The 576,716-nt window shown below is 36.9% G+C and overlaps 7 protein-coding genes, 3 long non-coding RNA genes and 2 pseudogenes across 37 annotated transcripts in view; 4 read left to right on the top strand and 8 right to left on the bottom strand.

Moving 5' to 3' along the window:
- The window catches only part of BIRC6 (baculoviral IAP repeat containing 6), a 224,446-nt gene extending 32,693 nt beyond the window's left edge, over positions 1-191,753 (bottom strand). Inside the window, exons 1-66 of one of the 13 annotated variants that reach the window (XR_013554777.2) lie at positions 191,313-191,753; positions 164,120-164,301; positions 161,310-161,447; positions 155,646-155,839; positions 152,780-152,891; positions 151,857-151,939; positions 146,713-146,935; positions 146,473-146,633; positions 142,157-142,215; positions 135,128-136,522; positions 130,021-130,170; positions 127,875-128,100; positions 126,923-127,083; positions 125,716-125,847; positions 125,091-125,222; positions 122,666-122,844; positions 121,538-121,671; positions 120,602-120,763; positions 120,373-120,504; positions 119,158-119,255; positions 117,609-117,756; positions 116,668-116,801; positions 113,280-113,426; positions 104,066-104,253; positions 102,968-103,291; positions 102,631-102,730; positions 100,053-100,267; positions 99,657-99,865; positions 98,878-99,224; positions 97,785-98,004; positions 97,172-97,305; positions 96,082-96,219; positions 94,423-94,550; positions 90,874-91,005; positions 88,630-88,845; positions 87,836-88,019; positions 87,054-87,209; positions 83,128-83,261; positions 81,874-82,027; positions 79,002-79,118; positions 76,512-76,666; positions 75,897-76,023; positions 73,016-73,126; positions 71,627-71,760; positions 68,713-68,840; positions 63,060-63,622; positions 61,908-62,083; positions 60,844-60,940; positions 60,516-60,710; positions 59,669-59,869; positions 57,816-58,095; positions 55,688-55,944; positions 55,319-55,427; positions 51,162-51,383; positions 48,943-49,726; positions 47,688-47,831; positions 46,837-46,966; positions 41,353-41,484; positions 40,513-40,680; positions 39,306-39,479; positions 38,007-38,203; positions 36,203-36,503; positions 32,404-32,621; positions 28,136-28,300; positions 27,069-27,237; positions 7,660-7,870 (exon numbers count right to left, since the gene is read on the bottom strand). Coding sequence is in view for 12 of the 13 variants with exons in the window: in XM_078444805.2 (XP_078300931.1) it covers positions 7,660-7,870; positions 27,069-27,237; positions 28,136-28,300; positions 32,404-32,621; positions 36,203-36,503; positions 38,007-38,203; positions 39,306-39,479; positions 40,513-40,680; positions 41,353-41,484; positions 46,837-46,966; positions 47,688-47,831; positions 48,943-49,726; positions 51,162-51,383; positions 55,319-55,427; positions 55,688-55,944; positions 57,816-58,095; positions 59,669-59,869; positions 60,516-60,710; positions 60,844-60,940; positions 61,908-62,083; positions 63,060-63,622; positions 68,713-68,840; positions 71,627-71,760; positions 73,016-73,126; positions 75,897-76,023; positions 76,512-76,666; positions 79,002-79,118; positions 81,874-82,027; positions 83,128-83,261; positions 87,054-87,209; positions 87,836-88,019; positions 88,630-88,845; positions 90,874-91,005; positions 94,423-94,550; positions 96,082-96,219; positions 97,172-97,305; positions 97,785-98,004; positions 98,878-99,224; positions 99,657-99,865; positions 100,053-100,267; positions 102,631-102,730; positions 102,968-103,291; positions 104,066-104,253; positions 113,280-113,426; positions 116,668-116,801; positions 117,609-117,756; positions 119,158-119,255; positions 120,373-120,504; positions 120,602-120,763; positions 121,538-121,671; positions 122,666-122,844; positions 125,091-125,222; positions 125,716-125,847; positions 126,923-127,083; positions 127,875-128,100; positions 130,021-130,170; positions 135,128-136,522; positions 142,157-142,215; positions 146,473-146,633; positions 146,713-146,935; positions 151,857-151,939; positions 152,780-152,891; positions 155,646-155,839; positions 161,310-161,447; positions 164,120-164,301; positions 191,313-191,637 (13,451 nt within the window). In the remaining variant the exon portion in view is untranslated. The remainder of the gene's footprint in view (positions 1-7,659; positions 7,871-27,068; positions 27,238-28,135; positions 28,301-32,403; positions 32,622-36,202; positions 36,504-38,006; positions 38,204-39,305; positions 39,480-40,512; positions 40,681-41,352; positions 41,485-46,836; positions 46,967-47,687; positions 47,832-48,942; positions 49,727-51,161; positions 51,384-55,318; positions 55,428-55,687; positions 55,945-57,815; positions 58,096-59,668; positions 59,870-60,515; positions 60,711-60,843; positions 60,941-61,907; positions 62,084-63,059; positions 63,623-68,712; positions 68,841-71,626; positions 71,761-73,015; positions 73,127-75,896; positions 76,024-76,511; positions 76,667-79,001; positions 79,119-81,873; positions 82,028-83,127; positions 83,262-87,053; positions 87,210-87,835; positions 88,020-88,629; positions 88,846-90,873; positions 91,006-94,422; positions 94,551-96,081; positions 96,220-97,171; positions 97,306-97,784; positions 98,005-98,877; positions 99,225-99,656; positions 99,866-100,052; positions 100,268-102,630; positions 102,731-102,967; positions 103,292-104,065; positions 104,254-113,279; positions 113,427-116,667; positions 116,802-117,608; positions 117,757-119,157; positions 119,256-120,372; positions 120,505-120,601; positions 120,764-121,537; positions 121,672-122,665; positions 122,845-125,090; positions 125,223-125,715; positions 125,848-126,922; positions 127,084-127,874; positions 128,101-130,020; positions 130,171-135,127; positions 136,523-142,156; positions 142,216-146,472; positions 146,634-146,712; positions 146,936-151,856; positions 151,940-152,779; positions 152,892-155,645; positions 155,840-161,309; positions 161,448-164,119; positions 164,302-191,312) is intronic. The other 12 variants (XM_078444805.2, XM_078444808.2, XM_078444807.2 and 9 more) reach the window with 12 other exon arrangements.
- Positions 83,269-86,068, bottom strand: LOC144615789 (large ribosomal subunit protein uL4 pseudogene; annotated as a pseudogene).
- Positions 191,754-230,233: 38,480 nt separating the features above from the next.
- YIPF4 (Yip1 domain family member 4) lies at positions 230,234-260,276 on the bottom strand. The gene is made up of 6 exons (XM_060645258.3): positions 259,957-260,276; positions 245,424-245,577; positions 243,136-243,307; positions 239,844-239,921; positions 235,453-235,566; positions 230,234-231,732 (listed from the first exon to the last, which is right to left on the bottom strand). The coding sequence occupies exons 1-6, from the start codon at positions 260,033-260,035 to the stop codon at positions 231,595-231,597; spliced, it is 735 nt and encodes a 244-aa protein (XP_060501241.1). The 5' UTR covers positions 260,036-260,276; the 3' UTR covers positions 230,234-231,594.
- LOC145715356 (uncharacterized) lies at positions 236,621-237,238 on the top strand. The gene is made up of 2 exons (XR_014137398.1): positions 236,621-236,710; positions 236,963-237,238. It is a non-coding gene; the product is annotated as an uncharacterized LOC145715356 (long non-coding RNA).
- Positions 260,277-265,036: 4,760 nt separating the features above from the next.
- On the top strand, positions 265,037-302,624 carry NLRC4 (NLR family CARD domain containing 4). 5 transcript variants are annotated; one of them, XM_078444818.2, is made up of 10 exons: positions 265,037-265,201; positions 270,626-270,765; positions 272,191-272,314; positions 275,353-275,613; positions 276,334-278,325; positions 283,608-283,700; positions 285,406-285,576; positions 287,795-287,887; positions 289,003-289,170; positions 301,895-302,624. In XM_078444818.2, coding segments are annotated over exons 3-10 (3,069 nt in total). In that variant the 5' UTR covers positions 265,037-265,201; positions 270,626-270,765; positions 272,191-272,313; the 3' UTR covers positions 302,185-302,624. The 5 variants fall into 5 exon arrangements, with proteins under 5 accessions (XP_078300944.1, XP_078300943.1, XP_078300945.1 ...); XM_078444817.2 differs by lacking the exon at positions 270,626-270,765; XM_078444819.2 differs by lacking the exons at positions 265,037-265,201; positions 270,626-270,765 and adding an exon at positions 271,145-271,397.
- Positions 277,072-292,056, bottom strand: LOC132687282 (uncharacterized). Its single transcript, XR_009614035.2, has 4 exons — positions 290,471-292,056; positions 279,240-279,406; positions 277,998-278,197; positions 277,072-277,178 (listed from the first exon to the last, which is right to left on the bottom strand). It is a non-coding gene; the product is annotated as an uncharacterized LOC132687282 (long non-coding RNA).
- Positions 302,625-303,022: 398 nt separating the features above from the next.
- On the bottom strand, positions 303,023-347,985 carry SLC30A6 (solute carrier family 30 member 6). Of its 4 annotated transcripts, XR_013554778.2 has the most exons (15): positions 347,911-347,985; positions 343,899-343,985; positions 339,005-339,089; positions 337,445-337,487; positions 336,387-336,452; positions 324,037-324,117; positions 323,409-323,444; positions 322,398-322,492; positions 320,415-320,463; positions 319,987-320,106; positions 314,311-314,413; positions 313,392-313,439; positions 312,343-312,411; positions 304,191-306,453; positions 303,023-303,810 (listed from the first exon to the last, which is right to left on the bottom strand). XR_013554778.2 is itself a non-coding variant. In XM_060645187.3 (14 exons), the coding sequence occupies exons 1-14, from the start codon at positions 347,911-347,913 to the stop codon at positions 305,953-305,955; spliced, it is 1,386 nt and encodes a 461-aa protein (XP_060501170.1). In that variant the 5' UTR covers positions 347,914-347,985; the 3' UTR covers positions 303,023-305,952. The 4 variants fall into 4 exon arrangements, 3 of the variants coding, with proteins under 3 accessions (XP_060501170.1, XP_060501178.1, XP_060501188.1); XM_060645187.3 differs by having other exon boundaries at positions 303,023-306,453; XM_060645195.3 differs by lacking the exon at positions 336,387-336,452 and having other exon boundaries at positions 303,023-306,453.
- A 6,981-nt stretch (positions 347,986-354,966) lies between these two features.
- Positions 354,967-407,445, bottom strand: SPAST (spastin). 4 transcript variants are annotated; one of them, XM_060645143.3, is made up of 17 exons: positions 406,753-407,444; positions 390,809-390,895; positions 388,675-388,758; positions 382,290-382,385; positions 376,566-376,753; positions 375,859-375,992; positions 375,295-375,388; positions 370,277-370,351; positions 368,455-368,526; positions 367,026-367,101; positions 366,694-366,785; positions 366,467-366,546; positions 364,000-364,042; positions 362,976-363,055; positions 361,519-361,589; positions 359,809-359,849; positions 354,967-356,392 (listed from the first exon to the last, which is right to left on the bottom strand). In XM_060645143.3, exons 1-17 carry the CDS (start codon positions 407,165-407,167, stop codon positions 356,270-356,272), a joined length of 1,851 nt encoding a protein of 616 aa, XP_060501126.1. In that variant the 5' UTR covers positions 407,168-407,444; the 3' UTR covers positions 354,967-356,269. The 4 variants fall into 4 exon arrangements, with proteins under 4 accessions (XP_060501126.1, XP_060501133.1, XP_060501142.1 ...); XM_060645150.3 differs by having other exon boundaries at positions 390,809-390,892; XM_060645159.3 differs by lacking the exon at positions 382,290-382,385 and having other exon boundaries at positions 406,753-407,445.
- Positions 407,446-420,502: 13,057 nt separating this feature from the next.
- Positions 420,503-429,623, top strand: DPY30 (dpy-30 histone methyltransferase complex regulatory subunit). Of its 2 annotated transcripts, none has more exons than XM_060645286.3 (5): positions 420,503-420,591; positions 420,836-420,907; positions 420,993-421,040; positions 426,915-427,057; positions 429,281-429,623. In XM_060645286.3, the coding sequence occupies exons 2-5, from the start codon at positions 420,872-420,874 to the stop codon at positions 429,351-429,353; spliced, it is 300 nt and encodes a 99-aa protein (XP_060501269.1). In that variant the 5' UTR covers positions 420,503-420,591; positions 420,836-420,871; the 3' UTR covers positions 429,354-429,623. The 2 variants fall into 2 exon arrangements, with proteins under 2 accessions (XP_060501269.1, XP_060501260.1); XM_060645277.3 differs by having other exon boundaries at positions 420,528-420,730.
- On the bottom strand, positions 424,458-424,967 carry LOC132687286 (uncharacterized). The gene is made up of 2 exons (XR_009614037.3): positions 424,851-424,967; positions 424,458-424,600 (listed from the first exon to the last, which is right to left on the bottom strand). It is a non-coding gene; the product is annotated as an uncharacterized LOC132687286 (long non-coding RNA).
- Positions 429,624-437,707: 8,084 nt separating the features above from the next.
- Positions 437,708-566,348, top strand: MEMO1 (mediator of cell motility 1). 5 transcript variants are annotated; one of them, XM_060645220.3, is made up of 9 exons: positions 437,708-437,816; positions 496,363-496,444; positions 513,057-513,125; positions 520,284-520,396; positions 522,336-522,447; positions 539,481-539,623; positions 547,988-548,064; positions 557,973-558,077; positions 559,405-566,348. In XM_060645220.3, exons 1-9 carry the CDS (start codon positions 437,756-437,758, stop codon positions 559,534-559,536), a joined length of 894 nt encoding a protein of 297 aa, XP_060501203.1. In that variant the 5' UTR covers positions 437,708-437,755; the 3' UTR covers positions 559,537-566,348. The 5 variants fall into 5 exon arrangements, 4 of the variants coding, with proteins under 4 accessions (XP_060501203.1, XP_060501224.1, XP_060501208.1 ...); XM_060645225.3 differs by lacking the exon at positions 437,708-437,816 and adding an exon at positions 444,560-444,599; XR_013554779.1 differs by lacking the exons at positions 557,973-558,077; positions 559,405-566,348 and adding an exon at positions 544,659-544,961.
- LOC132687267 (large ribosomal subunit protein eL31 pseudogene) lies at positions 473,933-474,355 on the bottom strand (annotated as a pseudogene).
- Positions 566,349-576,716: the final 10,368 nt, after the last annotated feature.

Genomic DNA, 576,716 nt, shown 5'->3' with positions numbered 1-576,716 from the left:
AAAATAATTTTACTTCACTATCAACATTAAAAAAAAATTATATATCCTAGATATCTAAAACCAGCTCAGAAAAAAGTCCACCTCTCCAATTTCTAATTATTCACTGATGCACAAACTGAATTGTTCTTTGGAAGTTAGGTTTAACTTAGTGGATAAATATATTTGGGAGTTATCACAGCTTTGCCACAAAGTATCAGAGAACCTGGAACAAACCAAAGTATTTATGGACCTTGTTTTCCTCATTTATAAAAAGAAATATCTGAACTACCTTAAGTCTAGACAGTCCCCTTATAGCTCTAAAACCTACAGATAATATGGAACAGGTTATTTGTTAGGATGTGCCCTGAAGGATTTGTTATAAACTAAACCTTGTTAGCAAGACACTTCAAATGCAGCAATTCACAGTGCTTGAAATTGCATCTGGGATAAAGACCATGGAAACTGTCCTGAAACATAAAGCTCATATAATGTAATTTGATAAGGAATAATCATTTTATATTGCTATGTTATGCTACTGAGATAGAAATATTAAGTCAACTTATAATTTTTTACAGTTTTTTTGTTAGTCATTAAACAAAATATTTTTTTAAAAGTAGACTGCACACCTAGCACGGAGTGTATCACAGGGCTTTAACTCACAACCCTGAGATAAATATCTGAGCTGAGATCAAGAGTCAGACACTTAACCAAATGAGCCACCCAGACACCCCTTAAAAATTAAAAAAAAAAAATTTTTTTCTTTTAAGCAGGCTCCACGCCCAATGCGTAGTATGCTCCAGTGACGGTGCCAGCAAGGCACACTGTTAATCACTTAAATAATAGAATAAGTTGTACTTTGGCATTTGATCAATGTGTTCTCAAGAAACAGCTAAGCCTCAAGTATAGCCATTATACAAGCATGAAGCCTAAGTGATAACTGAACTATTTTGATAAGATACAGTAACAGTGGTCTATCTGGAGTAAGGGTCAATCGACTTGTCTTTCTTCATATAAATTTATTGAAAACATTTTTTAATATTTATTTACCTTTGAGAGAGAGACAGAGCATGAGAGGGGGAGGGGCAGAGAGGGAGACACAGAATCTGAAGCAGGCTCCAGGCTCTGAGCTGTCAGCACAGAGCCTGATACAGGACTTGAACTCACGAACCATGATCATGACCTGAGCTGAAGTCAGAGGTTAACTGACTGAGCCACCCAGGCACCCCTAAAAAATTTTGTTTTTAATAATGAACAACATAGGCATCAGGAGACGGGGAGCAATGTGCAGATTTATAACCTATTAGTAAGTTTTTAATGTTAAACTCTTAAGCAGTAGTTTCATTCTCTTTCAAACAACGGTAAGAAATATTTTCTTGCCTACTGCATACGGCAGGGGAAACTAATAAATACACATTTAAAAACTTCTGAAACTGTATACACTCCACAGAAGTTAAAGTTCTATTACTTTTTTATATTTTTATATGACTACATGCTACTCTAAATTTATTAAAACTTAATCCATAATTTAAAGCTGTTTGGATAATTCTCAAGAAACAAAAAAGGAAATCAATGAAAGCACAGAGGCTGTAACACAAATACTATACTAAGCAAAAATACTTCAAACTGGCAGAACAAAAGGAATACAATCAATCTGACAGTTATGAAAATTCACTTAACCAGATTCCAATCTTTTATAACTGATATAAAATTAAGCGGTAGTGATTTTGGACTTATACATCAATGAGTATCTAATCACAGACTGTCTTTGACACGTGGGTGACATTGCTTACACCTTATATATACATCTTTGGCCCTCTACTTTTGACTCACTCTGTCATTCTCAATGCACTTCCTCTCCATCTCTCCATCTCTCTCTCTCTCTCTCTCTCTCTCTCTCTCCATCTCTCTCTCTCTCTCTCTCTCTCTCTCTCTCTCTCTCTCTCTCTCTCGGTCCCTAGGGAACTATTTCTTCCTACTGCTTGTAGGCCTAAAAATTAAAAGTATTAACCACAAAAATCATTAAATCACTAAGCTGAAGAAAAAAGCCAGAAATTAAGACGTTGTGTAGAAAATAAATGAGAAGCCAGTAAACTTTTTCTGCATTAGGCCAAAAAGAAAAAGGTTTTTCTGAGAAATGGAATGTTTATGGTAATGAAAAATTTTAACCACCACGAAGGGAGTTAATTCCACTTAGAGTGTTAATCTTGTGTGGATGAATATTCAACTTTTTGCTCTTCACAGGTGCCTAGTATATCACAGGAGACAAGTAAAGGAAATGGAGCTCTTTATCACTTTTGAAATCCTTTGTTCTATCGAGGTGATGACTAAAGTGGCTTTTGAATAATGTCTCTGAAATAAAGTAGTAAACTCTATTATTGAGGCAAAATTAAATAGCACCAATATTTACAGTTTAACCATCTCCCCGTTTTCACTGAAATTATTATAAAAAGTTTCAAATGAACAAGAAAAAAACTACACAATTTCCTAATAGTAGCATCATGAAACGCTCCAATATTGTTTAGGTTTTAAGTAATAAATAATGGAAGAAAATGACCTAAGTAGAAAATTGTATTACATAACTTACAGGCACAGTTGAAGTGTGCTTTAAAATTGCTACAGAACTAATGTACAAAACATGTCATCTATATTTCACTTATTTTGAAAGAGAGAGAGAGAGAGTGCACATAGAAGTGTGAGCAGGGGAGGAGGGAAGGGCGGGTGTGGGGTGGGGGTGGGGGTGGGGGGTGAGAATCCCAAGCAGGCTCCCAGTTGTGACCACAGAGGCCACGTGGGGCTCCATCTCAAAAAATCTCAAGAATCGTGAGATCATGATCTGAGCCAAAATCAAGAGTTGGATCTTAACTGAATGAGCCACCCAGGTGGCCCTATATCATCTATATTTAAGAAAAATCAATTTCTGAAAAAATCCTGATACCTAATTACCTTTAATCTTGTCTATTTCAGACAAAAGCAGGAAAGTGTTGAATGTAAAATTCTCTATTTTGAAGTGATACACTTTGGCCATTCTTTTGTGCTTCCTAATCCCTGATTTATCTTAATCTAAAAGCTTACTAAAAATCAATCTACAACAATATTAATCAGTTTGTCTATGTTAACCATTAGATTCAAATTAACCCTATGCAGTTATTATAAACTGTGAATCTTGAAAGGACAGGTTAGGAAAGGAGGTAAGTAATACAAATATAGAATCATGAATAAAAGAATACTAGAGTATTATCATCTTTAGGAAGCTCTTAATGCAAACTGTACAGTCAATATTTAACAACTGCCTAAGGAATGTCAACTTCAAGTCAGGAAAGAGGAATGTAGTAAGCTAGAAGTACATTCATTCCCCGAGTGGTGCTCTGGTTTTACTAAATATCAATCCCACCAGTCATCAAACTATCCTCACCTACAAGAGATCATTGTTTTAATTCGGGCATAATTATAATCGGAGGAAATTTGAAACATGCCTCAGAGTCTATTACTTTAAAAATTAAGATTCAGAAGCTACTTTTCAGATGTATGTATGTGTGTGCATTGATGTATACATGCATATATAATTATATCTCACATATAATAACAACAGCTCAGTAATTACAGAACTAGTAGGTGTAAAAGGCATTCCCACGGTGTCGTGCCACTGTGCCAACAACTCAAGTTCCTCCTCTAAGCAGTCACTCTTGCTCGAGCCTTTGGGTACACAGAAAGTGGGTAATGCAAATCCGATCAGATCTCTGAAATCCTTTCAGTAGCTCATCACCACATTTAAGAGCAAGTAACTGTAAATACACCCCTCTTCACCTTCTAGCTCCTGCTTTCATCTCCAGTTTCAACTCCCACGCATATACCATACCTAGTCATACCAAATTTCTTCAGGTTTCCCTGAACATGCGATACTTTCTTTCACTGCTAACATTATTCCCAGTTTGGTATAGCAGGCCACTGCACACTTCATTTAGCTAATTCCTATTTACTCCTAAATATAATCACAAATTTCTACTGCACAAATTAGGTAAATGATGTGCCTTTTCAGTTTCTTTTTTTTTTTTTTTTTTTTTAAAAACCCTTTTTTAACGTTTATTTATTTTTGAGACAGAGAGAGACAGAGCATGAATGGGGGAGGGTCAGAGAGAGAGGGAGACACAGAATCCGAAACAGGCTCCAGGCTCTGAGCGGTCAGCACAGAGCCCGACGCGGGGCTCGAACTCACGGACCGCAAGATCATGACCTGAGCCGAAGTCAGCCGCTTAACCGACTGAGCCACCCAGGCGCCCCATCAGTTTCTTAACAGTATCTTTCTGTTTCCTCTTACAGAAGGGTTCAAAGGGTGGGTGGGGGCGAGTCGGCTCACCTATATCATCTCCTTCACTCTTTGAATTTTGAGATCAAAATCAGTTGGGGCAGAATAATCTCAGTCAGGTTATTCCCGGCAGGAGAATAACTTCCTTTCAGTACCGGGGCAAAACATTCTCATTTCTCTCATCCACAAAAGGGAGATAAAAATTGTAAATGTATACAGAAGAAATAATTTTAATGAAAATCATTACATGTAACCACGATCATCATCTAGGGACCTGCAGAGTGCACAGCAAATCTATTTTTTCTTTATTTAAGATAAACAAATGGTCACATATAAATGATACAAATTTCATTCGAAGGGGGAAAAACTGCATTCCCTTTGTGTATGCTTGGTTTAAAAAAAGTAACATATGAGAAGTTAACAAGGCATAACGAGGGAAAAAAATGAAATAAAGTATATAAATAAAATATATAAACATAATAAATAAGTACTTGCTTTAACCTAAAAAAAAAAAAAAAACCATACTAAAAAGATGTACTTTATTCATCCTTACATTTTTTATTGAGAGCAGAGACAAAAAGAACATAAACATTTTCTGAGCGGAGGTACACCTACACATTATTTTTAAAGTCACAGCTCCAAACCCTGATAATGCCACAAAACATACACTAAAAGTGATCAATGAACAGAACATATTTGCCTTGACCATTGTTTTCTCAAAAGTATCCTGGTTAAAAAAAAAAAAAAAAAATGCAGTTGGGATCAAGTAGGCAGGTTGGGAGAGGGGAAGTTTTATACTTTCAAACAGTGTTAAAATTGAACTTAGCCCATTTCTGTGGGTATAAACTCTTTAAGGAAACTGGACAATTCTGCTCACTTTATTAAAGTTCTATCATTATGAAAATATAAAAAGAAATACATCTTAGGTCTTGACAGTCAGGAAGAGAATAGATTTCACCCTCTCTGTGTGAAGTGGAAAATGAATTCTCAATGTACCAAACCTCAAAAGGCAAGTAGGGATGTTATAACATGTATGTCTTTGATGGTTTCTTTTTCTAACAGAGGCTGTAAAATATAACAGATATCATGAACAATCTTGACTAAGAAGAATACTCAAATCCTAAGGTAAAACTCACTAGCATTGTTTCTACATTACTAAAGCAGAGCTATTAAAAACAGCTATTGCAGAGCCACCATAAAGATAAAACAACATAAATAAAATGAGCTCTGAACAGTCATTATGATCTTTTACATACATGTTTTGGTGATAGAAAATTTAGAGTGTGAAGTATCATTTTTTTCTTACTGAAGAAGGAAGGAAAGAATTTGAAGAATAATTTTTTTTTCCCAGTAGGAAAAGCAGAAAACAAAGCTCCAGTCAAATGACACTTGTTATTATCTATCTGAAATTAAATTTTTACAGTGAATTATGAATACAGTTTATACAGAAGTCAAGTTTACTTTTAAAAAATTATACTGCGTATGTTATGTAAGCAGGAAATATATTAACTTAGGAAAAGCAACAAAAAGGCTACTCTAGGCATACTAATTCCAATCACTGCATCTTCTGTAATTACCTTAGAACTCAATACACTGTAACTTCATTTTTGCAGGATCCAACAGAAATTATAGCTTAAGGAAATACATAATATAGAGTTGTCCATATTTTAGTGGTCTTATTTTCACATTTAGACTGTCATAAATTTGTGATTATTATTTTTAATGAAAGTGATAATTATAACTACATTCCTAATCGTTACGCAATTTTTTCATCTAAGAAATAGAATACTCCTGGGAAAAAACACTCCATTTCATAAAAATTTTCAATATATCTCAAAACACAAAAATATGAGGTACAGAAACACAGGGCAAGATCCCTCTAAAAAAACACAGGGCAAGATTCCCCCTAAAAATACTCAAAAGCTCTGCATATTTTATATTAAATGCTTTGTCAAGAACGGTATGTTTATTGTACAATAAGGAACAGAGATGACCAGGGTAGAGATGGGATGATCAATTAGAAGTTTCTCAATGAGACATTAGCTCAATTAGAAAATTAGACCTTCAGTTCAATTATGACATGACACCTTGTTTAGGTAATTATACCAGCTGCCTAGATTACCAGTTAGATTTCTGACACGATGAAGGTTGGGACCAAACATAATGTTCTCTTTTCTACAACAGAAACTATCTCACTATCAAAGAAAATATACCTTTACATTGTCCTTCCCTGGTGAAAGAGTAGTATGAACCTGCAGCTCTTTTGTTTCCACCAACTGGCTCTTCTTTAATCTTTTGTCCAAATTATGATTTTTACTGCCTGGTAGTGAGCCACTAGCTTTAAAAGTGATAGTGACAATACAATAAATGAACAGTCAGGATTATCTCAGCAGCTGACTCCTCCCTGAAAAAATTATTCTTCCAGTGACCAAATCTCTGCCATTGCTTGACGTCTACTGTGTTTCTCAAATTTATTATCTTAAAAAAATACGTGAGAATAGGTAGAATATATTGCAAAGATGGTAAAGAACATTAATTGACTCAAAAGACCACTGACAAAAGAATAAAATCCCATTTTCAGTATAAATGCTCTAAAAATCAGAATTTGGCCATCTACGTAAAACGGATAACCACTGAACAGATTCTGCTAAGGGGAAGAAAAAGGTTTGCCAGGTAACTTAAAAAGAGTTTTTGTTTTTAGAACTCATCATCTGAATCTAATGAGGTATAAACTTAAGCCAAACATTCACTAAATAATTAAATTTACCAAGAAGATAAATACTAACTTTATTATAACTTCGAGAAATAAATACTGAATCTTCTCACTTCTAAAAAAAGATTATAGCATGTATCACAATGAAATAGGAGTAATCCATAAATCCAACAATTCTATTTCTATGCATCTACTGTGTGGAGATTTCTACAAGCCTCAAAAGATGTATGTCTGAGTTTATAAAATGAAAAAAGCCCAAATGTCCACTAACAGATGGTTAAGTAAAACATAGCATCTCTATACAATGCATAATTGGTAGTATTAAAAACAATGTCAGCCCAAATGTATTTACAGACACTGAAAGGTGTCTCTGTCCTCAGTATGGACTAAAACTAGCATCCATCTGTATAATCAGTACAATATGACAGAATTTAAGAAAAACTCTATACCTAAAGCCCTAAGATTGCACAAGCAGATGTCTGATAAGCCAATGTAAATAAATGTTTCTGAGTGTAGGATTTGGTGGATACTTTTTCTTTGTAGTTTTATATCTTGCTTGTGTGCATATGTGTTTAATCAGCACATGTCATTTAAGAAAACCCACAAAGTTAGTTTCAAAAGATTGTTAGGGGCACAATCAAGAGCAATGAACCAAGTATACTACCTTAAACGGTTGGTGTAGGTATCAACACAGGTCTTCATTTTGGCTAATAATGTACCAACAGAAGTCTGGCACTCTGACTGTTCTTCTTCCTCTTCACCATTCTCTGTAGAAAGAGGCAACAGTAGGGGCACCATGGACGTACAAGAAGCAATGGCCCGGAGCAATTCCAGCAGAGCTCGATAGAGTGGCACATGTCTTGCCATATCAAGAACTGTAAAAGGAAAGGGAAAAGCATAAAATGAGAACATGTCCAATATAGAAGTCCACAGCCATGTAGCTTCTACTCAGATCTTAAGATTGATTGGTTACTTGGTAAATGAGCTAATGCCGATGTTTATGAAGCACCAGGTGCTAAGTATAATAATCATTAGTTCAAATGTTTTATTTTATTTTTTTGAGAGAGAGATTGAGCGCGCAGAGCATGTGTGTGGTGCTTGAGGGAGAGGTGAATCTTCAGCAGGTTCCATGCTCAGGGTGGAGCCTGATGCTTAACTGACCTAGCCACCCAAGCAGCCCTCCAATGTTTTCTTAAAAGCACATGTATCGAAGAATAAATGCCCCACTCTAAGAACATATACCACATCTACAATTTTTATAAGTTGTTTTGCTAGGTTTTGTAGTTTTCTTCCAACTGGAATTTACTTTTGTGATCATGTGAGATAAAGACTTTAACTAACAGGGGCACCTACGTGGTACAGTCGGTTAAGCGGCGGACTCATTTTAGCTCAGGTCATGATCTCATGGTTTGTGAGACTGAGCCCTGTATACGGGGCTTTGCACTGACAGTGCAAACCGTAACTGTTTTTTTTTAAGTGTGTGTATTTATTTTGAGAGAGAGAGAGAGAGAATGCCTGCAGAGAATGAGAGAGCATCTCCAAAAAGGCTCCACCCAGCATAGAGCCTGACTCAGGCTCAATCCCACAACGGCGAGATTTTTTTTTTTTTTTTTAAAGTAAGCTCTACACTCAGTGTGGGGCTTGAACTCATGACCCTGAGATCAAGGGTTGCGTGTTCTACTAAGCCAGCCAGATACCCTAACAACTTTTTTCCCATCCCAGTTACTGAATAAAGTTATGCCATAAATATTCACTGAAAACATGATGCTTGACAGGCTGAGAATACAGCAGTGAAGAAAATAAACAAAAATCCCTGCTCTCATGTAGCTTACATTCTATGTAGAGGGCAAATGAGTAAAAAAATTTTTTCAGATGCTAGCAGGGACTCTGACTGCTACACACACAAAGACTGAAACCGGGAAGGAGAAGTGGAGGAGTACCTACTGGAGGCAGAAATTGCTTCACTGCCCACAGACCTATACTGAGATTAGAGTATGGGGAGATGCGGCTTAGGAATTCTCAACTCTATAAAATCAGTTGTGACGGTCTGATGACAAACAGGGAGGCTCTTCAGAGTGATGGAGGAGTCGGTCCTCATTCCACACCTTCCGATGGTGATGCAGAGGACAGAGGGAGGAAAGTAGGACTACTCATTCTGGCCTTCCTTTGAAATTTTACTCTCCATCTTAATCATACACAAAATTTCCATACATACTTGGTTAGGTTTAAAGCCTTTTTTCCAACCTATGACCTAATGTTACAGCTTACTACAATTTTATGGTATAACATAGTACACTCCAGTTTTCAAGGAAATCCAAGTTAAAACCCAAAGTTACTAATCAATAGGCATAAAATACAACATTAATTCTTGTGGGGATATGAGAAAGCCAGACTTCCATAAACAGATATATATGCAACCTGATAACCAATCTGGCACTATTTAATGCCCATATTCTATGACTTAGCAATACCATTTGTTACTATACGCCTATAAAACAAGGGTGACTAATATAATACTGTTTTTACAGCATACAATACTGAAAGTAGGAAGCACCCTAAGAGCAATAAAGGACTAAACACACAATAATATCTAAATGATTGTATCCTATGTAGAATTTGAAAAGAATATAGATCTCCTATACCCATACTTGAGTGAAATAAGTTGTAAAATAATACATAAAGATGACATTAATGTAAAAAGAAACTCAAATATATTTGCTTTTTTATAGCTGGGAAACTACATAGGAATACTTAGAGGAAAAAGATGAATTTCTAAACATAAATGTTATACACATGAGTAACATCTCACACCGGTTATCCTGACAAATCGTAAAACATTGCTGATAAGGCTACAGTCTACTTTGACCATTTCTCTCCTTGTCCACTCATTCACCAGGCATATCACTTTGGTATACATACATCTAATCCTTTTTCTACACGATATTCTGTGTGTGTATAACTTTTAGGAAAAGGAACTACAGTCCTCATTGTGTGTATGAGAAGCTAAGATTTAATAACATGTACAATCAGCTAAATAGAAAATAGCAAGAACAATGACATTGAGGTACATTTAACTCTAGAGCTTTTTCATTATACTGTGATGCCTCCTGTGTTGTTCAATAGGGTAACCACCGGCCACACATGGCTATTTAACTTTAATTAAAATGGAAAGAATTAAAAATTCTGTCCTTAACTGTACTAGCCACATTTTAAGTGATCAACATTCACATGACTCCATATTGGACAATAGAATGTTTCCATTAGAGTGAAACATATAGAATGTTTCCATCATAGTGAAAAATTCTCTCAGATAATACCTTCTTCAAATGCCAAAGTCCTTATATTATGCTTACCTACCTAAGCCATGAAAAATATGCGGGTATGGGCTCTACCCAAAGAGATGAGTCTTTCTCTGCGAGTTGTAGATATTATATAGAGTGAAAGAAATAATCTCTAGATTACATTTAAAACAGCATGAATATTTTGTTTCAGGTTTATTTAAAAACCAGTGATACATACATGTACTGGATATACTTATATAGTTAGATACAGAATACTGATAATATTAATTAACAGTACTTTCACCTAGAAAGAAGAACTAGGGTTGGGGGGGGGGGGCAATATCAGGGTGAATTACTTTTCATCATATACCAGTTTGAACTATTTTATAATGGTTTATCAGAGTATCCGTCATGCAGTAAATATTTTATTGACAAAAGGAAATAATTTAGTAATTACTAGGTCATAAAACTTGATAACACATAGATGATTTAAAGAACTTAAGATATATAAACACTTCAGCCATGATCTTGTCACAGAATAAGCAACAGACAATATATATTATTTCTAGTTTAAAAATTATTCTGACCTCTGTATAAGAAAGAAAATACTTATTATTTTAGACAGTGTGTTCATTAAGGGATAGAATTTTGTTTTCCAATGTTATTATGTATACTTATAGACTTTGCTCAGAATTTGGTGTTTTTCCTTACTGTCTTTTGAATAAAATTTTATGAATGCAATTTATGCTCCACATTACATTACCTCCAGGTAATTCATCCTTCATTGCTATGCAACATTCTACTGTTGGAAAAATTAAATCTAATACAACAAAGCATGGCTTTTTCTAAGTAATTAGTAACATATAATCTCACATTACAGAAGCAGTAAACTAAATTATATACCAAATCACATCACACTGAAATGACTCCAAACAGTAAAGTGACAGGAGATTATCATATATCCACAAAACTGTCTTAGAGGTTTAATAACAAGACACTTAGCCAGGTTAATCAACACGACTGAAAATAAACACCAATTTTGTTCTTAAAATAATTGAGGCAATATTGTGTTTTTATTAAAAGAAAACAACCCTACTGAACTAAACCTAAAATGTTCTGAAATATAAACTATTTGATCCAAAGAATATGAAGAAATAATTTGACAAAGGAAATTTTAAAATGAAAAAGCACATTTCCAAACGGTGTAACAGTAACTCCTCACAGATCAATTTTTAAGAATAAAGGTATAAGTTACAGTACACTGATTGCTAATCCCCAAATGAAAATAGCAATTATAAACAGTGTAGTCATTTTCCTTTCTAAAATTGGAATATAACTAAATAATACAGGAAATGACTCTGATTGCATTATCAACAATTCACTGAAACCACAAACTAATTCTAGAAGTAATCCCTCTCTAAAGGTGGTGATGGCTGCACCTATCTGTGAATATGTCAAAACTCATCAAAAGTACACTTTAAGTGGGTGAATTGTACAGTAAGTGAATTATCCTCAATAGAACTGTTATGAAAAACTTCTTAATTACTTATTCACATACCATTTCCACTTTTTCCTTCTGGGGTTATTTATTTTTTTCAATTGCTTTATAATACTGCTTTGTATAGAAAAGAAAAAGTTTTATGAACATTTTCCCTAATATGTCATCTTAGTTTTCAAATATATGAAGAGAGAGACACAAATGTGACTTATACAGCTTCTTTCGTCTCAGAGCCAGCAAAAGAAATGAAGCTTAAGCTTATCTTCCATCTTTCGCTAAAATTCTGAATAGCTTCCATTTCTACACTTAAGTACTGGACACATTAGAATTTACACTGATATAAATATGGCCATTTATCCAAAGATTTCCAATTGTGCTATTTTATAAACTCATTTAATGAAGTACAGCACACAGTGTTTTATTCTTCCCAGCCTGCTTCCTTGTAACATTCAAAGAGAAAAAGAAGAGTATAAATTACAACAAAAACCCCAGTAACTTATTTTGTGGGTACCAACCAATTCTAAAATTTATACAGAAAGGCAAAATACTCAAAATAGCCAGTATAATACTTAAAAAGAAGTCAAAGAGCTGCTAAAAGCAGACTTTAAGAGTCACTATAAATTTAATGATAATCAAGATAATGTAGTATTGGCAAAATAACAAATAGATCAATGGAACAAAAAATTTAACAAAAATCTGTACATGAAGATTTACAGCAGCTTTATTCATAACTGCCAAGACCTGGAAACAACCAAGATGTCTTTCAAAAGGTGAACTGTTAAATTGTTGACTATCCAAGCTTTCAAGTCACAAAATGACATGGAGGAAACTCAAATACATGTTGCTCAGCGAAAGAATTACTCAGTGAAAGCCAATTTGACAAGGTTATATACTGTATAATTCCAACTATATGACATTTTGGAAAAGGAAAAACTGGAGCCTGTAAAAAAGTTACCAGAGGTTTTGGGGGATGAGGGACAGTCTGGGATGAATGGGGGGAACAGAGGGAGTTTCTTAGGGAAGTGAGTGGAATCTACTTTGTGTGATACTATAATGGTGGAATGCAGGACACTATGCATTTGTCAAAATCCACAGAAATGTCCAAGAGAGAGTGAACACTAATGTAAACTACTGACTTTAGTTAAAAACAATGTATCATTATTATTCCATCAATTGTAACATGTACCACACTAATGCAAGATAGAAGTAACAGAGGATACTGAGTAGAAGAGAGAAGGAATATACAGAACTCAATGTTTATGTAAAGCTGCACAACTGCTTTAAAAAGCACGGTGCACACGCGCGCACACACACACACATTTTTTTGGCTTATACATTTTAAGGAGAGAGTGTGTGCATACGCCAGGGCAGGACAGAGAAAGAGGGAAAGACAGAATTCCAAGCAGACTCCATGCTGTCATTGCTGAGTTTGATACGGGGCTCAAACTCAAGAAGCATGAGATCATGACCTGAACTGAAATCCAGAGTTGGTCACTTAACCAAGTGAGCCATCCAGGAGCACCCCAAAATAAAGTAAATTAGTTTAAAAAACAAACTACAAAAAAACCATAGTATTTTATACAAGAATATAACTAATCCAAGACACAATGATTGAAAAAAAATGCTTTTTAATGTTTATTTTTGAGAGAGAGAGAGAGTGAGAGAGCAAGTGAGCATGAGTGGAGGAGAGGCAGAGAGAGAGGAAGACACAGAATCTGAAGCAGGCTCAGCTCTGAGCTGTCAGCACAGAGCCTGATGTGAAGCTCGAACTCACAAACTGCGAGATCACGACCTAGGCTGAAGTCAGATGCTTAACCAACTGAGCCACCTAGGCACCCCAGGACACAATGATTTTTTTAAATAATAATTATTAAATGGTTATAAGTTACAAAAAAACCAGGAAAAACCACAAAATAAGAAACCACCTGTCCATTATAAGAATAATGCCGAGGCCAGCTCAGCATGCTAAAACTCAATAAAAAGGAGTCGGGAAAAAAGATATGACAAATTTGCAAGCACATGTATGACTGCTAATTAAAATTTTTTTAAATCTAAAAATAAATGGGAATAGAGAAAATAAAACAGCTCTTTTAAATAAATGAAACATGGTATTTCCTTTTATTCAAATGACATTTCATTCAATTAAGTTAGCAGTGGGAAGGGACAACTGAGAATCTTAAGTTATGAAAATAAAATATATTCTCTTCAAATGAGAAATGGAAGCAAAAGCTGTGGAGACAAGGTAATAAGCAACGGACAATGAGATTGAAAATCGTCTTAACATTGTGAGACATAAAACCGTGGGTCCGATTTACAAAGAACTTTAACTAAATTTCATTACTGTATCACTTCTTATGTATTTTGCTCTTAAAATGTCAAGTTTTTGTATGTTTGCTTTTTTCCTGATAATAGTTACATAAACAAGTGCGTTAATTTTAATGTCAAATTCTAAGAGATATTAACATATCTGGCAATCTACACTTATGTCTGGAACTTAGAACATGGTTATTAATTAATAACTCATTTTGTATTACTTGTGTTTTTTTAAAAAAAAGATTTATTTCTGAATATGGCCAGAGAGGAGAAAATTAAGGAAAAGCTAATTTATGTTCATGTTTTTTTGGTATGCACTTTTAAAACTAACATGGATGGATAGTCAGTGAACAAAGGAGTCAATAAATGTAACAAACTCTTAATGAAAACTTTCTTGTTAAAATACAAAACAAAGCAGGGCGCCTGGGTGGCTCAGCCGGTTTAAGTATCCGACTTTGACTCAGGTCATGATCTCACAGTTCGTGAATTACAGCCCTGCATCAGGTGAGCTCAAGCCCCACTCCAGGCTCCAGACTCTCTCTCAGTCTCTCTCTGAACTTTGTGGGATTCTCTCTCTCTCTCTCTCCCTCCCTCTCTGCCTCTTGCTTACTCGTATGCTTTGTCTCTCAAAAATAAATGAATAAATTAAAAAATAAAGTAAAATGAAAAAAATAAAATTAAAATTAAAAAAATTTACTTAAAAAACTATAACACAAAGCAACTGTTTCCATCTTGAATTCTTTAGTCCCATTTGTGTCAATAAGAGCTTCATCAGAAAACCTTAGATTATCTTTATACTTTGCTCCTTTTTACCTGCATACTTCACTGTTACTAAAGGATTAAATATGACCAGCTGACAAAGAAAGAGCAGGGGCACAATGCTGTTATGCAACACCATGTCTGCAACAGTGGCTTACAGCTCCGTCATTATTCATAAAGTGCCAAGTGCATGTTCAATGTTACTGCTTATTACTAAACAAAGTCACTATCCTTCTGATGCTCGGAAGTTCCCTGGTTGCTGAATTATGCAATGCTTGAAAAGTACCTTGGAGTTAACAACTACAGATAGAGGTGTGTGACATTACTATAATTATTCCGGTAAGAGACATTTTCTAATTTGAAGGTAGTAACTAGTACAAGATATAAAAACAGAATTCTCATTTTCTGTATTTGAAATTACATTTCAACACAGAAAAGGATATTCAAATAGCTGAAAAGAAACAGAAGAGTTTTAAGATTCATCAGACAGAAAATTCGTAAGTAGTCACCATTTTTGTGAAGGACCATTCAGCATGTATAAAAGCCAAAAGAAACATGGAACACATTTACCATTTGATTACTACTAGTAGAGGCTATCAATTTATACGAAACAGTTACAGTGAAATTTACATGGATTACTACTGGAGAAGACCCCTCCCCCTGGATACAATGAAAACATCTGTCATCTTGAGTATGAAGCCTGTCCAGGCTCTGCTCACTTTTCTTTCCTTGAGTACAAGCAGAAGCTCTCCACGAAGAGAAAAAATCCATTCATCACCACTGTGGACTATGCAGGATATCTGATAATACTTTATTCCTGATGCAATGTAGAGTAAGGAACACATCTCTTTTTATTATTTTAAAAATCTGACATTTAGTACCTTCATTATTTTAGGCTAAAATATGCAGTGATTATATACACATATCAGGCCAACTGACTGCAATTCACATGTATGTCAGCTTAGCTAGATATAGATAGAATATCTGAAAATAAAATTCAGAGTTACTAAATATAGAACATATATAAACAGCAGATCTAATGTTTACCTTTCAATTATATTTTCTTATCCTATCGAACTGTTGATAATAGATTAGAAGTTCTACTAAAATATATTCATTTTCTATCATTTTCCATCATGTTAACAGAATAAAATAGAAATGCACCCTGAAAAATTATGCAAAGATAACAAGTATAGTAAATTTATTTACTATTTCTGTACATGTTGGAAGGAATCTTTCCTAGAGGTTTCACAATTTTCTTTTTTTCTAGACCAAGAGATGTTCTGGGAAAATGAGTACTTTTGTCATCATTACAGCAGAAGATGTTAAGAAGCAAGAAAAGAAAGAAGAAAAAGAAGAGCCTATCTCGGCCATATTAGGCATCATGGGACAATAGTTCATCCTTTGGTAATTGTTCTTGTTTTATTTCTATACCACACTCTGATGATCTTTTTCATGGGGCTGCATTCAAGACCAAAGCCAGCTCTAATAAGAATGATTTCTAAGAATATCCTTTAAAAGTCCATTTCCAGAGAACTCTGACACACATTCCAGGGTAAATGCCTTGTTCTAAGCGTGGCGATGACTACGGACGACCAAGATTTACTGCCAGAAAACATACATGACCTGGCAATATAAACAAGACACAAAAGCAAAAATGCCATAGACATTTTTTTCTCAACGTACATGTTGAATATATTGTTTATAATCAAATTGCATTTAAATATGTTTTCTTTAAGCTCCTACCTATCTACCTAATATAGGAAAGGGAAATTTAGTCAGCATGGAAAGTAAGACCAACAAAATGTAAAGCAAAATAAAGATTTAGTCAGCATTAATAAACACAATATTTTCAAAATCACTATCTTCCTCTGGATTTATATTTAATATCCCAAAAGAAATGCATACTTTAAAATGATTTTTTGGTAGTTAAGCAATTCTAACTGTAAGATTACATAGAAAATGAACACTATGTAAGAAAAGTATCTTGTTTTTTTCTGATGAGTCATCAGCACGTGCTGAGTTTATTTCCCTGATGAATTTCAGTAAAAACAAAAATAAAATAGACACCTAAAATGTGCAAAAACTTCAACTCAATTGAATAAAACATTTGTTTACAGAATGTTAATTTAAGTGAACTCAAAACTAATGTGAAAGCTAAATACATTCATTATTCAAATATTTAATTTTATTTAACATTTTTTTAAATGCTTATTTTTGAGAGAGAGTGCAAGCTAGAGAGAGGCAAAGAGAGAGAAGCGGACAGAGGACCCGACGCAGTCTCTGTGCTGACAGCAGACAGCCCAATGCAGGGCTCCAACTCACAAACTATGAGATCATGACCTGAGGCAAAGTCTGATGCTCAAATGAGCCGCCCAGGTGTCTCTCAAATATTTAATTTTCAATTAAGGAATTTATCCATTTACTTTGCCTAATCTGACACATAAAATCATCCTATATATTTCAAGGAAATATCATACAGAAAGAATCAGAGATCTTTAAATTATTTCTCTGTAAATTATAAATCCTTTTAGTAATTAAATACTAAATTTTATCTATAATTATTTGCAATTAATAACCATACAAAGTAATGTGGGTAATGTTAATATCTTAAAAGACAATCACTGGGAATGCAAGCTGGTGCAGCCACTCTGGAAAACAGTATGGAGGTTCCTCAAAAACTAAAAAAAGAACTACCCTATGACCCAGCAATTGCACTACTAGGCATTTATACACAGGATACAGGTGTGCTATTTTGAAGGGACACATGCACCCCCATGTTTATAGCAGCACTATCAACAACACCCAAAGTATGGAAAGAGCTCAAATGTCCATCGATGGATGAATGGATAGAGAAGATGTGGTGTGTATACATATACACACACACACACACACACACACACACACACACACACACTGGAGTATTACTGGGCAATCATAAAGAAGGAAATCTTGCCATTTGCAACTACATGGATGGAACTGGAGGGTATTATGCTAAGTGAAATTAGTCAGAGAAAGACAAAAATCATATGACTTCACTCATATGAGGACTTTAAGAGACAAAACAGATGAACATAAGGGAAGGGAAACAAAAATAATATAAAAACAGGGAGGGGGACAATACAGAAGAGACTCATAAATATTGAGAACAAACTGAGGGTTACTGGAGGGGTGGTGGGAGGGGGGATGGGCTAAATGGGTAAGGGGTATTAAAGAATCTATTCCTGAAATCATTGTTTCACTATATGCTAACTAATTTGGATCTAAATTTTAAAAAATAAAAAATAAAATAAAAAAAAGAATTTTATATTGATACATATTAAAATGATAATATTTGGGATACATTGGGTTAAATAGGATACATTTAAAAATAAAAAAATAAAATAAAAAAGATAATTACATAACAAATATATTATGCTTGGCAAACTAATTACATTTTTTTAGTAGTGATCTGGTAATTTGACTTTTACAGTTAAAATCCTTCCCAACTAAAACTATATTTTCTCCTGTAAAAGATCGAGTTGTAGAAATTATATTTGAGCAAAACATAGTTAAAAACAAATGCTGAGGGGGCACCTGGGTGGCTCAGTCAGGCATACGACTTTGGCTCAAGTCACAATCTCGCGGTTCATTGATTCGAGCCCCGCACCAGGCTCTGTGCTGGTAGCTCAGAGCCTGGAGCCTGCTCTGGAATTTGTGTCTCCCTATCTCTCTCTGCCCTTCCCCTGTTCATGCTCTGTCTCTCTGTCTCTCAAAAATAAATAAATGTTGGGAAGCCTGGGTGGCTCAGTTGGTTAAGCGTCCGACTTTGGCTGAGGTCATGATCTCACGGTTCGTAGGATTGAGCCCCGCATCAGGCTCTGTGTTGACAGCCTGGAGCCTGCTTTGGATTCTGTGTCTCCCTCTCTCTCTCTGCCCTTCTCCCTTTCGTGCTCTCTCTCTCAAAAAATAAATACACGTTAGAAAAATTTTTTTAAATACATAAATGTTAACAAAACAAAACAAAATGCTGAAATAAACACTGGATACAGTAAAGTAAGAGAAAGAATTTTTTCACCCAGAATTCTCACTAAAATGTAACTCAATAAATAAACCGAAAACTATTTTTTGATATTACTGCATATTTATAAACAAAACATGCCTTTGCAATCAAGATGCTTGCAAATGAGGGGCACCTGGTGGCTCAGTAGATTAAGTGTCCGACTCTTGATTTCAGCTCAGGTCATGATCTCATGGTTTGTGAGACAACCTCATGATGGGAGCTCTGTCAGCACAGAGCCTGCTTGGGATTGATATTCTCATTCTCTCTCTCTCTCTCTCTCCCCCCAAAGCCCCTACCGTCCCTTCCCTGTTCTTGCACGCATGTGCTTGCTCTAATAAACTTAAAAAAATATTTTTTTAGAAAGTTACTTGCAAATGAAAATTACTAAAAGGGTATCTTAAGTGAGCACACAGCATGAAGACTATTTGTCCATTAACAAACAATTAGAAGGTGTTTTACTGCATAGCTATGAATTTGATATAAGTAACACTATCATATATAAGTGCTATAACAGAAACATCAATGGACTTCATACAAATACTTTGATAAAAGTAACTTTTGCATATAATAATTCATACACAATATTTCCTCTCCCTTGCAGTTTTCCAATTATTTAATTTATTGAATTCATACTCCTCAACTGAGCCTTAGCCAACAAATTATTTTGGGGATTCATGTCAACCCTAGAAATGCTGAATGCTGGCTTAAGTCGGCAGTTAAGCCAGCCAGTAGACAAAAAGAATGAAATACAGAGAAACCCACATCAAAGTATCAAAGATTTTTGGCATAGGATCAAAGTATGTATGTTTCTTACACAAGTCAGGAAGGGCTCTACCCAGCTGGAAGGGCATTCTGCTGGGGAAATATGTATGTATATGATATATTTTATAGTTTCTCAATGTAAACCTAATTAATTTGATTGTTTTAGTCAATTCCTTTTTTATGGCGTCTTTAAAAAAAGTATTCTAAATTTGTTATATAAACATCCAGTTTGTGTAATATTGAATTATGTAATGGCAATAGAGTCATAAATAAATTTGGAAACAAACACAACTTTTAACAGGTTTACAATTTAACTATTGAGAACAGAAATATACATATACAAGTTGAGTTGTTTATAAAAGAACTAGAGAGTTATGTTTAATTGGCAAGTGGTTAGGTGGATTCATTAAGAAAGTTTATACTATAACAGCACTACAACGTGAGAAGTGAAAATATAAGCATTAGGTACACTGGCAACTAACAGGAAGGAAGGATCGCTTTACTGTGGTTGATCAAGTAAGGTATCTCTGCAGTGTTGCAGATATTTTATCCTTACAAACCGGTACAAATCAAGTCAGTTGGGAATCCATTTAAAGTTTAATTAAAGCAACCCCATCTCCCCCTTTACAATTACCAGTACAATTATTTAACAGAGAGAGTGATGTATTCTACACCAAAGATATTTGCATATAGGATGCCTCTGACAAAGATGAGAATTCCAGATAAAGGGAACTAACATTTGTTGATGAACGCTTATGTGCAAGACACACTGAGTGGACACTAACATGATCAAAATCTTGGCATTCTGTACTCTTTTACCAAGAATGAAATGGTAGAGGGGTGCTTGCGTGGCTCATTCAGTTAAGTGTCTGACTTCGGCTCAGGTCATGATCTTGTGGCTCGGGAGTTCGAGCCCTGCGTTGGGCTCTGTGCTGTCAGCTCAGCCTGGAGCCTGCTTCAGATTCTGTGTCTCCCTCTCTCTCTGCCCTTCCTCTGCTTGCATACACTCTCTTTCTCTCAAAAAATAAGCAAACATTAGAAAAAATTAAAAGAAAAAAAAAAAAGAATGAAATGGTAGACAGGTCCTGAAAGTATCTTGTTTTTGTAGAAAATAGATACACTAAATATAGGCAAGCATTCCAGATTTTATTTTGTACTCCTCAGCTAATTTTTTTTTTTTTCAACGTTTTTTATTTATTTTTGGGACAGAGAGAGACAGAGCATGAACGGGGGAGGGGCAGAGAGAGAGGGAGACACAGAATCGGAAACAGGCTCCAGGCTCCGAGCCATCAGCCCAGAGCCTGACGCGGGGCTCGAACTCACGGACCGCGAGATCGTGACCTGGCTGAAGTCGGACGCTTAACCGACTGCGCCACCCAGGCGCCCCTCCTCAGCTAATTTTCAAGAAAACTAGGGCCATATTATAACAGTTTGGGATTAAAAACCAAATGGCATACAATTCTACTTAGCAGAAGTATCTTAAAATTTTTACCCCTTTCTGACAGACTGTTTATTAAAAGAGTGCAAAGAAATGGCATACACAACTCAAAAGCTTCAAGTAAACTATTACAAAGAAAACTGTAAATAAGGATATAAAGTTAAGTATTATGTGTCATAATGGCTCAATAATTTCTACTTATTTGTTCTCAGGCAAGTTGTATCAACAAAGTAACTTTTTACGAATGATAAAATTGCATACTTTCTATTGATAAACTATTATCTTTTCTCGGTACAACACTAATGTAATATTCAAGCTCTTAAAGAACAATAGGCCCTCCTGAATTTACTGCCCTGAAGACCAGAAAGATGGATGGGGAAAAAAGGAAAGAAAAAAAAAGGAAAGATGGGTACACTTCCAATTGTACATTTACTTTGAATTAACTTTATAGTAATAACTTTGGGTTTTAAAAATATGGTCATATTTAAATTAAGACATTTGCTATAACAAGAAAATTAACTTTATTTTCAACTAGTATACTCATGAGATTAAACTTAAATCCTCACTTTCTGAGAAATATAACAAAAGATAAGACACGATAAGAACCTCAACACATAACTCCAGTGTGAGGAAAATCAGATACTTTAATATAGCTTACACTAATGGGTTTTGTTCCACTATAGGTAGTTATGGAACCAGCAAACCAACGCTGTGAAAATGACAAAATTTTCGTATTAGTATATACCATCACTTAGCTAAGACAAACAGCCAAACTGGTACCTTATAATGTTCCCAAAAGAAAGTCCTGTACTTGTTTTCTCATTTCTACCTTCTTCTAACCTATCATGTTTATTCATTTCTCTTTTCCATACTGAAAAATCCACTTATGGCTTTCCTTCAGATTTGAAAATTTTTGAGTTTGGTAATAGCCAGATTACTGCTAAAGAGTTAAACCCGGGCAACTGACTAAATGTCTCTGGATTTCATTTTTCTCATTTGTCCTTTCCTAGTCTGTATATTGGCAGGGAATGAACAGGAAAACTCAAGTTTCCCTTTCTGAAATTGTATTTACCTCCATGCTATGAAACCAGCACTAAAATGGTACAGATTTTATAATACTGATAAAGGATTTTTTTTTTTTTACAGAGAGAGAAAAAAAGAGTATGAGCAGGAGAGGGATGGGGGAGGGGGGAGGAAAAGGGGGGAGGGAGGGAGGGAGACAGAGAGAGAATATGAATCTTAAGCAGGCTTAACGCTCAGTGCAGAGCCTGATGTAGGGCTAAACCCTATGACCCCGGGATCATGACCTGAGCTAAAGTGAAGAGTCAGATGTATAACCAATGGAGCCACCCAGGCATCCCTGATAAAGGCTTTTGTTCCATTACATAAATGGCAAGTAAGTTAACATTCTCAGTGATGTTTTCTGAAAATAGGAGAATGTCATTTCCCAAAATGGTATCAAGATGAGGTGAGGGTGAGGTACCCTAAAGGAACATTCTACATTCATACTTTTTTTTTTTTTAAACCAAATATTGCTAGCAATGAAACAGGATCTCCATCTAGTGGCCAGTAGGGTAACTGCATGCTTACTGAATAGCATAGTTAACCGTGGCTTGAGGAAAAAAATCCTTGTTTACAAGGCAGCTTTCAAAATAACATGGCTATAACAAATAGAATGTTGACAAAGAAAAGTTAAAATGAACACATTCTTTATACAAGGATTTTCCTATCTACCTAACTACTTTCTCTAACGGTTTTTACCATTCCTATGAAAACTGATACTTGAGTTCAAACATGTAATTCACTTATTTGTTTCAATTACCCACCTTCAGCTCTGGCTTCAAATTTACTGTTTTATAATTTTTCCAGCAACTCTCTTGGTTACATACTAAGCTTACTGAATTAAATTCTTTCAAGAACAATTTAAAAATACATACACAATACTGTTTTGATACATATAGTTGGCCAACAGAGAGGTATATTACTGGGTTAATCTAATGTACAAAAGCAAGTAAGAACACTAATATATTTCTTTATTTTATTAGCATAAAAAGAACTATTATTTAAGCTTCAAATATACATATCTATTTTAAATAACTGAAACCATCCCATAATATCTGAGAAATCTGATCACCAAACCAAACACTTCAAAAATTTTGCCATTCTTTCACTTATAAACAGGCTTCTACTTTTTGTGCCCCACCCATTTTCAGGCCAACAGAGAAAGACCAATATATGAAAAATGTATAGTAACAAAACTACTATTAGGTTACTAAAAATTCCTCCTGGGGGGAGCCTAGGTGGCTCACTCAGTTAAGCATCTGACTTCAGCTCAGGTAATAATCTCACGGTTCATGAGTTTGAGCCCTGCATCAGGCTCTGCACTGCCGGCTCAGAGCCTGGAGCCTGCTTTGGATTCTCTGTCTCCCTCTCCCTCTCCCTCCCCGTGTCTCTCTCCACCCACCCCCCTGCTTGCATACACACGTGTGCGCGTGCTTGCTCGCTCTCTCTCAAAAATAAATAAAACACTAAACATACACATTCATAAGCGTATCCAGTAATTTTTAAATTTTACAAATCAATATAAAAATAACACACTGGATAAATAATACAAAGCCATATTATGCTACAAGTTAAAGTGTTGTTTGAGAATCACTTATTGTAAATATAACAGATGTAATGACTAAACATAATCAGTACCTATCTCTGGAGAATGGGATCAGTGTCTCAGTTACAGAACTGTTAGAAGGTCAGTAACGGAAAAAAGGGTGTCCTTTTCTCCAAGGAATCAGTATGCACTCTTTATGCTGGTAATGATTTTACAACGGACAGTACTCTCTTTTCACCTGTGATGCAAAGATGTTCACAGCTAAAGTGAAGATCAATTATTATGTGCAATTTCTGTTTATCAGTATGGCTAGCATATTGTTATTCACTTAAAATTTTTGGCCAATTTTTAAACTTCCACCAAAATAAAACAGACTTACAGATAACCTGCTACATAACAAGCCTTCTAATATGAGAACTTTAAGGCATTATTAAAAGACACAAGTAGACTCTGGTATTCATAGCACTCTTTAATAGTCATTAAGAAGAAAAGTTCAGAGATTTCAAAGTATCTAACTTATACATTAGGAGTCAGAAAAGAAGGACAAAAACGAGGTTGTAAAGGGGTAAGAAACCACATTCAATACTTAATGGCAGGCCAATGAAAGTACGGCATGAACTGCTGTATGTCTTGTCTTGCTCGCCTATTGTTTCCAAACATGTAACAGAAAGGAAATGTGTACTACTTTACCAGAGTTCTCAAGACAGCCTATTTCATTATGCTTGCTTGTGTTTTTGTATATTATCTGCTAGCGATGCAAGCAAACCATCCCTTGAATATAATGTCTCAAATGAAATTATTAGCACCTCTCCCACAAACACCAACAAATGGCCTGTAGTCTGTAAAAAATGTCAGTATTATGAAAGACAAAGCAAAGCTGGGAACGGTTTTTTACCCTATCCCACCACCCAAACTTGCCAATATTCTTCTTTTTTTTTTTTTTTAAGTTTATTTATTTATTTTTGAGAGAGCAAGAGTGTGTGAGCAGGGGAGGAGCAGAGAGAGGGAGAGAGAATCCTAAGCAGGGCCCATGCTATCAGCACAGAGCCTAAGTGGCTTGAGCTCATGAGCCGTGAGATCACAACCTGAGCCAAAATTAAGAGTCTGTTGCTTCACTGACTGAGCCACCCAGGCATCCCACCAAAAATAATGTTCTATAGGCAAGTGACAAAACTGGAAATTGGACCAGGTAATCTGTTCAGATTTTAAAATGCTACTTAAAAACTAACATTTTAAGCAAAATTAATGATCATATAAATAACATATTTACTGATATAATACTAAGGTATTTTTTTCCTGAAAATCAATTCATATTTAGAATATTCTAAATGAGCATACTTTTCTCACAATCTAAAGATCAGAATATATCCCAAACGTGACAGTAATTTTCTCTGATCATTTAAAACATCATTTAAAAGGTGTATTACCAAATCATCTGATCTACTTAACTAAGTCACTTTATAGCAATTAATTGATCTTAAAGTATTATTCCAAAATCATTTTTGTTACCACATTCAAATATAAATGTACCAATTCCATGGGGCGCCTGGGTGGCGCAGTCGGTTAAGCGTCCGACTTCAGCCAGGTCACGATCTCACGGTCTGTGAGTTCGAGCCCCGCGTCAGGCTCTGGGCTGATGGCTCAGAGCCTGGAGCCTGTTTCCGATTCTGTGTCTCCCTCTCTCTCTGTCCCTCCCCCGTTCATGCTCTGTCTCTCTCTGTCCCAAAAATAAATAAACGTTGAAAAAAAAAAAAAAAAATTAAAAAAAAAAAAAAAATTTAAATGTACCAATTCCAGTTATACCAATGGACAAGGTACCAGGTTCGAGCACATAATTCTAAAAGTAGGGCTAAAACAAAATCATTTTATAGGGAAAGAGTAAGTCATAAAGGAAAGGTCAAATTCTGATCTGTCACATTAAACTTCTAAAATAGTTCCAAGATACAGCATCTAAGTCTCCGTAATTGCATATGGTTAACAAAATCACAGTTTATTTATTAACATATATACTTACCAGAAAGTGCACCTTACATGAATACATTACTTTAAACAGTAAAAGTAGATAATACTGGATTTCCTTTTTGACCCTGATCCATAAACATAAAAGCTCAGTATTATACAAAGACTGAATTATAGAACAAGATAAATTTTAAAATTTTTGAGAGGATATACATTTTAAAAGTGAAAGGACTAATTAAATAATATTTTAATAATGTGGAAAGAGATAAAGAAAAACCTTATCCCACTCTACTCAATTTCTCTACACAACCCAATGTTAAATTTCAGTACCAATATCTAAAATAGTTAAGTGTTTATACCTCTAAATATTTTAATCAAAAAAATACACTGTGTACCTGATAACTACTTTTTAAAAAAGACCAATTTAATGTATCAAACATGTCAATGTAAAAGAAAACTCAATCTAAATAATGTATCATCTCAATATTTTTATGAAGTTTAAGGCAGATTAGAGAACTGTGTTTAGAAGCCCAATAATCTCCATAATGGTAGAAAATAGAGGCAGTTACCCCTTTACAAATACAAGTAGCTTTTCCATCTCTAACCGTGCATTAAAAAGATTTATTCCCATCATTTTCCTCACCTGTTCTTCCTTAATAATCTAAGCAGATGTGTAAATGTCTATTTTCATAACAATATGATTAAAGAAAGGCATAGATAAGAAGAACAGATACTAAAAGTTCCTGGTGAAAGGGAAGCGATGTTAATTAACTTGTTTTTCTTGGCACTATCTTTAAACAAAACACATCCTTCTATTATTATTTAGGAAAAGAATACGTTTCTCAGAAGATACTTTCATAACTACTTATGAAATAAACTACTTTCAATGATCAGCTGCACACTGGCAAAGTACCCACAGTACTTTTATTAGTGAATTTATGAAATTAGTAGTCTTATTATCAAGTACCTATGGGACTAAAATAATTTATACATGTCTTGAAATTACCATCATCTGAAATTTTATAGTGTTTGAGAAAAACATTAAAATTATTAAAATGCATAGAAGTTCAACCATATTTATATATAATATTTAGCTCAGAATATTATCAAGAAGCTACTAGCCTTTGCCCATTATTTTCAGTTATACATTATTTGTAAAAAAGTACATTCACAGGTTAAAACAAAGAGACAATGAAAACTTTGATTTTGTGTTTCAGGACAGATGACAACACAGGTAACCCAATTAGAATCCCCAAAAAACAACTAAGTGTTTCCACAATAATTTTTAAGAAATAAATCCGTTAATCTCATGCCTACAGATACTGGGGAAGGATAATACCAAATACTCCAACGGAACCTCATTATTTTAATAGATAATAAAGTAAACAAAGGACTAATGACAATGTGACTTACCCGAATCATTTCGTAGATAAGATGACATAGCTGGGATGAGACAAGACTGACTGAGAAGCTCCAGAAGTACAGAAGGAAGGGCGTTACTGTTCTGTACTCTACTCTCATGAGATGACTGAGCTTCCCCATTTACTGCTCCACTCACGGGATTTATGTAACTTGCAAGAACCTAAAAATAAAAATTAGAGGGTTTAAATTGGATTTTAGCTTCACATACTTTAAAAGCCCGCATTTTGTTAGATATTCAGTCTAAGTACCAAGAGTTTATATTTTCAAGTCAGTCAACGTCTTTGTTTCAAAAACAAGACTTGTTTCCCTCAGATTTTTCAAAAGAGAAGGGTGTGTTCCGCACAATGTTACACTGTATATATAGCTAGACATACAGAAAAAAATCCACCTAACAAGACAAACTTAAAAAAATTAGCAACAATTCTTGTATTATTTATATTACTGAATAGATTCACTGTACAGTTTGACAGTGATCTTAGAATTTCGTACTAGAATGAGCCTGTCATTCTAGAATTATAGAAAATAATGCTCAAAAACTTGGCCCATTTTAGTCAATTAGTTGATGCAGGGACTAAAGCTATTATTTAAGCACCTGCCCTTCCCATTGGTGCTGTGGGACTTTCCATACTAGTGCAACTTGCCTGATTCTAGAAGAGTCCTAAAACAATGTGAGGAACGAATAAAAGAATAAATAAATAAATAAACAAACATTTAAATATATATATTTAAAAAAGAGAGTCCAGATACAGCATTTTAGAAGAGAAGATGACTGGAAGAAGGTAGAAATGGTGTATTTTCCAGTTATTGGATAATTTCGTCCTTGTCACTTTCCTCTCAGTGAAAAAGCTAATTGAGATGGAAGAAATTTAGAGTTACAAGGAGGGAAGAACAAATAATCTTTGTCCAGGGGTATTTAAATGTACTAAGAGCAAGGAGCATAATATATTTTATAACAGTAGCTGAGGATGAGTTGGATAGTCATCAATACTTAAAAATCAACACAAATATAAAAAAAAATTTAACTATTATCACCGACAATATCAACTTTGTAAATATACCTGCAGAAGACAGGTAACATGTTCCTCTTCCAGCCTCTGTTTAGTTAAGGCTTGTTCCACATCCCATCCAGAAGCCGTAGAACCTGTTCCAAAGCCAGTCCCTTTTGCCCAATACAGCTGTTGTTCTTCTGTTGATGTAGGGTTATGAGAGCTCGATACCTGTGGCTTGTAACAAAAAATGAAAATTTCTTACTATTTGATTTTATTTATCCTCACAAATATTTATAAGTATCAACATAAATAAGTTAGCTGCTATAAGAGAACAGCTGAAGTCTCCTCAAAAAAGTAAACAAAGGATTAATTATGTGACCCAGCACTTTCATTCCTAGGTATATAACCAAAGAAATAAAAACTGACACTCAAACAAATACAGGTCCATGAGTTTTCATAGCAAGACTATTCATGATAGCCAAAAAGCCAAAACAGCACAAATGCCCACCATGAATGCATAAACAACTGTGATATATACATACATTAAAATTATTCAGCCATAAGAAGTAATGAAGTACTGATATATGCTACTTTGTAAATGAACGTCAAAAACATGCTATGTCAAAGATGACAGACACAAAAGGTAACATACTGTACACTTTTATTCATATGAAATACCCAGAGTAGGTAAATACAGAGAGATGGAACACATGGCAGCTGCCAGGGGTTAACGGAAGGGGGAAAATGCTTATACTTAAGAATACATAAATACAGGGGCACCTGCGTGATTCAGTCAGTTAAGCGTCCGACTTTGGCTCAGGTCACAATCTCATGGTTTGTGAGTTTGAGCCCTGCATCAGGCTCTGTGCTGACAGCTCAGAGCCTGGAATCTGCTTTGGATTCTGTGTCTCCTTCCCTCTCTGACCCTCCCCTGCTTGTGCATTAATATTTAATAAATATTAAAAAAATCTTTTAAACAAAAACATATAAAAAATTTAAAATATCAGTAAAAGAGGGGGTAAAGACTTATAGTCAATGACAAAATTAGATAGAGAAAACAGTGAAAGGAATAGGTACATGAGCCAGCTCCCTTAGGATGAATCTAGTTGAAGCATATCTTTAATTCTTTAACTGTGTCATATGTCTTTAATCGCAGTAAGATTCCTCATACTTCTAGAAGGAACAATTTTCAATTTCTTTCTTACTGAGAATGTGATGTGTAGAAAAAATCTTTTGGGAATAGGGGACATACTAAAAAAGTGAATGGTAGAGAGAGAAAAAATGACTTAGAACCACTGGTTTTATTAACATAACCTCAAACTCTGTAAAGGTCAATTCTTCATTATTATTTTTGTGCAATGTAAAATTAATTATATAACAAGAATCCTCTTTTTAAAGAATTTTCATTAAATATAATACACGATATACCCTCAAAACATTTGCAAGTATTGGTTTCAAGGGTAATTTAAAAATAATACCAATGCTTTACATTTCTTTTAATGAGGATATTCTAAAGAAGAATATTATATACAATGATACTTTCCAAAAACAGATCTGTAAAATAGTTTTATGGATCTATGACTGCAAATGTCATCTTTCATGTTTTATAAGATGAACTTAAAATAAATCACAATTTCATCACCATATAAAAGTACCTGTAGAATTAACATTATTGATAAACATTTATTTTTTAAAATTTGTAATATAAATAATAACATATGCATGAAAAAAAAAAAAAGTCAAGCTTAATGAACTCCAAAAACTTATTTAACCAGGCAGGCCAAGAATTACATCACTGCACATAAGAAATTGCCCCTATTCTATCTCCTATTTGTGAAACCTTCAATTCCTCCACAAAGTTAATTAAAATCCCAATTTTTATACTCAATGTTTCCTTACCCTTCTTTATAATTTTACCACCTAAGCATGAAACTGTAGTCACTAAAGTTTCATTTTGTCTAATTATAAATGGAGTGATGCCGTATAAATTCCACTTTGTGTGGCACTTCAGTTGCGCTTGTGAAATTCATCACTGCTGTTACGTGTAGTTGGCTGCAGCTGTTTACTTTCATCACCTAATAGTATCCCATTATATAGTAGACTACAATTTGCTTATCTTTTACTGTCTCCACATTATTGTATCCATTCCAGTCATTTGTACTTTTCTGATAAAGAAACAGATCACCTTTCTCCATTTATTGGATATTTAGATACCCCCTCTTATGAAGTGCTCATTCTAGTCTTTCCTCTATTTTCCCATGAGGTTTTCTGCCTTTTCCTTTTGTAATTCTTGAAGCTCTCCCAAATATTCTGAATACAATTTCTTTATCAGATACACCCAAATATACTCCCCCATTCTATGACTTCTGTTTTCACTATCTTAATAGTGTTTCTGATGAAAAATAGTTCTTAATTTTAACATAATTGCTTTTTTCCAATGTTTTTCCCCTTATGGATTAGTGCTTTTTAAAAATTGTTTTTAAGAAATCTTAAAAAAAATTTTTTTTTTTTAACATTTATTTATTTTTGAGAGACAGAGAGAGGCAGAGTATGAGCAAGGGAGGGGCAGAGAGAGGGAGACACAGAATTCGAAGCAGGCTGCAGGCTGCGAGATGTCAGCACAGAGCCGGACGCCGGGCCTGAACTCACAAACCGCAAGATCATGACCTGAGCCAAAGTCGGATGCTCAACCGACTGAGCCACCCAGGCACCCCAGAAATCTTTGTGTACTCTAAGATCATAAAGGTATGAGCATATTTTTTCCATAAAAGGGTACTATTATATTTTGTATGTGTTACATACATTTATATCTATCATCCAGTTATAATTAATTTTTGCATATAGAGTTCATTAGAGTTTAAAGTTTCATTTTTGTTCCACAAGAATATTTAACTGACCCCACCATCATTTATTGATAAGATCGTATTTACCCCATCATGTTGTGCAGTTACTATTTTCATTTCAGGTAATCCTACATACAGGGATTTAAGTCTATTGTTTGCTGGGCTTCTATCTAACCTTGTACTAATACCACAGACTAATAACAAATTTTGATACATGATAGCATAAGCCTAATAAATACGTTCTTCTTTGAAACTGCCTTGGCTATTTTTGAGCCTCTGCCTTTCCCCCAAAAATGTTAGAATTGGCTTGTCAGATTCCTCCAAATTAAATCTGGAATGCCATCAAACACAAAGATCAATTTGATAAGAAATAATACTGGGGCACAGTCAGTTATGCATCCGACTCTGGATCTCACTCAGGTCATGATCTCACAGTTCATGAGTTCTAGCCCCGCATCGGGCTCTGCACTGGTGGCACAGAGCCTGCTTGGGATTTTGTCTCTCCTTCTCTCTGTCCCTCCCCTGCTTGTACTCTCTCTCAAAAAAAAAAAAAAAAAAGTATCATTGAACTGTTATATTTTTTGTGCCCATGGAAATAAACAGGGGCACAGACCTCATTTTATTAAAGTCTAGTGTTTCTTTTAAAAAGTTCACGTATTTGGGGCCCCTGGGCGGCTCACTAGGTTGAGCATCCGACTTCAGGTCACGATCTCACCGTCCGTGGGTTCGAGCCCCGCGTCAGGCTCTATACTGACAGCTCAGAGCCTGGAGCCTGTTTCAGATTCTGTGTCTCCCTCTCTCTGACCCTCCCCCATTCATGCTCTGTCTCTCTCTGTCTCAAAAATAAATAAACGTTAAAAAAAAAAAATTTAAAAAGTTCATGTATGAGTGTAAATGTCTTGCACATATTTTTTCAGATTCATTCACAGATACTTTCTCTTTTTGATGCTATTCTAAAAAATAGATTGAAAAAGCGTATCATATGCTTCTTGCTGGTATACAAAAGTAACTTATTTTTAAATACTGAACCTGGATACTGTATCCTAATTAAATTTACTTATAGCATTAATTATTTTAGAATTTTCTAAAAACATAATCAAATCATCTTGAAATAATCAGGTGGTTTTCTTTCTTCTTTCTTTTTCTCTTGTTTTACTCTTTAGCTAGAGGCACCAATTCAATAGTATGATTCTAAAGTTTGAGAAGGAAAAGGAAAAGAGATCACAGTATAAATTCAGCATATGCTGGTAAACGGGAAAGCTTCCTTAAGCTTTAAAATCTTTGTTTTTTAAGCAGATAGGTTAACCTATGGTTCCTCAAAGCACCCAATAAAGAAGAAAACACTTAGTTCATAGTTTCTCTTTCAAATATTGTTTAGGAACCAAAAAAGATGTACATGAGTCTCTGAAGTATTATTTCAGAAAAAACCCTATTCTGTACTCGATGAATTTAACTTAACTTTCTCACAATCGAGGTAAGTAAAACTCAACCTACCTCTGCTTGATTGAGACTAGAGTTTGGAACTCGCGGGGCATGGTGGCTCAGGGCAGAGAGGCAGACAAGGATGAGGTGTAGTGCTCCAATTTCCAATGCCATCCGCCTCAGAAGCACACCATCATCAGTGGTCAAGGGTGTGGTGCTAAACAAGCTACGAAGGACATGGAAAGGAAGAGTTGGAAGCACATTGGCTGATGGAGATTGCAGAATATGACCTATATTAAAAAAAGAGAACTCGAAATTAAAAATATTTAAGAACACAATAAGGAACAATATTCAGGGTCACAAATTAATAGTGACAATGTAACAGAAAATTATGTCATTAAATTTATTAAAAAGCAATCCAAAGACCACAGAGTATCTTAAAATTTAGTGTCTAGAAAAACTCTTGAAGACATCATGAATGTAAACAAATAAAAGCTGAAATATATTCATAGAATAATTAATCATTATTGACTATGTCAAGACTATTATAAGTCAGAACTAAAACCTAACAACTAAAATAGAAGCATTAGAAGTTCCTTACAACAGTATAAAAGTAACCCGATTGCCCTGGGAGTAGTTTTAACCATGAATAGATAATGAAAGAGCAAAACTATTTTATTTGGTGTGTACATAATATAGTTTTCTACTATGTCTAGCTAGAATGTTAAATGCAAAAAAAAAAAAAAAAAAAAAAAGAAAACAAAAACCACATATGAATGGTGGAAGAGAACCACTTCAGAAATGGGTATCAAAATTATACTTTTTAAAAAGTATGTATGTATGTTCACGAAAAAACAAGTCTGAAATGGCGTAAAGGTAATTTTCTGCTTAGGGTTACACCTACCATGTTGTAATGGACTACCCAAATACAATGGTTCTTACCTCTCTATCTACTTAAATTAAAAAATCAGATCAAATAGAGGCACCTGGGTGACTCAGTCACTTAAGCATCTGACTTCAGCTCAGGTCAGGATCTCACGGTGTTGTGAGTTTGAGCCCCCCATCAGGCTTGGTCCTGTCAGCATAGAGCCCACTTCGGATCCTCTGTCCCCCTCTCTGCCCCTCCCCTACTCGTCCGTAGGTGCGCATGTACGCGTGCCCTCTCTCTCAAAGAAATAAACATTAAAAAAAAATCAGTTCAAATAATTAAAAATTCCTGATCTACTGAAATAGGTATATACAATTTATATATGAATCTAAACAGGTAGGACTATACAGTATGTAGAAGCTGTAATTTGTTATTACAAAAATATTTAAAACAATATCAGCATTTTCAAAGATTTATTCATTCATTCATTCATTCATTCATTCATTTATTTATTTATTTAGACAGAATGGGGGGAGACGGAGAGAGATCCCAAGCAGGATCTGCACTGTCAGCACAGAGCCTGACACAGAGCTCGAACCCATAGGCTGTGAGATCATGACCTGAGCCAAAATCAAGAGTCAGACACTTCACTAACTAAGCCACCCAGATGCCCCAATAATATCACCATTTTTGAAGAATTCCATCAAATATGAAAATACATAGAGAAGTAGGTGCTTTATTTGGTAAAGTATGTACTTTTAATATTCAATAGTTTGAAATTCATACGTTTTTATTAAATATACTTTGTGGTGAGGATTTAATATTCTAAGTGGTATGTAACAGAATTCACCTCCAATCAAAACCATATGATTTTATTTTATTTTTTTAAATTTTTTCAATATATGAAATTGTCAAATTGGTTTCTATACAACACCCAGTGCTCATCCCAAAAGGTGCCCTCCTCAATACCCATCATCCACCCTCCCCACCCTCCCACCCCCCATCAACCCTCAGTTTGTTCTCAGTTTTTAAGAGTCTCTTATGCTTTGGCTCTCTCCCACTCTAACCTCTTTTTTTTTTCCTTCCCCTCCCCCATGGGTTTCTGTTAAGTTTCTCAGGATCCACATAAGAGTGAAACCATATGGTATCTGTCTTTCTCTGTATGGCTTATTTCACTTAGCATCACACTCTCCAGTTCCATCCACGTTGCTACAAAGGGCCATATTTCATTCTTTCTCATTACCACGTAGTACTCCATTGTGTATATAAACCACAATTTCTTTATCCACTCATCATTTGATGGACATTTAGGCTCTTTCCATAATTGGGCTACTGTTGAGAGTGCTGTTATAAACATTGGGGTACAAGTGCCCCCATGCATCAGTACTCCTGTATCCCTTGGGTAAATTCCTAGCAGTGCTATTGCTGGGTCATAGGGTAGGTCTATTTTTAATTTTCTGAGGAACCTCCACACTGTTTTCCAGAGTGGCTGCACCAGTTTGCATTCCCACCAACAGTGCAAGAGGGTTCCCGTTTCTCCACACCCCCTCCAGCATCTATAGTCTCCTGATTTGTTCATTTTGGCCACTCTGCAAAACCATATGATTTTAAAATAAAGAACAATTAGGGGCGCCTGGGTGGCTCAGTCGGTTAAGCAGCTGACTTCGCCTCAGATCATGATCTCACAGTTCACGAGTTCCAGCCATGCTCCAGCTCTGTGCTGACAGCTCAGAGCCTGGAGCCTGCTTCAGATTCCTCTCTCCCTCTCTGCCCGTCCCCTACTTGCACTCTGTCTCTCAAAAACAATACATCAAAAAAACGTTTTTAAATAAAGAACAATTATTAATTTCCAAATGGAATGGTCATTAACTGAAGAATCACAGGTAAACCAATAGAAAATCTACTTGCTAGGCTATCCTACATTATGACTTTCCTTTAATGTTTCCTTATATTAAATAAAACTGTCGGCCCAATGGAAACAATCACCATAGCTTTCTATTATTATTTTGTAATATTATATTACAAGATAATTGTCATGTAATGTTATTTTCCACATTCTTTTCACTTTAGTCTAAATATTGCTTCCAGATTCACTTTCTTAAAAAAGATCATATCATAACTTGGTTCATATATTTTAATAAATCTTCATTACTATTTAGAATAAAATCTGAAGTTTAAAAAAAAAATTTTTTAATGTTTATTTGAGACAGAGAGAGAGAGAGAGAGAGAGAGAGAGAGAAACTGTGAGTGGGCAAGGGGCAGACAGAGAGGGAGGTACAAAATCCAAAGCAGGCTCCCAGCTCTGAGCTGTCAGAACAGAGCCTGATGCAGGGCTTGAATCCATTAACTCCAAGATCATGATCTGAGCTGAAGTAGGACGCTTAACCAACTGAGCCACCCAGGCACCCTAAAACCTGAAGTTCTTACTAAGACTTTCCATGATCTATTATCAATAATAATAGCTTTTAAAATGAGCACTCAGTGTTGTTTCTTATGTAAATTTTCATCAGCCAACTTATCCTCTCTCATATGATCTGGGCACACAAACACTGCTCAAATCATCTTTCTAGCTCATTTCAGCCTAAATAGATGCTATCCTTCAACACCCTACTAAAAACTAACATACCACTTTTTCACATAGCTGGGTAGTAAGGAAACAGTCTCATAACTGTGAGCCTTCACAAGACTGTGCTTGCAAGGCATTTGTAACTTAAGTCTACACTTACATATACTGCTTGTTGCTATTACTGGAAAACAGGAGAACATTAGCTATGTGAGGGCAGGGTCGAAATATCTGCTTCATCTTTAAATGCCTCCAATGATGCCCAGCAGTTTGTAAACAGTGAATACGTTTTGAATGAATAAAGAAATGAAAATAAAGATTCTTTAGGACTTACTATGTGTATCATTAGAATGAAACTACCGACAATAAATCTAGTAGCAGGCACTGATCTGAGTAACTTTTATGCACTCTAGAATTCATTAATAATTCTAAACACTTACTTCCTTCTCCATCATCTGTCACTCCCAATACCAGTCGAAGAAGGCACTGGGCATGTTTTCTCTCTTTCAGTAGCACTTCAGCATAGCCCGGAAGACGAAGAAATAATCCAAAAGCGGCCAAAGAATGGGCAGGTATGGGAGACATGGTCTGTACTGCTGACTTGATAGGTGGAGGTTCAGCTGCAATGGTTTCTGGTGCTTCATAAACTAATTCCCCTGATTGTTCAATGGTCACCCATTCGAACTGATCGCTATCTTTTGGCTTTTCCTGAGTGGTAGAAGTTACAACTGGAGCACTTACCTAAAGAAAAAGAAATTTTTTGTCTGGCCATATGTGTGTTTCAACATCAGGTTCAAATTAAAGACCTGACTTTAAATGATCTCTATAAAATACAGAAATAAAATATAGGAATAAAAGGATCAATAATGGGGCCTCTTTTTACAAAGTTTCCAAAAATCAGGAATTAAACGATGTCATGAGTATGGTGGGATCTGCCAAATATCTTTACTTTAAAGTTAGATACATATATACATACATTTGTTTATAAATAAAGTTACCATTTTATCTTTTGTAATTAGTCAAAAGAGTATGTAGACAGAGTCTTTGAGGCTATATAAATATCTTGTTTCTTTCTCACCAAACTTCGAACAATCAGCATTTTTAAATTCTTGCCTGAAATAATAATTACTACAGTGGTTGCTAAATGGTGGCTTTCTATCATTCCTTCTACATTTGTTAGTCAGCCAGAACTGTGAGTAAAAACGTTCCCATCTTCTCCACCTATTTACTCATTCATTTGTTAATCTACCTGAGAATGGAACTAGGGTCTTTGCAGATGCAATCAAATTAAGATGACATCATACTGGATCAGAGTGGACCCTAAATCAATGGCAAGTGTCCTTATGAGGAGAGGGAGACACAGAGACACCAGATAGACACAAGAAAGATGGCCAAGTGAAAATGTAGGCAGAAATTGGAGTAATGCAGCCACAAGCCAACAAATCCCAAGGGCCAGCAAGCAGCAAAGCCTAAGAAGAGACAAGGATGGTTCTTCCCGAGAGCCTGCAGAGGGACCATGGGTCTGGAGACAACTTAGTTTCAGACTTACAGCTTCTTACAACGTCAAAGAATAAGTTTCTGTTGTTTTAGGCCATCCAGCTGATGGTACTTTGTTACAGCAGCTCCAGGAAACTAATATATATTCTTAGGACATGAAATTAGAGAATAATTCCCCTACTTCATTCAGTAAATATCCAGTGCTTTGTATTTACAACTTTCTATGTGCCACACTCCCCCTTATTAACAGAGGAGCACCGAAAGCACATCAATAAGCTCATCAGTAACAGCAACATTAATTAACAGTAAAGAGGTTAAAGCAGTTATGTTTTTAAAACTGCCTGAAATGGAAATGGTACCTAAAACAGGAAAAAAGTTAAGCAGTATCTGGGTAGCAGTATACACTACTGCCTTACTCTCCCATTTCCAGTAACATCTATAATTAATATCAAGCCTCAAGAAGCACAGAAATAAAAATATTACAGCATGATGACCATAAAATCAAGGAAAATGCTGCAGTGTAATGAGTCTGGCAAATGTACTTGGTCTTCAGCATTTCTTCGGTACCAACAAATTCTCACAAAGCTCTCTGTACAGACTGACCTGTGAAAGATTTATAGGATGCTCGAAGACTGTAAGGGAAAGGGTACCCCCCAAAAGTTAACACAAGTAAGTATTTTTAAAAAGCAAAAAAAGAACAAAGGGCTTTGCCATGGAATTATATATTCAGTTAGGAATTTATCTTACTTGTTGAATTACTTCTGGATATAGCATCGGTAGTCGTTCTGCAATAAGAGCCAGTCCACCCATTCCTGCAAAAACTTGTAATGGTGACTGGATGGGACAGGTTTCAAGTAAAGATTCATCCAATACTCCATCCATACATTCATCACTTGGAGTGAGAGCCTCATCTTCTGGACAGCTACCAAGTAAGTCTCCATGATCTAGAAAGTAAATTACAAATAACAGGTAAAAAAAGGTCTGTTTTTATAATAATTTTTCATGTACAAGGATATTATTGTCACCTCTCTACTCAACAAAACAGCATCAGTATGTTACTCAGAAAGAGCTTTAAGGCTGGATACTATAATAATCTTTAAATGACTTCTGACGCTGCCTCTTAACAGTCCTGCTACTCAAAGCAGGATCACTGGAAAGTGAACATTGGCATCATCTAGTAAAAGCTTTTGAAATATAGACTTTCAGGTCCCACCCTGGACCTACTGAGTAAGAATATGCATTTTAACAATGTTCTGTAGGTAACTTATAATCAATCATACTGAAGTTTGAGAAGTACTGTCCTTTAGGGCATATTATAAGCATATTCTATGTAAAAATAAGTCAGTTTGCAGAGATTCAAAGCAAATACTAATATATGTACATCATGTTCTGAAGTATCCCATTAAGAAAAACTGAATACTAACAGACTTCCCACAATGAAAACTAAAAGTTATACCATATTGGTTAACTCTGAATCACTCACAAAGGAAAACCAAAAGATTAGTATGTTTACAAATGATCAGACTGTATAAATACTAAAAACCCAACTACATAAAAACAAATAATCTTGCTGAAAACTAAGCAAAGGCAATATTCTAAGATTTACTAAAGAATGCAAAATGCTAGAGGCACCTGGGTGACTCAGTAGGTCATGATCTCATGGTTCGTGGGTTCAAGCTCCGTGTTGTTAGGGCAGAGCCTGCTTGGGATTCTTTCTTTCCCTCTCTGCCCACTCCCCACCCCACTGGTGCTCACTCGCTCTCCAAATAAATAAACTCCAAAAAAATGCTTAAAAAAAAAAAAAAAAGAATGCAAGAGGCAAATAATAAATCAAAGCATATATGCTCATAAAGTGATGCTGTAAGAAAAATTAAGATTAATTTTCAGTGAAAACAATAGCAATTTATTATGTTTACAAATCAAGTCAGTCATAAAGAACAAGACCTCATTAACTTGACAGAATAAAAACAAAGGTAAATGAAGTCATGAGCTAGAGAAATCCCTACTTCTCAGATCACAGACTGTAAGGGATCATCATATACATACCTTTTTCAGGATGTAACCTTTTAAAAGAATCTGTTTTTGACAGACTTGGGTCTGTGATAACTCTAGATCCCAATTTAACAGTCAGATCTATTGAGCGGTAACCTTGAGGAAGTTTTCGGTCATACAGGAGAGTTAAAAGTTGGGCAAGCGTCATTTCAGCTGGCAATGGCTGGCCTAAAAATGACATAACTAAGTTAAACCTGGAATCCAAGAGGGAAATATTTACTTGGTTTGATTAAGTCAATTAGTTACTTTTTTACTGAACTATATGTACAGCATCTGATTCTGACACCAGTTTAAAAACAATTTGAAATTAGCACATGGAAAGTTTACAGAAATCTATTTCTGACACATATGTCAGAAATTCTGACACAGAACAATAATGTCTGTAGAAAGTGTTAGTCACAAACCAAATCCCACCAAGATCTCATGAGATACAGCAAGATACAAAGAAACAAACATTCCTAGCCATCAGGGGTTGGCAAAATCTTCTTCCTGAAGGACCAGATGATAAATATTTTCATCTACGAAGACCATACAGTCTCTGCTGCAACCACTACCGCTACCACTGTGGCATGAAAACAGCTATGGGCAACGCACAAATAAATGGGCACAGCTGTTATTTCCATAAAACTTTTTTATATCCAGTCTACTGGCCATAGTTTGTTGATCTCTGCAATAAATCAGTAACATAAAGGTAAGAAGGAAAAGATGGCTAAGAAGGAATAGTTGGCAATTGGATTTTAAGAATAAAGCACAAAAACGGGAGACAAATTGGGTATCACCTTGACCAAGAGGAAGTATACTGGTCAAAGATTATGTTTTAGCTAGAGAGAAAATACTGCTTAACTCTCAGTGGTACATGAATGACTTCTACTACCATAACGAGTTCTTCAAAATCTGCCTCACGCTCCTTCCTACATAACTTTTTATGACCTCTTTAAAACGTTAGTTTTACTGATATTATAGCACACTGACAGCAAAATTTAAGACGACAGTAAAGTATAAATATGCAACATCATAATGTTAAAAAGAGCATGTAAAAGGTTACCTCTTCTTTTCTTCTCATTTTTCTTAGAGGGAGCTGTATGGACAAAGTCTCACTAACTCATGTACCTCATCAAGAGCACTTGATTAAACAGGAGTCTGAGTATGGTGATTACATGTCTTTATAATTTTTTGTATTTTTCAATATTGTGAACATTACCTGCCAAGAGTTTGTGGAACAGGTGAAACACTGGGACAGTAATTATTTTGTTGGCAGCCTCTGCTCCTGAAGAAGCACTTCCTATTTTATCAGGAATTGTCCTCCCTCTCCTGGATGGTGGACGTGGTGGTGTAGCTGACACAGCCCGTTTGGATTGGGATTTCAGCCCTAAAAGAATCAGGAAGATTCTATATCAGTCAACACACAATGAAATAAAAGAGTATTTCTACAATATTTTTAAATAGCATCACATTCCTAACTAATGCCAAAAGGGAGAAACGTTTCTTCTGATTTTATATCTGATCTTCCAATTCTATTTGCCCTTCATGACATGCCATGAATTTTAGCTTCATGTTCGTAACTATTCTCCAAGAAAGTAAAAAATAACGCTAAATTCTATTGTTCTATTTCTCTGAGATAGAAATAAAATCCATTATCTCCTATTTGAAGAGTAAAGTAATACAGACTAAGCTTTATCTTTTGAACTAAAATCACTTCATTTATGTTAAAAAATATATCCTCCAAAATTACCAGTTGTCTTGGTCATTTTGTCTTCCTCAATTACCTGATAGTACGAGTACAATTCTCTTGTGTACTGTCAAGCTTAAATGGAGTATCTATAGGATTCACACATGTTCAGTATCTGATGAAACACAGTAAGCTTTGGACATAAAGTAATAGATTTCAGGTGTAATGTTTTTACATCCAGTATTATGACATCATTTTAAGTCAGCTTTTTGCATTAACACCTTTTAATACATGAAGTTCCTAGAGTATATATTATTATATTTTATATAAAATCCAAACAAAAATCAAGATTATAAAAAACAGAAAGCATACCTGAAGCAACAACAACACTGTAATTGTCCTGAAATCCATTTTCTGCCTTAACTTTTTCTTTCTCCTCATGGTTTTTCTTTTCTTTGTCATCTTTCTGTTCACTAATTAGTTTAGCAGTGATACTTGGTGTATCTGTAAGAAAATATTACCTAAAATACACTGCTTTTCAAAATCATTAAGAAGGAAGCTAACCATTTTAGACAAGGATTAAACAAGATTTTATCATTAATATGAAGGCAATGTGAATTGATTTAGGAAAAACTGATGAGGTAAAGCCTGATATTCAATCCTTGCTGATACCAATGAAAGGGAATCACCACTGTTCATAAGCCAGGACACTTAAATTATTATCTCTAGAAAATATTACATTACAATAGTATTACCTCTTGAGGCAATGAAAAACCATTACCATTACATTTCTTTTATTGTAGGCACAGTTCAGTGTATTTGCAACAAACATGTAATTTGGTCCTCACAACATGCATATTAAGAAAGAATATTATTTTCAAAATAAGGAAACAGCCTGTAGCAAGGCTATGATACAACTTGTAAATGACAAATACACAATTCGAGCTGAGGGCTCATCCTAAAGCATTACGGTAGATTTCTTATTCTACAAATGGGAGTAGAAAGGAACAAGTTTCAATAATGAAGATTTGTTTTGCTGTTTTTAGTTAGGAAGCTTAGCGACTTTAAGAACGAATATTAAGCACTTTATTAAACTCTCAATATTTTGTTTCATTACTCTGGAATATGGCATGCTATTAAACATCAAGAAATGAATAACTAAAATGATCTGATTTGGCCATTAAGAAATCCAAAAACCTGGATGAACTTAGGAGTGACTTTCACCAGTGTGGATATGTTATACAGATTCTCTTTGCACTTTTCTAACTCACACAATTGTGATCTAATGCTTTTTTAATGTTAAAAAGGTGAAACAATTAAAATGATAAAATAGTACGTTTTCATTATCTCCTACGTTGTGCTTTCTTTGAACGTCTGAAAAATACCCCCGTGATGTCAATTTCTGAAGTTCCTTCCTAACCACAGTCTGCCTTTAGAGTTTCCGTTTCTTGTGTGAAATTTGAAAATTCTGTAAATACCATAAAATACATCATGCAACAATACATTTACTTTATTACAAAGGCAAAAACAGAAAGCCTAAATAAAATACTTTAAAAAATCACAAAATTAATTCAACACATAATCAGGAAAACCAGTAAAGATCATTAGGTGATAAGAACTTACATAGTATCATACCAATAAATGTCAAATACTAAAAGGTATCAGTAAAAAACATTCTTCTCAATAGTCTGTTTAAAATTGTTCTAGGGGCAGGGCACCTGGGTGGCTCAGTTGGTTGAGCATCCGACTTCGGCTCAGGTCATGATCTCACAGTCCATGAGTTCGAGCCCCGCGTCGGGCTCTGTGCTGACAGCTCGGAGCCTGAGGCCTGCTTCAGATTTTGTGTCTCCCTCTCTCTCTGCCCCTCCCCTGCTCATGCTTTGTCTCTCTGTCTCAAAAGTAAATAAAACATTTAAAAAAATATGTTAAAATTGTTCTAGGGGCACCTGGGTGGCTCAGTTGGTTAATGGTCCAACTCTTGATTTCAGCTCAGGTCACAATCTCATGGTTTGAGAGATAGAGCCCCATGTCAGGCTCTGTACTGAGAGCATGGAGTTTGCTTGGGATTCTCTCTCTGCTTCTCCCCCACTTGTGCACATGCGCCCTCTGTCTCAATAAATAAATAAACATGAAAAAAAATTTTAAATGGGGCCAGCGCCTGGGTGGTTCAGTCAGTTAAGCGTCTGACTTCCGCTCAGGTCATAATCTCGTGGCTTGTGAGTTCAAGCCACACGTTGGGTTCTGTGCTGACAGGTCAGAGCCTGGAACCTACTTTAGATTCTGTGTCTCCCTCTCTTTGCCCCACCCTTGCTCACACTCTGTCTCTGTTAGTCTCTCTCTCTCTCAAAAATAAACATTTAAAAACAATTTTTTTAACTAAAAAAAAAAATTGTTCCAGTTTGGATTACCACTTCTAATCAAGATGAAATAACAAAACCAGATTTACTCTACTACCTGAAATAACTAAAAACTAGGAAAATACATTAAACAGTTTTCACACAATGGCCATCAGGAAGGCCACAGAGTGATGCCTAGGTGAGTGGAAACTAAAGAGGTGAGTTCTAGGACTGCTCCAGCTCATTGCTAGAGATTCCCAGGCCATAGATCAGCACAACTCAGAAGTCATCCAAGGTAAGGATATGGACTGGGAGTCCAGGAAGACAAAGATGGCTGGCTGCAGTTTTTAAGTCACATTGCTAGGGAGGAGAGATCTGCAGAGAGAAAGAGCTCCAGAGATCTACAGTCTCCTTTGGGTCTTTAGCGCATACAGATGAGTATTATATATGAGGAAACCACCAAAAGCCAAGTTAAGTACTTCTCAAAAGGGGACCAACCCCAGAGTCTAAAATAAGGGCTGTAATATTTAGTGTTCTCAATGCCTAGTGAATTCCTAACATTTCTCAGATGGGTATTACCTCAGTAGTGAGGCCCAAGTAGCCTTAGACTTTCATTTTCAAATGTGGTACCCTACTTCTATTTCAGTATAGTACCTTTTCAAAATTAAATTCATTAAAAACTTAGTTCCTTAGTCTCACCAAACACATTTCATGTGCTCAACAGCTACCGTACTAGACAGTACAAGTTTATTAAAAATGTCCATCATCACAAATAAGTTCTGCCTTAGTTTAAAAGGTGCTCTGTTCCTAACTAATAACATTTAAAAGCTAGATCTAAAAGAAGCAATCCATTTCCAAGTAATATAACTTTGTGCCAGAACAAAATAAAAAATATTTATTAAACTACAAAAATATCCAGCACCCAAAAGGTAAAAAAGTAGAAGTCCAATAAAATTTTCCAGGCAAATAAAGAAGCAATAGTATACAATCTATAATGAGGAACAAATAATCAACATAAACATGTTTAAAGGAAAGCTTATACACTTTAAAAAAGGACAAGGAGATATTAAAAAAGAACAAATTAGTAGGCACTACAGAGGAACAGAATTGAAGACAGAGCAATATAAATTATCCAAAAATTTTAAACAGAGGGGGGAAAAAGAGGCAGGGGGTCAGGGTGGGGGGAATGAGCAGAGCTTCAGTGAGCTATGGAAGAACTTCAAGAGGCCTAATAAATGTGTAACCTGAATTACTCTACGTGAAGAGAGAAGCAGAGACAGAAAATATGAGAAAATATTTGTAAAAAAATGTCCAAATATGATGGAATCTATACACCCAGATTCAAGAAAGTCAACAAACCCACATCATAAGCAGCAAGAAACCACAAGGCATATAACAATCAAATTGCTTAAAAGCAATGACAGAAATTTGTAAAAGCAAAGATACTGACACATAACTATATTATTTGAAAGCAATGTAGTCAAAAGCTATGGGAAGTGGGTAAAATTATTAATTTTGGATTACTTGTTTTTATACATATTGATAAAATATATATGCACATGTAAATATATCATACCAAGTATGGCTAAAGATCATAAATACACTTTAAAGGACCAAAGCATTGCTAAATACAGGTTAAATTAGCACTTGCAAATTTTCCATGTTTGCTCAGGATGACTCTTTGTCTGACTTTTTACTAGGAGTAGTATTCTTAGAAAGTAATCAATTTATTTTTTAGATTTGTAGGTAATAAAGGTCATTACTTTTAATGACCTAATAAGACATTTTAGAAAACAGTATTCCTTTATAGTGAAGAAAAAGAAAAATATTAAATTTCCAGTTATTTTGTAATATAATGTCTATACTTTCCCATGATCGATAGGAAATAGCAATAACTGAACTTCAGTACTCTTGCCCACTTATCCTTCTTTCATTTAAATTAATTATTCATTTTTTTCTTCATCACACACAAGGAACAATTTCAAGGCTATGATAGAAAAAAAGTCTATAAAATCAAATTTTTGAAAAAGTTTAGCTGTAACAAGATATGGCAGACATTTTCAAATAAGAACAAATGTTATTTATACAATTATAATAGTATTTGAACATTTTATTGTTTAACTTATAAAAAGGAAAGAATTATATAGTATTATGTACATACTTGTGTGGCTGCAGTGACTAAAACCAAGAAAGAATCTTTTCTACCTTATTTTCTCATAGCGATCACATCCATTCACATGGTTTAACTTACCATCTATGGATGGTAACAACTCCCAAATCTCTTCAACCCAGTTTTTTTCTAAACTTAGAAATTACAAAATAAGCTTTGTATTTCCCACTGATACATGGACATCAGCTTTTTTCTGAGATACTCCTAAGTTCCCAGCTATAGTACTTAGGTACTCCCTTCTAATGCATACAGATAGAAACATACTTACATTTATATTAGAATGCCAACATTATTTAATTTCATTTACGTTTTTTTTTTTTTTCAACGTTTTTTTTGTTTGTTTTTTTTATTTATTTATTTATTTTTGGGACAGAGAGAGACAGAGCATGAACGGGGGAGGGGCAGAGAGAGAGGGAGACACAGAATCCGAAACAGGCTCCAGGCTCCGAGCCATCAGCCCAGAGCCCGACGCGGGGCTCGAACTCACGGACTGCGAGATCGTGACCTGGCTGAAGTCGGACGCTTAACCGACTACGCCACCCAGGCGCCCCAATTTCATTTACGTTTTAAACAGCATAAGTAAGACCTTAATATTGAGGGGCAGGGTACAGGTCTTGCTTACTCTTACAGCCTGAGGACTTACACATAGAAGGTGCTCAATCAATTCACTCACTGATTTCATTCTCAGGATTTCTGAGAGGCAATCAAACTATCTACAGGCAATCAAACTATCTACAGTTGATCTGCATTCTGTCATCAAAACTGCTTATATTTTAATATAATACAAACCCGTGTTTTAATAACCTGTATACTGTTTAAGGCCATCATCTTAGAATACAGGCAGGAAGCCTAGGGGATAATTTCTCTCTGCTTTCTTCACTATTATAAATAATAAGGTCACTAATCAAGTCTACCTACTTCATTTTCATCTCCTGACCATTCATTTCTTCCTGAGATCTAGTAAATATTTATTATTTAGAATCCTGTTATCCAACCTAATAGCCTGCAAATCACCTATTATAAAAAAGCCCTACGGTTTATTGTGAAAAAATTCCATCAATGGCTTCCCAAGGCTTGTCAACATTTCCAACTGTCCATTCTGTCAATTCTCCACACAACACACACCACAGCAAAAGAACTATGGGTGCTAGAAGGCAGCGCACATACACTTTGTCTCCTTTATCAGCTTCTTTCTCATGCTTGAAAATGTAAAGACATACTGACCTTTCTATGCATGAAATGGTTGCTGAGTGAGTAGATGCAGTAAAATAAAGTTACAAAACATAATAAAAATTTTATATAATGTAACATAAAGTTAAAGAAAAATTTTAATACTTAAATCTGACTTGCCTGACACTCTGTCAAGAACTTCTGATAACGTTGTTGAGACCGGCAAATGAAGTGTACGGAACTTATGGCCTGCTCCGTACATTGGATGTTGGATGACATGGCTTGTAGCATTAATTCTACCTTTATACAGCTGAAAATTCAAAAGAAATCAAGAAGTGATTTTTTGGAAACATGTATCCTTACAAAACAATTTCAAAAGTTTTTCTAAAAGAATAAAAAGTGTAGATACACACAAAATATAAAGAGTATATTTTATATATTTTTGAAAGTATGGTACATTTGAAGGGTGCCTGGGTAGCTCAGTCAGTTAAGCATCCACCTTTGGCTCAGGTCATGATCTTGTGGTTCATAGGTTTGAGCCCCACATCGGGCTCTGTGCTGACAGCTTGAAGCTTGGAGCCTGCGTTGAATTCTGTGTCTCCCTCTCTTTCCGTCCCTCCCCCACTCATGCTTTCTCTCTTTCTTTCTCTCTCTCTCTCTCTCTCTCTCTCTCTCCCCCCCTCCCTCCCTCAAAAAGCAGCATTAAATATTTTTTTTTTTAATGTGGTACATTTGACATCTGATTTGTTGCTCAACTTTTGTATTAGCACCACTGTACCTAATAATCTGTCACTCTTTCCCCCAACCAAATTATACTTTTCATGGTAGTGTATAATTAGGCTATTTATCACAAGAAGGGTTATCCAAAGAAGACTTGTAAGTCCTATCATTAAGTACCAAGGTTGTTCTAGTTTCAGTTTGCTATTTGAGAAATTAGGATGTAGAGGTAATTGCAGATTCTGATATGAAATTATAAAATATCTTTATACACAGCTAATATTAAGATTTAATTAAACTGTTAAAATACTCACTGGACAGGGAGACTGAAGAAACATTGTCACTTTCTCATCCTCTAGCATCAATTGCAAAAACAATCTACGTATAAACCCTGAAATGTTCCCTGATGTTGGAAGGTTCCCTCTTTGAGGAGACGTTTGAAAAAGTTCACAGAGGACCTGGCAAGTAAAGAGATTTAAAAATTAAGTGCACTATTTATCTGCAGCTGTGTACTTTCAAGAAAAAAAAAAGATTATCCCCAGAGAAAATTTCTGTGGATAAACTACTACTACAGGGTTTTCACATAAATACCTGGTGTAACCAACTTACTTTCAACTTGAGTCAATATCAATATGCTTACAATGCAATAAAAGTTATGAAAAAAGGGTATTAAAAATATCAAACAAAGCCTTAACAAGAAGCTGAGAGATGATAATTAAGCCAGAAAGCAATAAGACACAAAAGTTTCAGGCTACCCAGAGGTACAAACCAGATTTTCAAATTCTCATATCCATGACCTTGGTTAAAATTGATAATTTAGACATTTCCTTTAATTAGGCATATTAAGCAGATCAAGTTTGGCAATAATTAAATACTTTAGACACTCAAGTATCTTGCTATCCTTCTCAATAAAGTTAAATCATTCAGTATTTCTTGAAAATTATGTTAACTTCTCTAGATAAAGGTCAAAACAGCTAGAAAGGAGCAGAATCTGGCAAAAATCAACCAGAATCGTCCTTGTAATAATTCTAGCTTTCAAGATTTTTGTCCCCATGGACTTAAAACAATAAAATCATCTCTCATATTTTTAGTGAGATCTGTCAGGAGTCTCCTATCTGAAATCTACCCTAATGTCTGCTTCATTAGAAGCAAACTAAAAGTCATAGCAAGTCAGTTACAACAAAATACAATACTCCACTGCAGATGAGATGACACCTTCAAGTGGTCAATCGTCTTTCAGCAGCCCGTACTGTTCTTCTGGTTTGTCCTCTTTATGGGGGGCAGGGGGAGATGAGTTTAAAAAGAGGAATGTATGATCTATAGCTAGAATCGCTGTGAATTTGCCCATTATCTCATCAAAAGGAATATGTGACAGTTGAGAGGAAGAAGGAAGATATATCAAGACTTTATTTTAATTAGTTTCAATTTAGATCTCTAAATGGACCATATCCCAATCTTCATTATCACCTGTAATACATACCCCTTTCTCAACTAATTTCATTAGTGTTATTTAACATTGTATTAAAATAATAAGATGCCTAAAACTTAAGCCGGTATTTCTAATCTTACCTGGGCCATCAGTTTTTGATTATGAGGGTGGCATGAAATGCACTGCAGGAAGAATGCAACAGTGGCGTTCTCAATAGCTGTCCTCTGTTGAGTAGTCAATCCTGTTGGAGCAGCTGAAGAAAGAGAGGCCGATCTTGCACTAGTCTGTTGTTGTGCACCTAAATTATGTCCTCCAGAAGCGGACCCAGAATGACACAATAAAAACAGAAGTGCTGTCCACAGTGGATTGACCTCAGACCCACCGAGCCAGTCTTTCATAACATGGCTACTGCCAACTTCTGTCAAAAACCTAAGAATGGGAGCAACCAGGTCTGCTGTGATAGGCATCTTATTACATTGTTGTGCAACATGATGCCGCCTGAGCTTGTCCTGGGAAGTATCTATTGACTGAGCAATGCTTTCTGAGTAAGAAATGTGACTGAAGCAGAAAGTAGCCAGACTCCTCACAAGAAGAGAAGGCAAACCTGAGTCCAATAATTGTTTGATAGCTTCTGGAGATTGAGAAGAGGATGCAAGGGTTGCCAAATGTGATTCAGTTAGTGCAAGAGGCGCTTGTGCGTTTTTAGAGTCATCTGTTAAGGATGAAGTAAGATCTTGCTTTTTGCTATCATCAGTCATGGACAGTCTGTGGTGACACTGCACTGGAGGAGGGGTAATCCCCATCCAGCCCATGAGCAAAGAAAAATAATTTGGGTGTATATGACACATTGAGCAAAGTAGACTGTCAACAGCTTTCTTCAAAACCATATTGCAGGGAAGAGACATGGACCAATTAAAAAGTAACCTAGGGGAATAAAAGACACCAGGTTAATATTATATACGTATCTTTAGAAAGACCTCATTTTTCCAATAGTAATATTAGAAATCAACATACACCGTATAAAATCATGACAGCTATAAAAGTATATGTTTTATTTGACATAGAATACTGTAAGATTTCATGATGACTGCTTTGATATACATTATTTAGGTATTTAGGCAGATGAAGTTAGATTAGACTTGTAAAACCAGTACAGAAAATCAAGAGATCTGTATTTAAATGTATCTACCGCTCTATGTGTGACCTCAAAAAAGTTACATAAAGAAAAAGTGGAGTTGTGCCTGGGTGGCTCAGTCAGTTAAGTGTCCAACTCTTGATTTCAGCTCAGGCCATGATCTCATGGTTCCTGAGTTTCAGCCCAGCATCAGGCTCTGCATTGACAAGGTGGAACCTGCTTGGGATTCTCTCTCTCCCTCTGCCCCTCCACATTTGCGCAGTCTCTCAAAATAAATAAATAAACTTAAAGAAAGAAAGAAAGAAAGAAACATTGAAAAATTACACAAAAGAGATGTTCAGATTGAATTTGACATGATTGATGGCTTAAAATTCACGTTTGCAAATCAAAAACTATTAGTAAGTTTCATTAATAACTCGTGGGTTATGCCAATTGAGAAGACCAAATATGAAAATGACGGACTAAAAAGGACAAAAGGCCAGTCTTTTATTAGGCCATGGAACTCCTCAGAAATAAATATAATATTCTGTTATAGACTTAGCAATTACAGGCGCTAAGTTCAGCAAAGCCCTAAGTATGATAAAGAAATGTGGGTAAGTGGAAACTGCCAAAAGAACAATCCTATCAGATAACTAGAAAGTAGTAAAAACAACTAACCATAAAAACTCTAAAGTAGTAAGTCTTTCAAAATTTCCAATTATAATTTACTCCTTAAATAGCTGTACATTAAGGATAAAAAAACAATCTGGGGGTGCCTGGGTGACTCAGTCGGTTAAGCGTCCCATTCTTGATTTCGGCTCAGGTCATGATCTCACAGTTGTGGAACTGAGCCCCGTGTTGGGCTCCATGCTGGGGATGGAATCTGCTTGAGATTTTCTCTCTTCCTTGTCCCTCCCCCGTTGGCATGTGCACAAGCCCAATAAAAAAGTCTGGTGGGTAAATTTGCAAAAAAGAATAAATACTATGACCTGTAGGAACACATACATTAAACTCTTCAATTTTAGGTGGGAGAAAGCAAGCAATGACACTAATATTTCTTCTTAGTGGAGATAAATCTAATTAAATTTGTAAGCACCTAATTTCAAAATTATACATGATTCTACGTAACTACTACTTTCAAAGTATTATTAGTATCCAAACAAGCATATAAAATACCATTTCATCAAGTGAAAACCTGTAACAATCTGCTAACGGAGAAAAAAGGATTTCAAAAATCGTACTTACTCAAAGAGGTCTCGGTCCAGCAGCGCTGGTAAATCGTACTCTACAAGCAGTTCATAACTATGCCACAGAATTGCTGCTACACAGTGCAAATGAGAAGGAGATGGCATGAGAAGACCATACTCTACTGTCGAAGAGTTAGGGCACATGTAGCTCATCCTGCCACTTCTCCTCATAGCAGCCACTCTTGCAGAATCACTGACCCATTTTAACAAGGCCTGAATTCTTAAAAGAAAATGAATTCAAATAACCAATTATACCACAACTGACATTTAATATGGATAAATACCACCATTTCAAGTAAGCACTGTATTTATGAGAGTCATATACTAATGTTCTTGGTACTTTTAATCTAAACTAGGAAGGAAAAGGAACTTATGTAAGCAAAATGGACATAGTAGTTCTACTTCTCCAATAACCTTACTAATCTTAACTGATGAAAATGTTTGAAATAACATATGATAACATATAATTTATGTTATGCAAATAAACATTGGGTAATTTCTTAACTCACTTACCAAAAAAACCCTATAAATATCTGGACTTACAGGATACAAAACTTAACAAATTCATGGTCTCCTGTAAATTTTCTTTCATCTTATAACAAATCCACACAACCCAGAATAGTAATCTGGGGCTAATTCTTTATTGTGCAGAATCTCATGCAACACAGCATGTCTTACTCCCCTGGCCCCCAACCATTAAATACTACTAGCAGTCACCCACCCCCCTGCACTCTGACAACAGAATATAGCCCCAACGTAAGTACTTTTTCTCAAGTGTCACCCTACCCTTAATACCCTGGAGTTGGGAGGAATACTGAGAACAACATTTAAAAAAAATTTTTTTTAAGTTTATTATTTATTTTGAGAGAGAGCATGAGCAGGGGAGAAGATGAGAGAGAGAGAGAGAGAGAGAGAGAGAGAATCTGGAGGAGGCTCTACAGAGTCACTGCAGGGGTCTGAACTCACGAAACTGTGAGATCGTGACCTGAGCTGAAATGAAGAGTCGGACGCTTAACTGACTGAGCCACCCAGGCGCCCAGAGAATAACATCTTTTTTTTTTTTAATTTTTTTTTTAAACATTTATTATTTTTGAGAAAGAGCATGAACGGGGGAGGGGCAGAGAGAGAGGGAGACAGAGAATCGGAATCAGGCTCCAGGCTCTGAGCCATCAGCCCAGAGCCCGACGCAGGGCTCGAACTCATGGACCACGAGATGGTGACCTGAGCCGAAGTCGGATGCTCAACCGACTGAGCCACCCAGGCGCCCCATAGAGTAACATCTTTTAAAGCAATATGGCTTTGGAGTTTATAAGATTCTTTGCTTCAGGTTACAAGAAATGGGGGTAGGAAGGTATATAATGCTACTTAAACCCCTTCTCTGCTCTGAACAAGACCCCTTATTTTACTGTTTTTTTAATATATATTTTTAAGTTTTTATTTATTTATTTTGAGACAGAGAGGGAGGGAGAGAGGGAGGGAAGGGCAGAGAGAGAGGGATGGAAAGAAAGCAGGTCCTGCACTGTGGGCATGAAGCGACGTGGAGCTCAACTCACGAACCATGAGATCATGACCTGAGATGAAACCAAGAGTCAGATGCTTAACCAACTGAGCCACCCAGTCGCCCCCGGACAAGACCCTTTAAATTTCATATGATCGGAAATAAATATAAGTCAGAAAAAGAGAGAGCAGATGAGGTAATTGGGAAAGAGTAAAATTTTCTCATTGTGCGGAAGCCAATAATTTTGTTATTATATCAGTTCTAAAACATTTATGTTTTAAAAAGTATTATGCAGTGAGAACAATTTTATTTAGGGTAGTTTTCCTATGACAAAAAAACCACAAAGAACTATTAAAGAATTAAATAATTGTAAGATATTTTAAGAAAGTTGTTCTAGAAAAATATTTAAAATTAATATTTTATGGGGCGGCCTGGGTGTCTAAGTGCGTTAGGTGTCCGACTTCAGCTCAGGTGATGGTCTCACTGTTCGTGGGTTCAAGCCCTACGTCGGGCTCTATGCTAATAGCTCAGAGTCTGGAGCCTGCTTCAGATTGTGTCTCCCTCTCTCTCTCTCTGCCTTTGCCCTGCTCGCTCTCTGTCTCTCTCTCAAAATAAATAAGCATTAAAAAAATAAAATTAATTTTTTAATTCTTTCTTACCTCATTAGCCATTATAATTTGAATTTGGCACAATTTATTCTATCAAAAAATATTCCAGGGGCGCCCAAGTGGCTGAGTGAGTTTAGCATCCCACTTCAGCTCAGGTCATGATCTCACAGTACGTGGGTTCGAGCCCCATGTCAGGCTCTGTGCTGACAGCTCAGAGCCTGGAGGCTGCTTCCGATTGTGTCTCCCTCTCTCTGTGCCTCTCCCCCACTAACACTTTGTCTCTCTCTCAAAAAGAAACATCAAAAAAAATATTCCAAAAAATTCCAATCTATTTTTAAATATAATAATATTACTTATGTGAAGCAAAAAGCTTTATAGAAAAGAATTCAGCTTATTTAATATCTTGAAGTTACCATGCTGGAAATAAATTTACTTCATTAAATGCCATTTGAACATTCTTCATCGGAGAGTATGAAAGCAACCAGCCTAAAATAAGTTAAAGCTTATTACATTATCAGTGATTAAAGTATCAAAATTTACTAGGCACCTGCCACGCCTGACACTACCCCAAATCCCCAAGTCTGACCTATGTAAATTGTCCCTTGTGAGTGACACTATTCTGTCTCCCCAATACAAGGCAAAAAGCTGGATTCAATGAACTTGGATACTCTAGTATCTAGCGCAGTGCCACGCACACAGCAACTATTCAGTAAATACCAATAAAATGAGTTAAGTACCCACAAAATTAATGATTTGTTAATAACTTATAAACAAACTAACAAAATATCAAATGATTTTCTTGAATATTAACCAAAATATTAAAGGATAGCATTAACTCAGAAAATAGTAAAGATTAATTGTTTATGGAGTCACACATTCTATAAATGGTATTCTGGTACTGATATATGATATATATAAAACAAGAGAATGACAAATCATCACCCAAAATTTGTCAACAAAAACGTGTCTCAAAAATACTTGGGAAGTTCTTCTCAATGTGGAGGTAGAAGACATCAAAGAAAAGGTACATTAGTAAAACCCATCCAAAATTACCTATATGTAAACCATCACTAAATATTTAGGTGAGATGTTCAAATATTATTTACTTTGTATGACAACATTTCACCTTGCAGTAGGAAGGAGATAGAAGGTAGAGAGCTAATGAAAAGCTGTCAATGAATATTACAAATAATAAGTAATCAAAAAAAACATTACTTTTGTCAAAATAATCTAGGTGCCTAATATGGACACAATATTCTAATATTCATACACAGGTAGTAAATGCTACCTAAGATTGTATGATTTGACAGCACCACAACTTAACAAAGATCTCCTAACAACATGGTTCACATAAAAACGTAATATTTTGGGGCGCCTGAGTGGCTCAGTCACTTAAACATCTGGCTCTTGATTTCGATTCATGTCATGATCTCATCGTTTGTGCGACTGAGCCCGGCATTGGGCTCTGTGTTGACAGCATGGAACCTGCTTGGGATTCTCTCTCTCCCTCTCTCTCTGCCCCTTCCTCACTTGTGCTCTCTCTTGAAGTAAATAAACATTTCAAAACCTGTAATATTTTATTCCATTCCATTTGTCAAAAGTAATACTGAGTATAATTCTATTTCCATTCAAATTTGCTTAAGATATGTCCAAATACATAAAAATTGATGTTTAATGTTCACAAAAGTTTCTAGAAGTTATATCATGTAAAGCATACAGGTATATGTCCAATATAATCAACAGTCTTGACTTTTACGAAACAACCTAAGGAGAAAGTATTAGAAGTAACGTTCGCTATCACATAACTGTGTGTAAGTGTGTCCTTAAATAATAAACAGTGATCTCAGTGTCCGTGAGTTCAAGCCCTGCATCGGGCTCTGTGCTGACAGCATGGAGCCTGCTTGGGATTCTCTGTCTCCCTGTCTCTCTGTCTCACCCCCACTCACTCTCTCTCTCTCTCTCAAAATAAATAAATATTAAAAAATTAATTAATTTTAAAAAAGGAAAAAAAGAAACAGAACAAAACAAAAAAACAAGATCAACATATACCTGTCTTTTGTTCCAGGATCCTGAGTTGTTCCAAGCTGGTAAAGAATATCTATCGTAGAATCGGAAGAGAGTCCATTCAGTCTTCCAAAAAGTAAAGGGCTGTTTAGATCTTGCAATAAAGAACCAAAAGAAAGTTTGCTAAATAAGCAAATGGTATAGGAACATTTGCTCAATTTAATTTTAAATTGTTAATTAAAAATTACACTTCCATAAATTACAGCAACAACAACAAAAAAACTCCAAGGACATTGAAGCCATAATGGAAATTAATTTCAGAAACAGATTTCATCACAAAGATTAAGTGATTAAGTAACTGTCACTGTTTTGCAGATAGGTAAAAATTAAAATATCAAAGTTAACGGTGGTCACCTGTAGGATCACTGCCTGATGCTGCACAGTTTCTCAGGAGAATGTCTATGAGCTTCAGGCCAATCCTTGTGGACTGCAGTCCTATCTTTACAAGCACAACCTCAATGTTGGGTGAGTGCATCCCACAGTACGGGGACATCAGTAAGGCAGCACAAGTCTGCAGCAGATTAGCAGTAGGTGCAGCCGCACTCGCCATCATTCCTTCCAGATCACTTATGTGAGTAAGGCAATGATGCAATAACCGTAACCAGCCGATACTGAAAAAGACAACACAAAGCAGCTTACGTGGTAAATTCAAGTAGCTCAGATTATTTCTGGGGTAAAACAAAATTGAAAAATCAGCATGTTGTGTCTCATAAATAACACAAATCTTCGTTTAAAAAATGCTAGAACATGAAGAAGGACTTAAACACAGTTAAGTTTCCTCCATAGTGTAACAAATAAAAATACTTAACCACTAACAGCATTTAGGAACTACTTGCCTTTTGTTCAACCAGTCAAAAAACTTTTTTGTATTTTTTTAAAATAGGCTCCACGTGCAATGTGGAGCTTGAATTCATGACCCTAAGATCAAGGGTCACATGCTCTCCTGACTGAACCAGCCAGGTGCCCAGTCAGAAAATGTTTTTTTTTATATATACACATATATGTTTAAATATAAAATGCATAGGATTATAGCCTTGTGAAACTATAAAGTCTTGGCAGCTTGAGAATAAAAAAACCCAAATTTTCTTATCAGGCAAAACTTTCAATAGAACCAGTGTATAACATTTTCAACTATCAAAATATACCAGATAAATGTGAATTAAAGGACATATTCAGGTCCTTATTTATTTGGTCAATTTGTATGGCTCAAATCTAACCTTTCCACTCATTGCCATTTAGGAATTATCATACAAGACTAGGTCTCTGTCTATATGGTCAATTTGTATGGCTCAGATGTATCCTGGTGACAGGCATGTGGAAATTCATATATTAGACTCTGATCCAAAGAACAGAAATCCATACCCACAGATACTACACATTGTACATACCTCAAGAATTAAACACACATAAATTTCAATTTTAACCACCCTCCAAGTTCTGGTTCTAAAGAATCATTAACTCTATTACATCTAATAAAATTACAGCGCTGTATAAACTACCTATGGAACAAAGGACTTCCTAAGCCCTAAAACAGAAACCATAGAATAAATAATTTCATAAAAAGCTCAGAAAGCTTTTTTTAAGAATCAGACATAAGGGGTGCCTGGGTGGCTCAGCTGGTTGAGTATCTGACTTTAGCTTAGGTCATGATCTCACGGTTCATGGACTCAAGCCCCACATGAGCTCCCTGCTGTCACTGTGGAGTCTGCCTCAGATCCTCTGTGCCCATCTCTCTCTGCCCCTTCCCTGCTCACACATGCTCACACTCTCTCTCAAAAATAAATAAAACATTGGGAATGCAAGCTGGTGCAGCCACTCTGGAAACCAGTATGGAGGTTCCTCAAAAAACTAAAAATAGAACTACCCTATGACCCAGCAATTGCACTACTAAGCATTTATCCAAGGGATACAGGTGTGCTGTTTCGAAAGGACACATGCACCCCAACATTTATAGCAGCACTATCAACAATAGCGAAAGTATGGAAGGAGCCCAAATGTCCATCGATGGATGAATGGATAAAGGTGTGGTGTATATATATACAATGGAGTATTACTCGGCAATCAAAATGAGTGAAATCTTGCCATTTGCAACTACATGGATGGAACTGGAGGGTATTATGCTAAGTGAAATTAGAGAAAGACAAAAACCACATGACTTCACTCCTATGAGGACTTTGTAAGATACAAAACAGATGAACATAAGGGAAGGGAAACAAAAATAATATAAGAACAGGGAGGGGGACAAAACAGAAGAGACTCATAAATATGGAGAATAAACTGAGGGTTACTGGAGGGGTTGTGGGAGGGGGGATGGGCTAAATGGGTAAGGGGTACTAAGGAATCTACTCTTGAAATCACTGTTGCACTATATGCTAACTAATTTGGATGTAAATTTAAAAAAATAAAAAATAATATTAAAAAGTAAAAATAAGTAAATAAATAAATAAATCATTAACAAAAAAGAATGAGAAATAAAACATACCTTGTTTTGGATACCTGATCTTCAGATGGAAGAAAGGGATTATTAACTGTTGCCGAAGAAGTGGTACCAAAAGCAGTGAGGCCCAGTAATTTAATTTGTGACAGGCCTAATGTGCTGGCATCTCGGGGGCGATGAAGTCTAAGGCAGACAGCAGAAGCTACTTCAGCTTTTACCAGCTGAATTTTTATGTAGGTGAGGCCGCTGGTGACGACAGGAGTGGACAAAGGGAGCATGTTTACCCCATCTGCACTCACTTCAACGGACACAGAGGACGGGCAGGCTGGAGGAAGAGAAGAGTGAAAACTTATTAAAGAAAATGTGAACTGGACTTCATGGTTTAGCAGAAATCCCAGTAAAAGAGCAGCTTTCAGTTATATTATGAACTTGCAAACAGATAATTTATATGCCACGTCATACTTTGTCATTGACTTTCACCAGGACTGATTTTGGAGCTATTTTCCAACATAAGATATGAGATCTACAATGTAACAAAAATAATATTTTAAAAATTGTAACATTCCCCTAAATAAAAATAACTGAAGATATGTAATCCACATTTACATAACTTGAGTCTCTGCAAGAAAAAAACTGCCAAATTGGCAATTACTCTATTATTTCTATTACTCAGAATTATCACCCACAATGTGGGACATTTGATTAATATGTTATGGCTTAGGGTTGTAAGTAATTTGGAAAAGAATAATATACCAAAAACAAAGTGCTTTGGGGCACCTGGGTGGCTCAGTTGGTTAAGTTTAAGACTTCATCTCAGGTCATGATCTCATGGTTCGTGTGTTCAAGCCCCAGATGAGGCTCTGTGTTGACAGCTCAGAGCCTGGAGCCTGCTTCCGATTCTGTGTCTCCTTCCCTCTCTGACCCTCCCCCGCTCATACTCTGTCTCTCTCTCTCTCTCTCTCTAAAAATAAACAAACATTTAAAAATCACTATTTTTTTTTTTTATTATTAGAGCAAGAGCATGTGAGTGGGGAGAGGGGCAGAGGGAGAGAATCCCAAGCAGGCTCTATCCTTGGCACAGAGCCCAACGTGGGGCTCAATCCCAGGACACTGGGATCACGACCCGATCCGAAATCAAGAGTTGGTTACTCAACCAACTGAGCCACCCAGGCGCCCCAAAATCACTATGCTTATACTGAAAGAATCTGGGATCAAAAATGCAAAATAGTATTTCAGATTCCTTTATGAATACCTGGAAGAGTTCTTTTTCCTCTTAATGTAAAACTTGTTTCCTAAAAACTCTTTTCAATTATTTACACCTTGCAAAGTGAAAACAAAATATATTCAATGAAAAAGCACCAAATGAATGATACTCAATATAGTACAAATTTAAAAAATCACACTCAAATATTAAAAATATTAAATATTACAGTCAAGTTATTAAAATAAAAAATTGTGTACATGTAATTATCTTACAATGGGGGGGGAGGGAACAACACATAAATCCAAGCTAATTTCCCACTGCAGGACTGGCACTGAGGATGGGGCTAGAGAAAGTACGCCTGCTATCTACAGGTGTGTAAACTAACTCATTTCAAGTTAATGCTATAGCTTAATAAATTTGGGGAGAAAGGCAAGGAAAAATTATATATAACTGAAATAGGTTGGTTTGGATTTCATGAAACATTCTATTTGTTTAAGGGGAATAGCTATGTCAATTCATTTCATGGGAAATGATTTGGTGGTAATGTTGAATATTACACAAAAAACTTCAAAATTAAGCAATCTGGGAATCATACCTTTGTATCACTGTTTACTAAATATTTTCTCTCATTTTTAAGTGTTCCTACATTACAGTTTATTTTCATACATGTTTCTTTACAAAAAAAACTACTCACTCGCAAGAGATGCAAGGTGAGGCTGGATATGTATCTCTTTAAGAAGCACTGCTGCAGGAAGATGAATGGTGAGGTCACACCAAGCCTCCTCCGGCAGGAAGATGTAGGACCACGCAGCAGAGCGAGCCCTCCTGTGAGGAGGCGTGGCCTGTAAAAGCACCTCAGCTGGTTGGGCAGTTGGACTGCTAGATGTAATTGTACCTACAGAAGATATTATAAAAATCATAAAAATTCTGTAAAAGAACCCAAATAAACTATCAAGAACTATCTAATCACTGAACCAGAAAAATTAGCTAAAATCATAAACATTTGATGCTACAAACATATTTATTAGTGTGTGTTTAACACGATTTGTCACAGTATTTACAAAATATCAAGACACCCAGTCAACCTGCAAGGTGATAAGTTCATTATTAATCGTTGCCTAATTTCTTTATATTCACACGTCAAATGAAAACTAAGGTAATAACAAATCTAGCACAATAAACTGGGAAAAGGAGTACCCACCTAAAACAGAAGCTTCTTAAAAAATAACTCAAAATAAGATGGAACAAGTTCTTTAAACTGATTAACATTTATGGTGAAAACAGACACAAAAATCTGCTATTTCGTTTCACAAAAGGTGTTACTATTTAACTCGGAAATACAAACAAAGGAGATCATTAAAATGGGAGCTATTAAAAACTTCCTTCTAATCAACAGACTGTTTCAAAAACCACTACCTTTAAAATCACTTGTTTGGTGATATTATCACATGATCAACTTACTTCAAGAACTATTTCTGCTTCATACCAGCTAATAAAATATGTAAGTTCATATCAATAAGATTTAGTAATTCTTTTCTTACCCAGGGGTGCAAAGTTATGGATCCCTTCTGCATTGTCAGGCTCAGAAGCTAGTATTCTTGTTTTCAAAGTGCTGTCAACAGCTTTATTGGGACCAGAATCAAGAAACTTCATAATAGTTGATACCATACTTCTTGCAGTGTTTACAATAGCCCTTGTACTAGTAACCATATTGTTGCAAATGAGCTGAACTCCACCTAATTTACAAAGAACACCAAATGAAAATAAGACAGTGTGACATTCAGTCACCTTTCACAGAAGACTACAAAAATGACAACATACACTGTCAAATGCGTACACTTAAATGACAATTTGTGGAATTTATCTTACCCATATCATGGAATGCTTTCAAGGCGTCACTGGTATCCAATACTCTCAAAATAAACCACAGTAATGGTTCAGATAACTGGCAAGTAGCGAGAGAGCCCTAAAGAAAACCACATATGTACTGTGACTTTATAACAGTGATTATTAACTTCCTGTAATGAGGACAATTAACATATTAATTGTAATATTCTTTTATAGTTCAGTATTCTAAAATTATAGCCTTAATCTAAATCACAAATTCAACATATCTGCCAAAAGACCTAAGAAATCTTACTGAATCAACAAGGAAGTATAGCTTTTTTTCTGAACTGAGAGTATTTTTTAAATTAAGCATCTGTCTTTATCTAGTATTATCATTTTCGACCTTAATGTGCATTGATTTTGTTTTCCATTAGACACTAATTTCATTTAAAAACTGATTCTTCTCAAATATCTTTCCATTAATGGAGAAATATGTGCACATATATATGCAATGACAATTTAAGAAAATGGTGATTTACACCGACATACAAAATACTCCTTAAGAAAGTACATTTTAAAACCTGCATTTGAAAAAATGCAGTAAATGGACTAGAAGTTAAAAGCATCACACTGGTTCCTACAATTTCATTTTATAAGAAGGAAAATCAAAAAGCAGTAATATTCGAACCGATTTTTCTTTTAAAATCACCCAAATCCTTTTTGGCTGAAAGGAAACTAAACAAACATGCATCATAGCTTGAAAAAATAGTTGCATTAAACTTTTGTATGTAACATCTACAGAGAGCATTTTGGTATTCCACTATGCTATTTCTAGGGAAAAGAAAACTTCTTCTTGAGATAACAGGAAAACAACCTAAAATTTAAGATTATGTTTAATGTTTTATTCTTAGATCATTGTGGTGATTTTTCACAACATGGACTCAAAAAACTACATTCAAACTTTATTTAATAGTCTATAGGTCTTACTTGATGCTGCTGCTCTTTTTCCAATATATGAATCCTCTGTCTTTGTCCTATAAATACTTCTCTGTCCCCATTACCAGAAACTATTTAAATTACTGAAATAGTTGCCAGATTGAACTTACTTGTCTGCCCATATATCCACAAGCCATGTAAGTTAAAATTGGCTGCAGCATCATGTGGACCGTAGAAGCTTTTTTACTGAGGGTTGTCAGTATGGTAAACAATCCATCCCCAACTGATATAGCATCTAATCCACCATGAAAGTTCTCATGTTTGGTAAGATGCAATCCACTTGCCCCTAGTTTAAATAAAAAGATTACACATTTTTAAAATACAGTATATACTTAAAAATCAGTAATAATTAAAATAGAAAAGTCATTTGTCCTGAAACCACTGAAGGATGGGTATATAACAGCTACATATATGTATATGTGTATGTGTATATAAATACATGTGTGTATACATATACGAGAGATTGGGATATTCATCATAGCATTCAGTAAAGCATGTTTTTGGCCATCTTCTTACATGAGATACCTCTAATGTTGCTAACAATAAAAATAAGTTGCTCTGTTATATGACTGAGGAATATCATCTTACATATAAGCCATATACCAAGAAGAAAGGAAATGGAGAGAAAAATAAGTGGTATTGTTACATAACTATGCTTCAAGACATCGAATTAAAAACAAGATAGGATGGTTGTTTCCCATACACAAAGAAAGAAAAAACAGAATGGAATCAATGGGATTAATTTTGTCACAGTTTACAGAAGTACAATATAACAGCTTTCAAACAGGTAGAAAAGTTAAGCAACGATACAGAAATTTTACACTGATGTATGTGTCATAGAAACTGTTCCACTTTGGATAAAATTTTACACCTCACATTTTTTAAAAAGTGGGAATCAATAAGGTTCCCTAATATAAAATTTGATGTGAAATTCTTCATCTTTAACACATCAGAGATGTGTGATTATGAAGTATGGTGCCTGACCAGTGAGACTGATTTTTTTCTTAATATAACAAATTACAAGTTATTTGATTAGCATATTATGGTATTTAAAAATTCACACTTAAAATTCTTAATCATTTCTATTTCACCTATTGATAGAAGGAAGCCACTCTCTAGAAGTTTCCACTTACAGCTTGCTAAGAAGTTTGCAATGAAGTAGCCTTACACTATAAAGTAATAAAAAATCAATCTATATGTTGCTAAAACAAAGAGATACAATACCAAAAACAAGCGTAAGATTAAACATTCTCAATACGTACCAATTATCATCGCCATGGCACTGCTATTACACAGGCCCAGAGCAGACAAAATCTGGCTCATAATCTGTTGGTTGGCTAACACTAAGTCAGCAACATATGCAGGTGATCCTTGAACACTACTACTGCTTCCATTACCATCTTTGCCTCCGGAGACTTTTTCCTCATCTGAAACACTGTCTGTAGTATTGGTGGTCACAGAAACTCTTGCACTGTATTCTCTATTGCCCGAAAGAGGCAGCTGTACTAGAATGTTAACCAGTTTTAACAAATCAAACATGAGTTGATCTCTTGTCATTTCGCCACAAACTGCTTTTGCATCGCCTGGACGAATAAGGTTGGCAAAGAGTCCCCCAAAGCATGCTCGAGCACCCACCGAGCTATCTGATCCACTTCGAGACATCACTTTGTCTGAGCAAGTGATATAGTGGTGCACTAAAAAGGTGACAGACTCTATTACAGCAGAAATAGTACTAACTGAAACAACTTCAAAATTCTGCTCCAGGGTAAATTCTAAGAGCTTTACTTGGGCATCAAGAGGACCTTGGCCTGTCTGGAAAGCACCCCTGCAGAAAAAGAGAGATGATTAAAAATTAATGCATCTTAAATTTTTAAAAAAGTAACCACCACAATACAAGAGAGCTAACACAGTAATTAAACTCTTGGTTTTCACTGTTTCATTTTGTAGCAAATGGTCTCCATTCTTCCTGAGTCATTCTAACTGTCTTCCATTTGACACAAAATCAAAAATGACTTCCCTTCCAATAGAAAACTAAAGGACAAGTAATCAAACAGGTGGTTTTGAAGCTATGGACTAAAATATTTGAGTATCACATGGAATAAGCTCTGGTTTTTCATATCTTCAAATGGTGCTATTTAAACATTTTCTACTAATTATGATTTTCAAAACTTGAAATTCAGTCAACTAATTCTTACACATCAAAGTTAAATGCTCTCAAGTTCTGCTTATGCCTAAGATATAAAAATCTGGAGAAAATACTGCCCCCAAATTAACAAGAAAAAGTAAAACTAACTATAAAGTCACATAAACCCATTACAGAGCTGGAAATCCAGGAAAGATAGGCACCTCCAACGAGACAGAATAAGAGCTTGACTTTCCTATGGCAGAACTTGAGAACAGACACTGGCAACATACAAATGAGTAAGAATTCAGCTAATATATTTAACAAACGGCTAAATTCTGGTGTATGCAACGGTGATAACACAGAACCCTTGACGTTCAAACCCATTCACAGACACCCAACCTTACAAACCCCCTACGACACACTTTGCCCATGTATCTATTCCATTTAGCTGTTCCTGAGTTATATACATTATAATAAATCCGTAAGTGTTAAGCGTTTTACCTGGGTTCTATGTGTCATTTTTACAAACTACCAAAACTGAGGAGTGTGCTGTGAGAACCCCTGAATTTGTACCCAAATCTGACAGAAGTGCGGCAACTTGCAACTGTGCGCTCTGAAGTGAGGGCAATGTTATGGTACTGAGTAGCTAAACCTGTGAGTCTGACACTAACTTTGGATAGTGTTAGAATAGGATTGAGGTGTAGGAGAAAGCTTCATGTCAGTTTTCTGAAAATACCAAAAAAAAATGATAAACTTCTAGCCATAAATAAATAACAATTATCAATATCAGAAACGAAAACAGGAATCGAACTAGAGCCCATCAACATTAAGATGATAATAAGGAAATAATACAAATAATTCGACAACATAGATGAAATGAACAAATTCCGTCAAGATGCAAACTGCCAAATCTCACTCAAGAAGAAACAGAAAACCTGAATCATCTTTCACTATAAAATAAATTGAAAACGTTTTCTCCAAGAAAACTCCAGACTCAGCATGACTCAGTGGTGAGTACTGTCAAATATTTAACTAATCAATTTTACACAACTCCTTTCAAAAACAGAAAAGGGATCGTTTGTTTTATGAGTCCAGCATTAACTTGTATAAAAAACAGGCACTTTTCATAAAAACCAGACACTGTAAGAAAAATGCAAACATTCCTCATAAAGATAGATTCAAAAATCAACAAAATGTTAAGTAATTTAATTTAAGCAAGACATGAAAAGGATAATATATCATGACCAAGTGAGCAGTGAGTCTATGCTGGGAACACACAGTGATCAACACTTTTTAAAAAAAATCAATGTAATTCACCATATTTACAGACTACACAGGAAACAACATGATAATTTCAAAAGATATAGAGAAAGCATTCCACAAAATCCAAGGGTAACACATGATTTTTTTAAGTCTTAGCAAATTAAGAACACAAAAAACCTCAAATTGCTATCAGACATCTACAAAGGAAGCTATAGCTAGTAACATTTCTACTTGTGAAAGACTACCAATAACAGTAAGAAAAAAACAAAGACGGCCAATTTCATCACTTATACTGATCATACTGAAGGTACTTAACCAGGGCATTGGGAGAGGGGAAAGGGAAGGGCAGGGCAGGGGCTGCGGATTAAGACACACACACTGGAAAGGAAGGAAATAAGGCTGTTTTTGCTCAGTGACTACATGACTGGGTACAAAAAAAATCCAAAGAGGCTATGTAACTCCTCCTAAATTGATCCGTAGACCGATGCATTCTCAGTCAAAATCCAGCAGGGTTTTGTTTTATTTCAGGTAGTGTAGACGAGAATCAATAAACTTATTCTAAAATTTATGTGGAAAAGCAAAGGAACCAGAAGAGCCAAAACAATTCTGAAAAAAGAACAAAGTTGGAAAACCAGCACTACCAGATTTCAAGAAACTGTGGAGGGACCAAGGCAATACAGTATTAGAAAAGTAGAGATGCAAACGTCAATTCTACAGAAGAGAGTCCAGATAGTGCAAAACGTGTACAGTCAACGGATTTTGAAAAGCAAAGAAAATTCAATCAAAAAAGCAGAGCGTGTACAACAAATGACAGAGGAACAAATGGACATCCACAGGCAAAAACAAACAAAAACAAAAAACAAAAAAACTGTGACCCAAATGCAACATAAGTGTAAAAACTAAATTTCTAGAAGAAAATATAGCAGATCATGTGTAGGACCATGGTTTAGGCAAGGATTTTTTCTTTTTTTTAGGACATAAAAATAATATATAAAGGAAAAACTTGACAAGACTTCATGAAAATAGAAAACTTATTTTCTGAAGGATACTGTTAAGAAAATGAAAATATCATCCACAGGCCAATAGAAAGTATCTGCAAAAACACCCAATAAAATTGAATGACTTCTTTATATTAAGACTATGTATTTCTTCCTGGTCATAAAATTAATTTACCTAAGAGCTCCCAGCTAACTTATCAGGATACTAGAGACTTTCTTAAAACCACAGAAAACAAACAAAACATAAACCAAGACATCCTTGGCCCAGAACCTTATGAATTGGATTAAAGAAAATTACACTAGAAAATTCACAGGGTGTGTGTAGAGCAGAAGGGGTTGGCTGAAAAAAGAAGAGAAGCTGAAAAAAAGAAATTGCTGATCAGTTTTGGAGGCATGCAAATATCTCCACTTTGAAAAAAAATAGTATGTAACTAAACTAAAATCAAGATGAATGTTTCTGTAGGAAACGTAAGAGCAAATATATTACAGTCTCATAGGAAAACCTTTACTGCAGTACAACTTTATATGAACAGTAGTATACTAAAGCATATATCTACTGAATGTTTGGAGGTCTCATACACAATTTAAAAAAAAAGCCTAGTTAAAAGAAAAAGTAAATATATGGTGACTGATTTTTGCTTGTCAACTGCTTTTATTTACATCACACAAAACTATCATGCCCATGTTTTCCAAATATTGTACATGTATTCATATCGTAACATCACGTCCTTAGTTTCGTGAATCTACTCCTTACCTTTATCTTTCACTGTGTATATACAACAAATAATTAAAACTACACATATTAGTTTTTATTATTTTTTTAAATGTTTGTTTATTTTGAGAGAGAGAGAGAGAGAGAGAGAGAGAATGAGCAGGAGAGGGGCAGAGAGAGGGACAGAGAGAATCCCAAGCAGGCTCCAACCCAGTGAAGAGCCCAACATGGGGCTTGATCTCATGAAGTAGGAGATTATGACCTGAGCCGAGATTAAGTGTCAGACACTTAACTGACTAAGCCACCCAGGTGCCCCAGAAAGTAATGTTGGATTTTTGAAATGTCTTACAGTATGAAGAAAATGATACATTCATATGATATATATTAGGATATTTAACCATTCATGCATTTTAAGAATAAACTCATGGGAATACAAGGCTGGTGCAGCCACTCTGGAAAACAGTATGGAGGTTCCTCAAAAAACTAAAAATAGAACTACCCTACGACCCAGCATTGCATTACTAGGCATTTATCCAAGGGATACAGGTGTGCTGTTTCGAAGGGACACATGCACCCCCATGTTTATAGCAGCACTATCAACAATAGCCAAAGTATGTAAAGAGCCCAAATGTCCATCGATGGATGAATGGATAAAGAAGATGTGGTATATATACACAATGGAGTTATTACTCGGCAATCAAAAAGAAGGAAATCTTGCCATTTGCCACGACGTGGATGGAACTGGAGGGTGTTATGCTAAGTGAAATTAGTCAGTCAGAGAAAGACAAAAATCATATGACTTCACTCATATGAGGACTTCAAGAGACAAAACAGATGAACATAAGGGAAGGGAAACAAAAATAATATAAAAACAGGGAGGAGGACAAAACAGAAGAGACTCATAAATATGGAGAACAAACTGAAGGTTACTAGAGGGATGGTGGGAGGGGGGATGGGCTAAATGGGTAAGAGGCACTAAGGAATCTACTCCTGAAATCATTGTTGCACTATATGCTAACTAATTTGGATGTAAATTTTAAAAAATTAAAAATAAAATTAAAAAAAAGAAGAAAGAAAGAAAAGGGAAATTTGGACACAAAGACATAAGAGAAGAGGTACCACATGAAGGTGGAGGCAGAGAATGGAATGATGCATCTACAAGTCTAGGACCACTGAGAATTTCTGGCAACCAATGGAAGCTAGGAAAAGGCAAAGAAGAATTCTCCCCTAGAGCCTCCAGAGGAGAGTATGGCCTGCAAACACACTGATTGCATTCTTTTAGCCTCAAAAACTGAGAGATAATAAATTTCTATTGTTTTAAGCCAAAAGTAAAAAAAAAAAGAATAAACCCACCATGGTCACAATTTACTCTTTTAATGTATTGCCCAATATTGATAATAAATTTATTTAGGATTTCTCTAGGAGACTGGTGTGTAATTTTCTTTTGTAAGCTATCTTTCTCAGGTTTTCTTACATATTGGTTTGAAATAAAATCTTTGGTAGCTTTAATATTCTATCTGTATTCTAGAAAAATTTTAACAGCTTCAAATAAATTTCACTTATCTATGAAAACATTAAAAGCAAGCAGAGATTTAACACACTGTGTTTCTTTCATAGAGTTCAAGAATCTAGAGAGCCAGAATGGAATGGAATGGAATGAAAAGTCAGGAGATAAATGGATAAATCCTTCCCCCTTAATCCCTACTCTACTGTTTATCTGTTCCCACATTAACCCCCAACAAATGGTAAAGCAAAGTTTATTTAGAGGATTACTTATTACTTCTACATCAAGAATACATGCATACATTGAAATTTACCTTTCTGTAGAAAGTATATGAATTAGCTTGAGCAAAAATTCACTGAATATCTGAGGACATGTTGAAGAAAGATGCACTTGTAATCGCGTAAGAAATTCTTGCATAGCTTGTGTAGCAGTTGGACCAACCTGAAGAGAAATTAATTCCATTGAAAACTTTTTACTGATACCATTTATAGAATTATTCATTTAAAAAGCACTATACTCTTTGAACTTTTCATATGAAGAACGAAATATTAACAGTGATAGCAAGAAACCAACTTGCTTAGGTTTTGATATATTTATTTTAAACTTAAAATTATAAATCCTTTTTTTTAACGTTTATTTTTGAGATAGAAAGACAGAGACCACACATGCATGAGTGGGAGAGAGGGGGGACAAAGGATCTGAAGTGGGATCTGGACACACAGCAGCAAGCCTGACGCAGGGCTCGAGCTCACGAACCATGAGATCATGACCTAAACCAAAGTTGGACTCTCGACTGACTGAGCCACCCAGGTGCCCCCAAAACCATAAATTCTAGTATCAATGATTTTAGCATTATGGTTTAGAACTTACAGTAGGTTTATGTAATTCAAGACAGAAAAAAACTCATCTGAATTACACAAGAAATATACCCACAATGATTCACAAAAGTACAAAGAACTTTTGCACTGATTTTCACCAACCACCTTACTAAATACCTATTTCACAGAAGCACTCAAAGAGGTTAAGTGATCCACAACTGGTCATGCTTCTAATGACTAGCAGAGTAAATACGAAAGTGGATGAAAAAACCAAAATCACAAAGACTCCAAAGGTACAAACCTGTACCAATTAGTAAAAAAATGCTTTCCCAAACATTGTATCTTGTCAATGAAAGAAATGATAATGAAAAACATACTAAGTAACCTGAGGTATGTTTTGGAATGTTTTGTAATACTTCTCCATACAATCTTATTCAATCTCAATTTGTTATGATCACAAAAACCTTGAGGAGTTTTGGTAAAACAAAATGCAATGTAATGCTTCAAACTGTTTGAAAGTTAGATAAACTTAATTTCTAATACTAAGCACCTAAGTCACAGCATTCTTAACCAAAACTAAGATCTTGGAGGAAAGCTTGATCTTTAATAAGTTATTCTGCCTTTAAAAAAAAAAAAAACAGGAAGAAAAAACCCCTATTTAATACAATGGTATGCCCTCCAATACCTCGCTCTACCACCAACAAGTTGTGTAATTGTGGGCAATGCAGATACTGCATTTCTTCATATACGTAAAATAATGAAGTTAGAATCAATGATCCCAGGAATCTTCACATTCCTAATTCATAAATCTCTATGTACAATAATCACTTGATAATATGCCTCTGCTTCCACCAAAACTCTGGCCCAATCTAAATACAATAGTTTTTTCTCCCTTGTTTTCATGCTTGTCTTGCTCGTTTCACTGTGTTCTACAAAACTTAAGTATGTACAGTACAAGAGTACTGACTAAATGTATCCAACAGAATTTAAAATCCAAGAAGGCAGAGAACTTGGTCTTGGTAACTACTTATAATCCCTAGTACCTAGAACAATACCTGGACCTAGCACATAGAAGCCTCGTAAAAACTTACTGAACAGGGGCACCTGGGTGGCTCTGTTGGTTAAGAGCCTGACTCTTGATTTCAGCTCAGGTCATCATCTCACAGCTTGTGAGTTCAAGCCCCACATCAGGCTCTGTGCTGACAGTATGGAGCCTGCCTAGGATTCTCTCCTTCCCTCTCTCTCTGCCTCTACCCCACTCATGCTCTCTCTCTAAAAAATAAATAAACATTTTTAAAAACTTACTGAATAAATGAAACACCAGAAAGGATGATATTATTACAGATTACACAACTAAATGAGATTTTGTCTAATGGCAAATCCAGAGAAAAATTTACAAATTTAAAAGATGATAATGCTGCATAGCCTCCACTAAAAAGATGCTATGAAAACTAAATTTATATCTTATATAAAAAAAATATATAATAGGGGCGAATGGGTGTCTCAGTTAAGTGTCCAATTTTTGGTTTTGGCTCAGGTCATGATCTCACGGTCATTGAGATAGAGCCCCACATTGGGCTCTGCACTGAGCATGGAGCCTGCTTGAGAGTCTCTCTGCCACGCCCCTGCTCATGCTCTCTTTCTCTCTCTCTCTTTAAAAAAAAAAAAAGAAGAAGTATAATGATGTAGGAATATTTTAAAAAGCAATATATTATAACAAGAAATTAAACTGATATAAAGGAAGTTTATAATGAGACTAAAATTGTTTATAAGCCCTGAGCAATACAACTTGCTATTTTTTTAATAACATATTTAATATTATAAAATGGTTGTTAGGTGGATTATCAATATTAGTAGTTGAGATCATTAAACATGGTACATTAATTTTAAACAACTTTTTAAATTCCTGTGGTGCCTGGGTGGCTCAGTTAGTTAAGCATCTGACTTCGGCTCAGGTTCATGAGCTTCCACTTCTCTCTCTCTGCCCCTTGTGGGATTCTCTCTCTCTCTCTCCCTCTCTCTATAACCCTCCTTCAGTTGTGTCCTCTCTCACTCAAAAACAAAAACAAAACAGAACTTTTTTAATTCCAAGATTTCTTAAATGTTTCCCTGACTTTCAGGTAAGTATTTTTTCAGGATGTTTCTTAAATTAGCCCAAAATTAATGCCAAAAATACACATCTGCTTATAAATCAGTAAAAATTCAAGTGAACATTTACTACCTGCTGTGCTTCAGTTTCAGTATAACTATTATTATATATCATTCAAAACATTTTATTACATTGAAATATAAGACAATATCATTTAATACCTAAGCAATGAAAATTTTATTAGTTACATTAAGTTTTTCTTTACAAATATGTTTATTGAACTGTCTGGGTCTATCACTAGTTTTGAAAAGACATGGTACCTGCGGACTGTGTTGATTTGTTCCATGTGGACTGGTGCCAGAGAGAAATTTCACTAATACATGAATCAGGTTTGGATCTGAAACCAGCAGATGAGCAGTACTCTCCTGAGTTCCAATGGCATTGCTTGAACCAGCTGTAAAACATTTTTTAAAAATGCTCTTAACAAATGGACCCTGAAAGAATGGAAATGCAGTATCTCAAATATCTTTTAGTTTCAAGGAAAACTCACATATTCCTGGGAGTTAGTTTATTAAAAGGGTCTGAAACTCTACTGCATTGACTGTGTTGGGCTCATTCTGTATTTTCATCTATCATGGATCTCCTCTGGCCTCTCTCCTAATCTGACTATAAAAAATAGCTGGTTTAAAGTGCATCTTATTTAGTATATAGTCAAGTGGAAAAGAAATTGGAAAAGAAATAAATAAATGCTTACTGACCTTTGGGTTAGCCTATTCTTGGTAATTATTTCCCTCTTTCAGAAATAGGGACCTACTTTTCGGATAAATCTCAGATAAATCTATGCAAACACTATTCATTTTTGCAAGTCAGTACCACAAAGGTTGTATAATGTTCAAAGGTATACAGGTAACACACCAGTTTTCTGAATTGACTAAAACATCCTGTGAGCTAAATCTATCTTCAATATGAGACAGTGATACTTTTGATGCCCTATTTGGAAAGTATATTTGAAATGAAAAAAAGGAATAGCACTTTGATGCAAAACAATGATTTAAACTGATATATTTATCAATGTGACAGAGCTTTCTATTTAGTGAAATTAACCCCACAAAGAATGGGGATGAAATTTACCCACCTCTTGTCATAATCTACAGAGAACGAGGATTTCAATTCACAAATGGTGAGTCCTTGTTTTCTAGTCTGAACTTTCATCCCTATCTCAACAACAATCTCCAGAATGTCAGATTAAATCCAGACTTAAATGTGAAAAGTAAAACCAATATGCACTACAGAAGATAACATAAGGGATCTAGATGTGGAAACAAAAACCTAGCAATCTAATCATATATGCTCAGGATTATAATAATAAATAAATCACTTTTAAGCGCAAAGATCCTTTAAAAAGAATAACAAAAATAAAACAGTAAATATTTGACTATACTCTAAAAGCAATCAGTTTCATTTTAATAAGTAGTAAGGTTTTAGAAAGTAAAACTATGATTTGAACTTGTGATGGCAAATGAGAGTAAATTGTCAAAGTAAAGAGGCACAAAGCCTAAGATATTTAAGAATAAATTCAGAAGAGGCATAGTCAAAGAAGGAACATAATGTTCACAACTCTATCACTTCTTACAAAAATCTTGAGAATCTGACAGTAAGGATAAAAAAGTATGTGTGAGAGATTTAAAGGAATAAATCTCTAAACTTACGATTCAGCTGCATATTTGTCATGAGAGTTAGACTATGAAGCACAAGGCACCATGTCCGGAGAAGAGTGTTGGGATACCAAGCTAACACGGTGAGAAAGCTAGTTATGGACGCTATACAGAAAAGAGAAGGGGAGGACATTTTTAATTAATGATAACCACATGTTTATTAAGAATTAAAAATGAAACAAATTTAAAATACCGACACTATTTCTTTACATCAATTCACTACCTAGTGGCCTCAAAACATACAAATGAAAAGAGTTCCCCATTAAATATCACTAAAGAATTAAGAAATAAAATAATGTTTTAAGGCTAAGTTTAAAGCTCAGCCCACCATCCATAAAATAACATGTTATCACTATAAACATGCTGTCCTTTTCAAACTACAGGCACTTCTACTGCAACACAGCTTTACTAAAACTCTTCACATTCTATAAGACCTAAAGCTGAAAATAACAGGGGACACTGGAAAAACAGGGATGGGGTAAAACTTCTGAAAACCAATACAACTTCACAACAAAAGCAGAAACTACAACAAAAATTAGGTCACTTGCAAGGTTAAGTGGGAAGCACTGAACGGCAGCTGGAGAAGCCAAAGAAATTATTCAAATGTACAAACATAATTCAGTGCCCACACTGTGCTCTTAAAACACCCTTGAAAAATGGCTGATTCCAGATTTCAGACTGAAATATTTACCACACTTTAAAAGGTAGCAAAAACCCAGTCATGTATTTAAAACAAAAGAAAGGAGCACCGCACTGGCCACAAATGGCAAAATTTTAGCATCAATATCCATAACAATTTTAATAGAAAAATATTTTTAAATCCCTGAACTTACACAGATATTTATTAAAGAAACTAAATGGTCATTTTAAAAATTAAGGAAGTTCTGGCATTTTCCTTGCCTCTATTATACAAACTGTACCAACAGAGGTTGAGAGAACAGCCTATGAAAGAAAATTTCTCTTTATGTAAATATTTCAACTAAAATGAAAAAGTGACAGAAACAGACTATCCTCATTTTGAAACCTCTAATGAATTATTAATGGCATTCAGCATCAGTGTGTTAATAATGTAAAAATAGAGGCTACCTTTGAAATTGCCTTTTAAAAAAATACTAAGCTCCAGGTCTAACTACCAATTTATAGGAAACAGAGAGGACAGCATGGAGATACAATCACAAAAAATCAGGAACCTAAGAATCCTGAAAAACAACCAAACTTCTTTGAAAAATGACTTTATTAAGGGGATAAAAAAAAAAGATCTGGAGGGAACCGATACAGCTTAGGGATTAAAGAAATATAATTAAAACATGTGGACCTTATATGGAGTCTATTTCAAGTTTTAAAAATTTGGAACAGTTGAGACAACTAGAAATTTGAATACTAACCAGATATCTGATGATAATAATGAACAGTTATTTACTTTTTTTACTCATCAACTTTGTTTATGTGTAAGGGTTTTCACAATAAAAAAGAGCACGACTTATAATAATTATTAGTACAGTGGAAGAGATGAAAACCTCTTAATTAAAGCAGGTTGGCTCTTGCCAAGACAATGCAGATCTAAGTAGGACCGTTGAGCCAGTGGGACTAAAGACCAACCTGATAGCCATGTGAATAGAAAATGCACCCCCCTAGGAAGAAAGCACCAGAAATAGATGACCATTTACACTTTTCTTAAAATAAAACTAAATAGATTCCTGCAGCCAGAGCCAAAGACTAATTCTATTTCTATAGAAGGGTATTATTTTACTCCCATTATATCCACACTCATGCATTTGTCCAAAACACACACACATACACACACACATACACACACACACACACACCCAAAAGTTAACTAATACAACTCTTAAAAAAATTTTTTTTAATGTTTATTTTTGAGGGGGAGAGAGAGAGAGAGAGAGACAGAGCGTGAGTCGGGTAGAGGCAGACAAAGTGGGAGACACAAGGCTCTGAGCTGTCAGCACACAGCCCAACACAAGGCTTGAACTCACAAACCATGAGATTATGACCTGAGCCGAAGTCGGACGTTTAACTGACTGAGCCCCCCAGGCATCCCTAACTAACACAACTTTTTTTCTTTTTTTAAATATAATTTACTGTCAAATTGACTAACATACAGTGTGTAAAGTGTGCTCTTGGTTTTTGGGGTAGATTCCTGTGGTTCAATGCTTATATACAACACCCAGGGCTCATCCCAACAAGTGCCCTCCTCAATGCCCATTGCCCATTTTCCCCTTTCCCCCACCCTCAGTTTGTTCTCTGTATTTAAGAGTCTCTTATGGTTTGCCTACTAATACAACATCTACAGGAAATCGACAACCAACTCCAATTTATCAATTCCTATGAGGCTGATTCACCTTTTTAAGAAATACCAAGGGCACCTGGGTGGCTCAGTCAGTTAAGCTTCTGACTTTGGCTCAGTTCATGATCTCAGGGTTTGTGGGTTCGAGCCCCGCATTGGGCTCTGTGCTGACAGCTTGGAGCCTGGAGCCTGCTTTGGATTCTATGTCTCCCTCTCTCTCTGCCCGCCCCCGCTCACACTCTGTCTCTGTCTCTCAAAAATAATCATTAAAAACAAACAAACAAAAAGACATACCAGTGGTAACAGAACAGCTGAAGAATAAGACAAATATTTTAGGAAATAAAGATTAACAGTGCAAGTTTTAGTTGCACATGGGCATAAGATAACACAAATCACAGAGTAATTTTTTTGTTTTTTTCACTGCTAAGTAATGTCAGTTTATTAAAAAAAGGCTTTTTTCCAGTAAACCATTTTAATCCTAATGACAAAGATTAGGTAAACATTACCCTAATCATTGCCTTTTTAGTTTATTTATAGTATGTTAATAACCATCCTTCTAATAAATCTTACCCTGATTTAATGAGATGACAGGTATTCGATTGGCATTATATAAAAAAATGTCTGCTCCATTTTCTTTGTTTCCAGATGAACTAGAATTCAGGCTCAATGTGAGCCACAACTGGAGAAGTGATTCCAACTGAAAAAGAGTGAAAATTGACAGGAGGAAAAAAAAATACCTATTATATAACGAAATACTGTTTAAATAAAAACCTTATGAATGACTCCTTGTGAGTAATTAATTTTTTTATTAAGTATTTCCTCTGGCTACTTCAATTCAGCTGGCAAGCAAACACATCTCACAATTCTTGATGAAACAAAATTTAAATTAAAATTTGGTACCTAATACATATAGTTTTCTAAATCAAAATGGATGATTCAAGTCTTTAAATATAGTTGTATGTGCAACATATAATTGGAACTAAAGTAACAAAGCTTAAAAATCATAAAACTTATAAATAACCCTATCACTGAGGAGCTGTGGTTATCAAAGGATCTCCAATACTTCTCCATCTGAGATAATGAATAAAACACCCTTTCAGGTTGAGAAAGATCTCCCCAGTTATTTTCACCTTTTACTAGGCTAGCAATACTTGTAAAAATACACCTTTTCTCCTGAAGTCATACCTGGACATGATGGACTTGAAGCATCGAAAAAAGTTTGTTGAAACAAACATTTAACATTGGGACAGATGATAACTGTATAATAAGCTGGCTGGACTGGCTTGCTGCTTGTAAACCCCCTAGAAGGGAATCATCTGTTCCAGTGGGAGACTGTGATACTGAAAATTAAACACAATTATGATTTTTATATACAAAGTAGCAGAAGAAATGTTCACTAGCTATTAGTATGTACAGATAAGTGAAGCTCTTTAAAAAAATTTTTTTAATTGCATTCCTAAGAATGGTTCATCATTATATTATTTGAAAATTTGTTTTTACAACATTACCTGAAGGTCAAAAAGACAATCACCAAAGAGAGAAGCTCCCCAATTCACAGCACTTGTCCATCAAAGGAACAAAACCTTATTACTCTCTAGCAATTTCTATTTTCAATTTTTTCCTAATTAATAAAAGAGGAAAAGGAAGAAAAAGAAGAATCTTGACTAATTCTTAAGAAAGTAATTTTAGAATAATTTAGACTCTAATCCATTGATTCTTAACCTTGATTACACATTAAAATTACCTGGGAAGCATCAAAAAATTCTGATGCCCAGGTCACACACCAAACTAATAAATGAGCATACATTCATGGGAAGTAGACAAATATATGAACTCTAAGAGAGGTTTTCCATGAAAATTTTATTTACAAAGTTATTAAAAGGGGGACAAAGTTCTGAACAGGATAAAAATCAAAAGATAAAATATTAAGAGGAACAGATACAAATTACAAAAGCATCTTTTAACAAAATGTTTTAGATCAGAAATATTTAACAGAGAAAAGGGCTACTTAGGTCAGTACTGAGTTGTCTGTCGTCGCGGAGAGGCTGACCCAACAAAAGAGATCCCTCCATTACATGAAAGATAAGGTACAATAATACTATTGTACCAATACCAAGATCACAGAACACTAGACCATTTCTTCAGTCTTTCACCTTTTTTCTATACCCCCTAAGGTGAGAAATAAATGAAAATAGCAAAGTGAAAGAATTCAATTTGACATAGAAATGTTGAAAAACCCAATTTCTCTAATGCATTGTGAACTCTCCTTCATAGGGGACGGAGAACATGATGCTCTTCCTAAGTTCTAACTAGTACATCTACCCCTTTACTCACCATGCTCCAGAGAAGGTGAAGTAATTTACAGGAGGTGAAGGAAAATAAAAATCACCATCTCCTCAGCACAACTCCTCAATCTTTAGTCTTTGAGAGACAAGCTGCTATCTTAACTGTGCTCACCTGACAGGAGGCAATCCACCCAAGTCTAGCACTCTACTTCAGCAAACTACAGCCGGATGATCAAAACTGGCAGGCACCTGACTGTGTAACAGTTTCTAAATCAGCCATGCCCATTTGTTTGGACATTGTCTATGGCTACTTACTACAAAGTCACAGTTGTGTAGTTACCACACACACTGTACAGCTCAGAAAGCCTAAAACATTAACTATCTGGTCCTTGATATAAAAAGTGTGCTCTCTTTTGATGCAGATAATCAGGCAGTAAATCTTCAATTCAGCAGTTCAATTAGGCCCCTATATATCTCTTCCATCCTAGTCTTTAGTAAAAGGCGAAAGATTTACACGATTTGAAGAGAAACCAGACTACATCCATCCTAGTCTTTAAGGGTGACAAAGATGCCACTGCAGCAGTGCCCCCTTATCAATAGTTTTGTTTTCCACAGTTTCCGGTTTCTTTTAATAGCAGTCAACTGCTATCATCGTATGAACAGCAGTCAACTACAGGCAGGAGGCAGGTGATCCTCTGACTGACATACAGTTAGAAGGTCAGCGGTAGCCTGACACTCCATCACTACACCTACATCATTCACCCTACTGCATTACACCATGCAGGCATTTTATCATCAAAAATCACCACCACGAGAGTGAATACATATTTTGAGAGAGACCACATTCATACCTTTATTATAGTATATAATTGTTCTATTTTATTATTATTGTTAATCTCTTACTGTGCCAAATTTATAAATCAAACTTTATTACAGGTTTGTATGGAAAAAACATGGTATATATAGGGTTCAGTACTAGCTGTGGTGTCAGGCATCCACCGGGGGTCTTGTATGTCTCTTGGAAAAGGGGGGGGGAATTACTGTATTCAAAAACCCACTTTATAATAAATGCGGATATAATGGAAGGAACTCCCAGGCAGCTAGCTAAGCAAACAACTCTAGGAATTTCATTAACTTCACAATGCCACAATAACAAAACATCACTCAGATTTTTGGACTGAATGCAAGTGTAGTACTACATGGAGGCATTTTGTTTCCCCTTCGCTTTCCCAATTTATTAATCCTTTGTCTTTTTTCTCAACTTGCTACTAACTTAGTGAGGGAGAGGTGCTATATACTTAGCCTACTCAGATTCACACCACACGTGGAATTTAAAAATTTGTCTTCACTGAATGCACTTAAAAAATCAAGAATGATGATTTTCACTTACATGTAGGTGATGTATTTGTTAATGCCTGTAAAATGGAATCTGCTTCCAGGGTAGACATCATTTTCAACATAAGTTCTGCTTGTTGTTCAAGTCCAACTTCTAGGCGAGCATCTAGGGCTACAAAGAGCAGTTAAAAGAAAAAAAGGCTATTTGATAATTTTTACTCATGTCCTACTTTCTACACTAAAATGTTGACATCCAAATGCAGAATAGGGTGAAGAATGTGTCCTCATGGAGAACAACCTGTCAGGAGTATCAGGTATGTCAGGGAGTATGCAGGTAACAAAATCTGTGCAAAGGAGGCCAGAGATGGGAGACTGGTTATATAAAGAGAAGTGGATCAAATAAATTAAGTGATGATAACGGAAACAAGTAAGGTAAGGATAATGAGAACCAGGTTCCTCAATGTCAGAGAATACAGATACAAAAATGGAAGGGAAGAAGTTAAAATGAAGCCTGTGGAATATTACACTGAACATTAACGAACTTAAATTAAATTTTTTTAACTTATTTAAATTTTTTAAATTTATTAAAAAAATAGTATTTTTTAAAATACTACAGCCAGATATGTATATTAGAAATATAGACACAAATGTGTGTAAACACACACACACACACCCTGTCCACCAAGAGGACACAGAAACAGTCACCGAAATTGTAGTTAAGTATATCTAGCACCCAAATCTTGGTTTCCTAATCACATTCTTCCACTAAAATGTTTTGAAATACCCTTTTTGCTCAAGTAGTTAATCCCCAGTCTAGGGAAGAAAAAGGAAATGATAAGCCTGGGGCACCTTGTGCCAGAAAACAAGGAAACTCACAGAAAGATGAGAAAGTATCAAAAAAACAGATAAGCTTAAGAAAGATCCCACTGGTCAAATCTGGGACAATGTGAACATCAAAATAAATAATGAAGACACCGTGAATATACTTAGTGCCACAAAACTGTATACTTAAAAATGGGTAAAATGGGGGGTGCCTGGGTGGCTCAGTCGGTTAAGTGTTTAACTTCGGCTCAGGTCATAATCTCCTGGCCCATGGGTTCGAGCCCCACATGGACTCTATGCTGACAGCTCAGAGCCTGAAGCCTGCTTGGGATTCTGTGTCTGCCTCTCTCCCTGCCCCTCCCCCACTCATGCTCTGTTTCTCTCTCAAAAATAAATAAACATTAAAAAAAGTTTTTAAAAATGGTTTAAAATGGTAAGTTTTATGTTATTCACATTTTGCCTTAATAAAAACTAAGCAACAAATATACAAATAATAATTATGACCCACTGAATAAAACAGAAAACCATAAATCTACTTAAAAATAAAACTAGGGGCGCCTGGGTGGCGCAGTCGGTTAAGCGTCCGACTTCAGCCAGGTCACGATCTCGCGGTCCGTGAGTTCGAGCCCCACGTCGGGCTCTGGGCTGATGGCTCGGAGCCTGGAGCCTGTTTCCGATTCTGTGTCTCCCTCTCTCTCTGCCCCTCCCCCATTCATGCTCTGTCTCTCTCTGTCCCAAAAATAAATAAAAAACGTTGAAAAAAAAAATTAAAAAAAAAATAAAACTAATTTTTTTAAAAGAATAGTTTCGAAGCACCACTCTCCCACACCCACAAAAATTTATTTGGCAAGGGACAAAGAACAACTTTATAAGGGAGAAGACTTTAAATCAAGTAATTAAACTTCAAATCACCAGTCATGGAACAAATTAAAATCGTAAGCCAACTAACAGAATACATAAGAAAATCTATGCATTATACCAGCGATACTTCTGGCAACGATGCATGACCATAATCTAATCATGAGGAAATAACACACACACCCAAGTTTTGAAGAACATTTTACAAAATAACCGGCTTGTAATCTTCAAAAGCATTAAGGTCATGGAAGTGAACTCTGATGAACTGTGGCAGGCTGTGGGGTGCTTGGGTGGCTCAGTCAGATAAGGATCTGACTCTTGGTTTCAGCTCAGGTGTGATCTTGCAGTTGTGAGATCAAACCTCACGTCTGGCTCTATGCTGACATTGCAGAGCCTACTTAAGATTGTCTCTTTCCCTCTCTCTCTGCCTATCCACTGCTCACTTGCTCTCTCTCTCTCTCTCAAAATTAAATAAATAAATAAATAAATAAATAAATAAATAAATAAATAAATGTAAAAAAAAAAGAGCTATGGCAGGCTGAATGAGACTGAAGAGGTATGACAACTAAATACAAGGCATCTTTTTGCTTTGGATCCTTTAGCATAAAGGATGTTATTTAAACACAAGTGCTGAACTGGAATGGGATATGAATGTTAGTACTAATGTTAGTTTCCTAATTTTGATGAAATGTGCTTCCTGATTGCTCTTGTAGAAAAATGCCCTGATTTGTAAAACAAATAAAATAAAAACATTTAAGCCTAGCAACTTACTCCCAAATGGTTCAGGATAGCAAATATTCTTTGTATCAAACTTCAACATTTCAGCAAACATATGGTTGTTTCAAAATTTAACCAAAGATTTTATTAAAAACAAAAACTCTGATATATTCTACATGACTAGAAAAGTGCAAAAATAATATTCAGTGTGGTTTCATCTGTTTACAAACAAAATACGAGTTTACTATGAGTAAAAAATACATTAAAGCACAATCAATTTAAAGTCCCTGTCAATCCCACACAACTCACAAATATATTTTGTTATTCTGAGAAACAAAATGCCCCATAAACAGAAGCTCCTCCAAACGGACTGACACAGAAACACACATCTGTGTCACTCTGATGGCACATGTGGGAAACCAAACCCTCACAGCACACACTCAGCCTCGTTTTCTCATATGTCAAAGCATACATGAAATCAGGATTTGTTTTAGGAATAGCACATGACTTAGAATATAATACCCACTTACCCTGAGATACTGAAACACTAACTGTCTGTGATCCATTCTTCTCTGTGCTTGCAGGTGGCTTCGCTACAGGAATCCCAAGACCTCCAATGTAAGGGTTGTAATTGTAGGTGCCATAATCAGCACCCCAGTAGTCATACCATGTACTGCTTATTGGCTTAAAAGAGTGGGAAAAATAAAACTGTGGTTTATTTTTACCTCTTCACTAAGAGTGACATTATTTACACTATCTAAATTCAAACAGGGTTACAAAATAAACATGCTCCCCCCCTTTAAATCACCAAAACATACTTCTAATTTTAATGATCTATAGGAATAGTTCAGTAATTTTCTCTTGATTTGATACCAACATCTAGAAGTACCTTATTTATTTAGAATCTGAGAGAGGGGTACCTGGGTGGCTCAGTAGGTTAAGCATCTGACTCTTGATCTCAGCTCATGTGAGGATCTCACAGTTCTTGAGATTGAGCCCCATGTGGAGCTCTGTGCTGACAGTGCAGAGCCTGCCTGGAATTCTCTCTCTCTATCCATACCCCACTTGTGCTTACTCTCTCTCTCTCTGTCTCTCTCTCTCTCTCTCTCACACACACACACACACACAAAATAAATAAACTTAAAAAAAATGTATTAGAATCTGAGAGATAATTAGCATCCTTAAAGAAAAATCTCGGGGCACCTAGGTGGCTCAGTCAGTTAAGCATCCGACTTCAGCTCAGGTCATGATCTCATGGTTCATGAGTTAGAGCCCCGCATCAGGCTCCTGACAGTGTGGAGCCTGCTTAGGATTCTCTCTCTCACCCACTCTCTCTGCCCCTTCCTGACTCATACTCTATCTCAAAATAACTAAAACTTAAAAAAAAAAAATTCTTATACATAAATAGAAGCAATATAAAGTATTAGAGGTATATCTCCTTTAGAAAAACTTGAGGCTAACACAGAAGTAGAACTTGCAATACACTGGCCTTGCCTAAAATTGAGTAATCCATAACTAAACTTCCCCAAGCCTATTAGTGGCTCTTACTAATACATAAGACAATAATAGTGGCTATATTAATAAAAGGGTATGTGTTCCTTATATTACTCCATCTATATTATAAAAAAAACTACTATAAGATCTATTGCAAGTTAATGAATTTTGAGAACAATGAATAATGAATTACATTTAGTGATAAACAGGTATACTTTCCTGTTTTAAGTGATTAATAAGCCAAAAGTATAAAATGAAATATTTAAATTGCAAAGAATAGTATATCATACCTTAAAAACTTTGGCTGCAAGAGGATCTTTTTCCAAATCAATATCTAAAGGATCAATGTCAACTTCCATTAGATCTTGAAGTAACTCAAGATCAATTTCTTTATCTTTTTCCAAAGAAGAAAGAGGAGGTGCACCTTCAAATAATTGAAAACGATTATGCTGATGATGTATGTAACATAAAATTTAACTAATATGTTGATTTTAATTTCAGAAAAAATTACTTCACTTGTATGTAACATGTTTCCACTGACATAAACATCTCTAAATTTTTATACTTGACAATTAAACACTATTAATTATGAAAAATTGTATCCATCTATAAACATACAATTAAAAACATGATGCAGGGGTGCTTGGGTGGCTCAGTCAACAGTCCCACTTTTGATTTTGGCTCAGGTCATGATCTCACAGTTGTAAGATCGAGCCCTGTGTCAGGCTCTGTGCTGGGTCTGGAGCCTGCTTAAGATTGTCTTTCCCCCTCCCCTGCTTGCACTTTCTCTGTCCGTCTCTCAAAAAAAACAAAACAAAACAAAACAAAAAACAACCCCAAAACAACCCCAAAACAACAACAAAAACCCCAAAACACAAGGTGGTAATATTTGACTTCCTAGCAATTAGCCCGTATTGAATCATGCTGGACAAAACTTTGTTACTGAAAACAATCATTAACCATTTCTAGAATGAGTATTACCCATTTTATTACCTCCAGTAGAAAATTCATTATGTTACATCCACTATTTTAGGAAATGATGCCCAGTATTAAAGTGAAAAGCAAAGATTTAAGTTGTAAGACTACTTTCACTTTTTTTTTTTTTTTTTTTTTTGCCTTTGATCTTTATTCAAAATTAGCTATCCAAAATGATATGACATCTATGGAATAAGAAAATTTAAGTTTTTATGTAGCAGGTGTCTTTTCTTCTGTGGTGGATTTCTCCTCTGCAGGCTGCTTCTCAGGAGCTGATTTCTTGGTAGCTGCAGCCGGTTTTCCTGCCAAAGGTTTCTTCTGCTTCTTCACACCAATAGCCCTTTTTTCCTTTCTTCCCTCCCAGAGGCCTCTTGCCTGGAACCCCCTTCTCATCTGATTTGGCTTCCAAAGATGCTGCTGCCTTATTCATTCAAAGTTTGTGATTCTTGGCCTGGCAAAGAATGGTGTCCCGGCACACGGTCTGTGTATACGGGTTTAGCTTCAACACGATTCTCAGGTTTTTCAGTGGATTCTTCTTCAGGACTCTGCGATGACTCCGGTTGTGTGGTACTTGGCGGCCTCTGTGGATCTCTGGGGCTCTTCAAGATTCTGCTAAGATGTGTATTAAGCATCTTGTACATGGGAAGGTTGTAGTTGCTCTTGAGGGAGGCAGCCTTATGCCAAGTCCCATACAGATCATCTAACTTGCAGAAGACGCTGTCAGTCCAAATATGCAGAAATGTCCTGCATGCCCACCAGGGGCAAGTTTCGAGATGTTCAGTTTGCTTACATTAAGTAAAGTAATTCCAGGGGCATTTCTGAAGGCCTTTATGATACCACTGTCCTCATTACAGATAATGCAGGGTCCCCTACACTGGATACAATGACAATTTCTCATTGTGTCCTTCCCAGCTCTCATTTGCTGAGAGGCATAACCTTTCTGATATCATTCTAGGCTTTAAGTATTTTAAGAAGCGAAACAGCCTCTCTGGTAGTCTTGTAGCCTTGAACTTTATCTTCAACCACCAAAGGAAGTTCGGGAACTTCCTTAATACGATGATATATAGACATGACCAGCGCTGGTAGGCCTGAGGCAGCCAGGGCAGAGCAGATGGCCTGTCACTTCTGTGCTATGTTCACTCTGCACCAAGGGTGCCACATTTTGTTTGGTACAAACATGCAAGCCAAATACGCAAGACATATATTTCCAGAAGAACCCTGGCCAGAACAGTGAGTCCCACCATCTCGAACTCTGGGGATTTGAGCCACGGCTCTGCCAGTACCCCAAAACTCAGGATGGGTGGTGACGACCTGCTAAGTCACCAACAGCTTAGGGCTATATGTTGTTTCTGCAAAAGTTGGTGCGAACAAAGTTCATGGTATCAGGTCAAGTGAAAGCCCTGAACACAGCAGGCAAAGTAACATTTTTGTATACTGGAATCAGTGGACAAGTTCACACCATCACAGGGAGAGGAGAGGGCCATGCTCCTCTCAATCCAGCAGCTCCTACAGGAAAAGCTGCTATTCACCTTACTTTTCTACTTTGAATCAGAAATTATTAGGCTCTTAGATGTCTCAAAATTCCTAACTAGCCTGCTTTGCCTTACAATAAACCTTACTTTCCCATCCTTCTCACACTCTTATTCAACATTTATTTAAAGAATGCCTAGCACATGCCAGCCTGTTGTAGGGTTTAAGTATGTGAAGACAGATATCTCCTCTCCAATACATTAATCGAAGTTCGAAAGTAACGACACACTGCAGAAATTTCATCAACTACAGCATGATGAGTGCTACCAGAGACCATCTAGAGTGGAACGCAGCAGCAAAGACAGAGTGCCCAAAGCTGCTGCTGCTGCCACTGCTGCTAGAAAAAGCTTCTTGGAGGAGGACAAGGTTTATGTGAATCTTAGATCAAGAGTCCATCCTGAAAACAACAGGAGGAAGTCTATTCCAGACACAAGGATTATCAGGTAAAAAGGATAAAATTATTACAACACCTAAGACTGAAGAATAACAAACGGTTGAAGTGACCACAGCACATGTATGTAGCATACAGGACAATAACTAAAATAGACTCTTAAGAAGTAAGGAGCAGGGACGCCTGGGTGGCTCAGTCGGTTAAGTGTCTGACTCTTGATCTGGGCTCAGGACATGATCTCATGGTTCATGCGATCAAGCCGCATGCCTGACAGCACAGAGCCCGCTTAGGATTCTCTTTCCCTCACTCTCTGAACCTACCCCACTTGCGTGCATGCTCTCTTTCAAAAGAGTAATAAACTTTAAAAAAAAAAAAAAAAAGGAGCAAAGAATTGTACAAACTAAGATACACATACAGTTTTTAAAGCAGCAGAAAACAAAGAAACAAGAAAAAGAATACACCAAAAAGGCTGGACCTTAAAGAGTAGTAGTCTTTAACTTTACCATCTTTACTAATACATGATCTTTAATTGTTTTCTAGATTATATTTTCTTCAACACAGCCAAATCAGACCATCTCAAAATAACTAGGATATTATGAAAGGATAGCATTTTATTATAATAAGCATTCATTCAGAGAATCGAAACATATTTACCATATTTAACTAATGTATCACATTTAAGGCCAAAACCCTAATACAAAAATATAAAAATTAGGGGCGCCTGGGTGGCTCAGTTGGTTAAGTGTCCGACTTCAGCTCAGGTTGTGATCCCACAGTTTGTGAGTTCGAGCCCCACATCAGGCTCTGTACTGACAGCTTGAAGCCTGGAGCCTGCTTTGGATTCTGTCTCCTTCTCTCTCTGCCCCTCCCTATGTGTGTTCAGTTTCTCTGTCTCTCAAAAATAAATGTATGTATGTATGTATGTATGTATATATGTATGTATGTATGTATAATAAATAAATAAATAAATAAATAAATAAATAAATAAATAAATAAATTTGCTGCTGCGCTAAAATTCTGCATTTTGAAATATATTTTCAAGGGTGCTTGGGTGACTCAGTTGGCTAAGCGTCTGACTTCGGCTCAGGTCACTATCTCACAGTTCATGGGTTCAAGTCCCATGTCAGCCTCTGTGCTGACAGCTCGGAGCCTGGAGCCTGCTTCAGATTCTGTGTCTCCCTCTTTCTCTCTCTCTCTCCCTGCCCCTCTCCTGCTCATACTCTGTCTCTCTCTCAAAAATAAATAAAACATTAAAAAAGAGAGAGAGAAAGAGAGCAAAGGCTACCTTCAATAAACAAAACTTAAAGAAGGTGCAGGTACCCGTTATATCGTGTGTCAAAGGCTCATCTATAGTCTCCAGCAGCTGAACTGAAGACTGCTGCAGGGAGTCATCAGAGTCACCAGCTGCTGCAGCTACGTCATCACTCACTGCTCCTTCCTCCATGGCTTCTGCCGCTACCGGAGCCAGCAGCTCTCCTGTATGAAAGAAAAGAGCCATAACCGCTTTAATAATTTCTTAGCCAATATCCAAATCATATGAAAGCATATTTTCCTCCAGTTTAGAGAATGACAGCGTATATGCTCGACCACCTATGAAAGACTGAGGCAAAAGATTCTCCACCTACCTGTGCAAATGCTAGGACCCGCCGCTCTAACCTCAAGTGTTAAGGACAAGTAACGAGTAGAAAACACAAACTGTATAATATGACTAGGAGTTATGATAGTCCCTTTACCTATATTAACTCACTTATTCATCAAAACAACTTTATAAGGAAGGTACTCTTATTATCCTTATTTTATGGATGAAAGGAATGAGGCACACAGAGCCCTCAAGGTCACATAAAGAACAGCAGCCCATTGCTGATAATAATAATGAAACAGACTATCTCTAATGTTTCTGTTAACAACATAACTCCTCCATAAAGACTTGACATTTATCACAACTGCCAACATAATTAAATACAAAAGTCATTCCAAATGGTTGCTACTGATACATTAAGTAGACTTTTACACTTTGGGTTACAGTTTCTTTTAAATGTTACTTATTCAAGCCATGACCAGCTAATTTGGACATACCTTATGAAAAATAAATCCACACAAACCTGCTAATATATCCTGTAGCATACAAGTTAAGGAATACTGAGCCCAAGCACCACCCCAAGATATATCTCCTCTATTGAAGTCAGTTCCAACCAAAAGTAATAGCAGTCTTTCCAGCTGGGGTTCATTCACAATCTCACACAGATGTATAGTTGGCCTCGTGGCATTTGCAATGCGTGCCAGAACCTGCAATATTTTATAAAGCCATACATTTTATAAAGCCAACATTTTATAAAGCCATACATTTAAACATCAATTACATGTGTTTTTTCCAAAAACAAACAGCTGGAATAATAGTTGTCATTAATGACATATGCTTTCAGTGTCAAAATAATTGCTTGAGATAAAATGCAAAGAAATGTATTTTCATGGATCAAATATTAAAATCTCATTAAAAATCCTGGTGGAATGGTTAAAAATAATTTTTATAAACAATGAATATGCTACAAGAAAGCCTTCAGGGCATGAAAACCCCTCATTACGATAATTTGACACTTATTTGTGTACTTCCTATTTTAATTAATAGAAAAAGGTAGGTTGAGGATAGACATACCTACCTTATAGGCATTTCAGATCGACATTAGAGTTTTAACTAGGTTAAAAATAGAAATCACATCTACTAAGAAATCTACTTTTTCAGTCTTTCAAGGCACAATAATAAAAACCTGAATTACATAAAGCAAACCAATAAAAGCACTATTATTTCTCTTAATCAAAAATCAATCAAAGACTGCAGTCTTTCTTTTTCTTACCCTCTAAGTCTGTAATTATAAATTACGCCTATTAGTTTACTTACCTTACAAACAAAAAGTAATAGATCCGCATGACATGTAAAATCCATGGAGAGAAGAAACAGAGTAAGTTTCTGCACTACTGAAATACAACGTTCATGGGCCAGGGTAAATGGAAGTGGTTCTATCTCTGGACTTTCTTTTGTTGTTGTAACTTCTGTATCTAAATTAGAACGGGACCATTCTGCTGTCCGACGTAACCGAATTAAATCCTTGAAGTGCTGCATAGAGAAATTTACAGTATTTAAATCAGTGTTTATTAATGTTTATTTATATTTGAGAACACGTGCACATGCGCAAGTGAGCGGGGGAGGGGCAGAGAAAGGGGGAGACGCAGAATCTAAAACACGCTCTAGGCTGTGAGCTGTCAGCACAGAGTCCCACGCAGGGCTAGAACTCATGGATCACGAGATTATGACCTGAGCCGAAGTCGGAGGCTTAACCAACTGAGCCACCCATGTGCCCCTAAGTCATTGTTTACCGAGTAAACATTCTTTCACTATAAATTTATTTATAGATGAAAATAGCCACTTCAGAAAACTTACAACTTTTAAAGAACAAAATTTTAGATAAACCGTAAGCTTCATAAGTAATATTACTTTCTGATTTCATACATCCAACCAATGGAATAAATAATTCCCTGCAAAATCTAATTGTTTTTTTCTTTTAATTAAAAAAAATTTTTTTTAATTGTTTTAGGCTCCAGGCTCTGAGCTGTCAGCACAGAGCCCGATGCGGGGCTCGAACTCATGAACCTGAGATCATGACCTGAGCTGAAGTCGGACGCTTACCGACTGAGCCACCCAGGTGCCCCAAAATCTAGTTTTAACTATGTTGCTGATAAATCCTTTCCAAATCGTGACTGTTATCTCCATTAATTCCTCACCCACAGGAAAAGGGAAATAAATGGAAGACTTTCATTTTCATTTCCAAAAAGTGAAATTCTACATTAAGGCTACATTGGGTCAAATCCAACATCTTAAATAAAAATTACCAAAACACCCAAAACATAATTCAGAAAAGGTGGATGATAAACCTATTAACATAACTTCAACTATAGAGTATTAACTCAAGTTATTTCAAAATCTGATGGAATAATGATAACTTCGTATTTAAAGAAACACAATAAACAAAATTGGCTGCTATATGTGTTATCCGCCCCCAAATTAAAAAATAAATATTAACTGGGGCACCTGGGTAGCTCAGTCAGTTAACTGTCTGATTTCGCTCAGGTCATGAACTTGCAGTGCACGGGGTCAAGCCCTACCTCAGGCTCTGTGCTGACAGCTCAGAGCCTGGAGCCTGCTTTGGATTCCATGTCTCCCTCTCTCTCTGCCTCTCCACCACAGTCGCCTTGCCTCTTTCTCTCTCAAAAATAAACTTTTTAATAAAAAAAAAAATATTAAGTTATATTTAAAATTTTTATTTACAAATCACAGGATTTGATTTTCACTTAGAAAAAACACATTAAGGGGCGCCTGGGTGGCTCAGTCGGTTGGTTGGGTGTCTAACTTCGGCTCAGGTCATGATCTCATGGTCCGTGAGTTCAAGCCCACGTTGGGCTCTGTGCTGACAGCTCAGAGCCTGGAGCCTGTTTCAGATTCTGTATCTCCCTCTTTCTCTCTCCTCCCCCGCTCATGCTCTATCTCTCTCTTCTCAAAAATAAATACATCTTAAAAAAAATAAAAATAAAAAATAAAAGAAAGAACACATTAACTAAACTATACACTTCCTTGAATCTTTTATCTTCAATTTACTGGAACACAATCCACTTTAAAGTAAGCACACCAGGGGGCGCCTGGATGGCTCAGCAGGTTAAACATAGGACTTTAGCTCAGATCATGATCTCATGGTTTGTGGGTTTGAGCCCTGAGTCAGGCTCTGTGCTGACAGCTCAGAGTCTGGAGCCTCCTTCAGATTCTGTGTCTCCCTCTCTCTCTTTGCCCCCTTCCCATACTCGTACTCTCTGTCTCTCAAAATAAAGACAATCAATCAATCAATCAATCAATCAATAAATGTAAGCACACTGGAAACATACTGTAAATCCACACTTATCATATATTTCCTTGAGTTAAAAGCTACCTTCCCTCAAAAAGGGGGGGGGGGGTATAATAGATCTTTCTGTTGATAAACTGAATAATATATATTTAAGTTTCTTAATTATTATTAAAGATACTTTACTCAATTAAAAATATTAAAAGAAAAAGTGACTTTTCCAAAATAATTACATTAAAAAGCATAGATCATACCTTTGAAGTAGCCTGCTTTAGTTTTGCTTGTTCTACCAGAAGTTTATATGATGATCCTTTGTTACTTTGTATTTTTTCTTTTTCCATCTGTTCCACCAAAGCTTTCTGTTTAGCTTTTAATAGGTTAAGTTGCTTAAAGAAAGAAAAAAAGGGTTAATCTAATCTTTTTAATCTATATTAAGCTAACAGTGTTAAAAACAACAAAGTAAATTAATATATACCTCAAAGATTTAATACATTCAAATAATGGAATAAAAAACTCCCTTCAAGTTCCAGTTTTAACTGCATTGCTGATAAGTCATTTCCAAATCCTGACTGTTATGTCCATGTTCTAACTAGACTTAACCAATTCCTTACCCCTGGGAAAAGGAAAATAAATGGAAGACTTTCTTATGTAAGCCCCTAATGAGATTGACTGATAGGTATTTTTTTGGAGGGCAAGAAGTATTTTTAAATATGTGGGGAAATATTTTTATTGTATAACATTCTCAGCTTTGTTTCTATGGCCATCTCCCTCAAAAGTAGTGTAATTTTGGAATATCTATATTTTTTATTAATTGAAAATTTTATTGAGATAACTGTAGATACGTAGTTGTGAGAAATAACAGGGACCTTTTGAAGACTTTACCCATTTTCCTCCAGTGATAACATCTTGTAAAACTATACTATAATACCACATCAGAGTGTTGACATTGTTAAAATACACCAATTTTATTAAGATTTCTCTAGTTTCACTTCTACTCTTTTAAGTGTATGTCTGTGTTTGTCTATCTTATTTGTATAGAATTCTACACATGTATAGACACATGAACCACCACTACAGTTCCATCACCACCAGGTTCCCTCATGTTGTTCTTTTATGTTGCCCACCCCACATCCCTCCTATCCCATCTGCCCAAATTCCAACCCCTTGCAACCACCAGTCAGTACCAATGAACAAACAGACCAAAACAAAGAAGAAAAAAATTCTGCACAGGAAGGCCTTAAAAATCCACTGAATGACTTCACCACATCCCCATATAGCCATATATGCAGAATATTATTCTAAATACAAAGTCACTAGAAGGTAATAGCCATGATTATAAATGAATATTTTGTTAAAAACTTAAACCTACTTCTTCAAAGAACATCTCCAAAATTTCTACTTTTGATAGAGATTTTTGTTATCAGGGTGAAAAATTAATATACTATAAAGAAATATTCACTTAGCTATAATCTCCATATATGAAGAAAAACATATCATAAATTAAAACCAGTATGCACATGTATTAGATGATCAACATATGTGTGTGTGAGAACTACCATAAATCAGTATTTTCAGAAAACTATTCTAAAACCTCTACAATAAATACAATTACAATAAAAAATACATAATTTTAATGTGTTTCAAAACAATCACAATCTTAATCAGCAATTTTAATTATTGCAAAAAAGACATTTTTTTCTCAACTATTTGAGAATAAGTTGGCAACCTGATGGCCAATCACCTCTGAATACTTTTGTATGTACTTCCTAGAAACAAAATCTTTCTGCAAACCATAATAAAACCATCAAAATCAGAGAATACTATTAATACACTACTACCAACTATGCTTCACACCCCATTCTAAGTTTTACCAACTGTCCCAATAACGTCCTTCACAGTAAAGAATAAAATAGTAATATTTTACTAAGGAAAACCCACTGGGTTATATTCTAGCTTTGCTTTCCATCTTCATATTCTAAATTAAACACAGCAAACATAAACATTAAGTGTTCAATAAAATTTAGCTGAATTCAAAAGGATGCAAATTATTACCACACAATTAGTTAATAATTAAAAAAAAGGCTGAAAGAAAAGCTTCACATCATTTTTCTTGCAAAAGATCAAACAGCTTAGTCAAAAAAAACATAAGTGAAACCTAAAATTTAGTGCTAAGTCCTTTTTTTTTTTAAAAAGCCCAAAGCTTTCACAAACTTGCCAGATCCTAAGGATTTTCATATAAACTCTCATTACAGTTTAAATCAATTATGCAAATAATTATTGGTAAGACACTAGGCTCCATTCTAGGTATCAAGGATATAGTATATAACCTGGCATATACTGTAAGAGAAAAGAGAAAGACCCCTTTAAAAAAATGATAATAATAAAACAATGGCTCACAAGAATCTGATGTCGGCTATAAATTCACTTCTACACAGTACAATGCACAGGGACCAAATTTTATGTGTAATTTCAAGAGAGATCATGGAACCACGTAAGAAAAAATCCAGATATATGCACAGGTGTCCTATAACAAAAACCACATTCTAATACATGACCTTCTTTCTGTGAAAGAAAGACTGAATGTGTGTACATGCAAACATTTGCATGTTAATCAGAGAAAGAAACATACATGCATATTTGTATTTCAAAAAGAAAAAACACTAAAGCGTTCATCAATAGGAAAATAGGTAAACAGATTCTGGAACACTCATGGAAGAGTACTCAAGAATAAAAAGAATCAGTGATATACTCAATATGGATGAATCTCAAAAATACCATTTTGAGGGGAAAAAAAGGCAGGTAAAAAAGAGCACTCTGCATGACTCCTAAGAAGACTTCAAGAAATCATTCACTCACAGCGAAACACACAAATCTCATATTAACAAAACAAAAGACACTACCAAAATTTATGACGAATATAATGAAAGGAAAAATACGAGACACATGGGAAACACATTGTATGGGGTACTATCCTAATTTAGAAACCAGAGAAGACCTCTTTGAGGAAGTGAATATGAACTAATGCCTGAGGGGCACCTGGGAGGCTCAGTTGGTTAAGCGCCCGACTCCTCATTTCCTGATTTCGGCTCAGGTCCGGTCTCAGTTCCTGAGTTCGAGCCCCGCATGGGCCCTCCGTTGACAGCATGGAGCCTGCTTGGGATCCTCTCTCTCTGTCCCTCCCCTGCTCATGCTCGCTCGTTCTCGCCCCCTCAAAACAAATAAATAAACTTAAAAAAAAAATAAAAGAATGCCTGAACTAATGCCTAGTAAGTTAGGTTATCCTATGTGGTAAGGGAGGAAACTCACCGCATACAGAAATCCTGGATGAGAAACTGGTGGTTTATGAACTCAAATTCAGTAGGGCTAGACTAAAATTCAAACCTGACAGGCACAAAGAGGAAGCAGATGATAGACACCATCAAGCCATGTTAAGGACTTTGAACTGCATGCACAGGTCAACTGAAAGCTACTGAGAATTGGAGAAGGAAATGATATGATAACGTATGACTGAGAACAAAAAGGGTGAGAGGCCTTTTAACTAGACAAAAGAAAATGACAGCCTCTCACTTAGAATGGCAGAAACAGAGATGTAAAGAGGTAGACACTTTAAAGGACCTCACCAAAAATCTGTAAACTACAAACTGTTGCCATCTTACGAATAAGGAAGCTCTGTCTCACAACTGTTAATTTCCCTAAGTACCTCATTAAATATCATACCTGAGATCTGACAGTAAGTCTATCTCATGCAATGTCAAAAGCAATGTTCTCAAACATTAAAATTTTAAAAGTATATTGAAAATTACCTGTTTATGATGAACTAGCTGCTTTCTGATTTTTCTGGAATATAATCTATCAAGGCTACTGCTGCCTTTGGAAGACCTATTTATGCTCTGAGTGTGCAGATTATTGTTAATAAAACTCCACTGGTTACCTATAAGAGCAAAAAAACATTTTATTAATAATTCTGTTAAATGTGGTTTTAAAGTATTTTCCACACCTAGAAAACACAAATTTATAAACATGTCAATCACAACAAAGCAGTTTTAAGGAAACTGGTAGTAAGATATAACCCTAGAAAGGCTAATCCAGATCCTAAATGACTTTAAGATCAGAGTTTTCTCTGTCTCCAATCTTCCCTTTAAGAAAACAGCCATCTTTCTCCATAGTTGCTTAAGATTAATCTTTGTACAACACAGTACTGATGTAACTCAATTCAAACAATAAATGCTCACTACTGCCTATGTCAAATCCATACGTTAATGCAAGGACCCAAAAAGAGGGCGTTCAATAATCTGACTTTACAAATGTAAAAATAAGGTTAAACAGTTCAAAAATTATGCTGTGTAGCTCGACTTACTCTCGTTTTTTAAAACGTGTCCAGACTATTACTTTAAGTATCATTCTTCTTTTCAATTCAGGCTCAATACCACCCCTGAACCACCCCTGAAGTAATCTCCAGTTACTTGTTCATGCTTGCTTAACCTAAAGATATCTTCCCTATTCTCTAATATCCATTAGTCAAGTCAATTCAAATTCTTCAAAACCTACAAAAAATGTCTTCCACCAATGCATTTCCATACTATCTGAATGATATAAATAAAAACTAAGACCTTCAATACTGTAATATTCCAACTTTATATGACAGTTGTATATAATTGTAGATACCTCTATATCCCATAAATCAGTAAATTGAGCCAAAGACTCTAAATATTTAAAACATATTTTCTCTACATGAATAAAATACCCCACCCTTTTACCAAAAGTAATGGGCCCCATTTGACTTATCAAATGATAATCAATTGACTTATCTAGAAAACACTCTGAGGGATCTTTTTTAATACTATGGTCCTGACAATGTATAAAATTCAAATTTTATGGCACTTAGATTTAAGATGGAGCTATTCCAAAACCTTTAGGAAAAGTGTCATTAGGTTGGAAGAAAAGAAGAAAATAATTTGTCTTACAGCTTGATTTCCTTTAACTTTTAAATTTTTCTATGCCCCAAAAGTTTATGGAAAGACTGAAACTCAAAAAAATAAAAAACAAAAACAAAAAATAAGTAAATCTGGTAATTTCCATATCTAAGCATAAAAGCTCCTTATAGTCAATTAGAACTATACTCCATAATGGTAAATAGAATGACACACTATACTAAAATAACAAAGATTTCCTATTCATAAATTCACTGATATGTATGGTATTAGAAAGTGTTTAAATGAGCCTGGAAATACCTCATGAAAGACACAGTTGTATTTAGACATTAAAAGTCATGCTCAGATAAGGGGTTTGTCCAGAAAGCCCTTCAAAAATAAATTCTACCCTTAAAACAGATTCCTGGTATATTTAATTCTTACTTTAGATAAATTACATACAGCTGTAATCTCCAGGCCAATAGCCAGTTCTGGAACAACTGTGTACTCACTCAAAATCCCCACCAACAGATTATTATAAACTTCTGATACCTGTCAGAAACCTTTCCCTGTCTTTACCATTCAAAGGTTTCTTTGCAGCTGCTGCTTCATCTTCAACAGTTGCCACATAATCCAACAACCTGGACACCAGCATAACAACCCAACTGATCATGGGAATATCCAGTACTCCTAAGAAGAGATGACAGGGGAAAAAACAATCAGGTGACTCTAAGAGTTCTAATGAAGTCTGAGAGGACAATTATGCAATAAGACATTTTATAAATTTAAAATATACTGTATCATTGCTAACATTAACATTTACTTATAATAAGCCTCAAAATTGGAACTTACGGCCAAATTGAGGAACATACTGAATGTAATGGAAGACAAATGCTTTATGGTATGAGAATAGATTCTTAGTTATAGGTTGAATCCAACAGATAATAATTTATAAATTAGGAAATAAGGTGTAAGGTCCTAGTCTAAGACTTACAGACAACTAAATAAAAAAAATCGCTCAATTTTGCCTTCATAAAGTTTTTTGAACTACATTCTCGAGTTTTTGTTCCAATAACAATTTTGTTGCTCAAATGAAATACGATGACCAGAATAGCAACTGTGCCTTAAATTAAGAGAGACTTAAATAAGAGAGTTTGAAGGGTGCCTGGTGGCTCAGTCAGTTAAGCATCCAACTTCAGCTCAGATCATGATCTCACAATTCAAGGGTTCGAGCCCTGCGTTGGGCTCTGTGCTGACAGCTCAGGGTCTGGAGCCTGTGTCTCCTTCTCTCTCTGCCCCTCGGCCCTGCTCAGGTGCTTTCTCTCTCTCTCTCTTTACCTTTCTCTCTCAAAAATGTACATTAAAATTAGAGTTTGATCTTAGTTATGATAGTAAATAGGAAAAACATAATAGTTCCCAAATTCAAAATTCAAATAATGAAAAGGTAATAGATTTTTAAAGCAATAACCACATGGCAGTCAATCACATGAAAGTCTACATTCTAAAAAGTCTACATCATAGAAATATTAACAAAATGTGCCATGATGAATATTAAAATAGGTACTTCACAGTAGCCATTTTATGAAAGCAGTAGTAACAGGAATCTTATGTTTTTACAAAAGATGACCACTTGAAATAATACCTTCTGTCCTCCTATGCATGGGTAACTGCGGCTGAAGAGGTGACAATAAATTATCCAACAGATTAAGTAAGCTTTCTAATACTCCACTATTGCTAAGTGATCTTTGACCAATGCAGGAGAGCAACATGAATACCCTAAAAAAAAAGATATACTAAGTATGAATCAATTTGCTCATTAAAAAAATAATTTACATTGACATTTAACAATAGGATATGTAGTTCTCAGCATGATTTATATCTCAAGCTATGATGTTAAAATTGGCTCTTTTCAAACTACAGGTTGTATTTTTTAACTAAATAAGAAATCAAGAAGAGAACTTTATCAAAGTCCCCAGAAAATGCGTTTAACACATAAAGTAACATAATCTGTTAGGAAATACTTGTAAACAGAGACCTATAAACTCCACAGATTCAATTACAAAACTACAGAAGGTAGTCTGGTTATATCATGTGTAATTTTCAATATGCGTTTTGCTAGGCATTCCCCAAACCCTGGAAAGACATGTTTCATTTCCCCATTCAGGATCCACATATGTAGGATTTCAAAATCTGAGCAATGACTGTGAGAATTAGAAATTACTAATAACGAACAACTCCAGTATCTTCTGACCTACCTATCTTGTGGGAAGATGAGAAGCTGCTCTGAATTGTACAGTTCCTGAAGAACATTAGAAAGAAACTGACCCCACCATCTTTCACCACCACAGAGCTGAACAAGTAGAAGACCAGTATGCAATCGTATCTTTGGTGTTCCACTGATGCACAAGTGTTTAAAAAGCTCTTCACAGGCCTGGGCATGAAATGTGCTCTGCAAAACTGCAGGAACAGAGTGTCCTATTACAAAACAGAAAACAATAAAATTTCCTATTTAAGTGTATGCTGTAGTATCAGTATCAGCATACCTAAATACACTTTCTTCTTTACCAGGATTCAGTACACAATTGTATTTTATTTATTTTGCTATTCATTTCTTTATTCTTCGTATGAAGAATTTAATTGTTAAACACTTGGGGAGGAGAAAATCTAGCAGTTCAATCAACTGTATTTCTTATGTGTGGAGTTGGGTGTATCAGTTAGCTGAGTATGTGTGTTTGTGAGTGCATGTGTAATGATCAAAAATAGCTCCTGTTATTAGAAAATGACAGTATATTAGGGTAGCAATTTAGTAACAGTTTTCACAATAACAATATTTAATGTTTTGCCAATAACAAAATGATGTGCCACATCAACAGCAAAACCTCAAGAAAATTATTGAAAATCCGTTTAAAACAAAAACAAGTAAAAATATGGAGGAAAAAACGAGTTAACTTAAACACATTTCATAGTCACTTTAGAAAGGACATCAAGGGGCGCCTGGGTGGCGCAGTCGGTTAAGCGTCCGACTTCAGCCAGGTCACGATCTCGCGGTCCGTGAGTTCGAGCCCCGCGTCAGGCTCTGGGCTGATGGCTCGGAGCCTGGAGCCTGTTTCCGATTCTGTGTCTCCCTCTCTCTCTGCCCCTCCCCCGTTCATGCTCTGTGTCTCTCTGTCCCAAAAATAAATAAAAAATGTTGAAAAAAATTTAAAAAAAAAAAAAAAAAAAAAAAAAAAAAAAGAAAGGACATCAAAATGAGCAACACTCAGGAAATATTAACACAACAACAAAACATGCAACAAAATCACATCAAACACATTTCTAACATTTAAAGAACTTAAGCCAAATACAAACCATTGGAAGAGTGAAGAAGACTGAGCAAAGTGTCCAATAAATATCTGATGATGGTACGTAACTGCTCTGTGGAAGACGTCTGAATCAAATCTTTTGGATCTGATGTTTCACTTAACACTTTCCGACTTGTACCTAGAGCTACTTTGAGCCTCTGCACTGCATTATGAGCCAAATTCAGCTGAAGCTGTAGCTGAATACAATCCTGATAGGCAGAAAAAACTCTACTGTCTTCCTCAACTGCCTTGTCTGGTTTTCGCAGAAAGTACTGTGCATTGTTAGCACTGTTGAGAGGAGGAAGATCGATACTTTGCAAAAGAGTTTCCAGTCGATGACACGCTAAGTTATACCTGTAAATAAAAAAAAAAAAAAAATGTACAAAATAATTCCTGCAATGTTCTCTCTGATATATATGTATAAATGTACACTGAAAATTAAATCTCTACAACCATTAAAAAGAATTCATCAGTCATTAAGCCAGTTATTTAATCACAATATTTTAATTTATCAAATATTACTGTAACATCCGTTTCCTACTTCCTTTTCTTCTTTGTTTTCTTTTAAGTTCACATTTTTTTTTTAGTAATCTCTGTATCCAAAGTGGGGTTTGAACTCACAACCCCAAGATCAAGAGTCGCATGCTCTTCTGACTTAAGCCAGGTGCCCTGTCCTATTGTTCTTTTCTATACATCTAGGAAAAGACATTTCTTGAAAAATATATGCAAGACATACAATATAAAAGGTTTCAATAAGATTAAAATAGACTGCAATTTTCTAATAACCTGCACTGTATATCTTCCTGTAGAGCAACCATCATTGCTAAATGCTGGTCAATTTCCGGTTGGTTTGCAGATTCACCCTCTCCCCTTAAAGGATCATGCATTAACTTCAGTTCACTCTCCCAAGGCAAGATATACGTATGACCATAGTAAAATCCTAATGGGATTTTGGCTCTGGCATTTGTACTTCCATAACGTCCAATGACAGTGATCTGAAATGAAATAAAAAACAAAACAAATCAAAACATAAGTATACATACACTCCATCTGCAAAAAAATAAAATTCTGAGCAATGGATTTTAAAAGATAGTTATACTTTTTAACTATATGTCTAAGTATCTTTCATAACCTGTCAGAAACATGGAAAGCCTATCAATTCACTGTCTTGAAGTCTTTTACCTTCATGAATCTGCACACAGGAGGTGGTATCAAGTCATGCAGAATTAGTGAATGGGTGCTTATGTCAGTTGCCACTACCAGTCGCCTCCCATCCACCTCTTCTCCTAAAGTCCAAATGTCAATTGACAAGGAGGCCAAGTCTCCACAAGTGGGAATCAATACATCTGTCAATAGTATTGGTCTGCCAAAATCCAAGGTCACAAATCTCCTTGCTCCTATCAGAGAGAGCAACAGGTGACAAAAAATACCATTGTTTCAATTAACCAAAAGATACATTCAAAAACAGTTGGGAACACTCATCTTAAAATCCGAAATCAACTTATTAAACTACAAACAAATAAGTAGAAAGAGGAAGTAGCCTTTGAAAATTTTCTGAAACTTCAATCCATGCTAGGTAAGACTGAAGTAAAAAATACACAAGAGTAAGTTTGTTACTGTGACAATCAACTGTGCATATAAGCTTAATTTAAAATTTTTTAATGTTTATTTATTTTTGAGAGAGACAGACAGAGTGCAAGCGGGGGAGGGGCAGAAAGAGAGGGAGACACAGAATCTGAAGCAGGTTCCAGGCTACGCGCTGTCAGCACAGAGCCCAAAGCAGGACGCGAACCCAAAAACCGCGAGATCATGACCTCAGCCAAAGTCGGATGCCTTACCGACTGAGCCACCTAGGTGCCCCGAAGCTTAATTTAAAACATCAGAGTAGAAAAACTGTATCATCAAAAACAGTAGATAGATGAACTCTTAAAAGTTATCTATCTGCTCTTTTTTCAATCATTTGGTCACTTTTTAAAACTTTCCCACCTAGACTCATTAATGATACCAAATTGTGTTACTTTAGTTTTCTCAGGCCTTGTTTAACTTCTTATGGAGTTAGATCCTACATTGTGGTTACAATGTAAAGTAAAATTACAAGGCAGAAATCACATGCAGTCAGCACCACCACTATAAAAAATCCCTTAGGAAGGTCCTCCAAAGAAGACAAATACATCTTATCTCAAACACTGTTTTTTGCCCAGGTAGTGACACATCACTGTCTCTTCAGCTCAGTTCCAGGCAAAGCATATGGCTTATTCTCAAGGACCACACTAAACAGGCAGGATCCCTCTTCGTGTAAACACTAGAATCGCACGCAGCACGGTTGAGATGTGCACATTAACGAAAGGCAAAAATGATCACAGAGGAATGGAAGAAAGAACAGATTTGCATATCTCAGCTCATATACATTTCAGAATAAGCCCAATTAGTGAAACAGTAGACAGCATTGTTAATCATATAGTTCTTTTTCTTCTTTACCAGGTTGGGGTGAGGAGCACCTAATAACCTTACCAGCTACATTTTACAGTGAAGGAATCAACTGAACTTCTAGAACTAGTTTTCAATGGAGCTAGTTTAAAAGCAAACAAAGTAGTTACCAATACTTCCCTAGACAGAAAAACTATTAAATAACAAAGAACACAATTCTTCTATGTCCTACATTCAATTCCAATGATAAAAAAAGAAAAAAAAAAACCAAACTGCAGTGTAAAAAACTGCTCACATTCCATAAGACTCCACAACAAATCACACTCTAAATGTTACAAATGCTAATGTTGATACCAATGAAGGATTAGTTGAGCAAAAAACACCATTAAGAATTTTACCTTAGGGGCACCTGGTGGCTCAGTCAGTTAAGTGTTGGACTTTAGCTCAAGTCATGATCTCACAGCTGCTGAGTTCGACCCCTGCGTTGGGTTCTGTATCTCCCTCTCTCTCTGCCCCACCCCAGTTCTCTCTCGCTCTCTCTCTCTCTCAATAACAAAGAAATAAACTTGAAAATCATTTAAAAACAAAAAAATTTTACTTTATATTTTTTAAAAAACTCTCTCTTCCAAAGAAGAAACATCGCAATGCAATAAAGCAAACTATTCATATGATAGAAAGTGCCACAGTATGCATTATACACATATTACTTTCTACTATAGAACACACTGTGGGTTTCTACTGAATTCTGCTGCAGCACAAGCCCAGAACTAGTAGTTTGGTAGGATGATAAGGTTAAAATCACCTGTGGTTTATTAGAAAACATATTCTAGTTGAAAGCATCTATCCCAGTCATGGGTTGCTAGCATGTATGTCACAAACTTAGGCAGAATTTGAATTATCAAGAGACCATGAAGTGTTATTAATTTTACTTAGTTACTAAAATCAGCAGTATGTCTATCTGCTATTTTCTAGAAATGATTCCAACATCAGGATGCTGGTCTTAAGAATATTTAAGCGTAACTTCCAGTGTAATGATAATCGAGCAGCTACAATGGAGGTAGATGGTCATGTCCATCAGAGTTCAACAGGCAAGACCCATGTGCAGGTGAAATCCACAGTCTGGACAGAACTAGTCAACCTACCCAGTAGCACTCTGCCACCCAACATGGTGAATGCACAGCTGGAGCCTTATGTAGTGCCTACTCCTGGTAAAATGTACTTACCTGGGAACAGATGTGATTTACTTGCAAAAGAAAATCAAACTGCAGAATATTAAGATTCAAAGGGCTAGCAGAATAGGCAACAAAAATATCTTAAGAAAGTCAAAGATTACCTGAATGCATTCGCTCTATAATAATGGACTGGTGAGGTGGAGGTTGAAGAAAATGTGAAGCATGAGAAATTGCAAGAGCTAGACCAGAACCAAGTGGATTCTAGAAGAGAAAAAAGTATAACTCTATATTGATATTACTCTTGCTCTATACAAACTAGTAACTGTATATCAAATTAACAAGTCTCATCTCCTGATGTATATTCTGTAATATTTTAGAAAACAACCTAATTTGATGTATCAAGTTGGCATAATAAAATTTTGCCTTCTCAAGCTAGCGTATACATCATAATATTTTTAAATGTCTAAGCGAACACCTATTTAAAATATAAGAATTTACCATTCTGGACTTGTTGGAATTTTTGTTATGTGCAGCAAGATTGACTGTTGGGGGATCAATAACTGAGCCTGGGAAAAGCTGTGCAAGTTCGGCATTAATCACAACGGAAACTGCTTCATTGGGTGGGGTGAGTGGTGGAGTCATAAAAAGTGGTGTTGTTTTTGGAGTGGGTGGAATAACATCAGATGGATGGATGAAGAATCCGGGGGCTGCCACCGGGTTGGAAGGCACAGAGTTGTGAACAGGACCTACTGCTGATGCTGCTGATGCTGCGGCAGCCGCTGCAGCTGTTGTCTGATGTAACTTGGCTTCCAGCTTTGCTTTCTGTAAAAGAAGTAAAGGCAACAAATGTAGACTGATCCTGCCTACCTGAACTGTAGGGAACACTACACAGGAATATTTTATGAAGATAAACATGATTAACTAGATCCTAGTTAAATAAAAATGAAATTAAATAAAAATGGACTCCACATTTCCTCACTATATGAACTTCATTAAATATTTGATGTAAACTTCCTTGTGTTTCGGAAACTTGGACTTCCACAAAGCAAAGGTGGAAAGAAAGAAGAACAAGTGCATGTACATAAGGAAACACAGTTCTACTCAGAACGAAATATTAACAGGAGGAGGCGGACTCTCCTGTTGCCGAACCTGATACAATTTGTCACCTGGAACCACATGGGATGCATTTAGAGAACAACAAAAACTCCCAAGCAATTGTCATTACTACTAAATTTTAATCCACATGACTGCAAATCATCTTTAAAATATTTTAGGTTAGTCAATCTGTAAAAATAGTAACTGGTAACCATAACGTTTGACCAAGAGTGTTTAAACAGAGTTACAACGAATTTTACTAAAAGCCTGCCCCCCCATATCAATTATATTCCATCAGATATTTGTCAAACGAAATTTACTTATATAATTTTTAAACACTTAGATACATCACAAAGACATTACCTCAATTTTTGCAGAAAATGATTAGCTCAGATCGGTCAACCTACTTTCCTTTATGAAAATAATGGTCATTTTTACAGTACTTTTTTCAGCTTTTGAAGTTTAGAGACAGCATGAACAAAGAGCCAAAGAGTCTCCAACCTGTTGCTGAAGCTTCAAAAGCTGCTGCTGTTTCTCTTGCAGCACCTGCAGCTGTTGCTCGGCTGAAGCCATTGCATGAGAGAGAGACTGCAAAGCTACCTGGGCTGCTGAACTCAGGGCTGTCGAAGCTTCCCCAACTGTCCCCGATGACAGTCCACCTACTGCAGGAGTAACCCCGAAGGAACTCACTGGTGTAAGACAAGGGGGGGAGAAAAGGGATGAGGAAAAGGTTCATGCAGAAACATGTTCCAAGTATACTATTTTCACATTAAAACTAGAGTTTCACTTTAAAAGACAGTAAGCTATAGAGTATAAAAAAGAAGTCTTAATGATCAAAGTCTTAATCATAAAAGCATACTCATTGATAATAACAGTATTTGAGTTTAAGGGATCCAGGACCTAGTTCCAAATCAAAACAAAACAAAACAAAACAAAAAAAAACAAAACAAAAAAACAAAAAACAACTTGGTATACCTTTGAACTTAAAAATATTTTCAGCATGTAAGAAATTTCATTTAATATGGCTAAAATAAAAACACAAAACGAGAGTAATCCTATTATACAATTTGAGCTTAACAAATAAACTAAAATTTGCTTTACTAAGTTTTCCTGTAGCAGTACCTCCTTCCTCCTGCAAAAAGTTCAAAAAAACCTTTAATTACATCATTTTAAAAATCTGATGATACTTATTTCTTCATTTTAAAGCATAGCCTAGACAGTCTGGCCCACATAGAATATGTAAAAGCAATTGTTTCCTACCATATTCTCCCCAGAACACTAATATGGAGAGAAACATCTCTGATTCGACTTATGTCAAGCAAGTTTGGCACACCAGCTTACACATGAAGATTATCATTAATGGCTCTACGAAATCCCATAAGTTAAACAATTTCTTTGACTTTCCTTTTCAGTGTGACTCAAGTATACATTATAAAAAATAACTCCTCATTAAATATTTAACAATATTTGTGGAAAACATTTTAGGAAAAGCTAAGATAAAAGCTTAATTTCACAACATAATGAAATAGGTCAGCACAAAATATAGTTACATTGGGGAAAGATAACCACTACAACAGTAGCAAATTTTAGTGTGCATTACCATGTGACACTGTTTTAATCAATTACTGTATTCAACAGGTAAACAACTCTGAGAAGCAGACACTAGAACTCTGTTTTTTAAATGATAACAGAGAAGTGTGACCTGCAGAGCTGATAGTGGTAAAACTAGGGTTGGAACCAAGGACTGTGTGAAAACAAAGCCAATGGGGAACCACAGTGCCAAGTATGGAGCTTACTTACATCAACTCATTCTGTCTTTGCAATGACACATAGGCAGGTACGACTCTTACCCATTTTATAGGTAATGAATCTAAAGTTGAGGCAAGTAATTTGCTAATACCTGAAAGGGTCGGGGAGAACCCAGGTATGTGACAGGCTATCTTAACATCTAACAATGCTACAATGTGCTAGGATTAAAAAAAAAAAAAAGAAAAAAAAAAACTATTTAAAAAATTAGCTGTAATCAACAAGATAGCAATAACAAACTGTGCATAGCCTTTCACAATTAAAAGTGTCTTCAACTTACACACACACACACACACACACACACACACACACTTATTACAGAATAGCCATACTATACTTCATTTAACTTCCAAGAATCCAATTCTACAAGCCTGGTAAAAGAAAGAGCAATCAAAACTCATATAAGCTATGTGCCCCAAAATGAAATCCATTTGCTTCATCTAATGTTCCACCAAAGAAACAGCTATTAATTCCAACTCTGGAGGAAAATTATTGGACTTACTGAAGCACTGCTATTGTACTTGTACTTTTTGGGTAATTACAGTCAATATTAACCACATGGAGTTGAGCCCTTTACTGACTTTAAAATCCAATGCCCAAATACTACTTGTGGGAAAATGAATTAAGTAACCAGAAACACAAGAGACACAACAGCAATCCAAAAGAAATAAGTCATTCTGCAACTACAAATTTTTTAAATCTTTTGATTTTTGATTGAGCAGTATCCTTTTCTATTTTTATACAAAGGGCCTCAAAAACCATATATAAGTAGAGATCAGAAGAAAATAAAAATGACTATGACCACCATTTCTATTCAGTATCACTCAGGAAGTTCTAGAAAGCACAAAAGAGCAAGAAAAAGAAGTAAAAGATAAAATGATTAGAAAACCAACAAAGTAAAATTCTTATTAACAGATGACATGAGGCAGCTCTTCTTGCCCACAGGTCCTGTCTCCATGCTTTAATAAAATCACCTTTTTGCAGAAAACAAAAAAAACAAAAACAAAAACAAAACAAAAAACTGGATGACATCACTGTGTATATAAAAAGTCTTTAAGAATCTACAAACTATTAGAATTAATAAGCTAATATAGCAGTGTCACCACATGAGATTAATATACAAAAATCAATTATATTTTTATGCACTAGCAACCAAAAAAAGGGAAATAAAATTAAGAAAAATATCACTTATACTAGCGTAAAAAAATCAAACAGCTAAGGATAAATCTGAAAAAGACGTACTAAACGTCAACACTGAAAACTAAAAATATCTCCCAGAGCAACTGAAGACCTAAATACACTAGATATATCATGTTAATGAAGTAAAAGGCTTAATATTAAGATGTCAATTCTCCCAAACTGATTTATATTCAAATTCCAAATAAAAAAAAATAATAAGCTCTTTGGTGTATAATCTGAAAAGCTCATTCTAAAATTTAAATGGAAATAAATACAGCATGATGATAATGCTGTATATAATTAATAATATAATAATAACGCTGTATAGTTTTCAATTCTGCATTTACAATTTCACGTGTTACACCTCATCAGTATAAATGACAGAATTCGGTTTTTTAATCTTTCCTTTTACTATGGGTAGTTGAAAGTTGCTAAGAGTAGATCTTATATGTTCCCACCACAGAAAAAGAAATGGTAATTAAGTGACAGGACAGACATATTAGCTAATGCTATAGTGGTAATCATTCTACAATATATAAATGTATCAAACCAATACATTATACACCTTAAACTTGCTGAGTGTTGTTATGTCAGTTATATTTCAATAAAGCTGGGGGGGAAATAGAAACAAAGACCAAGAATCTTTAAGAAAACCTATCTTTAGGGGCGCCTGGGTGGATCAGTCGGTTAAGCATCCAGCTTCGGTACAGGTCACGATCTCACGGTTTGGTTTTTTGAGTATGAAACCTGCGTTGGGCTCTGCACTGACAGCTTGGAGACTGCTTAGTATTCTTTGTCTCCCTCTCGTTCCGTCTGCCCCTCCCCTGCTTGTGGGCATGTGCACTTGCGTGCACACACTCTCTCTCTCTCAAAAATAAATCCAAAAACATTAAAAAAAATTTTTTAACTTTTATGTTAAACCTATGTTTAAGAAGAAAAATGGTAAATTTCACTAAGTATATACTCAAGAGAACTGAAAACATAAAAATGTACACAAATATGCCGCATAGCAGCATTTTTCTTAACAGCCAAAAAAGAAGTAACAACTCAAACGTCCATTAACTGCTGAGTAGATAAGCAAAATGAGGTATATCCAAATTGTTTTAAAAGTAGCATATCCATACACCGGAATACTATTCAGTCATAAAAAGGAATGGTGTACGGAGACATGCTAAGTGGGTGAAACATGAAAACATTATGCTAAGTGAAAGAAGCCGGACAAAAGGGCCACAGACTATATGATTCTACATTTATAAGAAATGTATGGGGTGGGCAAATCCATAGAGACACAACATAGATTACTGACTGCCAGGCGATGGAGGGGAAAGGCGATGAGGAGTGACTGCTCATGACTACAGAACCTCTTTGTGGAGTAACTGAAATATTCTGGAATTAGAAAGTGATGATGACTGCACAACAAACTTTATACCAATTTTTTAAATCTACCAAAAAAGAAAGAAAAACAAAACTGATGAGTGTATACTACCAGATTTCAAGACTTAATATAAAGTTACAATAATTAAGACAATTATAGCATTTCTATTTCTAGCATAAGGCTAGAAAAATTGACCAATGGACAAAAACAGACCTACACCACAGCAGACATGATTTTTAACAGACACAACACCACAGCAGAGTGGAGGAAGGGTGGATTTTTCCCATTAATAATAGAGAATGAGAATTAGTAAACTAAGATGAATTAGAAGCAAATAGCCACAGTAAAAGGAGAGATTTAAAAAACTGAGAATTACATCATTTATACTGGTAAGGTCTAACACATGAAACTGGAAACCCAAAAAGAGAATACAGAAAACAAGGCAGAAGCACTGTTTGTACAGTTAATGGCTGAGATCTTTCTAAAGCTGATGGAAGTTATCAAGGATTCAGGAAGGCCTATGAATCCTAATCAGGGTAAGTACAAATGAAACCATCTATAGGACCATCAAAGAAAAATGCTCAGGGGGGTGGGGGGGTGGGGGGGCGCGGTGGACAGGGAAAGAATATGAATGAATCTTAAAAACAGCTTGAGAGCTGACAGTGACCTTAAAAAAGGAATAATAAGACTGACACAGTGGAAATGACAAGAAATTATCTTTAAATCACTAAGAGAAATAATAACTAACTTAGAATTCTGTAACATGTCAAAATATACTTCAAGAATGAAGAGAACACCTCTGGATCTAATCAACCAATGTAAAATTTATTATTCAAATATGCAGACAAATTTAATTAAGTATAGGAAACTGTACCATGAAAATGATTATGCTAATTTAGTTGGTTATGATAAAAATCGATCAGGACAAATTATAGTTTCTATGATTATGATAAAAATGGATATGTTGCATCAGTCATTACAGAGCATATGCACACTGTTTAAGCTATTTAAGGTACTTTTCATATATATATATATATATGAAAGGAATAATGATATAGTGTCTAGGATTTGTTTTGAAGTACTTCAGCAAAGAAAAAATAGCAGAGATAAAGGAAATGTGAAAACCATTAATAATACTGGAACGTGGATAATGGCTATGCGGTTTATTTACCTAATTATTTTTAAAAATTTTTAAATTTCCTCCTTCAAAACTAAGTTTATTCACCATGGGCGGACAAGAATAAAAACAGACGTTACAGAATACTTTTCAAACAAAGAAAATCATACTTGATTGCAACTCAAATGACAAAAAGGAAAAAAAGAGGGATTAAAATGGAATGAGATAAATCCAAATGAATACTGAATATAAAAACCGTAATAACACATTTGGGAATTAAAATACACATAAAATTAAGGTATAAAAGCACAACTTCATACAAGTCAGAAAGGTGGTAAACGTTCTAGATATCTGCACTGTATAGTACAAATAGTAATTGGACTTCTGAATGTATAAAGGGTAAATGTATATTATGAACACTGGGATAACTGCTAAAAAGAGTAAAGAGTAGAAAAATAGCCCCCCAAAATATAATCACCCAGAATAAGAGGAAAGGAAAGAGAAAAAACATCTAACTGGCAAAAGAGAAAACCTAGTAGTATACCCGTACATTAAAAACAGCAGATTTAGGGGCGCCTGGGCAGCTCAGTCAGTTAAGCATCCAACTTTGGCTCAGGTCATGATCCTGCAGGTTGTGACTTCAAGCCCCGGGTCAGGCTCTGTGCCACAGATACAGGATTCTGTGTCTCCCTCTCTCTCTGTCCCTCCCCTGCTCTCTCAAAAATAAATAAACATTAAAAAAAAAAGAAGATTTAAAAACAAATACATCAGTAATTACATTAAATGCAAATAAATATTCCAACTGAAAGACAAAGTATCAGACTCAATTTAAAAAAGGCAACTATAAGCTGGCTATGAAAAATAAGGTTCAAAGTAAAAGGAAGGAAAAATATCTATCCTATTAATAGTAACCAAAAGAAAGCTGATACAAAGCATATAAATTTCAAACAAAGTAATTTTAGAAAAAATAGCTACCAGGGATAAAGACATAATTCCTAATAATGAAAGATTCAATTCACAAGAAAGGTAACAATCATTCTAAATTTGTATGGTAACTTCAAAATACATAAAATAAAAATTGGTGAAACTCAAAATTAAATATCCACAGGCACAGTGACAAGAATTTAACATACTGATCTTATGAACTAAAAGAAACCAAGGAATTAATCAATAAAGACAGAATTCAAATAACACATTTAGCAAATCCACCTGAATGGACACAGCAAAATTTACCAACAAGTGTAAATATTATTTTCACATATTTATGGAATAGTTATAAAAATTGATCCTCTACAATTCCCAACACAGACTGCAAGACTGACAGAGTAATTTTTGACCATATGCAATTTAAACAGAAATCAATAACAAGATAACTAGAAAATCCTCATATATTTGGAGATTAAGAAGTGCATTTCTTTAATGTTACTTACTAAAGCTGAATATATGCAAAACCCATGAAGCAATAAATCAACTACTACATTCATTTCCAAGAAAACAGTATATTCAGTAGTACTAAAAGCACCATAATCGAACAACCCAAATATCAATCAATAGTACACTTATCAACAGTAGGCACATAATTTTTTTTATTTAGACAACAGAATCTCAAACAGCAATAAAAAACAACCAAGTATCTACAATGCACTGATATAGATAAATTTAACAATCGTAACATTGAACCAAAGGCAGACCAAAAAACACCTAAATGTAATTTTATATTATAAATGTAGACCCTATCCAACAAGTATTCAGAAATGTATAACTAAGTGTTCATACAATGAAAGAAACACCAAGAAAAGATTACTCTAAAAGTTAGAACAATGTTTCCCTTTTAGAGAGTAAGGGAGAAATAACTGGAAGGGAACATGAAGACACTTTTCAGAGTGGTGGAAAAAAATTTTTTTTAATATTTTGTATGTTTTTATTTCTGTGAGAGAGAGAGAGAGAGAGAGAGGGAGAGAGAGAGGGAGGGAGAGAGGGAGGGAGAGAGGGAGGGAGAGAGGGAGGGAGAGAGGGAGGGGGAGAGAGGGAGGGGGAGAGAGGGAGGGAGAGAGAGGGAGGGAGAGAGAGGGAGGGAGAGAGAGGGAGGGAGAGAGAGAGAGGGAGAGAGAGAGAGGGAGAGAGAGAGAGGGAGAGAGAGAGAGTGAGCAGGGGAGGGGCAGAGCGAGAGAGACACACAGAATCTGAAGCAGGATTCAGCTCTGAGCTGTCGGCACAAAGCCTGACGTGGGGCTCGAACTCATGGGCTGTGAGATTATGACCTGAGCCAAAGTCGGACACTTAACTGACTGAGCCACCCAGGGAACTCAGAAAATTATTTCTTGATTTGGTGATCACATGGACAGTTTGTTTTGTCATAAATTGTTGGGTTATACAATTGTTTTCTGCACTTTTTCATAACAGCATTATATTTCATAGCTAGTATGTTTTGAAAAAAGTAAACAGGAAGTTGAGAGACTATAGTCACCTTTTGGCACCTTATGATCACAGTTGACTTTGCACTGCACCTGGGTGGCTCAGTTGGTTAAGTATCTGACGATCTCAGCTCAGGTCATGATCTCGTGGTTCGTGGGCTTGAGTCCTGAGGTGGGGTTTGCCCTAACAGAGTGGAGCCTGCTTGGGATTCTCTCTCCCTCTCTCTCTCTCAAAATAAATAAATAAACTTAAAAAAAAAAAAAAAAAAAAGACTTTGCCCTAACATTTAATAAAAACCCCTTTGCTGGTGATGGTTTCAGTCTGGGTGAAATACATATATGATTGCATACTATCTTTGAAAATACAAGAAGCTGGTTCCATTGCTTGCTTTGTAGGAGATGAAAAGGAGTGTGAGGAATACTTCTCTTCTTCAAACCTGATCTGTGATCTATTACAAAATTTTATACCTTCTGAAAGCATTACTTACTCAAACACATGCATTTTAGATCCTTAATTTCATGACAGTTCCAAAAGAGTCTGATTTATAACAAAAGAGTTCTCTGAAAGTGCAATTTCTTGTCACAGCATTTTTCTATTCCAATGTAAATGTATGTCTTTACAAAATGACTATAACAATCCAAGAAAGCTAACACAAATAAAATTGATCCTTCTAGCATCCCATGTAAGATTTTAATTAAAAACTCTGAGGTAAATTATGTAAGCAAAGGATTTCACTTAGTAATTACTTCCACAATCGGAAGACATAAAATGATTCTGAATAAAAAGGTACTCAAAGAATTGATAATTTATGTACATATATATACATACACACATAAACATTTATTTTTGAGAGAGAGAGAGAGAGAGCTGGAGAGAGGGGCAGAGGGAGAAAGAGAGAGAACCCCAGGCAGGCTCCATGCTCAGTGCAGAGTGCGATGCAGGGCTCAAGCCCACAATCTCAGGATCATGAACCAAGCCCAAGTCAGAAACTCAACTGACTAAGCCACCCAGGTGCCCTGATAAATTTCTTCTAAAAACCCTTCTTAAAAGGTTTGGTGACTTCTCAAACTGTTTTTCCTTTCTGTTAATCTATTGAAGAAAACAAAAAGAAAACCACAAACACAAAACCACCAACAGAATTCATTCAAGACAATATTCAAGCTCTTCTGTAACTGTAATATAAAGATAAAACCCTAATATTTTTAATTATAAAAACTTCACTTATTTGTGCCAACACAGAATTGTAAATAAACACTTATCTTACTTACAATGAGAAAAAAAGCACAGAAGGTTTGTAAAAAAAAAAACCAGAGTTCCCACTGATTATTCATTACAAACATCAATAATACCACATATTCAACACACTAAAATATTGGTTCATATGTCTGAAGGTGCTTTAAACTAGCTGGAAAAACAGTATTCCTTCTTCACTCTTCTCAACCTTCTCAACGATATTACCAAACATACTGTGAACTTTAAATGCAAGAAATAGCATTACAATGCCCAAACTGCACATAACACTGGTCAATAGTTGAGGAGTATTGAGGCTGGGTAAAGGAAATGTAGTCCCTTTTAATTTTCCCTTTAATTTTGTTATGTTTGATATGTTCTAGAAGGTAGGAAAAAAAGTGCTATGAATTGACTTAGAAAAGAACACAAAAATACTTAAGAATTTTCCCTCCTATTAATAAGTTTCTATTAACATGACACCAAAGGAACTTATAAATAACATAAACTGATATTTAATTACTTACAGATCACTTGGTATTTATGCAGCATAAAATGCATAATAAAAAGAGTGTATAATAAGAGAAGGTATATACCAGTAAACGTACTTGCATCATCCCTTTCTATTCTGGTGCCATCACTAGTTGACACACAAGTAAAGTGCAGGGGCTCAACTTCTAGAAGTCCAGTGAGAGATGTGAAACTACCTTCGGCAGCTGTGCAACTACTGACCTTTCCATTTCCTATTGCAGAAAAGAGACAAGTTTTATGATATGTAAATAAATTTTGAAAAGGCAACAGTCCTATGGAAAATTACACCTGCTACTACAATTTTAATTAGACAAGATGTATTAACACACAATCCTCATACAGGGCCTTTCAATTAATATGAAACAGCAACAAGTGATCAAGATTTTAAATGAATAAAATATAATAAAACAGCTACTAATATTAGCTATTACACAATCTGTTGAGTATGCATAAAATCAGAATACATTCTGTGATGTCAACTGTATAAATATGACACTAAATAAAAACTAAAGAAACATTCTAAAATATTATCCAAATTTATCTATAAATAAATCTTTATGTTTCATACATATTATCAATTTTCTAGAATGAGGACTACTACTTTATAACCATAGAAACACCCCTGAACAATGTTGAGGGTGAACAATGTTGGGGGTGCCAACCCAGCACAGAGTCAGAAATCCACATGTAACTTCTGACTCCTGCAAAACTTGACGACTTAGAGCCTACTGTTGACCAGAAGCCCTATAGGTAATATAAAGAGATGATTAACATATACTTTTCATGTCTTATGTAATATATACTGTATTCTTACACCAAAGTGCACTAGAGAAAACAAAGTGTTAATGAGAAAATCAGAAGTGAAAATACATTTACAGTATTATACAGTACTATATTTATCGAAAACAGTTCTGCATTAAGTGGACCCACACACTTCAAACTCATGTTGCTGAAGGGTTAACTGTAGTTTAAGTTAGCACATGTAGTTGAAAAATTAAATTAAATTAAATTAATTCACATGATCACAACTACATACAGTAAAACCACAGCAAGGCCAGACGGAAGAACACAAAAGAATTAACAGTGTATGTGTTATGGAGGAAAAGGGTTATTTTTGGTATTGTCCAAATTTTCTGGAATTAGTACTGCTTTAAACAGAATTCCTGAACAGATAAAATTAAACAGAAACCAAAGATGCAAAGAACGGGGAGATACAAAAGCTAATAACATCTGAAGGATTAAATGTAAGACTAAATTGTCATGACCATGTTTTCTAACATTTCACTGGTGCACACCACAGGACTTGACATGTATTTAAAAAAAAAAAAAAAGTATTTATTGAGCGCTTACTTAATACAAGACATAGGAAATGCATTAAAAAAAAGACAGGCCTCAGTCTCATGAAACACATATTTGATGTTAATAGGTTAGCAGGCATTAAACAACTAATCATACAATTAAAAAAAAAGTGCTTACCCCACAACCCAGCATTTGCACTAGTAGGTATTTACCCAAAGAATACAAAAATACTAATTCAGAGAGATACATGCAGCACCCCGATGTTTACAACAGATGATCTACAAGAGCCAAATGTCCATCGACTGATGAATGGAAGAAGATGTGGGGTGTGTACATACATACGTACACACACACATACACATACACACACAGGAATATTACTCAGCCATAAAAAAGAATGAGATCTTGCTATCTGCAACAACATGAATGGAGCTAGAAAGTATTATGTTAAGCGAAGTAAGTTACAGAAAGACAAATACCATATGACTTCCACTCATATGTAGAATTTAAGAAAGAAACAAAGGAAACGATCATAGGGAATAAAATAGAGAGGCAAACCAAGAAACAGACTTTGAACTACAAAGAACAAACTGACAGTTGCCAGACGGGAGGTGCATGGGAGATGGTTAGACAAGAGCAATGCAGAAAGACCAGTTAGAACACTATTATTGTAGTCTATATTCAAGATGACTGGCTTTCCTGTAATCATGCGATCACGGGGGGGGGGGGGGGGGGGGGGGGGGGGGTGTAAGAGAACAGATTTGAAATATATGATGGTGTAAAAAGAGACAGCCTCACTGTTGACAGCCTCACTGTGGAGGCTGAGAAAGAGATATCAAGGATGACATTCAGATTTCTGATTTGTGCCAGTGATGCCATTAACTGAGAAAACAAATACTGCACATGGACCAATACCGAGGATTAAAATAACGAGACAATGATATGGAGACTTACGTCATGATTTCTAAGTCCCTTCTTCTGGGTCTTCTTTACGGAATGTGCTACTCTAGCAAATTTGTTCCCTGGCCTGACCTGAGCTTTACGGTCTTCTCCTTACACTCTCTCCTTTCTGAATCTGGTATACAGAAAGATACCTATACATCTAGTTCTAGCCTTTCCTCTGAATTCCACTCATAAACTAATGTGTCACTTGGACAGAGATAGAGCAGCATAAAATAGAGCCTAAGTCATCAAACAGAGGAAGACACATACATCCACAGCAACATAAGCCATTAAAAAGCAAGTAACAGACCAGTAAGTGAGTATGATCTCTTTCATTAAAAATGTTCATGAACACGTGTAGCAAACAAGTCTACACAGCTAAACATTCTGTTAACAAAGGTAATCTAAGACGGTGGAAAGGTTGGAATTTAGGCACTTCACATATTATTTACATTTCTGTATTTGATTTTTCTCATTTGCTTTTTCTCGCAATTCATCTTTTAAAGTAAAAGAAACTGAAATTAACCCCAAAATTTACTTCTATTTAATGTGGTAATTATCTTAATATATTTACCAAAAATTCTAACATTGTGGTTTATTAGCAACACTTGTAGCAAGTTCAAATGGAAGAAAACAAAAAATAAAATAGTCATTGCTTATTTAACAAAACTAGATAAACACCAAACTATAGCACTTGGAAAGGTTATACAGTGTTATACACTCAATCCTAAAAGCATTCTTTCAGAAATGTAAACAAGAATACATGTAACACTGTACAAAGTTTATCTGAGTATGCCAGTAGATACAGAAAATTATTTTTCTTTCTGCATCTTTACTTATTATAATAAATATACATTAATTTTTATTTTTGATATATGAAACTATTCTTTAATTTTGGGGACATCAAAGGCATACCAAATAAAACTGAAAGGCTACAAAAAATAATCAAATTTTAAATAGTCTCTTATGAGCATTAAAGTCATACTGACATGCAAGGAAACACAAAAAAACAAACAAAACAACCCTTGAAAAAATAACTTCAGTAATTTTTCTGAGGGGGGAATTAAGAAACAAAGGCAGTTTCATGATTCACAGATGTTAAGTTCTGAAGAATTTTAGTTTTTAAAAACAGAATGTCATAACTACAATTTATTAAGTCAATGATAGCTTAAATAGAAGAAATAAAATACAGAAATTCCTTTATGTTACTACCTGAAAGGACATCTGATAAATCAATTTCATCTGACTGGACACCAATGCTGCTGTTGTACACATTTTTACAAGAAGAGCCGCTCATTTCCAAATCAAAGAGGACTGGATCAAATGGTGAGCTATATAATCCATATCTGAAAAATAAAATAATGTCCTAACAATTTTCCTGTTGGCCATCTAATTAACAAATTACCTATTTACTTCCATTTGAAAGCAGTTTGACACAGGGCAAAAGGAAACACTAACCAGATTTAACCCACTAAATTCAGTGAATCTCAGTTATGTTCCCTGGAAACCTATACTCCAGAAGATATGGTGCCAGAGACTCAACAAATGTGATTCCAATAAACTGGTAGCTAATGAACCAAGATTGAATCTTCATCTGCAGACTGAGGCAAGGAAGACATATCAGGCACCCTTCCCTCAATTCCATCATTAGTTACACTGACTCAGCAGAAAGTACAAAGGCTTTGAGTAAAATCTGATCAAAATCAAGATTTCTCCTCTAAAAAGATTAAAAAATCATCATGTTGAATAAAAATACTTCAAATATTGTTTCATTATGTTGGAAGTTTTTAGAAAAATCAACCAGCAGATGAAGAATAATAGTTAAGGCCTGTAAGCGCTTTATATAACTTCAACCACAAAGTTTGAACAGTAGAGAAATTATCTTATGCTTCTTCAATTAGCAAGAAATACCATTTTTAAGTATTTTAATACAATTGGTCCTCTGAATACTCATCTTCAGGACTTTCAAAATTGTTAAAAGGAATTATTTCAGAGAAAATAGAGGAAAAGAAAACCTTAGACTAATATGTAGAAAAAGGAAAAGCATGAATTAAATCAATTTTTGCAGGCAAATATATATTTTAGCAATTCTGTGCAAAGCTGGTATCATATCCTGAAAGATCCATTATCAGTCACTACGTATATTAAAATACCTTGTCTGAAGTAAAGCTTCCATTGGCGTTAGCCTGTCCTGTAACTGTTTGGACACAGCAGTAAGCAAAGATGCACAAGCTGTACTGCACCCAGCCAAATCTTCATCTTTAACATAATTCAGTAAGACAAAATACCAATAGACAGAACCTGAAAACAATAAAAGCAAATCAATGTTTCTTTTCCTCATTTTTCTCTAACAAAGAGAACATCATATTACATATTTATCAGTAAGTCCCCTTACGAAACAACTTACAAAGAAGGACCACCTCTTTGGAAGACTCTAAGAGGACAGTGACAGGGAATCTCCCATTTTTTAAGAAGTTTATCAAGTCAACCTAGTCATTCAGGTTTTCACTAACTTGAGATGACTCTAAGGGACATTTTAGAATAGCTGGAAAAGTACAGAAAAGTCTTGAAAACGATCCTCCCTGAAATACTGTTTGGTTTATACTAAAATTTTCAAAAACAGTGGATGGCAATGAGCTCCTAGCAAGTAAATATAGTTATGCTACACCGCCAGTTAGACACAGACCAACACAGCTCAAAAGATGATCATCATGGTGTATTCTAAGGCTCTTCTGTAAAATTTGAGATATCTAAGTACACTCCAGAATTTAAGCATCCTATCTTGAAGACCATCCTCAAAAAAACAACTTTAAACTGCAAAGACTATTAAAGTGAGCGACCAAGTCCAAAACATCTTACTCTATATAACATAAAGTTAACCGTTTTACCCAAAATATGTTCAAGAAAAATATAGATTCTTTATCCAAATTAATGATAATATAACCACTTATCAACTAACTTTGAGCACTATTTTTCTATAATACCACAAAGATCAAATCCTTGTGAAATATATTTATCTCATTGAGACAACTTGTTGAATAAATTGATTATTAAACAAAAGACTGTAAAAAATGTCTACAAAAAGATAATGTTAGGTTTAGAAGGGCAAATTAGTAGCTCTTCATAGCAACTAAAATGGCACAAAATATTGAAAATACTTGTAAAATTTTTATTGCTTTATGTATGTGCTATTTTAGGGGGACTGCTTTATAAAGTGCTACTTGATAACTACATTCATTCTTTTCTTTTTCCACATTCATTCTTGAATGGCATGTTTATAGTCTTCAGGTGCTTTAAAAACCTACCGGCCCCTTTTCTAGTTTGCCAAAGTCCCAGCAATCACACACAATACACGCACGGACCATTTTCCTTAGGTCATCTCTCTGGCACCTACTGGCATTTTAGCAAATTTGGGAAGATGTGATCTATAGTCTGTGAACAACCAAACAACTCAACAATTTGAACGAGGTATAGAAAACGTATGAATTGAGATGACTTGCTATTTACTTAACTCTCCCACTTTTTCCAACCAGTATTACTGAACAGAGTATCTGCCCACCTTCTCACAATCTGCCAACCCTTAGAGAAGCTAGAGAAAAAAGAGGGGTAACTGAGGGGAAAATGTTGACTACATAATCTCAAATATATTGTGAGATATTTCCTATGACTACTGTTATTTGTGAGAAAACTAATTTCACATACCACCAGTTGCTGCTGCAGGTAAAAATGACATATTCTCAAGTAAGGCCTTCAACAGAACAGATCCAAATCCTGGTTGACACGGGTCACATTTGCCATTACTGAAAAAATTTAGAAGAAAAAAACTTAAATGTATCACCCAATGTCTAAATTCAATCCTAAACATGCTGTAGTACCTAAAACTAAATTTTAAAATGTATTCATACAGATTACAAGAAAAATCTGCTTTAAAGCCCCATATACACGCAGAAAGAACACAAGGACTGATTATACTGAAGGTCTTTGTCACGGTTTTCCTTTGCATTAAACCATTCTCTTCACCAAAAAGGATTAACAAGCAGGCATAGGCATTACTGACTATCAGTTTTTAAACATTTCCTAGATGGTTTAAGTCTCAGGGTCTAGAAGAAAGGTCTACACAACGTTACAAATAAACCTGGTAAGAATGTCACGTAACAGGGAATAATGCCTCAGGTGAAGAATCAAACGACAATCAGGGAAGATAAAAAGTGGGGGAAGGGTTCCCCTTACAAAACTTCCCAAAACACTACCAATAGGTAAAGAAGCCTGGTAGACTTCTTTTATTAAAAGACTTATGCAAGTCGACATTTTCCCCCTAAAAACCTAAAACTCTTTCTTAGAATCTCAATAATCCTCAGGGCACCTGAGTGGTTCAGTCGGTTTAGCATCCAACTCTTGATTTCACCTCATATCATGATATCAGAGTTTGTTCCTGAGTTCAAGTGCCACATTGGGCCCCACGTTGACCTTGGAATTCTCTCCCCTCCCCTGCCCCTCCCATCCCCTTCCCCTGTTCGTGTTTCTTCTCTCTCTCAAAATAAGTAAATAAACTTAAAAAAAAAACAAACAAACAACAACAACAACAAAAAAACCAGAATCTCAGGCGCCCAGGTAGCTCAGTTGGTTAAGCATCTGACTTTGCCTCAGGTCACGATCTTCTGGTTCATGAGTTTGAGCCTCACATAAGGCCATCTGGCACGCTCTCACTCTCAAAAATAAATAAATATTAAAAAAAAAAAAAAAAAAAAAAAAAAAGACTGAGTAACCCTCATCAACTTTCGAGATTTTTTTAACTTATGAAAATTCTTCTGTTATACATTCATTCACCAAGTATCAAATTACACTACAGACACAGCATCACCTATCAAACTATAGCTGCACCTACAAAGTGTACTTTCAACTTAAAAAACCACTAACCTAATGCACAAGGCTAGAAATCGGGCACACTTATGGGCTATGCTGCGTCCCGCCTCAAAGAAGCATACACGCACAATGTCTGGAAGACATTTTCGTGTTTTTGAAAGCAGGCTCTCATTTCCTTCTTTGGAGCTGCAAAACAATAGCAGATGTTTAGACTCATCTTGAACTTCTACTCATAATTTCCAAATAGCTATCATCAGTTGTTAGTAAAATCTTAATTATTAACCTTCCAGGTCCATTCGAATGTACTCCAGCTAACCAACAAAGGGTATCCAACACAAGGCTCTGGGCATGTTCTGTGATTTGGCCATCATCTGCTTTTCTACAAAGAGTGTTAAGAAGCTTCTCATGAAATTCTGAAAACTGTAACATAGCACATCGTTGCACTCTAAAAAACAGAAGATATAAACACATTAACAACCAAAATAGAACAGTTATGACTAAACCTACCACAACCTGGTTGGTTATTTGAAATCATGAATATCACAATTTAAAATATGTTTTTGAAAATTAAATATTAACAATGGAATGTTGACCTATTAATTTAAGGTTATGGTATTAAAAGGTCAAAACAGCATATAAGCAATACTTGGTTTATAGAAAGTTTTAAAAGAAATGAAGTTTACAATAATGTACTATATTCTGACAAAGAGTGAATAAAACTTCAAATTATATTTATGTCTTTCCTCGTTCTACAAATATTATATTCCTGGTATATACCAAGCACTGTACAGATACCTGGGATAAACCAATGAAGTAGAAAGATAATTCATACCCTCATTGAGATTACAAATACTTAAGTGAAATGGAGACCAAACAAAAATTTTCAAGTAAAACATTTAAAAATTTTATGTGTGGGGTGCTTGGGTGGTTCAGTTTGTTAAGCGTCCAACTTTGGCTCAGGTCATGAACTCGAGGTTACTGAGTTCAAGCCCCATGTCGGGCTCTGTGCTAACAGCTCAGAGCCTGGAGCCTGCTTCAGGTTCTGTGACTCCCTGTCTCTGTGCCCCCGCCCTGCCTGTCCCCCGCTCACACTTTGTCTCTCACATAAATAAACATAAAATTTTTTTTTCAATTTTACATGTGTGTGTTAACGTTTATTAGAATTCATCCTTTGTACATTTATTACCAAGAGAATAGCAGAAGAAGGAAATGAGGTTACCTTTCCTTAGAAATTGAAGTTTTCTTAAATCTTCGAATGGTGACTGAGACCTCTTGCAGTAAGTCACAGCCCCGGAGGTTCTCAGATTTGCGGGCGCTACTTGAATTTTCATTCTTAACGTTAGATGATTTTTCCTAAACATACAAAAACAAATAACTCAATGAACAAACAAATGAAACTAAAAAAGCATTTACCATTTAAATAAAGTTTTTTTTAAAAAGGAAAATAACTGTATTATGACTATCAAAACAAACACCAAATTAAAATGAAAGCTTTTACCCTCATATTCAGTAAATGACTAATTTCCCCCAGTATTTATAATGGGGAAAAAACAAAGTGGCTGTTTTAAAGGCAATAACCCAATGATTATAGATTAGAAAGCCAAAGTCCTGAGTCCAAGTCCCAGCCACAGCACTTAGAAGCGATATGAAATACGACAGCTCCCCATCTCCAAGGTTCACTCACTTTCAATATGAAAAATGGAGATAATAATAGCACCTGCTCTGCCTACCTCAGAGTTATTTTGAGGATTAAATCAGATAAAGTACACAGAAGTCCTTGAAAAATTGGAAGACCTATACAAATATAAGATGATTGGTGTTACTGATATTGCTATTGTTGCTTATGAATAATGATGATAGAGAAACAAAAATCTCCAGAGTTCAGGAAAATCCAAGATTAGACAATTATGAAGAGACTGCATGGTACACAGCTAGTTGTAGAAAATCAACCTTGAAATTAGGATTTATCTCTAACATTACTCCCCAACTTCTCTTCCTGCATCCTCCCAAATGTTTACCCAAAAAAAAGTGGTGAGTTACCAGTAAAGGACATAGAAACAAACTCTAAAACCTAAATAAAGAGGTATTATGGTCTAAAACAATTATAAAGGGAAATATCTGCTAACAATTACTCTGCTGAGCATACTTTATAAACGCTTGCTTACAGTTAATTCAAAATAGATTCTTCTTAATTGTATTTTTAAAGTCAGTCACTGCAAGGAAAAATTATAAACAAAGTATCTATTGAAAAATCAATAAAGGGTCATACTACTTCAAGAGTGTGTCAGATCTTGTCCGCCATGTCTATAATAGCACTGCTGTAGTTCAAAACGGCACAGCTTCATACCTTGCCTGCTGCAACTTTTGCCAAGAGTGAAGCAAGTGAATAACCCTTGTTACTCTGGTGTTTTAAGGATGGAAGTCTTACTACCGGGCGTATACCACCATTACAGATCTCATCGGTTCCTCTTTCATTTACTGCCTTGACGTGGATTAAAAAGGAACGGTATTTTCCTCCTGCCATACCTAGAGGAGCCAACACAGAATGGGAAAAATAACCAAATCACCAAAAGAACGACTTGTTTTTCACCTTAACAGAGCAAGTTATGTAATTAATTCCACAAATTTTCAAATTATTGAGTCTAATCACTGAATAACCTTCATATGTTGGTAGCAAAATAACAAAAAGCACAGGGGCTATACCAACAACAGAAGACAGAAAATTCTGACTAAATGTTACAAACATTTTGCATATCTTTCCCTGGTGAAATGATACATTTTAATAACATTTTGTCAACTATGGGAAAAACACAAAGATAAAACTACCTTTCAGTGAGCACCACTGATCGATAATGAAGGTATCATTCTGTGAATGCATCCGGTCCTCTTACAGACACACGCACACAGACATGCGCACATATACACGAGCACAAAAAGCACAGGCTTTGGCGTCACGACCTGGGTCTGAATAATGGCTCAGTTATTTATTAGGCATGTGCCCGATAATCTCCTGTGGTCCAGTTCCTTCAAATGTAAAATGGGAATAAGGGTACCTACCTCAAAAGTACCTAACACACAATTGTGCATGGCACAAACAGAGCACTCAATAAATACTGGTCGTTACTATCACCAGTACATTTTGCTTCCTTTTAACTAAACTGAGATCATACCACACAATGCATATGTAAAATATACTGCAAAAATAACCTCAAATTAATACACTCACCAGTAAACCATCAGCCTATTGTTATCTCACAGGTATTAAATCCTTCTGTAATTACAAAAGCTACTTTTGTTGTTTTCCACTGATCCACCTGCCTACTGTGCTAACATTACACGGTTATAATCTTCTTATTGTTGTGTTATTACTCTTTGTTTTAGTATCTGACAAGACCCTCCCTCTCTGTTTTCTTTTTCCAAACCTCTTTGACCCAGATCTTCCTTTTACTCTAAAAATTTAGCAATCATTTTCTCCAGTACCAAAGATTTCTAGAGAATTTGGTAAGGAAAAAAAATCATCTTCAGTAAATTCTAGGAAAGTTAACACTTTTAAATTTAGTCTTTTGAAATACATGTCATATAATTCCACCCTCCATTTTGTCAAAGCCAACATCTTTATATTCATATACAAATTTACGTTTCACAGTCTCATTCAACAAAAGTTAAGTTATACTCTCAGCAATACGAGAGATCTTATTAGCCTTGCTCACTGCTGTATCGCAGCACGTAGCATAATACACCACAGGAGGTCATAAACTTAATGAATGAATGAGCTGTAGTCAAGAGAGCACATTAAAACTCGTATGCAGGGGCGCCTGGGTGGCTCAGTCGGTTGAGCGCCAACTTCGGCTCAGGTCACGATCTCGCGGTCCGTGAGTTCGAGCCCCGCATCGGGCCCCTGTGCTGACAGCTCAGAGCCCGGAGCCTGTTTCAATTCTGTGTCTCCCTCTCTCTGGCCCTCCCCCATTCATGTTCTGTCTCCCTCTGTCTCAAAAATAAATAAACGTTAAAAAAAAAAATTAAAAAAAAAAAAAACTCGTATGCAACACATACTATGCATCTAACGGTAAATGTGTAAATGTGGACAGCTATTATGAAGGGAATGTACACAAATGAAAATCGTTGTTATTTAGGTGGTGAGGTACTTTCTGGCTTGAGGAAGGATCACCACATCCCATCCCACATCCAAATTTACTTTAATAATCAAGGTAGGTACTTTGTTGTTGGCTTTTTTAATTTACTGGGATATGAAGGCTGATATATAAACATCCTACTACTGTAATATCTATCATCTACATAAGAGCCAATTACTTTTAAATACACATTAATTAAAATGTGTATATGTGAGAAACTCAATAATTACATCTGATGTTATCAAAACTCTTCTATAAAAACCCTCAAGAGGAAATATTACAATAAAAATAAATAAATAAAATACAACAAATCAAGACAGAGAACTCTAAGTTGACAGGAAAGGCAACCATGCCAGAACATGTCACCTGGTTACTCAAAAAAGCTCTGCTATACCACACTAAGTTTGCAAATATTCATTTTTTTATGCTTTCTCAAAAAGTACTGAAACCTCCAAAACACAGAAAGTAGTATCAGAGTCACTTCTGAGAAGAAGGGACCACAGTTATCAGAAAACTGGTGCAACTATTAATGCAAATCCCAAACAAAAAAGTATCTTAGTTTTATGAGACCAGTTTAAAAAAATCTATTTCACATTTGTGGCATTATCTATCCTGCGTTTGTAAAATATGTTACTTCACCTTTAACAAGTTTGGGGCTTGTTAATGTCAACATCCCAGCATGCCCTGAGAGATCAAGGCCACTAGCAAGCCATACTGGTCCACACAGAATGTCTTCTTTGTGATCTTCTAAAAATGGACACAATCTAAGACCTAAAAAGAAAAAAAACATCATTTTCTTTTAAATTAGCTTATAATTTAAAAATAAGTAATAAGCAAATATCTATCCCATTTATGATACCACCACACAATATACCATAATTCGAATGTGTTCAAGTAAGAATTCACTATCATGCTAAGGAAATATAGTCAAAGATCTGATATATTTTCACATATCTGACATATGTTGCTTTCCATTCCCATATTATTTACATTCACCTTGATTTTCCAAAAATATTATAAAACCATGACATGATTTTAAATCTTGGGATATTAAAAAACAAGAATGCAAGTATTAGCGCAGCTGTGTTCACAAAGATGAGCTGAAAGTTAAAGCATATTGCCAAAGCAGAATTACAGGTTATTTTTAATTGTATTTTTAAAACCATGTTTTTGCAAGCCATAAGGAAATCTTTGCCCAACATGATGCATTTTGGATCACTATTCCTTTTACTGTCATGGACAACAGCTCTGTAATTTCACTCACACTGTGATTCCTCTACATCCATGTGCTGCATTTCTTCATTCAAATCAACCAGAGACGGTTTCCCATTTTGTTCCACTTCAATGTTAAGAGCTGGAGACAAAGGAAAGGTGATCTGCCTATCTACTGCTGTTTCTAGAGGATAAAAATATTAGTAAACTTAATTTTGCTTAATATCAATAATTTATGTGCCTGAAATTCTAAAACCTTGTTATATTGGGAACTACTGTGATTTTTATCACAGATGCTACAAAATGGTTGTCAGAAGAAGAAAAAAATTAGGTCCCATTGTTTCATACACTATTCTCTCTTTTAATGGAATTCAATATTCGCCTGAGAAATAATCTGCTGGCAGCTAAACTAAAAGTTCATACCCTAGACTGCAGAGTACAAACACCTGCAAAGTTTTCAAAACACCAGTGCCTAAATCCTAGACCCAATTAAAATAGAATCTGTCATGATTCAAAAAATGCACCACACACACACACACACACACACACACACACACACACACACACACGTACATATGTATTTTTGAAAATAAGGAATTTTTCGTGTTTCATTGTTTCTACCCCTTGGTGTAAAGCAGCCATGTGATATGGTAATATGAAATTATCTCCAGCCTTTTAAATTAACCGATTAAGCAGTAAACACCAGACAGTAACGTCTAGTTCCCAACATGTTACATGTGTACAATCTATTCAACGAACTCAAAATACCAAAGTCTGAACTTGTAAAAAAAAAAAAAAAAAAAAAAACAAATAAAGTTGGGTGTATTTCTGGCATTATGTGAAAGGCTGAGTTTCACCAATAGTCTTAAGAGTATATGACTTCATTAACAAAGTTCTTTTCCCAATAGGGTCTCCACATAGGAAGAAAAACATGTAAGTCTAATAGTGATGAAAGTGAAACTAATTTAGAAAGGAACTAACTGAATTTCCCAAATAGCATAATTACATTATTCCAGTTTATGCACTTCCATACAATACTGAACTACCAAAAACCTCTAAAATGTTCTAGAAGTAACTTTTTCTAAAATAAAACGACCAAGAGCAGAGCAGAAAACAAATATGGGGGTAGGGGAGAGAGCAGAGAGGAGGCAGGGGAGGGATATGAAACCTAGACAGTCAAGTTGAAAATCAGTTTGTTTGTTTTTTTTTAAAGAAATCAACTGCAAAATCTTCAAATATAAATTCTGATTCATTCTTACCATTGACTTTCCCTAAGCCTGGAGCTTTATTTTTCAGCAGTGTCACTTGTATCTGCGGAATATTGGTGATGTTTGAGTTCAAAACAAATTTGAAGTCCACATGTCCAACCATACAGGCTTTAGGTAGAACCAATTCAAACACATGTTCATCCCAGCTATTGCTGTCAAATAAGGGGGAAAATGCTAAATACAGCAAAAATCTTTCGCTGACCAAAACCACATTGTCATTAACACTTTTCATATTCTTGGATTTGCAGCCTCCAACAAAACTCAGTGCCTCTCAATGGGATCAAGAGAGAAGACAAGCAGCTCCCAAAAGAGAGGTTAATCTTAGCGCAATAATTGATCTTACCTTAGAAAGTGACACCTACCCTGTGAACTGAACATTACAATAAACCCTGTTTCTTACACTATGGAGCATTATGCATCAGAATTGTCTGCAGATTCCTGGGCCCCACCCGAAATCTATAAGTGGAGTCCCAGGAATCTGCATTTTAAAACAAGAACTTCTTGGGGCGCGTGGGTGGCTCAGTCAGTTAAGTGTCTGACTCTTGCCCTTGGCTTAGGTCATGATCTCACGGTCTGTGGGATCGAGCCCCACACCACGCTCTGCGCTGACAGCTTACTGTCTTTCTATCCCCACTAGGATAGAAATTCCAGCGACAACCATATTACTAGTGTCTACAGGAGTGACTGCACAAAGCAACCATTTATCTATCTAGTAAATCAACTTGTGAACTGAGTGACCAAACTAATTGCAATGGTGGATTACTCTCACTATTTTATCCTACAACTAAGAATATAGAAATTTCCAAAATTAAGGTGACAAATCAAAAGAAAAAAGTTATTAATAGAAAAAGTTAAGAAAAACAATATATCTAAGAATTTTATGTTGCCTCTAACAAATATATAATGTAGACTTAAAATTTAATACCCTGAAACAATGTTTTACCTGTCAGTCTGTAGTTTCCAAGTTCTAGTATGCTGAGCAGCATCTCCGTGGTGTTGCTGATGTAAATGTTGAGGATGCCTCCTTTGCTGCTGTTCTTGCTGAACTTCTACCCAGCATGGAGGAACAGTGGCTGAAAACCGTGGGGTCAAAGTCTCAAAGCGGGTTAGCTCCACTAGAGATGTCAGGATGTCAAGGGTGAATGGCTGGTCCACCAACAAATCAACTCCTTAACAACAGTAAATATTGAATTTGAAATAGGTTTTTAAAACAAAGTAGTTTTAATCTGTGTTTTCTGTCTAATCAATTACAACAACTGCAAAATATCCTTAAAGGTGTTATATATACATATATATACGTATATATATACACACATGTATATGTATATATGTGTGTGTGTGTGTATATATATATATGTATGTGTGTGTGTGTGTGTATATATATATATATATTTTTTTTTTTTTTTTTTTTTAATTTTTCAGAAAGACAGAGACAGGTCAAATAGAGGAACGGCAGAGAGAGAGAGAGAGGAAGAGAGAAAATCCCAAGCAGGGTCTGCGCTGCCAGCAAAGAGCCAGACGTGGGGCTCAAACTCACGAAACTGTGAGATCAGGATTTGAGGCAAAACCAAGAGTTGAACACTTAACCAAATGAGCCACCCAGGTGCCTCTCTTGAGAGTTATTAATGAGAGCTAAGAGATCTACAGGCAAATGAAGAAACTAGCACTGACTACATAATGGCCACAATGAAAATCCACTTGAATATTTTAGATTACAGACAGGGTACCTCTTACTGGACAAACCCAAACTCAACCTGTTAGAAGAGCCTTGACTGGGGTGCCTGGGCGGCTCAGTCGGTTGAGCATCCAACTCTTGATATCAGCTCAAGTCATGACCCCAGGGTTGTGGGATCGAGCCATGAGTTGGGCTCTGTGCTGAGCATAGAGTCTGCTTAAGATATTCTCTTTTTCTCTCTTTCTCTCTCTCTCTCTCTCTCTCTCTCTCGCTTCCCCCTTCTAGCCTTCTCCCCTGCTTGTGTGTTCTCTCAAAAATAAAAATAAAAATAAAAATAAAAATAAAAATAAAGAGAAAACACAGTCCTGACTGAGCTCTAACCAGCCCTAAGTTAATAAGGGCAACAAAAGTAGTGCTGAAAGGCAAGCCAAATCTGTATCAAACCAATAAATAACTTTTAGACTTTGTTATTTACAAAACAAAATGCTAAGCATCAGTAAGTACATAACATCTGCCCTTTTTTACTTCATAAAAAAGTAATTTTAAAAAGGCAAAGCTATACTGATGGCAAATAAATACTTACAAGCTAAAAGCTTAGGGAATAAAATGTGTTAAGAGCTAAGGGTAAAACATTAACAGCACTAACAGCATTAACTGTGGAAGCACAAAGAAGAGTTTAGGGTAACATGTAAACAGCATGAAATGGAATCATATACTTAAGAAATCATGAAAAATTTATTGTAACTAAACACAGAGAAGAAAATTATAGAGTTACTTCAACGAAGTCCACAAAGCAAATTAGAATTTCAACAGGAGTAACATGTTAGCATTACTTTCTCTGAAAAAGCAGCTCTGGAGGGCAGTATAGAAAGAACATAGATAGGAGAAGACGTACGAACAACAAACAAAAACAAACCTGTGTAATGATGCACAATGGGGCAACAAAAATCTGAATATCGTGCCCCAGGGAGAGAGTATTTTTTTAGCTTTTCAATTCCAGTAGTGATATTAGTAATATTAGCCACTCCACTGATTTTATACTCACTTAATGAACTCCTCTATTTCATGCTATTTCCCTCCCTAACTATACCAAAAGCTCCTTAATGGCCAAAATTGTGTTTTTGCCTCTTAGGTGACATGGCCAATATTGGCCAACCTACCACAGGTGAAAAAGCATTTTTTATTTTAATGTTTACAACAATTTCTAACTACAGAAAAAAATAGTGATATATAATAAACAAAATCAAGCCTAGTAAAAGAATGGCAACCAGGAAATGAATTCCCTCAACTAAGTAACCAACAGTTGACTGTAAAAACTGAAAGAACGTTTAAGATTATTTAAGTAAGAATCAGAAACCTTTGAACATCACAAGAATTTCTGTTTTAAGAGTCATTTAAAAACTCAGTATCATACCTGAAATGCCAGGACTTGAAGGATTTGATAAAGGTTTGGAACCTTCTGAAGATGGTTCTATTCCTTTAGAAAGAGCTCCATCCACTAGTATATCAGCTTCATCAATATCGTCACAAGCTCCTCCAATTTGGAGAAAATGAAGCTCACCGCCTACAGTGTAGTAAAATTTTATCAACAAAGGCACACAGAGTATGGGTAAACATAGAAGTGCACACTACATCGGTAAGAAACTTAATTTAGTATCATTCAACAGGCAGATAAAGGGGGCTGCCAAAGTGACATATATCCCAGAATTTAGAAATTAAGTTGACAAGGCACTTCAAAATGAAAATTTAATAAAGAAAATGGCAAACACATAAACATATATGAAAACAGTTATTTACCTAGTACTAACTACATGTAAAACACTACCTTAAATGCTTAAAAATTCATTTAATCTTCACAAAAACCCTTGAGATAAGGACTATTACTGTGACCACTTTACAGATAAGGAAACTGATGCATCAGCTCTGTATCTCAGAAGTAACGAAAATAGAGTCTTAATTTTTTGAAGTATTCATAATGAAATGAAATTCAGTTTCTATTTTTTATATCTCTCACATAAAAAAACTGAAAGCAAACTTAGCAAATATTTAAGACAAAAATCAATGGATAAAAGTATATTCTAACAAAAGTATTTAGAGATTCACTTCCACCATGACAGAACAGAATAAGGAAGATGATAAATCCACTTCCTGAAAACCAACTTACAAAGCTAGACAGAACTGTCCTTCAACCAGGGTGGGTGGGGCAAGCCATGAAAACCAGAAGGACTGCTACTGCAGAGAGGACAGCTGTCAGTTTAAAGGGCTCAGTGGCAACAAAAATGAGGTATATCAGCTCTGCTACCTGAAGTCAAGACCCTGTCTGGAGCAAGCAAAGCACTTAATAGAAAGTTGTAAGAAGTGAAAAGAAACATAGGGGGCTTGGTAAACTCTCCACATACTACACAAGGATCAGAGGTTGTACACATGTGTAGCAAAACCAGACCTGGCCCAAGCTATTCATATATTCTCAGTCAACTAAGTCCCATGCATATGCAGAAAAGATGTGAGAGGGCATAACATAAAATAAAAACAAAGAAAACAAAAGCCAAGGCACACCTGGATACAGACTTACTGGTGAGGTTACTTAAGCACAATCACTTATCAAAATCTTTGGCTGACCACTAAGCCACGTGGACACAGAGGCAACAAACGAATACCAGGGGGGTAAAATGACGAGAGACATGACTGCAAGACTGAAAAGAAACGAATTACAGAAATATAGTCCTGGTGGGTTAGCAAACAAACAAAGCAACAACAACCTCCAAAGTGGGGGGAATCAGAATCCAGAATTCTACAATGTTATTTAAAACGTTCAGTATTAAATTAAGAACTGTAAGACACGTGAAAAAAGAGTGACCCATGCCTAAGGAAAACAAAATCACTGAGAAATATCTCTGAGTTCCCAAGATTTAGATTTGGCAGACAAGGACTTCAAAGAAGCCACTGTGAATATTTTTACAGAATAACAGGAAATCAGGTATGGAGAATTACAGGAACAAATGGTGGAAATGACTCAACAAGTGAAGAATCTCAACAACAAAAAATTATTTTAAAGAACAAAAGGGAAATTCTGGAGTTGAAACATAAAATTCCTAAAATGAAAAGTTCACCAGAGAGACTCAAAGCAGATTTGAGAGGGCAGAAGGAATCATAAAATAAAAACTGAGTATAACTAATTAGCCAATCTGAATAAAAGAAAAAGATTTTTTTTTTTAAGTGAAAATCATCTCAGATACATAGGACAGATCAAGTATAAGAGGGTACATGTAATGGGAATTCCAGAAAAAAGAGAAGAGAACAAGGCAAGGGGGAAACTGATGAAATACTGCGAAAAAACTCCCAAATTTGAAGAAAAACATTACACTGCAAATCCAACCAATTCAATGAACTTCAAGTCGGAGAAATACAAAGAGAGTCACAGATACCTATGTTATAGTCAAACTGCTCCAAGTTACTCAGTGAGAAAATCTTAAATGCAACAAGTTAAATATGACTCATCAGGTGGAATAACTACGATGCAAAATGAAACAAGTGCAGAAATAGTCAACCAATAACTGTACATTCAGTACTACCCTCAACGATGAAAGAAAACAATACCAAATTTACACACACACACACACACACACACACACAGGTACCAGAAATGATAAGGTGGTAAACATAATGTATATTTTTTCTCATTTCTTTGAAAACTTTTTCCAAAGACAAAGATGGTAGAAAACAACTTTTTGGTTGGGTTTATAACTTATCTAAATGTAAAATATATAAAACCATAGTGGCACAAGGGGACAAGAAAAAAAAGATCAAAGTATATTTTACTAGAATTAAGTAATTAGCATTATTTTAAAGTAGACTGTGACAAATTAAATCACTAAGAACAGAACTCCAAAAAAAGGATTTAAAAAACAATATATAGGGGCGCCTGGGTGGCTCAGACGGTTAAGCGTCTGACTTCGGCTCAGGTCATGATCTCACGGTCTGTGAGTTCGAGCCCCGCGTGGGGCTCTGTGCTGACAGCTCAGAGCCTGGAGCCCATTTCAGATTCTGTGTCTCCCTCTCTCTCTGCCCCTCCCTTGTTCATGCTCTGTCTCTCTCTGTCTCAAAAATAAATAAACATTAAAAAAAAAAAAAAAAAATTAAAAAAAAAAAAAAACAATATATAAACAAAGGCAGCAGTAACGTCACACCAAACAGCTGAGTGGGAAGTTCTAGGTAGGGAGCTCTAGAGGTCAGCTACTGAACTAGAAAGAGTGACTGAGAAATCAACTATTTCCGAACTCTGGAACCCAACCAGAAACAGCAATCAGAGGATGCTTCATAAAAGGAAAGGCTGCTGATCTTCCCTGAAAGTAGAACCCACTGCCACCCCCCATTCCTCAGCCCTGTGCCAGCCATGGGGAAAGTGGCCCACACTTCTGGAGTGCCTGGCTGGTGGCAGGGTGGACAGTAGTGACCTTATTTCCTTGTTTCACATACAGGTATATGTATGTGTATGTATATTCTATTTGTGAACTTTAACCAAACACAGCCGCATCAAATCTACCTTTAAGTACATTATTACTATTTGAAATTAACTTACAACATTAGTTATAGATTTTAATCAAAAGGTTCAATAATTCTCCACGAGACAACGAGTTTTATGTTATCTGAATATACTCTTAGGACAATGTCATGTCCATCTGATTCAGTCTGCAAACCTTTTTAAAAATTTTACAACTGCTTTATGGACTGTCCTATACATTTTAACACATCAACTTTTCTTTCCTCTTTTTTGTTACTAATGTTTTCAAATGCATCTTCATCAGTTAATCCTTGAAGAACTAGGGGATAATTTTCAAAGTGATTAATTTCGCAGGCTTTTTCTTGTCCTTCGATTCATCTGGATAAGTTCTCTATCACACGAGATCAATTCCTAGAACTTTTCATTATCCAAACTCCAAGAACACATTAACCTGTTTAAACACTACTTCTCCTCTGACTCACCAAAAGCGTATCTCATCAAATAATTAAAATCATTAAACCCTGACTGCATTTCTGGAAAATATTAGTATCTTACACAGATGTGCCCTGGGGCAGGGTCACTCAGGTTTCAAATCCACTCTGGATGGCCTATGGCAAAGTAAAATTGTTTTCATTTTTAAAATCTTTCACATTCAAAGATTCCAAAAGCCTCAATGTACAAGACTTTGGCTTTTGTTACGTTCTGGCAGTATAATGTAGTTTAAGCACCCGGACAACAGATACCCCAGGTATGAATGCTGACTCTGTCATTTATTAGCTCTGTGACTTAGGCAAGTTACTTAACCTCTCTTTCCTTCAGTTTCCTTATCTGTAAAATGGAGACAGTAATTGTATATACCTCATAAAGTTGGCACGATGACTAAATAAATTAACAGAAGTTCTCACAACAGTGAACAGGCACATACGTAATCAATGAATTCAAGTTATCCTTCATACCACATAGTATTTTAATGATTTTTCTAAACTTTATTAACTCTAATTCAAAGTTTTATTGAAGTTATTCTGCATTGCTCATTTTTTAAATTAATCTATTTGGATTTTGATGTTTTGTCAAGATTTTTCTTCCCCTTATTTCACTAGATGTATTCCAAACAAGGCAATCTGAATGAACCACTATATTCACCACTACCCTTCTTGGCCAAACTCTTGGAATCTTTATGAAAGTGAGGAAAAACTCAGGTTACTTCCTCCCAAGAACCACAAGTGAGATGGATAACTTCCTCACACCCAGTTCCTCTCTGAAGCACCGGTTACAGTTACCTGGGTTTCGAACATCTCCTGGCCCTAAACTCCTACTACACTATCAATAAGACTATTCATTGTGCCTGATATGATCAGCAATCCTTTTCAAAAACGGCTATATCTTTCCAACTTAAAATATATAAAATAAGAAAGGAGAAGGGAAAATGCACACTGTTTGTTACTCTGTATGGGGCCTCAGATGTTGCAAAACTAATTTAACTATCAGCCAAAGGTTGGGAGTAAATCAGACAAGGAAAGTTTATTTGGCAAAACTAGTAATTTGTTAAATATTTTTATTTCAGGAGGAAATAATGACCAGTATATGCTCTATGCCAAAAACTTTACATACATTATCTCATTTAATTCTAAGAAGCCTAAAAACAGGCCTTCTGATCCTCATTTATAAATACACAAAGGTTTACTGAGTTCAAAGTAACTTGCCCAAGGCCACAAATTTGAGCAGATGCAGAGTCAGGACTCACAGAAACAACAGCAGGTTATTTTCTTGAGGTTAAAGCAGAGAAGATACTTTCTGAGAGACTTATTAACTTATTTACAATTAGAATCCTTACCTAGGGCAGTAGAAAAAAGTTTTAAAATGTTAAAACAGTAGAAAGATTTACCACTTCATTCTAAAAAAAACATATTTCACTGCATCTATATGGATCTAAAATTCATACTAGGTATGCACATAAGTGAATGCCACATACACAGATTTTATAAAATTGTAGAAGGACCAAACAAACCCATCTGCTTACCTTTGGTGCATGCACACAGCCTGTCTGTACCCGAGCAGTAAATGACAGAAACAAATGTGTCCTGTTCTTCAGTGCCCTCCTTTTTGGGAGGTTCCACTTTGGCCAAAATTTCAAAATTTGAAAGATCTAATATTTTTACATATCCTCCCTGAGTGGTTATTACCAGGTGTCCAAGAGTAGAAATATCAGCCTTTTTTTCTCTTTCAATGCCATTCTTTGAGGTTAACTGCATTTCCTCAACAGGCTCCTCACAGTCATCTTCTCGATTATCCAATATATCTGGTGGAAGCAAAATGAGCGAGGTAATTGTGTCCTGGGGGTCTTTGATATGTTGGATTTTTATTGGCTCCTCTTCTAAAGTCACTATCCGAGTGGCATAATTCATTTTATAAAGTATTAAATATCCACCACTAACATTCCTCTGCTCAGGCTGAATTATCAAAGGAGTCTGTACATCTGCTGGTGATTCATGTTGGATTACACTAATATTTGCACCATTCACTACAGCAAGATTTGATTCCAGCTCGCCTTTCCGTCTATTACATAGTGCAGAGTTTAATTTATTTAAATTATTCAAGGCCTCTACTTGATTTATTGCACTCAAGGATTCAACAGGGCATGTCCGTAGTCCTACCAACAAATGAATTCCATCAGCACAAGGAGTTATGGAGTCTATACAAAGATTCTCCTCCTCTGCAAACTTTGGCAGCCTCAAGCACTGAACCAAAGTCCCAGGCTTGGGAAACACAGAGTTCCACTTCTCAGAATCTGGAGAGGTAAGGTTGGCTGCTGCATCTGCAAATTGCTGAATATAAGTCACAGGAGGATCCTGCAACAACAACTGCTCCTGACTATCCAGCTCCATTTCAATAATCTGTGGAACTGTAAAACCATCATCGTGCAAACTTTTACTCATTATATTGTTCATCTGTGAAAATATTTTTCCTGCTTTCTCATCAGATTCCTTGATACTATAAAGAAGCAAAATGGGTAAAGTCCTCCTTACCAGAGGAGAATTTAATTCTGAATTAGTACAGGACTCATTGTCAGTTGACCCTTGTTCTGATATACTTTCACCCTGAGTTCTGCTTAAACCATCCAGTGACCTGTGAGAATTACTACTAATGGGTGAGGTAGCAGGAGATTTATATGTTAATAAACCTCCAGCTAATAAACAAGGAAAGGGAATGTTGTGTTGTTCCTGGTGCTTTTCCTTTGTCTTTTCACTCTTAGAGTTTGTTAAGCAAGGATTTGCCCCAAGTTCTTCAAGATCCTTAACAGTATCTTCAAGCACATTTGCAACAATCTCCCACTGGAGTTTTTCAGGCTGCTGGAGAATGCTGAGTGCTGTTATATCAAGGCTCACTTCCATGGCTTCCTTCTGTGATGTGTGCCCTTTGAAAAGGAACAATATTCATTAGAATTGGCCTTGAGAATGCAAATCAAAATCTTTAGTAGGGGCACCTGGGTGGTTCAGCTGGTTAAGCGTTTGACATCAGCTCAGGACATGATCTCGTGGTTCATGGGTTTGAGCCCCACATTGGGCTCTCTGCTGTCAGCACAGACCCTGGTTCTGATCCACTGTCTCCCTCTCTCTGTCCCTCCCCTGCCTCAAACTCGCTTTCTCTCTCAAACATAAATAAATATTAAAAAAAAAAAGAAAAAATCTTTAGTATATGGGGCACCTAGGTGACCTAGTTGGTTAAGTGTTCAACTCTTGGTTTCAGCTCAGATCATGATCTCACGGTTCGTGAGTCACATACAGCCCCATGTGGGGTTAAGCACAGACAGTGCTGAGCCTGCTTGGGATTCTCTTCCTCCCTCTCTCTGTGCCCCTCCCCTGCTCACTCACTCTCTCTCTCTCAAAATAAATAAACTTAAAAAAAATCTTTACTGTAATGCTTACATTAATTTTCTTTTTTTTACACATCTAATCGGTGCATTATAATTACATAAGTGGAAGAATTTTAAGTATTTAAAGGGAAGTTAACCAAATCTGATATAAATTTACTGAGAAAAACCACTGAGGCCATTTAAGAGAGTCAAAATCATTTTCAAGTCAGAATATATTCTCCTGACAATGTAAGCAAACCTTCCTCCCTTTTTAATTTAGGAGAATGGTTAAAGAATGGAGACATTATTGGCATCAAAATAATACGAGTTCTGCCCTTCAATTCTAAACCAAAAAACACTGCATACCATTATAACTGTCACTTAATTACTTTATAGAATATCCACGAAGTGTTATTATAGGGTCAGTTCCTTCTCTTTTACCATTTAAAAGGAGCCATAGCATCCTCTACTCTCTCCCACCCTACCATGCTAATTATCAGTTGATTATCATAGTACACAATGTAACTCTAAGATCAGCTTAGAAAAAAATTATAACTACGAAGGAAAAGTTCCAAAAATATGTCATTTTAAAGAGAAGCATAAATGTCTTCTGTGTTATCTGCTAATTTATACTATGTTTAGAGTCAACTACATTACCCCTTAATGAATGACCTTTTGTGTACTGTGTGCTCTTCAAGCTGCCCCCTTATAAAGAGCACAAAAGTCATTTCTCAGTCTCAACACTCCAAACATGCCATGTCTCTCTACACACAACCCTGTAAGAGAGGTCACTCAACCCCTAAACCAGATATAATCTCTTGATACTGAACTGAAAGTCTGAACCAATCTGCTCTTTTTCTCACCTGCAAAAAATACTATCAGTCAGGCGACAACATTATTAGCAACAATAACAGCTAAGTATTTATGACAAAGAAAAAAAACAGTGGAACTGGCTTTATAAATTTAGATAAGAATACAAAAGAGTAAAGGAAATAAATATAAAATAAGCAAGGAAACTTGCATGAAACTTTGAAAGCTGCCCAAGTAAAAGAACATGCAAGTGAGATTCATGGAACATCATACACTTAACACTGAAAGTTCTGTTCACACCATCTCTGTTACTAAATCATCTACTACTTCTTCAAAATGCTCAGTGACAGCTTTATCTATTATTTCCCATTTTCTGAGGATAATCTTCTCACTTCAAATAATGTCACTATTATGACCTAAAAATGAAACCATTTCTAGTTAAACTGAAGAAAATTTTGATTATACACTCAGCAATTTAATTGTCCTAATGGAACTGTTCATTTATTTAACCACTCATTTGGCTACAGTCATATGCACTCTGTCCATATTGCCATGTATTAAGTCTAATTTAGATGTGAATTTAGATTTGAAATTAAAAGTTGACAGTAAGATTCTGATAACATGTAGTATGCTATAACCAATCTTGAGGATGCTCAACTATTAACTGAACTAAACTGAAACTTTTTAAATTATTTATTTTAAGTTATGGTCAGAAATCTATTTTAGTCTGTCTACCTACAGAGACATAAAAACAAAATAACCATAATTTACATACATTAACACACATTTAAGAAATAGAAGGTGGGAGGCACCTGGGTGGCTCAGTCAGTTAAGTGTCCGATTTCAGCTCAGGTCATGATCTCACGGTTCGTGAGTTCCAGCCCCGCGTCAGGTTCTGTGCTGACGGCTCAGAGCCTGGAGCTTGCTTTGCATTCTGTGTCTCCCTCTTTCTCTGCCCCTCCCTCACCCATGCTCGCTCACTCGCTCTCTCTCAAAAATAAAAACACTAAAAAAAATAGAAGGTGGGACTATTAATAAAGAAAGGCAATACAAGAAGTGGCATTATTACTCTGCTTCTTCCCAGCTACTTAAGCATTCTATTTCAGAAGACTGACAAAGCACAGTAACAACTGTTAGTACAGTAAGAAAATCTGTTATCTCATCTCATAAATTCTCAAACCTACTGGACTACCAAACAAGTGTTTATACTATACACCTAAAAACAGACTACAATACAATACTGTCCTGATAATCATTTTGGGAAACCAACAGTTCTATATGCCAAACCTCCTGAGGGTAGCAATGAGGTTTTACCTAAGTATTTTTCTAAAACTATCAAATTTCAGTTTGAACTCCTCTTCAATCTCCCGTCACACACTCTTCCCACTCTTTACAAGAAGCAATATATCCTTACTACTATTACCTATATCCTCGGTAATACTGCCCAAAGGCCAAACTTTTCTCTCTGACATCATCTAGATAACTTCAAAAGTCATAACCTTCAAATGAAAACAGGTAAAAGTCTCTTAGTCTCCAATCACATTTTTGAAATTAAGAAATACATTCCACAATTCTTCAGACCACATCATTCACTTTGATGGGAATCATCTAAAGTTGGTAAATGTTAAGTTTTGAAATAGCATCTATGAGTTATTTTAGATACCTCAGGAAAAGAACACATCTTCTGTTCATATCACAAGCTTCCATAAACTCACCAATAATCTTTCAATATAATAAAATTAACTTAGAAGATACAGTAATCCCCCTTCATAGGCGGGGGATATGTTCCAAGATCCCCAGTGCACACCTGAAACTGCGGATAGTATCGAACCCTATATATATTACATTTTATTCATATACATACATATGATAAAGTGTAATTTACAAAAGAGGCACACTAAGAGATTAACAGCAACAGCTAATAATAAAATAGAACAATTATAATAATATCCTGTAATAAAAGTTATGTCAATGTGGTCCCCCTCAAAATATCTTACTATACTGTACTCACTCTTCTTGTGATGATGTGAGATAAAATGCCTACATGAGGAGATGATAAAATGCCTATGGGAGGAGATGAAGTGAGGTGAATGACATAGGCACTGTCTTGTAGCATTATGGTACTACTGACCTTCTGACCATGTCAGAAGGAAGGTCGTCTGCTTCAGGATGGACCACAGGTAACTGAAACCATGGAAAGCGAAACCACAAGTAGGAGGGAGGGGACTACTGTACATATTTTCCTACAAATGAATTAACTAGTTATAAATCCTACAAGGAGGGAATTAAAAATTTTGAACCAGAAGGATTTTTTTCTCTTACCATAGCTACCTTTTAATACTACATATGGACAACAATCCCAACCCTAAATGAGGTATCATAGAGAAAGTCAACAAAAATACATGGTGACTTTCTTAGATACTGGAAAGTGAGGTAAACAGGACTATAGTATCTAAAGGAAGTATGAAAGAGCAACTAGGCATAGATGAAACAGATAAAAGTAGAAAAGGGAAAAGGAAACTGACCAAAGAGACATTATAATTACAAAAATACCTACTGAGATCCTTAGACCCAGAGAAAAGAACAAAGCTACAGCATACAAAGGAAAGGTTATGGTTAGAATCAAAAACTTTGAGAGCAGAAAAAGGAAAATTTAGTTCAAACACTTCACTTTTCAAAGGAAAAACTAAGGCCCAGAGAGTTTGACTTGACAAGACACAAGAGTTAGTAGAAGGGTTCAAGTTCTAAACAGGTCTCCAGGTGACCTGTGACCAGTTTATTATTTTTATCAGATTAAGAAAATGCAATTGTAGCTCTTTTCTGTTTTTACAAAAGGACAACAAAATGGGAAAACAGCACTATCTTCATCAAACCAAATTTTTTTTGATGAATCTATTCTTTATTTTTCAAGAGCTAATGATACAATTGTATATTATTCAGGACATTTCCCTACTTTAAACATTTTTTTCATTGCTACGAACTACCTCAAAAGACAAGTTAGGTTTAACCCCAAATCTACCCCAAGGTGTAGCATTGTTTGGGGGCTTTAAAAAATTTTCATGACAATTTAGAATTTAGAAAGCACTCGCCATTCTATAATTACTCGAATTTTTGACAACTGTTCTATACAAAGCTGTGTCTCTTCCACACAAGTTACACATATCCTTAGTTCATAAGATTTGACATTACAAAACAGCCACAATTTAATAAGTCACTTTTTAAAAATACCGGTGCTTCCCAGGTTCTATGCTTTATATATTTTTATCTTAATCAGTCCCCAAAACTCTAAACAGATGTTAACATAATTCTTTTATGTATTATTATGTATTAGGAAATGCATTCAGCCTATAATAAATAACAGAGTTAGAATTTGAATTCTGATATAGAAAAATTATTTTAAGATGTACTATTAATTAGCCTTGCCTATTATATAAAAAACTACATTAAAATGCAAAGTACAGGGGCGCCTGGGTGGCTCAGTTGGTTAAGCAGCCGACTTCGGCTCAGGTCATGATCTCGCGGTCCGTGAGTTCAAGCCCCACGTCAGGCTCTCAGAGCCTGGAGCCTGTTTCAGATTCTGTATCTCCCTCTCTCTGACCCTCCCCTGTTCATGCTTTGTCTCTGTCTCAAAAATAAATAAATGTTAAAAATAAATAAATAAATAAATAAAATAAAATAAAATAAAATGCAAAGTACAGTCTTTCACCCTAATATGTCATAAGATAATGAGAAAGGCAGCACTTACTCGATTGCCTTAATGTCTATGATTTTATATTTTAAAATATATTTTAAAATTTATTCTCTATTCACCTGTTTTATTTTGGGAATAAAGAATCTTAATTTCAGTATTACTTTTATATAACCACAGAATAAATTATGCAAATAAACTGAACACATTCTGTCTTAATGTCAATTCCTTGACACCTATGACAAAACTTCAGTGGAACTATCACTTCAGGGGTGCCTGGTGGTTCAGTCGGTTGGGCGTCTGACTTAGCTCAGGTCATGACCTCACAGTTTGTGAGTTCAAACCCTGCATCGGGCTCTGTGCTGACAGCTCAGAGCCTCTGCCCCTCCCCCACTCATGCTTGCTCGCACGTCTGCGCACGCTCTCTCTCTCTCTCTCTCTCAAAATAAACAAACATTAAAAATAAAAATCACTTCAATCTGTTTGGCTTGAATATGTACCATTTAAAATATAAGTATGGGACTCCATATATACTAATTCAAGACCTCTAATGTGCAAATTTGAGTTTTCTGTGTATATTAGTGAAAATTCAGAGTTTGCATTAACTGAGAAATTTAGAATTAAGTAATATTTAGCTTTACCTACAAATGAACAACTGCAAAGATTTAAAAAAACAGACTAACATTTTTTTTACATACCTGTCACAGAATCTGATCTGGAATGCTCTTCACTGTCTGAATCCTCCAGTAAATCGTCACTTAAAGACAAAGCAAAAAATAATTTAAATTTCCAAAAAAAGTATACATGAGACAAAGAAAAAAGTACAATGACCACTGCCTTGTATCTCAAATATAAGTATCATACAAAACTATTAAAACTAGCTTAAATGACATATAAGTAGTCTGAGATCATAAGTGACTAATAATGCTGGTAATGGATTACCTTAAAATCATGAAATAAGCATCTGCTTGGAAAAGGGTGTGGAAACCACTAAGAATCTATAATAAAATTTGTAGGGATATGAAGACCGTTAAGGTATGACAGAAAATAATCTAGGTAAATAAAAGGATAAAAGAGAGAAGCAGCTAATAACATCAAGTACAAACTTTTAGTAGCAAAATTTTAATAACACTGTGTTACAGAATTCCAGAAAGCTGTCCTAGAACAAAATAAAAGAGCTACTAAATAGGTGTGTATGTACACGTACTCACACACATGCATGTATTTCACTTTTGTTTTGTATTTGGTTGGTTTTGGAAGGGGTGATAAGAACTCTGTGACAAGCAGGGAAACTATTACAACTCAGAAGTCAGGGGTTAAGAAGAGACAATAGTTCCTCCTTTACTCTTCACTGTGTCAAAAAATCACCAGCCTCCCTCTTGGCATTATCTTTATCCTCACTCTCTATTGTTCACCAACAAGAAAAAAACGTAACAAAAGATCACTCTGGCACAATATTAGGCTGTGTCTGTACTCTAACAATCAGCATTTCTACAGCAGTGCTAAAATTCTGATGACCTCAATTACAAAAATAAAAAGATTCATTTTGGAGGAAAGTAAATATTAATTCTCCCTTTTTGAAACAATGTATTTCACTTACAACTGAAATAACCAGGTACTTGCTTTAAATGAAATATAAGTTAGTAATTTCCGTTTAAAAAAAGTTTGAAATATGGGGGAGAGGGAAGACTCAGACACTTTTGACAAATTCCTGTGTTTTAAATTTTTCAAGTAGAAGTAACTGTCCATAAAACAATTTTGTGCTATAATTTAAAACAACAACAAAGAAAAATGTGCAGAAGTTCAAGATCAGTTGCTGATTAGCCTCAAACTATTTAAATACTAACTGGCTGGTTTCAGAGAAGTAATAAAGATACCGGGAAAATTAAATCCCAAGAGGAAATATTAATGATTGGGAATTACCCATAATGAAGAACTCCAAACCAAGATACAACAAGCTTCAAGTATCGAAAGGTTTTTACATTAAGGAAAATAACCAAATATTACCCATCTATAATGAAAAAAAGGTTAAAAAAGTAGTTGTATATTTTAAGGAAGAAATTCAAGGCACCTTGATAGGCTTTACAAATAATTTACAATATTACAAATAATGTTCCAAAGGGTTGCCAGATAATCACCTTAACAGACAAAAAAAAAAAAAAAAAAAAAAAAAGGTTCTTTCTAAAGTTTTTCAAAATACAGTTTTTTCAAAATAGCTTATGACAGAAAAATTCTCATACCATTACATAATAAAATCATGAGTAAAATGATTGAAGTGTACACTAAAAGGGTGAATTTTGTGATATGTAATTATACCTCAATAAAACTTTTAAATATGGGTTAAAAAACATAAATACATATTAAAAAATTTAACATATATATATATATTAACATAACCGAATGATGTGAGTATGGGTACTCTACGTTTCTTCAAGTTACTTCTCTGTATTGTCTAATTTTTCTACTTTAAGCATGCATTAGGTATATAATACACACTACATTTCCTGAACCCTTGTACACACACAAAATCTTTTGCAGAGTAATAAATGTGCAAAATAAACCAGATATTATAAGTAAGTTTTAAATGGTTAGTTGGGATTATCTGTTTTTGAAAACTGAAGATTACAGGGATACCTTAGTTTTGATACATCAATACTATAAACAACTTCAAAATTAAATGCAGGAAATTTCTACCCATTTGAAAAACATAATATACAAATGAGACAAAAATGTTAATTCATTAAAATTAAGTGTGTCCCCAAATAAGTATTCTTCTTTCCCAAATAAAAATTCTTCTCTGAATGAATTCAGAACAAAGAAAAATGTTGCCTTTTAAGTAGAAAGGGTTATAAACAATTCGTGGGCAAACTATACTACTAACTACTTTAAGCATCTTGGCTAAGCTTTAATCTGTTCAATTAAATATTAATTCTTCAAGCTAATGAAACTCACAGAGTATATTTTAAAACCAAATATATTGTATCTTGTAGCACAAAATCAGTAGTAGTTTAGTTCATTATATTTACTACCAGTGCAACAGAAATCCTGCTGCCTCTGGGGGAGGGGAAGGCCAGAGAGGGAGACTGAGGTTAGATATGAAGTTCCACCTCTTCGGCTTCCTCCTGCCACCCCAACTTAAGAGTACTCTTTCTGTATGATTCGCTTCACTTTCTCAGGAGAAAAGTGTCCTTCTATCCTAGAAAGACTGCCTCTTAAAAGTAGGCAGAGAGGTTTATATCCCAACTCCAGCACACTACCCCACACAGTACCTGCCCACCTGAAATACTGGATACACGTTTACCAAAAATGTACATTTTACCTAAGTGAGTGTGTGTGTGTGTGTGTGTGTGTGTGTGTGCGTACGCGCGCGCGCATCGGCGTAATCTTAAACAGTATGTCTTGAATTCAATTTTTAATCCCCAAATTACAAAACCCCAAGACAAAAGTTCTAATTAAAATCAGTGTTCAGGGGCACCTGGGTGGCTTAGTTGGTTGGGTGTCCGACTTCAGCTCAGGTCATGATCCCGTGGTTCATGGGTTTGAGCCCCGCGTCAGGCTCTGTGCTGGCAGCTCAGAGCCTGGAGCCTACTTTGGATTCTGTGTCTCCCTCTCTCTCTGCCCCTCCCCTGCTCATGCTGTCTTTCAAAAATGAATGTTTAAAAAAAAATTTTTAAATAATAAAAAAATAAGTAAATAAGTGTTTAAAAGCACATACTAATTTCATCATCTTATATAAATTTTCCACTAAGAAAATCACAGACCTCAAGCACACTTACTTTCTAGTCCTATTGACAAATGTGCTCAAAACTCAAATTATAGGTCAGGTGCTTTCCCATCAAGTTCTCACAGGGATTTATAATAACTAAAAACAACCATGAAGCTTTAATTCAGTCTGTTCCAGAGCTCAGGCCACATTCATTTACCTACCCAGAATTTATACATTATCATTACCAAGACAGACTAGACAGAGCTAACCTTCCCAACTAATATATCATGAATTTTCCATTAATTCCCTTAATAAAATAATTCGTACTAATAAAATTTTACATGAGTTCTTAATGAAAACACACGCCATCAAAGGGACTATGAAGCAAAATACTGTTCAACCACGAACTGTGGCATATAACATCGATCCCACATCAGTAACATAAGAAGCCCCTGCAAGTGAAAAATGATAGACCTCCTCAGCATCAGGGCACCTGACCATAGTTAAATAGGCTCCATTTCACATTGCTACTCTCAGAATCTTAAAAGGGAGTAGCTTCTACTGCCTACCACAAGTTGGGTACTTTGTGGAACCCTTTATTCGGTCCACCTGACTACACTGCAGACATTCCTCTATAGTTCTAGCCGAGTTCAGAGCTACAACTGCAGTGTCTTGGGAGACGAGTGGGTGAAGTGAGATTATACTTTGACTCTCTTACCCCCACGCAGATCAAATACAGCTACAGAAATCAAGACTGTCAGAAAAGCTGAATGGAAAAGAATCCAACACAGCATTTTTACCAGAATGTCTCTTTAGCAATCATGCCTCAACTCACTGCTGACTACTGATAAACTATTTTACATAATTGGGTCATCTTGCCTAGCCAGAAGTTTTTTTCACTATCCAACGGTACTGATACAATTTAAGGTGTCAATGAAAAAAAGTGGAAACCAAAATCATTTGGTTAAACTGCTCTAGGAAAAAATATACAACAAGATAAAACTTCAAGTATAATCCGAGGATTTCATTTCATTATTTAGACTTTATTTTTCAGTGCAGCAATTATTTCCAGTTGGCACAGATTGAGACAGAATATAAAAGTACGTTTTACAGACTATAGCATTTCTGAATGAAAAACTTTTCTCAAGAATCACAGAGCTCTTTCAGATCTAACAACTGAACATTTATTCTCCATTCTCTTGACCTAATATTTTTTTCTGCCTCTTTAATTAGAATTAAGAAAATATAAAATTTAGGAAAACACCTGACTTTTATAAATGCCACTAAAAAAAAAAAAACCTCACATACCTATCTCCTTCTAATTTGGGTATATCTGAGCAACTGGAGGAGTCTTCCAGCCATGCCAAAGTTGGTCTCCTGGATTCAACTGCTGAGCTTGGCTCTCCCGACAGAATAAGCTGTTGTACAATTGCTGGATCATAGGCATTAATTTCAAACTTTAAGTGCACCTAAACAAATGAAAAGCCTAAGTTTAAAACTGATTTTTTTCCTCAACTACTAATCTATCACTTCAAAATTGAAACATACCTTCATAAGTTTGGAAACATCCCATATGCAGATCTTTCCTCGTTTTGTTGCAGCAGCTAGAAAATGAGGGCAGCTCCCCGACCCAAAGCAAGATATTCGGTCAGTTCCATCCGTACAAGGAAACTGTGCAGGACTTGTTGCGAGAGTGACTGACAACGGCACATTCTGTGTGTGCTCACCTTTCACAAATGGGCAGTTTGGGGAATGTCTCTCGTGTTCAGACCTTTACACAGATTAAGGAAGGAAAAGTTTACTGAACAACATCAAGCTGTTAAATCTGTAGATTAAAAGAGAACTCCAGGATCTTTCCTTTTTTAAAAAAACAATTAATTAGACTTTATTAAAAAGACTCAAATACCAAATCACTCCATCTGATCAAGATCACTAACATCCTACCACTCACTTTGGTAGCAGTTACTCTTCACTTGAATGGATTACATAGAAGGTCAGTCTCAAATGACACAGAACACTACAGTATAATTTATACTCTATTAACATACTGATAAAATTGTTTTAAGTTCTGATAATTCCTCACAGTTTCCTACAACTGTAAATAAATAACTACTCTGTTTCAGTTTAAAATTCTCCATAAAGGTACAACAGGTAATAAGAATGTATTATATATTTGAAATTTGAGAAACAAATATATCTTAAATTAGATCTTAACACATGTACACACACAGAATGGCAACTAAGCAGAGGTGATAGATGTATTAATTAGCTTGATTGTGGTGGTCTTTTCAGAGTGTACATGTACCAAAACATCAAGTTATACCCCTTAAATATATGTAATTTTTACATGTCAAAGATCTCTCAATAAAGCAATTTTTAAATTATATATAATTATATGCATACTTACATTTATCAGTGGCCACAATATAAATGATATAGAGTAAAAACTCAACAAATGCCATTCGTAACACAAAAAATCTTTTAGTAAAGATCTGAAAGCAAAAAGATCTATAGAGTATGGATAAAATGACCTAGATTAAGAACACACGTAGGTGAATAGGTGGCTCAGTCAGTTAAGCACCCGACTCTTGATTTCGGCTCATGATCTCATGATTTCTGGAATCGAGCCCCGCATTGGGCTCTGGGCTGAGAGCACATAGCCTGCTTGGGATTCTCTCTCTTCTTCTCTCTCTGCTCCTCCCTCTGCTCACTCCCTCTCTCAAAAATAAACTTAAAAAACAAACAAAAAAAGATGCGCAAATACATCTTATACATTAACTACAGGACCAGACCAGATAAATAACCTCTAAACAAAATTTATTTTGGGGGGCGCCTGAGTGACTCCGTCAGTTGAGCGTGGGTCTTCCACTCAGGTCATGATCTCATGCTACACAAGTTCAAGCCCTGCCTAGGCTCTGTGCTGACATCTCAGAACCTGGAGCCTGCTTCAGATTCTGTGTCTCCCCTCTCCCTGTCCCTCCCTGGCTCGTATGCTGTCTCTTCCCCTTCTCTCAAAAACAAATAAACACTAAAAGAAAAAGCTTAAAAAAATAATTTTCTCAAATATTGAAAGCAGGATCAACTTTTACACTGAAAAAATTATCTCTCCAACTTTGTGACTACTTTGTTTCTTTCTGGTTATTCTTTTTTTACTTTCACTAGCTGTAATTACACAGCATTATTTGAAATGCCACGATGTTTCTACCAAAAAAAGTCTTTTTTTTTTTTTTTTCATTTCCATGGCAAAGAAATAAAAACTATACTTAAAAAATATGCTATTCCTTGGGGTGTACATATTTCTTTATACAAGGTACCTACAACTTACCTATATCCATATGTAAATCCTAGATAATCTGTAATACACAGATGTCTTACATAATTGCTTTTACATGGCATCCCCCAAGCATATATTTCAACTGGATTCCCTCCAGCTAAATCCTAATATATTTTTCTCTTTCCTAAGTTTTAACTTTTTAATTAAAATGTTATTTACACAACACATGATTATAAAGCTAAATATCACTCAATTATAATATCCAATCCCAGTAATCTCTTTTCCCACCTCCAAATGACCACTTTTATGAGTTTAAGTGGTATATTTCTAAAATATTTTTTATACATATAATATAGGGTTTTTTCATTTTAAAGAAAAAGTACTATTATATGAATCATTCTACAACAGATCTTTTGATAAAATAACATACCTAAAAGTTACTGAAGGTGATTAATAGAGAGCAAACTATTGATTCCTTTTATTTTTACTTGTTGGATAATAGATTTTATGAGTATACCATATTTTGTTTGGCTATTCCATCCTGACAGGTATTTAAGATGACTCCATGTTTACAACTGCAGCTTCCAACCATTTTTATGCCTCTTTGCATACAAGAGGAATTAGTTCTCTGGGGTAAATAAGTACAAGTAGAATTAACAGATAATAGGGTGTGCTCAATTTATTTTTTAAAAACTTCAATCTCCCTCCAAAGTAGTTCTACTGACTCCCACCATCAAAATGTGAGAGTCCCATTCTCCACTTGTAAGTCTTCCTTCTTTTCCCGCTTACAGATTCAGAAGATACCTAGGCTCAGCTCCCCAGCTGTGCTCAATCTTACTTCCTCCTACCCATTTAGAACACTGTCCTCAGGCCATCAAAAATACTATCAATTGCTCAAATTTGAAGAATCCTGAATCCTTCCTTGGACAAAGAAGGGGTAGAATCTTTGATTCTCTGACCAAGCTGAAAATCTGAACCAATTCCCCACAATCAAAATATTTTTGAATAAACTTATATTCTATAAAATCATGACATAATTTTTCAGGTGGGTTAAATAACTGAGGATCAGCCTGAGAAACTAAAAGGACACATTAAAATGGTTTCTAGGGGTGCGTGGGTGGCTCAGTTAAGCATCCAACTCTTGATTTCAACTCAGGTCATGATCTCACAGTTCTTGTGTTCAAGCCCCACGTCAGGTTTTGTGCTAACAGTATGAAGCCTGCTTGGGATTCTCTCTCTGTCTCTGTGTCTCTCTCGGTCTCTCTCTCTCTCTCTCTCTCTCTCTCTCTCCACCCTCTCCCACTCTTGCAATAAATTAACTAACTAAACAAATAAATAAAATGGTTTCTAAGGGTGACTAGGTGGCTCAGTCGGTTAAGCATCCAACTCTAGATTTTGGTTCAGGTCATGATCTCATGGTTTGTGTGCCCCAGCCCCACCTTGGGTTCTGTCCTAAGAGTGTGGACCTGCTTCAGGTTCTCTCTCCCTCTCTCTCTCCCCCTCCCTCGTTCTTGCTCTTGTTCTCAAAATAAATAAACTTTAAAACAAACAAATAAATAAATAAAATGGTTTTTAGGGGCACCTTGGTGGCTAAGTCGGTTAAGTGTCTGATTCCTGATTTTGGCTCAGGTCTTGATCTCATGGTTAGTGGGTTCAAGCCCTGCATCAGGCTCTGCGCTGACTGTGCAAAGCCTGCTTGGGATTCTTTCTCTCCCCCCCACCTCTCAAAAATGAACATTTTAAAAAATAATAAAATAAAATTGTTTCTATATCTTGGGGTGCCCAGGTGGCTCAGTTAAGCGTCCGACTCTTGATTTTAACTCAGATCATGTCATAAGATCGAGCCCTGTGTTTAGTGCAATCTGCTTAAGATTCTCTCTCCCCTGCCCTCTCTGCCCCTGACCCACTCACATTCTCTCTCTCTCTCAAATTAAAAAAAAAAAAAAAATTGTTTCTATACATATATAAATGGTTTCTAGGGGAAAAGACTGAGTTCCAAATAGAACTTTAACCTAAACTGGAAACTGCATGTGTTTGACTCGCAGTCCACAGATGTTTCATGCAGTATACCCCATTGCAAGCTGGAATCCATGCACACATTCCAATAGACTTGAGCTAGTTCACCCCATTCACATCAGCTGATTAACATTCAGAAACCTCAAACTAATTTTACTACAAAAGAAATGATGTATCTTAAAACCAAATCAAATCTTGGCTCCGTCACTTATTAGCCATATCCCCTTTGACAAATTTTATTTTCTGTATTTACATTGGGATAATTCCTATCTCACTGAGTGACTATAAGGATTAAGTTGGGACTATTCTCCATTCTCTCCTATAAAATGACGATAATAATATCTACTTCATAGGGCTAATGTGAGAATTAAACAAGTTAAAAATATATAAAGTGCATAGGATGGTATGTGGTAAGTGGCATTATATAAATACTTGTTATTATAATTACTATTTCTATTAATAGGACCTCAGTTATTCATAAAAATTAGGTTTTGATACATGCTCTCTAATGTTTAACCAAGTTCTTCCCTTTTTCTTTTTTATGTATTTATTTTGAGAGAGACAGTGCTAGCAGGGGAGGGGCAGAGAGTCCCAAGCAGGCTCCACACTGTCAGGGCAAAGACCATGGCAGAACTCAAACCCACAAACTGTGAGATCATGACCTGAGCCAAAACTAAGAGTCGGGTGTTTCACCAACTGAGCCACCCAGGTGCCCCAAATATTTAACCAAGTACTAAAGTTTCATCCACTAGAATTCAAATTACCACAGACTCCCTAAAATTACTTCAAAGTTAAAAACGTAAACTGTAGGGTGCCTGGGTGGTTCAGTCAGTTAAAGCGTCCGACTTTGCTCAGGTCATGATCTCATGGTTGGTGAGCCTGAGCCCCACATCAGGCTCTCTGCTGTCAGAATAGGGCCCACTTCAGATCCTCTGTCCCCCTCTCTCTCTGGCCCTTCCCCACTCAAGCTCACTCTCTCTCTCTCTCTCTCTCTCAAAAATAAATAAACATTAAAAAAAAAAAAAAAAACTTTAAAAAAATGTAAATCATAAGGCCATCCTCTATGGATTCCCTACTGATAGGCTGCCCTCAACAGACCAGGATTAAACTGCTGACGTTTATCATGCTGTATCAGCTTACTTTGTCAAAGCCTTCTGGTTTCAGAGCCTAATTCTATTTCTTTGGCACTTCTCCCATGTAGATTTTAGGAAGTCAAAGACCTTAGCTACTATACGCCAACTGATGTGACAGAGCATAACACTCTCATTCTCTTAGGACTAAGGCAAAAATACAGATGGCAAAAAGGCAAAAATATTACTCTATCTAGATGAAATAAGGAAAGTTTAAAAGCCTACTTATAGGACTAACTTAGCCTATCACATCCAGAAAAATCAAAACTCACCAAGGTTCATCAGTAGGTTCCCAACAAACGAGACATACGCTACAAGTAAAACACATGGCTCTATCATCTCCAGATGAGGCAGGCTGCAAGTTTATAAAGAAGACAAAAAGCTTAATATTAAAATAGCCTTTTAATGAAAACACTTCTTAAAAAGTTCATAATTTTAGGTAAAATACCATACTGAGGAAAAGACAATCTATACACTGGTCCCAAAAATACAGTGAGTGCCCTAATGCTTAAATATTCGCTTTATTTGAAAAATCGTGTTTCATCAAAAAATGAGCACTAAATCAAACATGGAGGCACACACATACTCAATCTCTGATCTAGCATCTTCTAATTGTATTATTAAAGTATTTGAAATACAGTTAAATATATAAGGAAATAGAGTCTAATGGATTTTATTATTAAAAACAATATCATACAACACAAGAAAGCCAAGTAAAAAAGGAAAGCTAACTAGTGAACCTAATTTGTGTCATATTCTTCAAGACACGAGACAAAATGCCATATATATAAAATGTATCAAAATCTGAACATATACGTCTGAAAACAAACATTAATATTTTTGAGCACTTACTCTACTTAGCACCTAGTATGACCACAGATGTAGTAAAGTTACTATATAGTTAAAAAATATATATATCTGGTTTCTGAAAGAAAATAGTTATGAAGCATTAACTCAGCTGTTAGTTACTTGTAACAAATATTTTTTCCTTTTTGTACACAATACAGGATATAGGAGATAGCCAGTCAGTATTATGATCAAATGTCCAAGAATAAAACAACTCACACAAATGCAAAAACAAAAGCACACAGCAAGGTTGCATAAAGTAAGTTTTTGAAAGAGTATTAAAATGTTGATGATTTTACTGAAGACTACAAAAGCATACTGAAAAACATGTTTTCTGAGTCTTTTTCACCTGATGATAAAATCCAGCTTGAGCCATGGGATCTGGTTGTGCCCATCTATAGCCTACATGAGGCCATGAGGTAAATGTCTCCCGTCTGTTAGCTTCACTATACATCAATGATCTAAAAGTAAACATACTTTATGTAATCGAAGGTAGGCATCAAATTATAGTGACGCTCCTATTTAACAATGAAGAAAAATTTTACTAAATTATCAACAAAAACTGGGAATGGACTAATGACCAAGTTCCAATCTGTATTTTAAACTAAAAATGATTACTTTTAGCAATTTCCCTTAAACAGTGTAGGCAAAAAGAAAAGATTGACGGCTACAAGTGATAATTCCAGAGATAGATTAAATTAACGAATGTTGCAGAATTACCAAGCAGAGAACAAAAAATCTAGAAACGTAAAGATAGAGAACCATATGCTTTCATCATGTGCCAAGTTTTACATAAATGGATAAAACCACAACCAAAGGAACAGTGGTTTTATCTCAACCTTGTTGAAAAAGTATTTTCTGGTTTAAAAAAAATTTAAGTAGAAAGCAGTTTTCCTTCTGTTCTTTCTCCAGAGAAATCCTTTTCCAGGAAAGCTATACCCTTCAGGGAATTATCAAAAAAGGAAATCTTCATATGTTTTCATATTAAAATATACAGCTTGCTGTGACTAAACCTATAACCTAGGCTATGTTTTTAAGTGAGTTTTTTTAATTTACTTTTTAAATTAAGCTCTATGCCCAACGGGGGGCTCAAACTCACAACCCCAAAATCAAGAGTCACATGATCTACCAACCAAGCCAGCCAGGCACCCCAAACTAGACTATTTTTTAAAGAATGATACCCAATTTAGAAAAAAGTCTAAATGGCTTCAAGAAAGAAAGAACTGGTAAGCAAAGGTTATTCCTCCAAATACAAAAGTCCAAGTGATAAGAGGAAGGGGGAAAAAGAGAGAAAGTGGTATAAAGGTCATCACAGTGAGACCAGAAAAATACTTTTCTCTAAATTCTTCCCTAAATTAGCACATAATTTCTTACAATATTGCCAGGGAGTTTAGGTTTAACTCATAGTTGTGTTCTGGTTTAAAAAAAACAAAACAAAAACAAAACAGGGGTGCCTGGGTGCCTCAGCTAGTTAAATATTTGGCTCTTGAATTCAACTCAGGTCATGATCCCAGATGGGATTGAGCCCCACATTGTGTGTGGAACCTGATTAAGGTTCTCTCTCCCTCTCTCCCTCTCTCTCTCTCTCTCTCCTCTGCCCCTCTTCACCGCTCGCTGGCTCTCACTCGCTTTAAATTAGAAAAGAAAAGGGAAAAAAACAAAGTTGTTGGGTTAGAAAAGCCTTATCATTCACAGGCTATAAATGTCTTCAGGATTTGTGTCAGACAGAAAACTGTCCACTTACTTATATTACCAAACAAAAGAACAACAGCATCTAACAGACCCTGACTCAAACCTCCAACAGACCTAAGTTCATGAATGTCCTTATGAGGTTCCTAGATGCATTTTTACTGAAAAAAACAGCACAGACTACATCAAAATTAGTATTTTGAGACATTTAAACACCTCCAGAAACACTGAATATCCTATCCACTGAACGCATTTCCTAAAATAAGACATTTACCACAGCTTGCATGATTTCTTTAGAAACCTAGCTACTGTTTGCAAAGAAAATAGCTCTGAAGGGCTGTTTTATAATCTCAAGATAGGCACAGCTCTAGGAAAAGAAATACTTATTCGAGGTACATATTTCCACCCCCCTCTCCAGACATAGTCTAAGGAATATTTTAATGACAGCCATACTACCTATTACCTAAAAGCTATTCAGATTATAAATGATAGTTTCTACATTTTACCCAAAAGACACAGATTGCAATACTGCTACAGAATATAAAAATCTTTCCCAAATGTTAACCAAAAGAAGTTATTTATATAATAGAATCACTCAACAAAAAAATAGGCAACTGATTAAGCAAAAGTCTCAAGTTTACCAAGACATAAGCTAATAAATATTGCAAACTAATGTAAGAGCCACACTTAATAGAAGTTAAAGCTAATTTATTCGGTAGTGCCTTTGTTAACATCAGCATGTACTATTTATAAATGTACTTCAGAAAAAAAGCATAGGAAGTTATAATTCACATCCAGTGAAAATGTGAAAATGTAAAATTTTCCCCATACATGGGAAGGCAAAGGTGAACTTATCAAAATTGCTAGATTTAATATTTCCTTATAGCATTTCTAAACTTCAGTACTTTTAGTAAGAACCTGATATATGTTATTTCAAATTTAACATTTAAATGAACATATTACTGACTTTTTAATTAGTATTACACAGAGTAGGACCTCAATGAATCTCTACTGAAGAAAATACTGGCCAAACTAAGATTTTTGTGAACTGCTTAAATCCAGGGAAGGAGGCACAGAAACTGTAATTCAATATCACCCTGATTTTTCAACTCTTCTCATTTTCTAAGTAGGAAACAATATATAGCTCTTCTACATGGATTCTGGCATAGCTTTTCAACTTATAAAAATTTATCTCAAAGGTCACAAAATTTCAACCAGGCAAAATTCTTCTTCTCTACTGAATAATTATATTTTTAAGTGGACTCAAATATTTACTATGTACAGAGCTGGAATTTTCAAGGTACAGTTTTATGGCCTCTTTAAATACCTCCCAGGCACCAAAAGAAATTATTTAATCGCAATTCAAATACTAATTCACTTCAGTATTTTGATACGAGAATCTGAATGGTTTTCAAAATTATTTTGAAATACATTTTCAATCATAATTAAATTTTTGTTATTCTTGGTTAATCAAAACCTAATTGGTTCAATTTCACTGTCACATCTCTTCATAAGCAAGGTTATACCTGTCCACAGAACGGCCTGGCCCCACTCCAAGTTCTGGACGAGCACTAGGTAAGAGGTAAGACAATCTGTCCATCACTGAGGATGCCACAGGTAAGGCAGCAACATTTTGATTTATTTTCTTGAGTTCATTCACAATGGCACTGGCAATGGACTTCAACACATGATGAGGAAGATGAAATGTAACTGTGGCCCACTGAAATAAATTGGGAATGAAAGCAAAGAAAAATGTATTCAACAGTTTAAACCAAAACTATAACTTACACATTACAAAATAAAGAACTACTTATCAGTTTCAGGTCAGTTTACTCTATTAACTCAACATTTAAAGCAGAAACTTGCAATTATAGAAAAAAATGAAACCTCAATTAGAAAAAGTTTAGAACCTGATGGTAGCACATCTTCTTACGTATGCATCAACAATTGAGGATAACGAAAATCATCTGTTGTTTTTCATATTCCTCCAGCACATTTACAATGTTAAGCACAAACTAGGCACTCAAACATCTCCACTCATAAGAACATACTTGTGTATATACTTGTGAACATACTTGTATATATACTTGTATATATAATACTTGTGTGTGCGTGTATGTGTGTGTGTGTGTGTGTGTGTGTGTGTATATATATATATATACATACTTATATACTTGTACAGTGTATCACTACTTGGCATATGAGGATTTACTTCAGTTTAGCAGACTCTTATGTATTTGTTGTTAGTTAATTCAGCGAAGCAACTAAAAGTACAGATGTTGTAGTTACACAGACTTGGATTCCAAGACCATCTTCATCATCAACTATGTGACCCTGATCAAATTAACTTCATTCTCCTGCTTCTGTGATATGGGGAAAAACAAATACCTACTCACATAATGTTCTTAAGAAAATTCAAGTGAGAATTGGTACAATCTTTAATACAGTAAGCATTCAACAAATATTAACTATAATTATTTAACATAAAAATTATTTTAAAAGTTAGAAAGCGAAGATGCTCAGTATTATCCTTCCAGAGAAGTAAGTCTATAAAACCATTTCATTTTTATATCCTATCTTTGCTCACCTATGGTTTCCACGGTGTCTAGTACATTCTAGGCAGCCTACTAAATTATTACTTATCTAACTAGAAAAACTTGTGGATAGAGACACGACTTATCTTGCTAAAAAGAGAGACAGAAAGAAATTGAAAGCCTCTTACTTTGTTTCTAGAACTAACCCATTCATAGGTCCAGAGCCTCTTGCTTGAATCCCCTTGAGAAAGGATACTACAATATTGCCCCACTTCACTGTAAATCATACTTCAAGCCTTCCCCAAAAGCACCTGTAGACGACATTCACTACAGTCACTGTCCATGAGGAAATAGAAAATATTATGATCTTTCAGGCACTACAAAGCAGTAGCACTGAACTAATTTAAAACATCACTGTGGTCCACTAGTGAAAGTGGGGATTTGTGGTGGTCAAGTGATTAATGGAGTTTTTTCCCAAAGTTGTCTCAGTGAGCTCTGTGGATCCCCGTACCTGTGTTGTAGTTATTTGTCCCATTACCAAATGCATAATAGGAAGAGATATAAAACAGACAACTAGAAAAATTTCCACATTGTTTCTCTGGTCCTCTCTAAAAAGTAGTAAAGGAACAAAGGCCAAGCGGAAGCACCTAGAACTTCCATTCTCTAGAAAGCTACTAAACCAGAACAATACCACATTCTTGAGGAAATCTCTGAGATTAATGCCACTTTAAGAGACCTGATAGATACAGGGGAATTCAAACTATCTCACCTTCATTTAACTTCATTTTCATTTATCTCACCTTCATTAATTGGCCTGTTTGGCCAATGCAAAATGTAAATGGATCGGAAAGAAAAACTGTGGATTATAAACTATCAGGTGACTTCAATTGCAGCTGCTGTTCCAGATGACGTATCTTTACTGGAGAAGTCAACAAATCCCTTGATATCTGGTAGGCAGTTACAGTTTTGTGAAATACTCTTTCTTTATACCAATTTTTAAGGACCATCCAAAAGTAAACTGCTTTTATATGGCAGTAACACCCAAGCTTCAGTCTTACCCTGGGACTGTATCTCATGCTCTTTAGCGTATCTAATCTGCAGAAATCTTGATGAACTTAACATCCTGCAGACCACCACACTGGTCTACTACATCATGCTGTAACACACTATAGCATGACGGTGATTGGTCTGGATGAGGAGAAAGTAGCAAGGAACTTACATGCCTTAGTAAGACACACGCAAGCCAGAGAGGATCAATAATACCCAGAAAAACTCAGAGTCCTACAGCTTCTGTGAAGTTTCTGGAGGTACAGTGGACTGAGCATGTCAGGACAGTCCTTCCAAGGTGAAAGACAAGTTGCTTCAACTTACAGAAGCAAATACTGAAAAAGAGGCACAATGCTTGGTAGGCCTAACTGGATTCTGGACCCAATATTCAGTATATGTGAGTGTGCCACTCTATCAATTTTCAAAGAATACATGAGGCACAGAACAAGAAGCTCTGTAGCAGGTCCTGGCTGAATCACGAGATATTCTGCCATCTGTACCAGTGAACACATTCAATGACATGAGAAGTGTGTGTGGCAAGTGAAGATCCTGAAAGGCCTATCTGACAAGCTACACTGGAACAACTACCAGCACAAACATTAGGGTAAAGCCATGCCCTCTTCTGTAAATAACTGTTCTTTTGAGAACAGTTTCTGGCTTCCCAGTCCTGACAGAAATTAATACCAATCCATGAAATATGTGTCTGTGCGATCAGAGCTGCCCAACACAAACTAGATGTTATATGTTATATAGATGTTATACACCAAACCATAATACTGGGCACAAAATACAAGTTTCCTTCATTAGGTGATTTATAAATCAGTCTTGAGAAAGTCCAAAAGGCCAGTTTTGGACAAGGTGAATAAAGCAAGTAACTCAGACTTCTTCAGTACCTACTCTTGTTATAATCCCGCCTTCTCATTCAGCATTGATGGCTTCACAGAGAACTACATAGAAGGTAAACGTGGAAGAAAAACTTTGGCTCTGATTTACAGATGGTTCTGCACATCTGTACCACCCTAAAGTGATAGCTACAACATCACAACCTCAATCAGGATAGTAGTGAAGGTAAATCTTCTCAGTGGGCAGGACTTCAACCAGTATATTGGCTGTTCTCTTTGTCTGGATTGAGTACTGCCCATAAGTAAAGATCCTCACTGATTAATGGACAGTAGCTAATGTTTTGGCTGGATGGTCAGGCATTTGGAAACATCAGGATTGTAGCCAAGGGTAAAGGTCTATGTACAGACCTCTCAAAATAAACATAGAATGTGAAAATATTTATGAAATACACAAATGCTCATCAAAAAACATCTACTCCTGAGGAAACTGACAAATTATACACATTGTATTAGTGTCACTATATGGTTGAGACCTAAACATAACTAAATTTTAGTAGTTACTATCACCTAGGGATACGTAAAATATTTTTGGAACTTTGTGTCTCTCATTTCTGGGGACAGGGAGAGGGAATCTTCATTTATAAAAAGTAAAAGCATCGTATTCTTGTTGTATCAGTATTAAAGGTTCAGGTATGTACAGAAAGTGTGTATGGAGATGGTGAACAGTCAAAGGGTACGCTGTGCCAATTATCAAACTATGATCTCTCAGCTCCAAATGGACCCTTTATTTCTCTTCCCTATCATGCTAGGGCTAGGACTCTGCAAACTGCATTTCTTCTTTGCCAGCTGGTTTCCTGTCTGTCAGGTTCTGACACAAGGAACACAGGATGGAAATTCGAAAGCACGATGGAGGGGGGGGGGGGCGGGGGGCGGGGCGGGGGGCGGACGACTTCCCCTTGCTATTCCTTGTCACTACTGTCAACGCTGTTTCAGCACAGGACCTGGTGGCAGCAGTTGATTCTTACAGTCTCCAGCATTTTGTTTTGTTTATTCAGCATTCCCAGAACCAGTCTCACAGAGCTCCTCAGAAGCAGTAACACCAGCCAAGCTGCACCTCTCTTCAGAGATCTGTGTCTCAGCTCCACAAACTCCAATCCCCAAACTCCTGAGGTACCAGCTGGGCAGCAGCTCCTCCTGAGAAGTCTGAGTCCCAGACCCATAGGGCCTATTCTCTAAGCCTGTATGTGCTGACAACCCTCATTTCTTGTTCCTCCAGACCAAGGTGAGAGCTGCTTCCCGCAGTTACTATCTGTGTGTTTACTCACGGTTTCCATTTCACTTTTTCAATTTCCAAACACAGGTTAAAATCAATTCTTTATGATAGATTCTCTCTGTTGAAATGCATAGTATGGTTTCTATTTTACTAAATGTCTCATCAATGGAATAAAAGTTAATGTATCATTGTAAATCTATATTAAAAACTCAGTATCAGGAAGGATACAGCTGATCTGACGATTAATATCAAAGATACTCAAGATACATTCTTAAATTTAAAAAGCAAGATACAGGGGCGCCTGGGTGGCTCAGTCGGTTAAGCGTCCGACTTCAATTCAGGTCACAATCTCACAGTCCGTGAGTTCGAGCCCCGCGTCGGGCTCTGGGCTGATGGCTCAGAGCCTGGAGCCTGCTTCGGATTCTGTGTCTCCCTCTCTCTCTGACCCTCCCCGTTCATGCTCTGCCTGTCTCTGTCTCAAAAATAAATAAACGTTAAAAAAAAATTTAAAAAAAAAAAAAAAAAGCAAGATACATGCTACAGTCTGAATGTGTGTTTCCCTCAGCAAAATTCATCTGTTGAAATCCTAACCCCCAAAGGTGGTGGATGGTATCAGTACTGGTAAGGCCTTTGGGAGGTACTTAAGTCATGAGACTAGAGCCCTCATTAATGGGATTAATGCCTTTATAAAAGAGGCTCCAGAAGGAGCCCCTGATCTTTCCAGCATGTCAGGACACAATGAGAAGGAGCCAAGTATGAACCAAGAAGAACTTCATCAGAAGGCAACCATGCTGCCACCTTGATCTTGCACTTCCCTGCCTTCAGAACTGTGGGCAATAAATTTCTGTTGTATATATGCTACCCAGCTAGTGGTATTGTTACGCAGCCCCAACAGATGACAGTACATCACGACATTTCTGTATAGTTACAACTGTACTTGAGAAAAAAGGTATTTATAAGCACAAAAATTATTTTTAGGAAAACGGTTTTTACTTTCTACCTTACATTCTTTGGTACAGAAATTTTATATGTATCGCATTTATAACTTAGACAAAAAAGAAAAATCAGTAAAATATACCCAAGGATTTAATTCAATGCATCATCTGGCACAGACATACTAGTCACATCACCCCAAGATTATTTCAACAAAAACCCAAATGGCCCCCATTTTCAAATACATATTCCATTTCTCACTGAAGCTCATCACCTGACAAGGAGCTCTCTTTAAGCCTCTCAACCAACATAGAGCCACCAAGCACAGAAGCTTTAGGAACAAAGTTAAGCAAAACAGTTCCCATAACCTGAAGTTAAACCTCAGTAAAAAGTTTCAACTTGAGGTGACTTATAAACACATTTTTTTCCCTAAAGGAGAGGAAAAATCTAGAACTGGAATATTTTCAAGGGGAGATGGAGAGTATGGGAAAGACAGAGAAAGGCAAAAGTATGGAGGTGTGAAATAATCCCAAACAAGGTAATTTTGTTTTAACCTCTTACCTTAGCAACTTTATGGTTTGCTGCAGTCTCATGGGATGTATTTTTTAAACCATCTTTGAGCTGTGTGATGAACAAATCATAACCCTCCGTACTAGAAATATCTACCTTTTCTAAACATGCTGATAAGAGCTGCTGTGCCTAAATTAAAAAAAAAAAAAAAAAAAAAAAAGATGAACACAGAAAATTAAACACAACAAAAAAATGTTACACTCAGATCCTTATTCAAATATTTTAATTCGTAATGATTCTAACAAGTACCATACTGCTTTTACTTTTTTAAACAAACTTAACCATATATTGATTTGAAGGGCTGTTAAAAATTAAATGAGATAAAGCAATGTATTCAGTGTAGTATCAAAGAATAAAGCTTCAATACATGGGAGCTATTAATAAACCACAGCAAGATAATAATAATAAAAAAAAAAAAACTGGACAGACTGACACCATGCTCAAAAATGAAAGGTAGGGGCGCCTGAATGAATGGTTCTGTCAGTTGGGCACCAACTTCAGCTCAGGTCATGATCTCAGTTCGTGAGTTTGAGCCCTGCAACAGGCTCTGTGCTGTTCATGCCAAGCCCACTTCGGATCCTCTGTCTCCCTCTCTCTCTGCCTGCCTCTGCCTGTCTGTCTCTCTCTCTCTCTCTCAAAAATAAACATTTAAAAATAAAATGAAAGATAAAATTTTAAAGAGATAAATGTAAAATCTTTCAATGAGTTTTAAATACTCAAAGTAAGCAAAACCATAACAGGGGCATTCACTAAGTCATCAGGTAATATAAAAGAGCCCTCTGTATTGTTACCCACATATTCAAAATGAACTATCTTAACAGAAATGCGTGGTCAACATATGGAAAAGAATACATCCACACTGATCTAACCAAACCTAGGACCCCATACTTCAGTGAAGACAGTGACAAACTAATGTGGTACAGTAAAGGATGCCTGGGATGGTGGAAGGTCTACAAACAATATTATGTGAACAACACAGTTGTAATTATTTAGGTAAATAGAGAGAAATCAGCAAGTGGATGTTAAAGGTCAACAAGGGGAAGAAGGTGGTAAAAGTCAGGTAAATACCTAATATTTCAGTCAGTAGAGAATGAAAAATACTGACTTGAGGATCTATTTCATTATAAACATTCCAATATTTTATTGTAATTCTATAGTTCTTTTTAAAACCTGAACAGTTTGATACCATCTTTCATTGTATTATATCCTTTATTAAGATATCAGCCTTAAGTCATCATCTAGTATAAATTCCTCAAATTAAGATGAAAAAATGTTCAATACAACTAAAACTAATTCTCTGTCCAAAAACTGTATTTATTTATTTTTTAAGTTTGGCACAGAGAGAGAGAGAGAGAGAGAGACCAAGTGGGGAAGAGGCAGAGAGAGAGAGAGACAATCCCAAGCAGGCTCCACACTTTCAACGCAGAGCCCCATGTAGGACTCAAACTCACAAACGGTGAGATCATGAGCCAAGGTGAAACCAGGTTGGATGCTTATCCAACTGAGCCACAGTTGGCTTATCCAAGTGCCCCATCTGTCCAAAAATTTTAGACAAGACCCCAGATCCAGATATTCTGATGACAAAAAGAGGACTACTCTCTTTTTAGAATTCAGACTTCCAGCAACATTCTTTCAATATTAACATATAACTGATAACTGTGATATAACACTAAATATGAAATCTAAGTTGATATATATATGTATCGGCATCTTTTTTTAATAGCCTTCCAAAAAGAGAATAAAAACATTTATACTGCACTTTATTTTTACACACTGATACTTTTCATGTCCTAAAAATGGAAAATATGCTATTTTTATAAACTCGTTTTATCAACTAATCATATCAATCCACCAAATGCAAAACACTTCATAATTAACAAATTGGTATGAAGACAAAAATGGTACCTTACTTTATTACGGAACACAGCATTATAATCTTTTATATTCTACTTAAGATGATTTAATCCAGTAACTTTGAAAAATGTACTTTTAAATTACATGAACATCAATGCACACACAAAATAATTTAAATTAAGGTGGACTTACAAATTAGGTAATGAATATGTAACACTACAGAAAAATACATAGAGGTAAAATTTTAAACTGGGATTGTTAAGAGACATGATACATAGCAAAGATAACTCCTTTCTTTTATATTTTTAAAAAAATAAAGAACTACCTCTTCTTTCTCAGTCTTCTCAGCTTGATGTGACCATGTGACTAAATTCTGGCCAAGGAGATGAGCATGAAAAGGATGTATATGAGAGAGGTTATGAAAGAGATCAAGAAGGAATGAAGGAGAGAGGGAAAATGGAAGGGAAGGAGGGGAGAAAAAGTAGAAACAAAGGGAGAGAAGGAGGGAGGGGTCACACCCCTTCCCTGAGTGCTCCCCTGGCCTTTTGCCCTTCCTTTCGCTATGACTGGGAAATACTAATGAGACTGGGAGCAGCTGTCTTGGACTCAGGAGATGGAAGCTAACTGTTGAGGGAAGTAAAGTTACCCCTACCCTTAGCCCTGCACTGTTACTGAAAAAAAAAAAAGATATTGCTTAAGTCACTGTATTTTGGGATCTCTATCACAATTTAACCTGTACGGTTTACACTTAAATACTTCAATAAACGTCAATTAATTACACAGAGGAATTAAACAAACTTGTGATCTAGAAGTCAATTCTTTATTCTATATGTACAAGAAGGGGTACATATATAATGTTGTCAAAGGACAACCTAATTCCATTTAACAAGTAACAGGTCTGAAATTATATTAAGTAGAAAAGTACACTGATACTTATTTCAACTTACCTCTGTAACAGGTAATTCAAGCTGAACCACATCATCCTGCTTTGAAACTGGAGTTTGCAGAGCAGTGTCTAACAACAAGATTCCATTAAGGTCCTTCCTACACCCTACTGCATAATCATCCACAAATATAACTTTATCCACCGCAGATATATACTGACATTTCACCTGTCCACCTGGTTTAGCTGTCAAAAGAACAAAAATTCAACACTTAGGTTTAAAGGCCAATAGTCCATTAAAAATACATGTTTAAATGGAAGCTAAATACAGTATTTAATCCTGGAATGGAAAAAGATTGCTCTAAAGGACATTATTAGAACAACTGATAAACTTGCAATATGTACTATAGCTTAGATAAAAGTATCAATATGAAATTATCAGAACTTGACAACTATGGAGAATATAATTGTTCTTAGAAATAAACAGGGGCTCCTGGCTGGCTCAGTTGGAAGAGCAGGAGACTCATGATCTCAGGGTCATGAGTTCAAGCCCCACGCTGGGTACAGAGATTAATTAAGTAAATAAAACTTTAAAAAAAAAAAAAGAAAACAAATAAACCTAGAAATAGTAAAGGGTAAAGGGGCATGATATATGCAACGTATTCTCAACAGAGCAAAAGTATGTATATATGTGCGGAAATGACAAGCAAATGTGGTGAAGTATTTAAAATTAAAATTGGTAGAACAGGGTGAAATGTACAGGGAAGTTCTTTGTACTATACTATTTCATAAAGTGTTCAGAACAAAATTTTTAAAAATTCAGTATTTGTCATTTTGTGCAAAATTCAATAAGCATAAAGTCAGCATGGACAGTTTCTAGGTAATTACCACAAAAGTTTTTGAGGTCTTTTATAGATGAGATAAAATTATGGAAAACTATAACCCAGGTTAACAGAACTAGTAAAGCCTCTAGTTCAATCCTCACCGAGAAAACACCATCAACTACCGTTGAAGATCAATGTTTTCTGAAGTTTCTGCTGAATCAGTATCAGAAGGGTATTTTAATGGAGAAAGTCAGTAAATAAATGAACCATAAAATTTCTCAGAATAAGTTACAGTGGAATTTCAAGAAGACTTACAAAAGACAGGACAGATGGGCACGAAGCTTTGAATACAATACCAAATAAATTTTTTTGAAGATAACATCAGTTTCTACACTTAAATTCATAGACTTATTAGATTAATATTAAGTGTTTCTGCTACAAATAGAGTTTCTATAAAAAAGACTTTGAAGAATGATCAATTGTGAAATTTTTATTCCAAGAGAGAAGATATTTCCCTGTGGGCAAGTAATCCTGCCAGTATATCTCATCCTAAACTCCCACCACAACTCTACAGAACATCCCAGAAACTAGCACTGCTACTGCCTAATGATACAAAAGCAGAAAAATGGAAATAAATCAGGGTCCTAGTCCTCAATCTCCAGAACAACTATAAAGCATGTCATGATCAATGAATATTGGGTTGACATTCTTTAAATTTTTTTTTTTTCAACGTTTTTTATTTATTTTTGGGACAGAGAGAGACAGAGCATGAACGGGGGAGGGGCAGAGAGAGAGGGAGACACAGAATCGGAAACAGGCTCCAGGCTCCGAGCCATCAGCCCAGAGCCTGACGCGGGGCTCGAACTCACGGACCGCGAGATCGTGACCTGGCTGAAGTCGGACGCTTAACCGACTGCGCCACCCAGGCGCCTGGGTTGACATTCTTAATCCCAGATTGTTATAGCTCTTTTGGACTCTAACAGACAGCTTGGAGGCATTACAAAACTGATTAGGAACTAACTCATTACCTACATAAAACAAGACAAAAATTTCTATAGTTCAGTCTCAGAAACAGAGGTTTGAAATACATGTTAGCATACAGGATAATAATCTCTGTAATACAATAAAACAGGAATATGTACCTAGCGATTCTGGTATCTAAGTAAAATGGAAAGAAACACAAATTATAGAAACTCAGAGTAAAATTGGGTAAGAACTTGCAAAGATCATTTCAAATCTCCAAAACTCATTAACAATAATATTTTTTATAAATAAATAAATAATAAATAATGCTTATTTATTTTTGAGAGACAGAGAGAGAGAGAGAGAGAGCGAGCAAGGGAGATGCAGAAAGAGACAGGGAGACACAGAATCCGAAACAGGCTCCAGGCTCTGAGCTGTCAGCACAAAGCCCGACGCAGGGCTTGAACCCACAAACCACGAGATCATGACCTGAGCCGAAGTCAATGCTTAACCAACTGAGCCACCTAGGCATCTTAACCATATTTTTTAAAACTATTCTTTTTTTTAAAGCAATTTTAGGTTTCTAGCAAAGGAAGGTACTTACATTTCCCATATGTGCCCTGCCCCCACACATAACTATAAAATTTTGTAAAACAAACTGCAAATTCTGCTTTACTGTTTTAGAGATGTGCACTTAAGTGACAATTCATAAAAATTATAATTTTGTTAAAATTTCTCCAGAGAGGTATAAAATGTGAGTAAGACTCTATACCAGAGTTTCCAAATGGGCTTCCACACAACCCTAGAGAATACGATAGAATGTCACTGGAGATTCCTCACCAGATCTTGGCTAAAAAAAAGTCAGCACTGTTTTTTGAACTTCTTATATTATCCAATACTAGCACTCAGTCATGCACAGTTACTAAGCAGTCTTGTTGACAATTTCTTCAGGCCAGTATAGCAGCATGGAACAGGACTATGTTCATTCAGATGAGTTCGTTGCCAGTTTCTGACCTTAGCTAGGGAAAGCCATACGTAAGCAGTGAAGGCTCTATTGCACAGAGGGAAGAAAGTAGAGGGTATTATCAGCCATACTCCATTGAAGGATCTCCTAGCTTATAGACCTCATCTTAATTACATCTGTAAAGGTCCTATTTCCAAATACAATCACAGTCTAAGGATTCACGTAGACATGAATTTTGAGGGAAGATTACTGAACCCACTAAAGACCCTTTCTCTCAATCTTTTACTCAACCTGAAGACTTTACTTTTGAGAGGAAGAGCTTTGTTAATGTAGTCTGACAGCATGCTCAAGATGAGATTTACTGATCTCCCCCTAGAAAAGTCTTAGATGGGGTGCACCAGTGGTCAGTCAGTAGAGCATGCAACTCTTGATCTTGGGGTTGTGAGCTCAAGTCCCACATCGAGCTGGCTGCCATCAGCATGGAGCCTGCTTCAGATCTCCTGTCCCCCTCTCTCTGCCCCTCCCTGACTTGTGTTCTCTCAAAAATAAACATTTAAAAAATTTTTTAAATAAAATCTTTTATTTACTTTTCTAAATTTCTAATGTTTATTTATTTTTGAAGGAGATAGAGCAGGGGAGGAAAGGGGCAGAAAGAGAGGGAGACACAGAATCTGAAACAGGCTCCAAGCTCTGAGCTGTCAGCAGAGTGCGAAACGGGGCTCGAACTCATGAACGGTGAGATCATGACCTGAGCCAAAGTCGGACACTTAACCGACTGAGCCACCCAGGTGCCCCCCAAAAAATAAAATCTTTTTTTTTAAAAAAGTCCTAGATTCCTGTGAAAGAAAAATATCTTGCAATGGACAAAAGAATACTTTGTGGAACTTTTCAACTTCTTACATGTTTGAACAAGTCTTTTATTGAGCAAGCAACAAGACAAAGGACAGAAATTCTCTAGTTTCAGTTAAAAATGAAATCCATGTAAATTTAAGTCTGACCCAAAACTGAGCATTTGCACAACAACAACAAAAATGAGGACAGGTTTCACAAGGTAAATTCAACATTTATTTTTGGTTATAACAATTTTAAGCACAGGAAGGTCCATAAAAGAGATGAAGAAACCAAGAAACCTATACCTGAGCTTGATTGTGTCATTCAGTGAGAAAACATGTTTTCAAAGTCCTGTCGAGTATCATGTCTTGAGTTATACTTTTATTCATGTTGCTCCAGTTAATGATTTTACCAGCACTACTATTCAACACTCAATATATTTTGTTACCAATAACACTGATAAACTTACAACAATTTGTAAATTGTATCTCCCAAGACTACCTTTAAAAAAATCCCAGGGCACCTGGGTGGCTCAGTGGGTTAAACATCTAACATCAGCTCAGGTCATGATCCCACGGTTCATAAGTTCGAGCCCCATATCGGGCTCTCTGCTGCTAAACGTGGAACCCACTTGGGATCGATCTCTCTCTCTCTCTCTCTCTCTCTCTCAAGATAAATAAACATTTAAAAAAAAAAAAACCTTAAATCCCATTTTGGCATAAACCATTTATTTCATTTACCCTATGAGTTTAAAATATGTGAAAATAAATTACTCAAATTACTCAAATTGTTTAACTAATGGTTGTTATGTTTTCAAAAAAATTGGCTAGAAAGTCATTGTTGGTTTTTATTTATTTTTTATTTGAGAGAGAAACAGCAGGGAAGAGGGGCAGAGGGAGAGAGAGAGAATCTTAAGCAAGGTACACACTCAACACAGAGCCCAACACTGGGCTCAATCTCAGAATGCTGGGATCATGACCTGGGCCAAAATCAAAAGTTGGATGCTCAAGTGACTGAGCCACATAGGCAACCCCATTTCTGGTTTTTAAAAAGAAGGAAAAAACACTGACACATACCCCATACCACATACTGCATCTTTTTAGAATTCTGTATAGAAGCTACTTGTAAAATGACTTTTAAGCCTAAGTTAAAAAAAAAATTCAAGTAGGAAATTTTAATACAGGAAAAACTCAAATTCCTCCATCTACACCAGAGATCAGTAAACTTCTTGTGAAAAGGGTCAGATTAGTAAATATTTCAGGGTTCACAAGACATAGGGTCTCTCTCACAATTACTCACCTCTGCCCCTTAGTGCAAAAGCAGCCATAGCCAACATGTAAATAAATGGGTGTAGATGTGTTCCAGTAACACTTTATTTACAAAATTAGGAGACAGCCCAAGAGCTATAAGGGTTTGCAGACCTCTAAAATTGACTCCAATGCCTTGCATTAGGGCAGATATTCTTTTCGGGCAGGGGAAACTTCACAAAAAAACAAGTTAAAATTCACAGTCAAACACAATAAACTGCTGAAAACTAACAAAGAAAAATCTTGAAAGCAACCAGAGAAAAAGGACACATTATTTGCATGGAAGTAATATATTTACCATTAAAAACCACAGGGTTCATTAGGAAGTGGACCATTTTTTAAGTACTAGGGGAAAAAAAATTCCATATCAACAAAAATATCCACCAAGAATAAAGGTTAAAAAAAAAAAAAAAAAGAAGAAGAAGAAAGGTGAAATGCATTCTTCAATGAAGGAATACTAAAGAGAAATTTTCCCAGCAAAGCTACTCAAAAAGAACTGTAAAAGAAGTTAATCAAATAAAAGAAAAATCATTTCAGAAGAAAACTTAAGAGTATCAGAAATGAGGGAATACCAACAGAAATGGTAACTATCAGGACACCAAGGTGGCTCAGTTAGTGAAGCATCTGACTCACAATTTTGGCTCAGGTCATGATCTCACAATTCATGAGATCAAGCCCCATGTTAGGCTCTGTGCTCATAGCACAGAGATACTATCTCTCCCTCTCTCTCTGCCCCTCCTCCACTCACGCCAGGTCTCTCTCTCTCTCTCTCTCTCTCTCTCTCTCTCAAAATACACTTAAGAGAAAAAAAGAAATGGTAAGTATCTGGGTATATATAACCAGTGGTTTTTTGTCTCAGTTCTTTAAAATATTTTTTAAATATTTTTAACGTTTATTTATTTTTGAGAGACACACACAAAGAGTGCAAGCAGGGGAGGAGCAGAGACAGAAGACACAGAATCCGAAGCAGGATCCAGGCTCCGAGCTGTCAGCACAGAGCATGATACAGCGCTCAAACCCACAAACCATGAGATCATAACCTGAGCTGAAGTCAGACGATTAACCAACTGAGCCACCCAGGGGTCCCTAAAATATTTTTGACAATTGGAGCACACCTAGGTGGCTCAGTCAGTTGAGTGTCCAACTTCAGCTCAGGTCATGTTCTCACAGTTAGTGGGTTCGAGCCCCATATCGGGCTCCATGCTGACAGCTCAGAGCCTGGAGCCTACTTCGGATTCTGTGTCTCCCTCTCTCTCTGCCCCTCCCCAACTCATGCTTTCTTGCTCTCAAAAATAAACATTAAGTATACATACACACATATATTTAATTATTTAATAATTATATTAAATAATATAATTAAATAGTAAATAATTAAATTAAATACACACACACACATATATACACACATATATATGTATATGTCAAACATATACAGGGGCGCCTGGGCGGCTCAGTCGTTTAAGGGTCTGACTTCAGCTCAGGTCATGATCTCTCAAGTTTGTGAGTTCAAGCCCCACCTCAGGCTCTGCAGTGACAGCTCAAAATCTGGAGCCTGCTTCAGATTCTCTCTGCCCCTCCCCTGCTCATGCTCTGTCTCTCTCAAAAATAAATAAACGTTAAAAAAAAAATTTTTTTAATAAAAACTAAAAGAGGGAGAGCACAATATGGTAAAAAGGTTGCTACATTCTGCTTACAGTGGTAAAGTACTGATTCTAAATAGATTGTGAAAAACATATATATTGTAATACTTCAAGTAACTACAAAAAATATATATAAATAATTACAGTAAAAACAAAACAAACAAAAAAAAACAACACATAAGTTAAAACAAAATAATTAAAAGTATCAAATGACCAGGGGTACCTGGCTGGCTCAGTCAGAGAGAGTGAGTCTCTCCCTCCCCCTCCCTCCAAAAAAAATTAAAAAAAAAAAAAAAAAAAACTAGAAAAAGAAAAGATAAGCACAAAATAAACAACAACAAAAAAATAGTAATGATAGGAGCAGAAATCAATAAAAGTGAAAATACAAAAATAGAGAAAATCAACGCAAAGTATTCTTTGAAAAGATCAATAAAATTGGTAAATCTCTAGGCAAAGTTGGCAAAGAAAATAAAAGACACAAATTACCAATAATATCAAGAATGAAAGAGAACTAATACACTATAGATCCTGCAACCATTAAAAAATAATAAGAGAATACTATGAACACTATGCACATAAATTTCACAACTTAGGTTGTCAAATAAATCTAAAAAGTCAGACTGTCAAAATAAATAAACTTGATACTACAAATTTAAAAAGATAACTGGGGAATAATAAAGACAGAGCTACACATATAAATTTGAAAGTACAGATGAAATATACCAATTCCTTGAAACCACCAACTATCAAAACATCTCAAATGAAATAATCTAAATTAAGGAAATTGAATTCATAGTTACAAATCTTCCAGACAAATCTCCAGGCCTACCTGACTTCACTGCAGAATTTTATTAAACATGTAAGAAGTAATACCAATTCTACACAATCCTCCTCTAAGAAAAAGAAGGAATACTTCCAAATTCATTTTACGAGACCAGCATTAACCTGATGCCAAATCTAGAAAAAGCACAAAAACTACATTACCATTATCCATCATGTATATCCAGGCCTACCTGACTTCACTGCAGAATTTTATTAAACATGTAAGAAGTAATACCAATTCTACACAATCCTCCTCTAAGAAAAAGAAGGAATACTTCCAAATTCATTTTACGAGACCAGCATTAACCTGATGCCAAATCTAGAAAAAGCACAAAAACTACATTACCATTATCCATCATGTATATCAATGCAAAAATCATCCACAAAAGAAAAGCAAATGGAATTTGACAAATATAAAAATATAATAACATGCCAGGACCAAGTAGAGCTATCCAAGGAATACAAAACTGGTTCAATATTCAAAACCAACCAATTTAAGCTACCATATTAATAGCTTAAAGAAGAAAAGCTGCATCAAGTCAGTAGATGCATTTGGCAAAATACAACATCCTTTCATGATTAAAAAAAAAAAAAAAAACCTCAGGAAATTAGAAATGAAAGGGAATTTGCTCAACCTGATGAAGGACAGCTACAAAAATCCTACCACTATCAACATACTTAATGGTAAAACACTGAATACTCTCCCCCTAAGATCAGGAGCAAGGCAAGGATGCAAACTCACACCACTCCTACTCAGTATCATATTGCAAGATCTAGCCACTGCAATAAGAAATGCTTAGATTTAAAAGCCCCACAGGGGCGCCTGGGTGGCTCAGTTGGTTGGGCGTCCGACTTCGGCTCAGGTCATGATCTTGCAGTCCGTGAGTTCGAGCCCCGCGTCAGGCTCTGTGCTGACAGCTCAGAGCCTGGAGCCTGTTTCAGATTCTGTGTCCCCCTCTCTCTCTGACCCTCCCCCGTTCATGCTCTGTCTCTCTCTGTCTCAAAAATAAATAAACGTTAAAAAAAATTTTTTTAAAAAGCCACAGAGATTAAAAAGGAACAAATGACACTGTCCCTACTCACAGACAACATTAACCTATCCAGGAAATCAAAAAACAAAAGCAAAACTCCTAGGGGTGCTTGGGTGATTCAGTTAGGAGTCCAACTCTTGATTTTGGCTCAGGTCATGATCGCTCAGTCCTAAGATCGAACCCCAAGTCAGGCTCTGCACTGAGCATGGAGCCTGCTTAGGACTCTCTCTCTCCCTCTGTCCCTCTCCCTCACTTTCATGTTCTCTCTCTGTCTCTCTAAAATAAATAAATGGGGGGGAGGTGGGGAAGAGGGGAAAATGGGTGATAGGCACTCATGAGGGGACTTGTTCAGATGAGCGCTGGGTATTGTATGTAAGTGATAAACCACAGGAATCTACCCAAAAACCAAGAGGACAGTTTACACACTGTGTGTGAGCCAATTTGACAATAAATCATATTAAAAATTAACTAATTAATTAATTAATTTGAAACTTCTAGAGCTACAGTCAGTTAAGGGTCCGACTTCAGTTCAGGTCATGATCTCACGGTTGGTGGGTTTGAGCCCTGTGTTGGGCTCTGCGCTGACAGCCTAGAGCCTGGAGCCTGCTTCAGATTCTGTGTCTCCCTCTCTCTCTGTCCCTCCCCTACTCACACTGTGTCTCTGTCTCTCAAAAATAAAAATGTTAAAGAAATAAAATTAAATTTAAAAATAAAATAAAAAATAAAAAAAACTCCTAGAGCTAATGAGTTTAGCAAGGTTACAGTAAACAAAATCAATACACAAAAACCAATCAATTGTATTTCCATATACTAACAATGATCAATCAGAAGCTGAAATTTACAGAAAACAGTAACAGTTTATGATAGCTTTAAAATCATAAAATAGGGGCACCTGGGTGGCTAAGTCAGTTAAGCATCCGACTCTTGATTTCACTCTCTCTCTCTCAAAATAAACAAGCAAACAAAATACAGTATCACAAGAAAGTGTGGTGGTGGCAAATGGATAGACATATGAATCTATGGAACAGGAGAGAATCCAAAGACAGACCCACAGACACATGGCCATTTGATTTTTTTAATTATTTTTAATTGTGGTAAATTAACAAAAAATTTAGCATTTTAACTTTTTGTTTATTTATGTTTACTTATGTACTTGTGTTTATTTCTGAGAGAGAGAGACAGACAGACATAGTGAGAGCAGGGGAGAGGCAGAGAGAGGGAGACCCAGAATCTGAACAGGCTTCAGCTCTGAGCTCTCAGCACAGAGCCTGATGCAGGGCTCGAACTCACAAACCGTGAGATCACGACCTAAGCTGAAGTCAGATGCTTAACCGACTGAGCCACCCAGGCACCCCATCATTTTAACCATTTTTACGTATACAGTTGAGTGGCATTAGGTATTTTCACACTGTTGTGCAACCATCATCACCATCTACCCACAGAGCTCTTCTCATCTTGCAAAACTTAAGCTCCACAACCATTAGACACTAACTCCTCCTTCCCACTTCCATACTCCCAGTGCTCAGCAATCAATCACTATTCTACTTTCTGTTTCTATGAAATTGACTGCTCTAAGTACCACATATAAGTGGAGTCATATGGTATCGGTCCTTTTGTGACTGGCTTATTTCAATAAGCATAATGTCTTCAGTTCATCCATGTTGCAGTATATGTCAAAATTTCCTTCCTTTCTAAGGCTAATATTCCATTGTATATACACACCATACTTTGTTTATTCATACATCCATCAATGGACACTTGGGTAGCTTCCGCTTTTTGACTATTGGGAATAATGCTGCTATGAACATGATGTACAGATATTTCTTCAAGACCCTTTCTTTTGGATGTGAAATTGTGATATCATAATTTTATTTTCAATTGTTTGAGGAACCACCATACTGTTTTTCCTAACAGCTGCACTATTTTGTATTCCCACCAAGAGTGTACAATACAAGGGTTCCAATTCTCCACATTCTCACCAACACATTATTATTTTTTAATAATTTTAGTGGGTGGGAAGTGTTATTGCCTCATAGTTTTAATTTATATTTCCCAAACATTAGTGATGTTGAATATCTGTGTGTGCTTGTTGGCCTGCTGTATTTCTTCTCTGGAGAAATACCTTCAAGTATTTTGCTCACTCTTTAATCAGGTTGTTTTTTGTTGTTGTTAAGATGTCAAAGTTTTCTATATTCTAGATATTAATTCTCTATATATACCTAGATATGTGACTTGCAAATACTTTCTCATATTCTGCGGTTTGATAGGCCCCTTTATGCACAAAAATTTTTCTTGATAGGGTCCTTCATGCACAAAAATTTTCATTTTAATGAAGTCTAACTTGTCTATTTTTTCTTTGGTTGCCTGTGCCTTTGATGTTATATCCCCAAAATCACTGCCAAATCTAGATCCATGAAGCTTCCCTCTTTGTATTGTTCTAAGAGCTTTACAGTTGTCACTGTTACTTTTAAGGGTCCAACTTCATTCTTTTGCATGTGGATACCAAGTTTTCTCAGCACCATTTCTTGAAGAGATTGTCCTTTCCCCCACTGAATGGTGCTGGCCTTCTTGTTGAAAATCAGTTACCACATATGTGAGGGCTTATTTCTGGGCTCTCTATTCCATCAGTCCTTATGTCTGTCTATGCCAGTACCACATTGTTTCGACTACTGTAACACTGTAGTAAATCCTGAAATCAGTCCTCAACTTTGTTCTTTTTCAAGAATGCTTTAGCTATCTGGGAGTCCCTTGAGATTTCACATGAATTTTAAGATGGGTTTTTCTATTTCTGGAGATTTTGATATCTTGGAGATTTTGATAGAAATTGCAATGAATCTGTAAATCACTTTGGGTAGTATTGACTTTTTAACAATATACAGACAAAACCAAGCGCTTATAAGATTCAGAATAGTGCAACTCATTTTTAATGGAAATGCATAATGGCACAGCCACACTGGTTTGACTATTTCTTATAAGATTAAACATACACTTACCAAATGGCCCCGGAATCCCACTTCTATGTATTTACCCTACAGACATAAAATCTTACATTCACATAAAAACCTGTACTCAAACGTTTATAATCGCTCTATCATTAATCACCAAAAGCTGAAAACATCCAAGTATCCTTCAATGAGTGACTGACTAAACAAATGGTGACACATTTATACAATGAAATACTGTTCAGCTATAAAAAGAAATGAACTATACGGGGCACGTAGGTGGCTCAGTCATTTAAGTGTCCAACTTAGGCCTAGGTCATGATCTCATGGTTCACGGGTTCAAGCCCTGCATCAGGTTCTGCACTGACAGCTCAGAGCCTGGAGCCTGCTTCAGATCTGCAGATTCAGTCTGACTCTCTCTGCCCTTCCCCTGCTCTCACTCTCTCTCTCTCAAAAACAAACAAACATTGGGGCGCCTGGGTGGCTCAGTCGGTTGAGTGTCCGACTTCAGCTCAGGTCACAATCTCACGGTCCGTGAGTTCGAGCCCCGCGTCGGGCTCTGGGCTGATGGCCCAGAGCCTGGAGCCTGCTTCCGATTCTGTGTCTCCCTCTCTCTCTGCTCCTCCCCCGTTCATGCTCTGTCTCTCTCTGTCTCAAAAATAAATAAACGTTAAAAAAAAAAAAACAAAAAAACATTAAAAAAATTTTTAAAAGAAAGAAATGAACTATTGACACATAAAACAACTCTAAGTGCAAAAAGTCAGTATCAAAAGGTTACATAGGTACACCTGGAGCCTCACTGGGATTCTCTCTCCTGCTGCCCCCCCCAACTGCACTCTCTCTTTAAAAAATAAAAAATTTTTTAAAAATAAAAAAAACTGTAAATGATTCAAATAAAAAAGGTATACCGTAGGATTCCATTTCTAGGACATTCTAGATAAGACAAAACTAAAAGTATGGAAAACGTGATTGCCAAAGGTTGGAGGGGAAGGGAGCAAGGTAAGCTATAAAGGAGATGGCACGGGTATTGAAACTGTTCTGTATCCTAATTGTAGCAGTAGTTAATGCATATACTGCCAGTACACAAAAAATGTGTACTATTTTATTGTGCGGTATTAAATAAAATTTATTTTAAAATGTCATAAAATAATAAAGACAGGGGTGCCTGGGTGGCTCAGTTGAGTGGCCAACTTTGGCTCAGGTCACGATCTCGTGGTCTGTGAGTTCGAGCCCCACATCAGGCTCTGTGCTGACAGCTCGGAGCCTGGAGTCTGCTTTGGATACTGTGGTCTTCCTCTCTCTCTGCTTCTCCCCTGCTTGTGCTCTCTCTATCTCAAAAATAAATAAATGTTATAAAATAATAAAGACATAGAAAAATATTCATAATACACTATTAACTAAGTAAAGAGGGAAATAGTTTATAACATATCACTGCAATCCAAATTCTGTAAAAATACATTAAATAGAAAAAAGCAAAAAGAAATTATCACACACCAGAATGCTAACAATGGCCATCTCTAGCTAACAAAATCATAGGTGACTACTCTTTTCCTTAGTCTATTTGATATCCTATAATAAGGTAAATCACTTTTAAAATGAGAATTTTCAGGAGCACCTGGATGGCTCAGTTGGTTAAGTGTCTGGCTCTTGATTTCAGCTCAGATCATGGTTCATGGGTTCGAGACCCACATCAGGGCTCTGTAGTGACAGGGTGGAGGCTGCTTGGGATTCTCTCTCTCCCCTCTATCTCTCTCCCCCCTCAACCCACTTGCTCTCTCTCTCAAAAATAAATAAAAAACTTAAAAAATATTTTTTTTCAAATGTGTGAAACTGTGGGGGTTTTGGTGTTTTTGTTTGTTTATTTTGTTTTGTTTTTGAGAGAGAGACCGTGAGAGCAGGGGAGAGGGGCAGAGGGAGAAGGAGAGAGAATCTCAAACAGGCTCCATGCCCAACACAGAGCTTGACAAGGGACTCAATCTCACAACTGTGAGATCATGTCCTGAGCCACAATCAAGAGTCAGAAACTCAGGGGCGCCTGGGTGGCTCAGTCGGTTAAGCGTCCGACTTCGGCTCAGGTCATGATCTCACGGTCTGTGAGTTCGAGCCCCGCATCGGGCTCTGTGCTGACAGCTCAGAGCCTGGAGCCCATTTCAGATTCTGTGTCTCCCTCTCTCTCTGCCCCTCCCCTGTTCATGCTCTGTCTCTCTCTGTCTCAAAAATAAACATTAAAAAAAAAAAAATTTTTTTTAAAAAGAGTCAGAAACTCAAATGACTGAGGTGCCCCAAAACTGTTTTTTAAAATCAGTTAATTCTGGGGCGCTTGGGTGGCTCAGTCGGTTGAGCGACCGACTTCAGCTCAGGTCACGATCTCATGGTTTGTGGGTTCCAGCCCTGCATCAGTGACAGCTCAGAGCCTGGAGCTGCTTCGGATTCTGTGTCTCCCTCTCTCTCTGCCCCTCCCCACTCATGCTCTGTCTCTGTCTCAGGAATAAACATAAGAAAAAATTTTTTTAATCAGTTAATTCTAATACGTACTTCAAGAAACAGTCAATTCTTTATCAATGCACTATCCATTTGCATTCCTGCAAAACTTGCAAAAATATTATCAAAAATACATGATCTTTGCAAACTGACAGGACACACTGTAAAATCCCATTTCCACAGAGATAACATCAGAGTTCAGTGCTTAAAATACTCTAACATAGTATAGAAAGACATCATTCGAAGTCAATCAAAAGGGTACAAAATCAGCGTTCTAACAAGACTTTTAAAATATAATTAAAGTAACCAAAAATAAAATCACTTAACAAAAGTTGTTAGTACACTATATTATTCAAAGCCAAAGTGAGTATTCCTGTAAAACAAAACTTGGTGCAAAGCAAAGCAAATTTGGTAAAGTTCAGTGTGTAGACCATGAAAAAGGGTAACAAATGGATAAAACGCAATGTAGGCATAGTATTATTCCAGGCAAAAGAACCAACATCTGCCTGAGCATGAAAGAGGGTCTCCAAAAGAGACAGACTCATTGGAATTAAGAGTTCCAAGTTCCGGAGTGCCCGGCTGGCTCAGCTGGTGCAGCATGCAGCTCTTGATCTTGGCGTCCTGAGTTTGGACCCACACTGGGTGTAGCTTACTTAAAAAATAAAATATTAAAAAAAAAAAAAAAAAAGTTCCAAGCTCTCTATTCACTTTATCCAAAAGTTCCACCAAACCACTTATTTTACAACAATCTTAAGTATCTGACATCAACTGACAAAGTTTTATTTATTTATTTTTTTTTCTGACAAAGTTTTAAGAACATAAATAATCGCCACTGAAGTTTCCGTGGATGGGACTCAATCTTTAAGGACCTACCCCATGCAAGAAATTCTGGGGCCTATTTCACATATGTTATTCAATTTGTCACAGTTAAAAATCTTTCAAACCACCTTGGACACAAAAGTTACATTCTTCCTTCATGATTTTGAACTGGCTATCATTAAGTAAAATTTGAGAGCTACCTTCCCTACTGATGTTGCTCAAGATAACTCTAACCATCTGTATATAAATTCCTGTTGCAACACAAAGTTGCCCATATGATAAGGAACTCAGCTACAAATCAATACAATTAGGTAATGCAGAACATGTACCCTGTGAATTTCTATTTGGAACTCATATTTGAAAGTACTGTTCTCTGTAGAATACAGATGGTACATGTATCTAAACTAGAGGTCACACAGACCTTTCATCATTCCTCACATAGCCTACATTTTAAGTCAGTCCAAGTCAAATTCCATCCAAATATGATGAAAATCCATCTAGCTGTTTTTGCATATACAGTATGCAAAAAAAGGGCAATAATAGGGCAAAAGAAACTTCCCTGGATTACCTGCCCTGTTTTCTAACATCACTGGGAACTTTGCTCAAGGGCTGCTTCATAGACCCTTCCAGACCAAAGCACAGCACAAATTTACCCATCATCATCTCATACCAGCTCTAATTTCTTACAGCATTTATCACCACTTGATAGTGTGTGTGTGTGTGTGTGTGTGTGTGTGTGTGCATGTGTGTAATATACCTCTTCCCACTAAACCACTGGCTCTAGGAAAGCAAGGACTTTGTTAACTAGTGTATCACCAGTGCTTGACACACAATAAATGTCTTTGAATAAATGAATCATTTTCTATACTTTCAAAGAGCTTTTTAATAGATTAAAACTAAATGATAATGTAGCAAAATATAATAGTCTCACAGCTCTTGTTTTGGCTTGTTAACACAACATGAAACAAAGACAGTTCAGGCATGAAACTAGCTGTGGGCCTATTTTCCCCTATCTTACTCCTGGGCTGCCAGTATGAGGAGGTCACTGTCCTTGGCTCTAGTGACATTTTGGTGAACAAGTATCAGAGCACTTGGCTGGTTCAAAAAACAACCAAAACTGAATTATACTGAAAAGGACAAAACAGAAAGCAGAAGAGGGGGGCCTGGGTGGCTCAGGTAGGTGTCTGACTTTGGCTCAGGTCATGATCTCATGGTTTGTGAGTTCAAGTCCTGCATCTGACTCTGTGCTGACAGCTCAGAGCCTGAAGCCTGCTTCCTTCAAATTCTGTGACTCCCATTCTCTCTGCTCCTCCCCTGCTCACGCTGTCTCTCTCTCAAAAATAAATCAACATTAAAAAATTTTTTGAAAAAAGAAACGCAGCAGAAATTTGGTTCTTGACATATCTCTGCTGCTTACAAGCATATTGCATTATATATTCACTAAATACAATTTAAAACACAATGGGGTAGGTTTTATTAGCAGACTAACTTGGGAGGTTTTTCTTACCCCAAAAATTAAGGCTAAATAGAACAATATCTATTGTTGTAGAATTGTTGTAGAATATTGATATTCTACAATATCAGTTCAAGATACTATTCAAGTGAAACTTGTCTCTCATTTATCCCAGACTTATCATGAAGTTGGAACCTCTAAACCTATCTGCACATTAGAATCACCTGGTATCCTGTTCAGGCGCCTGGGTGGCTCAGTCAGTTAAGCGTCCGACTTCAGCTCAGGTCATGATCTCACAGTCCGTGGGTTTGAGCCCTGCATCGGGTTCTGTGCTGACAGCTCAGAGCTTGGAGCCTGCTTTGGATTCCATGTCTCCTTCTCTCTCTGCCCTTCCCCTGCTCCCTCTCTCACTCTCTCTCTCAAAAATAAATAAACATTAAAAAAAAAAATTATATAGAATCACCTGGTATGCTGTTAAAAAAAAAAAAAAAAGCCTGGCTTCCACTCCAGACAACTTGAGTCAGAATAATGGGACCCCAAGCAGAATTTTTTTTTAATTTTTTTTTTAACGTTTATTTATTTTTCAGACAGAGAGAGACACAGCATGAACGGGGGAGGGGCAGAGAGAGAGGGAAACACAGAATCGGAAGCAGGCTCCAGGCTCTGAGCCATCAGCCCAGAGCCCGACGCAGGGCTCGAACCCGCGGACCGCGAGATCGTGACCTGAGCCGAAGTCGGACGCTTAACCGACTGAGCCACCCAGGCGCCCCCAGAATTTTTTTTTTAACTTCCCCTGATGATTCTAATGAACAACCAAGGCTGAGAACCACTGCCCTATGCCATCTCCCCAATCTTCTCTCCTACTTCATAAATCAAAGTAAAAGTACAGAAACAAATCATGAAGATTTAAATTCCTGGCACCCACAATAAATCTCAATCCCATCTGCCCCTTCTAACATTTCTATCATTTCCCCTAAAAAGTAAACATAATATTTATCTCCCCTAAAATACATCCCTGATTTAATATACTCAAATGAGACCACAGTTACTTCTTTTTAGGGGCACTACCCTTCTCACAAACTATTTTATATAGCAATTACTTTATTCTTTTTTGTTATTTGTACATCTATTATCCCCTCTTTTATACCCAAAGAGTTTGTCTTAACTTTTTTGTTTCCTTCACATCTGAAGTGCTACAGTCTACAAAGACATTTCTATATTCATTATCAGATAATGAAGTAGTCTAAGCAAAAATTATCAGACCAGGGGTGCCTGGCTGATTCAGTCAGTAGAGAATGCAACTCTTGATCTCAGGATCAAGCCCCACGCTGGGCGTGGAGCCTACTTTACAAAAACAAAAAAAAATTGTATAATAAAAAAGTAAATAAAGATAAATAGTTTTAAAAAAGAATTACCAGCCCCTTTTAAAGATGGTAACTCTGAGAAGTTATCTTGCCAAAGGCATGAGGCCATCAGCAATGCAATGCACATATCAGAGGTACCTCCCTCCCAACACTCTCCCCACTGCTCTTACATACTATTGTAGAGAAATCTGTTATTGTTTATATTCTATCAACTAACTGATACTAAAAACATAGTTCCTATAAAAATAGGTCCCTAAATTTTTTACCTTAAACTAGAAGTCCTTACACTGAAAAATATGGGAGCCATAGGTCGGAGGGACCAAATCCAAGATCCTCAGGCCATCTATCACTCCCAGCCTTGTGCTTTGCACTCTAATACCAAAGGGCTTAATAATAAATACTGCCTGCTTCATGCCTCTACTCTTGCTTATGCTACCTAACTCTATCAACTTGTCTAGAAAGGTTTCCAAATTGGGAGGCAGGGGAGAATTCAAATTCATCTTTATCCCAATATGGCAGGCAAACATTTGTTGAATTAAGCTATATAATTAAAAACCCCAACCCAAAAGTAACACTAATTGAGTGCTTATGGTAGGTTAAGCAGTTAACTACATGTGTCAGGTTATTTAATCTTTCCAGGGGTGCCTAGCTGGCTTAGTCAGTCAAGCATCTGACTCTTGATCTCAGGGTCCTCGGTTCAAGCTCCACACTAGGTGTGGAGCCTACTTAAAAAAAATTTAATCTTTCCAATAACCCAACAAGTTAAGGGTGCCAGAGAGAGGTTAAGAATGTTGCCTAAGAGCACAGATAGTAAGTGGTAAATCATTGACTGAAGGCATTCTGGCTCCAGAACCAATATCCTTAACCACTAGGTTCAGTCTTCCTAACCTGTGTCCCCAAATCCTCAAGCTTCAACTCTGAATTCCCAATACCTCCTGGACATCTCTACTTGGATGTCCTTCAAGAACCTCAAAATTAATGTAACTTAAATCACTATCTCCCTCTTGCTCCCCAATCTTCTCCAACAAAAACCACTCTTCACACTCTCTTGTACTGCTTATTTGGGTTAATACACACCATTTAGCCAGTTACCTAAAGTAGGAACCCACGCATGAGTGCTTTTCACCTTGTCCATCTCTCTCATCCCCACATTCACCAAATTACACTGTTCCTACCTTTCAAACTAACTTACAGAAAGCTCTCATCACTTCTCACACCTGAGCATTAGCTTCAAACCTCTCTAAAAACAAATTTGATCATGTGATAACCTACAGTGGCTCCCTACCACTGACATCAAGTCAAATTTCTTAGCAAAACAGATTATGATCTTGTGTTTGCCTATCTCTCAGCTTCAGCTCTAACCATCCCCTCACACACCTTAACCCCCAATGTCTTTCCTTGAAAATCTCTTTGTTACTTGAATTCACCATGTTTTGAAAGACCAACAGCTCTCCCCACAAGCAAGTACCCTAGCTTAAGATGATGATCCCTATAACATTCCCTCCCACTACCTCATCTTTCAAAATGGATCATAAAAACAACCTCCTTTGAGAAGCCTTCTTTTTTTCCCTCGGGTTGAAGAAACTTCCTCCTGTGTACTCACAAAGCATTGTGCATATCTATATCACACTACTTATGACATTACGCTAAAATGGTTTACCTAAACACATCACCAAGCATATATTCAAAGGCCAAAATGTTGTCTTAATTATTTTGTGTTCCTGTGCTAGCATAATGTTGCTCTTTTAACAATTTCAACTCCAAAATCAATTCACTTACATAGTTTATATTTCTCCTGTAATACAGAAGTTATTATTTTATAATTATGCCCATTAGATTTCACCCAGTCACATTTCCACATGCATGGAAAACTGGAAGAATACTGCCATTTCAACAGAATATCTGTAGCAAAAATGTCTACTACACTTAAATAGCCCCTACTACCAAAGAATAAAAACATAATAAAAAAACACTTATAGAGTACATACGTTACACAACCACTTCATGGGATAGGCACTATTATTATCCTCCTTTTGTAGATGAACTTCAAAATTAAATAGAACCAAGACTTAAGATCAAAATGTTCGGCTCCAAAATTTGATCTCTTATAGTGACTCTCAATAAGCCTAAAACTACTAAAAGACCAAGATAAATTCTCACTAGAGCAAAACCATCTTTGAACAGGTAATAGGAAAACTTGGGAGACAAACGTTAAAAAACCGGATAAACTTCAAGGATCTTAAAAACAATCTTAATATAGGGGCACCTGGGGGGCTCAGTCAGTTTAGTGTCCGACTTCAGCTCAGGTCATGATCCCACCATTCATAGGTTTGAGCCCATGTTGGGCTCTGTGCTGGCAGCTCAGAGCCTGGAGCCTGCTTCAGATACTATGTCTCCCTCTCTCTCTGCCCCACCACCCTTCAAAAATAAATATATATTTTTTTAAAATCTTAATATAAATTTTTAGTCTTAATATAAATTTACTCTAATTGTGGCAAAATGTTTTGTTAATAAAATAGTAAATTGGGGCACCTGGCTGGATCAGCTGGTAGAGCATGTGACCCTTGATTTCAGAGATCTAAGTTCAAGCCCCACATTCAGTATAGAAATTACTTAAAAATAAAATCTCAGGGGCACCTGGGTGGCTCAGTTGGTTAAGCAGCTGACTTCAGTCAGGTCATGATCTCACGGTCCGTGAGTTCGAGCCCCATGTCGGGCTCTGTGCTGACAGCTCAGAGCCTGGAGACTGTTTCAGATTCTGTGTCTCCATCTCTCTCTGACCTTCCCCCATTCATGCTCTGTCTCTCTCTGTCTCAAAAATGAATAAACATTAAAAAAAAAAAAAATTTAAAAAAATAAAATAAAATCTCAGGTCATGATCTCACACTCCGTGAGTTCAAGCCCCACGTTGGGCTCTGTGCTAACAGCTCAGAGCCTGGAGCCTGCTTCATATTCTGTGTCTCCCCCTCTCTCTGCCCCTCCCTTGCTCATGCTCTGTCTCTCTCTGTCTCAAAAATAAATAAAAACATTAAAAAAAATTTTTTAATAAAATCTTAAATAAATAAATAAAACAAATCTTTGACATAAGATAGGTAATCATGTTTCATTACTAAACTCAGTCAATTGCAACATCAAGTTTGTACTCAGCCCACAAAGAGATTTGACCAATTAAGTTTTTATAAAGAACTCATATGTATCCAGAAAACAAATATTTTCTAAGGCTACTAAAATTCCAATTCTATACTGTCTTATATTATCTTTCATAAAAGAATAATTGAGACTAGGAAGGCTACATGAACCAAAGTCAGGAAATAGGAAGTGGTCTGAATCATCTACAATTTCTAAAACAGACCTACAGGATGATTTTGCATTTTATCCAAATTAATGCATGCTTAATTCAGCAGTAGTGAGAAAAATATTACCACTTCTAACAAAGTGATAGTAACTAAGAGTTGTATCCCAAAAATTAGATCTTGAGAAATATGCAGGTAACCTAACTAGTTTTCTATACTCCAAGACTTCTTGATGCAGGCAGCTCTGGGCTTTGAGTCTGAACAGCAAGTTCTTATCAAACAAAAAGTAAATAAAGAAGCAAAAATTCACCCAATCTGAACTTCACTGCACCTGGAGTACAGTAACCTTTTTCTCATTTATGACCATCGTGGTAATTTCTCAAATCAAAATCAACATCTATACAGGAAAAGGAAAAAGGGAAATATTCATAAAGAAATGTGAAACTAGAGCGTTGGTCTAAAAACACTAAGCAGCTTTGGAGTTTCCTCACCATGACAGAAATCTGGAACCTACTTCAGAAACAGAAGAGACATGATTTCCTTTTACACATATGCTACAACACCTACTGATTAATATCCATATATCTTCTGTTACTTATGTAGATATACTACATGAACAATCCATATATACACAGAACTAGTAACAGAACAGTCTTAACTTCATTCTGACATTCAGCCACACCAATACACTGCAAGACATTTATCCAGAGATAATATTTGTCACCAACATTTACATTTCCAACTACAACTCAACAGTATCTATCCTCTGTACATAACACTAAAGCAGTGAACATTTTTTCTAAAGTAATAGTGAGGAACATGGCAATACTAAGCATCCACGAAGCTTAAGAGAATTAACATTCACTGTATACAAATGCTAAGCAATGTTAGGCACTTTAAATATGTTTACCACTTAATCTACACAACCACACTATTAAAGGTTAATCTTAATTTACAAATGAGGAAATTGAAATTCAGGAATTTTAGAGAGTGAGTTAGTGAGCTAAAATTCAAAATTCAGGGGCGCCTGGGTGGCTCAGTTGGTTGAGCGTCCGACTTTGGCTCAGGTCGTGATTTCGCGGTCTGTGAGTTCGAGCCCCGCGTCGGGCTCTGTGCTGACAGCGCAGAGCCTGGAGCCTGTTTCAGATTCTGTGTCTCCCTCTCTCTCTCTGACCCTCCCCCATTCATGCTCTGTCTCTCTCTGTCTCAAAAATAAAGAAACGTTAAAAAAAAATTTTTTAATAAAATTCAAAATTCAGAATACCCATTCTCTTTCCGCATGCCCTCAAAAAAGTGTATTAAAAAAACAAACAATATAAAATGTACTACATTGGGGGGAGGGGTACTATTTCAGAAAGCAAGAGGATACATTACCACTAGTAGTTAAATAATACAAGAAAATACTGAACAAAGGGCTTAGGACCAACCCCTGGTACCTGGTGGATTTAATAAAGAATGTTGATTCCATAAAAAAGAAAAAAGAAAAAAAAACCTGAACAATACCTTATTCAAAGCAAAAATTAGATGGATTCTGCTGAATGGTAATAAGTGGTAAATATGAAAAATAAAGTTAAACTTTCGGGTTAACTTCAAAAGATTTAACAGAGAATACCAAAAAGGTTTAAGTAAAAAAGGAGTATTTACAAAGATTTACAATTAATAGAAGAAATATTTTTGAACAGTAAACACACTGTTCTAAAAACTTTCTGTGTATTAACACTTAATTCTCATGATTAGTACAATTACCATCCCCATTTTGCAAATGGGGAAACTGCAACAGAAATGTTAAGTAATTTAGTCAAGGTTACACAGTTAAATTGGGAGGTGGGGGAAAGCAGAAATTGGGATCTTAACCAGAGCCAACTGTCTCCAAAACCAAGCTCCTCCCTTAACTGTTATGCTAAACTGCATGAACAAACAAAAGCTAAAGAGAACATATCTAGCAATATAAACAATATGGTCAAGTGGTATATGTAGAGCTATTTTGATTTTTAAAATCCAAACTGCACAAATTTTCATTAGGGAATTGCAAATTAAAACAATGAGGTCCCACTACACACCTATCTGAATGGCCACAATCCAAACAAAAATCAGAGCGCTAAGAGGGATTTGGAGCAACAGGAACTCTCATTCAATACCACTGGGAAAACAAAATAGTACATACAGCTGCTTTGGAAGACCGTTTGACAGTTTCTTACAAAACTAAACATACTCCTAACACATGATCTGGCATTCACGTTCCTTGGCATTTCCCAAATGAACTAAAAACTTATGTCCACACAAAAGCCTGCACACAAATATTTGTAGCAGCTTTATTATTCATAACTGCTGCTACCTAGAAGCAACCAAGATGTCCTTCAATAGATGAATGGGTAAATAAACTGTGGTACATCCAGACAATGGAATATTACTCAACATTTAAAAGCAGTGAGTTAGCAAGCCATCAAAAGACATGGAAGAATTAAATGCATATTCCTTTTTTTTAAATGTTTTTACTTTTTAGATTTAATTTTTAAGTAATCTCTACACCCAATGTGGGGCTCAAACCCACAACCCCAAGATCAAGAGTCACACGCTCCACTGACTGAGCCAGACAGGCACTCCTTAAAAATGGATATTCCTAAGTGAAAGAAGCCAAACTGAAAAGGCTACATCCTGTATAATTCCAACTATATGACATTCCAGAAAAGGCAAAACCACAGACAGTCAAAAGATCACAAAGTGGCAGGGGGTAGGAGAGAGGGATGGGTGAACAGGCAGAGCACAGAGGATTTTTATGAAAGTGAAACTGTTTGGTATGACATATCCATTTGTCAGAACCCAGAGAATGTACAACACCAAAAGTGAGCACTAACATCAACTAGAGACTTGCGTGATAATGATGTGTTAATGCAGGTTCACTGATTATAACAAACAGTGAAGGAAGGTTGTGTGTGCACAGGGGCAGGAGGTATATAGGAACACTGTACTCTTCTCCTCAATTTTTACTATGAACCTAAAGCTACTCTTAAAAAATCTGTTTAAGAAAAGAATGAGGGGCGCCTGGGTGGTGCAGTTGGTTAACGTCCGACTCTGGATCTTGGCTCAAGTCATGATATGATCTTCAAGCCCCACATGGGGATCTGTGCTGATGGTGTGGAGCCTGCTTGGGATTCTCTCTCTCCTTCCTTGTGCCCTTCCCTCACTTGTGCGCTCGCACTCTCAAAAATAAATAAACTTAAAAAAAGAAAGAAAAAAAAGCCAAAGAAGGTGTTTATTTTAGCAGTTAGTATGTAAGACAGCATACATTTAACACTCATTAGCATATATACATAAATTTAAAATATTCATTAATATTCTGTACTAGGCATTCTGAGGAGAGGATATAAACAAGAGGACAGGTTCCTTCCCTTAAGGAGTTTTAAATATAGTTAAATGGACATCGTATATTCACAAAAAGCTAAATAAAATGGAATTTAAATAGTTCAAGACAAAAAACACACCACAAACAGTAAGTTGCCAAATTACTAAAATAGACATTAAGAGGACAATATGTGCTTAGGGGTTCAGTGGATCACTTCAGGCTAAAAGAATCAGGAAGTTAAGATCTGCTCCAGGTCTTGAAAAATGACTAAAATATGTCTGGAGGGAATTGGTGCATTCCAAGAAAGAGCAAAACTACTGAGTTAGGAAAGAAAATTAAATGAACCAGTTCACAAAACTAAATAGGGAGATAAGACCAGAGAGACTGGTAGAGGCCAAATCATGGAAGTCAAAGAATGCCAAACTAAGGAACTGGCCTAGACACTGAGAAATCTTAACTCTTAAACACTAAAATGGATCAAATACTTGCCTAACGTGTTATACTGATAGCTCTTAACATAATGAAAAGTGTATTTATAAACATTTCATATCAGATACAGATACACTGAAGACATATACTAGTAGACACAGTCAAAAATTCACCACCTTTGCCACCCAACTGAAATATACACACAAGTCCTGCTTCCATCCTTCAATTTTCCATCTACACTAATAGGCTACCTATAACCTGAACCCATTCAGAAGACACACTACTCTGTCACCCAAGAACACTCTTCTTCCCCTGATACAAAGATGTCTTTCCTCTGGGGTATGAAAGAAGTGGCTCCTTGCCCCTTAAAGAGGGGTCATGTTAGGACCATGGTCACTGCTGGCACCTCCTCCTTATTCTATTTATAGGACTGTCACCCTCTATTAATCATCAAAAGCAAACCTACCCATAAAGCAAACCTACATAGCAAACCTCTATGTAAAGTCTACACATATTCCAGGCAAGACAAAAAATGCAGCATTCCCTCCCCAATCACCTGAACAGATGACATACACAAGACTCTATACAACCTCTGGTAATTATTTTTAATAACTGCAATTCTCATAAATGAAAACATTTCAAATTTTGTCCATTGTTACTTTCAAACCTTTTCTGTAATCCTTTTGTTTGCCATAAACTCTTCTACATATTTTAAATTACATATTCAATCTTCAATGCATGGGCATCTGCAATTGTATTCAATCCCATACTTTTCTAATTAACAAATGCCCCAACTTATCCCAGCTAAATTATCCCCAATCAGTGCTGTACCTTTAAACTTGTATTACAACTCTAAGCCCCTCCCCTTTAGTAATCTACCACTAGAGTGACTATTCTCTTCCCTTTAATGAGACACATTCATATATGTCCAATTTCCCCAACTACTTATAACAAACTCTGACATACACTGTTTTTCTCAAACATAGCCTCCAAATATAAAAACACCCTATTAAATTCCTTTCTAACAAAAACATTTTAAAACTTCTGTTAATACTACTTTTTATAAAAAAATCCAAATACATATCCTATGATAGCAATTAGTCAAAGCTTAAAATCATGAAAGACAGCATTAGATAATGTTTAAAGACACAAGCATATACTAAAAAAACAGAATCAGGGATACATGATTGTCCATTTTAATTATTCTTTATACCTTTTTGTGTTTGAAATATTTTACATGAGAAGAAAGATATCCAATTACTAGTGAGTATCTCCCTCTCTACATAGTGACAAGTTGTTACCTCCATATTGCAGTTACTGTGAATTGCTACATCTGGGACACCCCTCCTGTCCTTTACCTAAGCCAAGAAAAGAAAAATTACAAGCCTACAATCCAAACTTTCTCTTAGACATATCTTAGACAGGATCCGGGTTTATATTCTGTAGCTGTATACAATCCATTTCTTTCACATCTCTCACATCCACAGAAGTTAAATCTCTTATTTTATTTTTCTATCCCTACATTGCCATTAACTCTTATGTGCCTTACTACACTAGAATAATGACCTGTCCATATTTGCGCATGTTACAAGTGAATTGATATACCACATAACTCATTTCGTTGGCTAAATGCACACAGTCATATACATTATATCTCTATGCAGAAGTCTAACTCACTCATACACTAACTTTTCAATCTCAATTTATAACATCTAAATTAAGCCACACATCACTTCACCGCAAATGAAATGTCATCTCAGCCAAACATAACTAACTTGGCCAGGACAATTCCAAACAACTCCACTCCAGTCCACTGAGCGTTCACCTAATAATGCATGGAGTCTCGTCCCTGGAACAACGTTTACATCACCCAGAACAGTTCTCCTCCACTGGTGAGATCCAGACATACCTCCAAATCCCAACTTTCGGCCTGCTGTGGTAAAACAAGTAGAGAGGACCTTAAGTTTCACCTCATTACGAAGCCAAAGGAATCTGTATTTCATACACCGCAGGTCCTGAGCTTCTCATCACTGGGGAACAGAAGTTGGAAGCCCCGAACTAGGGAACAAGGTCTAGTCTTCCATGGCGTCCGTCCTAAAGTCTTCGACGGAACCGTTCAGGCAGCTGGACCGCCTACTTGTCTCCCCACCCCCACTCCAGGCGCACCCCACCCCCACCCCCGGTGCGAAGCCCGCGGTACATCCCTGCACCTGCGGATCCTACGAACAGTCGAGTATTCACTTCTCTCTACCAGAGGGGAGGGCTTACATGCTGGCTCCGACGCTCGCCTCTGGCCACCAGGCTCTCACGTCGGGCCCAACCCTGCGACCCGCTGGCTCTCTGATCTAGCAGAAGGCATCACCAACACCTTCTCCAGGACCGACCGGGCGTCTGGCCTTCTCAGGTGCAGAGCTCCGAGGCCTCCTCACCTCTCCCAGAGGACCAACCTACACCGGACGCTCAAGGCCCGAAGGCAACTCCCACCACTCCCCGACTCGCCAGTCTTTTCTTCCCAGCTGCAGCCGCTGAAAAAGCCAAGTCCTACGGTCCTCCTCCATCAGCTTCCGGGCCTCGGGTCACAGACAGGCCTGAGCCCCCCAGCCCTGCCCAGCGCTACCCCATTCCCGTCACGCCGCTTCCCCTCCTCCCAAGGCCAAGCCCCGGGGCTGGGCGGCTTCCTTCTCCGGCATCCCGCGGGCCCCGCTCCTCCCGCGGCGGGCCCGGCCCCCGCCCGGCGTGCCGCACACTCACCGCTGAGCGCTGAGGCCTGCAGAGTGGCCCCCGAGGTGCCGTCGATGACTTTGATGGTCCCGCGACTGGTGACGGCCAGGATGGCGTTGAGCGCCGGGTGGTAGGAGAGGCTGTGCAGCCCTTCGGCGTCGCAGCGCATGCAGCCGTCCCGCAGCACCAGCCACTCCGAGACCCCGGCCGCTCCCGCCCCCGCCGCCGAGGAGCAGCCCGAGCCCGAGGCCGCCGCAGCCGCAGCCGCCATCTTCCGGCCTGCGCTCAGCACAATCACACTGGGAAGCGGCTCAGTGACAGTCCCGGGAGGTTCAGCACCACCGCCAGTCACCATCCGGGGCCAGGGGGCAAGCGGAGCGCGTTAGCCGGAAGTGAAGTCAGGCGCCGGCACGCACGCGGGACGTCGGCCGCGCGCCCGGAGGGACCAAGCTCAGAGGGAGGTTGGCGGGGGAGGGGGACAGCGAACGAAAGAGGCGGGACCCGGAGAGGGGGCGGGCGGCGAGCGGCTGGAGCATGCGCGGGAGGGCTCGCGCTTGCCACGCGCCCTGGGTCCCGCCAGCTTCGCGTCCGCAATGTCCCAGTTTTTTTTTTTCCTGAGTGTGGGGAGTGGCCGATGCCTGAGCCCCGCCCCGCTCCCTTGCTCCTGGCGGTGGGGGTTGGGCTCCCTGTGTTTCCGCTAGGCGGGGACCCCGGCCCGTGGGTCTTGTGTGAGACGCGCCGAGGCCCTTTGCGGCGTTTCCAGCTGCATCTGGACGGTTCCCTGCAGGAGTGGTGCAGCTGTTTGGCGGTGGCCGTAAGGAGACCCAGGGTTTGAGCCACGGCTCTAGTCTACAAGTAAGCATTCTGAAAAACCTCTGGTCTGGACTGGGAGAAACCAAACGACCTTTGGACCCGATGTCTATTGCACGCCGCCATTCCCAGATCTTTTTGTTGAACAGAAGTGCCACCTAAGAGTTCTATGCTGGAAGCATATAAATTAGTGTCTTATCCCCATCCCAAACAAGTCAAGTTATGTGAAATGTTAATAGGTGTGTGGGGGTGTTGTGAGACCAGAAAAGACTATAGTCAAGTAAATTTATTAAGCATACCCACTAGCAATGCATTTTTAATCTTTTTATTTAAAAATAATTATTAGATTCACAGTTGCAAATACAGTACAGACCTCTGTGGTCTGCTTCCCCAAAACCTATCCATAACCCTTATCTGTCAAAAAAAAAAAAAAAAAAAATTGGACAAACTCAAATTGAGGGACTTCTGTAAAATACCTGACCAATACTCCTCAAAGGTAGGGCAGGTCCAATTTACTCAGTTTCCCCCAACAGTTACATGTTACATAAGTTTAGTACACTGTCAAAAGCAGGGACTTGACATTTATATGTTGTGTATATAATTCTATCACACATTTTATCACGTGTAGATTCCTGCACCACAATGAGGATAGAGAACTTATGTTCTGTGTGTCTTGGGATCATTCAGTTATCTTGGAAAGCCTAAATTCTTAAAACCTAAAGTGCTGTTGTGAGAATTAAGAATCATGTAAAATAGCATCGTGTAGAATAGCATCTGACATATAGTAGGTGATCAATAAAAGTTATGAAAGTTGTCTTCCCACATTCCTGCACACTTCATTAAGGAATCTTCATAAACTATCCCAACTATATCTTAAACCTATTTATTTGTATGCAAAGTTTTGGTGGGTTTTTTTTGTTTGTTTGTTTTGAGAGAGAATATGCACAGAGGGAGCTGGAGACCTAGAAGCAGGGAGAGGGAACCCCATGCAGGCTCTGTGCTGTCAGTGCAGAGCCCATTTCACAAACCATGAAATCATGACCTGAAGGGAAATCAAGAGCCAGGTGCTTAACCAACTGAGCCTCCCCAGTGCCCCCAAAATTGTACTCATATAATCTATTCATTCCATTGTGGAATGGCAAATATGCCATTTCTTTAAATGTACATTCATTGTTTAGAGAGAGAGTATGATCAGGGAAGGGGCAGAGAGAGGGGGACAGAGGATCCAAAGTGGGCTCTGTGCCAACAGTAGCAAGCCTGATGCGGGGCTGGAACTCACAAACCGTGAGATCATGACCTGAGCCCAAGTCAGACACTCAACAGACTGAGCCACCCAGGTGACAAATATGCCATTTTAATCTATTGTTGGGAGACAATATATAATAAAGTGAAAAAATGCCCCCAAGTATTAAAGTCTAAATGAATACCTGATTTTGAGTCACTGTGGCCTCATTTATCAGCTCTATCTATGAACCTGGGCAAGTCACTTATACATTCTAAGAAATTTCCACCAGTGTCAATTGGCAATGATAAAATTATTTGCCCTACTTAGGTTTGTTACAAGACTTGTAAATTGTAAAACTTATGAAAGTACTTGTAAACTGTAAAAATGGAAACAAAGGAGTTCAGTGGCTTGATCCAGGTCTCATAACTTATGAGGAGGGAATAACAGCAAGCTAGACTTTGAACTCAGGCAGTTTGACTCCGGAACCCAGACTCCCGCTCAGAACTTCAGTGTCTTGAGGTAAATACAGTAATGCAAATAATCAAATCTAAATGTAACTGGGGTGTCATTATAAAAGTGTTTTGTTATCTCAGGACACAAGCAGAAACTAAAAACTGCCATTTCAAAGTTGTTTTCTGCTTGGGCGCCTGGGTGGCTCAGTTGGCTAAGTGTCTGATTTTGGCTCAGGTCATGATCCCCCAGTCCAGTCCGTGAGTTGGAGCCCCACATCAGCTCTGTGCTGACAGCTCAGAGCCTGGATCCTGCTTTGGATTGTGTGTCTCCCTTGTTCTCTGCCCCTCCCCCACTCACACTCTGTCTCTGTTTCTCTCGAAAATAAATAAACAATAAAATAAAAATAGAATAAATAAAAACAAAGTTATTTTCTGTCAAGATTCATTTGGGCCACACTTTTCCATTAATCTGAAAGGGTACCTGAATAGGCCTTGAATGCAAATCAATCTCCTCATCTTATTGATAGGGAAAACAAACAACCTGAACACTAAATTTAAACTTGGTGTACTTCAGTGTTGTACTATAATGAAAAAATTGAGACACAGTTGTTATCTGTTAGCCTGTGTTACATTTTTTTGATTAGGAAAAAAATCATTCTTTTCTCTCTATGAATTTAGACTGCTTTTACCTATAGCATTTTCCAAAGCTATTTACCCAGAAGATGTTCTAAAATAAAACACTTCCATAATCAAAGAAATTTAGGAACCAAGTCCCCCTATATTTCTCCTCTTGGAAGATTTATAATACACATTAGCATACCAAAAGCTCTGAGACCTCCTATGATAAACAATCCTATTTAACCTTCTTTAACCAGCATTTCACAAACTCCTACCAACAAAATCCTGCAAAACAAGTGTTTCATGAGCACTCTTCAGTGTAACTTATTGCTTGTTTTTGTGAATATGTACTTTTGTTTGAGCACTTGCTGAGGTCTCAAAGACTGCAGTCAAGTGTTTCAGGACCCAGCTTAAGGTTCCTTAAATTGAAGTGATCATAAAAATGAAACTGGCCAAGACTGGATGAAATTTAGCATCAACTGTGTTGATTTTGTTCTGCAGGTGGAGTTAAGAACCAAGACTTTTTCTTTTTTTTTTTTTTTAAGTAGGCTCCACACCCAAAGTGGGGCTTGAACTCACTACCTTGAGGTCTAGAGTTGCATGCCTTACCAACTGAGCCAGCCACGCACTCCAAGAACAAATACTTCTAACTTTGAAAATACACTGATTTTCAAGGCTAGTCTATTTTGAAGTGATGGACTTTTGAGGGCCTCCAGCCAAGCCATTTTGGGCACAGGTGGTGATTGCCTAAAGAAAGTAGAAATTCCCTGGGGCACCTGCGTGGCTCAGTCAGTTGAGCATTTGACTTTAGCTCAGATCATAATCTCATGGTTCCTGGTTCAAGCCCCACATTGGGCTCTCTGCTGTCAGCATGCAGCCGCTTTGGATCCTCTGTCCGTCCCCCACTCCCGCCTTCTCTGCATCTCCCAGATCATGCGCTCTCTCTCTCTCTCAAAAATAAATAAAGATTAAAAAAAAAGAAATAGAAAGTAGAAATTCCTAATGACAATCACTTTGGAAAGAGGAATTTGCTGGAATCAGAAATGTGGACTCAGAAAGGGGGCCTAACACAGAAAAAGCATTTGACCAAACACAACATCCATTCAAAGAAAAAAAAAAGGCAACGTGGGACTGCAAGCTGGTGCAGCCACTCTGGAAAACAGTATGGAGGTTCCTCAAAAAACTAAAAATAGAACTACCCTACGACCCAGCAATTGCACTACTAGGCATTTATCCATGGGATACAGGTGTGCTGTTTCGAAGGGACACATGCACCCCCATGTTTATAGCAGCACTATTAACAATAGCCAAAATATGGAAAGAGCCCAAATGTCCATCGATGGATGAATGGATAAAGAAGATGTGGTATATATATATGCAATGGAGTATTACTCGGCAATCAAAAAGAAGGAAATCTTACCATTTGCAGCTACATGGATGGAACTGGAGGGTACTGTGCTAAGTGAAATTAGTCAGTTAAAGACAAAAACCATATGACTTCACTTATATGAGGACTTTAAGAGACAAAACAGATGAACATAAGGGAAGGGAAACAAAAATAATATAAAAACATGGAGGGGGACAAAACAGAAGGGACTCATAAATATGGAGAACAAACAGAGGGTTATTGGAGGGGTTGTGGGAGGGGGGATGGGCTAAATGGGTAAGGGACACTAAGGAATCTACTCCTGAAATCATTGTTGCACTATATGCTAACTAATTTGGATGTAAATTTAAAAAAATAAAAAATAAAAAATAAAAATTTAATTTTTTTTTAAAGTTTATTTATTTTTGAGACAGAGAGAGACAGAGCATGAACGGGGGAGGGGCAGAGAGAGAGGGAGACACAGAATCAGAAGCAGGTTCCAGGCTCCGAGCCATCAGCCCAGAGCCCAACGCGGGGCTCGAACTCACGGACCTGAGTCCAAGTCGGACGCTTAACCGACTGAGCCACCCAGGCACCCCAAAAATAAAATTTAAAAAAAGAAAACAACAACAACTCTCAGCCAACCAAAGATAGAGGGAAATTTCCTCAACTTGGTAAAAAGTATCTATAAAAACAAAAACAAAAACCTACTGCTAACAGCATACTTAACAGTAAAAGACTGAATCTTTTCCCTCTAAAATCAGGCAGAAATCAAGGACACCTACTCTCACTACTCCTTTTCAGCACAGTACTGGAAGTTCTGGAACTTAATGGAAGTCATTGCAACAAGGAAAGAAAAAGAAATAAGAAGCATAGAAAGAGAGCACTTTCTCAGACTCACCCCTCTTTCCCTTATGCAGCCACTGGTGGTGGGGGCCAGTGTTTAGGAAACCGGTAGAAGCTAAGATCGCAAAGGGCCAGTGGCCCAGGACTGCAGGTGATGACTGGTAGAATGAGCAGGGGCTCTGGCTGGATAGAAGCCTGTGCCTGCAGCTACACAGGAGCAGAGACAGAGGCAAAACTGATTCTAGAGCTGACAAAGCAAACGCTCTCCCTAAAGATTCCCTGGTAAATAGGGGGACTCTGAATGGGTGGTTGAGGTTATGCCATGGGAGCTAGAATTTGAGCACATTTATAACACACTCCAGTAAAACCTGGAACCGATACACACACACACACACACACACACACACACACACACACACGCACACACACACACACACACACGCACACAATTGAGCCATATACAAATGTTGCATAAAACAAATGCCTGATGTAATAAAGGAAACAAAATTTAAAGGGAAAGAAAGTTGGACAACAATAAAAGAATCTCTAAAATAAATAAATAAATAAATTATCAGCCTAATGCCCAAATTAACTTCCCTACAGAAGTTTATAGACAGATTTGCTTTATCCCAAAATAGAAAATGATCAAGTTCTAATGATTTCTAATGGAAAGGCAGATCTCCTATAAATTACTTCTATCTGGCCTGATATTGACAGCCAGTATGTGTATCATTAAAATTCACTCTCAGGACAAAACAACAAGATGCAACTTCACATTCATTAGGATGGCCACTATGAAAAGGAAAAAAATAAAAACCAGAAAATAAGTATTGATAAGGACGTGAAGAAATTTGAACCTTTTAATGAGGTGTCTTAATGTAAGGTGTAGTATCTGGTTTCTGCAGCAGCTACCTGGACAAGCTGGGCTGCACAACCAAGAAGTACAGGGAAGTTAATGTACCATGTGGCAAACTTTGACCACTGAGGCATAGGAGATGGAAAGGAGTTGCTTGATAATTTCTCTCCTTGATAGACTGTTTGAAAACACTCTAGTTCCAAAGAGCCTGTTAGAAATATATCCTATGTGAATGAGCAGTCATCCATGTTTCATTGTGAAACTGGCCAGACTGCTAATACAACAGCTTGTATTTGCTTTCTCTTCTTCCCTGCCTCACATTCCTTTTCCCCTAACTCTTGCTGCCCTAAGATTGTACCATCACACATTCGAAAGGAAGGGAGGGAGGGAGACAGGGGAGAAAGGAAGGAAGGAGGAAGGAAGGAAGGAAGGAAGGAAGGAAGGAAGGAAGGAAGGAAAAGAAAGGAAAAAGAAAATTGGAACCATTGTACACTCTTGTAGAAATGTGAAATGGTACAGCCACTGTGCAAAACAATATGGAGGATCCTCAAAAAGTTAAAATAGAATCATCATATAATCCAGCAATTCTTATGTATTTGTACACCCATGTTCATAGCAGTGTTATTCAATAGTTAAAGTATGGTGGGAACCCAAGTGTCCATCAGTGATGGATGAATGGATAAATAATAATAGAATCATCATATAATCCAGCAATTCTTATGTATTTGTACACCCATGTTCATAGCAGTGTTATTCAATAGTTAAAGTATGGTGGGAACCCAAGTGTCCATCAGTGATGGATGAATGGATAAATAATAATGGAATATTATTCAGCCTTAAAAAGAAAGGAATGACTTATGGTAAAATATGGATGAACCTTGAGGACATTATGCTAAGTGAAATAAGCCAGTCACAAAAAGACAAATACTGTATATGATTCCATTTACATGAGGTATTTAGAGTGGACAAACTTGTAAAAACAGAAAGTAGAATTCATAGGGAGAGAAAACCAGAGGCTGGGGACAGGGAAGAATGGGGAATTATCTTAATAGGTATAAAAGTTTCACTTTTGCTAGATGACAAGAGTTCTGAGAATGGACGGTGGTGATGATTCTACAACACTATGAATGTACTTAATGCCACTGAATTATGCACTTAAAAAGGGTTAAGATGGGGGTGCCTGGGTAGCTCAGTCCATTAAGCGACCAGCTCTTGACTTCATCTGAGGTCATGATATCATAGTCATGAGATCAAGCCCTGTGCCAGGCTCTAAGCTGAGAGATTTAATTAAGAGTCTCTCCCTCCCTCCCCTTCTGCCCCTCCACCACTTGCATGTGTGTACATATGTACTCGCTCTCTCAAAAAAAATTTTTTTAAATAGAAATCAATATTCAAAATTTTATTAAAAAGTGGTTAAGATGATACCACTACATACCTATTAGAATGGCTAAACTCCAAAAAGCTGACAATACCAAATGCTGGTAAGGATGAGAAACAACAGGAACGCTCATTCATTGCTGGTAAGAATTCAAAATGGCAAAACCCCTTTGGAAGACAGTTTGGCAGTTTCTTACAAAGCTAAACATAGTTTTACCCTATGATGAAGCAATCACACCCTAGGTATTTAACCAATTGAGTTGAAAACTTTTGTCTACACAAAGCTTATACAAGAATATTTACTGCAGCTTTATTCATAATCACCCAAACCTAGAAGCAACTAACATGCCCTTCAATAAGTGACTGGATAAACAAACTGTGGTACATCCACACAATGGATTATTATTCAGTGCTAAAAAGAAGTATACTACCAAGCTATGAGAGATGCGGAGGAAACTTAAATGAATATTGCTACGTGGAAGAAGTCAAAATGAAAAGACTACATACTGTCTGATCCAACTATATGACATTCTAGAAAAGTAAAACCATGGAGAGAGTACAAAGATCAGTGGTTGCCAGTGATTGGTGGAGAGGAAGGAATGATGAATAGGTAGAGGATGGGATTTTTCGGGTTATGAAACTATTTTGTGTGATACTGTAATGATGGATAAATGACATTATGCATTTGTCAAAATCTATAGTAGAACTGTACAACACAAGGAGGGAACATTAATGTACACCATGGACTTTAGTTAATAACAGTCTATCAGTATTGGTTCATTTACTATAACAAATATGCCATACTAATGCAAAATGGTAACCTGAGGAGAAACAATGCAGGGGAGAAGGTGTATGAGGATTCTCTGTACCATCTGCTCAATTTTTATGTAAATCTAAAACTGTTGTAAAAATGAAAGTGTTTTAAATTATTAAAATGGTGAGTTTTATGTGCATTTTATTACAACTTTTTAAAGATAAAAAATATTCACTGTAAGGAGAAAACAGCATAGTCCACATTTGTTTCTCATTACTGAGAAGAGAGTAGAGTCCCCCCCAATTTTTCCAGATAGTTTTGTTTCACATCACTGGTACCCTAGTGTCCTCGAAAAAGGCCAGAGGTAGGACTGTTAGAGATGTGTATATATGAGATGTGAATATGATGACTTATGGGGGGAAACAATGTCTAAATATTGCTTCCAGTGCCAGAGATCAGACCCCATGAAGTGAACACCTACCTAGAAAGTACTGTCTTTTTGTTTTGTTTTGTTTTAACATTTATTATTTTATTTTTTGAGACACAGAGAGAGAGCATAAGCAGGGGAGGGGCAGAGAGAGAGGGAGACACAGAATCCAAAGCAGGCTCCAGGCTCTGAGCTGTCAGCACAGAGCCGAATGCAGGGCTGGAACCCACTAACTGGAGGTCATGACCTGAGCAGAAGTTGGACACTCAACCAACGGAGCCAGTTCGTGAAACTGAGCCCCATGTTGGGCTCTGTGCTGGCGGAAAAGAGCCTGCTTGCGATTCTGTCTCTCCCTCTCTCTCTGCCCCTCTCCCACTTGTTCTCTCTTTCTCTCTCTCCCCTCTCTCTCCCCAAATAAACATTTAAAATTTTTTTTAAAAATAAGACTGAACAAAATCAGCAGTTTCCAAATGTCATTTTATGTGTGGTTAGCATCAGAGTCATTTATGGAGCCCAATCTACAGAGGGCTAGACCATACAATTAGAATCTCATGGAATCTAGGGGCGCCTGGGTGGCTCAGTCAGTTGAGCTTCCGACTTTGGCTCAGGTCATGATCTCACAGTCTGTGAGTTTGAGCCCCGCTTCGGGCTCTGTGCTGACAGCTCAGAGCCTGGAGCCTGCTTCAGATTCTGCGTCTCCCTCTCTCTCTGACCCTCCCCAGTTCATGCTCTGTCTCTCTCTGTCTCAAAAATAAATAAACATTTTAAAAAATTAAAAAAAAAAAAAAGAATCTCATGGAATCGAAAACCCACTACCCTTTCATGGGTTCAGTTCTTCCTTCTTGGGCAAACCACATTCACGGGAAATGAAATATGTTGAACATCTTCCATTTTCTGAATTTGATATAGAATAATCATAGGGAAATAGTTATAGAAAATCAAACTGCCTTTTCAGTGTGAGCAGCCATTATTTATGGAGAAAAGCTCAGTATGGCATTAATTGAAAGGATACTTGATCCACTTATCTTTGACACTTGTTGAACATCATAAAATCATCAGGGTGCTGTGCAGTTAGGATAGATGCTTTGGAAGCTACAGATATGATAAAGGTAAGCATAGGATTGCAGCCTGAGATCAAAGAAGTCACAGCCTAAAAAGCAAGCAAAACAGTGGGAACTAATTGGAAGTTCATTAAAGTGCCTGGAAAGTTCATTTGCTTTTCTTCTTGCTTTCACATGCTGAGTTACTTTTCTAATAATACTTTTGCAAACATTTGTTGAAAATTTATTATGCCCCAGATCACTGAGTTGGGTGTTTATTAAGCACTTACTACGTACGTACAAGGCATGTGATAGAGTACAGATGACAGAAACAACTGAATAAAGAGACTGTCATAATCTCTGCTCCTTGCGGTTTACAATCAAGTAAGCAGACAGACATTAACCAAATCATCATCACACTAAACATGATTGCAAATGTGATAAGTGTATGAAGGACAAACCGTGGTGCTATGAAAAACTGACAGGGGAAGCTGGACAGTCAGGCCAGGCTTTCCACAGATGTTAAAGTCCAGCTGACATGTGAAACCGGAAAGGGAAGTATCAGTATTTAGGTGTATCTTGGAAAAGAGAATATTCTAGGCAGAGAATATTCTATAGGAAGATTGTGGGGCATTTGGCTTGTTCAAACCGGTGCCCCTGCAGGTCAGTAGGCAATGGGAATGAGGTTCAAGAGCAAGGCAGGGACCAGCATTTGTAGGAACTGTAAGTGTAGGCCACACGAAGAATTTTGGACTTTATGGTAAGTGCAAAGGGGGGTGCCTGGGTGGCTCAGTTGAGCGTTAGACTCTTGATCACGGCTCAGGTCATGATCTCACAGTTCGTAGGTTCGAGAACTGACCGTGCTGAGCCTGCTTGGGATTCTCTCTCTCTCTCTCTCTCTCTCTCTCTCTCTCTCTCCCCCCGCCCCTCCCCCGCTTGTGCGCACGCGCGCGCGCTCTCTCTCTCTCTCTCTCTCTCTCAAAATAAATAAAACTTAATAAAAAAAAGAGTTGGAAAATATATTAAGTGCAAAGGAAAGCCATTAGCAATGGAGTGATATGATCTGATTTGCCTGTAAAGAGACCACTCTGGCTCTTTGTGAACAGATAATTTAAAAGCCACAAGCAAAAAAAAAAAAAAAAAAAAAAAAAAAAAAAAAAAAAAAGCCACAAGCAGGGCCCAACTAGAGAGAAACGCTAAGGCGCTCACCTAGGATGCAAAATTTAATTTTTTTTTACATTTATTTATTTTTGAGAGACAGAGAGAACGAGTGGGGAAGGGGCAGGAACCGAGGGAGACACAGAATCCAAAGCAGACTCCAGGCTCTGAACTGTGAGCACAGAGCCTGACGCGGGGCTTGAACTCACGAACCGTGAGATCATGACCTGAGTCAAAGTTGGACCCTCAATCAACTGAGCCACCCAGGCGTCCCTAGGATGCAAAATTTAAAGACCTGCCAAAACACTCAGTAAGCCAGATAAATAATATTTCACTTTTTTTCAGATAAGTCATATTTTATTTTATTTTTTATTCAAAAAAATTTTTTTAATGTTTTTTTATTATTGAGAGACAGAGAGACACAGAGCGTAAGCAGGGAAGGGGTAGAGAGAAGGGGAAACACAGTTTATTTATTTTTGAGACAGAGGGAGACAGAGCATGAACAGGGGAGGGGCAGAAAGAGAGGGAGACACAGAATCTGAAGTAGGCTCCAGGCTCTGAGCTGTCAGCACAGAGCCCGACACGGGGCTCGAACTCACAAACTGCAAGATCATGACCCAAGCCGAAGTCGGTCGCTTAACCAACTGAGCCACCCAGGCACCCCAAGATAAGTCATATTTTAAAGCAAGACTTGGAAAAATCAAATCTACAAATAGTGGCCTACAGTCCAGCTGCCTGTTTTTGTGAACAAAGTTTTACTGGAACCAGGACTGGGATGAGCTTGAGAAAAGTACAACAGGATTGTGGGAGTGCAGATGCTGCCCTTAGTTAAAATTTTGATGTTTTTTACACCGATTTTGCATTTATTCTGATTTTTTAAAAAAATGTTTATGTTTATTTTGAGAGAAAGAGAGACAGACATACAGAGAATCCCAAGCAGGCTCCACGCTGTCAGTGCAGAGCCTGATATGGGGCTCAAACTCACAAACTGTGAGATCATGACCTGAGCCAAAATCGAAAGTCGGGCGCTTAACAGACTGAGCCACCCAGGCGACCCCTATTCTGATTTTTTAAAATTAGTTCATTAAAATATGATTTATCTTGATTACTGAGGTTTTGGGCATCCCTTAAAATTTTGTACCTAAGACCACTGCCTCACTTGCCTCACTCTACAAGGGCAGAATATGAAGACAAATTAGGAGGTCATTCATCTATTCATTCATTCAACAATACCAAACACTTCTACATTGTGGGGGTACAGGGTGGAAAAGACAATTACAGTCTCTATACTCTCATGGAGGGTATATTCTAGTGTAATATAAACAATGAAAAAAACAAGATGATTTGGGGTATTTTCGAGTGCAATTAAGGACGTAAAAGAGAAAATCTGATCTGGTGACCAGGAGGAGGCTACTTACAATAATGTGGCCAGGGGAGGCCAGTAGGACTAAAATCTGAATGGTGAGAACCAAAGGAAAAGGGTTCCAGGAAGAGGAAATGCTAAAGTAGGCTGAAACAGGATTCAGAAGAGTGAATAGTAACCTAAACTGGCATGGTGGCAAAGAAATTCACAGCAGTGGCTGATGTGAGAGGTTTTAAAAGTAGAATTAGTAATTGGTTCAACAATCCTAGAGTGAGAGAGACATGTCAAAAGACTCCCCATTTCCTAACTCACAGTTGGTTGAATGAAGGCAAAGTGTGACAATAAATGCTTTGACTGTCATGATGCTTTGGTCCAGCAGAATTTATGAATCAGAGGAATAATTACATCAAAATAGCTACTGACCACTTGCCCCAGAATCAATACTTTGACACTGCACAACTCCCAGCTCAAATGCCCATAGCCTCACTGAATTAAAGGGGATCAATATCTCTAAGAGATCCACTCCAGTTTTCCTGAATAAAAAATAAGATGAGGAGAGTCTGGCCATCTGATATGTAAGGAAGAGATGTGCTGTTCCTCTCAGGATCTTTCTCTAGGCTAGCATGCTCTGTCTTGGATGCCTAACATTTTTCTGTGGGTATGATCTCTCCTGTCTAAATGGAGAGTAACCCATCACATCACACTCACTACTTAGCCCTTTGAGTATCTTTTTCCTCATTTCGAACCTGCTCCATTGTGTCAGAATTGTCAATGTTCTGGTTGTTTCCTGATCTTGATAACAAACTGTCCTTCTGAAGAGCAGTCTTTTCTGTAAGGTAGCAACTGCAGTGAACTCTTCAACACATAAGTCAACATTTGGGCAGTTATACAGTTTGAGAAGCCTAAAGGGGGGATATTAGCTTAGATATACCTTACAACAATCCTAAGGTGCAAAGTGTTGTTATTACTGTCTTATGGATAATGCCACTGAAGTCCTAAGGAGCCAGAGAGACCAGGAAAATCATACATTAGTTAAGTAGAGGGTCAGGGTTTGAACTTTGAACTACCATCAAACTTCACAGCCTCTATTTTCAGCCACTATACCTACTAAACTTCCCCCCGAAAGGGTATAACTTTATTAATTTGATATCAGTGCTCAGAGGGAATGTGGTGTACTGAGAGGAATGCTCAGGTCAGTGGACGTGGGTTGTAATCTTGCCTTTTCCTGGTGTCCCTCACTCCATCTTCCTGAGCACCTTTTCTCAATTGCAGGAGCCCCTAAAGTCCTCTAGGGGAGCCTCCTTGTCCCACAACAGACCTATGAGTTGGAAATGTTGATGTATAGGAAGGCAGGATCAGTGTAGATATGATTTTTTTAAACAAAGCTGTCAGTTTGGACTTTCTGTATGAAATTTCCAACGTTTCAATGTTGGCAAGGAATTTACAATTGTTAAAACAACAACAACAACAACAACAACAACAACAAAAACCTCTGTGTGGACAAATTACATCCTTGGACCTAACCTAGTTTGCTCTCTGCTGTAAGTGAGCTACCTATAGAATCTTTCTCCTGGACAGAATATACTTTGTTTAAAAGCACATCTTAGTGTAAATTAAAAAAAAAAAAAAATTCGACCAGACTATGAAGGAAACCCAAAATGGAATAGATATTATTAAAAAATGAACCTAAGTAAAATAAACTTAAAAAAAGAGGGGAGTACCTTGGTGGCTCAGTTGATTAAGCGACCGACTCTTAATTTCATCTCAGGTCATGATCTCAGGTTGTGAGTTCAAGACCCACATCAGGGTCTGCGCTGATAGCACAAATTCTCTCTCTCTGTCCCTACCCCCACCTCTCAAAATAAATAAATAAACTTAAAAAAGTGAACCTAAGTGTATTATGAGTCAATAATACAAGAACACTGCAGGGCATGGAGCAGAAAAGAACTAACCTAAGAGTAACTTTGGAAACCAGTATTTTGACTGTCTACTGTAAGGTTAAAGAAAAAATTGCACCAGGTACTGTACCCTGGTTAGTAAACTTGTTTCTCATAAGTTTATGCGTTAGCAATTCCGAAACTACTTTACACATTGACAATATATACCCTCCAAGGGAAGTTTTTTAGCTAAAAATGCATAGCCTCAATAATCAGTAAAATATCATCAGGTATGAACTAAAGGACATGCTACAAAAGGACTGCACTCTTCTAAGTTTCAGTACTCTTCAAAAGTTTCAACATTTTGAGGACAAGGAAAGACTGAGAAAGTGCCAGAGAAGACTTAAGGAGACGTGATAACTAAATGCAATGTGGGATCTGGAATTGGATCCTGGAACAGAAAGAGGACATTAATGGAAAATCTGATGAAATCCAAATAAAGACTATCATTAATTTAACAATATTGCACTCATGTTAATTCCCAGCTTTGATAAATGTACAGTTATGCAAGATGTTAACACTAAGGACATGAGGGTGACAGATATTCAGAAACTTTCTGTATTACTTTTGCAACTTCTTTGTTAAATCTAAAATTATTTCAAAATAAAAATATAACACATACGCACACCACACACTACACATATCTTAAAGGCTGCTTTGGTTTGGCTGGTGGAATCCTTCTAGATTGGACTGAGAGGCAAAGAGGGGCATAAGGTGCCCCTCTCCCATAAGAGAGCCAAATTGCTTTGCCCAAGAAACTCATGGAAATTTTGGGAGGAACAACTAGAGGACAGGAGAGAAGACCAAAAAGGAGACAAGTACCCAGGTCCAAGGCTCTGTGGAGAAATAGTCATGAAGAGGGAGTGATTGAGGGAATTTTAAGACTGGGTGGCTCAGTCGGTTGAGCGGCTGACTTTGGCTCGGGTCATGCTCTTATAGCTCGTGAGTTCGAGCCCCACATCGGGCTCTGTGCTGACAGCTCAGAGCCTGGATCCTGCTTTGGATTCTGTCTCCCTCTCTCTCTGCCCCTCCTCTGCTCGTGCTCTGTCTCTCTCTCTCTCTCTCTCTCTCTCTCTCTCTCTCAAAAAAAAAAATAAATAAACATTAAAAAAATTAAAAAAAAAAAAAAGAACAGGATCCAAGTTGGATTTGTTTGTTGGACTATAATGTTCTACAAGTAGCCTTGTGCGGGTGCTTTGGGGACCAAATGAATCAGGATGATGTACAGCTGTGACACAGGATGGCAGAGGGACAACATTGCATGGGAAGTAAAACAGCACAGAAAAAAAGGTCAGCAGAACTGGAAGACAGAAGGAACTAGGAAGCATGTGGGTACCATAGCAATGCCAGAGTTTTCAAAGGAATATGAGTTTTCCCAGTATATCATGCTTCTAGACTATTTTACTCAAAGTTTATTTTATACTTTGTCCTTAAAAAAAATTGTTCCTTCTCCTTCTTCCCTCCTCTCCCCTCATTCCTTCTGTCTTCTATTTGCATGGCACTCCCTTCCCTCCCACAAATGTTAATCACTGTTGTTGGTTTTGTAAGCACCATTCTAGAAATTTTAAACATTCATTTACAATCAAATGTGACTACATATTGTCCCTCTGTTTATTATTACACAACTAGCATACTCTACATAGTTATCTCCACCTTGCTTCTTTTGCTTAATGATGTTTCTAGTAGATCTTTTCACATCAGATTATGAACAGTTTCATCATTCTTTTATATGACTAACAGTACACCAATTGACTCTGTACCATAATGTTTTTTTTTATTTTTTAATGTTTTATTTTATTTTAGAGAGTGAGAGAGCACACAAGCAGGGGAGGGGCAGAGAGGGGTACAGAGGATCCTAAGTGGGCTCCATCCTGATGGCAGAGAGCCCAATATGAGGGTTGAACTGAAGAACCATGAGATCATGACCTGAGCCAAAGTCAGACACTTAACTGACTGAGCTATCCAGGTGCCCCCCATAATGTTTTTTTTTAAAACAGACACTATCGCTAGATATCATGGTGATTCTAATGGAATTGCTGGGTGAAGTGTACATGTATAATTTGTTTTTACAGATAATGGTAAATTGTCATACAAAGGAGAATTTTATTTACTTAAGAACAAGTTGATCATGATACATTGGAGGATTAAGGGGAAAGCAGTCAAGTGAAATCACAGGTCCTAAAGAAAGTCCTAGTGGATTCATCACATGGTGACCCCAACCTAAGCACATTAGGATGACCTTCCACATCTAGAAATATCTCATGACTGTGCCTGCAGACTTGTGAAATGGCAGGGGTACAAGATTATTTCTCCAAGCAGGATTTGTAGTAGTGAAAAAACCAATCTAAACATCCACCAATAGGGGGCTGTTTAAATAAATTATGGTATATAATCATACAATGGAAAACTAGGCATCTATAAATAAGAATGTATAGGTTCTTTTTGTGGTGATATAGCATAATCTCCAAGATCTACTGGAAATGATTTAAAAAAATACAGTGCACAGCAATGCACATAAAGGTCATCATTGTGTAAAAGGGGAGGGAGACTATGATACACATATATACCTGCATATGAATGAATAAAATAGCTCAGGAAAAATACACACAAAAAAGATACAATTGTTGGGGTGCTTGGCTGATTCAGTCAGTACAGCATGAGACTCTTAATCTCAGGGTCATGAGTTCAAGTCCCATGTTGGGCATGGAGCCAACATGAAAAAAATTAAAATAAAAATATAAAAAATAAAATTTAAAAATCCAGAGAAGATTGTACAAGGATATTTTTTTTATTTTTATTTTTTTTTAATTTTTTTTTAACATTTATTTATTTTTGAGACAGAGAAAGAGCATGAACAGGGGAGGGTCAGAGAAAGAGGGAGACACAGAATCTGAAACAGGCTCCAGGCTCTGAGCTGTCAGCACAGAGCCCGACGCGGGGCTTGAACCCACGGACCACGGGATCATGACCTGAGCTGAAGTCGGACGCTTAACCGACTGAGCCACCCAGGCGCCCCAAGGATATTTTAAATATGATTGTTTATTTCTAAGGAGAATAACTGAGTAACTGAGCGGCAGTTCTACAAAGCTTTGCGAAACATTCAAATTTTGAACAATATGGATACATTACCCATTTGCAAAATAAAATAAAATTGTCAATTAAGTTTCCTGAAAGGGGAAAGATTGACCAATTAAGTACTAACTGTTAAAAGCAAATCAAGGCCATAGTGATTGTAAACACCACAGAAAAATGTTTGATCTTGAATTAGTGCCCCTGCACAGCATCTGGCCCTCACCTAGAGTGGTCTTTTCTGTTCCCACTCAGTGTAAAATGGGTGTGTCATTTTAGTGGATAAATGTGGATTGGCTGGCTCAATGTGCATTCTACCATTCTCTAGGGTGCTTGCCTATATGACAGGCGAGGCTAGAACACTAAAACCTGCAGTCTTGGCTCCTTTGCAGGTACAACTCTGGATGTGACTTAACTTCTGTCCATTAGACACATTCAAGGGAGATTTGGAAGGCAGAAATGAGGTGAAAGCTATTTTTCTGTTCCTCTTGTTTACTTTTCTGCTGCAGGTGATGTCATGGAAATGTGAGATTTTATTATTTTACAGCAGCACCTTCAGTGTTCTTTCTACCGCTTTCAGGGGGTGGAGTGCAGTTACTATGGCAACAGGAGCCATGTTGGATTCCTGAACGCTGAATCCAGGAATTTGTATCCTTGGTATTGTGTCTTGAACTCAGTCTTTCCAAGTAGTGGCCTCAAAGGGCCGTTCCTGGTGAGTCAGTTCTGTATTGCTCTAGAAGTCATTCCTGACGTCCCAGCCTAGAACCTGCTCCTTGAGTCCTTTCAAAGATTTTCTAAGCACATAAATCTGACATCCCTTCATGCTTGAAATACCTCCATTTGTTTCTGTTTCCTGCACTAAATCCCAGCTGGTACAATAAGTAAGATCTCAGAAAACAATACATGGAAATATTGTGCCTGGACCTTCATGTTCTAATCCAGGTTATTCTTATTACTGCCTCCCCACCACCACCACCATGGTCCTGGCCTGCCCTTCACTGTGATTCCACCCTGACCCCAGACTAATAAGATATGCAGAGCCCAAATTCAGTATAGTCGTCTGGCTTTGCTGCTTATTCTGACCTAACCTTTGTTCCAAGTTTTCCAGCATGTGTCATAACCTTCCCTCTGCAGCTGAGTCTCTACACTTGTGACTCAGTTTCTGAAGAACTGGATATTTACTTAATACCTTGGAAACTGAGTTCCTACAGAAATGATTAGAAAAGTATCTGGATCTCTGACCACTACAAGTGGTCCAGGCTGGAAACCAACTCAGGGAGCTAGGACTACCAGCATGGCTATACATGTGGTTAAAATACTGAAACAGCTACTATCTGGGACACCTTAGCGTTCCCTCACACTTCCCCTCCCACCTGGACCCTCCCTCCAATGTATCCACTAAAGACTTAATGCTCTGTCCAGCAGGGTCCTCTAGGCGCTGGTTCCAGAGCCATGGTCAGTCTCAACTCTGATTAGTCTTGGACTGTTCCCAATTGGTTGTCAAATATTTTGAAGAGCATCTCTATATACAAGCCTGTAGTATCTTTGCTGAGTGGGTAATCCTCTTTACCTCTGTTATTTCTGGGCAACTGGGATACTTACGTTCTATTTATTCAATGAATCCTGACTGTTCAGCTCTAGGGACTGCTATTATCCAATTCTTGGTTTTAGATTCCAGTTTCTACTGATGTCCAGGATTTCTATATTATTTATATCTTTCTGACGAATCTCTTAGGTTTGATCAACCTTACTAACTCATTATTGCAGAAAAGATTCCTCAGATTATGGACACCTTTTAAAAGTCTCAATTTTTACCTGCTTTTAGTCCCAGGCTTCTGAATCAACCCTATTCTAAGCTATATTTATAAGAAATAATTAATATGAAAGAAGAGTATTTTAAAAACATTTTAAACATTAAAATATGCTTAATTTCCTGAGGCTAAATAAAAGTTATCTCATGTCCATTACTAAAAAATAAAATTTCTGGGGGCGCCTGGCTAACTCCATCAGTTAAGCATCCAACTTCGGCTCATGTCGTGATCTCATGGTTCATGAGTTCGAGCCCCACATTGGGCTCTGCACTGACAGGCATTCTCTCTCTCCCTCTGTCACTCCCCTCCCTCCGTTGTGCTCTCTCTAAATAAAATAAACTTGAAAAAAATAAAATAAAATTTCTGGCTATAATTTAGGTCTTCTCTTTACAAAGCTACAAAGATTAAATTGTATACCTTAAATTGCATTAATCTGTCATTGGAAAACACTGTTAAAATCAAGACAATTTGACAAAATTGGTCAAATTCACAATCAATTTGTATAAATCTGGCAACTTTTATGATCCAAAACATGTACTAGGTTTTTCCATATTATCTGGATCATTATTCGACCACACAGAGAACCAATGGTGGCTCAAAATTACAGAATTCATAGTACACCTACCTTTTAAAGAATATTGGTGCTTACTGAGTAAGGAATCTAAGAAGGAGGTTGTAAGTTAAGTTCACAAGGGGAAGAGCATTTAAAGTAGAAGATAGGGTGCATATCACTTAAGTTGTTTGCAGAAATGAAAATCAAGAACATGTTCTAAATTAGAAAACAAGAAATCCGTGTGAGATGTATTGATCTATGCCAGCAAAACAAGAGAAAAATCAAAAAAAGAAGACATGGGATACAAGAACACAGCAACTGGAACTCCTGGGTGGCTCAGTTGGTTGAGCATCCAACTCTTGATTTTGGCTCAGGTCATGATCCCAGGGTCATGAGATCGAGCCCTGAGGCAGACTCTGTGCTGAGCATGGAGCCTGCTTAAGATTCTCTTTTTCTCCCTCTGTCTCTCTCCCCTGCTTATGCTCTCTCTCTCTCTCTCTCTCAAACATAGCAACTAACCAAAAGTCCAGTGATGTGGTGTATCTGGAAGCAATCTGTCTCCAGAGGACATAACACAGTGGGCTCCAAGGAGCATGTATTCCAACAGAAGCATTTCTTGCTGTGGATGAATAAAAGAGGCCACATATGTCTTCTCTTCCATAGGGAAAAAGAAAGGCAATTGGGATTTCCAGGAAAAACAAATAAAACAAAATATCAAGAAAGCCACCATCCAGATATAAAGCAAACTAAAAAGTGGCTTGATTTTGAAGAACTGATGGAATTTGAGAGGGACATTCTCTCTTAAGTAGCAGAGGGTGGGGTCAAATAGTGGACCCATGAAAGAGGAAAGGCTGTCCTGGCATATCACATGTTTCTCCACTGAGTAATGTTTACCTTGTGATAATAGAGCAAATGTTGGTTACTGACATTCAAAGTTTAGAATCAGTATGGACAAAACATTGAATATTTGTTTATAGCTACAGTACAGAATGTAGTTGTCATTAACCTTGATGTCATAAAATTAAAAGAGAAAGCAAAAGTGAAGCTGACAGAAGTTGGTTGGAAGGAGAAAAAGAAAGGAAGCTGTGATAATGGCTTCATCTTACATACAAGAGAGACAAGAGCTACTGTAAACAAAAAAAAGCTGATGAACAAGAAACAGCAGCTTAAGCTATAAAGACTTTCAATCAATATAATAAACATACTAACACTGAGAGGAGAGAGAATAGATTAAGTAGTTAAATCTTTACCTTTTGTTTGTTTGTTTACTTATTTTTGAGAAAGAAAAAGCAGGGGAGGGGCAGAGAGCGATAATTCCAAACTGGCTCCACACTATTAATGCAGAGCCCTATGCGGGGCTCCAACCCACAAACTGCAAGATCATGCCCTGGGCGGAAACCAAGAGTAAGACACAACCGACTGAGCCACCCAGGCGCCCCAAATCTTTACCTTTCAAAAGTAGGAGTAAATGTCTACAACTGATACAAGAAATATCAACATAGGAATATTATTTAGCTATAAAGATGACAACATGAAAAACAAAAATAAAGGAGTTGTCCCAGAGCAGCAGTACAGGAAATGAGCAGGGAAAGAGGATCAGGGGCTGTGGCATTTAATTGTAAGTCCTCTGGCAGTCCAGAGGTGTTTTGTTTTTTGGTTTTGGTTTTGTTTCACTGAATGTTAATTCCTTAAAAACAGTTAATAAAAATAAAAGTGCAGTGGATTGAAAACAGGCATAATAATTTTGTTCTCAACATATCAAATGTGGGGAGAACTGGTAATAGATCTAGAATGTTTTAGAAAATAATAAACAATTAAAAATCATAAATAAATGCAGTCAAATAAGAAATTTGATAACAGTTTCTAAAGAACATTAATACTTGTTTTTCCTTTGTAACCACTGTATTCCTTAAGTAATTATCATTTATTTTTCCTTTGTAACCACTGTATTCCTTAAGTAATTATCACTTATTTACTTCAAAGATTCCTAGACATGTGAAGTAGTCATTGAATACAAGACATTAAACATCATTCCCAAAACAGTCAGATGACCTGAGGTTTTGCCACAGACTGATAAAGTTTTGTGGACAATTCCTTTCCTCATGAGAAATAAAACCAAATGTGGTATAAAGGAACTCTCAGCACTTTGTAGTTTCTCCATTTTAATGGAGGTACCTTCAAGCTTATGCTCCTTAGGAGCACAGCAGTGATAAGTAACTTCCTACTACATCATTTTCCTCAAGCACAAAATAAGCAAAGGTGGATGGGGAGAGATTTACCCTCCCCCATTTGTCGGGACAAGCAGTTGTGGCCTGAGCAGCTTTAAAAATTTGCACAGTATGTGAACCCTTACAGGGTAGGATTCTTATCCTTGCATTGTTTTTTTTTTTTTTAATTTTTTTTTTAACGTTTATTTATTTTTGAGACAGAGAGAGACAGAGCATGAACAGGGGAGGGGCAGAGAGAGAGGGAGACACAGAATCAGAAGCAGGCTCCAGGCTCTGAGCCATCAGCCCAGAGCCTGACGCGGGGCTCGAACTCACGGACTGTGAGATCGTGACCTGAGCTGAAGTCGGATGCTTAACTGACTGAGCCACCCAGGCGCCCCTCCTTGCATTGTTTTTAATGAGATTTCCTAATAATTGTCTTTAAAATGTCTTTGAAAATCCTTTCGTTATAAGAGAAGCCACACAAATGTTCTTTTATATTCAATCTCCTATGGATATTGGCTTTTCTCCACTTTCCTGTGGAAAAAGATTATAGTTTATCTATAATCTTGTATAAAGATCTCTCCCTTGCTATATTTTGAGACAAGGGCAGGATACTTACAAGGTAGCTGGTAATGTGGTTCAGTTTTAGTGCACAGATAAATGAAGGGAAAACCATAAAAAATACTCACAGAATAAGAGTAGCACACATTCTTGATTGATTAAAACAAATACATATTGAATACTTATTATGTACTAAGCAGAAAGCTAGCTGATAAAATTCTATATCAAGATAGGACTGGAAGCATTATTCTATCCCTAGTAGCACTTTAACTGCTTGACATTTTAGAAAATGTATTCATTTTGTGCAGGATTTCTCACTTATGGCACTATTGACATTTTGGACAAGGTAAGTCTTTGTTGTAGGAGGCTGTCCTATACATTGTAGATTATTTAGTAGCATCCCTGATTTCTAACACTAGATGCCAGTAACATTGTCTCCTCTCCTCACCCTCCTCCCACCTGGTAGTGACAACCAAAAATGTGTATAGACTTTGCAGTGTATCCTGTGAAGGCAAAATTATACCTGATTGAGGATCACTGAGTGTGACTGTGTTTTTAAAAAACCAAAAATTTATTTAATTTTGGAGATCACTGTGCCAACCTTGGCTACTACTTACATGATGAAATTTGTCTTGCACACAGTTGAACATCCAAACTTGAAAAATACAAACAACAATGGACTCTGATTCTTAGGTAGGATAAACAAAATCGTTAGCACTGCAACTGATGGCATTTTCAACTAACTTATGAATAGCAGAACAAATATGATTAGATATTTTTAGCTTATGGGGGTCTATCTTAAACCATACATGGCTCATAAAAATGTGGAATCTAAGCTCTTAGGATTTCTCTTGAGTTAACCAGATGGTGTGTTTATGATCTGCCTACAAAATCTTTCCATTCTTTTCAAATAAAAAGCTATTTTTTACTTTCCACTTTAGTATCATATGGTTTTCAATTCTTTCCAAATGAAAAAATATATAGGCTATGTTAGACACTAAAATAAACTATCACAAGTCCTGGGATTCCTGGGACTTGTGACACTCTAAGGAAAAGAATGTTCATGTTCTCTAGCCTCACCTAGGCTTCTAAACTAGCCTTATAATGACAGCAAACACAAATATACTTATTACATGCCAGACACCATTATAAGCTCTTTTACATATGTTAAAGCTAAACATTTTTCCACTTTATTGATGTATAATTAATACACAAGAAACTGCACATATTTAATGTATACAATTTGATGAGTTTGCACATACACATATGCCCATGAAACCATTACCATAATCAAGGTAATAAACAAATCAGAATTTTAGACAGAAAAGTTGCAAAAATATACAGAGCTCCTCGAAACCATTCACCCAGATTCACCAATTGTTAACATTTTACTGTATTTGCTTCTCCCTACGCCCTCCATAAGTGTGTCTATAATGTGTAATTTTTTTCGTGAACCATTTAAGAGTAAGTTACATTATCATTTTATCTCTACCTCATTAGTGAGTTTTTCCTAAAATCATGGAAATTGTAATTAATGTAATACCATTACCTAATCTGCATTCGGATTTTACCATTTGTCCTAAAAATGTCTCCATCTAAATCCGAAGAAAATCCAAGACTATGTGTACATTCAATTGTCATGCCCCTTTAGCATCCTTTAATCTGGCACAGTTTCTCAGTCTTTCCTTGTAGTAGATGACATTGACATTTTTAAAGAGCACAGGCCAGTTGTGTTGTAGAGTCTCTCAGTATGGATTTGTTTAGTCTGAATCATTTTAGATTCAGACTATGCAATTTGGCAAGAACACCACAGAAGTGATGCTCAGTTGTTTGTTTTCGTTTTCGTTTTTGTGATACTGAGTTCTTGTCAATGCTTCAGAAGGCATATGATATTTGTCACATTATTAGTGATATTATCTTTAACATTGGTTAAGATGGGATCAACCAGATTTCTCCACTGCCAAGTTATTAGTGTACTCGGCACTTAATAGGTATCTTGTGGAAAGATACTGAGACTATGTAAATATTGTTATATATAAATATAAATATTTCTCAAACTTTCATCCACTAGTTTTAGCATCCGTAATTATTACTGTGATTTTCCAATTCCCTCATTTCTTCTATATGGCTTTCTACTTTAAAAATGAACTTTCTTTTTATCTATCTATCTATCTATCATCTCTATCATTGCAGCCCTGTTCTTTACTCAACAGGTTATATCCCTTTGCTTTTTTTTTTTTTTTATTTTGTTGTTCAAATTGTTACACATTTGGTCAATGAGAGCTCCTTCAAACAGGTTCCTGTGACTTTTGACATAGCACAAAAAGATGCTCCAGGTTCATCTTGTACTTTCCCTGCCTCAGACCTGGAATCAACCATTTCTTCCAGGACTCTTGGTTTCTTTTTAATAGGGAATGGGATTTAGGAGCCAAAATCCAGATGCTATGTGTGTGCAAAGCTACTGGGCTCTAAGAGCAGACAAATGGGAAATAAACATATTTATATATACATAAGCATACATATACACATATTAACATTTAATCATTATAACCCTATGATATAGTTACTACTTTTATTATTTTCATTTTATAGTTCAAGAAACTGAGGCAGAGAAATTAAATAACTTGCCAAAGGTTTCCCAGTTAAGTGATAAGGCTGAGATTGGAACCTGGGTGGTCTGGCTGCAGGCTTACCCTTTTAGCATAAATATTTAAAGATAAAAGTATTCCCAGAATTGAGAAGAAAGGTTATCCTGTATGATCTAAAATTCCTATTGAGTTCTTCAGCTTTAATGTCATATATGTTTTCTATATGGGGAAGAAGGAAGTAGGGAATGTACTGCTGACCAAGCAATCAAATCCAAGTATCAGACCTGACACAGAATTTCTTCCTCCCTCAGAAAAGTAAAGGCTTGCAACTGTACCAAACTCACTATGCCTGGTTCTCTCTTCCCCAAGGAAGAGTTCAGTCCTTCAAGGATTTTTCAGGCCCTCATGGAAATAGGCTTCTGGTCAGCCTGCTCACCAATCCTGTAGATGTGCTCAGACTTCATCTCCGGCTAAGCTGAGGCTCCATCTCCTGCTGCTTATTCACTCTTCAAAGTATTCAGGAAAACCAGGAAAATTAGCGTCTTTTTTAAAGTGGAGGATGAAGAGGATTGTGGATTTTTAGATAAGGTGAAAGGAAATTTATTACTTTAAAATTAATTAGGAAATGTTTCAGGGTGGGATATGGGAAAGTTTTCTTTAATTTTTTTTAATGTTTATTTTTGAGAGACAGAGAGAGACAGAGCATGAATTGGGGAGGGGCAGAGAGAGAAGGGGACACAGAATCGAAGCAGGCTCCAGGCTCCAAGCTGTCAGCACAGAGCCTAACGCGGGTCTCGAACTCACAAACTGCGAGATCATGACCTGAACCGAAGTTGGACGCTCAACCAACTGAGCCACCCAGGCGCCCCATGGGAAAGTTTTTAATACCTATCCAGAGAACATTTGCCTTGCTCATGATTATGTTGCTCTAAAGGGAGCAAAAATATTAGGAATGACTTATAAATAAATGACTTATAAATTTAATTCTGACCAGAAAGCTAGACTTATGTCATGACACTAGCTTGAATTTATCCTTGGAAGATATTGTAATAGCAAAAAGAATAATGTTGAACATACATTAGACATATACTCTTAGTTTTGAGAGTGATAACAGGAATTTTTTTTTTTTAATTCATGTGATACCAAGGCCAAGGATTTTTAAAGGAAATACAAAGGGATAGGGAAGCTTTAAAAATTATATTCTAACAAGAGAAGTGCAAGCAATTCAATTGAGTAAGAAGGGGAGGTGTTCAAAGCAGCCAATGTACCGTGAATGGAGCTGTCAGATAAGCTCAGACAAACCCAAAAGATCAAGAATGAATTTTAAAAAATGTAAGACAACTAGAGGCGCTTGCGTGCCTCAGTCGGTTAAGCATCTGACATCAGTTCAGGTCATGATCTCACAGTTCGTGGGTTCAAGCCCCACATCGGGCCCTGTGCTGACAGCTCAGAGCCTGGAGCCTGTTTCGGATTCTGTGTCTCCCTCTCTTTCTGCCCCTCCCCCGCTCGTGCTCTGTCTCTCTCTCAAAAATAAGTAAACATTAAAAACTTTTTAAAAAATAAAAGACAAACTCTAAGGATAGTGTGGTAGGGCAGCCAGGCTATGAATTATCTCTGTGTAAACTCATACATACCTGGAAACTTCATATCCTGTAGGTCAGTATGGATATGTTGAATTATTTACTAAATGTTGCTTGGACAATTGGTTATCTATATGGAAAATAATAAAATCTGGTCCTATTTCACACCATAAACAAAAATAATTAACAGGAGGATTAAATATGGTTTATATAATAGATTTAATTTAGCAAAACAGAAATATGATGTCTCTTGTGCCTGAATGATTACACATTAATTTTTTTGACAGAGAGATACAGAGAGAATGTGCAAATGGGGGAGGGGCAGAGGGAGAGGGAGACAGAGCATCTTAAGCAGGCTCCATACCCAGCGCGGAGCTCAACTCGGGGTTTGGTCTCACAGGCAGTGTGATCATGACCTGAGTCGAAATCTAAGAGTCGGATGCTTAACAACTGAGCCACCCAGGTGCTTCTACACATTAAATTAACTTCAGAAAGCAACCACGCAGAAAAAGCAAAGGCTAGAGACTCTTAGGAATGGATCCAAATCCAGAGAAGACAGTGCAGTTAGTACATAATGGGAAGGAAAGAGAGCTAGAAGTCTCTTTTTCCTATCTTCTCAAGGGAGGAAAATAACCTCCAAACCATTGAGCTGGACCAATAGTAAAACAAAAAAACTTAAGTTCCTAAATAAGAAACCTTGTACAACAGGAGTGCTAGATGAATGCATAAGCTAGGCCATCACTATGATTTAGCTTCCAAGAAAATAAACCCTATAGCCAAATGCAATGGCAAACTCTTAGAGTCAGATGACCAGAGTGAGAGAAATCCCACTGGGTGCCAGTTAGATCACATCCAGGTTTGAGGTACAGTGACTAGCCAAAAAGTACTCAGAAGTGAGCAAAGTTGAGCTTTCAGGTAAACATATTCTGTGACGAGCTGTTCACAAGTATGATGACACATTTACAGAAAACCTTGCATTCCCTGTGTTTTAAAAAGGTAAATATTATATAACTCTATTTTCTCTCATGTAGGTTTCTAAAAATCAACGAGCACTAAAGTATACCTAGAATAAGATTGTACAAGGGGCGCCTGGGTGGCTCAGTCGGTTAAGCATCTGACTTCAGCTCAGGTGACGATCTCACAGCTCATGAGTTCGAGCCCTGCATCAGGCTTTGTGCTGACGGCTCGGAGCCTGGAACTTGCTTCAGATTCTGTGTCTCCCTCTCTCTCTGCCTCTGCCCCCTTCGCAGTCTGTCTCTCAAAAATAATAAATATTAAAAAAAAATTTAAGAATAAGAACGTACAATAGTTAGTTATATAAAATGTCCATGTTTTAAGACTATAGGAAAAAAAAAAGTGTATTGGGCTCTCCAGAGAAACAGAACCAATAAGAAATATATAAATGTATAAATATATATGCTAAGAAATTTATTATAAGAAATTAGCACACGTGATTATAGAGGCTGACAAGTCCAAAGATATGCAGGGTAAGTAGGCAAGCTGGAGACCCAGGAGGGCCAATGGCATAGTCCCAGTCCAAAGGCTGGCAGGCTTGAAACCCAGAAGAGTTGAAACCCAGGAAGAGTCCAAAGGCAGGAAACAACAGACGCCCCAGCTTTCCCAGCTAGAAGGTGGTCAACCAAGAGGAATTCTCTCTTGGGAGGGTGGAGGGTGAAGGTGGGAGGGTTGGAGTGGGATGGGAGGAAGGAGGGTCAGCCTTTTTGTTTTGTTCAGGCCTTCAGGATGCTGTCCACCCACCTTAGGAAGGGCAATCTGTTTTACTTGGTCTACTTATTTAAATATTAATCTCATCCAAAAACATTCTCATAGAAAAAAACCCAAATAATGTTTGATCAAATATCTTGAGTAAGGCAAAATTTCTAAAAATATTTTCATATTCTGAATGTTTGCTCTGACTTCAAAATTTCTAATGAAGAAAATATGCAAGGGTTGGTTGGTATGATTCTCAAATTACCTTTGCAGTTCTAAAACTATAGCCTTCCATCGAAGCCAAAACAAAAATCCAAGTATCAATTCTGAGTTCTTCAGATACTATTCAACTTTCTCAGAAAATTTTACCTTTGTTTGCTATCATAAATTTATGATAATAAATATACAGTTTATTGGGAAAATACGTTAAAGTGATTCATGTATTTATGTCTTTATTGCACCATTTGGATATTCAAGTGTAGTGACTTTGTGCCAAATTAAAACATCTGGACATCTTTCTGAACTTTGGCTAAAATTCCAGATTTCTTCCCTAGCATTTCATAGTATTGTCTGTTAAAAATGCAATGAAGTTTTTCCATATAGTTCTTACTGGAATCATTTTCCTTGGAACGCCTATAATGATGTTTGGTATTTTCCCCTGGATGTTACCTTCAGCTCCACAGCATCAATGCAAGCCATTAAACTATTTTTAAAATTGTGATATTTTACCTTTAAGTAAATTACTAAGACACTCATATGTACCAATTCAAACTCTGTGGTAATGACTGAAAACTTACATTCTTTTCTCAGATGTGTTACAAGTGAGACCATAAATCTAAATTGCAAACTCTGTATAAAAGGTTTACTAAATATTTCATGCCTAAAAATCCTTCTTTGTATTTAACACCAGAGTATTTGGTGTTAACAATATGAATGGTCTTTTCAAAACAGTTTTTCTTGGGGTTCCTAGGCGGCTCAGTTGGATAAGCATCTGACTTCGGCTCTGGTCGCGAACTTGCAGTTTGTGAGCTCGAGCCCCACATCGGGCTTTGTGCTGCCAGCACAGACCAGATCCTCTGTCTCCCACTCTTTTTGACCCTCCCCCACTCACTGTCTCTCTCAAAAATAAACAAACATAAAAAAATAACTTTTCTTTGATCAATTGAAACTCTCAGCTGAGGGGCACTTGGGTGGCTCAGTCGGCTAAGTGTCCAACGTCAGCTCAGGTCATGATCTTAAGGTTCGTGGGTTCGAGCCCCACGTCGGGCTCTGTGCTGACAGCTCAGAGCCTGGAGCCTGCATCAGATTCTGTGTCTCCCACTCTCTCTACTCCTCCCCCACTCATACTTCGTGTCTCTCTCTCTCTCTCTCTCTCTCTCTCTCTCTCAAAAATAAACATTAAAAAAAAAACCTCTCAGGTGAAATTTTTAGAGGTTTTTTTTGGGTGAAAATGATAGATCTTTTAACCTCCTCAATGATGATTGCAAAGCTTTGAGTTATGAGCTTTAAGTGAATATGACTGCTTTTTGGATGAAATATGAGTTTAGCACTTTCAACTTTCAACACTACATTTTTGATCCCTGTTTGCATTCAACATTCACATCTGCTGTAATAAGTCATGTTTTCATTTCAGAAGTGAAAATCACAGGTTTTATTTTATATTAATTTTTGCACAGTATCAAAATACATTTCAGGATGTTTCAAGAAATGTTCCAAGCTAGAGTTCATTATCATATTCTTCCACAGTTTTAGAACATGAACATTTATGACATTTAAAAGGAATGTTAAGAAGCTTACCAACATTTTGCTGACACTTCATTCTGGGTGGGTTTTTTTTCTCTCCAATTTACAAGGTTTAATTCAAATACAATATCCTTATAGCAAGGTGTATCAAGTATACAGCTTGATACATTTTCACAAACTGAACACACCCATAAAATTAGCACCCACATTAAGAAAGAGAAGGTAACAGCATCCTAGATGCCCCAATCCCAAAGCCTCTTTCAGTTACTTCCTTCCCACTCAAGAGTAACAAACATCCCTTTTTGTACTTTACATAAATAGAACCATGAAGTATGTATTACTTTGTGTCTGCTTCTTTTGCTCATTCAGTTTTTGAGATCATCCATACTTTTACATGTAGTTACAGATCTTTCAATCTAATTATATTCAACTGTGTGAGACTGCCTTAATTGGTCTGTTTGGGTTGTTTACAGTTTGGAACACTATTAATGGTGCTGCTATGAATATTCACTGTTCTGACCAATACAGTAGCTAATAACCACAGGTGACTCTTTAAGTTTAAATAAAATTAAGTTGAAAATCAGGGGAGCCTGGCTGGTTCAGATGGTAGAGCATGCAACACTTAATCTAGGGGTTTTGAGTTCAAGCCCTATGTTGGGCATAGAGCTTACTTAAAAAAACACTTTCTCAGTTGCATTAATCACATTCCAACTACTCAAAAGCCACATAGCTAGTAGCTACTGTAGCGACAACACAGAATATTAGACTCCTTCCATCACTGCAGAAAGTTTCATTGCACAGTACTGAATTTATGTGTGTGTGAGCATATAGAATTGCTGGGTAGTAGGGCATGCACATGTTCTGCATTGACAGATAACAGATAGGGTCAAACAGCTTTGGGGTATATCCATTTTTAATATTTTGTTATAAATTCTATTTTAAAATACTAAAACACTATTATTACTTTTCACCTAAGAATTGCAATGTACTAAAAATAAAACAACAAAAAAAACTATTTAGAAGTAGCAACTGTTAGGACATGGAATGTTTCATAGGTAATGCACAACGCAGCCACATTATTTACCATGACACAGGCTAAGCTAACAGATGTTGGAAATGTTTCTCATATGTAATTACAACAAAAGGTTCATTACCAATGAATGTCACAACAGAAAAAATCTTATCAGAATTTACATAATTAACTTCATTGCTAATGCAGTTACAGTATTACTATTTACCAGTTGCATTTCAATATTTTAACAATTCAGACAGCCATGTTCCTGTCTATCAGTTAAATCAGATCTGCTCATAGTCTCAATCAACACCAGATATTACCAACCTTTTTAAGGTTTGGCAATCTGAAGGGCCAATGTTGTTGTTTAAACTGCATTTAATCACAAATGAATTTGTGCATTTATACATATATTCATTGGCCTTTTAAAAAAAATCATCTCTCCCTTATATCCCTTGCCCATTTTAAATATCAATTTATATTCTTTTACTATTATATATTACATAACACGATTGACCATGTATATCCTTTCCCCATTTTAAATTACTAATATATAAATGTTTTTTATATTAAGGAAATTAGTCCTCTGCCTATATAAGTCTTACATATATTTCTTAATTCATAGTTTATCTTTTCCTATAGAATCGTTTTAAATGGTAAGTAGTCAACATTCTTAATTTCTTCCTTTTTGGCTTGTGTCTTATGCCATACTTTGAAAGCCCCAACTTCTCAAGGAATATATGAAAAATTAATTCCTGCTTTTTTTTCTGGCTTTTGTTTTTAAAATATGATATATCCGTAATTTACTTTGGTATAAAAAGTGAGATGCAGATTCAGCTTTATATTTTTCCAAGTGGCCTGACATGTCTTTGTAAGACACTGCTCGTTACCCACCTGGTATCCATTCTCCCTTACTAACAGAACTGTGACTTTGTTTAAGGCAGAGACATATCCAGGTTAATACACTTTCCTAAACTCTTGCAGCAAGGGATGACCAAGTGATTCAGTTCTGTCCCAAGATACAAGGTGGTGAAGTCACAGAATGCAACTTTAAAAAAAAGGCAACTTTGATTTGACATGTTCCTTTTGGCCTCTTGACTTTCACCTTTCTTTCTGCTAGGAATCTAGCAATGAAATGAAAGCCACACACTCAAAAGGGCAGAGTAAAAAGATAAAAGGAGTCTCTGAGTCCTCAATGACATTAAGTTGCCATATTTGTCGTGGGTTATATACCCTTGGATTGCTTATCATGTGAGAAATATAAACTCATATTTAGTGAAGTCATTGATCATAGGGTTGCTTCTTGTAACCAAATGTTTTTTATCTGATGCAGTATCACCTCTTATTTAGTAATTCATCTTTAAGTGTTTCTTTTTTTATTGTTGTTGTTTTGATTTTTGTTAGTTATCTATACACCCAACATGGGGCTTGAACTCACAACTCCAAGATTGAGTCATATGCTCTTTCAAATGAGTCAACCAGGTGCCCCAATAATTCATCTTCTTTTATCAATTTAACATGCCACCTTTATCATATACTAATCTCATATATAATTGGGTATATTTCTGGAAACTCTCCTTTTTCATTGATCTAAATGACTTCAGTATTATCAATAGCTAATATATTAGCTAATGTGTACCAAGTACTAGGACAATCCAAAGGACAACAGCCCTTTGAGCTTTATTATTTAATATTAATGTGCAATACTTGAAAGCCTAAAACTAAAATTGACTTTAAAAAGTGGAGGGGCGCCTGGGTGGCTCAGTCGGTTGAGCGACCGACTTTGGCTCAGGTCATGATCTCACAGTTTGTGGGTTCGAGCCCCACGTTGGGCTCGGTGCTGACAGCTCGGAGCCTGGAGCCTGCTTCTGATTCTGTGTCTCCCTCTCTTTCTGTCCCTCCCCTGCTCATGTTCTGTCTCTGTCTCAGAAATAAATAAATATAAAAAAAAAAAAATTAAAAAAAAATAAAAAGTGGAATAGGAAGGATTAAAAGGGAAAGCAAAGGAAAGATGTTTCCATTATTTATACAATGGACTATGATAAAAAAAAGACAACTATACCTAGGTTGTTGAGTGGCAACACTGATATTCCAGATCATAATGAAAAGAACGCTAGATTTGAAGTTTGGAGACTTAAACTTAAAAAAAAATTTTTTTTTAATGTTTATTTATTTTTGAGATAGAGCATGAATGGGGGAGGGTTGGAGAGAGGGAGATACAGAATCTGAAGCAGGCTCCAGGCTCTGAGCTGTCAGCACAGAGCCCGACGCGGGGCTCGAACTCACGGACCGTGAGATCATGACCTGAGCCAAAGTCAAATGCTTAACTGACTGAGCGACCCAGGTGCCCCACTTTTCTTTTCTTTTAATATTTATTTATTTATTTGGAGAGTGCAAGCAGGGGAGGGGCAGAGAGAGGGGTACAGAGGATTTGAAGCTGGCTCTGTGCTAACAGGCGACAGCAGCGAGCCTGATGCAGGGCTCGAAATCAGGAACTGGGAGATCATGACCTGAGCCAGAGTCGGACACTCAACTGACTGAGCCACCAGCTGCCCCTGGAGACTTAAACTCTTAACTGTGTGGGTGAACAGTGTTATTTTATTTTTAAATCTTTTTAAGTTTATTTATTTATATTTTGAGAGGGCGCAAGCTCGAGTGGGGGAAGGGCAGAGAGAGAAGGAGGGAGGGAGGGAGAGAGGGAGAGAGGGAGAGAGAGAGAGAGAGAGAGAGAGAGAGAGAGAGAGAGAGAGAGAATCTTGAGCAGGCTCTACGATGTCAGCATAGAGCCCCAAAGGTTTGAGGGGTTCAAACCTATGAACTGTGAGATCATGCCCTGAGCCAAAATCAAGAGGTGGACGCTTAATTGACTGAGCCGCCCAAGCACCCACAACAGGGTTATTTTAGACAATCCTTTCTTAGGCCTAATTTCCTCATCTGTATGAGAAATGATTATACTCATTAGATCATCTCTAAGGTCTTGCCTAACTTCAACTAAACTTCAACACTCTGAAAGACTAATGCTAAGGCTGCTGGTTTTGAAATTCACTGGCTTTGGATTTGAATTCAGGACTCAATGACCAGGTTCATGTATTCATTCAAAAAAACTGGGGATACACTGATGAACATGTCAGAAAATGTCCTTGTCCCAAGGGAGCTTGCATTATAGTGGAGGAATAACAGTAATAAAAAAGATGAAAAATGATAATTTACCTATGTTAGATACGTAACCCGTTTAGAACAATTAAAAAAAGATTTTAAGGGGAGCCTGACTGGCTCAGTCAGTTAAGCATCCAACTCTTGATCTCAGCTCAGGTCTTGATCTCAGGGTCATGAGTTCAAGCTCTGCAATGGGCTCCACCCTGGGTGTGGAGTCTACTTAAAAAAAAAAATTAAGACTACATTATAACACACATATAGAAAAAAACATAAAACATACAGCTTAATGACTTAATAAAAACCAAACACCCATGAAAGTCCTTCTTATGACTCTTTCCAAATACAACCCTTCTCCCTTCCCATTAAGGATAACCACTAACCTTTTTTTTAATGTTTATATATTCTCGAGAGAGATAGACAGAGACAGAGTGTGAGTGGGGGAGGGTCAGAGAGACAGGGAGACACAGAATCTGAAGCAGGTTCCAGGCTCTGAGCTGTCAGCACAGAGCCTGACGTGGGGTTCAAACTCACAAACTGTGAGGTCATGACCTGAGCTGAAGTCGGACTCTTAACTGACTGAGCCACCCAGGCGCCCCAACCGCTAACCTTTTATAGTGGTCACTTTCTTGTTTTTTATAAACATGACTTTGTCAATTGGATTGTGGTAGTGGTTGTACAACTAGACAAACTTAATAAAAATTATCAAACTGTATACCAATGATGGATGAACTCTGTGGTATGTAATATACATCATTAAAGCTGTTTAAAAAAAAACTTTGCACCTCAATATGTATCTCTAAACACCATCACTCAATTTTGCCTGTGTTTGAACTTCACACAAAGGGAGCAACACAGTATAAGTTCTTTGGTGTCTGCTTTGTTCACTCATAATACTTGTGTAATTCTCCATGTTCTTACACGTGGCTCCAGTCATTCATTTTCATTGGATAACACTCCACTGTGTTATACATGGACATGCTGATTCCAATTTTTGGCTATTGTGTACCTTGCACATGTCTCTTGTGGCATATGAACATGCATTTCTGCTGGGGAAAATCAAGAATAGAATTGCATATCTTGGCTTTTAGTATTAAAAGCATGTTTCTGGTACTGTACTTCTAAACAAGAGCCCTGACAAAGAAAACATGGCTTGGAATGTCAGGTACGGACTAATGCCAACTTAACCTGTTCAATTTCATAACCTACTAAACTTCAGCCTAACGGGTTTTCATATCCTTCTACACACCCACTATTTCCTCTGTCTGGATAGTCTTCCCTCCCACCTCTGCCTAGTTAACTTTTACTTACTCCTAAGATTATACCTTAGGCATCATTGCCTAAGGGAAGGCTTTTCTCATCTAATTCTTCTATTATACATTCTCTTGCTACCACAGACCTACAGTTCTTATTTCTCTATTTGTTGCAATTGTTTTACAACTTGTGAAACTCTCCAAAAATACTGGCTCATTAAAGTTAGGGTGTGCATGTGTGGTTTTTGCATACCACTGTATCCTTGTACCTACCACAGTACCCAGCACATACAAGAGGGGGCAATAAATACCTGATTGATATCTATTATCTCTTCATATTCAGGGTACCCAATTCAAATGCCATTTCTTTTGAATGTTTTATTCTTGGGACCACCACCAGTACCATCCTTTGAAAATAAATTTTTATTGGGCAAAAGATTTTCCTAAGTCCCATGGGGCAAAGAAGATCGAATATGAGGGATTTAGCACCTAGGCCCATCATCATGAATAAGAGTAAAAGAAAATAATTCTGTATAAGGATTACAAAACATATGGAGTGTTTCCTTATCAAATGGTGCATCCTATTTAAGTAATACTTCACATAGCAACTGATTAATTCCACAAAAGTGAGTAGGGTCATTATAAAATCAAGCAAAAATACATAATTTCAATCATTTACCTTCAACAACGAGGACTTATTATGTGAATAGCAGCAATCCACTTGTATTTGATAAAAGTTGCTCAGTGGCAACTATTATAGAAAAACCAAGGTATCTGTTCTCGATAAACCTAATTTACTTATATTCCGAGCGTTAAGAAAATTATTACAAATAGCAAAGTTTACTTCTCTACTATACTAATAACCTTCACATGCTCTATTACAAGTTCAAAATACTTTATAAAAATATTTTTTCATACCAATATCTAACTTTTAAAAAATCTCAGTGATAGCACAAATATACCACTGAACTAGCCACAAGGGATGTTTAAGGAATTTTTTTCAAGCACTTGCAAACTACACATATCTTCAAAGTAAAAACGCATGGATATTTTGCATAAAATAAGCTGAAACTACGGTTACTACCAACACAAAAATGAAAAATTGGGTATTATTTTACTGATGCCATCTTAATCATCCTGACATTCTTTCCTTTAATTAACCTCCAAGATGCAACCTCAGCATATCAAAAGAATTACAAATGAGAAATCTAACCTTAAGCTTCCTGCTTAATAATATGCCTTCAACAGGGAATATTCTCATTTCTGAATTTCAGACCACTACACTCCATAGAGAAAAGGTAGGGTCTAAAATGTATACCAGTTTGTTACAAAGAAAATACAATCACAAGTGGAACTTTCTTCAGAAGATATCATGATTTGAAGTTCAGAGACAGAAGACTGTCTAGCCTTATTAAGGTCAAAATCTTATTTTGGGATTTATTTACAAAATGGCAACAGATTCTCAAACATACTACTGTTAGGAAAGTACACAAATGAGAAATAAAGCATCTGTAATTCAGTTTCTAAAGGGAAATTAAAATGTAGTGAAAGGGAAGATGTTAACACAAGGGTTCCCTTCAAGAACCATTTATGAAAGGTGGTGACAAAACACTATTATTTTGGGGCACCTGGGTGGCTCAGTCAGTTAAGCGTCTGACTTCAGCTCAGGTCATGATCTCACAGTCCGTGAGTTCGAGCCCCGCGTCAGTCTCTGTGCTGAAGGCTCAGAGCCTGGAGCCTGCTTCAGATTCTGTGTCTCCCTCTCTCTCTGCCCCTCCCCTGCTCATGCTCTGTCTCTGTCTCAAATAAATAAATAAATAAAATAAAATAAAATAAAATAAAATAAAATAAAATAACACTATTATTTTATGTTATCAGAGCAGAGAATCGCTGAGGGTGATTTTTAGTTCTATCAAGACTTATTTCAGACTGCCATGCCATGCAACCAGAAAGAATTATATTAATACAAGCCTATGACGTGTGTTGTCATCCTTTGCTGCAAAGAACAAAACAACAAACCCAACTTGTTCACTATAAAAAAAGAAGGAAAAAAAAAAAAAGAATTACATGGAAGACATTATAACAAAACTTAAAAATGTGTCACAATTTCCTAAAGCCTAAAACTGGCTAAAATATGCATAAAAATGTAAAAGATAAATAAATAACAATCATCTTAAAATATTCAATTAGTTTTGCTCAATATGAAAAATGTTCTGTTTTTATTAGGTTGTAGAAGCATTATTTTATTCAATGTTTAAGTACAATGTAATTTTAAAAAATAAATTGACTGAATTTTAAACAATAAACAAAAATATCTACCTCATTATTTTCAGTCAATGCGAATTTTCACTAATTTAGAACTCTATATTAGCATTTTAATATTTGGGGAATTTTTTGGAAACACACACCATTATATAAAACTGTCTTATAGACCTTGGAAATAAGCAAGTTTAATAATGGTTCATAAAACTTTACAAATCTTCCTAAACTGTTTTCTAATACAATGAAAATTATAAAGAGACTTTGATTTTTAATCCAAATTTCAATTATTTTACAATCAATTTGAAATATAAGTAAATATAATTTACTCATAATTCTCCTTTTGAGGATTAACATTCATCACAATTGCTACAACTGAAAACACACACACGCGCACACACACAACGAGAAGAGACTATCTGGCGAGTTCTGTTTTAAAAATACTAATGAACTAATAATTAAGTTGGAATCATGATTTAAAATCAGTATGACTTAGAAAATATTATTATATAAAAATTCAAGGAAAGGACATTATCACGGTCAGCTTATCATTGTTAGCAGTAATGTCTCTTGTACAAATTTACAAATTACATTTCCAAACTGACAATCTGTTTTAACTACTTTGCTCATTAGCCCATGAGTATGTTGGTTGAGCTTGAAACATGATAAATAGTACCTACATATACCCTAAAGAGCGGACGTTCTCATGATTAAATGTTGTTATTTTTAAACACCTTTTTAGAACATAAATACCTCATTTTATCTTCATCATTAGGGAATAAACACAATACAATATGTAAACTTTGCATTCACATCTTAAAGAACTGATAGGTTAAAAAAATTAAACCAGTTTTTGATAGAATGGGTCCCAAAATGGCTTAATGTACTGCTTAGTAAAATTCTACCCCCTGGGACCAACCCCCAAACTTCTTGGGGGAAGATTCAGGGTCAACACTATGAATATCAAATATAATAATTGACTGTAACAAAGTAGTGACCTCAGGAATTTCTTATGTGTGACAAATGTTTATTTTACAGTTGCTACTTCTGTAGCTATTGATCCTTCCTCACAACTTCATATTATTTTAGGTTCCAGAAATTCTGTGCCTCTGGTGCTTCAATCTATTGTCCTAAGCTTGTTTTTAAAAATTAGCATATGTAATTTTCACATTATTCTGGCTCAAAGATAGCTCCACCCTTTTCCTGTAGCTTAAAATAAATTTTTCCTTTTTTTTTTTTTTTTCCCTTTTTTAGTGAAAGGAGGAGAGATGGGTTTGGTACTTTGAAGACTTGCTTCAGAGTTGCTAGATATTTCCTGATGCATAAAGTTGTTAAAGGAATGGTATCATATTGAGGACAGCAGTTAACTCTTCCAGCTGAGACCAGAAAGGATAATATAATTTGCTGATAGTTACCAGGCATTTGCTGTTTTATGGACATAAATAAAATATTTAATCTACTTTACAAAGTTATATTAACTAAAGTATACACCAGGGTATATGAAATAATTTGCAACAAAAATTTCACTAGTTAAAATTTCTTAATATTTCCCTTAGCAAATACTGTACATTTGTTAGAGTACCTGATACTTGTTTAGTAATACAGGACAAGGTGTTATAAAACAAAACACACAGCTGGGAAGCATTTTATTTTTTTCTACTTCATATAACATTATTCAAGACCACAAGATTTTAAAGGTCTCTTTCCAGCAACTTTTATGACTTAGGAGTACCACTTAAAAATATTTCTGATGCTATAAATATTACTATTTCTCTACATATTGACAATTTTAATAATGCCATATCCATTATACCTCCTGCTCCTTTGGTCAGAAAGATAAACATAAACTGAAATCAGATATTTAGGCATTCAAAAATAGTTTTTCAAAGCATACCAAGAAAACCAAATCTACAGCAGCAACTGTTAAAAAATTAGTTTTAGTTGTTATTAGGACTCTTAACAAGGACATACTGAAGCATGTATGAGATTTTTAAAATTATACACAATTTAAAAAACAAATCTGAATTTATAAATAAAAGATTAATGGCCAAATTAAAGAAAGGTTAAGCATCAGATTGAAAATATCTCAATTTTTAGGCTATTCAGAAATATATTTTGTGAATAAAAAGAATAATTTCATAAATATATACGTATAAATATAAATATATATCTACAGGATCTGCAATGCAGGAGAAAACCCTTTAAAGAAAAAATTGCGCTTTTAGATTATTAGGATGCTGCCATATTTACCCTTTGAATGAAATATAATTACCATTCCAGGTGCTTTTGGCACAAGTTTTTAGGTGAATATTGACACAATCTTAAAAACACAATGCTTTTAAATTTTATTCACTGGAATATGAAGAATCAAACAGAATTCGGAATTCTGACCAAAAAAAATCCAGATAACTGCAAATAATTAAATACAAAAAAATGTTGTTTTAAAAAGACTTTCAACCTGCCTTTACATGTGGAACATGTAAAATTTTACCAGCAACAGGATTTCTTCAATCCCCTCAGCAAGAGTTCCCAGCCTACACACACAAATGTAACGTCTTTTTCTACTCATATATGACTTAGATCACACCCCAGTATATAAGGACAAAAAATAAATGTATAGTAAAAAGATTGGATAAATCAGGAGAGGCTTTTTGGTCTTGAATTCTTCACCCACTAACAATGAAGCAGCACTGTAGGCAGCCCAAAACACACCAAACAGCTTTAAAAAAACAAACAAAAAAGACAAAAGGCAGCATATTAGCAAGTCAATTAACATTCTGGGTATCAGACAGTAAAATAACATTCACAATAGTTTCTTAAAACAACCCTGACAACCAATTGTGGTAAACAATAAAATTTAATGTTTAAGATTATTATTAAGAATGTTTATCCTTGCTTTGTTCCTTGACGTATGGAAATGAAGTCTTTTGTTATCACACTTGTCTAATCCTAGGAATGACTGGGAGTGCCTATTAAAAAGAGAATCCGGGGATTCACTCTAGCTTGCTAAATCAAAATCTCGTCAGGAAAGGGTTTTGTTAATTAGTCTTTTTAACAGTGTCCCTGGTGATTTAAGATAAGGCAACTTTTGGCCAACTGAAAGAAATTTGGCCAACTGAAAGAAATGTGCTGAAAGAAAATTAATTTCATTACAAAGTAAATTTTTTCCTGTTTTTTCTTCTAAGAAGTAGGAAAACAGACTAAGCCAAAATTTTACACAATGTTTATGAAATAGAACAGCATTTTCCCAGAAATAGGTAAAAGTATGGGGTTAAATAAAAAGGAGGAAAAAATAACAGTTTGGTCAAGAGTTTAATTAAATACAATGTACTGTGCTTTTCAGATTATACGTGTACCAAATTTTAAGTTATTTCCACTGGAAACTTATAGAACACTTACTGATGTAGTTGCTAACGGCATTTTATAGAATAAAATTAAAGGAAGAACTTCAAGGGTAGAAATCAGAGAAACTATGATAGAAAAGGACTTGGCACAGGGCAGGATATCTCAACCTTGTACTACTGACATTTTGGAGCTGGATAATTGTTATGGGAAGCTGTCCTGTGCATGACAGGATTTTTAGCAGAATCCCTGCCCTCGACCCATGACATACTAGTAAGATTCCACTCCCAACATCGTTTGTGACACCCCATATGTCTCCAGACATTGCCAAATGTCCTTGGGAGGCAAAATCGTCCTTGAGAACCACTGGTAGAGAGGTCAAAAATAAATACCGACAGCCTGAAAATGTATTTGAGATGGTCCGGTTTTCTACTGTTCTTTTTAAACTAAAACAAAAAGCTACAAAATATTTTAGATTTTCAGAAAAGTATAGGGAAATATATCAAATAAGATTATGATCAAATTGCATTTGTATGTCATACATTTTTTTGTTATAAGTAAATAGTTAAAGATTGGTAAGAATTACAGAGATTTAATGTTAAAAAAATAATGCTTGTAGATTGAACTGTATTCTAATGAGATTTAAATGATAAGAGTTTTGCAACATATTTCTCCATAAATCTTGGACTTGGAAACAAACATACAATGGCTCACTACAAACAGAAGATTAAACAATTAGGAAAAAAAACTGGGGAAAGAAAAATCTGAAGTTTAAAACAATTGTATCCTAAAATTTTAATGACAAAAGACTTTCCGGTTCATAATAATACATTCATAAATTGCATACAGAATGCTAAACACCAACTTTCAATTGAACTTGATTACTAAAAGTGACCAGAAGACACACAGTTTTAGCAATTTTGGGAGTAGTCTTAGAAGTATTCAAACAGGCTTTAACCCAAGTTAAAACAACACACAAGCAAGAAAGATCCTGAATGATTCAGTAAAGTGGTACGTTCACTAAAGCTAGATAATTACATGTCAGCAATGGGGCTAGCTTCTGTACTGTAAGACTTTTAAATTAAGTGCTGATAATGCCAATTAAAAAAAAAAGATTTCAGGATTAGAAGGCAGAGAGAAGAATGATCTGGTACTTGGTCTCTAAAGTGATCAAGTAGTTCTAATATACAAAGATGTTCTCAAAATATTCTTTTATAATATTTGTAATAACAACTACTAATTGAGTGTCTTCTCTGTGCCAAGCATAAATACTTTACCATTTTGATAATGAACCCTAAAAAACAGTTGTCAAGATTCCCAATTTGCAGAGGAGGATAAGAAAAGGTATAGCCCCAAGCGGGTAGCAAATAAGTGGAAGAACCAGAATTCGAATTTAGAACTAATTGGTTCCAAAATCTCTACTCTTCTCAATACCTAATACTTATATCTCATTATTACCCTGTAGTTAACCAATTCTAAAAGGAATCTTTTCTCCCATATATTAGAATTAGTAAGGGACTTTAAATAAAACCAAATGTCATAAAAATTAATTGGCTGTACTTAAAAACAAATACTTTAATGTGAAGGCTACATAATGGCAGTTCTGAAAGTGGTAGTCTTAAGTTCTGTATTTTTGGGGCACCTGGGTGGCTCAGTCAGTTAAGCGTCTGACTTCAGCTCAGGTCACGATCTCACAGTTCATTGAATTCAAGCCCCACAACAGGCTCTGTGCTGACAGCACGGAGACTGGAGCCCACTTCAAGCGGCTCTCTGCCCCACCTCCACCCCTGCTCACATTCTCTCAAAAATAAACATTAAAAAAAAGAAAAAAGTTCTGTATTCTCTCATAAAGAAAAAAATTACATTCATTGTGTAATATAAATACATGTGCTAAGCATTTATTTCCCAAAGTTGTTCAAAATTTAGGTTATCTTACTACTTAATACTTAATATTATCAGTAAATGTTTAATATGCATTTATGTTAATGTAAATTTAACACAGCATAAAGAAGTGCTGATCTCTGCAACAGAGAAAAGCCAATTTATTACAACCATGTCTTTCATATTTGATAAGGGAGTTATTATTCAAATAGGAGTACCAGTTATTAAATAAATGTCTGGTAAAATCTTAAATATAAGTCACCCACAAAATCTAACTCCTATGAAGTTGTATTATAAACACAGAGAAGAGCCATTTGCAGCTATGGGGATGGAACTAGAGGGTATTATGCGAAGTAAAATTAGAGAAACACAAATATCGTATGACCTCACTCATATGAGGAATTTAAGATACAAAACAGATGAGCATAAGGGAAGGGAAGCAAAAATAATATAAAAACAGGGAGGGACACAAAACATAAAAGACTCAAATACAGAGAACAGAGGGTTGCTGGAGGGATTGCGGGAGAGAGGATGGTCTAAATTGGTAAGGGGCATTAAGGAATCTACTCCTGAAATCATTGCTGCACCATATGCTAACTAACTTGGATGTAAATTAAACAATAAATAAATTAAAAATAAATAAAAATAAAGGTTATGGAAAAGACCAAAAACAAACAAACAAACAAACAAACAAACACAGAGAAGAAAAATTCAACATTAAAAAATTTATCTGAGGGGTGCCTGGGTGGCTTGGTCGGTTAAGCGCCTGACTTCAGCTCAGGTTATGGTCTCACGGTCCGTGAGTTCGAGCCCCGCGTCAGGCTCTGTGCTGACAGCTCAGAGCCTGGAGCCTGTTTCAGATTCTGTGTCTCCCTCTCTCTCTGCCCCTCCTCTGTTCATGCTCTGTCTCTCTCTGTCTCAAAAATAAATAAACGTTAAAAAAATGTTTTTTTTTTAAATAAAAAATTTATCTGAGTGTAATATCCTGTATCCTGATTTGCTCTTTGTTCTTTACTCCTCCCTAGACATACATTATAATTTCTGGTGATTAAAATGAGAAAATAAAAGAAACACAATTGGTAAAATCAATGACTAAGATCACTGTTCCAAACACTTACAAATGTTTGATAGGTACAGACTACAATATTCTGAGGCAGAGAACTAGTATACTTTTGTTATTGGAAAATAGTTAATTTTTATGATATACACTACTTACTTTTATAAGTGTAGATACCACTTCAAATGATCCAACCACCAGAAGTATAGGGGCTATAACAATGAGAGGAAGTAGTGAATATCCTATAACTCCAAGAACTTGGCCATATGCAACCTGTGAATTTTCAAAATTTTAAATAAATATCATAGAAATCAAGGTAAATTATTTTAATTACTATTGAACATCACATATTTATTGTTGTACTTTCATAAATGTGAGACTTAAGAAGAAATCAACAAGTATCAGGGCATCTGGGTGGTTCAGTTGGTTGAGCACCTGACTCTTGATTTCCTCTCAGGTCATAATCCCAGAGTCATGGGATCACGCCCTACACTGGGCTCTGCGCTGAATGTGGAGGCTGCTTAGGAATCTCTCTCTCTCTCTCTCTCTCTCTCTCTCTCTCTTTCTCTCTTCTGTCTTCTCTCTTCTCTCTCCTCTCTCCTCTCTTCTCTCTCTCTCTCCCTGCCCCCAACCCTTTCCTCCCCAGCTCGTGCTCTCTCTCTAAAAAAATAAATCTTAAAAAAAAAATCATGAAGTATTATATGCCTTATATTTCAAATTATCATATAACCTGCTATGTTCCTACAGTCTTATCAATCTACTACTGTTTCAATTATCATCAATTTTCTGATACCCAAATCTACATTTCCAGCCTTCTCTCTTTTGAGACTTATATATCCAATTACCTTCACTACAACTACAGTATACTTTGTCACTACTTTCCTTAAAGTTGTAGAAGGATTACTTTTATTTAAAATTTTTTTATTCATTTATTTTAAGAGAGAGAGACAGCACAAGCAGGGAAAGGCATAGAGAGAGGGAGACAGAGAATCCCAAGCAGGTTCTGCTGTCTGTACAGCAGCCCAATGTGGGGCTGGGACCCACAAACCATGAGATCATGACCTAAGCCAAAATCAAGAGTTGGAGGTTTAACTCACCCAGGCACCCCAGAAGGATTACTTAAAGGGATCACAACCATCTTAATTCAAGCAAAAAATTCAAGGTCTAGAAAGCAACATGTGGTAAGCGCAGACTAAAAGGGAAGGGAGGGCAGGAAGAAGAGACTGAAGGAAAAAATATTTTTTAGTGGCTACTGTGTGTCAAGCTCTGTGATAGATCAAGACAGATCAAATGCAGCAACAATCCTTTAAGTAGGTATTACTGCCTGCATTATGAAGAAACTGATTTTTAGAGAGACAAAGTGCTTTGTTCAGGAAAGCAAAGTTGGTAGGAGAAAAGAGTGCAAATTAAGATCCAGGTCTCTGGGGCGCCTGGGTGGCGCAGTCGGTTAAGCGTCCGACTTCAGCCAGGTCACGATCTCGCGGTCCGTGAGTTCGAGCCCCGCGTCAGGCTCTGGGCTGATGGCTCAGAGCCTGGAGCCTGCTTCCGATTCTGTGTCTCCCTCTCTCTCTGCCCCTCCCCCGTTCATGCCCTGTCTCTCTCTGTCTCAAAAATAAATAAAACGTTAAAAAAAAAAAAAAAAAAAAAAATTAAAAAAAAAAAGATCCAGGTCTCTTAACTCCTACATCAACAGTTCCAAATTACCAAAGCATTTAGTGATATCTTTTTTCATATAAATATTACATGGCATTGTGTTAAAACATAACAAATAATATGTAAACAAATATAATTTTAAATCTCCATTAGAATTATTTTATATTTCCATATGCAGAGTAAAAAAGTTTCACAGATAAATGTTATTCTACATTTATTTAAGGGTTTTAGGTTAAGATAATGGATTAAGCACATATATCTAGTATCATTCCCTCTTGAAACTATACTAAAAGGGGAAAAACTTTTTTTTAAAAGAGGCATAAAAAATGGAAACTAAACCACAAAATAATCATGCATTTTGAGAACACTGCACACGCCTGGGAGAAACTAAGTAGCAGAAAAATACATAGAGGCCATATAGGTTGCTCACTATGGAAAGGAGAACTGATCCCTAAGTGACACATTAAAAATGTATAAATATGAAGGCACACCTCAGCATTCACCACAAGAAGTGATAACTAAAGGCTCAGTGAGCTCTGGATGAAACCCCTGAGCCTTCTCAGAATACAGATAATGCAGATCAAGTTCATTCTCATTACTCACATACCTTACACTATTGTCAGTAATGTAAGCCCCAATGTATATATGAAATCATGAATAAAACAGAAAAAAAAATAACACTATCAAAAGAACCAGCAACAAAAGTCTGATCCTAAACTCTGTAAGTTTAGATCAGACACATGAAATAAAGAGAGTAAGTGTAATGACAAAAAAGCCATTTACAAGAATCAAAGTATTCTTTTGTATAAGATAACTGTATAGTTTTGGAGAAAATAAAGTTTGATGAAAGTTATTTCCTTATCTTTATAGTAATTGTCAGTTGTGACACTTTATGAATGATGGTATTTTCATATCATTCTTTGTGGCCTGCATGGTGTATAGATAACTATATATTCTATATCACAAAATACAATGTTTTATTTCATTGATAATAGAATTTTCTTTAAAAAAGAGGCTTAAACAGAAGAACAGAAGATGGGACAACAGCAACATAATTTTGGAAGCTGGAAAGCAGATAAACAAGAGCTAAGTAACACGGCAGATCTTTCTACCAAAAGTGACAAAAGAGGTCAAGATCTCTACATTTAGCAATCAATTCTCATTTAGACCATTGAATCACTTCTCTGCCTGGCATCCCCTCTGCTTTACTCTCTCCACAGAATAAACTACTAGGAAAAAAAAAAAAAAGAATAAACTGTTAGAATTCCTACGTTTAAAGTAATTCACAAAGTCTTATTTAATGGGGTAGCAATTCTAAAGGTGTGGCTAATGGGCTCCTGAGGGTCCCAGCAACTCTTCCAGAAGAATGGAAGGTCAAAACAATTTCATTTCTTTTCTTTTCTATTCTTTTCTTCCCTTCCCTTCTTTTCTTTCCTTCTTCCCTTCCCTTCTTTCCTCCCTTCCCTGTTAATGTTTATTTATTTATTTTGAGAGAGAGAGAGCGTGAGCAGGAGAGGGGCAAAGAGAGGGAGAAAGAGAATTCTAAGCAGGCTCTGCACTGTTAGTGCAGAGCCTGATGCGGGGCTTGATCCCATGAACTATGAGATCATGACTTGAGCCAAAACCGAGTCAGATGCCTAACTGACTGAGCCACGTAGGCGCCCCGATAAAATTCTATCCTTAAGCAAAAATTAGAATTTTGGAAAAGTTGTGTCTACCACTGTAAGGTTGACAGTTTTCTAGCACACATTTCTGATGAGATAGGAGGTGATATTAAAGAATGTGATTTTCTGTTAGTGTACAGTAAGATGTGTCAACATTTAGAAGATCAGCAAAACTCAGTGAACCAGTATTCTCCAAATGATCATGCATGGGTAAAAAGATTCACCCAAAGTGACTTTTAATGAGACAGAATATGAAAAGTTCATTAAAAGGGTTTGAGATTCCTTATTGCAACAAACCTTTAAGAAACTACTACTTGTTGAACGTAGGTGTAGATCAGAGAAGAATAGCCACAATCATCTGAAAAAGCTACTAAAATACTCTTCCTTTTCTGGGCGCCAGCGTCTGACTCTGGATCTTGACTCAGGTCACGATCGCACGGTTTGTGAGTTTGAGCCCCACATCAGGCTCTGCACTGACAGGGTAGATCCTGCTTGGGATTCCATGTCTCCCTCTTTCTCTGCATCTCCCCCACTCACCATCTTTCCCTCTCTCTCACAAATGAACATTTATTAAAAATAAATACATAAAATAAAAGTCTTCTGTTTCCAATTAAATATCTGTTTAAGGCCTTATTTTTTTCATATGCTTTAACCAAAACAATGTTATCAGAACAGACTGAATGGAGAAAGCAGATAGGAGAATCCAGCCTCCACTAAGCCAGATATTAAAGCTACTTACACAAATGTAAAATAATGCCACTCATCACTTTTTTGTTTTGAAAAAGATTTTTTTTTCTACAAAACATATTATTTATGTTAAAATGTATTTGGCTTTACTTTTAAATGAACAAAAATATGTATTTAAAATTTTTATTTTAATTTCTAACATGGTAAGTATTGATAAATATAACCCACATAAAGACATCTCTTTGGGACCTGAGACCAAAAAGTTTGAGAACTGCTGTACTAGAGAATAAATTATATACTTCCCTGAAAAGCTGTAAACTACTTATGAGTGGTATGGGATCTTTTCTTTCATCTTCCTTTCTTGTAACATTTATTGAGCATGCACAATACTAACATGCTGATCATCTTAAAGGAAGTAGCATAACTTAAAAGCAATTCCACGACAAGAAATAGTTATGATGAATATATAGCTACTGATGATATCTACATACCAAAAATAAAGTTTATGATAAGAAACAAAGGCTATTTTCAAAATTAACCACTTACTTCTCCACCAAGAACTCTGGCCAGTAAGAAAATTGTTAGGGAACCAAATATCCAAATAGTTATAATCCATGAGACCACCTTAAGGGAAAAAAAATTCATGCAATTAATAACTTTGTACCAAAAAATTGATTAATTTCCCAGGAAGTCAATTCTCTTCTAATATAAGACAGCTTGGTGTTTCCAATTTCAGGTTATAGAGTTTGAATTCCCAGTTATCTTTCCAAAACCTAGTAAGAATGCAATGTGTTAATACAATTTTACATCCAAACTGAAAATTTAGCAATGTTCAATTGCCTAAGGAAATCTCAGTATTTCAAGATCTATTATAAAATATTAATGCAGAAAAAGAACAAAGTGTTTACTTTGTAAACCTCTGGTTTACAGCATCTTGCAAGGAAGATTCACCACCGAAAGAAGTTATAGATCTTCTTGGGAGGTCTTTAAAATTTACATTAATTACACATGTATCTAAGTGATGGAATGTGGAAGACTTTCAGACAATTTTAACTCCTGAGACAATATAATAATGATACATGCCTCCACTTCTAAGTTTCATCTGCTTCGAGGTTCTAGAGATAATGAAGCCCCAAAAGCAAAATAAGCACAATTATTGCCCAGATCCTGATTTCTAAATATCATTCCCTGATAAAAGAACGAGGATTCCTTTGATAAGCAATTGATTCTAGGGATGGAGCACGGAAGATAAAAGATGAGCCCAGAACACTCTGTAGAATTAGAAGGAAAGGAAATGTTCAAAAAAAGGATGGGAATATGTCGAAAGGACACAGAAGCTAACCTAAAGAAGCTCTCATTGGCTAAAGCAGGGATAACCTCAGCAATAAAATAAGTGACAATAGCACTGGATGATAATCCAGAAAATAAAATAAATATTCATGGTTCCATACTGACATAAATCAATCAATCAATGATTAAGCAATGGTAAAGAAGGGATAGCTGCTCCATACAGAATACCAATTAACACATGTGGAAGGAATGAGGAAAACAGAAAACTACCATTCTGTAAACAATAGTAGTAATTGCTGCATGCAAGATCCATCTGTAGATACTAAAATTAGTGGGCTAACGTTTGATGAGAAACACGATGTCTGCATAGTCATCAAGTATGTCTACAAGATACTTATTAATTAAAAAAAGTAGGGACACCTGGGTGGCTCAGTCAATTGAGCATCTGACTTCAGCTGAGATTATAATCTCACAGTTCATGAGTTCAGGCCCCATGTTGGGCTCTGTGCTGACAGCTTGGAGCCTGGAGCATGCTTCGGATTCTATGTCTCCCTCTGTCTCTGCCCCTCCCCCGCTCTAGCTCTGGGCTCTCTCTCTCAAAAATGAATAAAACATTTAAAAAATTATTTTTTTAAAAAAGGGAAAACAGCAACTTTACAGTGGAGGATTTAGGCACACACCACCTCATCACCTAACCAAGCGACCAATGTTAACAGCACCAGTAATAAGATATATCAAGGGTGCCTGAGTGGCTCAGTTGTTTCAGCATCTGACTTTTGATCTCAGCTCAAGTCATGACCTCATGGTTCATGGGATTGAACCCCACATCAGGCTCTGCACTGAAAGCATGAAGTCTGCTTGAGATTCTCTCTTCCCCTCTCTCTCTCTGCTCCTCCCCTGTTCACATGCTCTCTCTCTCCAAATACATAAATAAACTTGAAAAAAAAAAGATACTCATATCACATACTCCTTGATAGTATACTGAGGTGGGCACAAAGTAGTATTCTTGCTAAAAATTTATGACCCCAATCTAGTCATGAGAAAACATCAAGCAAAACCAAAATGACCAACATTATATGGAGGTAGTAATCTGTTTTAAGCTTTAAAACCCTTTGTTCAGGGGCGCCTGGGTGGCTCAGTTGGTTAAGCAGCCAACTCCGGCTCAGGTCATGATCTCGCGGTCCGTGAGTTCGAGCCCCACGTCGGGCTCTGTGCTGACAGCTCAGAGCCTGGAGCCTGCTTCCGATTCTGTGTCTCCCTCTCTCTCTGACCCTCCCCCGTTCATGCTCTGTCTCTCTCTGTCTCAAAAATAAAATAAACGTTTAAAAAAAAAAAAACAACCCTTTGTTCAAAGATTATACAAAATAGATAAAATTAGAGATGCTCTAGATGAATGATTAGTGGTAGGTAGTAGACCAGCGTCCCCACTCAACTTCTTCAATTCACCTTACACTTCCAACAGAATACATGATATAAACTACTGATCTAAGTTAAATATTAGTAAGGATCTTGCTATTGGGAGATTATTCTGGATTATCCAGATGAGAACTAAATGTAATCACAACTGTCCTTAATAAAAGGAAGCAGAGGGAGTTTTGACTACTGTAGAGAAGAAGTTAATGTGACCATGATAACAGAGATTGTAGTAATGCTGTCAGAAATCAAGGAACACTGACAGCCTCTGGAGTGGGAAGAAGCAATCAAAAGAATGTGCCCTGGAGTCTAGACAGGACCAGCCCTGCTGACATTTTAATCTTAGCTCCTTAGAACTTATTTTGGATTTCTGACTTCCAGAACTATAAAAGCATAAATTTTCACTGTTTTAAACCACAAAACTTGTGGAAATTTGTTATAGAAGCAATGAGAAGTGAATTCATTTCCGAATCATTTTGTGATGAAGTTATTTTTTATTCCTCTAACGCCTTAAACTAGGAATTAAGGAGTGATGTGTGTATGTTGTATTTTGATAATAAAGATAAAGCCCCCAAGAGTAGAACAAAGTATTATATAAAAACAAATACTGTTGGAATCCTTATCATTATTTATTAATTTTTCAAGTAAACTCTAGGCAATGTGGGGCTCAAACTTATGACCCCAAGATCAAGAGTCACATGTTCCACCAACAAAGCCAGCAAGGTACCCCTAAAATATTTATTTAAAAAAAATGAATAAAAGGTAAGAACACATTGAGTATTGTGCTTTAAACCCTTCATCCCGCGGGGAAAATCATAAAAGGCAAGGGCAGCTCTTTGGTCACTTCTAGTCACTATTCACTTCTGCTCAGCTGAGAGTAGTCCCATCTATTAACCCCAGTTGCCAAATACTAATACTTTCTATGTGAATGATGATGTAAAAGTATGGAAAGCATTAATCTAAGGTACTCCCTGCTTATTTAATTACGAAGAGTTCTAGAGATGAACAATACAGAAATAATGGGTATAAGTAAAGCATTTCTCAAACATAACGTAGCATTACCCTTAATATTTGGCCATTTTTACTTTCAAACCTCTTAAAATATTTCATTTTGTATAAAGTAAGATATACTTACCCTAAACTGTCCATATAATGATATCATGGAAAAGAAAAGAACAACAGCCAGAGGGCCCCAAAAGTCAGGATTGTCTCTCACCACTTGTCTATTAAAACCAAGTGATGGCATTGGCATCAGAACACACCGGATCTTGTAGTAAATATCCTTTAGATCAATATCCAATTCCTCCCTATAATATAAAATAAAAGTTCTTAAAAGACACACACTTCTAAATACTCAGCTGCAACATAATTTAAGTTTAAATATGACGGTGTTGTCTCCATAGGTCAACAAAGCATTGCATCTGAAGTACTGTATTTCACAGATTCCACAGATATTACATTTTCTTTTTTTTATTTTATTTTTTATTTTTTAAATTTTACATCCAAATTAGTTAGCATATAGTGCAACAATGATTTCAGGAATAGATTCCTTACTGCCCCTTACCCATTTAGCCCATCCCCCCCCCCCCCACCACCCCTCCAGGAACCCTCAGTTTGTTCTCCATATTTATGAGTCTCTTCTGTTTTGTCCCCCTCCCTATTTTTATATTATTTTTGTTTCCCTTCCCTTATGTTCATCTGTTTTGTCTTTTTTTTTTTAATTTTTTTTTAACATTTTATTTATTTTTGAGACAGGGAGAGACAGAGCATGAACAGGGGAGGGTCAGAGAGAGGGAGACACAGAATCTGAAACAGGCTCCAGGCTCTGAGCTGTCAGCACAGAGCCCGACGCGGGGCTCAAACTCACGGACTGCGAGATCATGACCTGAGCCGATGTCGGCCGCTTAACCGACTGAGCCACCCAGGCGCCCCTGTTTTGTCTCTTAAAGTCCTCATATGAGTGAAGTCATATGATTTTTGTCTTTCTCTGACTGACTAATTTCACTTAGCATAACACCCTCCAGTTCCATCCATGTAGTTGCAAATGGCAAGATTTCATTCTTTTTGATGGCTGAGTAATACTCCATTGTAAATATATATACCACATCTTCTTTATCCATTCATCCATTGATGGACATTTGGGCTCTTTCCATACTTTGGCTATTGTTGCTGGTGCTGCTATAAACATGGAGATGCATGTGTCCCTTCGAGACAACACAACTGTATCCCTTGGATAAATGCTCAGTAGTGCAATTGCTGGGTCACAGGGTAGTTCTATTTTTAGTTTTTTGAGGAACCTCCATACTGTTTTCCAGAGTGGCTGCACCAGCTTGCATCCCAAGATAGTACATTTTCAACATTTCAACATCTCTAAAATTGGGATGCTTATCACAATTGCTGGTGTCTTCCCTTAGCCTGGAGGGAAGCGAAGAGCTTCCAAGATCCTCCTTTCCATTTGCCAGTCTACTGGAGGAACTACTACTTTGGGACAACTTTAAAATCTTCTGCTTGAGCCCTTCTTGACTATATTGATAATTCAGACTGCAATCCTATATGATATGGTGTGGGGTTTCCATTCTCAGGGACAATTTTTCTTCCAACACCCCACCCATTGCCAACTTGAGATAAGCAAACATCCTTGCTGCCTCTTTATGTGTGGTGGGTTTTTTCTCATCTATTCTTACACTAAGAAGACAGCCCTTGGATATCTTAGCTTTATACTGTCTTACATAATTTTTCCTTCTTATTGATAAACATAAAATAATTGCATCTTAAAATCTACTGTCTTAAATTTGATGAATGTGGTATATTAAGAAACAGAATGTTTCAGCACTTAATCTACCAGTAATTACAGAGATTAACTTGATAATGCCTCAATTTTACAGAGCTACAGGTTCCTTCTCTAGTTGTTAAATTCTTCACTTTTTTTGCAAATGATAATCACTTAAAACATTTCAAGTAGCATGAAGAAAGTGAAAGACTCTCTGTAGTCCTTCTAGTGGTAGCTCTAGAATTTCTATATGGGAAAGATTTTAGAGTGATAACCTTTTTGGAAGTTTTAATTTGCCTTAAACTGAATTTCCACAGCAAGCACCCTGATTTTTTACTTAAACTGCATGTTTACTTGAGATAGTTATAGGCCCAAGTAAGCCCTAACATTTGGAGTATACATGTGTGTGTTTGTGTGTGTGTGTGAGAGAGAGACAGAACTATAATTCATTCAATTTTAGCCATTCATTAGGTTAAAAATATCCTCCCATTATTTCAATATTTCCAATTATTAGTAAAATTGAAAAACAGCTAGAACCTTACATCAAAAAGGTTAAGATTTTCCATATTTGTCTTTAAATAACATGAAAGAATACAATAATCCCACAGACTAGTTCTAAAAGTCAAAAAATACATATTACTATTTCTACATACAAGAGTGGCTTGTTATCTTCAGGATCATCATCTTCCACTTCCAAAAGCCAGCCATATCCTCTTTGTCTCAGAAATGTAGTAGCTGTAGATTCTTTAATAAAATCTCCACCAAGGTTTAATTTGACATCTGGGGATGCTATCGAACCACTAAGATCTTAGGAGAAGAGAGGACAAAATTATAAATCAAGGTAAAAATGTGTGAATCTTAACCAACATGAGCATCATATTCAAGTAAAATACTTACCATTTTTTTAAAAATGTTTTAAATTTGTTTTATTTTTGAGAGAGAGAGAAAGGCAGAGAGATTGGGAGAGAGAATCCCAAACAGGCTCCACGCTGTCAGTGCAGAGCCCAATGCAGGGCTTAAACTCCTAAACTGTGAGATCATGAGCTGAGTTGAAACCAAGAGTTGGATGCCTAACCCACTGAGCCACCCAGTCACCCCTAAAATAACTATCATATGAAGATCTCTAACTACGAACATCTGCTATTACATACGATCCTCATATTTTATAGCTGATAAAAATCTAAAAACCATCTTTTATTTTACAACAAGAAAATGAAACATGAGAGAAGTGAAAACATAAAAGATTTTAAATAATTAGCTAGACTGGTAAAAAAAATCTAGGACTGTAACAACTTTATATGGAAGATATATACAAAATATATGATATCATTTCCGATTCCCTTCATTATTACATATACTATACTCTTCAGAACAAAGTGATTATATAAATTCTTTCTAAAGGCATTACACATATACAGAAAACCTTACAGAAAATTTGCTAAAGAAAACTACAGATTTTTCTCTACATTTTTATGTATTATTCATACATCCTCTCATTTAAATCACCAAATAGCTATGTTAAGTGCTTGGTTCTGGATAAATCTGACTAGTAAGAGATCCCCACTATTTCAGCTAATTTTTTTCTTTATATATTCACATTATTCATCTTTTAGTTTGGGCAACAATAAATGTGTTTTGGGTTTTTTTGGGTTTTGTTTTGTTTTTAGGTCAGCTCTAAAAAGGAGTGAAGAGGGGTGCCTGGGTGGCTTAGTTGGTTGTAAGTCCAACTCTTGATTTCAGCTCAGGCCATGATTTCACAGTTCACAAGTTTGAACCTTACATCAGGCTTTGCAATGACAGCATGGAGTCTGCTTGAGATTCTCTCTCTTCCCTACCTGTACGTGCCTGCTCTAAGTAAATAAATACAAATTTTAAAAATCATTTTTAAAAAAATAAAAGGAGTGAAGAGATTCAGTTATAGACCTTACAAAATAAATTCCATTCATAGTTTCAACTGTGCCTTAGAGATTACAGATAATCACACTTGTACAAATGCCCCATTTTCTGGTTGGGAAAAAATGAGAATAGTAAAGGACTTGAGGTCATACAGGAATTAAGAAAAAAAAAATCTGTAGGCACAGACAATATGCACTATTAAACAACCATCAATGCTGTTAACCAGAAGCCACATGACTGGAGTGATACTTTAGAAAATAATCTTGGGGCGCCTGGGTGGCTCAGTCGGTTGAGCATCTGACTTCAGCTCAGGTCTTGATTTCAAGGTTCGTGAGTTCAAGCCCCGTGTCAGGCTCTGCGCTGACAGTTCAGAACTGGAGCCTGCTTCAGATTCTGTGTATCCCTCTCTCGCTGTCCCTCCCCCAACTTGCGCTGTCTCTCTCTTTCAGAAATGAATAAACATTAAAAAAAAAAAAATTAAAAAAAAAAAAGAATCTTGGCAAGAAAAAGCACAACATTCTTAACACAGACTCTCCTTCTCTAAAGATCATATACAATATAAAGAAGAGCTTAATGTGCACATTACTCTAAATTCTAATTAGCTTAATGTGCACATTACTCTAAATTCTAGGTTAGTTTTGGAGAAGTGCTATTAAAATTTTGGCTTAAACTTCAATCAATCAGTGTCTCAATTATGAGTCACATCTTGTTCTGGTTGCGACAACTCTTGCAATTAACTGTAATAAAGTTTGCATTCTAAGGCTAAGTCCTAGTTTAGCTACTAATTAATACAGCAAATCATTAATGTCTTTTGTCTCCAGTTTGCTGTTCAAAATTCTTTCCTGGGGTGTCTGGATGGCTCAGTCAGTTGAGTGTCCTACTCTTGATTTCAGCTGAGGTCATGATTCCGGGTCCTGGGATTGAGCCACGCATCAGGGCCCAGCTGAGCATGCAACCTGTTTAAGATCTTAAGATTCTCAGGGCGCATGGGTGGCTCAGTCAGTTGAGCGTCCGACTTCAGCTCAGGTCATGATCTCACAGTCCGTGAGTTCGAGCCCCACGTCAGGCTCTGTGCTGACAGCTCAGAGCCTGGAGCCTGCTTCGGATTCTGTGTCTGCCTCTCCCCTGCTCATGCTCTGTCTCTCTCTGTCTCAAAAATAAATTAAAAAAACATTTAAAAAATTAAAAAAAGATCTTAAGATTCTCTCTCTCCCTCTGCCCCTCTCTCCTGCTTGCTCGCCCTTTCTCTAAAATAAATAAATAAATAAATAAATAAATAAATTCTTTCCAGGTTTAACAGTATATGATTCTAAAGTTTTCATAAGGGAGTTTACTCAGCTGGAAATAAAATGCAAGGCCTTTTGTATTCACTGTCCTTCCCTACTTAGTTTACAAATAGTCCCTTTAAATGTTATCATAGAATCTTGTGATTAAAATATTCTCTGAAATTAATTTCTGCTTGTTTTAATCTAAGTAAAAAAAAAAAAAAACAACTCAAAAGAGGTATAAGTTAACTATAATTCCATTTCACTAGGTACAAAGAATGCTTTTCTTGATTTAACAAGAGGAAGATTTCGATCAGGAAGTCATTAGTATGGCAGCGTCATTAAAGGTTTTAGAGTTATAAGGCAGGAAAGGACCTTGACAACTGTTTCCTGGCCTCCAGAAAGGACTGCACTTAAAATTCTTAATCTAAACAAACAAAAGATATATAAATTATGGTGCAAAGAAATACTTTGATAAAGAGTCATATGGTTAGCAGTTTGTCATAGCATGGATGCCTGAACCTCAAAAAGACACCTTTAGCTTAAGATTTTGTAGTATTTTTCATTCCATTTTCATAAAGCAAGAAAAGATGACGAACATATGCAAGAATGCCAGCAATAGCAGTTTCACACGTCCCTTAGTGCCCCCAAAATATAATTAGGTGTAGGTACAAAAAGCAACAAGAAATGTCCAAAAAACTGGTAGTTAGCCTAACATGTTAGCAAGTTAACAAGAATGTCAGAAAATAACAAGATTCCAAACAACTCCAGGAGCACCGGTATTTTAAGTTAAACCAGAGTGAGAACCAGCTAGCTTGGTTGTCAACCCTAGGATAGTTATTATAAAATATTAATTTTAAATTATTTCTTACTATATATTTTATAATATTCTTGTCATTTGCTAAATAAAAACATGTAAAGATAATAAGTGGATTTAAAAGAAAATCTTTGAATAAAATCTACTGCAAAAGAAAATCTTAAAAATGTTTTCACTTCTATTTGCCTGAGAGTGAGGAAGATCAGTAAATTTCAAGTTTAACAGAAAGCCACCTGGAAAAACTACAGGACAAGATTTACTAGTAATTCTCCCTTCCTTTAAAGGCCAAGTGTAGGGGCACCTGGGTGGCTCAGCCGGTAAAGCATTCAACTTTGACTGAAGTCATGATCTCACAGTTCGTGAGTTTGAGCCCCACATAGGGCCCTCTGCTGTCAGCACAGAGCCCGCTTAGGATCCTCTATCCCCTCTCTCTGCCCTTCCCCTGCTTGTGCTTTCTCTCTCAAAATAAACAAACTTAGAAAAAAAATAATAAACTCAAGTGTATCACTAGGTGAGGGATCTTTTCTCTGAATCTTCTCAGTCTAACAACTTCACTTGGAAAGATGAGTAAGAACTCAGTGCTGTAAGATAGTACACTCAGGATGAGATTTACTGTTCTGCTGCTAGATGAGTTCTAGATTTCTGAGAAAGAAGAATATCCTGCAATGAACAATATACATTTTGTTGATACTTTTTAACTTCTTATATGTGTGAAGAAGCTTTTTCTTATTTAACAAGCAACAAGAATGAGGATAAAAACCACCGCATTTCATTGGAAAATGAAATCCATGTGTGCTTAAATCTAAAACAGAATTGTGTATTTGTGCAGCACAACAAAACAATCACATTTTTTGGGTGCCTGGGTGGATCAGTGGGTTAAGCGTCAGACTTTGGCTTAGGTCATGGTCTCGTGGTTTCTGAGTTTAAGCCCCATATCCAGCTCTGCTTCAGATTCTGTGTCCCTCTCTCTCTCTCTCTCTCTCCCCCTTCCCCACTCACACTCTGTCTCTCTCTCAAAAATAAACAAACATTAAAATAAATAAAAATAAATTAAAAAAACAAGCACATTTCACACTGAAAGGATAAAGTCCATTCTTCCATCTTAGTTATAAAAACATTTTGGGTGCTTTGGTGGCTCAGTCAGTTAGCATCTGGCTCTTAGTTTCCACTCAGGTCATGATCTCACACTTCATGGGTTCCAGCCCCACAATGGGCTCTGAGCTGATGGTGCAGAGCCTTCTTGGGATTCTCCCTCTCTCCCCCCATCTCTGCCTGTCCCCTGCTCGTGCTCTCTCTCTCAATAAATATAAATTTAAAAACTTTTAAAATTTACTTAAGAAAACATTTTAATGCTTGCATAGATCAAAGAAAGAGATCAAGAAACCAATGCAAGTACATAATGATTGCTAGATTCACATTACAGTTTGATGTCATTCCATAAGAAAAAATTTTAAAGCCTCTTATAAAACTGTATCTTAGGTTATATTCTTATTCATAGTATTTTGATTTATGGTTTTAATAGCCTTACTATTCGATATTGTAAATTTTTTATATCGTACATATTAATCAAAATCAATTAAATCAGGGCTACTGACTGCCTCAGTTGGAAAAGCATGTAATTCTTGATCTCAGGGTCATGAGTTTGAACCCCACAATGGGTGCAGGGATTACTCAAAAAAATAAACTTAAAAAAAATCAATTAAATCTCCTGAACCTACCTTTGGAAAAATTAAATCTCATTTTGGCATAAACATCATTTAATAGAAATTTCTTTTGTTTGCCTTTTGAGTCTTTTAACTGAACCTTTTATTCTGAAATAATTGTAGATTCACAGGAAGTTGCAAAAATAGTACAGAAAGGTTACATGTACCCTTCATCAAGCTTCCTCTAATGGTACCATGTCATAGAACTATCAAAACCAGGACACTGACATTGGTATAGTCTGCAGACCTTATTCAGGTTTTACCAGTTTTATATGCACATATTCGTGTATTGTATATAGTTCTGTGCAATTTTATCACCTTTATAGATGTATATAATACCTTATGAATTTAAAATATATGAAAATAAATAGTTTAATTATTTTAAATGGTAAACTTTGCTTGACCACCTTTTTTCTCCCCATGAATGGCTGGCTAAAAAGTCATTTTCAGAGCACCTGGGTGGCTCATTCATTTAAGCATTTGACTTCAGCTTAAGTTATGATCTCACGGTTTGTGGGTTCAAGCCCCGTGTTGGGCTCTGTGTTAACAGCTCAGAGTCTGGAGCCTGCTTCGGATTCTGTGTCTCCCTCTCTCCGTCTCTGCCCCTCCCCGACTCATTCTCTAGGTCTCAAAAATAAATAAATGTTTAAAAATGTTTTCAATAAAATAAATTTAAAAAATTTTTAAAAAGTCAGTTTCAACTTTCTTTCTTAATATTTTAATGTTTACCTTATTTCTGACAGAGAGAGAGAAAGAGAGACAGAACATGAGCAGTGGAGAGGCAGAGAGGAGACACAGAATCCAAAGCAGGCTCCAGGCTCTGAGCTGTCAGCACAGAGTCCAACACGGGGCTCGAAGTCACAAACCGTGAGATCATGACCTGAGCCAAAGTCGGCCGCTTAACCAACTGAGCCACCCAGGTGACCCTCAACTTTCAAACAGGGAAGAGAAGCTATTCTTGCACACCCATTATATGCCATGTATTACACTTCATTAGCCTATTGTATATTTGTGATAATATTTACATGGATACGATTTTTTTTTTTAAGTAGAAAGTTTTTAGAAAAAAGAAACTAACAATTCCTTTGTCTACGCTACTAACTTGTATCAAATGTAATATCCTTTCTGGGGAGGGGGATCTTCACACAAAGAGTAGGCTAAATGTTTGGACACCTTGACAAAAAATTATCATTTACTCATGGGCTCCTGGGTGGCAAGTTGGTTAAGTGTCCGACTCTTGGTTTCAACTTGGGTCATGATCTCACAGTATGTGAGCTTAAGCCCCACGTCGAGGTCTATGCTGACAGCAAGGAGCCTGCTTGGGATTCTCTCTCCCCACCTCTCTTTGCCCCTCCCCTGCTCACGCTGCCTCTGTCTCTCTCAAATAAATATATAAATAAACTAAAAGAATTATCATTTAGTCAAAAGAACACTGATAATAATTACTGGATTATTATGTCTACAACTTAGTGATTACAATAATGTACTATAAGTTGTAGATACTATGATTCCTATATAGGAGTGTCTTAGCCTGTTCAGGCTGCCATAACAAAAAGACCATAGTCTGGGTGCCTTATAAACAATAGAAATGGATTTCTCACAATTCTAGAGGCTGGAAGTCTAAGATCAGGGTGCCAACAAAATCAAGTAAGGGTTCTCTTCTGCCTTACAGACTTTTCCTTGTACCCACATACAGGAGTAGGGAGTAATAGGAAGCTCTGTGGAATCTTTTATTAAGAGCACTATTCCCATTTATCAGGGTTCCACCCTTATAACCTAAGTACCTTCCCCAAATCCCCACCTAATACTATTACATTGGGCATTAGGATTTCAATATAATGAATTTTAGGGAGACCCAAACATTCAGACCATAACTGGGGGCAAGAAGACTTAAGAAGGCTGAGCTCAAAAAGCAAAAATTGAACCCAGTCTTCTTATATCAACTTATATAATCAACTATCAGCTTAATGTTTCTTTTTAACTATGTCAAAAGCACCTAAAATTCAATATTCCAAAACTACATTCTTGATATCTAAGGTCTTCCTCTAGTTTCTTCTTTCAGTGAATGATACCATTATCCATCCAGCTGGATAAACTGGAAGTTCAATTATCCTCGACAATTTCCTTCATTCACATGCTCCCTGCTCCATCCAATCCACCATTAAATTGTTACTTTCACCTCTAAATATTTTTGAACCCGCCCACTGTGCTCCATTTCTACTCCCAGCACAAGCTATAGAAAACTGTGACTCCTGCCTGCATGACTATAATGGTCTACTAACTGCTTTCTCCCTAGTCACTCGTGTCTTTGTCTTCTTCCAATCCATTCTCTGAATTGTAGCCAGAAGATTTTTTTTAAAAATAATTTTTAATGTTTATTTATTTTTGCGAGAGAGACAGAGAGCAAGTGGGGGAGGGGCAGAGAGAGAGGGAGACACAGAATCCAAAGCAGGCTCCAGGCTCTGAGCTGTCAGGATGGAGCCAGATGCAGGGCTCAAACTCACAAACTGCAAGATCATGACCTAAGCTGAAGTCGGACGCTTAACTGAGCCACCCAGGCGCCCTGCCAGAAGATTCTTTGTAAAATGCAATTCCTTCACTCTCCTGGTTAAAATCCTTCTGTGGCCTTCCATGGCTTTTTTTAGCTCACGTCCAAAAATCTCTATGCACCCTGCCTACTTCCCCAGAACAATTTTCTGCCCTTCCCCATCTGTGCTCTGGCCACACTAAGCCTCTCAGTTCTTTGAATGAACCAGGATCCCCTTTATCTCAGAAACTTTGTACCAAGCTGTTTTCTCCAACATCACATAATTAAATGCCACCCATTCTTCAGTTCTCATATACTTGCTTCAGGAAATTTTCCTTCATCTCCCAGACTAGATTCCTTTCATAGTCCTCTGGACTTTTCCCTCACAGCGTTTATAATAATATATTTGTGTGATTATTTGATTAATGTCTGTAAGTTCCATGATGGCAAGAACTAAGTGTTTTTGTTGTAGTTTTGTTTTGAACATATCTCCCCAATACTTATAACAATGCCTGACCTATATGGTAGGCAACTAACAAATATGTAGTTCAACAAATGTTGAGTTAATTAATGAATGGAAGGGAAAATAGCTCCATCGAGTTTAAATCAATAAATGACATTAAAACCTTTTAATAAAGCAAACATAAAAATTGGACTTGTATTTTGGAAACATAATCCTGGTCGCACAATGGAAGACTGATTTAAGAGGGGAGAGATTTGCACAGGGGAGTATGGTCAGGAGGCTACGGTATAGATGAGAAATGGTAAGAGCTCAAACTAAGGCAGTGTCAGTAGAGAAGGAAGAATAGATTCATTATACAGTTATTCTGGAGCTAGTCTGAAATAGTTGACGACCAACTCAATATTGAAAAAGTGAAAGAGAGACTAGAGACAAGTTTCTGCCCTTTGGCAAGAGGAACTATATCACAAACATTAAGTCACTTTCACTTTAGTACCTTCCCTGTTTTCAATATTAGTCAATTAATCTATCAATAAATATTTATGAATTACTTAGCTTATTTCTTTAATGCCCTGACAGTGATATAAAAAAGTGAGATACTTTGAGGAGTTTTTGTTTGTTTTTTTTTTTACTTTGAGGAGTTTACAATCTAATTGATAGTACTATATATCCAAACAATGGAACATTATTCATCCAGAAAAGGGAACAGTTACTAATACAAGCTGCAACATGGATGAAACTTAAAAACATTACTTTGAGTACTGAGTAAAAGACACCAGACAAAAAAAGTCACATATTATCCCACTTACATGAATGTCCAGAATAGGCAAACCTATAGGGACAGAAAGTAAATTAGTGGTTGCCAGAGGCTGGGAGACAATGGAGAATAACTAAAAATAGGTATAGGTTTGCTTTTTTGAAGTGATGAAATGTTCTAGGGTTAGACAGTGGTGGTGGATGCACAACTTTATAAATAAACTAAAAACCACTGAATTGTATGCTTTCAAAGGGTGAAGTTTATGGTATATAAATTATATCTCAATTTAAAAATCTAATTTAGATAGCACGTAACATAAAACCCTATTAGTACTGTAAAACACGCTCTTCTGTAGGTATATGACAATGCAAACTGCCAAGTGATCACAGGTGCCAAAGGAGTAAATAGGCCTAAGTTACCAGAGAGGTGGTCAGGAAGGCTATGTAGAGGTAGAACCTGAATTTGGCTATGAGGGATAATGGGATCAGCAGTGAAGGAATGAGAAGAGAAATCATTCCAACGAAAAGAAATGGCAGGGAGAAAGGCATAGAAGCTGCAGGCTTCTGTTAGGCAGAGTTTATCTCCAAAAGCTGCATAAGATACAGTGGGGACAAATTGTTAAGAGTATAAAATATCAAGTAAAAATCAAACTTGTCTTTAGAAGTTATGCATATTCTGCAGAATCTGGATCCTGTGACATGCTCTTCACAAAAGGCTTTTGGTGTTCACTCAGTTTGGAAAATCCTGTATACTACAACCCCCACTTGAGTTTAATTTTTTTTTTTTTTTAATTTATTTTTCGAGAGAGAGAGAGAGAGCAAGCAGGGAGGGACAGAGAGAGGAGAGAGAAAATCCAAAGCAGGCGCCACACTGTCAGTGCAGAGGCCATCACATGGTCGATCTCACAAACCGTGAGATCATGATCTAAGCCAAAATCACGAGTTGAATGCTTAACTGACTGAGCTACTCAGGTGCCCCAAAGGCTCTGGGAGTTCTACATTAAGGAAACTCGTTTACCTTAGGTTAACACATCACTTGTCATGTGTCAAATTTATGTTGTCATGGAACCTCCCCCACTGGGCAACACTGCTGAAGATGGAAGGAAGCAAGCAAAATGCCAAAGAGTAGGGATTCTGGATGCTGAGGAAACAGGAAATAACAGAGATAGTATGGCTGTGACTTAAAAATTTAATTTAAAATCCTGTAATTTAGGAGGGGACCTGTGATGGTAGAGATGTAAAAAACAGAGAAGAAAGAGAAAATGCTAGAGAGAAAAAGTGAAGAGAAAGAAAAGTTCCACAAAAGGCAAGAAGATATGGGCATAAAAGCACTAGTAGAGGGTTATCCTTTTAGAAAAGAGAAAAGAAACCTTTTCTTTAAGATTTGCAGGGAAGATGAATGTTTCCATATAGATACAAAGATACTTAGAGGTACAAAAATATGAAGATGAGAAAATGTCTATCCAGTGGCTTACATCATCTTTCTTGCTTAGTTGTCTGTGTTCATGACTTTCCAACTACTTGTTTAATTCTGTTGAATTAGTACTGGCTTCAGTTTTAGAAGCACAACACCTTTATCTTAATCAAAAAGTATCACATGGTCATTCATTCATCACTAACTGAATTCCTGCTATGTGCTGGGCTCAGTGCTAGGCAGTGGGTATGAGTAAAGCACGGCTTCTAACCCTGAGAATCTCATGGTCTAAATCAGCATTGTTTTAGGTCTGTGAAGATTAATAACTATAAGACATGGACGGCCTCCAGCATGTATTGTACTGGCACAGTTCTTAAGTGAAAGCTCTTTCCCCTTTCAACTGGAAGAACGCCTACTTATCCTCCAAAATATACCTGATCTGTCCCCGAATACTTCCTTGATCCTTTCCTGCAGTTAACCACTTCCTCCTTTGAACAATACTTTCTATAGCATTTATTATGTACAATGAAATTTATCTCTTATTAGACCATTTCTTGGTGCCAGGGACTTCCTCATATGCAGACCCTTACACATGGAGGCACTTATTCCATCCTATATATATAAAACATTATCTATCCTTCAAAGTTAGGCAAATTATCATCTCCATTAAACTATCCGTGATCTTACAGCTAGAAAAAATTTCCTCCTCTTCTAATCATTCATAACATTCTTTTTAAAAAAAAAATTTTAAACATTTATTTATTTTTGAGACATAATCATTCATAACCTTCTAAATCAGTGCTTCTCAAGCTTTAATGTGCATATGAATCACAGCAGGATCTTTTTAAAATGCAAATTATGATTAAGTCAGACTCTGTATTACTAAGTGCTCAGGACATAAACCAGGCAAAGAATTACTTATTTATCTGATACGAAATAAAGTCAAAGGATCCCTAAAAACTTCTATGCTACACTTTACATATACATAATGGTATCATTACACTGTTGCATTTATACACATGCATTTCAGTACTGCTTTTGGATATAGTTTTATACCATAGACTTGAATGATTCAGCCTGGGTTTCACTACTCGTTTATTGGCTGATTCACACATAGCTCATGCGTTTTTAACTTGTACTTATGGAACTTGCTTTTATACACATTATTTTAAATAACTCACATTATGTATGCTATTCATTAAAAATTTTTCATTAAAAAAATTTTTTTCAAATAAGTAATCTCTGCACCCAACATGGGGCTCAAACTCACAACCCCGAGGTCTAGAGTAGCATGCTTTATGATTCAGCCAGCCAGCGTCCCTGCTTTTCATTTTATAGAAGACAATATGGAAGTTTATAGAAACTCTGTAACTCGCCCGATATCACATCACTACTATAAGGCTCAGGACTTTAACTGAAGTCTGCTGGCTCTAAATCCAGCAGTTTTTTAGTTACACTATACAAAATGTGCTAAGTTTTATAGTCCCAAGTATCAATGTCATAGGAGATAAAAGAAAGGAAGAATCATTTATCCCTTCAACAATTATTTTATGATGTTTATAGTCTGGATTCTGTGGCAGGTGCTGGGACACAGAAACAACCAGGGAAGTCTGTTTCTGAGGGACAGTTAAGCAAGGTTTCCCCAAGGAATGAGCATGCCAGTTCAGTGTTAATTCTCAACTTCAGGTAAGGAGCAGAAAGGCATTCAAAGCCTGGGGACTAGGATATGTATAGGTGTGGAGACAAACACTGAGTGAGGCACATTTTAGAACAAAGGATATGTGTGCGTAAATAGTATAGATAGGTATCATTAAGAAAGACCTGGACAGAATCTAGAAGGAAGGTACACTGAAAACACTCATGGTTAGAGAAAAGGCAGGAAAAGGGAGAAGAAAGAAATTACATGATATGCTTAAGAACCAGGGAAAAGACCTGGAGTTACAGAGTCAAATTTTCATGTTAGAGAACAATAAAAACTAAGTGTGGGGCCAGTTAATAATGAAAAATAAGCAGCAGCAGCATTGCTAACATGTACCAAGCTCTTAACTCCACCAGATACGGTACTAAGTGCTGTGCATTTGCAAAATATTTGAGCACTGTGTATTAATTCCCATTTTGTATATGAGAAAGTTGAAACTAAGAGAGGCTAAATGACTTGGGCAATATCATATAGACAGTAACTGGCAAAACCAGGATGCAAACCCAGGACTCTTAACACTATTCTTCAGATACACTATTCAATTTATAAAAATATTTAAGAAAGCAGCATCACAATTTCACTAGCTCTTAATTCAGATCCTTCATGTAGAGGTTACTGAACTTCTCTAAGCCTCATTTTCATGACAAAATACAAAAATAATGAAGCTCAGCAGAATTCTTATAAGGATCAAACAAGTTATTTGCTTAAAATACTCTATAAATTTAAACTGTACAATGTTATATACGCCTGAGGGTATTATTAGACATATATCTATCCTTGTCTATACATCCTCGGTATATAGGAAGCGTAGGTATCCTTAAAAGGCTAAATGGAGAAGTTCGAATAAACCTTATATCCGTTAGGTTTACTTATTCCAGGCTTCTTGGTTTCGTGTACAGAGTCAGAGGGTTTGCTTGTTATATCATTGTTAGAATTCTTAGGTGTATTTAAGAGAGGTTATTCCAGGGGCGCCTGGGTGGCTCAGTCGGTTGAGCGTCCGGCTTCAGCTCCGGTCATGATCTCTCGGTCTGTGGGTTCAAGCCCCGCATCTGGCTCTGTGCTGACAGCTCAGAGCCTGGAGCCTGTTTCGGATTCTATGTCTCCCTCTTCCTCTGACCCTCCCCTGTTCATGCTCTCTCTCAATCTCAAAAATAAATAAATGTTAAAAAAAATTTTTTTTTAAAAAAAGGGAAGTTATTCCTGGGGGCAGGGGGAGGATAGGAAACATATATACATAAATACACGAGTTTGAACAAGAATTCAAAATTTTTGAACAATTCAAAAGGCCATTTTTTTAAGGTCTGGAAAATTAAATTTGATATTCCTCCCGAAGCACTATGCTACCAAGTATAGATTAAACAAATCGAAATCTTTTGCGTTGCTGTATTTCACCAAATATTCATATTAGCTTTATTTATATATTTATTTAAAAAAAATTTTTTAATGTTTATTTATTTTTGAGAGAGACAGAGACAGTATGCGAGTGGGTTAGGGGCAGAGAGAGAGGGCGACACAGAAGCTGAAGCAGGCTCCAGGCTCTGAGCTGTCAGCACAGAGCCCGATGTGGGTCTCGAACTCACAAGCTGTGAGATCATGACCTGAGCTGAAGTCAGACGCTCAACCGACTGAGCCACCCAGGTGTCCCTATTCATATTAGCTTTAAAATAAATGTATCAGCTATGTTCTCCACGATAAATAAAAATTTTATTTTCCATTTTAAGTTACGACCAAAACTACACTATTATTTTTTAAACAACGCCACTGAGAAATCAAAACAAGGAAAACAAAACAAAGGAAAATAAGCTATACTAACTGATGCACTCTGAAATCAGATTTCTGAGCAAACGTTAGGCTCTCTAGATTGAAATTTCTACAGCTTTATGCATACTTTTTTTTTTCATATAGGGCAGTAAGTCTAGTCGTTGGCAAATAATTGGTGTATACAGTCTAATAAAATTCGAAACCGACTAGCAGAGAAACAGGTCAGAAAGAGTCTGGTAAGGAACAGAGAAAAGGAGGAAAAACTTTCCTACGATGTAGGAAAAGAAAAATCTCTCCGGCACAACGGCTTCCTCACAACAGCACAAGGAAATACGTAGATGCCCTTGGGGACACCTAACTGTATTACAAGAACTTTCAAACAAACTTGGGCCCGCTTCTCTGAATATTGAGGTCAAACACTACACAACAGGAGGAAAACTGGGACGTAGGCAGGATATCGGAGTCCATACAAAACACGAACTCCTCTAAGAAGTTTGTATTCGCAGTGCCGAATCTAACATCGGCATCAAGTTCTCTCTCGGTAAATAAGAGAGGAACACAGCTCTCCTACCTCGTTTTCATTCTTTGACACCCACCCTCGCCAACTGGACCACTCCTTTTTTGATTAACAGCAAGTCATTGCAGAAATAAAATCTTACGGTTCCGTGGGCCCCGCTGAGGTGTGGGAAGAGCCAGAAGCCAAGTGAGTAATTTGGAACGCCTTCCCAAAGCCCTCCGTCCACTCAGGCCCCCTCGGAAGGCCGGGCAGGCGCAGAGGGCTCGAGTCCCCAGGCGGCTCCCTGCCGGTCCCCACCCGGCCGCAACCGCCTCGGCACCACAAAGAGCCCACCGCGTCGCACCCCGCGTCCACCTGGGGCTCAGGCTCACCTTCCGCGTCTGCCGAAGAGACAAAGGTGAAGTCCCCGTTCGAGGGGGAATACGCCGGGGGTGGGCCCGGCGGCTGCATCTCGCGGCCCCTCCGAGCCAGCGGCGGTGGAGGAGGCTGCGGCTGGGCCCAGGCCCCAAGGCGGCCGCGACACCGGCCCGCACGCGCGCCCTACGGTGAGGCCCGCGAGCCGGGAGGTGCAAGCTGGGAGCGAGGCCGGAGACGAGCTGCCCCCGAGTCTGCCCCACCAAAGTCTCTTAGGTGGCGGCCGCCCAAACACCACGACGCCGGCGCTCTGACAGGACCATAACAGTGACAGCGCCCCTTGGATTGGCTCTTTGTAATGTGCTCTCCCATTGGCTCCTGGAGGAAGGTTCCGATTGGGTCTGCCCATTGTTGATTCCGGAAGTTGACCCAAGGACAGGAAGTTCACTTCTAATTGGTGGGACCTCTAGGTTTCCACAGCTCTTCTTGGCTGCTATTTTTTACTTGACGTGTCTTCTCTTGTGGCTTTTCTTTGTTTCTTTCGTCCGTTTTTGTTAACTGGACAAATTCTAAAAATATTTTAGAGCTAGGAACATTTCTGGAGGTCTAGGATCCCCAGATTGCGTTGTCTTCAGTCATTAAGTAATTGTAATAACATTTTGACTGAATTATATATCATCCCTGAGAGTCATGTGTGAAAGGAAGGGGGCTGCACTGGATAATAAAAAAGAAGATAAGTTGTAAATTGCTACCTAGAAACTAGGGCTGTCATCTAGACACACTTGTGTATTTATGAGAGAGACAACTGAGGCCAGAAAAGAGAAGTACCCTAATGGAGGGTACTCAAATCTCCTGACTTCTAGTTCAGGGCTCTATTCGCTACAAGGCCCTGTCTGTTGATACACTTATCAAAGTTTACAAACTCATCTAGGTTTTTTGTTTGGTTTGTTTTATTTTAGAGAGAGTGGGAGGGTAGGAGGGAGAGGGGCGAGGGGTTAGAGAGAGAGAGAATCCCAAGCAGATTCTATGCACAGAGGGTGATGTGGGGCTCGATTTCAGGAATTGTGAGATCATGACCTGAGTGAAAATCAAGAGTCCTACACTCAAGGGACTGAGCCACCCAGGTGCCCCACCCACTGAGGTTCTTAAATCTTTAAATATATATACTTAAATTTAATGTCCAAGCTACATAACCATGGCTTCCAATTTGGAAGGAGAGGGTTTGAGGATATATCATGAGACAGACTTGCAGAGATGCATGATGCATAAGCAGTAGAGCAATGGGAAGGCATGGCCATTAATGTGTAAAAAGGAATATTGATATTTTTTGCATAGGAGGTAACAAGTTGGTACTTAAAGGATGAGCAAAAACTTGCTGGCAAAGAGGATGGGTTGTGGGGCGGGGGGAGTGTGCTGTCAGCTTGGGTCAGAACATTCCAGAAACCATTTAATGGACTTGGGAAACTGGAAGTCATTTAGTTTACTTGGAGCTTATATTTCATAGGAGAGAATGGGTACAGATGAGATTGCATGAATAGGTAAAGAAGAAATCATGAATAATCTTACCTGCTATTCAAAGGATTAGCTTTTCTTCATGGAAGTATTGGAGGAACCATTAAAGGAGTTAGAGCAAAGGAATAACATATCAGATATCCTTGTTAGAATTATTACTTAAAATATCCACAGTAGTAGGTATTTTGACTTGAAGAGCAGAGACTTGTTTTTTTTTTTTTTTAGTTTATTCATTTCTGCAAGTGAGAGAGAGTGGGGGAGGGGCAGAGAGAGAGGGAGAGAGAGAATCCCAGGCAGGCTCTGCACCGTCAGCTCATAGCCCAATGCAGGGCTCGAACCTACAAACCATGAGATCATGACCTGAACCAAAACCAAGAGTCAGACACTTAACTAAGCCACCTAGGCACACCTGGAGATCAGAGACTTGTATGAGACTTTTGCAGAAATAAAAGTAAATTGTGGATGAGGGTTGCAACATTGGGGATGGAAAAGAGGAAGCCCATATGAGACATATTAAGTTTAGGAACTCACAGGACTTAGTGATCAAAGAGAAGAGATTTGGAGTGAAGAAGAGGAAAGAGCCTAGCGTGACTTCATGTTTCTTGCTTAGGTGGTTGGAAGTGTTATTTATTAAGTGAGTAAATAAAAGAGGACCTAGTTTGGGGAGAAGGGAAAGTTTTGAACAACCTGCACTAGAACATGCAGGTTGAGCTGTCTAGTTATTCTTTGGTAATAAGGACCCCGTGCACAGTGTAGCATTGTAATTATCAATGTATGGTTGGTAATTGCATCTATGAGTACAGAAGAGATTTCCCAGTAAGAGTGTAGTGAGTGAGAGAAGAGTGCCAAGAGTGATACTCTCCGGAATACCAATATTTAAAGGCAATCTAGGAGGGGGTTGGGCTACAAAGGAGGTGAGATGAGTTGCAGTTTAAAATAGGATGGTCAGGATAGGCAAAATTGGGAAAGTCACATTTGAGAAAAGATTTGAAGGATGTGATCATTTGTACTGGGTCCACTCAGTTAAGTTGGAACTGATTCCTATAATCCATTTTCCCATATGCCTTTAGGCTAGAGTTTCTCAAAAGAAGAGTTTGCACAAGATTTGTAAGGTACAAATGAAGCAGTAGCCATTGCACTCAGTAGGTTGAGCCTCCAACTTTCGGTCAGGTCATGATCTCGTGGTTTACAGGTTCAAGCCCCGGGTCGGGCTCTGTGCTGACAGCTCAGAGTCTGGAGCCTGCTTCAGATTCTGTGTCTCCCTCTCTCTCTATTCCTCCCCTGCTCATTCTCTGTCTCTCAAAAATAAATAAATGTTAAAAAAATTAAAAAATAAATAAATAAAAATGTCTACAAGGAAGGAAAAAAAACCACTCCACAATTGCAACAGAAGAGCAGTTCCTCATTCTGATGATGGACATATGTGGTGACAGAATAATGACCCCCAAAGATGTCCAATCCTAATACCCAGAACCTCTGACTATGTTATGTTACATGGCAAAGGATAATTAAGACTGCAGATGGAATCTTTGCTACTAGTGTTAACAAAGGGCTTTAATGTGATATGAAAAGCACAAATCATAAAAGAAATGGTGACTTGAACTTCACAAAATTTAAAAACTGCTGACGACATTAAGTCAATGAATGAAAAGACAAACCACAGACTGGGAGGAAATATTCACTATCCATATATCTGACAAATGATTTGTCTTTAGAATACTTAGATAATTTTTATAAATCATTGTCATTAAAACATGGAAGAAAAATTCACAGATATATTTCATGAAAGAAGATATTCATTTGGCCAATAAGCACATTAAGGGCGCCCAACATCATTAGTCACAATGGAAATGGAAATTATCACCACAATGAGATACCACTGCAGACTCATTAGAATAGCTACATTTAACAGGACTGATAATACTAAGCATTGGAGAGGTTGTGGACCAACTGGAACTCTAACACATAAGGACAACTGTTTGGCAGTTTTTAAAAATTTTTTTTAATGTTCATTTATTTTTGAGACAAACAGAGAGAGAGTGGAGACACTCTCCACTGAGGGGCAGAGAGAAAGGGAGACACAGAATCCCAAGCAGGCTCCAGGCTCTGAGCTGTCAGCACACAGCCCAACATGGGGCATGAACTCACAAACCGTGAGATCATGACCCTAGCTAAAATCGGGGACTTAACCGACTGAGCCACCCAGGTTCCCCTGCTTCTCCTTTATAAGGACATTTGTGATCACATTTAGAACTCATCCAGATAATCCAGGACTAGGTCCCCATCTCAAGATCCATATCTACAAAAATACAACATTTACGATCTCCAGGGGTTAAGACCTGATACATTTGGGTAGCCCACTATGTTCACATTTCTACGTTTCCCCTTTTTATCCTGTATTATATAATTTGTTATTAAAAAGCAATATGAGTTTATTACAGAAAATTAGAATATACAGATAAGCAAGCAAAGAAGAAAAATTTTAATTACCATAATCCTACCTCTCCCCAGACTATTTATATAGTTCTTTCTCCATGAACATACATTTACATTAAAATTTAGGGGGTGCCTGGGTGGCTCAGTTGGTTAAGCATCTGACTTTGGCTCAGGTCATGATCTCGCGGTTCTTGAGTTCAAGTTCTGCACCCAAGTCTCTGCTGTCAGCATAGAGCCTGCTTCAGATCCTCTGTTCCCCTTTCTCTGCCCCTAGCCTGCACTCTCTCCCTCTCTCTCTCTCTCAAAAATAAATAAACACACACAAAAAATTTAAAACCCAGCCAGTAGCACAGCCCTTGATCTCACATCAGAGAAACCCAGCTCACAAGCTGGAAAAGACTGCTGTTACTCCCATAGAAAACCCGATATGCAGAAAATGATTTAGGGGACAACTTAGATATCCCCCTCTGTCAGGTGAACGTCAGAGTGCTCTTTTTGAACTAGGCAGTTAAGGAACATAAAAAGTTCATGGTAGTTTGTGCAAAGATAGAGGAAAGATTACACAAGAGTGTCATTTTCAAGAGAACTTCCGGGAGATTTCTCCATTTCCAGAGCTGAATGTCAACTGGCTTCCTGGAGTCTGTGATCACAAGGTTTGAACGTGTGTGTGTCAGTGGAACCTATGGCTCTTCACATTCAGGAGAATGTCCCATGCATCCATTTGCTCTGTGCTAATGTTGCCCAGGACCCTGATGACCGAGAATATACATGTGCTAGAAGTCTGCTGGGATCCATGGCACGGGTGGCCGTGACTGCAATAGCAATATGCTTTAGCCAACCCGACTGGCTCATTTAATTTCTCTCTCACTCATTTAATCATAAAAATTAGAAATTAAATGTTCAAAAACACTTTGCTTCATTTTAGCTATAGAATAAATAAACCAACAGAAGTAAGACTGCTGTGTTGTGAATAATGAGTATAGTGTCTCATGAGTAATTCCTTTCCTGATGCGAATTTCTAGCTATTGTGCCTTTAAGGTTCACGGTCAGCTTCTTTCCCTTGCTACTTCTACTTCCTCTCATCTTCCCTTTCTGAACTGGTAGTTTTGGTATCCAAACCATTCTTACTACACTTTGGAAAAAAAAAAAAGGGAACTTATGTTGGCCCTTCTCTTACAATCCCCTACCACAGGGGCAGGGAGACATCCAACCCACACAACACTTTACGTGAAACAGGAAGCTAATAAGAAGAAACGTTATTTTGAAAGCCTCTTTTGATCCACCAAGAAGAGGGCAACTGGATTGCTCAGCCAGGTAACATGGGGAGAGAGAAGGGGGCTTTAGGTGGGTTTCAGAATCAAATACTAAACTGTGGGTTTACATTCAATTAAAGCTTGGGTGTGGGGATATAAAAGGCTTACCACTGAAGAATGTGCTTTTGCATGGCTGGCTGGATTTGACTGCTGGGAAACTTTTAGGGGTGTTAGCCTGGTCTGCTGGGGTGTCATGAGATTACTTGGAATTGATGCTAAATGCACATTAAGTCAGAGAGGTGTGTTTTTCTATGAGACAAAGTGAAGGAAAGGACTTTGAAAAATACTTGTTGGACTTATAGAAAGGAAACCTACTCTTTTTCCTAAAAGTGTTGTTAGAGTCATAGGTCAGAACTGAAAAGGCCTGGGGGTGGGGGAGCTACGTAGTCCCTTCAGGCTCTGAATTCCTGACAAGAAAGCTGATATCTGGAGAGAGAAGTGAAGGAAACTGCTGTTCACAGGACATCTATTATTGACAGTACTGACAGGGTCTCTACATACTTTCTCTCAGTTAATCCTTACAACCCTAGTTTAGAGAGGTGGAAACTGGCAGAGAGTTTAAATGACTGCTTCAGGGTGCCTGGTTGGCTCAGTTGGTTAAGTAACCTACTCTTGATTTTGGCTCAGGTCATGATCTCACTGTTCATGGGATTGAGCCCTGCATCAGGCTGCTTGGAATTCTCTCTCTCTCTTTAAATTAATAAACTTAAAAAAAAAAAAAAAAAGATAGAACCACGTCTCCTGTCACTCTCTTAAGAGTTGGGCAAACTTCTCCGCTGTTTTATAGTCTGCTCAGGCCACCATCACAGAATACCACAGAAACAGAAAGCATTTTTCTCACAGTTCTTGAGGCTACAGTTCAAGATCAAAGTGTCAGAAGTTTTGGTTTCCCCTGAAACCTTTGTTTTCAAAAAAAAAATTTCTTTAATATTTATTTTTTAGAGAGAGACAGAGCATGAGTGGGAGAGGGGCAGAGAGAGAAAGGGAGACACAGAATCCAAAGCAGGCCCCAGGCTCTGAGCTGTCAGCTCAGAGCTCCTCGCAGGGCTCAAACCCACAGACCGCAAGATCATAACCTGAGCCAAAGTCAGATGCTTAACCAACTGAGCCACCCAGGTGTCACCTGAAACCTTGGTTTTCAGACGGCTGCCTTTTCACTGTGTCCTCACATGGTCTCCACTGGGCAAGAATCCCTGGGGTCTCTCTTTGCGTGTACAAATCTTACCTTCTTGTAGGACCCCAGTCAGATTAGATTAGGGCCCACTCTCATTTAACTTAATTACCTCTTTACAGGCCTTATTTCCAAATAGTCATAGAGTGAGTACTGGGGGTTAGGGCTTCAACATATGGATTTTGGGGAACATAATTCAGCTATAACACTAATACTAAGAATAATATTTTCTAGTATCTAAACTGAATATGAATTTTTGGCAACTTCAGAATCAGCTGAGATGCCTGCCTGATGATCCACGTAGCAATTTTAATTCATTATTTTAGCAGACAAAGTGACTGATGGCCAACTCAGGGACTAGCTTATTGTGTTTACATGTGAATATAAGGATCTTCTTGGCTCCTTCCTCTATCTTCTTCCTCTTGTCTGTTCTCAGTGAACTCTGACTCAGTCAGTGGAGGTCTGATACCTCCAAGACCCATACCTTTTTTGTGGGGGTAGAAAGGGAGGGAAGAAACTATAGTAGCTCCTGTTTACTGAGTCTTTTCTGTGTACTAAGGCCTCCCAGTTTAACGGTGGTAGAGCTGGAATTTGCACTCAGTCCTGACACCAAAATAGGCCCTTGCTCACACTCACGTGCTATCCTCATCCTTGCTTCCAGGCTGTAACCCCCCATGGCTCCTTCTCTATGCTGCCCCTCTGCCTAGAAATACCCTTCTGCCTTTACTGCCTGGTGAACTTTGGTTTCCTTCCAAACAACTCAAAAGTAATCTCTTCCAGGCAGAATTAAATATCCCTCCACAGGGGTTGCTCTAGAACACTGACCTTCAAAACTGCATTGACTGCCACTCGCAATAAGAAATACATCTTCTAAGGGTGCCTGGGTGGCTCAGTCGGTTGAGCGTCCTTCTTCAGCTCAGGTCATGATCTCGTGGTCTGTGAGTTTGAGCCCCACTTCGGGATCTGTGCTGACAGCTCAGAGCCTGGAGCCTGGTTTGGATTCTGTGTCTCCCTCTCTCTCTGCCCCTCCCCTGCTCATGCTCTGTCTCTCTCTCTGTCAAAAATAAACATTAAAAAAAAAATTTTTTTTAAAGAAATACATATTCTATCACTACCCAGTGCCAGGGTACATAAATAATTGAAATAAAACGTTCATGTGTTCTGATAGTTTTAATTCTATTTCATTAAAAATATATATCCTAAGGCACCTGCCTGGCTCAATCAGAGGAGCATGCGACTCTTAATCTTGGGGTTGTGTATTCGAATCCCACATTGGGTGTAGACATTACTTAAAATAAAAACAGAAATAAACTTAAAAAAATTAAAAAACTAAAAATATATATACTAATTGTAACCCACTTAAGTTACTATCATGACCTGCTAATGAGTTGGCCGATTTGAAAAACTGCTCACGAAGATACTCTTTCTCGTTTTGACAACTTTTCTTGTTTCTCTCATCTCTGAAAGCCTCAGATCCTCCAGCTCTACATATAAATGTGCTGGGGTCCAGTTCTTTTCTGATACTGGTTCCTGAGAGGTTTCTGATTATCAGTTTCTACTCCTTCTGGGTTTCTACTCCAGGAAGTAGGACTTTCTGTATCTTCCTGTCTTTCTCTCCAGCCTGGGGGGCACCTGTTTGCCCCAATTCTCTGACAGATCTAAAAAGAAGTGTTGATTTTCAGTTTAGGCAGTTACTTTTTACTTGGTATGCAGATGGAGTAATGACTTCTTTATACGCCAGACCATAAAACAGAAGTCAAAAAGGCTTCCTTTAAAAAGAGAAAGCAATAAGGGTGCCTGGGTGTCTTAGTTAAGCGTCCAACTCTTGCTTTCGGTTCAGGTCATGATCTCATGGTTTGTGAGGTTGAGCCCTGCATCAGGCTCCGTGCTGAGCATGGGGCCTTCTTGGGACTCTCTCTCTCTGCCTCTCCCTTGCTCACACACTCTCTCTCTCTCTCAAAATAAATAAAACATTAAAAAAATAGAAATCAATAATTTTTTTAACATCTATTTATTTTTGAGAGACACAGAGAAACAGAGTGTGAGCAGGGTAGGGGCAGAGAGAGAAAGAGACACAGAATCCGAAACAGGCTCCAGGCTCAGAGCTGTCAGCACAGAGCCCAATGCGGGTCTCAAACTCATGAACCTTGAGATCATGACCTGAGCTGAAGTCAGACACTTAACCGACTGAGCCACTCAGGCGCCCCAAGAGAAATCAGTAAAACTTTAAATTTATATGGAAATGCAAACAGTTCTTAAAAAAAAAAAATTGAAGAGTTTACACTACCTGATTTCAAGACTTATTATAAGGATGCAATAATCAAGACAGTGTGATAATGGCATAAGAACAGACATATAAATCAATGGAACAGAAGCAGAATCCAGAAGCAGATTCACAAATTCAATGGGTAAAGGATATTTTTTTCAACCAATCATGCTGGAAAAATTGGACATCTCTATGGGGAAAAAAACAAACTTCAACTCATCATCTTCATAAACAAAAACTATCCCCAAATGGATCAATGACCTAAATGTAAAAGCTAAAATTATAAAACCTCTACAAGAAAACTTAGGTGAAAATCTTTGTGGCTTGGGATAACAATGATTTTGTAGATAGGACACAAATAGCATGAACCAAAGAAGAAAAAATTAATAAGGTGGAATTCAGGGGCTCCTGGGTCACTCAGTCTGTTAAGCATCCGACTCTTGATTTCAGCTCAGGTCATGATCTCATGGTTGTGCAATTGAGCCCCTTGTCCAGCTCCACACTGGGCTGGGTGTGGAGGCTGCTTGGGATTCTCTTTCTCCCTCTCCCTCTGCCCCTTTGCTGCGTGCGAGCTCAGGAGTGCGTGCACATGCTCACTCTAGCTCTCTCTCTCTCTCTCTTTCTCTCTCTCTCTCAGTCCCACTCTCTCTCAAAAAACAAACAAACCCCCCAAAAAAAACAAAAAAAAAAAACAAGGTAGAATTTATAAAAAGGAAAATGTTTTGTTTTCCAAAAGATATAAGGCCGTTGTATTAATAAAACCTTTGTATTAACCATGTTTTTAATATTTTATATTTTATGATGCTTGGCTTGCTTGGGGGTTTTGCTAGCTGGGAGAGCCTGTGCCTACCAGGGCTAACTAATTCCTAGGAATAGCGAAACACTTGTCTGTGTGTGTGCCTTTCTTATGCAAAACAACCAATCCAAAGACATCCCCAACCACCAACTTTACTAACAGGCACCAAGCCATTATTCCCTTGCCTTAAATCACTCCAGAGACACCATTATATCCCAGAGTTTGCCAAAATTATTCAAACTGTCCAATCCTAAACTTGTTCAAACTTGCCTGCCCTGCCTTACCCATTTCTTCCTGTGAAAACTATAATGCAGGCTGTGGGCTAAGCTTTCTCCTTTTCTCCTGATCAATTCCGGTGCTGCTCGGGCAGCCCTGTGTGATGTGGCGTCCCCTCCTTCTACTGGGAGTTGTAAGTAATAAAACTTATTTTATTGGTATTGATCTCTCCATTTGGTCACTCCATTATCTCTATAAATTAATTCCTGGATACAATCAAAGCAACCACAGATTAGGAGAAAACACTCACAGTACATATAACCAACAAACAATTTATATCCAGAATCTATGAAGAACTCTTGAAAGTCAGTAATTAGAAGACAACTTAATTTGTAAAATGGGCAAAAGATCTGTACACTTCACAAAAGATTTATGAAAGAATGATAAAGTACATGAAAAGATGTTCAACATCATTAAATGAAAATTAAAAATACATAATGAGATACCACTAAAATAAAAAAGATAGATAATGCCAAGTGTTGGTGAGAATTTGGAACAGTTGGAACTGTTAATTTTACATGGTGGTAGGCATGTAAAATGGTAATAACCACTTTGAAAAATGGTTTGGCACCTTCTACAAAATTAACATACACTTGGGGCACGTGGGTAGCTCAGTTAAACACCGGACTTTGGCTCAGGTCATGATCTTAGGGTTTGTGAATTTGAGCCGCATATCAGGCTCTCTGCTATCATACCAGAGCCTGCTTCAGATCCTCTGTCTCCCTCTCCCTGCCCCTCTCACCACTCTCTCACGCACTCTTTCTCTCTCTCAAAAAATAAACATTAAAAAAATTAACATACACTTTACCATATGACTCAGAAATTCTACTTCTACGTATTTATCCAAGAGAAATGAAAATATATGTCCATAAAGATAGTAATATATGAATGTTCATAGCAGTTTCACTCATTATAGCCACAAACTGGAAACAAATCAAATGCCAATCAATCAAATTGATAAATAAACTGATCTGTTTATACAATGGAATACTGCTCAATCAAAAAAGGACTTAACTACCAATAAATGCAAACAAGGCAAATCTCAAAAACATGATGGTAAGTGAAAACATGATGGTAAGTGGTTCTCTTGACACAAGAGAACATACTACATTTTTCCATTTATATGACTCTCTAGAACAGGTGAAACTAATTTATAGTTAAAAAAATTGATCAGTGGTTGCTTTGGTGAGGAATAGGAGGGATGGATTATACAAGGAAACTTTCTGCAGTGATAGAAATAGTCTAAATATAGACTGGGGTATTATTGACTTGGGTGTGTACATTTGTCAAAGCTCCTTGCATTTTATTGTCTGTAGTTTTTGTATCATATATAATTATATTTTAATATAATAACATATACATACAAATGTGTTATATAATATATAATTATTATAATCATTAACATTTATTATACATAATAAACATATATACATCAAATACATAGTATAATACCTGCATACAAATATACCATATATATGTATGTCTTGTATATAATTATACCTTAATGAGGTTGATATCTTTGTTTGTGTGTTGTTGTTGTTGTTTTGTTTTGTTTTGTGAGAGAGTGTGTGAAAGCAGGGCAGAGAGGCACAGGGAGAGAGAGAGAGAATTAAGCCTGGGATCATGACCTGAGCCCAAATCAAGAGTTGGACACTCAGCCAACTGAGTCACCCAGGAGCCCCAACAAGGTTGATTTTTTTTTATTAAAAAAATTTTTTTTAATGTTTATTTATTTTTGAGAGCGAGACAGAGTGCGAGCAGGGGAGGGGCAGAGAGAGGGAGAGACGCAGAACCCTAAGCAGTCTCCGGGCTCTGAGCTGTCAGAGCCCAACGTGGGGCTCAAATTTGTCAACCAAGAGATCATGACCTGGGACAAAGTCAGATGCCAAACCAACTGAGCCACCCAGGCTCCCCAATGAGGTTGATTTTTTTTTTTTTTAATTTTTTTTTCAACGTTTTTTATTTATTTTTGGGACAGAGAGAGACAGAGCATGAACGGGGGAGGGTCAGAGAGAGAGGGAGACACAGAATCGGAAACAGGCTCCAGGCTCCGAGCCATCAGCCCAGAGCCTGACGCGGGGCTCAAACTCACGGACCGCGAGATCGTGACCTGGCTGAAGTCGGACGCTTAACCGACTGCGCCACCCAGGCGCCCCATGAGGTTGATTTTTTAAATGAAGCAGTTTAAGGGGCACCTGGCTAGCTCAGTAAGAAGAGTATGTGACGCTTGATTCAGGGTTGTGAGTTCAAGCCCCACATTGGGTGTAGAGATAACTAAAACAAACAAACATAACTAAATAAAATGAATTAGCTTAAAACTTAACTGATATAGAAAGGTCTGAAAACATATAGTAAATTAAAAAAAACAAACAAACGAATGTCAAACAGTATATACAGTGTGTCCCTATTTGGTGTGGAAAAAAAATAAGTACAAAAGTGACAATGGTTGCTGCCTGATAGCTTTTGGTTCTGTTTTGTTAGTTTTACAGAATGAGGAGCAGTTGTACAAAAAGAAGGGAACACTATCAGAATCATCTTTGACCTGTGCATTTGGAAATATCATCTATTGAGATATAGAAAAGTGAAAATCTTTTTTTCAGAACAAGTAAGTATACTAGAAATTAAATCTGCTTGGTTGTATAGCGTGCCACCAAATAGGGATGATATTGAATGGAAAATCAATCTGTGTCTTCTCCCCAACAGTTATTTGTGGAATTCCCCATAAATATTCTGTGGTTTTGAGAATTCAGTTACAAACATGGCAACCCATGATAACCGGCACAACCCCATATAGAACAGGATTTACGCACAAAGAGTAACCAGGTGTATGTTTTAAAATGTTGGTCCCCTGCCATTCCCTATTCAGCTGCATCCTCCCAGCCAGACAGCAAAGAGCTACACCTGTCGAGATCATTGTGAAGAAACATGGTATGGATCCAAGTGGCAACCAAAATGTAATGCTTTCCACTTTGATGACTGGAGTGAGACCTGTGCTATCCAATGTGGTAACCACTAGCCACATGTATCTATTTAAATATGGATTTAAATAAATAAAAATTAAGTAAAATTTAAAATTCAGTTGCACAGTTGGGCGAGCCACATTTCAAGTGTTCAAGAGCCACCGTGGCTAGTGGTTACTCTACTGGACAGTGCAAACTGAGGACATGCCCATCATCTCAGAATATTGTACTGTATTAGCACTGGCCTAGATAGAATCTGATAAGAATGAATACTGAATGAATGAATAAATGAATGAATGAATGAATGAATAAGCAGCAGTGTTTTCACCTAATTACTTGATAAGAGAGGAGTATGGTAGTCCAGACAGGGGGAGGTACACCACGGTTAACAATAAGAATACCTTACAGTTACACAGCAGTGCACTTTTCAAATTTTAAAACATTTTTATGTATGTGACTTATGTGATTTTATTAAATCTTTCTCATCAGTCTTCCAAACAGAGAAAGTATCAATGTCTTAATTTTATAGCTGAAGAAATGTTAGTCTCAAACAGGCTAGCATTGGGTGCCTGGGTGGCTCAGTCAGTTAAGCGTCCGACTTCAGGTTATGATCTCATCATGATCTCACGGTTTGTGGAATCGAACCCTATGTTGGGCTCTTTGTTGACAGCTCAGAGCCTGGAGCCTGCTTCAGAGTCTGTCTCCCTCTCTCTCTGCCCCTCCCCCACTTGTACTCTGTGTGTGTGTGTCTCTCTCTCTCTCTCCCTCTCTCAAAAATAAATATTAAATAGAAATTAAAAAAGTCTAGCCTTGTGACCTTTCATAGTCTCTAGGCCTCTCTGAGGTGACATTTCTTTGGCTATCCAATGAAGAGCCTGGCTAGACTCAGACTCAAGGGTCATCTCTGTAGGGATGCTGCAGAAGCCAAGAGGACAGATGAGACCCTGGAGGGGAGAGGTAAGACTCGCTGACAGGTCATGTGCACTGTCATCTGGTACCATTCCAACTGAGGTTAGTGGTAGAAACTGAGACGGACAGAAAGGGAAGCTGGGTGAAATCCTGGGGATCAGAATGAGTGCCAGATGGTGGCTTTCAGGCCAGAGAGGCCTTGGGGTCTTCAGGAGGAGCACATCATTTATATGAGATGAGCTTAAGATCTGAAAAGCAGGAGCAGCCTAATACAGGAAGAAAACTAGTGCAGACAGTGCCCAAGAGTGAAAAACCAGGGAGACATGTCTCCAAGCTGTGAAGGGCTGCTTAGGTGCAGTGTGGTCTGCATCTGAGAGTTAGATCTCAGAGAGCTGGAAACAGAAGTGATACAGCTTCTCCGGGAACTTGGAGAGGTGCCAGAGCTCACCCCTGGTACAGACGACTGTTTTGCACACATACTCTACAGAAAAGAGCAAATTCTATGGGAGGTAAAATGTGCTACTCCTTTGAGTGGTGACAGCAGAATCGTTGGCTAAAAACAGTAAGTAACGTATTGAGCTATTCTTTTGTATGAGATATTATACAGGAATTCTCATAACTTCATAAGTTCAATAGTGTTCCCAGCTCCAGTGTGACAGGTAAGCAACCAGGGCTGGAGTGGATCTGGTTCTTACTGTTTAGTGAGACCTGACTGTTGAATTTTCATGATTTTTCTTAGCCAGCTGACATGTTATTAGCTTGAAATCAGCCATTGCAAAAATATTTCTACCATGGAAATTGGTGACATGCTACAAATTAGGGCCTTTACCCCCAGAGAAAAAGGGTGTTTACATATATACATATATATGTGTATATATATATATATATATATATATATGAAATAGACTTTTTTTTTTAAATTTTTTTTTCAAAGTTTTTTATTTATTTTTGGGACAGAGAGAGACAGAGCATGAACGGGGGAGGGGCAGAGAGAGAGGGAGACACAGAATCGGAAACAGGCTTCAGGCTCCGAGCCATCAGCCCAGAGCCTGACGCGGGGCTCGAACTCACGGACCGCGAGATCGTGACCTGGCTGAAGTCGGACGCTTAACCGACTGCGCCACCCAGGCGCCCCAGAAATAGACTCTTTAATGTTTATTTATTTTTGAGAGAGAGAGAGAGACAGAGTGTGAGCGGGGGAGGGGCAGAGAGAGAGGGAGACACAGAATCCAAAGCAGGCTCCAGGCTCCGAACTGTCAGCACAGAGCCCCCGACGCGGGGCTGAACCCACAAACCGCGAAGTCATGACCTGAGCCAAAGTCAGATGCTTAACCGACTGAGCCCCCCAGGCGTCCCAAGTGTGTTCAATATTTAGCAGCACAGCACTGAAATAGGCTCAGAGAGATTTAGCAACTTGCTGAGGTTACACAGATGGTAGCAACTAGCAGATCCTAAGCCAGTTTCATTATTCTAAAGCCCACAGTCTTACCACTATGACCTCCCTAGAGACCCTTTTATATTGGGGCACAAGACTGCTCCCCTTACTTCATGACCAAAGAAACACCATGTTGCTCAATAAAAACTCTGGGATTGAGGGTGGAGGGTTTTGCAGAGCTTTTCTTGAGGGCCTGGAATTCAAACATTTGACATTTCCATAGCTCAAGGTGGGTCCAGAGGGGGAAAACTGCATGACCCTACTGCTCTGTCAACAGGATGCTGAGATGTACATTTTACATAAATAAATCGATGTGCGTGTCTTCCCCCATCTCCTCAGTGAATTTCATAAAGGAGAATAGTCAAGTGCTCATTCAAAGGATGGGAATGACTGTTATAAAGCAAATTGTGGATGAGCTATTTGTGTGGAATGTTCTGAATTACGAAGAAGTAAGTGTCATTTGCTGTGAGAAGGTTGAGCAGGATGCTGCAAGAGGGATCATTCACATGATTCTGAAGAAGGGTTCGGAATCCTGTAACCTTTTTCTCAAATCCCTTGAAAAGTGGAACTATCCCCTGTTTCAGGACTTGAATGGACAAAGTAAGTATCAGTTTTCTTGTATCTGTTCTACAAACAGAATAAACCATGAAGAAGATTCATAATCCCCATGAGAGAGCCTCTGCCCTCCTCCCTCTTTACATCACTGGGTAGGGGGTTTTGGTTCTGCGAAGGAAAAAGTCAGACACTCTCAGAAAAAACTCCCATTATATCCCTTGTTGGTGAAGCCAAATAAGTAATGCCAGGGTCAGGGATTAATGATTTAGTAAAGACTCATTTCAAAATCAAACTGGATAATGAAGGCACTTAAGTTAATGCAGTCATGGTTCTTGACATTCCTTAGGCCAATGCAGAATCGTTTTTAATAATATTATCATTAAATAATAACTTGTATTTTGTTTTATGATAGATTTTAATCAAGGTTAAGGCTTGATCTGGGGAAAGTTACCCCTAACCACCACTCATGGCCCACACCACCCCACACCACCCCACTATTCTCACACACTTTCGAACTTAACCCAAACACAGACTCCTCCTATTTCCAATTGACTGCTGCAAAGACCATGTGGTGGAAAGAAGGAAACAGAAGACAAAAGGGGAAGAGTAAATATTTGGAACCCTTTGTGCCAGCTCAGAACTGGAGAAGGAAAGTAAAGTCACCAATGGAGTATTCCCAACATAAATCCCTCTTCATCCTCCTGAAAACTTAAGTTCTGGGGAAACATAGAATTGGGTCCTCTAACCTTACCTCTTCTCTAACAGGTCTTTCTAAGCAGATGTCAGAAGAAGTCTTAGATGATTTGGCTCAGAGTCTAAAGTATTTATACAATACTCCATCTTTTCTGAACTTCTATCCTCTGGGTGAAGACTTTGACATAATTTTTAATTTGAAAAGCACCTTCACAGAACCTGTTCTATGGAGAAAGGACCATCACCATCACCGATTGGAGCAGCTGACGCTGGATGGGCTGCTAGACACTCTTCAGAGTCCCTGCATCATTGAGGGGGAATCAGGCAAAGGGAAGTCCACTCTGCTGCAGCAAATCGCGATGCTCTGGGCTTCCGGAACGTGTGGGGCTCTCACCAAGTTCAAATTAGTCTTCTTTGTCCGTCTGAGCAGGGCCCAGGGTGGGCTCCTTGAAACTCTGTGTGATCAACTCCTGGATATACCTGACACCATCAGGAAGCAGACTTTCATGGCCATGCTGCTGAAGCTACGGCAGAGAGTTCTGTTTCTCCTTGATGGCTACAATGAATTCAAGGCCCAGAACTGCCCAGAGATCGAAGCCCTTATAAAGGAGAACCACCGCTTCAAGAATACGGTCATTGTCACCACCACCACTGAGTGCCTGAGACACATCAGGCAGTTTGGTGCCCTGATTGCCGAGGTAGGGGACATGACAGAGGACAGTGCCCAGACTCTCATCCGAGAAGTGCTGATGAAGGAGCATGCTGAAGGCTTGTTGCTCCAAATTAGGAAATCCAGATGCTTGAGGAACCTGATGAAGACCCCTCTCTTCGTGGTCATCACTTGTGTAATCCAGATGGGGGAAAGTGAGTTCCACTCCTATACACAAACGACACTGTTCCGCACCTTCTATGACCTGCTGATACAGAAGAACAAGTACAAACTTAAGGGGCTGGCTGCAGGTGACTTCGCTCAGAGCCTGAACCACTGTGGAGACCTAGCTCTGGAGGGCGTGTTCTCCCACAGGTTTGATTTCCAACCGGAGGACATGTCCAGTGTGAACGAGGATGTCCTACTGACAACTGGACTCCTCTGTAAATACACAGCTCAACAGTTCAAGCCAAAGTATAAATTCTTTCATAACTCCTTCCAGGAGTACATAGCAGGACGCAGACTCAGCAGTTTGCTGAAGTCTCAAGAGCCAGAGGAAGTGACAAAGGGGAAAGGTTATTTGCAGAAAATGGTTTTCATTTCAGACATTACATCCAAGTATAGCAACCTGCTCCTGTACACATGTGGATCATCTCCTGAAGCCACCAGGAGTGTTCTGGAACACCTTGCAGCAGTGTATCAACATGGCAGCCTCCTTGGGCTCTCCGTCACCCAGAAGCCTCTCTGGAGGCAGGAGTCTATACAAAATGTGAAAAACACCACCGTGCAAGAAACTCTGAAAGCCATAAACATCAGTTCCTTTACAGAGTGTGGCATTAATCTATTCCATGAGAGTATATCCAAATCAGACCTGAGTAAAGAATTTGAAGCTTTCTTTTGTGGCAAAAGCTTATATATCAATTCAGAGAACATCCCCGATTACTTATTTGACTTCTTTGAACACTTGCCTAATTGTGCAAGTGCTCTGGACTTCATTAAACTGGACTTCTACGGAGAAGCTATGGCTTTGAGGGACACGACCACAGAAGACACAAGCAGGACTCAGGAAGGGTCCTCAGAAACCTACATTCCCAGCAGGGCTGTGTCTTTGTTCTTCAACTGGAAGCAGGAATTCAAGACTCTGGAGGTTACACTCCGGGACTTCAGCAAGTTGAATAAACAAGATATCAAATATCTGGGAAAGATATTCAGTTCTGCTACAAACCTCAGATTGTGCATTAAGAGATGTGCTGGTGTGGCTGGAAACTTTAGTTTGGTCCTCCGCACCTGTAAGAACATTTATTCTCTCATCCTGGAAGCCAGTCCGCTCACCATAGATGATGAGCAGCATATCACATCCGTGACAAACCTAAAAACCTTGAGTATTCAGGACCTACAGACTCCACGGCTGCCAGGTATTACAAACATCAGCAGTTTAAGCTATAATCAAGCCTGTTTGGGTGCCATGGAAATATTAGATATCATACAGTTTTGCTTTAAATTTTCTAATAGTTTCTTTTTTATTTTTAAAAAAATTTAATGTTTATTTTTGAGAGAGAGAAAGAGACAGAGCATGAACAAAGGAGGGGCACAGAGAGAGAGAAAGAGAGAGACAGAATCCAAAGCAGGCTCCAGGCTCTGAGTTGTCAGCACAGAGCCTGACCTGGGGCTTGAACTCATGAACCACGAGATCGTGACCTGAGCCAAAGTCAGATGTTTAGCCGACTGAGCCACCCACGGGTCCCTGAATTTTCTATAAGTTTCAACCAGATGTCAGGACTTGGAAGAGAGGTAGGAGGACTGAGCAAGAGAGGTCCATAAGGGGGTAGACTGTCATACGGGGAGGCCCTAGGGAGAATTCCCAGAGCTGAAGCTATACGGTCTGACTGAATGGCAATATAGTTTATATGGTAGTGTGTGTGTGTGTGCGTGTGCACGCACGTGCGTGCGTGCATGTGAGGTAGGTTAAGCTCATCTTCACTGACCTGTCCCCCTTCTCCATCTCCATCCATTACCCACTGCTTCCCTGCCAAATGGCACCCCTCCCCACTTCAATTCTGGGAGGAAATCCAGCCTGTAAACTCATCACTTGCAGGAGCTGGTAGCTAATTGTGTTGCTGGATTCTCATCCAGGAGATTGCAGAACATACCCACCCCACCCACCCCAACGCCAACTATATTTCATTTTGAAAAAAGATTGTGGGGACAGATTTTGTCTAACATGAAGAAATTTCAGATCTCAGACACATACAAGTTGAGCCAATCTTTCTGAATAAAGGCAAATTTTCCCCAAATGCAAAATACTATTAAAGGTGAATGTCTGCCTTACCTGTACAGACCAGCTTTACCTGTGTAGACCAGCCCGCTGACTTGAACAGGGGCTACTTTGTGGTGTGAACCTACAGGCTGGCAGGGGCCTTGCTCTACTTGACTGTAATCCAAGATTACTTTTCATTTGCAATAGATTTCTCATCAAGCTCTGCCTCATCTGTCACCCTGTAAAGGAAATTTCATATCACTTTAAAAAGCTAGAATCTGGGGCCCCTGGGTGACTCAGTCGGTTAAGCGTCCGACTTCAGCTCAGGTCACGATCTCACGGTCTGTGAGTTCGAGCCCCAAATCGGGCTCTGGGCTGATGGCTCAGAGCCTGGAGCCTGCTTCCGGTTCTGTGTCTCCCTCTCTCTCTGCCCCTCCCCCGTTCATGCTCTGTCTCTCTCTGTCTCAAAAATAAATAAACGTTAAAAAAAATTTTTTTTAAATCTAGAATCTGGGGCGCCTGGGTAGCTCAGTTGGTTAAGTGTCTGACTCTTGATTTCCACTACTGGTTCATGGAATTGAGCCCGTGGTGGGGCTCTGAGCTAACAGTATGGAGTCTGCTTGGGATTCTCTCTCTCCTTCTCTCTCTGCCCCTCTCCCACCTCGATAAGTAAATATTTTGAAAAATCTAGAATCTCTTGCACAGATAATCTTTGCAACCTTCTACTTAATGCAGGAATCCCTTCCATAAGGTTCGGCATAGTCACCAAGACTTCATTTAGATTACCTTCTGTGTCAGGAAGCTCACTATCTCCTCTTGATGGCTATTCCTTTCTGCTGATCTTGCAAACTGTCACCTCTGTGCTGAATTTAGCCTACATATTATGTAGAGTTTTCTTTTGAATGTTTGCCAATATTTTGTTCTTAATTTTTAAAATTTATTTTTTAAGTAATATATTCACATGATTCAAATTATAAAACAATCTACAGTGAAACCTCCTTCCCTTTCACATCCCCCAGCCATGACCCTTCTGCCGGAGTTGTCAGTATTTTGACATTGGGAGATTGCAGTGTGAAAACACAGGTTACTCATTTCTCTTGACAATTGTAGGTCCAGCAACTGTGGGCCTGCATCTTCACTTGGTAACAATTGGTAGAGCTTCATGAACTTCTCCTGTGCCCTTTGGACAAGATACATAATATCCACGTGGGCAGTGCCCACCTGTTCTACTTCTTGGAATGACATTATCTCCCTGGACCTTGTTGACATTTGAGTTTGTAATCAGTGCTCACTCTTTCTTATAGCTAAAAATTCAGTTCCCTGACATTTCTACCCAAGGTTGATTTCTATTTTTGCCCTCCACATCTCTTCAGAATATTCCTAGTTCATCTGTTTCTTTGCTGAATAGTATTACATTATATGGACATGCCACAGTTTATCTCATCACCTCTGAAAGACACGTAGTTTATTTCCAGTTTGGGCGATTATAAACAGAGATACTATAAATGTTTGTATGCAGGTTTTTATGTGAAACACAAGTTTTCAAATCACTCAGGTAAATACCTAGGAGTGGGATTGCTAAGCCATATGACAAGTGTTTGTTTAACTTTTTTTTTAAGTTTATTTATTTTCAGAGAGAAAGAGAGCAAGCACAAGTTGGGGAGGGGCAGAGAGAGTAGGGAGAGAGAATCCCAAGCAGGCTCCGCACTGTCAGCACAGAGCCTGATGTGGATCTTGAACTCACAACCAAGAAATCTTGACCTGAGCCGAAATCAAGAGTCAGATTCTTAACCCACTGAGCCACCCAGACACTCCCAACTTTTTTTTAAATATTAATTTATTTTTGAGAGAACGCAAGCAGGGGAGAGGCGGGTGGGGATAGAAGATCTGAAGCGGGCTCTGTGCTGACAGCAGCGAGCCTGATGTGAGGCTCAAACTCATGGTCACTACCTGAGCCGGAGTCAGACACTCAACTGACTGAACCACCCACGTGCCCCTCGTGCTTGCTTGACTTTTTAAGAAATTTCCACGCTATTTTCCAGTTTGTACCATTTGACATTTCCAATAGCAATATATGAGGGGTTTAGCTGCTCTGCATTCTCACTAGCACTTGCCATCCTGTGTGTGTGTGTGTGTGTGTGTGTGTGTGTGTGTGTGTGTGTGTGTTATTTTTGTCATTCTACAATTGCCTTAAAATAAGAAAAAAAAATTGACAACACCAAGTGCTGACGAGGATGTAGAGCAACTGGAACTCTGGGTGTAGTGTTCTTTCATCATACTTATCTGATAAAATAGAAAACTCTTTGTAGGTTTGTTTGCCAACTATATACCTCTTTGGCCAAGTATCCTAAGTTTTCATCCATCTGTTGATTAGGTAATTTATCTTCTTAATGTTGAGTTTTGAGTGTTCTTTATATGCTCAAATGTGTATGAAGAATACCAGTCCTTTGTCAGATAAGTGATTTGAAAACATTTTCTCCCAATCTGTAGCTAGTCTTTTCATTTTTTTTTTAATTTTTAATATTTATTTATTTTTGAGAGAGACAGAGACAGAGCATGAGTTGGGGAGGGGCAGAGAGAGAGGGAGACACTGGATCTGAAGCAGGCTCCAGGCTCTTGAGCTGTCAGCACAGAGACCGACGCAGGGCTCGAACCCATGGACCATGGGATCATGACCTGAGCTGAAGCCGGACGCTTAACCGACTGAGCCACCCAGGTGCCCCTAGTCTTTTCATTCTTTTAATAGCCTCTTTCATAGAACAAAAATTTTAGATTTAGTTGCAGTCATTTTTTTCCTGTACAAATCAAGCTTTTGGTGTCATGTCTAAAAACTTTTTGCCTAACCCCAGGTCATGAAGATTTTCTCCTATCTTTTTTTCTTAAAGTTTACATTGACATTTATGATCCATTTGGGTTAATGCTTATATAAAATATGATGCTTAGATCAAGGTTCATTTTTCTTGCATATGGATATCCAGTTGTTCTATTCACTGAAATTACTATTCTTTCATGTTTGAATTGCCTTTGTACTTTTGTCCAAAACCATTTGGCTGTGATTATGTTGGCTGTGTTTCTGGACTCTATTCGCCTATTGATCCATCAATTGCCAGTACCCTTGTCTATTTCTTGATAATTTCATCTTGTCTTAGTAACTGTAGCTTTATAGGAAGTCATAAAATTGAATAGTGTTGTTTCTACAACTTTATTCTTTTTCAGAATTGTTTTTTATATTTTGGTTCCTTTGGCTTTCACATTGTTTATATAATCAAAAACTTCCTGGATATTGGTTGGAATTATATTAAATCTATAGGCCATTTTAGGGAGAATTGATAACTTTATTTTGTTGAATCTTTCAATCCATGAGCATGGTTTCTCTTTCCATTTATTTAGATTTTCTTTTATTTCTTTTATCATAATTTATAGTTTTCATCATGTTTATCCTGCATATGTTTTATCAGATTTACACTTAACTTTTTGATTCTTTTGGAGTTACTGTAAATGGAATTTTAAAAAATTGGTTGCCAAATATTTATTGCTACTATATAGAAATGCAATAGATTTTTGTGTATCAATCTTATAATCTACACATTTGCTACACTCACTTCATGTCACTTCCAAAAAGCATATTTCTTCCTTTCCAATTTGTTTTTATTTTATTCTCTTGCCTTATTGCACTGATTATGACTTGCAGTGCAATGTTGAATAGGAGGGGTGAGAGTGAACATCCTCCCTTGTTCCTGATGTTAGCAACAAAGCATTCAGACTTTCACCAGTAAGTATGATATCAACTGTAGTTTTTTTGTAGATGACTTTTATCAGGTTGAAGAAATTTCCTTCTATTCCTAGGTTGCTGAGAATTATTATGGATGTATGTCAGATAATGTCAAATGTTTTTTTCTGCATCAACATACTTGATCATGTAGTTTTTCTTCTTTAGATTGTTAATACATTGAATTACATACATTGATATCCAAATATCGAAACAGCTCTGCATTCTCTGTATAAAGCCCACTTGGTGGTTGTATAATATTCTTTTTATATATGGTTGAGTTCTTTAGTAATATTTTATTGAGGATTTTGCTTCTATGTTCATGAATGATACTTGTCTTAAGTTTTCTTTTGTTTTATTCTCTTGGTCTGGGATTTATATCACTTGATAGCATCATGAAAACCTTACAAGTCTTATTATTAAATTTCCAAGTATTTGGAAATTTCCTTGTTATCTTTCTGTTATTATTTTCTAGTCTAACTCCATTATATTTGGAGAACATGTTTTAGCTAAAGAAGATGCCCATCTCTGACCAAAAAAACAAAAGCAAAACACTCTTGTGTCAATTTCATGAGCATTTCTTGCCCATGGAGAAGCTAAAATTTTTTGATTGGTAACAAAAATCTAGTAAATGACAAATGAACATAGTCAATTCTTTTTTCTTTTTCCAGGTGGTCTGACTGACAGCTTGGGTAATTTGAAGAATCTTATGAAGCTCATACTGTACAACATTAAGATGAATGAGGAAGATGCTATAAAATTAGGTCAGATTTTTATTTTCTTTGTTATTTTTATTAATGTAAGTTTGATAATAAGAACAGTTAACTTAAGACTCCTAGACACTGGTTGTGTCTGTATAAGGCAAGGATGCCTTTATCTACTTGTGTTACATTGATTTTCTAGACGTTTTTCTCCATGGCCATTCCAATCCTTCAGCACCATTTTATGTAAATTGCACACACCTAGACTGTAACGCTTTGGGGGACAGAAGCCATGATATGTTTTTATCTTCCTGGCTGATTGACTATGTTTATATTTGAAGCATAGAAACAGTATAAAAAAGTTTATACTGTGGTTTCATAATTAAATAAAGCTTTGTAAATGGAATGGAACACAAGAAGGAATGTGGACCAAGAAAACCTAAACAGTACGAGCAGAATGTGTGGTTTGTCACAGGGAGCCAGCCTCTCCAGGACAGGGAGGATTCCCATTGAAGCCGTTTTCCTCCAGTGTCCCTGCTTTCTGCCCCCTCCCCCATGGCTCTTTTTTTCCCCACTGTTTGAGCTCTCAGTTAAATGTTCCTCAGCCTTATTCTTTTTTATTCTGCTTCCTGCCTAAAGACAACCTTATCCTATAATTGAAAAATGGCTGCCCTTTTTTTCATTACATGGCCTATATAAGAATAATCAGATTAATCCAGTGTTCAATAAACATCTCTTGCATGCCTATAAATTACTCAGAGTATTAGAGCTGGAAGGAGCCTCAGAGCATCTAGTTCAACTCTCTCATTTTACTGCCACTGAAACCTAGAACAGTTTATTGACTTGTGCAAGGTCTCACTAATTGGTACAAAGGGTTCAAAAATACCTATCTCAGATGATCTGGTCCCCAGGAACCAGTCTGGGGTAGGGGGCGCCTGCGTGGCTCAGTTAGTTAAATATCTGACTCTTGATCTCAGCTCAGGTCTTGATTTCAGGGTTCCGAGTTCAAGCCCCACGTTGGGTTCTGTTCTGGGTATGAAGCCTACTTTAAAAACAAAAAAAGGAACCAGTCTGAGCTTAAATAGACAAATCTAAATTTATTGTTTATTAAAGGGTTACTATACATAGGTTATACACTACACTAGGTACTTTTACATACTTCCTCTCATTGGATCCTCACAACAGTCCCAGGACATAGGTATAATTATCCCTAAATCCACAGCCAAAATGTTGAATAACCTGTCCAAGGTTACACAATTAAAGTATGGGATCCAGGAATCAAACTGACTGCAAAGCTCATGTTCACAACCCCTAAACTATATAGTTGACTATAAACAGTTACACTAGAAGCACACCAAGGAACTGAAGTCCCCATGCTACCCCTCTGAATTCAGACTCCACCCCTCCTAAAATTTGGGGGGAGATTAAGAGAAAGTGCTCATTCAGAATATTTCATCCTCATCCTACCAAAAATATGGTAAAAGGCACACATTGATATGCATTAAAATACTGCCCATTTACTATAGTTTTTCTCATGTTACTGAGAGAATGACCTCCTCATAGGTGACCTTGGTATGGTCCAAGAGATTGGAGAGTAATGGTTGAAAGAAGAACAACTCTCTTCAGCTTTTATAACTCAAGGTCTCTAGAGATAGAGTGTGGCAAGATCTGTGTGCAGTTGTTCTTTGCCTTCTTTTCAGTCCATTAGTCTATGTTTAAATCAAATTAACTTGGTGTCCTAATGTATTTCCTTTCCTACTTTTTGCAGCTGAAGGTCTGAAAAACCTGAAGAAGTTGTGTTTAGTTCATATAACCCACTTGTCTGACATTGGGAAGGGAATGGATTACATAGTAAAGTCTCTGTCAGCTGAACCCTGTGACCTTGAAGAAATCCAATTAGTCTCCTGCTGCCTGTCTGCCAATGCTATGAAAACCCTAGGTAACTGTTGCCTGCATTAAGTGAATGAGAACAGTGTAAGAGAACATGTGATACTTTCATACTAATGCATGTTAAGCCTCTCAAAAGGAAATTTAATTTTTAGAGAAACTGGAAAAGATAATAAAGACTTCCAGGTAATATCTAGCCTGTTTTTAATGATCTTCTCCATGACTGGAATGAAAATGGAGAATTAGGAGAACATTTCAGAATAATGGAAGATATTATAATTTTAAGATATGGTGAACAAAAAGAAAAGAAGAAATAAATGCTTGAAACTTGGCACATGCTCTGTATATAATAACTGCCTAATAAATATTTAGATGATGGATAAATAAATGATTGAGAAGCAGAGAGAGAAGGATTTTCTTAAATGTTCTCAGGCCATCCAATTCTTACCCACTGCCCTTTTAAAATGCAGCTAACGTACATTAATATAAGAGTTGAGTCTTGGGGTGCCTGGGTGGCTCCGTCAGTTAGCGTCCGACTCTTGATTTTGGCTCAGGTCATGATCTCATGGTTTGTGAGATCAAGCCCCATGTTGAGCTCCACACTGACAGTACAGAGCCTGCTTGGGATTCTCTTTCTGCCTCTCCTCCACTTGTGCTCTATCTCAAAACAAATAAACTAAAACAAATTTTTTTAACTTAAAAAAATAAACTTTAAAAAAACTGCTCGGAATCTGTAAAATGAAATCATTTGTATGCTACTATAAACCAAAAGCTAGAGAAACCCATGATTAGAAGAGGCTAGATAAACACTAGGAAAACAAGGATAAGTAGATCCTTACTTCTCTACCTGATCCTGGAAACAGACAGACTTAGAACTATAAATAGCAGCTGTACTCTTTTTGAGAGGAGTTCCATGGGTTTTTTATGTTAAAGCACCAAACCCCAGAAGTTATTTTACTCTACAATTGGGTAAAAGTGATAATAGCTGGGGCAACTGGCTGGCTCAGTCAGTACAGCATGTGATTCTTCATCTTGGGGTCATGAGTTCAAGCCCCAGGTTGGGTGTAGAGCTTACATAAAAAAATAATTTTAAAAACAGCTAATAATAATAATAATAATAGCTAATAGTTTAATAAGAGTATATATCATGAAAAACCTCTTTTAATTAGAGATATTTCTTATTAGTCTTGATAGGAGAAACTTCAATTAAACAACCATGATAAATACCTAATGTAAAGAAAAGAACTAAGCAGTTTTTAGCTAGAGTGATGGTATTCTATGATTAATGTTTGCGTGTAAAATAATTTTCTGTATTTTTTACCTCAACATAATTATATCTTTTGCAGATAGCATGGAATTGAGTCTTGCTTTTTGGGAAAAAAAAAATCCAGTCTTATTTCTGCCTTTTAATTAGTGCTTAGTCCATTTACATTTAATGTAATTATTGATGTGGATAGATTTTCATCTGCCATTTTGCTATTTGTTTTCTATTTTTCTCACCTGTCTTTTTTTTTTTTTTTACTTCCTAAGTTTTTATTATTAACATCACAACTATGACATTACCAAAATCATTTAAATTAAGATGAACAAAGAACTGCTCATTTCATCTGTTTTTGTTGTTGTTGTTGTTGTTGTTCCTTTGTTTCTCCTGCATAAGGACATTTTAGAATTTGAAGCAATCTTACATTTTATCTAGTTCAACTTCCTTGTTCTTTGTTTTTAAGTTTTTGTGTGTTTTTTTTAAGTTTATTTTTGAGAGGGAGAGAAAGAGTATGTACAGGGAAGGGGCAGAGAGAGAGGGAGAGGGAAAATCCTGAGGAGGCTCCACCCCACCAGCACAGAGCCTGATGCAGGGCTCAAACTCAGGAACTGTGAGTCAGACACTCAACTGACTGAGCCACCCAGGCGCCCCTCAACTTCCTCATTCTAACGATGAAGCTTCAGTGGAAGCTTGGAGAAATGGAGTGACCTTCCTATAGTTATGTAACAAGTATATTTTATGCTGCATTAGGCTTTACATGAAGTTTATTAGTCAGAGCTTAGGACTGGAAATATCTATCTGTCCATTTAGTCATAGCCATGAAAGTTCAGGGTTAAATCTAGCCAGATACCTTTGGGAATAATTAAATAATTTAACTAATCAGGTCAAATAATGATGTGTATGCTATCAACAAAGAAGACAAGGACTTAGGATCCTCCTATGGATATTTTTTAAATGCACATATAGTTCTGTAAAAGCCTTTTAATTTTGGATTGAAATTTTTTCCCAGCTCAGAATCTTCACAATTTGGCCAAACTGAGCATTCTTGATTTATCTGAAAATCACCTGGAAAAGGATGGAAATGAAGCTCTACAAGAACTGAGTAAGAAAAACAATTTAGCCAAAATCACATAGTTGAGTATATGTACTAGATAGTCAGAAACACGTATCTGGGCCCTGATGTTTTTTGGTCCATGTGTGCCTTACTATACGTCCCTCAAGGGACACAGACCAATGACTTTGAGCTACCAGTTTTCACACGCTCATCACACCTGAGGCTCCTAACTGCTTGCTTCATTCTAGGGGGCCAGTGTCTGAGACTAATTGATATTCAAAACGAATTTGTTTAAGGAGTTAATGATAAGATTTTTATTTTATTTTCTTAATGTTTATTTATTTTGGAGAAAGAGACAGAGTGGAAGCAGGGGAGGAGCAGAAAGAGAGGGAGTCACAGAATCTGAAGCAGGCTCCAGGCTCTGAGCTGTCAGCACAGAGCCTGATGTGGGGCTCAAACTCACAAACCTGAGTTTGAAAGATCCTGACCTGAGCCAAAGTCAAACACCTAACTGACTGAGTCACCCAGGCACCCCAATGATAAGATTTTTAAAGTGTGATAGTGATATTGTAATTACATTTTTTTTCTTTTTTTTTTTTAAGAACTATATGGGGCACCTGAGTGGCTCAGTCGGTTAAGCGTCCACTTCAGCTCAGGTCATGATCTCAAGGTTCATGAGTCTGAGCCCTGCATTGGGCTCTGCAGAGCCTGGAGCCTGCTTCAGATTCTGTCTCCCTTTCTCTCTGCCCCTCCCCCGCTCACACTCTGTCTCTCAACAATAAACATTAAAAAAATAAAAAATAAATTAATTAAATTAAATTAAAAAAAGAACTGTATTTACTGTCTGAGATTTGCTTTAAAATAATTCAGGAGAAAAAGAATTAGGTGAGGATGAAGGAAGCTTGTCCATAAACTGATGTTTGTTGAAGTTTGGCTTATTAGTACATATAGTTTCATTATACTATTCTGCATAATATTTGTATACTCTTGAGTACTTTCCACAAAAATATTAACCAAAATTCAAGTAGATTCTCATCGCATCATCGCACAATGAGTAGGCTGCAGAGATAAAGACTATTCCTTCTCCCACATCCCTTCATTCTTCATCAAGAAGAATCCATTGAGATGGATTAAATTCCTGCATTGCTCTCTGGTTCTTGAAGTTGACAGGCTGTACATCCTGGAACAGCTGACTGTGCTCATGTTGCCCTGGTGGAGTGATGTACGAGTTAGTCTGACCAGGCTGTTGGAGCAACTGGAGGGGGCCCTGCGGCTCATCAAGCTTGGGCTGAAAAACTGGAGACTCACAGATGCAGAGATTAGAATTCTAGGTAGGTACATACATACAGAGCCAAGAGAAAAGAAGTGAGCTCTAACAAAGCTCTTAAGTTGGTTTTAAAAATTAATTAATTGTATTTATTTATTTACCTTCTCTTTTTGTTAAGATTTTATTTTTTAATGTTTATGTATTTATTTTGAGAGAGAGTGTGTGTGTGCGTAAGTCGGGGCAGGGGCAGAGAGAGAGGGAGGAGAGAGAGAATCCTAGGCTCCATGCTGTGAGTGCAGAGCCAGACGCAAGGCTTGATCCCATGAACCATGGGCTCAGAATCTGAGCTGAAATCAAGTGTCAGATGCGTAACTGACTGAGCCACCCAGGTGCTCCAAGATTTTATTTTTAAGTAATGTCTACACCCAGTGTGGGGCTTGAACTCACAACCCTTAGATCAAGAGTCACATTCTCTACCAACAGAGCCATCCAGGGGCCCCACCTCCTCTTTTTGTACAAGTATATTTAAAGAGCATTCAAGGAGTATTAATTAATCAAGAAATTAAGGAGTAAAATGATTTAAACATTTTTAAACATTTATTATGAGAGAGAGAGAGAGACAGAGAGAAGCAGAGAGTCAGGGAGACAGAGAGAATCCAAGCAGGCTCTGTGCTGTCAGAGAACCATGAGATCATGACCTGAGCTGACATCAAGAGTCAGGTGCTTAACCGACTGAGCCACCCAGGAGCCCCAAGGAGTAAAATGGTTTAAAACACTGGCCTGCCTTCAGGTTTTTAAGCATTAAAAAGTATTAAAGGAAAAACATTCCCATTACCTGAGAAGGTATATTATGTTTAGGAATTGCTCTTCCTACCCTTAACTGTCTGAAATTCAGCAATACTCCTCCAGTTTGGGGAAATATTTTTAAGTTACCTGTTGGGTATTTAAAACATGTAAAGGTAAAGGCACCTGCATGGCTCAGTGGTTGGGCGTCTGACTCTGGATTTCTGCTCAGGTCGCCATCTATCGTTTCGTGGGATCAAACCCGTGCTTGAGATTCTCTCTCTGCCTCTCGCTCTGACCCTCTCCCATGCACCCATGTGCTCGTGCTGTCTCTCTCTCAAAGTAAATAAGCTTAAAAAAAATATAAAGGTAAATGCAACTTTATCTAAATGGGATCATTGAATATCTTTAAGCAATTGTGATATAATCCAGGAACAAATAGAGATACAGAAATGACTGAAGATTCCATTAACCTCAGGCAGTTGATGAAAGGTCTTCATTCTACCTGTGTGTTATTAATTTCTATGTAACAGATTACCCCCCAAAACAGTGTCCTAAAATAACTATAAATGTTATCTCACAATTTCTGTGGGTGAGGAAAGTGGTAACCGCGTGGTTCTGGCTTAGGCTCTGTCACGAGGTTGCAGTCCAGATGTTGGATGGGGCTGCCAGAGGATCTGCTTTCTGGGTGGCTCCCCACTGGGTTGGCAGGTTGCCCAGAGGCCTCAGTTTCTCATCCCTGGACCTCTCCATAGGCTGCATGAGTGTTTTCACAGTGTGGCGGCTCACTTCCCTCAGAGCAAGAGATGTAAGAGAAAACCATTTAGAAGCTGCAATGTCTTTTATGAGCTAGCCTTGGAAGGTCATTTCTGCTGTATGCTGTTGGTTACTTGGGTCAGCCCTATCCACTGTGGGATGGGACAACACAGGGGAGAATATACTAGGACGTGAGGATCACTGGCCCCATCTTAACTGCTGACTACAATACCATCTAAGGCAACATTGGTGAAAGCAACCTTGACTTTATTTCTGTCACAGATTGTCTAGAATATATTTGTAGTGTACAAAGTTATGAAACTTATGCTTTTAGCCATTTTAAGTGTGCAGTTCTGTGATATTAAGGACATTCACATTTTTGAGCCACCACCATCACATCCATTTCCAGAACTTTTTCATCTTCCTTGACTAAACCTCTGTACCCATTACAAAACTAACTCCCCACCTACTCCTGTATTTAAAACCTTTTCTCCTAGAGATGCATATGTCTCTAAGTGCTTAGGCTGCTCCAGGGTTTTAGCCTTCCCTAGTGGTGTTTCAAATGCTGGATTTTTTTCTTCCCTTAATTCCTAACTCTAACTTTACTCACTCCCTTAACCCATCAAATCATGTAATTCTGGGTGTCATTCTTACAGATCCCTTCTCTATTCTAGGTGATTTTGGAGGCAGGTGGCTTCTGTGACAGGCTAATTAGTTAGCTAATAAATTATCCCTGTCAGGTAACTTCATACCTTAAACAAGTTGGAAAGGATATGTGTTTTTTTCTTCCAAATTTTTATGGAAATTCAAATGAGCTCATACATAGTGTAGCATTGGGGTCAGGAGTAGAATTTAGGGATTTGTCGCTTACATATAACACCCAGTGCTCATCACAAGTGTCCTTAATGCCCATCACCCACTTAGCTCATCCCTCCACCCATTTCCCCTCCAGCAGCCCTCAGTTTGTTCTCTATATGAAGAGTTTCTTATGGTTTGTCTCCCTCTCTATTTTTCCTTCCTTTCCTCTATGTTCATATTTTGTTTCTTAAATTCCACATGAGTAGAATCATATAGTATTTGCCTTTCTCTGACTAACTTATTTTGCTTAGCATAATATACTTTAGTGCCATACACATCATGGCAAATGGCAAGATTTCATTCTTTCTGAATGCCAAGTAATATTCCGTGATAGGTATAGATAGAGAGAGAGATAGAGAGATAGATATTTGGCTATTGTTGACAGCACTGCTATAAACATTGGGTGCATATACCCCTTTGAATCAGTATTTTTGTACCCTTTGGATAAATACCTAGTAGTGCAATTGCTGGGTCATAGGGTAGTTCTATTTTTAACTTTTTGAAGAATCTCCTTACTGTTCTCCAGAGTGGCTGCACCAGTTTGCATTCCCACCAATAGTGTAAGAGGGTTCCCCTTTCTCCACAAGGGATGTGTCTTTTTCAGGCCACTGGAAAGTGTGTAGAATTAGAATCATTTGTTTGGGAGGCATTTTTAGGTAGAGGCCTTTTAGCATCTTTCACATATTTAAGTAGTTAGCTGCCTTATTTGCCCACTTCTCAGGCTGGCCAGTGAGACCAGAGAAAGAGACGGTACATTTAATTAAGTAAGAACTGAGCTAGGCAGTAATTTGCCACTTGACTTTAGTTGCCCAGGGCCTTATAGCCTCCACATGTAAATGAGAAAAATAAGAGTAACAAAAGGCAGCTGGCTCTGGGAAATAGAGCTGTAACAATGTACCCTCAAATGCAAGTAAAAAAAAAAAAAAGTATAAAATGAACAAGTCAATAGCAGTAACTACTTTATTCTCAAAATGTTTTAAAGAAGAACTTGTGGAATTATCATTACATCCCTAATAACAGATAACATTATCCCTGTTTTATAAAAAGGCAGAGACATAAGGTAGTCATACTAAAGCAGGGAAAGAAAGGGTTGCAGACAGAAGAGCAAGAGTTGAAGATGTGAGGAGACAGTGTGGCTGCTGGTCCCTACCCTAGTCCCCTCCAGACATGTCTTTCACCTCCCACAAGTAGGAAAAGCAGTCTGCTTGTGCTTGAGCCATAAGCTGGAGTGAAAACCAAGTATTCTCTGCCTTTGGTCTCTCCCAGGTGATGAGGCTGCTATCTAGAGGCTCCATCTTTGTGGAGTGGTGAGTGCCCTGCTTTTGGGGTCAGATCTGCCCACCCTTTCCATTGATAGATGGATGGCCTGTAGCAACTAAAAGTCTCTGAGCCTCGGTCTGCTCATCTGTCAAGCGAGAGTCACTGTAATACCAACCATATTAGCAGTTACTGTGCCAGTCAGTTATAAAACTAATGTATATAAAGTAAGAAGTTCAACATTGGGGCGCCTGGGTGGCGCAGTCGGTTAAGCGTCCGACTTCAGCCAGGTCACGATCTCGCGGTCCGTGAGTTCGAGCCCCGCGTCAGGCTCTGGGCTGATGGCTCGGAGCCTGGAGCCTGTTTCCGATTCTGTGTCTCCCTCTCTCTCTGCCCCTCCCCCGTTCATGCTCTGTCTCTCTCTGTCCCAAAAATAAAAAAAAAAAAAAAAAAAAAAAAAAAAAAAGAAGTTCAACATTGACCCATTGTCTATGTTCAATAAACGGTACCGTGATCATTTTCCTCGGTGGGCTTCAAGATACTAGGCTTATCTTCCTTTTTTTAAAAAAGCTTCCTCGGCCTGCAAAACAAATAAAGTTTATCAAAATAAACCCTGCTTGCTTCATGTATAAGACCATTCACAATGGAACCTCAACTTATCTTCCTCTTCACCTTCATCTTCTGCCATGCCTCCCTACTTACATGAGGTTCCATCCTCATGGACTTCTGTTGTTCCCCAAGAGTGCCTTTGTACACGCACTTTCTCCAGAACATCCTTTCCCTTCTCTAACAGTCCCTGTGAGACGTAACTGAAATATCTCCTCCTTGTTCACATACTCTTCCTATGCTCTCTCTTCTGCCATATGTAACTTGGATGTCTGCTTTAAGCCTCTTGTCCAGAGTCTTTTAAACTGTTTTTGATTATGACCCACAGTTAAAAAATACATTTTATCTTATGATCTAACATACACATACATACACATTAAAAAAGTTTCACAGAAAGTGATTATCTTATGCCATGTGTGACACAAGCTGTTATTTTCTATTCTTTCTGTTCTGTTTCACTTAAAATAGATGCTGATTGCAACCCATTAAATTTATTTCACACTCCTCTAAAGGAGGGGACACCCTGAAGCTTACAAAAAACACTGCCCTAATACATATCCTGCCCAGGAAGTCAGCCTAGATCCAGGGCTTCTGTTTCCATGTCACTTTGGCTGTCTCTACTCCCATGTGTCTCTGGATCTGTGTCACCTAGCCTTCTGCAGAGGTTCCTTTCCCTCTTTTCCAAGAGACTTGGACAAGGAGAACAGTCACTTGTCAATTTCTATAAGAAGGGCCCAGGATAATTACAGATATAGCAAATATACTGAGCGCTTGTGGGTAATTGTGATAGTTCTTAGCAGCAGATTATGTTAAATGTAATACTGGTGCTTCCATACTCTCAGAGATATTTAACCAATTCTGTCAATTCAGGTTCCAAGTGCCACTCAGTCGCCTTGCCCTCTCCCATCTCCATCTCTCATAGTCCCCTATGAAGCTGCCATAGTCCCCAGTATTATCAGTCAATTTAGGCATTAACATTTAATGATGGGTATGTGTGACAGATGCAATAGTGAAATGAAGAAAGTGCAATGAGAGAGAGAGTCTCTAACTGAAGAAAGACGATCTAATGAGATGGAGGGAGAAAATGAGATGTGGATGTGAGGTATGAAATAGATACAGTAGTTGGAATGTACTTTCCTGGAAAAATTCTAAGCCTGGGTTGTCCCTATATTTCAACTTTTTCTGTACACATACTCAGGATATTGGGGAATATCACACAATTTGGCAGATAGGTATGCTACAATTTCATCAAAAACATTTAGAAGTGAATGGCAAGAAAACACCACCAAAACTTGTGGCATGCAGCAAAAGCAGGGCTTGAATAAAATTCTCATAACCTTAACTCTTTATATGAGAGAAGACCAAAATTAGTAAGTTTCTAATTTAAGAAGCCAGAAAAACATCAGAGTAAACCCAAGATCATAAATATAAGTCAATGAAACAGAAAATAAAAATACACTAAGCAAGATTAATAAAGCTTGAAGTTGGTTCTTTAATAAGAGTAACAAAATAAATAAAAGTCAAGCAAGACTGGGACACCCGCTGGCTCAGTCAGTAGAGCAGGAGACTCTTTTTTTTGTTTTCAATGTTTATTTATTTTTGAGAGAGAGAGAGAGAGAGAGAGAGAGAGAGGCAGAGAGAGAGGGAGACACAGGATCTGAAGCAGGCTCCAGGCTCTGAGCTGTCAGCACAGAGCCCGATGTGGGGCTCGAACCCACGAACCATGAGATCATGACCTGAGCCGAAGTCAGACACTTAACCAACTGAGCCACCCAGGTGCCCCAGAGCAGGAGACTCTTGACCTCGGGGTTGTGAGGTCAAGCCCCATATAGAGCTTACTTAAAAAAAAAGTCAAGCAAGACTGATAAAGAGAAGATTGAGTGACATAAATAATTTCATTAGTCAAAATAGAGACAGGCACATGTAGTAGTAGCTTTATTCATTATCACCAAAAACTGGAAGCAACTGAGATGTCCTTCAATGGTGAATAGATAAACAAACTGTGGTCCAGCCATACAATAGTATATTATTCAGTGGTAAGAAGATATGAGCAAGAAGCCATGAAAAGCCACAGAAGAAACTTAAATACATAGGGCTAAGTAAGAGGAATGAGTCTGAAGAGGCTACATAACATATGAAACCAACTGCATGACATTTTGGACAAGCACAGCAAAAAGTTCAGTGACTGTGGGTGTTCACCCAAAGAAAATGAAAAGACTGATTTGTAAAGATATATACACCTCTGTGTTTATTGTAGCATTATTTATAATAGCCAAGATATGGAAGACACCTAAAAGTCCACTGAAAGGTGAATAGGTAAAGATGTGGTATGTATAGACAGTGGAATATTACCCAGACATAAAAAAGAATGAAATCTTATCATTCACAACAATATGGATGGACCTAGAGGGTATTATGCTAACTGAAATAAGTCAGAGAAAGGCAAATACCCTATGATCTAAAATCTAACAAATAAAACAAATAAACAAACAACAACGACAATAGAAACAGCCATAGATACAGAGAACTGGTGGTTACCAGAGGGAGAAGGGTGGCAGGATGGGTGAAATAGGTGAAGGGGACTTAGAAGTACAAACTTCCAGTTATACAATGCAAATTCTGAATTCAGAATGTTGATAATTTATTTAAAAGAAATATGGAGAAGAAAAGATTCAAAATTAGAGCATGCTGCCTGTCAAGAATTTGCATTGTATAACTCAAAGTCGTGGGGATGAAAAGTATAACCTAGGGAGCACAGGGAATATAGTCAATAATAACTGACCAATGGGAACCACTTTTATCATGATGAGCATTGCATAATGTATGTAATTGTCAAACCACTGTGTTGTACACCTGAAACTAACATAATATTATATGTCAGCTATACTTCAAGTTTAAAACAAAGTTCAGGGGTTGCTAGGAGCTCAGATGAAAGGGAAGAAGAACCAGAAAATCACTTAGGGGGCCCCTGGCTGGCTTAGTCGGAAGAACATGTGACTCTTGATCTCAGGGCCATGAGTTCGAGCCCCACGCTGGGTATAGAGATTACTAAAAAAAAAAAAAAAAAAATCAACTTAAAAACAATCACTTAGTAGGTCTGAGAAACCTGATGATGGAATGAGGAATGCAAAACACTCTAACTGTATTACAAAGTGTGAATCAACCTCACTAGGGGATAAAGGACAAAGATGCTGCCATAAATAACTTAGGAAATGAGTGGTCTGTAAAACTAAAGGCAAAATAAACTGCACATAAGCACTGTACTCTAACTTATAAAGTTATATTCAGTTGGAGTATAGATTATTTTGATACTGCTATATACATTTACACTGGAATAATTAAGTAAATGGATGGCAGATGGTGGGAGCCAGGGTTTTCATTGCTGTGGTAGGAATCTACAGCAAGAGAAGAAGGCTAGTATAATCCATGTGGGTATGGATTAGAATTGGAGACATCAGTATGGACTCATTTCATGTTTACATTAATATATATGGTTACATCTAGAAAAAATATATATAGCATACTGTGAAATAATAGAAAATAAATATTGGTCTCTGCCCCCAGTTCCTGGTACAATGCCTGAAACCTCTGTAACTTCCTAAGTGATAACACTCTGGGTGGGCTCCTGGATGGCTCCAGGATGGGTCACCAGAAAGACCAAGCCATGATTAGAAGCTTGCAATTTTCATGTCCACCCGTCATCCTCCAAAGAATAGAGAGGGGCTAGAAACTGAGTTAACAATTTATCATGCCTGTAGATAGGGACTTTCTCAGTGATAGTTAACAAAGGGAGAAGAGTAGCTTTACAGATGATAAACTGAACATAAAGTCCCAACAGTACAGGATTAAGGGAGCTTCCAGGTTGGCAAACAAAGCCACACTGGGAGGGTGATGCACCTCAGACTCCATGGGGACAGAAGTTCTTGTGCTCGGGATCCTCCCAGACCTTGCTCTATGTATCTCTTCATCTGGCTGTTCATCTGTATCCTTTGCATATTCTTTAATAAACTGGTAAATATAAGTGTTTCCTGGAGTTCTAGTGTTTCCTGTAGTCGCTCTAGCAAATTAATCAAACATGAGGAGGAGCATATGGGAACCTCCAATTTGTAGCTTAAGCAGACAGAAGCTGTGGATAACCTGGGGACCTACTACTTGTGATTGGCATCTGAAGTGGGATGGAAGCAGTCTTGTGGGACTGAGCCCTTAACCTGTGGGACCTGACACTCCTTCCAGGTAGACAGTGCTAGAATTGAGTTAACTTGTAGGACACCCACCTGGTGTTGCACAGAATTTCCAGGTGGGGGGAAAAGCCTCCACACATTTGACGACCAGAAATGTCTGAAGTGTTCTGTATGCACAGTAAAGGAGACACACAGGAAGGAAACTGGAGGTAGAATGAATTGAGTTTTTGTTACACATATACATACACATATTCTTTGCTCTGTCAGCTGAGAGGGCCTAGAAGCAATGATACCTCAGAAGCCATAAGCACTCCTTGTACCTAGATCTTGAAATCTAATACCATTCTCTAATAAAAGGAACCAGGGCACTTTGACAAAATGGCTGATTCTAGGACTAGGGCAGGAAATGTATAAGCCTAGAGCATCCTGTAGTGTGAGAAAAGTATGGAAGTGCTCAAAACATAGAAACAAAAAACAAACAACAAAAACCACCCACAGTAACAGGAGGAAGTCAAAGTGACACAGAAACCAACTAAAAGTGCTCATAGTAGTTAAAGCTGGAACTGAAACAATAAAATAAAGTAGAATTGGATGATATCCCAAAGCATAAAATATCCATGAGTGCATAGTGACATAAATAAATTACTGAATAAATAAATAAATGGGGGAGGAGATAAATCTCTCATGCAGAACTGCAAGTAATTATGTAGATAACTTTGCCCACAAGAAAGTGGAGTATAACTCCCACTGCTTAAGTGCAGACTGCACATAGGGACTTCCTCAGTGATAGTATACAATGGGGAGAAGAAGAGTAGCTTTACAGAGGATAAACTGACCACCACCTTACCCAGATGATCAAGGTGAATCTTAGCAGTGACAAATCATGCTGACAGCATGCACCCTGGACATGCTATAATAAAAATGGTACTCTATGCTTCTGTGATCTTCCTCCCCAAATGCATAACCCCAATATAATCATGAGAAAAACATCAGACAACTCCTACAAAATACCAAAAGTCCTCAAAACTGTCAAGGTAATAAAAAATGAGAGTCTGAGAAATTGTCACAAGACAAGAAGTTCTATGAAGAACCTAAGGAGACATGATGATTAAAGGTAATGAGAAATCCTGGATGGGATCTTGGAACAGAAAAAAAGACACTGGTAAAAACTAAAGAAATCTCAATACACTATCGACATAAGTATCAATACTGGCTTATTGATTATAACAGATATGCTAAGATAATACAAAATTTAAAAAATAGGAGAAGCTGAGTGTGGAGTGTATGGGAATTCTGTGTACGGTTTGCAATTTTTCTATAAATCTAAAACTGTTCTAAAAAATTAAAGTTTGTTTAAAAAATCAAAGGCATTGGGGCACCTAGCTGGCTCAGTTGGTTGAGCGTCTGACTTCACCTCAGGTCATGATCTCGTAGTTTGTGAGTTTGTGAGACACGCTGCTGTCACCCTGTCAGTGCAGAGCTCACTTCAGATCCTCTGTCCTCCTGTCTCTGCCCCTCCCCTGCTTGTGTTATACACACACACACACACACACACACACACACAAAGGCAAAAAAGGAGTCATAATTATAGATAAATCAGGGATTTAAAAGATATGGAAACCCATCAACTATGACACAAACAAATCTGAAAGCTTAGACAAGGAAGACATGTTTTAGAAAAATATAATTTACCAAACTGTTTCAAGAATCAGGAGAAAATCTAAATAATCCATAGATATAATATAAATGGAAGATATAATTAAACTTTTTTCCATAAAGAGAAAAACTAACCTGAGAGGCATTTTTTGGCTAGTTTCACTATTAGAGAATCCTCAAAGTAGTAACTGTTACAGGAAAGATCAACTGGTGGAAGCTAAAATCAGTGGGCAAAACTTCGAGGAGAAAAAGGTTATTAGTATCTCACCTATGATATTTATCAATTAAAAAGGGAAAAATTACAAATTTACAATAGAAAGCCTGGCACACCCCACTGTAAACAAGAGATAGATTGAAAGACATCCCTTGGTCCTGGAGTAGAAGACATTATACTGCCAAGATGGCAATACTCCCCAAATTGATATACAGATTCAGTGTGATCCCTATCAAAATCTCGGCTAGCTTCTTTCCCAGAAAGTGACAAATTAATCTTAAAATTCATATGAATACTCAAGGAACCCAGAATAGCCAAAACAATCTTGAAAAGTAGAACAAAACTCAAATACATACTATTCCCAATTTTAAAACTTACTACAAAGCTACAGTAATTAAGACTGTGTAGTATTGGAATAAGGATAGATATATCCACTGAATAACCACAGACAAGAGAATGATTTTGGACCCCTACCTCATACCATACAAAAAAATTAACTCAAAATGCATCAAAGATCTAAAGGTAAGAGCTGAAACTATAAAAAATTCTGAAGAAAATCTAGGAGTAAATTGTCATGACTTCAGGTTAGGCAAAGTCTTTAGATAGGACATCCAAACACAAGTAAGAAAAAAATAAATAAACTGGACTTCATCAAGATCACAAACTATTGTGCTTTAAAGGGCATCATCTAGAAAGTGAAACAAGAACCCACAGAATGGCAGAAAAACTTTGCAAATCATTATTTTCTATATTATTGTGTAAAATATATAAAGATCTCTTACAACTCATTGATAAAAAGACAACTCAATTTTTAAAATGTTTGTTTGTTTGTTTGTTTATTTATTTATTTAGAGAGACAGAGCACAAGCAGGGGAGGGGCAAAGAGGGAGAGAGAGAATCCCAAGCAGGCTCTGTGCCATCAGGGCAGAGTCTGATGTGGGGCTTGAATGCACAAACCATGAGATCATGACCTGAGCCAAAATCAAGAGTCAGATGTTTAACTGACTGAGCCACCCAGGCGCCCCAAGTAACTCAATTTTTAAAACAGGCAAAAGATCTGAATAGACGTTTCTCCAAAGAAGATATATAAACCGTCAATGAGCCAGAAAGGATGCTCAAAATCATCAGCCATCATGGAAATGCAAATCAAAGCCATGATGAAATCCTTCTTCCCATCCACTTAGGAAAACATTCTGGCTTTAAATTACTCTGTTAAGTTCCTGTGAGTTGGTAAGATCTGTTCTCCTGCTAGTAGAGAAGGAGAAAAACTACTCTTTAGGGAAGGAGCCTTATACAGAGACACAACAAGTGGCAACCAGTATTTTGGCTGAGTGCATGCTATGCTGGAAAGCACATGAAAAAAGGGGAGGAGCCTGAATGGATATGAATATGAAGTTCAAGACAGCAGGGAGAAAGCTGCTTATAAGGAATAAAGAAGGGCTCCTTAGGGGAAGGAAGAAGAGAGGAGAAAGTGAGGCCCTACGTATGAGTTAGGCTGGGCATAGGCTTAAGTTGGTATAACAAGAGACCCACCTACACCATGGCTTACAGAACACAGAATTTTATTTCCCTCTTCTGTTAATAGTCCCAAAGCGAGAAGTCTAGGCAGGTGGGTGTTGTTTTGTGCAATCTTTCAGACCCAGAAACCTACTTTTTTTGACTCCTCTACTCCTTAGAGTTTGACTTTGATTTCATGGCTAGGATATCCACCTTCTCTTTGTAGGAGTGCCCTATTCTGTAAGGAATGGAAGAAGTTCCTGAAGAGCCTAGGGTGCATTAAAAAAAAAAAAAAAAAAAAGGCAATCCCAAAGATCCAAATCTTGAGATACTGAAAGGGTCTCACTTAATCTTACGATTAGGAACATTCCATACTCAAAGAAACAACAGTTAGTATTTGCTTCTCAAGAAGAGGAAATGTCTTAAGATTGAAGTCTGACTCTAGTTTTGAAACCAGTGACAAATATTTAATAGCATCTCTCATACCTCATTTTTTTTTTTTTTAACTTGAGAGAAAGAGAGAGAACACAAGTGTGGGAGAGGGGCAGAGGGAGGGAAAGAGAGAATCTTAAAAGCAGGCTCCATGCTCAGGGTGGAGCCCAATGCAGGGCTTAATCCCATGACCCTGGGATCATGACTTGAGCTGAAGTCAAGAGTCGGATGCTTAACTGACTGAACCACCCAGGTGACCCTCACACTTTAATTTTAAAGCAATTTTCCATTTCCTGGAAGAATCAGGAAAAGTAAAAAAAATATACAATTCATTTATATTGGTTTGCTATATTGCTACTAATTACTATCTATCAGATTCCCTTACACTTTAGGACAAATATAACTTGTAAACATAATGGAACAGATTCATAATCACTGCCCTATCTATAGAGAATTCTAATTTCTTTCTGAAGCAAAGGACTGGTTCAAACAGCCATTTCTCTTAAAAAAGTATTTCACTTCTAACATACTTCTATTTTTTCACCCAGGTGCATTCTTTGAAAAGAAACCTCTGAAAAACTTCCAGCAGCTGGATTTGGCAGGAAATTGTGTGAGCAGTGATGGATGGCTTGCCTTCATGAACGTATTTCAGAATCTTAAGCAATTAGTTTTTTTTGACTTCAGTACTACAAGATTTTTACCTGATGCAGCATTAGTCAGAAAACTTGGCCATGTGTTATCTAAGTTAACTTTTTTGCAAGAAGGTAGGCTTGTTGGGTGGCAGTTTGATGATGATGATATTAGTGTTATTAAAGGTGCTTTTAAACTAGTAACTTAAATAAAAGTCACCTTAAGCCCATGAATGCTCTGGGGACCCCATTACTTTCAGCCGGGTGACCTAAAAATCTTTGCTCATCCAGTGCAAGAGTCTGAATGTATATGACAACCCATTATATAGCCTAAAAATTATTCTTCTTGGGGGGCCTACGTGGCTTAGTCAGTTAAGTGTCTGACTCTTGATTTTGGCTCAGGTCATGATTTCATGGTTCGTGAAATCAAGCCCTGCATTGGCCTCAGTGCTGAATGTGCAGCCTGTTTGGGATTCTCTCCCTCTCTCTCTGCCCCTCCCTGCTACCACTGTCTCTCTCTCTCAAAATAAACATTAAAACAAAAATTATCCTTCTCAACAGTGTCTGCCTAACTTGCTCTTTCCAAACTTTGTCTTCCTCTCCTGGTATCAGGATGATGTGTGACATCATGACCTCTGTAGCTGGCCTCGTCCATGGAAATTTGCTTCCTTAGTTTCATTATTCAAAAAAAAAAAAAAAAAGAAAGAAAGAAAAAAGAAAAAAAAAGCAAGAGGATAAAAGGAGAATGCCAAGAAAATGAGGCAAAGAAGAGGAGCAAGTCGGGGGCAGTTGGACAACATGAGCTATCTTTCTGTGTCTCATCACAAGTAGGATTACCATGTAGTTGAAATGATATTGTTTATCCTTGTATTCCCGTTGGTCTTGGGAATAGGTCACAAAAATTGATATACTGTATGCATATTTACTTAGTACAGTGCCTGGCACATACTGGATATTCAACAAGTATTTGCTGAACTAAATTAAATTACCAATAAATTGCTATTGAATAAAAAACAAGCCAAAATTATTCAAGATCAGAGAGAAAACTCTATGTACGTTCTTTATTCAAACAGTGTGATTCAAACAATTTGGGATGTAAAAAGCATTTTCTCATATAAGCAGATTAGACTCCCAAAGAGATCAGCATTCTTTAGTCAAGCAAAAAACTGGCAGTTCACAAGCAGCTTAATCAGAGGCTTGATATTCAGGACCTCCCCATTTGCTTATACATGTACGTAATTCCAACTGTTATCTTTAGAGATTAAGGAAGAAAGAAAAATGTACCCCATTCTTTTGTACCCAAGGAAGCTAAAGGTACCCTGTCCTAAACTTTTCGCCAATACCGCCCAAAATAATCCTTCCCCACAAAGAAAGAAGTCCAAGAAAAATCTGTTTAATCTTAACAGATTTAAGTCCAGTGTGAAATAAACAAAAACCTAAATGGTGTTTAACCTGCAGTTCGCCTTCTATACTCATGGCACCTCAAATTAATGGCTTGGGTGTTGGTGTAGGTAACACTTGGCCTGTATGCTGAGGTAGTCACTGGAAGGAAATTTAGAGCTGACAGTTTACAGATTAACTAATCCATTCCCATCCCAACTTTATAGATGATAAAGCAGAAAGAAGTTAAATGCCTTGCCCACAGTAACAAAATACTTACATAATGGCAGCGTCAGGATCAGAATCCAAATCTCCTGACTTCTAGTCCAGTGTTTTTCCATTACAGTATGGCGTTTTCTGAGACGGGGTTAATTACACTCCATAGAACTTGCTCTTAATCACAAACAATGAGCCAAATATTCAATTCAAACTTCCTTGTTTAGCTTCAAGTGACTCTGTGGCAAGATTTACAAGCAAGGCTATTGCCCATAGTCCTAGGTTGGCCAAGTTTCTTGTTTTCATATCCAGAATCTGGCCAGAGCTTGGCAAATAAGACTTCTTTATATAATCATGAATGGACCAATGTTACCTATAGCAGTTGGCAACAGTGAATTTCAGGAAGTAGAGCCAATTCCTCCAGAACCCACAGCAAACTTCTTAAACAGTGCAGGTGGGTATCAAAGCACCTTTGGTGGGACAACTACACAGGTGTTGCCTCTAAATGGGTGATGAGGAAACAGGCATTTAACTTCATGCAGAATTGTGTTCTGTACACTTTCAAAATCCCATGAGAATGGAGAAGACATGCGGTGGTGGGGGGGTGGGCAGCACATACCTCTTAATCATCACTCAGTACATGGCAGTTCTTCAGATTTCATGCGTGACCCACTTAGATGAGGTCAATGGAGGAAAAATCACCCTGTAATAGTAGACCGATAATAGGTATACTAATAGTTGGAGAACATAAGACAAAGGACAAGGAACAGATTGCCTTATTACATTTACAAAATTTCATTTTTCCCAGCAGTCAAGGTAGTGTGGGCTCTATTTCTTCAGCAGGTCAAATGCCTGAACAGGGTTGCGGATGTTAAAGACAATGACAAACTCCTCACCAAGCAAAAGTTGGGACATGGCCACTTATTACAGGATGACTATAACTCTGCTTGACAAAGATGGCTTCTTGGATGTTATTCCACTGTGAAATCAGATTTGGAAGTGCTGCTCATATTTAAAAGAGGATAAGCTGATTGAAGCAACTTGCAAATTCTACAAAAACAAAAATCTTCTCTACATAGCTGGCTATGGCTGGAAAAATCATAAATCTCCAGGAGTACTAGATTCCAGAAAAGTTGAATCCACTCTCAAAATACCTTTTTAAAACTCTAATTACAAAACTCATGATTAAATTTAAAAAATTACCTCAGGTAATTTGTGACTGCTGCTTGTGATACTTTTTATAAGTAATACTGACCATGTTGGCAAGTCCTTAACATCCGCATTTGGAAAATAATCAAAAAACAAGAAAATCCACATGATTCTCACACTTCATCACAGTTAACAATTTATGATTTTGACAAAGCAAAACAAAATAAGTTGGAAATTGCCTGTTACAGATATAACAATACTGTACTCTATAATGTAGGATCTATTATGTTTTGGTAAAATTATATAATGTTAACTCAAATTGTTTATGCAACTTTGAAAAGATATCAAATCCCACATTATGCATGGAATTCTATATATTTTGGTAATATATCTGATATATTTTGTTAATAAAGTGAGAGAGTAAAGTCAACCAATGGAAAGGTGACAAAAAAGATAAATTCCATCATTATGTCAGTACTTTGGGGGTTTGTTTTTGTTTCATTATGTCAATTTGATTATATGTTATATAGAAAAGTGGATTCCTTCACTGCACATTACCAAAGGATTTGGTATTCACTTAACCAAAATAAAACACTTTGAGAACCACAGACTATTTATAAGTGTACTGAAATATTTTAATGAAAAAACTAAAAAATTTTTGATAATTAAAAATTTCAAATTATGCTAGACAGAATATGCTTTAAAATTTTTGATAAAAACTTTTTCTTTCTTTTGCAAGACATAAATCAAGAGGATCTCAAAAAAATGTAGCAATTAAGTTTGGAAAACTATAAAAGAGACTTTTACTTTCAGAATGGATGTTTTTTTCCATTCTTAAAATGTATGTCATTATTCAAGAAGCATGTTTATAAATTTCATTGAAGAAAATATTACACTTTTAATAATGTGACAGATTTGCTCCATCAAGTGGTTCTCTTATAATGTCTATCACACTGCAATCAACTACAAAACCAAATAACAAAATTTAAATTCAGAGAAACACGCTTTCTAAAGGAAGCCTAAATTTCAAACCCTATAACATTTAGAAGGTTCTCACAGCCCTAAATACATTTACAAAAAGGTACTTTCATCAGTTTCATGTAATGTGAACAACCTACTATTCTCTATCATTTAGAGTAAACGATTGAACAGTCGGTGCACAGCTGGATTAGTAAATAAAATGGAATCAAGGAGTCAATGTTCCTCATAAAAATAAGTTAGATTGCAGTACATCATGGTCTTGGTTGTCCAGTTCTATTGTTAGCTCCATATCTACTTGGCATATTTGTAAAACCAGTCCTGAATCCTTGGGTTACTCCAATTCCTGGAACTCCAAGTCCTTGATTAAGCAAGCTACTACTGTAAGGTGTGTGTCCATGATTAAGACCCAAACCAGGTCTTGTTTGGGTGGTGAGCAGAAAGACTGGGCTCACGTTTTTTCCAGGGGTGTTAAATGAAAATTCTGGAGGTGGACTACTAGGTTTAGCTGGAGTCGACGTAACAGGGTTTGAATCATCAGTACCCTTTAAAGGAGGCATTGGAATTATGTGATGATCTGAAAAGTTTAGGACATTGGCTGCAACAGGCCCAGACAGTAAGGCAGGTCTAATCCAATCATCCTTGAAAATTTGAATGGTCAAAGTAGACACCAGAGTGTACAGCCTGTTGGTCACATGAGCAAGAACCATTTGTTCATTCGCATCCCGTCGAATTCTTACATGCACTGATCCGGCCTAAAAGGGGAAAAATCATAAGAAAGAGATACTTAAAATTATACCATTGAAAATTCCCCTAGAAATAAATATTTTATTTATGATTTGGCTGTAACTGTACTTGGTGTTTTCTTTTAAACAAGAGAAAGTATCATGTCTTGATATTCCTTGAAGACTACTCAGCAGTGACTGTCAATGTGAAGAGTTGATAAAATTATGTGACTAAATAAAATGTGTCTTTTTAAAATATATGAAAAAAAAATATATGTAGGAGGAAGACAGGCATGTTATAGCCTAATGCAGAATATAACGTATATAGAAAATGCAATGGAAGAGCAGAAAAGAGAGCTGCTAATTCAAATTAAGGAAGATTTGTAAAGAAGATGGCATTTGATCCAGGGTTGATGGTGAAATGTAATTTCCAAAAGTGGATACAGATATTCTAAGCTGAGAGAACAGCAATTAAAATGCATGGCATGTTCGGACAGAATAAGCAATGTTACTAATATATAAAGAAGTACAAATATTTCAGAGGGCAGAAAAATAATGAAAGAGAGAAAAGAAAAGAAAGAAGGATGGAAAAAAGAAAGAAAAACAGGTAGTAAGGTTAAAAGAAAGGCTAGCAGAGAACTCTAAAAATCATGATATGGAGTTTAATAGTAGCAATCAATCAGAAATAAAGTTCAGAAAAAGTGTAGGTATGAATGATTGGTAATTAGGTAAAAAATGACTGCAACACTCTAGGTTAGAAATGAAGAGGACAGGACAGGACAAATATAATGGAATCAGAAAGGGACAAATGGATTCATGAGTTTCCCTGGGTTCAATGTGGGGGGACTTGATACCCAATTGGATGTAGTGGATGAGGGAGATGGACTGACTCATCAAAGATGATCTCAAGGTTTCTAGCCTGGGTTACTATGAGGATAGAGAACCCCAGGCTTTACAATGATGGCTAGAAGTCTGTTTACTGAAAAGATATTTATCATACGTTATGTTTTTAAATGATTCTATTTTGTTTAAAACATACACAGAGAGAAAAATAGCCAAGAGTGACACTTATCTCTAGATAGTAGAATTATTAAAGGTTTTTTGTTCGCTTCTCTTTGACTTAGTTACAATTTTTCTAAGAATCAGGTACCATTTGCATAATGAAACTTAAGTAAAAATAAATAGTAAGTAAAATGAAACAAAATGTCCAGCAGACTCAGTGCTGATTTCTAGATAAACTCAGATTTTCAAGATAAAAAACTGTAACGAAGAATAAGTTTCACATAAATTAGTCAAATACAAGTAGTTGTTTTATTTACAATGTGTCTGAATCTATGACTTTAACAGTAGTGACTGCAATCATAAGATGGAGAAAATATCTATAATGCTTGAATTTGACTTCTAGTTTATTATGAAAGGCAAGGCATGTTTAGAAATGCAGTCACCTTTGATTTCTTCCTTTTCTTGGCCACTACCATCTCACAGTTATCACTAGACAAAACTATAAAAGACACCGGAACCTCTTCCAGTCTGCTACGGAAATTAAAGCAATTAAAATAAATGAAAACCATTTCTGAGCAGGAGCTTGAACAGAGTCTGCTGTGACTATGGTGTTTGCATTAATTTATGGCTTTTGTGACAACTACTCTTGGAGCTCAAAAGCTTGTTTTATTTTTCCTTAGTCTTATGGGGGTAGTGGTTAGATGGCCATGTTCTGAACAGCTGGGTGACTTAATTCTTTGTGTGGATAAGCCACCCAGCTAAATAAACACTTACCTTCTATGTTATTAAGATCGGTAAAATTAAAAGAATGATTAAAAACAAACTGTGTTCCTGAAGGAATTACATTCCTAAAGGAATGTAAATTGGTATAGCCATTTTTGGAAAGTATATTGGCTGCATCAAAAGCCATGAAAATGTGGATATCCTTTTTTTAAAAAAAATTTTTATTTTTAACTAATCTCTACACCCAATGTGGGGCTCGAACTCACAACCCCAAGTTCAAGAGTCACATGCAATACTGACAGAGCCAGCTAGGCACCCCAGTGTGAATATCCTTTGACTCACAAAAACCACTTCTAAAAATTAATCTTAAGGAATAATCACAAGTATGTGCAAAGATGATTCCACAAAAATGTTCATCCTAGCTCTGTTTATAAGGGAAAAATGGAATGCCATTAAGGGAGTGATTAAGTAAATGATGGCATATTCAAATAATGTAAAACTGCAGCCATTAAAAATTATGTTGGGATTCTTCAAAGACAGCAGTAATGGTGGCACTTTTTGGAAATTCCCCCAAATATGCCCAGAAAAACCAAAATTAAGACCTCAATCCCAAAAACCTATGGACAACATCTATTAAGAAACTAGATAACATGGTTTTCCCAAGAAATCCTAATCACAAGGTGTGAGACCTGCAAGGTATCAGCACCTGTGAAGGAGGAAGCAACAAGATGTCTGATGGACCTAAAAACCTCAAAGCAGCTAACCTGTTCTCAATGGAAATCTAGGGCAGCAAATTTGAGAAAGGCAGCTGGGAAACTGGGAGGGGATTTGCACATTTCAATAGTGGGTGAATACACTGAGTTGGCTGTAAGATCTGAAGAGCTGGAGCAGCCTAAGCCCTGTGAGCTCTCCAAAGTAAGCAAGCAAGCTCCCTGCCAGTAGAAAGCCCCACATTAAGAAGAAACAACTGGGAAAAGAATCCAAATTGAGCAACACAGCAGAAACAAGAGATAACAAAGAGCAGATACAAATGGCAGGAAAAGACCCAGGAGAAAGAAAAAACTTTCACTTCACACACTCAATCAGAAGAGGGAGCTTTAGAACCATAAATTCAAACACACTACCCTAACCACTCCTTATTTTAAAACTCAGGAAAACAATTTTGCATAAAAAGGAGAAACAGCAAAGGACTGATTCCAAATCGCACACAAAGCTATTGTAAGAAAAAAACAGATTACAAAGGATTGCCCAAAAGACTCACCTATAAAACACATGAGAACTATGACCTACTTTTTCAAAAAAAGCTGAAAGACATGAAACACATAAAACAGTATCAATCAGCATTCAAAAACCTCAAAAATGAGGGGCCCTGGTGGCTCAGTTGGTTAAACGTCCAACTTCAGCTCAGGTCATGATCTCACAGCTCTTGAGTTCAAGCCCCATGTTGAGCTCTGTGCTGACAGCTCAGAGCCTGAAGCCTGCTTCGGGTTCTGTGTCTTCTCTCTCTGCCCCTCCCCTGCTCGCACTATCTCTCTCTCTCTCTCTCTCTCTCTCTCTCTCTCTCTCTCAAAACTAAACATTAAAAAAAAAAAAAAAAACCTCAAAAATGAGACAACAACAAGAAAAACAATCACTTGAGAAATGAAGACCAGACTAGGGGCGCCTGGGTGGGTCAGTCCATTGAGCATCCTGCTCTTGATTTTGGCAAAGGTCATGATCTCATGGTTTGTGAGTTCGAGCCCCACATGGGGCTCTGCACTGACTGTGTGGAGCCTGCTTGGGATTCTCTCTCCCTCTCTCTCTCTCTGCCCCTTGCTCACTTGCTCTCTCTCAAAATAAATAAACTTAAAAAAAAAAAAGGAAAAAGAAATGAAGACTAGACTAGAACGAATACAAAAGGAAATAAATATACAGGTCTACTGTGAGAAAATAAAAGGCGATGAGAAGGCTAGTTTTAAAAATCAAAGGAACTGAAAGAAAATAAATATAAAAGACCCAATGTGCTTACAATAGATCCCAAAGAAGACACTAAAAGCAAGAGAACAAAATAAATATTAATAATTACAATTAAAGAAAACTTTCCTGAAAGATAAAACAAGTTTTCTGCAGTAACATTACTGCAAGGCTATAATGCAAACCTGGAGTAACTGACCCAAAATGACCAACACCAAGACATAGTCTAGTGAACTTACTGGACTTAAAAAAAAAAAAAAAAAAAAAGTCTTGCAGTATCTAGGCAAAGATCAAGTCACACTCAAGAGAAAAAAAATTAGGGCCCCTGGATGGCTCAGTTGGTTAAGCGTCCGACTTCGGCTTGGGTCATGATCTTGCAGTCTGTGAGTTCAAGCTCCACGTTAGGCTCTGTACTGACAGCTCAGAGCCTGGAGCCTGCTTCAGATTCTGTGTCTCCTTCTCTCTCTGACCCTTCCCCGCTTGCACTCTCTCTCTCTCCCTCTCAGAAACAAATAAGCATTCAAACATTTTAAAAAAGAGAGAAAAAAATATTTGACCAAAAAAGTAATTATTTGGTGACAAAGAAAACTGTAAACGATATATTAAGTGAAAAGAGCAAAATATAAACTGCATGGTTTCATTTTTTTTTAATGTTAATTTATTTTTGAGAGAGAGAGAGATAGAGCATGAGCAGGGGAGGGGCAGAGAGAGAGACACAGAATCCAAAGCAGGCTCCAGGCTCCAAGCTGTCAGCACAGAGCCCAACGCAGGGCTGGAACCCACAAACTGGCGGATCATGACCTGAGCTGAAGTTGGCGCTCAACCGATTGAGCCACCCAGAGGCCCCACATAGTTTTGTTTTCTAAGAAGAGAAAATAGGTAAGCATAAATAAGAAAACATCTTGGCAGGCATCTCTATATGATGGGATTATGGTGATTAAATTTTTTTCCAGAGTACTTTTCTGTATTTTCCTCATCATCCCTGACACAGGAATGGAACCATGCCGTAACTGTCTCTCTGGTAATAGGTCCAAACTGGATTCGCAAAAATTAATAAAAGGAAAACCTTATTAAAATGGGAGATGGGAGGCCCAAAGGGAGGGTCTCTCAACCCCTACTACCCCGAGTCAATTGTAGACTCAACAGGAAGAGAGGTAAAGTCCATTCTACTTTAGCTACTTCTTTATAACATCAACAGGAGGAAAGAGGTTTTCTTCCTCCTTCTCTGACAAAAGCCCAGCCAATGAGAGACTAATACAACTCAGGCAGTGAAAGCCACTACACTTGAACTCCTGGTTTACTTCACTGGATTTTTCATTTGTAACAGTCCTTTCAACTTCCCCCTTTCCTCTATAGCAGACTGTTCCTCTGTTTTGTTCTTCAGACTTGCCTATTGTTTTGTTGTAGCTTGCTTATCCCGAATTGCAATTCTCTGCTATTCCGAAATAAACTCATTTTTGCTAGTAAAATAACTGGTCTTATTTTTAAGGTTAATATCAAAAACATGGGGGGGAGCCTGGGTGGCTCAGTTGGTTAAGCGTCTTGACTTTGGCTCAGGTCATGATCTCATGGTTTGTGAGTGCATGTCCCACATGGGGGTCTGTGCTGACACCTCAGAGCCTGGAGCCTGCTTTGGATTTCTGTGTCTCCCTCTCTGTGCCCCCACCTCCCCACGCATGCACGCTCTTCCTGTCTCTCAAAAATAAACATAAAAAAAAAAAAAACCTTTAAAAAAAAGACCATTAACAGTAGTTTGAAAGGAAAAATAAAAGAAAAATATCCCTCAACTAATCTCAATTAGGCTACTGAATCCATCTACATTTTAGACTCTATTAAACAGAAATGATAATCAAAGGCTCTATAAAAATTTAAAGAAGTTGGGGCTCTTGGGTGGCTTAGTTGGTTAAGCATCTGACTTCGGCTCAGGTCATGATCTCGCAGTTTGGGAGTTCAGGCCCCACATCGGGCTCTGTGCTGACAGCTTGGATTCTGGAGCCTGCTTCAGATTCTGTGTCTCCCTCTCTCTCTGCTCCTCCCCCTCTCATGCTCTGTCTGTCTCTCTCTCTCAAAAAATAAACATTAAAACATTTTTTTTAATTTGAAGAAGTACTTTCTTTAGTTTTAAAAATTATAAACTATGTTTCACTTATTTATTTAATTTTTTTATTGTTTAATTTACATCCAAGTTAGTTAATATAAACTATGTTTTAAATTACAACTATATTAACATGGAAAACATACCAGTGAGCCAAAACCTAGGGTCCAAAAATGCTCATTTCGAACTTCTAAAACTCCATCCAAGGTAGATACCTAATCAAAAACAAAGAAACTGAGCTGTTTATATTTGACATATCCAACACAGTTCAGTCACAATATGGACTTGACCTAAGCCTAGAAATGACCTGGCCAAATCCTGCCCGAAGACACTCATTAGCCAAGAGAAGTCCTAGACCACTCAAGGTATCATTTTACTTGTTCAGTAGTGAGCCAAGGCCTTGTGTTCCGTTTCTCGTCTGGCCCAATCCTTTTAGTATCAGGTGTTTACCACCTACCCTCACCACCACCTTGTTCGACAGCGGATGGTTCTTTTCATTTTGTGAGTATGTCACATATTTATATCCAGCACTGGTGGTATTAGATTTTTTCCCCCTTTTGGGGACTCTTCTCTATCATTTCTTTCTTTTAGCAAATTTCTGCACAACACAGGATGTTATGTGAATGTGGACGAAGAGGAAATTCCAAGACCAGATATATAGTGTATGTCCCATTGGTATAACACAGGCTGAGACAAACAGCCAGCTATACTGATAAATAGTGGCCTTTGTGATACCAACAATCAATAGTTTGAAATATTCTCAAAATCCAAATAATTACATTATCTTATTCCTTCAATTAGTAAGCAGGTGGGTATTTATACAATACAAAATCTAAACTCACAAATCAATGTTAAGTGATGAAGCAATCAACATGTAAAAGTAGTTTTTGACTTCTATCAAAATCCTAGATTTGAATATAGACGCATAAAAACCATAGCATTAACACAGCTAGTAGTGTGGTCTCTAGACCATTACCTTCCCTTCCACATTTACTTCAAGTTTCCAGACTGAGCAATTCCTCAAATTTTTATACTTTTGTCACTATTTTATATCTACTACTGTATTATTTAGTATAAAGAACACAAACTCCCCTAAAATAAAATAGAGATAGGGCTGAGTAAAGTATCATTTATACCCATTCTTTCCGTTCTCTAATTATAATTTAAAAGGATTTTGTTTTCTATTCTACCTTACCTCTCTGATAAGTTTGTCCAACTGACCAATAACATGGGGTGGCGTTGTCTGGAGAAAAAATAAAATAAAATATGAATAACTTAGGAGATAAAAGAATTTTTGCACAGTGGTCCTGAAAATAAAAAGTTGGATTTTATACCAGCCTTTGCTTTGTTTGACAGCCTATCATGATTTAGGGAAGAGAGGTTTCAGTTGGCTCCACTAGTGGGACAACATCAACCATCAGCCCATGCTTATTTTTTATCTCTACACCCAAACAACTCTTGAAGAATCAGCCAACCAAGTAAAAATCTTTTGTATGGCACAGCATGACACAACTATTATCCTATTGTTACTACAATTTCTGGAGATAAAACTACTGCCCCTAAGTTTTAGAAAGGGCATGAGGGTAAGACACAAGGAAAGCAGTGCTTACATATACATCCATCCCTGGGAAACTACCTTTGCATTCAGGGCCTTGTCTACAGGTGTTTCTATTGTTTAAATAAGGAGTAATTTGTCATTTTCGATTTTAAGTTTGAAATTTAGAAGTCTCACTGATTCAATGACAGGAAATAAGAAAACAATCACAACCAAACTATATAGTAGCCAAAGCATATTTATTGGGGGAAAATAAATAGGTAAAAAATATTTCTAAGTAACACTGTTTTTACTTGAAACATTAAGGGCAAAATATTTTTAGCTTCTGATTTTGTCTTATATTATAAATACAGGAAGATCTGTGCATATTTTATGGGCCAAGAGAATTTCCTCTGCTTCTTACTGTATAGATTTCAGGTATCACTATTTGAGTTCATTTCCAACAGGACCTTCTAATAGCTAAAAATTTTATAATCTGGTAGAAGAGAACATATAATTTTATTCTCTGGTATAAAAACCTGGCTAATATTAAGCATGTGCATTGAAAAAGGACCCTTACCTGCAGTAATACTTTGCCACTGTACACGCTCATGGGATACATAGTGCCAAATGTCATCAGAGCAATGGCTATGGCAGAAGCAGTGTCCACAGCAAAATAATTACTAAAAGGAAAAAACAATTCTAAATCTCAAATATATGCGTCACTGGGCTTCTTACAATTCAATCTTCCAAAACATTGTCTAATGCAACAGGACTCTGATCACAAGTGGCCACCACTGGCAAAGAGAGTGTCTCAAAATAAATAAATAAATAAGTTTTCAGAATCCTTTCTTGCCAAGTTTGGTGGAAAATAATAATTATGTTAAGCAGCGTGAAGAGATGGTGAAGAAAAAAAATGTGACCATTTCCTCATTATGTATTTTCAATCTACTTGTCAACGAGAAAGGTTTCATATATATTCATTTGTTGTGACAAACAAAAACCTTCAACTTACAATTTCTGATACAGAGAAGGCTAATGTATCTCATCCAACAATTTTCCTATAAATAATAATTTTCCAATTATTACCAAGAATTTTTGAAATTCCTCAGGAATTACACAAGGTGAGATTCTATGGGAATTTGTTAGAGGAACACTGTCACTGAAGTGCAACACTCATCAGTAGTTCAGACTGTTCTGTTAATAAGACAGACCAAAATGTCAATGCCAATGCCAATGATTACAAGCTGATCATGTTTTGTTTTTGTTTTATTTGTGTTGTTTTTTACTTTTTCCCACATGCTGGCAATAGAAACATGAGGTAAGACCTAGCCCCTACCTTTGAAATAGCAGGATATAACCATGTAAAGAAAATAAAGCAATCTGGGAGTAAAGGAGAAGTCCTATAGGGTATCAGGGATGCACAAAGGAGTGAGTGACAAGCCTCCTGAGGTAGGGATAATCCAGAAAGGATTATAAAATAGAAAAAAGAGACATATGAGCTGACCCTTCAAAGACGAGTGAAATGATGGGAGGAAGGTATCACAGACAGTGAAAGCAGCATGTGCAAGGGTGTGAAAGTCCTGACACAGCATCAGAAGTAGGAACAGGCAAATATAGACAGACGGATGGCCAGTGAGGTCAGTAGGGGCCTTACCATGCTAACAGCTTTTATTTATTTTTTATTTTGTTTAATCTCTTTTTTAGTTTTACTTTTTATTTTTTAAATTTACATCCAAATTAGTTAGCATATGGCACAAAAACAGACACATAGACCAACGGAATAGGATAGGAACCCCAGAATTACACCCACAAAAGTATGGCCAACTAATCTTTGACAAAGCAGGAAAGAATATCCAGTGGAAAAAAGACAGTCTTTTTAACAAATGGTGCTGGGAGAGCTGGACAGCAACATGCAGAAGAATGAAACTAGACCACTTTCTTACACCATTCACAAAAAAAAACCTCAAAATGGATAAAGGGCCTGAATGTGAAACAGGAAACCATCAAAACCCTAGAGGAGAAAGCAGGAAAAAACCTCTCTGACCTCAGCCACAGCAATTTCTTACTTGACACATTCCCAAAGGCAGGGGGATTAAAAGCAAAAATAAACTATTGGGACCTCATCAAGATAAAAACCTTCTGCACTGCAAAGGAAACAATCAACAAAACTAAAAGGCAACCAACAGAATGAGAAAAGATATTTGCAAATGACATATCGGACAAAGGGCTAGTATCCAAAATCTATAAAGAATTCACCAAACTCCACGCCCAAAAAACAACTAATCCAGTGAAGAAATGGGCAGAAAACATGAATAGACACTTCTCTAAAGAAGACATCCGGATGGCCAACAGGCACATGAAAAGATGCTCAACGTCACTCCTCATCAGGGAAATGTAAATCAAAACCACACTCAGATACCACCTAATGCCAGTCAGAGTGGTTAAAATGAACAAATCAGAAGACTATAGATGCTGGCGAGGATGTGGAGAAACAGGAACCCTCTTGCACTGGTGGTGGAAATGCAAACTGGTGCAGCCACTCTGGAAAACAGTGTGGAGGTTCCTCAAAAAATTAAAAATAGACCTACCCTATGACCCAGCAATAGCACTGTTACGAATATACCCAAGGGATACACGAGTGCTGATGCACAGGGGAACTTGTACCTCAATGGTTACAGGAGCACTTTCAACAAAAGCCAAATTATGAAAAGAGCCTAAATGTCTATCAACTGATGAATGGATAAAGAAATTGTGGTTTATATACACAATGGAGTACTACATGGCAATGAGAAAGAACGAAATATGGCCTTCTGTAGCAATGCGGATGGAACTGCAGTGTTACGCTAAGTGAAATAAGTCATACAGAGAAAGACAGATACCATATGTTTTCACTCTTATGTGGATCCTGAGAAACTTAACAGAAGACCATGGGGGAGGGGAAGGGAAAAAAAAAGGTTAGAGACGGAGGGAGCCAAAACATAAGAGACTCTTAAAGAGGGTTGATGGGGAGTGGGAGGGGGGGAGGGTGGGTGATGGGTATTGAGGAGGGCACCTGTTGGGATGAGCACTGGGTGTTGTATGGAAACCAATTTGACAATAAATTTCATATTAATTTTTTTTTTTTACGTTTATTTTTGAGACAGAGAGAGACAGAGCATGAACGGGGGAGGGGCAGACAGAGAGGGAGACACAGAACCAGAAGCAGGCTCCAGACTCTGAGCCATCAGCCCAGAGCCCGACACGGGGCTCGAACTCATGGTCTGTGAGATTGTGACCTGAGCTGAAGTCGGACACTTAACCGACTGAGCCACCCAGGCGCTCCAACAATAAATTTCATATTAAAAAAAATTAGTTACCGTATAATGCAACAATGATTTCAGGAGTAGATTCCTTAGTGCCCCTTACCCATTTAGCTCATCCCCCCTCCCACAACCACTCCAGTAACCTTCAGTTTGTTCTCCATATTTATGAGTCTCTTCTGTTTTGTCCCCCTGTTTTTATATGATTTTTATTTCCCTTCCCTTATATTCATCTGATTTGTCTCTTAAAGTCCTCTTATGAGTGAAGTCATGTTTTTTGTCTTTCTCTAATTTCACTTAGCATAATACCCTCCAGTTCCATCCAGGTAGTTGCAAATGGCAAGATTTCATTCTTTTTGATTGCCGAGGAATACTCCATTGTATACATACACCACATCCTCTTTATCCATTCATCCATCGATGGACATTTGGGTTCTTTCCATACTTTGGCTATTGTTGATAGTGCTGCTGTAAACACTGGGGTGCATGCGTCCCTTCGAAACAGCACACCTGTATCCCTTGGATAAATGCCTAGTAGTGCAATTGGTGGGTCATAGTGTAGTTCTATTTTTAGTTTTTTGAGGAACCTCCATACTGTTTTCCAGAGTGGCTGCACCAGCTTGCATTCCCAAGCTTTTATTTTTTTAACAGGCAAAGAGGAAGATTTTGAAACAGGAAAATATTATGGCCAGAGGTGCCATTTTGAATGATGACATTAGTAGCAAAATGGAAAATAACTAGAGATGTATGACAATGACAGAAGACCAGAAGACTATTGTAATTAGACCAAGCAAATAATAAGGCCTCAATTTGGGAAGCAGCAATGAAAACGGGAAAGAGAGGACAAATAAATATTAAAAAAGAAGGTCCAATCAGACTGGCTGATAAGAGTATTATTTACAATAGCCAAGACATGGAAACAAGCAAAGTATCCACTAACAGATGAAGGGATAAAAAATGTAAGATACACACACCTATAAACACACACAGACACACACACTGGCTTGAGAATTATTCAGCCAAAAAAGGGAGGGAATCATGCCATTTACAACAACATGGTAGAGAGAGACAAATACTGTTATGATCTCCCTTACAGGTGCAATCTAAAGATCCAAACTCCTGCGAAACACAGAAGAGTTTGGTGGCTGTCAAACACAGGGGGTTGGGGGTGGGGGAGAAATGGGTGAAGGTGGCCAAAAGGTATTGAGTTGCAGTTATGAGACACAGAAGTTCTGGGGATGTACTGTACAGCATGATGACTACAACTTTAAAATACAAAAAACAAATTCAAGACCAGGTGACCAATTAGAACCGGCTTTGGGAGAGGTGAGAGGGGAGAAGTATGATATTTAAGAGTGCACTGGAGTTAAACATTAAAAAAAAAAAAGGTGGGGGGAGCGCCTGGGTGGCTCAGTCCGTTGGGCGTCGGACTTCGGCTCAGGTCATGATCTCACGGTCCGTGAGTTCGAGCCCTGCATTGGGCTCTGTGCTGACAGCTCAGAGCCTGGAACCTGCTTCAGATTCTGTGTCTCCTTCTCTCTCTGCCCCTTTCCCACTCAAGCTTTTCTATCTGTCTCTCTCAAAAATAAATAAACATTAAAAAAAATTTTAAAAAAAGAGTGCACTGGAGTTCATCAAAAAATTAAACGCTGAATTCTCCTATAATCCAGCAATTCTACTTCTGGGTATATGCCCACAAGAATGGAAAGCAGGGACTCAAACAGGTATTTGTATACCCATGTTCATAGAGCACTATTCACAATAGCCAAAAGGTGGGAACAATCCAAATATCTATCAGTGGATAATTCAACAAACAAAATGTGTTCTGTATGTACAATGGAATATTATTCAATCTTAAAAAAGGAGAAAATTCTGATACATATTACAACATGGATGAATCTTGAAAACCTTACGCTAAGTGAAATAAGCCAGATGCAAAAAGACATACTGTATGATTTCATTCACATGAAGTACTTTGTCAAATTCGTAGAGACAGGAAATAGAATAGTAGTTAGCAGGGGCTTTGGGAAGAGAGGAAGGGGAGCTACTCTTTAATGGGTACTGAGTTACAGGTGGAGAAGATGTAAAAGTTCTGAAGATGGACAATGGTGACAGTTACACAATGATGTGAGGTACTTCATGCAACTGAACTGTATGATTAAAAATGGTTCAAGTTTTAATATACATTGAAAAAAAACAATGCAACAGAATATTCACTGAGGTCGAAAATATAAAAAAAAAACCGCTTTGGGGATGGGGAAAATAGGTTCAGTTGATGTAGACATGAATAGATGTAAGATATGCCTTTTGGAATTCAATAGACATCTGGACTAGAAATAATGGTTTGGGAAACTCACAGAGGAGGTAAATAAAAACGAGTAATTGAATGTAATCTTCCAGAAGAGTATGCAAAATAGGAAAAAGAATAATTAAGGACCAATTCTAGTAAACCCTAATATTTAAAGGGTAGGTAGTTGAAGAATCACATGTCATAAGATGCTAGGGAAGGTTAAGGCAGCTATAAAGTATACTTCCTAAAAGTTTTGCCTTTTATTTTTTCCTTTTTCTTTTCTTTTTTTTTTTTTTTTAAGGCTTGACTTAAAAAAATTTTTTTTCATACCTACTTCCCCTTCCTTCTCTCAGAAATAGTAGCCATGGCTTATCTGTCACCTTCTGTCCTCTTCTGTCACGGTCATCTTCTCTGTTTCACTCACCAAGTCAGCAGTAGGGACTTTAAGTAGTTTTCCAGTCTGAATTATAGACTGTGGTGAAAAATACTTATTGAATCCTACCCCTTAATTTTTCAGATGAAGATACTTAAGGACAAGACTTGACCAAAGCTACACAGGCCATAAGCAAACATGCTGTAAGCATAATCCTTACCTACCCCACAGATGCCTTTAAAAGTCAGGCCCCCAAAGTGGAACCACTTGACAGCAATAAAAACTACTTACTTAATTTCAATTAGCATATATGTAATACAAAGAGCAAATGCTCCAGCAAGATCAATCAAAACAAATGGATTCATTCGGGGAAGGAAGATGCTGCTAAGTCCTGGAATAATTCCACACAGGCTAAGAAGAAACAAACAAAGAGTATTCGTTAGCAGACCTCAATGTAATACTGATGGAAATCTTGTGAAAGACAACTTGTATTTTAGTACCATATGTCTTATAGAAAGCAAAGAGGATGTGGGAACAAAGTTCTCTCACTCGCAAAGGTATCTTATGTCATCAATTAATAAGTAAAAGGCGAATAAGTTTGATCTGTGAGATTCATGTAGCAACCTCAGCAATGAATAATGTAAGTTCCCATGACAGATGCATTTCTTGTACATCCCTTTGAAATTATGTGTATCATGAAACCCCACATAACATCTTACCTTCGACTAAGATCTGCAACATGCTCTTGAAGCCAACTCGTACTAGCAGCTTTAAGAAGAAAACACGTAAATTACCTATATAGAAAAATAAACCACTACCAGAAATACTTGATTTCCTTAATTTAAAAGATAAGTTTTGTAATGACCGTATAACATTTTACAAAAGGACATGCTACTTAAATCTAGACTTTTTCCCTCTTTTATACCTTCAAGATAATAAAGCAAAAGCAGTTTCAACTATTTATATCACTGACCTGGAGGAATTACATGTCAGTGTACTATTAATTTTAAAGGCTCTTTAAATGTAAAGCAGAACTTCCTAACCAGTGTGCTGAGAATGGGTTATAGGTATACCAATTCTAAATTTCCCCAGCTCTCAGAAAGGCCAGGTAGGGGATCTGGCTACATGCAGAAACCTGCCAGTTACTGTTCCTGAACAAGTAGCCCCCAGGCTCAAACATCCTTTTACATTTATCTCAGGATTACAGAAATACTCACTTTTTCATGTGTAACATGAGGTAAAAAACACTGGCGAGGTTATACAAAAGCCATATTGTAGAGCAGTTAAGAGCAGACTCTATGGCCAGAATATCTGACTTAAAACCCAGCTCTTAGCTAGATATTTGACTTTGGGCAAGTGATTTAATCTCTCAGTGCCTCAGTGTAATATAAAAATAATAAAATTATTTACCTCGTGGTTATAGGGAGAATTAAATGGGCTGATCTACATAGAGAGTTTAGCATTGTGTCTGGTAGACAGAAAGTGCTCAGTATTATCTTTCACTCAAATTTCAACTAATGTCACAAATATTAATGTTTCTGGGAACTTTAATATCCAGCTAATGAAAATATAAACTAGATAGCCTTTCCAGAAATAAGTCTGGCACAATATATATCAATGACTTGAAAGATATTATATTTCTAACCCATTTATAATTTCTCTGGGAATTCATCCTGAAGAAGACTCACAGATGCATAAAAGAAATGTGATATCAGAAAGCAGATTGTAGCATTATTTATAAAAGGAAAACTTGGATCTTTCTCATCTTTATGGAGGGATAATTTCTAAATCTTTGTACCTTCTTAAAATCTCTAGAGTGAACATTATACTATTTTAATAACTTATGCTTTTCTTTTCAAAATAATTCTGGACATCACAAATACCGTATTTTCTAGTTCATGCAGTAATTCTAAAACTTTAATTCATACAAATACAACTGACACTTCATAATATTCACGAAGGTGTTTAAATTTGAATGGGAAATTCAGAAAACTTTCTTCTCTTGATTGTCTTAGTGTTCAAGTCAGTGGACCCAAAAAGATCCTCTCCTATCTTTGCTTCAAAGTGTGGGTCTGTGCACACAGCCCACTTTTATTTTTACCTCACTTCTCCAATAATCAGTGTTTAACCCTTTGTGGGTTAGTGGGAATCCAGAACATGGAAATTACCAAAAAATGACAATAATTTTAACTACTGAAGAGAAATAACACTCTAAATTTTTAAAGACTTGAAAATAAAAGAATATTTCAAAATATATATGCTACTTTATAATAAATGCCCATCCACCACTGACACAGAGAAGTTCCTGGGAACTTACTTAACAGAATACAATTATTTGCAAAGAGCACATCAACCATCTGAAGTATACTGATATTTCCAAAATGTGTGCAATAGACTTTTTCTAAGTAGGTGACACATCTAAAATCCCAATCATGTTATTTGGCAAATGTAATTTTTCATTACATATAATTTAATATATGTCAGTTCTGCTCATTTTAAAGTAATACATTCTTTTAAAGCTTGAACTAATTAGATTTTGTTTTGTAATTCTCTACTCAGAAAAGACCTGAGAACCTCTAGGATAGTTCTCTCTTCTCTTCAGGATAAACTTTCTAGGTGATGTGAGTTAATAAAACAAACACAGGACTTGTTTTTATGAGAGATGAATTGGATTTTTTATTAATGGTAAATAAAAATCATACCTTCAGAGACATAAGCAAAAGGCTTATTCCGAATAGAAAGCATTGTGAACAAGTTGAAGGAAAGAGCCACAAAAGTACCAACTAATAATCTTCCCCTAAAAAGAACAATAACATTTACCATTATTTTTTCTTGGTAATAGCAACATGTAATTTCAGCATGCAGACAGACTAGGAGATGGGAAGGGAGAGTCGTCTGCTGCAGTGGTTTGGGATTTGTGGAGCCAGGCTCTGAACTTGCTTTCGAGGTCCATCTTACACAGGACAAAAACGGACTCTCAGCATGAACAGTATCTTCCTACAGGTAACTGCTGTTATAAATTTATATAAATGCAATGGTATATGGTTTACAAGATACTAGGCAGGTCAGAGTATCCTGAATTAAACTGGTCAAAACAGAAAAAGTCCGTGTATTTGGCAACTTTGTAGTAGACAATTACACTTTTATCTTTTTTTTTTTAACTTCTTTAATGTTTATTTTTTTATTTTCAGAGAGAGAGTGCACAGGGGAGGGGCAGAGGGAGAGAGGGTGAGGGAGAATCCCAAGCAGGTTCAATGCTTTCTGCAGAACCTGACGCAGAACTCAGTCTCAAGAACTGTGAGATCATGACCCGAGCTGAAATCAAGAGTCAGACATCTAACTGACTTAGCCAGCCCGGCTCAATTTTATCTTTTCTAAAGGTGCTACTAAAAGATTTTGGGCATCAAATTTTAAATCATAGAAGACCAACGTGGCTAGTTTATGTGTTGATTTAGGCCTGGAAATAACGAGGGACCTAAAGCCAGAGTACAGAGGCCTTCCTGTGCAATATAAAAACATAAGGACTTGGGAACAGTTAAGGCTGAGAAGGAGTCTTGGAATTGGGGGATTTTGTTTGTGAAATATCAGTGAAATGTATATTGCCACACTCTGACCTATGACTGGCCAAAGTAACCATTATTCTTAATGTACCTCTCAATAACTGGGGATCAAACATAATAGTAAATTATGTTATGTCAAAAGCAAAATCTCACGTGTGTATCTCGGGCTGCTCCAGAAAGCGTTCTGCACTAAAAGAAAGAAAAAATGTATTAAATTAGTTCTAAAAATTATGAAATTAAAAAGCTTTATTAAATATAGAATTAATCTAATAAGTGAACAAAATCTTTTTTTTTTTTTAAGTTAGTTTATTTGTGTAAGTAAGCTCTACACTTAACATGGGGCTCAAACTCATGACCCCAAGATCAAGAGTCACATGCTCTTCCAACTGAGCCAGCCAGGCGCCCTGAACAAAATCTTTTAATATGATAACCAACTGTTGATTATTAGCAGTGATCAGGCAAGACTTACAAATTATCCTCAATATGTAGTATCAATCTTCCCCACCAAACTTTTTTCAATGGGTTTATACCAAACATTAAAACATGTCTGACTGAACCCCTTTCCTTCATACCTGCCCAGGATTTAGTAGCATCAAATTAGGTAATACAAGGAGGGTGAAAAGAAGGCAGAAAAGTCTGAAAAATGAAGAGGACATCCTATCAAAACTCCAGCACTGCTCATCTTAATTTGTATACCCTTTAAACCAAATGTGTCTCACTGGATTCTTTCATGTTGCCAAAGGTGGAATTTACAATGAAGTGACATAGTAAACAAATGTACCTTTCTTTTAATATAAAGAGAGCTCCCAATTGTGCCAAGACTGTGGAGGCAAATACAGCCAAGACTTCTAATCTTTCAAATCTGAAACAAGAAAATTAATTAGATCAGCACAATTCATACACCAGTATCTCCAGAACACATTTTCATTCATTTATTCACATATTCAATTTTTTGTGTGTGTCTACTATAAGCCAAACACTGTTAATTTTTTTTAATGTTTTTAAATTTATTTTTCAGACAGAGAGAGACAGAGCATGAGCAGGGGAGGGGCAAAGAGAGAGGGAGACACAGAATCCGAAGCAGGCTCCAGGCTCTGAGCTGTCAGCACAGAGCCCAATGTGGGGCTCGAACTCACAGACTGCAAGATCATGATCTGAGCCGAAGTCGGACACTCAACCGACTGAGCCACCCAGGCGCCCTAAGCCAAACACTGTTAGAGCAGACTACAGATTTTCTAGAATGAAGATAAACAATGACTATCACAGATTTAAAAAAAGTGCCTATATGTACAACACCTATTCCTAGGACCCACTTATGGCTGTTATTTTTCTAGAAATAATTATTATCACAATAACAGGTAACACTTGATTGACCCATCTTATGTTAGACCACTGGTCAAAGTGCTTAACATACAATTTCTTCTAAACTACCCAACACCTTATGAAGGTTACTCTATCCACTTTAAAAAAAAAGAAAAAGATAAGGAACTTGAAATACAAAAAGAAAAAGTAACTTATTAGAGTCATACAGCTAGCAAGTGGAGGAGTGAGGTTTCCAGAGTACTCAGGTACTCTAGCTCCACAGTTCATGATTTTAACCACTTATTATATGGTCTCTCGCTGAAGCAAATAATTGCAGTTAATTATGTGTATGCCTTATAATCCCTAAAATGTAAGCTCAAGGTCAAGGCCTGTAATCATATTCATCTTAGTTTTTCCCACAACAGTTTAATGGCATTCAATATTTGTGATAAGTATAAATGCTTATTTCTCAAGGAATTAGATATCTTCAGTAAAGACAATAAAATAATTGAGGATCCTGATCACATTGCTGTTTTTAAAGGGGAAAAATGCTGGAATCAACAACATATTATTAAAAATATAACAGAAATGTATTTATTGACATGGAAAGATATAAATGAAAAGAGTGGGTTATAAAAGAGTATAAAAAACAGTATGTAAATGCAGTATGTAAATGTTATTTGTGGAAACTAATAAACTGACATTAAAGTGCATATATGGAAACGCAAAAGGTGAAAGAAAGCAAAGACAATCCAAAGAAGAACAAAGCTGGAAGATTTACACCACTAGATGTCAAGATGTATTTCAAAACTATTCAAAACTACTGTAGTTAATATAGCAAAGTACTAATGCAAGAATAGACAAATATTGACATTGAACAGACAAGAAAATCCAGAAATAGAATCACACATTCATAGTCACCTAGTTTATGAAAAAGGTAGCACATAAAGGCAGGAGAAAAAGGATTTTCCTCCAATAAATGTTTCATCAGTTGAACAGCTATATAAAAACAAATATGCCCTGACCTCTACCTCAGCCCATACACAAAAATGAATTCCAGTTTGACTGTAGGTGTTAAATGTGAAAGGTCAAACAACAAGATTTCTAGCTAATAGTAGAGTATCTTTATGACCTCGGAGCTAGCTAAGATTTCTTGACAAGTACACAAAAAGTACAACCCATGAAAAACTGATAAATTGAACTTATTGAAATAAAAAAAACTTTTCATTCATGGGAAAAGTTATTTATATATGAAGAACTCTACAGATCAATATGAAAAAAAAGATAACCCGATTTAAAAATGGGTAAAACATTTTAATATGCACCTGACAAAAAAGGTAATCTGAATGACTAAGAAATATATGAAAAAGTCAATAATATGAAAAAGTGTTCACTTAGTCATCAGGATAATAATTTAAAACCAAATGACACAACTACATACCCTAGAATAGCTTAAAAAATAAAAAGACAATACCAACTGTTGGTATAGGCATGAAGCAACCAGAACTCTCAAATATTGCCAGTGAAAGAGTAAACTGGTAAAACCACTCTAGAAAACTGGTATTACCTTATCTTCCAACAATGAACATACACAATTCCTATGACTGAGTAACTTCACTCAAAGATACATATCCAACAGCTGAAAATCACCTAAATGCCTTTCAATAGTTGAACATAAAAAGAAATTGTGGTATATTCATATAATGGGATATGAGAGCAATGGACCAGAATGAACCACTATTATAGGAGAGTATATACTGTAATCCCATTAATGTACCTCCAGACAGGCAACAATAATGTGCAAAGAACAGCGGTCAGAACACTGATTACTTCTGTTGGGTTGGACTCTGACTCAAAAAAGGGGGGGGGGGCTTTTTGGGGGGATTTGTAAAGTTTTATATCATGATCTAGGTAGTAGTTATACAGGTATATTCATTTATTAAAATTCACCAAACTGTACAAGGATATAAGAACAAGATTTGGCCCCTGCTACCATGAAATTTGCATTTCATTAGTATTTTTAATTTATTTGGGGGGGGGGGGGTGCAGAGACAGCGAGCGTACAAGAGCAGAGGGGCAGAGAGAGGGAGACAGAGGATCTGAAGCAGGCTCAGGGCTGACAGCAGAGAGCCCGATACGGGGCTCAAACTCACAAACTGTGAGATCATGACCTGAGCCGAAATCAGACACTTAACTGACTGAGCCATCCAGGTGCCCCAAAATTTACATTTTAAGGAGGGAGACAGAATAACAATTTATAACTTCTGGTAAACGCTATATAGAGAATAACAGTAGTCTGACATGGAAAGAGGCTAACCAGGTGATCTATTTTAGAATCTATTTCAGATTGGGCCCAGTTACTTAATGACATTGGCATTTAGTGATATTAGGATTCGAGTAACAAGATGGAGCACATCCTGCAAAGATGAAGTGAAGAGAATTTCAAGGAGAGACAATAGCTTGTACAAAAGACCTAAGCAGGAATATATGCACTGTACACAAATTACAGAAAGAAAGACTGTGTGGTATATAGGGCATGAAAGTAGAAACTTGAAGAGAAGTAGGCAGAGACTAGCTCATCTAAGAATTTTGTAAACTAGAGAAAAGAGGATTTTATTGTAAGTATGACAGCAAATAACTGGGTGGTTATAAAGAAAGTGACAGTATGATTTAAGTTTAAAAGGGAAAACACTATGGGGTGTCTGCATGGCTCAGTTGGTTAAGCATCCAACTCTTGATCTTAGCTCAGGTCTTAATCTCAGGGTTGTGAATTCAAGCCCTGAGTTGGGCTCCATGCTGGATGTGAAGCTTACTTAAACATAAATAAATAAAATAAACATAACTAAGCTAAACTAAAATAAAAAATAAAATGGAAAGCACTCTGGTTGCTATATGGATAATGGTCTACAGGGGGGTAAGAGGAGAGGCATGGGGACCAATTAGGAGACTGGACATTGATAAAGAAATGAAGGTAGCTTAGTTACGATGGTAGTTGTTGAGATAGAAATGGGGGTCAGGGCAGATTCTGGATGTTTCTGTAGGTTACCCCGTAAAAACCTGCTGATGGATAAATGTGGGGAATGGGAGAAGACTAAAAATTTTGCTTGAGCAAATGAGTGGTGGTATTAACTAAGATGGGAAAAACTGCAGAGGAACAGGTTTTTAGGGAAGAAAACAAGAATTCTAGCCAAAGTTTAAGGCACCAAATAGATATCCATGTGATGCTGTTAAGAAGGTAGTCTGAGGGGCGCCTGGGTGGCTCAGTCGGTTAAGCGGCTGACTTCGGCTCAGGTCATGATCTCGCGGTCCGTGAGTTCAAGCCCCGCGTCGGGCTCCGTGCTGACAGCTCAGAGCCTGGAGCCTGTTTCAGATTCTGTGTCTCCCTCTCTCTGACCCTCCCCCGTTCATGCTCTGTCTCTCTCTGTCTCAAAAATAAATAAACGTTAAAAAAAAAAAAAAATTAAAAAAAAAAAAAAAAGAAGGTAGTCTGAAACAAGACAGATCTTAGGGCTAGAGAACTGGAGTTTGGAATTATTAAATATAGATAGTAGGGACGCCTGGGTGGCTCAGTTGGTTGAGCGTCCGACTTCGGCTCAGGTCATGATCTCGCCGTCTGTGAGTTCAAGCCCTGCGTCAGGCTCTGTGAGGAAAGCTCAGAGCCTGGAGCCTGCTTTGGATTCTGTGTCTCCCTCTCTCTCTGCCCCTCCCCCACTCATGCTCTGTCTCTCTGTCAAAAATAAAAACATTAAAAAATATATATATAGATGATAGTTCAAGCTATGTGACTGACAATTATACTTGGATGTTAATTTTATTGTTTAATTGCTCCCTCCTTTCTTGTTCAGTCTAAGTAAGTGGGAGCTATCATGTCCTTGCTTAACCTGGTCTCCTGGCCACAGTAACTGATCTAGAGACTAATATCTGTTCCAAGCTGGACCAATCAATAGTTCTTTCCCATGACTTTCTTTACTAGCACTGGGGAAGCATCTTTCCTTATCTAGGATGTAGTTAAGAAATTTCAAGTTAAGGTCTTGCTAGGAGTTATTCTAGTATGGTGGGGAAACATGGTATGAGAAACTAAACCTGACATGTAGAGAAAAGTGGGCCTGAGAGGTAAGAGAAAGACAAGGGTCCTGAGTGTGGTAGTCCCTATGCCAGTTACCTCAGTCTTCCCACATTCTGGTTACATAAATTACAAAAGTTCCCATTTTCCCCCGATACTAGTTTGAATTGGATTTTTGTCACTTACAACCAAAAGCCTTAACTCAGAGTCACAGATTTCCATATAGAGATATCTATATGTACCTTAAAACCAAATATCATAGCAACAGTCCAACGCTATCAAATTTTAGTGACACTTATGAATATCTTCATCTTGCATGAAAATTTCATGTTTACTTTGCCCCATTGCTGAAGTAAACAAAACTTGATTTTGTTCAAAAGAATATTCCCAATGAATGGTATGGTAGAGAAGATGGGTAAGTTTGGTCCAAGTTTCTTTGCCAAGTTAAATTCTTCTTTCAATGGGAGAAGATATTTGCAAATAATATACCCAATAAGAGATTAGTATCCAAAATATATAAAGAACTTATACAACATCAAAAAAATGTTTTTCCTATTAAAAATGGGCAGAAGACATGAACAGACATTTCTCCAAAGAAGATACACAGATGGCCAACAGATACATGAAAAGATGCTCAACATCACTCATCATCAGGGAAATGCAAATCAAATCCACAATCACCTCACACCTGTCAGAATGGCTTAAATCAAAAACACAAGAAACAACCAGTATTGTTGAGGATGTGGAGAAAAAGGAACCCTTGTGCACTGTTGGTGGGAATGCAAACTGGTGCAGCCACTGTGAAAAACAGTACGGAGGTTCCTCAAAAAATTAAAAATAAAATTACTATATGATATTTACCCAAAGACTACAAAAACACGAATTTAAAAAGGTATATGTACCCCTATGATTATTGCAGCATTACTTAAGAGTCAAAATATCAGGGCGCCTGGGTGGCTCAGTTGGTTAAGCGGCCGACTTTGGCTCAGGTCATGATCTCGCGGTCCGTGAGTTCAAGCCCCGCGTCGGGCTCTGTGCTGACAGCTCAGAGCCTGGAGCCTGTTTCAGATTCTGTGTCTCCCTCTCTCTGACCCTCCCCCATTCATGCTTTGTCTCTCTCTGTCTCAAAAATAAATAAACGTAAAAAAAAAAAAAATTTTTTTTTAAATAAAAATAAAAAAAAGAGTCAAAATATGGAAGCACCCCAAGGATCTATTAATAGATGAATGCATAAAGAACAGGTATTGTATGTGTGTGTATACACACACAATGGATTATTACTCAGCCGTAAAAAAGAATAAAATCTTGCCATTTGCAACAACATAGATGGATTTAGAGGGTATAATGCTAAATGAAATAAGTAGCATATGTAGAATTTAAGAAACTAAACAAAGAAAAAGAGACAAAACAAAACATAGACTCTTAAATACAAAGAATAAACATGGTTACCAGAGGGCAAGGGGGGGTGGGCACGGGTGTAATAGGTGAAGGGAATTAAAAGTATACTTATTGTTTTTTTTTAATGTTTATTTTTTATTTTGAGACAGAGAGAGAGAGAGAGCATGCACAGGGGAGGGCCAGAAAGTTAAATTCTTCTTTCAACGGGAGAAGATATTTGCAAATAATAGAGAGAGAGAGAGAGAGAGACAGAGAGAGAGAGAGAGAGACAGAAAGAGAGAGACAGAGAGAGAATCCCAAGCAGGCTCTGCACTGTCAGCACAGAACCCGACACAGGGCTTGATCTCATGAACTGTGAGATCATGACCTGAGCCAAAATCAAGATTGAGACAGTGAGTCAACTGAGCCCCCAGGCACTCCAGAGTATACTACTGTGATGAGCAGTTGGTAACATACAGAATTATGAATCACTATACTGTACACCTCAAGCTAATATAATGCTGTATGCTAATTATATTAGAATTTTAAAAACTTAAAAAGAAAAAGAAAAATGACAAGTGTTGGTGAGGATGCTGGTGGGAACATAAAATGGTGCTGCTTCTGTGGAAAATTATATGGTGGTTCCTCAAAAAATTAAACATGGAATCACAGAATATGATCCAGGAATCAGTATATACCCAAAAGAGCTGAAAGCAGGGATTCAAACAGATACTTGTACACCAATTGTTATAAAAGCAATACTCACAATGGCCCAAAGGTAGATACAGCCCAAATATCCATCAACAGAATAAACAAAATGTGATATATACATACAATAGAATATTATTCAACTTAAGGAAATCATGAAATTCTGATTTATGCTATAACACAGATGAAATTTGAAAACATTAAGTGAAATAAGCCATATTCAAAAGGACAAATATTGTTTGATTCCATTTATGTGAGGTGCCTAGAAGAGGCAAATTCATAAACACAGAAAGTAGAATGGTGGTTGCCAGGGGCTGAGATAGGGGAATAGGGAGTCACTGTTAAGTGGATACGAGTTTTTGTTTGGGAAGAGGAAATATTTTTGGAAATAATGGCATTGCTCATACAACACCGTGAAGGTATTGCCACTGAATTGTACACCTGAAAATGATCAAAATGGTAACTTTTATGCTATGCACATTTTATCACAATAACCCCGCCACCCAAACTTTTTAAAAAATTTTTATTTAAATCCAAGTTAGTGAACATATAGTGTAATAATGGTTTCAGGAGTAGAATTTAGTGATTCATCACTTACATAAAACACCCAGTGCTCATCCCAAGTGTCCTCCTTAACACCCATCACCCATTTAGCCCATTCCCCCACCCAACACTCCTCCAGCAACTTGCTTGTTCTTTGTATTTAAGAGTCTCTTATGGTTTACCTCCCTTTCTGTTTTTTTTAAGTTTACTTATTTTTTTTGAAAGAGAGAGTAAGCAGAGTAGGGGCAGAGAGAGAAGTCCAAGCAGGCTCCACACTGTCAGTGCAGAGCCTGACATGGGGCTCAAACTCACAAACCATGAGACCATGACCTGAGCTGAAGTCAAGAGTCAGATGCTTAACCAACTGAGCCACCCAGGCGTCCCTCCCTTTCTGTTTTTGTCTTAGTTTTCCTTCCCTTCCTTTATGTTCATCTACTGTGTTTCTTAAACTCCACATATGAGTGAAATCATAGATTTGTCTTTCTCTGACTTATTTCACCTAGCATACTACACTCTAGTTCCATTCATGTTGCTGCAAATGGCAAGATTTCATTCTTTTTGATTGCTGAGTAATATTCCATTATATGTATATATACATATACAGATATACATATTATATACGTATACATACATATGTATATATATATACACATATATGTATTCTTTATTCTTCTTTATTCATTCATCAGTCAACAGACATTTGGGCTCTTTCCGTAATTTGGCTATTGTTGATGGTGCTGCTATAAACACTGGGATGCATGTGCCTCTTTGAATCAGTATTTTTGGAGCCTTTGGATAAATAGCTAGTAGTGCAAATGCTGGGTTGTAAGGTAGTTCTATTTTTTTTTTTGAGGAACCTCAAAAATCGTTTTCCAGAGTGGTTGCGCCAGTTTGCATCCCCACCAACACGCAAAAGGTTCCCCTTTTTCTGTGTCCTTGCCAACATCTGTTGTTTCCCAAGTTGTTAATTTTAGTTATTTCACAGGTAATGAGGTGGTATCTCATGGTTTTGATTTGTATTTCCCTGATGATGAGTGATGTTGAGCATCTTTTCATGTGTCTGTTTCCCCTCTGGATGTCTTTTTTTTTTTTTTTAATGTTTATTTATTTTTGAGAGAGAGACATAGCTCAAGTAGGGGAGGAACAGAGAGAGAGGGAAACACAGAATCTGAAGCAGGCTCCAGGCTCTGAGAGGTCAGCACAGGTGCCCCTGGATGTCTTCTTTGAAAAAGTGTCTATTCATGTCTTCTGCCTATTTCTTCACTGGATTATTTGTTTTTTGAGTGTTGAATTTGTTAACTTTTTTATAGATTTTGGATATGTCCAATATGTCATTTGCAAATATATTCTCCCATTCCGTTGGTTGTCTTTTAGTGTTGTTGATTGTTTCCTTCGCTGTGCAGAAGCTTTCTATCTTGATGAGGTCCCAATAGTTCACTTTTGCTGTTGTTTTCCCTGGTCTCTGGAAACATGTCTAGTAAGAAGTTGCTGCGGCCGAGGTCAGAGGTTTTTGCCTGTTTTCTCCTCTAGGAGTTTGATGGTTTCCCGTCTTACATTTAGGTCTTTCATCCATTTTGAGTTTATTTTTATGTATGGTATAAGAAACTGGTCCAGGTTCATTCTTCTGCATGTTGCTGTCCTGCATTCCTAACACCATTTGCTGAAGAGACTGTCTTAGTCTCTTTAACAAATGGTGCTGGGAGAACTGGATAGCAACATGCAGAAGGTTGAAACTAGACCACTTTCTCACACCATTCACAAAAATAAACTCAAAATGGATAAAGGACCTGAATGTGAGACAGGAAACCATCAAAACTAGAGGAGAAAACAGGAAAAGACCTCTCTGATCTCAGCCGTAGCAATTTCTTACTTGATACATCCCCAAAGACAGGGGAATTAAAAGCAAAAATGAACTATTGGGACCTCATGAAGACAAAAAGCTTCCGCACAGCGAAGGAAACAATCAACAAAACTAAAAGGCAACCAACGGAATGGGAAAAGATATTTGCAAATGACATATTGGACAAAGGGCTAGTATCCAAAATCTATAAAGAGCTCACCAAACTCTACACCCGAAAAACAAATAATCCAGTGAAGAAATGGGCAGAAAACATGAATAGTAGACGCTTCTCTAAAGAAGACATCTGGATGGCCAACAGGCACATGAAAAGATGCTCAACGTCGCTCCTCATCAGGGAAATACAAATCAAAACCACACTCAGATATCACCTCACGCCAGTCAGAGTGGCCAAAATGAACAAATCAGGAGACTATGGATGCTGGGGAGGATGTGGAGAAACAGGAACCCTCTTGCACTGTTGGTGGGAATGCAAATTGGTGCAGCCACTCTGGAAAACAGTGTGGAGGTTCCTCAAAAAGTTAAAAATAGACATACCCTATGACCCAGCAGTAGCACTGCTAGGAATTTACCCAAGGGATACAGGAGTACTGATGCACAGGGGCACTTGTACCCCATGTTTATAGCAGCACTCTCAACAATAGCCAAATTATGGAAAGAGCCTAAATGTCCATCAACAGAAGAATGGATAAAGAAATTGTGGTTTATATACACAATGGAGTACTATGTGGCAATGAGAAAGAATAAAATATGGCCCTTTGTAGCAACATGGACGGAACTGGAGAGGTTGATGCTAAGTGAAATAAGCCATACAGAGAAAGACAGATACCATATGGTTTCACTCTTAGGTGGATCCTGAGAAACTTAACAGGAACCCATGGGGGAGGGGAAGGAAAAAAAAAAAGAGAGAGAGAGGTTAGAGTGGGAGAGAGCCAAAGCATAAGAGGCTCTTAAAAAATGAGAACAAACTGAGGGCTGATGGGGGGTGGGAGGGAGGGGTGGGTGGGTGATGGGTATTGAAGAGGGCATCTTTTGGGATGAGCACTGGGTGTTGTATGGAAACTAATTTGACAATAAATTTCATATATTTAAAAAAAAATGAAGAGACTGTCTTTTTCCCATTGGATATTCTTTCCTGCTTTGTCAAACATTAGTTGGCCATACGTCTGTGGGTCCATTTCTGGGTTCTCTATTCTATTCCATTGATCTGAGTGTCTGTTCTTGTGCCAGTACCATACTGTCTTGATGATTACAGCTTTGTAGTATAGCTTGAAGTCTGGGATTGTGATGCCTCCTGCTTTGGTTTTCTTTTTCAAGATTGCTTTGGCTATTTGGAGTCTTTTCTGGTTCCATACAAATTTTAGGATTATTTGTTCTAGCTCTGTGAAGAATGCTGGTGTTACTTTGACAGGGATTGCATTGAATATGTAGATTGCTTTGGGTAGTATCGACATTTTAACAATATTTGTTCTTCCTATCCAGCAGCATGGAATCTTTTTACATTTTTTTGTGTCTTCTTCAATTTCTTTCATAAGCTTTCTAGTTTTCAGCATACAGATCTTTTATTAGGTTAGGTTTATTCCTAAGTATTTTATGGTTTTTTGGTGCAATTGTAAATGGGATTGATTCTTTGATTTCTCTTTCTGCTGCTTCATTATTGGTGTATAGAAATGCAACCGATTTTTGTATACTGATTTTATATCCTGTGACTTTGTTGAATTTATGTACCAGTTCTAGTAGTTTTTTGTGGAGTCTTTTGGGTTTTCCAGGTAGAGTATCATGTCGTCTGTGAAGAGTGAAAGTCAGACTTCTTCCCCGCTGATTTGGATGCCTTTTGTTTCTTTCTGTTGTCTGACTGCTGAAGCTAGGACTTCCAGTACTATGCTGAACAACATGTTCCTGATCTTACGGGGAAAGCTCTCAGTTTCTCCCCATTGAGGATGATATTAATTGTGGGTCTTTTGTATACGGCCTTTATGATGTTGAGGTATGTTCTTTCCATCCCTACTTTCTTGAGGGTTTTCATCAAGAAAGGATGCTGTACTTTGTCAAATGCTTTTCTGCATCTATTGAAAGGATCATGTGGTTCTTATCCTTTCTTTTATTAATGTGATGTATCATGTTGATTGATGTGTGGATACTGAACCACAATTGACGTGTGGATATTGAATCCCTGCAGCCCAGGAATAAATCCCTACTTCCTCACTGGAGCAGCGCCAGGCAGTGAGCTCTGAAACTTCAGAGTCTGCTCCACTGCTTATCGAATGCTGGGGACACTGAAACCCTCTCTTTTCTCCCTGCCCATGGCCTTGGGGAACAGACTTCTTGCGCAGTCCCCTGAAAGTGTCTTTTCTCTTTCTCTCTTTCTCTTTCTCTCACTCTCTCTCTTTTCCTCCAGCTACTTTTGAGGGAAGGGGAGTGCTTTTCTTGTGTGATCCTGATGTGCTGCACTCTCTCCCTCTCTTTGTCCTCTCTCCCCAAATTGACTCCATACTTTCTGCAGCCTTCTTCTTCTCCAATTCACCTCTCCACACTGCGTACCTGCCAACTTCTGTAGCTCAAATTATGCAGACTGTTGTGTTAATCCTCAGATCAATTTCCTAGGTGTTCAAGATGGCTTGATGCTGAACTAGCTGGGTTTCAGGGATGAGACAAGCGCAGGGTCCCCATACCACTCCACCATCTTAATTCTATCCCCCCTAAACTGAATTTCACATTGTTTCCTAAAATCTGAAAGAAACTCATTTTTTCTAATATATTAACAAAAACTTCTAATTCAAAAGATTATCTTCCAGCTTTCAACTTTGAGTAATTTCTGAAACTACCGAAACAGAATCTCAAATTCTATTAGCCCATAGCTATCACAAATCCCATTTTAAGATAAAAATATATCTCTATCACTGCATTAATGTTAAAGTATATCACATTTTTCTAACATATACATAGGAAAATCCTTTGTACTCCCTTTAACTAAAATTTAAGAGATTACCAAAATACTCAAGAACTTAATGTGAACATTTCATGTTAGCATTTGTTTTATAAAATAGAAAAAAAATGTGAACATTTTATTGTAATACTATTTAAATGTAAATATTCATGTTTCTTATCTAAAATCCTCTTGGAAGATACTTTTTTAAATCTATTTCACTATTTGGGATCCCATTCCACTAAGCAGGCAGCATTTATTCTCTAAAAATATTCTAACTAGCTCTTTACTTCCTGATACACCTACCATTTTAATAGCAATAAGTTACCAGAAAATAAAAGGACGTGAACTTACCCAAATGAATAGACAGGGCTAGGTTTCCTCATCATTACCCAGTAACTTATCAAACATGTTATTAAACTAAGTAAAAAGGAAAATAAATTTTGCTTTAGAACTAGAGCGAGAACACACAGAAATAAATTAAGTTTCCAGAATTCCTAAGTTTGGTGAAAGTTATCAGTGTTTGAAGACTAAATAAATTATTCAAATAATCCCAAATCTAATCACAAAATCCTAATACCTCAGCTTTAACATGTAAAGAAACTGAAAAAAATTAGGATACATCAAGTCAATAAATAGAACCTAAATCCATTCTTTCTCTACTCAGTAAGTTATCCATGCTAAATGGCTTCCGTAACTGAGCATGCAAAAATGAGACAGTAATAATAAGGTAATAATAAAATATAAATAATATATTTTATTTTAGCCACAGACAATAAATCTTGACTCTGATTAACTTTAATCTTTGTTAAAAGTTAAACTAAATATTAATAATACCTTAACAACATTCTGAATGTTCTGGATGTTCATTTTCCAAGTACAGTGGAGATTACTACAGTGTGAAATTCAGGTGGTAACTATCTGTTTTAGACCAGTCAAGTAGATTTAGTTAGATGACTGATGAAAAGACATTGTAATACTCCTAAGGCATCGCTCTTGAAAACATCAAGTATTTTACAACCCTTACACAGTAATATGAAAGGTCTTACAAAGCAGGGAGCCAAAAAGGTGTCTCCCTAGCTCACAATTACTCACTTTAGTTATTAATGCCCATCTACATGGTTACAGAAGAAACTGGTATGTTCTTACTTGACCCTGCTCCCTGGCCACAGCTGACTCAACTACAGGTAGGCACCTCAAGCACCTGGTCTAATGCCTTAATATTACCTTTTCTGTTCCTCTATAAATGAGATAATTTCTTCCAATATATCTCCTAATTGTTATTGTTTGTATATATATTGTTGAGAATTTTACTTGTTACACACATTGCTTTAAGCAGAGAAAGCTTCATAAATTCAGTGCAAAAATTCCTTATTAGTTTCAAAACACTGAAGAGATCTTCTAAAACTTACCTAAAAAGGTCAAATATGGTCAAGTAAGTATAGGCAGTTAAAGCTGCAAAACAACAACAAAACAAATGATTAAAATGTTGCTGTTAGGAAATATAGCTCATCATCAGGATTGTTCACACCAGAAGTATCCATTACAAAAAAAAAAAAAAATGGAGTCACTAATTAACCTCATATGTTGGCAATTACTTAGACTAATATATATGTAGCTAAAGTTGATAAGTACAGAGGCGCCTGAATGGCTAGAGGATGTGACTCTTGATATCAGGGTCATGAGTTCAAGTCTCATGCTGGGCATGGGACTACTAAATTTAAAAAAGAAAAAAAGTTTAAAAAACAAAAAACAAAGAAGGTAAATTTAATAGTTTACTTTCAGAACTGATTTCTCCATCAGGAAAAATGAAGCAGCATATACCCAAAAGTGCTGTAATCGTTTTTGGTTTTTTGCCGTTTTCTGTCATCTGAATACTATTTTAAATATATTCTTTAAATAGCAGTATGAAAATAAGGATACATAAAAATATACGAGGTCAAGGGGCGCCTGGGTGGCTCAGTCGGTTGAGTGTCCGACTTCGGCTCGGGTCATGATCTCGTGGTTCGTGAGTTCGACCCCCGCGTTGGGGTCTGTGCTGATAGCTCAGAGCCTGGAGCCTGCTTCTGATTCTGTGTCTTCCTCTCTCTCTGCCCCTCCCCCACTCATGCTCTGTCCCTCTCTGTCTCAGAAATAAACATAAAAAAAAATTTTTTTTAAAATATACGAGGTCAAGAAACAAAATATTACAGATTTCCCTTTACAAGGAAAATCCAATAAACATAAATGTCAAAATCTTACGGAGACACCGCATAAACTGAAGGGATAGTCTATCACTTTAAACAGGAATCTAAGTTTTTCAAATAGATTTAAAACTTACAGGGGTACCTGGGTGGCTTAGTCAGTTAAGCGTCTGACTTTGGCTCAAGTCATGATCTCAGGGTTCATGAGTTCGAGCCCCGCTTTGGGCTCTGTGCTGACAGCTCGGAGCCTGGAGCCTGTCTCCCTCTCTCTCTGCCCCTCCCTCACCCACATTCTGTTTCTCTCAAAAATAAATAAACAACAAAAAAAAAATTTTTTAAAGGATTTAAAACTTAAAAAAAAATAGGTGATTTAAAATGAGAACCCCCAGGGGCACCTGGCTGGTTCACTCACTTAAATGTCCGATTCGGCTTAGGTCATGATCTCGCCATTCCCAAGTTTGAGCTGTGTTGAGCTCTGTGCTGATAGCTCAGAGACTGGAGTCTATTTCAGATTCTGTGTCTCCCTCTCTCTCTCTGCCCCTCCCCACTCACGCTCTGTCTCTCTCTCTCAAAAATAAACAAACATTTAAAAAAATGATAATACCTAATAATTAAACCATACTGTACCGTTTACAAGATACTTTTCAAATAGATTCTCACAATTAAATCTTTTGATTTATATTTCAGAATAATATACCCCATGTAAAGAAAGACATACCTTTTTTTAAGATCAGAACAATAAATGTGAAACTAATAATTAATTGCACAAAAATAAGAATGGTGACATACCTATACTGTTCGTAGAACTGCACCACATAAGCAGGAAGCCAGTACATGTTAAATTTATTACACCAAAGAGCAGTATCTTCCAGGACTGTGAAAAAGAAAATCACTCTTATTTGCATAGTGCTAATAAACTTCACTGGGTTTATTCAAGTTGCTGCAATTCATACTCCACAAAGGAATAAACCCAACTTCCTTCAAAAAGTCAGTGTCACATTTTCTATATCTACCAAAATTATCATCAACCAATTTATTATTATAATATATGTAAATCTAAAACAATAGAAGGGGAATTCTTCAAGAGAAAAAAAATCCTGCCATAAAAACTCTCAAACAGTTGAGAAAAATAGGCATTTACTTTAACACCATTTTGTCTCTATAAATATGTACACAGAGATAATGATAGCAAATGGGGCAAAATATAAAGCAAATGGCGAACCTGAGTAAAGGGCTTAAGGGAGTTCCTCACACTAATCTTGTGACTTTTCTGTAAACTTGAAATTATATCAAAATAGAGTTACTCCTTCCCTCCCCTGAAAAAGGGCCGCACTTACTTATTCACCAAATAAGTCATATGAAATAGGACTGCAAAAGAGGGAAAGACTACCATGGTTTAGAAGTTCACAGACCTGAGATACACCCTGAAAGTAGCTAGGATTTCATCAGAAGGAGAAAGGGAATTCTAAAAACAAGAGATCAAGTGGGTTTTTTTTTTAATTCTTGTTCCACTCTACTCCGTACAAAGAAGGGAGACCTATAATTGTGTGAATGTAGAAGTGAAAGAAATTAGCGAAAAGGGAATTATATGTAGGCATTAAGATTAAACAGATATAATTGCAAAAGTCACGTGTGAGATAGGATGGCTTTAGAACACAGATGGAAAATGCAGGTTTAGAATGAAGAACAACTCTTCAGAAAGGTGAGAAGGATAAGAAGGTGACTGAAGGGACAGAAACTGTGAGGCAGAAAGAAGTGACAGCGAAATTGCACAGAGCTAATACCTTATAAATCTCCAGAAAAGAACGTGTTTTTCGAAAATTAAGGGATATGGTAAAGTAGAACTTAAATCAAGAGGAGAGTTTGCAGAATAGCTATTATAGTGAGAATACTACTGAATTGTCAAAAAAGAGAAAAGAATTACCAGCATGAATTTATGGTAGACAGCATTCTGCAGGTTCCCCTACCCCTAGGAGCAAAACCAGAGAAGCAGGTGAGGTAGGGATGTCAGAGACTGAGAGCTGATAGGATAGGTTAATGGGACAAGGGACTCTAAAAGTGAGGACATTAATGAAATGACTGGACATGAGCTCTAGTCAGGACAGGGATTGAAGAATAGTCAGAAAAAGAGGATAAAAGCATGTAATTTGAAAATGACCTTCTCTGAAGCTCTACTGATGAATCAAGCTATTCATCAACAAATATTTGAGTACCTATTTTGTAACAGACACTTTTCTAGGCACTGGAGATACAGCAATGAACAAAACATGGACCTTATAATCTAGCTGGGATGACAGACAACAAACAAATATATAACATCAGGTGGTGGTAAGTGCTACAAAGGAAAAATAAAGTGTGTAAGAACTCAGTAATGGGTATCATGGAAAGGTTGCTCTACTAGACAGTAGACAGGGTAGTCAGAAAAGACCCCTTTGGTGAGGTAACATGTGACCTGAGATTTTACAGAGGCAAAGGTGCTAAGCATGCGATATCTGGGAAAGAAAATGGGTACCATGGCGCAAATGCCCTAAGATAGAAGAGTACCTGGCCTAGGATGGCTAGGCAAGAGAGGTGAGAGGGAATCTGGGGCTCCATTGAGTAGTATCTTGTATGCTAGCAAAAGACCTGGGGTTTATTTCAAATGAGATGGAAAGTGACTTAGCTTTCATAAAAGATCATCTAGCTTCTCTATTTTGAATGTACTGCATAAGGGCAAAGAGAGAAGTTGGAAGACCATTTGGAACATGACTGCAATAATCCATGTGAGAAATGGTGGCTTTGAAGTTGGTAAGAGAGTGTTAAAAGAGTCAGATTCTAAGTACTATATTAAAGATGGAGCTAGCAAGATTTACTTATAAAATGGATGAGGAACGAGAGAAAGAGAGGTAAGAACAACTCCAGGGTTTCTGGCCTGTGCACTGCAAGAAAAGAGTGGCCATTTAGTGAGGAAGGGACAGAAAATCAAAGTTCAGGTTTGACCATATTAAATTTGAGATGCCTGTTAGATATCCAAGTAGAAATGCTGAAAGGGCCATTATACATAGGAATCTAGAAGTAGGGGAGAAGTTAGAGATTGGGATATATATATATGGGGTCATCAGCATATGAAGTCAGTGTCACCTAGATGTAACAAACATAAGCAACAGAGGCTAAAGCTCTAAGAGGTGGGATGCTCTAAAACTTAAAGATCAGAAAGATGACAGGAAAGTGATGAACAACAGCCAAGTAAGTAGAAGGAAAACCAAGAGTGATGTTTCAGTCCAAATGAAAAAAGTGCTTTAAGGAAGTGACCAATTTTTGTCAAATGCTATTGAAGGTTAAGTAACATGGGAAATGAGAATGAACATGGATTTTGGCAACACAGAGGTTATTACTTTGTTAAAGCTGTTACAGTGGATTGGTGGGAAGTAGAGCCAGGGAGAAGAGAAAGTGAACAGAGTAAAGACAATTCTTTTAAGTAGTTGTTCTATAAAAGGAAGCAGAGAAATGAGGGAGTAGCTGACAGTGGAAGACATGGCATGTAATAATGATGCAAGAAGGAACAATGATGCAAGAGACAGAAGGAACAATCGTAGGAAAGTTGTCTTTGAGTAAGCAACAAGTAGAGGCACTGGCCTTACAAAGAACAGAGTTCGTTTATAGAGACAGGCGCAAAGATAGTGTTGGTGGATGACAGGATGTGGAAGCGTTTTCTGATTACTTCTTTTCCTTTAGTGAAACAGGAAGCAAGACCAATAGGTCAGAGTGAGGATGAATAAGGTTTTGGAAGTTTGAGGACAGAAGTGAAAGAAAATGGGTTGAAATAACCATCTAGAAAAATGGAAAAGTGAATGAACTAAAAAATATAGAATGGGCAGCTCTAATGGCATACTTGACCATGAATTTAAAATCAGACCAGTCACCATGTTTCTCTCAGGCTACATTCAATTGGGTGCAGCCACAGAGTAGGAGGAAAGTAAACTTAATGATGTTAAGGATTTGCAGAAAGTATCAGAGGATGAGAGATAGATGGAAGGAGGGCACAAAGGAGTTTAAGACATATGCATGAAATTGGTGATGATGAACCAAAGAATCTAAACTGGATAAGTAAGCAAATGAGGATAAGAGAAGTAAAAAATAGTGAAAGGATGGCAGTCAATGGATTAGAGATCCTAGTAAGACTGAAGAATTACTGGAATTGGGGTAATACAAGGAGTGAACTGGAAAGACAGATGGTAACTATGAGTGAAATGCTTGAAAATGAGACAACAGGCAGTTTTAGCTATTATAAATGATAATGTCTATAGTATGATCATAGAAGTGGATAGTTGGAAGGGATGTATGACAAGATTATTTGTGGTAAGGAAGTAAGGAACTGAGAGGTAAGGATCTTCCTTATAAGAAATTACCAAGAACTAAGATAGGAGTAGTAGTAAAAAGAGACGAGCTAGGGTACATCTTGTAAGATTTAAGTTATGATAGAGTTATCTGCACAATGTAGGTGTTCCTAGATCAGTTTTGTTCCTACTACCAATTCTGTGGTGTACTGTATATGGTTCAGGAGTTTCCTGTTTACTTCTGTAATGTGGTTGCTTTCCATAGAACATTATAAAGTTCTACTTACCTGTTTTCAAAAGATCATCCTAAACGGACTAGACACACAAGTAGCAGATGAATTTCCTACCTTTGGCTCTTTAACAACCACAGCAGTATACTATTTGCAAATATTAGAATTATTGAGTTCTGTCTATATTCCAAGGTTTTAGCAAACAGAAGATACAGTGATAAAAAACAAAGAACAGAGTCTCTAGTCGAGTATCACAATATATGGCCAATATCACTGGTTTACTTATGTTCCAGTAGAGCTAGGTGTATTTGAAATTCTTCACATATTTATTGCTTATTTTGTACTTTTATTAAAAAGTGGACAAAATAAGATACAGTCACTGTCTTCAGGGAGCTTATAGTATAATTTACACAATAACGAGAACAATGAAAACAAAACTAGGTCTATATTGGTGACCAATATGGGGCTTGAATTCACAACCCTGAGATCAAACCAATTATCTTTTTACTTACAGTATCAAAGCATAAATTATTTTTCCTTCCATACACTAAAAATAAGTAAACATGGCTTCAAACTACACCTATTATTAGATTTGTAAAAAAAAAAAAAAAAAAAGGTAAAAAATAAAGTTGAGATGCTGAAAAAAATAAATAAAAGGCAATCACAAAATAATTTATCTTTAACACTCATTAGAATTAGAATAAGAACCTAAACTGAAGCCTAGCTTCCTCCCAAGCAAACAACTGTGTATGAAAATACTATACTTTTACATTAAAAATGTGCTTATTCAGGGGTGCCTGGCTCACTCAGTTGGTAGAGCACGCAACTCTTGATCTTGGGGTTGTGCGTTAGAGCCCCACACTGGGCACAGAGATTACTTTAAAAAAAAATTGCTTATCCAACATAAAAAAATGAAAACAGTGTGGTGGGGCGCCTGGCTGACTCAGTCAGTAGAGCAGGTGACTCTTGATCTCAGGGTTGTTGAGTTCAAATCCCACATTGGGTGTAGAGTTTACTTAAAAATAAAACCAGTGTGGTGGGATCAAGAGTAATTTCTTTGTACCTTAAAAATGATCTTTTTCAATGTCATTATGTTGTCTGTGCAATGATTAAAAATAGAGTTAATAAATAACTTACCCTTCGGTCAGCTGCTACAAGTCTAAATTCCTGTAGTAACTTGCCAAAAAAAGATCTCTGTGGTTTTCTAAAGAGATGAATTGTCCCCTTTAAAATAAACAAAAATAAACAAATCAGCATTTAAGCATGTAATCTTTTTCATATCCTGTGATGCGATATAATAGTAACAACATTTACTGAACACTCAGTATGTGGCAATTATTCTAAACACTTTATAAGTATCTATTTAACTCTCACAATAATCTATGAGCTGGAAACAATTTTTAGTAAATTGTCCAAGGGGACATTGCTAACAACTGACTGAGCAGAAATTCAAACCCAGGCATTTTAGCACCAGACTATACCCTTTTATTTTTAAGTGGATTAGGTAATTCTGAACCAGAAAAGCAAACCATTTGCCAAACAGCTCTGCTGGAAATAAAATATTACATTTACCTAATCAAGAGGTTCTGTCTTAGGCAAAGTATCTAGCATTCTGGCTAGCCTCTGTAGTCCTTGTTAGTTCACAGTATGGGTCCAGTAGAGAAAAGGCATGGCGGTGGGGTTAGCAAGAGAAGAAATGTTAACTGGAGACTAGAATTTGTCACTCAAGTATAGGAAACCTTAGCATAAAGGAGAGTTTAAGCACATATGGGAAACTGTTTTATGATTAAAGCAGTATCCAACATCAGCAGGAGAAAATATAAGCTACTCAATACATGGTTTCTTGGAAAAATTAAGTTGGATCCTTACTATATTTCTTACTTTGATTTTTTATTCTGTTAAAACACAAAACTATCGAGTACTTGAAGAAATTTATGGATGTATAATTTCATCACTATCTTGGGAATATAATACCCTATGAAAAATAAAAACAAAGAAAACTCTGGGAGGAAAGACAAACTGTGGAAAAAATAATTTTTAATTATTATTCCAAAAGCAAAGTACTGTTTCTAGGGATAAAAAAAAAAGTCTTTCACAATTTTCAGTGGGTCATGTACAATAATTTGATTGCTAAGTGCCATGTACTTAAATATTTATTTGGATTTTAATTTTAGCAAAATGCTTTCCTAGATGGTAAGGCCATGATCACCATTAACAACCGTACTACATTTCTACCTCATTACCACTGGCTGCTTTGACTTAAACACTTAAACTCCACAGAAAGCAGTGGAACTGAATGTTAACAGATTTAAAGTGAGGAAAACTCAGATTCAACTCGAGCACAGGTATGATTTTCCCACAGTTAGCATCTAGGAACATCTCAGTAGTTATATAAAAAAAATATATATCCCATCCTTCAAAACTCAGACATGTCATTAGTTACATTAGGTTGAGACTCAGAAAAGGCAAAAAATAAGGTTGAGCCACTAGAAATCTGGCATAAAAAAACCAGAATGTTGATAATCGTTGAGGCCAAGTGATGGCTACACGGGGGCCCATTATACTCCACTTTCCTATGTTTGAAAATTTCCATAATAAAAAAATTTTTAAGTGAAACAGACTTTAAAATATAAAAATAAAGCATTAGAACAAAGTGTTACTGATTTTGCTATCCGAATAAAGACAGTGTGTGTGTAACTCTAAGGCTTTGCTAAGCTACTTCAGGTGAAAAGGAACAATATGCTACTTTCATTTGAAATGCTAATGAATGTTAATGTTAATGAATATACCCTATTCTTAATGAGTTATATGTCAGTTATTTTGTCCCAAAAATAAATTCTGCTTAATACTGCTATCTTCTATCTTCATCCCACTTTAAATTATTTAAGTTACTTTAACTTAAGTTTTAGGTTGAGACAATAAGGTTTTTAAAAGGCAGAGGGCCATTTCTGATGCCATTCTGATATTAGCTAAAAGAGGTAAGAACCCACGAAAATCCTAAATTCATGTCACTTTTTCCAAAATTACATTGGCTGTCCACTGCTATCAAGATAAACTCCTAATTTTACAATCTGAAATTCAATGCTTTCAATGACCTAGCCTCAGTTTCTTTCCAGCTTTACCTCTTGCTTCAGGTAGGAAATCAACTCAAACTAAACTGGTGTACCCCTGTCTCATGATGGTTAACACTCTAGAATGAAAAGGCCAGACTTGTCTAACCCAAGCTCTAACAGCCCTGTAATACCTGGCAAGTTACTTGACCTCTGTTTCCTCGTTCAAATGAGAGTAATGAAAAGTAGATTCAGAGTGATGAAGTAAGGCACAAAGCACCGTTTCATGGGTGACTTTCTATATGAAGCCTTCCTAGAGTATTCCAAAAGATACTGTTTTTTATGCCACTTGCTTTGTAATGAACCAGAGGATAGCTTTCATCTTGTCATCTTGCACTGAAGTTAATTTTTTGGTAACTTCACTAATGACAAGGGCTATTATTTCCTTTACATTTTCTAAGCTAGCACTGTGCTTTGCATATAATACCTTAAATGCTACTATTTTCCTGTATTACTAATGTTTCAAGCATAAAAATTTAGTGCCATAGATATTTATTTGGTGTTTTATAAAACAGGTTTATATTGAAAAACCTCTTCTGGGCCAGGCACTGTTACAAGGCTCTGGGAATACCAGAGTGAATACAGAGGTCCTGCTCTCAAAGAGCTTACAGTCTAGGAAGTGAGAAAGACACCTGAATACACAATTTTAACAGTCTGTTAAGGGCCAGATGTTATTGGTAATTAGCACCAAGTTATTATGGGACCATGGAGGAGGTGCCTAACAGAATCTGGAGACAGGGCAGAAAGGCTCATGAGAGACTAAAGGACATGTAAGGATTACACTGATAATAATGAGTAGTGAGAGATCAATGATTTCTGCAGAAGAGCATGCATGAGTTAGGTGCAAAGGCCTAATCCTTAGAGCATGATCTGCAAGCTGTTCACTGTGACCGGAAAATGAAAATAAGTATATGCAAAAAGAGGCTATAAAGAAGCTTGACAACACGTTGGTATGCCGTGGCAAACAGGACTTTATCTTGAGGATTATGTGGCGTGGTGAATGGAAGGATTTTAATCAAGTGAGCAAGGGAGTAGCATGGTCAAATTTTATAAACTTAATTCTGGCTACACAGTGGTGAGTATTTTGAAGAAAGGAGCTCGAAGGCTATTTGGTTAGATCCCCAAAAGTAAACTTTTACCCACTTTCTGTGTGTAAAAGAGGGATTACAGAAAATTTACAGAAAAAAAAATAAGTATAAATGAAACATTTTATCGACCATACCCACTCAAGGAAAAAGACTTAGAGTAACAATGGCTTAGGCACACTGAAACGTGGTCCTTTTCTCCTCCGTATCTATCAGTAAGAAATCCATGAATTTTTTAGATAAAATGGTGCATACCTCTTTTGACGCTAAAGTTACAATCAATATATCTTTTGATAAAATTCGGAGAGCCATACACTTGATTTCTAAAGGCATAACGAGACTAATTTCTCTTACAAAACCCCTTCAGATTAAACATCACATCTCCCAAACCATAAGGTATACTGGAATCTACAAACGCCGGGGAAAAGTGCACCAAAGACGTTTTACCAACACCTGGACTTTCTCCAGTCACTGGCCTTTTGAAAGTTGCATCAGGCACTCCATAAAGCCAAGTTGCACAGTGGGGAGTCAGTCTCAATACCCTATTCATATTAAGGCCAACAGTGTTGTCACTATAAGCCTCACTAAATAGGGTCGCTGTTGTTGGGGACTTGTTTTCGCATCTTTTGCTGGGGTAGTCGCTGACGCCTGTGGAGACTTATTTCTATAGCAAGTAAATCTCGGCAGGGGAAAGTCAAACTTGCTAAGAATTGGAAACTCGGCCTCGAGCAGGGCTGGGATCCCGAGCGTCTAAGGAACGGGGTGAGGGAGCGAAGAGGGATCAGAACTCTAGGAGGAATGCTTCGGACGTCAGCCGCTTCTCCCCGGACGCCGGAGGACAACTTCGAGGACCCCCTCCTCTGGGCAGCTGAGGCATGTCAAGGCCGCTTCAGGTTGAGAACAGATAAGAGGAATCACCTACGACAGAAGCCCTCACACCCCCAGCCAACTCACCATGATAAGGAGCAGCACAGCTCCCGCCGGAAGACGCCCTGGGAGCTAGTTTTTCCCTAGAGCGGAAGGGGTGGGGTATCAGAGGCCGATTGGCTGAGAGAGACGCGGGGGCGGAAGTGCGTGCATGGACCTCTTGTTCCCGCCCCCTCCTGGGTTGCCCCTGAGTTCTATAGAGGTGAAGGTAGAGGCTAGAGCGACCCTACCGAGGCTTAGGTGGAGTAGAGAGCTAAAGTCAAGGAGCCTTTGGCATTTATTTCTAATGCTGGCAAATTTTCACTTAGTGCTGAACATTTTTATGTTACGTGATTTAATTTTTTTGCAATACCTTGTGAAATAAATAGTATTCCCATTTGAGGAAGCCGGAAGAGTAAGAAGCTTGCCCAGAGGCGTACATCTGGTTCTCTGTAGTAGTTGAATTTGAACTCAGACTAATTACAGAATATCGTGTTCTATTTCCTAAAACACTAAATTGACATACAATTAATTTTATTACGGAAGTAATATTATAGAATACAGGAAATAAAATAGTTTGATAACGATTGAGTCTCCAGCACATAAGTATCAGGAAATAGTCTTATGAAAATTAAATACTAGTAAGAAGGCACAAAACAAGTAGGGAGAAAACAATGTTTAATATATTGATAGTGTCATGTAAAAATAGAGTTATGAGGTGAGGTGGGGTAGAGCCTGAGTGGTACAATTGGTTGGGTATCTGACTCTTGATCTCATCTCAGGTCTTGATCTCCAGGTCATGGGTTCAGCCCTGGTTGAGCCGGCTTGAAACAAGGAAATTATTAATAGAGTCATGCTACAAAGTGTGATTGAGTAGCTCATTTATAGTAGTCAGAGAAAGGAAATAAAATTTGACTTCTGAAAGACAAAAGTCTTTCTGCGAAGATTATTCAAGGCAGGATAAAGAAGCCGTGTGCCTGAGTCAAAAACAAGCAGGAGTGTTTCAAGAACCGAAAGAGGACAGTATGTCTGGAGCTTTGTGCTTGAGGGGAAGAAATGAAGAGATCTAAATGGTAAATGGGTCAGATGAAGCAGGAATTTCTAACTTAGGGGTAAGAGGATTGTTGTTTTTTGCTTAAACAGGAAGCTGGTGGAGGATTTTAACAAGGGAGTGACCTTTACACTGTGATATGGAGACTGGACTGGAGGTGGATGGTAAGAGCAAACATTTACTAAGCACTTATGTGGTAGGCACCATTCTAAGTGTTTAACATGTCTTAGCTCATTTAATCCTCATAACAGCCATTTGATACAGATACTATTTTAATCCCTGCTTGGAAAATTGTGTGCCAAGGTCACACACTTACTAACAAAGTTGGAATTCTGTAGGACACAACTTAGTTCTAAGCCTTACCTGTTGTTCTGTGCTAACTACTCCTGGACAAGATTAGAAGCAGGAAGACAGATTAGGACGTTATTGCTTCATTTACACAGAGCAAATCATTGATTTTTGACGTTTCTTTACAGTCTTTTTAAAAACAAAATTGGAATCAAACAGTACATATTGTACTGTTTTGTGTAAGGATGTATTCTGACTTTTCTTTCTCTTGTATCTTAATTTTCCCAGAATTTTGTATTACTGGCCTTAAAAAATTCAATCATAGGCATGTGCCTTAACGTACATAATTCCTCAGTGATGAGTATAACAGGGTATAAATGTAGCATAAAGAAATCTCTCAAGCTATTTTAAAAAAGAAGATATACTACAGGGAATTGGGTATAAAATCATAGGAAAGAACTATACAGGAGATCAACAATGAAACAGAAGACTTGAGCAATACTATATACCTATTAGACCTAATATATCTCTAGAATACACCATCCAGTAACAGCAGAATACACATTCTTCTCAGGTGCATCTGAAGCATTTTCCAGGATAGTACATATGTTAGGTCATAAAACATTTTTCAAAAAATTTAAAAGGATTAAAATAGAAAATATGTTCTCCAGAAATACTGGAATGAAATTAAAAATCCCAAACTACAGGAAATTTGGGATTTTCACATCTTCTGGAAATTTAAAAAACATAGTCTTTAAGTCAGTAGGTCAAAGAAAAAAATCTCAAGAGAACTTTGAAAACACACTGACCTGAATGAAAATGAAAATTCAACATACAAAATGTACTGGATATAGCAAAAGCTGTAGGTGGAAATTTATAGCTATAAATGTCTATATTTTAAAAAGAGGTAAGATCTCAAATCAATAAACTAACTTTCCATCATAGTAAGTGCAAACAAAAGCAAACAAAAGGAAGTAACTAATAAAGCTTGGAGAGGAAATACATAAATAGAGAATAGAAAAATAAAAAACTAAACAAAACCAAAAATTGGTTCTTTGAAAAGATCAATGAAATTGGCATAGCTTTACCTAGACTGACCAAGAAAAGGAGAAGACTCAAATTAATAAAAATCAGGAAAGAAAGAAGACATTTTACTATTGGTTTTGCAGAAATAAAGAGGATAATAAGGGAATATTATAAACAATTGAATGCCAACAAATTAGATAACCTAGATGAAACAGACTAATTTCTATAAAGACACAAATGTCTGAAACAGACTCAAGAAAAAATAGAAAATTCAATTAGACATTTAACAAAATATTGAATTTATAATTAAAGAAAAAAAACTTTACACAAAGAAAAGCTCAGGCAAAGATGGTTTTACTGGTGAATTCTACCAAATATTTAAAGAATTAGCACCAATCATTCACAAACTCTTCCCCCAAAATAAGAGGGAACACTCTCCAGTTCCTTACAAAGCCAGAGTTACCCTTGATACCAAAACTAGACAAAGACAAGAAAACTACAGACCAACATTCTGTGTGAATATGATGCAAAAAACCTCAACAAAATAGCAAAATGAATCCACCAACATATAAAATGAATCATATACCAGGAATGAGTGGGAATTATCACAGGAATGAAAAGTTGGTTCAACATATGAAAATCAGTGTGATATGCCATAATAATAAAGGACAGATAATCACATGATCATCTCAATAGATGCAGAAAAAGCATTTGACAAATCCAACACCCCTACTTGGAAAAACACTCAACAAAGTAGGAAACACAGAAACGGGTTATTTGAGTAATTAGTCCTTTTAGTTTGGAGGTATACTATTTTGTAATTAGACCTAGATCTTTGTATAAAATGTCATCAGGCTTTTTATTCTGAAAATATTTTTGCTGTTAACCTTATTCTTCTTCCAGCTCTTTTGCTATTATCTGTATTATAAAGTCTCGTTGCATGTGTTTTGTTCACATATTATTTGTTTAATGTATAAGGGACTGTTCCAAAGGAAACAGATGTGGAGTATAAACCTGCTAAACCTTCAATTCAATCCTAGCCAGTTCTAAGACCTAACAATTGGAAGTTCCATTAGACTGGCAATCAATTGTTGAAAAAGTGACTTGTCAAATTGTGCCTTGGTTATCCTGGGCCTCCGTGAGGACATTCCCTGTCTTATCCATGTATCATTTTGGTCTATATTCTGGGGTCAATGATGGTTTGAATGTAATATCATTTCCTCTCCTTGGCTGCTTATAAAATATTTTTGCTTTTTTTTTTTTTTTTTGCAATCTGATGTATCCAGATATGATCTCTGTTGTATTTATTCTTCTTGGGGTTCACTGAACTTTTGGTATCTGTAAGTTGATGTCTTTCATCAAATCGAGGGCAACTTTAGGTATGACTGCTTCAAATGTTTCTTTTGCCCCATTCTCTTCCTCTCCTCTACTTTTCGGTCCTCAAACCAGAGGTAAATAAGACTGATATTTTCCCCTACTCCTGAAACCAGTATTACACTATATGTTAAATAACTAGAATTTAAATAAAAATATGTAAAACAAAAATGACACATGAATTAAAAATAAAGTAAAACAAAAAATATTGATATTGTCCCACAAGTATCAAACCTTTGCTATTTCTTTTTTTCTTCCTCTGTGCTTGAATTTGTAATTATATTGGCTTGTCTTCTGGGGGTCTTCCTTCTGCTGTGTCCAGTTTATTCTGAAGCCCATCCAGTGAAATTTATTTCAGATACTATAGATTTCATTTCAGATTTTTACTTTTCATTACCAGACTTTCCATTTGGTTTTTAACTTCTATTTCTCCACTGAAAATCCTAATCTGTTCATCCATCTTTTTTCCCTATTCTTTAAAAAGTATTAAAACTGTTTTAAAATAACTGTGTTAATTCCAACCTGTGGGTCATCTCTCCATTTGCTTCTACATATTTTATGTTGATTATGGATTTAATTTTTCTTTGTATGATTAATTTTTTACTGTGTACTGGACTTTGTGGATATGTTGTGAGGACTCTGGATTCTATTTTCTTCTAAAATGTGTTTTCTTCTGGCTAGCTGTTAAATTACCAATGGATAATCTTGATGCTGTGAAAGCTTTATTTTAAACTTTGTTACAGTGAGTTTATCCTTTTGCCCATAGTCCTAACAAAAGTATGGCCCTTAGGTCTTGGATGCTGTGCTTTCTCCTTAATATGGTCCTTTTTGGATTTCAATGGGAAACCCAAAATACTTACTAAATGTCTCTTAGTGAAAATTTTGAACTTTGTATTCCCCTGGCAGCTACTTCTTCTCTACAGTTTGTTAGACTTCAACTATTGCTTTCTGCTAGGTTTGACTATTATACTGCACAGGTACAATTTTGGAGTTCACTAAGGATTTGAAAGAAATTTGTAGGCATATTCTAGGGCTTATAGTTCTGAAATTCTTTTCAAGATTTCTCTCCTAATTTCCAGGGTTCTACAAGCCCCAAATGTCCCCTCAGCCCAGAAAGACTATTACATTCTACTTGAAGTCTATTTCTAAGCACAGTGCACAAACTGGAAATTGCCCTTGGGGCAAAAGCTAGTTAATGTGGATCTCTTCTAGTACATGATTTTGTGCAATTTCTGCCTATTTCTGCTTGCTCTCTAGAGTCTTCTAATTATTGCTTTTTATATTTAGTTTATAATTATTGGCAATAGTCCAATACAAGCTACTGCTACACTGCAACCTCTGAAACCTCACATTTCAAATAAACAAGTTAAAGGCAAAATAAAATTTATTTATTTCCACTCCATTAGGATAAAAACCCTCTTTATGCAGCTGAACCTAATTCATTTTTTTTTTCTGAAGTACAAAAGACCAAATTAAAATTTGAAGCATTTCAAGGAAAATCCTTTGACTTAAGAGTCAAAAGCCAACCTGTAAAAGGCTCATTCTACCAAAAGAATTCATTTTTGGGGCACCTGGGTGGCTCAGTCGGTTAAGCGTCTGACTTCAGCTCAGGTCATGATCTCATGGTCCGTGAGTTCGAGCCCCGCGTCAGGCTCTGTGCTGACAGCTCAGAGCCTGGAGCCTGTTTCAGATTCTGTGTCTCCCTCTCTCTGACCCTCCCCCGTTCATGCTCTGTCTCTGTCTCAAAAATAAACGTTAAAAAAAATTTTTTTTAAAGAATTCATTTTTGTACAAAATATAAAGAATTCTAGCCTATAAACAAAGACTGCTGCGTATTTACTTACATTGGAATGCTAGTAGCTGCTTTTCCTCCACTTCTTCCCAAGCACAAAGCACAGTCAGAAATCTAATAACCTCAGTGGGTAGACTGACTTAGAATATGCTTTTACCTGGGTTGCCTGGCTGGCTTAGTCAGTTGGGCATCCAACTTTGGCTCAGCTCAGATCATGATCTTGCAGTTTGTGGGTTTGAGCCCTGCATTGGGCTCTGTGCTGACAGCCCAGAGCCTAGATCCTATTTCAGATTCTGGGTCTCCCTTGCTCTCTGCCCCTCCCCCACTTGCACTCCGTCTCTCAAAAATAAATAAAAACATTAAAAAAAAATAAAAAATAATAAGCTTTTACCCTTATCTGGAAAGACAGTACTGCTTTTTCCCCTGGCTCAAAGTCCTGTACATCAGTAAGTTTTAATGTAGTTTATAAAACTCTGCCATGTTAACCTGAGCACACCAAAGCTGAATGTTTTAAGCATTACTTTTCATGACGTTAATATGACACAGAGCTCAATGCAGAACCCAAAAGGTCACAATCTAATATTAATTCAGAAAGTCTCGACAACTTCTATCTTTATCGAAAATGACCAGACCGATCCCTTACACCTCCTATTAGATCATTATCTTATTTTCATGATCCTTCTATGAAAAAAAAAAAAAAAAACGCTTAAAATAAAACTTGGTCATAGTAAGTCATAGAAAGTAGGTCTCTAGCTCTAAGCTCAACTTCAGACTTTAGTCAAGGAAGTAAAATAATTTCTATACTGTATGGTTATTCATACAATATAATTCTCAGTGTTTATGACAATATTAATTTGTCTACCTCTTAATATTTGAAATCTTTGTTACATAAAAACTATTCCAATAAAAATAGTGAGCTACATTAAATTACTGCAGGTAGAATCATGATAATTTTAAAGATTATATTTTAAAAGCTGGGCTTGAAGCACACAGATCTTTAATATGACTGAACAGTTATTCACATATGAATAATGCTAATCCTTTTTTTAAATGAAAATACAAAGTGAAATTTTATGAGCTTTATTGAAAATGTCTTAACTTTGGATATTCCCAATTCTTGTCATCATGTATGTATATTGCATCATCTTTTATTATCAAGATTTTATAATTGATGCTTTAATGTTTGAGACCTTAAAAAGATAGAACATATGACTGAAAATAGGCATGGTTCTGGCTTAAAAAAAATTTTTTTTTCTATTTATCCCAAGCCTCACTTCTGTTACCTAGGGAGTTCTAAGGTCATGATTAGAAGAGACATTTAAAATACAGCTACAAATAGCATATTATCTTAAGAAATGAAACATCTTCTATATTTACATAAATCCTTGACAGGAACAAGAGGAAATTTAAGAAGAATGTATGTTTTCATTATAAAATTCTTATCTAGCCAGGGCAAGTTTTTAATGTATTCTCTCAAAACCAAAGGTATTTCTCCTAAATGAAAAAGTCTTTGTTACTACTGTAAAATTATTCTTTCCACCCATGACATCTTACATAAAAGCACCAAAGAAAATTTCTGTAAACAAACTTTTAACCAGTAAACTAAGGGCAAATATCCATTTGCCTTTATTACAGTATTTAAAAAGCCATGATATGAGTCACTACTTCCTACAATGACAGTTTTGTAATAAAATCCAGGCATACTTATACAAACAAGAAACGGAATTACTGTACATTTTTGGGGGAACGAAAGGCAGATTAACAGACTAACTTTTTAGTTAACAAAGTGAGCACAAGAAACCTATAAAATGTACGCAATGTATAAAAATTCAGTAATTTTTAAAGTTTCATTGACGGGATTAATCATCATTAGGAATAAAAGATGGTAGATCCACTGGCTTATAATCATCCTGTAAACAGTACGAAAGCAATGAGCAATAAATTAGAAATGTCTTAGCTCTCAGTACTTCCCTTCTCTCACACAGGAACCACTTTTACGGCAGTTAAAATTGGCCTTCTTAAATATTAGAATAAATCTAGCAGAAAATAAACTCCATTAGGAATAAATTAACAGTCTACAATAGATTTCTGACAAATATATTAGAAAAAAATACTGCAGGTCACACGAGGATTGATCTACACGTTGTATGACAGAGTGACTCAAACCTTCTAACCTCCTTTTCTATTTTACTAGATTTGCTGTGTTGCTATCAACAAATGGCTTTCTAAATTGGCAGCAAGGTAACAGAAAGGTGAAAATGCAATTGTATCCTGACTGTAGATTTATGGAAAGAAAAAAAAACAAAAACCTTCAAAACACTTTTTCCTTTTACTGTTACATAGGAAGAAGTTTCATTTGGCACACTGGATTTGTAAAGAGGAAAGAAAAAAAAAGTAACTTAGAGTGTTTGGTATTCTAATCTGTAGTAAAGACGACAGTAGGAAAGGAAAATAGAAAAATTACTATTTTAAGAAAAGACATCAGAAGACAAACAACCAAAGGCGCTTGTGTCTTCTACCATTCACTGTCTCTGGAATACTTTCATCTGCAACACAATATACAAATTATTATTTACATTATGATTATATTGGTAAAGAAGACCAGAATCAGTTTTTGTTGTGCTCTAACTTACAGTGCCCATTGGGATAACTAGCAACATAGGCAAGAAGGCCTTCAACAAAATACTCCATTTGCATTGTATATTTTATTTAAATTTGTTGTATGGTTCATCTGCTGGGGTGCACAAGTAATTGTAAGACTCTGAAAAGTCCTGTAAACTTAGGCTGAATTTCTGTAGCTGATAACTATTCGACGAAGATGGTGTGTTACTCTCTTCGAAAGCAAAAACGTTCTGCAGGCTTATGAAGGTCTTTCCTTAAACAGTGGTATCGCCAAAGTCCTTGTTCCAACGTATGTATGCTTCTAAGGTTTGAGGGCTCACGCTGCGTTTTATCTTTTTCAAGGATTCAGTGAAGTCAGATAATCGAATATTTCTCATCTAGATTTTAAAAAAACACATGACGATACAAATGATGAATACGTACACAGTATTTAACCCAAAGATGGACTGAAGTAATGATGCTATTGCTCATTAATGTTATAAATCTATATAAATATATTCTTAGAAAATCACGCCAATCATCTTATTTTACCTATTATAGGGTAGGCAAGTTTGCTATGTAAGAAATCTTACAAAAATGCTATACTAACATATGTGTTTAGCTTCTTAGGCATTAACATTTTAAATCATAGTATCTTCCCATTATAAAAACAGAAAACACTTATTATACAAAATGTGACAAAATATAGACAGGCAGAAAAAAGAATCACAATCCCACCCTTCAGAATTCTCAAGTTTCACTCACTAGCTAAATTCATGCTATGTTTATCAAAAAGGGAAAGAGGGTTTACAAGAAGCACATGAGACTTTAAGGAAATACTGCTTTTTACATTCCTTGTCTCATTTTCTGACCTTTTTAATGGGCTATAAGAATGTAGAACAAAACAATGCTGAGTTAACAATGTATCTGTATCTACTGAGAGATTTTTAAAACCCAAAAGGAGCTTGGCACGAAACGACCCATTTTTAAAAATTGTCAGTAATATATACATGTGTATTTTGCCCAAAAAGAAGTTAAAGGAGAATCTGAGACAAAATGTCAACTGGATATTTATATATATTCTTTTTATTACTCTTATAAAACCCAACCTAAATACTTCACGCACGCTCTGATATCTTGATGTGCACAGATTGATAAAAATCACCCACATTTGTAACTTGTAGCCTAATCTTAGTCAAAAAGTAAAAGGATATATTGTTACCACATAATCACTATATGAGCCCTACATGTTTTCTTATTTAGCTATAAAACACACAGTGGCTCTTCCTAAAGGCCAAAGTGTGGAAGGATGATAAATGTACTACCTATGATATTCCTGAATAAAATTTATTATAGAAATTAAGGTTTTAAAGGTTTTGATGAAATTCTAATTGAACTGTAAAGTATGGTGTACATATACATATGAAATTTATATATGATATTTTGAAGTTAGTAAGAGACAAATGTATACAACAGGAAAAAGCAAATGGTAGCTAATTTGAGAAAGAGAAAAATAAATAGCAAAGATGTCTTAACAAAATAATGAAATAATAAAGTTAAGCTGGATACAAACTGTGCGCTTTAAAAACAAAGTATATTATACCCTGAATTTATAACCCCAAATTTTTAGCATTAACTTTTAAAAACACAGAATTCCAATACAATTGTTTCTATTCTTATAAACTATAAAATCAAATGGAGTTCATCTTACCTAAATGTGTGTATACAAACCAGTACCTGACAATACAGTTAGTTATTAAAGTTGTACGAAATAAAATTCTAGTATACTTAGGGCACCTGGGTGGCTCAGTCGGTTAAGTGTCCGACTCTTGATTTTGGCTCAGGTCATGATCTCCCAGTTTGTGAAATCAAGCCCCGTGTGGGGCTCTACACTGACAGTGCAAAGCCTGGTTGGGATTCTCTCTCTCCCCCTCTCTCTCTGACCCTCCCCACTCATGTTCACTCACATGTGTGCCCTCTCTCTCTCAAAATAAATGAGTAAACTTTAAAAAAATAAATAAAACTTAAAAAATTACAAAATTCTAGTATACAATTTTAGAAACCAAATTACTTGTTTTCCTCTCATCTCATAAATGTGACTGATAAAATAGATTTCCTTAATTTCTATATCAAAATGCCATTAAGTATTTATGTATTTTTAAATCTATGGACACTTACATATGGATACATAGTATCCACACATTACACACAAGTAAGTCTCCATATGGATACTGTGACTACTAGGATACTATGTAAGTGCCAGTCTGCTTTAAGCATTTTATATATATTAACTCATAAGTCTGGAACTAACAGCTAAAAGTCTACCAAATAATTAATACTAAAACCATCAGATTAAAAATAAACTCGATAAAATATACAGAACCAAAACTTATAACAAGGTCACAAAAGGTACTGTAATATTATTTCTTGTAATTCATTCAGTAGTTTCATATTTAATTTTAGTGTTCCTAACATTTAGTTTAAAATAAGGTTCATATGGGGCGCCTGGGTGGCTCAGTCGGTTAGGTGTCCAACTTCGGCTCAGGTGTGATCTCACCATTGGTGGGTTCAAGCCCTGCCTTGGATTCTGGGCTGACAGCTCAGAGCCCGGAGCCTGCTTCAGATTCTGCGTCTCCCTCTCTTTCTGACCCTTCCCCACTCACACTATGTCTCTCTCTCTCTCTCAAAAATGAATAAACATTAAAAAGATTTTTAGGGGCGCCTGGGTGGCTCAGTTGGTTAAGCGGCCGACTTCGGCTCAGGTCATGATCTGGCGGTCTGTGAGTTCGAGCCCCGCGTCGGGCTCTGTGCTGACGGCTCAGAGCCTGGAGCCTGTTTCAGATCCTGTGTCTCCCTCTCTCTGACCCTCCCCTGTTCATGCTCTGTCTCTCTCTGTCTCAAAAACAAACGTTAAAAAAAAAATTTAAAAAAAAATAAAAAGATTTTTAAATAAGGTTCATATATATTTTTAAAATAGTGGATAAAGTTATATTTTTAAGTATGGGATTAAAATTCAAGTAGATATGTGCTCGCTTCGGCAGCACATATACTAAAATTCAAGTAGATATTATGCTGTAATACTGGAATAAATGTACTCCATCAGAATGAATTCATGGTATTTTAAAAATACGTGTATTTTCAGGCTCTTGCCATTGGAATAGTCTAATTCAACACCAGTACTAATAAAAAACAATGTAGTATGGGGGTGCCTGGGTGGGTCAGTTGGTTAAGCGTCAGACTTCGGCTCAGGTGGGTTCAAGCCCCACGATGGGATCTGTGCTGACAGCTCAGGGTCTGGAGCCTGCTTCGGATTCTGTGTCTCCCTCCCTCTCTGACCCTCCCCCACTAGCACTCTGTGTCTCTCTCTCTCTCAGAAATAAATAAACATTAAAAAAAAAAAAAAAAAGAAATGCGTTAGCATCTCATAAGAGGGCCTATCACACTAAGAAACTGCAATGAATCACATTACATTGGTATTGTTTTTATAAGGAGGAAAACAAACACTGAAAAACTAATAGAATATGAAGGGATTAACTTGTTACAAAGAGTAAAATCCTCAAGTTTTCTATGATTTTCTTCTGTTTAGTAGTTACATAACATGATTTGATAGAAAATGACTTAATGACTATGTACAATAATTTTTGTCCATTACCAAAGAACATTGTAAGAGACTGTAATTTGATATGCCTCTAGATTTTGAAATGAAACAAAGAACTTTTTCTAGCTTCTAACCAAATCACAGACAAAAATCCAGACAAAAGAGAAGTCTTACAATATAGAGAACCAGAGCAAAGAAAATTATAGAACAGTATACCTCACTGGCAGACATATTCTTTACTTGTTCTGGTTTCAGTTCTGTAAAATATAAGACAGCCACTTTAAAAAAAAGGTCTGTAAGTTTAAATTGCTGAAAAGCAAAACCAAGTAAAATGATCTAAAAGTACATGTTTGATATAAATTATTTGTATTAAAAGGAAGACACAAAATATTAAGCACAATTTATAAATGCTTAGAATAACATTCCTTCTTAGGAGTAACTGGGAGGCATTCAATTTCTTTGCATATTGCCTAGGAGTCATAAATTTTACCAATTTGAGATTGAACTTAAAAGATTCAACTTGTTCTTTACAAAGGCTTTAGGTTATTTTTTTTAAAGCCAACAGCTTTTGTCTGCTTCAGAATTAATAGCTAAAACATTCTGGAAAAAATACAAATGGTTTATATATTAGCTACTGTTTTGAGTCCACTATCTGAACAAGATTTTGTACCTCTGGCAGTAAGAGTTTGACTAGAATGCTTTGCCAGAATCTCAAAATATATTCTCAAGGTTATACTTATTTTGCTCCAAAGCAGCAATTCCGAGTCAGTACACTGTCTCACTGCAGGAGATGTGTTCTAGAAGCTGCATGTTCCATGTTCTATTTTATTACCACAGCCAGCAATCTGAGTGCATAGTTAAGAGCATCACCCATCCACTGCCCATGCCGCCTGTGGAAAAGCAGCTGAGAATATCTAGTCTAAAGTGGTATCAGAATGGTATTTCAGAATCAACAAATAGGAATCAACACAAAGCAATTCCTCAAAAGATAACAAATAATAATACAAGTAAAAACTTCTCTTACACACTTTAATTTCAAGTGATAATCAGATTACTCAAGTTGAAAAAAGCCCAAAACCAGAAAAGAACATTTTCCCTTTGTTTTTCTTTTTCGCTTGCTTAAAAATGTTTTCTTTTCCTTTGGGTTTTCTGCTGGCTACCTACTATCAAGAAGTGAAACATAGGACAGATGGTAATTTATCATGGTGAGCACTCCTTAATGTACAGAGCTGTCTAATCACTATGTTGTACACCTGAAACGAATATAATCTTGTATATTAACTATATTTCAATAAAAAAATTTTTAATTAAAAAAAAACAACTGAAACCTGTTGTTTATAATAGGGGTCATGGTCTACTGATCCATGGACTGTCTTTGTATGGTCTGTGAGCTGAGAATGGTTTCGCATTTTTGTTTTTTTATAAAAACAAAAAACAAAAAGAATATGCAATGGAGAGCCTATGTGGTCCCACAAGCCTAAAATATTTATCAGGCCCTTCACTGAAAAGTTTGTGGACACTCAGTCTAGAGACTACCACATACCGGGGCACCAAGGTGGCTCAGTGGTTAAGTGTCTTGACTTCGGCTTAGGTCACAATCTCCCAGTTCATGAGTTCAAGTCCCACATTGAGCTCTGGGCTGACAGCTCAGCGCTCAGAGCCTGCTCTGGATTCTGTATCTCCCTCTCTCTCTCTGCCCCTCCCCCGCCTTGTGCTGTCTCCCTCTCTCTCGCTCTGTCTCTCAAGAATAAACATTAAAAAAAATTAAAAAGAACAAACAAGAAAAAGAAACTACTTCATATCAAGTTTTCCAGCAGCTTCAATGCTTTCCTACTACTACTTAAAAAACGCCTCTCAATAGGGCTTCCTAAACTTCGAAAGTGGTCTAATAAATAGGTCAAAATGTCTCAAGCTCTGTACACATACCTCGGATAGGACCCAGTGCTGCATCTTTTGCCAAAGCTGTTAGATCACTTCCTGAATATCCATCGGTCATTCTGAGAATGGGAAGGAAGAAAGAGCAAATGATTCTCATCTTTGCAGATTTAAAATCCTCCATGTAGAAAGAGTGTAAAATCTAGTTTGCCTCTGTCATCAAGCAGACAGCTACACACTTTGATTTTAAGGGCACAGAAAGGCCCACTTGCTGAAAACAAAGAAAACCATCTATGGCAGGCAAGGCTCCTTAGAATGAATGTCTCAAATTTTCATCATAAGAATCATTTCTTTACATTAAGGCATATTATATGTCCAAGAAGCTCCATTAGATATAAATACATCCCCTGGAAAGGTAACAGCCATAAGCCATTGCTGGCCAACTGATACATAACCATTAATTATTGCTCTGTAAGTAAGTTAATGAAATGAATGTTTCTTTACCTTGACAAAGAACACTGCCAGTCAAGGTAGATTCCTTTTCTTTTTTTTTAACTAAGAATATATATTTTTTAATTTTTCTAGTAAGCTCTGCACCTAACATGGGGCCTGAACTCACAACCCTGAGATAAAAAGTTGCATGCTCTACTGACTGAGCCAGCCAGGTGTCCAAGGTACATTTCTTTAAATATAGGACAGACAAGGTAAAGGACGAGTCTGGGGTAGAAGACATTGGCAAAAAGAGGCACACCTGAATGGGATGCCACAGTGGAGAGTCCTGGGCAGCCAAGAGATTATCAAAGGGAACTAAGAACTAGGGAGGGCAAAGGGGAAGAAAAAAATAAAACACGAAAAGAAAGCATTTACTTATGTACTATGTTAAATAACTATAGAGATCAAACATTATTAGCTGAATTCTTTACTGGAACAACAAAGAAGAACTTCACTATTTCCAAGTATTGAATTTATTCTTTCTTCATAGGTTATCTGGGACTCAGAGTATTTACTAAAATTACCAGCTATTCACATACTTCTTGAATATTTAAATTACTTTGTGAGATTTTTCAAAGACTAAAATTCAACAAGTGCACCTCCCATATTCAGTTTCTACTTAAGTACACCACTTAGAAGATGTAAAAGTTAAAAAAATTATGTGTAATATAAAGAACAAATTTATATGAGAATATTTGTGCTGGTGTGGGCAGAGATAAGTGTCTTAAAAATTTTTAAACTATTTTAATACCACTTATAAGTTTTAATAAATTTATAAAAAGCATGTACTACTATCAGATATTTAGGTCATGTCTTGTAGAGGATCTAGAAATTTAAATTCAGATACCATATCTAACAATGAGAGATAAGAAAAAACATAAAGGAAGCAGAGGATGAGACGAGCAGTTTTCTGAAAAATAAATTACTCATTTCACACTTGAGTTTACTTTAAACAAAAAAGAAAGACTTCTTTATGAAAGAAAAAACTTTAAGATAGACCAAATCAAATTACTCACCTAGCAAGTTGTGCTAGTTCTTTTTGGGTCAATGGGCTTCCTTGTTTACATAATAGATTTTTAAGTAAAAGTAGTCGTGTCTAAAAAGAAATATTAAAGAATTATCAGTCTCAAGAATTAGCTTAATGAAATATCCAAAAACTAGATTCAAATCCTGACCCTCATTTACGAGCTGAATGATCACACACAAATCACTCTAGTTCTTAGAGCCTCGCTCATGTCTGTTAATTGGAGTTGAAACGACCATTTTTTGAGAGCTCTTAAGAGACTTAAAGATAATCCAAATAAAGCACTAAGGAATTAGCTGCTGCTACTATCAAGGATGTTAAGGGTCTGAGCTAGACAACCACAATTTTTTAAAAAAACACTTTTCTCGAGGTATGAATTCATATAACACTAATCTCACCATTTTAAGTGTAACATTCAGTGACTTTTAATAAATATATAGTTTTGCAACCATACCGTACTCCACTTTTAGAACATTTCTAACACCCAAAAAAGTTCAATCATGCCTATTTACACTTAGTTCCCACTCCCACCCACAGCCTCTGCAAACCATGGTTTCCTTTGTTTCTAGAAATTTGCCTTTTTTGGATATTTTATATAAATGGAATCATATGATAGGTTATCTTTTACATCTGGTATCTTTCACTTAGTATGTTTTTGAGGTTTTTCCATATTACAGCATGTGTTAAGTATCTCAATCCTTTCATTGCTAAACAGTATTCCATTAAATGCATATACCATATTTGTTTATCCATTGTCTAATTGATGAACATTTTAGACTCCTTACAGTTCTTGGCTATTATTTATAATGCTGCTATAAAAATTCTTATATGTGTCTTTGTGTAGACATGTTTTCATGGAATTACAGGGTCTTATGGTAAGTTTACATTTATCTTTTTAAGAAATTGCCAAACTGGTTTCCAATCTGGCTGTACCAATAATTGGAAGATCAATATTGTCAAGATGGTAGTCCTTGTTTCCATGTTAAAAAAAAAAAAATTCAGATATAGATACATACCTCCTCGTTTGGCAAAGACACATATACCCGTTTGATGAAACGCCTAAAAAAAAAAGGATTCAAACAACTTCAGAAACATAGATTTGAATTTACAAGTAACTCCACTCAAGCAGCAAATGACAATAAAAAAGTTTTTTTTAATGTTTATTTATTTTTGAGACAGAGACAGAATGCGACTGGGGGAGGGGCAGCGAGGCACAGAATCTGAAGCAGGCTCCAGGCTTTGAGCTGTCACTACAGAGCCCGACGCTAAACTCATGAGCTGTGAGATCATGACCCGAGCCGAAGTCAGACACTCAACCGACTGAGCCACCCCAACAATAAAAAAGTTGGCGCCCCAACAATAAAAAAGTTTTAAGTGTAATACTCAAGGTATCTGAATGCATTTTAGTAGTCATTAAAGTGAAGAGTTATTTTGTTACTTTTTTTTTTTTAAGACTTTATTTTTACATAATCTCTACACCCAACATGGGGCTTGAACTCATAACCCCAAGATAAAGAGGCACACGACTAAGCCAGCCAGGTGCCCCTTGAGTTACTCTTTAAAACTCTCTAGATAATGTTTAAAATTCCTTAATTCACTATTGTCAAGTTCTCATATGTTTTTAATACAAACATATGAGAGCTATTAAAACAAAAAATCTGATATGAGGAGCAGAATAAAGAGATCTCTGCTGTCTTCTTGAAAGGGAAAACAATTAAAATCAATAACGACCACAGAAACAGATATGCAAACTTCACTATCAACAAACTCAGGTAACATTTACACAACTAGAGTGTATGAAGAAGGGCTGCCTAGGGCAGTGAAAAATATACGAAGGAGGGTACACATAGCATCTGTTGCTGGAGGTTCCAGACACGGCTATCAGAGCACAGAGTTTTCCAAAGGAAACAGCACACTCAGGAGGAATAAAGCCAACCTCCCCATATTTAAAGAAGCATGTGAAGAACGGCTCTGCATATCATGTGAAACCTAGTCAGGCAGGAGCAGGGGAACTGCAAGGCAGGTGAGGCTGAACGAAGAAACTCAAAGACACATCATTTTTGTAAGAAGACATCAATCAGTCTGGCAAGATCACAAACTGTCTTGCATGGACTAATCTTCATCAGGTACGGTTTGATTGTGACTCAGGGAGACTGCCTGATAGTCCAGTCTACTCATACGACAACTCAAGATACTTGCTCGGTAGCTCTTCTCCTAGAGTATCACTCCAAAACTAGGTTTGCCAAGAAAACTCCCCTTTATTCAAATAAAAATAGTAACCAAACAGGCAAAAGCACATGGCTATTCTTTTAAGTGCTAAAAAAAAGAGGGAAAAGGTTACAATAAATATAGAGAACATACACAAGAAGATTTTTCCAAAGAGCAAATTAAATTTGTGACCAAGTAACTTTCTGTGAAATAAAATTATTTAATAAAAAAAAAAAGATTTTTACGAAACAAGAGCTCAATGAGATGTAAGTGTCTCAAGGCAATGACACACAAAAGCTCAAGGAAATAAGACAATAGAAGATGAAAAATGGGATTGCAGAGATCCGGAAAGCAACGAAAGCGAAGAAGAAAACCACCAAAGACACAGAGGTTACAATGGTAGCACAAAGAAGATCAGACACAAACTGAGTAGGAAATAAGGACAACAAACAAGAAGACAAACAAACAAAAAAAGAAATTAGAGTTAAAAAGGACTAGAAAGGAAATTAAAGATAAGGAAGACAAAAAGAGGCAACATAATGCATAAATTGTGTGAAAGAAAAAAACCAGAATAATGCATCAGGAAAAACTATTAAAGGTAGTATTCAAAATAACTTTCCTAAAACAAAAGAGATTCATAACTCTCAATTTAAACAAACACCAAATCCCAGAAAAAATAACACAGATCGACATCTTTTTCAAATAACTAGACTTCAATAGTTAAAAATTATATCCAATAAAGAGAAAAAAATCAAGTTAATCCATAAATGTGAATAAAAAGCAGCCTGGCTTCAGACTTCTACACTGCAACATTTAATCCTAGAAACAATGGAGCAATGTAATAAATTCGTCAGGCCAAGAAAGGGAGGCCCAAGAATTTTATGCTGAGTCAAACCATCCTTCTAGTGGGAGGGGAATAAATTTGTTCAATCATACAAGAACACAGAACATAATTTCCATGAATCCTGCTTTTATTTGCTTTTCATGAAGCCAACTAAAAGAAAAGTAAGAATCATTCTGGTGTTTTAAGATAATTTAATCCTAATCAGAAGAAATAAACAATTTGCCTGCAACCAAAGTGAAAACTAGTTTCCGTGGTATCATGTTGGCTCTGCCTTCAAAATCTTTAGTAGGTAACAAGAGGCCAAAGGATGAATACCAGGAAGGAAATAATTTGTCTTCAAATTGAAAGTGAAGGAAATAAGACATATGTGAGGTGAACACAGGAGCAAATACACCTGTAATCGATGTGTGTTTCTACATAAATCCCCCTACCTGAGAACAGCCTCATCAAGCTCTTGTGGCCTGTTAGTTGCACCCATTACAAGCACTCTGTCATCTCCAGCAGATTGTACCTGTAAGACAAAAAAATTTTTCAGTACTTTTAGGTAAAGTAATAACAAAAATATGATAAATATCTGTATTTCTAATTTGAGTCATTTAATTTGAAAATATCTACACTAAGATGCTACCACCTTAAAAATACCATAATCAATACTTACACCATCAAATTCTATTAGAAATTCAGTTTTTAGACGTCTACTAGCATCATGTTCTCCTTCTCTTCTTTCACACAAAAGGCTATCAACTTCATCTAAAGGAAACAAAAGGATAAGACTTTAACATAAAGCCACACAACACCAGTCATCTGAGATTAATCTAGTTTACTACTTAAGTTATTAATATTGTAGGTCCTGCACAATTCATTAGTCTTTAACTTTGCACTTCTTTAAAACGTGTTCCTTCTGAATACTCTTTTTCATTATACCTCTCAAACTTGGAGAAGGGAATTTCATAAATATTCAACTAACTTAGTTAGAAAACATTTTCTTACCTATAAAAATTATAGAAGGCTGAAGTTCTCGAGCCACAGCAAAAAGAGCTCTCACCAATTTCTCTCCTTCTCCCACCTAAAAACAAGGCATTATACACTGTAATACACATAAAATGCAACATTATTCCAGCTGTTTAAATTTCATGATTAAAAGTCTTACATATAGGAATTTCCTTTCTTTGCAACAACCAAAGATTTGGTTTAAGGAATTGTGGGAGGAAGGTTATTGAACCATCGCTTATTTAAAAAAAAAAAAAAAAAAAAAAAAAAAAAAAAAAAAAAGAGTATTATTTAATACAGTCTGATAAGTTTTTTGGGTTTTTTTTTTTTTGGTTTTTTTTGGTGCTGAAACCTAGACTGGTCCGGTAAGTACTTTAAAAAATGAAATACATCTCTGCTTTGCTTGACCCTACATTCTTAAGACTTGAGAATGGAATAGCTATTAGGGGTATAACTAGTGAGAAGATGGAATATTAGGAGAGAGGAACAGACACTGTACATATTTCTTAAGTCCTTGGTTGTAGGGTATATTCATACAACCAGGTAAGTTACAAAGTGCTCTACTAAACTAAACTTACTTAAATTAACTCTCACAATATCACTGTCAATAAGTATAAAAGTATTTCTAGATAGCCAAGGAGGTCTATGAACACCCCTTGCGACATTCCAGGGGATGAAATGCTATAATAAAACAATTCTATGCATTAAAATCAACTCATGAAAGGGTCATGAGGTTTGGGGTAATCCACTGTAAAAACTCTTCTGTCCTCTAGGTGGCATCTATTTTTTTAATTGAAAATTTCATTAAAAAAAAGAATGGCCTCAGATTTAGAATCACAAAGCAAATATTCTGAAGGACCCCCGTGAGAGATCACCTGCTGACAACATCAACACTTTATAAATGAGGCCTAAAAGTTTTCTTTTCTTAACACCAGCTCAGTACCCAACAGTTAAGTTGGAATCCCTATCTCCTAACTTCCAAGACAGTGTTTTCCATTATACTATGTGTATCATGTTGGGTACATCTACTTTAATAACAATTTCACTTATAAAATTTCACATAGAAAGTAAAATATAACTAAGAAAAGAGATATCATTTTACAGTTACTTTTAATTATGTTATAAAAATGAGAACTCAGCCAATACCTGATCTTGGATTTCTAGTCTTCAAAACTATAGGACAATAAATTTCTGTTGTGTTTATGGTACTTTGTTACACAGCCCCAGCAAATTAAAACAGTATTTGAGAGCACAATCCTAACTTCAAAAGAGCCTAACTTTGTCTTTTGAAGAGTGATTAATGTCCATCAGAGCTAAATAATAGATATAAAACTCAAAAATATTTCTTGTGTAATGTTATTACCATTTATACTTAGTAACATCTAGACACCAACATAAAATATGACAATACTGGAAAAAGAACACTCACATATTTTGAAGTTAAACTTGCAGCACTTATGTTGAAGAAGGTTGCATTGGATTCTGCAGCTACTGCTTTAGCCTTAAAAATCACAAGGGCAAAACATTATATTAGTTCAATATCTTCCTTTACAAAGAACCACACTTGAGGGGCGCCTGGGTGGCTCAGTTAGTTAAGCATCCAACTTCAGCTCAGGTCATGATCTCATGGCTTGTGGGTTTCAGCCCCACGTCAGACTCTACGCTGACAGCTTGAAGCTTCTTTGGATTCTATCTCTCCGTCTCTCTCTGCCCCTCCCCGACTCGTGTTGTCTGTCTGTCTCTCTCTCAAATGAACATTAAAAAAATTTTTTTAAATAAAAGAACATTTGATCAACTTAAACACTAAAAAAGATTTTCCAAAAATATAAAATATTACATGATTCCTGATATGTGGCAATCAGTGTGTTTCTTCTCAGCAATGAAGAAAAAGTCTAGGAAGAGCTATGCTTCTTTCCATTCTCCCTATTTTTTCTAAGGGAGATGGATAAGGAGTGGTTAAAAAAAAAGGGTGTTAATTCCCTTCTTAGTTATAGAAAGATAACTGGTTGGGGAAAGAGAAACAGCTCAACTCTTTTCCTCTTTACTTTTCCCCTCTAAAAGAGCTATACAGGAGAAAGAGGTATACAGATCCCAGTAAAACCTCGGGCAAAAGGATACTGGAAAAAAAAAATGTATGTAAATTATACTTCAATAAAAAAAGAAAGAAAAAGTGTGTTATCCTGATTATTTATTTATTTTGAGAGAGAGAGAGGGGGTAGGGGCAGAGAGAGAGAGGAGAGAGGGGGAATCCCAAACAGACTCCACACAGCCAGCTGGGAGCCTGACATGGGGCTCAAACTCACAAACCGTTGAGACCACGACCTGAGCCAAAATCAACAGTCAGACGCTTAACAGACTGAGCCACCTGGGCACCCCCTCTGCTGAATATTTAAATAAAGCTGTTAAGATAGGAAGAAAAAAAAAATCAAGGGCTAGGAAGATACAGAATATAGTAAGGTAAGCTTTTCTGAGGTAAAAATGTTATTATTTAACTTGGGAAAATAATGAAAACTACACTTAAATTTAACCACTCCAAAACATACTACTGAAGAGAACATAATGTGTTTTTCCATCTATTTCTTCATTGAAAACATGTTTAAAAAAAATTTTTTTTTTAACATTTATTTATTTTTGAGACAGAGAGAGACAGAGCATGAACGGGGGAGGGGCAAAGAGAGAGTGAGACACAGAATCGGAAGCAGGTTCCAGGCTCTGAGCCATCAGCCCAGAGCCTGATGCGGGGCTCTAACTCACGGACCACGAGATCATGACCTGAGCTGAAGTCGGCCGCGTAACCGACCGAGCCACCCAGGCGCCCCTGAAAACATGTTTAAAAACTTAGGAGAAGGGGTGCCTGGGTGGCTCAGTCGGTTACGCGGCCGACTTCGGCTCAGGTCATGATCTCGCGGTCCGTGAGTTCGAGCCCCGCGTCAGGCTCTGTGCTGACCGCTCAGAGCCTGGAGCCTGTTTCTGATTCTGTGTCTCCCTCTCTCTCTGACCCTCCCCCATTCATGCTCTGTCTCTCTCTGTCTCAAAAATAAATAAACGTTAAAAAAAAAAAAACTTTAAAAAAAAAAAAACTTAGGAGAAGTATATTATAACAAAAAGAAAATCATAAAAATAACTCAGAGGTTGTGCTCGCTTCGGCAGCACATATACTAAAAAATAACTCAGAGGCGATATAAACTTTTTTTCATAACATTATCTCTAATTATCTAAACAGAACATTCAAATTCTAAAAGAATTCTTACCAGCATTGTTTTTCCATTTCCAGGTGGACCAAAGAGTAACAATCCTCTGGCAGGAGCTCTAAGCCCTGTGAACAACTAAAATCATATACTTTAGTTCACAACTATGATTCTGGAGACACTTTTTTTCCCAAACATTTTAAGTCTGTCATCTGAAAAGCATCATTTTGGGGACGCTTGGGGGTGCAGCTGGTTGAGCATCTGACTTCGGCTCAGGTCATGATCGCATGGTTCGTGGGTGCGAGCCCTGCATAGGGATCTGTGAACAGCTCAGAGCCTGGAGCCTGCTTCAGATTCTGTCTCTGTCTTTCTCTCTGCCCCTCCCCCACTTGCTCGCTCTCTCTCTCTCTCCCCCTCTCAAAAATAATTGTTAAAAATTTAAAAAAAAAGCATTTTTCTGTAGCATCCTCCTAAACAGAACTCCTCAGAGCTCTAAAGAGAACACATATAATCAATAAATTGGTGTAATTATTAAAAACAGAAGGAAACAAAGTTTTTAAGAATCTCATTGAAAATTAAAGCAAATTGGTTAAACAAGACATAATGAACACAGATATGCTTCTCTACTTCCTTTGGAAATGTCACCAAAATAATAGTAGATGAAAAAAGAAGATCTAAATCTTCAAAATAAAGAGAACACGAAAGGAAAAAACAGAAGACACAAAAATTTTTGTAGAGAGAGAACAAAGTGTGGTAAATTATTTTGCAGAGGTGATGGAGCTAAAACCTAAGTGCCTGCTTGTAAAGGGATACCTAGATACCAGCAGTGAGTGGATGTGAACAAAAACCCTGGAAAACGTCAGGACGTGGAAGTATGATGTATCAGAGAAAGCAGGAGGAAGGCAGACAGCCACAGAGGAACTGCTTGAAAGTTTGTATGAGGAACAACTAAACTGAGGTGCCCACCCCCCCTACCAAGATCACCAAGATCCAAGTACTCCTCTTTCACAAACAAAGGAGGCAAAAATTTTGTCCTTTAGAGATATTAAACCTGAGTCTCCAGACTCAAAGACACCAGGCATGGCAGAGAGTCAAGTGTGAAGCACGAGACTGATATCACTTTGCTTAATAGTGAAAGAGTATGTATTTTTAAGTTGAACCATATGAAATGGCTAATACTTAAAAAAAATTTTTTTTATTGTTTATATATTTTAGAGAGAGAGAGCACGAGTCATGGAGGGGCAGAGAGAGAAGGGGACAAAGGATCTGGCAGATATTCAACTTTCAAAAAAGTATTTATTTTGGGGGCACCTGGGTGGCTCAGTCGGTTGAGCGTTTGACTTCAGTTCAGGTCATGATCTTGTGGTTCATGAGTTTGAGCCCCACTTCGGGCTCTGTGCTGACAGCTCAGAGCCTGGAGCCTGCTTCAGATTCTGTGTCTCCCTCTCTCTCTGCCCCTCCCCTGCTCATGCTCTGTCTCTCTCAAAAATAAGTATTAAAAAAAATGATTACAATACTATAATACTATAATCCATGTAGTTGCAAATGGCAAGCTTTCATTCTTTTTGATTGCCGAGTAATACTCCATTGTATGTATGTACACACACACACACACACACACACACACACACACACACAACATCTTTATCCATCAATGGACATTTGGGTTCTTTCCATATTTTGGCTATTGTTGATAGTGCTGCTGTAAACATGGGGGTGCGTGTGCCTCTTCGAAACAGCACACCTGTATCACCTGGATAAATACCTAGTCGTGCAATTGCTGGGTTGCAAAGTAGTTCTATTTTTAATTTTTTGAGGAACTTCCATACTGTTTTCCAGAGCGGCTGCACCAGTTTGCATTCCCACCAGCAGTGCAAAAGAGATCCTCTTTCTCCGCATCCTCGCCATAATCTGTTGTTGCCTGAGTTGTTAATGTTAACCATTCTGACAGGTTTGAGGTGGTATCTCATTGTGGTGTTGATTTGTATTTCCCTGATGACAAGTGATGTTAAGCATTTTTTCATGTGTTGGTTGGCCATCTGGTTGTCTTCTTTGGAAAAGTGTCTATTCACATCTTTTGCCCATTTCTTCGCTAGATTGGTTTTTGGGTGTTGAGTTTAAGAAGCTCTTTATAGATTTTGGATACTAACCCTTTATCTGATATGTAATTTGCAAATATCTTCTCCCATTCTGTCAGTTGCCTTTTGGTTTTGCTGATTGTTTCTTTTGCTGTGCAGAAGCTCTTTATTTTGATGAGGTCCCAATAGTTCATTTTTGCTTTTGTTTCCCTTGCCTCAGGAGACGTGTTTAGTAAGAAGTTGCTGCAGCTAAGATCTAAGAGGTTTTGCCTGCTTTCTCCTCGAGGATATTGATGGCTTCCTGTCTTCCGTTTAGGTCTTTCATCTATTTTGAGTTTATTTTTGTGTATGGTGTAAGAAAGTGATCCAGGTTCATTTTTCTGCATGTCGCTGTCCAGTTTTCCCAACACCATTTGCTGAAGAGACTGTCTTGATTCCATTGGATATTCTTTCCTGCTTTGTCAAAGATTAGTTGGCCATATGTCTGTGAGTCCATTTCTGGGTTTTCTATTCTGTTCCACTGATCTGAGTGTCTGTTTTCATGTCAATACCATACTGCCTTGATGATTACAGCTTTTTTCCTTTAATTTTCTTTTTAACATTTACTTAATTTTGAGAGACAGAGAGAGAGTATGAGCAGGGGAGGGGCAGAGAGAGAGGGAGACACAGAATTCGAAGCAGGCTACAGGCTCTGAGCTGTCAGCACAGAGCCCGACGCGGGGCCCGAACTCACAAATCGCGAGATCATGACCTGAGCCATAGTCGGACGCTCAACCGACTGAGCCACCCAGGCGCCCCGATGATTACAGCTTTGTAATTCTACTTGACGTCCAGGATTGTGATGCCTCCAGCTTTAGTTTTCTTTTTCAAGATTGCTTTGGCTATTTGGGTCTTTTCTGGTTCCACACAAATTTTAGGATTGTTTGTTCTACCTCTGTGAAGAATGTTGGTGTTATTTTGATAGGTATTGCATTGAATATGTAGATTGCTTTGGGGAGTATTGACATTTTAACAATATTTGTTCTTCTTATCCAGGAGCATGGAATATTTTTCCATTTTTTTTGTCTTCTTCAATTTCTTTCATTAGCTTTCTAATGTTTTCAGTGTATAGGTTTTTCACCTCTTTGGTTATATTTATTCCTAGGTATTTTACGGTTATGCCCACATTTTAACTGGGTCATTTGTTTTCTTACTGTGCAGTTTTAAAAGTTCTTTGTATATATTTGGATACCAGTCCTGTATCATGTAATATGTTTTGCAGAGATTTTCTCCTGGTCTGTGGCTTGTCTTCTCATTCTCTTAACATCTTTCACAGAAAAGTTTTTAATGTTAATTAAGTTCAACTTACCAATTTTTCTTTTAAGGATCATGCTTTTGGTGTTATATCTAATATGCTATCCTCAAACCAAAAGATCACCTAGATTTTTTTTCCTATATTATCTTCTAGGAGTTTTACAGTTAGGTTTGCCTTTCACATTTAGGTCTGTAACCAATTTGAATTAATTTTTATGAAAGGTGTAAAAGTACAGTTCTAGAATTATTTTTCACATGGATGCCTATTTGTTCCAGCACCATTTGTGGAAAACACCATAGTTTCTCCATCAAATTGCTTTTGTGCCTTTGTCAACTGATGATATTTGTGTCTCTTGTGTTTCTGGGCTCTCTAGTCTGTTCTACTGATCTATTTGTCTATTCTTTTGCCAAAGACACACTATCTTGATTACTGTGGCATTTTTTTTTGTTTTTAACATTTTCTGGTTTTACTTTGATATAACAGACATGACGCTAAGCTAAACGTGTACAGTATGATTTGATACATACATATATTGAACAATATTTACCAAAATAAGGTTAGTTAACACACCCTTCACTTCACACAATTATCATTTTTTTGTTGTTGTTACAACGAGAACAAACAAACAGATACATAATCATAAATACAGAGAACAAACAGGTGGTTGCCAGAGGGGAAGGAGTTGAGGGGTGAGCAAAACTGGTGAAGGGAATTAAGAGGTACAAGCTTCCCGTTTTAAAATAAGTAAGTCACAGGGATGAAAACACAGCATGGGGACTATAGACAGTTCTACTGTAGTAACATCGTATGGTGACAGGTGATAACTATATTTATCATAATGAGCACGGCTTAATGTACAGAGTTGTCAATGTTGTACACCTGAAACTGAAATAACATGGTATCTCAACTCTACTTTGACAGAAAATAGTTCTTCAAACTTCATAATTTTATCTTAACTTCCCTTGTCTGCAGTATGATTTGTCTCTTAATTTTAAATTCCTCTTCCCTTGATATAAAAATTATTTTCTGTTACCTACTTTTCCCTCAGAATGTTAAAAATAGATTGGTTATTAGGAACCATTATAGTCATTCTCCTCTAATAACCGGTCAACATCAATTGCTAATGTTTCTTTCAAAAAAAAAAAAATTTTTTTAACGTTTATTTATTTTTGAGACAGAGCATCAACGGGGGAGGGTTAGAGAGAGAGAGACACAGAATCTGAAACAGGCTCCAGGCTCTGAGCTGTCAGCAGAGAGCCCCGACGCGGGGCTCGAACTCACAGACCGCGAGATCATGACCTGAGCCGAAGTCGGCCGCTTAACCGACTGAGCCACCCAGGCACCCCTGTTTTTTTCTTTTTAAAAACATCAAATGGGGGCGCCTGGGTGGCTCAGTCGGTTGAGCGTCCGACTTCGGCTCAGGTCACGATCTTGCAGTTTGTGGGTTCGAGCCCCGCGTCGGGCTCTGTGCTGACACCTCAGAGCCTGGAGCCTGCTTCAGATTCTGTGTCTCCCTCTCTCTGACCCTCCTCTGTTCATGCTCTGTCTCTTCCTGTCTCAAAAATAAATAAAACATTTAAAAAAAAAAAAAAAACATCAAATGAATTATATGAATTAATCAGTCTAGCACAGCTCACACATTTCTTTACTGCTAGTATGGATTCAGCAATGAATGATGCTACAGGAAAATGATAATATAAAGTGCTTACCTCAGGCCTTAGAGAAGGAAGAATAACAATTTCTTGCAAGGCTTGTTTTGCCAACTCTTGTCCAGCTATATCATCAAATTTAACAGCTGTTCCACTAAGAAAGAGAATTACAGTTAGCTCCACAACAAAATATGCTTCAGTTACTACCATATGAAATAAAGTTATTTTTTTGAAATACAGTTATTTTTATGTTAACTGTGAAATTATAATTAAATCGGTAAAACAATGGTTTTCTGCATTTACTGTAACTGAAAACATAAAAATTAAATAAGTATATTAGACAAGATACTTTATTTTTTTAAGTTTATTTGAGAGACAGACACACACACACACACGGAGAGAGAGAATCTCAAGCAGACTCTGTGCTGTCAGCATGGAGCCCAATGTGGGGCTTGAACTCACAAACTGTGAGATCATAACCCGGGATGAAATCAAGAGTCGGTCGCTTAACAGACCAAGGCTTCCAGGTGCTCCTAGACAAGATATTTGTTAACTATTTTACTTATATTAAATAAATTCAAAACTAAAACCATTAAATGAAACACTTTAGATGGCAAAACTTACTTGTCCACAATTTCGTTCATTATAAGGTTAGCAAGGTTGCTGTCCACATTCCTAAAATTCTTCAAGTCTTTCTTTTTGCGAACAGCAGTTGTAGGGGTAGAAGGTTTGTTTGTTCTGTTTGTTTTTGGTGTACTCTTAAAGGACACAAAATTATAATGTAAAAATACAAACAACAGTTTTCACAAGTAAATTAACCTCAAAGTTCACAGAATTAAAAGCTTAACAATAGGAAAAAGGATATAAAAAACCCAAAACTGTGTATTTACTCCAATGCAAAATGGTATTAACTACAGAACTACATTTGGCATGAAGTGGGCTTACAAGAGGATTTAATACAGAAAGATTTAGATACCATAAAATAAAAAGACCCTATGATAATTTTGATTATTGTTAGAATTCTAACAAAACTCTGTGGTTAATGTTATAAAACATGTACATATATTTAAACAACTGAGTAACAAATTTAAAATGAACTCTATAGCATTACATAAAACAGACTGGATAAGCAGTTTACTACACAATACCGAATTAGGTCCAAAGGGAGTTAAAGTAAGATTTACTTTTTAATAGCAAGTTGTCCTTACAGATTTTTTTCTTGTAGATTAAAAAAAAAATTACATTCCGCTTGTATAAACTTATCAATGCTTTAAGATATTATAAAGTATTTGTTATTATCTTAAGCAATTAAAGTTACTATCTCCAAATACCTTATGAGTTCCAGCTGCAGGACCAGGTCCCTGTCTCACTCCAGAAACCATGGATAAACCACTACAACTAGGTGCTCTGTGGTGGCCTGAAAGACCTGTGGATCCAGTTTTCATAACTGTTTTTGAACGAGGCAGTGAATTACTAGTGTGTGTCAAGGGATCTTTTCTTTTCGGAACAGCTCCACTTTCTATCAAAGAAAAAGTACAATCATCATGGATAGAAAACTGCGGCTAAACATTATAAAATAAAGATGGGTACAAATTTGCAAAAGTAAGCTAAATACTATTTTTTTTTACATTAGCAATATTTCAAAATAAGATTTCAATTAGACTATCTACTAGGGTGGTCATGGGGTTATCACTTGGTGGACAAGATTATGGGTATTTAGGTTTTTCCTTTTCCTGATGTATAATAGTCTTATAAGGAATATTTATTTGTAATAAAAAGAACCACATTTATTTGTGGGGACAGGAGGAGGACATAAGAAGATTACCCAAAGTTGCTGAATATTTAAAAAACAAAATGCAATAAAGGCATTAAAATTATGTTGTAGAAGAAGTGGGGGGGGGGGGGGGGTGGGGAACACTGCATTACCTTGTTCCAAACTTTCAAGACTATAAAATAGTATGAAAGTCCACAGTCTGTGCCCACCAAAGGAAATAATCAATTAATTTAATATCAATCAATTTTTAATTTAAAGGGTACAAAGACGTGGTTTTTATATGCTGAGTATTCTATGTGCTGTATATATGTAAATAAACACAAATAAAACATTTTCAATTAAGCTTAAAAGGTTACCTGACCTATCTATATTGCACTTCTACATACGTTACAGGCTTTCAAATGTTCAAATCTTACTACTTCTAATATTTTTATATACTCCCTAACAAACATCAGTTTATTAGTAACAATGTTTACAGTAAAGACAAATGTTAAATCAGTCAGCAAATTAGAACAGCCTAAAGACAAAAACCTTATTTTTGTGTTTTTCATCAAATCCAAGTGTTTTAAGGAAACTCAAAGGAAGAGAACTTTAGAGTAGAGAAAGGTGATCAAGAGGTTCTTCCAGTAAATAAATGTAAAGTTCTGAACCATATGTTCAAAGAACTAGTGGACAGTGACCCTAAAGGACAAAGCAGGAAAGCAATCTAGAAAAGGGGAAAATAATAAGGAAAGCAAAGGTGTGAAAAAAGAGCAAAATCTGCTCTTATTGTCACAAACTGAACAAAGCAATGTTTACTTTCATAAAATTTAAGTCCTGGACATGAAACTAATACTGAAAAAGTCACCAATAAAACTAGCCAAGATGTCACAGAACTTAGGAAATGAGTATCTGTCCCCCACCCCAAAATAAAAAAGCATGTGAGATAAGATAAAGATTCATTTCAGAGGGAAAAAAGGAGAGGGAGGGGTGCGTGAGTGGCTCATTCAGTTAAGCGTCTGACTCTTGATTTTGGCTCAGGTCATGATCTCTCAGTTTGTGAGTTTGAGCCTTGTGTCAGGCTCTGCGCTAAAAGTGCAGAGCCTGCTTGAGATCCTCTCTCTCCGTGTCTCTCTGCCCCTCCCCTACTCAAGCTCTTTCTCTCTCTCAAAATAAATACACATTAAAAAAAAAGAGTGGAGAAGAATTTCTTCAGACAGTAAACATACAGTCCTAAGATTGTAAGTGAATAGAAATTTCCACAAGGAACTAAGAGAACAGACAGCACACTTTTCATAAAAAATAGTAAAAGTTTAGTAGGCAACAGAGTAGGTAGGTTCAAAACACGGTAGCAAAAAAAAAGTGTTAATCTATTATCATTAAAAAAAATTTTTTTTTAAGTTTATTTTTGTGAAAGAGACAGAGACAGTACGAGCAGGGGAGGAGCAGAGAAAGAGGGAGACACAGAATCCAAAGCAGGCTCCAGACTCTGAGCTGTCACCCAGACCCCAACACAGGGGTCAAACTCACTAGCCGTGAGATCATGACCTGAGCCGAAGTCGGACACTTAACCAACTGAGCCACCCAGGCATCCCAGGATTACTATCTTTCTTTACAAGCCTTTCAGTATTTCTTTTCTAATCAACCTTTTGAGGTATAATCTATGAGTAATAAATTGCATCCATTTAAAGTGTATAATTTGATTGAGTTAATAAAGATATACTTTAAAGATGACAGGATGCCTGGGTGGCTCAGTAGGTTAAGCATCCAACTCTTGATTTTTGCTCAGGTCATGAGCTCATGGGTAGTGGGACTGACCCCTGCCTCAGGCTCTGTGCTGGCTGTGGAGGCTGTTTGGGATTCTCTCTCTACCTCTATCTCTATCTCTGCTCCTCCCCCTCACACTTTCCCTCTCAAAATAAATGTTAAAAAAAAAAAAAAGATGAAATACCCACTAAAATCAAGATACAAAATGTTTCCATCCTACCCAAAAGTTTCTTTGTACTCATTTGCACTGCATCCCTTATTGCCCCTGGCCCTACACAAACACTCATATGCTTTCTGACAATGTTGGGGTCACCTGATTTAGTAGTTTCTATTGATCTAGGATCAAGGTTATTGAATCTCTCATATGACATCTCCAATATGCTGTTGAGGTTATCTAGTAATTTTTTTTTATTTTAGCAAGTATACTTTTCAACTTTAGAATTTCCATTATCTTTATTGTATAGTATGTTATGTGCTAAGTAAGATCACAGGTTTGCTAACTGATGCCGTATTTTTTTTTTATTAAAAAAAAATTTTTTTTAACGTTTATTTATTTTTGAGACAGAGAGAGATAGAGCATGAACGGGGGAGGGTCAGAGAGAGAGGGAGACACAGAATCTGAAACCGGCTCCAGGCTCTGAGCTGTCAGCACAGAGCCCGATGCGGGGCTCGAACCCACAAACTGCAAGATGGTGACCTGAGCTGAAGTCGGACACTTAGCCGACTGAGCCACCCAGGCGCCCCCTGATGCCGTATTTTAACTCTTTGAACACATTTAATAATAGCTGCTCTTAAGTCTTTGCTACATCAACAACTGGGCCCATTCAAGAGTCAATTTCTATTGACTGATTCTTTTCTTACAAAAAAAAATTTTTTTAATGTTTATTTATTTTGGAGAGAGAGAAAGAGAGAGTGTGAGCAGAGGAGAGGCAGAGAGAGGGAGGCCCAGAATCTGAAGCAGGCTCCAGGCTCTGAGCTGTCAGCACAGAGCCCAACGTGGGGCTTAAACTCACAAACTGTGAGATCATGACCTGAGTTGAAGCCGGACACTTAACCGACTGAGCCACCCAGGCACCCGTGACTGATTCTTTTTTTTTTTTTTTAATGTTTATTTGTTTTGAGGGAGAGACAGAGCACAAGCAGGGGAGGGTCAGAGAGAGAGGGAGACACAGAATCCAAAGCAGGCTCCAGGCTCTGCGCTGTCAGAACAGCGCAGCCCGATGTGGGGCTCGAACTCAAGAACCGCAAGATCGTGACTGAGCCGCTCAACTGACTGAGCCACCCAGGCGCCCCTGATTCTTTTCTTAAGTACACACTTTCTTATTTCTTTGCATGTCTAGAAATTCTGAGTTGAAAACTGGACACTACAGATAACACACTGAAGTAATATGTAGACTTTAGCATAACTATTTCCTAAGAGAGATGAAATAACTCATCCATGTGAAACATCACAGAATATTCCAGGAGTGTGTGACACTCGTAAAACAGGCCTGAGTAAGCAAGTTCATTGACTAGGACTCGATGGGTATCAAATACCAGTGCTGCATTAATTAGCTGTGCAGTTGGTAAATACCCCCATCAAGAAAACAGGATAAAACAGATCACTATGGGAGGGGGGATGGGCTAAATGGGTAAGGGGCACTAAGGAATCTACTGCTGAAATCATTGTTGCACTATATGCTAACGAATTTGGATATAAATCTTAAAAAATAAAAATAAATAAATAAATATAAAAACTGATCGCTAGGGATTTGAAATAAGATGGTTTGATTTTTTAACATAGGTATCAGGAAGAGAAAGTTGCTTTTTTGTTTTGTTTTGGGTTTCTTGCATGGCAGAAAAATACAATGGGATCTCACATGTGAAATGAAGTAGAAGAGAAGCAAGAAAACAAGGCAAAGGCATACCAGCTCTTCAGGGCTAGAAAATTTTGCTGTTTACATTGGTGGATTATTAGGATCTCAAATTTATGTCTTAGAAACTTAATTATTTATATGTGGTAAATTCTTACATTTCTTGGTTTTTAAAAAAAGTTCCTTATGAAAATGTCAGCTCTTCATAGCTGGGCTGAGAGAAACAGGCAAAATATTTATTTCTAAATTAGAAATGGTGTTTTAAATCATGTACAGGAAGGGGGGCACCTGGGTGGCTCAGTTGATTAAGCGTCTGACTTCGGCTCGGTCATGATCTTGCGGTTCGTGAGTTTAAGCCCTGCATTGGGCTCTGTGCTGACAGCTCAGAACCTGGAGCCTGCTTCAGCTTCTGTGTCTCCCTCTCTCTCTGCCCCTCCCCTGCTTGCACTATGCCTCTCTCTCTCAAAAATAAATAAACCTTAAATATTATTTTTTTAAATCATGTACAGGGAGGAAAAGGAATACAGCCAGTCACAAGGGGCTCTGTACTAGAAGACCAAACCAAAATGAGAACTCCATAAGAGAGAAGTAAAGCCAGAAGGGAACGATTTGATAACCTATTGTCTCCAGTCCACTTACCTTAATTCTTCTTAATTGAAGTCTTGAAGGTTTGTATTATGTATGAATAAAGAAGACAGTTGTCTTATAGTCTAAACTAAGGTTTTTCTGCTACAAATTGAACAAAGCAATGTTTACTTTCATAAAATTTAAGCCCTGTACATGAAACTAATGCTGAAAAAGTCACCAATAAAACTAGCCAAGATGTCAGAGAACTTAGGAAATGAAGATCTGCTGTAAGCTTCTGTAGGAGTTGATACCCCAAAGTTCGTGGAAAACAAATTTAACCCATAGTGGGGCGCCTGGGTGGCGCAGTCGGTTAAGCGTCCGACTTCAGCCAGGTCACGGTCTCGCGGTCCGTGGGTTCGAGCCCCGCGTCAGGCTCTGGGCTGATGGCTCGGAGCCTGGAGCCTGTTTCCGATTCTGTGTCTCCCTCTCTCTCTGCCCCTCCCCCGTTCATGCTCTGTCTCTCTCTGTCCCAAAAATAAATAAAAAACGTTGAAAAAAAAAAAAAATTTAAAACAAATTTAACCCATAGTTAATAATAGTATTCTAATGTTTCCCCTTACTATGTGAACTCAGCTTCAAATTTTTCCTAAGGTACTATGATAAAACGTTCATGCATAGTAATTAAAATTGTAGAATTAAATATGTGCAATTAATATTGATATTTAACAAAGAGAAATTAAAATTTCTGACTTAAAAAACACCACTTCATGAAAACTTGGTACAGGTATGCATGAAAAAAACCACAAATGCTGAAAATGCAACAGAAACAAAAGAATATTTTAATAGCTTAGGAAAATGAACCTTCATATTTTATACTCTCAAAAATGGGTGGTTGCAAAATAAGCAAATAAAGCGTGTTGAGAACGGTTATATCCTATTTGCTACATATTTATATACCATGAATGACAGGGATACTGTATTTTCAACACAGCCCTGTGAAAACAAAAGCCAACGAAATAAACCATTATAAAATCAAATCAACATTATCAAGTTATATAGGACTCTACTCTGCATGCAAGCTTTATTATCTTCCATGTTAGTTAACCTAAACCCACCTGACTGGAGATGTCCATTGCGGCATGTCAAGTTAGTACTGTCATTATAGACATCCGTTTGGGACTTGGAAAATTGCAAAACTGGTTGCAGCTTCTCTATGCAACAGAGGCAGGTAAAAAAAAGAACAAAATAAATAAAAAGCAAAAACACATAATGAAAAAATAAGATGTACACGTGAAAATAAAAAGTAATTCAAGGTGTTAGAAGATGAAGGATTTTGGCATTTATATAAAATTATCTTAAAAATATCATTAGTAAAAACTCAGACATTAAAATAGCAACAGAAGTTCACAACTGGCTATTTTCAAAATATGCTTTATATAGGTGTTGTAACCTGAAGCAGGTTTCATATTACCACTATCACCAGCAAATATTTTCTGAGTATCTAATATACCCACATCATTATGTAGGGGAATAGCCTGGAGACAAAAAAATGAATATTGTTTTTATCATCCAGATACTTCTTTAACATGGCTGGCAACTTACAACACAATTTTTTTTTTTATTTTTCATTTTTTTTACAACACAAATATATTAAAAAAAAAAAAAAGATTGTATAGGAGCACCTGGGGTGGCTCAGCTGATTAAGCATACAACTCTTGATTTCAGCTCAGGTCATGATCTCATGGTTCATGGGTTCAAGCTTGGGTCCTCTCTCTTCCTCTCTCTCTGTCTCTCCCCTTCTCGCTTGCACTCTCTCTCTCTCTCTCTCTCAAAAATAAATACATTTTTAAAAAGAAAAAAAAAGACTATTTCAATCCTACCCTCAATTTCAAGTAACGACAAATCCTCTCAAGACCCAGGTCGCTATGTCTAGCACCTCAGGCCCAGGAGGGTACCATTTTGTGCTATCTTGCCCCTCTCTATCACTGATGCACTACCATTTCCCCATTCAAGTCATCCATACTACTAGTTGACCCTGTTTACCCTGCTTCACCACTTACCAGCATGAACTTGCTTTAGCCTCAGTTTTCTGAGGGTCTCAAAGATTAAACAAAATAATATACAGGAAGAACCTGCTATGTGCCCCTATTCATCACAGGGGCCCAATTCTTACCATAATTATTTTGTTGCAGTACTCCCAACTGTCATACTGATTCTTTTCTTTTGTACTAGGAGCTCAATGAATATACGAAAAAATGTAGCACATACATACTAATTCTCCTAAACTTTCATTTCTAAGGTCAGACAAGCAGGCGCCATGCTTGGTTTATGGTACAACCACACATGCCTTTGGGACAGGTTAAATAGCAGCTACCCTTTCTGCACAAAGCACAAAGTACTGAACTGTTTTTGTATCCTAGAACTGGCTGATACAATATACCTTGGAGCTTTTTGTTGTTGTTGTTAGTTAACAGATAGGTCATCTGATTTTTCTCAATGATAATACTTTTCAAATCACTGAGAAAGAAACCATTTATGTTGGTAATAGACATAACTTAGAAAAAAACTGTAAATATCTTCTTTATCAATTAACACTCCCTTCACTGAAATGTAACAAGAAGATCACGTATACATTCATTACATACTAAACATAAAGTAACTAACTCCTTGGTTTTGATAACTAATAACTAGGAATAAAAAGCCAGAGAAGTTGTTTTGGTGTGTAGGGTTTAGATTTATAGGTGTGGAAACACACATATACACAATACTACTATACTGCTAATATGAGCTTGCTCCAATTCATTTTTGTTAAAGAAAGTAAACTTAGTTTAATGCTTCTGTTTAGAATCACTAAGGTTGTATAGATTCATTAATGATTTAAAATAAAAGCATCACCTTGCTTCTTGGCTCCCACACAACCATCCGAGTCATCTACTTTATTAAAAGGAAAATATTACCACGTAACTTTTCTGTTTAAAACCCTTTAGCAGCTTCCCACTGCCCACAGACCAGAGCTCAAACCTCTTGCTATATAACATTAAGGCCCTGCATGATCTGCCTGCATCTCTCATACTGGAGTAATCCTATGTTCACTTCTTCTCCAGCACCCTTCCCTACTTGCCATGCTATTTCTTACCCAGAACCTCTGTTCATACTGTTACTTCTTCCTGAAATGTCTTTTCTTCCAAACATTCTTTACAGCTTTGTCTTTTTTGGGGCACTTAGGTGGCCCAGTTAGTTAAGTGTCTGACTCTTGGTTTTGGCTCAGGTCATGATCTCACAGTTCGTGAGTTTGAGCCCCGCATCAGGCTCTCAGGCTCTGTGCTGACAGTGCAGAGCCTGCTTCGGATTCTCTCTCCCTCCTTCTCCCTCTCTCTCTCTCTCCATCTCCGTCTCCCTCTCCCCCTCCCCTGCTCGTACTCTTTCTCTCAAAATAAATAAACTTAAAAAAGAAATAAAAGTAATTTAAAAAAGAAAGCTTTATCTTTTTTAATCTCCCCTTTAGGTTTCACTTCTTCCAGGAATATTTCTCAGACACCTATTTTCCACCTCTATAAAATATTTGTACACCTCGTCCTGCAGTAATGATGATTCATCTATTTATGTATCTGCCTCAGCCAATATATCATGAGAGCCTTAAAGAGAGGAATGTTATATCCAGTATGTCAGTATATCTATCTGGTCAACCTTCATATATAATTATAATCCTACCACTTGTTACAATTTCTCCTCATATTATGCTGGTCCAAGCCTCCATCATTTTTCTCCTAGCTTACTACAATTCAATAGTGATCCAACTTGTTCTCCCTGGCTCTACCGTTGGAGCCTATTAGCAAGGTGATCTTTTCAAAATTTAAGTCAGAGAGGTGACTGGGTGGCTCAGTCAGTTAAGCATCTGACTTCAGCTCAGGTCATGATCTCACTGTTTGTGGGTTCAAGCCCTGTACTGGGCTCTGTGCTGACAGCTCAGGGCCTGGAGCCTGCTCAGATTCTGGGTCTCCCTCTCTCTCTGCCCCTCCCCTGCTCACACTCTGTCTCTCTTTCTCTCTCAAAAATAAACATTTAAAAAAAATATAAGTCAGATTATGTCATTCCTTTCCTAAAAATCCTGTAACTGCTCCTCTTTTCAGAGATGGCAAAAGTTCAAATCTTTATGGTGGCCTATAAGGCCCTGCTTGTTAGGATGAACCTCCCTGCCCCATCAGTTCTCTTACCTCCTCTCTACCATGCTCTCCTGGCTGGGGCACACTGTCCTCTTTGCTTCTTATCAGACACACCAGGTATGTTTTCTTAAGGTTTTACATCAGCTCTTCTCTCTGGACCATTCTTCTCCCAGAGACCTGCATGGCTAACTCCTGTCATCTTTTCAAAGAGGTGTAATTAACCATCCTATTTAAAACTAAAAGCTCAAACCACCTCCCATCCACTCCTAATCCCCATTACTATGTTTTATTTTTTTCTTTTTTTTCCACATATTTATCATCTTCCAACATACTGTATAACTTAATTCTTTTTTATGTTTATTCCCTACTGTCAGTCTTCCCCCTGCTGGAATAAAAACTCTATGAAGGATGGATCCTTGTCTATACCCTAACATTTATATGTAGAACATGGTAATCACCCAAAAACTATTTGCTGAGGGGCACGTAGGTGGCTCAGTTGGTTAAGCGTCTGACTTCAGCTCAGGTCATGATCTCGGGATTTGTAAATCGAGCCCCATGTGTGGCTCCACGCTGACAGTGCAGAGCCTGCTTGGGATTCTCTCTCTCTCTCTCTCTCTCTCTCTGTCCTCCCCCGCTTGTGCACTCTCTCCCTCAAAATAAATAAAGTTAAAAAAAAAAAACAAACAAACATTCGAGGGGTACCTGGGTGGCTCAGTTGGTTAAGTGTCCGACTTTGGCTCAGGTCATGACCTCATGACTCGTGAGTTCAAGCCCCACATTGGGCTCTGTGCTGACAGCTCAGAGCCTGGAGCCTAGTTTGGATTCTATGTCTCCCTCTCTCTCTGCCCCTCTCCTGCTCACACTCTCTCTCTCTCTCTCTCACCAAAATAAATAAACATTAAAAAATTTTGCTGAATTACTAAATAAATTCAGTTAATATCATTGGCACTGTACCTGGTACAGAGTAAAGATTTAATAAGTGGATGCTGAATGAAGCTATTTATTTTTTTACAAAAGAGTAACCTCCAGGTATGCCAAAATTATTTATTTATGGTTAAGCTTTGCTCGAAGGCTTACTATCTTGAATCTAATATATATGAACTCTTCCCATTTTATCAGAGAGTCTGCATCCTCTCTAACCAATCTGTAGGCAGAACTCTTAGTATGATTCTCCATCCTAACTAGGTAACTACTGGGCATTCCACCTCTGAAAAGTTCCATTTCTCAACCAATACGTAGTATATAAATATGCTCTACTATGCACGTGTGCACAACTCTTTTTTACTGTCTTTGGTAGATACAGTCCTAGACTTTGAGATCTCAGAAGACAGGAATATGTTGAGGCCTCTATTCCACCTCTTCTTTTTTAAAGGAACCTCTTGCATGAACGGGCAAAGAGCACTTTTGAGGATGACAACAGACAATGACATCCAAAATATTAATTCTTTTAATGCCTAGCTTGTTATAGATTCTCTTTTCATCCTAGCACAAATAAGAAATTACAAAGCCACATTAAAAGACAAGTCTATAATAGATGAGATGCTTCCAATAATTCATCATATCACATCTTCAAAAGATAAATCAACCAACTCCTAATTACTCAATTAGAAACGTGCTACTAAATGTGCCATAATTAAACTTAATCTGCATTATAGATATGATAATTTGTACATATAGTGAAAGGCATTATAGCCAAAACATAGAAAATACCAAGTAGAACAATTAATTATTTTACTACAATAACCTTTGATATTATATTTAATTTTACTTGATACACTAGTGATCTTCACATAGGAAGTAAGAAGACAAACTCTGTCAGCCATAGACACCAGGCGAACATTGCCTTGTTAATTACCTGAAAACATTAAAGGCTTCTTTTTCATCTCTGTGGGGCAAAAAATTTACCAACACAATGGGTCATATAAGAATGAATGAACGAATGAAATATTTACATATGCATGTGTAAATACATTTTTCCACAAAAGCAAGGTGGTGATTACAGATAGATAAGGAGGTGAATAAAAACCAGCATTTTTGAGTACTTACTATGGTCTCTGTGACTGTCACAAATATAGTGAGATAAGTATTATCTATTAGCATATTATAAATGAGATGAAAAAGGCTCAAACATGCTAAATAACTTACCATAAATCACAGAGTAATAAATATATAAGGTCTATCTGTTTACCAAATATACACTTCTATCAAAACAAGTTATGGTACAGAATCACCCAAGAAGGATGGATTTTAGTTCCACTTTGTTTTAGGGGTAGATTTACCTTAAAAAAATAAGTTTAAAATCTATACCTTCAAAGAGAAGATGAAAAGTTTCTCTTTATAGACCTATTCAAACTGATAAATGCAGGAAGAATGACAGAATTATATCACTTAGCATCAGTCATCAATTGCTACTATCACAAAATGCCAGAAGTACTGACAAATAAGCATACAACCACCTATCAGATGAACTTGGATATTAAAAGAGACATATCGTATGAATCTTCTGGAGATCCTGATTCAAAAAATTACCAGAAAAATACTAAGTTATTCAATTATGAGATACTAACTAAACATTATATTATGCATTATATTACATTATATTATATATTATATATAAATTCTATTTGGACACTAATCATTTATTTGGCTATGATTTTTTTGTTAATATTAAAAGAAATATTGGTTATTTTTTAGATGTGATAATGGCATTTGATAATTTTATTTTTAAGGCATTTTTAGAAATACAATAGGAAATATTTATAAATGAATTAAAAAAATGTCAAGAATTTGTTTCAACATAATATGAAGGGGGGAAAGTGGGTATATATGCTACATATATATATGTATATGTATATATACACGTACACACACACTGGAGTTGGCAAACTTTTTCTGTAAGAAGCCAGATAGTAAATATTAAAATATTTTAAAAAGCTATATATCAAAAGGCTTTGAGAGATTTATGATCTCTGTATCAACTACTCCACTGTCACTGTAGCATAAAAGCATCCAGACAGTATCTACAGGAATGAGTAGCTGTGTGCCATCTTATAAAAATAGGTAGTGAACTGGGTTTAGCCCATGGGCTGTAATTTGCCAGCCCTTGAATATAGATACATCAAGACTGACTAGGAGTTGATAACTATTAGAGCTGAATGATGGATAATTAATTCATTATACTCTTCTATTTTGTATATGTTAGAAATTTTCTGTAAGTTATAAAAAAAAGCCTAGAACACATTTTTGAGATTGATCTATTTCCATCTAATTTTAAAGTTTCACTGAACACACATTTCAAATACATCTCATTCCAGTTATACAATTCATTAAGTGATACCTAGAAGTTGTAAACGGTCCTTGGCCATAACCAAATTAGTCATCATTTTAGCTTGAAGGCGTCTAGCTCTTTCACACTGTTCACCTGAAAGAACAAAGAGGAAAAAAAGTGAAAACATCTACATTTCCCTACTAATATTACTTCAAGATAAAATAATATCGGGGCACCTGAGTGGCTCAGTCGGTTAAGTGTCTGACTCTTGGTTTCAGCTCAGATCATGATCTCACAGTTCATGGGTTTGAGCCCCACATCGGGCTCCACACCACGGAGCCTGCTTGGGACTCTCTCACACTCTCATTCTCACTCTCACTCTCTCTCTCTCTCTGCCTCTCCCCTGCTCTTGCTCACTCACTCTCTCTCTCTCTAAATATGTAAATAAACTTAAAAAAAAAAAAGAAGATAACATATTATCCCAACTAACCTCATGGGGAGTCATAGTCTTTATAATGAAAAGAGTATCTTTAAAAAATCAGTTACATTCCTTTTGATGGTTTCAGATCTACTGTTGTATTTCATGGATTTCATGTGTTATTTCATGGATTTTGAAGCATATCTTTTCCCCTACATTTAAAAATCTTTCAAACTGAGATGGGTTTTACAACCAGTACCAACTTACTAAAGCTATCAGCCAGGCTGCAGTCATACCACAGTCTGTCATTGCCTGTGCGTGAACAAATTTGGTCATTGATGTTAATATTGCTGTTACAGCTTTGTCTAAATAGGATGAAGACAGTACATTCAATAAGGTAAAAGTCAAATTCAAAGTGATGATAAGAAGAGAATGTGTCATATTTTAACTGACACTGTTTTTTCTCTTAGTGGTATAATCAAAGGCATTTTCGATTCAGTGAAGTACCATTTTTCTTATAATTTATTTTCTTCTAGCTCTTCTTCTACACAACTGACAAGGAAGAGCAAATACATTCTGTACATAATTCATAAAGTCATGCTCATAAACTCATGAAAAGTCTCAAAGGCCTAACCTCCCATATATACTTGTTCTATTCTGCTCTCTTTTCTATAGGACACCAGTAGCTAGAGAAGTAGTCAAAAAGGGCAAAGAAAAAAAACCTGGCAGACATTAGACATGTTGCAATTACTGGGGATGAGATGATGTAAGTAGTAGATATCAGCCAACCAGATAACAAATATCCCTGGGTGGACTGATCCATAAGGCTAAGATTCTCATCCTATATAATTTTTCCTTCTGAATTTATTTTATCTATGATAACTAAAATATTTTACTTACTTAATAGTGATACCCACATACTGCACAATAGTCACAGCATAGTATTTTAGAATTCAGGCTCTGGTGTCTCCCTCTCTCTGCCCCTCCCCCGTTCATGCTCTGTCTGTCTCTCTCTGTCCCAAAAATAAATAAAAAACGTTGAAAAAAAAAAATTAAAAAAAAAAAAGAATTCAGGCTCTGAAGTCAGATTGCCTGGGTTCAAATCTTGACTCTACCTACCACTTGCTAGCTATGAGACCTTAGGCAAGTTACTAAACTTCTTGGTACTTAAGGTTATTTATGTAAAAAGTAACAGTAATAGCAGCAGCCTCAGAGTGTGGGGTTGTGGTGAAAATTAAGAGATAACACACATGAAGCACACACACTGATGCCTGGGCACACAGCACAGTGTAAAATAAATGCTGCCTATATAAAGATAATATTAGACTCTAATTTTTAATTTTAGGTGATAGGAAAGTAAAGATGAAAAATAATTGCTTTGGTTTTAAAATGCCAAGTGTACATCAAAGTAAGACATTTACAGCTCATATTCTAACATGCAGTCAAGCATTACCCTTAAACACAAAAGGGAGTCTGATTAAACCATTCCTTCCTGCCTTGACAATGAGGGAAGGACCAGTTTCAAAACAGAGCTAAAAATGAGGCTAAAACATCTCCAACAGTGGGTCCAAGGAGGACACAAGTAATATCCTGGTTTTTGTCAGAATGCTATAGGTAATCAAGTTTGAACACAGGTAATAAAGCATTAACTGTAAGTCTATACACATTAATAATAACACTTAAAAATCTGTCAAATACTTTCAGTAAGTAGCTGGATCTGAAATCAGGGCAATCACATGAATATTATTTGGGATGGCTACCAAACAAATGTAAATAAAATCTTACCTTGTCCTGTAACTATGACAGCTATTCCTTTTTCTAGTTCTTCAATACCTTTCTTATACCATTCCACAGCTTGCTCCTTTTGTCCTGCTTTAAAACAGAAATAATTATTTGTATATATACTAGGCATTACATACTAGAATATACTAAACATTTCCCAAATCATGCTGTTATTAGATGATATATGAAAAAGAGGACTGTGATCAAATAAATCTGAGGAATATTACTATACGACCTCTTGGTACCTTTAGCATCCTAATGTGTATACATTTCCCAAAGGGGAGGTATAGACATCAATATTTCTCAAAATTTTAGGGTTGAGTCCTTTGTTTATCATCTCATGGTATTGATGCTTGTAACCACTGAATACTGTACTATGGAAAGAAATTTTAATTAGGGAGAATTTATTTTAAATAATGGTATTGAAAATACATACAGTTAGAAAACATAAACCTGATTTCAATAATGGAGGAAAAAAGCACTATTTAACCAACCTAATTGTATTCAAATCGGATGTAATTTGTTCATTGTTGGGTGCCTCCTTTTTGGAGTTAGCTTTTATTTTAAAAATGATTGCATTATGAGAACTGATACATGAGATTACAAGTGTGGCATTTAGTAAATGTCTATTTTCTTTCAAACAAATGACTGGTTTACAACATTAATTCTTGATCCAAGTTAAGCCTAAAAAAGACCTAAAAATTCAGCATAATCAGTATGTATCAATTTGTATGTAGAATATTTCTATAAAGTGTATGTATGTAAAGTGGTAACAACCACATGCAAATCTCATTGTTTTTGAAAATTAATTTCTTAGTCTTTAGAATCTGAAAAGTGGCACAGAGATACAGTAAAGGTGGAAATCATCTATCAGAACTAAGTTTTTCTTTTTTTCCCAACTTACGTCCCCATTTAATCAAACAACAGTTCCCATGTCATTCCTTAATATTATCTGAAATTTCAAAGCCAGTAAAATATCATGACTCCCTTGATTAACAAAAATGAAGTAGTCTTACCAGAAGCACCACACACAACTAAGTAATGCTGTCCCCTTATGAATGTGTACCACCTACTCCTTCCATCATCCCCCAAATAAATCACTAACTAGATTCAGCCCCTGGGATGGGGTAATTTCTTACTAATTGTAGTGCCACTAGTATTTCACACAGCTTCTAGGCCAGAATAATGACACATGAAGAAATTATTAAGCATTTGTTATAAGGGTGGGTGGCTCAGTCGGTTAAGCATCCAACTCTTGGTTTAGGCTAAGGTCATGATCTCATCGTTCTTAAGTTCGAGCCCCACATGGGTCTCCATGCTGACAGCATGGAACTGCTTGGAATTCTCTCTTTCTCCCTCTCTCTGTGCCCCTCCCCACTCACTCTCAAACTTAAAAAAAATAATTTCTTACCTACCAATTCAATTCAAATTTCTTACCATCCAATTCAAATTATTTGGATGCTGACCTTCCTATTTTTTTTTAATAAAAAAACCTATTTACATGTACTTTTGGTTTTTTAATTTGAAAAAGAGGGAGGGAAATTATAGAAAACAGTAAAATAGCATTTGCATTCTGAGTGGTGGGAAATGATAACAATGTCACATTTGCTTAAACATTTTTTTTCATAAATTACAATAATAGATACAAAAGAAGTTCCTTTTTTGTGCCTCTTCCCATTTCCAAGCTCCTTTCCTTTCTAGAAACCACTATAATATATTCAGTGAGTATCTTTCTAGTACATGTTTTTCTATTGTACCTATTTTATTTGTACCATTTAAAAATTTTACATCGCTTTTGAGTTCTATGTTGCCATATAGAGATCTACTTCATTCATTTTGACTTCTATATAGTATTCTTTAAAAAAATTTTTTTTTAATGTTTATTTATTCTTGAGAGAGAGAGACAGAGATAGAGCCTAAGCGGGGGGAGGGTCAGAGTGAGAGAGGGACACAGAATCTGAAGCAGGCTCCAGGCTCTGAGCTGTCAGCACAGAGCCCGAAGTGGGGCTCAAACTCACAAGCTGTGAGATCATGACCTGAGCTGAAGTCAGATGCTCAACCGACAGCCACCCAGGTGCCTCTCGATATAGTATCCTTTATCATCCTATAATTTATTCGACTATTTTTCTATTAAAATATATTTAGGTTATTTCCAGTGTCTCAGTATTTCAAATAATGCTGCAATAAACATGCTTGTACCTGTCCTTGTACGTATATGTGCCAATTTCTCTAGGGTATGTTTAAGGGGTAGAATTAATGAGTCATAGTTCAGTTCATTTCCATCCACCAGAAATCAACAAACTACTTTTTGAGAGTGCTTGCACCAATTTCCACTCCTAATAGCAGTGTATGACATTTACCACTGGCAACATCCAAATAAATGTTTTAAGGAGGCTGAGTAAATTACTATCTGCAAATGAAATGACTGATTACAGATAAATTCACGTGCTCAATACTCAATTACCTAACATTTTTTGATAAGAGGTAGTTGATTTGCTGTATTAATTGAATCTCTAAGTCAGTATGATAGTAGAAAATGCATAAATAATTATTACAAGACTTATAAGTACAAGACTACTGGAGAAAGGATAGATATATAGGTCAGTAGAACAGAAGAAAAAGTCCAGAAATAGACCCACACGCATAACATGGATTGACTTTGACAAAGATGACAAGGTAAGTCAATGAAGAAAGAACAGCCTATTCAAAAAATGATGCTAGAATAACAGCCCTCCATATAAAGAAACCTTCATACAACATAGAAAAAATTAACTTAAAATGGATCACAGACCTAAATGTAAAACCTAAAACTACTTAATTGATAGAAGAAAACAGACAAAATTCTTTGTGATTGTGGCTTAGGCAGAGATTTAGAAGATAAAAATCACAAACCTTAAGAGAAAAAAACTTGATAAACTAGATTGCATTAAAATTAAAAGCTGGGCTGGGGCGCCTGGGTGGCGCAGTCGGTTAAGCGTCCGACTTCAGCCAGGTCACGATCTCGAGGTCCGTGAGTTCGAGCCCCGCGTCAGGCTCTGGGCTGATGGCTCGGAGCCTGGAGCCTGTTTCGGATTCTGTGTCTCCCTCTCTCTCTGCCCCTCCCCCGTTCATGCTCTGTCTCTCTCTGTCCCAAAAATAAATAAAAAACGTTGAAAAAAAAATTAAAAAAAAAAAAAATTAAAAGCTGGGGCACCAGGGTGGCTCAGTCAGTTAAGCGTCCAACTCTTTATCTCAGCTCAGGCCTTGATCTCACGGTTGTGAGTTCAAGTCCTATGCTGGACTCTGTGTGGAGCACGAAGCCTACTTTAAAAAAAAAAAAAAAAATTAAAAGCTCCTGCTCCTTAAAAGACAGAGTTAGACAATGAAAACACAAGCCCCAGACTGAATGGGAGAAAATATTTGCAAACCACTATGTCTAAAAAAAGACATGTAACCAGAATACATAAAGAACTCTTACAATACAATGATAAAAAAAAATTATCCCCATTAAAATATAGTGGGCAAAAGATCAAATAATGTATACTTTATCAAAGACAGACATAACTCGCAAAGAAGCGCGAGAAAAGATGTTCAACATTATTAGCTTTTAGGTAACTACAAATTAAAATCACAAGATCCCACTAAGTACCTAATTTAGAATGGAAAACAATTCCAATACGTCAACTATACCCCCCCCAAAATTTTTTAAAGCACTTAAAATTATAAGACAAAATAAAAATGGACCTCAATATACTTGGAAGGGTGAATACAAAGTACAGCCACTTTGGGAGAAAGTCTGATAGCTTATGATATTAACGTACACATGTTTACCACACAACCCAGCAATCCCTTCTTCTTTGTATTTACCCAAAGAAATGAAATGAAAACATTAAAGACCAGTACATGAATGTTTATAACAACAGCTTTATTCATAAGAGCTAAAAACTGGAAACAATCTAGATGTCCATCATTTAGTGAATGGATTAACAAAATGTGGTACATCCATATGTAGAATATTATCCAGCAGTAAAAAGGAACAAACTACTGGTAAATGTAGGAATGTGGATGAATCTCAAAAACATGCTAAACGAAAGAAGCTAGACACAAAAGGCTACAGACTGTATGAATCCATTTAAATGACACTCAGTGAAGACAAAACTATAGGGACAGATCAGATCTGTGACTACCAGGGGCTAATCGAAAGGCAAGGGGACTGATTACAAAGGGGCACAAAGTAGCTTTTGGAATGATAAAACATTCAGTATATGTTGTTGTTATGGTTACCCAACTCTTTGTAAATACTCACTTAACTACACACTCTTAAAAGGGTTCAATTTTACTGTATGTAAATTATACCTCAATAAATCTTACTCTTAAAAAGTGCAATACTCTTAACATTTATGTAGAAGTATATTCATGGTGGCTTAGAATATTACACCTGAACTACAATCTTCATTACAAGATTAAAATACAAAAATTAGAAAAATATTTTTAAAACATCTGTTTAAAGGGATCAATGAGTTTTCAAAACAGTGAAAAGTACCAAAATTTGTAAAGGTACCATTTCATATTCATTAGCATGAATTACTAAAATTACAAAAATTACTAAAATATAGAAAGGAAAAAAGCCAACAGAGGTGGGTCTACTTTCTACTTGAAGCAACTGCCAATTCTGAAAGCAAAAGTGGCCAAGAAACTAAGCAGAGCTTTCAGCAGACTCATAGAACTAAATTGACAAAATGCAAATTCCAGGACATGTCCAGAAAAAATAGTGGCAAAGCTTCCAAGATTTTGGTTGGGACCCTGCATTACTGAAGAGTTAAGAACTAGACCAGCCTGCACAATGGGCTAGAAACCATACTTAAATCACTTCACTACCTTTACCCTGAAAGTAAGGGAAACTACAGCCCTTACCGTCCACTGATCACCCTTTTGACTAAACTGTGGCAGAAAAACCAAAGCTTCCAATGGTCTCTAGCACAGAAAAGGCCCTCAATACAGTTCTTAGTTTCCTTTATACATTGTTCTTAACTCTATAAACCCAAGTAATACTCAAACTCAACCAACCAAACTGTACCAAGTCAAGAGAAGAGTGGGGTGGCAGAAACTTACATTCACTGTTGTAGTTGAAATTATTAGCTAATAATTTTAACTACAAGCAAACTACATAATCTATGGCAGTGACCCAAAGGTCAAATATTGTCAACTACCTGTTTTAGTACATAAAACTTTACTGGATCACACCTACTACATGAGAATTTTGAGTAGCTGTGACAACTTAAAATATTTACTAAATATTTACTAAATTCAACAACAAAAAATCAAACGCAACATAAAAACTGACAAAGGACATAAAAAGACATTTTCAGAGTAGATATAGAAATAACCAATAAGCAAATGAAAAAATGTTCAACATCATAAATTAGGGAATGCAAATCAAAACCATGATGAGGCATTGTTTCACATCCATTAGGAAGACTATTATTTAAAAAACCCTAAAACTAACCAATGTGGAGAAATTAGAAACCCTTGCCCACTGGTAGTAGCAACATACAAATGGTACAACTGATGTGGAAAAGTCCCTCAAAAAATTAAACACAGAATTACCATATGATCCAGCAATTCTACTCCTACGCAGATACTCAAAAATACCGAAAGCAGGGAAGCAGATACCTGTATATTCATGTCCATAGTAGCATTATTCACAATAGATGGAAACAACCCAAATGTCCATCAAAAGACAAATAGTGAAACAAAATGTGGTGTGTGGGTGTGTGTGTGTGTGTGTGTGTGTGTGTGTGTATAATGGAATATTAGGCAGCCTTTAAAAGGAATGAAATCTGGGATGCCTGGGTGACTCAGTCGGTTAAGAGTCCAACTCTTGATTTCAGCTCATGTCATGATGTAATGGTTCGTGGCAGAACACCCGAAGTGTTCTGCACTGGCAATGGGGAGCCTGCTTGGGATTCTCTCTCTCTCTCTCTCTCTCTCTCTCTCTCTCTCTCTCTCATGCTCTCGCTTTCACTCTCTCTGCCCCTGCCCTGCTTGCTCTCGCTCTCTAAAATAAATAAATTAATTTAAAAAAAGGAATGAAATCTGATACATACTACAACATGGCTGATGAACCCTGAAAACATTATGTTAAGTGAGGCAAGTCAGACACACAAAAAATACCATATGATTCCATTTACATAAGGTACCTGGAATAGGCAAATTCATACAAACAGAAAGTAGAACAGAAATTACCAGGGACGGAGGAAAGGGGAGAATGGAGAAGGGAATATAGGTGGAGAGTTATTATTTAATAGGTACAGAGTTTCTGTCTGGATTGATAAAAAGTTCTAGAAATTGGGGCGCCTGGGTGGCTCAGTCAGTTAAGCGGCCGACTTCGGCTCAGGTCATGATCTCGCGGTCTGAGTTCGAGCCCTGCATCGGGCTCTGAGCTGTCAGCACTGTTTCAATTCTGTGTTTCAATTCTGTGTCTCCCTCTCTCTGACCCTCCCCCGTTCATGCTCTGTCTCTGTGTCAAAAATAAATAAACGTTAAAAAAAAAAAAATTAAAAAAAAAAAAGTTCTAGAAATGGATAATAGTGATGGTTGCACAACACTGGGAATGTATTTAATGCCACTGAATTGTATGCTTAAAATGATTAAAACAGCAAATTCTATGTTATCTATGCTTTACCACAATAAAAAAATTACTGGGGCACCTGGGTGCCTCAGTTGGTTAAATGTCTGACTCCTGATTTCAGCTCAGGTCATAATCTCATGGTTCATTAGATTGAGCCCAGCATTAGCACAGAGCCTGCTTAGGATTCTCTCTCTCACCCTCTCTCTCTGACTCTCCCCCCACCCCACCCCCTGCACGTGCACATTCTCTCAAAATGAATAAACTTAAAAAAAATTACTAAATGGCCCATTATAAGCAATTTGCTATCCCTTGGTATACAGCAATGAAAATGAACAAAACTACTGCCATGTGCAACATCACAGAATAATTGACAAGCATTTATTGATTTCATTGTAAAGCTGAAGATGGGGAAAAACTGACCTATAGTGTTAGAGTTAGGATTTGTAGATACCTTCACAAAAGATGGGGAAAAGGAGCACGTGGAAGATGGAAGAAAGCATGACAAAGGCAGGCTTTTTGAAGTAATATTCTATTTTTTTTAATGTTTTTATTTATTTTTGAGAGAGAGAGACAGGGCAAGTGGAAGAGGGGCAGAGAGAGAGAGAGAGAGAGAGAGAGAGAGAGAGAGAAAGGAGACACAGAATCCGAAGCAGGCTCCAGGCTCTGAGCTGAGCTGTCAGCACAGAGCCCCACATGGGGCTAGAACCCAGGAATCACGAGATCATGACCTGCACTGAAGTCAGACACTCAACTGACTGAGCTGCCCAGGTGCACTAGTAATATTCTATTTCTTAACCTGGTGGGGTTTCAGACTGCTATGTTCACTTTGAAAATTCATTAAGCAATAAAGTAATTGTGCACTTTATATATAAGTTAATCAAAGTTTACTTAAAAACTAAAGAACAGAAGATCAGATATATTGATATGCAAAGAGAGTCCCAATACATTGAAAAGGTACAGATCAGTTTATTATAACATTTGTTTCCTCTAATGAATACTTACATTTATATAAGTAAAATCAGATAACTTATTAGCAATCATCTTCCCAAGGCTAAGATTACAGAGGATTTTCACTCCCTATATTTGTTCATTATTTTAATTTTTGAGTATGTGCTACTGTACAAGCAACAGAAATACTAACAACATCCGTCTTTAAATTGACGTAAGTCTAGGGGTACCTGGGTGGCTCAATCAGTTAAGGGGCTGACTCTTGATTTCTGCTCAGGTCACAATCTCATGATCTGTGAGATTGAGCCCCATGCTGGGCTCTGCATAATGGCATGGAGCATCCTTGGGATTCTCTCTCTGACTCTTCCCCACTTGTGCTTGCTCTCTCAAAATAAACAATTTTAATTTAAAAAATATAAATAAATAGAGGTAAATATAGTGGACTAAGTTATGAATTATCTACTTCATCTTTTTCATTCATATAGTAGTAGTACCCACACTGCCAGAGGGAGGGTCAAAACAAGAGTAGTTTGAGGTAGAGAGAGAGGATATGTGTTTGTAGTAAGTAAGAAGATGGGGACATAAGTCCTCGCTCATCATTTAAAAAAATTTTTTTACATGTTTATTTTTGAGAGAAAGAGAGACAGCATGAATGGGGAAGGGGTAGAGAGAGAGGGAGACACAGGATCCAAAGCAGGCTCCATACTCTAAGCTGTCAGCATAGAGCCCGACGCAGGGCTCGAACTCACGAGCCGTGAGATCATGACCTGAGCCGAAGTCGGACGCTCAACTGACTGAGCCACTCAGGCACCCCATTGGTCATCATTTAATAGCAGTACGACTTTGGGAAAGTCAGTCAATCTCTCTGAGCTTTAGTCTCCTGACCTAAAAGCAAGATGACATTTTTTTACCTAACCGAGTTATGTCAAAAATCAAATGAAATAGGATATGTGACAGACAATACTTTAAATAATAAAGAAGCATGTAAACATTACTTTTACTATTTTTATTACACTTAGTACATTTGTTGGTTGACTAAATCCTTCTACTTCTGAACTGCATGCACAGTTGTACGTTCTTGAGTTTTCCTCATTTAAGTTATATAAAGCCACTGCTTTTACTTGTTTAGTCCTTAGTATACGCCTACAAAAAATTCCAGGGAACAAATATATTCATTTTCCTACACAATTTTCTGCTAGCAACTTGCAAGTGTCACAATTGACAGAGTAACAAGTATCTTTAAAAATCCTACAATAGAGTTTATTGTGTGCTAAATACTAAGAAACCACAGGGACCATGAAGCATCAGCAAATAGCCCCCAGATTAATTCTCTCATAGGTCACTATCACTGGAAAGGACACTTAATTTAAAAAAAATTTTTTAATATTTATTCATTTTTTGAAAGAGAGAGAGCACGTGCATACACACAAGTAGGGGAGGAGTGGCGAGAGAGGGGACACAGAATTCGAATCGGGCTCCATGCTCTAAGCTGTCAGCACAGAGCCCAATGTGGGGCTCAAACTCATGAACCACAAGATCATGACCTGAGTTGAAGTTGGACGCTCAACCAACTGAGCCACCCAGGCGCCCCTGAAAAGGACACTTTCTACTGTGTTTTAATTCAGCAAAAAAGTCACACTTGCATTCACTTTCTAACTTCAAGGTTTATTTCTAAAGTAAAAACTTATTTTCCAGGGCGCCTGGGTAGCTCAGTCGGTTGAGGGTCCAACTTCGGCTCAGGTCATGATCTCATTGTTTGTGGGTTTGAGCCCCTGATCGGGCTCTGTGCTGACAACTCAGAACCTGGAGCCTCCTTCAGATTTTGTGTCCCCCTCTCTTTCTGTCCCTCCCTGACTCATGTTCTGTCTTTCTCTCTCTCAAAAATAAAATAAACATTAAAAAATATTTTTTAACTTATTTTCCCATTTAATTCCCATGTTTTGAATTAAAAAGTTTTGAATCCCATGTAAAGAAATCATTTTGGTTTTGGACATTTTCTTTAAACCTTAAGAATGCCAATTAGTTTATCTTTTTAAAAGTCTTTTGTATTTACTATGGGTAGTGGGTAAGTTTAATTTTTTTCAGTGCATTTTCTCTATTTTCCAAATTCTCCACAAAAAGCTTGCATTACATTCATATATGAATACAGAAAGATTGGGGCGCCGGGGTGGCTCAGTCTGTTCAGTGTCGGACTCTTGACTTCAGCTCAGGTCATGTTCTCATGGTTCATGAGTTGGAGCCCTGAATCGGGCTCTACACTAACAGTGTGGAGCCTGCTTGCGTGCTTGGGATTGTCTCTCTCTCCCTCTCTCTCTACCCCTTCTCTGCTCACGTGCATGTGCCCATGCTCTCGCTCTCTCTCAAAATAAACTTTACCAAAATATTAAAGAAAGTACAAAAACATTAATTTTATCTCTTTTATAACAAGAAGCTAAGACACTAAGTGAGCTTAGGCGGAGACTTCCAACTTTTTTTCTGAACTAAGGGTCACAATTAGCAAAAAGATTTTTATATCACTCTTTAGATAATTCTCTTTCTTTCCCAAATGTAATTTACACTGCACTTGTGTCCTAAAAATGGTAACAGAAACTAGGTATGAAGGTTTAAAACAATGTTCTAACATAACCTCTAGGAGTTATAATTTAAGAGGATTGTTGAAATTAAAAACAGTAGTCTCATTTTCTGAGGACCTACTAGGTGCAAGCACTAAGTATTTTCCAAACATGGTCTCAGTATAGTAAGGAACTTGCCCAAGATCTTAAATAGTCAGAATTCAAATGCCATTTTGGATATTAGGCGCTGCAATTAAGGGTAAAATTAGACCCTCAAAGCTAAGGAAGAGGAAAGCAGTCCCTAACACCCAGGAGCTGGCCTAGTACTATTAGTATCAGCTAGGGTCTGGTGTAACTAAGAGTTGATCTGGCATTACACCTAGGTCTGGTGTTCTTTTGAACATAAACAATTTCATACAACATTAGCATCAGATAAGGCTACTCTATGATGGTGATGGATCAAGACAAACACAAGACACAGACAAAACATGAACACTGTCCAAGCCATGAAATACCAAACACCCCCCTTTTCAGCCTAATGAGTGCTTCTCAACCAGTAACAGCTTTAGCCTTATTCTATTCTTCCCTCTTCCTAAATCACATTTAATCACACTTAATCATAGAATATCTTCACCTCCTCATATCATCCAATCCAGAGTAAAACTGTACTTCCTTAAAATCCTCCTCAAAATCACCCAATACAAGCCCAAATCCTAGAGTAAGTCATTTCCAACACCCTTTCCCTAGGATGCCATGGTTTCCACAGCGCACGTTCTCCCTGCTTCAATGATAAATTGCACCTGTTCAATTACAGGTGTGTGTTCCTAGTGATGGTTGACTGAAAGACATTGACAAAACCCACTTAAAAACAACAGTTACTTCTCTTCCTCTCTATTGTAGCATAAAGTATCTGTAGAAGAGCTGGAAAGATACACGAATAAGTTTAGAATGTCTATGCTCTACCTAGTTAGCTGTAAAACAAGTCTCCAAGATAATCATAGATTTTGCTATTTTTCTTTCTTCATTGACCAGAAAGAACAACTGCTGACATGTGAGTCTGCTCAAAGTTTTATTCTATAGGATATCTAGCATGAGCAGTTAATCCACAAAGAGAAAAAATAGGCACATTAATAATTTCACGGGTATTATATAGGTCAAGGAGAATTGTAAGTCAAAAAAAGAGGAAACCATTAGAAAAATAGAGAATCCATACTTTGCTAGAAGTCAAAAGGCCAACTACTGGATTGGATGGAGCACGGGGAATATGATAGTAGAAAAAAGAGGTAGGAAAGGTTAGGGAAGATCCTTTGTCAATAATTTAATAATTTTAATAATTTAGTAATTTAATATCCATTTACTGACTATTCCTCAACTATCATCTAGATGACTCATCTGGATAGATTCTTAGGAATCCAGTTACCAGATGAGTTTTATAGGGTTTAACTACATTCTACATTAGGAAAAATATAAACTGCAATAAAAAAGATCTAAAAACACAGCAAGGGATACAGTTCCTAACAGTGGCTGCCTTTTTGTCTTTTTAGTGCAAATGCCACTAACTATTCTTGAAGAGAAATGTGAAATGTTTATTGTGTATTTAATAAAAGATGATGTTATTCTTTTGGAAAAGGGTGATATTATGTGAATGTCCATCCATCAGAATAATTATTTCCTTGTTCTAATCATAGAAACTTCAGAGCATAATCATCAGGCCCAAGAAAATTGTCTGAAATCAGTCTTTTCAACATGGTGACTAGCAGGTTTTAAGGGTAAAAGAAAGCATACCAAATCTGACATTTATTTTCTCTCTTCTCTATCTTTACCTTCTGAAAATATAGATAGGCAAGTATTTTGTGCGTGTTTTAAACAGCATAAGGATGAATTATAGGGAATTACACAATTATACGACAATGTTTCAAAATTCTGTTTTAAATATAAACTGGGAATAAATATAAAAAGATTCTATTAGACAATTTCTGTCCTTGATGCCAGGTTCTTCAGCCCTACAATATCCTGAGAAACCAACTCTCTCTCTTTCATACAACATACTGGGCCCTTACTGTCAAGTTCTACACACTCCAGGTAATCAAACCACACCTACAAAACCTGCACCACTACTTGCAGGAGTCATGCCAAACATGTTAGGTCATGTTCCGGTTAATCCAAAGACCCACTATGACAACCTCCTCCTTTCCCCCAAGTATTCCAAAGGGTCTAGTGCAAGCATTACACAATAGAAAATCTGCCTAGTATAAAGCAGAAAGTACAATATTCTTAACTTCACCTAAACTCTGTTCCTGGTTCTGCTAATGTGAGTTCACTCTTTAAATTTCAGTTTCTCCATACACATGATGAATATAAAAGGTTATCAGTTTTCCAAAGATGTTCAACAATTAAAAATATATCCACAAATTATTTAACTCCTTGACAAAAATGAGAGATATATAAAATGCATGAAAACACACACATCTTTTATTAATCACATAGCAAATGCCGTCTTATCTCACTGGAGAGGAAGTGAGTTTTTCTTACGTAGCATCAAGAATGCAGAGCTATGCAAATGAATTAGTATCCAATAAATTCTTGCTTTAATGAATAGAACTCAACTATCCTTACATTAGGTAAACAGAATTTGCTGTGTTATTCTTCTCTGTTTAAAATAGTGTGGCTTCGGGGCGCCTGGGTGGCTCAGTCGGTTAAGCGTCCGACTTCAGCTCAGGTCACGATCTCGCGGTCCGTGAGTTCGAGCCCCGCGTCAGGCTCTGGGCTGATGGCTCGGAGCCTGGAGCCTGCTTCCGATTCTGTGTCTCCCTCTCTCTCTGCCCCTCCCCCGTTCATGCTCTGTCTCTCTTTGTCTCAAAAATAAATAAATGTTAAAAAAAAAAAATTTTAATAAAAAAAAAATAGAGTGGCTTCATACAAACTTAGGCATTTATGAAAATTCAGTATCAAAGCTGAGTATGCCAAAAGAATAAAATACAAAATAAGCAGTCACTATATAAACCACATGTATACACTACTTTATTAAAATAAGATTTAATTTGGCCTTTATTACTTCAAGGCATCAAATGTTTCAATTAATTAACACCACTAGAGTCTGAAATAGCGCACTTCACCTGCAGAAACAAAGTGGCTTTCAGCACATTTAGAAGCTAAGTCAAGTTGCTAAGGGAATAGCAGTGCATCACATTACTAGCCCCTTGATGGTTTACCAGAGTTAGGAAAACTTTGATGACTGATTTAAAGACAATTCATTTCTTGCTTTTTCTTTCTTTCTTTCTTTTTTTTTTTTTTTAAGTAGGCCTCATGCCCAGCACAGAGCCCAGCGTGGGGCTTGAACTCACGACCCCAAGACCAAGACCTGAGCCAAGATCAAGAGTTGGACACTTAACCAACGGAGCCACCCAGCAGCCTCAAAGGGTTCTATTTGTTTATATATACAGTATTTTTGACACAGTGGGAAAGAGGGAGAATGAAATTCTCGTATTCTTCTATACTGTCAAAGACAGCTGAGAGATAAATAGGCTTCAAATGTGAACTCTTGCAACTACTGGATTAAGGCTCAAGTACAAAAAGTTTCAATATTCTAAAGAAAAAATAGGAGATAGAAGAGAACCATGACAATATAAACTTAGCTTTAACTCATTTTTAAAGGAAAATGAATAATTTGTTTCAGTTTGAATTAGTTTTGGCATATAAGGCATCAGTTGCAGAACTCAAACTGAAGAGTTACCAAAGCCCATTCCGACATCTTTTAGAAACTAAAATAAAGCAAAAAACTTTGAATAGAAACATTATTGGTAGAATGAGGCTGATGTGGTCCATGGATTGCTGAAATATTTATACTTAAAAAATATTTTAGGAGGATTTAACTATAATAGATGCAGGCATACATGTGATACTCTAAGATAAATTATAAGTATGAAACACAAAGTCTAAATTCTACTTCTGTCACTTATCCCTCACATGAAACTGATTTCTCTTTAAATCTAATAGCCTCAGATCTTTTTTTTTTTTTTTTTCATATCTAGGTTTTCCTTGCCCTCTCCTCTTATTCTACCTCCCTCCTAACTCCCATCACTCAGTGTTAAATAAAATATCCTTATATTTTCTGGCATTCTTTTCCTAAATACTACAATGAATCTACCTTTAAAGATCTTCCCTCTATTCTAAACCATCTTTTTACCTAGACTGGTAAACTTCTGAAGACCCTACTGTAACCAGATAGTGCAATAAAACAGTGCTTCTCTAGGAAGAGACGATGGTACTCTTCACCCTCACCAAGGATCCTTGGATGTTCCTAAGTGGTGGTACAGCATAAAGCAGTTAACAAAAAACTTCCTTCCACAAACACATGGTATTTTTGTTCTTAAACAGAACTCCTTCCTATAACTCTTTTTTTTAAATAAAGATTTTTTTTAAAGCAATCTCTACACCCAATGGGGGGCTCAAACTCAGAACCCTGAGATCAAGAGGTGTGTGTTCCACCGACTGAGCCAGCGAGGTGTCCTTTCCTAGAACTCTCTTAACCTCCACTGTCCTAACAATCAAAAACCATGAATGCCTGTCCCTTTCCTTAAATCCAAAGGAAATAGGTTTCAACAAAACTGAAATTCTAGAACAGTTTCTGCAGTTGACAGTGGTGAAATATTGCAAATGAACAGCAGATTGGTTTTTTTTTTTTCCTTTCTAACTGACAATGTAAGTGAACACCTAATTGAGGTGGGATAGAAAAATGTTCTTTGGTAGTTACAGGAAAAAGAAGATCTCAGCGTACCAGAGGGAGAGATGAAAGGAGGGATTTTCAAAATGTTTTAAGACATCTTCTAACTTCAGCTCTCATCTTCCATAAAAAAATTTTTTTCATTAGCAATCAGCATAGGTTTGAAATGCTTTAATCCTTTGGGACTCAGTTTGTTCATCTGTAAAATGCTGATACTAACAGTACTTTTAACTCACAGGGTAGTTGTGAGGATTAAATAGGTAATACACATAAACCTAATAGTACAGAGCTTGGTGCACAGAACCACTTAAAAACGTTTAAAAAAATCTAAAGGATATAGATTTTGCTTTCATTCAAAGTGGGAAAGAGGGAGATGGAAAAAAAAAGATATACATCTTTGCTTCAAGTTTTATTATAAAACGAGCTATGTAAGTTTTTCCTGTTCATTTAACATTTCAATTTAGAAACTTAGAGGCAACCTTATGCTGATTTACATAAAATCAAACAAGGCACAAATTTCACGTTAAACTAGAACTGGATAGAAAAGCACTTGGGAGTCATTCTATTGATAAAATGCCTGTCCTGTAACTTCAAACAAAATGCCAATTTAGCTATAATCCGATGCAGCTGTTCCTTTCAAAATTAAGTCACCATTTGTTCTTTTTTTTTTTTTTTTTTGACACTACAGTACTTTGCTTTCATTAAAAGCTTCTAACAAGGCACAGCTTCTCCGATACCAAAACCTTTTGGAAACCTGGCTCAGAGGAAGCCACACACTGTTTACAGTGCTAGAAAGGATCCGTGTGGTCACTCTAGGACAACTGTCACTGTCACTAGCACGTCCGGCTGTCTCAGGGACTTGGGTCATGTCGAAGTGAAGGGGAAGGCTGGTGTCTGAAACAAAGTCGACAGCTAGGGTGGCTGAATGGGGGGAGGTTTAACTGAGAACAGGACGAGGGTCTGACCGCGGTGAAGCCGTCTGGTGGGGTGGATCAATTCCGAGGGTGCACTGCCCACTCCCAGAGCAAAGGGACGCAGGTGTTGCCATCCCTCGGCAACCCCACCGCTTTCTTTCTGGCGCCGCCTCCCCCCCTCCCCTCAGCCCCCTAGTTACCTTTCTCGTCCTCATCGATGCGCAGGGCAACGGAGATGTACTCGAAGGCCTGTTTGTGGAAGGCTCGGACGCGCTCGGCCTCCCCGCCCGGCACTGGTGCCGGGGGCGAGGCCGAGGCCGGCGCCGGCGCGGCCCGGGAGCTCCTCTTGGCAGCCATGAGGGCGCGGGAGAAGCGCTGGCAGAGCCACACGAAGAGGAGCCCCAGGTGGAAGGCGACGAACCGCAGCAGCGCGAAGCCTATGAACAGCGGGTAGGAGAAGTAGTACAGGTTTCGCTTATGCGGCGACTCGGACGGGGGGGCCGGCCTGGGGGCGGGACGGGCGGGGGCCAGGCAGGGGGGCGGAGGCCTGGGAGGCACCGGGCTGCTGCCGCCGCCGGAGCCTTTCTTCTTCCCTCGTCCACCCGGAGAATTCATTCACAGCTCCCACTGCCGCCGCCGCCATAACCCGCCTCCCGCAGACCGACGGCGACCAAGCGACGGCGGCGGCCACTGGGACGGCGAGGGCCACAGACGCCCGCGCGCCCGCCGGTCCCAGGAGCTCGGCACCTCCACGCGCTGCTCGCAGGCTCCGCCCCTTTCTCCGCGCTCGGCCAAGAGCACAACCCCTTTCCTCCTCCAGCGGTCGGTAGCTACTGCCCCTCCCTCTCGGTGTCCTCTCAGCCTCCTGGTAGCTCCGAGCGGTGACCGCGCACGCGCACGCACACCCATGTCTTTCTCCGGCGCGCGCGCGCACGCCGCCGTCTTTGTTGACCCGAGCTCCTACTGCGCGTGTGCAGTTCCCGCCCTTTGGGCCCTTCCCAGCGGGACTACTGTTCCCAAGGTACAGTTCGGCTACGTTGTCCTCAGGGACTGGTCGCTCTACTGGCAACGCTGTCCCCGGCAACTGCTGAGCGGGGAACCTTGGTCATCAACTCCTCAGCGCAGCGGGTACAGCTGCGGCTTGGGGTCGTTCTGCTAGTTCGCAGGGCTCCTATCTCGCACTGTCATCGTTTTCTTATATTTCTTTCAGCATTTTCTGCCAGTCTTCCGCAAGGGATGGTTCACCTGTGTTCCATCTCAAAAGTAATGGGTACCATGAAAACACTCTCAGTGTCCATCTATAGGAAAATGATTAAATGAATTTTGGAATACCTATATGTAATTCCGTGGACCATTTAAAAAGAATGAGGTGGACCTATATGTACTGATAAAGGAAGGTGTCCAGGATATATTGTTAAGTGAAAATAGGAAATTACCGATCGGTGTGGTATGATCCTATTTTGTATTAAAAAGAAAAAAAAAAAAGTAAGGGTACCAATCTGGGAATTATTATCTGAGAAAGAAGCAATTGTAGAGACGTATAAACTCAAGGTCACCGAAAACAAAAATGTTAGCTCACTGGAATGAAGTGAACGATTCTAGAGGTTTAATTAGTATGTGTTTAGATGTCTATTTTGAAGAATTAATTCGTTTGAATAGGGACATTCCTAGGTTTTGCACAGTAATCACCCCACAGCTTACTAAAGAGTCCAGACTGGGCCCTTTTTTTTTTTTTTTTTTTTTTTTTTTTTAATCTACTGGATGTCCCTTCCTTTGGGGAACTACCTACCCACTTCTGCTGCCTGTATTCCAATGAGCTGCAAGCAATGAACCCAACCTCCCAGATCACAGAAGTGGAAACATGAGGTTAATATACTCTCCTACAAACTGGAATCTTGGATGGACACACTGGGATAAAAGATAGTAGGAACTGAGTTGCTCTAAAGAGCTAGTCTATCAGTTCATCTCATTGAGATCCCCAGAGCTGCCAGTCTCCTGGACTGGTCACTTGATAGTGTAACCTATCCAATAAACTATTCAGCCTGTATCTCTATTTCTCTGTTTCTCTCTCTCCCTTTCTCCATCTATCTCTCTTTTGTTTCCTCTCTTTTTCTTTTTACTTGGGTTAGCCATAGTTGTTTCTTGTTGCCTAAAATTAAGGAATCCTAACTGATAAAGTCCCCATTGTTGACAGAGTGAGGTTTATAAATGCTTCATGCCAGCTTCCAAGAATCTCCATATTCTGGCCAAAATTTTGTCTAATTTTTTCCCACCACTACCTCCCTACAAACATAGGTTATTGCAAAAATGACTTACCCCCTGTTTCGCTACAACTGCTCCCCACCCCTTTGCCTGCCTCTGTGCTTCTGCCAATTCCTCATTCTGAAATGTCCTTTCCTTCATATTTGATTAATTTCCATTCCTGACTTTTCTCTTTTGAACACCATAGTACTTTTGTTGTAATGTGAAATCCCTTATATTTATACATGTATCATGCAAAGAAAATATGTGTAACTTATATGTACAAAGAAAAATAATGAAACAAACAGCATCCAGTTTAAGAAAAACTAATGTGACCTGTTCCTTGAAGCACTTTGTGAGCCCCTCCCTAATCTCAATCTCCCCCTTTCGAGGAAGCTGCTGTCCAAAATTTTGTACTCATTGTTCCTTTGCCTTTCATTTTAGTTTTGCAATGTCTGTATGTATTTCTATAGAATATATTGTATAGTTTTGCCTGGTTTTGACCTTATACAAATGCAACCATACCACATGTATTCTTAATTAGCAGTTTTCTGCTCAATAGTTAAGTGTTTGTGATAACTCCTTGTTGATTTGTATAGGTATAGTACATTTATTTTCACTGCTATGTGGTTTTCCACTATATGAATTTACAACAATTTATTTTACCATTCAACTGTTGATGGTGCCAGTTTTGTTTTTGTTTTTCCTTAAACAACTTTTTAACTTGCCAAGACATGGCATACAGTAGAGTGGATCTGGAGTCAGATTGGTTGCATTTTAATCCCTGCTCCACCACTTTCTATGATCTTGGACTAGTGAGTGACTCAGCTTTCACATCTATTACATAATAACAGATTAGTGCCTGGAATGAAGTTGCTGCTTGATAAGTTGTTGAATGAAGAAAGGTTCTCTCACATCTACACATATACTATAATCCACTAAAATGAATTACTAGCAAGTTTCCAAACATTCATTGCTCTTTCCTAGGACCACAGTTATCCTTGTGTCATTTTTCTTTCCCTTAGAATTGCTTCTCCTCCTACTTCCACTGTCAAAATCTCTCATGGCTTAACCATAATGTTATCTTCTTTTCTTAAATATTTATTTATTTTGAGGGGGGAGGGGCAGAGAGAGAGGGAGAGACTGAGTCCCAAGCAGGTTCCATGCTATCAGCACAGAGCCCCACCTGGGACTTGATCCCACAAACCATGAGATCATGACCTGAGCTGAAACCAAGAGTCAAAAGCTTAACCGACTGCGCCACCCAGGCACCCCTGTAATGTTATCTTTTCAATAAATCCTTCCCTTATCACCTGCAGCAGAAATGATTCTATTTTTTAATTCTTATGACAATTTGGTTGTGTTACTCTATGACTCTTCTAATATATTGCCTTGTGTGACAGTTATTTAAATGCTTTATCACCTCCTGGTATAGATGATAAACTTATTTCAAGGCAGTGGCCAAACCTTACCCATTTTGGCTTACTTTCTGCACCTAACCTGATGCCTTGCTTATAGTACTCACTTAATAAATACCAACAATTTGAGGGGCGCCTGCGTGGCTCAGTCAGACTTCAGCTCAGGTCATGATCTCACGGTTCATGGGTTTGAGCCCCACATCAGGCTCTGCACTGACAGCTCGGAGCCTGAAGCCTGCTTCCAATTCTGTGTCTTCTGCTCTCTCTCTGTCTCTCCCCTGCTTGTGCACACTCTCTCTGTCTCTCAATAAACATTTTTTTTAAATTAAAAAAAATCAATAATTCAAAAAACAATTCAAACAGGTAATTGTTGTAAATATCTGTTGCTGTGTAATAAGCCACTCCAAAAATTTACTGGCTTAAGATTACAGCCATTTATTTACTCATGATTTTGTGGATGAGCAATTTGGGCTGAGTTTAGCAGGCAATTCTTCTTTTGGCCTTGCCTTGCCTGAGGTCATTCATGTAGATGTTAGTCATCTGATGGCTTGATTGAGCCTGGGTGGCCTAACTATCCTCACTCATGTGCCCAAATGGCAATGGTAACTGTTGGCTCGGGTATGTGTCTCCAGCAGTATATTCCAGACTTCTTTACATAGCATCTGACTTCAAGAGAGCACGTGTGGAGGGGCGCCTGGGTGACTCAGTCGGTTAAGCGTCCTAAGCTCAGGTCGTGATCCCACGGCTTGTGGGTTAGTGCCCAGCAGCATTAGGCTCTGTGTTGACAGCTCAGGGCCTAGAACCTGCTTTGGATTCTGTGTCTCCCTCACTCCCTCCCCCTTCCCCACACACCCAATCATGCTCTGTCTTTTAAAAATAAATAAATATTAAAAAATATATATTAGGGGCACCTGGGCGGCTCAGTTGGTTTAGAGTTAGACTTTGGCTCAGGTCGTGATCTCATGGTTTGTGGGTTTGAGCCCCACATCAGGCTCTGTGCTGACAGCTCAGAGCCTGGAGCCGCTTCAGATTCTGTGTCTCCCTCTCTCTCTCTGCTCCTCCCCTGCGTGTGCTCTCTTTCTCTCTTGAAAATAAATAAATGTTTAAGAAATTAAAAAAAAATTTTTTTAAAGAGAGTATGAGTGGAAGTGCAAGTTCTCTTAAAGCCTAAACCCCACAGCTGCACATTGTCATTTCTGCTGCATTCTGTCATCAAAGCAAATTGCAAGTCCAACTCCAAAGCCAGAAATGGGAGAATAAATTCTACACTTGATGGAGGAGTGACAAATTCACACTGCTAAGGGGGAATTTCTGTATGGAATTATTGTGGCCATCTTTGCAAATAATCTACCCTAGTGATTATGTGTAAAATTTCCTTTTATCTCAAGTTAAAATTTCAGCTTAAACTGTAGATGGATTACTCATCTAAGAAAGCATTTCCCAACCATTTTGCTGAATCACAAAAACCTTCTTAGTTTTAATCATGAGGTAAACTAACACAATTTTAGGGTAACAGGAACAATATGATGATGACTATTACTACTGCTAATATTTATTGACTCCATATTCTGGGCTAAGCAGGTTAACTTATACTGTCTCATTCAACCATCACTATTTGAGTTAAGCATTGCTGTCTACATCTTTAAAAATAAGGAACCTGAAGCTCTAAAAGTCTGTTACTTGCCCAAACATCACATATTAAAGATACATACTACTTCAGGAAGTTAAGAAAAATGTTTTTACATAGTCTGTTTATATATTATTAATTATGAAATAAATATATCTTTGGCCCCTAGAGCAGGAGTGATCTTTTTTTTTTTCCTTGGCGTACAGGTGTTAAGTCTCTGGCCTCTGGCCTCCCACTTGCTAGGTCTCTGCTATTCACTTGTGCTTAATATAGACTGTGTCAATATACCTTTTCCAATTTTTTGTATGGTGAAAATATGGGATTGAGAGTCAGAAAGACAGGTTTGGTGTTCTGGTTCTGGCAGTCATTAGCTGTGTAATGTGGAACATATTCTTTAAGTAGTTCCTCTGTAAAATGAGTGGAATAAGAATTAAATTACAAAATGAAAGAATTCACTTAAAGCCTTCAGCATAATATCTACGATATAAGAGGTATCAATAAATTTTCTGTCTTTTACACCTACAGTGCTGTTCCAGAAATCAGACTTTCCTGGGATCTCAATTTTTAGTAAACTCAATACACATCTTCTGCCTCTTGGAATTATACCCCAGTCAAATCCATTTTCTGAATTGACATCTTCCTAAATTTGTTTCAAGAAGAACAGTGCCTGGTTGTTATCCTGGCCTTATAGTCTGCCTGGACTGAAGATCCTAACCTTTCCATTTAACCTACAGTGGGACAGCCTCCCAGTTTGCAGATGGTAAGGACTTGCAGGACACTTAATCTTAAATGGAATCTGGGCCAGTTTCACCAGGACAAAAAGGAGGAGCTGAGTACTGTGCTAACTAATCCAGGACATTTGGTCATTTTATCACTTTAACCCATTAACTTATTTACAAAGTGATTATCACCAGATAGTTTGGTTGTTTTTTTTTTTTTTTTGGTTTTTTTTTTTTTGGCTGTTTTAGCTCTACTTCTCTTCTAAGGAACTCCTCAAACCTTCAGCTTGAGAGACACTGGATTATCAGAAGTAGGGTCCAATGACAGATATTAAGGACCACTTTTCAGAAAAGTTAAGAGAGAAACAAAAGACATGGTTGAAGGTGAGAAAGGGAGGAGTACAGTAACAGTTGGGGGATTATTATCCAATAGCTGTGTTAAGCAAAAACCTAATTGTGGGCAATTAATCATTTCTCTGTATTGAGTCCACATTGTGATGCATTTTATTCATTTACTTGTTCAACAAATAGATATTAAGCACTGACAGCATGCCAGGCAATGAGTAAGGTACCAAGATTATAGGAGGGGGTAAAATCAGATTTATTGTCTGATACACTAAATAAAAAACTCAAGTAGCAACTAGCAACAGTGATGAGACATATACAGGAGTTCCAGGTGTGGTTGCGGTATTCAAAAATGTATGTATGGTATGAACAATGAAATTTATGAGAAATCAGAGTAGCATCCCCTTATGAAACAGGGCTGCTGTTAATCAGCCCCAGCTGATTTTTGCTTTTCGAGAATATGTGCTGTACTGGGGCACCTGGGTGGCTCAGTCGGTTAAGTGTCCAACTTCAGCTCAGGTCATGATCTCCTGGTTCATGAGTTCGAGCTTTGAGTAGGGCTCTGTGTTGACAGCTTGGAACCTGGAGCCTGCTTCAGATTCTGTGTCTTCTCTCTCTCTGCCCCTCCTTTACTCATACTCTGTCTCTCTTTCTCTCTCAAAAATAAATACACATTTAAAAAAACTAAAAAAAAGAATATTGGCGTACTGTTGCCAGATTTTTAAAACATCTCAAGAGAAATGAGAATTCTCAATTTTTATGTGAAATCTATAGCTGAGGAGATATGGGCTCAAAATTTAAAAACAAACAAACCAAAACAAAACTGAGACACCAGTTTGAGATTCTCTGTTTCACAGAGGATTTGTTCTTAGTGAAAGCGTGAATGAGCTCATGGTTTTGAAATAGTAGTAGGTGTAAGAGTACAAATTGTTACCTAACCTGCTCAACGTGAGTTTTCAAGCTGTGATGCTGTGGAACCATAAGCAGAGGTAGCTAATACAGAATTTGAAATGAATGCCCTGAAATGGCCATCCAGATTATGAGACAGTACATTCAATCATCACTTGGAGTACTTGGTTATAGTAATACACTCTTACATTTCTGTATTTATGGTGGGCAGGGCATGTTTAGCGCACATGAAAAGCAGGGTAATGGGAACTGTTAGCACCAGGTGAGTGTTGGGGCATGCCAACGGAATTGTCTGTTTTCAAACCAACAGCAGTGGGTTTAGGAAGCCTTCTTTATCCTTGAGATCTTCCTCTCCACTTTGTCAAGTTAACTCATTTCCTATATTCTGGTAATGATACCTAAGTTTCTCCATTTACTCTCCTCATTACTGTTTCAGTCTGTATTATGTCTTCCTACTCCTCCCAGCTTTGCTTAAACACCGATTCTTTGTTAATACTGCTCCAAAGACATATATCTCAACCTCATGTGAACTTCTTCAGAATTCATTTTTTATATCATTTATCTTAACCTTTAGGCGGTTATTATCTTATATTGCCATTTAAATGTATCATGTATATGTATATATATCTAATACAAATTAACTAGAATACAAATTTATGAGGGCAGGCACTGCAATTTATATTTATCTTAAATTCCCTGAGCGTTTGAGATCCTCAATATCACCTCCTGATTTGTTAGAAGGACTCATAGAACTCAGAATATAGTCATACTTACAGCTATGATTTACTTTTGAGAAGTTTTTTAATGTTTATTTATTTTTGAGAGAGAGAGAGCAAGAGAGAGAGACAGGGTGTGAGCTGGGAAGGAGCAGAGAGAGAGGGAGACACAGAATCCAAAGCAGACCCCAGGCCCTGAGCTGTCAGCACAGAGCCCAATGTGGGGCTCAAACCCATGAACTGCGAGATCATGACCTGAGCCGAAGTCAGACCCTTAACCAACTGAGCCACCCAAGCGCCCCTACAGCTATGATTTATTAAAGCATAAGGATGCACAGCAAAATCAGCAAAGGGAAAAAGGCAGGTGGGGCAAAGTCTGGAGAAAACTAGGTGCCAGCTTCCAAGAGTCTTCTCTCAGTAGAGTCACACAAGACACACTTAATTCCTCCAGCAATGAGTTCTGACAACAATATTGTCCACCATGACAGTCATCGGAAACTCAGCGCTTGGGTTTTACTAGGCACCCACTGACCACGGTGTACCAAAATTCCAGACTCCTAGAAGGAAAGCTAGTGCTTAAAAGAAATTATAGTGTTTGCACAAACAATTTAAGTCACTCTAATCATTTAGGGAAGTTTTGTATTTGTGTGGGGAACTGTTTATCATTCAAATTCTCAGATACCAGGCTTTCTGCTTTGCACAAATATATACATGCAAAAACAGATTCTTAACTATACATTTTCCTACAACATACATTGTTTTTCACATAAAATTATGTAACAAATGTTTTTTTATGCCAGTATCTGTAGATCTGTCTCAATCTTTTCAATGGTTACACAGTAGCCCATTGTATTGAGATATCTTAATTTAACCTACCCCCAATCTTTTCCTGCTAAAAACTATGGTACAATAAATATCTTTCTATTTGTGCATTTTTGTATTCATATGGGATAAAGTCCTTCACAGAGAAATGCTGTGTTATAGTGAAAATTCTGTTTTAGTTTATCCCTTTTATGGTAAGCTCATGTTGAAATTGAACTCTTTACATAATATGCAGTAGTGAATGTTTTTTGACTGACTAGCCAGCATCCAATCCTTTCTTTCCCCTTCCTACCCATTCTAAGATTTTCTCTTATAGAACCAACCCTCTTCCATTGTACCATGTTCATACAATTCTGGTGGGATCAACTACTACCAGGAATGGGCATTAATTCAGGTTAGCACATCACATCCACATTATCAACATAACTGGTTCAAGACGGATAGATTAAAGGAAAGTTCAGGTTTTTGTACATGAGTAAACCTAAGAGAAGTGATGCTTTCTGTCTTTGAATATGAAAAAGAAAGCAAGCTGTCCTGAGTACTTGTAGCAATGATATCTTGACCATGAGAAATCAGCCTGAGAATGAAGGTGATATATAGAAGAGATAAAGGTGAGAAACTTGTAGATAAACAGTATAAAATCTAAGCCTGGAGGCACCTGGCTGGTTCAGTTGTAGGAGCGTGCGACTCTTGATCTCAGAGTCATTAGGAGAGCCCCATCTTGGGAGTGGAGATTTCTTAAACAAAATACTTAAAAGCTATGACGAGGGTGCCTGGATGGCTCAGCTGGTTAAGCAGTCCGATTTAGGCTCAGGTCATAATCTCGTGGGGTTTGTGAGTTCGAGCCCTATGTGGGCCTCTGTGCTGACAGCTTGAAGCTTGGAGCCTGCTTCAGATTCTGTGTCTCCCTCTCTCTCTCCCCCTCCCTGGCTTGCACTCTGTCTCTCTCTCAAAAATAAAAAAATAAACATAAAAAAATTTACAAGCCATGAATAGAGTGTGTTAGCTACCCACCTTATTACCACTGGAATTTTCAGTTGTTACTCAAAAAGTCTTGCTTGTTGTTTAACAAACTGGAGTTGGGATTTGTTACTGGAATCCCAAAGTATACTAATACATTTGTCCTCTATTTATGCATAGCTAGGAGCACCACTTTTGGAATTAGGTAGATCTGGGTTAAAATTTCAACTAGCCGTGTAAGTTATGTAACTTTATATGACATTTTCTGAATCAATTTTATTATTTTATGGGGATAATTGTATTTACTTTATAAGGGATTAGAATATTATGTGGTAGAATATGTAAATCATTTCACAGGGTGCCTGAATCCAGTTGGATGTTTTTTTTTTTCACCCTAGTTGGACTTCTAATTCAATTTTTTTCTGCATTCTCTTATACATGAATACATCAGTAATGCATTCTGATAATGATACTATAGAGAAACACTTTACACAATAATCTGGTATTATTGTGTAGTAAATTAGGTGGCATAACTACCAATTTCTATTTTACTGACCAAGTTTGTCTTTAAGAAAAGAAAAGGTTTGGGGCATCTGGTTAGCTTGGTCAGAGCATGCAACTCTTGATCTTGGAATGGTGAGTTCTAGCCTCATGTTGGGTGTAGAACGTAAAAAAAAAAAAAGAAAAAGAAAAAAAAGAAAGAAAAGAAAGAAAGAAAAGGGAAAGAGAAATGATTTCAACATGTATTAATATGAAATGGCTCTGGGTGTCTTAAAATTAAAACATATCATACTTATATATTGTACTTATTACTTAATAACTCATGACCTATTTATAAACATACATTTAAGTTATTTGGATTGTAAAAGGAAAACATAAAACATAAAATCAACACTTTTTTTTTAAAAGATTTTGTTTTTAAGTAATTTCTACACCCAATGTGGGGCTTGAACTCGCAACGCTGAGATTAAGAGTCACATGCCTTTCCATTTGAGTTAGCCTGGTGCCCCTAAAAATCAACACTTTAAAAAAATTGAAAATCTCTTAGGAAATTTTGGGGAAAAATCTAAATATAACCAACCTCTTATGTGAAATGGAAATCATTGACAATTTAGGGACTGGGAATTATAGGAAGTTTAGCTTTTTTATTTTTAGTACTCTCATTGCTAAGATCATGGCTGTATCATAAAAATCTGAATACACTCTATTCATGTCTTTAAACAGCCCATTTGACATGTTCCTTGGTATATCAACATTTCTGAGATGAGGATGGTGGTAAGGGTGCTTGGGCATGGGGTTTGGTAATGGAGACAAGGGACTTACGGGTAGAGTAGTTGTCTTCTAATATTAGCCACCAAAAGACACTTCCTTGGAAAGCTATTAAGCAAATCTGGAATATACATTTCTAGGTCTTCTTCAGAGGTGGTTGGTGTCCCTGTGCACAGACTATTCTCAGGAGGGTCTATTTATATTCAATAAATTCTATGTATTCCTCTGCAAAGACATTTGTGTTTGTGTGTGTGTATGAGTGTGTGCTGAATCATGCTTTTTATTTGAGCACTTTCTCACAAATCAAAAGAAAAAAGACTAGAAACAACAAAAAAGGTAGAACATATTCTTATAAAGAAGTAGTAAATGTAGATAAAATAGAATGTTTCACTTATGTACCTTCACACAATGCAGTTTCTTCTGTTTTATCTCATTTTATCCTCAACATGAAGAATTGTTATCCTAATCTACATGTGAAAAGACATGAAGCTCAGAAGAGTTCAAGTATTTGCTTATTTCCATGTGACAAACAAGTGAAGGAACCAGGTTCTGATATTCATCTAATCCCAAATCAAGCGTTCTCTACTACACATATTGCATTATTCCAAATAGGTATCATCTAATAGGTTAATATTTTATAAATGGGATTTTCATCAAGTCTATAAAAAGGTTCAAGCACAGTAATTTGTCTTTATTATTCTAGATTCTAGAATTCTAGTTCTAGAATCTCTAAACTACTGTCTCCCTAAAACCGCAAGAAAGAAATTCTAGAGTAGTGCTTTGGCGCAAGTGCTTGCTTTCCTTATAAATTCACTTCTTTGGAAAAAAAAATTTATTGAATATAAGAAACAAATACAAAGATGAATGTAATAAGATTTTTCCTTTTGAAGAACTAAAGAATCTAATTGTGTTTGACTGCAAACAATATATAAGGCAGAATGAGGTAAGCGCTGTAACGGAAGGACATAACAGAAGCAGATGAGAGTGCTGAACCGAGTTTGGTACTCCAAGTCCAAATAAGAGTTCAATGTTTTTCTCATTCTTTGCATTTATCCCTCTCTAGAGAGTACACATTATTGCAAATTTCTGTCATAATTATGGTTCTCAGGGCCCATCCTCTTTAGAATCTTTAATTTCATATAAGCACTCAGCATTCTGCAGTCTCTTCAAGTAACTTTACACTTCCTATCTCTTTTGTGCTAGTTCATTTAAATCATCTGTAGTTGTCATGTTTTTCTCCCACCTCTCTGTGGCTATGTCTTTTTCTCTGAATTTTTCAAAAAGTTGTAAATGTAAAAATTTTAGTGAAGCTTTTTGTAAACCATACTTAGAAGTCTCTTCTAGATTGAGAGAAACCTGGCTGATAGTTAATTGTGTGTGTGTGTGTGTGTGTGTGTGTGTGTGCGTGCGTGTGCGTGTGCATGTATTTACCAAAAGGAGCAGCACGTATGTATATATGTGTGTGTATATATATAGAGAGAGAGCACACAAACACACGCATATATACAAAGATATATATAGTCTTTAGTAGTTTCAGCATATATATTCATACTCAGCTTTGACTATGAATCAACTCCATATATGCTGTGAACCTTATGAAGTACTAAGTTATATAGGACAAGGTCCCTGCCTTAAAGGAGCTCAGTCTAGCTTCCCATTTTACTAAAACTGTTGGTATTTAGAAAATATAAATTCGCAGTTCTCAGTTACTTTCTGGAATTTGGAAATATTTATTATGCACCTATTGTGTTTTGGGAAATGTATGGACATATGCTGATATAGTAATGCACATTAACTATTAAGTTTCCCAACTATTCTCTAGACTTATTTGCTGTTATTTCCCATGCCTGAAAAGTATTTAATCTTAATATATGTAGTTGTCAATTTCTACTTCCTACACTTATGCATCCACATCTTTGCATCAGTCCTACATGAAAAATCCTCAAAGTGCCACATGGTAACTACCACCAAATACAATACTAATCAAGTATACTTTACAAAATTAAACTTTAAAAATGTACCCACAAGTCTAGTTACTAAACAAATTTATTTCAGATCTTTATCAATTCAGTTTTTGCAGAGTAGCAAAATAAAGTTGTATTCTACCTTTTTCAAAATGTAATATTATAATCATAAATATTTCTGTATTTCTAGAGTAATGACTTTTAATAGTCTACATTCCTTTATATTGATATGACATAGTCTCCAAATATTCCATATGAAGTTTCCACATTTTCATATTACAAGTGCAGCTACAAATGGGATTGTTGAATCAAAGGTAGGAACTTCAGTGTATCACTTTTATTTACATTAAAATAAATGGAATTTATTGAAATTAAAACAATCTTGTTTGCTATTTACAAATTGTATGTAGGAGGCATATTATCCTTTGTGTTTTTTACAAATACAACAGTATCAATAGTATCACACTTTGGAAAGCAGGTTGCTTTTTGCTAATTTTGATACAAGTGTAAAATAGCTTTAACATCGCATATTCACAGATTTAAGGACTTGACCAGAGCTTACCATGAAACCCCTAAACACTGCTTCTGCCCCCATCTGTTTAGAGTAAAACACTGACATTCTTTCGTAGACTGCTTAGCTTAGGTCTGATTTTTTTAATAAAAACCACCCAGCGGGTGGGTGATTTTGCTTCCGCGCGGAAGGGCTCCGGCAGAAGCTTTCAGGCAGCACCGCGGCATGGCGGGGCTGAACTCCTGCCAGTTGCGGTGGTCACTGGGTCTGCAGCTGGGCTGGCTCTTGCCTTGAGTGGGCAAGTTGAAGGACGAGTCTCTCGCGACCTCTTGGACCACATTTTGACCAGGACACTGCGGACCGCACAGTGCAACGTAAACTCAGGACAGGACCAAGGTACCACCCCGCCCCAGGTCGGCTGGGGAGTTCTGCGCAGGCGCGGCAGTCGTGCGACATCCGTCACTTACGGCTGAAGCGGTTTGAGCTGGGAGTTGGTGGCGCGGTGCAGGGCTCATAAGAACGAGCGGCTTGGGCGCGGGTAATCAGCTCCCTTTCCCCCTTTTCCCACTTCTTCTAGGTTCTTGGGACTACCGCGGAGCTTCCGGACCTGATGCGGGCGCCCTGTCTTGGACTGTCCCACCTTGCTCCTCTACTGCTCCGGGTGCTCCCGCGCCCAGGTGGGGGTGAGGGGCGGGGTCGGGGGCTGGGCTGGGCTGGACTCCATCCTGGCATCTTCGTGTTGAAATCTCCCGGGTAACTCGCCGTTCTTCTTGTTTTCCAAGACTGGTTTCCGGGGATTGTGACTTGCAGGGTCCGCCATGGAGCCAGAGCAGATGCTGGAGGGACAGACGCAGGTACCAGGAGGCCCTGGCTTCAGGGTGGCGGTGTGCAGCGAGAAGGGGCGGCTCGTGTCTCAGTGACCTGTGTTTTGTTTTCTAGGTTGCAGAAAACCCTCACTCTGAGTACGGTCTTACAGACAATGTCGAGGTAATTCGCCCAGTTCTTTTGCCGTTTCTGAGCGTCTCTTATGTGCTGGAGAAAACTTAGGATCCATTTTTACCAGGTTGCTTTGCACAAGGGAAAACTTTTATCTCAGCATGAACCAAACAGTATCAAGTTATGGGTAGCTTGTTTTATTAGTGGTACTAATGCCTCGTGGTATACAGAAGTCCAAATTACTTTTGAGTCAAGAGTTTGAACTTCTGAAAGTGATATAAAGAAACGAACATGCGTCACCAATGGAGACTGTTAGAGTCGTTTTTGCTTGGTGGCTATTGATGAATCTGTTGGGATATTCTTTGGAAAAATTGCGCATTAAAATTACACCCATTGTCTTTGTAGCAGAATAGTGTGCTGGTGGAATGAATAAGTGTTGCGTTCTTTTTGCGTTCAGTATTAGATGCCTTTGGAAGTTGTAACACACATAATAGACATTGTTTTTGTCTTACACATTGAAGTCTGAATTCAAAGAGTACACACAAAAAACATACACAAGTGGATATACTTTCCCAGAGCTTTTGCATATAAGTGCTAGGAGGTTGTTTAAAAGTGGAAGTTAGGGGTGCCTGGGTGGCTCAGTGGGTTAAGCATCCGACTTTAGCTCAGGTCATGATCCCACCGCTCTGGGTTCGAGTCCCATGTGGGGGCTCTGTGCTGACAGCTCTGAGTCTGGAGCCTGCTTCAAATTGTGTGTCTCCCTCTCTCTCTGCCTCTCCCTCGCTCATGCACTGTCTCACTCAAGAATAAATAAACAACAACAAAAATTAAAAGAAGAAGTTATTTTGTAAATGAATGAGTAAATGCTAGAGCAAATGAATTAGCCAAGGCTGGGTGGGATTGGTTAGGAAAATAGAGGCTTCCAGGAGATGTGTATGTTTTCTTGGAGGAGAAAAAAAAATAGGGAAAGACCTTGCCAGTGATTAAGTTTGGATAAATGAGTACAGGAGTATTTCCAAGCAAAGTAATAATAGTAGCAGCTACTATTTACACAAAAGAAAACTTTGTGTAAAGTAATTACACCAGTTTGTGTTCTATTCCTTTAAGAAACTTCTTTTAAGGCATCAGCGCAATCTTTCTGTGATGGTGCTTGTGTACGAAGGCAGAGCCATGATACGGTACAGCAGTGTTTCCCAAAGTGTTTCTCTCAAGTCCTCAGACCAATTTCCATGGAAAAGTGAGGAAAAAATGAGTGGAGGGAGTACTTGATAATGATACATTGTTTGGTGATTGGTCTTCCTGCTTTTATAATTTAAAAATGCCCATTCTCTTGGGGCGCCTGGGTGGCTCAGGTCACCATCACGCAATTCCTGAGTGTGAGCCCCACGTCGGGCTCTGTGCTGACAGCTCAGAGCCTGGAGCCTGCTTCGGATTCTGTGTCTCCCCGCCCCTCCCTTCTCTCTCTCTCTCAAAAATAAGTAAACATTAAAAAATGTTTTGAAAAAATGCCCATTCTCTTATGAATTAATGGTGGTAGTAAAATAATATATTTATTTATTTGTAAGTTTTTACTTTGGAAAATAGAGTTCATTTCCCTATGTTGGTCCGTTCGTTAATTGTGTAATTTTGAATTTGTTGTTTGTGATATCTGAAAGTTTGGAAACCACTCAGCTGCTGCTACTTTCTGTCTTACTCCATTTTGTTTCCTAATTTCTTTTTGGGGGCTTGCTTTATGGTTTATAGCATGCAAGTCTCGCTTAACAATTTACCTTCAAGTGGTATTATTTCTTTTAGTGTGCAGTGTAAGAACCTTAACGACAGTGTTCTCCCATTGTCTTTCAACTGGCTTTTGTGCCACTGTTATATACCTTCTGCATATTTTATAAATACCATAACTCATTATTTTTATTTTTATTTTTTTTTAATTTATTAAAAATTTTTTTATTAGTTTTCTTTATTTTTGAGAGGCAGAGAGAGACAGAGTGCGTGTCGGGGAGGGACAGAGAGAGAGGGAGACACAGAATCCAAAGACAGGCTCCGGGCTCCGAGCTGTCAGCACAGAGCCCAATGCAGGGCCGAACTCACTAACCATGAGATCAAGACCTGAGCCAAAGTCGGTCACTCAACTGACTGAGCCACCCAGGCGCCCCCATTATTTTTATTTTTTTTATTTTTTAAAGTTTATTTATTTGTTTTTGAAAGAAAGAGAGAGTGCAAGCGGGGGGTGGGGAGAGAGAGAGAATGAGAGAAAAACCCAAGCAGGCTCACTGTGCAGAGCTGGATCCAGGGCTCAAACTCTTGAACCATGAGATCATGACTGGAGTCAAAATCAAGTGTTGCTGCTCCCTTAACTGACTGTGCCACCCAGGTGCCCCTCATTATTTTTATTTTCTTTAAAAAGTTGTCTTTAAAGAGATTCAAACAATAAGAAAAAGGAATATTTCACATTTACTCACTTATTTACCATTTACCATATTTACCATCTTGACTCTTCATTCTTTTGTGTAGATGGAGATTTCCATCCGGCATCATTTTCCTTCTGCCTTAAGGACTTCTGTTAACATTTCTTATAGTGTAGGTCTACTGGTAAGGAAGTCTTCCAGCTTCTGAGTGTCTTAAAAAAAGTATTATTTTGTCTTTATGTTTATTTTTTGAATTTATTTTTTTGTCTTGAGATATTTTTGCTGGGTATAGATTTGTTCTATTGTCTTTGGCTAACATTATTTCTGGCAGGAAATCTGCAATCATTTCTGTCTTTTCTTCTCCATACTTAATGTCTCTTCTCTTGGTGTTTTTAATTTTATTACAGGTTTTAAATAATTTGATTATGATATGTCTTCGTGTGTTTTTTTTTTAAATTATTTTTATGCATCTTGTGCTTAGGATTCATTGAGTTTCTTGGATCTGTGGGTTTAGAGTTTTCATGAAATTTGGAAAAATTTCGGCCATTATTTCTTCAAATATTTTTAAATACTGTTAGCTTAATTTATTTACGTTTTCCTTTCCCTTCTTGGAGATGTGGAATATATTATAATAGCTGGTTGATGGCATTGCCTATTCTATCATCTGTATCATTTCTGGGTCTCTTTCTGTGGACTGAATTGTTTTCCTCATTATGTGTAGTAGTTTCCTGCTTCTTTGCTTGCCTGGTGATTTCTTACTGGAGGCTGAGCATTATGCATTTTATCTTGTTGGGTACTGGTTATTTTTGTATTCCTTCAAATATTCTTGAGCTTTGGTCTAGGACACAGTTAAGTTACTGAGAAACAATTTGATCCCTTTGAGGTTTGCTTTAAGCTTTTCCAGGTGAGACCAGACCGACCTTTAATTGAGGCCTAATATCCTTCTCTTGCATCTCCCCCAAGGCTCCGTATATTATGTGGTTTTCCAGTTTTGTGTCACAGGAACATGAACTATTCCTGGTCTTGTGTGAGCTCCGGGGATTCTGTCTCCTGCTTATTCTAGGTGTTCTTTTCCCTTAGCCTTGGGTAGTTGCCCTACATCCATGCCCTGATAAGTACTCACCTGAAGACTGTAAAGCAGTCTCTTTAGTGTCTTTCTGCACATTTCTCTCCTTTCCATGTACTCTTCAGTACACTGTCCTGTAAATTCTAGTTGTCTTGATCTCCCTGAAGTTTCTTTTTTTTTTTTTAATTTTTTTTTTTTTTTTAACGTTTATTTTTTTTTTGAGACAGAGAGAGACAGAGCATGAACAGGGGAAGGTCAGAGAGAGGGAGACACAGAATCGGAAACAGGCTCCAGGCTCTGAGCTGTCAGCACAGAGCCCGACGCGGGGCTTGAACTCGTAGACCCTGAGATCATGACCTGGGCCGAAGTCGACTGCTTAACTGACTGAGCCACCCAGGTGCCCCAATCTCCCTGAAGTTTCAAGTCTGTCTTCTCAGCTTGGGGAGATTGCTGGGCTCTGCTTTGGTTCTTTCTGCCTTGCATCCTATATGTTTTCTAGCAGGAAGCAGTAGCCTACGACAATCATAGGGGTCACCTTTTTTTTTCCCCCCGTTTTTGTGATCATTGTTCTACACCATTAACATCTTATACCTTTTTTTGGAGGGGGGTGGATTTGTGTGTGTGTGTGTGTATATATATATAGATTAATTCAGGATTTTGGCTTAACTAAAATTAAGCATTAGCTGTTCGCACATAGTGCATATTCATTAAATATTTGAATGAAAAATGAGAGGATTTGGTCAAGGGGTTTTATTATAAGATATATAGGAGTTAATCAGGTATTGCTTAATTGAAGCAATTAATTGCTTCCTTATTGAAGGTATTGGAATGTCATGTAACTGACTAGTTTTTGTCGTATATGGGCATTATCTGTTGAAATTTACTGAGGAACAGTAAGTTTCTTAATCCATGAGCAAGTAAATAGATATTTTATACATTAATTAAGTACAGAACATTATCATCTTACTAAGTCTCAAAATAAGATGGAAAAATCATCAGCCTGATTAGAGTTGTTGCCTGACATAGTTGTGGGAAGTGTCTTTGGAAATCATGGTACATATATATTGTAGGTATATGATTAAAGTTTTTTTGTTTTTTACCACTTTTTACAAAATAAAATTGTCTAAAAAAGCTAAGTCTAGAAAATGTTTCTTTGTTGTCATTGACTCATTTATATCCAGTTTGAGTATGATTGAAGCAAAATTTCATTTTTTTAAAAAATTTTTTTTACATTTATTTATTTTTGAGAGACAGAGTGAGACAAAGTGAGAGTGGGGGAGGGGCAGAAAGGGAGGGAGACACAGGATCGCAAGCAGGCTCCAGGCTCTGAGCTGTCAGCACAGAGCCCAGCGCGGGGCTTGAACCCACAGACTGTGAGATGACCTGAGCCGAAGTCGGATGCTCAACCGACTGAGCCACCCAGGTGCCCCAAAAGTTCATTTTTTAAAAAAGATTTTAAGTAATTTATACCCCCAACGTGGGGCTTGAACCCACAACCCTGAGATTAAGAGTTGCATGCTCCAGTAACTAAGTCCTCCATGTGCCCCAAAAGTTTATTTAAATGAAAGTGTTCTTAATAGTGGTTTGTCTTGTAGATAGCCACTTATTTCTAAATTTCTAAAATGGTCGATTTGTAAAAGAATGCAAAGTTTTTCAGTAAAGATGTCAGATGAATCTATGTGAAAGACCTAAATTTGGGGGTTTCTAGGAGTAATAGTATAAGTCGTTTCTTAAACATCATTTAAATATCATATTAATGATCTTTTCCATATGATCCTCATTTTTTGACTATCATTTACTTAATATTTTTTCTTAATTCTGTTCACTTTTAAAAATCATGAATGCATTTCTTTAAAAAAGAAACCAATGGAAAAACATTCTCATTTGATAGAGGATAACCATAAACAAGAAAATAGTGAATGTGAAATGGTGGGGATAAGTTTTAGCTATATTCTATTGCCATTGGAAAGCTCTGAGCCTGAAGCCTGCTCTCTCTGTTAAGAGTTTAGCAAGTGTTGCTAAAGTGTTACACACCTATTACTACGGAAGTGAGACTTATCCTTGATAACTGCCTGTGATGAAAGGATTGAAACAGGACTAGCTTTCTCACTGTGATTCAGTGCTACTTATTGTCATGTCCATATTTTTTGAAGCATACTGTAGGAAAGTATTCTTATGAAAGAAAGAAAAAGCACTTGTATTTATTCCTAAACAGGCAGAAGGAGTAGAATCTAGAGATAAGACATTAAAAGAATAGATACTATGGTGCCTTCAGAGAAGAAAGGCTTAAATGAAATTTAGAGATGGGTCTGATTTTATTTTGGCAGAGAGATTTGCCCTACCATACCAACTCTGGTCATTGATTTGCCTTTTCTACTCGTCATATTTCCATTATTTTTTGTTTAGCACTCAATCTAGTTATTTGTAATATACATGCGTGTTTTTTGAATCCACTAGAGGATAGTAGACAATGAGAAGATTAATGCAGAAAAGTCATCAAAACAGAAAGTGGATCTTCAGTCTTTGCCAACTCGTGCCTACCTGGATCAGACAGTTGTGCCTATATTATTACAGGGACTGGCTGTGCTTGCAAAAGAAAGGTAAGATAGTGTCTGCAAATGGAGTTCCTGGAGAAAGCAAAATAAAGGCTTCCCTAAGTGAAATCTCATTAGTTATCATTAGTTATGTTTAATTATTTCTCGCAATATAAAGAGTTAATAAAATAAAATATGAGTCAGCCCTAATATCATCAATTAAGACACTTTCATTTATCTCTACTGATCTTAGATCATATGCATATTTGTAAAGATTTGCAATTGTGTACATGTAATTTTATCTCCTTTTTACTTAATATTATAAACTAAAACTTTTTCCATATCTCTGCATAGGCTTTGTGATTATAATTTAAATTATAACAATATTGCAGTTAGCCATTTTCTTATTGTTGAGCTCTTAGGTCCAATTTCCTTTGTTATTATAGGTTAGCAGGCAACCTGTGTTATATGTTTTCATGCCTCTTTTGCTTTTGTTTCATTACTTTCTTATGATAAATTTCCAAGAGTTGATTTGCAAGTTTGAGGAACATGACTCTTTTTATAGTGTTTGACACATAATACCATTTTTCCATCCAAAAACTCATCCTTAAGTTTCTTCCATTATCATAGTCTTAATAGCGTGACTGTTAACTTTTCTTGTCAAGGTATTTTGATTTATATTTCTTTATTAGCAACATTACAGTTTTTTCTGTACATGTTTTTTCCTAGTAATTCTACCTAAATTCTTTTTGTATAAGCAAATCCAATAGGGAAAATGTTTTTATAAATTAGTTATACGTATAAAAGAGGATTTATTTATGACTGCAAGTTATGTCTCGGCTCTAATTCTGTCAATTAAAATATGGGCATCTTTTATATTTTCTTGTTCTTTACAGAAAGCCAATATATTAGAAATTATAAATATTAGTTTAAATGCTAGAAGGAAAAATTTGAAGAAGTTTTTAAGTAACATGCTATTATTAAAAACCATTTTTAAGGAAGGAATTCTGGCAAAATTATTCATGAAATTAACCATAAATATTATGTGAAAAATGTTGTTTATGTCTAGGCAGTTCAAAAGGCTATTTAAAATGGTAAAGGAATGTTTTGAGATCACTGTAAATGAATTCTAAATACGCCTTTTCATAGTAGGATTTTAAATATCTGATTCCCCCAATTTTTCATCTTTCATCTTCTTTTTTCAGCAAGCATAATCTATGGAAAAGTGATAAATAGGAAATGACATCTTCTGTTAACATTTTTTCCTAGTTTTATTGAGAAATAATTGGCGTATATCGCTGTATAAGCCTAAGGTATATACCACGGTGGTTTGATTTACATATATTTTTGATATGATTACCACATTGCATTTAGTTAACATCCTTCATCTCACATAGATGCAATAAAAAGGAAAAAAAAAAATGAAAAGAAATTCTCCTTGTGATGAGAAGTCTAAGATTCTACTCTCAACAACTTTGCTGTCTCTCACACAGCAGTGTTAGCCGAGGTCATCGTGTCAGATATCACACCCCTGGTGCTTGCTTATTCATCTTGTAACTGGAAGTGTGTGCCTTTTGACCACCTTTCTCCAGTTCCCCATTCTCCCACCTCTTAATTCTAAAAAAATATGTTTTAACTTCTCAGATGTGCTGTAGGGTAGCAGTATTAGAATTATTATTGATTTAAATATTTGAAGTAAAATACAGGTGACTTAAAATATAATAGAACTTACTTGTCCAAATGAATGTTGATTCCTTTGATTCGTTTTTTTGGGAGTTCATCCACTCGTCTCACTGATGCTACAGCCATTTTCCTATATTGTTTTTGTACTCTTATTGAAGGATGATACTTGTGGAGAAAATTGTGCATGTCATAGGTGTACACTTCGATGAATTTTCAGAATCCAAACATACCCACAAAACATGCAGTCAGATCAAGAAACTGAGTACTGTCAGCACCCCAGAGTTCTCCCTGGTGACCCCTTTAAGTCTTTATTTCAATATCCTGGGTAATCGTCATCCCACTGTCAAACATTACATTTTTGAAACTTTGTGTTTTAGAATTGAGTTTATAACCAGATTTAAGTCATACAAAAATCTCAGCCTCTTTAAACCATATTGTTGACTAACTTGCTTGTCTGTTTCACTTACCATATTTACTACAAATGGCCTTTGAGTGTAAAATGAAAATTAAATTTAAAAAGATGTGTTTTTGTTAATGGAATGATACATTTAAATTAATACACCTAGAATATAAATTTCTAAATTTTGGATTTCTTTTCCCTTCCAGACCACCAAATCCCATTGAATTTCTAGCATCATATCTTTTAAAAAACAAGGCACAGTTTGAAGATCGAAACTGACTTATTGGGAAGAACAGAAAAAATTTTGTTTCTACTGTAGATTTACATGATTAAGAGGCAGCTTTAATTGCCAAGATTTCCCCCCTTTTTGGAAGTATAAGAACCTTCAGGACAACAGAACTTATTTCCGGAATTGCAGAAGAAAACATTTCCCTTATTTTGATTTAATCACAATACTTATTTAATGAGTGTATTCTGTGCAATTTTTTTCTCAGATTGTCTTTAACTTTGTTTTTAAAATTACCTTCAAAATAAACTGTTAAAACGTCATTATTTGAAAGTAGTTTTTGTTCTCTATGACAAATATTTTATATGGTTCAGTTATTTTCATGAATTGCTTCTTTCTTGGGTCTTAGAATGCTGCAAAATTTTACAACAGCATGAAAATACAACAGAGTCAAGTTTAACATAACAATCTCAGCCAGTTTTTCTCTTTGTTGTCCCTGGACCTCCTGGAGGGTGGGATCTGGGCATCTTCAGTTTTTAACATCACAGGTGATTCTAATGCACAATGAAGTTGGAGTACTGATAGAGGCATTGTGGAGGGTGTACAATATCCTTCACTGCTATAAACCTTAATGGTAATACAATAACAGCTGTCGTTTGTTGCAATTCTGTGTGTCAGGCATAAGTACTATTTTACTTAAATTATCTTTAACATTAGCAACTCTACAAAGTAGATATTGTTATTCCCATTTTGCAGATGAAACCTTTGGAGAGGTTAAGTGACTTGCTCAAGACCACACTGCTGGTAAGTGCTTGAATGGCATTCAAACCCAGTTCTGTCAATGTGTTGTTGATAGCTAAGTGAGAAGTACTTGTGCAAGTTAACATCATTGCTGCTTTTTGAATAGAAAACACCAGCCAGTCCTTTCTGGGGGTCTGCTCACTTTGTCCTATATGAAGAAATTAAATAACTCATTAGCTCAGAAAAAAAAAAAAAAATTGTCTGAAGAAAGCCAGGCAGGAAAAATATTCATTAGGAGAAGTGGTTCTCAGTGGGGAGTGACTTTGCTCTCTCACCCCAGAGGACATTTGCTAATGTCTAGAAACAATTTGGTTATCACAACTGAAGTAATATGGAGTTTTACTGGCATCTGGTGGATAAAGGCCAGAAATGCTGCTAAATATCTTATAATACATAGGACAACCTGTGTGCCCCACCTGTCCCCAAGAATTATCCAGCTCAAAATATCAACCAGTGCTAAGGTTGGGAAGCCCTGGTTTAGGGGCACATGGCTGGATCAGTTGGTAGAGTATGCAGCTCTTAATCTCAGGGTCATGAGTTTGAGCCCCACATTGGGCATAGAGTTTACTTTAAAAAAAAAAAAAGAAAGAGCTTGCTTTGGAAGTGTATTAAAACTAATCATGTGAGGGCCAAGTTAGGAATTTAATGCTAATGAGGTATGTCTTAAAGTTCACTTCTTAAAATTTTTTTTATTTTTTAAAATGTTTATTTTTGAGAGAGAGATAGAATGTGAGTGGGGGAGGGGCAGAGAGAGGGAAACACAGAATTCAAAGCAGGCTCCAGGCTCTGAGCACAGAGCCCAATGTGGGGCTCAAATTCACAGACTGCAAAATCATGACCTGAGTCAAAGTTAGATGCTTAACCGACTGAGCCACCCTGGCACTCCTGTCTTATAGTTCACTTTAATGCAGCAAAAGCTTATTTCAGTAAGAGTGACACTTGTGGGGAGGTGACATGGTTTTGATTTAAAATTGCATATCTATATATTTGAATAGGAAAAACCTGTAAAGATTGGGATCTCTTATAGTTTCCACAAATATTAATTCCATCTGATTCATTTTGGTTATTTGGCTAGCTCCTACATTAATCTGCCTGAGTCTTTTTAGTGACATTTTTAACATTTGATTAAGTAGTAACTGGGTAATTTTTATTAAAGCATCAATAATTTTATCATCTTGACAGCAGTTCTTCACCTGTGACTCACATCAGAGCCACTTAGGGAACTTTTCATATTTGTTTCATATATAAATAGTCCTGGAGAGCCTGATTCAATTGTGATCAAGCCTGGGCTTCTGACTTTGACAAAAGCTCTTTAAGCCATTCTGATATACACCTCTGGTTAATGACCACTTTGAAGTAATGCAGTACTCTGCCTAGTGCTACATTATTTCTGGTGTTCTACTGAATTCTCTTTGAGATGGGGTTTAAATTACTCAATCTTGAAATTGATCCTTTTAAAAGTTACAGCTGAGAATAGGCATATTTTGTGCTGGTAGTACACACGCTTCTTACTGAATGCTTATCATGTACCAGGCACCCATGCTAAATACATGAATTGTTATATAATCTTCAAACCCTGTGAGGTAGATTTAATTTTAATAACTCACTTTTAGATGAGAAAAGTGAGATTTTTTTAACTTGCTCAAGGGGAAATAAGTTTGGGGCAGGGATTCAAACCCAGATTAATGCTATATTACCTTCCCTTAATGCTATGTTACTCTCTGCTTTAATGTTCTCAGGGGTGCTTACAATTTTTCTTTGGGGGAAAATCAGTTTGCCCTTGTGTGTGTACAGTAGGAGGCCTTTTATCTAGTTGGTAGACGGAAAAGCGAGTCATGGTAGGGAAGCCTCAATGACACTGAACAATTTTTTTTAAACTTAAAAAAATATAAATCTTTTTAACCTGATAATATTTTTTTTCAATCTTTTCTTGGGTATGGGTTCTCTGCTTAGAATTCTGTTTCGTTTTTCTTCCTCAAACCACTTCTGTAATGTATGGTCTGAAAATTCCAGTTTTCGTTTTTTTCTGAAAGTAGAGGATTATTTTAGACATTTAAGAAGTAATTTCTAGAATCCTATAATTTTTTAATGATTTTTTTTCTCCAGGCTTCAGTCATCTGCCTCTAATTTGGCAGTTTTTACTTAGTCTTTCCAGAGTATTCCACCTAATTTTTGTAGCTCTTTTGCATTATGTGTTTGCATTTCATTAGTTTATGTAATATTTGATTAAATTGTGTAGTGGTTGTACCTAGTACAACTGGTGTAAGTCAACTGGAGAACACGGTGGACTCTTGTAAGTTATGTACATAAACCTGGGAGGAGATTGTAATAATGTGAGACTTTCCTAAAGAGTGTAGTCTATAACCTTCAAGAGTTCAACTTATATTTGACTATGGGAATGGAGAGCATCACTTACTCCAGTAAGTTAGTGAAGTAGAAACCAGTTAAGAAAGTTTCTACTACACTTTGATGAGGTATTTTATGTGTAGCTGGCAATTACATTATAGAAGCCATTCCTACCCTTTGAACACTTATTTGGGTAGGTTATTGTTTAGTAAACAACTATAGAAATAGAGTAAGAAGTGCTACGTGTTACAGAGAATTTGTGAATTATGTTGGTAGATAGCTTAGTGGGAAGATGAGGAGAGCAAATTAGGCATAGATTCATAGAGGAAACGGAGACCTTGAATTGAAAAAAAAAAGAAAAATGGCTTGGGTAGAATGATATTGTCTACTTAATTCTGACAATCCTATAGAAAGAATATTGAACCTTTGCTTAAATCTCATTTAGGAGAAGGTATAGTGAGATTTTAGGATTGATAACTTCCTGCTTCCTGATAGAATGGTTGTAGGGATAGCATAAAATCTTGTAGCCAGATATTTTTCTGGACTGGATTCCAAAAAGGCATTAACAAATCGGATGCCTGATACCTGTCATCAACCTGTAGAAATGAAGGACGAAGATGAAAGCTGTAAATGGCTATCACTGAGAATCTATTTGTTTAAAAATCTCTAATTTAAATTAGGAAAGTAATATAATAGTGGAAAATAGGTCACCAGAGATAAAAGGGCCAGGCAGTAATGAACATGAATTTTCTTTCAAAAAAACCCTCTTGTCAGACTTAAAAAAAACAAAACAAACCCTGAATCTTTTGACTCAGTTGTTTCATTTCTGGGAATTCTAAATAATATTAACAATACATTGGGGCGCCTGGGTGGCTCAGTCGGTTGAGCGGCCGACTTCGGCTCAGGTCATGATCTCGCGGTCCGTGAGTTCGAGCCCCGCATCGGGCTCTGTGCTGACAGCTCAGAGCCTGAAGCCCGTTTCGGATTCTGTGTCTCCCTCTCTCTGACCCTCCCCCGTTCATGCTCTGTCTCTCTCTGTCTCAAAAATAAATAAACGTTAAAAAAATTTAAAAACAAACAAACAAAAAAAAAAACAACAATACATTTGACAAAAGTTTTGAAAAATTTTTTCCAAAAAATTAGAAGTGAACAAATTTTCATCTCAATAGGAATCACTAAATCTGTAGTTAGCTTAGTGTCAGGTACATAGTTAAGTGTTTAATAGATATTACTTATAAAATTTGACTTCTAATGGAAGGGCAAAGTTGACTGACAATTAGTTTAGAGTACTAGTTAAAATTTTTTTTTAACTGAAGTATAGTTGACACACAATGTTACATTAGTTTCAGGTTTACAACATAGTGATTCGGCAACTCTAAGTTTTGCTGTGCTCACAGTATAGCTACTTTCTTTCACCACACAACACTATTACAGTATCATTGGCTATATATATTCCCTGTGTTGTTCCTTTCCACCCTGTGACTTATTCCATCACTGGAAGCCTGCACCTCCCACTCTACCAGTTTTTTGCTCATTCCCCCAACCCTGTCCCCTCTGGCAACCATCAGTTTGTTCTCTGTATTTATGTGTCTGTTTCTGGTTTTTTGTTTATTCATTCGTTTTGTTTTTTAGATTCTGCCTATAAGTGAAATCATAATGGTATTTGTCTTTCTTAGAGTATCATTTTTAAAAATTTATTTTTATTTATTTTTGAGAGTGAGAACAAGCATGAGTGGGGAAGGGGCGGAGAGGGAGGGAGACAGAATCCCAAGCAGGCTTCCACTGTCAGCACAGAGCCCCATGTGGGGCTTGAACCCATGAACCATGAGATCATGACCTGAGCTGAAATCAAGAGTAAGACGCTCAACCAACTGAGCCACCCAGGTGCCCCTTAAGAGTACCAGTTTTAATTGAAATCAAAAGCGCATCTTTATGTTAAAGTCTTCTCTCAACGTTGATTTGTCCAAAACTCTGTAGTTTTATTCTAGAATGTTTTTCAGATATGGGGGTTTTAGTAAGTAGTAGGCTGCTCCTCAAGCTGCCAACCATGGATAAATAAATTATAAAAATGGTCAATTTAATATTGTCATGTAGATTCCAAACATGAAGTCTAAAGATGTAAGTAGTGTGTGTGTGTGTGTGTGTAGGTATATATGTAGATGGCACAAGTTTAATCTTTTGTCCATCCTTATGCTTTGGCCACCTAAACAAGTACCTTTACAATTTATTGTGTTTCCTTCTGGAGGTAATCTGTATATATGCAAGTGTACGAGAATACTTCCAAGTATTCATTTTTACATTAATCATAGCATACTTTAAACATTGTTTTCCAGTTTGCTTTAAAAAATTTTTTTTAAAGCTTTCCATACCAGTATATAGCACCACCTATTCTTTTTAACGGGTGCATATGTGTGGATATATCCTAGTTTAACAAGACTCATATTGATGGGTATTGTGGTTGTGTTAGTTGTTTGCTAGTACAGACTGATGCAGTGAATATATGACATGCTGTTTCAGAAAATATGTTAGGCTATGAATGTTGGGTTCTGGGACTAGTGGTGCCTTATTTATTAAAGTCTTTGCTTCATAAGGACTGTATTAGTGAGGAATTCTTCCTTGCCCTTTGCTGTGACTGATGTTTATGGAGTGTCAAATCCAAACCCCTGGTGGATATAATGGAAATTGTATATAATACAGGATATAACACAGGAATTGCACAGTATTGCCACACAGGCTTCTCCTAGGATATGAAATGAATATTTTGCATTATATGGATCTCCATTAATTTAAGGGGAGGTAAGTGAATAGTTTCAACATATTTCTTTCAGGAGTCTGTTCTTGAATAAAAGATGGACAGGAGGAATAATATGGGATATTTTGAGAGCATTCTAGAGATAATAGTAGATCTTTTAACCTTTCACTTCTGTTGGCATTGTGGTCTTTGCTGAGTTTGACCAGGAAGAAAACTCCTTCGGGGGAAAGAAGCCTTCAACAGAGCATTTCCATAGGGAGGAAGCTTAAATTTAAATTAAATTACTAGTTTGGAACGAGACCTAGAGTTGTTGCTAGGAGTAGAGGATAATGTTAAGAATAAACCAAGAACAGCTTATAAATTGTTTTCAGATTATTTTCACTTAATCTCACAGCAAGCCTGTGAGTTAGATATTATTTTTTGCATGTTGACAGATGAGAAAACTGAGGCTTGAAAAGGTTAAATCACTAGATGCCCATGAGCACATAGCTGATCAGTGACAGCCAGGACTCAAATCTGATTTTCTAATTTGACCAGCCTGAAACATGAAGCTTTCTTAGTTCATTGTATCCAATATCCCTTCCCTGTCTTTTTTGGGGCCATAGAAACACAATTAGGAGTCATTAACTTGAGGAACTATCACTGCTTATCAATGCCATATTAACCGTATCAACAGTTTTCTTGAAATTTATAATGAAAAGTTTACCGATTTACCATGTCATCATTTGCCACTGAGTTTTGGTATTCCAAGAAGAGTACCATGGAATTAGAGCTCCAGCCCGCCTTTTTGTTATCTTTAAATTGACTACTTGGCACATTTTTTTTTCTTTTGGCTGTAAAATATGTTTATATTTGGGCAGGTTAGTGGTAAAGTGAGAGGGTTAAAAATTGAGTAAAGAAATACAGGTCAGTCTAAAAAATAGATTTTTAAAAAAATTTTTTTTGTCTAATAACTGTGTAGAAGAAGGTGTGAAAGTCAGAAATGGTCCAGTATTTGACCAGGTTTTTAGGCCTGGGATCTCACACAAGATCCTTGGGCCTTAAAGCTGAAAAGGTGGGAGGAGGGATGGGAACAGGACAAGTAATTTAACACTTCCTCAGAGGTCCAAGATATCCTACTTTACTGTGATTCCTCTGTAATTTTAAAGGAATTCTTTGTTCCTGGAACTTCTGTGGAAAAGTTGGATTTATAAGAGGAGGAAATGTTGTATGCATACTATGTCAGGCTCTTTACATTTATTAACTCTTGTAATTCTAGGGACACTCCTTGAATAAATTATTCCCTTTTCATAGAGAATAACTGATGCTAGGTATATCACACTTGAATCTCAATTAGGGAGTTAAGACAGGCACTTCCATCCATATAAAATGAAACAAGATAACGTTTATAGTAGTCAAAGCCAGGATTAGGTGGTCAGGGTGGCCCAGTGAAGCAAAAACTAGAATTTGCGGGACCACAGGCACACCACCATGTGCCTGTTTCTACAAATGAACTTCCCAGCGTGGCCACGAGCTCGCATCCCTGGGAGTGAAACCTTGGGGGTGTGAATTCACTAAAAATTCGTGTGCATGATGGGGGTGGGGGGGGGAAGGGCAAACTGGACTGTCCTCGTGGAAAACCGCATCGGCGTGCCCTCGGAGCTCTACATTTAAGGAAGTTGGCTGGGGGAGGGGGCTTGCCCTGCGGCTGCGTCCTGCTCCCCGCCCCCTCCCCCCCGCCCCCCCCCCCCCCCCCCCCCAAGCCTCTGCTGCCGCTAAACCCCGGAGAGCGGAGCGTGCACGTTGAGATTCCTCGGCGGGCCTGGCAGCGGCTGCTGGGCATGCTCAGTGGGCAGGACCCGTTAGAGTGGCGAGTAAGGAAGCGTTGGCTCGTCTCTGGGTCTGCCTTCCCCGGTTCAGGCCCCGGCCCTGGGCTTTTGTGTGCGCGGAGCTGCAGCCGCCGCTGCCTCCTCGCGGGGCCGCCCGACCCCAGATGCCGGCCGGCCTGTCCGGTTTCCGCCGTTAACCTCGCCGCGCGGCTGGAGGAGGAGCGGGGCGGGGCGGGGCCCGCGGGCCGGCGGCCGGGCGGGCAGGAGGGCCCTGCCGGGGGTGGGGGTGGGTGCGGGGAGTCCCGCGGGGGGTGGGGGGAGGGGGCGGGCGCGGAGTCACGGGGGTGGGGTCACCGGCGGTGGCTCGGGGAGGCCAGCTGGGAGGGGAGGGGGCCGTGGGGGCGGCTCGGCGGAACCGGCCGCGGCTGGGGAGCAGCGGCGAGGCCGGGGGCCGGGGCCAGGGCGTTCCGGGCTTCGCTGAAGCCGCCGCGGGCCCCATCTTCCGGCGGTCGCCGGAGTTTGTGGTGATTGTTGCTGCCTCCGCCACCGCCCCGGCTGCCATCTCCTCCTCCTGGGCCGCCGCCTCCTCCTCTTCCTCCTCCTCCTGGGCCGGGCCGATCCCCTCCCCGCCGCCGCCTCCTCCTGGGCTGGGCCCGCGGTGTCTCGTCCCCTCGCGGAGCCGCTCCTGCCGCCGCCGCCGCCGCCTCCTCATTCATCCTCGTGCACCATAGGCGGCACAGGCACCAAGATGTCCAACCGAGTGGTCTGCCGGGAAGCCAGTCACGCCGGGAGCTGGTACACAGCCTCAGGTAGGGCCCCAGGCCGGCCGGCCCGTCAGCCCGCCGCCGCCACCTGGCCCCGCGCCCGCGGCCGCCCGAGGTCGGCGGCCCGGCCCCGCGCGGCGGCGGGAGGGACGAGGGCGCGGACGGCCGCCGGCCGCGGACCGCGTGGGGAGGGAGCGGCCCGGAGGCCGGCCTCGCCGCCTCCCCCACCCGGGTGGCAGCCCGCCGGGCAGCCCGGGGCCGGCCGCCCTTCTCGCTCAGCCCGGAGTTGGGCGAGAGGGAGAGTGGCCGCCTCGGCAGCCTGCGCCCTCCCTCGGGACCCGGCTGGAGGAGGGAATGCGCTCCCGGAGCTCCCGGACCCGAGTCTGCTGGTCGCCGCCTCCGGCTCCCGGGAGGCGGGCGGCCGGCCGGCCGCTGCCACCACCCCCCCCCCCCCCCCCGAGAGGACGGTCTGCCCGGCGCCCGAGCCCCGCTTCCCCCACCCGGCGCCGAGGGAGGGACGCGCGTTCCTGTGCTCGCGGTTGCTCCCCGCCGGCGGTCCGAGCGGCGCCCGCCACCGGGGCAGTCCTCCGTCTGGCGGCGTGCACGGCCGCGTCCGCTCTCCCCTCTCCCGCGAGGAAGTCCTGTCCCTCCTCCGCTGGCAGTTTGGCAGGAGGCAGCGCTCCGCTCTCACCTTTAAGGTGCTCAGCTGTCTGGAGAGGAGTGCGCGGGGTAGTACTTTTTCCCGTTGCCGGACCGGAGCCCACGGCTCCGCCCGTGAGGTCTGCGGGAGCGGGGTCTTTTCTGGGATTTGCAGCTCTTGTGTGTTGGGGGTAGAGTAGAAGTATTGCCAGGCGGTGGCTTGGGGTGGCCTCCCAGCTCTTTTGTCAGTGTTTTCATTGTTACTGTCATTCACGAAGGGGGCAGCTGGGATTGGCATCAGCACTTTTGCTCAGCAGCCTCACCACTCTCTAGTCGCTCAGCACCACGCAGGTGCTGAAGTACCTAAGGAATTAGATTAGGGTCTGAGCGAACGGAGGCTTCTGTCCACACTGCCTAAAAACGTTTTAGAGCTCTTTAAGAAAGCCTAGGGACTTTCCCTTTAATAAACGTTTTGTTAGAGCGACTGTTTCCTGGGATTACTTTCAGGAGTCACATTTCTGGTAAGTTAACAAAGAAAAGTTCCCCTGTGATTCCTAATAGTTTTCAGTCATTTGGTATTGGCTTATCAATAACTAGACCTAACTTTAACGTGGATCGCCTCATGTTTCCTTTTGCAAATAGTTGGATTGGCTAGTGACATGATTTGTGAGACAGCAAAGATTTGGAGGAAAATTCATTGCTCTGAAGTTGCTGAACGAGCTCATAAATACATGCACTTTACTGACTCACTGAAGATTCGCTGCCTTAGGAAGACACAAAAGAATCATAATTTGCAAGCCTAACAGGTAGCTGTAGTTTTGTACTAAGCAAATGACATTTGACTTACCTTCATGGTCCTAAAGTACTTCATAAACATTTAATCATTTCTCACAACCTGAGAGTGTCAGTTAAGCTTTTCTTGTTCAACACATGGGCTGTGCCCAAGACTGTGTACTAGGCAGAACAGGAACTGAGAAATGGGGGAGTCCCTAGCTCCTGGGTTTGCCCTCCAATTTAGTGTATTGTTAACATCCAGTTTATCAATTATAGTCTTTTCAGGGTTGTAAGTCACTAAGCTTCTTCAGTGTATTTTGAAGGTTAAAAAGTCTCAGTTTTCACTTTCATGGCCTTCTTTTGATTTATTTCTTTTGGTTTTGTTTTCTATGCCTTTCTATAAGTGTTAAGTGTTTTAAACTTTTTTTTTTTTTTTTGTAGCTTGCATTGAAATTTCAACAAAGGATTCTGGAGGAATCTTTATAGTTTCTTGAACATTCTTTGGGTAATAAAATAAGGCAAAGTTGACACTTTGGACTTGAAGAGACTTCTTCAATAATCTCAAATATGGGAATTCTTTTATCCGGCTCAAAACATTCTCTAAGTATAGCTATCATTAGGGAATGAAAATGAAGTAATTTCTTTCTTTCTTTCTTTGTGTGTGTGTGTGTGTGTGTGTGTGTGTAAGCATAATTTTATTTTTTTCAGTGTTAGGTTCAGGTGTACAGTATAGTGATTCAACAATTCCTGTAATGGACTGTTTTCTTAAAAAATTTGAAATACAATCTTATTTCCCTAAACTTTCAAAGAAATCAATAATGCCATTTTGATAATGTGAATAGTTATAGACAACTTCATTGTTAAAAAAATTCAGAGCATGAGTGTCTTGTGTGTATGTATATATATGTGTGTGTGTGACTTTAAACTTAAGTGATTATTTTTAAAAAAAAAATTTTAATGTGTATTTATTTTTGAGAGAGAGAGACAGAGCGCGAGCCTGGTGGGGCAGAGAGAGAGGGAGACACAGAATCCGAAGTAGGCTCCAGGCTCTGAGCTGTCAGCACAGAGCCCGACGCTGGGCTTGAACCCACAAGAGACCATGACCTGAGCCAAAGTCAGACAACCGACTGAGCCACCCAGGCACCCCTAAACTTAAGTAATTATTAAGGATGAATTTAAAGCAGTGTAGTTGTAAAAGCTTATTTTGTATTTGAGAAATAAGTGAAGTAAAAATAAGTAAACTTCAACTTGGTTTGGTAACTTGTTTAACATTACCCAGTGTACCTATATTGATAACTTTGACCATTGGAAAAGTTTTACTTGTGTTATTATTGTTTTCCCTGGTGAACTACTCTTAAAAACTTGAGTAATAGGAGAGAGACAGATGTCATTGTGGATTGTCATTCTGTTCTTCCTACATCATTCAGATCATGTCCATAGAATTAAAGTATTTGGTTATGGGTGAAATCACATTTGCTTCAGTTCAGAAAAAAAAAAAAAGTGTGTGTGTACTTATATATGTTACATGTACATACACATATATATCTTTGTTTTTATTTACTTCTTGTTATATGCTAGATCCACTAATAGAAGTCTAAATTATTCCCTGCCCTCGAGGAATTTATGGTTTATTTAAAGTAGGTAATAAGACAGCAAATACATTTTGGAGAAATTAGGAGTGCTTTTATAGGAGTTCTGAGGATTGTGGAATCACTTTAAGGTAGGATTTGAATTGTGCTTTGAAGGAATGGTATTTAGGTGGGTTTGGAGAGGAGAAAAGAACATTGGGGAACACCACAAAATACAGAGACAAATAATGTGAATAGATCAATTTAATAAGAATGGAAGGTTCACACTTGGGTGTAGTTCTTGAGCCTGGAATAGTAAGTAGGTTGGTGCTACAGTATAGATGCCTGTGAATGCTATGCATAATAGTGATTTGACTTATTCAGTAGGCAGTCAGAACCAAGGGAGAAGTTTCTGAGTAGGGAGCTAATATGTGAGTAGCATTTTAGGAAAATTAATCTCATAGGAAGGTTAACCCTCAGTTCTTTACCTGCGTATAGCAGGGATCAGCAAACTATGCCCACAGCCCAGATCCAGCCTGCGGTCTTTTTTTTTTTTTTTTTTTTTTTGGTAAAGTCCACTAACTAAGAATGGTTTTCAATTTTCAAAGGGTTTAAAAAACAAGCATAAACCAAAAAGCGCAGTAGAAACTGTCTGCGTGGCCTGTAAAACCTAAAATATTTAGGCCCTTTACAGAAAAATATGCCAGTATTTTACAGTAAAAATATGCTTCTAGTGTAGGTTAGTGGTTCTCAAAGTGTGATCTCTAGACCAGCAGCATAATGTATCTGTACTCTATATTTTCTCTTATAGCTTTTATTTCATTATTTCAGGCTCTTACTGTCTTATATCAAGACAGTTATAACTGCCTCCTAACTGGCCTTCTTTCTGCCAGTCTTATCCTCCTTAAGTCCATCCTCCACGTAGCTCCCTGAATAATCTTCTGACCACATAATTCCTTTACATAAATCTCACTGACCATCTTGCTTGTTGGAAAAGGTCTGTTTCTTCATGACTTGGCATCCTCCTTTTTGGCCACTCCCTTCTACCCCATCCCAGTCCTTGCTTTTACCACCCCTTAAAGCAACATGTAGCAGCTCTAATTGTTTCTTTAAATACATTGTGCTTTTTTACTCAAGCTGTTTGTCTGATGGAATGCACTTTGCCAGGATAATTCCTACTCTTTTAAAGACTCAGGTGTTCATACCTCCAAGAAGCCTATCCTGTTGCCTTGCCTCTTCCTGGCTGTTTTTGATGTTCCTTTGTACTCTCATAACGTCCCGTGCTTAGCTTTATACATTTACCTGGTTCTCTGTATGTGTGGTCTTCCGTAACGTTAGGAATTGCTTGAAGCTAGGAGCAATATCTTACTCATTTTTTGTACCCTGAGTACTCAGAACAGATTTTATACTTAGTAGGTATTTAGTAAGTATTTGAATGAATGAATGTTAAAGTGCTTCACATATAGTAAATATGGACAAAGATCTTGATTGTTTAAATCCTGAAGAACAGCAGCGTGATATAAGATCATTGCTAGTTAAATCTCTGAGTGTACTACCAATGAAGAATGTTGGTGGTGGGAAAGGATTAGAAATCCTTTCACCAGTTGGGGACCTCATTTTATACAAGACTTTTAAAGAAGTGTAACATGCCTTTAGAAAATATGACTAGATGAATTTTCACATTATAAGCACATTCGTGTAATCAGTACCCAGCTAAAGAAACATATCAGTGTTGGAATCCCCAACCCCTGCTGTGTTCTTTGTATTCTAACACTAGAAAAGTTTTGCTTGTTTTTGAACTCTATATAAAGTAGGATCATAAAGTATATCTTATTTGAGCTTCTTTTGCTCAGAATATTATATTTATGAGATTAACCCCTGTTGTGTTGTAATTTGTTTTTTCTTCTTGCTTTATTCTGTTATGTGAGTATACCACAGTTTATTCATTCTCCTGTTGGTGGACATTGGATTATTTGGTGCAGTGAACATAGTTGTACTTTTTTTTCTGGTAAAAAAAAGTTTTTTTTTTTTTTAATTTATTTTGAGAGAGAGAGAGAGCGAGCGCGCGCGAGCGCATTACACGGCAAGTTGGAAAGGGGCAGAGAGAGAGAATCCCAAGCTGACTCCACGCTCAATGAGGGGTCTGATTCAGGGCTCGATCCCACAAACCATGAGATCATGACCTGATCTGAAATTAAGAGTTGGCTGCTTAACCGATTGATCTACCCAGGCACCCCTACAGTGGAATTGTTAAGTCATGATTATGGTATGCTCATTTTTAGTAGATTCTGCTAAAGCTTTGGAAAGTGGTTTTACGAATTTATGCTCCCACCACCAGTGTATGAGTTCTAGTTGTTCTGTATCTTTGTCAACACTTATTATTGTCAGTCTTTTTATTTTTACTTATTCTGGATTGGTAGGTAGTGGTATTGCATTGTAGTTTTAATTTTATTTTCCTGATGACTAATAAAGTTGAACACCTTTTTATATTAGGGACCCTATGATATTGGCCATTTGGATTTCTGCTTTTGTGAAGTATCTGTTACAAAGTCTTTGGGTCTTTTTCTATTAGGTTGTTTACTTTTTTCATATTGATTTGTAGTTCTATACATATTGTGGTTATAGTCTTGTTAGATTTATATATTGCAGGTATTTTTTACTCTGTAGCTAGCCCTTCCAGGATCTTGGTGTCCTGGTGAATCAAAGTGCTTAATTTTGTCCTGGTGAATCAAAGTGCTTAATTTTAAAGAAGTCTAGTCTGTCAATTGGTTAGTGCTTTTTAATTTCCATTTGTGAAATCTCTGCCTATGTCATTGTTATGAAACTACTTTCCTATGTTTAATTTTTAATTTTTATTTTTAAATATTTATTTATTTTGAGAGAGAGAGGGAGAGGGAGAGGGAGAGGGAGAGAGAGAGAGAGAGAACGAGCAGGGGAGGAGCAGAGAGAGGGGGAGAGAGAATATCCCAAGCAGGCTCCTGGCTGATAGCACAGAGGAGGTCATGAGATCCATGACCTGAGCTGGAATCAAGAGTTGAAATAAAAAAATCAGATTCATAATCAACTGAGCCACCCAGGCACTGTCCCCCACCCCCCATGTTTTCTTTCAAAAGCTTTATCTTTTTTTTTTTTTAATTTTTTAAATGTTTATTTATTTTTGAGAGGGAGAGAGACAGAGCATGAGCAGGGGAGGGGCAGAGAGAGAGAGAGAGAGAGAGAGAGAGAGGGAGAGAGAGAGAGGAGAGGAGAGAGAATGAATCCAAAGCAGGCTCCAGGCTCTGAGCCTTCGGCACAGAGCCCGATGCGGGGCTCGAACTCACCAATGGTGAGATCATGACCTGAGCTGATGTTAGCCACCCAACAGACTGACTGAGCCACACTGGCACCCCTAAAAGCTTTATCTTTTTACCTTTCATATTTATATCAATAATTCATCTGGTTGATAGCTGTATGTGTATGAAGTAGGTATATTACATAAATTTTTTTTGTTGAACTAAATGTAGATACAGAAAAAGTATTCAAGTGTACACTTTGATGAATATTCAGATTTAACATACTCTATGTAACCAGCCTGTTATATCAAGAAATAGAATGTTGTCAGCATTCCAGAAGGATACATTATGTTTTAATGTTTAAAAAAAATTTTTTTTAAATGTTTTTATTTATTTTTGAGACAGACAGAGACAGAGCATGAGCAGGGGAGGGGCAGAGAGAGGGAGACACAGAATCTGAAGCAGGCTCCAGGCTCTGAGCTGTCAGCACAGAGCCCAACACAGGGCTCTAACTCATGGACTGTGAGATCATGACCTGAGCTGAAGTTGGATGCTTAACCGACTGAACCACCCAGGTGCCCTGTTTAAATGTTTTTTGAAATTGGTATGTCTAAATGTATATTTAATGTGGGGCCTTTCCCCCCTACCCTGTCCCCAAAAATGGTTGTTATATTGATGGTTCATCTCATAATTACTGATGTCCTGGAATCAAGGAAATATAGCAAAGTCTGATGATTTCAGAAAACATTCTTGAAGTGTTTGTATGATATATATCTTAAAAAAAAATTTTTTTTTAATGCTTATTTTTGAGAGAGAGAAAGAGAGCATGTGTGTGTGAGTATGGGGGAAGGCACAGAGAGAGAGAGAGAGAGAGAGAGAGAGAGAGAGACAGAATCTGAAGCAGGCTCCATGCTGTCAGCACAGAACCTGACATGGGGCTCAAACCCATGAACTGTGAGATCATGATCTGAGCTCAAGTTGGACACTTAACTGACTGAGCCACCTGGGCACCCCTGTATGATATATGTCTTAATTGCAGTTTTACTTTTTGAGTTGTTTTATTCATTTTGCCATATTTCTTTTTTTTTTTTTTTAAATTTTTTTTTTTCAACGTTTTTTATTTATTTTTGGGACAGAGTGAGACAGAGCATGAACAGGGGAGGGGCAGAGAGAGAGGGAGACACAGAATCGGAAACAGACTCCAGGCTCCGAGCCATCAGCCCAGAGCCCGACGCGGGGCTCGAACTCACAGACCGCGAGATCGTGACCTGGCTGAAGTCGGACGCTTAACCGACTGCGCCACCCAGGCGCCCCTCATTTTGCCATATTTCTAAACTTTTAATAAAATTTTGTCAGGGAGCTGTGGTTGGAAAACTGCAATTGTTTTACTTTTTTGACATGTGCCTTGAGTTTAGAGTGTCAAAATACATCTCGGTGTGTGAGAAATTGAAAAACTGTCTAATAAAGATATTCTCCTTTGAAGTAAAGAGATTATATGTATAATATTTAGTCTTAAAATTAACTTTTTAGGTTATTAGATACAGTGTTCTGTATGCTGATTTTTCTTTGCATTTCATCCTGCTGTTTTACTTGGAAAAAGGCAAGAAGGAAAGAACAAATTTAATAGGCAAACTGTTAAAGTTTTGTTTGATTACCACTGGCTCTTTCTCACTTTCCTTCTTGTTTTTTCTCATGTATTTTCCAAGTCAAAGTCATCTTTCTTACCTCCATGGTATAGTTTGTAGTTATCTCCTTTTGGATTTTTGTCCATTTGAAAGACCAGGATGATAGCAAAAATGTCCTTCATTAAACATATTCCATGGGTACGTTTCCTATATTTGTATATAATCTGTAATCCTCAAGGACACTACAAGGTTGGTATTGTCTCCATTTATGGATGTGGAAATAATGACTCAGAGAGGTTGAATAACTTGTTTAAGGTATATTTAAGTGGAGGAGTCTGATTGCAGGCAGCCAGTCTGACTGCAAGGAGATATGGTGAGATATGCTGCTCCAAACATTGAAGTTTTCTGCTCTTCAGGTTTTTTCTCAACTATTGACATTTAACTCACACTTGTGTATATCTTATGGTTTATAAGGCATTTTCTCATACATTTTTGATTTTCACAATAATCCTGTGATTAGGTATAGGATAGGTAAGGCAGGCAGGCTTTAATCCACCCCCTCCTTCCTCTCTTATTGATGAGAAACTAAGACTTGGAGGATGCTAAATTGCCTGAGTCATACTACTGGTAAACGGCGAACTAGGATTTGAACACAGGACTTCTGGCTGAAGGCTACTGTTTTTTGTTTGTAGTGCTGCTGGAGTAAGAGAGAAGTGGAATTATTTGGAGTCAGTAAGCATCTCTATAATTGTTAAATAAATGTTTTAGATTATAAAATAATAAAAGTGTGACTAGAAACACTTATGAATATTGAATATTATTCATAGAAAATAAATACTGGTAAAGGAATTGGTTTATTTTAATTAGGCTGGTCCCAGAATTTGAATCAGGCCGAACAAAACTTGATACTTCTGGAGAGGCTTTGTTTAACATTCAGTGATTCAATATTGAATAAATTGAGCTCTGTGTGAAGGGTACTGCTCTAGGGACTAGTAGTGTAGCAGGAGATGAAACAAACAAAAATCCCTAGAGTGTATATTCTGTTTGGAGGAGATAGACAATAAATAAGGTAAGTAAGTAAAATATATAGTATATTAGACATGGGAAAGTGCTATGGAGAATTATAAAGCAAATCAGAGCTGCTGGTGCATAAAAATGTTTAAGAATCGGAGGGAAGTTTGCAATTTTAAATAACATTGAAAGGGAAGACTTCATTTGAATGACTTTGAGTGAAGACTTGAAGTAAAGGAGAGAGAGCAAGCCTTGCATTGTAGGTAATTTTAGAGGCCAAGATAATTTTTTAAGTTTATTTATTTTTGAGAGACAAAGGCAGCATGAGTGGGGGAGAGGCAGAGAGAGATGGAGAAAGAGAGAATCCCAGGCAGGCTCCACACAGTGCAGAGCCTGACATGGGGCTCAAACTCACAAAACTCACATGACCTGAGCTGAAAGCATGAGACTCTTAACCGACTGAGCCACCCGGGCGCCGCTAGAGGCCAAGATAATTTTAGGCTGAAGGTACGTCAAGTTCAGAGGTCCTGAAGCTAAAGCTGGCTTGGAGTATTGGAGAAACAGCAAGGAGGCCATTGCAACTGGTATGAAGTGACATGGATAGAGTAGTGTGATATGAGGTTAAAAGTAAATGGCTGGAGCAGAGGCACAGAGGTGCTTTGGTCAGATAGGTCTTGAAGACCATTGTAAGGACTTTTCTTGAGTGAGACAGCTGTTGGAAGGTTTTGAGCAGTTGATGACATGCTCCATTTAGATTTACTAGAATCACTTGACGCTGTATTGAGTGTCAGGGAGTGGTGAAGCCGGTGGCAAGGGCAGAACCAGAGAGACCAGTTACGAGTAAGCACTAATCCAAGTAAGAGATGATAAAGGCTGGCATTGAGTAATAATAGCAGTGGAGGCAGGTCAGAGTGATTGGTTACTGGATATATTTTGAAGGTAGAGCTGACGGGATTTGCTGCCATACTTGGAAGTGGGGTATGAGAGAAATAAGTCACAGGTATTTCTTTCTTTCTTTTTTTTTTTTTAATTTTTAAAATGTTTATTCATTTTTTTTGAGAGACAGCGATACAGAGTGTGAGTGGGGGAGGGGCAGAGAGAGAGGGAGACAGAGAATCTGAAGCAGACTCCAGACTCTGAGCTGTCAGCACAGAGCCCGATGTAGGGCTCAAACTCACAAACCATGAGATCATGGCCTGAGCCAAAGTCGGCCACTTAACCGGCTGAGCCACCCAGGCGCTCCAGTCACGGATATTTCTTAAGGTTTATCTGTTAGAAATTGCAGTAATGGAGTTGCTACCACCTGAGGTAGGGAAGACTTATGAGAAAAAAAAAAAAATTGGTAGAGGAAGGTTAGGAGCTCTATTTTGGTTTGTTAAATTTTGAGGTACTTACTGTAAGTCACGTGGGTACATGAGCCTAGACTTTAGGGGAGAGGCCTAGACTGGAGATGTAAAATTGGGAATTATCATTATATAGATGGTATTTAAAGCCAAGTGTCTGGTGAAATCACAAGAATGGGAATAGCTAGGCCAAAGAGGTTCATGACTAAGCCTTAAAACGATTCCAACCTGAAGAGGTTGGGTAGGTTAAGGAGATCATGTAAGGAAGACCAACTGAGCATCTCATTAGGTGGAGAATGAGATAGCCCAGGACCCAAGTAAAGAAAATGCTTGAAGGCGCGCCTGGGTGGCTCAGTCGGTTGAGCGCCGACTTCGGCTCAGGTCACGATCTCGCGGTCCGTGAGTTCGAGCCCCGCATCGGGCCCCTGTGCTGACAGCTCAGAGCCCGGAGCCTGTTTCAATTCTGTGTCTCCCTCTCTCTGACCCTCCCCCATTCATGCTCTGTCTCTCTCTGTCTCAAAAATAAATAAACGTAAAAAAAAAAAAACTTAAAAAAAAAAAAAAAGAAAATGCTTGAAGACATCTCAGTGCAGTTAATATAGATTTGCCTTGGAGTTTTTTCTTTGACATACACATTTCAGTCTTGTCTAGGCTGCTCTGCTCTTCGACATCGTTTATGCTATTGCCAGAGCTTCTCAACTTGTTGCCTACTTTCCATTCTGTTCTTTACACAACAGAGAGAGAGAGAGAGACAGAGAGACAGAGCGAGAGAGAGGTATCTTCTAAATATGTGAATGAGATAATAGTCATTTTTCAGAACCCTCCCCTCATACTTAAAATCACATTCATAATTCTTACTGAGGCTTAGAAGGTCTTAACATGCTCTGACCTCTGCTCAACTTTCTGATTTCATCTCCTACCACTTATTCTTTATGCTGTTCCAACCATTCTGGCCCTCTTACTGTTTCCCAAATATGTCAAGCTTATTCCTGCCTTAGGACTTTTGCAGGTACTTCCCAAGATTGGCTAGTTCGGGCAGAGTAGCCAAGGAAAGGATATTTTTACTAATTCCCTTATTTTGCTAGTCACAACTAGGAGTAGAAATAGGAAGGGGTGAAAATGGGTGGGATAGCTTTTCTCAAAGTGTGATGAGAAACAGTAGTCCCTGGAGATGCCTTTGCAGAAAGGCTTTATGGTCAAATAAGTTTAGGAAATGTTGCATCTGTTTTTCTCCCTTGGGCCCAGATAAGTAACAATAGACTTGTTTTATGGCTCATTACATGGTCTGTCTTGGTGAATGTTCTGTGTTCATTTGAAAATAATGTATGTTTTCTGTAGTTGTGGGGTGGAATGCTTTCTAAATGTTAATTAGGTTAAGTTGGGTTATTGTATTTAAGTCTTCTACATTCCTATTGATTTTCCTTATTTTATTATTTATGTTAGTTCCTGAGAGCAGTATTGAAATTCCCAACTATAATTCTGGGTTTGTGTATTGTTCCTTTTAGTTTTGTTGATTTGTTGATTCATGTATTTTAAATATCTTATTTAATGTACATGTTTGGGATTATGTTTTCTTGAACTAACTATTATTATGTATGTTCCTCTTTATATCTGGTAATATTTTTTGTTCTGAAGTGTTCCTTGTTTTATATTAATAAAGCCAGTCCAGCTTTCTCATAGGTAATATTTGTATGGTACATGCTTTTTCATCGGTGTCAGGGGTCACTGAGACTACCTTCAGGTTTGATGAGCCCTTAGAAGGACTCCTAGAACTCAGAAAAGCTGTTATACTTACAGGTACAGTTTATTACAGAGAAAGGATACAGATGAAAATCACAGAAAGGGAAAGGTGAATATAGTGGAGTACAGGACAAATCAGGTATCAGTGTGTCCTCTCTCAGTGCAGTTGCTCTGACAGTGTTAAATTCTCTCATCAATGATTTGACAACAAGTGTGAAGTCTTGACCGCCAGGGAAGCCCATTTGGGCCGTGGTATCCCAGGTTTTTATTTTATTGGGGGTGTCAGTCTTATAGGCATAGAGCACTCTTGTGACTGACCTTAACTAATCAGTCTCCAGCTCTCCTGTCTTTTGCAGAGCTCATAGTGATACAGTGTGGCCCATGGTATCAGGAAAACAAAAACAGGAATTTACGACAAATCATATTGTTAGCATAAACTAGCAAGGCCCTAGGTATACGAAGACCCTTTTTTTTTTTTTTATTGTGGTAAAATACACATAGCATGAAATTTGCTATTTTACCAATTTCTAAGTGTACACTTCTGTGGCATTTAAGTACATTAATATAATTTGCAGCCATCACCAATGGTTTCCCCAACTGAAAGTCTGTACTCCTTAAATACTAACTTCCTATTGATTCCTCTTCTCATCTCCTGGCAACCACCATTTTACTTTCTTTATCTATGAATTTGCCTATCCTAGGTGTCTAGGTTAAGTGGACTCATAAAATATTTGTCCTTTTTTGTGTGACTTTCTTTACTTAATATGTTTTCAAGGTTCATCCGTATCCAAATTAGTATGTGTCAGAATTTCATTTCATTTCAAGGCTGAATAATATCCATTGTATGTATAAACCATATTGTATTCATTCATCTGTTGATGCAGAGTTGGGTTGTTTGTACCTTTTGGCTTTGTGAATTAATAGTCCTGTGAATGTTGGTGTGCAGGTATCTGCTTGAGTCCCTGCTTTCAGCTGTTTTGGGTATCTGTCTAGGAGTAGAATTGCTGGGTCATAGGGTAATTCCATATTTAACTCTTTGAGGAATTAGCAAACTGATATCCACAGCAGCCACACTATTCTTCATGCCTACTAGCAATGTACAGGGGCTCTACTTCCTTCACATCCTTGCCAACACTTGTTCTTCCCCCCCTTTTTTTCTTTGATAATAGCCATCCTAATGACTAATGATATGGAACATGTTTTCATGTGCTCATTGGCCATTTGTAGATTATCTTTGGAGAAATGTCTACTCAGGTCTTTCTCCTATTTTTAGATTGGTTTGTTTCGTTTTATGAAATTAAAAGAATTCATTGGATATTCTGGAAATTAATCCTTTATCAGACATATGAGTTATAAGTATTTTCTCCCATTCTATAGATGGTCTTTTCCTTTCATGATAGTATCTTTTCATGCACAAAAACTTTAATTCTGATGAAATTCAGATTTATTTATTCATTCATTTATTTATTTTTCTTTTGTTACTTGTGCTTTGGTGATGTATAAGCAACCATTGACAAACCTAAGATCATGAAGATTTGCTTCTGCAGTTTCTTCTGAGAAATAAGTTTATATAGTTTTATATAGTTTATAGTTTTAGCTTTTACACTTAGGTTGTTGATTCATTTTGAGTTAAGTTTTGTATATGGGGTGGGTTTGGGTTCAACTTTATTCTTTTGCATGTGGATGTCCAGTTGTCTCACCACCATTTGTTGAAGAGACTATTCTTTCTCTGTTGAATGTTCAAATCAATTGATTATAGATGTTTGGGTTTATTTCTGGACTCAGTTCTAGTCCATTGGTCTCTATGTCTATCTTTCCTATTCCATTACCGCACTGTTTTGATTACTGTAGCTTTTTTACCCCATTTTTGATAGGTGGTTTGGTAAATATAGAATTCAGTAGGTGTGTTGACATTACTTCTTTTGGCACTTTATAAATGTTTTATTGAATTTCGGCTTGCACGGCTTCTGAGAATTCTGTGATTTTTTAAAAAAGTATTTGTTTCTCTCAATACAGTGTTGGTTTTTTTTTTTGTTTTCCTATGGTTGTGTTAAGCTTTTTTTTTTTTTTTTAAACTTATTACCATTTTCCTGCTATTTTATCATCATGTGCCTTTGAGTGATCTGAGTTTATCCTTTTTTGGGATTCACTAAGTTTCTTGGATCTGTGGGTTATAGTTAGCAGCAGATTTAGAAAAATACTTGTCATAATCATTATTACCGCAAATATTTTTTCTTTTTACCCCCTTTGTTTTCTGGACTCCAATTAAAAGTATGCTAAATAGCTTGGTATTGCCCTATAGTTAATTCAGAATTTTTTTCTTCTTTCTCTCTGTGCTTCCTTTTGGATAATTTCTTTTAAGTTCACTGATTTTTTTTTTTTTTTTTTTTGTGTTGTGCAATATCTAAATTTGCTTTCAATTCCATCAGTGACATCTTTTAAGTACAAAAAAGTTAATGAAATAACTGCTAATTTCACCTGAATATTACCTTTTCTTTTTTTTTTTTTTTTTTAATTTTTTTTTTTAACGTTTATTTATTTTTGAGACAGAGAGAGACAGAGCATGAACAGGGGAGGGTCAGAGAGAGGGAGACACAGAATCTGAAACAGGCTCCAGGCTCTGAGCTGTCAGCACAGAGCCCGACGCGGGGCTCGAACTCACGGACCGCGAGATCATGACCTGAGCCGAAGTCGGCTGCTTAACCGACTGAGCCACCCAGGCGCCCCTACCTTTTCTTTTTTAAGTTTATTTGTTTTGAGTTTGAGAGAGAGAGACAGGGAGACAGAATCCCAAGCAAGCTGTATGCTGTCAGCACAGAGCCTAACCTGGGGCTCAATCTCACAAACTAAGAGATCATGACCTAAGCCACGATTGTGAGCTGGAGTCTTAACTGACTGATTCTGAGCCACCCACGTTCCCCTCATCTGAATATTTTCTTAAAAAAATTTTTTTAAATTAATTTATTTTTTAATTAAAAAATTTTTTTTAATGTTTATTTATTTTTGACAGAGAGAGAGAGAGAGACAGACAAACAGAGCATGAGCGGGGGAGGGGCAGAGAGACAGGGAGACAGAATCTGAAGCAGGCTTCAGGCTCTGAGCTGTCAGCCCAGAATCCAACACGGGGTTCGAACTCACAGACCGCAAGATCATGACCTGAGCTGAAGTGGGATGCTCAACCGACTGAGCCACCCAGGCGCCTCTAAAATTTATTTTTGAGAGAGAGTGGGTACATGTGTGCATGCGAATGGGGGGAGGGGCAGAGAGACTGGGACAGAGGATCTGAAGCAGGCCCTGTGCTGATAGCATTGAGCCCAATATAAAAACATTAAAAAAATTAAAAAAAAAAGTAACTTTTTATTTTTTATTTTTTTCCTGATATCAGGGCAACCTAGAAATTGAAAATACATGTGAATTATACTTAATATTGGTTTAGAGTTATTTTCTTTTAAATTAATTTTTTTAATGGTTATTTTTGAGAGAGAGAGACAAAGCATGAGCAGGGAAGAGGCAGAAAGAGAGGGAGACCTAGAATCAAGAGTAGGCTCCAGGCTCTGGGCTGACAGCACAGAGCCCGACACGGTGCTCCAACCCATGAACCTTGAGATTACGACTTGAGTGAAAGTCGAACGCTTAACTGACTGAGCCACCCAGGCACCCCCAGTATTATTTTCTTTTAAATTAAATTAAGTTATAAATTTAAAAATACTGTGAATACATTCATGTGTTTTAAAAATTAAAGAATTGAGAAGCTCATTCCTATACCACCTTTGTAAATTTCATATTCCCCCTTCCTTGTAGGTGTGTGCTTTTATCAATTCCTTGCATGTCTGTCCATTGTTTTGTTACGCATATACAAGCACATATGAATATGTCATCATTTCCTACACCTTTTCAGCAAATGGTAGTATACTGTATTGTATAATTCTTTTATACTTTTGTACTTAACAAATTCAGTATTTGAAGGTCTTTCTGTGTTATAACACCAATAGTCATTATTCTACCTATCACATTCCCTTTTTTGGTTATTGCTTATTCTGGTTCTTCAAAGGAAGATAGTTATGATGCATTCAGTAAGGTGATACAGAATTGAATAGCTACATAAAGTATCATTAGATCTCTAGCAGTTATTTTGAAACTTTTCAGTCTCAGAGTCCCTTTATACTCCTTAAAATGATTGATAACGCCAAAGCACTTTTTTTGGCATGTGAATTAATCTATCAATATCTGTCATTAGAAACTAAAACTGAGAAACTTAAAATATATGTGTAATTTATTTAAAAAATAATAAAAACCCATTGCATGTTAATATGAATAGCATTTTTAATGAAAATAACTTTATTTTCCAAAACAAGGAAAATATGAGAAATTAGCACTTGTTACATTTTTGCACATATTTTCAATGTCTAGTTTAATGGAAAACAACTGGCTTCTCATATCTGTTACTGCATTCATTTTGTTGTGACATGTTGTTTTATCTGAAGCATATCAAGAAAATCTGGCTTCATACAAATATGAAATTGGAAAAAGGGCAGAATATTTTAGTGAACTATTCAGATGATTGTGGATATCCTACTCTGATGCTATACTAAAACTAAATTTTTTTTTTAATGTTTGTTTATTTTTGAGAGACAGAGCATGAGCGGGTGGGGGCGGGGTACAGAGAGAGAGGAAAAGATAGAATTGGAAATGGGCTCCAGGCTCCGAGTGAGCTGTCAGCACTGAGCCAACGCAGGGCTCAAACTCATGAACCAGGAGATCATGACCTGAGCTGAAGTTGGATGTTTAACTGACCCAGGTGCCCCTAAAGTTGTAGTTTTTTAAAAATTGTTTTATTGAAATATAGTTGACATATGATGAATGACACAAATGCAATATACCTGTGAGACTGTCAACAACAACATCAAGATGGTCTACTTCTAAAAGCACTTTTAGAAAAATTAATTCCAGGGTTGCCTGGGTGGCTTAGTTGGTTAAGCATCTGACTTGATTTAGACTCAGGTCATGATCTCACACAGTTCATGAGTTCGAGCCCCCCGCCCCGTCAGGCTCTGTGATGTCAGCAGATTCTCTCTCCCTCTTTCTGTGCCCCTTTCCTGCTTGCACGCATGTTCTCTCACTCTCAAAATAAATAAATACACATTAAAAAAAAAGAAGAAGAAGAGAGATTAACTCCAATCTGGAATTTGAAATCTTAGCAATGAAGTTTTCATACTGTTTTCATTAATATCAGTCTATCCTCCACTTGAAGTGGATCTTTCATCCTTGCAGAATTCTTGTAACACCGTGTATTAGTCATATGGAAAGTATTTGTTCCTTGGGTTATATAGATCTTCCAAATGTTTACACATTTTATCAGTCATTGTTAAAGAATCACGTTTGTTAATATCACCATTATTGTCAGAAAATCCTGTTTGACTTTGGAAGGTTTTAAGCCCTTAATGGTAGAAACAAGTTTTGCAAAATTTCAGTTTTCTCAAAGCTTGGATTTTATACTCAGCAATATACATTGACAGGTATGTTTTTTGATGTGATAGGCTCACTGTTGATTTTCAAGGAAATATCTGCTAAATACTCAAGATTAAGTAACCAGTATTTGTCAGTCATTGTTTCAAGAAAAACGGTGTTCCATAAAAAAGTGGCTAGGTCAGCTTGCAACTCAGTCATGTAAGTGCTTTCCCTTGAGACAACTGTCATACTTCCCATGTCAGCACACAGAATATTGAAAAGTGTATACTCCAGGCTTGAAATTTAATAAAATTTGTAATATTTACAGCTATAGCTACATCAAAGACATTCTTAAAAGAAACTGGCTTTTTCTTTTTTTTGAAGTTTGGTAAGTGTGTGGTGGTGAAGACTGTAATAACTGCTAATATTGTTTAGTGCTATTGCTATTAAGATCCCAGCAGTTTGACCTAGTTACTTTTCAACTATCAAAGTAAATACCAATACAGTGAAAGAAACAGTCTTTTAGTATTATTATGAAAATAATTTTAACTTAGTGGACCTTCTGAAAGGGTCTTGGGGATCCCCAGGAATCTGGAAATATTACTCTGAGAACTGCTGGTGTGTAGAAATCCTCACTTCTTCCTTTGCAATTGTATTAAGCCCTCACCAAAAACAAACAAGCCCTCAAGATTTGTCTATTGTAGCGACTGTCAATCTTACTGTCTTTTCTTCCTGTCTCCCCCCCCCCCCCCGCCCCCACCGCCCCTAACATACCCTGTACTATAATATACTCCTTCCACTAATTATAGTGGCTCATTTTTGCCTGATTCTGAGTAGGATAATGGGGGGATGTAATTTATAAATTGTAGGTGATTTTGATACACTTCTTTCTTCACCTCTGTTTCTTAAAGTGTGAGGGATTATTGGAAACCTGTTGAATTAGGATTGCTGATAAGTGGGGCCCAGATATCTGCATTTTTACATACACTAAAGATGGTTCTAATACAGAGCATAGAGAACCACTGCTTTGAGACTTTAGGAAGAAAACTGGGTTGCTCGGAGTGGATGCTACCACCATTTTCAGTTTTGTATTTACTGGTCAGACTGAAAGGTGACATCACCACTATCATCTTTGCATTTCTAGTGCCCAAAGTAGCATCTGGCACATAACAGGAGCTCACTAAATGCTTTATGAATGATTACATGATTAATCTGACTACCTTGTTCTGTTATTTGTCTGATACTAACTTGCCAAATACAGGATGACAAAGTTAGCTTTAATTTATGTGTTTAATTATATTTCGTAGTGTGCTTACTTTACAAGAGTATGTTTTAGAACTTAAAAGCCGTGTAAATCAGATGTGACTCTACTGCTTCAGTGATTTCTTTTGTATTTAAGCCTCTGATTATGGATAGCCTGCATGATTTGGCCTATGCCTGACTATCCTACATTATCTTTTGTCATTCTCCCCCTTGTTCACTAGGATTCATGAAACTGGTACTTTTTCCTTCCGGATTCTTTTAACATGGTAAGGTCTTTACTCAGGGCCGTTGTGCTTGCTGTTTTCTCTTTCTAGAAATTTCTGCCCCCAAGTATTTTCTTGGCTCTTCATATTCTTTACGTCTCAATTCAGTTGGTAGCTACTTAAGGTGCCTTTCCTGCCCCCCCTTTTTTAAACTGTCTTCTCTACTGGACATAGAGTGGCTATGAAATAATGGTTCTGTTTATGTGTCATAGCATTGATCACAATTCCAAGTTATTTTGTTGTTTACCTATTTACTGACTGCCTCCTTTCTCTAGAATACATGCTCCATGAGAACATAGACCTGCCTGCCTTTCCTTATTGTTGTCTCCTCAGTGTCAGAAACAGTCTTGACATGAAATAGGAATTTTGTAAACTTCATTAAATAAATAAATTAATGAAGAGGTGAAGAGAATATATGAAAGAAAATTATTTTGGTTACTCTATATATCTTTTTAACATTTTTATTTATTTTGAGAGGCAGAGCATGAGTCAGGGAGGGGCAGAGAGAGAAGGAGACACAGAATCTGTGTCAGAGCCTGACATGGGGCTTGAACCCACAAACCATGAGATCATGACCTGAGCTGAAGTCAGATGCTTAACCAACTGAGCCACCCAGGTACCCCTGGTTATTCAATAAATATCTTAAACTTAATAGAAAAGATAATGTCTATATTTATTAATAATTAAGGACTTTATGTGAATAAGTTTGTTCTACTAGATTACGTGAAATGTTACATACAGATTAGGGCTTCTGGTTTATAAGAGGGAATAACAATAATTTCTGGTAGGAAATATGTAAATGAATAAGATAAAACCTTTGCTGTTTATAACCATCCAAGGAGTCATTTATTTTAGATCAGTTACCACTTTCAGTGTTACAGCTTTTATTTTAGGGATTTGGAAATATATGCAATATTTTCAATTTTCAGAAACACATTCTTTTTTTAACTTTATTGAGGTGTAACTGACATATAACATTGTGTAAGTTTAAGGTGTATATGTGATTTGATTCCATGATATATTACCAAAGAAGGGTTAGTTCACACCTCTGTCAACTCACATAATTACCATTTCCTTTTTGTGGTGAGAACATTTAAGATTTAGTCTCTTAGCAACTTTCAAATAGACATTACAGTGTTGTTAACTGTGGTCACCATGCTGTGCATTAGATCCCCAGCACCTAGTCATCATATAACTGGAAGTTTGTACTTTTTGACTAACCTCTCCCTGTTTCCACCACCTTCCAGCTCCTGGCAATCATTATTTTCCTCTCTATGAGTTTGATGTTTTTGGATTCCACATATAAGTGAGATCATACAGTATTTGTTTCTCTTTCTGACTTGTTTCACTTAGCATAGTGACCTCATATTTTCTCCATGTTGACACAAATGGCAGGATTTCATCTTTTTTAATAGCTTAATAATATTCCATTGTATACATAACTGCATTTTCTTTATCCATTCATCTTTGATGGACACTTAAGGCTTTTTCCATGTCTTGGCTATTATGAATAATGCTCAGTGGAGAAATGGACCTCTGGCAGCATCCTGCACAGCTGGATCATTCACATCCTTTCATTTTCCCTTGTGGGAGAAATCACGAGCAGAGGAGGTTTCTCTTGCTTTTCTTTTTTTTTTTACCTTAAAAATTTTACAGCACTCTTCTTTAAAAAATTAAAAAAAATTTTTATTTATTTTTGAGAGAGAGAATGAGTGGGGGAGGAACAGAGAGAGAGAGAGAGAGAGAGAGACAGACAGACAGAGAGACAAAGGCTTTGAATTGGGCTCTGTGCTGACAGGGGCTTGAACTCACAAACTGTCAGGTTTATGATCATGACCTGAGCCGAAGACAGATGCTTAACCTACTGAGCCACTCAGGTGCGGTGCCCCACTTTTCTTTTGAAGTTTATTTATTTATTTGGAGTGGGGGGATGGGAAAGAGTGTGTGCTAGCACATGCACAGAGAAATAACAGAGAGGAAGAGAGAGAATCCCAAGCAGGCACAGTGTTGTCAGTGCAGAGCCCAGTGTGGGGCTCCATTCCATGAACTGTGAGATCATGACCTGGGCTGAAACCAAGAGTTGGATGCCTAACCGACTGAGCCACCCAGGTGCCCCACTTTTTAATTTTAAGTAGGCTCCACACCCATTGTGCAGCTTGAACTCATGGCCCTGAGATTAAGAGTCATATGCTCTACTAACTGAGCCAATCCTGTGCCCCTGAGGAGGGTCTTTTGGTACTGAGCTGTGCTGCCTTGGGCTACAAGTGCCATGGGAAAAGTCAGACTTCCTCTTACGCTCTCTAGTGTGCCTAGACTTTTTAATTTTTATTTACTTATTTTTTTGCTTCAGTGGTATGCTGGAATTTTGCTGCTGGGCTCCTAGACTTCCACAAAGACTCTGTCATCTGTGGGTGATTGCATAGGACTATCTTCTCCAGGGGCTCTAATACTGTGGCCAAGAGGGACTGGAGCAAGTTTGTGGACCGCTGCAGGATCCGGAGCCAGAACTGAGATCTGTAGGCCTGTTCCTCAATGCATGGGTGGGCAAGACTCCTCATGGGTCTGTTGGCATGTAGTGCTGATTCCCACAGCTCCCACTAAGGAACTTTTTGTTCATGGATACATGTCAAATCTGTTGAGTCACTTAAGACTCTCCTAGGAATGTCGATTCTGGTGTGGTTTTTTTTGAAAGCTTTCCAGGTGATTCTGATGAATACCTTTTTGCTCTAGTGCTTTACAGGTGATTCAGGGTTTACTTCTCAGTTGGTGAGGCTGACCAACATAAACTGTGAGAATAGAAGGGAGGGAGCTGTTCAGTAGGACACAGATTAGTTTATCTAGTCTCCGTTTCTGCTTTGTATATAATTCTTCAATTTCTGAGGTTACCATATGGGCTGTTGCCTAACCTGTCAGTTGGCTCTTCTTGGGTTCAGACTCCCATTCCTGATTTAGCAGTCAGTTGTGACCAGGTTGGAAGGGTCATGAGGTATTATTACTGTACTTAGTACTACTTGTCTTTACGTTTGATTGCGGTGAAGAGGTAATACCGAGTGACTAAGGGAGAAGTTACCATAGATAGAGATTAGAAGAAGTCTTTCTGTGGAAGTAAAAATTAAATTGAAATCCAAAATGGTATGAAATTCTCAGGGAGAGAGATTTCCAGTAAGAGGGAATAAGTGGCTGAATTATAGTGAAGAATGTTGGAGAAGGAGATTAGGACTACATCATATAGATTCTTGTAGGTCTGGTTAAATGGGTTTTATTCTAATTATAATGGGAAATTGAAGTGGCCGGGAGAACTCAGAAAAAAGTCTGATTGGGCATTAAAATGTTTATGATAAACATTGAATGAAGAGTAGTGGTTTACAAATAAAAAAATCTTAGAATTTTTTAAAATTCCATTGCTAATATGAATTTTAACATTAATGTATTCTAATCATCATTTTTTAATTCTTCCTAAGTTTAAAAGTTATTTTTAAATAACTGACTTAAGACAATTTGTATTTTATAGACTTCTATGCAGTCTATTTACCCGTTTGTCCATCTGACATGGTAATAAATGGTTGGTTTGTACATATCAGTTGGTCAGGAAGTGTTTACTAACTATGCGGTAGTGTTTAAGAATTTTAGGAAGTAGAAGATCAGTACAACCCTGACACAAGTTCAGATGAGCCATGTGGTGGGGCTGCTGGGTTCTATTTAATGATTATGGCCGACATTTATTGAGTCTTTACTGTATGGAAAAATCTATACTGTGTGTGAGGCATCTGCACTGGCATTTCTCTTTTAATATCACAGCCAGTGAAAAAGCTGAGGCTTCAGTTATTCAAGGTCACAGCGTTGTGCTAGGGTTCCCACCAGCTCGATCCACACTCAGAGCTCTTAACTACCATTCCATATTCCCATACAAGGCTTTTAATAAATTTATATCTTAGACTATTAAACATATATGTTTATTTGAAAATAAGAAGTTAGGGAATCACTTAACTTATAAAACATTTTATTTTGTGGAGCTTCATTGCGTAAATCGACAAAAGCAAGATAATAATACAAAAATTCTCAAATATGTAAAGTTTTTATCCCTGCATGTTGTGTAAACTATATAGTGCACATGTTTCAATATTCTGTCTTGTAATTAAAACACATTTTCAAGCATAAGAACTTTCATTGGTTACCCATTGTCTATATGGAATACAAGTAAACTTTTTTTTTTATATCTCGCAGTGTCTGTGGGGCAAGAATCCACGTGTGGCTTAGCTGGCTCCTCTGTCCTAGGGTCTCCAAGTAGCTTCCTTTTTTTTTTTTTTTTTTTTTAAGTTTATTTATTTATTTTAAGGGAGAGAGAGACAGAGAGAATCCCAAGCAGGCTCTGCACTGACAGTGTGTAGCCCGACACAGGGCTCTAACCCACGAACTGTGAGATCAGAAACTGAGCTGAGATCAAGAAAGAGTCTCATGCTTAACCAACTAGCCACCCAGGCACCCCTCCAAGCAAACTCCTTAATGTCAGCTTAAGGGGTTACTTATTCTAGCTCTTCCTTTCTCAACTATGCAAGCTTTTATTTCATGCAACTGAAAGGTCATTTCCACGTTTGTGCTTTTGTGCAGAGCTTCCTTCTGTTTGGAAATACTCTGCCATCTTCTGCTTTTCTGGTTCAGCTTTTAAGACCTAAGTTAATTTATTTTTCTTCCCAGCATTTTTCCTTCATCTGAACTCTTAAATCTCTCATTAGGCACTGTATATATACCTTACCTTGTTTTATTTATCTATTTCCTCAGCTAGGTAAACCTCTTGATGGAAATGGCTGTCATTGATACCTTTTTGTAGTTTGTGTTTTATACATACAAAGAGCTCAATAACTGCTTGCTAATGAAAAGATGGTAAAAAGCCATATATGCAATGTCAGTAATATTTTTATTGTTATTTATCTTAGTGTGTGTGTGTGTGTGTGTGTGTGCGCGCGCGTGTGTGTGTGTGAGAGACAGAGAGAGAGGCAGAAGGGGAGAGAGAATATCTAAAGATCCACGCTGAGTGTGGAGCGCAGTGTGGGGCTCGATCCCACGACCCTGGCATCACAACCTGAGCTGAAATCAAGAGTCAAACGCTTAAGTGAGCCACCCAGGTGCCTCAATAATGTTTTAAAATAAACATTTCATTTTGTTCATCTTATCTCATTATAAATCTTAAGTTTAAAATCTAAAAATTTATATTCTTGTGGAAGATTTTAGTGTTTAATTTCATGAAGAAATGTAAGGTTGGAGCTCTAAAAGAGAAAAAAAGGTATGTTATGTGTCAGTCTGTATAAATAGCAAGAATATGATCATAGTAATTAATATTTTTAGGTTTTTTTTCTTTTCTTTTCTTTCTTTTTCTGTTTTTAGTAGGCTCCACACCCAACATGAGGCTTGAACTCATGACCCTGAGATCAAGAGTTGCACGCTTCACTGACTAAGCCAGCCAGGTGCCCCAGTATTTTCAGTCTTTAGAAATGGATATTGCCTTTGACACTTGATATATTTAGTTATCTGTACCCCCAAAACAATTTTCCTGAATACTTTATATTGATTTGAAAACATTCTTTATAAATTTGGCTTACATTTCTTTCTAAATTTGGAATGTACATAGAGAAAGCTTTTAAATTCAGCTTGTTTATGTTCTTCATTAGTGTTTTTTTACTTTCAACTCTTTAAAAATTTTAAACTTTCTGTGAGGATTTGCTTCCTCATTTGCCACTTTATCTTTCTACTCTTCAGTGTTTAGTTGAGGAGCACTGATTTCAGGAGAAACATTTATTGAAAGCAATTGAAATTAGCTATATTAAGAGTCTAGGTGGAACTTAAGTTTACCTTGTTCACATTTTATGGGCCACGTCAAAAGAAAGCAGTTTGTAAGTGCAGTCCACACAATTTTCTGGGCATTGTGGGCTCTTTTTAAATTATCTCTTTATATTTTTAATGTTGGGGCACGAATTTTTTAGTACATTTTAGAAACATGGCTAGTTAGTCACCACTGATACTACATCTTTATAATGTATATATTTTCACATTATTTTCAGCCTTAAAATTATTATTATTATTATGTTCACAAGATTACATGACCATGCAGCTAGCTACTAGCACAACCCTGTGTGAACAGCTAATCAATGTTTTCGTTCTAGGACTCTGTTCACAAGACTTTTTTTTTCTCTGAGACAGGTAGTCTGTTATGCTACTGGATTGACATTCTCCACAACCTTTGGAAATTCACATGGATAAAATGGTATTGATTGCGGACCATGAATGAATGTTTCTCCTGTGACAAAAAAACATTTAGTATTAGATACTGCCCACATTTTTAATACATTAAAACCAAGGATTGATACATTAGAGATTTTTTTTTCTCTCCTATTATCTTTTTTGGGAAATGTTTGAGGAGGATTTAAGTATTTTCAGCAGTTTTAATTTTTGCCATATTTAAATATGTTTATAGTCTAGACTCCTTTCTCAGCTCACCATTGCTGTACATTTGCTTCCTTCTCTTCCTTTCAGTCTGTCTAGAGACTGTTTCCAGGCAAAGATACTTTGTTTTCTAGTACTCTGCCCCCATGTGGGGGGCAGTGGGGAAGAAAAGAAACTAGAACAGACTACCTTTTTCTAGATGCCCACTAAACAATGCGTTGGCCAAGTACTCTCGAGATCTCGGTGGCATCTTCTTGAGATCTCGGTGGCATCTTCCATGAGTCTAGGTGGCAGGGCATGGGTTTAGGACGAGTGTAGGCTTCCACTTAACCGGGGCCAGTAAGACCCTATTCTATGTATGTTGCCTGCTGACTCCTCTGTCACACAGATCTAGAGATGAGAATTTTCCCTAAATCCCAGCTTTGTCTAGTTAAAGGAGCTTTATCCCAGGAGAATGCATAATTTAGGTGTCATTCTACTTGCCAAACTGGTATTAATTTATTTAATATTTAAAAATTCAATATACCACTGAGAACTTTTATGGTTTCACTACCTATTTTATTACACATGACCATTGATTTATTGTTTAGTGTAGCATTATAAATGCAAATTTGAGTTGATTTAGATTTTGGTACTCTATGTCCGTCCATAGATGTTTTCTAAGTTTATTTCGTTTTGCAGTTTGAAGTGCTATATTCCAAAGATGTTGAAGCCCTGAGAAAACAAACTGTATGCATGTGCATGTTTTAAATTTTTTAAAAAAGATTTTGTTTTTAACTAATATGTACACCCAACGTGGGGCCTGAACTCATGACCCTGAGATCAAGCGTTGCATGCTCCCCTGATTGAGCCAGCTAGGGGCCCCTTTAATTTTTACTTAGGAGTCAGTTTGAGTCCCAAGAAATGTGTGTAACACCTGAAGTATCCTTTACTAAGTCATCTTGTTAGGTATATATAACATGTTTTTTTTAAAACAATCATGTTTCGAATATAAAAACAAAATATGATTCCAACCAATATAATGTTAATTGAAAATAATTTTCATATATTTTCTTATTTAGTTTATTTATTTTGAGAGAGAGTACAAGAGAAGGGCAGAGAGAGAGGGAGAGAGAGAATCCCAAGCAGGCTCCGCACTGTTAGCATGGAGCCTGATGGTGGGCTTGAGCTCCTGAACTGAGATCATGACCTGGGCCAGAATCAAGAGTCAGACGCTCAACTGACTGACTAACCCAGGTGCCCCTAATTTTCATTTATTTCAACTGTTAACTGCAAATGATGTGATAAACTGACCTAGCTTCTTTTCTTCTTCTTCTTCTTTTTTTAACCTACCTCTTTCATTGATTATTAGGCAAAAATGTAGTAAGTAAATAAAGTGCCCCTATTTTAGTAATACAGAGTAAGTTAATATGTTTTATGGATGTCCTTGGTGTTAAACCAGGTACAGAAGATTAGAGACAGAGGGAAAGAGAGAAAGTTTCACAGTTTCTGATATAATGATTTTTCATTTTTATCATGCTTACGAACTGTCAACTGGAGATTTGTGTAAATTGTCTTTTTTTTCTTTTTACCAGGGTGAAATCCACATAATATAAAGTTAGCCATTTTAAAGTGTACATTTCTTTTTTCTTTTAATTTATTTTGAAAGAGAGATAAAATGTGAGTGGGGGAGGAGCAGAGAGAGAGGGAGGGAGAATCCCAAGCAGGCTCCACACTGTCAGTGCAGAGCCTGACATGGGGATTGATCTTACAAACCATGAGATTGTGACCTGAGCTGAAATCAAGAGTCGGACACTTAATCTACTGAGCCACCCAGGCATTCCTAAAGTGTACATTTCATCGGCATTTATTATATTCACAATATTGTGCAGCTACCAGCTGTATTGAGTTTCAAAACATTCTTATAACCCCAGAAGAAATCTATTAAGCAGTTAACCTATTAAGGCTATTAAGTTGCACCCCATTCTTGCCTACCTATAGCTGCTGTCAGTCACCTATCTGCTTTCTGTCTCTGTGGATTTACCTATTTAGGGCATTTCATATAAATGGAATCATACAATTTGTGACCTTTTGTGTCTGGCTTCTTTTACTTAGTATAATGTTTTCAAGGTTTATCCAAATTGTAGTATATATTGGTACTTCATTCCTTTTTTACGATTGAATAATATTTTTTTGTATGCACATACCACATTTTGTTAATCCAGTTATCGGTTGGTAGGCATTTGAATTGTTTTCATCTTTTGGTGTTTGTCACTAGTGCTGTTATGGAGATTTGTGTACAAATATTTGTTGGAATATCTGTTTTTATTTCTTTTGGATGTTGTTGGAATTGCTGGATCATATGCTAATTCTATAGGAATTACTTAGGAACTGCCAAACTATTTTCCACACTGGCTGTACCATGTAATAGTCCCACCAGCAACATATGAACATTCTAATTTCTCTACATCCTGTCAATCACTTGTTATTTTCTTTAGAAAAAATTTTTTTAATGTTTATTTTTGAGAGGGAGAGAGAGAGAGAGAGAGAGCGAGCGAGCGTGAGCATGAGCACACAAACAGGGGAGGGGCAGAGAGAGAGGGAGACACAAGATCTGAGGCAGGCTCCATGCTCCAAACTGTCAGCACAGAGTTGGATGTGGGGCTCTAACTCATGAATTACGAGATCATGACCTGAGCCAAGGTCGGAGGCTTAACCGACTGAACCACCCAGGTGCCCCTTTTTCTTTTTTTAAAGTAAGCTCTGTGCCCAACATGAGGCTTAATTTATGATCCTGAGATTAAGGGTTGCATATTCTATTGACTAAACCAGGCCCCAGGTGCCTTTTCCTTCTCCTTTTCCTTTTTGTTTTCCTTTTCCTTTCCTTTCCTTCTTTCATAGCCATTGTAACTAGCGTGAAATGGTATGCCAGTGTAGATTGATTAGCATTTCATAATCACTAATGATACTGAACATCTTTTCATGTGTGTATTGGCCATGTGTATACCTTATTTGGAGGAATGTTTATTCTGGTCTTTTGCACTTTTTTAAACTGGGTTGCTTGTCCTTTTGTTGTTGAGTTGTAAGAGTTCTGTATATATTCTAGGTATTAATTCTCTATCAGATATATGAGTTGCAAGTATTTTCTCCTTTACGGTTGTCTTTTCAACTTCTTGACAATATCGTTTCATGTGTAGAACTTTTTTATTTTGATGAAGTCCACTTTTACCTATTTTTTTCTTTTGTTTGCTCATACTTTTTAAAGTCATTTTGTTTATTTTTATCTCATTTCATTTCATTTGAGAGAGAGAGGAAGAATGCATGCATGTGTCGGGGAGAGGGATTGAGGGAGAGGGAGAATCTTAAACAAGCTCCACATTCAGCATGGACCCTGTGCAGGGCTCGATCCCACAACTCTGGGATTGTGACTTAAGCCAAAATCAAGAGTTGGACACTTAACCAACTCAGCCACCCAGTCGCCCCTGTTTGCTTGTACTTTTGATAGTATGTCTAATAAGAAACATTTAGCTGGGGGCGCCTGGGTGGCTCAGTCAATCAAGTGTCCAACTTCGGCTCAGGTCATGAACTCATGGTTCATCGGTTTGAGCCCCATGTTGGGTGGGCTCTGTGCTGATAGCTCAGAGCCAGGAGCCTGCTTTGGATTCTGTGTTTCCCTCTATCTCTGGCTCATGATGTGTCTCTCTCTGTCTCTCAAAAATAAAAATAAACGTTAAAAAAAAACCACCCAAATTGTTAGCAAATGCAAGGTCGTGATGATTTGCCCCTGTTTTTATTCTGAGAGTGTTACAGTTTTAGCTGTTACATTTAGGTTATTGGTTCATTTTGAGATAAATTTTGTATATAGGGTGAGGGTAGGGTTCCAGCTTTATTCTTTTTTTTTCTCTTTTCTAAAAATTAATTTATTCTTTTACATTCAAGTGTAATAACATGCAGCGCTATATTTAATTTCAGGTGTGCAATATAATGATTGCACAGTTCTGTACATTACCCACTGATCATCACAGTAAGTGTGCTCTTGATCCCCTTTACCTCTTTCACCCATATCCCCTCTGGTAACTGCCAGTTTGTTCTCTATATTTAAAAGGGATTTTTGTTGTTGTTGTTGTTTGTTTGTTTTTTCTTTTTTTGGTGTGTGTGTATCTCTTGTTCATTTGTTTTGTTTCTTAAATTCCACTTATGAGTGAAATCATATGGTATTGTCTTTCCATGACTGACTTATTTCACTTAGCATTATACCCTCTAGATCCATCCATGTGTTAGCAAAAGGCAAGATTTCATTCTTTTTTACGGATGGGTAATATTCTATTGTATGTATGCCACATCTTTTTTATACTTTATTTTTTTATTTTTTAAATTTTATTTTTAAAAATTTACATCCAAATTAGTTAGCAGATAGTGAAACAATGAATTCAGGAGTGGATTCCTTAGTGCCCCGTACCCATTTAGCCCATCCCCCCTCCCACAACCCCTCCCGTAACCTTCAGTTTGTTCTCCATATTTATGAGTCTCTTCTGTTTTGTCCCCCTCCCTGTTTTTATATTATTTTTGTTTCCCTTCCCTTATGTTCATCTGTTTTGTCTCTTACAAAGTCCTCGTAGGAGTGAAGTCATGTGATTTTTGTGTTTCTCTGACTGACTAATTTCACTTAGCATAATACCCTCCAGTTCCATCCAGGTAGTTGCAAATGGCAAGATTTCCTTCTTTCTGATTGCCGAGTAATACTCCATTGTGTGTATATACCACATCTTCTTTATCCATTCATCCATCGATGGACATTGGGCTCTTTCCATACTTTGGCTGTTGTTGATAGTGCTGCTATAAACATTGGGGTGCATGTGTCCCTTCGAAACAGCACACCTGTATCCCTTGGGTAAATGCCTAGTAGTGCAATTGCTGGGTTGTAGGGTAGTTCTGTTTTTAGTTTTTTGAGGAACCTCCATACTGTTTTCCAGAGTGGCTGCACCAGCTTGCATTCCCATATTCTTTTGCATGTGGATGTCCAGTTGTCTCAGCACCGTTTGTTGAAGAGTTTCTTCTTTTGCCATTGAATTAGCTATACATGTTTGGGTTTATTGCTGGATTTTCTTTTCTATTCTATAGATGTTTGGACATATTTCTGGACTTTGAGTTCTATTCCATTGGTCTGTCCTTATGCCAGTACCACACTATTTTGATCACTTTAGTTTTGTAGTAAGGTTTGAAATTGGGAATTGTGAGTCTTCTACCTTTGTTCTTTTCAAGATTATTTTGGCTATTCAGGGCCCTTGGAAATTCCAAATGAATTTGAGGATCAGCTTTTCCATTTCTGCAAAAAAGAGAGTTGAGATTTTAATAGAGATTTCATTGGATCCTTTGATCACTTTGGGGAGTATTGCCGTTTTACAGTATTAAGTCTTTCAACTCATAAACACAGGATTTTTTTTTTCATTTATTAGATCTTTATTTCAGTAATATTTATACTTTTTTGTGTATATGTCTTTCATACACTTGGTTAAATTTATAGCTAAGTATTCTTTTTGATTCTATCATACATAGACTTGTTTTCTTAGTTTCTTTTTTGGGTTGGTCCTCACTAATGCATAGAAATACAGTTGAGTTTTGTTTGATCTTCTTACAACACTGCTAAATTCCTTTATTAGCTTTAATAGTTTTAATGTGGGTTCTTTAGAATGTTTTTTTTCTTTAGAACTTTTTAATGTAAGTCATCTGTGAATAGAGAGAGTTTGTATCTTCCTTTCCAATTTGGATGCCTTTTATTTCTTTTTCGTGCCTAATTATTTTGGGTAGAACTTCCACTACAATATTGGATAGAAGTGGCAAAAGTGGGCATTCCTGTCTTATTCTTAATTTTAGGGGGAAAGCTTTCACTTTTTGCTGTTGAGTATGATATTAGCTGTGGGTTTTCTCACAAATGTCCCTTTCTTAGTTTAAGGAAGTTTCCTTTTATTCCAAGTCTGTATTTTTCACAAAAGGGTGTTGGATTTCGTGAAATGCTTTCTCTGTGTCAATTGAAATGATCATGTGCTGTGTTTCCTTTCGTTTAATAATGTGGTCTAATGCATTGTTTAGTTACATATATTGAACTGCCCTTGCACTCCTGAGATAAATTCTACTGGTTGAGTATAATCCTTTTACTGTGTTGCTGGATTTCATTTGCTGGTATCTCACTGAGGGTTTCTCCATCTGTATTCATAAAGAATATTGGTTTGTAGTTTTCTTGTGATGTCTTTGTCTGGCTTTGTTATCAGGGTGGCGCAGTAGAGTGAGTTAGGAAGTGGTCCCTGCTCTTCTGTTTTTTGGAGGACTTTGAGAAGGATTGCATTAATTCTATTCTATATGTTTGGTAGGATTCAGCAGTAAAGCCTTCTGGTCCTGGACTTTTCTTTGTTGGGAGGTTGCTGACTCAGTCTCTTTACTTGTTATACATATGTTGAAATTTTCTATTCTTCAGTCAATTTGGATAGTTTGTGTGTTTCTAGGAATTTATCTATTTCATCTAGGTTGTCTCATTTGTTGGTGTGCAGTTGTTCATAGTGTTCCCTTATAACCTTTTTTATTTCTGTAAGGTCATTAGTGTTGTCTTCTTTAAATTAGTTTTTAAATAAAGCTTTCATTTTTGTCTTAGATTATTTCGTGATTTGGTATGTTTCTCTAACGCAGTTCAGTTTTTCACACACATTAAAAGATGGAGGAATAGGAAACAGAAGACAAATATCACCTCCAAAAGTAGCTGTGTACTGGCATTACTGTACATCAGTTCAAGGAGAGTTAGAGTTAGGTTCATTATACTCCCAGACCACATCCCAGGTATACCAGTTAGAGAAACATTTGAGTGAAAGATTATTAACAAAAAAATGTACCACACACCTAATCCTAATTTTGTATGGTGCTATTACTAGTTTGTATTTTTCTGAATCTGGTGGTAAGACTTTTTTGATTCAATTTTATATTATTGAATCTTCCTCATGCTTGGTTTTAGTGGCATTTCCAAACAGAAAGTTTATTCTTTTAAACATTTTTCTGCATAAATATGCCTGTCTTATGTTTATACCCAAGAAAGAAGGGTCTACAATCTTTATAATTTAACTGAATATCTCATAATTTGCAGGCTGTTATTAGCATCCATGTGAATGTATCAATGTGTAAGTTAATCTGAAAATGTAAAAAAGGCAAAATTTTTAGGTGGGGTTTGGAGAGAGGTAAACTTTTCCTGGCTAGTTAGTGGGTGACTGTATGAAATAACTTTCAACCTGAAACATTGCTTCAGATTGGACAAGGTATTAATGGTGGCAATAAAAGGTGTTTTGCTCATGTAGATACAGTATTTTTTTACTCGATCTCTATGGAATTATAGTGCATCCTGAGTGTGAATGAGAACTATGTATGCTGTTTCGTCAAGAAAGATGTCAACAGGGGCGCTTGGGTGGCTCAGTCGGTTCAGCGTCCAACTTCAGCTCAGGTCATGATCTCACGGTCCGTGAGTTCTAGCCCCGTGTCGGGCTCTGTGCTGACAGCTCAGAGCCTGGAGCCTGCTTCAGATTCTAGGTCTCCTCTCTCTGCCCCTCCCCCGCTCATGCTCTGTCTCTTGGTGTCTCAAAAATAAAATAAAAGAAAAGAAAGATGTCAACAGACAGTTACCTTAAGACTCATTAGGAAGCCAGGATGTGACAGTGCCTAACATTGAATGGGTATTTAATAAAATGTTTGATTAAGTGGATGAATCAACGAAACAAACGTAACTATAAAACTGCTTGAGTAGTTGTCTGAAATAGGACAGAGGCTGAGATCAATTAAACCAACATTAGCTCTTTTAAACTAGCCACATTTTGAAGTGTAGGGAGTAAAAGTGTTGTGAGCGCCCAGGAACAGAATTGTTCCTCTGTTTGGAGAGATGGCTATTGAAAATTATGAAAAAGAAAAGCTTGTGTTATTCTTATTACAGAAGTAGTTCAGATACCTTAAAGAAAATTTAGAAAATATAAGTAAATGTAAAATTGAAATAAATCATCTCTTATCCTAAAATAACTTCATTTCACCTATATATATATATGGCTTTGTAACCTGATATATTCACTTAACTGGAAGTTCAACATATGTAACTTTCTGTTAAAATATTGGAGATTAGGAATCCTGCCAGAAAGTTTCCTGTGTGATTAATACAGTCTTAAATGACTAACTGGATGTAGTAACTAGCCTTTTCTGTATAATAATATTGAATTGTTTATAACACTTGCCTAAAATAAACATTATTATTCTTATTTTTTAAAATGTATTTATTTTAAGAGAGAGAGAAAGGGGCAAAGAGAGAGAGAGAGAGAGAGAGAGAGAGAGAGAGAATCCCAAGTAGTTTCTCTACTGCTGATGCAGAACCTGACACAGGGCTTGAATTGATGAACCATGAAGATCATGACCTGAGCCAGAATCAAGTGTCAGAGGCTTAATTGTCTGAGCCACCCAAGTGACCCTAAAATAAACATTATTAATGAATATTAATAAAAATATAGTATGTACATATGATCAAATCAAAATGTTTGGTATTTTAAATTTTTTAGTAGTTTAATCAACTACATATCTCCACCCTTTTAAAGTTTTGTTTTATAGGGGTGCCTGGGTGGCTCAGTTGGTTAAGTGTCTGACTCTTGATTTCAGTTCAGGTCATGATCTCAAGGTTTATGAGTTTGAGCCCCACATCGGGCTCCATGCTGACAGCTCAGAGCCTGGAGCCTGCTTCGGATTCTGTGTCTCCCTAGCTGTCTGCCCCTCCCCTGTTCATGCTCTGTCTCTCTCTCAAAAATAAATAAACGTTAAAAATTTTTTAAAAATTTTCTTTCATAAATAATACGCTGTAACCTGAAACAGTACTGTAGTGTTTTCTAGCTTTTGAGAATAGGTTAAAAACGAAGAATGGAAATGTCCTCGTTAGAGAGAAGATGTATTTATATCTAAAATTCTATCTATAATGGACAACATTGACAATAAAATTAAGATAAAAACAAAAAACACAAATAGATGTTGATTGTGAAATAAAAGTTTATATGTCAGGAATTTGGGGGAGAGTATAGAGTTGAAATTCAGGGATATGAAGTGTGGAAGGTAGTTTTGTTATCAAGGAGATAAAAAGTAAGAGAAGGAGGCCTCCTTTGTAATTAATCTGAGGCACTTCTTCGAAGATTTATCACTATACAATTTGGTCACTGACAGAACACTCTGCAGTTGAGTCACTGGCAGAACAAATAGCTAGGTTTGCTACCAGGAGAAGGAAATCTGCTAATACTATTAGGAGTTGTAGGCAGTGCAAAATTCAGAGACTTCCAGGTTAGAAGATGGACATGAAAGCTCCTGAGCAGAGTTGTTAATCCCAAGGTAGAAGCTCTTTGTAGTCGGCCCCACTTAGGTGTAGGCAGCCCTGGGTCCCTTGGTGTTAACTGAAGCCAGAAGGATCCCAGGTCTGCGGATGCATCCTGTTGCCAAGAGAGGCAGAACCAGATACTAGGATCACTTTGCAAGATGAGATATTTGGAATTATTTAAATGATGTGAGATGGTTTCATGGGCTGGGGGAAGCTATTTAAGGTTTATAGGAAGAAAATAAAATAATCTTTAGTGAAGTGCTGTTATGTGGCTTGATACTTTCATATATATTCTGATTCAGTCTTTTTGGGTTAGGCTTTGGGGGAGTCTGATTTTTTATTAAGCACACCAGCTGATTTCTTGAATGTGGTTCTTGAACCACAGATTGAGTTACACAGGCAGGACTCCTGACTCTTGGTTGGGACTTGTAAATTTTGATTCCTGTTGTCTGAGCTTCCTGGTCATTCCCTCATTCTTCTGAGGCCTCAGATGGCTCTCCAAGATAATATATGAGAACAGAGGTCAGAACAGTAATGTCATTGTAACTATTTTCAGAACTCTTCAATTACATAAATGTTACCTCAAAATTTAAAAATTTTCCACTGGACACTAATATTAAAAATTTATAAAATTTTATTAAAATATTATATTTCTATTAAAAATAGTTACTATTAATTGATGACCAACTGATTGAGACCTATTAACTTCTTTTACATAGCAATTTTCATTTAATGAAGTTACATTAGTAACTACAGAACAATTTAGTATTCATTATTGTTTCCATGTCCCTTTATAGAATGAAGTCCTCTATTATTCTATATTTATACAAAGCTTTTTTTCCATCATAAAAATGCTTCATTATATAGAAAACTTTAGGCTATATAGAGGTGACCAAAGTAAGTATCTAAAATTTGACATCCCAAAATAACCATTGACAGAAATGATTTTATACCATTGTACAAATGTTGCAGCATCTATTAGGTTGTTTTTGCCTAAATATGTTATTCTTTCCTAAGGTATTTAACTTAAAAAAATTGAGAAAAGAAATTTTTTTTTTACTTAAAGTTTATTCATTTATTTTGAGAGAGTGAGCACATGTACACACAAGTGGGGGAGGGGTAGAGAGAGAAGCGAGGTGAGAGAGAGAATCCCAAGTAGGCTCTACACTGCCAGCGTGGAGCTCAACATGGGGCTCAACGTGGGGCTCGAACCCACAAACTATGAGATCATGACCTGAGCCAAAGTCAGATGCTTAACTGACTGAGCCACCCAGGCACCCTGAGGAAAGAAATTTTTAATAAATTTTAACTAAAATATGTGTGACATCCTTGAAATCCGTAAAGAACTGGCATCAAGTGATTTAGCTTTCTCTGGGATGTGAATATCAGGGCTAGTTTTAATAGCAAACACTCATTAAACAATTTCTTTTTATAGTTTTATACCTTTATTTGACAATCAGCAGTTAGTTCTCATCCACATTAACAGTCTGTAGATTTTTGAAAGTGGTGACAGGTACATAGGTAACCAGTGTATAGAGCCTGTTTGGTGTATCTTCATCCTCGTTATGTTTTCTGGACAACTGCACACGGATATGGTATGGAATATTCCTTATTCCTTTGGCCCAAACAGCTTTGTTGAGCCTGGTGTCAATGCGCACATCTGGGGTTCCCATCTCCTTCATAGCAAATTTCCGGATCTCTTTGAGTGCCTGAGGAGCATGCTTCTTGAAACCCACTCCATGGATGCGCTTGTGAATGTTGATGGTGTATTCTCTGGTCGCTACTCGTTGATGGAGAATGACACTTCTTCTCTCCACCCTTCTTTGCGGGAGCCATTCTGCTGGGCCTGGGTTGGAAAGGAAGCTCATTAAACTATTTCTCTTTCTTTTTTTTTTTTTTTTTAATTTTTAATGTTTATTTCTGAGACAGAGAGAGACAGAGCATGAGCGGGGGAGGGCAGAGAGAGAGGGAGACACAGAATCCGAAGCAGGCTCCAGGCTCTGAGTTGTCAGCACAGAGCCCGACGCGGGGCTCGAACTCACAAACTGTGAGATCATGACTTGAGCTGAAGTCAGTCGCTCAACTGACTGAGCCACCCAGGCACCCCTCATTGAACTATTTCTTAATGGCAAAAGTAATAAGTACCACCTGTTAGCCAAAAGAAGTGTGTCTATTTGGAACTCTAAAAATCACCAAATAACTGGTAGTAGTAACTAACACTAGCTGGTGAGTGGTAAGTTTGTAAAATTCTTTTCATCTTAAAATAAGTCACCATTTAAGCATGGGGAATATGTAGAGTGTCTTCTGTATAAAACTGGGATACACTGTATACAGTATATTCTGGGGATAAAGTGATGGTTACTGGGGATAAAGGGATGGTTTTAGGAAGGAGGAGCAAATTGCATGTAGACTTATGAGGATTTAAAAAATTTTTCTCACTTTCAAAATGAGATTAGGCCAGTTGAGTTTGTGTTTGTTTAATACTTTAGGATACAGTTGGCTTTTTAAGGAAATACATGTTTTTGTATGTGTTATTCCACTTAATGCTAAGCCACCCTGTGTAAGGTGCTTAGTGTTTTATACTTATTTTTATAGATGAAAAAACTGAAACTCAAAGTTTTTTATCCAGGTCACAAACTCAGATATTTTTGGCTTTGTTTCCATTTCTTTCGCTCACGTTTACCATTCTCTGATTTCCAAAGTTCTTCTTTTTTAAAAAATATTTATTTATTTTTGAGAGGCAGAGACACAGAGCTTGAGCAGGGGAGGGGCAGAGAGAGAGGGAGACACAGAATCCAAAGCAGGCTCCAGGCTCCGAGCTGTCAGCACAGAGCCTGATGCTGGGCCTGAACTCTTGAACTGTGAGATCGTGACCTGAGCTGAGGTCAGATGCTTAACTGACTGAGCCACCCAGGCACCCGTCCAAAGTTCTTTTTAACTCAAATTCTGTGGTTTTACATAACTGGGGAGGATAGTGTAATGGATTCCCATTTACCTGTCCCAGGACTACAAAATTATTAGTCCATTGCCAGTTTGTTTCACCTGTATCCCCTTGTGTCTGCCCTCCCATATTATTTTTACCTCCATATTATTATGATTTTAAAGTTTATTTATTTTAAGAGAAAGGGGGGAGGGGCTAAGAGGGAGAGAGAATCGCAAGCAGGCTCTGTGCTGTCAGTGTGGAGCCTGATGTGGGCTCAACCCCACAAACTAATGACATCATGACCTGAGCCAAAATCAAGAGTTGGACACTTGACTGACTGAGCCACCCAGGCGCTTCTACCCCCCATATTATTTTGACACAGATCCTAGAATATCATTTTATCTGTAAACATTTCAGTATATAGCTCTAAAAGAAACTAATTCTTAAAAGTTTAAAACATAACTGTACTAATATCATTACTGTAAAAAAGTCGTTATTTCATATCCAATTAATGCTTACATTTTCCTGATTATTAGAATTTCTTTTTTTTTTTTTTTTTACATTTATTTTCGAGAGACAGAGCACAAGGGGCGGGGGCGGGGGGCAGAGACAGAGAAGGAGACACAGAATCCGAAGCAGGCTCCAGGCTCTAAGCAGGCTGTCAGCACAGAGCCCAACGCAGGGGCTCAAACCCACGAATTATGAGATCATGACCTGAGCTGAAGTTGGACACTTAACTGACTGAGCCACCCAGGCGCCCAGTCACAATTTTTTTTTTAAACTGTTTTTAAGTTGCGATTCAAATAAGGCTTATATGTTGCAAGTGGTTAATATGTCTCATAAGTATTTAAAAAATATATTATTATTATTAAAAAAATATTTCTTTAGAGCAGTTTTAGGATCACAGCAAAATTGAATAGAAGAGGTAGAGATTTACCATATTTGATGTCTGTTTGTTCAGCCACCATTTGTTGAAAAGACTCTTCTTAATTTTATTGACTCCTTTCTTTTGTCGAAGATCAGATGACTATATTTCCGGGTGTCTATTTTTGGGCTCTCTATTCTGATCCATTGCTGTATTTGTTTTTTAGCCAATATCATTCTGTCTTGACTACTGTAGCTTTATCGTAAGTCTTAATGTTGGGTAGCAGCAGTTGTCCTCCAACTTTGTTCTCCTTCAATATTATGTTGGCTTTTCTTGGTCTTTTGCCTCTCCATGAAATAAATATTCAGAATGAGTTTGTTGATACCCACAAAATAACTTGCTGGGCTTTTGATTGGGATGCATTGAATCTGTAGATTAAATTGGGAAGAACTGACATCTTGTTAATGTTGAGTCTTCCTATCCATGAACATGGAATATGTTTCCATTCATTTATTTAGTTCTATGGTTTCATTTATCAGAATTTGTAGTTTATTTCATGTAGGTTTTATACAGTTTTGTTAGTTTCATACCCAAGTATTTCATCTTTTTTTTTTTTTTTTGGTATTAATATAAATGTTACTGTGTTTTCATTTCAAATTCCACTTGTTCATTGCTGGTATATAGAAAAGCAGTTGACTTTTGTATTTTAACCTGTGTTCTGCAACCTTGCTATACTTGCTCATTTATTTCAGGAGTTGTTACTGATTCTTGTGGATTTTTTTACATAGATGATCATGTCATTTGCTTAGATGGACAGTTTTTATTCTTTTTTTTTCCCCGATCTGTATACCTTTTCTTTTCTTGTCTTTTCCAGTTTAATGTCAAAGAGCTGGGGTACCTGGGTGGCTCAGTCGGTTGAGCGTTGAACTTTGGCTTAGGTCATGATCATATAGTTCATGACTTCGAGTCCCATGTTAGATTCTGTGCTGATAGTGTGGAGTCTGCTTCCAATTTTCTGTCTCCTTCCCTCTCTGCCCCTCCCATGCTTGGACTCTCTCTCTCAGAAATAAATAAATGTTAAAAAAAAAAAAAAAAGAAAGAAAAGCTGTGATGAAGAGACTTTTTGCCTCCTTCCTGATGTTATGTCTTTTCAAATCTACACATTCCCTTTCCATCTCACTCTGTTTTTTCTTTTTTTTTTCCTTGCAATTTTGTTTTGTTGTTGAAGAGACTGGGTCTTTTCTTTTTTAGAGATTCTTGCAGGCTGGATCTTTGTAACTCCATCTCTGGGATGGTGTTCAACATGTTCTTCTGTCACATTTATTTTATAAAAATTGTTAATTAGATCTAGAGCAGCATTGTCTAGTATAAATTAAAAGAAAGCCATAAATTTGAGCCACATATTGGTAATTTGAATTCTTTCTGGTATCCACTTTAAAAACCTAAAACAGGAGAAATTGGCTATTTATTTATTTATTTATTTATTTATTTATTTATTTTAATGTTTTTATTTATGTTTGAGACAGAGAGAGACAGTGTGAGCGGGGAGGGGCAGAGAGAGAGGGAGACAACAGAATCCAAAGTAGGTGCCAGGCTTTCAGCTGTCAGCACAGAGCCCAACGCGGGGCTCGAACTCACAGATTATGAGATCATGACCCGAGCTGAAGTCAGACGCTTAACTGACTGAGCCAGCCAGGCGCCCCGAGAAATTGGTTTTAATATATTTTATCCCACTTACTATATCCAAAATATTATTTCAACATGAAGCCAGCATAACTATTGATGTATTTTACATTTTTTGTACTAAATCTTAGAAATCTGGTGTATATTTTACACTTATATCACATCTCAATTAGAATTAGCTACAATTGCAAGTGCCTAGTAGCCACATGGAGCTAGTGACTCCTGTAGTGAACAACACAGATTTAGGGACTAGATCAGACTTAGGGTTTTTGTTTTTGTTTTTGTCAGACAGTAGGGAATTGCCTGATTGTCTCTCTTTGGTGATACCGGTAGCCATTCGTGATCACTGTTTAGATCTAATAATTTATTAGGACTTGTGAAGTGGTGACAGTTTTTAATCATTCTACCCTCATTTATTATCCATAATATTTCTCTAAGAGGATATTTCCTGTCCTCAATTAATCTAGTTACTTGAAGGAACAGTTCATTTAGAAAAAGTGGGATAAGTAATGCTTGATCCTTTTCCTTTATTTACCAGTTATCAAAATAATGAATTGGTTCCTTAGCATTAGGATAAAAGATACCTTTGGATACAGGTGACCAGCAAAAAAAAATTTTTCAAGTGTCATTGTGAACTCATAGACTTAAAAGATACTCAGTTTGTCCCATCTTTAGTCAGTTGGAGTCTCTTTAAGCTAACTCTTGAGTCCTCTAGACATGGCCCTAATAGTCTTTGATAACTTTCCTGCATTGTGGTATATTAGTCTGTATTATCTAGAAAAACATAACCAAAAGGATATATGCATATATATAGAAAGAGATTTATTATAATAAATTCGCTTATGAATTTTAGAGGCTCACAAGTTTCAAGATCTGTGCTTAGCATCTGGAGGCCCAGGAGAGCTAGTGGTGTATGTAGTTCTGGTCCAGCTCAAGACTCAGGAAGAGCCAGTGTTGTTTTTTGGTTTTAGTCTGAAGGAAGGAAGAAAACCAGTGTACCAGCCTGAAGTCTGTCAGGCAGGACGAATTCCATCTTACTTGTGAGGGTGTCAGCTTTTTTGTTCATTCTGGCCTTCAAATGATTGGATAGGGCTCCCCACATCAGGGAGGGCAATTTGCTTTACTTAGTCTACAATTTCAAATGTTAATCTCATTCAGAAACATCCTGACAGACAAACCCAGAATAGTGTTTGAACAAATGTCTGGGCATCCTGGCAGTCAAGGAGTCATATAAAATTAACCATCATATCTGGGATAAGATGTTCCAGGCTCATTTTACATTTCCTGCCCCAGATGTAGAATCTGCCATTTTTCCAAAGAACCTCAGTCTTTACTGTCTTAAAGTCAAAGTGTCAAAGTCTTATAAATAATGCTGGCAATTAATAAATGAACTCTGGTGATTCTTTTGATGATGAAAACACATTAAGATTCATAAATTTAAAAGCTTTATGTTAAAAGGCTTTGTTTTAGGATTTTTATCAAGGTGTAATTTTTTTGGGCACCTGGGTGGCTCAATCTGTTGGGTGTCTGACTTGATTTCAGTTCATGTCATGATCCCAGGGTTGTGGGATCAAGCCCTGTGTCTGGCTCCACGCTGAGCTTGGAACCTGCTTGGGATTTTCTGTCCCTCTCCCTCTGTCCCTCTTCCCTGCTCATGCTCATTCTCTCTCACAAAATAAATAAATAAACATTAAAAAAAAGTTGTAATTTCTTAAGCATCATTTGTCTTATATATTTCTTTTTTTGTATTTCTTTTCTTTTGGGAAAGAGGTCTTGGTATCTGCTCTGTCTCTCCTATGTTGATCTTTTTCTTTCTTTTTTTCTTTCTCTCTCTCTCTCTCCCTTTTTGTGAGCTATACACCCAATGTAGGGCTTAAACTTATGACCCTGAGATCAAGAGTTGCATTCTCTGCTGACTGAGCCAGACAGGTACCCCCTATGTTGATCTTTTTTAAGTTTCTGATAGAACACTCAAGAAAAGCATAGAATGAAAGCTGATAGTCTAGAGCTATACCTAGTAAAATGTATACAAGTGATTGGTAAGTATCTTTAAGCATGAATCTAAATAATTCTACCTCTTAGTATATTATAATAACCTAGAATTATAGACATAATTGAGTTTACTCTCTTCATTTTATAGAAAAGGAAACTGAAGCCTAGATCTGTGGAAATGTTAGTACTTTAACCTGGATCACTTGCTTCTTAGAGTAGGTACTGTGCTGAGTAGGACAGCTTCACAGCTCAGAGACAGACCAGCGTGGCCAAGAATCTTGGCATTGCCCTTTACTGGCTATATGAACTTGAGGAAACTCTGGTGTTCTTGTTTGTTTGTAAGCTAAAAATAATAGTGACTGTGTCATAGGATTGCTATGACAGTTAACCAAGAATAACATTTTAAGGAACCCAGTACTGTGCCTGTCACATTGTAGGTACACTAAATTCTGGCTGTTCCTCTACTCCCATTTTGTAGTTCTTTCTGCCTTATTACCTCCTTTTTGAATTAAACATCAAGTATATCTAAAGTAGCTGAAAACAGTGTTTTTGTTGTATTTTTTTACAGTGTTTGTAGTTTGTTTAATAGATTTTTTTCTTTAGTAGAATAAAAAAAGTTTATTCTGGCCTTCTGAATTTTTCTGGATGACAGTTACTGAAGTTCATGTTGAGAAGATTTTACTTTTCATTTTGAAGTACTTATTATCCAAAACAACTTTTGTTGTTATACCCCCATTTATCATAATTATTGAATATTAAACACAAATGTTTTAAATAATACTTTGTGTCATTCAGGTAGAAGGTGATCATGTTCATGCTTGTATTCTGCTGCAGCAAACAGGACAGTTCAGAATGACTATAATTAATAGGTGTTTAAGAGTTGCTTTGATGTCCTTAGATGAAAGCTTTGCTACCATTACCAAATGCTAGTATTTTAAATTATCACTCTCCTTTTTAACATGAACTATTGATGGGGTGCCGGGCTGGCTGGGTCAGTGGAGCATGTGACTCTTGATCTTGGGGTTGTGAGTTCCAGCCCCACGTTGGGTGTAGAGATTACTTACAAATAAAATCTTTAAGGGACGCCTGGGTGGCTCAATTGGTTAAGTATTTGAATCTTGATTTTGAGGTCATGATCTTATGGTTCATGAGTTCAAGCTCTATGTAGGGCTTTGTGCTGGCAGCCTGGAGCCTGCTTGGGATTCTTTGTCTCCCTCCCTCTCTCTCTACCCCTCCCCTGTTTGTTATCTCTTTCTGTCAAAAATAAACATTAAAAAAATCTTAAAAAACTGGTATGAACTATTGGCTTGAGTTCTATAGAACCACGTACAGGATTGTTAATGTCTAATACATGTTTAATTTGAATGTGTAGAGAAAAATCTTAGAAACTATCTTCCAAAAAATGCCCTCTCATATTCATTTTGGTTGCCATCTATTCCAAAAGCATGCTTAAAAAATGTTGACTTTCCCATGACAGCAAAGATAACTTACTTTGTTGGGAGGTTTAAACATATGATTGCTAATGCCTAAGGTTCTATTTCATAAAGTGAGTGAATTGATGTATTTGAGGTGTTGGAGATTTCAGATTGGGAGACATAGAGACCTTTTTTTTTTTTTTTTTAAATCAAAAAAAGGCAATGATAGCTGCTTTCAACTCTTCTTGGAGTGGTTTTCATTTGCCGTCTCCATTTTCTTGTAACTTCTCTGGTCTTTCACTACTTGTAATTTAATGTTTACCCCCAAATACTGAAAACTAATTGCCCTAGGGTTACTGATTTCTCATACTCACCAAATACATTGACTAGCATTTTCTCTGTTCTCATTGTGCTCATTCATTACAGTGCATCAAATTCTGTTTACATTGAAAATTTTAACTCTTTGCTTTCACTGTACTGTATTTTCCCTCTGTCTCTTGAGCTGCACCTCATTTTTCTTTCTCCCTGGCTCAACTTCTTACTTGCGTGCTCAAGTGTCTGTATCCAAAGACTTATGTTTTTAGCAGTTGTGCTGTCATCAATAGTTTGTGCATATTAAGATTGCTCAGCCATTCTCATCTTTCACCACTGATTAAATGGCTCTGAAATATACATTTCTGTCATTCATGCTTTTTTCTGCACTTAAGGCTCTTACTCTTTACCAGCTAGACATCTTACCTAGTTGTCTTTCTGCCTCCTAAAACTTTCAGTGTGTCCAAGTCAAAGTCTTCATCTTAGAAAAGACTTCGTGGTCTTCCTTAATTGTCATTGGTATTGGTACTGTTGTTTTTCCTGTCCCCAACATAGTCATCATTGACTCACTCACCCCCTCCAATTTATTTTGATACAGGGGTCTACCAATTCTGATTTTGGGAAATGCTGGCTTATAGAGCTAAGGTTGGTTGAGTGGTTGTCTGTTTGTCTGTCTGTCTATCTATCTATCTATCTATCTAATTGGCCTAAGTGCAGAGGGGGTTTGGGAAGGAGTTTTTATTTCTTTAGTTGAATTTTTCTGGTGGCCGTGGTTTAAAAGAAGGTGCCAGTGATATTGTCTAAGACCTCTTAAAGGTACGAGTTCTTGAGCATGGCTGAGGCTTTCAAAACTTTTATGGTATGATCTTCTGGGAATGGGGAGAGGACGCGACCTCTTTAAACCCAAATATTCTTCAATCTGGGAAGCTTTTACCTTAATACATTTGCTTTAGTGATAGTTAAGTGAAAACAATCCAAAGGGATATGGAAAGGTTTGGTAGAGTGGCTGTACACGTACAGCTCACTTTCCATGTTTAACCACAGCCCTTAGTTTTTCAAAGTTAGTTTTCCTCCTAAATTACCCATCTGTGAACTCCTTGGAAAGCCTTTTATCTTTGTGGCCATTATGCCTGACTACCTTTCCTTTTCGTGTGTATCTGATACCTGACATGCCCATCTCTTAGTGCACATTAGGTGTGTTTTCTTGGCTAGTTAGCAAGGAAGAACTTGCTGGGATTCTTTTTGTTTACATCTTATGGTTGCAAAATCAGAAACATAATTCTAGACGGATGAGCTGGCACATGCACTACCAATGCTTAGTGAAAAAACAGGCCTCAAACATGCCACAACAAAAGCACAAAAACAAAAATTGCATTAGATTATAGTTAATTACTTCCAAAAGGCAACTTGGCTTCTCTACATTGTCTGGTAAATGATGGCTGAAAGAGTTAGAGTGGAGAATAACTCAAATCCCTTGCAGGACAAGTGAGAAAAACAACCAACCAACCTGAAACTATTATGTTTTATATATTACATAAAGGAAGATACTAATAAGGTGTTTAATGTCCTCTTTTCTTGTCTGGAATGTTTGCAAAAATTTTTTTAAAGTTTATTTATTTTGAGAGAGAGAACACGAGCAGGGGAAGGACAGAGAGAGGGAGAGAGAGAGAGAGAGAGAGAGAGAGAGAGAAAGAGAGAGAGAATCCCAAGCAGGCTCTACACTGCCAGCGCAGAACCTGATGCAGGGCGCGAACTCATGAACATGAGATCATGACCTGAGCAGAAACCAAGAGTTGGACTCCTAACCGACTGAGCCACCCAGGTCCTCCTAGAACGTTTTCTTGTTCTCTGTTTATACCTTTCAGAAATAGGGTAGGGAAGTGAAATAAGAAGGGGAAATCCCCTTTTGCTAGTGGGGGAAATCTTGTCAAATTGGTCCATGTGTATGTATCCTAATGCTTTAATGTATCTTTTCTTGGTCAATGGCAATTTTTAGCAGTGGGTTTTATTTAACTTAGATTATTAATATAGGTATTGTCTTAGGTCTAACAATGGTTTGTTAGTTGGGTTTAGCGTTTAGAGGCTTTTTGCCCCATGTCAATAAACAGATGTCTGCAGCATCATTTTTTTTTTTTTTTTTTCTTTTTCTTTTTTAATGCCTGGCTCCAACCTATTATCTTGAGACAAAGAATTGCATGCTCCACTGACTGACCCAGCCAGGCGTCCCATGCAGCATCATTTTACAAAAGTTATTTTTAATTGAGGAGTTCCTGGGTGGCTCAGTCAGTTAAGCGTCTAACTCTTGATTTCAGCTCAGGTCATGATCTCATGGTTCATGAGTTTGAGCCCCACGTTGGGCTCTGTGCTGACAGGTGGAGCCTGCTTGGGATTGCCTGTCTCCCTATCTCTCTTCCCTTCTCCTGCTCATGTTTTCTTTCCCTCTCTCAAAATAAATAAACATTAAAAAAAAAAGAGGGGCACTGTGTGGCTCAGCCAGTTAAGTGTCTGACTTTGGCTTAGGTCATGATCTCGCAGTTCATGAATTCAAGCCCGGCGTCGGGCTCTGTACTGACAGCTTGGAGCCTGGAGCCTGCTTCGGATTCTGTGCCTCCCTCTGTCTCTGCCCCTCCCCTGCTTGCACTCTGTCTCTCTGTCTCTCTCTCTCAAAAATAAATAAACATTAAAAAAAAAAGTATTTAAAAAGTATTATTATTATTTTTTTTTTTAAGAGAGAGAGACACACACAGAATTTGAGCGGGAGAGAGGCAGGGAGAGAGGGAGGCACAGACTCCGAAGCAGGTTCCAGGCTCTGAGCTGTCAGCACAGAGCCCGATGTGGAGCTCGAACCCATGAACGGGGTGATCATGATCTGAGTTGAAGTTGGATGCTTAACTGACTGAGCCACACAAGTGCCCCTAAAAAATTATTTTTAATTGACATGTGGTTGACATAAAATATTAGCTTCAGGTATAGAATATAGTGATTCAACAATTATATACTTTACAAAATGTTCACCACGATAAGTGTATTATAGTAATGTTGACTATATTCCCTATGCTGCATTTTTCATCCTTGAGACTTATTTATTTATAACTGGAAGTTTGTACCTCTAATACCTTTCACCCATTCCACCTATCCCTCCACTCCTCTCCCCTTTGGCAACACCAGTTTGTTCCCAATATTTATGAGTCTATTTCTCTCTTTCTTCTCTTTCTTTTTTATTTTTATTTTTTTAGCGTTTATTCACTTTTTGAGAGACAGAGACAGAGTGTGATCAGGGCAGGAGCAGAGAGAGAGGGAGACAGAGAATCCAAAGCAGGCTCCAGGCTCTGAGCTGTCAGCACAGAGCCCGATACAGGGCTCGAACTCACGAACAGTGAGATCATCACCTGAGCTGAAGTCGGATGCTTAACTGACTCAGCCACCCAGACGCCCCTTTCTTTATTTTTTTAAGAAATTTATTTAAGAGAGAGAGAATGCATGCAAGTGAGTGGAAGAGGGACAGAGAGAGAAGGAGGGGGAGAGAGAATCTCAAGCACATGGAACCCATTGCAGGGCTCAGTCTCATGAACCATGAGATCATGACCTGAGCCTAAATCAAAAGTTGGACGCTTAACTGACTGAGCCACCCAGGTGCTCAGTCTGTTTCTCTTGGGTCTGTTTCTAGCCACCCAGTCTGTTTCTCTTTTGTTGTTGCTGCCTGTTCATTCATTTGCTTTGTTTTTTAGATTCTGGATATAAGGGAAATGATAAAGGTGTTTGTCTTTCTCTGGAGTATTTCACTTCCCATAATACCCTGTAGGTCTATCATGTTGTCACGAATGGCAAGATTTCATTTTTTTTTTTTTTTAATGGAGCATTATTCCATTGTGTATACATACCACATCTTCTTTATCTATTCAGTAATTCATGGAACTTAGGTTGCTTCCGTATCTTGGTGCAGCATCATTGTTTATAACTTCATGTTATTATGTTATATGAATGCACCATCTTTTTTTGTACTCAGTTTTTGGATAGGTGGTACATGTACATAGTACAAAATGTGAAAGATACAAAAAAAGTACCCAGTGAGAAGTATAATTTCGCTCTACTCTTAGTCAGGATGCAGTTACTTTTATCCATTTATTTCATGTTCGTCCAGAAATATTTTACATAATCACATATGTGCACATACAAAATGACAACATATTATACCTTCTCTTCTGTACAGTGCTTTTCTTTTTCTTCTGAATTAAGACATCTCCCATAGGGATTCATAAAAATTTGCATCACTGGTTAACATTTGTTTAGTCTTCTACTTCATGGATTTACTATGATTTATTTTTAATCAGGCATTTCTTTTGTTTGTTTGGTTGGGTTTTTTTGGTGGACACTTAGATTGTTTCAGATCTATTGTTCTATCAGTTCACAAATAGGCAGTCATATTACACGTTTCATTTGATGTAGTCCACTGGGCCTGATCTACTTTTTCTGGTTAAACTCTGTAAGTGAAAGCTCTTGGAGAAGAAGATCTGTATTACACAGAATAAGATGAGAATGTGGTAATGTCTGTAAATTGGTTTTGGGGTGGAAATATGTGAAAAGTGAAAATTCTGACTTTTCCTTTTAAACTTTTTCTTTTTTCTTCCTTTCTTTCTTTCTTTTTTTTCTTTTGTTGAAGGAAGTGTTACCTTAGTCCTGATTCTATCCAATAAGGCAGACTTGTTTTATTTTTCTACAGATTATGTTTTTGGATTTGCTATCAAAGTATCCAGATTCACTAGTATCAGTCAACTGACTGGTTATAACCCAAAGAAACATTAGAAAAAGGAAGAAAAACACACTAGTTGCAATTGGAAGAAAATGATTCTTGGTTAGATACACATTAAGTATTATGGACCCAATTTTAAGCATTTCTATCATTTTAGGTGGTTGCCTTTTATGAGTCAGGTTCATATTTCCTCAGTAGAATACCTGACTCTGTGTTAGAGGATAAACGTGGTATATCTTCTTGAAGCCTCCATTTAAATTGCAAATAGGAGGATGGGAGTTTTGAGATTACAAGTAGTTATTCCTATTACTATAGTAATACAAATATAAATGTCATGAATTTTTGGACTAAAACAGAAGATTTAAGAGGGAATTTGAATTTGTGTATCACCTAGTTTCTAAGAATCTGAGTTGACTTTGTCATCAAGGTTATTTTGAGAGCAAAAGCTGGAGAGGCATTGATCCTAATGGGAGGCTAGAAACACCATTAAAAATAAACTTATGTAAATTTTAAGAAACAATGAAAGTTACAGCTTTAAAGTAGTTTGGAGGTAAAAGTTCATCCATTTATATTTTGCTAATTTAAAGATGATGTGATTTTTTTTTTTTTTTTTTTTTTTTTTTTATGGTGATGAAAAAATCTCAGTTGTAAACCTTCCAAGAGCCTGTTTGGCCACATTCATTCATATAGCATGGGCAAATAAACTCATGTATGGCAGTGCGCCTAACATTTTAATGTGTATAGGAGTCCCCTGGAGAGCTTGTTAAAATCTTGTTTAAAAAAATGTCTTCATCCCCTGAGATTGCAATGATAATGGCTTTGTGATGCTCTGTGGTAAGACCTAGAGATCTCTTTCTTAGGTAAACACATCAGATGATTCTGGTCTGTAGACGACTTTTTGACTATTGAAGGAGAAACCCCATTAGTTAGAAAATTTAATGGTAGGAGCATGTCAAAATCTTCAGGATTGTAATTTAAAACAGCAGCATGATGCAGCATAATACGCTTGATTTTGAATTGAACTTGTCTTCTGTAAAGGCCTATAGATAGTAGTTGTTTGCTGAACATTGGTAATGGGAAACTTGTGACTGGCAAGAATCACGTTGCTGTTCTACCATCCAAGTAGAAATAAGTATCTTAGAAGTCCAAATACATTTTTCTTAGAAGTTAACTAACATTTCTTTGGTTAAAGACATAGAATATTTAATTTAATTTGAAATGCCAAATATAAGGGCATTAGATTTTAATTTTTATCAAATGGGGGCATGAATTAAATTACTTTATCTTTCAAAATATTCCTTTGAAGGGAATGGTGAGGTTTTGGTGAAATAGGCATTGTCATACATATAATTATGAACAGATGCAATTTTGGGTCACATTTTGTTTTAAGTTTATTTTGAGAGAGAGAGCAAGAGTGAGAGCATCTGTGTGAGTGTGGGAGGGGTAGAGAGAGGGAGCGAGAGAATCTCAAGCAGGCTCTGTGCTGTCAGCGCTGGTCCCGCTGTGGGTTTTGATACCATGACCTGTGAGATCATGACTTGAGCTGAAATCAAGAGTTGGATACACAACTGACTGTGCCACCTAAGTGCCCTCATTTGTTAGGGATAGGGAATTTGTTTATAAATGGAGAATGGGAGTAGGAATAGACAATGCAAATTCATAGACTGTTAAAGAGATTACTGCCAAACCTATTTTCAGATGACAGTTTTCTGTGTGACCTGGAGGGAGAAATACACTGTTATCCTCCAAATTTGCAACCTTTTTAGATATGAAATGCCAATGGAATTGGTATTAACTGTGAAAATTGTGAGAAACTGTATATGAGTGGGTAGAAGAGTGGGATGTAATTTCCGGTTGGCCAAATATAAGAGTTTGTTGGTACACACTAAACATTTATTTGAATGATTAATTGCTCTAATGCAATTGTATTCTGAATTACAGAGTTTTAAAAATGTAAGTAAATTCTTAAAATGTTTAAATAAATTGGTGGATAATAAGGAATCCAAGATATTTGGATTTGGCCTAAACTTTAAGGTTTTTATTAAAGAGAATAATCATTGTTCTTCACAGCAAAGGTTTCTTTTGGGTTGATTTAGTAATGCTCTGGATAGTTTTAGGTTAGATTCAGTGTGGCAGTGCCTGTGGTCCCAAGAGCATATTATTTTCTATGTGATTAGTCCTATCATAGATACATAAAAACAAATAGTATCTCTTTAGATGTATCTAAAAATAAGATACTAAGTTTTATAAACAGCATAACAATAAATTTTAGGTATGTGATTACAATACAGCATCAATAATGAGAGAAAGGATTTAGGGAGAACTGCTGAAAGTTTACTTAAAATTAAATGAGATTATTATAGTTGGTAAGGCTTCTCAAAACACTTTTCATTGTAGTGAGAAGCAGTGGTCCCAAATGTTGGTCTTTGATGAATATAATTTTTGCTGTTCTGCAATAAAAGGAAAAAATCAGAACATTGTAGTGAGTGTAGTTTTTATAGTGCCTACTGTATTTCATCAATTTTAAGATGTATATATTCCCACATTTTAACATTTCTGAAATTGATATGTTTTATAATCAATGGCACCTTGACATTATTGTTGGTTGTGAAATAGTTGCCACTGTCTGCATATATGTGAACTCAAGAATTCATTCTGCTTCTATGACTGGACACCTGTGACCCCTTGATGTTTTAGTTAACATAGCATTTAAGGACCATTTGTGGAAGAGATTACCATTCCTGGGTTGTCTTCTGAAACCTTTCGTTAGTTACATCTTCTGGTGACACTTTTCATAAGATCAAGAAATGTATGGCGTGGGAACTTGGACAGTTTGTGTCAGTTTTTTGGACACGAGTCCCAGAGACAATAGAAGAACACTTTTACAAGAAATATTTTAAGGCACCTGGGTGGCTCAGTTGGTTGAGCTTTGGACTCTTGATTTTGGCTCAGGTCATGATTCAAGGGCTGTGGGATCGAGCCCCAGGTCGGGCTCAGAGCTGAGCATGGAGCCTTCTTGAGATTCATTCTCTCTCTCTCTCTCTCTCTCTCTTCCCCTCCTTCCCTCCCCCCTCCCTCTCTCTCCCTGCTTCTTTCCCCTGCTCATGCTTACTCTCTCTTAAAAAAAAAAAAAAAAAAGATAAAAAAATAAATATTGCATCACTAATTCCATAAATGGTACAGAGGATGATTTTATGGAAAAACAAAGATTACCAGTGACTGTGAGTTAAAAAGCAATTTAGATATCAGATTGTGAAGTTGAAGACATTAAGAATATTTTGAGGGGTGCTTGGGTGGCTCAGTGGGTTGAGTGATCAACTCTTGATTTTGGCTCAAGTCATTATCTCATGGGTTTGTGAGATCTAGACCCCCCCCTTCGGGCTCTGTACTGACTGCATGGAGGCCAAAATCAAGAGTCTGATGTCCAGCTGACTGAGCCACCAGGTGCTCCTGTTTTGCTTTTTAAAATATAAACATGAATGTTTCTGATAATTCATATCTCAGTAAGTTTTAAAAAGCTTTCTTAGTAAATAAATTCTAAGTGATAAGAAGCCATGTGTCCTAGTTTAATTGGGAGTATTTTTGTCTCAGTAGTACATAATGGTGCACTTTAACACTGATGCACTTTAACACTGGGTTAAGTTAAAAAGTTAAAAATTTTGACAGTATCATATATTTGTAAGGATGAAGAGAAATGCAAATTGTTGAGCCTTGCTGATGTTGGAGAAATATAATTTAAGCCAAAGTCTCTATTTTAAATGATGCACTTTAACACTGGGATTCTCTTTCTTTAACACATTCAACGAAATGTGGTTAATTTATTCAGTTTAAAGAACTGAGATAATCTTACTTTGTACTCATCTTACTTTTTGGTGTTATTTATTTTATGAAGTCATGGTGATCGTAGATAAATGGCTGATATGTTTTAAATGTCCTTTCTTGCTAAAATAAAAATTAGTGTGTTGGTTACCCCCATTTTTTTTTGAAATTTTATTGGCCTATGAAACTCAGAGATCCAGCAGCCACTGTTATAAAAAGTCTAGCATAAATTCTTATTATTTGTAGATTTTTGATCACAGATTAGTTTTTTACTTTGAAGAGGTTTCACAGAATGATTGCTAACAAAATCTGACAGCATACTTGTGTTTGGATTTGTAGTTTTTGCTTCTGCTTTGTCTCATGTTACTTTGCCTTAACCAATCCTGTGGAATTAAGTTTACTGTGTCAATGGGCAGGTACCACTTAAAAATTAATGGTAAAAAAATTGTGGCAGTTGGTCATTCTTGATATATATGAGATACTTTGAGCAACTCTAGAAGTCTCTTCTTTTAACCAAAAATGTCTCCTTTACTAGATTGTCCTGGTGTCTGAAGTTTTTGTCTTTGAGCCATTCTTTGGATTTAAGACACCGACAGAGGCTCCATGGAGGCAGGCATCGCATCTGTCCTTTTAATGCTGTAACTGCATCATCCATTTCACTTCTTGGCGCATAAATAAGTGTTCCATAAATATTTATTCAATTAACAAATGACGGCAAAGTTATTTGTGACGTTAGAACATTATTGGTCATAACGAACCCTCTGATGTGTTAATTTATTCAGTAGAAAAAGAGAAGAGCTTACAGAACACATGAGTTTTGTTCAGAGTGAGGAGACCACTGAAAGTTTTTATTTGCAAAGAAAAATATCTTATTCTTCAGCAGGCCAAACAGATAGAAAAGTGTAGAAAACCAATTTGGCTTACTCAATTACATATCTTAGAATTGTGTCAGTTGCATAGGAAGAGCAGGATTGGTTTTGTGTGTGTGTGTGTGTGTGTGTGTGTGTGTGTGTGTGTGTGTGTAGTATCTCTTTACGTTTGTCACCATGAGAATAAACTTGCTTGTGAACTTGTTTAACTCAAGAAGGATAAAAACAGAAGTGTTAATAAGTTACATTATAGTGAATACAGCCCATTATTTATTGTCTGTTTCCTAAGGAAATACCTGAGCTTTGATTCTTTGGGAACCTACTTTTAGTATCTTATCCTAAGAAGTAAATACCCATTGATCCCTTTCAGGGCAAGATCACACAGCCATTAAATAGTTTTACTAGGATTTAATAGTACTTTTGATTTTCCTACTCATTAGTGTGCCTTCAAATCCAGTGGTATTTGAAAAATAAAGCAATAGTTCATCATCATCTTGTATTAAATAAGGATACCTTATGGCCAGGTATCAGTTAGCCTCTCTGGAAGAATTCATTTTTTTACTTGACACTTTGTAGATCAACAATTAAGCAACCATATGTAATAAATAGATATGCTCAGTTATCTTATTCAAAGACAGTTAAGAAACTTGGAGTTTAGCTTTTACCTTAGGATCCTTCTGAGGAAATTGGTCTTTTAATAAAAAGACTGCTAAGAGAGCTTGATTTAGAGCTTAAAATCAGTGAAGTTGATGGCAGTAGAGTGCCTAAATTGGGAGATAATATGTTCTTTGCTTTTATCCATTATTCATTTTCTGTTTTATAAACTTTCTATAATGTGGAAATATTTAGAGCACTATTTTTTAAGTTAGTATGAAATTTGTTAGGCAGCTAAAAATTTACTTTGAAAATCTGAACTATTTTCCCTTCAGTTAATGAGATTATGTAATATAATTTTTTGGGAGTAATTGTCCTTAAATTTAAGTTTTTAGGGGTGCCTGGGAGGCTCAGTAGGTTAAGCATGTGTCTTTGGCTCGGGTCATGATCTCATGGTTTGTGAGTTCAAGTCCTGCTTTGGGCTCTGCACTGACAGTGCGGAGCCTGCTTGGGATTCTCTTTCTCTCCCCCTGTCTCTGTCTCTTCCCCACTTGCTCTCACTCTCTCAAAATAAATAAATAAACTTTAAAAAAGTTAAAATTTTTAAACAAACCACAATATTTGCTGAAATCAGAACTTTTTTGTACTTTGGTATTTTACTAATGGGGCTGTTCATTATAAACTTTTTTATGTGTATAGTCCTAAATATATATACAGAGAGATATCCAAATCAGTAGATGTTTAGTTTGAGTGGATATCAGGGAAATACAAATAAGATTTAATAAAGGGATACCATTACATACCCATAATTTGCCAAAAAGTTAAAAATTTTGACAGTATCATAGATTTGTAAGGATGAAGAGAAATGCAAATTATTGAGCATTCCTGATGTTGGAGAAATATAATTTAAGCCAAAGCCTCTATTTCAGAAAAACCTCTCTTCAAAGGTAGAAGAGAAAGAAATTTTTTTTTCCTTGAGTAAGCATTGAGCCAGAATGTGAAGCACATTACAGGCAATCTGCTAAAAGAGTGCAAAGATCTAAGGAGAGCTCACGCTTTTCTATAGCCAAGCAGATACAACCCATTACATACATGTTGTCAAGATAAATTGTAAGTAGTGCTCAAGTAAGAGAACTTGATAGCAGCATTTCTCACATGTGACTTATCCTAAATCTCTTGGTAATTGGGGTGACCATATGTATTTGTTAATTGGCTAAAAATAAACTTGAATGTTTTGCAACTTGGAGGTAGGTGGCTGGCTACTTAGTGCTCATGTCTTCCCACAGAAACTGGCAGAAAGAGGGTGCTCTCTCCTTTGGTGCAAATAACATTTCAAAGAAGTGGTTATTAGGTCCATAAGATAGTCCTGGGGTGCTGGTTAGAATCTTGCTTATTTATTTATTTGTTTTTTCATTTACACAGTTATTTACTAATTTAATTTTTTAAAAAGTAAGTTCTACATCCAACATGGGGCTTGAACTCATGACCCTGAGATCAAAAGTCTCATGATCTACTGACTGAGCCCCAGCTGGGGTGGGTGGAGGGGATAGAAGCTTATTTAGCTTTTAAAATGATTTACATATACATCTATTTCAAAGGGATAAAGAAAGAATTTACAATTACAAGCTTTCTAGAGAAAGTGCTCTAAGAAAAATGTGTGGGGTATCTCTTCCCTGTTTGATTTTATGTAGTTAATTTATTTTTAAAGCTTATTTATTTGTTTTGAGAGAGAGCATGCAAATGTGGGGAAGGGGCAGAGAGAGGGAAGAGAGAGAATTCCAGCAGGGTCCACACTAACAGTGTGGAGCCTGATGCGGGGTTCTAACTTACACACTGTGATATCATGACCTGAACAGAAAGCAAGAGTTGGATGCTTAACCAGATGACCCATATTGTATTATATTATTATATTATATTATATTATAAGCAGGCTCCACACCTAATGTGGGGCTCCAACTCACGACCCTGAGATCAAAAGTCACATGTTCCACTGACTGAGCCAGCCAGGTATCCCTCTCTTCCCTTAGTTTTAACAGGGAGAGTTAAAGCTCTCATTTTTTATGCCCTTACACTGATGGGTAAATTGATCTGGCCACTTTAGTGGGCAATTTAGTTTGCAGTGTTCTGGTAGAGTTGAAGATGTGCCTACTCTATGATCCAGTACTTTTGTTTCTAGTTAAATCCCAGAGAAACTCTTAATACATGTTTATAAGAGACTTGTAACATTGAGTATTAACAGTGAAGCTGTAGAAACAACCAAATGTCTGTGAAGAGAATGAATAGGTAAATTTTGGTATGTTCACACAATACTAACAGTATTGAGAGTGAGTGAATTAGAGCTACAAACTCAACATGAATAACTTACAATGTTGAGTGACTAACTCAAATTATAAAAGAATATGCACAATATATTTATTTAATATTTTAAAACATGTAGAACAATACCTGTGCAGAGAAATGCATAGTTTTATAGGTATATATATTAGTAAAACTGTAATGCAATGAAAAACACCAAAATCAGGAAGTGGTTACCTCTAAGGAGGGAAATATATAATGGGCTCAGCAATTTTTCTACTGTGTCTGTAATATTTTATTTTTTAATAAAGGAAGATCTTAAGCAAATAAGAATGTTATATTTGGACAGTGGTTACGTGGGTGTTTGTTTTATTATTATCTGGATTCTCTTGTAATGTTTAAATATATTATGATCAAAAGCTTAAAAAAAAGAGAAAAAGGGGGCCAGAGAAATGAGTGGTAGTTGGGGGGAAATCAGTCCGCTTATTTTATATATTTGCATGTTAATAGTAATGATCTAGTCAAAAGGGACCAAGTTAGTGTAGGAAGACTGGGATAGTTACAAAAGAGCAGCGTCCTTGAGAAGAAAAACAATGGTACCCAGTGCAGAAGTAATTTGTTGGCTTTTGATAGGAGTAACGACCATTTGTTGACACAGGAGAGAAAGCAGAATAAGTGGTAGAAAGGGGAAGGAGTTCTTTTCTGAATTTAGGGTGACTAATGTCCAAGTTTGCCTGAGACTAAGAGGTTTCCCAAGATGCAGAACTTGTATTGCTAAAACTGGGAAAGTCCTGGGTAAACCAGGATGGTTGGCCATCTTCTGATTTTCTTTGACAAATTGAAAAGCATGATCATCTGGGAGTGAGAGGGGGATGAGAGTTCAAGATAAAATGGAAAGCTCTATGAAGTGATTGTCTTAAGGCTGAGAGAGCAAATTCTCTAAGTTAATGTAATATGTTTTCTGAGCTTTCCTAAGGGTCTGCTGAAGTTTATGGGCATAATTTCAAAGTTCATTTGGTTGTATTTCTTTGTTATCTCATTCAGCTATATAAGTGAAGGTACTGTGTCAAGTGGAAAGATGGTTTTAACTATGACTTTACTGTGATAGAGGAAGAGAGGTACAAGACTGAGGGCAAAGGCAAGGAAATGATTGTAGTGATGGATCATCAAGTCTCAGGCTGGGTTAAGAGGTGAAGAAGAAGAAAGGAGAGGAAGGATAGTGGGAAAAGTAACTCCATATCTGTTGGGAACGAACAGATTTCTAGAAGTGAACTGGAAAGATAGGATGTGAGGAGAGTGGGATGTTTGAAATTGAGATTTTTTAATAAAAACATTTTTTTTTTAAATTTTTGAGAGAGAGACATACACAGAGTATGAGCGGGGGAGGGGCAGAGAGAGAGAGAGAGAGAGAGAGAGGGAGGGAGGAAGTGAGACACAGAAGCTGAAGCAGGCTCCAGGCTCTGAGTTGTCAGCACAGAGCCCCATGCGGGGCTTGAACTCATGAACCACGAGATCATGACCTGAGCCAAAGTTGGACGCTTAACCAACTGAACCACCCAGGCACCCTGAAATTGAGATTTTAAAAAAATTTACTTTATTTTGTTTTTTACTTAAAATTTTTTTTAAATGCTTATTTTTGAGAGAGAGAGAGAGAGAGAGAGAGAGAGAGAGCATGAGTACAGATGGGGGAGGGGCAGAGAGATAGGGAGAGAGAGAGAGTCCCATGCAGGCTTCTCACTGACAGTGCAGAGCCTGCCATGGGGCTTGAACTTATAAACCATGAGATCATGACCTGAGCTGAAATCAAGAGTTGGATGCTCAATCAACTGAGTCACCCAGGCAACTGAAATTGAGATTTTTGACATGGCATAGTCATTGGTTATTAATGTGGTCAGCGGAGTAGGGGCTGGAATGGATAGGAGGGAAAGGCATTAGGTGTGGGAGTGATCACTCCATGGATGTGATTTTAGTGACTAAAGCAAGTTTTGGCATTCTGAAAACAATCACTTGGGTATTTTCTTTTCATTTGCCAACAGTCTTTTGTTTCTTGTTTTATTTTGTTTAAACGGTGCCTCAAATTGTAGATTGAATAGTTCTGGAATGAAGATGGATATAAATAAGTAAATGGATAAAAGCAAATATTGTTTAATCAGTACATGATCTTATCTATGGCTTGCTTAGTAGTTGGTTAACTTTCAAACATTATCATCCAAGCTAATGATCCCACTGCCCATTAAGCTATTTTAGTCCTAAATAGGTTCAGTGAGGGCTTTGTGTCACATATAGTTATATATAGTACATTTCTCTGCTGACTCCAGTTTCCCTCTTTCTCTTTTTATAGGACCGCAGCTGAACGCACAGCTAGAAGGTTGGCTCTCACAAGTACAGTCTACAAAAAGACCTGCTAGAGCCATTATTGCACCGTAAGTTTTAAGGTTCTTTACCTTAAAGACATCTTTACGTGTTTCATGTTAATTATTAATATAGAATGAGTAACTACAAATTGAACTAAATTTTTAAAAAATTAAAAAATAAATGCTATGTTGAGCTGAAGAAATTATATTTAGTCATTTTCATGATTCCTTTGGCTTCCACTTTAACTCAAGGATAAAGGAATTAGCTATTTTCTCAGGTGCAGTAATTTTAAAGTTTATTTTTGGTAATAAAACTGACTTAAAGCTGAGGGTTATTTGCAGTACATAAACTTGGTGATTTCAGATTGATGTAAATGAGTAATCTCGGTTTTAAATATTAAAAAGATCTACTTTAATTCAGCCAACTTTTTCCTTATATTAAAAAAGGTGCGTTCAACAGAATATCATGCAGTATGGAGTAGCAAACAAACCTGCGGGAGGGTTTTTTTTTTTTATTGAAGAAAATCTGTGACTATTTTGTCTTTGAATCTCAGAAGGCTTTTTAGAACTACAAGCTAACAAATAAACAGTTAACAGAGTGTCTGTATGTGATAGGAATTCAGTTCATTTTGATTTGGTTTCCAGTGTAACTTTCAAAACACATTTTTTTAAGCACATGTTAACTGTTTCCTGAGAAGAGTAAAGGTTAGTGTTTGTCCCATTTCTTTCACAGCAGTGTCTTTTCTATAACTTCTGTTGCATTAGGTTTGGTGCCCCGATAAATAAAAAATAGTGAAAATAATAATATAGCATCTACTTATTAAACAATATGAGAAATCAGTAAATACACATAAAGAGTCTACATTAATGTCTGGCACATGTAATAAGTATTCCATAAATACTAGGTATTTAATGTGCCAAACATTTCGTTAAATGCTCCATTTGTATGATCTAACTTGATCTCATTTAATAGATATAGGAGGCTGACTGTACCACTTACAAGGAATGTGACATACAAGTTACTAAATCTCTTGTGCCTTTGTCTCATTGGTAAAATTGAAATATTAATAGTACCTCCATAGGGTTTTTGATGATTAAATCAGTTAATCTTTATAAACTTTTAGCATAACTTAAACTAATAACTTAAACAAATATGTACCTGGCTAAATGCCAGGTGTTCTTAGTGCTGCTTTTTGTTTCGTTAAGATTTTTGGAGGGGTTTTATCTTAATCTTTTGTTTGGGGCATATTCCTCTGTTTCCTTAGTTTGCTTGACTCTCTGTTTGTTTCTATGTATGAGGTGCAGTACCCCTCTCTCCCAGTCTTGAAAGAGTGGCCTTGTGTAAGAGATGAACCTTATCTTTCAACCTTACCCTAGCTCTTGGCTGTCTCTGAAACTTTTGTGAATGTCTAAGCAGCCTGATTTATTCTTGATAAGTCCCAGTTGTTGAGAGTGTGCCACGACTTGTCAGTGTTCTGAAAGATCTCACTCAGCCCTTAGTTTCAGTCTGATTAGAAGCCAGACCCTCAGGCAGCAGCTTTTAAAGTATGCATACATAGTCCTGGAGACTGTAAACCCTGTTGGCCTCCAGACCAGGCGACCTAAAGGTGTTCTCTGGGTGACAGTGGCAAAAATCAGGGCTTCAGATGAGTGTACACGCTCCTTTCTGGGAGGTACTGGGGAACTGTAGTGAGGCTTAAGGAGAGTGTGAAGATGGTGTCCGCTGGCCTACTTTCCTTGAAAGCACCTCCGTAGCCTCTGGTTGTGTGGCCAACGTGAATGCTGCCCCTCAGGCTGAAGCTCTGGGACAAGTAAATAGGCTTGTTTCACAGAAAGACTAGGATATGTTTCAGACTGTTGTCTGCGTGGTGCCCTGGAGGTAGCCTGTCCAGAACTGTCTTTCCAATTGTTATAGCCCAACGGACCCAGAAACACAAGCCGCCTTGGCCACAAGGACCAGGTGATCGATCAAGGAGTATCCCCTGTGTAGACTGCGTGTGCCTGCCGGCTTTAGCAAGGCCACGGGAGAGTGCATGGCTGATGTGTACACATCAGCTTTTTACAGGGCCATAGGAAAGCACGATGCTGGGTCACCCTGCTGGTGCTATCAAGGCAGAGAGAGAGCACAAAAATGGCCTTGTGCCTCTGTTCTTGGAGAGAGTTCCAACAGACTCCTGCCCCTCTGGTAGATGCTTTAAGATTAGCCAGTGAATCTTCTTCACTACAGTTTAGGCACTTTGCAAACTGCTGTTTCTGTGCCAATTTCCAGAGCTACTGAGTCTGCATGTGAGCCCGTAAGAGAAGTATCTCAGTTTCTACAGCCCTTCAGGGTCTCCTGGATATGAGCCCTGTTGTTTTTCAAAGCCCGATGTTTTTGGGATTTGTCTCACTGTTACACTTCCCAAGGATTGGGGTACCTAATGTGGGGCACAAACCCTTCAGTTCTCAGGGAGAAACTCTGGATTTGTGAGAGTCCTCCTGATTGTGGGTCCCCATGCTAGGGGTCGGGTTTTCATGAGATTGTCCTATCTCTCCTCCCCATCTTAATGTGGCCCTTTTACCATTTGTTGTGAAGGAACTATTCAGTTAGTTTTCAGATCTTTTTCAGAGGGAATTGTTCCATATGTAGCTGAAGATTTGGTGTGTCCGTGGGAAGTGAGTTCAGGATCTTCCTGTGCTGCCATTTTCGACTATCCCCCTAGAGTTGCATTATGAATAAACTCACATTACTACTTTCATGGGAAAGTACTTGGAAAAAGCAGACAATAAATAATCACATGCATACATCAGAGATATATGAGTACTTGGGAAAAGCAGACAATAAATAATCACATGCATACATCAGAGATATTGTGGGTTTGGTTCCAGACCACTGCAATTAAACGAATATTGCAATAAAATGAGACCAATGAATTTATTTGTTTCCCGGTGCATATAAAAGTTATGTTTACACTGTATTCTTTTGAGTGTACAATAGCATTATATCTAAGAAAACAGTGTACATACCTTAATTAGAAAACATTCTAGGGGCGCCTGGGTGGCTCAGTCAGTTAAGCATCCGACTCTTGATTTTGGCTCAGGTCATGATCTCATGGTTTCTGAGTTTGAGCTCCACATTGGGCTCTATGCTCGCAGTGCGGAGCCTGCTTGGGATTCTGCCTTTCTCTCTCTCTGCCCTCCCTCCCTGCCCCCCCCCGCCCCACCTCTCTCTCAAAATAAATAAATAAACTTTAAAAAAAAAAAAGAAAAAAATACTACTGAAAAATGTTTACCATTCAGTGAGTTATAATCACTGATCACAGATAACCATGTAATAACAATAAAAAAGCTTGGATTGCAAGAATTACCAAAATGTGACACAGAGTCATGAAGTGAGCAAATGTTGCAAAAATGGTGCCGATCAACTTGCTTGATGCAGGGTTGCCACAGACTTTATAGTTTGCTTAAAAAAAAAACGAACAAAAAACAGTATCTGTGAAGCTCAATACAGCAAAGCACAATAAAATGCCTGTATATTCTGTATCAGATGCTAACGGGTGCTAAGAATAATAAAGCCGATCAGAGGATCAAGAGTGTGACAATATGAGTATGGAGGTGCTAGTTTATATAGAATAGTAAGAAAAGGTCTCCCCAATAAGGTAACTAACACTTGAGCCTAAATAATGCGAGAGAGAAGTTATACAGATATCCAGGGAAAGGGTTTTCCGGTTGAGGAACAGTGAGTACAAAGGCTCTGGAGCAGGATATGCTTAGTATATTTTGAGGAAAAGCACGGAGGAAGGTGTAGTTGGAGTGGCATGTACAAGGGGAACAGTAGTGGATGAGACAGGCACCAGGGGCTACATTGTAAGGAGGCTTTGTAGGCTGTTATGAAAACTTTATGTTTTATTCTAAGTGATATGGCAAGTCGTGAAAAATTTTGAGAAATGACATGACCTGACTTAGATTTGAAAAGGATTACTCTTGCTATTGTATGGATGTTTAGTTTTGTGGAAACAGGGAGTCCAGTTTCGGAGGCTTATTATAATAGCACAAGAAAGAGATGACATAGTGGCTTTGACAGGGGGCTAGTGGTGGATGTGGCGAGAAGCAGTGTCTTCCAGATATATTTCGAAGGTAGGACCAGCAGAGTAGAAGAAGAGTCAAGGATGACTCTTAAGTTTTGGCCTGTGAAACTGCAAACATGGAATTGATTTTATACTGTAAGGGACAAACAGAGGTAGAGGTGGGAAGTAGATTTTAAAGTGTTTTGTAGATGGCACAAAAACAGACACATAGATCAATGGAATAAAATAGAAACCCCAGAACTAGACCCACAAAAGTATGACCAACTAATCTTTGACAAAGCAGGAAAGAGTATCCAATGGAAAAAAGACAGTCTCTTTAACAAATGGTGCTGGGAGAGCTGGACAGCAACATGCAGAAGAATGAAACTAGACCACTTTCTTACACCATTCACAAAAATAAACTCAAAATGGATAAAGGACCTGAATGTGAGACAGGAAACCATCAAAACACTAGAGGAGAAAGCAGGAAAAGACCTCTCTGACCTCAGCTGCAGCAATTTCTTACTCGACACATTCCCAAAGGCAAGGGAATTAAAAGCAAAAATGAACTATTGGGACCTCATGAAGATAAAAAGCTTCTGCACTGCAAAGGAAACAGTCAACAAAATTAAAAGGCAACCAATGGAATGGGAAAAGATATTTGCAAATGACATATCAGACAAAGGGCTAGTATCCAAAATCTATAAAGAGCTCACCAAACTCCACACCCAAAAAACAAATAATCCAGTGAAGAAATGGGCAGAAAACATGAATAGACACTTCTCTAAAGAAGACATCCGGATGGCCAACAGGCACATGAAAAGGTGTTCAACGTCGCTCCTTATCAGGGAAATACAAATCAAAACCACACTCAGATATCACCTCACGCCAGTCAGAGTGGCTAACATGAACAAATCAGGAGACTATAGATGCTGGAGAGGATGTGAAGAAACGGGAACCCTCTTGCACTGTTGGTGGGCATGCAAACTGGTACAGCCACTCTGGAAAACAGTGTGGAGGTTCCTCAAAAAATTAAAAATAGACCTACCCTATGACCCAGCAGTAGCACTGCTAGGAATTTACCCAAGGGATACAGGAGTACTGATGCATAGGGGCACTTGTACCCCAATGTTTATAGCAGCACTCTCAACAATAGCCAAATTGTAGAAAAAGCCTAAATGTCCCATCAGCTGATGAATGGATAAAGAAATTGTGGTTTACATACACAATGGAGTACTACATGGCAATGAGAAAGAACCAAATATGGCCCTTTGTAGCAACGTGGACGGAAATGGAGAGTGTGATGCTAAGTGAAATAAGCCATACAGAGAAAGACAGATGCCATATGTATGTTTTCACTCTTATGTGGATCCTGAGAAACTTAACAGAAGTCCATGGGGGGGGGGGGGGGAAGGAAAAAAAAAAAAAAAAAGGTTAGAGAGGGAGAGAGCCAAAGCATAAGAGACTCTTAAAAACTGAGAACAAACTGAGGGTTGATGGGAGGTGGGAGGGAGGGGAGGGGAGGTGATGGTCATTGAAGAGGGCATCTTTTGGGATGAGCACTGGGTGTTGTATGGAAACCAATTTGACAATAAATTTCATATATTAAAAAAAAATAAAGTGTTTTGTAGAATCTAGGATTGTATTTTGACCATGTTAATGTTTTGAGACACCTGTTAGGTGTCTGTAAGTGGAGATCTCAAATGGGCAGCTAGATATATGAATCTGGAGTACAGAGAAGAAGGGCCAAGGCTGTGTTGATACATATATCACACTTAAAGTCTAAACAGCCTGTGGTTGTGTAGCAAGTAAAATACAGAGAAGAGGTTCAAAGACTTAAGCCCTTAGGCAAACTAATTTCATTTAGAGATCTGGATGAAGGTGAGCATTTGCAAAGGAGATACTGAAGGAAGACCAGTGGGGAAGGAGGAAAACCAGGGGCGAGTGGTGTCTGTAGGAGGCAAAAAAGGATGAAAAATGTGTCTGGGAGGAGAAAATGATCAGCAGTGTCAAATTCTGTGCCAATAGGTCAAATAAGATGAGGGCTAAGAATTGATAATTGGATTTGGCAATATGGAGATCACTGGTGGCCTTGATACATACGATTTCTGTGGAGTGGTAGGGATGAAAGCACGATCGCACTGGGTTCAAGAAAGAATTGGAGAGGGAAATGAGTGAGGATAGTTTTTTTTGCTTTTTTTTTTTTAACAGGCTTTTCTATAAATCAAGGAAATGAGGGAATGGGAGTATGTTGTCAGGTGAGAATTTTTATTTAAGATGGGAGATACTAAAGTGTTTATGATACAGATGAAATGATCCAGTAGAGAAAGAAAAATTGATGCAGGGATGAGGGGGGGGAAGTTTGCATAATTCTCGATTGGGTAAGAATGGATTAATAATCATGTCTTTATAGTAACTCAAGACATAGGTTCTATTGTCATTCTAATTACTTTGCTGGTATTTAAGTATTTTATGCTACCTTCCTAGTTAAAACTTGTTCTAAATGTGGGAGCTGTGCTAAATGAACATACAATTAAGTTGAGGCTAGTTATTCATGAAAGTGTAGCTAGACTTGTTTCCTTTTTATTATTAGCTTTAAGTTGAAATTGGCAATAGACTGGGAAATGAAATTTTTGAGTCTAAGTTACAAATATATTGATTTGGAAAAGATTCCCAGGTTACCTTAGGTTTTAAAATGGATATTTGAAAATAGTTTTGGCTTTGGTGTGGATGTTTCTGTTATATAGCGACTTTGTAGTTATTTTTATGCATATATAATGCAATTTCCATTTTGTTAATATGAAAACTTTAAATATATTCAAGTTTATCTTATTATATGGCTTCCAGAAGTAATGATTTTCCTTTCCAGAAGTGTCTTTTTTTAAGTTTATTTGTTCATTTTTGAGAGAGAGAGAGAGAGAGATAAAGAGTGCAAGTGGGAGAGGGGCAAAGAGAAGGAGAGAGAGAATCCCAAGCAGACTCCTCATGGCCAGTGCAGAGCCCAGTGTGAGACTCGATCTCATGAACCGTGAGATCATGACCTGAGCTGAAATCAAGAGTTGGATGCTTAACTAACTGCATCACCCAGGCACCCAAAGTAGTTTTTTTTTTTTTTTTTTTTTGAGGTAGAAAAGCAGCAACAAATATTTTGTTGTTTATGTAGAGACACAAAATCATCTTTGTTAAGAACATGCTTATCTAGTAATTAGAAAACTTAAAATTTTTAGATCTCTACTTTTAAGTCTATTAAAAAAAATTCTTTTTTTTCCTTAAGGTTTATTTTTAAGTATTCTCTACACCCAAAATGGGGCTAGAACTTACAACCCTGAGATTAAGAGTTGCATGCTCTACCGACTGAGCCAGCCAGGTGTCCCTAAAAAAAGTTATTTAACTTTTATAAAATTTAGCTCTCTGGGGCCAGCTTTTCTTAGATTTTGTCTTCATAGGCATAAATTCTGTAAGGGGAGCCTTAAAAACAAACAAAACCCAACTCAGAACCTGAGTTTTAACAGATTACTTTTAACAGATTGCTCATTTGTATATTGATGTAGATTAAATAGAATGATGTTGTTAAAGAATAAATATCGACCCATAAACCAACTGTTGATCAATCTTAGTGATTTTAATCTATATGACATATAGGCAGGCACAGTTGGAAGATTCAGAAGAATTTAATTTGATTTAAAAATATCCTTTGATTGAATTTAGGATCGCCTTACTTATCTTGAGGTGCAGGAAACAGTGTGTTGCTCAAAGATATATACTGAAATGATCTCATGGACTAGGAGTTCCAAAAGCCTTCCTACCATGACTGCAAGACACCTTGATGCCAAAATTGTTGTTTATCTTGCAGTACGCAGGAATATCTCAGGAACCCTTAGAATGGAGCTGTACAGTTATGCATCACTTAAGAAACCTCATATTGGAGGAGCACTTGGGTGGCTCAGTCGGTTAAGCTTCCAACTTCAGCTCAGGTCATGATCTTGCGGTTTTGTGCGTTCGAGCCCCGCATCGGGCTCTGTGCAGACAGGTCGGAGCCTGGAGCCTGCTTCGGATTCTGTTTCTCCTTCTCTCTCTGCCCCTCCCCCATATGTGCTCTGTCTCTATCAAAAATAAATAAAAATGTAAAAAAAAAAATAAACCTCATGTTGGATAGAAAAGTATAGTCAGATAATTGGAGAGGTTACTGACACAAGTAAGGGGGCTTACTTACACGATTAAGCAGATACTGTGGATATTGAAGCACTCTTCATGTATTTAAACTAGAGTTTGATTTGTGACTAGTTAACCTAGTAGGAGTAGTATGGAGTAAAGGATACTTTCACTTTTCATGGTGCCCCCTTTTTTATTGTTTGACTTTTTTACACTGTGTGCATGTATTACTTTTAACACAAAAGTGAGTTTAGTAATTTTAAAAAGCTGAGGAACATTTATATAGAAGACCAGTTTACATACTGTGAGGCATACCTGTTGAGCTCCACCAGTGTATCATGAGACAATGAATCTTCATAAATCATGTAGTTCTGTTTAAGTTACTGGAGATGTATAAATTGTTTATTTCTAGTCCTTGTTTATTTTAAGTGGTAGGTTATTTATGGCAGTATCTCAGGTCCTGTATAGCGGTCAGACAATCTAGATGTGGAACATTGTGGTCAGTTTGTTCTTATTTGACTTGGATAATTTTAATACCTTTTATTAGTTCATAGTATTGTTTACTTAATACTTGTAAGATTCCATTTTTAAAAATAAAATATTCTGAATAATGACTTTTGAACCTGGATGTTTTTTGAGATATAATCATTTAAATAAAAAAAAAATTTTTTTTTGATGTTTATTTCTTTTTGAGAGAGAGAAAGAGCACATTCATGCACAAGTGGGAGAGGGCCAGAGAGAGAGAGAGAGAGAGAGAGAGAGAGAGAGGGAGAGAGAGAGAGAGGGAGAGAGAGAGAGAGAGAATCCCAAACAGGACTCAAACTCATGATCTGTGAGATCATGACCTGAGCTGAAATCCACTTAATTGATCTAGCCGCCCAGGTGCCCCTCATCTAATTTTTTTTTATGAAGCAGGAATCTTGGGGACCTTTGAGCAATGCCTATGAGAATAAAAGAATAAAAGACGAGGTGCAGCGAAGTAAAATGCAGAGTAGCAATGTGAGGCCGCTGCTTCTGGGAACTGTTTAGAACCAGTTGTTCATGTTAATCCCATATGCTCCCAAGTGTTTTTAAATTTAGTTTCTGGCTTTCTAGATCATAGCTTTAGTAGATCTTATTGACTTTTCTTATTGCTGCAGGAGATTATTTTATCTGGTCCAATCTTCTCATTCCATCTAGTCCAATCTTTTTATTTTGTATTTTTGCTGCTATTAAATAGAACTAGGCTATGAGAACCTGATTTTGTTGAGTCCAAGTGTTTTTTTATTGTTCTCCATATCCTCTTTGATGAAAAGCCTCTCATAGAATATGTGGTAGGCTCTTGGCATTCACACTTTATGCTATTCACCTATAACTTTGAAGGTCTCAGAATGAATAAGTGAAAGTCCATGTCATATAGTAATTGGCAATTTTCCTCACATAGGAATTTTAATTATACCCACACTGCAAGGCTGGCTGTGTGCGAAACTGTGAATGACCATGGAGAGTACCCTTGCATCCTCATTTGTTGCAGCTCTGTGGGGGATACAGAAATTCTAGAAGGTTAGGAGGTGGACTGGTGTGTAGGAACAAGGACAGAAGCAGAAGTACCCTGTGTTATAAGAAGGATCAGTTTTTAGAGACATGTTTTTAGTCTAATGAGAAATGATAGGTGTTACAGTATAAATTTGTGTTTGTCTTCATGAGGTTACATTGGGAACCAGAGTGATCTGGAAAAGCGAACAGGGATGACTTTGCATTAAGGTTTTAAGAGCCTTGAAAGACTGATTGGAACATACTTTTATGATGTATATTCAAATATCTGTGGAGCTCACATTTTCTTTTTTTAAATTTTGAATGTTTATTAATTTTTGAGAGCACAAGCAGGGGAGGGGCAGAGAGGGAGGGAGACAGAGAATCCGAAGTGGGTTCCAGGCTCCAGGCTGCCAGTGCAGAGCCTGACACCGGGCTTGAACCCATGTGAGACCATGATCTGAGCCAAAGTCAGCCACTTAACCGACTCAGCCACCCAGGCACCCCTGTAGAGCTCACATTTTCATTGCTCTTCTATAGGCACAAATGAAAAGCACCTTAGCTGTTCTCTTAGTGAAGCCTCTTTTATTGTGAATGATCCCTTAATGAAACCTTGCTTCCACATGTATGTGTAATCATGGATTCTATTAGCAAGAGAAGGGTGTAGGAGTAGAGGATCATTAATGAGATTTGATGATTGTTACCATGGCTCTCTTACTTACCATGTGTCTGGGCCAGGATAAAGGAAAGTACTAGAAATTCTTTTCTTTGGCTATGATCTTGGTCCTTTTATGAAGTAGAGTTTCTCAGGATATGGGTTAAGGGGGATGGTACACTTAATGATTTTTTTTAAACACTCCGCAGTGTATTCTCTATTCAAGTTAATAAGATTCTTCCTCTCTTTTTACAACTGTTTTGTCTTCTAGCAGACTTTTAAGCCCTCAACTTGAAAATCTGAAATTATGAAGTCTGAGTTCTATAAAGCATACTTACGTCAGTTAATCATGTTTTCAAAACCACCCACCTTCCCTACAGTCTTATAGGATATATGGTATTCTTCCAGTTTTTAGGGTCGTTGATTTTCCTACACCATGAAAACATTCCCTTCTTCCTTAAAATATGTAAAGTTCTCTTACGGTGGTTAAGAATGGGTTCTGGAGCTCTACTGCCTACCTTTTAAGTCCTGATGTGGCCACTTACTATTTGTGTGACTTAGAGTAACTATCTTAACCTTTCTGCTTTAATTTCTTCATCTGTAAAAGAAAAATAGTAATTCCTACCTCATAGGGTTGGTGTGAGGATTCAGTGAATTGCTGTCTTGCCTTATGTGGATGAGTGACACATAGTAAGCTTTGAGTAAATGTTAGTTATTATCATTATCTTAGTTTCTCTCTTCCTTCTCCTCTTCCTCATTCCCCGATACCTCCTTGGTTACTAAGCTATGTCACTTTTTCTTTTTACAGTGTAGGTCATTCATATCTCATTTCCCACTGGCATTGAGACCTTTCTAGACCATGACATTACTACCACAGGCCAAATTTTTGAGAGAGAGTCATTTAACACTTCCTGTCTCTGATCTTATATTTTTCAGTTCTAGACTAGTAACAGTTTCGTATTGTCACTGCACTGCTCCAGAGTGTACAGCAGTTTTTCAGTAACTTGTTTTATCAAGCCCAGACTCCTTTGTCTGTCTGTGCCTTCAAACTACTTCTTGTTCCACTCAGGCCAGTCTCCTATTTTCTCACCTATGTCATACACTTGGGGCATTTGCGCATGTTCTTCCTTCAACTTTGATGCTCTTCCTTTGTGCCTTTACTTCTCTACTCTTACTATTATTTCTATCGTATCTGTACTTCAAGAATCCCACGTTTCTAAGACAACTTTCTGGCTTTTAAGAACTGTGGTTGAGTAGGAACAGGATTGATGAAACTGGGAGAGATTCACACTGGAAAGACAGACTGAGAAATTGGAGTATGGAATGAAGGTCAGGGCCTTTAAATTGAAGAATGGCAAATAGGAATTAAAGTCTGAAAAGCTGATCTAAGATGTATCAATTTAAAGAATAAGGGTTGGGACGTGGAGGGATAGGATATGAGTGACAACTGAGAGCAATGCAGTATTGAAAATTTGAGATATTATTCTGGTTTGAGACAGACCAGGACAGATGCTGGTGGATCAAATGGTTTTTAAGGTCCACCTGACTAGGGAAGATAACATATTTCTGAATTGACAAGGGGGAGCCAGTAATGTTAAGATCAGGAACAGCTGTCAGGAATCTGAAGTAGTTTGTACTGGGGTGTTTGGCACTGGAGGATTGGGGACCGAATTGGAAACAACTGAGCCCCTGGTTAGGCTAGAATATCAAGATCAGCAAAACTGAATGTGCTGAGCCGTAGAACAACTTATATTTCTTCTGGCTAAGATTAGAACCGGGTTGTGGAGAATATTGCTATACTAAAGCAACTTGATAGGCTCTCTTGCCAGAAGTATACGGATAGAGTGACTACCATTAACCCGACCAATAAAACCTTCAGTGATTTCAGTGTGCTTAGTGTAGGTACCATATTACTTAACTCCTGATTAAGCACACTACTATCCTATATTGCTGTGATTGACTTATGTGAATCTCTTTTTCTCTATTCATATCTTAAGCTAGATCAGATGATGACCCTGTTTAAAACAGCTCTATTGTGGTAGGTTAACCTGCAGCTGCATATCTTTAAAGTGTACAATTGGATACATTTGAAATATGTATACACCTATGAAACCATCACAGTGAGGATAATGAACATATTCATCATCCTCAAGTTTCCTTGTGCCCTTTTGTGATTCATCCCTTCTGTACCTCTCTGCCTCTCCTTTCCAGTCACATCCATTGACTTATTCTTTGTTGCTACAGGTTAGTTTTTATTTTTTAGTGTAATGATACAGTATGAACTCTTTGTTGAGTTCTCTATTTTTTTTTTTTTAATCATCTTTTTAAGTATAATTATTTCTGGGTGTATCAATAGTTCCTTTCTGTTGCTGGAGAGTTTTCCATTATATGACTATATCTCCATTTTTTTTGTGTTTTTGTTTTTGTTTTTAATGTTTATTTATTTTTGAGAGAGAGAGAATGAGAGCAGGGTAGGGGCAGAAAGAGAAGGAGACACAGAATCTGAAGCAGGCTCCAGGCTCTGAACTGTCAGCACAGAGCCCAACATGGGGCTCAGACTCAAAAACCGCGAGATCATGACCTGAGCCAAAGTTGGACGCTTAACCGACTGAGCCACCCAGGCACCTCTATACTTCCATTTGTTTATCCATTCATCTTTTGAGGAATTAGGTTTCCAGTTTTTTACTGTTGCAAATAAAGCTGGGATGAGCATTTGTGCACAAATCTTTGTGGTAATAATACTTTCATTTTTCTTAGGAGTGGAAAGCTGGGTCATATGGTAGGAGTATATTTAACTTTTTAAGGAATTGCCAAACTGTTTTCGAAAGTGGTTGTAACATTTTACATTTCCAGTATACATTTCCACTTTACATTTTGAGTATAGCTCGAATTTCACTTCTGCATCCTTAACATACTTGATATGGTCACGTTTTTTGGTTTCAGTTATTCTACTGGCTGTTTAGTGGTAGCTTTTTGTAGTTTTAATTTGCCTTTCCATAGTGACTGAATGATGTTGAGCATTCTTTTGTGTGCTTATTTGCCATCCTGGTATATTCACTAGATTCTATATACAGTGATGGATCCATTCATCCATCAATGGACATTTGGGCCTTTCCGTACTTTGGCTATGGATGTGTCTCTTCGAAACAGCACACCTGTATCCCTTGTATAAATACCTAGTAGTGCAATTGCTGGATCATAGGGTAGCTCTATTTTTAATTTTTCTGAGGAATCTCCATACTGTTTTCCAGAGTGGCTTCACCAGCTTGCATTGCCACCAACAATGCAAAAGAGATCCTCTTTCTCCGCATCCTCGCCAACATCTCTTGTTGACTGAGTTGTTAATGTTAGCCATTCTGACAGGTGTAAGGTGATATCTCATTGTGGTTTTGATTTGTATTTCCCTGATGATGAGTGATGTGGAGCATTTTTTCATGTGTTAGTTGGCCATCTGGATGTCTTCCTTTGAGTAGTGTGTATTCATGTCTTTTGCCCATTTCTTCACTGGATTATTTGTTTTTTGGGTGTTGAGTTTGATAAGTTCTTTATAGATTTTGGATACTAACCCTTTATCTGATATGTCGTTTGCAAGTGTCTTCTCCCATTCTGTCAGTTGCCTTTGAGTTTTGCTGATTGTTTCCTTCACTGTGCAGAAGCTTTTTATTTTGATGAGGTCCCAATAGTTCATTTTTGCTTTTGTTTCCCTTGCCTCTGGAGACATGTTGAGTAAAAAGTTGCTGTGGCCAAGATCAAAGAGGTTTTTGCCTGCTTTCTCCTTGAGGATGTTGATGGCTTCCTGTCTTACATTGGGGTCTTTCATCCACATTGAGTTTATTTTTGTGTATGGTGTATAAAGGTAGTCCAGGTTCATTTTTCTGAGTGTTGCTGTCCAGTTTTCCCAGCACCACTTGCTGAAGAGACTTTCTTGATTCCATTGGATATTCTTTCCTGCTTTGTCAAAGATTAGTTGACCACACATTTGTGGGTCCATTTCTGGGGTTTCTGTTCTGTTCCATTGATCTGAGTGTCTGTTCTTTGTGTCAGGGTCACAATCTCTTGGTTGGAGTTTGAGCCCTGAATTGGGCTCTGCGCAGACACTGCAGAGCCTGCTTGAGATTCTTTATTTCCCTCTCTCTTTGCCCCTCCCCTACTCTCTCTCCCTCTCTCTCAAAAATAAACATTTAAAAAAAAAGTGTATGAAAGTATGGAAGGAAATATTCTTCCTAATATTTGAAAACTTATCTAATCAGCAGAGAAGTCATTCATGTCAGGCATGTGTTTTCATTGTTCCACACTTGTCAGTTGCAGCCATTGCTTAGCTATGGACATAAGAATTCAGTCCATCAATAGATGAATGGATAAAGAAGATGTGAGATACACACACACACACACACACACACACACAGAGGAATATTACTCAGCCATAAAAAAGAATGAGAGCTTGCCATTTGCAACAGCATAGATTGATTTAGAGGGTATCAAGTGAAGTAAGTCAGAGAAAGACAAATACAGTATTTCACTCCAATGTAAAATTTATTTTTTTATTTAAAAAAAAAATTTTTTTTTTAACGTTTATTTATTTTTGAGACAGAGAGAGACAGAGCATGAATGGGGGAGGGCCAGAGAGAGAGGGAGACACAGAATCGGAAGCAGGCTCCAGGCTCTGAGCCATAAACCCAGAGCCCGACGCGGGGCTCGAACTCACGGACTGCGAGATCGTGACCTGAGCTGAAGTCGGACGCTTAACCGACTGAGCCACCCAGGCGCCCCTCCAATGTAAAATTTAAAAAATAAAACGAACAAAGGAATAAAGAGACAAACAAAAAACCAACCTATTAAATACAGAGAACAAACTAGTAGTGGCCAGAGGGGAGGTCTGTGAGGTTGATGGGTGAAATAGGTAAAAAGGATTAAGAGTATATACTTCTTGATGAACACAGAGAAATGAATAGAATTGTTGAATCATATCTTATATACCTGAAATTAATATATCCCTGTATGTTATGATATAAGAAACCATAGGAGACTCTTTTTTTTTTTTTAGGAGACTTTTTTTTTTTTAATTTTACTTTTTATTTTTAAGATTCACACCCAAATTAGTTAGCATATAGTGCAACAATGATTTCAGGAGTAGATTCCTTAGTGCCTCTTACCCATTTAGCCCATCCCCTCTCCCACCACCCCTCCAATAACCCTCAGTTTGTTCTCCATATTTATGAGTCTCTTCTGTTTTGTCCCCCTCCCTGTTTTTATATGATTTTTGTTTCCCTTCCCTTATGTTCATCTGTTTTGTCTCTTAAAGTCCTCCTATGAGTGAAGTCATAGGATTTTTGTCTTTCTCTGACTAATTTCACTTAGCATAATACCCTCCAGTTCCATCCATGTAGTTGCAAATGGCAGGATTTCCTTCTTTTTGATTGCCAAGTAATGCTCCATTGTATATATATACCACATCTTCTTTATCCATTCATCCATCAATAGACATTTGGGCTCTTTCCATACTTTGGCTATAGTTGATAGTGCTGCTCTAAACATGGGGGTGCACGTGTCCCTTTGAAACAGCACACCTGTATCCCTTGGATAAATGCCTAGTAGTGCAATTGCTGGGTCGTAGGGTGGTTCTATTTTTAGTTTTTTGAGGAACCTCCATACTGTTTTCCAGAGTGGCTGCACCAGCTTGCATTCCCAAGGAGACTCTTAACTATAGAGAATAACAGGTTGCTGGAGGGGTGGTGGGTGGGGGCTGGGGTAAATGGGTGATGGTTGTTAAGGAGGGCACTTGTGATGAGCACTGGGTGTTGTATGTAAGTGATGAATCACTGAATTGTACTCCTGAAACCAATATTACACTATATGTTAATTACTAGAATTTCATAAAAATTTGAGAAAAAAGTTTAAAAAATAAAAAGAAATTTAAAAAAGATGAGTTATTATTATAGGATATTTGATTTATTTAGATTTAACTTGCTCTTGGTCTTACTATTATGTAATAGTCTGCTAATGGTATTGAAGAGGAATGTATAAATTCTATTAGTATTACATTAGCAACTTCAAGTAAGCCTTGAATATCTAAATTTAATTGTCCTGTAGACCAAAAATGTTACAAAAGACTTTTTAAAATTTAAAATTGGAACATAAAGCAATTATGTGTTTTCTGTTGTCTTCTAGAGTTTGCATCATTAGCTATATTGCTTTTATTTTTACACTCACCTCTGTTATGTTTACCATAGTTTTATTTCTTTCAAAAGTTTTTTTTGTTTCAGAACATCTTGATTTTGAATCTGATGATTAAATTTAATAATATTTTGTTTTTTAGCCACGCAGGATATACATACTGTGGGTCTTGTGCTGCTCATGCTTACAAACAAGTGGATCCATCCATTACGTAAGTAATACATGGTTTTGTTTAAATGGGAGAAGGTTGGGAATTATATCATAACTGCTCTGTCATGAAGTAATTTGCTTTTGCGTGCTTATTGTCATATACTCGATTTCATTAGGAATTTGACTTTTTATTTAATACCTTCTATAGATTATGAGAAGCTTTTGTATTGTTTTTCATTTCTGAACATTTAGTCTTGACTTTTCCTTTTGTTGGTAAATGTTTAGTTGTGGAACTGTTAGAAGGTTAAATATTTTGGTTTTTAAAGTTTTCTTTCAAAACCCAGGAGATGAACATCTTTAAGAAGAATGCAGAGCACTTTGTTCTGTGTTAATCATTTTGTAATTAAAAATTCTTTATTGTACTTATGGTTAATGAAAGAAAATAATATTTCATTGACAAGATGAAGTAGCTGAATTATTTTAGAATCTGATAGTGAACTTAATGTGGCGTTTGAAGCATGTTAGCTCTTAGTAATTTGGTGGGAGCTCTGAAATTAGCTTTAAAATTTTTTTCTGACAAATTGAGACTTATAAAGTGATACACTATTCTCTAAAATAAGAAATTTGTGAAGTTTGAAAAGCTTCTGCTAGAAATAGTCACCCAAATTACTTAATTTGCTGACCAGCATTTTATTTAAATAGTTAATTCACAAATGTGAACTAGTATCAGGCTCCAGTCTGTATGCTAGTTATACAGACACTCTACACATAGGTAAAGTCAGTTATCTTCCCTGTGTCAAATGTTGATTGCTAGGTTCGAGTTGTGCTAGTGGAGGTGGAGTGTAATCATTCCAAGGAAGTAACTCACAGCAGCCATGAGTTTAAAAAGGAAGCCTCACCCCACAGCCTACTCCTTTGCCTTTGAGCAATTTGTTCAAAAGAGATGCTCTTTTTTGTTCTTATGTAGTGTGCTCTGCTCATTGTATCATACCTTTGTTGGAAATTATTTTTAGTAAGTTTTTCATAATAAATAAAATAATGTTGCCAAATTGATGAAGTTTTGGTTAGCCTTCACTTATGTTTTGAGGAGTGTTTTAGCAAGTATTTAATACCTATTTAATGTACAATTTTAACTAATGTATTTCATATGTAAGAGCAAAAATAGATTGGAAAGACTTTCAGAAGCTTCCTTCATTTGATCCTGGGTCTGTATTTCAGTGATAATCAAACGTAGTTTATATGATAGCCTTTCCCAAACCTTTTTCTTTCTTTCTTTCTTTCTTTCTTTCTTTCTTTCTTTCTTTCTTTTATATATATACATATATATATATATATATTTATTTATTTAATGTTTTTTATTTACTTTTAAGACAGAGAGAGACAGAGCATGAGTGGGGGTGGGGCACAGAGAGGGAGACAAGAATTTGAAGTAGGCTCCAGGCTCTGAGCTATGAGCACAGAGCCTGAAGTGGGGCTCTAACTCAGGAACTGTGAGATCACGACCTGAGCCGACGTTGGAGACCTGAGCCAATGTTGGACGCTTAACCAACTGAGCTACCCAAGCGCCCCTCCCAAACCTTTTTCTATTCGATAATGTTATGTAGAGAGATATAGAATCTATATTGGTAGAAGCAGAAAGCATGTATTAAATAAGTGGATAGAAAGTGAGAATGGGAGGAAAAAGAGAAAAAGGAAGAAAGCCAAGGACTAAGATGATGATGATAGAGTGAGTAAAGAGAGGCAAATGATGCATGATGATGTGATCAGCCTATTTTTGTAATTAGTATATAATAATTGAATTTTGAATAAATCTAAAGGTCCTAATATTAAAAACAATTCACAGTCATAGCTGTATTCTCTTGAAGGTGGCTGTCCTTGAGATTGGCAGTGTTTCAAAGTTCTTTGAGAAAATAGAGAAAGAACATTCTTCTGGGAACTATGAAAAGTATAGAGAAGAAATAACAGTCCAAGAGAGATTAAATTCTATACCACTAGCTTCCATTCTTACCTTCCATACTAATTCATTCTCTACATGTCAACTACGGTCATCTTTTGTACTATCTTGTACTTTGAATGCATCTTTTACCTTTGCATCATTTCATTAACATCTTACATAGAACATTTAGATGATATTTGTTTTTTTTTAATGTTTATTTTTGAGAAAGAAAGAGAGAGAGAGAGAGACAGATAGGGAGGGAATGCGAATGGGGGAGGGGAAGAGAGAGAGGGACACAGAATCCGAAGCAGGCTTCAGGCTCTGAGCTGTCAGCCCAGAGCCCAACATGGGGCTTGAAGTCACAAACTGTGAGGTCCTGACAAGCCGAATTCGGTTGCTTAACGGACTGAATCACCCAGGCACCCCTAGAAGATATTTGTTAATTGAGTTATGCCAATCTTTTGAATGTTGACATTTCATTAGAAAGTGCCAAAAAAACACATTTGTTGATATTACCACAAATTTCATCAGAAATATCTTTAATTATTGGGAAGCTGTTAATTTCATAGTCGTAGAAGTTTTGCAGAAGTCTAATTTTCACTGGAAAACTTCAGGTATATCTTGGGTAATGTTTTCTTTGAAGTGGCAGGCCAATTTTGTTCATTTTCTAGGAAATTTCTGCTAAGTACCTAAATTGGAATAGCCATAATTTGTCTACAGTCATTTTTTGAAGTAAAAATTGTGTTCCATGAAAAAAAGGTCTAGGTTTGGATTACACTCAAAAATCACACAAATGTTTTCCCTGAGACATAATTCTATATATATCGAAAGTGCTTTATGCATTTCAATCACTACAAATTTAAACATTTGTCATACAAAATATTTTTATAAAATTTTACTCAGAGTTCAAGATTTATTGGAAGTAAGTGATACTGGCCTTAAAAAAACAAGCAAAAAGCCTTGGTGTGGGTGGAGATAACGGATGTATGACTAGTAGTGCGTTCTGATTCCATTATCTTGATCACAGTTCTGATGTGCCAATGGTTTAATTTACCCAGCCGCATTTTTGTACCATAAATGCAGATGGCAACATAGTGGGAAAGGTAGGTTCCTCATTATTACTAAAACGGTATTGATTTTGTGGACTTCTTGGAAGGGTCTTGAGGAATCTACAGTCCACAATTCAAGAAATGCTGTGATACCAGGATGATTGGATTTAGATTATGGGAAAGGTGTTGGGAAAGGCATTTGATTTTGGGGAAGGAAATGATTTTGAAGCCAAGCAGAAGGAACAGTAGCATGTGTGAAGGCTTTCGCCTAGATGGAGTTGTTCCAGTCATCAAAGAACCGCAAGACCAGTATCATAGACTATTGTGATCAAGGGGTGGGGGTGGGGAAAGTAATGCAAGACGGGGCTAGTTCACTGAGACTTTAGAACCCATTTTAAGGATTTTAGATCTTATCCTCCAATTATATGAAAAATCCCTGAAAGACTTTAAAAAATTTTTTTAGCATTTATTTATTTTTGAGAGAGAGAGAACAAGTGGGGGAAGGGCAGAGAGAGAGGGAGGGAGGGAGGGAGAGAGAGAGAGAGAGAGAGCGAGCGAGCAGGGCAGGGGCAGAGAGAGAGGGAGACACAGAATCTGAAGCAGGCTCTAGGCTCTCAGCTGTCACGCAGAGCCTGATGCAGGGCTTGAACTCACGGACTGTGAGATCATGACCTGAGCTGAAGTCGGACACTTAACTGACTGAGCCACACAGGTGCCCAAAGACTTTTTCAGCAAGGGAGTGATAGGATCTGACTTATGTTTCAAAAGGAGTAAAGGAATTTAAAAAATGATGCATTTAAGTAAGTTCTTTCCCATAATTATCATTGCTGAGTCTTTTCCTATTACTAAAACTTTAATTAAAAACCTGGAATTCAGGATGTACTTAGATAGTAATTTGATTTTGATTTATATCTTTCAGAAAGCCTTTCAGTTAGGAAAAGAGAGCCAAAGGAATCTTCTTTGTGGCCACATGTCATTTAGTTCTTCAGTTAAAATATCTCCACTTGCCAGGAAACATCTTTAGAGAATTACTTGTATTCCATTATTTAGATTAAATTGTTGAATATTTATAAGGGCAGATACTAAGGTAACTTACATATTTGATGCATAGACTATAATTCTTGTAGTAAGTAATTCCACAAATGTGAATTCTCTGGAGGTATTATACATGAACTACATTCCTTTCTTTCTTTTTAAGTTTTATTTATTTATTTTGAAAGGGAGAGAGTGCAAGCAGGGGAGGGGCAGAGAGAGATAAAGAGAGAGAGAATCCCAAGAAGGACCCTCACTGTCAGTGCAGAGCCTGATGCAGGGCTCAATAACATGAACCATGAGATCATGACCTGAGCTGAAACCAAGAGTGTGTTTAATTGCAAGAATTTTGAAATTAATTGAAGGAAGGGAAAGTGACGTTGCTTCCAATGCCTGTATTATTTGTCTTCAAAATATTCCTGTGGCCTTGGTGTTTATGGATCTAGCAATCTAGCAAAAAGAAAGAAAATAGTGTTTTTTATTTACATTATTAATTTGGTTGGCATGTAGCCAACGAAGAGACCCATTTTGAGATTATGCACTTTTTTTTCCTTCTTTTCATTGTCATGTAGCCTTTTTTAATTTTGGGGTTCATCACTTATAAGGGTTTTATATTGATGTGACCTAAACTTTTTTTCTGTGTTGCATATGAGTGAGTTTCTGCCAAACTAGAAGGAGTCTGTTGGGTACACAACTGGCGAATTCAGATGAGTGGGAATTCTTCCCTGTAGGTGTTACCATTTCATCCAGGTTGGGTCTGACAAAAAAGGTGAACAAGGTAAATAAATAGGTACCAGAGGAGGCAATTAGACTTTACATGCTGACCTCTGATGTTTATTTCTGGAGTAGTGCTCCTATTTTGGTCACTGTTAGAACCTTGCTGCACTTACCTAGAAATGTATCTATATCTTGAGTTTAAATTGGTGTTTTAAAAGTCATCTCATATTTTAATTATATATGATGGATTTCCTAGAAGTGTTCTGATTTTAAATATTCTATTCTTCTGTCTTTTCATAGAAGTGCATTCCTCAGTCATAAAAATGCCTTCTTTTTCATACTTGATTCTTGGTTCATGTAATAGCCATCCTTAGGCAAGTCACCTGAGCACTCAGAGTTACCATTGTCTGTTTCCCACATTAGACTTTAATTTTAAAAATTGTGGTGATATTTATGTACTGTTAAGATAAGAGGACATACTGGTAGCTCTTTTGTTCATTTAGGATTGTAATTTGATTTGATCTTTGGTGTGTGTGTGTATGTGTGTGTAAATGGTTGTTGATTTGCTCATAGAGGTGATGACAAGAAGTGAGTATTAGTAGTGTAAGAAGAGGAGGAGGAAAGGAGATTATGATTTTAACTAGAAATGGCCTGTGGTTCAGGTCTTATGGTTTTCTGTATATGACATCTTGAGGAAGTTTTGGGACTCTAAACTGAGAATTGCTGTTTCCTTATCCACAGCTTTCTTACCGTCCCCTCCCGCAGCCATAGCATGTAACATATAGCAGACAATAGGTTGTCTTAGCTGTAATTGAATTTTATGAAAATAAGTATATTGCCTAAGTACATTCCTTGACTTGCAAGTTTTTTTCTATTCTTTTTTTTTAAGTTTTTTTTTTTTTTTGATGTTTTATTTTTAAGAGAGAGAAAGAGAGAGAGAGAGAAAAAATGAATGAGTGGGGGAGGGGCAGAGAGAGAGGGAGACAAAGAATCTGAAGCAGGCTTCAGGCTCTGAGTTGTCAGCACACAGCCCCATGTGGGGGTCTAACTCATGAACTGCCAGATCATGACCTGAGCCAAAGTCAGATGCTTAACCATCTGAGCCACCCAGGTGCCCCTACTTGCAAATTTTTGATATGAAAAAACTAGGTCATGTCTCAGTCTTTGTCCATTAATTGAGCAATGAGTAGTAATTAATTTTTTCTAGGTACATAGCTTATCATATAACCCCTTCTTTCTCATAGGTTTGGTTTTTCGAGTCTAAAAGTTTGTGTGTATGTGTGGTGGGGGGAAGTTTCGTTCATATGACTCTGGGAAAACAGAGAAAATGGATAGTTTTAGAATTTAGATTGTAGGGATGTTTGAGGTAAAATGAGGGGAAGTTAATTTTACTCTTGATGTCAAGATAAAGGGATTATAAAGATTTAAGCTATAGTTTAACCCAGTTCTTTTCTTTAGCTATAGTGCAAATAACACATAATCAAATTTCTTTGTTTTTGAGAATGACTTCTACTTGAATGGGAACAGAGAAAGCTTATTATACAGAATTTTTCTCAACAAGATTCCTTTTTTCTCTGCTATGGTAGAAATGTGGAAATAGCTTTATCAGAATGGTTCTTTGTAGTGATATTTTGTATGGACTTTTATAAATTATGCTATTATGTATTTCTATTAAAATTGTGGCAGATCTTCGGAGGCAAGGTTAGAATGTGTTAGAATTTTAAGATTTTATTTAATAGCTGAAATGTTTAAATTCAGTTAAGATAGCTACTGACAACCTTCTGTATCTTAGGCATTGTGAATACAGAAATGATTTTAAGCATATCAGTTGCTTTACTGTAGATCAGTAAATCAATAACTAGTATGCCTAGGTGTTGGAAATGGTTCCTTTAAAGGCCTTCCAACAAAAAGACAAAGATAAGGAATTTAATTTAATTAACTGAGAAGCAAATCATTAGTGGGCATATTAGTTTGCTAGGGATGCCGTAATAAAATACCATGAAGTAGGTGGCTGAAAACAACAGAAATTTATTTTCTCACAGTTCGGAGGCTGGAAGTCTAAGATGAAGGTGCTGGTAGAGTTGGTTTCTCCTGAAGCCTGTCTCGTTGGCCTCAGATGGCTGTCTTCTTGATGCCTCTTCACATGGTTGCCTCTCTGTGCATGTGCACCCCTGGCATCTCTTCCCCTTCTTATAAGGATACCAGTCACTGGATTCAGTCTTTACACGAACAGCCTCATTTTAACTTAATGATGTGTTAAATACCTTAGCTCCTAATATGGTTATGTTCTGAGGTACTGGGATGGAACTTCACCATAAATTTTAGGGGTGCATAATTTAGCTCATAACAGTAGGTAATGAAGTCAGTCAAGAAGGAAAATGGTACCACATGTGATTTTTAAAAATTACTTGTTTTTTTCCCTTTCGTTTAATAAGGTTTGTGTAGAAGTGCAATTGTTCTGTGCTTTTTGTTGTGTATCTCCTAGCCGGAGAATTTTCATCCTTGGGCCTTCTCATCATGTGCCCCTCTCTCGATGTGCACTTTCCAGTGTGGATATATATAGGACACCTCTGTATGACCTTCGTATTGACCAAAAGAGTAAGTATATAGAAATCTTATAGCTTTTAAACAGCTAAAGAGTTTTTAAAATGAGAATTGTAAGTTAATTTAAAAAATTGAAAATGTGAATATTGTAAGTATTCTCTCAGTTTTAAAGATAAAATTGATTGCAACTTATCTGCAAACAGCAACAACAAAGAAAGGATATCTTCTGTATGCCTAAAAGATGACTAGACTTTTTTTGCCAGCCACAAAAATCTCTGTCAGGTCCACTAGTCTCCAGACTGTTAGTGGTTACATCTGTATTGAGGGAAGTACCATGTACTCACTATACCACGAGACAAGAAGTTAGTATGCACCGTAACTTGATGAAAGATCCTGAACATGTTAGTCTGCCTCTGTGTTATTACTTGCCTCATTGTAAATAGATTATGGTGATAATGCCTTTATTTCCTCTCAAATAATCTTTATTGGGGAAAAGAAATAAGATGGTACTTGTGAAACTCTGAAACAAAAGCTGAAATAAATCTCAAGTGTATTTTATTTTTAAAACATGCCTGTTACTTTGATATATTTTTTCCATAGGGTTTTAGAAATCACATCTTTATTTAGTTGTATCTCACTTTATCCATTGAATGTATAAATTAAAACCTTTGACTTTATAATAGTATTTTTGGAGGAGGTGGGAGCCTAATTTTAAAAATACAGAACAGTACAGAGAATAGTGTAACAAATATTCTTGTACCTACCATCCACAATTGACTCAGAATTTTTCCCTTATCTGAATTCCGTTTACTTTCCCAAAGACCATCTTCATGAACTTGCTGTGTATTCTTCCAGGGCATCAAATTACATTTTAAGTATGTTGTGTGCTTATTGTTTCTAGAAATTTTGGAACACATTCTTCTGTAGAATGAAAGAAGCCATTTGCAAAATAGATAATCACCTCGTTTTCCTATTTTTAGGCCTAATTTTTCATAGTTTGGGGTTTTCATTACCATGGAGTATTAGTAATTTGTTGTTAGAATAATTTTTACTAATGAAGCTGGAGTATAACTAGCCTTATTACTCTCTGTGATGCTCTTAGGAGACACACTTTATTTTTAATACCTTGGGGCATTCAGAAAATTTTGGTTTTAGATAGCATCCTAATGAGGGAATGGATGATTTTTAATAAGGTATAGTTTTGCAAAAAAAAAAAAAAAGAGTTATACCATCATTTGTATCTTTCTCTGATATTGGTAAACCCATTTATAAAAATGTTGGTTCTCTTCTATGATAAAACTATTCTTACTCATTTTACATATTAAATTTCATCTTTTTTTTGATACAATATCCAGTTTTAAGTTTGATTTATCAGAAGGGTCTGAATTACTAGATCATTTTAAGATTATTTATGGCATGGTACTCTGGTGAATTTATGTTCTGGGCTGCCCCAGAGGCCTAATTTTTAATTTTGAGGAATATAGCATGCTTCATAGGAATTTTCTGTTCCCAGTGTGGCAGGCATCTGAGGTGGGAAATAATAATCCCATAGATTTTATTACAAAAGAAAACAAAACATAAAAACTGTATTATTAACCTCACAAGTAGGTAGATCAGTGGCTTTGCCATATTTTACTAGGAGTTCTAATCAACTATGTTCTTGTTGTCATGTGCTGATTAAAGTCAAGGAAAAGCTTAGACCCAGAGGTAATTTTAGATGTAATGAAAAGAACTGATGAAAATTTTGAATTACTATTTTAATATAACTGTGTAATATATGAAAGTGCTAAGTAGTCATTACATGTGTTATTGCTTTGTCTGGTATGTAAAAAGCTACTTTTTTCTTCTTTTTTTAAGATAAAAATGAGGGAAATTATTATGTGGTACTTCTGTCTCTTGCCAAAGCGTGTAGTTTTTTGTTACTGAGTGGAGTCTCACAGAATAAGGATATACATTAATATATTTGTTTTACTATATTTTGAAATCTCTTTAGTTTACGGAGAACTATGGAAGACAGGAATGTTTGAACGCATGTCTCTGCAGACAGATGAAGACGAACACAGTATTGAAATGCATTTGCCTTATACAGCTAAAGCCATGGAAAGGTATACTGATTAATATAAGAAATCCCAGAGAAATCATAAATATTAATTTCTTTGGAATTATTTTCACTGGGTAAAATAATATTTAGGATAAGGAGATATAAAAAATTTTTTTTGTTGTTTGATGGGCGCCTGGCTGGCTCAGTTGGTAGAGCATGTGCCTCTTGATCTTGGAGTTGTGAGTCTGAGCCCCACACTGGGTGTAGAGATTACTTAAAAATAAAAAGTCCTAAAAAAGTTTTTTTGTTCTTTGAAATGATATAAAAATTTGCGATAGATTTTCCTTTTGTGGATTGAAGTTGGTTTTGACTAGTTTGCCTATAAAGGCTGACCATATGAATTGATAACGGTTGTTTTATTGGGTGATAATATTTTAAAAACCTGTGTGTGTGTGTGTGTGTGTGTGTGTGTATTGATCTGCCTGTTATTTTATTCATTAGACATTTATCTCAGAATAACAGTTACATTCTTTTATGCTGTAAGTAAGTAATCACACAATTTTAGATTTGGAAATTACATAGAAGGTCATTTATTTCAGTCTTATGCAAAGTACATGAATATCTTTTAAAATATGTGTGACAGATTATTATTTGGGACTCCTAAAGGTCTTCCAGTGATAGGATGTACACAAAACTACTAAGTAGAATGAGGACAAGGACAGTATCTATTTTATTCTTCACTTGTATCCCAGTGTGTAGTGCAATGCCCATTACATAGTCATTAATGTATTTTGTAAAAAGAAAAATTTTTTAAAGAGCTTTCTTTCTTCTTTTAGGGCAGTATTCAAATTAGAAAGTCTTCCTTTTGTAGGTCACATTTCTCTAATTTTTCAACTGTTTCCTGTATATGGATTTAATATTCCGTACATAGTTTCACTAGTTCTAAATATGGTGAGATTATTCCTTCTGGATCTTGTCCCTATATTCTCTTAGTAAAATACAGGGTGTATATATATATATAGGTTTTCAGTAAATGTTTTTTTGATTAAATGATCAATGTAACCCGAGATCACATTAACATTATTCATGCTGATATGGCTTACATACTATTGGCTAATACACTTGTGGTCAGCTAAAACCCAAGTCTTTTTCATACAGTTAAATTGAATTATTTTCTCTCTTGTACTTTTGGGGTTTCCTTTCAACCCTCAGTTACTACTGTTTAATTTTTTCTTGTTGGTTTTAGTCTATTATGGCAGTCTTTTTGGATCATTTCCACTCTTAATTCTGTTATCAAAGTATTATTTAACTTCTCTCAGTCTTATGTTATCCACATCTATACACAGTGATAACTATGATGAATTGTGTATACCTGAAGAAGTTTCCAAAAATCAGTGTGATAATAAATTATAAAGAATATAATTTTAGGTTAATTGTGTTTTACTACATTCTAATTCTTCAGAAATTGTTAAACCAATGTATGCTGTTTATTTCTCAGAATGCTAGTATAATCAGAACACTCCATTCTTCAGTTACATAGAATAAGAGAAAACTTTTATTATTTCCTGAAATGTTTGCATATTTTGTTATGAAAAAATATATTTTAGACCTGGTAAATTTCAACACACTAGAACCAGTACAATTAAAGCCAACAATATCCTTAAGGAAGTTTTAACAAAATAACATTTTTTGTTGTTATTTCAAAAGTAAAATGTGTAATATTGAAAGTTTAGGAAAATAGAAACTTAAAATCAACAAAAATTCTTTTTAATAATTCCCCTTCTATTAAATGGTGTTAAATAACCACTATTAAATATATCACTTCTCAAGAGACCTTCCCTCTCTCCCAGATTACATTTGCATCTCTGATACTGACTAGTACCTAGAAGGTACCTAGTGCTTTTCCTTTATAGCCTTTGGTGCACTCACTGTGTATATTAGTTATGCGTTACTGCACAAGATATTGCTCCAAAACTTAGAGGCTGAAAATCACAACTATTTTATTGCTCATAATTTTTAGGTCAAGAATTTAGGCAGGGGACACCTTGCTCTGGTCCATGAAGAGTTGACTGAGGTAACCTGAATGGGGTTAGAGGATCCAAGATGGCCTTAGTGCTGGTTTTTAGTTGTTAGTTGACCTCATTTGTTCTCTAGGTAGCTGGTTCATTCATCAACCAGGGCTTTTCTCTCTTCTTGGCTTCTGTCTAGAAGGATAGCCTGGATTTGTTTACATGGTGATTTTGGTAGCAAGAGAACAAAAACAAAAGTTTCTCAGCCTGTTAAGGGCTGGGTCTGAAACTACATGGCATTATTTTTATCACAGTCTCTTTTTTAAAGCAGAACACAATGTCAGCCAAGATTTAAAGGAAGGAGAAATAAATAGATTCCGCCTCTTTTTTTTTTTTTTTTTTTTTTTTAATTCTAGTTAGTTAACATATAGTATAATATTGGTTTCAGGATTAGAAATAGATGATCAATACTTTTCTTGATGAGAAAAGTAGCACGTGTATACAGGAATAGGAAGAATTGTTGGCAGCCATCTTTGCAGATGGATTACCACAGTTCTTCTGGTGGGCAATTCAGTGTTTATCCAACATGCAGTATTCAGCCCTCTTAAGATGCCCAGAAATCTCATTCATTTATACCCTCAGGTTCAAAGTCTGTTGCCTTATGATCTGCATGAAGTTAAGATGTGGATGAGGCTTTCTGGGTACAGCTCCTCTTGATTTGGGTACCTGTGAACTAAGAAGACAAGTTTTACTCCATTCCCACCCTGCCATACACTCAGTATACAATTTTGAGACAGGAACACTTAATCACAATAGAGCCTCCTAGTGGAGAGTGAAAGAATGGCAGCCTCTGACCCAAAGCATTTCTGGAATCTGATCAGGGAACAGAGAATGTTCTTTGATTATGGCTTGTTTCTGGCTTCTGGTTGCAGCTTCATAATTCCTTATTTTTCTCAGCTCTTAGCTTGCTCCTTTGGGCTCTTGGCTCTACTCACTAACTCATTTTTATTTCTCCGTAAGAAATGGGCCTTGTTTACACCCAAGTAGCCATTTCAGTCGGCTTCATGTATGTGACAGTTTGAAAACCTAAAGGCCTCTCTCTTTTCATTTGGAACAGTGTTTGTTTTAGTCCAAACGGATAGAACTCCATTAAATACTGTGGGTTTTCTATTTATCAGTTTATAAGTGCATTCCATTAGACAAAAATTGCATCCACAGTTCTTTCAGTGACAGGACTCTCTCTACTTTGGATCCCAAGTTAGGGTCCTGTAAGGTTCTTAGAAGCCCTTTTGCCTATCTAAGAGAGTATTTAAGCCTTACCTTACTAAGTCTTTCTGTTTTGGGGGCTCATTCAGTTAACTGTCCAACTCTTGATCTCAGCTCAGGTTCTGATCTCACAGTTTGTGAGATCTAGGCCTGCATTGGACACTGTGCTGACAGTGTGGAGCCTGCTTGGGATTCTCTCTTTCTCCTTCACTCTCTGCCCCTCTGCTGCTTACTCTCACTCTTTCTCAAAATAAGTAAACTTAAAAAAAGTCTTTTTGTGGTCTTAATAAAAGGTTTTACAGATGAATTTTTGATTTGATGATTGTGAGCCCATGATTTATTGGCAGCACTCTGGATTTGTTCTTTGTCTTTATGTTGTTTCTTTGACAGTCTCTTGCTATCTGTAGAGGCTAGTGATGAGAAACAGCTATTTTCCGACTAGGCAGCTCCTGCTTAGAAATCTTTCGCTTAAATTCTGCATGTAACTCTTTAGCTCATGTTATTCTTCTTTTACCTTCTCACACTTGGCTATAGAGAAGCCAGTGACACTTTGAATCTTTTGCCTGGAAATCTTCTTAGCTAGATCTACGTGTTCACTAGGTATATTTTTAATGTTCTAAGTTACTACTTGGAATTGTGTGTAATTATGCTAATTGTTCTGACAGTAAATAATACGGGCCCCTTTTCTCCTGGTCTTGCATAGCAGTTTCCTTACTGCTCTTCCAGTTTACTGTCTTCTTCTTGCCCTTTCAGATTCTGCCTGCCTCTGTGTCCTCAAAGCCAGTGTTTTAGGTTTTCTGTTCCAGTAGTAACCTTTTTAAGCACCATTGTTCGTCTCACTTACCTATTGTATATAGCATAACAAATCACCTCAAAGTGCCTTTGTTTTTGTTTTTGTTTTTTTTTTTTTTTGCTTATGACCCTGAACTAGAAATTTGGTCAGGGGTGAGTGCTGACAGCTCGTCTCTGTTTCATCTGCTGCCAGTTGAAGCAGGCTGATGTAGGCTGAAGGCTCTAAGATGCCTTCACTTGTTGTCTGGGGCTGTGATGCTAGTTGTCTGCTGAGGCAGCTTGGTTCTCGTCTTCGTGATCTCCCATCTCCACCTGTTGTCACTTGCCCTTCAGGGCCTCTCTCTTCCCATGGTGTCCTCTTGCAGGATAGCCTTGGACTATTATGAAGTTCATGGCAGTTCAGGGCAGCCAGAAAGCAGGCTAGAATTGTTCAGGCCTTGTAATATCTAGGCTTGGAACTGGCACAGTGTCAGGCCATATTCTACTCATTCAAGCAAGTTTCAAGGCTAGGTTCAAGGGGAGGGAGAAAGAGACTCTACTTTTCATGGGAGGAGTGGCATGAGCATTCAGAAGTGGGAGGAATTTTCAGGGATGTTACCTAAAGGCAGCCTACCATAGTACCACTGCAGTTAAATAGCTCTTTTGGTGATTACCTGTTTGTCGCCTATCGCTGGTAATTCCCCAGTCTTCTCTGTGCCTGAGGGCAGCTTGTCTTCACCTTCCGTGCCCAGCTCGGTACCTGGTACACAAAAGGATTTCTGTAATTAATTGTTAAGTGAATTAGTAATGATCTTCCCATTTGCAATACTTTCATTAAATAGTTTTCCCAAAATGAGGTGAGATGTTCTTTTTTATTAGCTGCTTTTCATATCATGACCATATTTCCATGTCATTTTTACTCTTTTTGATTGAGTATACATAGACTTTGTAGTATATGTTTATGTAATAGTTTAATCAATTGACCATTTAATTTCCTAACTTTTCTTTCATTTTTTTCACTGTAATCATTACAGATTTTTAAAAATTAAATACCTAAGGTGTTACTTATAATTCTGTGTATTATCTTAAACAGATTTAAAAAACAATACTCATTTCAACTTTTAAAATAATAATGAGTAGTGTAAAGGAGAAAACATGATATGACCCATAATCTCCTTGCTTGGTTTGATCCTGTTGACATTAAAAAAATACTTGTACAGTACCGTACTTGGCTTCAAAATGTAAACAGCATCAAAAAGAATAAAATGAACAGTTAAAGCCTCCCTGCTTCTCCTCAACCAATGTTGATTAGTAGTAGAAATTGTTATGCATATGCTAACAATATATGTATGCATATATGTTTGTGTATATATATATTATATATATAAGATTTACATACATATTTATTTGTGTGAATAAAACCTGCAAACGAGATAATATCTTAGGTACTTTATTTTGATCCTTTTTTCCATGTATTATCTTTACTATTGAAATTCATAATAATTTTTATATTGCTAATAATTGTATTCAGACAGTTAATTTAGGATATGTAGAAATGATCCATTTTGAAAAAAATTGAGTTAACTCTGAAAATTAACAGCACTGGATCTCAGCTCTTCTTTTTTTTCCATTTTATTTTACTTGTTCAGTTACATTTAATGTCTTTCCACACCCCCCCCCCCACATTCTTTCTGTGTCATACTCATGTACTGTTTGTTTGCAGTTTAAAATTTTAATTGATTTTTTTGGCAATTTATATACAGTAAAATGTACTCTTTAAGGCACAGAATTCTGTGAGTATTGACAAATGCAGAGTTGTATATATCCACCACAGTCCAGATATAAAACAATTCCTCTGCCTCAGTTGCACAATTTTTTGTTCAGAGAAATGTGCAGAGTAAATAGAATGCTTTAGTAACTTTGAAAGTGTTCCATTGAGAAATATGGCACTCTAAAACCATTCATGTTCATTATAAAAATAGTCATCATTATTATCTTAGCCATTTACTACTTTTTGTTACTGCCAATATTTTGGAACATAGACAACTTGAAAGTACAGTACAATGTACTTAAATCTGTCCCATCTTCTGCTTTAGGTTCTAGTCAATCTTATAAATTCAGTGTGGTTAGGATTTGATAACTCTTGAAGTGCTTAGACTATTATAAAAAAAACCAGCAACTTGATTTTGTGTAGTTTACCCAGATATTTAAGCTGAAGTCTTGTAATTCTTATGTTTGTCCATATTGATTATATGTTTGAGTTTCTTGAGTGAGAACACTATCCGATGGCTTGGTTTGGTATTAAACACTATTAACTGAACAATTTTCTCTGTTCTTAATGTCTTGCATTAGTGTACATTTGTTACAGTTGATGAAGAAATATTGATACATTATTAATACCTAAGTCCATAGCTTAATTAGGGTTCCCTTTTGGTGTTACATAGTTTATTGGTTTTACCAAATACCTAATGTCATGTTATCTACCATTATAGTACCATACAGAATCATTTCATTGTCCTAAAAATCCCCTGTACTCTGCCTGTTCATCCTCTCCCCCTCCACTCCCCCCAACCATACCCTGGTAACCATTTACCTTTTTACTGTATCCATAGTATATAGTCATATTGTTTTTGGAATGTCATATAATGGAACCATACTATATGCAGCCCAAGTTGGCTTCTTTGATTTAATAATATACTTTCAAGATTCCTCCATGTCTTTTTTTGGCTTGATAGCTTATTTCTTTTTATTGCTGAGAATATTGTGTTCTATGGATGTATCACAGTTTATCCATTCACCTCTTAAAGGATTACTGGTATACTTGGATTAATATCTCTCACATGTGTTACTGCTATCTACTTATTGCCCTTGTTTTTTATTTCTTTTTTGCTTTCTGTTAATGTTTCTGCCTTCTGTGGTTTTAAGTGAGCATTTTATGATTCCATTTTTTACCCCTCTAAGCATACCAGTTATAGTACTTTTTTTTTAACCTTTGGTGGGTGCTCTAAAGTTTGCAACATACATTTGCAGTGACTCCAAGTGCACTTTAAAACAACACTGTACTGTTTCATAGGTAGTACAAGTATCTTATAACAGTATTTCCTATTTGTCCTTCCTGTCCCTTGTAATACTGCAGTCATTTGTAAGCTATAATTACAGCATGTTGCTACTATTAAGTTTTGAAGGAATTGTTATCTCTTGGATCAATTAAGAATAAGAAAAATACGGGTGCCTGGGTGTCTCAGTTGGTTAAACATCAGACTCTTGGTTTCAGCTCAGGTCATGATCTCACAATGGTGAGATTGAGCCCTGTGTAGGGCTCTGCTCTGACAGTGTGGAGACTACTTAGGATTCTCTCTCTTCCTCTCTCTCTCTCTCTGCCCCTTCCCTGCTCATCTGTGCTTTCTGTCTGTCTGTCTGTCTGTCTCTCTCTCTCAAAAATAAGTAAATAAACTTAAAAAAAATAAGAAAAATAAACTGAAATAAACTAAAGATGTTGCTTTATTGCTTTCTTTATTGATGTAGATCTGAGTTTCTGACCTAGATCATTTTCCCTTTTTCTGAAGAACTTTTTAACAGTTGATACATCTGATTGTATTCTTTAGTACTTGCTATTTTGGGTTGAAAGAAGGAATTCTTTATCACCACCTCAGGAATACACGAGAAACTCCTTTTATGATGTTTGTTTAAATCACAAATTAAGAATAATGTATTTTATATATGGGGAGTAATTTTGTAGGCTAGTAAACAAAACTCATTTTGGCTCCCAAGTGGTGATTGTCCTCCCTTAAGTTTTTCTAGTTAATATGTATAAAAATTTGATTGGTTTTAAAATGGCTTAAGACATTTCTCCTGTCAAGATTTAAAACATTTGGTTATTTTAACATTTAATATGTTAACATTTCAAATGTTATAGAGCTACCTAGCTGTACTAATCTCTGTGGAAAGAATAATGGGAAATAGACAAATAAGCAAACATGGTATATTTTTCTCAGCATATAGCCTGGTAAGAAAGTTAAAAAATGTATATAAATAAATGTAATATAATTCAAAATGTATTAAGTGCAGTTTAGTTTGTGGGATCAGAAAAAGGGGATGTGGGAACAGAGAGATGAAGTTAGGAGAGCACACAGGTTGCTTCATGGCAGAGAGAGCATTTGAGTGGACTTTGAAGATGGCTGAAGTTTTCTCAGAATGGGGCAGAAGGTTTCTGTGGGAAAGGGACTTCTGTAAATATAAAGTACAGGAGTAGGAAAACCCAGGGCTTAAGAATAGAGAGCTACCTGCCTTGGCCTAATGTAGTTGCAGAAGGCTTGCCTAGTAACTGAGATATGTCTATAGATTTTTTTGTTTGGCCTGCAAATTTAGAAAACATTTTCTTATATATATGAATGTTTTTGGTTGGCTCTTAGTCCTGCCACTTCCTGTTATCTTATACCTTATCCACCTTTTAACATGTATATAATGCCAGCCTGAAGCTGGAGGCATTTGGGTAAGTGACCTGTAAAGACATACAGTAAGACATACAGTAAGAGGGGCAAGATTAGCTAGTTGGAACAGTGGGTTGGGACCATATTATAGAGGTCATTGAATGTCATTTTAAGATATTTGTATTTTATCCCCTGATTGGTATAGAGCTAGTAAAAGTTGCTTAGCAAAGGGAGGACATGGTTGGAACTTGGAATCATAAGAATATTACTCCTTTTTTTTAAAAGTAAGCTCCATGTCCAGCGTGGGACTTGAACTCTCGACCCTGAGATCAAGAGTCGCATGCTGTACCAACTGAGCCAGCCAGGAACCCCGAATACTACTCCTTGATGGTGTGATGGTGAAGGATGGATTAGAGTTGGAAAAGATTGAAAGAAATAGTTTAGTAAAGAAGTCATGGGACTTTGAACTAAGGCAGTGGTGGATGGGGTAGCAAACTGAGCAGATAATAGGAGACATTTGAAGATTAGAATCATAGAACTTGGTAAATGTTTCTGTCTGGAGCAGTAATGTGATTTTAAGAGTGCAAAAGTGAAATGCCTAATTGTATATCATTATCAGAGATGGTAAAGTTAGAAATAGGTATCAGTTTAAGAGAATATAGGGAATAGAAATGTTGACTTGTTCCTAATAAAATACTGAAATTTCTCTATAATTTGGATTGCAAGCTTGGCCAATTTATGATAGGATTATTTTGCTTCAGATGGTTGAGTAGTACCTGAGATATTTTTGCCCATGTAAAAAACCTTTTTTCTTAGTATTCTTATTCAAATGGAAATTAAGAAAGGCCTATATAACCTTTGAAATTTATTTTGATAATCTGATTAGATTTACTTACCTGATGATACAGCAAAGATTTATAATGACTTAAATGTTACTTTTAGTTGTCATTGACAGCTAGCTTACTTCCTCCTTTTCCTTTCTCCTCCTCCTTCCTCGGTTCTTCGGTTCTGCTTGATGTTTTCTGGATCTTTTTAGTTTGTTCTTCCTTTGAGTGAGTCATAGTATTCTTTACAAAGTCTATATCTATGTCTCTGTGGTCTGAAGGTGAATTTGATCAGGAAGAAAAGATGAGAGAAATTATTTTTTTTAGAAGACTCCCTAAACCTCTGCAGTTATGGTTCCTTTATGCCACTTTGCCTTTAACGCAGTTTCAAGAGTTCCACCACCAGTCTCACATTTGAAGACTCACTAGAAGGACTCACAGTTTATTCATGGTTATGGTTTATTGAAAGAGGTATGATACACAACAGGACCAGCAGAAGGAAAAGACACATCAGGCAGAATCTGGAGGAATCCAGGTGTATGCTTCCATTATTCTCCTTCTCACAGGGTGGGCTAAATAGAACATGTTTCCTCCGTCAGTTTAACACATGTGCAGTGTTTCTGTCCAGAAAAGCCTGCTCTAAAATTCAAACTCCAGGATTTTGTTTGGGGACTGGTCATGTAGGGACCCCCTGCTTGCATAACTAGCTCCAGCTACTGAGATTCTCTGCTCTCAGAAGGAAAGTACGTGTTTGCCATTATCATTTTGTTTACAATCCAGGCAAGCTGGTACAGTGTCCCAAGTGGTAAAGCAGGCTTAATCACCATAGGGAACATTGTAAAAGCCAAGGGCCAGTCTTTACAAGCAGCCCCTTCTAAAAATTGGAGCAACAGACCGACTAGGTCTATTAACTCTCCTACAAAAGTCCCATTCCTCTTTTCCCAGTTCCAGCCTGCCATAAGTTTCTGACTCATTATTTTAAATGAAATTCTAACCCTCCTTATAGCTTAGGTTTGTATTAGGTCTTAAAATTTTACTTTTCTTCCTGACTGTGGCCCCAGTCAAGGTCGTCAAATATTCCAATATAGATTTTTAGTGCTCTGTGCCATTAAGAATATTGGTGGTATAGTAATATTGTTTGTTTTTAAAGAGAGTGCTCCTCTCTTGGTTCTGGGATTTCAGTTTCTTTTAGTTTGTTACACATCTTGGATGTATTAATTTTCTGCAGCATGGTTTAAGATATAGGACAGAAAAAGAAGGGATAAAACTTAACTCTACATTACTTAAGTGCTCACAAGAGCCCTGTAAGGCAAGTATTATTAAGTCTGTTTTTACTGATGACAAAATTGAGGCTTAGGATAGTTTTAGGTAACCTACTGCAGGTAGCACAGCTTACAAGTGGCAAAGATGGGTTTTCTTTTTTCTTCTTTTAACAGATTTATTGAAAGATGTTTTACATCCTATAAAATTCACTCACTTAAGAGTACAACTCAATGATTTTCAGTAAATTTACAGAGTTGGGCAGTCATTCTCACAATCTAGTTTTAGAATGTTTGCACTACACAAAAAAGAAACCTTGTGTCCCTTTGAGGGCAGTTCTGGCTCCAACTCTCAACCTTATGCAGCCATTTATCTGCTTTGTCTCTATAGAATTTTGCATTTTCTTTTTTTTTTTTAATGTTTTATTTTTTTATTTTTTAAATTTATTTTTGAGACAGACCATGAGCAGGGGAGGGGCAGAGAGAGAAGGAGACACAGAATCTGAAGCAGCCTCCAGGCTCTGAGCTGTCAGCACAGAGCCCGACGCGGGGTTCGAACTCACAAACCGTGAGATCATGACCTGGGCTGAAGTCGGACGCTTAACTGACTGAGCCACCCAGGCGCCCCAGAATTTTGCATTTTCTAGAAATTTCATGTAAATGGAATCCTACAAGATGTCTTCCGTAGCTATCCTTTTACACTTCGCATACTGTTTTTGAGGTTCACCAATCTTTTAGCATGTATCGCTAGTTCATTCCTTTTTATTGCCAAATAATTATTACATTATATGAATCTGTGATATTTTCTTTATCCATTCACTAGTTGATGGACACTTAGATCAATTCCATTTTTGGCTATTAGGAATAATGTTATAAATAACATATCATACAAGTTTTTATGTGAACATATGTTTTCGTTTCTCTTGAATAAGTACTTAGGAGTGATATAGCTGGGTCATATAAATCTATGTTTTAACTCTTTCAGAAACTGCCAAACTATTTTGCAGAGTAGCAGCACCATTTTATATGCCAGCAGGAACACGAAGTCTCCAGTTTCTCCCCATACTGGCCAGTATCTGTTATTGTCAGAGTACAATAACATTTTTGATTACAACCATTCTAATAGATATATATAACCTGACTTGGTGTTAATTTGCATATTTCCAGTGACTCATGATATTGAGCAACTCTTCAGTGTGGTTATTAGTCATTTTTATGTCTTCTTTTGTGAAATGTCTGTTCATATATTTTGCTCTAGTTTTAATTTGATAATTTGCCTTCTTACTGAGTTGTGAGAGATTTTACATATTCTAGATACAGATTATTTCACTCTGTTGAAGAGCAAAAGGTTTTGATGAAATAATTTTATCACTTTTTTTCTCGTGTGGATTTTGCTTTTGGTATCATATTTAAGAAATCTTTGTCTAGGAGCACCTGGGTGGCTCAGTCAGTTGAGCATCTGACTTGATTTCAGCTCAGAGTATGATCCCAGTGTTCGGGAATTGAGTCCTGAGTTGGGCTTTGTTCTGAGCATGGAGGCTGCTTGGGATTCTCTCTCTCTCTCTCTCTCTCTCTCTCTCTCTCTCTCCCTCTCCCTCTCCCTCTCCCTCTCCCTCTCCCTCTCCCTCTCTCTCCTTCTTCCCCATTCCCCCATTTGTTCTCTCTCCCTATCTAAAAAAAAAAAAAAAAAAAAGAAATCTTTGTCTAATTCAGGGTCACAGAGATTTTTCTCTTCTTGAACAGGAATCAGCAAACTATAGCCTGCAGACCACATCTGGCCCACAACTTGTTATTGTAAATGTTTTATTGGAAGATAGCCATCCATACCCACTCATTTACATATGTGGCTGCTTTCTGTTTACAGTGACACTTTGGCAGCTACAGAGATTGTATGGCCCAGAAAATATAAAATATTTACTTTACGGCTCCTTTGAAAAGATTGTTGCTGACCCCTGTTCCAGAAGTGTTCTTAGTTTAGCTCTTAATAGTTATGTTTATTACCCAGTTTGAGTTAATTTTTGTATATAGTATGAGGTAAAGGTCTAATGTACTTTTTTTTCATATGGATATGCAGTGGTTCCAGTACTGTTAGTTGAAAACACTATCCTGTTAAGTAATGAGTCATTTTCCGTTTGCTGCTTTTAAGATTTTTTCCTTGTCTTTGGTTTTCCTCAGTTTCATTACAGTGTATCTAGATGGGGATCTCTTTGTGCTTATCATATTTTGGGTTGTTGAGTCTCTTGAAACTGTCGATCAATGTTTTTCATGAAATTTGGAAAGTTTTCAGCCATTATTTCTTTTAAGTCTTTTACTGTACTTTTTGGGACTCTCATTGTATGCATCTAGTGTGTTTGATGTTGTCTACAAGTCTCTAATGCTCTGGTCATTTCCCTTCAATCTTTTTTTTTTTCTCTACAGGTTCAATTATTTGTTTTATCTTTAATTTCACTGATTTTTTATGTAATATTGAATCTGCTTTTCAGACCATCTAGTAAATTTTAATTTCATTTGCTGTACTTTTCAACTCTAAAATTTCCATTTGATTCTTTTATTTTTTATTTAAAAATTTTTAATGTTTATTTATTTTTAAGAGAGTGAGAGAGACAGAGCACGAGCAGGGGAGGGGCAGGGAGAGAGAGAGAGAGACACAGAATCTAAAGCAGGCTCTGGGCTCTGAGCTGTCAGCACAAAGCCAGATGCAGGGCTTGAACCCACAAACCAGGAGATCATGACCTGAGCCGAAGTTGGATGCTTAACTGCTTAACCTACTGAGCCACCCAGGTGCCCCCCCTCCTTTTTAATGTTTATTCTTGAGACAGAGAGAGAGGAGAGAGCGCGCGTGTGAGAGAGCGCATAAGTAGGGGAGGGGCAGAGAGAGAGAGAGGGAGACATAAAGTCGGAAGCAGGCTCCAAGCTGTCAGCACAGAGCCCAACGTAGGGCTTGAACCCACGAACCACAATCATGACTGGAGCTGAAGTCGGACACTTAACTGACTGAGCCACTCAGGCTCCCCTCTATTTAATTCTTTTAAATAGCTTGCATTTCTTTGTTGATATTCATTAATTATTTAGTCATTGCCATATTTTAACTTTTTAAAGCATGGTTTCCTTGATGTTTTGAACGTATTTATAGGAATTGTTTTGAAGTCTTTGCTAAATCTGGTCTCACGTGGATACAGCTTCTATCTATTGGTTACTTTTTTTCCCCCCTGATAATCTGTCACATTGTCCTGTTTCTGTGGCTCATAATTTTTTCTTACAACTGGACTTTTTATATCTTATAGCAGCTTGATTCCAGTTTTAATATAATTTTTTTGATGTTTATTTATGTTTGAGAGAGATAATGAGAGTGAGCACAAGCAGGGAAAGGGCAGAGAGAGGGAGACACAGAATCTGAAGCGGGCTCCAGGTTCTGATCTTTCATCACAGAGCCCAATGTAGGGCTCTAACTCATGAACTGTGAGATCATGACCTGAGCTGAAATTGGACACTTAACTGACTGAGCCACCCAGTCACCCCTTGATTCTGGTTTTATTAAAATTTTCTGCAGGTGGTAGTAGTGGTGGTAGTTGTTTCATTCATTCATTCTTTCATTCATTCATTCATTCATTCACTTTTCATTTGTTTGTTTGTTTAAGTAACTTGATTGGCTTTATCTACAGAATTTCTCTCTCCCAAAATGTGTGGCTACGGATTTATCTCCTCAACTTTTTAAAAATTCTTATGAACTTTGGCTTTCTAGAGTTCATCTCTGTGTCTGCATTGCTTAGTGCTTAGTAAATGATTGGTTGGAAGCTGTAATTGAACACCTTGAGCCAGTAAGGCTTTTGTCCTCTGCTGGAGGATTGTGTATATTTTGGGGAGTATGTTCAAAATTTGGGCCATTTTCTAGCTTGCCTCCTTTACTTTCTATTGGGTCTTCTCTGGTCTTCCTGTGTATACATGCAGATTTCCAGGCAGCCTAGGATGTGGGAGATGTTGGTTTTTCTCAGGTCTCTAATTTGCCTTGGATATGCTCTTAACCTCCTAATTAGCTGGCATTCTGGGGGGAGCTAGGGACCTTAGGGGTCTCCCCTGTACATTTGTGCTTGCTGCCTTCTAGTCACATGGGGTTTTGTGGAGGACATCAATCCTTTCCTCAGAATAAATGAATTTATCTGGTCCCTGCGTGGCTCTCTCCTTTCCAGAATCTCCATGTTAAATTTCTAGGTTTGTGGGTTGCCTCAAGTGGTTCCATAACCTCAGGCTACAAGAGCTGTGGGCTTTTCTGTTTCGTGCTGAGTGTGAGTGTTCTGCTCTGTCCTCCAAGTCAAAGTCAGCCCCTTTTAGCAGTGAAGCTGCTGATTTTCATAGGCAGCCTCTGCCATGTTGGTGGATTGGGGCAGGAGGATGGAGGCAGCTCCTGGTAAGATGCCAGACTTCCACTGTTCTTCCCAAGATGTTCACTTATTTTACGCTGATAAACTCTTCTCGTTGTGTTTTTTGCCTTGTTGAATTTCTAGAGCCACAAAATGGTTATTTTTGACAGTTTTATCATTGTTTTCTGAGGGCAAGATTTTGTACTCCTTCACTGGGAAAAACCAACTTGACAACTTGTATTCTAGAGCCTAGGAATATTATATTTCAAAGCCAAATACTCATTTTTCTAATTCATGCTTTGTGAGAAGATAGAACAAGTAATTTTTTAAAGAGAAATGACGAAGAAGTAGATAGATGGATCTTGATTCAAAGCTTAGATTTCTGAGTAGTTTGAGCCTTTTACCTTCGTATAGACTTGCAAGATGAGACCGAGGTTAATTGAATGGTTTGGTGGCTGTATGGAATAGTAGACATGTATTATTTCTTCAGAGTGAGCCAACTACTGTTGATAAACTACTTTTCCTATAGCGTTGCTCACTTCATAATAGTTTCAGAAAATAGATATTGTAATTATGATCATTTGACAGATAAGGTAAAATGCATTTTTAGGTTAGTGATTTACCCACCCTCTCAACTTTTATTATATGATGGAGATGGTACTTGAACCTATTTCTTCTGACTTCTTGTTTTTTAATACTCTTATATAATTGCATCCCTACCATGTCATAATTACTTACACTCTTTGATGATCTTAGTTTTTTTAAAATTTATGTAGGTAGTACTTGAAGTTAGAACAATTCATAACAGTCTTCTTGAATTTTTACTAGAGCTCAAATTCTTTTCTTTCAAGTGATAATCACTCTTAGCTTACTGAAGGGCCCCTATTCCTTCCTGCAGTTGTAAAGCAAACTGGTGAAAGAGTCAGAGAAAGAGATATTCCATGGCAGCTTCCTCTGCCAGCTTCCTCTTTTTTTCTTACTCCATAGATGCAGATTCTGCCCAAGAAGCCCCTGCATTGCAGAGGGACTGGAGATCTGTATGATCTGTTTATTTCGCAATTGACAAGGGTAAGGGGGCCTTTATGGGGGAGGTGCTTGGGTGCCCTGAATTTAGCTTTATGAAGCTGGGCTAACACTTATTTGGGGAATAAACTAAAATTTCGTATTTTTAAAAACCCTTTTATGAATTGTTTGTCCTACATCAGTTAAGTGTCAGATTATCATATTAAAAAGCATTTATTATAATGGTGATTTTTTTTTTTTTTTTAAAGTCCTGTTCAGAACAAGTCAGACAAACATGATTCACGCTTCTAAAATTCCAATCTGGGATCATTTAGAATATAAATAATATTGAATATATGTAAGTAAAATTTCACAACAATGAAAATTTTAAAAGGTTTGGGGTAAACGTCTGTTTCTATAGCCCATCATAGTTATTCTTTATTAATCTGCTCTGTTCCTTTTCCATAAATCTGTCAATCTGTAGAGTGAAAAAGGGACTTGTGGATATGTCATAAACATTGTGGGTGGTTGTGGTGTCTTTTTCTTGCTGCTAGAAATTAATACCTACTTCCTTGAATTCTGTGTCCACCCTAGAGACCAGTGAATTTTGAGTTGTATCGTCAGACTGTCCTGTATGTGTTTATTAGTTAGTATAGGTATAAGGTGCACTTGGTGTATCTTACGGAAGCCAAGGGTTAAGTTCTGTAGGTCTCACTTGGCAAGGTCATAGAAGTGCCAGAAGTCGTGGTATTTGTAACAGGATAGGATTAAAATATTGAGGAAGAGTTTAATGCTCTTTTAAAATTGTGGAAGGATTGGGCAGATGATTGTAGCTTTGCTTGGTAGTTGAAAAGACTTGACTTGGTGATGGTCTGATGGGCTTATTTTTATTTTTGAGGATATTATTATACCTAGTAGTAAAATAGCTTTGTTTACCTAAAGAGTATTGTATATTTCTGTAATTTAAATAGATATTTTTAGTATTGTGTCTCTCTCTTATTTTTAAATGGTCTTCTTTAAACATTTTATTTGCAGATTAAAAAATTCAATAATATGTATATTATCCTTACCACAATTAATAATGTTCCACTTTTAGTGCCAACACACTGGAAAACTATTTTTATTCTTATACTTCTTAAATGACTTTTTTTTTTTTTTCTTCTTCTGTTTTCTTTAAGCCATAAGGATGAGTTTACCATTATTCCTGTACTGGTTGGAGCTCTGAGTGAGTCAAAAGAACAGGAATTCGGAAAACTCTTCAGTAAATATCTAGCGGATCCTAGTAATCTCTTTGTGGTTTCTTCTGATTTCTGCCATTGGGGTAAGTTCTAGATGTTAACATATCATGGTAGATATTATATACTTGTGCTTAATGGTATCTTTTCACTGTAAGCTCTGATTTTCTGTTCCTTATCACTTTCCTTGGAGAGTTTTACTTTTAGCCACAATACTTCAAAGTGAATAAAAAAGTCTTTTGGTCATTTAAAAAGGATCAGATTATGATAGTGGGTCATGGATACATTTCCAAAGGCGACTGGTATAATTGGATTCACACTGTGAGGGCATCCTTGCTTAGCTACTTACGAAAGTGGGAGTAAAGATCTTTTAACCCTATTTCCAGGTAGAGTTGTGTGGTAGATGCTCTGAAGTTAGTTTTTTGGTAGATAAAACAAATGTTCTTCTTTAGAAGATAGGAGAGCGCTTTGTGCTATGCCAGTCCTTTACCACATTTCTTTTTTTGTAATTAGTGTATTTTTTCTTTCTATTTTTCTTTTGGTGCTTAATTTCTGCTATTAGCTTAGAGCTACCCTACAAAGATTGTAACAGGTTGGCTATTAGCACTGTGGTCTTCATTGGTAATGGTTTATAAGGGTAAGGATTCTGAAGTGATTTTTGTTATTATTGTGAATAAAAAGAGTAAGGAAACTTAACAGTGAATAGATCATAAAATAAGTGAGACATTTGTGGATGCTTCTTTTAGTAAATTTTGATTTTTGATTTCTTTGGATACAATTTGCTCTCCTTTATCCATTGCTGTTCTGGATTATTTCTGAATCCTGTTCCTTTTAGGACATCTCTCATTGGCTTAAGAATGCCAATATCTATTCATCCTTCAGTTATTTCTTTGATTATAGAGAAAACAGAAGGCACAAGACTATAAATTTTAAGATATAGTACTAGAATGGCCAGAAAAACATCCTCAATGAGATATAGGGAGGCCTGGCTTTTATATGTCTTAAGCATTGATTCCTAGAGTTGAGAATATTTATCTGGCCTGGTTAGGCTGATATTTTCTCTTACCTTGCTCTGTGAGTGGTTTTGAGATTTCATTTTAAGAGAACCATCTTCCCTAATGGTATAGATAAGTATTGGGGTTTAAGTCACTGATTTCTCGTCTGGGGCTGATTGTCCTCTGAGGGGGCATTTGGAAATGTCTGGAGACATTTTTGGTCATCACAATGGGGTGGAGGTGGGAAGCGGGGATGCTTTAGGCATCTGCTGAGTAGAGTCCAGAGAAGCTGCTTCATAAACATCCTATAGTACACAGGACAGCCTTCCACATCAAAGAATTATCCTGCCCAAAATGTCAGTAGAGCTGAGGTGGTGAAGCCCAGGTTTAAGGTATGCAGGTAGCTGTACTACCTTGCCAAACTCCCTAAGAGGTTCTCAGGGGTGTTTAGTAATCAGTTCTATTGGCTAGTTTGCTACCTTTGGCAGAAGTTTTTTTTTTTTTTTTTATGGATTATAAGTATATTACTTAGATCTGAGGGCTAGGTATTTGCTTAAAAAGAGTTCTTTTCTTAGAAATTCTGAAGTTTAGTCATAGTTGATCTTAAAAACTATATCATTGAAAAAAGGGCTCTTTTTCTTAGTATTCTGAATTTACATTGGTAGTAAAGCATGTCCATATGTTTTAGAAATTAAAAATTCTTAAAAAAATTTTTTTTTATTATTTATATTTTGAGAGACAGAGCTTGAGGAGGGAAGGGGCAGAGAGAGAGAGAGAGAGAGAGACAGAGAGAGTCACAGACTCCAAAGCAGGCTCCAGGCTCTGAGCTGTCAGCACAGAACCTGATGTGGGGCTCGAATCCATGAACTGTGAGATCATGACCTGAACTGAAGTTGGACGCTTAACCTACTGAGCCACCCAGGTGCCCCAGAAATTAAAAATTCTTAAAGCATGTGACCCGTCCCTCTTCACTTTTAAGACCTCTATGAATCACTTTACTTTTAAGATTTAAGTAGTTAGTTCCCCTGATACTGTTCTTCAGAATTGAAGTTCTCCCTCTAGGTTGGTACCATGTGCACTCACAGCATAAATCCACACAAAAATCAGTATAATGCTATAATAGTGCTCTTCTCTGTAAAATCATCCTTTTCACCTCAATAATGAATTCTAAAGCAAACAAGCCCTAGTTCATTACTATATTTAAGTACAATATTGAGAGAGAGAGAGATGAATTTTGTTTTATACCCTACCTAGGTTTTTAGAAAATTATTTAGGCCGTTTGATCTGTGTTCTAGAAAATTTTGGTATTTAAATTATAAGATTTCCTGGTGATAATTACAAAAAAGAACCCCAAGTTTCCAAAGATTGGTAGATGTTATGAGAATTATCCAGAAACTAAAACATATTTATATTTACATTTGGTGGTTAAGTAATAGAACTTTTCCAAGTGTTTGTTTTTCTAGTATGACTATCACTAATAATACCCATTAAGTGCTTATTTTGTACTTATGAAAAAAGCACTGTACTAATTCTTATTGGGAAAGTTGATGAAGGTCTGGTGATAAGTGCAAGGTATTGCATGGATACTATTTCAAAATTGGTGTTTCCCTCTATAATTGTAATAGTAACTGTCATTTTTATAAAGTAAGATTTATTTTCTATTTTATGTGCCTAATTGAAGTAATATGAATCATGGGCTAGTTATGGGTTAAAATGTCTCAGAAATTTTCATGTTTCTTAAATTCATGCTCTGGTGGTGTTGGTCATCTTTTCTGTATTAATGGATGCTATACTCCCACTTCAAAAAACTAGCTTTTTCTTGTGAAGGTATTTCTTAATGGTTTCTTCTTCTGTCTTTTTTTCTTTTTTTGTAAAGATACTATATAGATTGCTTTTACTATATCATATTAATGGTAACACTGAATTGTAAATCATTTCATAGGAAGGATTCACTTCCTCAAATATTCAGAGATTTTCAAAGTATCATTGAGTTAAGCTGTCAACACACTGTATATTTCTAAATAGCTGATTTTTGAAAAAAAATTGATTATGGTACAGTTGACAAATTACTCAGATATATACAGTGGAATTTTGTTTTTGTTGAATAGTGGATTAGAGTCCTGGCAGAGACAACAAATTTCATTTCTAGTCATTGTTTATATTATGTCCAGCTTCTGTTAAAAATAAAGCAGGGAATTTGGTGACGGAGACAGTGGGAAACCTGTATGTAATTGGCAGGGTTTTGCCTGGTTGATTCTATTTGTTAGCCAGTGTCCATTACAAGAATGACTTTTTTTTTTTTTTTTCAATTGTACTTTGTTTTAAAGATGTTCCATCTCTCAGATCCCATTTAAATTTTATGTGGACTTGAAAATGGCATTAGAGAGAGAAAAAGCAGAAAGACTAAAATATTCTCAAGTTTTCTTTTTGGGTGGGAAAAACTAAGGGAGAGTAGAAACCTGGATTACATTATGCCCCTTCTTTCTGTCCCTTCATTTGAATCCGCATCCTCCCCCCCCCCCCCCAAACCCTCAGCATTTCAATTCTCGCCTTTTATTTTATCGTTAGTCTAATCCACATGGAAATTCATTAGTCAGCCCAATAGAGTGATGTTTCCTAGTAACACTTTTCATAATCCTACCTCATTTCACCCTTCTTGCTGCTACCAGGGATTGTGGCATAAGTGAAGGACATTTGCTGCTAGTAATTGATCTTTACTCTGGTTAGGTAATGTGACCCCTATACTTTTTCTGATCAAGTTTCTTGTCCTATAAGATGGCTCCATATAAGAGAATTTTGACTGGCCCTATTTTAGTTTTTCTAATTGGTAGAATTTTCATTCTGTTTTCCTAACTTTCAGTTTTGCTCTTCTCTCTCTCTCTCTCTCTCTCTCTCTCTGTCTCTCTCTCCACGCGCGCACACACACACACACACACACACACACACACACACACACACAATGTTTGAACTTTTCTGATCGCTCTGAAATTCATATTTTCAAATTTAGATTATTGATAGCTTTCATTAACATTTTTAACTTCTAAGATGTTTCTAAATGAAACTGGATCTAACAGAAATTGAAATTTTAAAGTTGATTCATTCTATGTAATTTTTCTTTTATGGTGGTTTTAAGTGCAAATCAACTTCAGTAAATTTACTTGGTAAATGTTAATGATAAATTATTAAAATATGAATAAAGTTTACTACAGTCACTTCAGCAATTTTGGATTTTTACATATAAACTTTTATTTGTCTAAGTTTACATAATTTCTCTTTTATAAGTATGTGTCATCTATTAAAAGTGGCATTCCCTTAAATATTTATGATTTTATATCTTAGTTCAGATTTCTACTTTAATATATATTAACGAGTGATTATTCATGCATGCTCTTTTTCCTTTCTGTTGTCAGTCTCTTAGGAGTATACTAGGGTATTACTATTTTCTAAATATTGAAATTGGTTTGAGTATAAGTTAGCTAATTTCAGAAATACATCTTATCGAAGCTTTCATATTCGTCTTCTCAAATTTCATACATACTAATTTGACATATTTAAGTTTTTGATTTTTTGCAAGTATGAGAGAAGACTTTTTTTTTACATTATAACTAAGACTTCAGAATGTAAGGACTATAGTTTTTTATGATTTCAATTATGAATGTCCCCAGTTTAGGCCCTTAGTATAGAATGAATGGCCTCATAGTCTATCTCACAAGTTGTTGTGAGGTTAACTCAAATAATTGAAAATATTTTAATATATAAACATAAAGTGACTAAGTGAATGTATAATAGTACAGTTTTTACTGGACATATGTCTGAAAGTCTGTCTTGTTGGCTAATCTTTTGGGAGGTTTATTGATCAACTTTCCAAGCTCATTGTTTATTTCTACAATCCAGTGTATAGCTTAATGTTGAGGTATTTGATATTTTTTTACTTTTTGTTTTGAGGTACTTAAAAAGTAGTGTTGGTTCTTGTACCATTCATTGTTATGTTTGTCCTCATTAGTTGATTGTTGTGTGTTAAACAGACATCCCTGGAGCTTACTCTCCACACTCTGTGAATCCACTCATTAATCACCAGTCACCTTTGGAGATGGGAAAATTACTTACCTGTATTTCTTTTTCTCAGAAAGCGTGCTCTGGAATGGATTCACAAATGAGCTACCCTCCTTCCCTCAAAGAGTAAGGTTTCTGCTTTACAGGATTTTTTTTTTCTTGGGTTATTTTTCCTCTCATCTTTTGAATTTGAAAAGAACTGAGGGAAGGCACCTGAAGAAACTACTGACATACTCACTAGGGGAGTTCCAAAGCTTGTGCTGCCCCTAGGGGCAGTGTCAATGGCTCTTAAAGCTAGAAAGCTCATACTTGGAGTTGAAACAGGGGCTCAAAGAATCCATTTTCCCAGTGTACCTTCTGAAAGGATAAGTTTCAGGTAAGTAATTTTCTCTTACTATGTGATATGCTTTATTCATACTTATAAAAATATGCAAGTCCAGTTCTCCAGGTACATAGGCAACTGTATTTACTCAGTTTAGATGCATAAGCTTTACTGAATGTTACAAGTATTATAAAACAAATGTCTGATCATGAGTTATATGAAATCATAATATATTTTAAATCAATAAATATTTGATTAAAGGTGCATTTGATAAACAGTGTATTGTGCTAGTGTTGTCATGTCTCTTATTTCTCACTAAATAAAATCTGGATAAACTTTTTAATAATTAGATACAAAAGTGTTTTTTTTTTTTTTTTGCATTCAAATTCCAAGAGGTGTGTAGCTAAAGTGTGTGCATGCATGAGCGCATGCACACCAACCCACACCTATATACACATGTAGGCTAGGATGATGTAAACTATTTACTTCAGATTAGATGTTTTCTGTATGTGTAGTGACCAGAATGAATTACTCAAGTAATTTTTAAATGCTTGTACAATTTTTAAAAATTATTGTAAAGACAGTTTGAGCTGTTTAAGTAAGGTATTTTTTCAGTGTAGTAGCTATATGTAGTGTGGATTTAGCTACTTAGTCAATATATTATTTAGAGCTCATAAGTATTTCTACTCAATTCTTCAGCTACAAAATGCAAGGTAGCTACCTAAAGAGTAGCAAGAGGTAGATAGCAAAATGTTAAACATTTGCTCATCAATCTTCTGTGTATTTTGTCCTTCTTTTTAAATCACATGCTGATTTAATATTTTAAAACATTTGAAACATTTTCTGTATTTTTCTCTTCAGAAGTAGCTTTTAAGTGAATGTTACATTGAAAACTGTCCATACGAACAAGGCAGCATTTTCAAATATAGTTACCCTTTTCACTTATGATTAAGGCAGGTTTGACCAACTTCATTCATTTGAAATGGCAGCTCCGAACTTGGAAATACGCAGAAAAGACTTTCCAGTAGCAAATGGTTATCACAAAGTCCATGCATTTTACTCTGCACCTGAAGAGTAGCAGTTTTCAGATTAGATGATTGTGTCCCAGTCACAGGGTTTATTGACAGCTAAAACTAATAGCTATTTCCTGAAGCAAGAAAAAGAATACATTAGTATAACCTGAAGCAGTTCAAGTTCGAAGAATATTCACTGTGATTGCTTCCAAGGATATTACTCTTACTATAGTTGACAGTGAGTCAGAATTTTCTTGTCTAAGATTATTCATTTAATTGTTCATTCATTTCACAAATGATTTGGCATAACTCTATCCAAAAAACTTTGAAATAGAAGTAGAAATTTCGTACTAATGAATTGAATCAATGAGTTATTGGGACAGGCTTTAGATTTGTCTTTGAGCCTTCCAATAGCCACCTGGAAAATAGGAAAAATAGGGTTATAGAGTCTCATTATTAGGTAGGAGTAAGTATGTACATTCTGTAAAGAAAAACAAAACTAAGCCTAACTCTAAATTTTGAAAGAAATGTATGATGAGTTATTTAACATAGGGGCATTGAGTGATGAATTGTCACTATGTAAGAATTTTTTCAGTGCAAGGACTGTAATGGATCTCATAGTTATGGCAACATTTAGTAATCTTCAGTGTTTACAAAAAAAGTTGTTGTATCCAGAAAGCAGATAATCGTCTTAGAATCCTATTGCTGATTCTAGGATATCATGAATTATAAGATGCAATACTGATTTAATAGAAGCTCTTGAGGGAAAGTAAGAACTGCTACATTGAGTAATTGTACATAGTAATGTATGTGAAAAGCTAAAATGTGAAAGTTAAGGAAATACAGTATATTATAGAAAGATGACCATCAAATATGACCAACATCAACATGTAAAGGAAGTGTTGAGAACTATGATGTGTGGGTTTTTTTTTTTCCAAAAAAGAGCATCAAAGAAGTTTTTTTATTTTCCGTTGCTCGTCATTTCTAGTAAGATTAAACAGAAAACTTAGAAATCATAATTATCCAGCTGGAGAAACCCATCTTCTCGGGTGTGAAGATAATAATTGTATATGTGAACTTTGGTGTAAAAATGAAGCTACAAGACACATAGTGTGTGCATACATGACTGGTATACTCTAATACTTTTTAAGTGCATTGATGGATCTTTAAAAATGACTAAATACAAAAGTAATGAGTTCCTACATAGGCATCACAGAAATAAATACAAGTGTAGATGTATCTGAAATACAACATAATCAGTGGAATAAGATAACCACAATTAGTTATGAATATATTTAACTTTTGGTTTTTATGTAACTATAGTAGGAAGCAAAATGTATTACCTGAGCCTTTTGTTTTCTGTCTTCTTTTCAAGCTTCTTCCATTTTACCCTCTCTTGGAGAAGAGCTAAACGTTGAATGTTCTGTGCTTGTACTCTTACTGAGATTTTGTCAGAGTAGGACTATTTATTATATTTATTCTTTTGTGCCTCCTATTTTAAGGCACCTGTATTGCTTTTTCAAGTAGAGAGTTTTGCAAAAATGAGATAAATTTTTTTATTGAGGTCATAAAAATCACATAAGCCATGTGTTTCTCTGACCTGCAATTTTTTTTTTTTTCTGTAATAGAGATCAAATCTTTGTACTTATCCAGCAAAAGCTAAGCTTCCATTGATTTGTTACATTGAGATAGTTTTCTTAAACCAAATTTCCTTGAATCGTATTCTTTGGGTTTACCTTCCGTTACAGACTGATACAATATGTTTAACATTGCTTCTAACTTTTAAGCTGTTTTGTTTCCTTAGTCTTTTGTATTGCTCGTCACTTTAAGGTTCTACAGTTTGAAATAGTTTTTATCATCATAAAACACTGTTGATATATCATTTCTTTATCACCTTCCCAAATATGCCTTTTATTTTTATGTACAAGGGCTCTTGGGAATGATTCTCTCAGAGGCTTAAGCTGTGCTTTGCCCTCCATGAGAACTGAAATTATTTGGTAAGCGCTTGCTTTCTTTTTAGCTTCTAATTTTTCCCTATTTTATTTTGTACATGATATTTGTTTCAAGGTCAAAGGTTCCGTTACAGTTACTATGATGAATCCCAGGGGGAGATTTATAGATCCATTGAACATCTAGATAAAATGGTAAGTCTTTCAGGTGTGGGTTTTAATGCTCTAAGGTGTTTTCTTTCATTTCAGTTTAGTGATTCAAGACTTAATATGTTGAATTATACAGTGGACTAATAATTCTTTCCCTACCTACCTAACTAAATGTGCAAAATATAGTTTATCATCATATGAATATTGATTATAAAAATAATCCCTTTTCTATTAGTTGAAATTTCCTTTATCTTTTTTTGATTAATGAGACTAAGAATAATTAGATTTGGATTTTAGATGCTATTTGGGGGAGTGTCTCAGGTTTAGGGAAGACAGGATACTAATGCCATTACTTATTTTTAAGCAGAAACAACCACAGCAAATTCTTAGTTTATTTTATTATTTAATTGTATCTTTTGACCATTTGGATTTTCTGAAATGGTGTTTCATTTTGTTGTTTTATATATAGAATTTAAAAATATGATTGTATTCTTACATGGCCCAGGACTACAGTAGACATTGATCTTGCTGTCATTTTTCTTGAAGTAGTACAGTAGTCATAGTACTTGTTTTCATATTTAAAAAGTCATACAAATAATTTTGTTTTTTTTTTTTTTACCTAAAATAGAATATTAAATATAGCAGATATCTCACTGATTGGAACAGAATATTAAATATAGCAGATACATCATTAATTTGAACAGAATACTAAATATAGATGAATCTCTAATTTGAACAGAATATTAAATATAGCAGATAAATCACTAATTTGCTCTGACCTTTGACATCATTTTAGTTCCCTAGTCCTCAATTTGTCATCTCTAAGATAAGAGACTTGGAGTAGGTGGTCTCTATAAACTCCATCAGACTTTAAGCCTGTGATCTGTTAAAATCAACTTTACCCCTGTTTGAAAAGCCTTATGCATATGTTTTAGTACAAGAATATTTAGTCTAAAGTAGATAAAACATTTTAGTAAAGAATCTGGATCTAAAACTATAGCTGGGCTATTATCTTGTATATTTTATTAAAAGCAAAATGGAATGAATGCAAATTTAGTTACTTAGGAGATTTTATCATATTTAAATTTATCTTGTTACTTAGATCCAATTATGTCTGAACACTTTTGCTTTGGAATTTTGTTTGGATTTTAATCTACTGACTTTTTTTTTGCCTTTATGATGTTGTTGTTTCAGTCTTTAATTCTTTTCTGGCTTCTCCTTCTGATCTTATTCTTCTGAGGCTTAGTGCTCACTTGCCTCAGAAAACTTTTCTGGTTCTGTTGTCATTTATTTTTTTCATGTAGCAAGTGGTTAATGGGTGTCTAATGCGTGTCTGGTACTGTGTGAAGTATTGCAGATGTTAAGAAGAGAAAACATTGTTTCCCACTTCATGGAACTTACAGTGTAGTCATTGAACAGACTTAGAAGCTATTATGGTGTAGAGATGTAAGAGATATTTAGGACACACACTCTCCTTATTGTTCCATGAAAATGACATACATGTGCCTAGCTTAGGACTTTTGCCCTTTCTACACTCGACTGTCTCACTTACTCTGTGGCTTTGCTCTGCTTCACCTTCCCAATGGTACTGGCTGCCCTGTTTAATTTTGCATCATACCCATTTAGCATTCCCAATCCACTTAACCCTGCTGCAGTTTTTCTTTCAACAAACTAAATATTGTACTTATCACAGTTTTGTTAGGAAATTTATTTTGTTCTCTGACGTATCCAAAGTGCTTAGAGTCGTGAGTAGAACATTAGTAGGTGCTCAATAAATATTTTTCAAGTGAATGAATTAGTGAATATAATCTTCCTCCGTACATAATTAAATTAAGCAAATACCCCAACTGTAATATGAAAAAGAAATAAAGGGAAAGTAATTTATAATAAACTAGTATATTTTTTAATAGTGTAAGCACCCAGATGCCAACTATATTAGGAGACATTATGAAGTAGTTAAATGCTTCCACATTGTATCATTAATATAACAGCTACCAATCCAGACCTAAACAGTTATTTTATATTTGTGACTCACATTGCTAAGCTGTGTTGCAGGGTGACTCGATTTCCCAAAATGGTGAATAATTCTTAGTAAAGTTGTAACCTAAACAAAATATAGCCTTCCCTCAGTTTACGTGATATGGAAATTCCTGGCGAATCTACTGTATATTAAAACCAGGCAAAACTTCTTAGTATTTATATATAAAATAGGGTTAAGGGTATAAAGAATTATACATGATTGTTTCATCTATGTGGACATGTCAGAGTGCTTTGGGATGAGAACAGTTATTTGTGTGGAGGACAGTCCTGTGTTAGAGGACAATCAGCATCCTTGGACCCCACTCACTAAATTTCCCAGTAGCATCTTCTAATTATTGGGACTTCGCAAAAATGTGCCCACAACTTTCCATTACGCCCCTATGGTAAACCGTCCTTCTATGACCCTACCCTACTTAAGTTTTCTTCTCAATATTAATTACTGTGTGACTTGTTATTTGTTGATTTGTTTGGTGATACCCTTCCCTATTAGGTTATAAGCTTTATGAGATCAGGATCTTTGTCCATTTTTTTTTTTTTTTTCCAGCCTTTCACTGGGTACTAAATATATATAGTTATTGAGTGAATCAATGGAAGAATGGACAGGGTAGCGGTGAGAAATGAAGCTAGAGAATCTGGAGCAGGCTGTTTAAAGGGTATTAAATAGGAAAGTGATAAAATCAGATTGTATTTGAATAGATCACATAGCTGCTGTGTAGCAAGTAGGCTGCGTGGGAGGTCAGAAGAGAAATCAGCAGACCAGTTTGGTAATCCAGGTGACAGATGGTAATTTAGACAGTGGATAGGGTGGTGATGGTGGAAGAGAGGGACAGAGTGGATATATCCAGTGTATTTAAGAGATAGATTGATGATAGGACTTGGAGATTGCTTGAACTTGCTGAGGAAGGAAGTATCAAGGATAGCTTCTAAATTTCTGACTTATGCTGCTGGTTGCATGTTGGTACTATTCACTTAGGTTTAAAGCACAAGAAGATAGGACTGATGTTTTCGGAAGTAGGGAAATCATAAATCCATTAAGGATGTGTTATATTTGCTGTTGCCTTTAAGATATCCAAGTGGACATGTCAGTCAGGTAGGCATTTGGATTTTCATTTTGCTAGTTATTTTCGAGTGCACTTACAGTCCTAGGCACTGTTGGAGATATGGCAGTAAACACACTTGCTCTCACAGAACTTTTTTTCTAACAGGAGGAGATATATATACATATATATATATATATATAAATATGTATATATATTATAAAGGTAAGGGTATGTATAAGTTAGTTTCCAATAGTGATATGTGCTATACAGAAAATATAGAAAGGGTTTTGAAATGGTAAATGATTTGAGTGATTGGTGACTGAGTGATTGTAGAAATACTTCCCTGAGGAGAGACATTACGCTGAGATAGTGATGGTAAGAAGGAGCAAACCAAATTCAGATCTGAGGAGAGAGCATTCTTGACAGAAGGAACTCCCTGTGCAAAGATGGGAAAGAGGCTGGTGTGTGAAGAAAAGGAAAAAAAGGACAGTGTTGCAGGAGTGCAGTAGGTAAGGCTAAGAATGGTACAAGCTGTGGCAGGAGGGACAGACAGAGAGCAGATAATGGAGGACTTTATATTCTAGGGTAAGAAATGTATGTAAGTACAAGGGGAAGTGAAAATGATGTAATCACATTCTTTTAAAGGTTATTCTGGTGGTTGTGTAGAGGATGGATTCTACATAAGGTTCAAGAGTAGTAATGATGGACATGGGCAGTAGTTGAGGGGAGAGATGATAGTAACTTGGACTAGGGTGGTATAAGTGGATATGGAAAGAAGTTGGTAGATTTGAGATCTCTTTCAGAAGTATTAAACAGAGCTTTGCTAAGGAATTAACTATATTGGCTTGAAGCCCAGAGAATAGGCCTGGAGTAAGTTTGAGAGTTCTAACAGGTAGATGGTAATCAGAGCCAGACCAGAGGTAAGACTGTCTACTATAGTAATCCTTAACCTTGTCTTTATAACCTAAATCATCCATGGAACTTTTTCAAAATAGACTTGCCCATACCTGCCCCAGGAGATCACCTTTTGGTAGTATGGAAAGAGTCCTAACATCTTTTTACTCCTAAATTTGCTTTGTTAGGTGAATTTAAACTGTCTTACTATAGCCCCTAATCTGTTTAAGTAGAACAAAATTTCCTATTTATCTGTCTTCCCTTGTTTTCTATTCAGCTCTTTAAATCATTAGTCAACTTTAATTAAGCAACATTTAATTTTGCACAGGTAAGAATTTGTGAATCCATGAGTTGATGCTTTTAGCACAGAGATATGTTCTCCCCAAAATATTAGTTTACCCGGTGCTCTGAAGTCACCAAACATAGTGCCATTCTTTGGAACTCTCTAGAACTGTGGTCACATTTAAAAACTTTAATATTATTTACTATTCTATGTGTGTGTATATATATATATATATATTTATATATATTTATATATAAATATCCGTACTTAATTCTTTTAGTCTTTTTTTTTTTTAATTTTTTAAATGTTTTTATTTTATTTTTTGAGACAGAGAGAGCATGAACGAGGGAGGGTCAGAGAGAGAGGGAGACACAGAATCTGAAGCAGGCTCCAGGCTCTGAGCTGTCGGCACAGAGCCCGATGTGGGGCTTGAACTCACGGACTGTGAGATTGTGACCTGAGCTGAAGTCGGACGCTTAACCGGCAGAGCCACCCAGGCGCGCCAATTCTTTTAGTCTTCTAATTCTATATTGATTGTTAGCTATTATTAAGAGAAGTAGCTTTGTTTATCTTTCTTGATGTATATTATCAGTTAGGCAGATAGACCTTGGTTTCTTACTTTGAGGCAGAGCAAAAAGAGTAACATTTATCCGTTGGCATCATTCTCATAATTCTCCTGAAATTGTTGCGTTCTCTGGTAGCTTCTAAGTCTTTGAAATTAGAACTTTTGTTCAAAAGTATATGTAGAACCAGTAAGCTTAAGATTGGCTTCTAAGTCTGCATCCGATTTACCATACTTTAGATGTCCAAAATCACCAGGGCATAATTTTTAAATTTTTATTTAAATAGACTGGGATACAATTACTGAATATTGAGTATTTGCTTCTTATTAATATGTTTGAATTTGATATTTGATTTGATAGTTGACTTGGAGTCTGATATTTGTGGTCCCTTTCTATTTATAGAATTTTTAAATGGCTCATAAGTGTTCCGTTCCTTTATTAGCGTGCTCTAAATTCAAGTTATAAGTCAATTCTGGGGGATTGGAGTAAATGGGTTGAAATAATCAGAATGGTTAGTTCCATACATATAATCACGTATGTATGTCTTTATGCATATATGTATATATGTACACTCACTGTTAGACTCTTATATAACCTGATTTTTAACGGATTTATATAACCAAATGGTGAATATCCCTCTGTATATTCCTTTTCCAAAGTGCCATTTTATGTTATAAATTATTTCATTCATTCGAGAACCATATTTTAGTTTATGTGTGCAATCTTTTGAGAGCAAATATAATTGGATGGTTCTCTAGATGTATTAGCAAATGTTAGCAATTCTGAATTGTAATTATTATGCCTTTTGAAGTTTGATAAAATGAAAAACTATTTATAAAATTTTAGGTACAATCTGTTCAAAATTAGTGTGTAATAAAGTTTTGGCTCTTTTCGTTATCAGGAAAATCTTGTTACATATAGTTACTAAAGTAAGTAAAAGGGTTTCTAGGTTCCAAAAACAGAAGAAAAACAGCTTTTCCTCTTATTGCAAAATAATTGTATCTCTAACATTTGAATATCTTGGAATTGAATTATGTGAAAAAGATATGTAAAGAAAAATATATAGGAAAATAAACTGGATCTTCCAGATGTTGTAATTGGGGGAAAAAAAGTAACTAGTTACAGGAGATATAGATTCTGGAAGTGTTACAATAGAATTGGCTCCTGATTATGTTTTTGGTAATTAGTACTTTGCAATTTCAGTAATCATAGTGACCAAAGCAGAACATACTTTAAGACATTGATTTTTGTGTACTTTGGAGATTATTTACTAGAAACATTAAAGATACATAAGTACATACATACATATTTTATATATGTCACATAACGTAATTTTTTTCTGTACCACTATTGATGTAGACCAGTGTGTCATTATGGACATTGCCAGCTTATTTATGATTCGGCAGAGAGGATCTGAAAGTGTCATTGTAGCCATCTTTATAATGTATTTTCCTTCCAAATTTACTCGTAGTCCTTTCATTTAATTTGAACTTGAGCTACTTTTCTTCCTATTCTTTTGTAAGTGAAATTGTTCATATTTGTCTACTCCTATTCTTTCTTGAACTTAGGCCAAGGTTTTATAATATCTTCTTTTAAGAGAGCTATTTATTAGTATGTTGCTTCTTAGCACAGCTGTCTTTAGGGTGATTTTTTTCCCCCATAAAACTTCTTTCACTCTAAGATTTTATCTCGTCGCCTCTTACAGAAAGCAGAATATTTCCTTTTCTTACCTTGCCTCCCTAAATGTATACTCATCTCTCTAATATATATATATCCTTACTTTAGAAAATGAGGCCTCAATGATAATATGGGATTAATTATGTGTTTGTAGTAATAAAAAGACATGGTTTTAGTTCTTATGTCTTAAAGTCCTCTAAAAACGTTTGCTCCTTTTTTGTGTTTGTTACTTTAGAGGGAGATTGCTTCTGGGTGATAATATTTAAAACTAAATTAAATTTGGGACGCCTGGGTGGCTCAGTCAGTTACACATCCGACTTCAGCTCAGGTCATGATCTCCCAGTGCATGTGTTTGAGCCCTGCATGGGGTTCTGTGCTGACAGCCCAGAGCCTGGAGCCTGCTTCCGATTCTGTGTCTCCCTCTCTCTCTCTGCCCCTCCCCCGCTCCTTCTCCCCCCTCCCCCACTCTCTCTCCCCCCCCCAAAGATAAATAAACATTGAAAAATTTTAATTTAAATTAAATATCATAGATAAACTTTTTTTAAAAGGGAAGATTTTTGTTGTCTTAATCAGAGTCCTGAATTTTCAGCTTTGTCAGTTAAAACTGTGTATTCGTTTAGGATTGCCACTTGGGATTTGACATTACAGGCTTTTTTACTCATTACTTGGAGAGTCAGCATAATGATAGATTCCCTCTGCCCTTGTCCCCCCTCAAGGTAGAGAGTTAGCTTTCAGTCTGAGGATTTCTTGTTGAAGGCTGCTAAATTTCTCAGAAACCCACATCGTGATGGATATAGGCTTTTGGAGTTCATGATGTTTGTTTTGTATCTTAGATCCTCACTGTTTCATATTAGATTTAAGTTCATGCCAACAGATTCTCAATGTGCTAGGCCCTAGGCAAGATTCTCATCACCTGGACTTCAGATTCTTTGATCATATCTTCTAGTATTTTAGGGAATAGAAGATTAAGCATATTTGAGAAGCACTTAGTTTCTTCATCTTCTGCGAATTTTGGCAGTAGTATTAAATTAGCATTTTCATCTCCTTGGAATTTTGGTAACAGTAATTTAAAAATTGTTAGCATCAAAATATAAATATATACAAAAGAATATATGCCAATGTTCTCTATTACTTCATAGATATCCTCTTTCTCATTATCATTATTGCTGTTGTTTGCAATACTTTATGAATTTTCCAATTGGAGACTTTCACTCATGAGAAAAGCCTTATTTTTTCTCTGTATCCCTTTATAAAAGTGCATACCCTTTCACTATCTTTATTTGTCAGAGAATTGATTGTAATGGAATTGATTCTTGTCCTTGTAGGTATATAACACACTTTAGGGAATTAAAAATTTAATTTTAATCCCTTAGTTTTCATCATCTCAATTTTTTCTTTTCCCTTCTGTAATTTAACCATTATATCTTAATTTTGAACACGTTATTTAGTAGTGTCTTCTCTACATGTATAACTTTATATCTTTCTCTATGAAGCTTCTTGGCCAGCCATTTTGAATTCTTTGTCTTTAACAAATTTGAGCATTAAGTTTTCTTCTCTTTGAATTTTTCATGTCAATATATAAATGTGAGAAGTTTGTTCAAAATGTACATTAAGATTTTAATAGTAAAACATGTAACAGAACCTCAGTGTTGCCTAATTTGCTGATGAGTATAATTCTATTTAAGGTAAGCTGTCCCAACTTCATCCAGAAACAATAAAAGTTCTCTCAAAATGTGTGTACCAGTTACAACTATGTGAGAGTATTTAAAGAATTGTTTGTATGTCTCTTATACTATATGAAGCAGAGTAAGTCAGTGAGAAAGAGCCTCATATTAGAAATTTAGAGGCAAGCTTTTAACTGTTTTTTTTTTTTTTTTTTTAATGCCTCAGTTTCTTCATCTTGTAGGAAGTTATATCTTGATTATCCATATGTATGGAAGAGATTTGTAACTCCATCTCTGCATTACTACTTGGTTTGGAAATATATTGTGTCATTTTCTTTGTACCAGAATCATGATACTAATTGTTTATCTTAGGTTTAAGTTTTTGTTCATATTTCTCTGAACTTGCACCATATGTCACTGGAGACTGTTGACCTGGAAGCCTCCTGGTCTGTAAGGGAAAACAACTTAGCACATTAAACACTGGTTGTGGACAGATCTGAGAGTGGCTAATTGATGTGCAGTCAATTGAAAGTTGACTACATACACACAACTATCTTTCAGATGTATTTGCAGGAAAGTGTGATGATATTTATGAATGACTTGAATACTCTGAAAACAGGTTCTTTATAAAATTAAATTTTCATGCTGCCACTGCAGTACTTGTATGCAACCTACTGATCTACTGATTACTGTCATTTTTCAGATGAGTGTTCATCTGATTACTCTAGGTGCTTTTCCACTGCTGTTGTTTTAAAACATGTTGAAATATGATTTAAAAACCACACAAAATATAGCAGTTGATTCCCTGGTTAAACCACAATTTACATTCCTCTCAGAGTATGTTAGTCCAGTCTGTTGGACACAAATGTAAAATATTTTACCTGCATTAGAAAACAAGGTAAGGTAATTGGTGAATGAATGAGAATCAGTGATTTATTTGCTTTATTAAAGGTGCTCTCTATTATTGTACTATGAACACATTATTTAAAGGCATTTGCAGAGTATGGAATTTAGTGTGAATAAGTGTCCAAGTCATAGTGGTTGTTTTAATAATATTAATAAGATTTTTGATTCTGAATTAAAATCTTAAATATAATGCATTATAGTTGAAGGTATAAAGAGAGAAAAAGATTTTTAACAACTATTCAAAGAAGGACGATTTTGCTTAAGCATTTATCTTTTATGAGCTTTAAATTAATTAAAATATGGTAGCTTTTTCTTAGTTTGTGCTATCTTTTTATCACATACTGATAATTCAGAATGCCTTGCATGTTATGTTTAAGTGTATGTTATGGAATTAGCTAAATTATAATAAACTTTTAATTATTTATGCCAGTGGCAGGAGAAATATGGTAGTTATGGGGAAAAACCAGCCATATGTCAAATTTAATTTTAGATTTTATATGAACATTTTCACAGCAGATTTACTTTCCTAAATATATTTATATAAGAAAAATATAAAATTGTGAAATGTTTGAGGATTGTGACCCAAGTGGTAACTGGTGATGGTGCTGTAGAAACATACCAGGAGGTCAGAAAAAACTAAAACTGAAGATTGGAAGTGTTCTGTTACTAAAGTATAGCTATTGTTTAGAGTTGACCATAATGAGATTACCTTTGATGAATGAGTTGGATATTTCACAAGGATTACTTAATGTATTTTCTTTACTTCTCTTTAACTAAAAAATTATGGTTTTTAGCTCTAAGTAACAGTTTTAAAATGTCATGAGAAAATAATAAATTATGTACCTTTTTCTTTGTCTTTCATCTTCTTTTTCTCTTCCTTTTTTAGGGTATGAGTATTATAGAACAATTAGACCCCGTATCTTTTAGCAATTACTTGAAGAAATACCATAATACTATATGTGGAAGACATCCCATTGGGGTGTTATTAAATGTGAGTATCCTTAGGAAGCCTTAATTTTTAACATTTGATCCTGTGATGTTTCAAAATATCTTAATTATTATCATCTGTGCTACCTTATTAGCATTGTTTTTAGGTACATATAATAAATATTCTTTTTAGTACACTTAAGATAATTTGGATTTCCATTATTTTGGTTACATGAATAAAGTTTTTACTGGAAGACAGGCCAGTGCTTTCTTTTAAATATCGAAAAATAATTTAGAATAGAAGCCTAGTTTTTCTCTTGACTCACAGCCAATATGTTCTTTGGTAATAAGTAACCTTATTAATTTTTCGGTTTTATTTAATGTTCTAGACTCCATAAAAAATAAACAGAAGACTCTGTTCTTGAACTTCAGATACTCATAATTTAGTAACACAAGACAGATGGCATGTATATATTTTTCTCTTTATAACAATAATATTTCATGTAAAGAGTAGTAAGAGGCAGAAGTTTCAGGTAGTTGGATTTTTGAAAGAGATAATAACAATAATTTTTCCTCTAATAAATAAAACAGTATGGCATTCCTGAAAGAAAATGTGAGACTTTTTAAGAAAGAAGAAAGTGTATATACTCAGGAATGAGAGGAGGAAGCAATAATGTGTTCATTGTTTGGAGAGGCAGAGAAATCACGGAGAAGGTAATGTTAGTCTAGAACAGGGTAGGGTAGGACCTTGAAGTCCAGTTTCGTTTAGTGTAATTTGATTTAGTACATTGTGGATTTTTAGGAATGGTTTTCTCTTAAGCAGTATTGGCTGGAAGAAGAGCCTGTTCAGGGCTTTAAACTAATTCTTGAAATTTAAACTAGGTAAGCTGCACTAATTTCCTAAAGTCTGAATTGGAGCAAATAAAATTTTAATGAAGTAAATGATGAACTAATCCACAATTAAAGTAAAAATCCTGGTTTACCTCTTAGATTTAGAACTTAATTTATATATGTATTTCACATTTCGTCAAACTTAGACAAAGAAGAGACTCCAGTATTTCATGACAGAAGTGGCTCCGATTTGGTTTAGAGAAAAGAGAGGTATATTTTTCTTGAAAGTGGCCTTATTAAATATAATAAAGGTAGGGTGAAAGATGACTGATACTTATCAAGAAGCTAGGTTAGTAGAAGTTCTTTGAGAGAATGAAATAAGGAGTCCTCTGTTTTACCTATTTAATATGTGACAAGATATTCAAGAAACAAATCAAGAGAAGAGTAAAGAATCTAGGCTTCAGCTGTGAAGCAGACAAAGTTAAGCCACCAGCACATTCAAAGAGTACTCACTTTTTTATTATGAGGTCTGTTGTAACTAATTTTTTTTTCCCCCCCAGGCTATCACAGAGCTCCAGAAGAATGGAATGAATATGAGCTTTTCCTTTTTGAATTATGCCCAGTCAAGCCAGTGTAGAAACTGGCAAGACAGTTCAGTGAGTTATGCAGCGGGAGCACTCACGGTCCACTGAAGCTCTGAATCCTCAGGGATGCCACCTGCACATACTCATTCTCTGTCTGGGGTCCCAGCCTAGCCCTTACCAAGATACTGGTCCTGGTTTGGGGGGATTCTGAAACCTCAAACTAATAGAACTTTCTTCTCTTCTTTTCTAGTAGGTGTAGTCCTTCCTTAATTTCAACTCATTAAAAAATGCTTTATAGTTTAGGGCAGTGGAAGGAAGGCTGGCATCAAAATATTTTGATCAAAAAAGATGGCAATGTAAAGGCCCAGTTGTGGGAGACAGTTTTTTTGAGAGTAACTTGTAAAGCATTTACCATATCCTAAATTTGCACTCTTTGCAGACTTGTGCACATATATTCCGCTTTCAGAATAGTTTTGCAAATTGTACACAAACAAACAAAAAAGGGTGGAAGCTTTTTAATAAAGAAATTGCATTTATAAATGATCTGTATTAGAATATAATAAATCTCCAGTTATAGTCAATTACTACCCGTGTTGTACAACAGATACCTTCTATTTTAGTTGCTAATAAAGGGCTACACAACTCAAAATAGTCTGATTTAAACTTATTGCTCTGTGGTACATAAGAAAATTGTTTTTTTATTAATTCCATCTCAGAATTTTTATGTTAAAAGTGGTAAACTTCAGCTCATGTAGAGATATGTTAGGATGTATTTTATTTTTTACATATTTATGTGATTTTTTTTATCACAGATAGAATCATATTTTAAAGTTAGCTTTTAAAATTACATATAGTTTGCCTTTTTGTGTGTGACATCACTTTGTGTCATTACTATATTGTAACGATATAAATTCAAGATTGGTAAAAGAATGTAGATGTAGTCCTTTCCTTCAAAGATTGTGTTTGATAGGCACTAGTCTGCAAATGAGGAAATGTTGAAGAGTATTCTTAGTGATTTTTAAATCATTGCAGACCAAACACTACTGCTATGCCTTTGTAGTGCTTTTAAGCAGTTTGACTCTCTATTTGAATTTATAGCAAGAAATCATTAACAATAACAAAAACAAAAAAAGCCACTGGATTTTCTTACAGTTCTACAAATTTTTTTGTCATGATTTTTGGTGCGGCTCTTCCAACTAAAATAATGGTATGGTGTTGTATTTCTTTTTTTAGCATAGACCATTCCTAGTCACTTCGGGGGAAAAAATATATAAATATATATAATTTGATTAGTTAATTATTGGCCACCATGCATGTATTAGATTATACCTGTTTCAGTATAACACTGGGTATCTACATCACACTGGAGAGCATTTGTATCTTCAGTCTTATGCCGGAATAGCACAATTTTTAGATGCCTTGCACCAATTTTATTTAAAGATTTGCATTTCTTAGTTACTAAATATCAACTTTCTATACTCAAGAATTGAGAAAAAATAATGTTTCGGATTCAAAACTACCCACCTATATGTGTATGGAAATTATACTTGTACACGTTAATGATTTATTTCCCATCACTTAGGTATACTTTTGAGTACCATAAATATTTATTCCTTATTTATTATACAGACTATAAACATTTTAAACTTGACTACAGAGTGCATTTTTATTTTCTGAGTATAAAATGGATACATGATTATTATAGAAACTTTAGAAAATACTGAAAAGGATAAAGAAGAGAAAAAAATTGTCTGCAACTTCACTATCCAGAGATAACACTGTTAATATTTTTTGTATCTCCTCTCAGTCTTTGTCTATGCTATTTATATGTATGAGTGTGTATATGTGTTTGTGTGTGTGCATAATAACAAAATTGAGATTATATTGACCATATAGTTGTATATCCTACTTTTTATAACTTCCTAAGTACTCCCCCATATCTTGGAAAGTGTGATTTTTAAAAAATGGCTGCCTAATATTTTATTGTATGAATATATACCATAATCGAACCAGTTCTCTCTTTGGATATCAGATTGTTTCTAGTATTTCACAATTATAAATAATAGTGGGATGAACATCTTTGTATGTGAAATTTGAACTGTATATTTGACTAGTTCTTAAGGATATATTCATGGGAGTGGGATAATTGGTTTAGATGGTGAGAACTTTTTAGGCACTTTAAAATATGGCCAAATTACCCTTCAGAAAGTTTGTACCAAATTAGCAATACATGACTACCCATCATACTTCCCCTTCTCCACTATTGATTATTATTTTCTAAATTTTTGACAATTTGTTAAGCAAATAATTGGTTGTACTTTTGATCATTCTAGTAAGAGTGGCTTTACCGTGAATACATTTTTTTTTTCCTTCTGTGATTTTGTAATTGATTGATTAATAGAAAACATGAGAGGATTGCTTAGCTTGAGTGGGTGACACCCCTGTGAATATGTTTACTGTGCGTTTGAAACTCTGGAATATTTCACCATCACTCTACCCTTTCCTAGAATATGAGCATATCTTTCATACTCAATTATGAAGTAGAAAGAGTTCCAAACTGGTAGTTGAGTACTGGATTCTAGTTCAGTCTGTGCCACTGTTGAGTTCTCTTACCATAAATATTTTGTGTTCTATTGAGACATTCTCATCTGTAAAATGTGGATGTGATCTTTTAAGGACATTTTAGTATCAAAGTATTTTAGTGTTGGGACTATTCTTTAGAGATTCTGGTGTCACTTAAATGTTAAAAAGCTACATGATTAAATTAGAAGTTTTATCTAATTTCAACTCTGCATACATAAAAATGAAAGTCTTAACACAAAAGGGAAATTAATTTGCATAATTCAATACAGTTACTATTACCTAAATAATAAGCTTTTCTACTTTAAGTGCCTTAAAAGTGTTTTGTATTTGAAATCTAAAATGTAAAGGAAATTATTATGTAGTTCTGTACAGTTTCTTCTTTATTATGTACTTGTGAGTTATTTGCAGCAACTTTTTTTTTAACCGTAGATTGCACAGAGCAGTATATTCATGGATTCTTCACTATTCTGCTAGTGAGGCGTTGGGAAATGTATGTTAAAGATTAGCTCAGTGAGCAGGTAAGTAAATGCTTTGTCTTGGGTGGGCAACAAATCTTCATACAGAGTAGGATAAAGGAGTATTCAGATATCCCAGTGTTTATATTTAGATACTCCAGTGTGGGTGGTATGTCCAGAGTTAGTCATTGATTATTGTTGCAGGTCACAAATTTTTCTTTGGCAGTAAATAGTTTATTGCCCTAGATTAGACATTGGCAAATGTTTTGTGTAAAGGGCTAGATACTAAATTTGGGGGGTTTGCAGGCCATATAGTCTCTGTCCCAACTGTTCACCTTTGCCACTTGTAGCACAAAAGCAGCCATAGGCAATATGTATGTGAATGGATGTGGCTCTGTTTCACTCAAACTTTATTTACACAAAAATACAGCTGGATTTGGTCCATGGGCCATAGTTTGCTATCCCCTGTCCTAAATATTGTAGTTTACTTGTATTTCAAATATTGGTCAGTAATTTAAACTGCAACAAATGATTTTAAGTTTATATTATCCCAAATCTCTCTTAATTTGATGTAGTCTACATGGCTGGGTTTGAGTGTTATGTAGAATTATAAAGATAAGTAAGGAAGTGGGTAAAGGAAACTGGGAGGTCTTAGGAGCTAGTGTTAAAACACTTTGAAGCCCTTTCATTTGCTGAAGTCCATTGAGAGTTTTGCTTTGCTACCAAAAATTAAGAGTGATGAGTGGAGGTTGTGACTGGTTGTTGCAAATTATAGAAATTATTTTAAGCCCTTGGCTATGTAGATGGTATTAGAAGATGGATGAGATGAACCTTTTACCTGAGTATTCTAGGCATAGACGAATAATTTAAGAGATATGGTAAAATGTGACTCTATTTTGTGACTACCATCTTTCATCACCATCCCTTAATATTTAACCCCCCACTCCCACCCTGCCCAGTATTTAGTTGATGGGAAAATTACTACACTGTTTTGGTCTCATTTACTCTGGATCACTGAAAACTTCATCAAAGATTAGTATTAGTCCATAGACTGGCAGTTGGGTAGTGCTGGGGTATGGTTGCTTGAAAGACCTAGTGTGGTTGTAGAACTATTACTGATTAGGAGGTGTAATAAACCACATGCAGCCTGACATTCAGTCTAAAACGTTTATATTATTATGTTGAATGGTAAGTGCTACATATTAAGGGGGACATTATGAACTATAGTGTTCATAGGGAAGCATCTGGAATGATGAAAGTCGTGAGTGCTATAGAGAGTGGATGTAGTTAAAGAAATTGATAATATTTATTTTGGAGAAGATAAGTTTAAAGAGAGGGAGTTCCCCCCCCCCCCCCCCCAATACTTGATTACCATGTGTAGGAAGGGATAGAGTTGTTCTTTGTTGTTCTTGGTGGAAAAATTAAGAAATGGAAGTTTCTGGTTCCACATTCAATGTTCTGTGTGAGAATTTCTAAATGCGAATCAGCTGTGTCCTCATAAAAGCATTGGAAGTACTCAAAAGCTAGATCAGTGGTTCTCAGAGTAGCATCCTTTACTTTCAGCATCGGCATCATCCTGGGTATATTATTGGTGTAGATCTAAAATGATGGAACACCAAGCTGAAAAAAAGCTAATGGAATTAGTACAAATAAAATGGAACTTACTTCATGTGTATAAAATTATCAAGGGCAGTAATTTTTAAATAAAAATTGATTTTGATCATTTAACACTAACTTTCAACATAGATTATGAATTGATTGTTACATGTTAGTGGAGGAACACTGGACCCTTAGAATAATTAATATGCTTTTGTTTTAGTGAAAACATTTAAATATAAGCTAGAAGTTTCTATTTACTAAAATAAATTTAAGTTGTTCTTTAAATCATTGACTTAACTTTGTTAAACAGGTGCTTCTTCAACATTGAAACAGCCATAACCATAGCAGAAGAGGGTGTTGAGGGAGCTTGCTCTTTTTATACGTGTGAATGTCAGAATATTAGGAAGGGAGCCAAGAGCAGCTGGCAGATAAATTTTTTCTGCCTTCTTTCTCTTTTACCCTTAAGTACAACTGAGTGACAGGTCACACTATTATTGACTGTGCTATATTTGGTAAAAGTACTTCAAGTGATGCTGGTAACTGGGACTTCTGTCTTTTTAAAGTCACTGTTGTGGATGGAATTTGTTTGCCTATCATGAGTTCATTGATAAATGCTGCTTTTGGGGGTACTATGTGAAATTTAGAGTTTTAGATTTATTGTTTATTTAAAGGTTCTCTGGGGGATTTCAGAGTGGTTTGTGCCCAAGATGTGTCACATTTATTGCTTATGTGTGTAAGTTTAACTCTAATACAAGGTTTTTGCCAACACCCTATAAAAGAATAGAAAAAAACTTTTAAAGCCAATTCTTCTGATTTTGAAAGCCATAATTTAATACAATTGGTTTTTCATTATAAAATGTTTAAATGCGTATTTCATACTGTACAGTGAGGTTTTAACTTTACTAACTGTAGTCCTATTTTTTTCCTGTCATCCTAATAGTGAAACCAAAGAGCATATAAAAACCATTATTAAGCTATTGAAGACCAAGTGTATTTGGCTGTGTGCAAGACCTGACTTCTGGTCTTTAAATCGGCCAGTGCAACTTTTCGAAAATATTTTAATTTTTCTGACCACCATATTCTCTAAATTACTTACTGAACGTGGTGTTATATACATTTAAGTAAGAAATACTAGAACATGTTGAAAACTCAAAAAAAAACCCAACACAAACACTAGAATGATATATAAATGACATATGAATGACAGAGTTTTGTGAGTTTTTAAATTAAATACTTAGACTGTTGAAGTAGATAGATTTAACAAAAGTATTTTTAGCTTAACAGTTTCATAAATGGAATTTTTTCTAAGTTTTCTTTTCTATTAAAATTTATCCACTTGAATCTAATACAATAGACAAAATTTGTTCGATTTTGATGAATTTTAAAGCAAGGAGAACAAAAGAGTGTTCATATGAAGTGTTTTCTGAAGGACAGGAAAGTATAATCCTTTTAATTGGAAGCATTTTTTAATTGGATTTTTCCATTTTCAGTTTTTAATTGTGGAAACCAGCTTCCTTACTGATTTTAAAAGATGGTAGAATTTAATATTCCCAGGCTCTTTGTAGTGCCAAATGAAATGAATGATAGCGTAAGTGATCTGGTAAATTTGAAACCACTGGCCCAAGGTCCTTAGTTCATATTTTACAGTATCTTTTGGTGTTTACTGGTATTTAGAAGTGTTACAAAGTTTTAAAAACAGTAATTAAAATGTGCTTGAGCTGCTTGCCCAATGACATGTTGAGCCAACTCTGAACTAGTAAGATACTATAGCTTCTTTTTCACTGGAATTCATTTTCAGCTTTGCTGATGAGTTGCTACGGATTTGCTGAAACAAGTCAGTGCTCTTTGCTAGAGCAGAGTTTCTTTCTTTATTAATGTGAGTTAGAATTGAATGATATGACCCCTTTCCACCTTTGGCTTTTTATGACAATAATAATACCTTATTATTAAATATATTGTACTTTTAATTTTTAAAACGTTTCACAACTTTTTCTTTCCTCTTAGTCTCTACAATAAGTAGGCCAGACATTGTTACTTTATTATTGGTAGAGAACCTGATGCAGGCCCATACAAATAATATGACTTACATGAGTTTGCATGGCTAGTTAGTATCAGAGCAAGGACAAGAACTCAGTTCCTCTAATTTTCAGTCCTATGTGTTAGAAATGCTGTACCTTACTATTACTACTCTATGTTTTGTTTTTGGTGCTGGCTGTTTGAGATATGTTAAATTCAAATAGTAATGGGATTTTGCAACTTTAATAAAAATGGGAATCATTCATGTACATGTCTACTTTGATTAATTTAGGCAAAAATAGACTTCTTTTGGTAGATTAAAGTACTCCATACTTTTACTAACTCTGAAGACTTCTATTTTCTTTTCTCGGAAGTTTACTTTAAGACCTAAAAATTCTATTCTGTTGCTTGCCATCGTTAAAATGCACCGCTGGTTTGTAATGGGACACTGACAAAAGTGAAATTTAGGTTATTGGTATGTGAATTACTGATGGTGAGACTTTGCAGCAAACGCTTGGCTCTCACCCTTCCAGTCCATGCATAGAGTGTCCTGCAAGCACCCGTGACTCTGCCTTGGATTGTCTCATCTGTACACAGGGCAGATTGGAAATGCTAGGAAGATAATGCCTTGGGAGCAGCCCTCAGCCAGTGATGGACGGGAGTTGGAGGATAATTATTCTAGCTAACTTGCCCTTCTGGTGATACTCTGAGGTATATTTCACATTGCCTCTTAAGAGTTTCCAGTGGGACTGGACTTCATTGCCCACAGCAGGAAACTGTTAAATATGTATTCTTTATTTTCTTCCTCCTCTTCACTGTCTCACTTCCATGCCTTTATCCAGTGTTCCCTGGGATTACCTCCCAAATGAGCTTCTTGTTTTTTGAATTCTTGTCTCAGAGTCAGTGTCTGGGACCATCTAAAACACTTTTTCTTGAAAACACTTTTCACCTGGGAAGTAAGTCATTACTAGTATTCTTGTTAGATATGAAAGATTTCTTTAAAAAAGACAATTATTTTGAACCAGATCTAAAACAAGTATTTTAGTGTTCTATTTTAGCTTGTCTCAAAATTATATCCATGTTTAGTTTAATTTCCTTAGCTTCATTTCATAGCGAAGGAAAAACTCAAAGTAAAAACTCTTAGGTAGTAATACAAGCTAAGTATCTTAGGTGGAAATCTTAAGAAGGACACAGTGAGTTACCTGTTTTGGTAGAAATTAAAAAGGGTTTGGTTCAACTAAAATTATGGATTATTTCCTACTTGGATCCTACTTTCTCGTTTCTTACCAGGGCCTGCTTATTCATAGTCAGGGACCAGGATTAACCTTGACTAACACTGATTGTAAGGATAAATTTAGTTTCTGGATAATTTTCCCAGAGATTTTTCTATGATTCTCATTAAGTCCAAACTTTTTTGTGATCTTATTAAGGATTAAGGAATATGGAGTTTATAGTTTGAATAAACTGTACATTAAATTTAGTGCATTGTAAGTTTATCTTTTATAGCTCTTTGATATCTTTTTTTTGAATTAGGAATACTGGGTTTTACATGTTTTTAAAAAACAATGTGGGAAGCATTCATTTTAGACACATGTTAATTGTCAGTCTTCTTTCTTTTATCATGTAAAAATTGTGATATGTGTGTGAAATTTATGCTGTATTGATTTGGTTTGTGAAATGGAATATAGATGAATTTAAACAGGTTTATATTTCTGTTTTTTAGGGCCATTCTAAGATTAGCATGCACAAATATTTTCCCAAAGGAAAAACAAAACATTGGAAGAATATATTTTAATTAGTTATTCTGTTTACAAAATACCATCCTAAAACATCTCTGTATTTTTTTAAGAAAAATTCCAGAGAGTGTATACATAGTGTTTTCCCCTCAATGTAACTGCCTTGTGGTGCCTTCAAGATTCTACTGTGTTTTTGAGTACGTGACAGGACATTTGACCTTTGGGGTTATATTTGTCTGTTAGAAATGGTCAAAAGTCAGCGGAGTGATGAGATTGGACAATATGGTTTAGAGGGAAAAATGTTAGTGGTAAAAGAATAAGTCTGCCTTTCTCCTGGGATACATTAAACTGCTCTAAAGTGGAGACTCTCCACAATTTCGATAGTGGCATATTGGAATAAGCTTGTAGTCTGTTAAAGTAACTATTTGTAAAAATAATTTTTGTTACTTCAAAAAATTAATCTTGTTACTTTTTAGACATGTTACATCCAAGCAGCTGCCTAAATCCAGAAAAGGCTTTTGGCATTTCAGATATCTCAATATGATAGCTTGAAATCTGGTATAAGAACCAGAGACGATTTTTAAAATGTGTAAGAAAGCTGGCCCATTTCCTGAACACTAAATATTGAAGTGATTAAAAATGGGGGATATCTTTTTATAAAGTCTTTACTGAAAGTTGACTTCTACAATGTGAACAATCTCATGATAACCTGATCAATAAAATAAGCTTAAAAAATTGTCTCTTTTCAAAAGTTAACATATTTTCTATCACCAGTAGGCCACTTATACAGTACTTCTGTATTAAGGATTTAAATACAACCTGGCCTTTTTAAGGTTCAAAAGTGCTCCCTGCCCTCCACTAATGTTAAGTACTTGTGTTGATTTGAAAATGTTGTGTTTCTGGATGTTTGTTAATTTGATGAATCTTGCAGGGTAAGTCTTTTCCTGAAAGTTCTGCTTCGTACAGTTGTCAGAGAAGATTAACTTGGATGAAACAATGATGCATGTTTTAACAGTTAAAAATTTTAAAAATTTCTGTTTAAAATCAGATCTCTATAACTGCCACAGATAACTTTATAATTTTTGTTCCCAGAATTATTTGTGTGTTAGGAAAATATTGTACCTTATAGTACCTGGTTTGCATTTTTTTTCTGCTGTTTTAAAAAATCTTCACATTAATTTCTCTTAGCAAAACTAATCTTGAAATAAATGTTTACATTATTGAATGGGGAAAGGTTAAACCAATTATTAGTACTAAAACAGGCTGAAATTTAGGTCTGGCGTTTTGAATGGAGTTTGGATTGAATATCTAAAGGATATCAGTTTCTTCTCAGGTATTTACTTCAGAGTTAACATTAGATTCAGAATTACTTGATTGTAATTTACATTTTAAATGTTAATGTAGAGATTTTGCATCAACAGTGTTTTTTAATTTCCAGATTCATTTATGCTTATTTTTTAAACGGAGATTTAAATAATTTTTAAGTAATAGAAATGTAGGTAAATATGTTGTATTTAAATTATTACCCCTTTATTACTTGAAAGGAACTTTGGTTCTGTGCATCATAATAGCTTTTGATATGGTATAACACATTTTCCTTTATTTTTTCCTTGAAATTTTACCTCTTTACCTGAAGAGATGTCTGTCCGTAATAGCCTCAGGTGTCTGTGCCCAACTCATATGAGTGAAATTACTGTTACTATACAATGGCTTAGAATGATATTTTTTAGCAGAAATTTTATAGTAATTTCATTACTACATGGTAATGAAAAGCTTTCTGATTCGGATCTTTAGCTTTTCTTGCTAGTTTCTACCCTATTATTCTTCCTTCTCCTCTCCCTTTTTAATGTCTACATTGTTGGTATCTTCTCTACAATTTTAGGAAACTAGATATTTGAAAAAGGAGTCATTTTCACTGAGTTTTAGTTTTTCTGTTCAAGATGAGCAGTACTGTGATAAGGAGATGTACTTTACTTCCTTCTTTTATAACAGCTTATGGCACTTAATATACTTAATGAATAAACCTTTACCAAATGTTACACTCATTTGCAGATCAGCCTAGGAACACCCTCAAGAAAGAAGCAGATGGGTTGTGTAGTAAAATAGAGATACTGAGATTTTTGAGCGTGGGGATTTTGTCATGTCCAGTGAAGAAAAATGTTCTTTCAATGAAGATAATGAGGCTTACAAATGGAGAATATAGTGCAAAAATATGAATAGTTAAAACTATTTTTAAAAATATAAACTATATTGAAAACAAATTAAATAGGTTATTCCCAAGAAAAAGATACTGTATGTTTAAATTATCTTATATATATGTGGCCTTTAGAGCAGTAAATGCCAGGATTCATCTGTTTCTCTCCTCCTTTTTAGGTAATTGGAACAGGTACTTCGCTAATATTACTGGCTTAATTCTATAATGCTTATTATTTTCTAACATTTAAACAGACATTTCCCTAAGATAAATGAGAAAAGATACTGATATGTGTCCATCCTCCCTTCCTCTTTGTTGTATTTTTTCTCTGTATATAAAAAACAACAATAATAAAATAAGCTTGCTTTTAAAGTTCTGAAAAGGCTGCTGTTACCGTAGAGAAATGTTTTCAAGGTAGTTTTAAACCTGTAGCTCCTTGTCATAGGTAATCTGTTCATTCTGTGGTATTTTTAGCCTTAACTTTTTTTTAACGGAGAGTGGAGCTCAGGAGATACGATACCCTCACAGCAGCGCCACGTTTGCTTGGGCACATGATTTTGGGCACATTCTCCTTTTGTAGTGGTGTTCTCAGATGGTTGATCTCCTCTTCCCCCCATTAACAACTCTGGCCTCCCAAAACCAGCCTCCTTATTGCTCTTTCTCCCTCTGACTCTTTCCTACTCTTTCTCTCCCTCCTTCACTGAAACACAACAGGGAGAATAAGACCCTGTAAGCATGTAATTACTGTATTTCATATTCTTAATTATCACTCATCACTTCAGTATTATCTCCTAATAGAGCAGTCCTATCAGTAATCCTACTCGTTCATCATCCTTCTAAATGTTGGTGTCAATTTACATAGCTTTTAAGCGTATCGGAGACATGACCATTTATAAAGGTATTGGCTTTCACTGCTTATGGTAAATAATGTTTTAATCTTTTGCCAAATGAAAAGAAAACTTTTCAAAGGAAAGGAAAAGTTATTTTATGCAAGTGTTTGTAAACATGTATGTAAATATGTCGTTTTTCTTTCCCTCCAAAAAATTGTTAATAAAAATGGATTTTTAGTTTCGTCTTGAATGGGGTTCCTTTGTGTATAGTAGGGCAAATTGTGCAAGTCTAAAGCCACACTGCAATCTGACTTTTTTACACCACATCACATCAGAAGGGATATAGCTTTTTATGCTTTAATTTTCAAACAGTATTTACCCCCTTTATTTAAGAAAGAGTGTCATTGATATTTTTTAAATTGAGGTGTAATTGACACATAACATTAATTTCAGGTGTACAACATAATGATAGAATATTTGTATATTATAAAATGATCACCGCAGTAAATCTAGTTAACATCTATTACCATACATAGTTATCAATTTTTTTTGTGATAAATTTAAGATTTACTATTGTAGCAATTTTTAAATATGCAATACAGTATTATTAATTATATCCACCATGCTGTACATTACATCACCATGACTTATTTCATACCTGGAAGTATGTACCATCACCCATTTTGCCCATCCACTGCCACCACCTCTGGCAACCACCATTCTGTTCTCTGTGTCTATGAGCTTACCACTATTTTAGGTTCCACGTATATAAGTAAGATCATTTGGTATTTGTCTTTCTCTGTCTGACTTGGAATAATGCTCTCAAGGTTGTCACATTTGTTGTCACAAATGGCAAGATTTCATCTTATATTTTATGGCTGAATAATATTCCAGTGTGTGTGTGTGTGTCTGTATGTGTGTACACACGCATGAACACCACATTTACTTTATTCATTCATCTGTTGATGGGTACTTAGGTGGTTTCCATGTCTAGTTGTAAATCATGGTGCAGTGAACATGAGGGTGCATTATTTTTTTGAGTTAGTGTTTTCATTTTCTTCAGGTAAATAGCCACAGGTGGAATTGCTGGATCATATGGTAGTTCTGTTTTTAATTTCTTGAGGAACGCCTATACTGTTTTTCATAGTGGCTATACCAATTTACATCCCTACCAGTAGTGCACGAGGGTTCCTTTTTCTCCACGTCCTCACCCATACTTGTTATTTCTTTTCTTTTTGTTAATAGCTGTTCTAACAGGTAGCAAGTGATGTCTCATTGTGGATTTGATTTGCATGTCACAGATGATAAGTGATGTTGAGCATCTTTTCATGTACCTTTTGGGCATCTGTACATCTTTAGGAAAATGTCTATGCACATCTTCTGCCCATTTTTTAAATCAGATTGTTCGTTCTTTTACTGTTGTTGTGTGAGTTCTTTATATATTTTGGATATTAATTCCCTACCTGACATGTGATTTACAATAATTTCTTTCGTTCAATAGGTTTTCTTTTCATTTTGTTGTTGATTTCCTTTGCTATGCAAAAGCTTAGTAGTCCTGCTTGTTTATTTTTGCTTTAGTTGCCTTTGCTTTTGGAGTCCTTTTCAGAAGTTGCTGTGTCAGAATGCTTACCCGTGTATATTTTCTTCTAGAAGTTTTATGGCTTCAGGTCTTACATTCAAGTCTTTAATTCATTTTGAGTTAATTTTGTGTGTTATGTAAGATAGTGATCCAGTTTCATGTCCGTGTTGGTTTATATGCATGAAATGAAACATCCACCTCTCCTAGCCTTGAAGGAGTAGCCTTGTTTAGGGAGATGAACCTTAGTTCAACCCCGCTGTAGTTCTTGGTTGTCTCTGTAACCTTCATGGTTGTCCAAGTAGCCTATTTTATTTTATTTTATTTTATTTTATTTTACTTTATTGTTTTTTTTTTAATGTTTATTTATTTTTGAGAGAGACAGACACAGAATGTGAGTGGGTTGGGGCAGAGAGAGAGGGAGGCACAGAATCCGAAGCAGGCTCCAGGCTCCAAGCTGTCAGCACAGAGCCTGATGCGGGGCTCGAACTCAGGATCTGTGAGATCATGACTTGAGCCAAAGTTGGACACTCAACCGACTGACCCACCCAGGTGCTCCTATTTTATTTTTAATAGATCTCAGTAGCTGACGGTGTGCAGAGACCTGTCAGTGTTCTAAAGGGGACTGTTGCAGTCAACACATAGATTCAGGTTGATTGGTAGCCAGAATCTCATTCAGCAGCTTTTAAATGATGCAAATATATACAGTTCTGGTAGGCCATAAGCGTAAACCTTATTGGCCACCAGAGCTGGCTGATCTGGAGGTATCCCCTGGGTGACAGTCACAAAAATTGGGGCTCTAGCTGAATGTATAAGCTCCTTTCTGGGAGATAACTGGTGAGCTGTAGCAAGGCAGAGGGACAGTGTAAAGATGGCATCTCCTGGCCTATATTCCCCAAGATCAGTTTTCTGGGCCTCTAGATGTGTACCAAATCTGAAGTCTGCCCCTTGGTCCAAAACTCCAGGACAAGCATATAGGCTTTTCCTCAGAAAGACTGGGGGCATGTCTGCTGTCTTTGTGGTGCCCTGGGGCTGGCAGTCTCTGGGGCTGTGCCAGTTGTGATGGTCTTTGGGACCCAGAAATGCACGTCTCCTTCTCCACCGGAGCCAGGTGATCAAGGGAGATCCTCTGGATGGCACCCATAAAAACTGGGGCACCAGGTGTGTGTAAAAGCTTACCTCTGGGAGATACTGGTACCCTGGAGCTTGGCAGAGGGAGAGTGTGAAGATGGTGTCCATCGAGACAGGAGAAAAAAGGTGCCACTGGCTTTTGCAAGACAGAAGGAGAGTGCAGAGATGGCTCTCACCAGCCTCTGTCTTAGAGAGTATCTCAGCAGGCCCCTCCCCTCGGGCTGATGCTTTCAGATTAGCAAGTGGATCTTTTACACATAAATTCTGAGCATTTTTCAAATGACGCTGTGGGCCCCTGGGCCCTTGTGTGAGTGATCCACGTGTGAGCTCTCCAAGAGCTGCTTCTCGGTTGGCTACAGCTCTGTGGATCTTTTGGATAGGAGTCCCATTGGTTTTCAAGGCCAGATGTTTTGGGGGCTCATCTCTCAGGTGTAGGTCCTAACAGTTGGGGTGTCCATTGTAGGGTATGAACCCTTCACTCCTCAGGGAGAAGCTTCAGGTTTGCACGTGCCCTCTCGATTTTGAGTCACTGAGCTGGGGTTGAGTTTTATGGTGAGATGGTGTGTCAGCTCTGCTCCCTGCTTCAGTGTGGCCTTGTTTGTTTGCTCGATGTGAAGGATTTGCTCAGCTAGTTTTCAGCTCTTTTTCAGTGGAAATTGTTCCATATGTAGCTATGGATTCAGTGTGTCTCTAGGAGAAGGTGAGTTCAGGATTTTTCTGTGTCACCATCTTGAAACATTTCTCATTGATTTCTAAACATTGTTTTTGAATAAATTAGGCCTCTCGACTGGTTGATCAACAGCATTTACTAAACCATTGAAAAACTAATTATTGGTCGGACGTCTTTGTGATATACTGTCATTCATGAAAACCAATGAGTTTCAAAAAGAGAAAAAAAGAACTTTTTTGGAAATAGAAATTTTGCCTATTGCAATCCACTCAATATGGCATCTAATGTACATTGGAAAGAAATGGCTGTCCTAACAGTGTTTTGCAGAGTCCTTACAAACATAAGAATTTTGTGCTTAATTTTGGACTCCACACATGGAAAGAGGAGAAAAAACTCAGAGGTAAGTGGCACACATGAATGATGATTTGAGGAAACAGGATTTGGATGAACAATTTAAAAATGTTTGACGAGTAAAGTGGAGAGATCAAGGTTGACTGTATCTTTAGGTACGGGAAGGAACATGGCTTGGGTGATGATGAGGACTTCCTTTTTATTTTAGTCAATAATCAGTTTTAAGCAGTCGTAAATGAGACTGGACTCTGGGGAACCTGTACTCGTGCAGCTCCAGGAGCATAACAGCACACAGTCATGGGAAATTTTGGTGAAGAAAAGGGGAAATAACTTCATCAGTAATGGTTTAGGTGAGATGCTGCCCTGGAAGTGCTTCAAAGATGGTTTTCAGTCCAAGGTGAGATTGTAGAATTCATTATTAAAAGTGACACCATGGGCCGTTTTGTGTGATGTATGTGTGCATGTGGGATTCAGAGAGGGAAGCAAGAAAGAATATACCTCAAAAATTTCAGAATCATTGCTTTATCTTAAATTCCAATCTGTAAGCAGGATGGTCAAGATTTTAACTTGGTGGATGGCCTTTAGACCATGTAACAGTACAAATGATTTGAAGACTTATAGATTATGTAGTTGAAACTCCTGGACACTTCAGTGGAAATTGATAAGTGATGTCAAAGTACAGCTCTTGAAAATGCAAAAGCTCAAAATTTGTTAACAACTAAATTCCTTAGAATCACTCTGACATTTGGTGAGATCTGAACTAGTGATTTTGATATAGGAAAAATCTTAACTTTTACTTCATTAAAATTTAAAAGATGTTTGAAATGACATCCTTCAGTTTTACTGTTTTGGTGATGAACTGATGTTTTTTTTTTTTTTTAATCTGGAACAGAAATGAAGACATCTGCAGCTCTGATTCTTACAGCAATAATGCCACTTAAAAACTGTTAGTTGTGCTTTTAAAAATAGCAGTATAAACTTAAAACAGTTTTTGGCCGTACTCATAATTTCTTTTAAAGGTCATATGGCATTTAAAAGTTTGTTGTTGTTTTTGTAAAATTTTGCATATAATGAATATTTTGAGTATATTATTTACCTAGTAATTGAAAATGATACAGAACATTGTAATATTCAGTCAATTTGTAGGCTATAACACAGGTCAATTCTTATTATAGGAAGTACTGTTTAATATAAAATCTGCATAGGGGCACCTGGGTGGCTCAGTGGGTTAAATGTCTGACTCTTGGTTTCAGCTCAGGGCCTGATCTCATGGTTTTCGGGGTCAAGCCCTGTGTTGGGTTCTTTACTGAGCATGGAACCTGATTAAGATTCAGTATCTCTCTGTCTCTCTGTCTCTCTTTCTTTCTCTTTGTCTCTGTCTCTGTCTCTCTCCATTCCCTTCCTCCCCCCCCCCCCCCCCCCCCCCACCTTCCCTTCCCTTCCCCTCTCCCCTGCTCAGGCTCTCTCTCTCTCAAAAAAAAAAAAAAAAAAAAAAAAAAATTCCTTCATGTCATTTTCATTTGATAGCTCTTTTGTTTTTAGCACTGGTATTCCATTCTCTGGGTATACCACACATTTATCCATTCACCTGTTGAAGGACATTTTGTTTTTTTCCCAAGTTTTAGCAGTTTTGAATAAAGCTTCTGTAAGCATCTTTTAGCAGGTTTTTTTGTGGACATAAGTTTTCAGCTCTATGTAACTACCACGTAGTGCGATTACTAGGTCACATTAAGAATATGTTTAGTTTCACGGGCGCCTGGGTGGCTCAGTTGGTTAAGTGTGTACAACTTCGGTTCAGGTCATGATCTCACAGTTCATGGGTTGGAGCCCTGCGTTGGGCTGTGTGTTGACACCTCAGAGCCTGGACCTTGCTTTGGATTCTGTGTCTCCCTCTCTCTCTGCCCCTCCCTCGCTCACGTTCTGTCTCTCTCTCTCAAAAACAAATAAAAACATTAAAAAAAAAAAGAATGTGTTTAGTTTTAATAAATTGCGTACTGTCTGTGAAAGTGTCTGTACTATTTTGCATTTTTAGCAATGCAATGAGAGCTCCTATTACTCCATATCCTCCTCAGCTTTTGGTGTTGTCAGTTTTTTGGATTTTAGCCTCTTAACTAGTTTCTGGGTTTTTCACAAATGGAATTTATCCA

Source organism: Panthera onca, chromosome A3 (genome assembly GCF_046562875.1).
Source record: "Panthera onca isolate mPanOnc1 chromosome A3, mPanOnc1 haplotype 2, whole genome shotgun sequence".
Lineage (NCBI taxonomy): Eukaryota > Metazoa > Chordata > Mammalia > Carnivora > Felidae > Panthera > Panthera onca.
This window is presented reverse-complemented; position numbering and strand designations above follow the sequence as displayed.

Coding starts and splice junctions, on each gene's coding strand:
- NLRC4 (XM_060645111.3), top strand. CDS start 275,292: ATGCTGAGATGTACATTTTACATAAATAAATCGATGTGCGTGTCTTCC. Junction 275,614..276,333: donor TCAGGACTTGAATGGACAAA/GTAAGTATCAGT, acceptor CTTCTCTAACAG/GTCTTTCTAAGCAGATGTCA. Junction 285,577..287,794: donor CAATGCTATGAAAACCCTAG/GTAACTGTTGCC, acceptor ATTTTTTCCCAG/CTCAGAATCTTCACAATTTG.
- MEMO1 (XM_060645220.3), top strand. CDS start 437,756: ATGTCCAACCGAGTGGTCTGCCGGGAAGCCAGTCACGCCGGGAGCTGG. Junction 539,624..547,987: donor TTCTGATTTCTGCCATTGGG/GTAAGTTCTAGA, acceptor ATTTGTTTCAAG/GTCAAAGGTTCCGTTACAGT. Junction 558,078..559,404: donor CCATTGGGGTGTTATTAAAT/GTGAGTATCCTT, acceptor TTTCCCCCCCAG/GCTATCACAGAGCTCCAGAA.
- SPAST (XM_060645143.3), bottom strand. CDS start 407,167: ATGAATTCTCCGGGTGGACGAGGGAAGAAGAAAGGCTCCGGCGGCGGC. Junction 376,754..382,289: donor CAATGGACATCTCCAGTCAG/GTGGGTTTAGGT, acceptor TTTCTTTGATAG/AAAGTGGAGCTGTTCCGAAA. Junction 370,352..375,294: donor TTCCTTCTCTAAGGCCTGAG/GTAAGCACTTTA, acceptor ATATGATTTTAG/TTGTTCACAGGGCTTAGAGC.
- YIPF4 (XM_060645258.3), bottom strand. CDS start 260,035: ATGCAGCCGCCGGGCCCACCCCCGGCGTATTCCCCCTCGAACGGGGAC. Junction 245,578..259,956: donor CTCTTCGGCAGACGCGGAAG/GTGAGCCTGAGC, acceptor TCTTCTCCTAAG/ATCTTAGTGGTTCGATAGCA. Junction 235,567..239,843: donor CCAGAGTTCTTGGTGGAGAA/GTAAGTGGTTAA, acceptor GAAAATTCACAG/GTTGCATATGGCCAAGTTCT.
- SLC30A6 (XM_060645187.3), bottom strand. Junction 337,488..339,004: donor CAGTTCTACGAACAGTATAG/GTATGTCACCAT, acceptor GTTGTTTTGCAG/CTTTAACTGCCTATACTTAC. Junction 323,445..324,036: donor CTCTTTATATTAAAAGAAAG/GTACATTTGTTT, acceptor TCTTTCTTTTAG/TGCAGAACGCTTTCTGGAGC.
- DPY30 (XM_060645286.3), top strand. CDS start 420,872: ATGGAGCCAGAGCAGATGCTGGAGGGACAGACGCAG. Junction 420,908..420,992: donor TGCTGGAGGGACAGACGCAG/GTACCAGGAGGC, acceptor TTTGTTTTCTAG/GTTGCAGAAAACCCTCACTC. Junction 421,041..426,914: donor GTCTTACAGACAATGTCGAG/GTAATTCGCCCA, acceptor TGAATCCACTAG/AGGATAGTAGACAATGAGAA.